This window comes from Mauremys reevesii, linkage group 6 (assembly GCF_016161935.1).
Source record: "Mauremys reevesii isolate NIE-2019 linkage group 6, ASM1616193v1, whole genome shotgun sequence".
Lineage (NCBI taxonomy): Eukaryota > Metazoa > Chordata > Testudines > Geoemydidae > Mauremys > Mauremys reevesii.
In genome coordinates, this window is record NC_052628.1 from 50,441,544 (window position 1) to 51,018,259 (window position 576,716).

General features: G+C 40.9%; 1 protein-coding gene and 2 long non-coding RNA genes across 5 annotated transcripts; 1 reads left to right on the forward strand and 2 right to left on the reverse strand.

Annotated features, from left to right (window-relative positions):
- Window positions 1–10,463: 10,463 nt before the first annotated feature.
- EDIL3 (EGF like repeats and discoidin domains 3) lies at window positions 10,464–339,862 on the reverse strand. Its single transcript, XM_039544460.1, has 12 exons — window positions 339,842–339,862; window positions 339,356–339,377; window positions 332,189–332,317; window positions 285,879–285,908; window positions 241,224–241,352; window positions 202,402–202,515; window positions 156,186–156,367; window positions 113,570–113,725; window positions 112,281–112,425; window positions 101,610–101,794; window positions 34,902–35,057; window positions 10,464–15,201 (listed from the first exon to the last, which is right to left on the reverse strand). Exons 1-12 carry the CDS (start codon window positions 339,860–339,862, stop codon window positions 15,052–15,054), a joined length of 1,419 nt encoding a protein of 472 aa, XP_039400394.1. The 3' UTR covers window positions 10,464–15,051.
- Window positions 339,863–445,658: 105,796 nt separating this feature from the next.
- LOC120408373 lies at window positions 445,659–477,239 on the forward strand. Of its 2 annotated transcripts, none has more exons than XR_005600650.1 (3): window positions 445,659–446,232; window positions 447,017–447,116; window positions 476,216–477,239. It is a non-coding gene; the product is annotated as an uncharacterized LOC120408373 (long non-coding RNA). The 2 variants fall into 2 exon arrangements; XR_005600649.1 differs by lacking the exon at window positions 445,659–446,232 and adding an exon at window positions 446,317–446,401.
- LOC120408372 lies at window positions 456,642–511,663 on the reverse strand. Of its 2 annotated transcripts, XR_005600648.1 has the most exons (5): window positions 511,511–511,663; window positions 507,992–508,802; window positions 483,656–483,722; window positions 480,202–480,282; window positions 456,642–456,931 (listed from the first exon to the last, which is right to left on the reverse strand). It is a non-coding gene; the product is annotated as an uncharacterized LOC120408372 (long non-coding RNA). The 2 variants fall into 2 exon arrangements; XR_005600647.1 differs by lacking the exon at window positions 480,202–480,282 and having other exon boundaries at window positions 511,511–511,661.
- Between the last annotated feature and the right edge of the window lie 65,053 nt (window positions 511,664–576,716).

Consider the following 576,716-nt stretch of genomic DNA (forward strand, 5'->3'; position numbering starts at 1 on the left):
CAGGGGAAGAAGTGCGGGGGAGGGAGGCTTTGTGACTGTGGGGTCCATTTTCATTCTCTTATCCATTCAAGCCTCTGGGCAGAGTTCCTCTGGGCAGTGTCCACTGACTCCTTTAGAAGAGCAGTGGGTGCTGGCCGGGGTTCTCTGCTCAGTGTCCCGCTCTGAATCCCTTTGACCCCACTTCCGATCTGGTTTTCTCTTTCATTGTCTCCAGAAATCCTCAGCTGAGGAGGGCCTTCACTTTTGTGCAGACCTGCATTTGCCTGCACCATTACTAATAATACTACTATACACCTTCCAAGTTCTGCAGCAGAGATCCTACAGACAACAACTTCTTTTCCTACACAGTCCTGACTGATCCACAGAGCAGGTCTTGTGCTGATTGAGGCAGGAGTCCTGTGGGAAAAACAGGATCATGTAATTAAAGACTGTAGCAAAATGCATTCCCACAAGGAGGCCCAATTAAGGTTGCACACAGGCAGTCTTACTGCTGGCATTTTCTAACTTTCAAATGGTTGACTCTGCAGCTTTAACACTGCACTTTCCCACTGGCTTTCACAGCTATTTGCTGAAAGGCAGCAGAGGGATGGCAACACTCAGAAATCTTGGGTTCCGTTCCAGGGTCTGGAGGGGAGTGTGCTCCAATGTGCACAGACTCTTTTGCCCATCCCCACTGCCTCAAGTTTGACCCCTTCTCTCCTAATCAATGTCCCTGTCCAAGTCCCAGTCCTGTCTTTTCCCAACCCCTGGCTCCTTACCCAACACCTATTGTCCTTGCTTACCAAGTCCTGGTCTTCACTCTTCAGGTAATAATAATTGGAGATATACCAATCTTCTAGAACTGGAAGGGACTTTGAAAGGTCATTGAGTCCAGCCCCCTGCCTTCACTAGTAGGACCAATTTTTTTGCCCCAGATCCCTAAGTGGCCCTCCTCAAGGATTGAACTCACAACGCTGGGTTTAGCAGGCCAATGCTCAAACCACTGAGCTATCCACTCATGTCTCAGCCTAGTCCTAGTGTTGTTGCTCAATCAGTCCTAGTGCCACCCTCTGGGCTCAATGTCTAAGCCCCAAGTCTCTACTCCCCTTCCCAGCTCCCTGCCTCTTCTCTCTACACTCAGTTCTGGTCTCCTTGTTCAGCTCCCTCTTCCTTGCTCCTTGTCCCATCTGTCTCTCCCATCCTTTGCCATTGGCTATCAGTTCCAGTTCCCCTTCCTGGGCTCCTCAGCCATTCTCAGTCTTTGAGGTCCCTTCCAGTCCTACACTTCTATGATTCACCCCACCTCATCCCTGGCTCCTTTTCAAGTTTCTCTGCCCAGCCTGTCTCAATTCTACCCCGCACCTCATGTCTGATTCTTCTCTCCCTGCTCCTGTTCCCCTTAGCACCGGTTCCTAGTCCCATTCTCCTAGCCCAGCCATTCCCAGTCTTCATCCTCAATTCTTCATCTGATCTGAGAAACCCCACAGTTCTCTCACCAGCTTCCAGTCCCCACTTCCAGTCTGAGAATCACTAGACTCCTTCATTCATTCTAGTTTTTGTCCCCTCTGCATTTGAATGGCAGCAGTGGTTGGCACTGAAAGCACATTAGCGACATTGTCTCCCCTGCTCTCATTTCCAGTGCCTGGCCCCACCATGGCCTGGAGCAGCAATTACAGGGAAAGTTCTTCTGAGCCTCCTTAAGTGTTGTGCTAGAGGGAGCACGCTTAGTTGCTTCCTCTAGCACATGTGCAGTCTGGTGACATGGAGGAGCTGTGAGGGGATGGAGAATGCTCAGTTGCTCTGTGGAGATGGTGCATACAATGTCAAGTCAGCACTAGGAGGGGAGAGAGACTTCTGCATGCTCAGTGAGAATAGAATCTGGAGATTTTAGCTGATAAAATTGAAGACTTTACTGAGCATGTATGAAGTGAGATTTAAAGGCTTATAGCTTAGCCAAATTGGGGTGGGTTTTAACAGGGATAATGAAAGGCACATTCCTGACACAAAGGCTACCCGCCTGCCTGATCCAGTATTGTGCAAAGAAAATGTCACCAGAAGTTTTTAGCATGAGCAAACAATATACTTTTTTCCAGCTTTGGTCTGGGAAGTAGCTGAACCATTTCCACACCGAAAATAAACAACAATTCAGCCTGAGGCAGATATCTACCATTTAAAATTTCAGCTCAGACAGTGAAGCAAATGGGTTTTATAATAGCACTCGTCGGGCTACCTTAATAATACGCAGCACTAATGAGCCCTAGAAATAATTTCAGCTAAAAGAAAGTTGTAGTGCCATGGCTGGATGTGGTGCTTTTATTTGTACAGTGCAACATAAATTCTAAAAGTTACAAACAGGATTTAACCAGGAAAGAACATAGTTCACAAAGGACAAACCCTTGTTTTCTCAGTTCTCCTGAAAGGAAGAGAAGAAAGTAGAAGGTCAAGGATTGATTTCATTGCAACATCATTGATCTTCTCAACATAAAAAGGTTGGCTAGGAATGAAATGGTCTCTTCTGCTCAGTTAATGGGTCTGCTGATAAACATTGGATTTAAAAAAGGAATTCTGTAAAACGACTATTTTCCCTTGCATTTTTAGGGTGGGTTTACTTAGGAGTGGATAAACTAAAGGAAAGAAAAGGGAAGGGAAAGGAGTTGAAGGGGACAGACGCATATGATTCCTGTTTCCTTTTCTCAGTCATGAAAACTGTACAGTATAAGTTTACAGAACATGTGTATGTGTATACATGTGTATATAGGGTAGGGATTCCCGTCCTAGGGTTAGGGTTGTCAGGGTAGGGCACTTGGAGCTAGGGTTAGGGTTCCTATGGGTAGGGCTTCCCACCCTAGGCTTAGGGTTCATAAGGGTAGGGAACTTGGAGCTAAGGTGAGGGTTCCTATGGGTTTGGCACCCCGCCCTAGTTTTAGGGTTCCTATGGGTAGGTCACTTGGAGCTAGGGTTAGTTTTCCTATGCGTAGGGTTTCCCGCCCTAGGGTTAGGGTTCCTAAGGGTAGGGCACTTGGAGCTAGGGTTAGGGTTCCTATGGGTAGGGCACTTGGAGCTAGAGTTAGGATTCCTATGGGAAGGGCACTTGGAGATAGGGTTAGGGTTCCTATGGGTAGGGCTTCCCGCCCAAGGTTTAGTGTTCCTAAGGTTAGGGCAATTGGAACTCAGGTTAGGGTTCCTAAGGGTAAAGCACTTGGAGCTAGGGTTAGGGTTCCTATGGGTAGGGTCCCCCGCTCTTGCGTTAGGGTTCCTATGGGTAGGACATTTGGAGCTAGTGTTACGGTTCCTATGGGTAGGGCACCCAACCCTAGGGTTAGGGTTCCTAAGGGTAGGGCTCTTAGAGCTAGGGTTAGCGTTCCTAAGTTAGAGCACTTGGAATTAGGGTTAGGGTTCCTATGGGTAAGGCCCCCCGCCCTAGGGTTAGGGTTTCTATGGATAGGACACTTGGAGCTATGGTTCGGATTCCTATGGGTAGGGAACGCCGCCCTAGGATTAGGGTTCCTAAGGGTAGGGCACTTGGAGCTAGGGTTAGAGTTTCTTAGGGTAGGGCACTTGGAGCTAGGGCAAGGGTTCCTATGGGTATGGTTTGCCGCACTTGGTTTAGGGTTACTAAAAGTAGAGCACTTGGAACAAGGTTTGGGTTCCTATGGGTAGGGTGCCCCACACTAGGGTTAGCGTTCCTATGGGCAAGGAACTTGGAGGGTCCCTACCCTTAGAAACCCTAACCCTAGCTCCAAGTGCCCTAATCATAGTAACCCTAACCCTAGCTCCAAGTGCCCTACCCTTAGGAACCCTAACCCTAGGGTGGGAAGCCATAGCCATAGGAACCCTAACTCTAGCTCCAAGTGCCCTACCCACAAGAACCCTAACCCTAGCTCCAAGTGCCCTACCCGTAGGAACCCTAACCCTTGATCCACGTGCACTACGCTTATGAACCCTCACCCTAGGGTGGGACTCTCTACCCATAGAAAACCTAACCCTAGCTCCAAGTTCCTTACAATTAGGAACACTAACCCTAAGGCAGGAAGCCCTACCCACAGGAACCCTAACCCTAGCACCAACTGCCCTACCCTTAGGAACTCTAACCCTAGGGCGGGAAGCCCTACCCATAGGAACCCTAATCCTCACTCCAAGTACCCTACCTATTGGAACTCTAACCCTAGCTCCAAGTTTAATACCCATAGAAACCCTAACCCTAAATTCAAGTTCTTTACCCTTAGGAACCGTAACGCTTGGGCGGGAAGCCCTAGCCACAAGAACCCTAACCCTATTTCCAAGTGCCCTATCCATAGGAACCCTTACCTTACGGCGGGACTCCCTACACCATCGGAACCCTAATCCTACCTCCAAGTCCCATACCCTTAGGAACTCTAACCCTACGTCGGAAAGCCGTACCTATAAGAAACCTATCCCTAGCTCAAAGTGCCCTTCTCATTGGAACCATAACCCTAGCTCCAACTACCCTACCATTATGAACCCTAACACTAGGGCGGGTATCTCTATCCATAAAAACCCTAACCCTAGCTTGAAGTGCCCTACCCATAGAAAATCTAACCCTAGGGCAGGGCGTCCTACCCATAGAAATGCTAACCAGAGCTCCAATTCCCCTTCTGTTAGGAACCCTAACGCTAGGCCGAGAATCCCTACCCATAGGAAACCTAACCCTAACTCCAAGTACCCTACTGATAGGAACTCTAACCTTAGGGCAGGGCGCCCTACCATAGAAAACCTAACCCTAGATCCAAGTGCCCTACCCATAGGAACCCTAACCCTAGCTCCAAGTGCCCTACCCATAGGATCCCTAACCCTGGGGCGGGAAAACCTACCCATAGGAACCCTAACCCTAGCTCCAAGTGTTCTAGCCATAGGAACCCTAACCCTAGTTCCAAGTTCCCTACCCATAGGTACCCTAACCCTAGGGCGGGAAAACCTACCCATGGGAACAGTAATCCTAGCTCCAAGTACCATACCCATAGGAACCCTAACCTAGCACCACATACCCTAACAATAGGAACCTAAACCTAGCTCCAATGGCTCTAGCCATTGGAACCCTAACCCTAGATCCAAGTAACCTATCCATAGGAACCCTAACCGTAGAGCGGGAAGATCTACCCATAGGAACCCTAACCCTAGCTTCACGTGTCCTACCTTAGGAACCCTAACCCAAGCTCCAAGTAACCTACCCATAGGAACCCTAACCCTAGGGCGGGAAGAGCTACCCATAGGAACCCTAACCCAGGCTCCACGTACCCTACCCATAGGAACTCTAACCCTAGCTCCAAGTGCTCTAGCCATCGGAACCCTAACCCTAGCTCCACGTGCCCTACCCATAGGTACGCTAACACCAGGGTGGGAAGACTTACCCATAGGAACCCTAAACCTAGCTCCACGTGCCCTACCCATAGGAACCATAACTGTAGCTCCGAGTGCCCTACCCATAGGAACCCTAATCCTAGCACCAATTGCCCTACCCATAGGAACACTAAACCTAGGGCTGAAAGACGTACCCATAGGATTCCTAACCCTAGCTTCGCTTGCCCTACCCATAGGAACCCTAATCCTAGGACGCAAAGAACTACCCATAGGAACCCTAACCCTAGCTGCAAGTGCCCTACCCATAGGAACCCAAACCCTAGCTCCAAGTGCCCTACACATAGGAACCCTAACCCTAGATCCAAGTGCCCTACCCATAGGAACCCTAAACCTAGGTCCAAGTGCCCTACCCATAGCAACCCTAACACTAGCTCCACATGCCCTACCCATAGGAACCCCAACCCTAGCTCCAATTGCCCTACCAATAGGAACCCTAAACCTAAGGCTGGAAGACCTACCCATAGGATCCCTAACCCTAGCTCCATGTGCCCTACCCATAGGAACCCTAACCCTAGCTCCACGTGCCCTACCCATAGGAACCGTAAGCCTAGGTCGGAAAGAACTACCCATAGGAACCCAAACCCTAGCTCCATGTGCCCTACCCATAGGAACCCTAACCCTAGCTCCACGTGCCCTACCCATAGGAACCGTAAGCCTAGGTCGGAAAGAACTACCCATAGGAACCCAAACCCTAGCTCCATGTGCCCTACCCATTGGAACCCTAACCCTAGGGCAGGAAGACCTACCCATAGGAACCCTAACCCTAGCTTCACATGCCCTACCCATAGGAACCCTAACCCTAGCTCCAAGTATACTAACTAAAGGAACCCTAACCCTGTGGTGGGATGACCTACCCATAGGAACCCTAACCCTAGCTTCACGTGCCCTACCCATAAGAACCCTAACCCTAGCTCCAAGTGCCCTATCCATAGGAACCCTAACCCTTGTTTTAAGTGCCCTACCCAATGGAACCCTAACCCTAGGGCGGGAAGCCCTACCCATAGGAACCCTAACCCTAGCTTCATGTGCCCTACCCAATGGAACCCTAACCCTAGGGCGGGAAGCCCTACCCATAGGAACCCTAACCCTATGGTGGGAAGACCTACCCATAGGAACCCTAACCCTAGCTCCAAGTGCCCTACCCATAGGAACCCTAACCCTAGTTCCAATTGCCCTACCCATAGGAACCCTAAACCTAGGGCTGGAAGACCTACACATAGGATCCTTAACCCTAGCTCGAAGTGCCCTACCCATAGGTTCCCTAATTCTAACTCCAATTGCCCTACACATATGAACCCTAAACCTAGGGCTCGAAGACCTACCCATAGGATCCCTAACCCAAGCTCCACGTGCCCTATCCATAGGAATCCTAACCCTAGCTCCACGTGTCCTACCCATAGGAACCCTAACCCTATGGCGGGAAGACCTACCCATAGGAACCCTAACCTTTGCTCCAAGTGCCCTACTCTAAGGAACCCTAAGCCTAACTCCAAGTGCCTTCCCCTTAGGAACACTTAACCTAGGGAGGTGCTCCCTATCCATAGGAACCCTAACCCTAGTTCAAAGTGCACTACACCCTTAGGAACCATAACCCTAGCTCAAATTGCCCTAACTTTATGAACCCTAACCCTGGGGTGGGGCTCCCTATCCCTAACTCTAGCTTGAAGTGCCCTACTGTTAGGAATCCTAACCCTAGGGTGGGAAGCCATACCCTTAAGAACCCTAACCCCAGCTCCAAGTGCCCTACCTCTAGTAATCCTAACCCTAGGGCGGGAAGCCCTAACCATAGGAACCCTAACCCTAGCTTCAAGTGCCATACCCATAGGTACCCTAACCCTAGCTCCAAGTGCCCTACTCATACGAACCCTAACCCTAGGGTAGAGCGTCCTACCCATAGGAACCGTAAGCCTAGCTCGAAGTGCCCTACCCATAGGAACCCTAACCCTAGGTCCCAGTGTCCTTCCCTTAGGATACCTAACCCTAGGGCAGGAAACCCTACCCATAGGAACCCTAACCCTAGCTCCAAGTGCCCTACCCATAGGAACCCTAATCCTAGGGCGGGGCGCCCTACCCTTAGGAACCCTAACTGTAACCCTAACCCTAAACCAGTGCAGAAATCCCTACCCATAGGAACCCTAACCCTAAGGCGGGGCGCCCTACCCATAGGAACACTAACTATAGCTCCAAGTGCCCTACCCTTAGGAACCATAACCCTAGGGCAGGAAGCCCTACCTATAGGAACCCTTACCCTAGCTCCAAGTGCTACCCATAGGAACCCTATCCATAGCTGCAAGTGCCCTACCCATAGGAACCCTAACCCGAGGGTCGGAAGCCCTACCCATAGGAACCCTAACCCTAGGGCTGCGTGCCCTACCCATAGGAACCCTAAGCCTAGCTCCAAGTTCCCTACCCATAGGAATCCTAACCCTAGCTCCAAGTGCTCTTCCCTTAGAACCGTAACTCTAGGGAATGGAGCCCTACCCATAGGAACCCTAACCCTAGCTCCAAGTGCCGTACCCTTAGGAACCCTAACCCTAACCCTTACCCAACACCTGTAACAAGTTTCAATAGCTTTTTACAATGTAATGTGTTAAAGGCCTCTTCTAATCAATTTGTGGCCTGGTATTTGTCAATGAATGTGGGTCACACAACATAAGGACACTAGTTTTGCACGTTGAAAAAGGCAAAAAGGAATATACTTCAAAGGAATAATAGGGTGGCCCCATGTAATGGAAATAAGCAAGGAAAGAAGAGAGAGAGAGAGAGAGAGAGAGTCTGTGTATGTGTGAAATTAACTCCCAGAGAGGATCTACCTTTTGTGGCTTACATTTACAGTATACACCACACAACTTAAGCAGCGTTGTTTAATATTTTTTCATAAGGTTGAACTGTTTCACTGTTTTTTAGCCTCTTTGAACAACATCCCTTCCCATCCCCATCCCCTGGTCTCCTTCAATATTAAGCTCATGTATTTTATGTCTGACAGTTTATGTGCTTAATTGCATTTATTTCGATCAAGACAATAGAAAAATACCATTCCATACTACAGTTTCTATACTGACCTCTTGCAGTGGCCCAGAATCTCAATACAGTTCGGGATGTTCCTTTTATTCTGTTTTTGATTTTCCAGTCTGATGCAAATGTTTACTGACCTTTTACACCATCTTTTGAAGGCTGATTTTCTTTATCTAGTCATGTGAAGATGAGAACCGTGTCCACTGACCTATTGCCTGATGCAAAACCTCAGATAACCATGATGTATCAACTGTTAGAGCAGCAAAGGAGACAGCATCAGGAGTATTAACATGATGAACAGACTGCACAAGGGCAGTTCTCTTGGTTATGCTATTATCCTGGGTTATTCTTGCCTCTAATTTATACTGAGACAGGATGTTTCTAAAGCCTATTAATATATATGTGGTAAATTGTGTTCTGCTCATATACAGTCTTACAAAGTTAACTAATGAGACCAAAGACTATTTCCACATTCTTGCATTTGAAATAATGGTTTTACTCAAGCATTTATCTAAATCTCCACCAAATGCTGGTCTTGGTATAGATCAAAGAATAATTTGGGTGTGAAGGTATACAAAGAAAATGTATAAAAATGAGCACATGTATGTCTCTCTGTTACACTTTATATTACTGACTTGACAGTATCACTTCATCACCATTTTCTGCACTGTAAAGTGTATTTCCAAACAAAAACCTTTGTAAAATAAGAGGTGAAAGTGTGTTGAGCCAAGTCCTGCTATTACTATCCCATTGATGTCCCCCCGCCACGATTTTATGAGACTTATCGATCAAAGTACATGCCTGTTGTTTTTATCTAAAGATTCAAATACATATTTTTGTCTTTACCAACATAGATACTGAAGGCTACATTTTTCATAATGAAATTGTATGCTGACTTTCATGTTAATCTCTCTAGTGTATTAGCCACATATGTAGCAGGATGGACAGTGATAAAGCATTATTTTTCTAAAAAGGATTATGAATTATTTTCTGTCATTACTGTAATTTAACACCTCATGATGTACAAAAAGTCTTTCACTTCTCAGTTCTGAAGGAGCATGCCTTGTGTTTCACATTCCTGAAAAGGTGTAGTTTATAATTAAAAGCCAAATAGATTTAATATAGTAAATATTACATTTTACATTCTTTTCTGTATGCACCTACTTTCTTGCTTATTTTTGAATACTGATAGTGATATATTACTGGTAAGCCATCACAACATCAGACCTTTCTACTGAAAGATTATTATGCTATTAGTGTTCAGAATGTAAGTTTGCAACAGAGATAATATAATTGTTCTCCATATGTAGCATATTCATGGCTTGTATTTCCTTCCACAGAAATCTCCTTTTCATCCACTGCAATACATTAAAACAAAGCATATCTATATTTGTATAGAAGGATATGGCTGTAGATAGAGGTGGGTAAATGGCCAAAGTTCGGAGGTTCACTTCAGCTAAAATAAACACACCTCAATTTGATACTTCAGCTGAATCTCTTAAATGTACAAAATTAGTAGAGAACAGCTTTTCTCAAAGTATTTTGGCATTTCTACTCCCATTCTCAGGCAGAAGCATAAATGACATGGTCAACCAAACTTTTTGAACACTAGAAACATTTCCAGTCAGATTATATCTGAGTTTTGATTGAACACTCTAATCGGTATCTTTATCTTCTTACCATTTCACTAACCTATGGATGGGAAAGTGAGGGGGAGTGATTGACACATATCCATTAAAATTTGATTTATAGGACACTAGATGGTGCCTATACATTTCTGATGCCCATCCAAACAGCAGTAAGCTATGCAATTGTTAGTCTCCCTTGCACCTTTGCATTTTTTATGTAAAACAATAGAGTATTTTTAGACAATAGTTGGTTGTACCAAGGACAAACTTACCTACCACAAAGAGCCAAAGACTGAATTCAACAAAATACCATATCATATCTGTATTCTGCATTCACTGTCACTCAGACTGAGAAAACTTGGGTCTTTTTCAAGGTATTTCATTATAAATGCTACAAAAATGTATTCATTTTTCAAAAGTTTTATTGTTAAGTTTGAAGACTAGACAAGGTCATACTGGTTTTACATCATCCTACATGATTAAAGTATATACAAAAACATTTGAATGTTACACAGCTTCAAAGGTTGCAAAGGTCATTGTGTCTGAGTTACTTCTGTACTTACTGACACATCAGAAGCCAGCACTGAATATTATATTTCATATTTGTTGTATAGCGAAGATACACTCATTAGTATCCCTAGTCTTCAAAACTCACACTAATTTGTATGCAGTCATTCCAAAAGAGAAAGTCAACCTAAAAATCAGAATCAGTTGACGTGATAAGCCCTTAATAGAACATAGATCAAACTAAGCTTTGTGTCTTGTTTTATTTCTCAGGCTATATAGCACATCATAGAGCTATAGAAAGGTGAAGCCAGCCTACATATATTTAACTGGTATAGGGTGAAATTTAATTAAGAGAACAATTGCACTCCAGTTTGATGTCATTGTTACGATTTATATAAAAATTAAGGATTATTTCAGAATGTTTTCCCAACCTTTCTTAGAAAGACATTCTCTGCTCTGTTTGTGTATGGAACTCCCATTGTTTTTAAGAGGGGCAAATGGTAGAATCAGGGTAGAATATGTTCCTTAGTGTCAATTAATTTTATGCAGATAAAGAGGTTAAAAAAAAAGTTAAAAGAAAAAATTCTTAAATGATGGGCCACACCTGGCTCTCAGTTGCTATGTTAAATCTGAAGTAACTTCATAGGAGTCAGTGACGTTATCTCAGTTTTATACAGCTATCACTTGGAGCAAAATTTAGCTCGATGGCTGTACAGTGCAGTTTAAAAAAAGCTTTCTGGCAACTAAAAGTCAAATGATGTCACTAGAAAAATCCCCAGTGCAGCATTTGAAAATGTAAATGCATCATATATGATTCATTTATAAATCATCACAGAGCACTATCACAATGTACTGAGCTTTCTCTTCAGGCTCTGAAGAATGAATTGAAGAAGGCTGACAAAAATAAATAGATGGAAAAATTCAACTCTTTGAAATATTATGAAATAAGAGAAAAGTCTAAATTCTGTAACATAACGTTGCTTTTTTATGTGCTGATGAAATTGAAACATAATTAATCACAGAGCCAAGACAGATTAATTCAAATCCAAACTTGAAAATGTAAAGTACTAGTAAACATATAAAAATTACTTATGAACATGGCAACTAAATTAAAAAACAACACTAAAACAAATTGCTGACTTAGAGAAGTAACTTTCAGAAATGGCCTCTCATTTAGGGGGAAAAGTCAGATAGAAGTCTATATGCTATTATTTATACCTACAATTAAATGCAGGTACAAATTAGTGCTCAGAAAGTAGGAGGCTAAATTGAGAACCCTTTAGATATCAGGCCAGAAAAAATTCAAACATTACAACCCAACAACTCTTTTGTGAAGACCCTAAAGTGCAAAACGTGGGCAGTATATAATTTAACTATATACCAGTCCCCCCTTTTCCAACAGTTTTTGCTCTTTAAAAATGCCATTATGATTGACTTTCTCTTTAAAATTGTTCACTACAATTGAAGACCACTCCATATATACATCATTAAGGAATGCTGCTAACACAGTTACAGACGAGACAGTAACAGTCTAGTGGCTTTTGTTATGCAGCACAAATTTAAAAAAAAAATAAACAAAAACTTAGCAGTGTTGCACAGGACCTCAACATTTCTTACACATACTTTCTTTTACCTTTAGAGGACTCTTAATTAAAATCTTTGAAAATCCATGTCTAAGCCTTATAAAATAAATACTTGTATAAATACAGCATGAGGGTTAAGTAATTTTTATTTATTTTTAAAAATTCAAGTAATTGGAGATGTGCTGTCAAGCAAACCTCCACAAATCAGTAACAAATTTTTGTTTCAAAAATTCCCCACAAAGTTTGAAGGTCTTTCAAAGTGAAAATTTTTCTTTGTGGAGACTGAGAGATTATATGCAGGTTGTGAAATTCAAACTGTTTTGTTTTTGAAGTAAAATTTTCCCCTTTGCAGATTATGGGACAGCTACTTATATATCTGGGAAGCAGGCCCAGGTTCATATCTCAATGATGTTATAGCTTCAAAAAATGTAATGGTGACAAACAGAAATTCAGCATTATTTGTTTAAAACATGCAGCACTACATATCTACATCAGCATGTTATGAAATTAAAGTAGGGAAAATAATCAGTTATCCAATGTTCTAAACAATGTTAATTTAGATAACTAAACCACCTCCCCACCCCAAGAATTTGAGAGTAAAGTAATAACATAATACTGCTTTGCATGTACCTTTAATCTGAGGAACTCAGTGCTTTACAAAAGTGAGTATCATCTCTTTTTAGTGATAGGGAAACTGAGGCAGAATTAAAGTGACTTGCCCAAGGTTGCACAATGAATAATCAACAGAGCTGGCATTTGAACAGAGGTCTCCTGATTCCCAGTCTTATGCTCTACCCAGACATTGCCTCACAGGCTTCAAGAGGGATGTGCTCATGTGAAACTTTCACAGAGAGCTAGCATAATGGACACAACCCTGCACATCACTGGGAACATATGCAGTTGGGCTGCATCCAGCTAATACACAATAGGAGGGGGAGTAGTGGGGAGTGGCCTGCCGCTCCCCTCTTACGGTGCTCTGGGGTCATATGCTATCTGTGGACTATATTCCTGACATGCCCCATTTACAGCATTCCCCTGTGTAGGCTGAGTTTGTTCCTCCATGCATCAGACACGTAGCTGTTCAGCAGCTTTTGTCCATATGCACCTGCAGACGATACCTCAGAATTGGATCCTATCTGAATAGGATGTTGTTAACACAATGTAACATGTCTGGGGGGACTAGAAAAGGAAGTAATTCTGTGAATAATGTAATGAGATGGGTGAAATTTTGCTATGGGCTTAGTTAAAAAAAGCCCAGTGAGGTGGATGGGTGTGAATACACCCTTCAATTAGCATAACCTGTAAGGATAAATTAATCACAATCCCTCCTCCTCACCAAGATAAAAGGGCTATGTTGGTTTGGGTGAAGTGCCTGTGTGTGAGAGGAAAGGGAGCACAGAGAACAGAAACGGAGAGACACAGGCAAAATGGGAGAATGCCAAGCAGCAGCCTGTGAACAAGGTGTATGACCCTGGAAAAAAAGCTAGAGAGAGAGAGGTCTGTGGGTGTGGTTTTGGCTAAAGAGACTTGGAGTTGTAAGCTAAGAAACTATTCTTTTGTTTCTGATTCCTCCTGCATTCGGAGAAGCAGGATCTTGTACATTCCTTCTAAATAATAAAGATTGTGTCAAAGAAAATATCAGTCTACATCAATTTTTACTCCCTACTGTAACATCCCCAGGGGCCAGAGCACTGAACTTTGAATAGCCACTTGATCGAAAAGGGGCAAAAATGGCATACAGTGAACAAACAGGGACAAATTCAAGCCTCACATTACTCACTGACATGCTATAGTCAGGAGGGGATCTGAAGAGCCCAACATTTACATGTTCCTCTGACACTGTTGAGTTCACATTTTGCAAGAACTTCCTGGCCAGCACCATAGAGGGAGCATGCCAGGGCAGTGCCGGGGCTAGGAAAAGTGAGCCGTGTATATTAGCATCTACTCCCAGATCTCACATGCACCCTCCCTCACTAAGACTAAGGAGGCTTCTGAGCTAAGTAACCTCCTGGGCAGCTCTGTGCAGATTGCATGCCCACCCCTGAGCAAGTCAGAATATGGGCGCCTATTAATGCTGTTTTTGCAGCATAGATGTACATCTGTTTCCATGCTAAAAGTACTTGGGCCTTGAATTTGGTCCACAGTGTCTAATCTCAGCCTTCTTGAAAAATAAAATTGCAAACTGAATTCATAAACTTTGCTTTAACAAAGTCATTAACTCTGTAATATACTGATAATAGATTTTGTTCCATGTACAAACGGGTCAGTTCTTTTAAAGAAAACAATGCTAGCAATGAGATTAAAGTAAAAAAGACAGTGACTATGTCCACAGCATACATAACATAAAATAAACTGAATGGAAGCAAAATGCAGTTGCATGGACTCTGTAGTTTAAATAAAAGTAATGAAAGGTAGTTTGCAACATCACAAGTACCATATACCACAGAGTATCTTCCAAAATGTGTGTCATAAATACTGACAATGTCTGATAGGCACGAGGGAAACAATATAATGCAGTCATCCCAGATAAAACTTATTGCTAAAAGCTGCAGTATCTCTTTTTGCAAGTAAGATGACAGTGCGATTTGCAAACAATGTGTCAGCCCAGGGTTTCTAAAGCTGCAAATGATCTTTTTCATGCCGTTTCTCCTTCCTTGTAAAAAGGATGCTGCTGTTCTTCTCCTAACACATTTCAACTAGTGTGAACAACTCAGAAGAAAACGAGAAAGGTAATTGCACAGCGAAAGGGACAATACTGTAACAGATTTAAAGGGCAGAATCAGGTTGGATCCTTTAAAGGGCAGGCTTAGACCTCATTACAAAAGACAGTTAGCGGCCTACCAAAAAGTGAGCACTTTTTCATGAAAAACCCATTCAACTTCCTACAGGTTTTGCACAGTTTCTTCTACAGAGATACTTTTAGGAATATAGAGCATTGTGTTGTCAAACAGAGATCCTCTTCAGTCCTCTTCTGTGCAGCCCAACAGCTCTGACCGTAAAGTGATCCTGCCATACCATGACCAAGGGAGGATCCTTATGTGCCGGGCATAGATTGGTGGGTCAATGACATTCTTTCTGTGTGTGTCATTGTCAAAATTTCCCTGGAAAACCTAGAATGTAAGAATTAAAAATTATTATTTATGCCTGTGTTGCCCTTCGTGAATACGAACTCATGGAAGAAAAAGAGCTGATAAAAGTTGTATATTTTCCCAAAGTAACTGGAAAATATTCTGACTTAGGAAAGGACAGTTTCCCAATACTGCAACAGCGTCTTTTTCTCAGCTAGGAGCTACTCCTTGCAAGGCTTAAAAAGGTCTCCAAAAAGAACCTGGTCAATAATTGCATAAATAATACAATTGAATTAATTTATAACAGTATTTTAGTAAGTTTACTGTCTACTTCGAGCCTCAGGAAAGTGCTTTTTATAATTATCCCAGATACCAAAAACAGAAAACATGTCATGCTGAAATAAGGTCAATTTCCCAACTGGGGAGTGTTGCATGACTGCATCAGCTTTGCTTAGAGCAAGGGTTCACAAACATTTTCCAAAGTGTGGACTTTTCCCCCTCCTACTTGCAATTGCTGGACTGTCTCTCTTCCTATTCATAATGTCCCTCTGGCAACTACAGCACTACCACTGCCTACATGAAAAATTAATATTAAGAAATAATGTATTTCTAGCATCTTGGAATGTGATTTAGCTGTTGGACATAAGATAAAGAACCAGCATCATGTGACCAACCAACTCTTTGTGGACCACTATAAGTCTCCATGGGTCACCAGTAGTTCATCAGCCACAGTTTCAGAATGTCTGGCTAGCTGGGGCTGGACCCCAAGAAGTGATGCAGCAATCTGATGTAGTACAGCCCAAATGGCAAATGCCAGCATTGCCAAACGCAAGAGTTCAAAAATCAGAGGACAAACCAAACTCAATTCCAACTTAAAGTTCACACTGTATGTGTTCCTGCTAACATGCTCCAATCCTGAACATGGACTCTGTGGCACCCTCTACTATAGCACTATGTTCTGTAAAGAGCAGGAAACTTGTAAGAAAACATGTCCAGAGGCTGAAGGAATACAGAGACATAAATATAGAAGTAGGAGAGGCAAGGAGGGCAAAGGCAAGGGGAAGAGGCAGAAGGTGGACCAAGCATGAGGCTGAGTAACAGGAGGAGGATTGTGAGAGGCAGGTTTAAAGTGCTTTGATGGGAGAATTTAACTGTATCTCAAGTGATTAAGGTCTTGTCACTTAGCCTTTTGAGTCAAGAACCTCTTTGTTCTTTATGAGGGGACTGAGTCAAGGTATACAGGAGAAATTTGATAATAGGGATTAAAATTTGGTAAGATTGTAGGGTGAAAATTTACCCCAAATTCACAAATGAAGTAAGAAGGTGAAACTACCAGTTAAGTCAGTGGGGAATGAGCTAACTCACTCTAGGGATAAATTTGACTTCTAGCCATCTACAGGGTGAGCCATTGTTATATTTATTTCTATTTACGGTACTTACATGGTCACCTCTACCATAATATCTGAGTGTTTCATAATCTATAATGTATTTATCCTCACAACACCTCTGTGAGGCAGGGAAATACTACCCTCCCCATTTCACAGATGAGAAACATGCAGATAGAGACTAGAGGCTAGATTTTAAAGGTTTTTAGGCACCTAAAGATACAGGTGGGCATTTAGTAGGATTTTCAGAAGCACCTAGGTACCTACTCCCATTGAAAGCAATAGGAGTTAGGTGCCTGGGCACTTCTGAAAATCCTACTCAATGCCCACCTGTATATTTAGGTGATTAAATACCTTTAAAAGATGGCCTTAAGGTCACACAAGAATCTGTGGTGGGGTTAAGAATTGAACTTGGCTTTACGAAGTACGAGGCTAACAACCTGATTGTTGGACTATCCATCCCTCTGGTTAGCCTAGTCATCTAATTAATCATTAATTAGTTATTAGTAATCATTTTAAAAGTTTCAACTTTAATTCCAAATAGGTGCATGTTAATCATTCTTTTCAAATACAAGGATACTCTGACAGAACTTGATCCTGCTCCCATTACATTTAATAACAAAATTCCCATTGCCTTCAATAGCAGCCTCACAGGATCAACTATATAGTCTAATTTTCTACCACAATTTTAAATATTAACATTTTCTTATATTACTATGATTTTACTCTCTCTCTCTCTCTCTATGTTCCTTCCATATAACATTTAAAATATTCCACACATTTTTTCTTTTTATATTACAGTCAAATGCTAAATGCTAACCATTGAGGGTGGGATTTTAATAAGCGCCTAAGTGATTTAGGAACACAACTCCTATTGACTCAGCATAGTACGTGAGCTCTGAATTCACCTAAGCTCTTTTGAAAATCCCATCCTGAATTCCCCCCAGCCTTTTAGCTCATCCATCTAATATTAAACTGCAAAAATAAGACTGAAACATCAAGCAAATATTTCCGTCACTCCATGGGTGAAATCATGGAAACTCTGAAATCAATGGCTTTTGACTTCAGTCATCCCAGAACTCCCTGTTACAGATGGCTTTGGTTTGTAGCAGTTGACTGATCTTACCCATTGGCTAATCTGCGGCACAGCTGATATCTGCAGCCTTGCTCTAAAGTTGTATCAAAATTACTAACATTTTAAAATTAAATACCTTTCTGACTTAGCATTTTTGGCATACACTGGATGTTGAGATAAATTTGGTAAATCATATTGTTTCACACATAGGGTGACCAGATGTCCTGATTTTATAGGGACAGTCCCGATTTTTAGATCTTTTTCTTATATAGGCTTCCATTACCCCCCACCCTCTGTCCCGATTTTTCATACTTGCTGTCTGGTCACCCTATTCACACAGTAGGACATCACTGAAGCGGGGTAGATATTTTATTTAATCACTAGTGAACCTATTTTGCTATGAATTCACTGATGATCAAAATGTCAGGAAATGGAAAAATGGTATTGGTTAGTGAAAAAAAGCTCTGACTGAGTCAAAAAGTCTGAATACTGTGCAGCTCACATATGGTGGGTTTCTGTTTTGTTTTGTTTTTAGCTAGGGTAAACCAAACTATAAATCAATATATTGACTCTAGTTTGTGTTAAAACAGTGTAGGATTTTTTCCTTAAGTCACAATAGCCACACATTTATTTTAAAGATTGTTTTTCTGTTGGAAAGATGAGAAAGATATTTTGAGAGGGAATTTTCAGCATATTTGGAAGTTCTTCATTCCCTTCAAACTTTGACAAATTCACTTTTTGTGTTCACCTAAACACCGGTGAAAAGGTAGAAAAGCAATATCTATTGGCTTTTCAGTGTCCTATAAAAAATGAAATAGTGGTTTTAGTTCTTTCCTACTGGACAGGTACTCTATGACAACTGGCATTCAGGCCATGTCTTCACTTACCGGTAGATAGGCTCTGCTGCAATCGATGCAGCGGGTGTTGATTTAGTGGGTCTAGTGAAGACCCACTAAATCGACAGCATAATGCTTTCTGGTCGACTCCAGTACTCCACCTCTCTGAGAGAAGTCAATGGGAGAGCGTCTCCCATCAACACAGTGCAGTGTAGACACCTAAACTGACCTAATCCACATCGATTCCAGTTACATTATTCACCTAACTGGAGTAGTGTAACTTAAGTTGACTTACTGTGGTAGTATGGACAAGGAAGTTTTAACAGAGATGCCAAAGACTGAATGCATGAGGGACTAAACCAGTAGTTCTCAAACTAGGGAGCTGCTTGTTCAGGGAAAGTCCCTGGTGGGCTGGGCTGGTTTGTCTACCTGCTGCATCTGTGGGTTCGGCTGATCGTGGCTCCCACTGGCCGCGGTTTGCCTCTCCAGGCCAATGGGGGCTGCAGGAAGTGGCCAGTGGGAGCTGCTATTGGCCGAACCTGAGGACATGGTAAGTAAACAAACTGGCCTGGCCCACCAGAGGCTTTCCCTGAACAAGCAGCGGCCCTAGTTTGAGAACCACTGGACTAAACTATCCTCTCAGCCCTAAAGGTGGTCCTTTCATGCGAAATATTTACAAAATAGCATAAGAAAATGTACACTGCTTTCCATGCTGTATATATCCCTTGAACATAAAACATCTTTTTGAAGTGCTATCAATCTGGCACCTTAAATACATAAGAACGGCCATACCGGGTCAAACCAAAGGCCCATCTAGCCCAGTATCCTGTCTCCTGACAGTGGCCAATGCCAGGTGCCCAGAGGGAATGAACAGAACAGGTAATCATCAAGTGATCCATCCCCTGTCACCCATTCCCAGCTTCTGGCAAACAGATAAACTTGATATGATAAATGATAAACTGGCACCTAGTTACTATAGAGATAGGCACATTACAAGTGCATGTGTAGTTAAAATAGATTACATTAGACTAGAGAGATAGACTACTGAGAAAACAACACTAAGGGCTAATGAAAAAATATATTTATCATAGGAGACCATTCGTAGACTGAGTGCAGTATTGATTAGATAAATCAGCTAGATTAGATAAATCAGCCCTCGAGGAATTCCACCGTGATTTTAACAATTTCCATCCCACCATCAACCTCAGCCTAGACCAATCCACACAAGCGGTCCATTTCCTAGACACTACTGTGCTAATAAGCAATGGTCACATAAACACCACCCTATACCGGAAACCCACTGACTGCTATGCTTTGGGATAACAAGATTGCTTCTGACTTTAAGTTTCTTTAAGTTTTGTACTGTAGCAAAAAAGACCTCAAAACTTTCAAGCTAAAAGTAACAATGGTACTAGCATAAGCCCTATAGTTTTTCTCCCCATTGAAGAATTAAATAAGCCAACAATGATAAATAGAGACAGATGAAAAATAATAATAATAATAATAATTTATTGCAATTTTTTAAAAGTTTTCCACAAAATATTGGTTGAAATTTCAAAATACTTTACCCAGCGCTGATGGTTATCAAGTATAAAAAACACTGCAAAAATTTCACACCACAGAGCTGATGAAAAATTTAGTTTTTTACTGTGGAAGATGTAGATCACAAGGTAAAATGAACTATAGGTCTGACCCTGAAAGGACCTTTCTACCTGAAGAATCCTGCACCAATGAGGAGCCTCACTGAAAACAAAGGGGTCTGTACTGGTGTATAGGTCCACCCATGCAGATCTCCATGCAAAATTGGGGAAAAGAAAGATGCATTAGATGAAAACAAAATTACATCTAATTCTTAATTAGATGAAAGCAGTGTAATTGACCAACAATATGGAAATAAGAACAGGAGTAATTTTGGCACCTTAGAGACTAACAAATTTATTTCAGCATGAGTTTTCGTGAGCTACAGCTCACTTCTTCGGATGCATAGAATGGAACACACAGACAGGAGATATTTATACATACAGAGAACATGAAAAGGTCCTCACCCACAACTATTTCACATTTGGGGACAATATATACCTTCAAGTCAGTGGCACTGCTATGGGTACCCACATGGCCCCACAGTATGCCAACATCTTTATGGCTGACTTAGAACAACGCTTCCTTAGCTCTCGTTCCCTAACTCCCCTACTCTACTTGCGCTACATTGATGACATCTTCATCATCTGGATTCATGGAAAAGAAGCCCTCGAGGAATTCCACCGTGATTTTAACAATTTCCATCCCACCATCAACCTCAGCCTAGACCAATCCACACAAGCGGTCCATTTCCTAGACACTACTGTGCTAATAAGCAATGGTCACATAAACACCACCCTATACCGGAAACCCACTGACTGCTATACTTACCTACATGCCTCCAGCTTCCATCCAGGACACACCACACGATCCATTGTCTACAGCCAAGCTCTAAGATACAACCGTATTTGCTCCAATCCCTCAGACGGAGATAAACACCTACAAGATCTCTATCAAGCATTCTTAAAACTACAATACCCACTTGCTGAAGTGAAAAAACAGATTGACAGAGCCAGAAGAGTACCAAGAAGCCACCTACTACAGGACAGGCCCAACAAAGAAAATAACAGAACGCCACTAGCCATCACCTACAGCCCCCAACTAAAACCTCTCCAGCGCATCATCAAAGATCTACAACCTATCCTTAAAGATGATCCCTCACTCTCACAGATCTTGGGAGACAGGCCAGTCCTCGCTTATAGACAGCCTCCCAACCTGAAGCAAATACTCACCAGCAACCGCACACCATACAGCATAAACACTAACCCAGAAACCTATCCTTGCAACAAAGCCCGATGCCAGCTCTGTCCACACATCTATTCAAGTGACACCATCATAGGACCTAATCACATTAGCCACGCCATCAGGGGCTCGTTCACCTACCAACGTGATATATGCCATCATGTGCCAGCAATGCCCCTCTGCCATGTACATTGGCCAAACCGGACAGTCTCTACGCAAAAGAATAAATGGACACAAATCTGACATCAGGAATCATAACATTCAAAAACCAGTGGGAGAACACTTCAACCTCTCTAACCACTCAGTGACAGACTTGAAGGTGGCAATTTTGCAACAAAAAACTTCAAAAACAGACTTCAAAGAGAGACTGCTGAACTTGAATTAATATGCAAATTAGACACAATTAACTCAGGCCTAAACAGGGACTGGGAATGGTTGGATCATTACACTAATTGAATCTATTTCCCTATGTTAAGTTCTCCTCACACCTTCTATGGGTCATCTTAATTATCACTTCAAAAGTTTTTTTTCTCCTGCTGATGATAGCTCATCTCAATTGATTAGACTCTTCCTGTTGGTATGCATACTTCCACCTTTTCATGTTCTCTGTATGTATAAATATCTCCTGTCTGTGTGTTCCATTCTATGCATCCGAAGAAGTGTGCTGTAGCTCACGAAAGCTCATGCTGAAATAAATTTGTTAGTCTCTAAGGTGCCACAAGTACTCCTGTTCTTTTTGCGGATACAGACTAACACGGCTGCTACTCTGAAACATGGAAATAAGAGTTAGGGAAGTTCTTTTTCTAGTTCATTGGCATGTTTGCTTGTACTTGGAGCAAAAATAATATGTTTAAGTCTGGAGTGCAGAACATTTTTCAGCTTGATATAGAACCCATCTCCAAGGCTATTTTCTGATTTGCTAGTTCACATTAAAGTTGGCAAGTCTAGAATTCATCTTAGTTCATCTTTATTCAAGTTTCATTGATAAGCAATTAATTTGTTGAGATGGACCAAGGCAAATACCTTTAGGGAATTAATTTTGTATTTAAATGACTGACGTCAATGTTTGTTTAAAATGACTATTGACCATTATGGCACCATTGTTTGACATATTCAAAAACTTAAATTTGCAACTGGAACAACATCCCATGTGTAAAAAAAATGCTCAATAAATAAAGCGATATTATTGGATCCAAGGGTTTCAACTCTTCAACTTGCTTCCAAAGATGCATGAATTGTAACAGCTCTACACATTCAATTGTTTTCCATCATTCTCTTTGTTTGAGCCAAAGACCACTGAAGTCAAAAGGAGTTTTCTATTGACTTCAATGGACGTAGGACCTGTGTGTGCCCTCTATTGCGGAAAAAGAAGGAAAGATAAATTGTGTTCTGGCTTTCACATCCTTTGATTACCTCTCAAAGTTTTCTGTCAGCCACATGAGAAAAACCTCAAGAAAATAATTTGGAATACAGTGCTTTAATTGTTATGGGTGAGTGAACTTTTAAAAACTTCTTAATAACTTTTCATGTTCTTTTATCCAGATTCTACCACTCTTACTCATGCTGAAGAGTAGTTTACTCCACAAGTAGTCCAAGTGAGATCAGTGTGGCTCCTTATGGAGTAAAGTATTACTTAGTGTGGGTAACAGTAGCAGAACTTTGCCTTTGTTAAGTGTAACGTATCTGACAGCGGCATACAATATGACAACATGAAAGACAGCTGCTCTAACAAGGACACATGCAATTATGTGAGAGAGTATGTGCGAGTATACTGAATGTGTATCTGGCTCCTGTGTCCTCGCCCTTCAGAGCTGAATAATTGGAGCCTACTCAAATGAGACTAAAAACCTGGAAAATATAGCATGGGATGCTCTGCTTCAATAAAATGTTGGGGTTTTTTTATCGTAAAATGTGCCCTTTATCTATAACTGGGGTATACAATTAAGTTGCCTTGCTTTCAGCAGTTACTGAAATTTTCAATAGAGTTAACAATGCTTTTATAGCACAAAAAACAAATCTAAATACTGACAATGTAAGATGACTCATATTTTTAAAAGCTAAACAAATACCTTATAACAAAACTTAATAATTTAGAAGAAATGTTTAAATACAAAATAAACTGGAAAAAACTGAATTATAGCTAAATAATGTATTGTGAATTGTTTATGCTTTATTCTCAAGCTCAGAGCTAGTATCTCTTTTATGGGGCACGTCAGCCTCAGGCAACCTTTGACTAAGCAATTGCAGTGGGAGGGAATGTTTGTGGTAGAGTGTCAGTGAATGTGCAGAAAGAACAGGTGTGCATGGATTCTAACTCCCCACAGAAGACCTTTGTGGTTTACATGTCAGGTATAAACCAAAATTAGATTAAAGTGGTGGCTTGGCCATAGAAATAAAGATTTTTTGAAAACAATTCTAGGCACCATTATATTTATGATGCTGGGGGAAGAAGAGAGACTAAAAATTGACAATCAGTCCCCAAAACAATGTTGTTGTTAATATATTGCCTATTGCAATATTTCTGTGCCAAGCAAAATATCTGATATGGACCCTCTATTGGAAATGCATTCCTGCTTGGATTAGATCTAGCTAAAAAGAAAATGTTAGTGCTGCTTCTATTTAGAGTTGGAGTCAGTGTAGATCAGAACTCAGCTGACTGGCAGCAGTTAAAATGGGAGCAGGGATACTGTTCCTTCTTTCAAACCTTTTTTAAAATTATTATTTAAAAGCATGTTACATTGAAAAATAATGCTTGAAAGCCGCATTCCCTTCTGTTTAAAGCATCTAATTTATATATTTCAAATTAACTAAAGGTGATACACTCAGCAGACACTGCATTTGTAAATTTGAAAAGCTACTTCTTTTTTTTTAAGTAACACTTTTAGTCACAAAGAGTGAGATAGCTCAGTGGTTTGAGCATTGGCCTGCTAAACCCATGGGTGTGAGTTCAATCCTTGAGGGGGCCATTATAGGGATCTGGGGCAAAAAACTGTCTGGGGATTGGTACTGCTTTAAGCAGCAGGTTAGACTAAATAATCTCCTGAGGTTCCTTCCAACCTTGATATTCTATGATTCAGAGACTAGATAGGAATCAGCAAAAGTATTTTTAAACATCTCTACCAACTGTGCTATCACTGGCAGATATTGGTTGGGTATTAATTCTGTTGACTCCAATGGAAGATGATGAGGCAGTGTGCTGGATTGGGCAACAGGTCTTTATTTCCATTTATGTATCTACCCTATAGACATAGATATCTATATGTACATATGCAGAGAGAAAAAGCAATTCTTTCCCTGACACTAGCATGTTTATTCTTCAGAGTGCTCATAAAGGTTTCACTCTTGGCCACCTCCTTTCTGCTTCTCCTATAGCACTATGCCAGTAACAGGCTTAGAGTCAGGAGTGGGGTGGAGTGTGGATCTTTACATGGAGATGGCATGTGATGCCCACAAATGGTAGGCAAAAGAGATTGGAATGACCATAAGGATGTTTGCCTTTCCAACACTAGATGGCTCAAAAATGTAACTTTTCTGGTGAAGAATACCATACTAGCAGAAAAAATAATGGGCTCCTACAATGAATCTAACCTCTTTTTTTCAATTTCCCTTCTGTTTGTTTTTGTTTGTATTTTTAAGGTTTAGATGAATGTAAGTATATGCATTTCAGGACCCAGACACATGCAAACATATATATTTCTATGTATGTATCTCTCTGTCTCTCTCATGTACGCACACACACAAAAGCAACTTTCATGGCTGGAATGTACCTGATTTCCAAAATTATTATGTGTCCTTTATTTTTATCATATTTGTAATGGGTTCAAGGGAGATAATCATTTCCAAATAGGCAAAACACAGAAAGGCAATCATGTAGTATTTTTTATCCAGAAATGGCTAGTGATGCCACTTGATGGGAATTTACTCCTTTAAATGGAGTTTGTGAATTGTTCAAACTGGCAGGTTCAAAGTCAAAAGTAATCTTCAGAAATTGGGATTATTACAACATTTCAAAGCCCTGATTTCCCTGGGAAAATACCCACTCAGATTCAAGTGTGGGTACTGTCAACATAAGCACATAATTTCTTCTCAATTGTCATCACAGTGTGTGGGGACAAAAGCCATTTCTTAGGATGGCAGGACATGAACTATATGGTGAAGGTATGACCTAAAATTTATAGGGCCAGATACTCATCTTGTGGAATTGGTATAGCTCTATTGAAGACAACTGAGCTAAATCAATTTTCACCAGATGAGTATTTCGCCTGTAGTTTTAAAGAGCAAGGCCAACATTTTGATTTACACTTGGAACTAAATTAAAGGATACTGGAGTTTTGAACTGATACAATAAGTTCCCTGCGGTCAACAGGGCAGTTTTATTCTGCACAAGCTGTAGTGTCTGAGTTGTATTGAAGGTTAACCTCCAGGCAAGTTCTTACAACAATCCATTCTGGAGGTGACAAAGGCATAGATAGCTGTAGCGAGAAATAGTACACCTCTCCCTCGATATAATGCTGTCCTCAGGCACCAAAAAATCTCACCATGTTATAGGTGAAACCACGTTATATTTAACTTGCTTTGATCCACCGGAGTGCTCAGCCCTGCCCTCCCCGGAGCACTGCTTTATCGTGTTATATCTGAATTCGTGTTATATCAGGTCACGTTATATCGAGGTAGAGGTGTAATAATCATTCTCTTCAACACTGATGAAGATGCACTTTTGGCATCCAATTCATCTGAAGTAATCAAAGATCCATGAATACCCCAAAACTGAGACGAGATAGGCAAACCCCATCATGTTGGCTAGACATCATCTCCACAATATTCTCTAGATACTTCAAAACAAACAACTATCATTACCTCTGTCTTATCTGGAATGAGAGTCAGTCATAACTCTAAGAAATGTTGGGTCAGAAGACAAACCAACCAACCAGATTGCCTTATCACATAACAGGACACATCTCTTGTCTAAAACATCAGCTGATATGTCTTATACAACAGACCTGCAAAATAGCTAGGTCCTGATTTCAAGAGGATGTTTAAAGATAGAGAGAAAGAGAGAAATGCATAGGAATGTGTTATCAGAACACATACACTTTTGTAATCAACAGCCACGAAATCAACATCCAGGAAACCCTACAAAAAAGTTTATACTTGAATTTTTTTTTGGAGAAAACCTTGTTTGTTTTTTAAATGTTGAGATGGCAAGCCCTTCTGAAATGCAAAATTGCAGATGTGCTAGCTAAATGCAAAGCTTGTAATGTAATATCCTAATATCATTGCTATCTAATGACCTTGCTAAACTAATTACTAATATAAAAAGCCATTTAAATATTGAATATTTATATTAATGGGGATTTACCATCATCATCCTGGCAAATCCCACAGGGATGTATCCTCCTTGCAGACAGAACACCACCTGGATCAGTCTTTGCTGAGATGCCTAGGTGGTCTGGCTGCATATTCAGTTTATGTCCATCATTGGCACCCCACAGTATTTTCAGGGGAAGGTGGCACCAGCTTCTCCAGTAAAGAATCTGGATAGGCAGCATCAGCCAGAGTCTGCAAGATCAGTTACATTGATAGAAAGATCATTTCAAGACAATCTTCAATTGTTCTTTGTCTGCAGTCCCTCTTCCATTTGAAGAGTGGCAGAAAGTTGAGGACACTTGCAGAGCACCTGCTGCTGCCATGGTTTCAGACCCTTCAGTGGCCTCTGTCAGGTCACTGTGACATCAAACTTGCTATGAAATGGCAGATCTAGAGAACTATGCTTATATGAACTCTATTGTACTGAAGTGAAATGTGGATGCTGAGGAAGGCTAAAGAACACTGGATTGATGTTTTTGATTCTCGTCATCTTCATCAGCTGCTCCAAATCAAGTGGCAGAACAACATCGGAAATGAGGATATTTAAAGCTGAACCCAGCACTGGTTCAGTTTCAGTGATTTTCTTGATCTGGACATATTAGAATGGAAGACCAACAAATTCTGAAGCCACTACAAGTCCGGCAACCACATGGATGCCAAAAGTTTTGGTGGCACAATAAGATTGCCAGTGATGAACATAAACTGAATGGGGAATTAATTAATACATAAGCAACCCCCTTACCCAACTGAGGAAGACAAAAAGAATCATTTTCCAAAAATTATGAAGAATCATCAACTTCTTTAATAACTATTTAAGATAATTTTTTAATTTTAAAAGACTATTTGAACTAAAAACTTTTATATAAAAAGAGTATTTGGAATTTTTAAAAGTGGAATTTCATTTCCTGTTAAACCCTAATAAAACTAAAGAAATATTTCAAAAAATGGACTGAATAAAAACAATTTTTAAAACTATAACTATAAATATTATCTGAGGCTTTCCAGCCACAAGAGAACAAAGGCCATTAGAAGTGTGTGGCACATTCATGAAGTATACTGAATATTCAGGACCTGAAGGTGTCATCAAAAACAACCCACGAAGGAATGGAGCCAGTGAAAGGATTACAGCAATCAACTATGAATATAAACAAGACTGAAATTTCATGAAAATAGGAAGCAGAAGAGTATAAAATTCTGAAGTGAGCATCCATTACTCCCACTCTCTGCTATTCTGTTCAAGCACTCCTCAACTCATCCCGTGCATCTCTACAAGCAAGCTACCACAGACAGCTAAGAAGACAAAGAAGAGAACAGATAAAAGGCAAACTTCTAGCCCAGATGACAACCAAGACTTCATCATAGTGAGATGGAAGTAGCCAAATGCACTACCAAGGGATTAGGTTTGAAAACTCTTGGAATGAGTTTATTGGAGTGTTGAAATTTACATCAAATTTGGACCCATGATTATTTTAAGAAATAAGACTTTGGTCTCAGTTTACCATGAGAAAAGTGCCACACCAAAAGCTGGGTTAACTCTCAAAAGTGTAATCTTTGGTCAAAGCTCTCCACAAAGAAGCACACTAAGACCCTGTCAGAAGTAACCAGTTTGTCATTTGTGTTATTTTGTTTAATGCTGTATTTTTCTTTCTTTAATAATAAAATAGCCATGGTTAATAATTGTGATTATTTTGCTTGGTTTTAATTGCAATCTCCATGAAGGTATTTAAAGACCCCTGTGACTAAAATGGTGGGCCCTTTATTCTTGGTAAATTGAGACCAATGTCTTATTTCCCCAAATTATTATGAGCCCAGATTTGATGCCTCATAGGAAAATAGAAACTGTTCATGGGTGAGCAAAATAATTTTGTTTACAAGTGGATCCTGCCAGGTTATCATTATAATGTGAAACAATTTATCAATGGGTAAAATAAGCAATCTTAACTAAATCCTAGGGAATCAAGGAAAGTGTTTTAAATCAGTTAATTAGAAGAAGTAGTCAGGTAAGAAGTTGTCTTAAAACAAGCCAATTAGCAAATAATAAGAATCTTAAATAAATTAAATCTCATCATTTCTATGATTATCAATGTTTAGCCCCCATCTCCTCTCCATGAATATGTGATCTGACCACATAGTGATTAACAGGAGAACTTGTTAATATCTTAAGTTACAACAGTGGGAGTTGCATCCCTGAACTGTCAATAAAAAGCATAATTAGTAAGAGTGGGATACCATTTCTTGTTTCTCTAGACTAAATATTTTTAGTTATTTTGGTGCTGAAACTACCTGGTACTTGATAATATACAATACCCCTTTCCATACAACATGCCAAATGCAAATAAATGTTTTTTAAAAAACTTTGCTTTACATTTGCTGTTATCACTAATCAACATTGCACTGGACTTTTAAACCTGCAGAATTTTGAAAACGAAAACCAGAGTGCCTGAAAAGTTCTCCTATATTCTCACAACTTTGGTATTAACAATTATACTATACATAGGCAAATCAAGTACTAAATTTGAAAATGTGTAAAATATTGTTAAAATGTATCCATAACCTGTATTTTATGCACAAAGAGAATGTGATAAATCTATAAATATAAGTAGAGTATTAAAATAATTATACATTTGACAAAAGAAAATTAAGCAAAATTATTACAGAAAATAGGCCAATTTTAAAAAAAATATATAATAGCATGTCATTTCACATTTGCAATTAGCCTGTGCAATCAGTTGCTAAGGAGATTTACTAGAAGTGTAGATTATACCATTTATATTGCTAACTACCTGATTTGCCCAGAAATTGGGCCTACATTTAAATATTATAATCTCTGTCTGCAATTAATTGTTCCTGCAATTTCTGATCAGGATTGACGGTGCCAAATTCTGGATGTAAATTTCAAAGCTGAACTGAGGCTCCTTTAAAAGTGTGGGTCTTTACATATTATCAAGAAAAATGCAATCTTTAGACCTCCATTTGACATTACAATTGCCTCTAGGTTATCTACCGCACGGGAGGCAATTTAAAAATCACATTCAGAATGTGATTAAAAAAAAATTAAATCTGCTCATGCTTGGTATTAGTGGCCTTGCCATAAGAGATATAGTAAGCTACTGACCTCTAGCTGAGAAAAACAAGATAACTATTTTACTCCAGTCGTTCTAAAATACACTTTCTTCACATATGTAAGTTGCTTAAACTTCAGTAATTCCTGACTGCAGGGAAAACATTAATATATCCCAGAGGTTTCATTCTAACTACTTACAATGACCAAGAAAGGCGTAATTTTTAAAGATGCATTTTTTCCAGTACCCTTTAGTTTGCATCTCTAGATGAACTCAGTGTAGGTTTAAACTGAGATGACTGGCAGTTAAAATGTCAGAAGCCAGACAGAAGCAGCAGGTGCTACTGTTCTTGCTTTCACAGGTTTTCCATTTAAAAGTGTGCATCACTGAAACCTAAAGCTAAAAAACCACATTTCCTTCTCTTTGAAACATCTAATTTATTTATTTATTGGCTGAATGTGAAAAGTGGTGATCAGCACTTTACATATATATTGAATGTACAGTATATATATTTTAATGGGTTTTTAGATCTTTATTAATCGTATGAAGTGACAGATTTTGTTTGGGGCTGAAGAGCAGGTCTCCCTTGGGGATTGTGTTCCCTTTTCTTCCATTTCTGGCATTATTTTTTCTTCCTAAGACATTGGACCATTGGGCAGCCAGTTGGCCGTGGAAGACATTAGAACTGTGTAAATTGCCTGAAATAGTAAATAAAGGTTAGACAACTGAGTGTCGGAAAAATGATGGCAGGTGGTTACTAATCACCAGTAATGGGAAGCAAAAATCTATAGGGACTCTCAAAGGATATGGCAATCCTATCCTACTCAGGATAAGTTCACATCAAGACTATCATAAAGCTGTCAGGCCATGGTAGAAAAAACGGAAACATCAGTAAGTTTTGCTTGGTGCAGTAAAGCATCCTTGAAAATATTTATACATTTTGGGCCAAATCCTGTGGACATCCTCAAAATTGGTTCTTCTGCAAAGGCTGGTCGGATTCTGTTTTAGTTCCAAACTATTTTTCTTCTGTTCCCCCCATGAGTGCAGCTCAGTATTTCTTGATGCTGTCTCTTTCTGTGCTACTACACCAAGGAGCAAAGTTAGAGTAAGCTTGAATGCATGTTCTCTTTTTCACTGTAATGAATGCAGTACTTTGCTATTAGACGTTTGGTCTCTGAAAGACATTTCCTTTTTATAATGCAAAGGTTATAAACTAATATGAGTATGAAGTACTAATGTTGGTACACCGCTACCTCAATATAACGCCACCTGATATAACACTAATTCAGATATAATGCGGTAAAGCAGTGCTCGGGGGAGGGGGGCTGCGCACTCCAGTGGATCAAAGCAAGTTCAATATAACACGGTTTTACCTATAACACGGTAAGATTTTTGGCTCCCAAGGACAGTGTTATATCGAGGTAGAGGTGTAACTGTCAGATATTTTGGATAGATTTATGGTACATCCAGGAAAGGTGAAATTATTGTTTCCTATTTTTACCTGACAACCAATTATACTAAACACACATACATAACCACATCTGTCAGTACCTTTTCAGTTTTATTGCTATAATGGCAGATTTTGCTTTTATTATCTGGAGTCTTGGAATTTATTGCAAAAGAAAGTCACTACAGGATAAAACCACTGAGATCTGCCATCTTGTTCTCAATAATATTTGAGAAAGAAAGACTTAAAACAGAACAATATGGGCCAGATTATGATACCCTACTCATGCTGAGTGAATAGACTCTTTCAATTAATTTAAATCAATGGGTCTACCCAAGAAGCAAACTATCACTAATTCCATGTCAGCAAAACTGTTCATATGAATATACCATATTTTGTATCATAAGCTCTTTTATAGAATGCAAAAACTGAAAATACAATTGACATGTGTGAGATATGTTTATGGTTCCTTTTATTAAAAAAAAGTTCTACAAATAATAAATACAAGTGGAAACATTTAATACCCTGAAAAAAACCACAACAATTGTTGAAAACATTCAAACCTTGAGGCAACAGTTACTTCAACTGCTAGAATAAGACATTCTGCTAACCATTTGGAACCTAAATATATGCTATAAATGGCCATTAGTGTAACTATGTTCCAATTATCCATAACCCAGGAGAATGTTTTAATAAATAATTTCCATTCTGTCTGCATTTTTAAAAAATGATTCCCGTAAGCGGTGTATGTATTGTAAACAAATCCATAATAAAAATTTGACCATGCTATTAATTCAGCTGTTTGCAGCCTCCAGTATAAAGTCAATGTGCACTGAACAACATTCGAAATTTAAAAAAAGAGAAATTAAATACGTATGTATAAATCAATCACTAAACCTACTCTTGAACACCTGTGGGAGGACAGACCTCCAAATTGATGCAAAAATGGTTATTATGGTAATTATAATAACATATCATTCTGATTATTATAAACCTGTCTTTGCCTTTACTGAATTTTAGAACATATTTACAATTATTTTTATGCATACAATGCTTGGAAAACAATAGCATACATGCTTATATTTATAGTTGCTTACTTTATTAAATTAAACATTTGGACTAATTAAAAAAAACTCCTAGGAAATCTGTTTTCTCCCAAAAAATGAGAGGCACAAAAAGCATCAAAGAGAATGCCCCTGTCTTGGCCATAAACCTGTACATATCGTTTCTAGGTCCAATTGCACAGACTCTGGAATGCAGCTTTATAATGTCTATTTTGCTTTAATATTCTATATAGTTTGAATTTTATATTATGTTAGAAAGATATATCTAAATGTTAGTTATTGCAGTTTGTCCCATGCATAGACTATGTGGTAGGAGTTTTAACTGAGAATTGTAGGTAAATCTACTGTAGGATGTTAAACCGAAGCTACTAAAGTTACACATTTTTAAAACAGCAGGTTCAGTGAACTTACAGCCAAGAGTTTTAAAGGAGCAGGCTGAGGCTCTCGCTGGACAATTAATGTTGATTTTTAGTGAGTCATGGAGCACTAGGGAAGTTCCACAAGACTGCAAGAAAGCTAATGTTGTGCCAGTTTTTAAAAAGGCTAAATAGGACGACCCAGGTAATCATAGGCCTGTCTGTCAGGCTGACATCGATCCCAGACAAGATAATGTAATAAGTACAAATCAGCCTGGGTTTATGGAAAATAGATCCTGCCAAACTATCCTGATATGTTTTTTTTTATGACAATACAAGTTTGGTTAATAAAGGCAATAATGTTGATGTAATATACTTAGACTTCTGAAAAGCCTTTGACTGCACAACATTTTGATTAAAAAAAGCTAGAATGTTATAAAATTAAAAAGAATGGGCTCTTCAATCTAGCAGAGAAAGGTATAACATCATCCAATGGCTGGAAGTTAAAGCTAGACAAATTCAGGAGGGAAATAAGTGTTAAATTTTTGACAACAAGGGTAATTAACTATTTGAACGATTTACCAAGGATCATGGTGGATTCTCCATTACTAACAATTTTTAAATCAAGATCAGATGTTTTTTCTAGAAGATTTGCTCCAGGAATTATTTTTGGGACATTCTATGGCCTATGTTATACAGGAGGACAGAGAGGGTGATCACAGTGGTTCCTGAAGTGTGATGGGTGAGAATCTATTAATCTAGATTGTAATCTGGGGAACTGTTTGGTTAAAAGGCAAACTACCATAGAAATGTCTTCTAAAAATGAAGGTTACAACTGCCTTGTTAAGGGATGTGAATATATTATTTTCTACAATGTGAAAGCAAAATGATGTGTGGCACCTGTTTTTTCAAGGCAATAAATGCTGACTTGGGAGTCTTTGGTTACCCCTTCCCTCTCCCCTCTCCCATCCCTCGCTCCTGTCCCTACTGAGAAAAACCTCAGTTTTAAACTCACAAAGATTTCTGGAAATATGCTTTGTGACACTGATTTGTTTTATAAAGTCTAAAGTTTAACTTTGTTTAACTTTAAGGAAAATATGTATAGTGGAGAATTTTTTTGGTTACTTCTAACCTTATGTTTCAATTTAAATGTGAAAACCTGTTTGTTTATTCCCTAAATGCTTAAGATGCAAAAGCTTCTTTTGTGATGTTCTTTGGCAAATGTTTTGTATCTAAATGCAATAATCTAAAATAATAACTTATAATACCATTACTGTGTGAGTAGTAATACGTTTTATGTACCAATATAGAATCAAGTGACCTTGCTAAAACTGGTTACTAATATAAGAAGCTATTTGAACATCAAATATTTGTATTAATTGGGGAATTAATTAGTTATCTAAAAATCACAAAGACAACAATCACCTCTTCAAGGATCGTTAAGAAGACACACAATGATTTTTTTTGATGACCACTTGAGTTGAAGACTCTCTTTGAGAATTTTTAAATAGACTATTTTGAAAGCTCAGACTTGCATAGAAAATAGGAATGTGAGTGACTTATGAATATCTTGCTTGTTTTTGATAGTGGTGTCCCCTTGATCACCTCACGTGACTACTATAGTGAGGATCATATCCCTGGAGCAGTATGAAGAGAGACAATTATTAAAATTTGACCTGTCACTTCTTTTTTCTTTAGACTATGTTGATATAAAATTACATGGCACTCAACACCTTAAAACAGCCCTTTCTCTAACATCTGCCATTAACATTTGCAAAAGGAAGAGTTCTGGAATTAATTTATTTTAAAGCATATTAAGACCGCTGATGCAATATTAATGCATATGGGTGGGTATATGATATCCTAGAATGATTAATTACCAGAAAAATCACCCAAAACCATTTGGTACAAAGGCACATTAAAAAAAAGTATTTATTTTTTCAAAATAGCTAGCACATTTTATCATATACTTATCAAAATCTCAGCAGGGTTGCTGTTCTCAAAAACACAAACAAGCTACTTTTTATATGCATTCTATTGCAGAGTTCAAGGGAGAAATAATTTCAATAAATGGAGAACTGTAAAGTTTTATGTCCCGCATCTAATAGCTTTGGATCTGGCACATTGCATAGATATGTACGATATTATAGTATCAGTGAATGTCATTGTGGTTTATGATTCCTTTCTGTTCACCTTGACTTTTATCTGTGGAACTCTAAGCATATAGATCCACATAAAACAGACAGTACATATTAACCTGCAGGCTACCAGCACTGAGGTTACTACTTGCTGTAAATGCAACCCAAATATCAATTGCCTCATTATCTTACCTTATCTTTTTTTTGTTTTTCATCCTGGTAGATGGTCCAGTGCTCCCCATCATTACTGTAAGCAAGTTTATAAGAGCCCACAAACTGTACATGACCAAAATCTTTAGCTCCTTGAGTAATTATGCCAGTCACTTTTGTAGGAACAAGGAGGTCAATCTATAAACAAACAAACAAACAAACAAGAAAGTCAAACATAGTTATAATATTTTAAATTCAGCAACTGACTTTGTGTCACACAAAAACATAAAGATACATTCTTGATCATGTCATAGCAGCTATGATGCCCAAGAGCACAAGCTAATTTAGGAAAGCCCTGAGTTTTGTAGAGAAACCACCTCAACAATTGTTTAAGCTGATTTCCAAAATGTCTTCTAACTTACAAGAGCCTACTTAGACCAGTATTTTCCAAGATCTGGAATATAAATATTGGATTGGCTTTACAAGAATCCTACATCTTGGATAGGACTTCCTCATTCCTAATAAAGAGATTTTAGAATTACTTGTGCATTATTTCTCCAGTCCTGATTTTCAGTATTCATATGCTTCTGCAGCTTCAAAGTTAGGATTTCCACACAATCATGGTCTGTTATATGACATGTGCTGTTTGGGCATTTTGTTTGTTTTGTGATGTGTGTGAGTGTATAAATGCAGCCTACATTCCTTATTTCCTAGAGCTGCTAATGGGTTCCTCTCATGTGGAACTTTAATTTTAGTTGCTCCCCAGCTCTCAAACTAGGGGCCAGATCATCAGCTGGTATAATTTTGTTTGGTTCCATTGACTTCAGTGAAGCTACATTTATTTGCACTAGCTGAGGGCTTGGAGATTTCTAAAATGATTTTGGCACTTTAACTGCATCTATTGCCCAATATATACTTACCCCCGTGAATTTTAGTTTTTGCTCCAGGTTAAATCATTTCCATATTTATGCTTATACTTTCTAAGTAGAAAATGTATTTTTTTTTTACAAAATAGTCTCCTGCAAATTGGATGTCTGTGACACCCCAATACCAGAAAGCAAGGGGCTCTCTGGTATGTAGCAGTGAGTTTCAGCTGGCCTAACCAGCTCAGTGCACCCTACACATTGTTTCATGATATTTATTTAAAAGGTGTCTTGGAAAAGTAACTCACTGATCGTTAATATTCTTGTGTGATGTAAATATGGTTAACATGCAAAAAACTATGCAGATGTGCTGGAACGATGTTCTTCAATTGTGTTTGGCAGACAGTGCCATAGGTGCTGGAACTAGAGCTGCTGGGGGTGTTGCCGCACTCCCTGGCTTAAAGTGGTTTCCATCATATACTGAGTTTACAGTTTAGTTCAACGGTTCTCAGCATCCCCACTATACAAATTGTTCTGCACCCCTGGATAGTGCCTAAGCCCAGCTGGTCCTAGAACAAGGTTCCACAGGCTTGAATGTGTCTCCAATGTAAATTAAGCAAGGTGTGACCTAAGACAATAAAAAGCATATTGACATGCAAGGTAAAAAAAGCTATCAGGCAGGCAAGTGGGGGAAGATGACCACTTAATCGCCATGGGGGATACAGACTGCACCCCGGGAAGCCTTCCTGCCTCTTCAAACAGGGTCAATGAACTTTGGGAAGATATATGAGAAAGCAAAAGTCATTTATATGATCCTTTACCTGAGGAGATAAAGAAACCAAGTGCTTTGGGCTCTATGTTGGATTCTGGCTGAAGACTGGGCAGCCTTGCTGGAAGAATGACTGTGGTGAGAAAACTACTTTGAATAGAAGACTCTAGTTTGTTAAATTGGACTTTAATCTTAGAACCAGAGTTTTCCTTCTGTTTGTTTGTTTGTAACCTTTTCTATTCCTGTCCCTTCTATTTGGGCATCACTTAAATCTGTGTGCTAGTTTTAATAAATCAATTAATTGTGGAGGGCATGTTAACACCTGTTAAACTAACAAGGTGATGTATATTGTCTCTTTAAAGGAGCAGTGAAATTGAGCAGTTACAATGAGAGATGCTGAACATGGCAGAACATGTTTTTCAGGAGAACTTGTGGCTGGAATGGTAGTTGAGGTCCCATTGCAAAGAATAACTGGCGGGCGGAAGCCAGGGTGAGACCTTCTTGCTTGTATGCTGGCTGCTGGCGTCTAGATTGTGAGCCACAGCAGCATAGCATAGAATTGCAAGGCAGGTGGTGGCTGAACCCCTTATGTCTGGCTGAACCCCAAGGCATCACAATGTCACACCAAAGATTTTGATTTTAATTCTGGCGCTAAGTGCTCCAATTTAGGAACATGACTCAAACCCCTCTGAAGTCAAAGGTAGCCTTTCAATGTAATTTGTATTATTAGGCATAAAAAAGCTATTTGATAATTTGCACTGACAAAAACTGAGTTGCCAATGCTATTTAAAAATAGATCATACTTTATGAAGGCAAAATACAGAGAGAAAGCTATGAAATGGGATATTTATTGTTCTTGGTGTTTTGTAGTTGAGAACCATGTGCTGTTTCACTTTCCATTGTGTTTACTGTTATTCTTCCAACTTCAGCTAGAAGTGCATTGTTCTGTATTAGTGATTACTGTATGCCTCAGTTTTTGGATGTCGACTCTGAGACTCCTCAAAAGAAGTCTGATTTTCAGAAGTGCTGAGTCACCCTCAGAAAATCAGGCTTTTCTAAGTTGGATGCCCAAAACTTGACACCCATTTTTAAAAAAATGTATTTTGGCAGAAGATAATATTTTTCCATTTAAATTAAAACATAAGGGGTCAAATTTTAGGTCAGTGTTAGGTGTTAGTGTCTTTAAATTTTGCAGGGACATATTCCCTAGGCAACATATATGCCTTTCAGAGGTTTGGTGAAAATTGGTTATAATTTGTCAGTTAGAAATATTTTAAAAACATACTTTCCATATGCAAATGGACTTAATACGATCAAATAATGGCTCTCCTAATACATATAGCATGTGTAAAAATTGTAAGAAGTGCTACCTACTTCCATTCACAAAGTGAAGTTCTGTAGGAAAGGAATTTGGATAAAAGGCTCTGCAATCATATAGTAGTATAATTGTTTCTATATAAGCTTCAATGCACATGTGTAGCATGCTGTAATATCTGATTCTTTCTCTATGCAAGATAATTAACGTGGTTGTAATAGTTCAATTTATTTTCATTCAACATAACTAAAAAGTGAATGGTCCCAGCTGATGATAACCAGATCACAATAGGCCAAAGGTCCACTTTTCTCTCCCACTTCCCCATAAATAGTAAAAGGTGGTACTTTATTATTATTTTTAAATATTTATTTATTTATATCCTATCTCCTCCTGTGCTACACTCCTCCTCTTCTCTCTCTCCCTCTTCCTACCTTCACATCTTTTTCCTCCTTTACTATTTTATGATGTAGTCATAGTGATCTGGTTCACCTTGTATTTAGCTTCCCAGATCTGAAAAAGAGCTCTGTGTGAACTTGAAAGCTTGCCTCTCTCACCAAGAGAAACTGGTCAGATAAAAAAATATTACCTCACCCACCTTGTCTCTCTAATATCCTGGGATGAACATGGCTACAACAACAACACTGCATTTGAAAGTCCATTGAAGTCATGAAAAGACTTATACTGAGTTGCAGTAGTCTACTCATGAGATCATGAAGGCTTGGATCATGTGAGCAGTTCCATGTAGGATATGAATGGGAACAGTCTTCTGTCTAGACATAGATTGAAGTAAGCATTTTTCCAACCATCGGTACCTGGAGTCCAGAAAGGCATGTACACTTGGGTCTGATTAGACAGCTGGAGGGCAGAACTTTTACTGGGAGGTGAATTAACAGTTTTTTAGGTCTTCAGAGAGTTTTCATATTCCCACCAAAAGCACCTCCAGCTTGCTCAGGTTCAGGATCAGACAGCTTTCTGTTATCTAGTTGTTTATCCTAGCCAGGCAGATGGATAGCTCGGAAAATGGTGATATTTCTACTAGAAGCAAAATGTATGTAGAACTGAGGACTGGCTGCATATTGCTTGTATTTCAGCCATGATGTCTCACTTCCCCTCAGAGACTTCATGTAGATGTTAGAAAGGATGGAGAAGAGGACTGAGCCTTAGGGAACTTCAAAATTGAGTGGCCTAGTGTCATAAACAGATAGTTAAGGGTTAAGGTCTCTTTTACCTGTAAAGGGTTAACATGCAGTACCTGATGACCACCTGACCAGAGGACCAATCAGAAGATGAGATAATTTCAAATCTCTGTGGAGGGAAGCCTTTGTCTGTGTTCTTTGTAAGAGTTCTCTTTGGATCTAAGAGAGGCCAGTCATGTCTCCAAGTTCTCCTGGAGTAGTTTCTACTATTTAATAGTGAGTATTAATTAGAAAGGCGGATTAGTCTTTTGAGTTGCTTTCTATATTTGCAATTGTGTGTTTTGCTGAAGGAAATTCTTTATTCCTGTTTGCTGATATTGCTTTTACTGAGAAAGGGGGAGGGGGAATTCTCTCCAGAGATTGATAAGTTTAGACCCTGTATTGTTCCATCTTGGTTACAGAGACAGTGACTTTTCTTTTTTATTCTTTAATAAATTATTTTCTATTAAGGACTTGGTTGGTCTTTCCTTGGGTGGATTCTCAGGGAAAGAGAAGGGGGAGGTATCCCTCTGTAGTTAGATCCCGGTATCTCTCCTAGGAAAAGGGAGGGGGGAGGAAGCAGGGGGAATGGTTTATTTCTCCTGGGTGTAAGAACTCCATGGATTTGGGGCTCTTGGAATCCCCTAGGATTTTGGGGAAGGACTGTGTCTCAATCCACATATCTGATTGAGTGGTGGCAGCTTACTAGATCTAAACTAGGATTTTAGTTTAGAGGGAAACCAGTGCAGGTCCCCACATTGGAACCCAACAGCTCCAAGTGGGGGTGAGACCTATGACACCTAGAGATAAAGGAACAGCTCCCTATGATTCCGCTCTGTGAGCATTTGGACAGGAATGATTGGACCCATTTCAGACCTTTCCTGTCAGACCTTGTTACATCTCTGAGGTGAGTTGTATCTAATGCTCTAGGCAGACCCAGAAGGATAAGTATGGACATATTCCCCCATCTGTGGATAGGAAGGAGTTATTTATCAGTACTGTCCTTCTTCCATGACTATGCCTGAACATTGACTGGTACAGATCAAGGAAGTGGGCAGTAGATTGGTGTGCCTCAAGACTGTTCTTTGCCAATTTATTGATTTTCTTGCTAAAATAGCAGATTTGACTCCTGTCAGTATTTTGCAGGTTTGCTAGGTCCAGAGATGTGTTTTAGTGACATGGCAGAACTATACTGTTCTTTAGCATGGGTGGTAGTCAATATGTATACTTACGTAAGTTGAAAAAAACCCTCACCAGCTTAGTGTTTGTAGGATTGTGCCCTAAAGCTGCAGAACTTTAATTCTAACTTTGCAATCTTAGGTCAAGTTTTTCAAAAATGGAGGAAAGAGCAGTATAAAGGGAACTTAAGAGTAAACTGTAACTAAAATTAAGCTCTTAGTACTTTAGTTAGGAGCCTAAATAAGTGGCCTGATTTTCAAAAGGGCTGAGAACCAAGCAACTCCTATTAACTTCAATGGCAGCTGCTGGTTGCTCTGCACTTTTAACTAAGGCAGTGATACTCAGACTGAGGCTCACAAGCCACAAGTGGCTCTTTAATGGGTCTCCTGTAGTTCTTTGCAGCATATTATATTAAAATGCTGTGTGATTTAATTATTAACCAATTAGAATACTTGGTCAGTTATTTTGCTGTGAGAAGAATCTGATCTATCTAAATATTTCCCCTGTCATACTGTTCAAATATGAATATATAGCACTGTAGTAAATGAAACAATGAATTCACACTACTGTGGCTCTTTTGCATAATGCTGTCCGTTTATTTGGCTCCTGAACTACTGAGGTCTGAGTATCACTGAACTAAGGTTTTAGGAGCTTTGCTTTTAGGCACTAATTTTTTAATATCTTGCCCTTAATGGTCTCTTAAAGTAGCCTTGAAAGGAATGTTACTTATATTGAAAATTAATGTCTGTTTTGTTAGTATATGAAAAAAAAACCCTTCTTAAAAAACAGATGTTGTTTGTTTGTTTTATAACCATAAAGATAATCTAGATGGATTTTATAAATATTTTATGTGGCCATCATATTCAGAGTACTTACTGAAATTCAGAGCAGGAAAAAAATCTCATTAAAATTCAAAGGATGTAAAAGGTAAAATCATAATCAACCTTTATTATCACACAGATCCAGAGTTAATAAACATGTCCCAGTAACAGTTGTTTTATGCTTACAGAACATATCCAATGGCCTTGTAATGTTGTTCTGAAGTGATGTGGAAAGCTCAGGGATACTTTGGCCTATATTCTATCATTTTTTTCTAGCACACTTTCATGGTGCTAAGTACACTTTTTTTTATTACATTGTGTTGAATAATTATACTGAAACAAGAACAAAATTATAAATAACCAAAACTAATATTAACAAGGCATCAAGGTAACAGCTGTGCTACCACATGTTCCTTTAGCCTGTTTTTCCCCAAATGGCTACATCCTGCTTGCTTTGCAGGAGTATTTCCACTGAAACCAACTTGTATGAGAAAGGAAAGCAGGATTTAATGCAGAGTATAGACAAAATATCTGAATTAAAATAATTTAATGAAAAACATACCTTCCTCTGAGGAAGTAGAATGAGTATTCAGTTAGTCAATTGCAAACACCAGGTTATCAAATGGATTACCAGGGAAAGAATCTGAATTAACATTCTGTTGCTGTGTACTTTTCAGATTTGAATGTGATTAGCTGGATCGCAATCATTGCCTTCTTCAATATAGCAGAATTTAGAACTTGGCAGAGGCAATTAGGCTGTTACTGATAGGATCATTAACTGGTTACAAGAAGAACCATGGATTACAATTTAATGCATACTTCTACAAACTGCTGATCTAAAAGCAGTTTAACATCCTGTGATTCAAAGAACTCTCCTGGGCTAAACTCTCTGGCTTTCTTTATATGTCTCCTTTTCCTGTTTTGTTTTAGTTACTAAGGGCTAGATCCACAAAGATACTTAGGGGCTTAACATCCTCTTTTGGCACCTAAGTCCACCATTCGCACACCAATAATGTACTCAAAACCCACCACTCAGCTGGCACCTGACTCTGTAGGTATTTAAATTACCTAGCTGCCTATGTTTCCACTGGTGGGCATGCACAAAATCATCCAAGTCCGGCTACCACTGAGCTGCTCAGCATCCTAGCCCTGGCAGGATTCTTAAAGTAGGGGTTCCCTTGCCTATCACACCTGAGGGGTCTGAGGTGGTAGACATGCTCTGAGCATGCATAACCCACACAAAAAGAACTGGGCAACAAGCTTGGGAATTTCAGGAACTGGCTGCCTGGCATGTGTGAGGGTATAAAAGGACACCCAATAGCCTTGTGGTTAGAGCACTCACCAGAGATGTGGGAGATCTAGGTTCAAGGCCCTGTTCCAAATCAGGCAGAGCAGGGACTTTAACAGAGGTCTTCTGTATCCAAGGTGAGGGCCTGGCTACAATAGGGTGGATCTCTTTTTCTCTCTGGTGTTTCTTGAGAAGTCTGGGTTTTATCCCCTAGGACACAGACTGATCTGGCTTAGGCAGTGAACTACAGGAGAGGGTTCATGGCTAAGAATCTTGAGTGGATGAAGGCACTTCCCTTTGGCCCATCAGTACCTGCCTAAAGACCCAGATTGACGGGACTCAGGTGCCTAAATGCGTTTGAGAAGAGGAGCCTAAGCCCCTCCTTTTCCCTCTGCATTTAACTCCTGGCTGAGGACTTACAGAGATTATGTGGCTCCCTGCTCAACTAAATAGCATCTCAGAATCTCTCCCTTAAGCACTTGTTTCTCTACTAGGTGGTAAGGCACCAAGGGGGTTCATGTTGCAGTGCCTTGTGGAGCAGCGGCAAAGTACCTTTGTGGATTTAGTCCTGAGATATTAAAAGGCAATTCAACCATGGAAATGTGATTTGGAGGAAAGAGCTGATTTATTAACACAAAAACATATCTGAATATTTGTAATTAAATGCTCTAGATTGCTAGTTAGTTGAGCAACTTAGTGTAAATTTAAAACAGTACTGAACAGTGTTCTTATTTAAACTATGTGGAATTGGCCCTTTTTGAGAACTCTTTACTTATACTCTTTACTTACACTACTTATACAGTTGAACTCAGGAGTAAGTAATCATGTAATTGTGTATAATCGTTTGTGGGATTGGGGCCAAAATATAATAAAGCCAGATTCTGAGATGAGTTTAGACCATTTTGCACTGCTTACCCATTTAAGAACATAAGAACATAAGAAAGGCCGTACCGGGTCAGACCAAAGGTCCATCTAGCCCAGTACCTGTCTACCGACAGTGGCCAATGCCAGGTGCCCCAGAGGGAGTGAATCTAACAGGCAATGATCAAGTGATCTCTCTCCTGCCATCCATCTCCATCCTCTGACGAACAGAGGCTAGGGACACCATTCTGGCTAATAGCCATTTATGGACTTAGCCACCATGAATTTATCCAGTCCCCTTTTAAACATTGTTATAGTCCTAGCCTTCACAACCTCCTCAGGTAAGGAGTTCCACAAGTTGACTGTGTGCTGCGTGAAGAAGAACTTCCTTTTATTTGTTTTAAATCTGCTGCCTATTAATTTCATTTGGTGACCCCTAGTTCTTGTATTATGGGAATAAGTAAATAACTTTTCCTTATCCACTTTCTCAACATCACTCATGATTTTATATACCTCTATCATGTCCCCCCTTAGTCTTCTCTTTTCCAAGCTGAAGAGTCCTAGCCTCTTTAATCTTTCCTCGTATGGGACCCTCTCTAAACCCCTAATCATTTTAGTTGCCCTTTTCTGAACCTTATCTAGTGCTAGAATATCTTTTTTGAGGTGAGGAGACCACATCTGTACACAGTATTCGAGATGTGGGCGTACCATGGATTTATATAAGGGCAATAATATATTCTCAGTCTTATTCTCTATCCCCTTTTTAATGATTCCTAACATCCTGTTTGCTTTTTTGACCACCTCTGCACACTGCGTGGACATCTTCAGAGAACTATCCACGATGACGCCAAGATCTTTTTCCTGACTCGTTGTAGCTAAATTAGCCCCCATCATGTTGTATGTATAGTTGGGGTTATTTTTTCCAATGTGCATTACTTTACATTTATCCACATTACATTTCATTTGCCATTTTGTTGCCCAATTACTTAGCTTTGTGAGATCTTTTTGAAGTTCTTCGCAGTCTGCTTTGGTCTTAACTATCTTGAGAAGTTTAGTATCATCTGCAAACTTGGCCACCTCACTGTTTACCCCTTTCTCCAGATCATTTATGAATAAATTGAATAGGATTGGTCCCAGGACTGACCCTTGGGGAACACCACTAGTTACCCCTCTCCATTCTGAGAATTTACCATTAATTCCTACCCTTTGTTTCCTGTCCTTTAACCAGTTCTCAATCCATGAAAGGACCTTCCCTTTTATCCCATGACAGCTTAATTTACGTAAGAGCCTTTGGTGAGGGACCTTGTCAAAGGCTTTCTGGAAATCTAAGTACACTATGTCCACCGGATCCCCCTTGTCCACATGTTTGTTGACCCCTTCAAAGAATTCTAATAGATTAGTAAGACACGATTTCCCTTTACAGAAACCATGTTGACTATTGCTCAAGAGTTTATGTTTTTCTATGTGTCTGACAATTTTATTCTTTACTATTGTTTCAACTAATTTGCCTGGTACCGACGTTAGACTTACCGGTCTGTAATTGCCGGGATCACCCCTAGAGCCCTTTTTAAATATTGCCGTTACATTAGCTAACTTCCAGTCATTGGGTACCGAAGCCAATTTAAAGGACAGGTTACAAACCTTAGTTAATAGTTCCGCAACTTCACATTTGAGTTCTTTCAGAACTCTTGGGTGAATGCCATCTGGTCCCGGTGACTTGTTAATGTTGAGTTTATCAATTAATTCCAAAACCTCCTCTAGTGACACTTCAATCTGTGACAGTTCCTCAGATTTGTCACCTACAAAAGCCAGCTCAGGTTTGGGAATCTCCCTAACATCCTCAGCCGTGAAGACTGAAGCAAAGAATCCATTTAGTTTCTCCGCAATGACTTTATCGTCTTTAAGCGCTCCTTTTGTATTTTGATCATCAAGGGGCCCCACTGGTTGTTTAGCAAGCTTCCTGCTTCTGATGTACTTAAAAAACATTTTGTTATTACCTTTGGAGTTTTTGGCTAGCCGTTCTTCAAACTCCTCTTTGGCTTTTCTTATTACACTCTTGCACTTAAGTTGGCAGTGTTTGTGCTCCTTTCTATTTGCCTCGCTAGGATTTGACTTCCACTTTTTAAAGGAAGTCTTTTTATCTCTCACTGCTTCTTTTACATGTATGTTAAGCCACGGTGGCTCTTTTTTAGTTCTTTTACTGTTTTTCTTAATTTGGGGTATACATTGAAGTTGGGCCTCTATTATGGTGTCTTTAAAAAGGGCCCATGCAACTTGCAGGGATTTCACTTTAGTCACTGTACCTTTTAACTTTTGTCTAACTAACCCCCTCATTTTTGTATAGTTCCCCCTTTTGAAATTAAATGTCACAGTGTTGGGCAGTTGTGTTCTTCCCACCACAGGGATGTTGAATGCTATTGTATTATGGTCACTATTTCCAAGCGGTCCTGCTATAGTTACCTCTTGGACCAGCTCCTGCGCTCCACTCAGGATTAAATCTAGAGTTGCCTCTCCCCTTGTGGGTTCCCGTACCAGCTGCTCCATGAAGCAGTCATTTAAAGTATCGAGAAATTTTATCTCTGCATTTCATCCTGAAGTGAAATGTTCCCAGTCAATATGGGGATAATTGAAATCCCCCACTATTATTGTGTACTTAATTTTGATAGCCTCTCTAATTTCCCTTAGCATTTCATCATCACTATTACTGTCCTGGTCAGGTGGTCGATAATAGATCCCTAATGTTATATTTTTACTAGAACATGAAATTTCTATCCATAGAGACTCTATGGAACATGTGGATTCACTTACGATTTTTACTTCATTTGAATCTACACTTTCTTTCACATATAGTGCCACTCCTCCCCCTGCACGACCTGTTCTGTCCTTCCAATATATTTTGTACCCCGGAATGATTGTGTCCCATTGGTTGCTCTCAGTCCACCAGGTTTCTGTGATGCCTATTATATCTATATCCTCTATCACAGGGCACTCTAGTTCACCCATCTTATTATTTAGACTTCTGGCATTTGTGTACAAGCACTTTAAAATCTTGTCCCTGTTTATTAGAAGAAGAAAATAGTTGTAACACAGGATGAAATTTCCAGCAGCAAATTCCTTCTGTGCAGGAAGAAACTCTACAGTTGTAGAGCTAGCAAAGGTGGCATAGCTGCTTCCTATGTCCTCAGCACAGGTGACTTGTCAGAGGCGGGCTGGGGGCATGGCAGAGCTGAGCTTAGCTATGCCCAATTCTCAAATTATCCAGTAAATAAGAGACCTTATGCGAGCAGTGCCAGCAACATAAAGCTAGTGCTGGAACCTTCCTTATCTTATTTACACTAGGTCTGGGTAGCCCTGAATCAGGGAGTTGTAGCAGGCTCCCTGGAGCCACCACTCTCCACTCCAAGCATTTGATATGGTGGAAAATTGGAACCAATAAAATATAGCAGCCACCAGGTGTGCTGCTATATACAGCAGCTAATGCTGTGTCAGAATCATGTTAATACCGACTAAGCGCGTTACTCCTCTCGTTAGAGAGGAAGAGAGTTTTTAAAAGAGCCAAAAATAAAAATAAGATGCCTGCTAGTGTGGAGTGGTTTGGCGTTAAATTCGCTCCTAAAACTAAAAAAAAAGCTATTAGTACGCACGCTTCTGTATTAATGCCTGAAATAAATGTTGTTTTCCAAAAGTAAATCTAAAAAGGCCCCTATTAAAAAATGAAATGGTTAGCAAATAATCTATAGTGCCTAAGTACCTGTAGTACTTTGAAGAAGAAAAAACACTGCTAAAAGATATAATTTCTAGAAGCTGCTGCACATAAGTAATTAACTAACTCAGAAATATATTAAATAAAGTTAACTAATTATGCATTCATTTTATCAAAAATATTACAGATTTAAGATTATAAAGAAAAACACTATTTTATGAGATTAAAAAGTAATGCTCCAGAAAGAACTTTTGTAAGCAGTTTGACAGGAAGAACCTTCTGCAGACTATTATGTCAATTCCAACACCTTCCAAAGAGACTTTTCTGTCTGTCTTTCTCTCTCTCTTTTTTTAAATTACTACTATATTGTAACACATGTATTAGGCAAAATGATTCACTGATGCCCTGATTCTGGAAAGCACTTAAGCATATGCTTAACTTTAAGCATGTGCTTAAGTCCCATTCAAGAGAATGGAATTTAAAGACATGATTGAAGTTAATCATGTATTTAGTTGCTTTCTTGAACATGGAGTGATTTAGGCATGTGCTTAGGTTCTTTTCTGAATCAGATAAGGCTCCTGCACATAAGGATAGAGTGTTTCTTTTCTTTACATTTCCTGTTTGTTTGGGTTTTTTTCAATTTAAGCTTACACCTGTAACATTATTTTACAATGTTTTGATATTTTTCTTAACAGGTTTAGTTCCTTAGGCAGAACTACTAAACACAGCTCTTATTTTGTTCTGTCCTTAAAAAATGATGTTTAATTGGATCAGCTATTGAATATACAAAAATGACCTGTATATCAAGAGAAGTTATGTGAATGTACAAATTATATTTCATAGAAAAGAGTCATCTCCTGAGTATATGATTTCTTGAGAAACAAGTATAAATGTAGGCTTGCTCTGAATGTTTTTGTCTTAAAACTTATACGATGGCTGGTTTGTTTGAGCAAGCAGCTCAATTCATACTCTTTTTAAAAAAAAAAAATCATAGTAGCAAATGGTATGCATTGTATTTTCAATTATGATAAAACATTTCAGAAATTGAGAGAGGGGGTGTTTCTCAAACTTTGTGGATTTCAACTTAAATTATGTTTATACTTGCAGTGGTGTGTATAGATACTGCATGCCCAGTTAGCAGGGGTATAAATAGCAGTATAGACAGTGAGGTACTGCTTGGGCGAGAGGACAGACACACCAGAACTGTAGGATATATGTAGCCTACATGGCTTTCTACATGCCCAAGCCATGCCTCCTACATCAACTCTCTCTTTTTAGCAGTGTGGTGTCCTGCTGCCTCCCTGCTGCTGGAGTGTTTCATTTCCACCAAGGAAAGACTCCAGCAATGAGGAAAGGCTCTGCCATGGCCTTTCACTGCTATGTGTAGTTACTCATCACAGTGTGGATACAGCCTGCTTTTCACCTTGTCACATAGCTGTATGTGCCCTACGCACCACTGCAAGTGTGGACAAGGTCTTAGAGAGGTGGTCTTGTGGATCACTTCATGTCTCATTCACAAGTGTGGAACATTCATGAAGACTTCTTCTCCTGCTAGCAACTGAATGACATCTATGTGATAACTACAACAACTGCTTATATGGTAAAGCAACATTGCAAAGCATTTCATTTTTAGCTTTCTTCTATGCAATTTAGCAGCTGGAGACCAAAAAGTACTAGTACCATGTGACTGAAATGTTTTTTTGTGGACTGCCAGAAAACATGCTACAGACCACAATTCTGGAATCATGGAGGACTTCTCTACATGGTGAGTTGGTGTACGACAAGCCATGGTGTGAGTCTATCACGTCCTGGAGTGCGCTGTAGCAGCGTCCACTTGGTGAGTTAGCGCATGGCAAGCTGGTGCACTGTAGACTCTCACCCTGGCTTGCCGTGCACTAACTTGCTATGCAGACAAGCCTTTAGACCAAGAAATAAGTCACTTGAACTAAACTCTCAACTAATGCAGTTTTCTTATTACTATTCATTTTTAGATGTAAGTCACGGCAAAAACAGAAACACTAAAATACCATATACTTTCCTCAGAACTTCAAAGACAAATGAAGTTAAGGCTTCTTTTTATATGTTATAGTCACTGACCATTTTAAGACCTGTGAGTCTTTCCTATAAAAGAAAATTTTAACATACCACAATGTGCTAAACTATGACTAATCTTACTTTACTGATGCTTCAAATCCATTTTAACTATAGGGCTTGGATTTTCAAAAACACCAAAGGGAGTTAGGCACCCAACTCCCACAGGAACTCAATGTGACTTGTGCTCTAAAGTCCCATATTTACTTTTGTAAATCCCATGCATAGCACCCAGATAACAATGCCATCCCAGTGGTTCATAAAATGCAATTGATCCTGCAAGATGCAATGACTTCATTGGAAGCTGATGACTCCCAGAACCCCTCAGAATACACTCAGCATCTCTCAGGAGAGGACATCACTTTACAAGTTCAGGCCTGGTAATGCTGATTTATAAAGAATGGGTCACAAAGAGATTCAGAATGTGAAGGGTCGAGAGCCATTGGTCTAAAAATCTGTTGTCATTTCTACTAACCTTGGATTAGTACTATTTGTATTCAGACATATTTTTGTGTATTACCTTAAAAAAGTTGAAGTTCAATTTCAAGCAGCTCAGGAGAATAAAATTCTTTAAGTAACTATAGTGTCTCTCACTTGTCAGGGATGTTCAAAGCTGATTAGTGTTTATGATGACAGATGCAAATAAAACAGTCCATAAGATTAATAAGTTTAGACATCTGGCGGAGCTTAGAAGAAACTTTAGAACTGCATTAGAACACTTAAATAGTTGATCAGTTCTGTTCATACCAGTAGGTGTCATATCAGGCAATGAGAATTCTTGTGGAGAATGTCAGAGAAATAGCAGTCTATAGTACACTAGTCATTAAAAATGAAAAAGCCATTAAAATAGTGTGTGCTTGAGGAGATTATGGGACCTCACAGTAGTAGCACGTTATGCTGCCTTGTAGACAAGTTCTGCATTTGAAAGCTACTGCATTAGCTAACTGTGCAGCACAGGACATTGGTAGCCAATTCAAAGGAAAAGCACTCAGGAATTGCAGGGAATCCTCACAGCTAGAGATAAGTTGTTACAAATAGCCTGTGCTGGAAACTGACGGCAGAAATGGGGAATAATTTGTAGCGATAGAAATTAAAACGATATATTTGGAAACATTTGAGGTGTGATTAAAAATCTACCTTTTTTTGAAAAGTTTAAAATTAATAGTATATGCCACTGTTAAAAAGCAAAGCAAAACCAAACCACAGGAGCACGGCAGAAATATTTGTAGAGGAAATAACTGCAAGAAAATGTCATTTAAAAGAATTATTATTATGACTCTTTTTCCTAATAGGGGAATAATTTCCAAGATAGTCTGAAAACAATTATAACTGTCAGCCACATGTCAGCACATTATTGTCAAATGATGGTCAAGTCTTTGAATACTATTGTCCCAAAGGTAGTGTATGGCATCTTTTCACATAATTGAAAAGCATGATATTTTCTACATGGTCCTGCAAAAAAAGTATAATTCATATTGGACAAGACAACCTGAAGGAAGAATGTGGTTACAAAACCGTGAGACCATTACTTGGGCATAACACTGATCGAATTTGTCATAAGTGTAGATATGGAAATCTGACACACAGTCAGCATTAAAAATTAAAAGTCAGAATTTGCTGCACGCAGAGCTGGCCAGAAAATGGGCTTTTCAGGAATTTGACTTTTTAGGAAAAATAAATCAATACAAACCAAAGTTTTCAGCTGAGAACCAAACTACTTGGCCACAAATTGGAGTATTTTTGGTGCCTCATTCTAATTTTCCTCTGTGGACTGGGTTCTATGATTGGACTACATCTCCTGTGATGCACCACAGTCTTCCCCCATGTTGATGGCAGCTGGTTGCAGCATGGCAACCCCTGTTCTTTGTGCATCTTGTGAGATGAAGTCAGGCTGTGGAGCCTGACCTATAAAGAAAAATGGGACCATGAGGAAACCAAGCTATAACATCCATGAGGCACCATAGAAGAAATATGTGAATCAAAATATTTTAGTTTTCAGCTGAAATATTTCAGTTCTTGGGTGTCTGTTTTTTGGCAAAATAAAATTAAATTTTCAGCAAAATAGCACACCTTTTTGGGAAAAAATGTTTAATAAAAAATCATTTTTTTAAATCAAAAACAGTTTTGATGTAAGGTTTTTGGCTGGCCCTAATTGAACTTTCTGCTGTTCTTATGGGACCTGATCCAGAGCCCACTGAAATCAACGGAAATCTTTCCATTGACTTTAATGGGCCTTGAATTCAGGCCCTTAGTTTTCAGAGAAACCTTGAAATTTGCATTGTAAGAAGCACATTTTTGTCATGTATCTCATTCTGGCCAGACAATTCCCACTGACATTAAAGGGAGAAGAGAAACCATTTTTGTGTCAAAATCCGTAATTTTCTGAAATGAAAATACCCTATTCTGAAAATATTCCATCACATAACTAAGCTGACTCATCAAAATGGGCAGAGCAATGTTTTCTGCCTCCAAACCCTAAACAAACCAAATATGACAAATACTAAACATAAGCTAATGAACTAACATAAAAGAGCCAACATTGGAGATGACAATGACTGAAGACAAAAAAAAAGGATGACAACTGTACAGAAAAGCCCACAAAGATGACTACAACTGGAGTTGAAGAACACTCACAAAAAAACCCAACCAACCAACCAAGATCAAAACCAAAGTAATTTGAAGCATTTCAACTAGCTGCTAACACTTCTTTCCAATGTCTTTGTGTGCAGTGAGCTGCCTTTATTCCAGGAACTTCAGAAATGGCCTGCTGACTTGCTCCATCATCTTTTAATTTTGATGATGGCAGCATGCTAGACCAGTTCCCAAATTCACAGAAAAATCTTCTGAGGAGATGGGCATCCTGTTCCCAATTCAGCTGCATCATGACTCAAATGGCCTGAATTTAATTCATGCCACTGAGATATTTGTTTATGGGATTTTTTAGCACTTTCTGATCTTAACATAATTTTCATTTTATGTTATTTTTAAAGTTCCCACTGAAAATTGTGACAGGCTCTGTTGACATATCAGATGTTGGCATAAGTGAAGGGCTGTTATGAAGAGGATAGTGATCAGTTTTTCTTGATGTCCACTGAAGGTAGGACAAGAAGTAATGGGCTTAATCTGCAGCAAGGGGAATTTAAATTGGATATTAGGAAAAACTTTTCAACCATAAGGATAGTTAAGCACTGGAATTGGCTTCCAAGGGAAGTTGTAGAATTTCCAGCATTGGAAGTTTTTAAGAAAAAGTTAGATAACACCTGTCAGGGATGGTATAGGAAGACTTGGTCCTGCCTTGATGCAAGGGGCTGAATTATATGACCTCTCAATGTCCCTTCCAGCCCTACATTTCTATGATTCTAGGGCTGGAGATTCAGTCCCAGATTGGGGATTCCTTAGTTCTACAGAAGGATTCCCTATTATCACAGTCCACTCTGGGAACTCTCACAGTGCTTAATTGGGAATGAAAGAGGTGCCGGGGCTCCAGCAATTTTTAAAAAAACGTTTGTAACTGGTGCGGCAAGCCCAGAGATGCCGGGGTTATGAACTGCCAAGCCCAGAGATGCCGGGGTTATGAACTGCCAAGCCCAGAGATGCTGGGGTTATGAACTGCCAAGCTCAGAGGTGCCAGGGCTATGAACTGCCACACCTAGAGGTACCAGGGCTCAGCCATGGCAAGCGCTGGCACAAATTAAGCACTGGACTCTCAGGCCCCAGAGTTAGTAAAACAGCCATGCGAATGGGGGACTTCCTGGAGGTAAACGTAGGGCTGGGAAACCAAAGAATACCAACAAAGGAGATGTGATCTGTGAGGTGCAATATATTTGTTAGTTTCAGAATGGTAACTTCCCCATCCACACTGAAGTGAAAGTAGAAGGATTTGTGGTTTACAACCAACAGTTGTGTTTGATTTTGTCCTGAAATCAGTGGAAATCTAAGTAGTTTCAAATTAGTTTTGATTTGAGGTTTTGGATTCATTACATCTTGCAAAAGCAAAATTTCAGGAGTGCAAACCCTTTGAACTGAAACCTAAAAGAAAGTTTGAGAAATCCCCACTGAAAAATGAAACTGCTGAACTTTCTTCAGAAGGAAGATAAAGTCATCACATTATCTTCCTTCTGAACTTTCTTCAGAAGGAAGATAATGTGATGACTTTGACTGGAATACTGATGAATGTTTTAATACAAATGTTTAGATCACCCAGGGGCTTAAGAGCAGGGCACAAGCTGTTTGTTTCGTTTTTAAAAGGAAAAAAAATCTTGTTATGTTCATCCAATAAAGAAGTTTATTATTTACCTGGCCTGCTTTTCTCAGTTGACTAAATACAGCTACACAAAGAAGTCTTCATAACGTATTGCTATATATGTTGAATATCAGCACGTAAACTCAAGACAACTTTGCACACAAGATATTTCAATGATAATTAACATAACTACTGAACTGTTTAAATACTAACAAAAACTCCCTGGAAGCAAAGTTAAATTTGCTTAGAAGATTAGTCTGAAAGATCCTCCTCTGATTTACAGGCTCTTACTATAGGAGTCTTCTTTTCATAGTAACTGTAGCCAAGACAGCATCATTCAGCCATTCTTTTAAAGAATGACTTCACCCATCTGTCAGCTGAGATTATCATGCATAACCTGTTTCTACAGCTATGCTGCTGTAGTTGTACACTAAAAATGACAAAGCCATGTTAACAGACCTTGAAAATAACCATAAGCCTTACTAAATACACTTGCCAAAATAACAGAACAAGCTTTTGTTTTCAATGATAAAATGTTAATGATATATAGAATTAAAGAAACAAATTGGTGCAATTCAATTAAGGTATCTCTCATGGCCCCTTTTAGTCAGAGAAATATAGGTGCAGATTTACAAAGGAAAATGAGTTTCTTCTTCAATTTCAGCTAAGTGGAGAGATGCTTCTAAAGCAGTATTCCCATATGTACTATCTTGAATAAAATTAAAAGATCTATTAATGCTCATGCTTCAGGGAATAGGAAAATCACTTGTTATTGGTCAGAATGAACATCCCCAGATACTTAATATACCATTGCACAAACAGACACCAGCTTGAAATGGGAGTGATTCTGCTGGCAGGATATTTTCACTGTGTGGAGCTTGATTATGGGACTCAGTTCTCTCCTTGGTCCAACTCATTCCAAATTTGTTGACCTTCCAGATATGTTGCATGTTTATCTGCTGTCCTTGGCATCTGAAGGAGGAGTGGAATGAAATGGGTCTGAATGATTTAACAATTTAAATTAATTGTGGATGAGAAAGATTTACCTAGTTATTCATCCAGAATATAATTTTAGGGTGTGACTGTTTGAAGAGATGTAGTCTCAAATTGTTTGTATATGTTCTGGGAGTATAAGATGCACAATTTGTAAAGTAATTTTTGTCAACATTTGAAAAAAAATCAGGGGAATGGACAGATGTCTGGAGGTAGCTGTTATGAGCAGATTCTGGTTAACTTTTTTATATATATATTAAGTAAAGCTTGCTGGACAATAGAATTTCTGTCCCACAAAAAAATTCAGATAATCAGAAATGTGTTTTTGTCCTTGTGACGGGGTGTATATATCCTGTACTAGGCAAGAAAGTGTTAACCCCACACAGGGCTGTCCTTACCCATACTCAAAGTATGCAGCTGCATAGGGCACCAGGAAATGCGGGGCACCAAATTGCCCCTAATTTTCTGGTGCCCTATGCAGCTGCATGCTGCTCCAGTGGCCAGCCTGATCCCCCGACCATCTGAGCTGCCCCTGTCGCTGCTCCGCCTCTTCCTCAGGGCCCCCACCTCTTCCCAACCCTGCTCCACCCCCGCCCCACCCCACTCCACTCCTTCTCCTATGCCCCCGCCCCTGTTCTGCCCCTGTATCGCCTCTTCCCGCCCCTCCTCTACCCCAGCCCTGCCCCTACTCCACCCCTTCCCCAGCAGGGGTCGGGCGTACCCTTCACTCACCAGGCAGTGGGAAGTGGAGCGACCCAGCACCAGCCCGCTCTGCTCCACCATCTCCCAGCTGTGCTGCTGGTGAGTGCTGGGGGGCAGTTCTCCCTGCCCCCCAAGTCCCAAGACTGGGAGCCAGGGGAGCAGAACGGAGCGGGCTGGGGCCAGGTTACTCCACTTCCTGCTGCCCCGTGAGTGCGGGGTCGGGTCTGCTCTGCACTCACCAGGTGGCAGGAAGTGGAACGATCTGGCCCCAACCCGTTCTACTCTGCTGGCTCGTGCTGGGGGGGGGGGGGTTCCCCCCTGCCTCCCAAGCCTGTTCCTGCCCCCCCCGCAGAGGCCTGGTGATGCCCCCCCATGGGGGGGCGGGGCTGCATAGGGCACCAAAATGTCTAGGGACGGCCCTGACTCCACACTACGGGAAGTGAAAGTCCCACCCATCAAACTGTGCTGGGCATGCTTCAACTGCTGCCTCAGTATAAAAGGGAGCAGCCCAGCTCATTCTAAGCTGACCACTGAGGAGGGAGGATGCTTGGGGGAGGTTCCATCCCAGCAGCTGCTTCAGCACCTGCCTGCAGGAACCAGAGATCCCAAGAAGACCTACAGCCTGGAGTCAGAACTACCTACATTGCGGAGCTTGGAGATCCTGACAACATACAGACCCCAGCTTCAGGAAACACATTAGGAAGTGGCCCAGGAAGGTGGAGTGATTGGTATCTCCCACACAAGGGAGGTCAGTGTGTCGCAGTAGGCTCCCTACTGGTTTGGTAGTGACCACACTCGCCGTTGACAGGAAAGGCCTGGATCTGCCTACTCCAGCCGTCACCCCTCATAGGCGGCCACACAACCTTGATCCTGAGGGCAGCCATACAGACTCTGGCCATTGTGCCACATTGCCCTGATTCCAAGGGCAATTCTATTGACTCTGGCCATTAAGCCACACAGCCCTGATCCCCAAGGGCAACCATATAGACTCTGGCTACTAGGATGCGCTGCCCTGAACCCAAAAGCAGTCATGGGTCATTAGGGCATATAGTCCTCAACCCCAGGGGCAGCCATATTGACTCTGGCCATTAGGCCACCAGCCCTTACCTACCCCAATAGGGGACGAGGTGTGCATACCCTGTGACAATCCTGGATTAGGATGAAAAAAAGTCAAAATGTAAAATTTTTTTATAGGACAGAAATTCTGGAAATTTCTATTCAGAAACATTGACATGACCTCACTGGAACATTTCATTCTGATAATGTTGAAATATTTTACAATATAATATATATAATAAATATTTTATAATATATAAAAGTTGAAAGAAAAGAGAATATCAGAACAAAACTAATCCAGAAAGCCTAAAGAAAATGAAATGAGAAAATTGAAATTAAGTGCTCCATTTCAATTTTGAATTGTCTTGAGCTTCTTCCCTCAAAAATTTGTCTAAATTAACATGTTTCTGCAAAAAAATAAAATTTTGACAAAAGAGCATTTTCTGATGGAAAACTGTTCCCTTGAAAACATTGAAGACCTAATATTAAGCAGGAGTGAGGAAAGGAGGTGATGCTGCTGTGGGCCTTAGGCAGGTGGGTTCAAGACTGGGGAGGGTCATTACAACCAGGTTATTCTTCTCTAACTTAGTATCCCTTCACTCGGTGCTTAGAGACGTAGGATGAATGGATAATACAGAGAGCTGAAGTTCTTAGCACATGGCATTCCAGTGTAAGGAGTCAGTATCTACTTTGGAACTGCATAATCTTCCTGAGGAACCTGCTGCGAATGATCCTCATGGAAACGGGGCTAGTCATTCATTTCTTCAAATTACTAACCTGAAAGTATAGGTGACCATCCTCAGCTCTAGGAATCTATCCCATACATTTAGGTACCAAAACAATTTTAAAAGGCTGCCCATGAACATATCTACTTAAGGCCATTCCTTCTCCAACAACCTCAGAGCAAAGGGGAAAAAGATGTGTTCTGCTGCATGCCTGCAGAGTTATTAAATCTGGGCACTGGCAGACCAAGGTGGGAGTAAGTTCTGAAAATGAAGACCCCCACAGGTAATGACCTGCCAAAGTTCCCCCTCACCTAGACTGAGGAAGTTCCAACTGAAACATCTCTGCTGATTTAAACCATGGCAGTACGTCACAAGGAGCTAATCGGGTCCTGAGCCATTTAACCAAACTGGCTCAGTGGAAGTTATATTGACTCTGAGGGCAGGACACTAAACTATATAGACTGTTGAGTCCCTTAGAACAAAACAAAACCGTTTCATTTGCAATCAGTTTTAGATTCCTGTTTAATGCCTAAGATAAAGACTATTGAAGTACATGGTCATTGTTATTAGTGGTCTCTATATCAAAGCTCTAATGCAGAAATCTGAGAATACATTGGGAAGTCATGTCACATGTCAATTAAGAAGTGTTAACTAACATGGTTGTAAATTCTAATATACATACTACAAAAAATGATCTCTGACACGTGTTGCTACCTGTGTTTAGTCAAAGGGTTAACTAGCAACAAATGTTTATGTCGTGTTTACACTAGAATGTATTATTGTGTTAAGTAACACATGTTAAGTAACATATTTTAAAACATGACTAGAAAGGCATGTGTGGACCTAATGTGAACTTCCTGGGAATTTCAAACTGCAGAGAAGGAAATTTTTGCAACTCAGAAAGGTAAAAAGTAGAAAAAATTACTGAAAATAACAACGTGCATTGAGCAAGGCAAAGAAAAGGACAGAGTGGTAGCTATGGTTAGAAAAAAATATATAATCCCCTCAATGGCATATTCTTTTAGAAGAAATGCTAAACAAAGCCCATTCCCAACAAAAAGTCATAACATCCTTTAGGCTTCTGAAGAAAGCCAGACTATGGGCCAAATTCTGCCTTTGGATATCTGCTTGTGATCCCTACTGAAGTTAATAAGAACTACATACATGCAGTTCAGGGCAGTATTTGGCCAGAAATTTGGTAGGACAAGAATAGGAGATGCTCAATTATTAATAAAGTTGAAATGTTAACTTTACAAGTTAACATCTACTGTTTTTAAAAATTCCTCTTAAAAAAAAAAAAGAGGACAGTGAAATCATGCGACTAGAAATTCTAAGAAACCATTTTTCAGATCTAGTCCAGGGCTGGCTCCAGGCACCAACTCAGCAAGCAGGTGCTTGGGGCAGCCAAGGGGAAGGGGTGGCATGTCGGGCTTTTCAGCAGCGGGTCTCTCGGTCCCTCTCGGAGGGAAGGACCTGCCGCCAAATTGCCGCCGAAGAAGAAAGCAGCGCGGTGGAGCTGCCGCCAATCACGGCTTTAAAAAAAAAAAAAAATTTCGCTGCTTGGGGCAGCAAAAATCCTGGAGCGGCCCTGATCTAGTCAAAGCATTTTCCTCCCCCACTCCGCCCCCTGACTTTGCTGCTTGTAGATTAATCCTTTAAATGGCTCCTGCAGCTCTAGCTCTGTCAGGTGGGTGCAGGTCCAGTATATGAAAACACGTTTACTCTCCAAGCCTCCATACCTTTGTTACAGCCTTGCAAACAGAGAATTTCTCACTCTACTTAGAGCATGCCCAGGACGTTGTGACAAATCCTTTTTCATCCTCTAGTGGTTAAAAAAAAAATAACTGTAAAAGAATGAATCAGGAGAATAAATCTGAACATCCTTCAAGTAGCATATTAGCGAAAAGCCTAAATAAAACATGCCCTAATATAAATCAAGGTCTAGTAGAAAGCAAAATATTAAATGGGCTTGTATCAGTGGTTTCCCCAGGAATTGAAATTAGGGGGGGTGTTCAAATTTACAGGGTAGGTGTCAGGACCAATGAGATATATAAAAGAGATATGAATAAAGTAAATGTTTTGTTAGGATTATGCAAATTTAACATAAGAATAATGCAAGTTACACCAAAACACATAACAGATCTAGATTTCTAAAAAAATATACATTTAAAAAAAAGTATTTAATTTAAATTGACTTTTGAGAAGTAAGCCATCATGGGGTAAGAGGAAAATCCTCTCATGGATCAGTAACTGGTTAAAAGATGGGAAACAAAGGGTAGGAATAAATTATCAGTTTTCAGAATGGAGAGAGATAAATAGTGGTATCCCTGAGGGGTCAGTATTGGGACTATTACTGTTCAACATATTCATAAATGATCTGGAAAAATGGGTAAGCAGTGAGGTGGCAAAATTTGCAGATGATAAAAAACTATTCAAGATAGTTAAGTCCCAGGCAGACTGCGAAGAGCTACAAAGGGATCTCACAAAACTGGGTGACTGGGCAACAAAATGGCAAATGAAATTCAATGTTGATAAATGCAAAGTATTGCACATTGGAAAGCAATCTCAATTATACATACAAAATGATGGCATCTGAATTAGCTGTTAACACTCATGAAAGAGATCTTGGAATCATTGTGGATAGTTCTCTGAAAACATCCACTCAATGTGCAGCAGCAGTCACAAAAGCAAACAATGTTGGGAATCATTAAGAAAGGGATAGATAATAAGACAGAAAATATCATATTGCCTCTATATAAATCCATGGTATGTGCACATCTTGAATAGTGTGTGCAGATCTGGTCACCCATCCTAAAAAATATATATTGGAATTGGAAAAGGTACAGAGATGGGCAACTAAAATGATCAGGGGTATGAAACAGGAGGAGAGATTAAATGACTGGGAATTTTCAGCTTAGAAAAGAGATGACTAATGGGGATATGATAGAGGTCTACAAAATCTTGACTGGTGAGAAGAAAGTGAATAAGGAAATTTTATTTAATCCTTCACAGAACACAAGAACTAGCAGTCACCCAATGAAATTAATAGGCAGCAGGTTTTAAAAAAACAAAAGGAAATACTTCTTCACACATTATAAAGTCAACCCAGGAAACTCTTTGCCAGGGGATGCTGTGAAGACCAAAACTATAACAGGATTATAAAAAGAACTAGATAAATTCCTGGAGAACAGGTCCATCTGTGGCTATTAGCCAGGATGGGGAGGGATGCAACACCATGCTCTGAGTGTCCCTAGCCTGTTTGCCAGAAGCTGGGAATGGGCAATAAAGGATGGTCACTTGATGATTACCTGTTCTGTTCATTCCCTCTGAAGCACCTGGCCTTGACCACTGTTGTAAGACAGGGTACTGGGCTATATGGACCATTGGTCTGACCCCTGTATGCCCATTCTTATGTAAAAATTAATTATAATAATAAAAATATTTAGTACAGAAACTCCCCAACATCATGACCTCCCAAGATAGCAACAATGTGAGATAACAACCTTGGCAAATACTGCATTTTAAAAATCTTGGCCTATTAGGAAACATTTATATAAGTTTACATTCCCAGTCACAAATCTAGCATTCTGGAGCAAAGTGACTAAAATATAGTCCAACAAGCAAATGTTTATTTAACATGCCCCTCACTTTTCCCTCCACCGCACTCCACTCACTGGTGTTCTCCTTGGTCAGTGGAGAGTAGACTCAGAGTTCAGAGGTGCTTTCACGTGAGTACACCTTCCAGGTGGGAGACAAGAAGGCACCTTGCTTGTTCCTCTAGCTGCTCACTGTTCATTCTGGCCACGTCTGTTCGTTGTGACACCGTTCACTCCATCGCTCTATTGCCAATGGCCCTGCGCAGTCACCTTCTGTTTCCACCTGCCACTGTGACCTCTGTGAGTTGGTCTCTTGAGGTTCCACCAGCTCTCAGTGATTTCAGCTAAGCTCTCAGTGCGGGAACCTCGCTGCTAGTGCAGTCTGGGCTGTCTCTTACACAAAAACACTGTACCCACAGGAACACTGTCCCCACAACAGGACTAAGCACAATCTGATTGTCAGTGATTTCAGCTGCAGTGGTCACTTAACAGAACAAAAGACTATCTATGGAGCCTAATCAGCTCTGTCTTTAAACAGTGGAGAGGGACAGGTCTGCATCCTCTCTCTTGATGCCTTCAAATCATCACAGGCTAAGTACAGTTCTACTGCCCTTTACTCATACAATAAGAACAACATTTCATCCCCCATTCCCCCCACATTCAAGTGGTTTGTAACCCAACCCCAGCCAAAATATAACACTTGGACAACACAGCTCTGTTTGCTGGATACCTAGGTAGATTAGGTGTGAATGTAAATATAATCTGGCCCTGAAGCCTTTCCCCGCAGCCCCAGCTCATCACTGGCTGTCAGGGAGAGCTCATTTAGACTTTGCTTACAAATCATCATTTGAAATTACTAGGTTGGCCAACATCACCGAAATGAATGCACTGACATCATAAAAAACAACAGCTGTATAAGGAAGCAAGGAAGCTAGTCTATGTTCATACTTTTCAAATCTATTATACTTTTTCAGATACACATATTTTATCATACACTGTATAAGCTTTTAAAGTGTGTATTAATGTTTCAGTTTAAATTCAGATTTCCAAACAGTCACTAAATTGGTATGTAACTAGCCCACAAAACTGGGGGTGGGGGGTGTTGGGGAAATTCAGGGGGGGTGTAGGGAAATCACTGGCTTGTATACTGAAATGCAAGATCTTTGGCTCATCACTGCATAAGTCTGCTAAATGAAAGGTGGGGGATAAGAGGGGGAGGGGGGAGGTTGTTTCTTGTTTTCCATCCAGGATTCCCATTAAATATGTTGGTTTGACGTTTACAACCTGATTGTGCTCATTACCTGTAGGTAGACATTTCTCATTTGCAATGATTCCTAACTCTTTGCTATAAGATAATGGGTAGAAGTACATCTATTCCTGCAGTCTAGATCAACAATAATTTGTGCACTGACATTTAAACAGGTTCACGTGCTTATCGGGCTGCTCAATAAAACAATGCAATTTCCAAATCAACTGCCACATCAAATGTAGCAAATGTTTCTTCTGATGCAGAAAACATCACTTTAAAGAAACACATGTACCAATGTGATGTTTACATTTTTCCAGGGGTAGCACTTGAAATATGTTTCTTTGCACTGATGGATTTTTGCAGGAAATCTTTTGGAAATTGTTTTTGGCACACCAGGAAATAAAGATCATTTTTAAGCTGTTATCAATAGACGTAACCTTTTCCTGTCTTCCAAATGTCATATTAGAGAGACAAAGTGGGTGAGGTAATATCTTTTGTTGGACCAACTTTTATTAGTGACAGAGACAAGCTTTCAAGCCACACAGAGCTCTTCTTCATGTCTCAGAAAGGTACACTGAGGCTATGTCTACACTGGCAATTGAATAACAAAACTTTTGTATTTCAGAGGTGTTAACCTCCGCCCCTCCCTAAAGACAAACGTTTTGCCACGACAAGTGCCAGTGTGAACAGCATGTTGTCGGCAGGAGTGCTCTCCTGCCAACAATGCAAGCACCACTCATTGGGGGTAGATGTTTTTTGTCGGCAGGATTGCTGACAAACAGCGGCTACACTATGTGACTTTTAGCGGCACTGCTGTGGCGACACAGCCATGTCGCTAAAAGCTGTGTAGTGTTGATATAGCCAGGGCATCACAGATAAATGCATTGTTTAGCATAAGTAATTAGCACATATTCTAAGGAACCGTTCAAGATAGAGTGGCCTGTTAACACCTCTGCAGTCATAGGACAAAAAGGATTAGTGGGTTACAGACAAAGTGTTTGCTGTTGAATATAAAATTCTTATGGGTGAGGATGAAATGATGTGTTTAGGGTGGATAGCTGAGGACAGTTCATTGTCTTGTAAATATTTGAGGTAGGAAGCTAGGCCATCATTATGAGGGATGTTGGTGCATAGGAAAGTGACATCCGTGGTGGGAAGGATGGTGTTCTAAAGGAAGGTTGCTAATGCTGCAGACTTTGTGGAAGAAGTCAGTTGTGTCCTGGAGGAAGATGACCCTTTGTGTGCTGAATGTTTTGAGTATGGTTTCTATGCATCCTGATATTCCTTCAGTAAAAGTGCTGTGCTGGGCCAGATATGATGGACCTGTGTGGGTTCCAACATCTGTGTACTGTGGGAAGCATTTAGGAGGTCGTGGCAGCCGGTTTGTGGAGGATGAGCTTGTAGAGTTTCTCTTGGAATTGTTTGGGGAAGATTTGATGATATCCGTAAGTTCCAAGATAAATTGTTGCATTGGGTTTTTTTTGCCTTCTTTACAGTAAGTGGTGTCAGAGAGTTGTTAATTGTCACTTTGTCCAAACCAAGGAAACAGTCACGGGTACCAGAAGGCTCCCCAATATGCCAACCTCTTTGTGGGCCATCCTTGAAGAAGAATTTCTGGACAAATACATCATTAAACCAATGATATACCCGAGATACATTGATGACATTTTCATCCTCTGCACAGATGACTTAAACTCCCCTCATAGATTTCCACCACAACCTCTACAAACAACACCCATCCATTAAACTCTTTCTGGAACACTCCCACACTAGCATCAACTTCCTGAATAATATAATCCGCTTCAACAATAGAACACTACAGACATTCATATAGTAGAAACCCACCACACCTACTTTCAAAGATCCACTAACCACCCCAAACACACCAAAAAAATCAGTTATCTACTGCCAGACACTCATATACCACAGAATATGCTCCAAGGAGAAAGTCTGGGATATACACTACAACACACTTAGAACTGCCTTTACCAAAAAAATGAAGACACTCCACCAGAGAAGTAGATCACATCATGGAACAGGCCACACAAATTACCTAAGAGAACCTGCTTCAGTACAGAAATATAACCCACTCTGACCGCACACCCCTAGTTGTCATTTCACATGCCACCCCACACTGGAACCCATAGGGGGTATCATCAAACAACTACAACCCATACTCAGTGGGGACCCCATCCTGAAATAAATCTTTCCTAAAGCCCCATTTATGGCTTTCAAACAGCCTTCCAACCTCTCCAAACTCATCATCAGAAGCAAGCTCTCTATTGATTAGGTCACCAGATCCTGCCAGAACAACAGATGCAAAACCTGCAGACCTCTCTCCGCTGCTACAATGATCAACACGTCCACAATTCACTGTGATGTTGCACCCCATAATGCTTTACAGAAGTATGCTTATGAGTGTAAATATGACATAACTGGAATATGTTTTATGCTAGATATGTCATGTAACATATCTCTGCAAAGGTTATGATCTACTGAATATATTCATCCTGTTTGTATGCAAGTATCATTTTTGTATTCGAAGTTAGGAATATTGGCTTTGTACTTGTTTGATTTTAAATAGCCTCAGTGAAACAGTTGGTCAGCTTCTTGAGACAAGACTATTCTCAGTAAGTGCCCAATCAAGAAACACTTAAGCTAACAATGAACTTTGAGAGACGCCAATCCACATCTGAGCTTTCCTGGGAATGTGGTGTCGGCCTGTAAGGAGGAACTGAGTCATGCATGGACATGTCATGTGACTTGCCTATGTGACTCCAAAACTCCTTCTTGGAGCTGGATTCTGCATAGGAGAGGGGAAGGGGTTAACACCCGTGAGAGAGACTATATAAGCTCTGGGGAAACCCCTCCATTTTGTCTTCAGCTGGCACAAAAGATAGCCTGTCTACCCCAAGGAGATACCCAAAAGAAACTGGAACAAAGGACAGTAACTACAGGGGTGTGAGTGGTTGCTGGACACTGACTAGAAGGAGGCTAGCCTGTCAAAGAAGCTTACTGGAACATCTCTGAGGATGAGATTTACCTGCATTTAGTTTCCTATTGTATTAGGCATAGACTTGAGTGTTTTATTTTATTTTGTTTGGTAATTTACTTTGTTCTGTCTGTTATTACTTGGAACCATTTAAATCCTACTTTTTGTATTTAATAAAAGCAGTTTTTAATTATTAATTAACCCAGAGTATGTATTAATTCGGGGGGGGGGAGGGGACAGCTGTGCATATCTCTCTATCAGTGTTATAGAGAGCAAACAATTTATGAGTTTACCCTGTCTAAGCTTTACACAGGGTAAAACGGATTTATTTGGGGTTTGAGAGTTGGGTATCTGAGAGCTGGAGACAGGAGCACTTCTTAAGCTGTTTTCAGTTAAGCCTGCAGCTTGTGGGGGATGTGGTTCAGACTTGGATCTGTATTTGCAGCAGGCTAGCATGTCTGGCTCAAACAAGGCAAGGTTCTGAAGTCCCAAGCTGCCAGGGAAAACGGGCTCAGAGGTAGTCTAGGCACATCAGGTGGCAGTCCCAAAGGGGGTTCTGTGATCCAGCCCGTCACACTCACCTTTCAAGATCCATGGATCTTACACATGCCTATCTCAACATGTGGTATACCTCATCTGGTGCACTAAATACCCTAACAACAACAACGTGGGTGAAACCAGATGATCATTACACTCTCGAATGAACTCACACAGGAAAATGATAAAATATTATTTTTAAAAATCATCTGTGGGCGAACAATTTTCATAAAGCCATCACTCTATCAGTCCTCATGTTCAAAAGAAACCTGCACAACACTTTAAAAAAACGAGCCAGGGAATTTAAATTCATAACTCTGCTAGACACTAAACATCGTGGACTGAACAGAGACACTGGATTTATTGCTTATTATACAATCTGTAACCCACTAACCCCCTCTTTTTGTCCTATGAGTGTAGACATGTTAGTTGCCCACTATACCTTGAACGGTCCCTTAGAATGTGTGTTAACTACTTAGGCTAAACAATCTGCTCCACCTTGCATTTAGCTGTTATACAGGTTGTACTTTCCCCAGACTTGAAGAAGAGCTCTGTGAAGCTTGAACGTTTGTCTCTATCATCAACAGAAGTTGGTCCAATAAGAGAGATTACCTCACCCACCTTGTGTCTAATTTCCTCAGATTGACAAAGCTAGAGCTATACTGCATACAAATGTCATTTTAAGCAGACCAATTTTTACTTTCATTTTCCAGATACAAACAATTCATCTAGATCTGGGTTTCTCAAACTTTTTCTTTCTGAGACTCTCTCCCCGCAAACATGCTATTAAAAATTCCATGGCCCAACTGTGCCACAACAACTGTCTTTCTGCATATAAAAGCCAGAGCTGATATTAAGGGGTAGCAAGCAGGTCAATTACCTGGGGCCCCATGTCACAGGGGCCCCCGCGAAGCTAAGCTGCTCAGGCTTCAACTTGAAGCCTGGGTGGTGGGGCTCCGGGCCGTGGGGCTTTGGCTCAGACCTCTAGTAGAGAACTGTTGATCTAGATCTTGATCCTCAAAGCTTCTAAACAGGCTGACCCTGAGTCAGCAACGTATATGCTTAACTTTAAGATGGGGGTGACCCAATTGACTTTAATGGGACTACTTATGAGTTTAGGGCAGGGATAGGCAAACTTTTTGGCCTGAGGGCCACATCGCGGTTCCAAAATCGTATGGAGGGCTGGGTAGGGAAGGCTGTGCCTCCCCAAACAGCCTGGCCTCCACCCCCATCCAACTTCCCGCCCTGATTGCTCCTCTCAGAATCCCTGACATTTCCAACCTCCCTGCTCCTTGTCTCCTGACCGCCCCCACCCCTAACCCTGTCCCCTGACTGCCCTTACCCATATTCACACCCATGCCCCCTGACAGGCCCCCCAGGACTCCCACGCCTATCCAACCCCCCTGTTCCCTGTCCTCTGACCGCCCCCCTCCAGAACTTCCGCCCCTTATCCAAGCCCCCCACTCCCCGCCCCCTTACCGTGCCGCTCAGAGCAGCAGGATTGACAGCCGCACCACCCAGCCAGAGCCAGCCATGCTGCTGCATTGCCTGGCAGGAACTCACAGCCCTGCCGCCCAGAGCGCTGACAGCACGGTGGGCTGAGGCTGCGGGGAGGGAGGACAACAGGGAAGGGGCCGGGGGCTAGCCTCCCTGGCCAGGAGCTCAAGGGCCAGTCAGGATGGTCCCATGGGCCAGATATGGTCCGCCGTCTGTATGTGGCCTGCGGGCTGTAGTTTTCCCACCTCTGGTTTAGGGCTTTGATGGATTAGGGCCAAATTGCTCTGCATGTTGCAAGCCCCTAGTCCACTGTATTTCAATTAAGTTTAAGGAATGTTCCCAGAATATCCCCTAAAATACCATTAAACAAACACAGGGGCCTGAAAAATCTATCATGTTCAGTGATTACTACTGTTGAAGTCCATGGGATGAAGTCCAATGTGTCTACCCATGGTGGCAAGCACTACATGCAGTAGTAAGTGTTCAAAGGCTCAGACCTATGAATTGCAAAGCCAACAGAGAGGTGAATAAGGCATATGAATACTCCTGATTTGCAAAACCTTGAGCTATGAAACATGTGGGGGCTAACCCAAATCTAGGCTGAAGTAAATGGCTTGCATGGTCACAGCTTCGGGTATTGACTCCAGGGTCATCCTGTGGCTGTTTGCTATTTAAAGAAAAAAACTAACAAAACAACAATCCTGGAGGAAGATGGAGGCATGGCTTTCCTTAAACCTCCAGACCACCAGGCTCTATTCTTGATCTCCCTGGCTTACCTCTGACCCATAACTTCTTTAAATTCCTCAAGTAACTCATATTCAGTCAGTGAGAGAAGAACCCTCCCCAGTATTAGGATGGTGGGAAATTTTCTAAGTATGGAGAGCCCTAACACTATTCTCATCAAGATGATGGAACTATCTTGCATTTATGCAGAACCCAGGTATTTCTGGGTGTCATGGAACTGTGATAATAGTAAAAGGGACAGCTGGGCAGGAGCAGTAGTATCACATCTCAACTGGAATAGGTGATGACTCTCTTAATAATAATAGCGTAACAATATTTATTTCACCACTTCAAAATACCGGGAACTGTTTTTGCTCATTCCACTACGCATGAATTTAGCCCAGATGTCTAGTTCTACTACTCCTGAAGGAATCAACAAAATATGCAAATATATTAATTCTCAGCATCTCCAGTCTCATCAAAAGTAGTCACACAACCACTTTATTTCGGAATGTCTTTAATTTGCTGGTTTTGCTTCTCAAATTTGATGTCTTCACTATACAATTTGCAAAAGGAAGCCTCAATCCTGTAGACACTTTCACAAGTGCTTAACTTTGCCTTCAGTGGGACTATTCATGTATGTAAAATTAAACATGTACTTAAGTGTTTAGAAAATCAGGGTCTAACTCACTACATTTGGATTATTTGGCTTTATTGTTTTCACATCCCTTAAATTGTGGAATTATTGCCTGGATTTCACACAACACACATACACAAAATGTACAAATTGTTTCCATTCTTTGTGCTGGTTCTTGGTTCTAAGAGGTTTTCCTCTTGAAACTATTTCTGTATCCTGTATGGCCACTTCATGTCTTTTTATTAGGTATTCCTTTGGGATAAATTCAGTTGTCATCAGATCTGAGCACAACAAAATTTGAACTTGTAAACAAACAAACAAAGAAACAAACAGAAAGACCAACCTCCTCCCTCCCCCGCCCACAAAACAAAAACACCACCACCACAATACCTAGAAACGACCTGAAGAGATTAAAATAGGAACTACAGGAAACAAGGGAGATTGGGTACTAAAACACAAAGTCCTACACCCAGGGAGAGGAAATAAACAGCACAGCTATAAAATGGTAGGGAGTATGAGAGCAGATATAACCAAGCAGTCACACCCATAATTTAAAGGAAGTTCATTTTGAAGGTAAAGTCAACAACAACACAGACACTGATGTGTTTTACGTCGTACTGTTAGCTGGCCAAACTTTGTACAATACTTAATGAAATACCTAAACTATTAATAGATATTTGTTTTCATTTCAAATACATAAAAAAGGTTCCTATCCTAGGAATCCTTGCTATAAACTATAGTCATACAGCAATATAGCCATATTAAAAACACAAACACTAGTATTTATCAATCCCTTCATCCCCAATAGCCTGGGGAATCGCTGAGCCTTGCAGACTGCCCTGAAGGTCAACAGAGTTGGGCAATTATAGATTAAGGGGAGAAATAGTCCAAACTTAAGAGTCTCCCAGCGGCTCCCTCTTTTTCATAACAAGGGAGTCCTATGCTGTGTGTGCCCAGTGACTGCAGCTGAACTGCACTGAGACAGCCCATTTGACAGACTCATCTTAAACCAATCAGGGCTTATGGTTCAAAATCGACACCTTAAACTGTTATTGGTTGTGAACAAATAGCCAGTGCAGATCCAACTTCCTGATGTCTTCAGGAGGAAGCCTTGGCCTTCCTTGATTCTTGGCCTACAGGAGGATATGGATGGCAATAAAAACAAGCTCACTCCCTCCTGCAAGTTCTCAAGAACAGTCCTCAGGACTCCAAGAAGCCCCTTCATCTATCATCTTGAAATAGCAAGTTAGACACTTTTTGTCCTGCTGCTGTTCCTTTAACTATGCATCTGAGATACCTCAACATGCAGAGGGGGTTAAAGAATATAAACTTTTCATACAAGATCTTATCGATAAAGTTAAGGATTTTAAATTGTATGGCCTTGTTTTCTTGACATGTATGAATAAAAGTCAGAATATCATGTTACAGTTATATTTTACATGTGCTATTTATATTTCTTCTTATATTGTCTACTATAACAGTTTACTATCCCTCCCTTATAACCCTGTCCTTGCCTCTCCTTTAAAAATCAATAAAAAGAATTTAAGCACCTCCCTCACCTCCCAAAAAAAGAGTTCGTAAAAGTTTACCAGGAACTGAAAAATACATTTAACTTGTCGACAGGCACGTTATTACCCATAATTAACTTAAACCATATGCACCTTAAATTTACTACTATGACAGCAAGAAATTTATTTCACTACACAGATCACATTTCATTTATGTATAATACACCAGCATAGGAAAGTATCAGAGAAGCTAAGCTTATTTCATTACAGCAGTTGAAGTGTAATGATCCTAGAGAAATATGCAACTAACCTTGTGGTACTTTCAGAAGAAAACACTGAACTAAAAGAAATATGTCAGGGCTGCCTCTTGCCAGATTTTTATGTTCTGCTTACTGAGGTGCAATACCATACATTTAGTTAACTGCATAAACACCAATAAGAACTACAGCTTTTCTAAAGGGAAAATAAACAGGAAAACAAGGAATCAGACTTTTTTTTTTTAGCGTAGGTCTCAGTAATGCATTATGAGTCCGATCCTTTGTCAGAAAAGCCAGTGGGAGACTTCATACCGATTTTAATAGGAAAAGGTTCCAGTGCTATCCTGTGATGCAGGTGATACCACCCTACAGTACGATACAGGAGGTATTGTGCCTCAGAAGAGCAAAATTCCTCCTAGTGCTCCTCTGCTGCTGCACATCTCTATGGGGTAAAGGATTCACAGATGCCAAAGCCTAAAGGGACCCTGTGATCATTAAGTCAGACCTCCCTCGCTACTGTAGGCGTCCTCAGGAGGCTAATGGAGGGGATGGCAGGATCCCTACCCACTTTGTGGTGATGTGCATTCAGAGGGATGTACAAGGAGGCAGCAATCCATGCATTCCCCTGAGTGTGCGGCCTGAATTGTGACAGATCCTTACTCAAAGCATGCAATGGGGAAGGCTCCTTGTTTGCTTTCACTTCACTGGTCACCCATATAAGGGCTAGTCACAATCTAGTAATCACTAATGCTAGGGGAGGAACTATTTTTTCTTTGTAAAAGCAAGACTGGACCAGAATTTTCTCTCCACTTCAGCAGAACAGCTCTAATGTGGCTGTACTGTGAGGATAAAGCATTTTTGTCTAATGTCCAGTTTCTTTTGATTAACTTCTTACTATGCAAAATACAGGATGTTTTTTATTATATTGTCTAAAGCCTTACATATAGTTAGAGAACGCCAGAGTAATAATGCAAGATGCTTTGAAACCATGCTGCTGGTGGAGTTCTGGTTAACTGAAGGAGGATGGAAATTGAAACAGGAATCTTGGAGGTGAAAGTTTTTCAAGAGATATCAGCAAAGAAGAACATTGCCATGGGATAATGGTCTCCTGCAGCTAGACATACAGACTAAATACAAGGGGAAGTAGACAATCAAACAGTGATCCTGTTAAGAGTACCTTTATATCAAAAAACTGTAGAACCATTGTGCAGGTTCTCTCTACTCTACTGAATATCAGCATAGTGATCAGCTTAGAGAACAGACTTGTTCTCTTTCCAGATATGAAATAAGGGCTTGGTCAAATGCTCAATGAGGCACTGGAAAGACTCCATGGGTGAAATTCTGGCCCCCATTAACTCAGTGGAAGTTTTGTCATGGAGCCAGGATTTCACCCTTATTAACTTCAGTGGACAGTGGATCAGATTCTCAACTGATTTCTGAATGGTTGATTTTTATTAAACTTTCAACCATCTAGTACTCTTTGGCTAGCTCAGATTTTGTTACAAAAAAGAGCTTTCATATAATTATCTCCTTGATCTGAAAAATCATTAGTTGAAAAATTACATATGATGTTTTGACCTCTCATTACTATGGTGGTGGCTTTTTTATAAATACAATATAAAATAAAATTAATGAGCATGATAATAAAACAATAATGATGATAATCTGAATTGAACGATTGGAAAAAGGCAAATATAGTGCCCATCTTTAAAAAATAGAAGGAGAACCTGGGGAACTACAGACTGGTCAGTCTCACCTCAGTCCCTGGAAAAATCATGGAGCAGGTCCTCAAGGAAACAATTTTAAAGCAAGTGGAGAAGAGGAAGGTGATCAATGACAGTCAACACGGATTCACCAAGGGCAAGTCATGCCTGACCAACCTGACTGCCTTCTATGATGAGATAACTGGCTCTGTGGATGAGGGGAAAGCAGCAGATGTGATATTTCTTGACTTTAGCAAAGCTTTTGATACAGTCTCCCACAGTATTCTTGCCAGCAAGTTTAAAAGTATGGATTGGATGAATGGACTATAAGGTGGATAGAAAGCTGGCTAGATTGTCAGGCTCAATGGGTAGTGATCAATGGCTTGATGTCTAGTTAGCAGCCGGTATCAAGCGGAGTACCCCAGGGGTTGGCCCTGGGGCTGGTTTTGTTCAACATCTTTATTAATTATCTGGATGATGGGATGGATTGCACCCTCAGCAAGTTTGCAAGAGAGGTAGATAGGGACAGTGTCCAGATTGACCTAGACAAATTGGAGGATTGGGCCAAAATAAATCTGGTGAGGTTCAACAAGGACAAGTGCAGAGTCCTGCACTTAGGACAGAAGAATCCCATGCACTGCTACAGCCTGGGGACTGACTGGCTAAGCAGCAGTTCTGCAGAAAAGGACCTGGGGATTACAGTGGATGAGAAGCTGGATATGATTCAGCAGTGTGTCCCTGTTGCCAAGAAGGCTAATGGCATACTGGGCTGCATTAGTAGGATCATTGCCAGCAGATTGAAGGAAGTGATTATTCCCCTCTATTCAGCATTGGTGAGGCCAAATCTGGAGTATTGCATACAATGTTGGGCCCCTCACTACAGAAATGATGTGGACAAATTGGAGAGAGTCCAGCAGAGGGCAACGAAAATGATCAAGGGGCTGGGGCTCATGACTTATGAGGGGAGGCTGAGGAACTGGGCTTGTTTAGTCTGCAGAAGAGAAGAGTGAGGGGAGATTTGATGATAGCCTTCAGCTACCTGAAGGGGGTTCCAAAGAGGATAGAGTTTGGCTGTTCTCAGTGGTGGCAGATGACAGAACAAGGAGCAATGGTCTCAAATTGCAGTGGGGGAGGTTTAGGTTGGATATCAGGAAACACTATTTCATTAGGAGGGTGGTGAAGCACTGGAATGGGTTACCTAGGGAGGTGGTGGAATCTCCATCCTTAGAGGTTTTTAAGGCCAGGCTTGACAAAACCCTGGACAGGATGATTTAGTTGGTGTTGGTCCTGCTTTGAGCAGGTGTTGGACTAGATGACCTCCTGAGGTCTCTTCCAACCCTAATCTTCTATGATTCTATGAACTGACTTAAAAAGAGGTTATTAGCTCATCAGAAGTCAGACCTACAAAAGTTATACTGTACATTATAACATGTGCATTTTCTTTATCACTTCTGACCAAGACTGTCTCTTCTCCTGTGAGCCCATCTAGGGGAGCAAAGAGAAATAAGACTTCCTCTTACTCCTCTGTGGAGGGGGAAGTGTAACCTCCATTGTAGGCCATACTTCCCATCCAAGACTGGAGAGGAGTGGAGTGGGTGGAGCCTAGCCTCCACCATAAGGGCACATGATGCACTGGCCAGCACAGCTGGGCCAGCATGGCAAGTAGCAGATTACTGCCCTCAGGAGCAAAGGGGAAGCTAGGAAGAGAACTGTCACTGAAAGTGATAATTCCCTCCCTAGTCTGCTCCTGGAGAGGGCAGTTATGTGCTGTGCCTTACTCAGGCAAGGTTCGAAAGTGACACATTAGCCCTATATTTGTATATAGCAGAATGGTCAAGCAAATTTATCTATTTATTTATTAGCAAAAATGGACCTAGCATTTCTTCAGAGGTGATTCAAACCATCAGTTTACTTTTGAATCTATTTAATGGCAATTTTTGTAACCAGTGTAATCTCCTGTTTGGTAAAGTTACTTCTAAAAAGCCCACTGCCATAAAGTCTTCACTCAGAGACTGCACTGTAATCACATCCTCGTGCTCTAGTGCATACAGTAGGGACTTGTCAAATAGGACCAAAAAGCGATTAAAAATATATGACTAAATTTGATAGTTTAGGAAAGATAGTGAACTACTTAAAATAGGTAGACATTTATGATGAAGCTGGCTGTCTTTGGATTTGGTGATATTAACCTGTATGTCTGTGAATCAGATTTTTGTAAATTACATATATTAAACTAGTGAATATGCATATTTGACTAGTTTTATGTTGCCTCTCCTTTGAAGTGAAAGCTTTGGATGAATATTGCTTTTGTATATTTACAGTGTATTTTTCATTGCTGACAAACTCAGTGGCATCTGGCCGCTCTCTGATTGTATAAACACAAATAAGCCATACATCACTGACACCTTGCAGGTTGTTTGGCTAGCTGCAGTGATTAATAGTGATTATAGTGAATGACTAGTGTCGTGGCCATCTTCATTGCTGCTTGCATGCTAATATGATCTACACACTTTATCCTTATTATACAAATTCAGTAGTTGCATCCCACTTCCAGTAACAGAGAAAAGATAATGACCTTGATCTAGGTGTCTGTATTTAAACCTGTGATTGTAATGAATCATGAAAATATTGTGCAAACCATGGCTACAACACCAGGTAGAAAGCACTGCCATGTAGAACTCTCATTGTTACTGAAATGTCAGCTATGCATCTGGAAAAACAGAAGACCAAACAACAACATACAAGGACAGGGTAGCATACGCATATTAAGGGTATGGCATATGGATTGGCCCATCAACATGTAGTGATATACGGAGAAGCAGAGACAGATGGCTAGCATCCCACAACAGATTCTAAAACTGTGGTTCATATATGCTTTGGCAAACAGTGATTAGGAATCTATACTAAATGTCTCTATGACTGAGATGAATGCAAGAGGTACAATGGCATGTGATGCTGCTAGGGTTTTTGTTTGTTTGTTTTTAATTCCACTTTGGCAGCTCCATTATTTTGTCACTAATATATTCCAAGACTTACTAGTGTCTCTCTGTATTTAAGCTAGTGGAAGTGACAAGCTCAAGCTAAGTATGAAAACAGGTAGCCGTGTTAGTCTGTATCCACAAAAACAATGAGGAGTATGGTGGCACTTTAAAGACTAACAGATTTATTTGGGCATAAGCTTTCATGGGAAAAAACACTTCTTCAGATGCATGGAGTGAAAATTACAGATGCAGGCATAAATATACTGAAACATGAAGAGAAGGGAGTTACCTTACAAGTGGAGAACCAGTGTTGACAAGGCCAATTCAATCAGGGTGGATGTGGTCCACTCTCAGTAACTGATGAGAAGGTGTCAAAAAACAAGAGGGGGGAAATTGCTTTTGTAGTGAGCCAGTCACTCCCAGTCCCTATTCAAGCCCAAATTAATGGTGTTAAATTTGCAAATGAATTGTACCTCTGCAGTTTCTCTTTGAAGTTTGTTTTTGAAGTTTTTTAGTTGAAGAATGGCTACTATAAAATCTGTTATCGAGGTGCCCAGGGAGGTTGAAGTGTTCTCCTACTGGATTTTGTATGTTACCATTCCTGATGTCTGATTTGTGTCCATTTATTCTTTTCCATAGAGACTGTCCGGTTTGGCCAATGTACATGGCAGAGGGACATTGCTAGTACATGATGGCATATATCACATTAGTAGATGTGCAGGTAAATGAGACCCTGATGGTGTGGCTCATGTTGTTGGGTCCTCTGATGGTGTCACTAGTGTAGATATGGGGACAGAGTAGGCAACAGGGTTTGTTACAGGGATTGGTTCCTGGGTTAGTGTTTCTGTGGTGTGGTGTGTAGTTGCTGGTGAGTATTTGCTTCAGGTTGGAGGGCTGTCTGTAAGCGAGGACTGGCCTACTTCCCAAGGTCTGTGAAAGTGAGGGATCATTTTCCAGGATAGGTTGTAGATCGCTGATGATATGCTGGAGAGGTTTTAGCTGGGGGCTGTACGTGATGGCCAGTGGTATTCTGTTATTTTCTTTGTTGGGTACCTTACTTCCTGTAGTAAGTGACTTTTGGGTACCCATCTCGCTCTGTCAATCTGTTTGCTCACTTCCTCAGGTGGGTATTGTAGTTTTAAGAATACTTAATAAAGATCTTATAGGTTTTTGTCTCTGTCACAGGGACTGGAACAAATGTGGTTGTATATTAGGGCTTGGCTGTAGACAATGGATCATGTGATGTGTCCTGGATGGAAGCTGGAGGCATGTAGGTAAGTATAGCGGTCAGTAGGTTTTCGGTATAAGGTGGTGTTTATGTGGCCATCACTTATTTGCACTGTAGTGTCCAGGAAGTGGATCTCTTGTGTGGACTGGTCCAGGCTGAGGTTGATGGTGGGATGGAAATTGTTGAAATCCAGGTGGAATTCTTCAAGAGCCTCCTTCCCATGGGTCCATATGATGAAGATGTCATCAATGTAGTGCAAGTAGAGGAGGAGCACTAGGGGACAAGAGCTGAGGAAGCGCTGTTCTAAGCCAGACATAAAAATGTTGGCATACTGTGGGGCCATGCAGGTACCCATAGCAGTGTCTCTGACTTAAAGGTATAAGTTGTCCCCAAATCTGAAATGGTTGTGGGTGAGGACAAAGTCACAAAGCTCAGCCACCAAGTGTGCTGTGGCCTCATCAAGGATACTGTTCCTGACAGTTTGTAGTCCATAGTCATGTGGAATATTGGTGTAGAGGGCTTCTACATCTATGGTGCCCAGGATGATGTTGTCAGGAAGATCACCAATGCATTGTACTTTCCTCAGGAAGTTGATGGTGTCTCAAAGATAGCTAGAAGTGCTGGTAGCATATGGTCTGAGGAGAGAGTCCAAATAGCCAGGTCATCCTGCTGTAAGAGTGCCAATGCCTGAGATGATGGGGTGTCCAGGATTTCCAGGTTTATGGATCTTGGGTGAGAGAATGAATACTCCTGGTTGGGACTCTATGGCTGTCTCTGTGTAGATTTGTTCCTGTGCTATAGTAGGGAGTTTCTTGAGCAGATAGTGTAAGTTTCTTTTGGTACTCCTCAGTGGGATTGGAGGATAGGGGCCTGTAGAATGTAGTGTTCAAGAGTTTCCTGGCAGCCTCCTGTTCAGAATCAGACCTGTTCATGATTACTACACAGCAGCTCCTTTGTCAGCTCCTTTGATTATAATGTCAGAGTTGTTTCTGAGGCTGTGGCTGGCATTGCATTCTGTACGGCTGAGGTTATGGGGCAAGTGATGCTGTCTGTTCACACTTTCAGCTTGTGCATGTCTGCGGCAGCACTCTATGTAGAAGTCCAGTCTGTCATTTTAACCATCAGGAGGAGTCCACACAGAATTCTTCTTCTTGTAGTGTTGGTAGGAGGGTTCCTGTAGGTCAGTGCTCTGTTCAGTGGTGTGTTGAAAATATTCCTTGAGTCAGAGATGGTGAAAGTAGGCTTCCAGATCACCACAGAACTGCATCATGTGCATGGGGCAGAAAGAAAGCCCTCAAGATAGGACAGACTTTTCTGCTGGGCTAAGTGTGTGGTTGGATAGATTAACAATATTGTTAGGTGAGTTGAGGGTACCACTGTTGTAGCCTCCTGTGGCATGTAAGACTTTAGATAGTTTACTGTCCGTTTTCCTCTGTATAGAAGTAAAGTGTGCATTGTAAATGGCTCGTCTCGTTTTTGTAAAGTCCAGCCATGTGGAAGTTTGTGTGGAAGGTTGGTTTTGTATGAGTCTCTCCAGTTTTGAGAGCTCATTCTTGATCTTCTCCTGTTTGCTATACAGGATGCTGATCAGGTGGTTTCTTGGTTTCTTTTAGAGTGTGTAGCACCATAGTCAGTGTAGTATGTCGATTGCAATGGATTTTTTACCTTCAGTCCGTTTGGTATGATGTCCACCTTTTGCACTTGAAAAGGAAGATGATGTCTGTCTGTATCTGTGTGAGCTCAAACTATAAAATCTACAAACATCATAGGAAACTTTGACCCAAAGATTTAGGCATGGTATGTGGAAAATGTAACCATGTGCTTTTCAACTACTGAATTCCAAGTCTACGAATTTGACAAATAAATTCACTTTAAATTACACTAAGTTTTTCTTTAGGTAGATAATTCTAGCATTGCTCCTACCCTGGTAACAAGACTCATGGAGACTCTCATGTATTACTAAATATTACATATCATATCCAGCTAATGAATCTGGGCATTATCCAAAGTATCAAACATTTTAACAAGAAGGAATAAATAGTATTACCACTGTATCACTGCTGCTGAATGCTCATCAGCTTTTGGAATATATTCATAATGCCTGAAGAAGATCAGTAACAGCCAGGATCACTCTGAATTGCTGGAAGGAAATTTAAATTTTGCTAACTTAATTCCCTAGCCATTAAGGGACAAGATCCAATTTTCACAAAGTCAGACCATGATATTAACAAGAATGAAGACTTCCTTCATCACTCTGACAAAAAATTAAGTTTAGCTGACAGCTTGTGAATTTCTCACTTGTCCATTCTAGAGAGCATGCAGACACTAATAGATCCATCCACTCCACCACCAATTACTCTCAGTAAGGCACTGAGTGTGGCTTACACCCAGGGCCTTTGTGAATGTTGTTGAGGATACATTGACATTTATGGCAAAAAAACAAAGTGAAGTGAGCAACTGATTGCTGGATGTTAATTAATATGCATAATGGCCAGAATAAGCAAACTAATTGTTAAGAATGAAAAAACCCAATTAAGTCCTGCACTGATGTAAAGTCAGAGGAGGTAGGTTTGTTCATCTTCATGAAAACTGAAGCACTGACTGGATAAATAAAGTTATTCTGTGGCTCACTTGATTGCACTCATGTTTTTGAATTAAGTATTAGGTCTGATTTCTGTAATATCTTTAATCCAACCTTATGTTTTAAACAATTAATTATTGTTTCAATATTGCATTTCTGGTACTGACAATTTACAAGCACTCTTAAAACATCAGTATTCAACCACAGTATCTTTTTGTATTATGTCAGTTTGGCTTTATAGATTTGTGTAATCAAATTTCAAACCGTTCGTACACTTTTTCTGCCAATTAATGTTCAGAAAATAGACCTGGCTAATTATGGATTTTTCCCCCCTAAAACTTGATTAGCGTGTTGTGAGAGTGTTCAAATTCTAAGTTAAGTTTGTGGAACCAGGCTTGTTATCAGCAGACTTTTCTGTTATTCTCCAGGTATTCATTCAAGCAGGCTGAAAAATATTTTCACACATGTATAAGAATATAATTTAGATTTACTGATCTAACAATTTGTAATTGAAATGTATCACATGGTTAAAGAAATACTTAAAAAAATAAAGTATTTAAAGAATATGATAAAGCAAATGAACAAATACAGTCAATCAGAAGTAAATGTGAGTCACTACAAGATCAGGATTTCATTAAAACCCAAACGTTATCTAAATTCAGATGATAAATGTTTTTAGTTATATATAGGAAAGAAAAACACACACACACACACACACACACACAGTTCATGCTCCATGGACTTTTAAAATTGAGAAGGTCATGTGGTAGGTTGGAAAACCAATTTCAGGGTTTGTTTCTGCATGGGTAAAAAGGAGGGTTGTGTAAAAGCAGAGCTGAAACATCCATAGAGCTGATGAAAATGGTCCTTTATGGTTATGCCTACTTTAGTAAGAGAAAGTAAGCTAAAGGAAGACATCTGTTTGGCCTGGTAAATCAGGAAGGACATGTCCAGTGTTCACCACAAAGTTTGGAGCAGCTCTGGCTCTGAGGCATTACGGCGCATGAGAATTTTTGGAAGCTGTACTCCTGATTAGCCATAGGAGTAACTGCAAATCCTCTAAGTGGCCACCGCATGCAACTTTAATAGGCTTTACCCCCCTGTATAGACAAACTCTAATATTGTGTTCGAGCCTCCCTGCCGTGCCTCTTTTGGACAGAGGTCTCATTGACTTACTGTCATGAGCACCTTACACATTTCTCCATACTAACTGGGCATGTGTCTGCACAGGTGCTGAGTAAATGCTGAGGCCCCAATTCAGCAAGGTAATGAAGTACATGAGTAACTTAAGCAAAGATGTAATCCCATCAGTTTTAGTGGGATGATTAAGGATAAGATTTTGTCACAGATGTCATGGAAGTCAGGGATTCTGTGAGTTTCAGAGACCTCCGTGACATTTTCTGCTTCAGCTTGAGCCCTGTATCCTGGGGCAGCAGAGTCAAAGCTCTCAGCTGCCAGGGGCGGCAGGAGTCCCACAGCTCCCTGCTGCTGGGGGGCCCCACAGCTCCAAGCCAGGGCTGTGGAGCTGTCATCCGCCTCTGGAGCTCTGAGCTGCTGCCTCGGGGCTTTGGAGCTCCAAGCCACCACAGGTGGTGGGGAGCCTGGAGTTCCGAGCTGCTCCAGCAATGGGGGCCCCACAGCTGTCAGCATCCTCCATGGGCAGCAGGAGCTGGAGCTATTAGTCTTCTCCCCAGTAGTCAACTCCCCTACTTATTTTTAGTAAAAGTTACAGACAGGTCATGGGCTTCTGTGAATTTTTGTTTATTGCCCGTGACTTGTCCATGACTTTTACTAAAAATATCCATGACTAAATCTTAGCCTTACTCATGATTACTCTAGCTTTTACATTAACGGGGTAAAGTGCATGCTGGAAGGCTAGCACCTCTAGAAGGGAAGTCGTAAGAGTGGGGGATGCAGTAGTTGTGGTACTGGTAAATACTGGTAAATACTGGTGCCTGTAGATGGAGGAACAGACTATGCATTTTTTCCCTTGCTTTTGTAGTTTTAAGTCAGCATCAAGTCCAGTATCCTGTCTTCGGACAGTGGTCAGTGCCAGGTGTTTCAGAGGGAATGAACAGAACAAGCAATCAAGTGATCCATCCCCTGCCATCCTTTCCCAGCTTCTGACAAACAGAGGCTAGGGACACTCAGAGCATGGTTTGTAGAAGAAAGGGTTTTGTTTTGTATTTTTTAAATGTATGAATATGCATCTGGCTTTGGGCTTTTTCACTGCCGAAGGCACACACAATCACTTGTGGGACCAGTCACTCCCTATTCTGACAAATTTTTGTTTTTTTTACATTATGAAAAAATAAAGTTGTCAGATCCTGCAAGCCTACATAAAAAGAATTTTCACTGATTTTGATGAGGTTTCCATATGCAGAAGACTTGTAGGAGTAAGCCCCAAATCATAAAAATATATAAGTAAAAATCTTTTTGCTATTTTAGCTACTGGGGCTGGAAATAATTTTCAGTATGGTATGAAAAAGGCAACCTGTATTTAACTGGACTGACTGCATAAGTAAGAACTACTCATCTGAGTAAGGGTTGCAGGATCAGCCACTGAATTCCTTACAAACAGCTCCTTACTCTCCATATCAAAATGCACACAACTTGGTTTGGGTGGGCTTCTCTTATGTCCACAATACAATAACCTTCAAGTAGACATTATTTATCTTGGATATTAAGTGTTCTGTAAAAAAAGCATTTTATTTAGTTTAATGAGTTAGTTAATGGCAATTTCAGAGCTGCACAAATCCTACCAAATAGCCATTGCAGACTTCTGTGGGCAATATCACACTAAATTTTGTGTAATAAAATAATTAAACAACAAAATAATAGAACTATACTCAAACTATTTTAATTCTGTGCACGTGCTGATTTTGTATGAACATTATGTACTGTGCAGAGAAAAGAGCCGTGCTTTAAAAGCAATGTCTGGGTGACAATGTTGGCATTAACTTGTCTCATTAAGCTTTTTTTCCTTTCATCTGTGGGTCCCACTACTCAATGACACTATGTAAAATGACAGATTATTATATTACCTAACAAAAAAACCCATAAAGTCTCTATTCTGATATTTAAGATTACATTGGTTAAACAGCTGAAATGTAATGCTCAAATTAAATTTACATCTTTCAGTAGAATTGAAGAATAGATTAAATTTGAATAATTAATTTTAATGTTTCCATTTATGTCCTCCTGCATTAAAGTTTAACTTTCTTATAAAACTTTTAATGTAAGGAAGAGAATGTAATTTCCAGAATTCAAAGGTTGTTTCAATCAAAACAATATGGAAGGGCTCACGTACTCTGGAAACCCTCCCATAACTGTTGTAAATTGATTATTCACCATTTCTTCCACCCTAAGCGACTGTCTGTGATAGAAGACAGACAGTTTTATAACTGAAATTGCTTTAGAGTTATATTTCACTCACCGGGACACCATGCAGATTCTATTGATGTGTACTCTTTTTTCCTTCTAGAAAGCCACTGCACAATTTGTCAAGTTGATTTTTCAGAGGGTCAAGTAGTATAATATTCACATCCATAGTTAATATTTATTATTTTTTGAAGGAAAAAAAGTCTTACTTCTCTGCTGCTGTCAGGACCATTGCTTGAGCAAAAACCAGCCGTGTTGTAACAGGATAATGGAATTAAAAAATAAATAAAAAATTGATAGTTTGAAAAGGACAACAGAAACCATATGGTATACACCTCTACCCTGATATAATGCCGTCCTCAGGAGCCAAAAAATCGTACTGCGTTATAGGTGAAACTGCGTTATATCGAACTTGCTTTGATCAGCCCGAGTGCGCAGCCCTTCCCCCTCCCACCAGGAGCGCTGCTTTACCAAGTTCTATTCAAATTCATGTTATATTGGGTTGCATTATATCAGGGTAGAGGTGTATCATGAGTTTGGCATGTATATAAAATGGCCACTTTACTCAGATGCTTCCAAAAGAATGCCAATAAAATCCTTTATGCTAGATCACACACACACATCATGTTTTATATATGCAATATACTTCAAAGGAAAAACTATTTTAGACAGTAGATTTCTTTTGTTTGTTTGTAATCCCTGCTATTTTTTTCTGTATGTTTCCTGTATAGCCAGGGTGCCCTAGTACCATGAGGCTAACAGAGCTGCTATTGGAAGGAGAGAGGTATAAACATTTTAGATGTCCCTGATAATAGTCTGAAATAGCTTTTCTAAAATCATAAAGCTATGACTTTAAGGTCCAATATCCTGAGAACTTTCCAGGCTGGAAACATTCACTGTATCCTGTTGGGAAGACAGGCTTCCCAGTTCCTCTCCAATGAAATAAATCACATATTCATAGCCATGATGTATTAAAAAATATTAGAACAAAAATCTGGTCCTGGTCTGAATATCACCAGTCATGCAATTTAGATCAGTAAAATTTTGAGGGCAGTGAGACGAATAAGCAATGTGGTTTTAAAAAAAATCAAAAACCACCACCACCAACAACAAAACAAGTAGCCATTTTAAAGCTAGTCCAAAGTTTGCATTGATAGAAGCAGTCCTCCTATTGAAGATGGATTTGTGGGCAGAAAACAGGCTTGATAATCTAAGGAACAGGATAAACATATCATTGGTCCCTGCTGATCTCTGGGTTTATTTTCCTTTTCTGTACTCTGGAGATTATGGCACTTTCAGCTGGCTGAAGGACAGAACAAGGAGTAATGGTCTCAAGTTGCAGTGGGGGAGGTTTAGGTTGGATATTAGGAAAAACTTTTTCACTAGGAGGGTGGTGAAACACTGGAATGTGTTACCTAGGGAGGTGGTGGAATCTCCTTCCTTAGAGGTTTTTAAGGTCAGGCTTGACAAAACCCTGGCTGGGATGATTTAGTTGGGGTTTGGTCCTGCTTTGGGTTGGACTAGATGACCTCCTGAGGTCCCTTCCAACCCTGATATTCTATATGCTGTGTGGAGCTGGACTAGGTCCTGAGGCCCCCTGCTGGAGACCTCACAGCCCTGCCTCACCCCACCCCAGAAAAGGGCAATGGCAAGGGTCCTCTAAGCTCCCTAAAGTGTCTGTGTGGGATGCAGCTAATCGGGGTCAACAGGCTAGTATAAAAGAGCTGCAGGCCCAGAGTGAGTGCAGTTGCTGCCTGGAGCCAGAGGAGTTAAGATGGTATTCCTGACTGGCTGAAGGACCTCCAGGACCTCGGCCAGAGCAGTTGCTGACAGAGACCAGAAGAAGCAAAAAGGAGCTCCTAGCTGGCTGCTGGGATGTGGCCCTGAGGTAAGGGTGAAGAATGTGCTGGGGCCATGGGAAAGTGCCCCAGGGAATCTCAGCAGTGATGCAGCTTAGATAAAGGGACATGGTAGATGGCTGCTATCTATAGTGTCCATGGGCTGAGACCTGGAGTAGAGAGAGGGCTCGGGTCCTCTCCATTAGCCACTGTGGAAATGGCCTGGACTTTGATGCACCCCAGAAGGAGAACTGAACTGTTTTAGTGGCCTAGCAGGAGATATGGGGGCTAGAAAGGCCCAGAGGGGGCAAGGACATTGCATCTAGGGAGGGAGCCCTGGACTACAGCTTGATACCAGGGCTGAGACCTTTTTAAAGATTGCTGAACTAATTAAGGACTTGCGCCCAGGGAGGGTTACAGGAAGAGAAAGGCCAACTGAGGATAGGCCCCTGTTGGATGTGGCAGGGGGTTATCTATTTGTTGTTTCACATACAGACTGTGTGAGATGCAGCCAGAGGGACAAGGCAGAAAGAAAGTGTAGGCACATGCACTCTGCCAAAGAGGTGCTCACGAGAGATGAGTGCCACCCCATTACACATGCTCATTCAAATTAGTATACAGATACCACCACCATATGTATTTATTCATATCTATATATAATCTCTATATAAAATACAGTTTTGGACCCAATTAGGTGGATCAGGGCCATGATCTAGCAAGGTACTCAAAGTGGTGCCAATTAAAAAAAAAAGACTTCCTGTTTTGGTGGATTTTTGTGTCACATTGTATAATATCACCTTGCTCTGGAGCCCCTTTGGAATGCAGAGCTTGGGCCCATCTTTAATTTGCTAATTCATGGGGAAAGGCGGACTGTAGAATTTCAATGCTTCAGTGTGGTTTACTCACTGTGCCAGTCTAGGTTTGCCAACCCTTCAGGATTGTCCCGGAGTCTCCAGAAATTAAAGATTAATCTTTAATTAAAGTTTGTGTCATATGATGAAACCTCCAGGAATCTGTCCAACCAAAATTGGCAACCCCATTCACCACACTGTCCAGCTTTCATTCTTTGGGCCTGGTCCTCAAAAGCGTTGTTTGTCAGCTGAAGGTGCTTAAGGCCTCTCAAAAGGCACTCAAGCATATAGAATGTTGGGGCCAATACTATGAGGTTCTGAGTGCTCCCCAGTCACTGAACCCAGGTGAGGGTGCACAGCACCACACAGGAGGGCTCAGCATCTTGCAGGACTGAACCTAGAAAATCTGTGTATACTGCATATAATATAGTGCCTATGTATAATGTACTTAAAAGTATTACTAAGGTCAACCCTGGCACATCACAATGTAAAGTCAATAAAAAAATACTCAGATAAAGGAAGATATTCCTCTAATTGTAAATACCGTACCAAGCCTCTGTAGTGCTGCTTTGAAGATACTAAAAAGGAATCTCTAGCTCATTTGCCTTTGGAAAAAAATGGTTATATTTTCAGTACTACTTAGTTCAAAATATTAAAATATGCTATACATTCCCTTACACTGTAATAATATGATCCAAAGAGGTAAGTCTGAAAAGTGTCTTCCTTTCTGAGGATCAGAAAGATAAGCACTCTTGTTTTTTCAGATGTATTTTTCATTAATTAATTAAATATAGAAATAATTGTGAAAATATTTTTTATGTTTAATTATACAACAAAGAGAGGCTCTGCTCAACAGGATTAATATATCTAGTGTTTAATACACACAAGTTCTAAGAGGATCACTGCAACAACAAAAGTAATTAATGTTTAGTTACATATAGGGCATAATTAGACAGGCATTTCTTGTAATTTATAAAAATAACTTTGAAAACACTTATTGCTTTTATATTCCCTAGTGTCAGACTTTTAAAAAAAGAAAGAACTGTGGGGGAAAAAAAGGAAAGAGAATTTGCATGTGGTGAAAGAAATGCTGATAATTGAATATATGCCAAGAAAGGGCTTAGATTATTTTAAAAATATACCACTCTAAATTTAGGCTCCATGTCAGCTCTGTCTGGATGTCAAAGGGTAACTACAACCAAAGATTATGGCCTTAATCTGCAAACATTTACATACATACATAAATTTATGCACATTGAGTAGTTGTATTAATGTTTATCGACTACTCACAGTTTGTAAACTTAAGCACAGAGGGAAGTCTTTGGAGGATCAATGATAAGTGAACTTGATCTGTCATTTTACATTATAAATCCCATTAAAAATCAGGTGCTTTTGAACAAGACTCAAATAACTGAAAAAATCTTTAACAACAGTATTTTTCACTATCTATTGTCATTTCTTTTTTACATGCTCTTTCCCTCTCCCATCTACCAACGTTAGCATTTAAATCAGCGGATATGGTTAACTTGCATCCAAAGTTTTAAAAGTGCAGGCCAATGAGCTCATTGGATTGTTAATACTGATTTTAAAGAACTCTTAGAATTCTAGGTAAGTTCCAGAAGCCTGGAAGAAAGCTAATGGTATGCCTTTGTTTAAAAAGAGTAAACAGGATGACCCTAATAATAGGCCTGGCAGCCTGACATCAATCCTGAGAAATAATCCAATGGCTGATAAGGGACTTGATTACTAAAGAATTAAAGGAGGGTAATATAATTAATGCCAATCAACATAGGTTATGGAAAAAAGATTCTGTCATATTAATTCAATTTTTTTTGAGATGTGATTACAAGTTTGGTTGATTAAAGATAATAGTGTTCGTGTAACATACTTAGACTTGGGACACAATATTTTGAATTAAAAAACTAGAATATACAAAATTAACATAGCACATGTAAATGGATAAAAACTGGCTGACAGGTCTTAAAATGTAATTATAAATGGCAAATCATCATCAAGCACATCATTTTCATAGAGATTTATTCTTTGCCCTATACTACTTAATGTTTATTAGTGACCTGGAAGAAAACATAAAATCATCACTGATAAAGTTTGCAGATGATACAAAATATTGAGGGAATAGTAAATAATGCAGAAAAAAGGTCACTGAAAGACAGGAGTCTGGTAAGCTGGGTGCAAGCAAATAATATGTATCCTAATATGGCCAGTTGTAAATGTTTATGTCTAGGAACAAAGAATGCAGGCCTTTCTTACAGATTGGGGAACGCTATCCTGGGAAGCAGTGACTGAAAAAAGACTTAGGGGGGTTGGTGGATAATCAGCTTAATGTGAGCTCCCTGTGCAACGCACTGGCCAAAAGGGCTAATTTGATCTTTGGATATATAAAGAGGGGACTCTGAAGTAGGAGTAGGGAGGTTATATTACAGTGGTATTTGGCACTGGTGTGGCTGTTACTGGAACACTGTCTGCTTCTGGTGTCCACAGTTGAAGAAGAATGTTGATAAATTGGAGAGGGTTCAAAGAAGAGCCATGATTAAAGGATTTGAAAACACGCCTTACATTGATAGACCTCAGATGAATTTATTTAGCTTAACAAAGAGAAGGGTTAAGGGTTGACTTGATCACAGTTGATACATACCTACCTACATGGAGAACAAAACTTTTATAATGAGCTCCTCAGTCTAGAAGACAAAGGCATCACAAGATCCAATGGCTAGAAGTTGGAGCTAAATAAATTCAGTGTCATGCTAAAAATAAGGCACTAATTTTTAACAGTAGAGGTAATTAACCATTGGAACAATTTATCAAGGTTGTGGTAGATTCTCCATCACTGTCAACTTTTAAATGTTTTTCTAAAATATATGCTCTAGTTCAAACAAGAATTCATTCAGGAAGTCCTATGGCCTATGTTGTGCAGGAGGTCTGACTACATTACCGCAGTAGTCCCTTCTTGCTTTATAATCTATGAGTGTTTTCTAGCAAGTTTCCCCCCCCCCCATATCACATTTTCTGACAGGGAAGCTGCACTTCTATTACTTGAGGATCAAGCAATGTAAATGCTATTAAAAGGGAGAAAGAATGGTCTTATAGTGAAGGGACCGTTCCTGCAAGTTATTAAGGAATGTTCAGTGGCAGTAGAAGGTGCTCAGCTTCTTCTCTGATTGGGTGCCTGTAGTGGGGTGGACTGCCCCCACTCCCTGTGAGAGGGGGCTGCGGCAGGCCAGGGTGCCTGCGCAGACAGGGAGCCAATCAAAGAGGGGCTTATTGTGAGCCAATCAGGGCCAGGCTCAGGCATATATAAAGGCTGCCCAGGGCAGGAGCAGTCAGTCTGTCCCAGGCCTTCGACAGGGAAAGGTCAGTCTCCGAGGGAGGAGACTAGCACCATGGACAGCGCAGTGCTGGCCAGGCTTGGGGAGGCTAGGGAGCTTGAACCCGTAGCCTGCCAGGCTGCAGGCCCTGAAGGGAAGGGCCTAGCGGGTGCAAGGGACCGTCGGGGAAGCGGCCCAGGGAAACAGACAGTGGAAGGGGAGAGAAGGACAGCGAGGCAGACGCCAGAGGGTCCCTGGGCTGGGACCTAGAGTAGAGGGCGGGCCTGGGTCCCCCCCTTCACCCCTTGCAGTGCACCCAGCCATTGGCCGTAGGGAGCGGCCATATTGCTACGCCAGATCCCTGACAGGAGGGATTAGACTCAAGGGCGGTTGGACAGAGTGACTGAGGTGTGGGACTGCTGAGCACCAATCCCCGGAAGGGGGCGCAGATGGACTAAGGGGCACTGCCGGAGGGCAGTGGCCTCGAAGAGGACACCGCCGAGCACGCAGCAACGCGGGTCCAGAGATAACAGAGGACAGAACGACGGACGGGACACCACCAGGAGGAGGCGCTCCACTGGAATGAGCTAATTCCCAGAGGAACCAGTAGGAGGCGCCGCTGGGGTGAGTCCCAACCCGTTACAGTGCCATATAATCTATATAGCTTTGGGAATTCAGTGGAGTTACACCAAGTCAGAATCTGCCCCTCCAACTGGTGTCAATTATCATCTTTGTTTCTGGTCACTAAAAGAGGTTACATATAGCACAAGGGGTTCCCTCAGATACTTTCTCTTTTATTTGCCTTCTCCCCTACCCTAAACTTTGAAAATATGCATATAATTTCTAGATAGGAGGTTAGGGCCTGATTGTCTTCTGAAGAATCTCCAAAATATAGAACAATATTTAATAGCAACATTCACCCTGAAGTGTTATCTGCCAGTGTTCTGGCAACCTCTAAAGAGTGGAGAGTCCCAGATCTGCATGTCTCCTGCATTTGTGCAGGAAGATCTCTTCAAAAGGTGGAGTGGAAGAGGGGTGCTGGCCAAAAGTGAATATTTGCAAAAATATCAACTATGGGTGGTGAGTACTTTATTTTATAGCCCCCCCCATACACAATTTGCCAGTAAAATATGGATCTCTCTGTATCTACTTTATCTAATCCAGGGATTGGAACATTGCTAGGAGAAAGTGTCTCAACTGTTGAACAAAAATGTTGTTAAATCACCCAGATTCTTATAATCCAGCCTTATTGTATTGGTTAGATTAATAACAGTGCTATTATGAATACAATAATTAGAACACAAAATAAATACAAAACTTTATTCAGTGAACAGTAGCTTCACAGTCCTTTTGCACTCTTTTATATTGGATCTATGAGAGTTACAAAGAAAGTAAGTGACTTTGTAACTCTGAAAGACAATAACATTGAGGAAGAACTTAAATCACCCTGGATATAGACAATATTATATATATTAGAGGGGCTAATGAGAAGTAGTAAGATCCAACAGCAAGGGCATTAAACTAGAAGACAGGAGTTCAACTCCAAGTTCTAATACTGGCTTGATGTTTGTCCTCTGCCAAGTTGCTTCATGTCTCCATGCATCTTTTTCCCCTTCCACCTTTTGTCTTATTTAGACTGCAGGAATTTTGGGACAAGAACTGTACTGAACTATGCATTTGTACAGTGCCTAGCATAGTAAGGCTCCAGTCTCAGTTGGAGCCTCTAGATGTTGCCATGATAATAATAAATAGTTAAGACACAACTAACCACCATTTTACAATGCTACTGCAGGAAGAGAGTAGGAAGGAATAAGCAGCATATTTTATACCCATCCCCTCCATCTCCCTCTAAGCAATTTTGACCAGTTTGCCTTTTCCCTTTATTAAAAAAGGAAAGAAAATATGGTTTTGTTATTATAAATGGACAAAAAGCAGGGGAAATAACTATGCTTCTGTTACCCATAAATCATTAGTGAAAATCAGTGGAAAGTATGGCTATTATTCAATTGCTTTCAGTGTAAAACAAATGAAAAACCTACCAGCTTTCACATTAAACTCTGTGTCATTTTATGGGTGCTGTTATTGTATCAAGCAATTGGGAGATCTTTAGAGTAAATACTCAAAAACAATGAACACTTCAGAGTTAAAGCCTATGTATATCCACTTTCAGAACAACTGGAGAGCTTCAGCTTATGCTCCCTATTTCTTTTTATCAGAATCAAAAACCATTATTGTAATGGGAAATTTGTCATTATTCAATTTCCTTTTGTCTGCAAGGCAGTGATACACAGAGAGGAATGATAAGTGTGGTAAAGGAATTGACAGTGCTTTCCTGCAACTCTTTAAAGCTAACAGAGAGGCAGCTTTGCCTGCTTAGGGAAACGTCTCTCACAGATATTTATAACCAAAGATGAATGTGTTATGTTTAATAAGTAGCAGTCATTGTAACAAAGTTAACTCATTATATTTTTCTACAAAAGCCTTTAAAAGAAAGAATTGGAAACATAATTAATTGAGTACAGTATGAGACTATACCATGGAACTGCTTTTACTGTTATATCAATACAATTGCTCTACTGTTCAAACGGACCTTCTCTTTCAGAGCTATCTATCAGACTATCATTATAAAAAGTAGAACCCAAAGAAACAATCAAACTGTTACCTCCTACTGTTGTGTATTTCATGGATGCCTAGAAACAATTCTTGCAATATGAAGTTTTTGAAGGCTTTGCCTCACCTGTGTTTTTAATAATCTCATTGAAAGTGGCCAGCCAATATAAAATCAGTGAGTTTACTGAGGCCCTGGACTTTATTGCCTAAAGACATCATTAAAAAGCTAATACTGTATAAACACAGATTTTTATGCTGCCTTATTTAAAATGATGGCTTAAATTCAATTCGCACTATAAACATTTTCATAAAACGAACTGGGAAGCAAAGCTTTGCAGAGTCAAAAGCAATTCTGGAAAGGGCAATGCTGCAATGTACACTTTAACAATACTATTGTGAGTAATGGAGTTTGCTTGAAACGATATGAAGGAAACATTGGGTTAGAGTGTGACCTCAGGAATCGACATCCAGTGCATTGCCCAGGTAATGTCCTTGGATGCAAAGGAGTGCATTTTGTCACTGATTAGTTCAATTAATGGGAAGTGACATTAGCATAGCAAAGGCAAGGGAACATGCTTTGCAGGCATCACCCGATACAGGCACTGGGGGTACTTACCATGTGGAAGGTATATAACTACAGATGTGTAAATTTGTGGTTATTTTAGGCTAGTATTGTTTTATTTCCATGTGACTTTCAAAATAAAAAAAAGTGGAGAGAAATGTAGCTGTAGCCAGTAGAGTCAGTGGGTAATAATCCTTGTAATATGACAGGGAAATTAATCTTCTGTAACTCTGTCCCATGTCGGTTAACTGGGGCCAGGAAATAAATATTAGTCTCTTAACAGCAGGCCTGTGTGTTACATCCTTATAACTCAGGAGGTTAAGGAAGGCATTGCATAAAAAGGAAAGCAACAGACAAAAAAGAACAAAACCAGTCCCACAATTAAAATATATTAATTTTAACTCGCAATGTTTTTTCCCTAGCCTTTGTCCTTAAGTGACTTTTTTTTCCTACTTTGAAATGCCCTGTCCTTCTTGGTCTGTCTATTTGTGTGATTTAATAAAAACCAATACACTCTGTACAGCACTCAGTGATTAAATTAGCACTCTATTTTTCCATAGAAAGAGAGAAATTATTACAAAATGTTTTAAAAATACCCAGCTGCTTGTGACTGTCCTAGAACCACAGTTTGATCTAAAAATTAGTTTTCATGTAAGTCCCTGTTTTGGCCAATCACCGGAAAAGCAAAGAAGCTAAACCATTTTAAACAAAAAAGAGCACTGCATACCAGCCACATAATAATGGACTTGCAACCCAAACTGTCTCACTCTCTCCCCCTATGTGGGCTCACATACACACTGATCAGAGTGTTACTCTGCAGAACCTTGTACAAGACTGTTTTCAAGACCAATGAGCTATTGGGGGAGATCTGCTGCCACAATTGAATGCCTGAACAAAGACCTCCAAGCAGGATGCAACAGCAGCCTCTTACCTTTTATTTTTCAAGTTATCTTCAAATGATAGGGGAGCCTAAAATAAACAAGACTGCCCCAAATTCTTCCTGGTATTCCAGTACAAAATCTGAAACAAAGGTCTTTTCTTCCACACCACCTGCCCCTCCACTATCTGAAACCCCAGAAGCTTCATAGCCCTGATTGTCTGGGAAGCGATTACAGACACCCCACTGAGAACCAGAGGGTAAGTGAACGTTAATGGAATACTGAAAAGCCTTCCAAAGCTTCCCGGACTGACAGACCTCTTAGCCTTTTCTGAGTGTGAAAACTACTATGATCTCACAGCCCCTCTACTCTGAGATCAGGCAGATAGAGTAAACATAAGGGCATGTCTACACTTATCGGAGATTGACCACAGATTGCTCTCCCATCAACTCCTGTACTCCATTGGAACGAGAAGTGTAAGGTAAATCCATGGGAGAGTGTCTCCCATCGACCCAGCATGGTGTAGGCACCGCAGTAGGTCAATCTAAGCTACGTCAACTCCAGCTACATTATTCACATAGCTGGAGTTGCGTAAATTAGGTCGACTTACCTCCATAGTATAAACAAGGCCTAAGAAAACCTTCCAGAAATACTTATCAGTTGGTCTTTGGAACAACTGGATAGAACAATTGCTGTACAACCTGGCACTGAGATCAGGCTGATTGTACAAAACAGAGAATCCTTTAAAGTACACTGTCCAGTTGGATTTTTTCTCATTCTATCTAAACTGGAAGTTGCTACATCCACTAGTTCCCATAACTGAACCCAGCTTGGGCTCTAGATCTAGAGAGAGCATTAGAACAATGATCATAGAGATCATTCAAGATGTAGAGAGCTCATTAGAAACAATGTTTATAAACCCCACCCATCCCACATGGAAAACTCTGAGGAACAATATCAATGCCTCCTGTCTCAACATATCAACAGATTCCAACACCAACACTTTAAATTCTTCACAAACAATACAAAAGTAAGAGTCACTCACCTACCCACCATTCATCACCTCTGTTCATTAAATTGTTCTCACCATATTAGGTCTTTCCTCAATTATCTACCTTCTCATCTTTGATCATCAGTGAACTAAAACTGAAGAATTGTAGCAGAAAAACAACAAATTATAAGACATTGTCATGAGCTCCTGCAGGCAATGGGTGGGTAAGGGAGGTTAAACAGCCATCACACAATTTTCTCACCTACCCCCACCTCTCCAAAACAACTAAATCCACTATATTTAGAGGATACCAGATCTCCTCGTGCAGAGAGAGAGCGCACATGCAGGAGAGAGGCCTTTTGTGAGGGTGCACAGGAGAATGAGTTGGCTTAGATTTTAAAGCGTTTTAATTCCCCTCCCCTACTCTGGTAGTACTGGCTGAGGTTCAGTGGAGCTGCATGGCAGGATTCATCTACTTTTATGACATATTATAATTAAGCTTACAATTTCCACCAAATACTTTTATATCTTAAAAACACTGTCATAACATGCTGTTTATGTACTCCAAGCCATCTAGAAACCATATAATTTCCTCATTCTGTTAATTACCCAAATTGCTCTTAAACTAGCATTTTTCTTTATTCCAACTTTCAGCAGTTTTTAAAATTAGTCAATGAAGAGAAAATATACTTCTGATTCAATGAACCCATTTTAATTAAACAATTGGCCTTAATTCGAAATATAAAATGATGCCAGAAAGAATATTCTTAGTATACAAACTAAAACCAATCCACTATTATATTTACTTGTATCCTCTTACCTAGGATATTTTTCACTCCTTGTCAAATTATGAGACCAGCAATTAAAAGAACCCATGTAAATTCTAACACAATAATAATTATTTCTAACACCAAATACTTTTCTGTGAAGCACTATATAAACTTCTGATGACACACTGACTCTTTGTCCATGAGGAAAACCTAAGCTAAAATTTCCTGACACAATGAGACCATTAAAAGTCACCCAAAGAACACAGTAACTTTTTAAATTACTTGTTGTTAAAAAGTCTCTATTATGGGACAATCATAAACAAGCTATATGCTTTCATGTAATGGTTTATTTATAATCTGCAATTCTACTGCATAGGTTGGCAGATGATAATATTTATAGCATTAAGTTTTGAACTCTGGAAATTAAGGACCAAGTCCTAACACACTTATGGGCTAGATCCTTGGATCCAGATAAGCTCTACTTGGCAAAGGGCAGAGTTGGGGGATTAGAGGGAGCCAACCCTACAATCTCTCTCTATATTTTTCAATTCTTGAGCTAGCCATAAGATTATAGGAGAAATAATGAGACACCATGGGCTTAGCCACCAACAATATGCTGATGACATTCAACTACATATCTCATGCTCAACAGATGAAACCATTATCACTATTAAAATATCAGAATGCCTACAAGAGACCGGCTCTTGGGTGAAGAGCAGCTAACTCAAGTGAACCCAGGCAAGACTGAAGTGATAGAATCATAGAAACGTAGGGTTGGAATGTACCTTAGGAGGTCATCTAGCCCAGACCCCCATGCTGAGGCAGGACCAAGTAAACCTAGACCATCTCTGAGAGGTGTTTGTCTAATCTGTTCTTAAAATCCTCCAATCCTTCCACAACCTCTGCTGGAAGCCTATTTTAACCTTTCCTCATAGGTCAGGTTTTCTAAATCTTAATCACTTTAGCTGCTTTCCTCTGGACTCTCTCCAATTTGTCCACATCTTTCTTAAAGTGTGGTGCCCAAAACTGGGCACAATACTCTAGCTGAGGCCTCACCAGTGCAGAGTAGAGCAGGATAATCACCTCACATGTCTTACGTACGACACTCCTGTTAATAGAATCCCAGAATATTAGCCTTCTTTGCAACTGCATCACTTTGTTAGCTCATGTTCAATTTGCAATACCCTATAACACAGGATTTGAAGTGGGTGGGAAAGCTGATTGTATACCATTTTTGCACTCTTGCAATTCCCAGGGCTGCCAAGGGCATTCTGACTCCAGAATTAGCTGCTCCAATTTATGTTGGATTATGTTGGCACCTAGGGGGCATTACACCAGCCATAGATCATTGGAGCTTGATGCACTTTAGTCATGCTTCCGTCCCATTCTTGGTCCATTCACTTTTTCCAAGGGATGAATGGCTCTATGCCACTGGAGATCCCCCCATGCCAGGGGAATAATCAGATGCAATTTATACCAGCTTTAAGGATTCTGTTTTCCTCAGAAGCATATGATAAAACAAACTAAAGGGACCACAGGGTCTGTTCCAACAAATCAATAATAATATATCTTTTGTTTGATTATCTAGAAAATGAACATGCAACTCTTTTACTAAACAGAAAAGAGTCTGTATAAAAGACACACAGATCCTAAGTTTGCACAAAAAGGTATCATAGACAGATGTTATTTTCTGCAAATATAACACAAAAAAAGTGATGACTTATTTTGAATAGACTCTCCATCTGTGCCTCACACCAACAGGATCTCAGAAGGTAAAAAACAGTTGTCCTGCATTATGCTGAAAACATAAGCAAAATTAAGAGTTATTCCAACTGATATCTAAGCATATTGGTGCAAAAGCTCCAAGACAACATCTGATACTGGAGACCATGTTCAGTGATGGAGGAAATACTAATAAAATATCTACTATGTTATTTTTAGCAATCAGGTGTGAAACAGAAATCTATACACATCTACAGCTAATTGGCTACAGTGATTCCATTTTATCAATCTCTAGCAGCAATATGTTGTGTATCAACATTGGTGTTCTCTCTGATCATGCTTAGTTGATTCCTTCACATGTAATCAACATTAGAGACATTAAAAGATGACATGGCTTGTTGCTCCAGTCTATTTTTGAGGGAACAATGGTTTTCTTAAAACATCAGAGCTCCACAGGAACAGTGTAAAACTGTGAATAAACGGTATAAGGTTTATCACTCATGGGCATCAAGCTAGAAAATCTTCCTATGCCTTGTGGCAAAATACACAGGAAAAAAAGTTTCATCGAAGTAGAGCCCTATTTATAATAATTAAGTTGTTTCTAATACTTACAAGTACAGCGATAAATATATTTATAGATTTAGCAGAATTAAGAATATGCAATTTAAAACAAAATCTCAATTAACAATACATTACTGTGAAAGAGGGCCTAGACCTCTTCCCTAATTCATAGTTCATAATGCCAGAAAATAAGTGGTAGGGGTTGGTTTTGAGGAAAATGCTAATCTGTTGGTTTGAAAGGACAGTACAGAAAATGGCTGGGGCAGCGTGGCAGGTAATAATGCACCACAGCACTTTCAGGCTTTTCCTGTCTTAGCCCTGGTCTACACTGGAGGGGGAGGAGGAGAGATCGATCTAAGTTATGCAACTTCAGCTACGTGAATAACATAGCTGAAGTCAACGTACTTAGATTGACTTACTGTGGTGTCTTCACCTCAGTGAGTTGACTGCTGCTGCTCCCCCATTCACTCCTCCTACACCTCTAGTGGCAGTGGAGTACAGGAGTCAATGGGAGAGCGCTCGGGGGTCAATTTATTGCATCTAGACTAGACACGATAAATCGATCCCTGCAGGATTGATCGCTGCCCGCCACCCTATGACAAAGTTCCTCCTCTACCTTGGTGGTTCCTGTGCTTATTGGCAGATTTGCTCACCTCACAGGTTCACCTTGTGCGTCGGGAAACAGCCCAGAGACCTTCCCCTCTGGTAGAAGCTACAGTCCAGATCAATTCTCCTGTATTTGATCAGGAGTTGGGAGGTTTGGGGGGAACCCGGACCTGTCCTCTACTCCGGGTTCCAGCCCAGGGCCCTGTGGACTGCAGCTGTCTAGAGTGCCTCCTGGTACAGTTGCACGACAGCTACAACTCCCTGGGCTACTTCCCCATGGCCTCCTCCCAACACCTTCTTTGTCCTCACCACTGGACCTTCCTCCTGATGTCTGTTAATGCTTGTACTTCTCAGTCCTCCAGCAGTATGCTTCTTGCACGCCTCTTGCTCCCAGTTCCTCGCATGCACTTCCTCTCCTCTGGCTCCCTGGCTTCCTTTGGCCTGACTGGAGTGAGCCTTTTTATAGCATCAGAGGGGTCTTAATTAGAGTCAGGTGCTTAACAGCCTCATCTGACTCTTAGCAGGTTAATTGGAGTCAGGTGTTCTCATTAGCCTGGAACAGCCCTGCTCTGGTCACTCAGGGAACAGAAAACTGCTTATCCAGTGGCCAGTATATCTCCCTTCTACTACTTTGCTGTTCCCAACTTTGCTGTTCCCAACCCCTAGTCCACAAGTTTTGGCTGCCTGTTTGGAGCAGGGCAGCCTATTCCATTAATTCAACAACAGTCTCTAAACATTGTTTTAAAAAAAAACCCTCAGAATTTGACTGTCTGGGCCTATAAATAAAGAAATAAAGCTTCACATACAAGTGCTTAGTTGTGGTGCTTGAAGGAAAGGCCCTGGGATTCTGTGTAGCACTGTCCAGTCTCACCCAATTCTGCCCTGAGAAGGAGGAGGCTAGCCTTCGTAACTGGCCTGCTGACTCCCAATTGGTCATTGTCTCCTCCTGGCCTTTCTAGGCCTTTGGAGGACTAAATGTTGTTGGTAGCTTCTTTGGAGTGGGTTTCCTTGAGCAAGGGGCATTGAGGCACCAGTACATCCAGCAGGGGTCAGAAAAGGCCTGACAGATGCTGTCACAGGCAGAGATGTGCAGAGTAGTCTGTGAAATTCTGTCCCTGAGACTGGTCAGTAAGCCTTTGAAAGACAGATATTAATCATATTTAAGAATCTTTGTATTCTCAATGGCTCATCCCTTAGATAAAGCAACAACTGAAAATCCTATGTGTATGTAGGTAACTGGAGGAAACAAGTTTGGGAAGTGGCGTTGGCTGTCTGAAAACAATGGCGATATGTCTGAACTTGCAAGATGACCCAGTCACAGGGACTAGATAGGAAACATCTTTGGAAACAGCAAGAGGAGTTGGTATCTAGTGCAGCAAGCAATGTTGACAGGCAAATCAGAGAAGAAAGAAAGAGGGGAATGCTTTTTAAGGAATATAAGCTATTTCCTGTTAGGTTTGTAACTAGACAGAAAAGACTATGAGAAGGCTACACCGAGATATATTAAGCAAATGATTTATTTTGCTTTAATTACATTTCTTTATTTTTAATATATCATGCTTTTATTTAACATATTTTGGTTTTTGTTAAGATTACTGTTATATGTGTAGTTTCAAAAAGATGTCTCCCCAAAAAAGACAACCCTTAAAAAGACCTAAAGAAGGGCTTTGTGTAAGCTTCAAAGCTAGTCTCTCTCATCAAAGGAAGTTGGTCCAATAAAATATATTGCCTCACCCACTTTGTCTCTCTAAATCCCTTAAAGAGCAGTGTTCATGAGTGGAAAGTTTCTGAAACCTACTCCCTCATCTCAGTCTTGATCAAGGGACATAGACTATGGTATTCTATGCTGGTAAATTCTGTTTCCATTTGCCAAGAAATGAGAGACAGCAGAGAGTAGTTGGCAGGGGTAATGGTCACAGTTATTGAATAGTAAATTAACAGATGCTCTTGCATGGCTTTGAAATAGGTTATTTTCCTGTAGAATAAAAATGTGGCCTTTACAGCAGGAGGAGGGATGAAAGAGTCCACAAGACTCAGGATTTTAACTCAAACAGAAGTCCTTCTGAAGGTGCTTGGGGAGTATATGATGCATTCATAGATATATAAATTTTAAGGCCAGAAGAAACCATTATGATAATCTAATCTGATCTTTTGTGTAACATAGGACAGTGAATTTCACCAGCCATCTCCACACACCCCTTTACCAAACTACTTCCTCCCATAATTAGTTATGGATATGGAGTAATAGTGTGTTTTGCTGGGAGGCTGGCATCCCCAAGTGGGAAGACTTACAGTTACAGTGCATGTACAACAGTTGTGGTTATGATAAGGTGCATGCCAGGAGATGGGGGAAGTAGAGGGTATGTACTGGGGTGGCTTAACTCTTCATTTTCTTGTTTTGTGGGTTAGCATCAGGTGGATTGTGTATTACTACTTCACAACAAAGTTTTTCCTATATTAATTTCCAAGTTTTAAAATACTTAAAAGATGGAGGGTTTTTTAAAATTTTATATATGTTGGTGTTTTTTTTTAGGGAGCACACCTGCGTAAGGTCAGAGATGCAGTTGCTGTTGGAGAAGATTTTATCCCAAATCTCCTGTGAATCAACAGCTGCCATAAATAGTCAAAAATGTTTATTCACATTACACAAATATGTTGGCAACCATTGGAACATAATCTTTCAGCTATGATCCTAAAATCAATATTTTCCCCCAAAACAACAAGTTGCATCAGATCTACTCAGGATACCTCTTTCTACCAACATTTATGCAGACCCATAATTTTTAAAAAAATACATCAGTCAACAATGAAAGTTTGAAGGGCAAAGGATCAATTTCAACCAGAGCCCAATGTCAAAGACTTCTTAATAAAAAATAAAATAAAGATAAACAAAACAAAGACTGTACAAGTATCAGGGGATATCCATGTTAGTCTGTATCCACAAAAACAACAAGGAGTCCAGTGGCACCTTAAAGACTAACAGATTTATTTAGGCATAAGCTTTCGTGAGTAAAAAACCCCACTTCTTCAGATGCATGAAGTGAAAGTACTGTAGTCCAATGCCTCTGAATTCATATGCTTCAGTTATTGATGTGCCCAAACACTTCAAGTCTAGGTAAAAGCTCTGTAGGAAAGAGGATATACTCATCCTCTTTCACTCCATGCATCTGAAGAAGTGAGGTTTTTTACCCATGAAAGCTTATGCCCAAATAAAGACTGTACAGAAAATTCAAAGGGCATAATAGCTAATACTGTGTGAAGTTTCATACTGATGGGCTACCTTTTTTTTTTAAGAGAAAAACATGAATTTATGCCTCAATTTAAGCACTTTTTAGAACACAACCTTAGATATGGAGCTGCAAGGAGGAGCCTCCATACTAACATGCAGCTATTGAGGGGAAAATGTATAACTTTGCTTTTATACATTTTTTTCCTACAAATAAGGTTTTACTAGATTCTCTGAAAGCAGCATTGTGAAAAAGCAGTCACTATGTTAAAAGGTTGCAATGTGATGAGTATAAATGGAATTTCCCAAAGGGACCAAAAGCACAGAGAAAAACAATGAGACAAATTTAAATGATGGCTATATCCTCTTTCCTACAGAGCTGTTACTTAGACTTGAAGTGTTTGGGCACTTCAATAACTGAAGCATATGAATTCAGAGACAGTACAAAATAACTAGTCTATGCATTGAAAACTCAAATGGTTTAATGTCTCCGGTTTTACTGAAACATAGTTAGTATTTTCTAGGACAAGTACTACAAATATAACAACTTCCAGTTATCCATAGCATGTTATATTAAGTTAAAGGAAAGAAAATAATCATTCTCCCATGAAATGTTCTGCAATCATATTATGAAAGTTAAAAACAAAAGACTTCCTTCCAGATTTAACTTGCCTTATAGACTTCTTGCATATTTTAAGAAGAAAAAAAAGGCATAAGTTTTATGGACTGACTCATGGAAAACCTGCCAGCAATTAAATGAATGCTACGTGAATTAATTTGCGTACTCAAGTTAGTTTGAGGGAAGGGAAGAAAAAGAGAGGAAAATGCATTTTGAACAAAACAGAAAATGTTAAATAAGAAATGCTGTCGTTTCCTCTGTTTGGTAGCTCCCTAACTCCCTTACCATCTGTAGACAATGACAAATCCATTGTCACCCTTAATAGAATAAAACATCACAGAGCATTTCTTTATAGCCTCTGAATGCTATTGGCTCCCTTGGATAAGCAACGGAGACAAAATTACCCTAGATCTGGCTTGCCTCTCTTTTTGGTGGAGAGACACTCTTTTCCATTCCTTCACCACAAAACACAATAACCACTTCCTCCTGAAAAAAACTAAAATGACTTAAAACATTACTGTATTTTGACAGACTGTTTTTAAAAAAAGTTCACCAAATCCAGACATCTTTAATTATTCAAATGATAAATAGACAATGCAATCACTACTTCTTTTCCCTCTGTGTATAAGCTTAGAGAGGAGATAGTAATCACATTGCTAAATTGCTTAGCAACTGTGGGTAAAAAAGCTAATAAGTTATAATTTATATGTGAAAAGCTTGCAGGGGGTTAGTAGCACACCTCTAGCGCTATTGAGGTTTCATGCTGAGAATTCCATTTCAAACTGGCAGTTGTCTCAAAACACTGCAACATACAACAGTTCAAAAATGTAAATGTCACAATGACTGGTCAAATAGGCTTCCATATGGTGATTTGTTGCTTTCCCATTAGCCTACCAGTAACTTCTATAAATCACTTTCAGACTGAAAACAACCTTTGTGAACAGCTTCATAATGAATCCATGTGTTGAATCAATCTTACTAGATTCAAAAGTGTTGGGGGAAGGTAATTTTGAATAGTTTCAATTAGACTAAGGTAACTCCTAGGAGCCAAATTTGCTCACCTTATGCAAAAGTTCAAGTAAATGGGCTTTGTCCCAGGAAGTTTTGCTAGGGCTGGGGGATAGAATCTCTCTCAACAGGCAGTCAAGCATCCAGTACAGTAACCCATAGCCACTATTTGAGTTCATTAGCTATAGTAATACTCATGGCTGCTAGCACCTCATAAATCGGTGGAGGGGGAAGATTAGGTTAATTCAGTTTGTAGACCCACCCTCACCATGCCTTTCTGCGTGGTGGCACATATTGAACAACAATGTAGTGCACTGAGAGATACTGGGATGCAGGCACCCAAGTGTGGGCTCTTTGGAGCCTTATCTCCCATGTGCAGCTGATGTAGATGGGTTCCACTGCTGTTATTCCCTACGTACCCGGGTGAGAAAAGCAAGATTTGATTCTAAATCAACAAAACTTTCCAGTACAAGAACATAGAGAATATAGACAGACACTAAGAACGTTAGTGAAACAGTGAAACTTTACCTGCAACCACTGTGACTGGTCACTATGACCTGAAGTCCAGGCATTCACTTTGCCTTGTTTGTCTAGCCGGGCTTTCCTAGGTTCCCAAGTGAACATGTCCATGTTGAGTGTTCTGAAGATGCTGGAGGCAGTAATCTGATAGTCCTGTATATGCCCTGATTTCATCCCCAGAGGTTCAGAGCAACCTGAAAATGTGAAAAGGAATCCATGAGACTATTTACTTCACTACAGTGCCTTTTTTTTTTTTGTGGTGGTATAACCTGGGTTAGTGGGTCTGATAAGAAAGGGAGCCAAGCTTGTTGCCAGATAGATGAGAGATGGGGAAAACTGCAGTGTGCTCACCTTGCTAATAAAGGAGCCTTATGATTAGGTGAATACTGGGAGATGGATGGCTGACTAAGCCAACGGGGAAGGGGGTTGGGGAGAGGGAGAGATGGACCTGCCTGAGGGAGTGTGAGTGATCTCCTGTCTCTCTCTCTCTCCCTGCCTGGGGAGGTTACCTATTTTGCTCTGAAAGGCATTTGCCAAACTACTCTGGGAGAGAGCAACTTCACTTAGAAACACTAAGGAGGCCTGATCCACCATTGGGACTTTTTCCACTGTAACATCTACTGCTACAGCAAATAGGTTAGCCACAGGGTGAATAGGCACCCTCATCACCTCGCCGCAACCTCCAGGCCTGCAACAACTCATGAAGGTACAATGGTTCCTCCACATTATGGCACCCACTAGTGTGGAATGAACTTGTGAATCCAGGGAAACCCACCCTGACTACTTGCAGGTCATAGAGTGTTACTGATGTACCCACTTCAGATCAATCTTCCCCTACCTTTTATATGCTTCCTCTATATTTCCCCTGGTAAATAAAATGTGCCTTGATGGTTGCCTCATCTATTATGGAGGTGTCAGAAGAGTATGTATGAGGTATCCGGCTAGGTACAGGGAGAAGTACTGGGTCACCAATAGTCAAAACCAGATAGGAAGCAATGGCTGGGCTTCTGAATACCTTAAACAATCAGGTGGAGGCACCATCAGTTAGTAATTAAGAACCCAGGCCATTGAAACCCACTCCAGCTAAAGCAGAGTAACACTGGGTTAAGGGCTCTTGTTGATGACTGGCTGCCCTTAGAGGTACGGAGACCAATAAACCATCTTACAGGGGGAAAAAGAAGAAAGCAGTTCCCACAGAAAGGGCCCTAGAGAATCAGGAACATCTTTGGAGGAAATTGCAATCAAACCAAAAATTGTCAATTCAAGGCATTTTATTATAACACATGTTGAAATAACTGAAAACAAGATAGAGAACTCAAAATATTTTCTAACACATTTACAAAGTAAAGTAAAAAAGGTGATTTTTTTCCCCCAGTCCTTTTCATTTGTTTCAGCCTCATGTATATATATGAATTCCTATCCAGCACATAACCATTGTTTCCTTTAATTTATTCTACTCTACTCTTATACCATGTACCATTGTAGTGGTGTCTTAACACCAAGGAAGTATAATTCTACAAAATACGTATTTCTTTCTTACTGCTACTAGTGCTGAGGAAAATTCCCTGAGTACTAATCACATCTCTACTTTTTCATAACTTGATATCATGCCAAAAAACATATACCAGCAGCAAGGTGTAGACTACAGATATTATAGCTGGGAGAGGTGGGAGCTTCCTCTGGAGAGCTAAGCAGGGATTGTCTGCTAAAATCAATTGGCCATACCCCACATGATTTACTGTGACTGAAGATGAGGATGGACATTGATGGATATTGGTCCTTTCTCTCCTCTCCTCTTTTAAGTTTCTAAGATAAAATTTAACAAGTGATTCCAAACAAACATGATGCTGTGCAATGAATCATGAGGTTATTCACTGGGCAGAGGCAGGGTGGATCTACTAGGAGGAAGAATAGGTTGGAGCAGAGTTAAGGACAATAAGAAGTTTTTTAAATGTATTAGGAACAACAACAAAAAAAAATTCTGACAATGTTATTGGTCCATTACTAGATGGAAATGGTAGAATCATCAATAATAATGCAGAAAAGGCAGAAGTATTCAATAAATATTTCTGTTCTGTATTTGGGAGAAAAACAAATGACATAGTCTCATCATATGGGGATGATAACACTCTTTCCATTCCACTATCTCTGGCGGATGTTAAACAGAAGATAGCGAACTTCGATGTTTTTAATTCAGCAGGTCCAGATAACTAGATTCCAAAAGTTTTAAAAGAGCCATCTGAGGAGATCATGGACTGTTAATGCTGATTTTCAGTAAATTTTGGAGCACTGAGGAATTCCAGAAGAGTGGAAGAAAGTCAGTATTATTTTTAAAAAGGGTAAAAGGATGACCTGGGTAATTATAGGCCTGGCAGCCTGACATTGATCCCAGGCAAGATAATGGAGTGATTGATACAGGATTTGATTAATAAAGAATTAAAAGTGGGTAATGAAATTAATGTCAAACAACAAGGGTTTATGAAAAACAGATCCTGTCAAACTAGCCTGGTATTTTTTTTTTTGATGATATTACAAGTTTGGTTGATAAGGGTAATAGTGTTGATGTAATATACTTAGATTTTCAAATGCATTTGACTTGGTACCACACAACATTTTGATTAAAAAGTTAGAATATGGAATTAACATGACACACATTAGGTGGATTAAAAATTGGCTCACAGATAGATCTCAAAATGTAATTGCAAGTGGGGAATCATCATTGAGTGGGTGTGCTTCCAGTGGAGTTCGAGGATCAGTTCTTGGCCCAATGCTATTTTTTTTTTTAATCAATGACGGAAATAAAACACCAAATCATTACTGATAACGTTTGTAGATGACACAAATTGGGGGAGTGGTAAATAATGAAGGGGACAGATCACTGATTCAGAGCAATCTGGATCACTTGGTCAACTAGGCACAAGCAAACAATATGGGCTTTAATAAGACTAAATATATACATCTAGGAACAAACAATGTAGACCAAATACAGAATGGGGGACTCGATTCTGGGTGGCAGGGATGATGAAAAAGATTTGGGGATCATAGCTCCCTATGTGATGATGTGGCCAAAAGAGCAAATGCCAATCCTGGGATGCATAAACAGAGGAATCTCAAGTAGGAGTGGAGAGATTATTTTACCTCTATATTTGGCACTGGTGCAACCACTGCTGGAATATTGTGTCCAGTTCTGGTGTTCACAATTGAAGAAGCATGTTGATAAATTGGAGTGGATTCAGAGAAGAGCCACAAGAATGATTAAAGGCTTAGAAAACATGCCTTGTAGTGACAGAATTAGAGAGGTCTAAATACCTAAATAGGGAACATATATGTAATAATGGGCTCTTCAGTCTAGTAGAGATGATACTACATGATCCAATGGCTGGAAGTTGAAGCTAGATAGATTACGACTGGAAATAAAACAAATTTTTTACAGTGAGGCTAATTAACCATTGGTGTAATTTACTATGAGTTGTGGTGGATTCTTCACCACTGACAATTTTTAAATCAAACTTGCAAGTTTTTCTAAAAGACATGTTCTAGGAATTACTTTGGGGAAATTCTATGGCCTGTGTTAGACAGGAAGTCAAAATAGATGAACACGATAGTTCTGCTGCCATAACCTCCATAGATCAGAAGGCACCACCATATGATGGCAGCACAGTAACAAGAGAGCAGAGGCCGATGGGCTGCCTGGCTCTTGTGATAAAAAGGAATAAGGAAAAGGTAGGGTATGTGGCTGGCTAGGAGAATGGTTAAGGTTTTGTCTACCCTGCAATAAGAGGTATGATTGCAGCACAAGTAGACATACCTGAGCTAACTTTGATCTAGCTAGCTTGAGTAACAATAGCAGTGAAGCTGCTGCAGCAAATGCCATACAAGCTCATCTAGGACCCTGCACTGCCACCTATACCATGCTGCTGCAGCTTCACTGCTATTGTTATTCAAGCTACCTAGCTCAGCTATGTCGACTCGTACTGCAGTCAGACCTCTAACTGCAGTGTAGGAATACCTTGAGGCCATGTCTACACTGCAGTTGGGAGATGTAATTCTCAGATTGGGCAGATGTACATGCACTGACTCTGCTCAAGCTAGTGTGCAAAAAACCAAAGTGTAGCCACAGTGGTATGATGGCGACTCAGGCTAGTTGCCAAAGAAAACCCTGTCTGAGGGCTTGTTTTCACTACCACGCTATATCAACACAGGAGGAGTGGGAGGGAGCAATATATAGGTCTTGACTGGAGATAGAAATGAGAGAGATTCATTCATTGGTTTAGAAAGGCAGGTTGCTTATTATTCAGTATCAAAGTATCACTACTGGATTACTAGGGCTGTCCTTAAGAGTGCTTCATCTGAAGAAGGGGTGGGGTGAGAAGGAAGGGGAAAGTGTCTGATACTCAAAAATGGGCTGTCAAAACCATTTGCGCCAGAGTTGAAAAACAATACATCACAGAAAATGAAACCATCAATTGCATTCATCTACTTTTTCTACTTTGCACCCACCCTTATACATGCTTGTGCACACACGTAATTTTACACTTTTTCTTTCCAGCTTCACAACTTAGAGGGAAGAAGAGGATACCACAAATCTTAAACTGCTAGCAGAAAGAGAGGCAGAGCTACTAGAGCAGGAGGTAACATTATATGGATACAGGAGTAGGGACAACAAATTATTGCTATATCAAAGAAAATTACATCCATTATAGATCACATATTTAATTGAATACTTCCAAAAAAAACCAAAAAACAACCCCCCTTGCCTCCTCCTCTCCCAACACACAAATGTAATTTCTGATGTCTGGGCTTTGAACAAGGGTGCAAAGGACCTGTAAAGGAGACTTCTTGAATACTTTGTACGTACAAAAAAACCTTTTTATTTAAAAAAAATGGTGAGAGGGAGTATTATAATACTCGTGATTATAAAGACAGGATAGGAAATTATGGAAACAAAATGGTGATGGCTAGGACATACATGAAGGAAAGACCCAAATAACATAACAAGGGAAGTGTTGGACTGGAATCCCTAGGATAAGGTGCAATGCTGTAGACCAAGGTTAACACAGAAATGCACACTAGAAGTGGAACTGAAAGCTCTCAGAATGACAAGGCAAGAAGCCAAGATGGCACTAGGAGACCAATAATTCAGGGTCTTGATATTGGGATAATCCATACTCAGGTGCAGACATGCTCTCTATGGTCTTTGGTTGTAGCACATCTTGTCTGTCAGTTTGCCCGTGTCCTCTACAACACTGAGTACCCCCAACTCCCATTGACTTCAGCAGTGCTCAGCACCTCCCAAGAGGCACTCAGCACCTCTCAAGAGGCACTCAGCATGTCATATAATTGTACAACAACTCAGAAGTAATCAGTGCCAAAGCTAGAAATTTGCATGCAAGAGTTCTTATCACCTAGGCTTGTGCTCAAATTACTATGTTTGTCTTGCCTTACGCTAGGGTTTGTGAAGGAGTGGTAAGAGCAGAACAAGCCAATTATTTTAATACAAACACTATGTTCTGCCTTGATTGCCGTATGTATCTATTGGTGAATAAAAAAAAAGATTTTAAGACTTTGCTTATGAAAAATAACAGACTGCTTGGTTATATGAAAATACATATGTTGCCTATAATTCTCACTTTCAGTCGGTCCATTTGAGAAATCAAACAGGTGTTCTGTAAATCCAAGAATGCCAGTCAAACAAAAGTGAAGGGCAGCTTCTGCTTCCCTTCTTCACATTGAGTAGTACAGTACCTTATTCTACAGAAGGACACATGAATACTAATGGAATCACTTTCTGAATAAGGTACTACTCAACATGAGCAAGATTGGCAGAATCTGGCTCTAAATGCAGAAGGTTTCAGGAAAAAAAAAAGCCAGGGAAAGAAATAAATGTTCATTTTATAGTTGGCTGGCACAAGCCTAGAAAGGGCTTTTGGGCATATAAAACGCACTTATGGCCCTGTTTAGATAGGACTACTGTGCTTAAAGTTAGCCCTGTGCCTAAGTATATTGCTGAATTGGGGCCTAGGAAAGGTCCATCTTTTGATCTTGCTACACTTTTTTTAATTAGAAAGGTTTGATTAAAAAAAAAAAGAAAAAAGAAAAAGAAAAAAAAAGGATCAGTTTTAAAACCCCCAGACCTCTAAGAGTGCACCTCAACCTCAGATAAACCACCTGGAATTAGACTGCATTAGTCTGTCTTTATGTGTAATTGTACTTGGCTTTCCACTGAGGCGGAGTTGTTCTGATGAGCCCAGACTGTGACAACAGTGCTGAGGAATGGTGACCTTGAAACTGAGATGAGACCACTGAAATGAATTCACTTTAGTAGCTTTCACAGTTCTTTGAGCAAAACAATTCCTGGTCATTCTGGCAAGGACTTATTTTAAATTGTGGTTCCAGAAATGGAAAATGTAGAAAGAAAAATCTAATATACTAAAGCACCTAAGATGGGATTTTCTATTTACTTTCAAATCTATCTGTATTGGAAAAGGGCTACAGTGAGATTAATGCATTAACTTTTAATTTCTGAATCTGGTTTTGATGTCACTAGAGGACCAAGAATTATTTAACTCAGATTGTTGTGATATATCATTCGGGAACTGGATGACTATTGTTCATACAGTAAAACAGGAAGCCAGGTAAAATCATCCTAAAATGTATTTACTGTAGCAATCCCTGTGGTGAAAAGTTGATCTCTTTTGACAGATAAAGAATTTGCATGTTAGAGAGCGGATGGGGTCAAGCATTACATTTATGTGCTATAACCTTTGTTACAACAAACCTTGAGAGGGTTTATATTGGCTCACTAGTTTATTTACTTTTGCTCCAAGACACAATCACAGTTTCTGTAGGAAAGTCACAAAACAAATCTAAATCAAATCAAATTCATCAAAAGCAACCAGGCACAATGTATTTTATTTTGCTTTGAAAGTTCTTCAGATGCAGCTTACTGAACTCTTGCAATTTCGATCTTGTTATACAGTGCCTGTTCAGCATAATCTAGGAGATAGGGCACTAAACAGGAAGGCAGGACTTGGAGACCTATGTCCAGTTACCAGCTCTACCACTGACTTGCTATGTAACTCTGGAGAAGTCACTTGACTTCTGTATCTGTTGTTCCTCCTACGCTTTGTCTGGCTTGTCTAGTCAGGCTGTAAGCTGTGGGTGGGGAGCACAGGCTGTCCCTCAGTATGTGTTTGTACAGTGTCTAGCACAATTTTGATTGGTACTTCTAGGTGCTACTGTAAATAAATAATTAGAGAATCGCAGAAATGAAGCACTGGAAGTGACCTCTGGTCATCTAATCCAGCCCCCTGCACACAGGCAGGACCAAATATATTTAGATCATCCCTAACAGGTGATTGTCTAACCTGTTCTTAAAAATCTCCAATGATGGGCATTCCACAACCTCGCTTGGAAACCTGTTCCAGTGCTAAAATGTATTCATAATTAGAAAGTTTTGCTTAATAGCTAACCTAAATCTTCCTCGGTGCAGATTAAGTGGACTATTTCTTGTCCTACCTTCAGGGGACATGGAGAACAATTGATCACCATCCTCTTTATCATATTCCCCCTCAATCTTTTTTTTAATCAAGACTAAACATGTCCAGTTGTTTTAACCTTTCTTCATAGATCAGGTTTTTTTAAACCTTTTATCATTTTCATTGCTGTCCTCTGGATGCTCTCCAATTTATCCTCATGTTTCCTAAAGTGTGGTTCCCAGAACTTGACACAATACTCTAACTGAGGCCACGCCACTGACAAGTAGTGTGGGACAATTACCTCCCATGTCTTACATCCACCCCAAAAATGATATTAGTCTTTTTCACAACTGCATCACATTATTGACTAATTCCACATGTGATCTATTATAACCCACAATTCCTTTTTAGCAGTACTACTACCTAGCCAGCTATTCCCCATTTTGTAGTTGGGCATTTGATTTTTTTCTTCAAGTATAATACTTTGAACTTGTCTTTACTGAATTTCATCTTGTTCATGTCATTCCAATTTGTCAAGGTCATTTTGAATTCTAATCCTCTCCTCCGGAGTGCTAGCAACCCTTCCCAGCCTGGTGTAATCCACCAATTCTATATTCTCTACTCCATTATCCAAGTAATTAATGAAAATGTTGACTAGTACTGGACCCAGGACAGACTCCTGCAGGATCCCACTAGATATGTCCCCCCAGTTTGAAAGCGAACATTGATAACTACACTGTGAGCACAGTCTTTCAGTCAGTTTTGCACTTACCTTATAGTCATTTCATCTACATCACATTTCCCTAGTATGCTTATGAGAATGTCATGTGGGACTGTCTCAGAAGACTTACTAAAATCAAGATACATCATGTCAACTGCTCCCCCCATCCACTAGGGCAGTAATCCTGTCAAAGAGGGAATTTAGTTTGGTTTGGCATTACTTGTTCTTCACAAATCAGTGTTGACTATTCCTTATAACCCTATTATCCTCTAGGTGCTTACAAATTGATTGTTTAATAATTTGTTCCAGGAATCAAAGCTAGACTGACTGGTCTATAATTCCCTGGGTCCTTTTTGTTCATAGGTGCTATGTTTGCCCTTCTCCAGTCCTCTGGGATCTCACCTTTCCTCCATAAGTTCTCAAACATAATAGCTAACAGTTCAGAGATTGTTTCAGGTAGCTCCTTAAATACCCTACGGTTAATTTCATCAGACCCTGCTGACTTGAATACATCTAACATTTAAATATTCTTTAACCTGATCATTCCCTATCTTGACTTGCATTCCATTCCTGTGTTTATTTTTAGTTTTTGTTAAGCATTTGGTCACTACTTATCTTTTTAGTGATGACTGAAACAAAATAGGCATTAAATACCCCATTCTGTGCCCATTTCAAGTAACAAATAATTTGATGTCAATATGTACAAAAATATATACCCTACTTTAAATACAAAGAATATCAAATTCAACCATGCTGTAACACCACAGATGTCAATGGAATTATAGCAGGAATAAATATTCCAAACCACAGGAACAAAGCAGTTTTATGCTATGACAATGGTGTGTTGTTGGAAAACTCACCTGATAATTCACAGCCAAGAAGTTCCATTCTCAATGTACAGTGTCTTCTGCAAACCTGAGGATATAGTCGAATGTATTGTGATTTTATTGGAGGCGTGAAAGAATTGGCATAGGGAGTGTTGTTGTCCACATTTCCATGGAACACCTGTGACGACAAAAAAAAAATCATCACACATTTCAAATAGTACAAGGATGACAACTGGATCCTTATTTTATCTTCATGGACTTGTACATATCCACTTCCTTTTCTAGTGTTCACACCCTGTTTGTCATGTCTTTCCACATTTAGAAGCTTCTCCTTCACCTATGCTCCCCAATCTGGCCTGATTCAGCAGGGTACTTGAGCGTAACTTGAAGCATATGGGTATTTCTATTTGTTGACTTTAGTAGAACAACTCAACGAGTAGTACTCATGCTTAAAGTAAGGCATGTGTTTAAGAATCTTGCTGAATTGGGATCTCTCTCTTTCTCATGCTCCAGCTACTAATACACTAAAATCACATCTACCCTTCAACTTGTGTTTTAAAATGTTCCTGTTCATTTTAGTCTGCAATTATAAACACTGATCCACACTTACTTTTCCCTCCCTCATTTAGTGCCTGTCTGGTGATGTTGGGTGGCTGCTTGCATAACATACAACATGATGGGGGCTAATTTAGCTACAACGAGTCAGGAAAAAGATCTTGGAGTTATCGTGGATAGTTCTCTGAAGATGTCCACGCAGTGTGCAGAGGCGGTCAAAAAAGCAAACAGGATGTTAGGAATCATTAAAAAGGGGATAGAGAATAAGACTGAGAATATATTATTGCCCTTATATAAATCCATGGTACGCCCACATCTCGAATACTGTGTACAGATGTGGTCTCCTCACCTCAAAAAAGATATTCTAGCACTAGAAAAGGTTCAGAAAAGAGCAACTAAAATGATTAGGGGTTTAGAAAGGGTCCCATATGAGGAAAGATTAAGGAGGCTAGGACTCTTCAGTTTGGAAAAGAGAAGACTAAGGGGGGACATGATAGAGGTATATAAAATCATGAGTGATGTTGAGAAAGTGGATAAGGAAAAGTTATTTACTTATTTCCATAAAACAAGAACTAGGGGTCACCAAATGAAATTAATAGGCAGCAGGTTTAAAACAAATAAAAGGAGGTTCTTCTTCACGCAGCGCACAGTCAACTTGTGGAACTCCTTACCTGAGGAGGTTGTGAAGGCTAGGAACTATAACAATGTTTAAAAGGGGACTGGATAAATTCATGGTGGCTAAGTCCATAAATGGCTATTAGCCAGGATGGATAAGAATGGTGTCCCTAGCCTCTGTTCGTCAGAGGATGGAGATGGATGGCAGGAGAGAGATCACTTGATCATTGCCTGTTAGATTCACTCCCTCAGGGGCACCTGGCATTGGCCACTGTCGGTAGACAGATACTGGGCTAGATGGACCTTTGGTCTGACCCGGTACGGCCTTTCTTATGTTCTTATGTTCTTAAATACAAAGAATATCAAATTCAACCATGCTGTAACACCACAGATGTCAATGGAATTATAGCAGGAATAAATATTCCAAACCACAGGAACAAAGCAGTTTTATGCTATGACAATGGTGTGTTGTTGGAAAACTCACCTGATAATTCACAGCCAAGAAGTTCCATTCTCAATGTACAGTGTCTTCTGCAAACCTGAGGATATAGTCGAATGTATTGTGATTTTATTGGAGGCGTGAAAGAATTGGCATAGGGAGTGTTGTTGTCCACATTTCCATGGAACACCTGTGACGACAAAAAAAAATCATCACACATTTCAAATAGTACAAGGATGACAACTGGATCCTTACTTTATCTTCATGGACTTGTACATATCCACTTCCTTTTCTAGTGTTCACACCCTGTTTGTCATGTCTTTCCACATTTAGAAGCTTCTCCTTCACCTATGCTCCCCAATCTGGCCTGATTCAGCAGGGTACTTGAGCGTAACTTGAAGCATGTGGGTATTTCTATTTGTTGACTTTAATAGAACTACTCGACGAGTAGTACTCATGCTTAAAGTAAGGCATGTGTTTAAGAATCTTGCTGAATTGGGATCTCTCTCTCTCATGCTCCAGCTACTAATACACTAAAATCACATCTACCCTTCAACTTGTGTTTTAAAATGTTCCTGTTCATTTTAGTCTGCAATTATAAACACTGATCCACACTTACTTTTCCCTCCCTCATTTAAGAACTTCCACTGAAATCAGCTGGAGAGATTCCATTGACTGCAATGGGATTCAAATCAGGCCCTTAAAGGATTTTTCTATTCTCTCTTCATTGTAATTAGATATTCTTACACTTTGCTTCCTCGCCTCATTACAGTCTTTTCAACACAGCATTCTCTCTGCCTACATGACAGAAACTGTGTCCAACTCTGAAGTGCCTTACTTCTAGCCTACCTTTTACAGTAAAGCAGTCTGTGCTGCTTCATACAAAAATAAATTCTAACTATATTGTAAACTTTCTTTCTTTTTTTTTCTTTTTTCACAGAAGGACACTATTTTTGCAATGCGGAGATTAGCATTGATGAATGGGTTCTAGGGTATCAAGGGTTAACATTAATCTGCCAATGTACTAAAACTAAATTGAAAACAGAGTCATGAGTAATTACTGGTAAACTAATTAAAATGAAAATCAGTTAAGTGTAATAAACAGGATTATTCTAGCCTGGGGACACAGTGTTTATAGAACCATCAATTAAAGAATAAGAAAGTTTTAGCAGACATAAAGTGGAAATGTATTGCTATGTTTTCCAGAAAAAATAGTAAGGCAACACAGATAAAAGTGCTTTCTCTATTAGACAATTAGACTAGAGATACCTTTTGCTTTCAGAAGTCAGATATACCTTGGGATTTTCATTCACACACAGGTGACTCAGTCTTACCATATCTTCATTGGTGCCTTTTACTTTGTATGTCACCCAGGACTTCCCATCATTACTGTATGCAATTTTGTAAGATTTTATATATTCTGGGCTTCCAATCCTCTTGGCACCTTGGGTTATAACTCCAGTGACTCTCATCTTCCTTTGCAGGTTTATCTGCAATAACAATACAACATCATTGGTAACCATCAGAGGGACACAGTTGCTATGATGACACTAAATTGTTGTTCTGACTCAAACACAAAAGAAACCAGTTCATTCTGTAGCATTTTGATTGATTGTCTCTACATTTCATTTGATCATAAATGTGAAAAAAAACAATACGTTTGCCCCCAAACTACATACTGTATTATTTGTATATGTGTTGCAATGTGTCTACAGCTAAGATTTAATCTTCCATTCCATTAGAAGACTGATTTTGACCTCCCCCCCACTCTAATATCACAAGAATCTTCATTGCATGGTCCTCTGCCAGAGTAAAATATTTCTGGAAAGTCTGAGGCAAAACAGAATAGGGATTTCCAACATAGGGGTGCTCCAAAAGAAAAAAATCTGTGTTTTGACCTTTCAAAAAGATTTTTTTAATGGGTTTGATTGTAAGCTCTCTGAGGCAGGGATGGTCTTTCTAGTTTGTGTTTGTTCTAGCACAATGGGGTCCAGGCCCATGACTGGGTCTCCTAGGCACTACAATAACAACAACAACAACAACAACAAAATAACTGCATGCACTCACACCAAAGTGCTCAAGATTTCCTCAGCTTTGAAGACAAGCCACAGAAATGAAACAGATTCAATGCATTTAAGACTTCTGAAACTGGATAATTTTGAATACATGTTATCTGCAGGTGGGAAAAAAAGGGCTGTTTTTCATCAGTAAGCTCTTTCTCTCTCAGTGTAATCCTCACTTGGAATTTCCAGTCTTTCCAATGTTTCTCTCCTTTGAGAGACTGCAAGGTTCATTTCCCCCCATTACTAATTGATAAACATTTATTCAACTTTCCCTTGGAAGGATTTTATATCTATTATACACATGCATACAATCAGTGGAATTCCCTTCTCATACACCAGCATAATTCCCTTGCCTTCCATGGACTTATACTTGATTTACATCCTTATAAATGAGAGGTGAAACAGACCCCTAAAAGCTACAGCTCAGGGGCCTGTTTGTCTTCAAACATACAGTTATAAATATGGAGTAACTCTACTGAAGTCAATGGAATTACACCAGCATAACACTGGTGTAAGGGGAGAATCAGGCCCAATATATTTACAATCAAATTTTAAGTACAGCAATTCACGGTTCTTTTCCTCCATCCTTCTGAAAAAAACAATTAATAAAACAGCAAAATCTGTTGAAGTGGTCCACTCCAGGGACTGACAATTATACTAACTGAGAGGAGTCTCCCAATTAAGGCAAAATGGATTTGTGCTCAGTACATTGGAGTATGGTTTAGCATGGTGTCTTATTATAAGAGGTTGCCTAATAAGGGTGATTTAATATACTTTTCACTCTGTATATGGAAAATCTTAAACATGCACAAACAAAAACAGTATGTCACCTAACCCTGCAATATTTACAAAAAACAATCAAACCAAACAGTGCCCCCTGCCCCCAAGTCTGACAAGTGATAGCTAAGTTAAAGAACGCGCAATTATAGCTAACTTGCCTCCCAGCTCCATTGACTCCCACCATAAATTCCAGAGAAACAAGTTAATTCCAATTATATCTTCTTTGACACTGTTATTCAAATGGATAACCATTTTCCAACTGCACCAACAGTTCACACACATTTATACAGATGATTTTTTTTAATTCTAATATGGCTTTTTTGTACAAGTTTGCCCTCCAATGATTTATATGGTAAATGTTAATATAACTAACTAAAGCTTTTTGAAACCCATCTCCCTAATGCTGGAGAAACAATGGCTACTAACAGCATCCATGACTGCAACAGCAAACAAAGAGTAACTATTAATGGAAAGAGGTTAGATCAGAGGGAGGTCTCCAGTGGGTTTCCACATAGATCTGTTCTGGGTTTGGTGTTGTTTAACATCTTTATTAATGATCTGGATGTAAGTATAAGAGCATACTGATCAAGTTTGCAGATGCCACAAAGTTGTGGGGAGGGTTGCCAACACTTTGGAGGACAGAGATAAAATTCAAAGAGAGTCTGGACTATAGACAACAAAATTAAATTCAACAAAGACAAATGTAAGGTGCTATACTTAAGGAAGAAAAGCCAATTGCATAAATACAGAATGGGGGATAACTGCTTGGCAGCAGCACAGCTGAGAAGGATCTGGGAGTTGTGGTGGATCACAACCTCAACATGAGTCAGCAATGTGATGCTGTTGCAAAAAAGTAAATGAAACAGAGGTATAGCATGGAAGTCCCTGCAGGTGATAGTTCTGCTCGACTTGATACTAGTTAGGCCTCAGCTGGAGTACTGTGTTCAATATTGGCACCAATGTACAGACAGGATGTAAAGAAACTGGGAAGGATCCAAAGGCAAGTGACAAAGATGATCAAAGAGATGGAATGCAAGCTATATGAGCAAAGGCCGAATGAACTGGGTCTGTTTAGTTTGGAAAAGAGGAGATTAAGGGGAGATATGATAAGCAGTATTCAGATACTTGAAAGGCTGCCATAAAAGAGGATAGAGAAAAGTTGTTCTCTTTTGCCACAGAGGGCAGGTCAAGGGGCAATGGGTTCAAACTACAGCATAGGAGATTTAAATTAAATCCCAGGAAAAACTTCCTAACTGTAAAACAATAGGACAATGAAACAGACTGCCTCGGGAGATTGCGGAGGCTTCTTCACTGGATGTTTTCAAAAGGAGGCTGGATAGCCTCTGTCTTGAATGGTTTAGCCACAGAAAATCCTGCATCTTGGCAGGTGGTTAGACTAGATGACCCTTGTGGTCCCTTTTACCCCTATGATTCTAACCCCTTTGACACTATACTCCTGTGAGCCCCCTCTCCCCACATGTTTGGAAGAGTTGAATGCTCTTGGAGGAGGTGTTTGGGTCTTTGTTTGTACTCCTCTACCCCGATATAACGCTGTCCTCAGGAGCCAAAAAAATCTTACCGCCTTATAGGTGAAACCACATTATATCAAAACTTGCTTTGATCCACTAGAGCGTGCAGCCCCGCCCCCCTGGAGCACTGCTTTACAGCGTTATATCTGAATTTGTGTTATATTGGGTCACATTATATCGGGGTAGAGGTGTAGTTATAAAAACATGAAATTAAAGGGTGCTCCTGCCAAATGACTACACATGAAAACTTTAGCCATACCCTTGCCTTGCCTAATTAAAATAGTTACTTTCCTTTACTTATGGAATTTGAGTACTGTTTGACCTGTGACCTTGATACTTTAAGAAAGTAAGTTTTCTGTGCTCCACTCACATACAACCACCTCCATATCCATGTATTTTTAGGTAAAAACTATGCCCCCTTTTATTTAGTCCTAAGTTTTAACCAATTTGTTTTTGTTTGTTTTTTGTTTGTTTTTCTGGGTCTCTGTTTCTGCTCTGAATCACTAAGCATTGGCTTTCAACACTGCTGAGCTTCATGCAGTTTTCCAATCAGATTTAAAAATAAGAAACTGGATGCTATACAATATGCTTGATGTAGGTCTCTTGTTTCTTCAGTACTTCTCAGAAAACCCACAGGAGGGGAAAAAAGTACCTTGAAATTCCAAGAACTTTCATGTGTATAAAAATCTGAGGGGCTAAATTTGACAGATATAACTCCATGAAGTCTAAAGAATTACAGCAGAAGAGAAACTGTCCCACAGTGTCTGTGTTCTATTATGACCTTTACGTTTGCCAAGCCAGAGCGTAGCAAAATACAAAATATTACAACTGTGCAGTAACTATAACTAAAAGCAGTAGGTGAAAGCTTTCTTACTAAGTGTATTTTAGTAGGAAATAAAGTTCCCAGTATGGAATATGAACTAGCGCTTTTAGCGATACAATCTTTTAAAAAACTCAGTCCTCTGTGGTAATTGTGAAGAAAAACAACTCAAGTTAATTGTTAGACTTTAGGCTTTAGGGATACAGAAAAAGCAAGGACCTACGAAATAACATGATACATTTTAATTATATAGCTACTTGTGAGGTAAAATAAACAAGGAGATGAAAGGCATTAAGATAAGAAAAACAATTTGACACATCATTTTTAAAAGACAGGAGTTTATTGGCATAAAGAAAATTAAGCATAAAAACTATTATATCTATCCAGACATAACAAGGATGGAGAAAGTCAATAATATCCTGATGAAAGAAACTCACACTATTAAAAATTAGATGTTGGAGGAAAAACATCCTTTATGGAAATTTTGATCTTTGCCACTGAAGAATTACTAAGAGCAGGGAAAGGGATCAGTTCCATAGATTTTATTCATCTAGGTAGCCCAATAGGATTATTCACATGAATAGAGCTGCAGGATTGGCCCAATATAAAACAAAGGGCCCCAATTCTATTAATAATATGGCATATAAAAATAATTCCTGTTACTCAAAAATTATGGGTCAAATTCTGCCATCCTTACTCAGGCCAGACAGCAGTTGATGAGACTTGTTGAATAAGGTACTGTTCAATACTAGTATCAGAATCTACCACTAAGTGACTAGTTAATGCAGTCTTAGTAGAGAAGCTCATTTGCGACTAGGTCATGCAATCCTTATTCATATTGGTGAGCACTTACTCACACAAGTAACACTCCAAAAATCTCAAAGAAAAGGAGCTTTGTGAATTTGACCTCTATTCAAAAAGTAGGGTTACTTGTGTAAGTAAGTGTTCAACAGTGTTAAGATTTGCATAAACTAGCCCTTATAAAATATTCCTGGGCAGTCTACTCAGTTTATGGGATATAAACCTAATTTGAGACCTTTTATCACACCAAGATAAACAATCAGAAGCTCCTAGAGCTGGGGGATGCAGTGGGGTGAGGGCACAGCTATGCCATGATTTACTGTGCACTGGCCAGGAGGTATGACCCAGCACTGGGCAAACAGTTGTCCAAGGGTGAAGCAGGTTTGGGTCTGGTCTACTCTCCTGGAGGCAACAGGACTAAATCTATATTCATTTACACCAGCTTCACACTGGTGTAACTTTATTGTCTTCAGTGAAGTTAATCCCGATTCACAGTAGAGTAAGTGTGAAGTAAGTGGAGAAAGCAAAGAGAATCTGGCCCATTCTGTCTGAGTCAAGCTCCCACTAGAATGCTGTATCAAATCAAATCAAATCAAGTCACAAGGCTGTGACTCTTGGGAGCTGGGGTACTTAATTATCCTAGACACTTTTGAAAATCCCACTCAACCTTGAATTATTTTTCATCCCTTTCACACTTTTAGCTACAGTCACCCTGGTTCCCATGGGTCTGCATACTGCAAGATCAGGGCCTATTATATAAAACCACCCCACGTATCATGTTTTCTGTTCTTTCTGCTGATTCTAAAGCAGAAATTGATAATCATGCTATTTGCACAGGTGCACTAATATCTTTGATTATGTTGGTGCATAACCAAAATCATTTGGGAGTAAAACACTGAAGTATCTATGTTGAAGATGTCAAACAAAAGCAGCCTCATTAATCTGAGCTCTCTTCAAAAAAGAGTAATTGCCTGAAAATGGCAACATCAGAAAGAAAATATTTACAAAGTTTTGCAGACAATGGAGGATATAACTGGGACAATGTTTTAAAACAAATTTAGGCTCCATGCAAGGCATGTGTATAACTTCTCTCACAACTGTGAGTAAGCTTATACGTGTGTGTGTGTACGTACATATGTACATACTTGGGTTCCAGATCAGAGCCTCAAGAATAATATTCTGTTAATACTTTAGTGATGTAATTCATTAAGGCAGAGAATGACTAGAAAGGGAAATAAACAGAGAATTATCTTTCATGTGGAGAAAATAAATTATTTTTGTAGCCCTCGCTTACCGTTTCAAGATTTCCCTGTCTGTTGTGGCAGCTGAAAGTGCTCCCCACACAGAGTCATGTACACATATACATATTTCAGTGGTATCTCATGTTATGTCTTAGGTTCCAAAGCTATAGATGTCAGATTTCTTTATAGATCTTAAATTCCCTAATTTTTGTTAACTTTAAAATGAAAGGCTATAGGCTCATTCAGCAAAGTAGTACTTAAGGTGGATTTAGCTGCTAGGAACACCATTAAAGATCTGACTTACAATTTTGGCCCTGGGATTTGGGATACACAGGAGACTTGTTAGCCTGCTGAATAATTTGTTACAGCTATCAGTAGACATGTAAAATGTAACGAGTTCAATATTCATACAGAATCCCAAGCATGGAATCCATTTTTTCCAGGTATTATTCAGTATCTAAAAATCTTTCTACGTACAACATAAATGGAGGAAAATATGAATGGTTTTTCCTCCCTCCTTTGACACACAACTCAAGATTCTGAATAACGGAATGCTTTTTTCAATTATCTTTTATTGTGTTTCAATTATCTTGTTTATGCCTCTTTGGCTGGTCAAATTCTCTCTGCTAGGCTCTGAGATGGTGAACTGCGGGCTTGTTCCATGCAGCTCAAACAGGAGAAATGTCTAATGGGATCAGTTTAAAGTTCATATGCTTCTACAGCCCAGGATCAAATACTGTCAAACTCAACATGCAGAAAACCTGCACTTGACAACAATGATGTTCACTTGACTCTGTCTTGTCTACATGATTAAATTCAGAAGCGGTGAAAGATGAGAAATCTTGCTGCCTTTAGGAGGAAAACATGTGCAGTGCTCTTGGCCAGGATTCCTGATCATATTCCCCTCACTTGTTATTGTACAATTAGCAATAAAGCCTAAGTAGTACAAAGGCTCTTTGGATTATATGTGTAGACCAAACTACTAGTCTCAACTCTCAGGAAGAATTAATTTAAAATTCCCACAAAGTCTTGTTGCTTGGGATATATCAGAAATATATTGGTTTGTGAAGCCTCATTGCTAATCCATAGTTTATGGCAGATTTTAGTGTCCTGCCTTAGTGAGATAGAAGTCTGCTGTTATGACTAATTCTCCATCTATTGCAGTGCTGAGTGTATTTTCCACTAATCTAAGTTATCCCTTATGCAAAAACCAGGGTTTGAGTGGGGATTGAATACTACCAGAATGGGGCACTTCACCAAAGCAGCCCTTCCCTGATGGTCTTATTAGTTTCCCAAAGACTGAAGTTTTAATTTTTCTTTAAATATAAAATATATTTTAAAAAATCAACTTTCTGGTAGAAGCATGTGTTCACAAACATTTTCTGGTGAAAAATAGGGACATTTTTACAAAGAATTTTTTTGTTATCACCTCTAATTTCCATCTCAGATGGTTGTGAAGACTACAGTTGGTCAAAACTGAATATCTGTTTCATGGAAGAGTTTCGGTATTTTAGAATTTGTATTCATTCTGAATGGGAACACAACAAAATATTTTAATTTCTCATAAAGTAATATGCACTACTACTACTACTGACATAACATGATATGGCATAATACAATAATTGAAAAAGTTTATTTTATTTTTAAAATCATTAAGGAAGCTGCTACTTAAAGCAGATTGAGAGACCTGTCTTATTCGTTAGTTCAAAGGGTATCCAGTTTGTATTATAATAAAAAGCTGTTTGACACGGTCAAAAATAATACAATAATAATGGTATAAAAATGGAAATATCCAATACAATAAAATTCAACCAAAAATTTCAGAATTTCCCAAGTCAAACATTTCTGAAATTTTTTTCTTTAGAAAATATTTTTCTGCAAAAATATTTGTTGAAATTAATACATTTTAAAAAATCCATTTGAAATAAAATAGCATTTTTTGTCACCAGCTCTAACAAAGACATCACTCTGATCCAGAACTGGAAACATACCAGCATGCAAAGTGAAGCAACCACTCTTAAGGACAGAATGACTGCCATTTCCTCTCTACCAACCCAGGAGGCCACAAACACGACATCTGTGGACCCACTGTGCTGGGAGGGAAAGGCTGCACAGCAGGACTCAGCACCACTGCATCTGTGTGGTAGGAGGCCCACAAGCCTTATCCGCATTTGCCTTTTTGTTGAAGTTTCCCACTGGACTACCATTTGAGCTGCCCCACTGGTACTAGCAATACTGGGAACATTAGTGTACAACACAGTGGCCTGTGTTTTAAATAATTGGCATCTAGAGTTAAATGACACAGTGGTTAAAATGCTTATGGCATGTCGACACTGCCACTCCAATTGTGAATACCATGGTGGAGCTGCAACGGTGGTAATGCAGTGCCAGAAGTGCCAGTGTAGATGAGATGTCCACTTGCTGCTATAACTCACAGGCTGAGGGCTTACACAGTCATTCCTGACTAAGCCCTGGGAAAGGGTTCCTTTTTCCCCAACTCCATTTTGACCTTCTGTGCAAAGCCAATTTACTTGAGCTTTGTATGTGGATGGAAAGGTGACTAATGCTGAAGCCTAACAGCAGCAATTTAAAGGTCATCACAATCAGCTATTTCACTGCTCATCATTTTTGCAAGCCATGAAAAGAGCTGAGTAGAATACCAACACTTTCTCTGTGCCTCCAGTCTGACCCCTGGAGTGGACATGTGTGGAACAAAAATGTGGCAGATGATATTTCTGTAGCTTTCAATATTAAAAAAAAATTGTGGGTAACATTCTTCTTGTGCGGCTGATACATGATTCTGATAAGTATACAATTTTCAGAGGTAGGCACCTAAATCTCACATTTGGGTGCTGAAATAAGCTGTTAGGTGTCCCCATACCTATTTTAATTGTCTAAATGCCAACCCCATGCAGAACTGGGTATCCCAATTTAGGCTCTAATCTTGTTCCCACTGAAGTCAATGCAAAATTTCTACTGACTTCAGTGGCATAAGATTGGGCTGCTAAGTTTGAATATTGGGCTCTAGGGCCCCAACTGTCAAACCTGGGTATCCAAAATGAGGCTCCTAAATCCTTCAAACAGAAATTATGGATTCGACAGACATTAAGAGCTTGATGTGGAAATTATTAACTTAAATTTAATGGCCTGTGTTGAGGACAGACAAGATGATCATAATGGTCCCATATAGTCTTAAAATATTTGAATCTGTGGGCAAGTCTACACTACAGCACTACATTGGCACAGCTGCACCAACGGAAGAGCACTCTCCCATTGGCGTAATTACTCCACCTCGGTGAGAAATGGAAACTATGTTGGCAGGAAAGCGTCTCCCACCAACGTAGCACTAGTATGGACAGCACAAAACTTGCATCACTTGGAGGGCTTTTCCACACCCCTGAGCGACGTACGTAATATCGACTTAGGTTGTAGTGTGGACCTGCCCCACGTATAGGAATCTAACAAAGAGAGGCCTGATTTTCAAAATGCTCAGTCCCTGCAGCTCCCAGTGAAGTAAGAACTGGAGTCAAGGGAGGCTGCAGTTAGTCAGCAATTCTGAAAATCAGAAGCACAAACATTTTGTGCTTTAGTTGAGGCACACAAGTTTGATAATTTTGGTCTAAGTCTCATAGTTCATGTTGATGCCATTGTGGATGTTATAGGCAGAAGGATAATTTGGCCTTAACATAGTGAGAACAGTTATAGTGTTTACAATATATATGAAAGAGACACATGAGAAGAGACCTATTGCTATAGCACAATGAAGCACTTAGAGAAAATGCAAACTTAGCTACTCATATGCCTGGATGATAGAAGTCATTACTTTGTGCTGAAACGTTAGTTATTTTTTAAACTGGTAGTGGAAATGAAAATGTAGTTTGAACGATGATTCTTTTCTGTCAATGACTTCAGAGCCTTTGGCTTTCTCCTGAGAGATCTGAGCACCCATAACTCTACACTAAGGTCAAGGAAAATTGCAGGTGCTCAGCCACTCTCTGCATCACATTCATTGTTAGCTGCTTTATGGCAGTCACTACTTTAACTGCCTTTTGCATTGCCAATATGTGATAGCATTGCCAGTGGACCACGTACAGATTTACTATGAAGATGTTATTGACAGTGTTACAGAGAGTGCTGCATTCCTAAATGCTGACTCAGGAACAATTAAATATCAACACAGAAAATCCACAAAGAATAATGTGAAAAATGACAAAAGAGTCTGCTGAGAATAGGAAACTTTTGATATTTTTCATTGTCATGCACAATAGGGGAGAAAAAAAGAGAGAGAGAGAGAGAAAAGGGTGAAGGTGTAGGGGAAAGGAAACATTTTCTTTACACAGTTGTGCTACAAATAATATGAGAAAGCATGGCAAACATCCAAGTTCCTACATGACAGGCAATGTGATATGTAAATGAAATATTAAAATAAATATAAAAAGAATCTTTTAATGCTAAGAGGGTGATCCAGGTGAACTAAATATGGAGACACTATTATAGGGATTGTTCTATATTTTCCATAAGATTTAGGATAAATACACTGATATTTTCTGTTAATTCCAATTTGTTGTATGAGCAAAAGTCCTTCACTTAGACCCGGACCCAGAAAAACCTTTCCCCATCTCTGCTACTGCATCTTCAACAATCTATTGCCTCTCTGTACAGTGCCTACCAATGGGGTCCTGATCCATGACTCTGGCTCCTTGGCACAGTGGCAATAGAAATAAATAATCATCAGCCCCAGCCCCCTTCTGCACTCACTACTACCTTCTCCCCATCCAACCTCCCAAAAGCATGTGCTTAACTATAAGCATGTGAGCAGTCTTGACTTCAGTGGAAGTACTCATGTGCTTAAATTTAAGCATGTGCTTTCCTGTGTCATGGCCATGAATTACCATTGACGTCACTCACGTGAATTTGACCCTCTGTGCATAGATCAAAGTACAGTACATGTTAAAAATCATAGATACAGAAAACATATGTTTGGGGTTTGTAGCATTAAAACAGAATACTTTATGCTATGAACAACAGAAAATGCTCACCTCATTTATTTATTGTTGAGAAATTTTACTTTATGCCTCAGAGCATTTACATGATTAGACAGACTAAAAACTTGCTTGGTTTGTTTCTTCTTATTATTAAGACATTATTTTAATCCCAAAGTAGTTGTTATAAATTCCATTAACTGGATGATATGAATTATTCAGCTAGTGGCATATTTAGACTGTAGTCTCAATAAGAGGCCCATATTGTTCAGAATTCTGTAGTCCTATAAAATTTCACCTCATTTGCAAAATATTGATTAGATGGTTATTAACTAACTGCAATTGTGTTTCGCTAAAATTTGCTAAATATTAATTACTTTATTATTAGTAAAAATAATTCCTCCAGATATTTCAAACTTGTAAATTCTCTATGAAATATCTCCGCCATTGGCATGCTAGCCCCTCACAAAATAAGTGAAGAATACTTAAAATGTCAATTAAAGAATGCCTGAACAAAATCAATCAGAGAAAATATTTTAGATTAGTTTTTATTTCCACATGTTAAATAGGTTAAATCCATAGTCCCCAGAGGTTAAAAGGCAGGCTGTTTCTACACATTCAGGGTCACAAACAAAATACAGCCTCCATTTAATTCCATGTACAACAACAATAAAGGGTCACAATATAAAACTTCAAATATAGCCTGGAACTCTGTCCAGGGCAGATACTTGATTCATTACTTATGTGACAGAAACCAGAAATACCTTCTATTCTGTTCTTTTTCTTCCAACGCACCATGGTACATGAACACCTCTGAACTCTGTGGTAACCAATACAGAATGATCCAAAGACCCTTGAAGTCAATGGAAAGGCTGCCTGTGACTTCAAGGTGCTTTAAATCAGGCCCATATATAACTTGTCAGACCAAGTAGTATTAGTGAATTACAATCAAGGGACTCAAAAGAGCCTGTTGGGCATTAGAGTCACAATGACAAAATGAAGACCCAGTCCAGTTAGGCCTATGAACATTAAAACCAAACCTTGAATTCAGCCCACCCACCAAAAGGCTGCTGAAGCACAGAATGAAGTAGATTGCACAGAGTCCTCATCCTATCAATCATACTACTGTATTGTGTACCCATAGCAATTAACAGATCACTCTAAAAAATGTCAGTGAAAGAAGGATTGTAATCTTCTACTCCATCCTTCGATTGCATCCCCAGTCTTCCTACCACTGACTCCTCCACCACCTCACATGCCCCATTCCCTTTCTGAGCTCACTGGTGACTTGTTCCTCATCCAGCCTCCTCAAAGGTGCATCTCAAAACTCTGCAACCCTTCCCTACTATATGTACTTCATTTTAAACATTTTTTTTTGTTTTACAGGTTTACATTGGAAAAATATTATTGAGTTAAACAGTTCCAAGTATTAGATAGCATTTGTTGCCAACCATATCATATTTAAATATCTCCTTCTTTCTTTAGGACATTGAAAAACTCTGCTTCAGTCTACATCCCAGAGTATTTTTCCAGCTGCATTTCCTCTCATCCTCTTCACTGTATCTTTAGCTTACTTCTACTACTGCAGTCTTCCACAATGCGCCAATCCATAGAATGTTTTACCAATCCCAGTGTACCTTGCTCTCACCTACTGCTCCTCTGATCCTTCCTAAGTCTCACAGACATTATGTCATTGACATGCCTTCTCCATCCCAAGATTGTATTAAAGAAAACAGAGAAATAGAGCAAGATTTTATAAGGAAAAAAAATGAAACCGTAAGGAAAGCTATTAAAAAAAACCAGCAAAACATTTTCATGAAAATATGTTGAAGTATTTTCTCATTGTCTGTTGAAATTTCAGAATCATTGACCAGCACACATAGCCAAAAAAAGACCACAATTTATTATGAAAAACACTTCAACTGTTCATTGATTTTTTTTAAACTAATCTTTGACCACATGCAACCCTAATTCAACCTCTTTTCCGTGTCTCCAAGTACATCTTATGTTTTCTGTGGCTGTCCTTGAGGCCTTTAATATAGGTGTTATCCTTGAGTCGGAACTTTCTCTAGGTCTTCAAATCCAGGCTATGTCTAAGTCTTGCAGATTGTTTTTCTGTAACATCTCTAAGATATGGCCTTTCCTATCCATTCATGTGGCTAAAACTCTCATCATCTCATGTCATAATTATTGGAACATCTTTTTCTCTGGCCTTGACAAATGCAGTCTCACCCCACTCATATCCATTCAGATTGCTGCTGCGAAATTCATTTTCCTAGCCTGTCACTTTGACATTGTCACCTCTCTCTTCAAAGGCCTTCACAACCTATCCCCACCATCTGAAACATCTCTCATTCAGTAGTGCAGTGGTTCCCAAACTTTAACAACCTGTGAACCCCTTTCACTAAAATGTCAAGTTTCGCGAACCCCCTCTTAAAAATGAATATTTCCAGGGATTTTCTCCTTTACCTGAGTATAAATTATAAAAGCAGTCATCTTGGAAATATAAAATTTGTTTTTATGACCTGCTTATTACACACTATTATTTATTATTATTTATCATTAAAGTATTTTTATTATATTATGGAAAACGGCAACACTCTTCCAAGACCTTACTTTCATAGCTTGTATCACTCTGAATTAGACCAGCTCCTATGTTTCATCAAGGAGTGTCAGATTTGAAACAGCAGGAAGGGATTTAAGAAGCCAACTCATAGAGTTCCTCCTACACAAGCATGCAGGTCTTGAGCAGTCCAGGCAAACAATGCACATTACAACAAAGCTTAAACTTGTTCTTCATAATAATTTAAAAAACAATACTAGCTGCCTATTTAATTTTAAAAACAGCAAAAATATGCACCTCCCTTTCCATTTCTAATAAGGACTCAAAGTTTAAATCTCCTCAGTGTGATAGAGATGCTTGCTTTGATCTGCTTAGCTCTTGGAAGTCCAGGGGCTCCGGGCTGCTGACCTGTGTTGCCCGGGGTCCCTAGGGACAGCTCTGTCTGCCATTAGGGAATGTTCTCCCGAGAACTCCCTGTAACATTTCACGAACCCCCAGGGGTTCACGAACCCTAGTTTGGGAACCACTGAGTAGTGAAAGGTCATCTTCCTCCTCCAATCAGCCCGTGATGTCAGCCTCCACCAACCACTTGTTACATTTTCAGGCAAACACCTTTGTACTGCCTTCCTTGCTGCCCCTCAAACTTGGGAAGAGTTACCCATAAACATCTGCAAAAACATTTAATTGTTTTATTTCAGATCCCTCCTTGAAACTCTCCTTTTCTCTGATGCCTACAAAAAACTTGACAGCAATTAGGCAGCTGTTATGATGAAACCACTGCCTATCATGCTGACCAAAACTGTCTCCTTGCTTCCCAGTACTCCCCTTTCAGTCTGTCTCTATCCAAATCTTATACTTAGATTGTAAACTCTTTGGGGCAGGGGCTGTCTTTTTGTTCTGTTTGTTCAGTGCCTAGCACAATGGGGTCTTCGTCCATGACTGTGGCTCCTAGGTTCTATAATACAAACTATGGCATACCTCAGGAAAGAGACTGTCTTCATCTTTGTCTTGTAAAACAGTGCACACATTGCTGATGTTTAATAAACATGAACAAGAACAACCAATTATAAACCTGGAATGAACCAAGACACCAGTGGAGAGACTGATGCAGTCTTTCCCCCAATAGGATGAAAATAGTTTTTTGTTTTGGTGACATTCCCTTGTGTTTATACTTCCTGTGGCATTGCCTACTTCTGTAGGTTTTTTATTATTATTTAAAAAAAAAAACTAATACTCCAGAGGGAAAAAAAAAAGCAGAGGGAACACTTTCCCCGTCCCCTCCCCATCATCACCACCCTGAAGAGAGATACTTTTCTTGACAGAAGAAAACTGAAATACAAATCAAGTTTCAACCTCTGGGTTCCACATGTGTGTGCAAGGAAACTGTACAGTTAAGTTCAATATCTTTGTAACCCTTGTTTTCACCACAAAAAAAACTGTGGCTGGAAAAGAGCTGAGAATTTTCAAGCTTCCTCTTATGCAAAGCCAAACCTCAAAGGCCCCAATCCAAAGCTCATTGAAGCCAAAGGAAGTCTTTTCATTAACATCACTGAGCTCTGGATTATGCCCTAAAAAAAGAATACACCTTATTTTTTCTTTTCAGAACAATTGGAAGACAATGGCTCTAAATTAAAAATTCATTGCTTGATCTATGTTATAGATAACGCAAGGGTAATACCCATGGGATGTGAGATTTTAATGATAACTTTCTGCTTTAGCACTCACAGAATAAGAGGATTATATTGTTGCAGTAGTGAAAACGTATTCATAGTATTGAGGAGATGCTTTCGTTCCATAATACTGATCCTCCAAAGAGATGAAGTTCCACAGAAGTCAAAGGGACTTTTGAGATGGCCTGGGGAATGCAACCATGAATACATTTGCAGGTTTGGTGCCCAAGTTGCCAACCAAAAGCTGAATTATTTGAGAAAGATTTACAATTTTTTTAAATGTAATTTCACTTGTTTGTTTGTTCCTTGATGTAGGATAACATAAAAAGAGAGTATCTTTTTAAAATTTCAACCGTGGCACAAGCACATTTGTTAATGAGCAATATTTGCTTTGCCAAGTTTGAAAGTAATTAATTAAGACACAAAATGTTATAAATATTTGACTAAAGCATACTATTCAAGAGAGGTACATCATTTTCTTACTGATTTAGGCACACACTCATGGAATATCACTTGTTTATTTCATTCAGTGCATGACCTTTCACTGTTCTTAAACTATCTTAATGCTAACAAAGTCGAATGTAAAAAACTGTGATGTCAATGCTGAGATTTTAGATGCACAAAAGAAAAGACATTTAAAATTATTGCTTTTACAACAACTCAACCACACTATGCAAGGATATTAAGGAAGACGGCATATAACAAATAATAGAGTGAAAGTGAAATCCCTGCAAGCTGTATGGGTGCTTTTTAAAGACACCATGATAGAGACCCAACTTCAATGTATACCCCAAATTAAGAAACATAGTAAAAGAACTAAAAAAGAGCCACCATGGCTTAACAACCATGTAAAAGAAGCAGTGAGAGATAAAAAGACTTCCTTTAAAAAGTGGAAGTCAAATCCTAGTGAGGCAAATATAAAGGAGCATAAACACTGCCAACTTAAGTGCAAGTGTAATAAGAAAAGCCAAAGAGGAGTTTGAAGAACGGTTAGCCAAAAACTCCAAAGGTAATAACAAAATGTTTTTTAAGTACATCAGAAGCAGGAAGCCTGCAAAACAACAGTGGGACCCCTTGACAATCGAAATACAAAGGGAGCACTTAAAGATGATAAAGTCATTGCGGAGAAACTAAATGGATTCTTTGCTTCAGTCTTCACAGCTGAGGATGTTAGGGAGATTCCCAAACCTGAGCTGGCTTTTGTAGGTGACAAATCTGAGGAACTGTCACAGATTGAAGTGTCACTAGAGGAGGTTTTGGAATTAATTGATAAACTCAACATTAACAAGTCACCCAGACCAGATGGCATTCACCCAAGAGTTCTGAAAGAACTCAAATGTGAAGTTGCGGAACTATTAACTAAGATTTGTAACCTGTCCATTAAATTGGCTTCAGTACCCAATGACTAGAAGTTAGCTAATGTAACGCCAATATTAAAAAAGGGCAGTAGAGGTGATCCGAGAAATTACAGACCAATAAGTTTAACGTTGGTACCGGGCAAATTAGTCAAAACAATAGTTAAGAATAAAATTGTCAGACACATAGAAAAACAAACTGTTGAGCAATAGTCAACATGGTTCTGTAAAGGGAAATCATGTCTTACTAATCTATTAGAGTTCTTTGAAGGCGTCAACAAACATGTGGACAAGGGGGATCCAGAGGACATAGTGTACTTAGATTTCCAGAAAGCCTTTGACAAGGTCCCTCACCAAAGGCTCTTACGTAAATTAAGCTGTCATGGGATAAAAGGGAAGGTCCTTTCATTGATTGAGAACTGGTTAAGAGACAGGGAACAAAGGGTAGGAATTAATGATAAATTCTCACAATGGAGAGAGGTAACTAGTGGTGTTTCCCAAGGGTCAGTCCTAGGACCAATCCTATTCAACTTATTCAAAATTGATCTGGAGAAAGGGGTAAACAGTGAGGTGACAAAGTTTGCAGATGATACTAAACTACTCAAGATAGTTAAGACCAAAGCAGATTGTGAAGAACTTCAAAAAGATCTCACAAAACTAAGTGATTGGGCAACAAAATGGCAAATGAAATTTAATGTGGATAAATGTAAAGTAATGCACACTGGAAAAAATAACCCCAACTACACATACATTTCTAATAAGGACTCAAAGGGGGCTAATTTAGCTACAACTAATCAGGAAAAAGATTTTGGAGTCATCATGGATAGTTCTCTGAAGATGTCCACGCAGTGTGCAGAGGTGGTCAAAAAAGCAAACAGGATGTTAGGAATCATTAAAAAGGGGATAGAGAATAAGACTGTGAATATATTATTGCCTTTATATAAATCCATGGTACGCCCACATCTTGAATACTGTGTACAGATGTGGTCTCCTCACCTCAAAAAAGATATTCTAGCACTAGAAAAGTTCAGAAAAGGGCAACTAAAATGATTAGGGGTTTGGAGAGGGTCCCATATGAGGAAAGATTAAAGAGGCTAGGACTCTTCAGCTTGGAAAAGAGGAGACTAAGGGGGGATATGATAGAGGTATATAAAATCATGAGTGATGTTGAGAAAGTGGATAAGGAAAAGTTATTTACTTATTCCCATAATACAAGAACTAGGGGTCACCAAATGAAATTAATGGGCAGCAGGTTTAAAACAAATAAAAGGAAGTTCTTCTTCACGCAGCACACAGTCAACTTGTGGAACTCCTTACCTGAGGAGGTTGTGAAGGCTAGGACTATGGCAGTGTTTAAAAGAGAACTGGATAAATTCATGGTGGTGAAGTCCATAAACGGCTATTAGCCAGGATGGGTAAAGAATGGTGTCCCTAGCCTCTGTTCATTAGAGGATGGAGATGGATGGCAGGAGAGAGATCATTTGATCATTGCCTGTTAGGTTCACTCCCTCTGGGGCACCTGGCATTGGCCACTGTCGGTAGACAGATACTGGGCTAGATGGACCTTTGGTCTGACCCGATACAGCCGTTCTTATATTCTTATGTTAGAGTATATTACACAGAGTATGCACAAGAGAACCAAGTTTCTCTTGCTGAGAGAATCATAACTTTGAACAGGCTGTCTTTTGTGCATCTAAAACCTCAACCCAACTTTATTTAAAATGTTAAATGAACCAGTATAGACAGATTATGGTGCAAAAAAGAATCAATTATAACCAGACGTTTTATTCATGTGATATAGGCCATTTAACGCAGCAGCTAGTCATAACAGCAAAAGGACATTTTCACTCTGCTGTTGGGAAAGAACGGTTTACCCCATGTTTTAACAGAAAAAGTACAGCTTTCCTTGCCCAGACCAAAAGAAAGGTTGAAGGGGGAAGTATCTAAAGGCTAACATAAAGACACAGGAGCAGATCTTCAGCTGCTGGAAATTGTTGTAGATCCACTGACTTCAGTGAAATCACTGGATCTGTGACAATTTCCACCAGCGTAAGAAATGCTTCATGCTTCCTGCAGTTCAAAAGACAATCATGGAAGCAAGTTAGGGAGCATTCAGACTCATCTCTTTGCTGGTTTATATTCCTCACCTGCCAGGTAATCAGATGTCTGCTGCCAATTACACTTGTCCAAATTCCCCCAAGGAAATCCAGCTATTTTATTATGCCTCACTGTTGGACTGCTGAAAGCAAATGCAGAGCTCAGGTAGGGTTTTTAACACTTCGCTTGTCAAGCATTCCCTGGGGTTCCAGCTCTCTTAAACAATATACAGCTACTCTATGTGAGGCAAAATTTGAAAAGACTAAGGTTTTATATCCTGCTAAAAAAGTGTGTGCTATTAAATTATATCAAATATTTAATCTATGAGGATGGCTTTTTTTTTTTTTGGAAGCTGATACTCCAGTATTCATGAGTGAGGAAATGAACTTCGACAAAGTGGATGGTTTGACAGACGGCAGTTTGCTTAAGAGCTCTTCCTACCAGATGTTTGCATGAATGTTTTATAAGACCTCTGTGTATTTTCGTTCTTTAATCATTTTATTAGCAAATACTTATCACCTGGTGCATACTTGCCCTATGGAAGTTCCGGATGATTGATGTAGAAAGTGAAAACTTGGGGATAGAAGTGGTGGGATTTAGAAAGTCTGTATTTTAAATAGATTTTATGTTTTGGTCCCTTCTTGGAAAAATAAACAAACAAACAAAAGAAAATGATTAGGGCTCCTTTAGTTTTAAAATGTTAATGTTATGAAATGTATGGTACAACTTACTGTTTAGGCATAACTCAAGCAATGAGTATTCTAAGGAGTCACTAGGACTACTCACATGCTTAAATGTATATATATTAGTAAGTGTTTGCAGATTAGGATTGCAGATACTACTGTGATAGGTATCCTAGAAATGCATGTAATAATAATAGAATTTATATTTACCGAGTTGAAAGTCTCTGGGTATAGATAAAAGGGGTAAAAAAATAGAGTTGATATCCTGGTAGAGATCCATTATAGATCATAAAATCAGGAAGAGGACATGGATGGGGCATTTCTAGAACAAATAACAGAAATATCAAGAACACGAGACCTGGTAGTAATGGGGGACTTTAACTACCCAAACATCTGTTAGAAAAGTAATACAAAGTAATACAGCAAAACACAAAATGCCCAGAAAGTTCTTGAAATGTATTGGGGACAACTTTGTTTTTCAGAAAGTGGAGGAAGTAACCAAGGGGCCAGACATTCTGACCAACAGGGAAGAATTGGTAGCGAATCTGAAGGTGGAAAGCAATTTGGGTGAAAGTGACTATGAAACATAGAACAGTCAGTCTGCTTCAATATCTGGTAAGATATTGGAACAAATTATTAAACACTCAATTTGTAAGCACATAGAGGATATCAGGGTTACAAGCAATAGCCAGAATGGATTTGTCAAAAATAATTCATACCACACCAACCTGGTTTCCTTCTTTGATAGGTTTACTTGTCCAAATGATGGGTGAGGGGAAGCAGTAGATTTTAGTAAGACTTTTGATACAGTCCCACATGACATTCTCATCAGCAAACTAGGGAACTGTGGTCTAGATGAAATTACTATAAGGTGGGTGCACAACTGGTTGAAGGACTTTCCTCAAAGAGAAGTTATCAATGGTTCGCTGTCAAACTGGGAGGGTATATCTCATGTCCTCCCACCCCCGGGTCCGGGGACTAGTACTATTCAATATTTTCATTAAGTACTTGGATAATGGAGTGGAGGGTATCCTTTTAAAATTTGCAGCTGACACCAATATTGACAGAATTAGAATTCAAAACAACCTTGACAAATTGGAGAACTGGTCTGACATCAACAAGATGAAATTCAGTAAAGATAAATGCAAAGTACTATACTGAGGAAAGAAAAATCAAATGCACAACTACAAATGGGGAATAACCGTCTCAGTACTACTGAATCGGATCTGGGGGGTTATAGTGGATCACAAATTGAATTAGTCAGCAATGTGATGCAGGTGCAAAAAATGCTAATATTTTGGCATGTACTAAATGGAGTGTCATATGTAAGACATGGGAGGTATTTGCCCTGCTCTGCTTGGTAGTGGTGAGGCTTCAGCCAGAGGATTCTGGGAGCTGCACTTTAGGAAAGATATGGACAAATTGGAGAGAGTCTGAAGGAGAGCAACAAAAATGATAAAAGGTTTTGAAAACCTGACCTATGAGGGAAGGTAACAAAACTGGGCATGTTTAGTCTTGAGAAAAGAAGACTGAGGAGGGTCTTCTTAACAGTCTTCCAATATGCTAAGGGCTGTTATGAAGAGGACAAGGATCTATTATTCTTTGTGTCCACTGAAGGTAGGACAAGAAGTAATAGGCTTAATATGCATCAAGGTAGATTTAAGTTAGATGTTAGAAAAATCTAAATATAAGGGTAGTTAAGCTCTGGAATAGGCTTCCAAGGAAAGTTGTGGAGTCCCCATCACTGGAGGATTTTAAGAACAGGTTTACCAAACACCTGTCAGGGATGGTGTTGGTTTACTTAGGCCTGCCTCTGTGCAGACGGCTAGACTTGATGACTTCTTGAGATCCCTTCCAGCCCTACATTTCCATGATTCTATGGTTTTGACTATGTTTAACAATTTGTACTTTTAATATAAATGGGAATGGACTACTCAATAGCTTTTAGTTCTGACAATATCTGAAAGCAAGGGTAAATGAGATGGAGGGGAGATGAAAATTATTTATTAAAGTAATGTTTGTGTTACTCAGTGATTTGTAATATGCACAGCATAAGAAATGCCATACTGGGTCAGACCAATGGTCCATTTAACCCAGTATCCTGTCTTCTGACAGTGGCCAATGCCAGGTGCTTCAGAGGGAATGAACAGAACAGATAATCATCAAGTGATCCATCCGCTGTCACCCATTTCCAGCTTCTGGCAAACAGAGGCTAGGGAAATTTCTGAGCATGATTTGCATTCCTGCTCATCCTGGCTAATAGCCATCGATGAACTTATCTGCCATGAACTTATCTAGTTCTTTTTTTGAATCCTGTTATAGTCTTTGGCCTTCACAACATCCTCTGGCAAAGAGTTCCACAGGTTGACTGTGTATGGTGTGCAGAAATATTCCTTTTGTTTATTTTAAGCATGCTGCGCATTAAATTCATTTGGTGATCCCTAGTTCTTGTGTTATGAGGAGTAAATAATACTTCCTTATTTACTTTCTCCATACCAGTCATGATTTTATACACCTCTATCATATCGCTCCCTTACTCATCTCTTTTCCAAGCTGAAAAGTCCTATTTTATTAATCTCTCCTCATATGGAAAATGCTCCATACCCCTATTTATTTTTGGTGCCTTTTTCTGTACCTTTTCCAATATATCTTTTTTTGAGACGGGGTGACCAGATATACACACAATATTCAATATGTGGGCGTCCCATGGATTTATATAGTGGCATTCTGATATTTTCTGTCTTATCATCCCTTTTCTAACAATTCCCAAAATTCTGTTGGCTTTTTTGACTGCTGCTGCACATTGAGTGGATGTTTTCAGAGAACTATCCACAATGACTCCAAGATCTCTTTCTTGAGTGGTAACAGCTAATCTAGACCCCATCATTTTATATGCATAGTTGGGATTATGTTTTCCAATGTGCATTGCTTTGCAATTATCAACATTGAATTTCATCTGTCATTTTGTTGCCTAGTTACCCAGTTTTGTGAGAACCCTTTGTAACTCTTTGCAGTCTGCTTTGGACTTAACTATCTTGAGTAGCATAGTAGAATCCCAATCATGTGAAGAGATTTGCTTGCAAGGACCATTATATGTGGGGCTCCCAGTGTGTAGAGTCTAAAGTCTTCAATGGAGTCTTGTGCACCGGCAAGAGTCAGCTGTGCAAAGCTCACTGTGGGATCAGGGCCTAAGACACCTAGAGGTCTTGGTGGGTGACACAGAATTGAATTTGCAGAAGTGCCTAAGGAACTTAGAAGCCTAAGTCCCATTGTCAAAAGTGTCTTGGGAACTTAGAAGGTTAAGGCTCATTGAAAGTCAACGGGACTTAGGGTCCTAAATCATTTACATGCCTTTTGGAATTTTACGAACAATCTCTGTGTGTAGATCCCTTTCCAGGATTAGGGCCTTACTTGGCAGGCCTTCTTGCCAATCCTCTCCTTGACCATTATTGACTATGGACTAGGAATGTAGTTTATCAATATATATATATTTTTATTTTTAAATGGTGAGATGATAATAAAAGAGGAAGTAATATAAGCCAGTACTTTATGAGAGGGGTAACAAATGTACCACCAAATATTTTATTTTAAAATAAAACATCTACTGAATTCGCGTTCACTAATAATTACTTGCAATAAAATAAATGATTTATACTTGAATATTAGTCTGGAAAGTCTGCACATATTAGATTATAATATGGTATCTCGGCTTTGGCAGGCCATATGATAAAGCCAGTTGGGGGAGCTTTTAATATAGGTAGCCATAAAGAACAATTTACTACATCCATGGTGATTTCTACAAAGGCACTTACAATGTTTCAGTTTGTAAGGCCCAGCTGGTCTCAAACACAGGCCTGCAGAGCTGCCAGGCAGCCGACATCACCATGCTGCCAATCCAGGGCAGCTGTACACAGTTTGCACTCCACTACCACTGACCTGCAGTGGACACAGACCATGGGAAGTCCTGCCTCAAGGGGCCTAACAGGCAGTATCTTTATGGCTCCTGATTGGCTCACTGCCCTATATAATCCCAAGGGGAGTTCCAGAAAGTGTTCAGGCAACAGTGTGAATCTCCTGTAGCTGCCATGACCATTCCTGTTCTTGAACTGCTGGCTTTGACCTCAGCTTGATTTGGACTTCACCTCTTGATGCAGACCTTGAAACCTGACTGAGAATCTGACCCTGGGCATCGACCCTGGCCTGCAACCTGACTAGAAACATCGCCACTACTCCCAGTCAGAGGTTTGGTTCTGACAACCCTTGTCAGGATTCTGACAGTTTGCCTGGGCGACCCTAACCTGTGGTGAAGGCCTATGTTGGGGAACTCTGGAGGCAGAGGGTCACTCTCTGCCCAGCATGCCTCAGAGGATATTGCAGATGCCTGAACAGACTGACCACTCTGAGGAGGAACTCCCCATGCTTTGAGCCCAAGTATCTCAGCTTGCAACAGAGAACCAGCTCTGTACAGGCAATCCACCCAGTTCCACAATAAAAACATGGCACTGCAGGCCCAAATGGCACAGCATGCTACTGATAACCAGATGCTATGAGAGTGGGCAGCCGAGATCCAGGATAACAATCCTGCATTACAGGCACACACTGTGGCCCTGTACCCAAACCCAGTCCCACTCTCAGAACATTTTAATGGGGACTGCCAAAAATTCAGGGGCTTTATTAACCAATGTTGCCTGCTGTTTCTGCTCCACCCCGGGGTCCTACCTTACTGACCAAACAAAAGTAGGACTCATTATTAGCCTCCTGATAGAAGATGCAATGGACTGGGCCTTGTCCCTACCCGAACAAGCGAGCCTGACTATTTGACTGGGATGCCTTGCTCCAGGCGTTTTCGGGCATATTTGACAATCCTTACCATGCCTGCTTGGCAGAGGCGACTGTACGCAAACTCCAGCAAGGGCAGGGACCAGCCTCCTTCTTTGCTGCTCACTTTCAGTGACTAGTCTCCAACACTGAGTGGAATGAAGTGGCCCAGTTCTACAAGTTCTGGTGGGGACTATATGAGGAGGAGATTAAGGATGACCTAGCTCGGATGGATACCCTGACCAACTTAGATGCTTTCATCGACCTTGTCATATGAATCAACAGTACTCTCAGTGAGTGACATGAGGAAAGGAGGGGTCCACGTTGCTAACTGAACAGTGTTCCTTAGTACCTGTCTCCAGCCCAGACGCTAAACCTGAGTAGCTGGATAGCACCCACCACCCTCTGACCCTGGAGGAAAAACAGCACCATTGCCACCACAGGTTTTGTTTCTACTGTGGACGATCTGGCCATGCTTTTGCCTACTGCCCACCCTGAGTTCTAGCATGACACAGTTCAGGAAAAAACCACGCCCAGGTCTGGTAGAGTGGCTTGGCCTAGGTGAGCCCCTCAATAATGCCCCCCCCCCCGCCCCGTTCCTCACCAAGGAACCTTAAAGTCCAGATCTGTCTTTTGTTCTAGGGGAGCCTTACCAAATTCTGCTACAGTGGGCACTGGTGGATTCCGGGGCAGCAGACAACTTCATAGATGCTGATACAGCCCAAGCCCCAAGTATTTCAGTTCAACCAAAGACTGTCCACAACTTATTGTAAACTATAGATGGTTCACTCATGTCATCAGGGCCAGTGACACAGGAGATGGTACCATTCAGGACCATCAGGAAGTCCTTCAGTTTGAGAAAATCCACTCACCACTTCCCCATAATTGCTGGCATTTCATGGTTGTTGGCTCATGATCTGTACATCCTTTGACATGAGCACCAAGTTAGCTTTTGGTCCAAGTTCTGCCAGCAAGTCTGCCTTTGCACACCATTGGATTAATCCCAGAATCAAAATGTACTCCCTCCAAGGGCCTTGGCTAGGGATCAGCTGAGAGCACCACTGGAGTTGACTTCAGCACTGTCCCCAAGTACAGTAACTATGGTGATGTCTTTGAATAAAAGAATGCTGATACCCTACTATGGCACCAGAATTATAACTGCCCAGTTGAGCTGCAACCAGGGACCCAGGTGCCGTTTGTCTATATCCACACAATATTAGAACCAGAGCTGTTTGCCCTGTGCACTGTCTCCAGGAGAATCTGGCCAAGGTTTTCATAAGGCCAGCTGCTTCTCCTACTGGAGCCCCAGTTCTGTTTGTTTTAAGGAAGATGGAACCCTGTGCCTACACTTGGATTACCGAGTCCTCAATCAGGTTACCGTCAGGAATCAATGCCCCCCATTCTACTCATCCTGGAACTACTGGACTGTGTACACTTGGCTCAGGCATTCATAGAACTCGTCATAAGTGTGGGGCCTACAACCTGATTTGGATTTGAGCCATGGATGAGTGGAAGATGGCTGTACCTAGTAAAAAAAGCTAGTATAAATTCTTGGTAACGCCATTTGGCCTCACAAATGCCTGCAACGTTCCAGCATTTTATGAACGAGGTCTTAGACCAGTATATTGTAGACTACCTAGATGATATGCTCATCTTTTCTGAGGATCCCGAGCAATAAACCCAGAACATCCACTTGGTCCTGCTTCACAAATTTCCACCAGGACAACTAGTTCAGCCTCATACTCCAAGCAGAGTTTTCTTACAACAACGCTGACCATGTCTCTACCACGCAGAGACCATTCTATGCAAACTATGTCTTTCACTGCCACCTCCACCTGGCTGTACCTGCCAACTCCATTAATCCCACAGTTGCTGACTGTGGCAGATCCAGGAGGGCCAAAAAGAACTCAAGGCACATCTGGACAAGGCCAAGGGAGACTACAAGCAGCACATTGACTGCTGGCACCAGGAAGGCCTGGCATACACTAATCGGGCAAAAAGTATCTCTCAGCCCAAAACCTCTGCACCAACCAGCCATGTCGTAAACTGGATTACTGATACCTCAGCCATATTCCATCAGTCAGGTAATCAACCCAGTGACCATGAAGCTTCAGTTTCCCAGATCCCTCAAAATACACCTAGTGTTTCACGTATCCTTGGAAAAACCCTACACTGACAACCCCTTTGCTCACCGGGCTCAAAAACCATCCCCTCCATTGTGAACCTAAGAACACAAAGAGTATGAGGTCATGAGAGGCTGGACTTGAAAAGTCAATTGCCGCTCTCTCTGGTACTTTGTAAACTGGGAAGGTTATGGCCCAGAAGAGGGATCCTGGGAGCCAGAATCACAAGTCCATGCCCCTAACATCATGGCAGCCTTCCACATGGCCCATCCAGACAAAACTGGGCTGGTGGAGGGTGCCACCACAGGGAGCTGGGTAAAGGTAAGGCCCAGTGGGTCTTGAAACCTGCCACCCCACAGCAGCTGTAACCAGTTTGCAATCCACAACCCACTATGGACATAGACCATGGGAAGTCCCTCCTTAAGGGCTCTGACAGGCAACACTCTCATGGAAGTGTCCAAGCAACAGTGTGGATCTCCTATAGCGGTCACTATCATTCCTGCTGTTGAACTGGTAGCTTTGACGTCAGTTCGATTTGGACGTCTCCTGATCTGGATCGATAGACTTCGTCATGATAGTGACACAGTTTTACCATTCAAAAATTATGAAGTGTTTGATCACATCATTTACTATAAATACATTAAAACTCATTAAAAATGCACATTAGCTTATGTGAATTTTGTCTCTTACAAGAAGATCGTGTTAACTAGCATTCTTATACTATTGCCACATTTTCTAAAACTGACAGCAGCTGCAGTTAACATGTAGAATATATCTTTTTAAACTACTAAGAAAGCAAATTTTCACTAGCATTATGGTAATTAGGGTGAATAGCCAAACAATTATAGACCAAATATTGTGTTATGGCAATACCAAGGCTTGCTAACTTAATGTTAAGTGTCTTTTTGTTTTAGTTGTTTAATCAAAAAGCAGCATACATTTTTAAGACCTCCTTTATAACTACATATAAGAGATTACTTTTTAAATTTCATTTTAAATGAAATTGTAATTTTCCATCAGGGATAACTTAGAAAGGATCATTAGACTAAGCAATAAATTAATGCACTCGGTATAATGCAGCCTTTGGGATATAGGCTGGAATACAGTTGTGCTGGGAGCAGAATACCTTCCAGCCCTCAGTAGGGTAAAAAAAAAAATTCACTTCTCACAAGACAGGCAATGTATCCACTGGGTGAAAAGTTCTATTCTCTCCTCTTCAGGTTCTTATACCATACCCATCACCATGGTATCTGAGTAAGTAGTATCCCATGCATCTAAAACTTACGGTACATACAACTCAAAAACACAAGAAGAATGATATTTGTAAAATAATGGCTTTTCAACCTTAACATCCATCCCAGAGCCCTGAGGTGATATTCACATTTGGATACAGCCTTTCTTCAAGGCTCTCAACATGCTTTAGCAGGTTATGGTAGGTATTCCCTATCTCTAAAGTGAGGATGGTAAACTGAGGCACAGAGGTTAAGGAACAGATTTTTAAAAGGTATTTAGGCACCTAGTGGCATTTTCAAAAGCATCTAGGTGCTCTAATTTCTATGGGTTGAAGACACCTAGATACTTTTGAAAATCCCAGTAGGCACCTAAATACCTCATAAAAATCGCACCCTAAGTGATTTGCCCAAAGTCACAAAGTGAGTCTGTGGCAGAGCAGGGATTAGAACCCAGCACTCCTGAAAATTAATCCCCTACATAACAGCTAGAAATACCAGATCCCCCCAGCCATTTCTCCTCATTTGATACTATACTGCACAGTTCAGTTTCTCTTCCCTTGTGAGTAATAACCTATGCCACTGTAATTTCTTTGGCCAAGGACATTTGGATGGGACAGAGTGGCTTGCCCATGAGCAGGAGAGCTTGGGGCTAAGCCTGCCCTGATCCCAAGGAGCCTCACCTGAGTGGAATCAGGTGATTTTATATAAAAGGCAGCAGGTGACTAATTGAAGGAGAGTATGGGAACAGGAGCAGAGGGCTGAGCTCCAGCCAGAGAGGGCCAGGAACTGGCACTTCAGATAGAGCTTGTGATTTTGGACTTTATGTTGAATTGCTTTGTGATTAAGGACTTTGACTGTATCCACTATTAAACAAGCCCCAGAAAGGGGTGCTGGAAGGCACAAGAAATAGGGTTACCACCTTTCTAATGGCTGGTAACTGGATCCCCCTATCTTCCCCCGAGGACCTGCCCCCTGCCCTGCCTTTTCCCCTGAGGCCCCATCATGTTCTGCCTCTTCCCCTCAAGGCCCCTCCCCTGTCACTTGCTCCTCTTCTGCCTCCCTCAGTCATTTGCTGGATTGTCTCCACATTCTCCCCTCTCCCTGCCCAGCTGGACTCCCTGTTCTCTGGGGCTGGGGTGGGAGTTGTTGCAGCCTGACAAGGAGCTGAGAAGGGGCTGGGGCACAAGGGGGAGGTTGGGTGGTGGCCAGCCTGTCTGCCACTCTGGTATAGTTGACAGGATCCCTGAAACCCCTCCTGTCAAGGAGGGAAGTAACAATGGTGCAGCAGCAGATAGCAAGATGGAAGAGATACTGTAGTACCTGGTATGACAACAGCAGACCCAAGCTGTCCTCTTGCAACTTCTGCAGGATCAGCAAAGGAAGTGCTGTGGACAGCCCAGCATAATCAGCAGCAGAGGCAAGAGGCTCAATACTGTCAACAGGAGAGATACACGCTGCACTCCCATTTCCAATGTGGGAAGCCAGGACATAGGCATTTGAATGCCCCAGGTGGTGACCTGATTCCAGGGGATGGTTGGCCCAGAAATGGAGGAACACTGAAGCATGGATCCAGGGGGAAAGGAGATGACCTAAATGCTTTCAGTGTGGAAAGGCCAGGCACATTAAGAAGATCTGCACTGTGAAGAAGCTGCTGAGGAAAGCCCTGCAGAACAAGGAAAGATAATTCCCTAGTAAGAGAGGCCAAGTCGGAGAGGGTGCAGAACTAATACTGAGACCAAGGGAGGAAAAAAGGCAAAGCAGCACTCTGCAGAATGAGAATCCTACAGCAGGGGCGGGGACTATGGGGAAGGAGTGGAGTGTGGGGTGGGGATGGGGATGGGGCAGAGAAGTCACAGGGGCTTTGGGGAAGAGGGAGAGGTGGGGCAGTGACGGGGTCAGCTTTCCTGGCTGGCTCAGCACGCAGGCTGGCCCCTGGAGCAGCACACAGCTGCGTAGGGCACCAGGAAATTTGGGGCAATTTGGTGCCCCAAATTTCCTGGTGCCCTACACAGCTGCATAGTTTGCGTATGGGTCAGGACGGCCCCGGACATACATCTGGAAGCTGAGTAAGGGTGGATGATACAACGATGGCGGCACCTCCTACAGTTGCCAAGAGGTGCAACACAGAGCTAAGAGGGGAGGATGTGAGATGACTACTTTCTCTGGCTGAGAAGCACTGAGTAGAGCTGGCTGTTTTGGAAGGACAAGCTCACTGATGAGCATCAGTCAACCCTAGCAGAAAGGGATCACTTTCTCATCATAGTCAGCAAACTGGAAGGGGAGTTGGAGACTCTTCAGGCCCAGACCCCAAAGCCAAAGGTGTCACTGAATGGGGGAAAACATTTATATTTCTCTGGGTAGGCAAGGTTCTAAGGGGTGAGGATAGTATGTGACAGGGTGGCGTTCCCCTTAATGGCTGGACGGCCTGGGGCTAGCCAACCCTGATTACTAAAGGAGATAGTGGGTTCCCTATGATTATGAAGAGCAGCAGGTGGTTGCAGCAAGAGGGGATGCTCAGGAAACAGAAGCCTGAGAAGCTGTAATTGACTTGAAGAAGCAACAGTTGCAAGGAGAAAGATTGACTCTTGCAAATATTTTGAATTCTGCTCCAAAAGAGGGCTGGGCAGAGGAGGAGAGAGGAGAGAGACACTGATCTGGAAGTTCTAGAGGGCCAATGTATATCTGAGGAGTGAATAAAGTGGACTGGAGGTGAGGAAATGTTTTAAACTCAACACCATCCGAAGGAAATTAAGGAGGCCAGAAGAAGGAGAAAACAGGCAGGAAACCATAGAATAAACTCTGGTTATGAGATGGTGGCTGAACCTGCTACAGATACCCTTTGCAGCTTGTTCATACCACTCCTCATATGGCTGTGGGAATCTTTGATTTCATCCTTAATAACCAGCATACAACCATGTACCCCCTTCCAATTTCTCATCATACGTCAACCCCATTTACTTCTCTAGGGACTCCTTCATTGTTGGTTTAATGATGGAGGAGTGGACAATATTTCCTGAGTGACATTATTCAATAACCAAAACTTACTTATGCACAATGCTTTCCATCAACAACCGACATTTACCTACAGTTACCACCCAATAGCATGAGACATGGCAGGGGTTAGGTTTGAAGGACTGACGCCTAGCAGAGCACTTGTTGGAATTGGTGGGGGGATGATATCTGGTAAGCTTCTTAGTGTGTGTGAGGATTCTTTTATTGTTTTTAATATGTTTTACTCTGTGATGCTTTTATCTTAAGAATAAATGTGCTCACTTAAAAGGAGATGTGATAACTTATAAGTGCTAGCAATTATAGCTGTTCATAGCCTTTGGTGAGAAAGCAAAGCACAGATGCTGGTCTGTTTAGGGAATTGCTGGTTTGCTGCGAATATTAGCGTGTAAGCAGGGAACTGTGCAGCCTGGATAAGCCTCGGTCAGAAAGGAGACTGAGGAAATGTGAGCCTAGAGTGAGTGCCCTGGGTAGGGCAAAAGTGAGGAAATATGGGTGCAATTGCCCTGAACTGTGACACTTCTATTCTTCCAGGTCATTGTTAAAAATGTTAAATAACAAAAGGTGGAGAATCTATCCCTGAGGTCTCCAGTAGAAATACCCACTCAATGAGTCCCCATTTACAATTATGTTTTGAGAGATAACAGCCAGCTTTGAATCCATTTCATGTGTGCCATGTTAATTTAGTATATTGTAATTTTTTTCATCAAAATGTGTTGCTGACTAAAATGCCTTACAGATGTCTAAGAATATTCCATCAACACTATCACCGTTATCAACAAAACTTGTAACCTTAAAAAAAATCAAGTTAGTTTGACAGGATCCATTTTCAACAAACCTATGTTGATTGGCATTAATTAAATATCCTACTTTAATTCTTTATTAATCAAATCCCTTATAAGATGTTCCATAATCTTGCCCAGGGTCAATGTCAGGCTGACTGGAATATAATTCGCTGGGTCATTCCATTTACCCTTTTAAAATATTGGCACATTAGTCTTCTAGTCTTCTGGAACTTCCCCAGTTTTCCAAGACTTATTGAAAATCAACATTAGTGGCTGAGAAGCTCACTGGACCAACTCTTTTAAAACTCTTGAATACTAGTTTTCTGGACCTGTATATTAAAAAAAATTCTAACATTAGTAGCTGCTGTTTATCATCTGCTTAATTTACTGTTGGAACAGAAAATGTTTCACATAATATGACTACATCACTTTCCACCCCTAAATATAGAAGAAAAATATTTATTGTACATTTCTGTTTCTCTTGCATTATTATTGACAAATCTTCCATTTCTACTTAGTACCAATACCAGAGTTAGAATTCTTTTTGTTTCTAATCTATTTTAGAAACTCCAATTTACTGTCCTTAACTGTGCTGCCCATAGACGTTTCCTTGTGTCTCTTTGCTTCCCTTATTAATATTCTACAATTCCTAGTTTCTTGTTTAGATTCATTACTATCAGCTTCACCTTTCTTCCTTCTTTTAAATAGCTGCCTTCACTTTCCCTCTAAACCAAATTATTATTTTAAAAGCAGTACAGCTTTCTTTCTTGACTTTTTTGGGATTGTAACTTTTTGGGCATTGAGTAAAGTGTTCTTAAACAATTCCCTCATCATTCATATTTTTTCAGTTTATTTCTTTTCCTCTATTAGGGAGGCTCATTTCAGTATTTTAGGAGATAAGTGGTATGACCAAATAAAACTGGGATGGCTGCAGTAAGGGACTAGAGTAGGAAGATTAGAATACTTGGCTGCTGATTAAGATTTTTTTATTTTTTTTTTGGTGGTGGTTGGGGTGTGTGTCTTGGGAGGACAAACTTATATCCTAAGCCCATAAAACAGAGGGGCTAGCAATGGTAAAGAAAATAGCTCTGATTTATAACTGGGATTTTACAAGAAAATAGTTAGCATTACTACAATAAGCAGAGACAATTTTGATCATCTCTAACCAGCAATTATTAAAATAAAAGTATAAAAATATGAATGTTTCTCCCCTTTTAATTAGAAACAATAATGTCTGGTGTCGCTAATGAAGCAGAAAGTGGTTAACATGGATGTTATATTATTAATATTCTAAACCTATAAGGAAAATCAAAGGTCAGCAGAACTTTATAAAAAGAAAGCAATGATTGAGTTTGCCTTTAATTTGCTTTCAAAAACATGGTCATTGACCCTTTAAATCGCCAGCCGATTACAAGCATTGTAGTGTCATCACTAATTACATGCTGGGAGCATAAATTTAAAATAGCAATTTCAGTTTTCAGTTCATCAGGAGAATACAGGAAAATGAAATTGCATACTAATTAGTTCATGTGTGTCAGACACCTGAAAGATTAGGGGGAAAACTGCACTCATTACAAGTGAGTTATAAGCAAAGTACTCAAAACCTTTCACTTGACAGGCTGCATATAAAGAAATTAAATGACAAAAGATAATGATGTTACAGACAAAAATAGCTAGGGTCTGAATATAATTATATTTTGTGGGACTTTGTCCATTGTATAACAATTTCCCTAAGAATTTTCTTTACATTGGAAACTATGATAAAGAAACACACTACTGTTTTAAGTTCACTGAACCATATGTTAATTTGCTTTTTACATATATATGTATAAATGAGTTTCTTGTTTCATATCATTTTACCTAATCTCTGTGAAACATTCATTCAGTTTCTGAAGATTTTTTTTTTGCCATTCTGAGAGTCTAACTATTCTATCAATCAGACCACCATGAAGAGGATGCTCTGTATAGACCTCCTCCATCCTGCACACAGAGTGGATGAGGTCAGCTGATTCCACAACACTGTGTTTTACCACTCCCACCCTGGCCTGGATCCCACAGGGAGCCTTCTTCAGGGGCAGAGCTTGCAGATGGGGAAGCAAAAAGGTGTGCGCTGAAGATGGAAAGAATGTTCCTCATTTCCCCTTTCCTGCAAGAACTGCAGGAAATTGGCCAGAAAGTTAATAGATCCCAAGGCCAGAAATGACCAATGTGATCCTCCTGTACAGAACATAGAACCATCCCAAAATAATTCCTAGAGCAGATCTTTTAGAACAAAATCCAATCTTGTTTTAAAAATTGCCAGTACTAGAGTCTTGATAAATTGTGCCTATGGTTAATTAATCTCACTGTCAAAAATTTACATTTTATTTCCTGTCTGAATTTGTCTAGCTTAAACTTCCATCCATTGGATTGTGTTATACCTTTCTCTGCTGAACTGAATAGCCCATTGATAAACATTTGTTCCTCATATGGGTACTTATAGACTGTAAAATCAAGTCACCACTTAACACAAGAATGGCCACACTGGGTCAGACCAAAGGTCCATCTAGCTCAGTCGCCTGTCTTCTGACAGTGGCCAATGCCAGGTGCCCCAGAGGGAATGAACAGAACAAGTAATCATCAAGTGATCCATTCCCTGGTGCTCATTCCCATCTTCTGGCAAACAGAGGCTAGGGACATCATCTCTGCCCATTCTGGCTAATAGCCATTGATGGACTTATCCTCCATGAATTTATTTAGTTCTTTTTTGAATCCTGTTATAATCTTGGCCTTCACAGCATCCTCTGGCATAGAGTTCTACAGGTTGACTGTGCGTTGTGTGAATAAATACTTCCTTTTGCTTGTTATAAACCTGCTGCCTATTAGTTTCATTTGGTGACTCCTAGTTCTTGTTTTATGAAAAGGAGTAAATAACACTTCCTTATTTACTTTCTCCGCATCAGTCACGATTTTATAGATCTCTATCATATCTCCCCTTAGCTGTCTCTTTTCCAAGCTGAAAAGTCCCCGTCTTATTAATCTTTCCTCATACAGAAGCTTTCCATACCCCTAATCATAACCTCCTCTTTGTTAACCTAAATAGATTGAGTTCTTTGAGTCTATCTCTCTCTAAGGCAGCAGTTCTTAACCAGGAGTCTGCAGCCTGCGGGAGGCTGTGGGCAGGGTTCAGGGGGTCTGCCAAAATAGACCAGGCAGCAAAGCTCAGGCTTCAGCCCCTCACTCACCTCAGTGGGCCACCCAGCCTGTGCATCAGCACCTGCAACAAGCTTCACACTGAGTATGTAAAATAAAAGAATATTTTTTTTTATTTTTGTACCTATATTATCCTTTTTCTTTTTTTATTATACAGTTAAAATACACATATATAACTATGAATTTAATACAGCTTATAATCTACTGGATATGCAGAAAAACAGTTGTGACAATGGTGGGTCATGTACTTTTTATAGCATGTTGGGGGACCTCAGAAAGAAAAAGGCTGCTCTAAGACACGTTTTCTAATAATTCTGATGGCTATTCTCTGAATTCTCTACTCTCCAATTTATCAACATCCTTCTTGAATTGTGGGCACAAAAACTGTATACAGTATCCAGCAGTGGTCACACCAGTGCCAAAGACAGAGGTAAAATAACTTCTCTGCTCCTACTTGAAATTCCCCTGCTTATGCATCCTTGGATTGCATCAGCTTTTTTTGGCCACAGAATCACATTGGGAGCTCATGTTCAGCTGATTATCCACCATGAACCCCAAATCTTTTCAGAGTCACTGCTTCCCCCATATGGTCCCCCATTCTGTAACTATGACCTACATTCTTTGTTCCTAGATGTATGCATTTACATTAGCCATATACACAGCATATTGTTTCCTTGTGTCCAGTTTGCCAAGAGATCCAGATCACTCTGAGACAGTGACCTATCCTCTTCGTTGTTTACCACTCTAATTTCTGTGTCATCTACAAACTTTACCAGTGACAATTTTATGTTTTCTTCCTGGTCATTGATTAAAAAATGTTAAATAGCAGAGGGCCAACAACTGATCTTTGCAGGACCCCACTGGAAACACTCCTGCTTGATGATGGTTCCCCACTTAAAACTGCATTTTGAAACCTATCAGTTAACTCATTTTTAATTAATTTAATGCGTGCCATGTTAATTTTATATCATTCTAGTTTTTTAATCAAAATGTCACAAGGTCTAATACCTTAGACAATTCTAAGTATATTATGTCAACACTATTACCTTCATCAACCAAACATTTAATCTCATCAAAAAAACATGTCAATTTATTTTGACAGGATCTATTTTTTCATAAACACAGGTTGATTGGCATTAATTATATTATCCTCATTATTAATTGAGTTCCATATCAGCTACTCCATTATCTTGCCTGGGATTGATGTCAGGCTGCCAGGCCTATAATTACCCATGTCATGCAATTTTCACTTTTTTTAAATTGGCACAATATTAGCTTTCTCCCATCTTCTGGAACTTTTCCAGGGCTTCCAAGACTTATTGAAAATTAACATTAATGGTCCAGCAATCTCTTTAGAAAGCTCTTTTAAAACTTTTGGATTCAAGTTATCTGGACCTTCCAGTTTAGAAGTGTCTCCCTTGAGTAGCTACTGTTTAACATCCTCCAGAGATACTAATGCAATGGAAAAAATGTCACAATATGAGACTCTATCATCTATTGTCCCTCTAAATACAGAACCAATATTTATTGAACACATCTGCCTTTCTTCATTATTGCTGACAATTCTACCATTTCTGTCTACTAATGAATGAATACCATTGTTAGGATTCTTTGTTCTCAATATGTTTTTAAAACTCCTTATTGTCTATACCTTTGCTGGCCATACATTTCCCCTTGTGTCACTTTGCTTCTCTTATCAAGTTTCTACAATTCCTAATTTCTGATTCATAATAATTACTATCAATCCTCCATTCTTCCATTTGTTATACATTATTTTATTACTATTATTATCTGTTATAGCTACCTTCACTTTCTCGCTAAACCAGGTTGGTTTTTCAACCAGCACAGCCTTTTCCCTCAATTGTGGGATTGTAGCTTTTTGGGCATCTAGTAAGGTGTTCTTAAATTATTCCCAGTTATTATTCAAATTTTTCTGATTAAATTCTTCTCCTAATCTGATCTGATTCATAATTGTTTTCAGCTTTGTGAAACTGGCCCCATTAAAGCACCAAGTATGTATTACTGGTCTGGACTTTATTCTGCTTGCACATTATAAATATGATCAAGTCATGATCACTTTTACGTAAGCTTCCATTAATATTTATTTCTGTGGTCAGTTCCTCTTATCTTTTAGGACAAGGCCTAATAAAGTTAATGCAGTATCAGGCTATATTGACTCTCATATCCTCCACATCTGCCTGTGAGCCTTCAATTCTAAGAAAGGTGCTAGATTGACCTCCTATGGAGTCTATCCTCAGTTAAGGCTAGATTGTTTTTAGGACAACTCTGCAGTGGAGGCAATACAGAACACCTCCCTTTGGTGAGCGCTAGGAGAGACCAGGGATTGCAATGCAAAAATTAAATAAATTCTCCCAGGCCCTTGTGCAATGGTGAGGTCTGAGACTCCTGCTGCTGCTCTCCTTTGCTCCCTAACTTCCCCCACTCTGTGCACCCATGTGAGGACCAGGCAATATCTGCCCCTTAATGAGTATTTTACTGGTCAGAGAATGAAACGGGGCCCCAATGCAAAGTACAATGCATCCATGAAATCTGATTTTCCAACGGTTCATATCTCTGAGAAATCAAAACCAATTTCCGGCAGAACCTCAAAGGCATTTCTCCTCAACAAGGACTATTTCCCTTCCCAATTTAGATTTTTTTTTATCCCCAGCTATTTTAGCACTAAAAGTATTCAGAACAATATTGCAAGATTTTTTGATTTATTTTTTATGGGAATAATGTATTATGTCCACTCTCCCCCTACTGAAAAGTAGCTCAACAATTTTTCTCCAGGTGCTAAAACAGAAGTTACCCTGGGGCAGGGATAAGCCCCGGAAAATTTCATTTCAATAAGTGACGGTTTCAAAATGTTATGACTGACTGAAAACAGGTTTTAATGGAAATGTTAAGGCAACCTTAACTATAGCTATCTCTAGTGCTCCAGCTATAATGAAACTATAGAAAATCTCTCGTCTTAGAAAATGCAACACTAGCTCTCAATGTTCACACGGAACTTCAATTTTTAATGTCTTTCCTGAAAAATCCACATAGTAAACTGCAGGGAACCTTATTTATGCCCAGGAAGAATGGTTGGATGGGATCTATTCCAAGTCTCTAGATAAACTGCTGCAGTTTCTAAGAATCACCACAAACATGACCACCTTTCATTCTAAGTGCAAGGGGGAGATGGAGGGACAAAGTAAGAAAGAGTTACATGTAAGATAGGCTAAGCACATTACTTAATTAATTATTGAAAGGCACTTAAATACCATGGTAATAAAAGTTGTATAAGAATCTGAATAGGATAGAATCAACACTACCTAGTATTACTGGTCAGCTCTGTGTTTTTGGGGAACCAGGGTACAGTATCCAACCTGTCTGACTCACAAAGGACCCCCCATACCTCACCCTCTGTTTGAACCAACGCCGATCAGAAGGAAGACTTACAAAAAGCAATGAAAAGGCAGTAGGAGACTCAACTAAACCCCTCAGACAAGGGTGACAGGATTAACGAAACTCCCCTAGCCTTATTTGCATCAAAGATGGGACAGGGAGGCATCTCCATTAGCATACAGAATGTAGAACAGAGATTCCAAGGCAAGAACCACACTGAACTATGGGACCAGAAAAGCAGGGAAGCACTGCATGATGGGGGATCTCTACTCCCAGGGCCAGTGCAACCATTTAGGCGACCTAGGCGGTCGCCTAGGGCACTACGATTTGGGGGGCGCCATTTTCTTCGGCAGCGACCGCGACGGCCGGATCTTCAGCCACCCCGGTCGCCACTGGCATTTAGGCAGAAGGAGCTGGGGCAGGGGAGCGCAGGGAGGGCCGCCTGCAGCAAGTAAGGCGGGGGCGGCACGCAGGGGAACTCCCCGCCCCAGCTCACCCCTGCCCCACCTCCTCCCCGAGCACGCCGTGGCCACTTCACTTCTCCTGCCTCCCAGGCTTGCGGTGCCAATCAGCTTAGGCGCCGCAAGCCTGGGAGGCGGGAGAAGTGAAGCAGCGACGGCGTGCTCGAGGTGGAGTCGAAGCAGGGGTGAGCTGGGGTGGGGGGTGCCTCAGGGCAGAGGGTGGGGGATGGGGAGCTGCTGCAAGGGGGGCGCGTCAGGGCAGAGGGGGGGAGCTGCCGTGGGGTGGGGGGAGCACAAGGTGAAAGTTTCGCCTAGGGCGCGAAACATCCTTGCACCGGACCTGTCTGCTCCAGATGTTAAAGAACCCAGGCCTGCACACAGCCAGCTCAGCAGTTATCAGACCAATTCTAGTAATAAATCCTTTTTTAGTAGCCAAAATACTGAAGCTGCCTAATTCCATTCTGAGCTCCCTCAAAGAAACACCACCCATAGCCAGGAATGATCAGTTCCTATTGTCTAGCCTGAACAAAACAACTTTGGTATACTCCCTCGAGCTATCGATTTACCCATAAAGAAATCTAGTGTTATCCCTTGAACCATTGTTCTTTCCCTACAAAAACCCCTACCCATGCTCAAGGAACTGTTTTGCTGCCTGTATTCAACATCTACATCAGTTCCACTGGGATTTCATCTTCTTCTGACTGATAATGCTGGGGGCTCTGCCTGTCTCCAGCACTCCGGACCCTCAGCTACTGCCCCCACCTGGGACCCCCCAATTGATTCAAGCTTCATGGAGCGGTGAGAACCCAGCTCTCTCTTTTTCTTTCTCTAGGTTTAGCCTTCTGACCTTGACTTGTGTGATCAGTTATAGTTTTCTAAACCTGACTTTTATAATCAAATTTAAGTTAGATTTAATATTATAACTTATGTTTGTTTGGTTCCCCTATGATTATTACCTGGCAATAAATAACTTTCATGGTTAAGCCGGTTGCTTCTCTCTCTCTCTCCCCCTTGTGGGTGTCTTTTGGCTTCCTCATTCGCTCTGCAGGAACAATCCTCATACTTAAACCAAAGATCCCTGCAGCGCCCAAAAATCCTGTGGGGTTTGCTCATCAAGTGGGTTACTATCAGAACAATTGTAACATGAAAGTGGGGATAGGGACGTACTGAACCTGGGACATATTAGAATAGAAGCTTGGAAGTGCTGCTCAACCCAGCCTGCTCAGGCGTACTCTATTCCAGGACAGTGCTCGTGGCATATGAGGGTGACAGCTTGGAGGTGATGTTTGACCCAGCCTGCTGAATCCAAGGGCCAATGACGGTGACAGCTTGGAAATGCTGTTCAACCCAGCCTGAATCCAGTGACATATAAGGGGTCAGCTTGGGAGTGCTGATTAATCCGGTCCTCTCAGACATGGTCTATTAATGTGTGTGTGTGGCTGATTCTGCGGATGGAAGAACCCAGCCCTGGGGAACCTAGGTCCTGCAGGATAGCTCCATTGGGAGGGAACTATCAGAAGGGAGAAGTAGAGCTCCATCTGAGAACACAAGTGACACAAGCAGTACATTGACAGAATTACAGAATACTGCCCCCCAGAAGAGTAACCCTAATAAATGAGCTACCCCAAAGTAATGGGCAAATCTGCTAACACTAAACTGAGTCCTGTAGCCTGATCTATAGATTATGTATTAATTATATTGATTACTTAAGAATTCCGTTATCACTTTGAGAGTTGACAGGTTTTTGTCTCAAGATTAGGCCCAGTGTTATTCAAAGTATTATATAGTTGGGAACCCTGATGTGCACAGCTGTAACTCTCACACTATAGGAACTCTTCCATATTTACAAATAGTTTATTAATACATTTAATACAATCACAAACACTCCAACTGAGTAAGATAGATGGAGATACTACAGAAAGTACATATGAATATCCATATACTCACACCATCCCTTGCAGAACAACTTGAAATGTTAGCCATCATCTTCCTCATCACCATCACCTTCCCCCTCATCACCATCATTCTGGCATCTCCCAAGGGCTACATTTCTCTCTCCTACTGCCCGTTGGCTGAGATGCAACTTTTATAATATGTTATGCTGACACCACTATGTCTGTTGCATATTCAGCAGGGGTTTCCTCCTCTCTTCTTTATGTGTATTTCCTCACCTTACTAATGTTGGCATGTACTTCTCCTATAGGTTAGTATATCAGAGATCTCAACTTATTATCATATATGTCAATTCATTGCCACGGCACTATTGTGGTTAGTCATCTGTGGATTTGATTCCTGTTCCTGTGGTTGATAGGTGTCATTATGGTCAAAATTCCCCGCAAATTCTATTTTCAGTTCCCCAAAGGTTAGGAGAAACCATTAGGTTATTTATCTGTGCCAAATCTCATAGGCCTCAAGCTTTATGCTAACTGCTGAAGCGAATGTCTTACAAGATACAGGTTCCCTGCATTACTAATTAATATAATAAAACAGAATATAATGAAGGCAAGGCAGTGAAGATAATGAAGGAAAGCTAGCCCTATGGGCTACAGTCCTTAGAAGGGCTGACTGGAAAACAAGAATTTCATTTCACACAAAAGACTTTGCTATATTTTTTTGTGAAAAAAATATATAAAGAGAATGCCCCGTGAAAAATAGCTAACAGCCCAGTGGTTAGGGCACTGATATAGGAAATGAGAAGCCCAGGTTCAAGTCAATGCTCTGAATCAGGCAGAAAATCCCACTCTAGTTTACTGGAGCCAACTTCCCTCTAACAGAGCCTAAAAGGACAATTTACGACTTCATGTTCCCATTTTACTTTTAAGTTAGGTTCTGAGTCCAAGAACACACTTCTGCCCAATTCCCTTTCCTTTATTCTTTCCTATTCCTTCTCATTGTATACATTCAGGAATTTCCAACTCCCTGCTGGACTTTATGGAAGGAAACAGATCTTAAGATGCTTAATATGTTTGTTTTTTCACTATGGAATTATAATAATTAACAACAATAAAACAACATAGGGTAAAATTTTCAAAAACTCTTGCTCCTAAATATCACAGATAGTTTTGAAATTTTTACCTGTAACAGATTTTGGACCTAAAATTTAGGTAAATAGGAAAAGTGCATATAACACTTGTGAACATATACTTTATCTGCTAGTCAGTAACTATGCACAAAAATAACACAGGAAGTCACAGTAAGAACTAAAATATCCCACATGGAACAAAAACTGTGCAATTTGCATATGAATATTATGAAGTATATATTTTACATATTTGACTTGCATGAGACCATATAAAGACTAATATGAAAGTGGCCCCTTTTATATGTTACATATGAGAGTGGATTGTAACATATATTACCATGCAAGAAGCTTTATTAGGTAACAAATAGTTAAAGTACCTAAATGCTAGTCCAATACATACACATCATTAAAAACAAACAAACAAAAAACAACCTATAGAAATCACCAGCTAAGATTATCTACAAATCTGATACCAAGCTTAAAACACTATTCCTTAACATGTAGCCATCAGATTTGATATTCCACTGCTTTGCCACTTGTGTAGTCATGTACATCTGTGCAAAGTGAATCCACCTGTGCAAATAACTACACAATTTGCATGGTAATGAAATACCATATCCATTGAGTGGACATTTTCATTTGCAACTTTCCAGAAATATTCTCTTCTGGGCAGAGATAAAGTATGGAGAATTTCAGCCCCCAAAGATATGTTTGAGCAAGTTACAAACATTAGAAAACAGGATTCAAATAGAAGACACATTTCAGTCTTAACTACAACAGTTACCACTGCATCTGCTATAATGCACACACTGACTTATTTATGTGGGCATGTGTGTTATGTAGCTAGACAGAGAGGATACAAATAGAGGGTCCTGTGCTAAAGTCCCTTCCTGGGCAAAATTCCTAATAAAGCACATGAGAATTTTGTCTGCATAAAGACTTCAGGATTGAGCCTATGGCTTTATAAATATCAAAGGCTGTCCATCCACAGCTGCTGCTGCTAAATGCTACTATAGCACTAATGAACAGATATGTGGCATATCTGAAAAGCTGACTCTTTGATAAGAATCTGTTTTTATGTACAGAAGATTCTTACAGTTACAATGGAGTATTAGGGTATGTCATGTTTTTATATAAGATTTGTACATTTTACACACATAAAGAAGTTGAAATTAGGATCCTCTCCCACCACCCTTTAATCTAGGATGCATTTATGACAGTGAACAAGAATCCTGCTATTAGTTTACCACTTATCTTCATCAGTTTCTTAAATGACTCTGGAAATTGAGTCTAGGAGATTTTTTTTTTCCTCCCACAACTCCATCTGTTACCTGAATCCATGGCCATCTGTCATTTTCTGCAGCAGTCCAAGCATTTACAAGACCCTTCTTATTAAGTCGTGCATAGTACGGATACCATTTCTGGAGCCCAAAAAGAGCCCGATGGGTGGATGATGCAGTAATTTGTTGGTTTGATACAATTCCTCCTTCTATTCCCAAGGGGCCAGAGCATCCTATGAATGAAAAAAAGGGAAAAATGAATACAACTGAAATGATTGATTACTCAGGTTCATTATTGACATACTTGGAATAGTGGTTAAATTAATCCAGGATGCTACTGGTTTCAAATATGTTATTAGCAGAAATGTAGAGCATCTGAGTAATACTGTGCTATCAGCAGAACTGAGCAAACAGTACAAAAAATTGTCCGTGAATAGTTAATTACATTCGACAACTGATTAGATTAACTTCATGACTCCTTTTTGTTTGCTTTCCACAAACATTTGCAAGTCTGAGTTTTATGAATGCAAGTATTTACAAAAATGAACTGTAAGCCTGAATGTTGCAATATTTGCTAAAAACAAATTCAAAATTGTATAATTACTCCAAAATTGGCATTTTGCCATTTGCGCAGTGCTAGTTAGTCCTCTATCCAACACAGTGGGAATTGTGAATATTGTAATTGAATATATAATTGGAAATTTGCACTGCATTGGTTAGTTACATAAATAACCTTGTATTAAGTCAGGTCCCTGAGTGGAGTTCTTTTGTAACTAATTGATGCAGCACAAGATGTATATTCAGTTGCAATCTTTACAATTTTATTATAGACTTTTCTATGGTGCTCATCACCAAGGTACCTAAGCATCTCAAGAATATTAATGGATTTCCTCCTAAGACACCTAGGAGGTATTACAATATTTGCACATGATTGGTTATGCAAGTCATTCAATCAGGGAACATAACCCATAACCACATAACTTACATGAGTAACCATCACACAGAAAAAAAAATGATTATTCAGATTTCACAAATATTCTGTTGACTGAGAATAATTTGCTGAAAAAAAATGTGAATCATTTCAAGTGAATGTGATTTTTTTTTCTGTTCCAAAACAATTCACAAGGGGAAATTCATTACATGAATTATTCGTAAATTATTTATTTAGCTTTGCAAAAGATCTTCTGCAAGTTTGTGGGCCAAATATACCTTGGGAATTTGAAACAGGACAGTAGAGAGCAGACATTTACAGACATTGATCAGGACATGCAGCTGAGTGAACAACAGACACAGGGATGGATTTAAGCAGACAGCTGCCATTTTATTAATTTATCACTGGGAAGTTGAGCTAGGCACCCATCCCCTGCTCTCACATACCAGGCATTTAACTGGGTCTAACAGTGAGTTACTGGGCTCCCACCATATATCAATAACTCAGGGTAAACCCTCCTCGCACACACACACACACACCCCTGACTTACCTCACTTCTAAATTCCCTCTCCCTAAAATGAGGGGATAGAGGTAAACAAAAAGGGACCTCAGTCTGCAAAGAGTTCACATGCCTCCTTCTCCTACAGGCACAACGTCTACCAGCAAAATCTTGGGTCTCATTTACCTTTGGGAACTGGCCCTTTTCTTTAATGCTTTATCTGCACTAGCCGCTGGGGGCAACAGCAATTAGCCTCATTGCATGCCCCTATCCCTACTGCCTGGCATCTATTTCTTGCCTGATCTAGCCCTTAAGGAGACAGAGTCAAATGTCAGCCTCTGCATGCAACAGATGGACTCCATTAACCCTAAAAAGCTCAAGCCCTGTGTTGCAAGTATCCCTGTGTGTGATCACTCAGCCACATGTCTACAAAATTATCCAGGCCACTTCACAGTTCATACGTTTCCAGGTTGATGCAGGTAGACTCAACGGCTCCCCGCCAAATTCACCTTACAAGCATCTTTGACCAAATCAGAACATGTTCAGCCAACTCCACATCTCTCTGAATCCTAATTCTTGCAAGCACCAAGCTAACAGGGACAAGAGGCTTTTGAAAAAATCTCAGGAGAGTTTACATAGATGGGGCAGATGGGCATCAAAGCCACTTAGTCCTGTGCCATCAGCCCAGGCAATGGGAAAGCAGAGGACTCAAGGAGGAGGGGGCCAGGCTTATCCTGCCAAGCATGTGTTCCTGCAATCTCTGCTCTTTCTCCTCCAGTATCCTGCTGTCCTATCAACATCCCCTCCTGTTGATCAGGGAGAAGGGAGACATTTTGAACCATATTTGCACATCTGAATGTAGGCATTTCCACCTTAAGCATTAACTGAGAATGAATTCCTAAGTGTTATTTCTGTAAAATCCTTACTACACACTGTGATAAACTTACAAATAATTTAATTTAAACAGACAGTGGGGGAAAAAAATGATTATTGCAATTTGATCCCTTTCCCCGAAGCTGTGGCAAGGGACAGTCAATTTCAGCATGATCTCAGGCATTATTATATATCACTGACAAATATAAAACAAATTGAAGTTGTAAGTTGACTTTGAGGTGAGGGCTGAAAGGCCTTTAAAATACTTTGAGGGGCTCAATGTTTATTGTTTTCCAAATGACAAAACCTGCTCACTGTACAACTAAAAAAGATGCTGGATGAAATCCTGACCTCACTGAAATCAATGGCACTGATCTCAACAGGACAGGATTTCACCTGTTATTTCTAACTGCCAGCCAAACTCAGTCTGAAATCTGGAAGCCTACTTCTGTTTTTCTGGGTCATCCACCATCACTAATATAGATTCTGCAATTAGAGCTTAGTTAATAATTCTGTGGATGCTTCATGAATCAGAATGAAATTCAGTTCACTCTCCCACAGCTGTATTGGCTCCACGGTGGTAACAGGAGGAAAAAATAATAAAATCTTATCTTTGTCACTGACAAAGGTGGACATGACAAAGAATGAACCTGAGAAGCCGAACTGTTAACGATGTATCATTTTTACATAGTAAAATCCAACTTGAAGGTTTACACACCAATTTCATCAGAAGGGTGAAATCATTTGTTAAAATAAGTCCATTGAGCCTGAGAATTGTCACACTTTCAAGCCAGAGGAGGATTTTGAAAAAAAAATGGGGCTTCAAAAGTTAATATGTTTCTGATTTCTGCATAAAGAATTTAATTTCTTTATCAATTCATAATTCAAATACAAAACAAAACAAAACAAAAACAAACCCAGCTTAACTGGTTCCAGTTTCCAATGAAATTAGGCATCCATGAGAGCAAGTGAATAGTGGGGGTGGGTGGAAGTCTAAAAATGGAGATGTTATTAAATTTCATTTCAGATTGGATAGTTATGCTTCTGGATATGGATCAGGGAGTCTGAGGAGGAAAGTTGAATGGGTGTTAGTGAGCCGATGGAGGTTAACTTGAACTAGAAGCTTCAGATACAATATTGCATTTTGGCAGTCTTCACTCTGATAAATCATTGCCTAATGACATGTTATTCCTTTTTTACTTACCTAATGTGTTAAAATTTTACACCAATGTTAACTTTTCCCTTGCATATGTTAATTACGGGCAAACAGGTCAAATCCATTCCCCCAGATTTGAATCCTTTGAAATTTTCTGAAAAGGAGGAGGATGTTGATTTTGTGGCTTCATATGCAACCAATCTGCAGGGATTTGAGTCTGATGGAAGTTAAATCTCGGGATGAAGATAAGAGTTAATTCTGGATTCAGGGGAATATGTACAAGTACTGTCCTTGTATTGCTTCCTGCCTCACTTCCCAGCTCCCCATATGTTTAGGCTGGTAGGGAGTCATAGGAGAGGAAGGTTTGAGGCAGGTCTGCTCTATATTTTTTTCTGGGACTTTTGCTATTTCAGTTGTAGATGTCCTGCTTGCCCTTATAGCTAGGGCCCTACCAAATTCACGGTCCATTTTGGTCAATTTCACGGTCATAGGATTTTAAAAACTGTAAATTTCATTATTTCAGCTATTTAAGCCTGAAATTTCACAATGTTGTAATTGTAGGGGTCCTGATCCAAAAAGGAATTATGATGGACTTGCAAGGTTATTGTGTGTGTGTGTGTGGGGGGGGTGTTGCAGTAGGGCTACCCTTACTTCTGCACTGCTGCTGGCGATGGCAGCGCTGCCTTCAAAGCTGGGCAGCAGGAAAGCAGTAGCTGCTGGCTGGCTGGGAGCCCAGCTCTGAAGGTAGAGCTGCCACCCACAGCAGTGCAAAAGCTGGTATGGTATTGCCACCTTTACTTCTGCACTGCTGCCTGCAGAGCTGGGCCCTCAGTAAGCAGCTGCCACTCTCTGGCCACCCAGCTCTGAAGGCAGCAGCATAGAAATAAGGATGGCACTGTACGGTATTGTGAGCCTCACTTCTGCGCTGCTGCTGGGGGTGAGGGGAGGGTGCTGCCTTCAGAGCTGGGTACCAGGCCAACAACCACTGCTCTCTGGCTGCTCAGATCTGAAGGTAGCACAGAAGTAAGGATGGCATTACCGTGACCTCCCTAAAATAACCCTAACCCTGCAACTCCCTTTTGGGTTAGGCCTACAATTTGAGAATGCTGGTCTCACCTGTGAAATCTGTATAGTATAAGGTAAAAGCACAAAACAGAACATATTTCACAGTCCATGACATGTTTTTCATGGTCGTGAACTTGGTAGGACCCTACTTATAGCAAAATGCACAGGACAGCATGCAGAGAAGCAGCCTCACTATACCGAAAGTGTTCATATTGAAACTTGTTTACCACATAAAACAATATGTATGTTGCCTGACTACTGACAAGTTTATTGTGTGATCCATTTTTCTGGCCAATGCTAGTGGCAGGGTTGGGGTGTTTTCCCAGTAGAAGTAAGACAGGAATAGTTTAAAGTGGAAAAGGCAATTATAATTTTATCTTTTATCAGTCAAAAATGAGCACGGGGAACTTGTAAAATGCTCCATAGTCTTATTTTGCAGGAATCCCAAACCATGGGTAGTCTGGATTTTGTCCTTGAAACCTAAAACAGGAGGATTGAAATTTTTACAATAAGTTTTGGTAACATGGCCACCAGAGTGTCTGTAAATACAACAGGACCCTGCATTGTATGATCAGGACAGTACCGGACAAGGGGGGACCATCTTTTTGTTCTGCGTTTGTACAGTGCCTAGCACAATGCGGTCCAGTCCATGAATGGGGCTCCTACCTACTACTACAATATAAATAATCATAATAAATAGTTTTATGAGGATCCCATGTTCTCTTTTGGAGAAAGCATTTATTGTCGCCAATGGATCTGGACCATTTTTTTAAAATGGTTCAAATATTCACATATAAGTTTGTGTGTGCAAACTGATTAACTACATGCACAACTGCAATGAATGTATTTGGGCCTGCTGATACATATGCACTTACATTTTATGGCAATAAGATCAGTTCTACTTTTAGAAAGGTAGTTTCACTAATAATCACCCCTTCCCCCACCCCACCTGCAAGAGTCCTAAGGAGGAGCTCTGTGTACCTATCTCCCTAATCAGAGATGCCTTTGAGGGTCCACAGCCCTTCTCACAACAACAGAGATATCTATATTCTCTCTGACTTCCCTAGTGCTCCTGGGAAGTCTTCAAATGAAATACAGAGAGGTCCCAGGGAAAAGTTAGTAGTATGCAGAGACCTTGTAAATGAAAAGACAATAGGCTGAACTTCAGCTAGTATGAAAGGGTGCAGCTCCCCCCAGTCAATGAGGACCCATTTACATCAGTTGAGGATCTTGCCCAAGGTGTTAATCAAGCCAAGTTGAAACAATAATGAAACAAAGAAAAAAGCAGCACTTTGCTTTGGAATGAGAAGTGAGTAAAGGTCTGGCCAGTTCTTATTTGCAGTGCACACCCTGCAAGTGGACCATTAAAGTGGATGTGGGGAAACTTAACTGAGAATTTCCTAGCTCTTCATGTTTTACTTCTCAGCCTTAACTTTGCATCAAACAGTGATCTAGCTATGGGGATAATAGGAATAGTTAGAGGTTAACTTCTGGATTAGGCACCAGAAGTATAACTACACAGAGTAGTGCTCACAGATTGGATATTCTGAGCATTAGAACTAAACGAATAATTGATTTTTTCGAATCAGTGGCCAAATAAAAAAAAATAGGTTTGTTTCTAACTGACATTGATGTTTTTATTTTTGTTTTTCTTGAATAAACAAAAAACTTTTTGTTCTGGTTGATTCAAAATGATGTTTCTGAAACTAAATGTAAACTCAACATGAAGTATCAAAATGATTTGTTTAAAAAATGTAAAAACAAAAATATTTTGATATTTCTAATTTTTTTTCTTCACTTCTTTTTTGCAGAAACTATTTGTCAAATTCATTCTGAATTTTTGAATAGTTTCTGTGCCCCCAAAATGCATATTTCAGTTAATTTACTACTGAACAATTTTTGCCCAGGTCTACTGAGCATTGACATAAGTCTGCTCCCACTCAGTTGATTTCAGTGGGAGCAGAGTTAGGCCAGTGCTGAGTGCCTACATTATGAAAATGGGAAGAGCTCCCTCTACATAGACATGGAAAGAGCTACAAAGGCAATCATACAAACCTGGACAGTTTGTGGAAAGTATGAGAAAAGACACTTGAGGGGCCATACATTTACTTTGATCTGTGACTAGAACATCTGCCTACATTGCTGATGTAAATATGGAGTTATTTGGGGGATTTGAGGTCAGCCCCAGTATATGGACCTAATGATTTAATATGTCTCTTCAATGTGAGGGAAAACCAAGCGTAGGGAATCATCTTAAGTGCTTGAATGACATGGACAGAGACATTTTGTTCTTACTATGAAACTAATTCATATATTTATGGCTCACTTGTGGTTCATCCTGTGCAGATGTGCTAGTGGGGTTATACAGTATGTTCTCTTCCCAGAGTAGCAAATAGCTACAATCTGCCTCCTACTGATGGAAAGAGAAAGGGTTGAGATACCAGTCAGTACTGCGGGCAATGCTCCATGTTCCAGGGAGAAGAGTGTCTGGGAGAATTTCCCTTCTTAAATTGAAGGCAGTTAAATTACCAAGTACAGCCAGTGGCACAAGTAGAATTGCAGTACGCTGTGCATAGGCGACTCAGGGGAGGGACACAAAGGGGGGCACCAGCTAAAGGGGAGGCACGTGACCTCCCACGTGACTCCTCCCTGCCCCATCCCCAGCCTGGGGCCTCCATGTGCTCCCCATCCCCTCCCCATCACACGTTACCTGGGTGGGGGGAGGATGTTCTGTCCTCCCACTGTGTCGGAGACTTCTGAACCACATGGCTCTCCCAGAAACCACAGCGACGAAAGGAGCAGAACGTGGGGCTGACAGCTCCTCCAGCATGGCTGTACAGACCCCAGACAGGAGGCGCAGCTGCATGGAAGGGCTGGGGGTTGGACATCCCTGCCGGAGGAGGTGCTGGCATGGGGCTGCCCAGCAGCCCCATGTTCTGCTCCTCTGTCTTTCTGGTATGGCATATTGGCAATAAATATCTTAATGGTATGGTGTACCATATCATACCACCCTACTTGTAACACTGAGTACAGCACTTACTACGCTCCATCAACTATGACCATATACCATCAGAATTATATGTTTTCCCTAACTTTTTTGATATTACTCCTAAAATCCACAGCTAATTTCTATGTCCAGGGAATAATTTACTTCACTGTATATATTTCTTATTGTGATTGTACTTGTCTTAATTTGTCAAATTGTGCTTTGTCAATTTGTTTAAGGCCATGTCTACACTTACAAGCTTACAGGAGGCAGAGCTGTACTGATACAGCTATGTTGCTATAAGATCACTCGTGTCGTCACATTATGCCAGTGGGAGAGAGTTCTCCCATTGACATAATAAAACCAGCTCAACCAGCTGCGGTAGCTATGTTGACAGGAGATCATCTCCCGCCGACATAGTGCTGTGCACATGAGAAATTATGCCGAAACTTATGTCACACAGGGGGGTGTTTTTTCACATCCTTGAGTGACAAAAGTTTTACCAACATAAGTGCTAGTGTAGACATGTCCTGAGAATAACACCCAAAATTCACAATTTGTAAATGAAAAATCCTAAAATATAACACTGGAGATTTTTTTTAACTTCAATGTGCATTTCAAAACATACCAAAATGAAACACATAGCAAACATTAAACTAGATTTTCATTTCTAGATAAAGAGAGCAAGGCATATAGAACAATCATAGCGACATTTGCATGTGCAGTTATAAGATCCACATTTAGACGGTTATTGTTATCCAAGGTAATATTCAATAACATTAAATTTTCAATTCCACCTTTTAAGGCCATTCAAGAAAGAACAGATCACACGGATAAATTCCTCCCATTACAGAGGCACATCAATTCTATTAGCATAATGGAATGATTGGTCTATCTATTATTGAAACAAAACATAGTTTAATTACACTTTTGGTTGGTGTTATAAAAGGGACAAACTTCTTCTCTTACTCTCATTAAAAATAAACCCACACATGCAAACACTAGGTACAGAATTCACAAATTCAAAAGGAATGCCAATAAACCTCATGGCCATGAATGGAATCAAGAAAATGTAGGAATTAATGTAATATACATCGTCAAAAACCTGAAGAGTTGAGTACCAATTTACCCTTTTAATTCTCTTAATAACCAGCATCAGTTTGGAATGAAGATAAGCACTAAGGGGGTTGCTTTAGCATATAAGAAGACAGCTACAACCAGAGCACAGGATTTCACCAATATGAATCAAGAAACAATTGGCCATCTTTCCAGGTTTCACCTCTAGAATACAGGGCTTAAAGGATCAAGTGGCCTCCCTAGTCACATACTGGGCACCACTGCCCAAATCATCCAGCCCACAAAGGTAAATTCTATCATCATCCACCAACTAAACCCAACCAAACAAGAACAGCCCCATTTATGCCAAAAATTGCTTTATGATATTTTCAGATGAATATTAATATAGAAAAATGCTATTGATTTATAACCTTAGTAGATGAAGGGACAAATCTTTTTAGGAACGATTGAAGAGAGAATAATAATAATGGTAATAAGCAAAAAAATAAAGGGGTAAGTGTTCGTTCACTGGACAAACATGTTTACTTGAGTGGATTTAATATCTTTGAGTCAAGAAGCTGACTTCTATAATTTATTTCAAGCTAGAAGTTAAGCAAAACCTTCAAATGGTTTAAATGTTGCTTGAAAGTGTGTAGACTATGCCCTTGCAAATAAGAGAATAAGATTTCTTGCTACTTAAGATGAAGTATAGCTGATTATGCAGCATTAATACTTAGCTTTCATTTATTTGGTTGGTATTTCTCCAGAAAATGTAATAAAAACAAACAGATTTAAAATGGAAGGTATGCAAAAAACAAATTTACTTTAGACATTTGCAGTCCTCTCTTCCTCCAAGCACCTAATTTTGTGGAGTGAGATTACTCTGGCTGTTCTTAGCACAGCATGTTAATTACACTGACCACAAAGCCTGCCAATGGGATTACAGATGACCTCCAATATTGCAGTAATTAATGCTGATTCATGCATAAACTTTCCTCTGTGCAATTTAGACTGCAGCCTTTCCCCCACGCCTACAGTTTGTATTTTATAGGATACCACTCTTCAGACAACACTAATATTTTAAAGGATCTGATTAGATGGTTAGGAACAATCATTTCAGTAGTTTATTACAGTTTCCATCCATACTCAATATATATGATAGACTGCTGATGTGGGAATGTCTAAATCCACAGAACACTAAAATCGTCTCCCCAGTGCAAAGACAGAGAAAACAGGTTTTGTGCAGGAGAGTTCGATAGTGGATTGAATCCTCCCTTCCTTGGTCTGCTGTGTACTAGTGAAACTGCTTCATTGCTACAGTAACTTCTGCAGCAACTGAACCCCTATGGGTAGGAGAGACTTGCATATTTGTTGGTCCTTTAGTTATGTCCCACACCCCCAGCCCCCCTTTAGTACCCAAGACGACTGTACATGGAACCAACAAAGAGCACATAGGGCCAGTCTTTTTAAAAAGTATTTAGGCATCTAAAGATGCAGCTATCCCCATGAGATTTAGGCACTTAGGTGCTTTTGACAATTCCATTAAGCACTTATCTGCATCTTTAGGTGCCTAAATATCTTTTAAAATCTGGCCCATAGTTTCCGTGTGGTTTGTCCCCACTATGCATTAGAACAACAGCAACTCTAATATGCTGACAACTAGTGAGGACATAGCTGATCAGTGCTTTTAGAGCTTTCATTAATGCCAGTCACTAAAGCTCCCTAAGGTAAATTAAATTTGCACAGCAAGGTACATATGAAACTTAATAGAAACTCCTGCACTTCTCCCTTCCATTATTAAGTTTTACTTGGGATAAGACTTTTATTTTTAAGACACCCCAAAACTATTCTAGTTATGGCAGAAAAATATTAACAATAATTTTCAGATTGTTGTAAACTTAAACAGAGTTGAGTTTGGTCTAATCTTTGGAAGCCTGTTCCACAGCCAAGAAAGCTGACTGAAAAACCTGGCCTCCCATACACTTTGACCTGGATTTATTAAAATGCATTGTCCCACTGGAGCACAATTCCCTTGGCAGGTCATGCTGAAGGATGTAGTCACTGATGTAGCTGACCAGTTGAAAATTCTGAAGTTCTGAACCAATGCCTTGAATTAGCCACAGGGACAGAATGAAAATGGCCTTAATATTTTCTTAAAAGTACTAATGAGGTACTGTCAGCTTAAACACAGCCTATGAAAAAAATATAAACACACACACACATACCCACTATGTCCAATGAAACTCTGCATTAATGCACTAAAATATTTATCTTTAAAGATATAGTCAGATAACTCCTCTTGTAGATAGAATTGGAAAGACAAGACATCATTATGCTGAAAGGTCACCTACATTACCTTAGCAAATTTATGAGAGCTGCAATGGGAAATAATGGGACTATCACATCAGTAGAATTAACATTCCTTCAAGATACCCTGACAATGAGAATCTTCACTGGACTCAGTTGGATTACACTGGGCTTTTCAAGAGCTGAATCTCATTTTGCAGCACAGGTACATTCTTTGTGTAATATACTTTAGTTTTTTAGAAGAGCAGCAAAACATATCTTCTAGAAAAATGACAACAATATTGCCAGTTACAAGACACATTCACTGAGACTGTTTAAAAACTACCAGCTGCAGTAATACGAATTCTGCATTGTAATAAAATAGATGTTCTTTGGAAAGAACTAAAAAAAATGGAAGCACTTTACAATATAGTGCTGATGTAAAATGCTAAATATGAGCTATAACCACTGTAGAGAACCTGAATTGCATGCAAATGGATATTATTTAAATTCTGCTATCCACAGGATGCAGTTTTCAAAGCCTCTAAGGTGTTTCCATCTTCTACCATAAAATACACAACTTCTTGATAACTGGAAACTCAGATATTAGAATTTATGCCCTGATCCCATAAGATGTTCCACGTAGGAGAACCCATGTTCAGATTTGTGAAATGTCTGCAGAATCAGGGCTATAAACACCATGCTACAAATGTAGGATTAAACTGGGGGAGGCAGTGACTTACATTAGGATTGAAATTCAGAATCAATATTTTCACAACCGCTGTTCTCCATATGCATAAAAATATGGTATTTCATTAAATGATTGCATGTGTACAATAATACAAATTCTACATTTGCAACTGTAGGTCTTAGTATAGGAACAGAATTACAAATTCTGCTTAACAATAATAATATTGTATTGCACATGAGGCTCTATCTTCACCTAATTTTGCGCACTTAGCCTAGGTACCTTCAGTTATGGAACTGGACATCAACACTTAGATCACACTTTTCAGGCATGGGTGCCAGTATATGCATCTACCATGACAAACAAAATAATACAATTCCTTCCTTTATATTAAATAGCTTAGACTGCTAAATTCATCAGATGATACTTGTGACAGATTGTACGCCTATGTTCACCACTTTTACAAGACTATGGTACATTTTGTACAAAGTATTCCTTGTGAGGTATCATTTGAATACTTATAATTTGCTGATCATTATTGTCCTGGTAAAATATATGTAGCAACATTGTATATAAAGTTATAAGATTCTACTATATGACATTGCTGAGACATGCTTCAAATTTAGAAAAGCAGGCACAAACCAATTCCTCAGAGACAAGGGCAAACGGACGCCTCAGACAGGTGTCAACAAAATTAATTGGACTATCACCTGGTTAAGCGGTCACTCTTTGGCAGGAAGAAGGATGTGAGCGAGAAATTTACATGCTGTGTAAACAACCTGGCTGTTGCCTGAACCCCAACTGGAGATGATTCTCACAGAGAAGGAAAAAGATATAAAAATGAGGAACAGAGCCCCCAAATCACCTCTTTCCCCTCATCTCTACTCACGGCATCAACAAAGTTTGAAAAACAAAGAAATCCTCATTGAACTGGGGGAGTGGTTCTGGCTGAAGGATTCCAACCAGACTGCTGTAAGCATATGGTGAGAGAAACCTTTTTTTGCTTCAAATTCACTCAACTTGTTAAGTATTAGTTTGCATTTTACCTTTTATTTCTTTGTAACCAAAAGAAACTCTTTCTTTCTTTTGACTCATGTCTCATTACTAAGGCTGCGAGTTTGTCACGGAGATCACAGAAATCATGGATTCCATGACTTTTCAGGACCTCTGGGAATTCTGCAGTGTCTGGTGCACCTGGCCTGGGGGCCATCTGAGCAGCTCAGGCATCCCCTGGGCCAGTCTCACCAGCCACTGCTGGGGCAGAGTCTGGCCACTGAGCTCCTCTCCCCTAGCAGCAGCAGGAGTTTGGGTGGGAGTCTCAGGGCTGGGAGTTGGGACACAGGACAAGGTGAGGGCTCTGGGCAGTGCTTACCTGTGGGGGGGGGGCTCCCTGGAAGCAGCGACATCCCCCTCCCATAGCTTCTATGTGAAGGTGAGGCTAGGCAGCTCTGCGTGCTGCCTCCACCTGCAGGCACCGATCCCGCAGTGCTCATTAGCCATGGTTCCTGGCAAATGGGAGCTGTGGAGCCAGAGCTCTTGGCAGAGGCCGCGTGCAGATTTGCCTTCCCTTGCCTCCACTTAGGACCTGAGAGAGGGGGATGTCACCACTTCCAGGGAGGTACAGAGCCAGGTAGGGAACCTGCCAGCCCTGCCAACCCACCATCTCCAGAACCAGCAGGGGTCCCAGGACATGTGCTGCTCTCCCCACCAGGAACTGTAGGGGTCCCAGGCTGCCACTCCCCCCCAACACACACATTTAGTAAGGGGTATATAGTACAAGTCATGGACAAGTCATAGGCTGTGAATTTTGTTTACTGCCCATGACCTATCCATGACTTTTATTAAGAATACCCATGATTAAAGAGTAGCCTTAATCAGTACTTGTAATCACTTGAATGCTATCTTTATTTAGTTGTTAAACTTTTTTATTGTTTTATCTAAACCAGTGAGTGTTGGAATTGAAGTGTTTGACAAACTTCATTTGAGATAACAGAGCTTGTGCATATCATTTTCTATTAATGAAATGACTGACTTTCGATGAGCTTGTACTTTGCAGAAGGAAAGAGCTGGGCAGTATAAGGGTATGTCTACACTACGGGACTATTCCGAATTTGCATAAACCGGTTTTGTAAAACAGATTGTATAAAATCGAGTGCGCGCGGCCACACTAAACACATTAAATCGGTGGTGTGCGTCCACGGTCCGAGGCTAGCATCGACTTCTGGAGCGTTGCACTGTGGGTAGCTACTCCGTAGCTATCCCATAGTTCCCGCAGCCTCCCCCGCCCCTTGGAATTTCCGGGTTGAGATCCCAGTGCCTGATGGGGCAAAAATCATTGTTGCGGGTGGTTCTGGGTAAATGTCGTCAGTCACTCCTTCCTCTGGGAAAGCAACAGCAGACAAGCATTTCACGCCTTTTTTCCCTGGATTGCCCTGGCAGATGCCATAGCATGGCAATCATGGAGCTTGTTTTGCCTTTTGTGACTGTCACCGTATATGTACTAGATGCCGCTGACAGAGGCGATTCAGCAGCGCTACACAGCAGCATGCTTTTGCTTTTGCATGACAGCAGAGATGGTTACCAGCCATACTGTACCATCTACCATGCCATAAATTGGTAATAAGATGATCGTGGCTACCAGTCCTTTTGCACTGTTCCATTTGCTGCTGTCATAAGTGCCCCTGGCTGCTCTTAGCCAGGGGCGCAAAAGCCAAAATTGGGAATGACTCCCTGAGTCAATCCCTCCTTTTTGGTATCTAAAAATAGAATCAGTCCTGCCTAGAATATGGGCAAGTGTACTAGAGAACCACTGTATCAGAGAACCAGAGAGCACAGCTGCTCTGTGTCAGATCCTGCAGAAATTATGAGCTGTATTCTATTCACATTGGGTGCTCCTGCAACAACCCCATTCTTCCCTCAGCCTTCCTGGGCTACCGTAGCATTGTCCCCCCACTTGTGTGATGAAGTAATAAAGAATGCAGGAATAAGACACAGTGACTTGTTAGTGAGAAATGAGTGGAAGGCAGCCTCCAGCTGCTATGCTAGTCCAGACAGGACAGTAAGGAGTGTGTAGGAGAGGAGCCCAGCATCCCTCTGCTAGTTCAGGGGCACTTGAATCTTTTCTTTACACATGAAGGGTGGGGGCTGATGGAACTCAGCCCCCTGTTGCTATGACGATGATGGTTATCAGCCATACTGCACCATCTACCAGGAAAAATTAGGACCAGGCGCCCTTGATCGACCTAACAGATGCTAGTCAGCATGGTTACCAGTCCTTTTGCACTGCCCCATGTGCCAATAGGCTGATGACGAGGACGGGTACCAGTCGTATTGTACCATCAGCCAGCCATAGCGTGGGGGGAGCAAGGATGTTGGTGTTGAGTGCTGCACCATCGCGTCTATCTGCAGCATTCAGTAAAGATAGGGTGACATGTAAAAGAGTCAAGAGAGGATTGTTTTCCCTTTCACTTCTGGGGGTGGCTGGGGGGGTGCATAAATTGCCGAGCTATGCCCTGACCCACCGCGGACACTGTTTTTGACCCTAGAAGCATTTGGAGCTCAGCCAAGAATGCAAATGCTTTTCAGAGACTGCAGGAACTGTGGGATAGCTTGAGTCCTCCAGTCCATGAGCGTCCATTTGATTCTTTGGCTTTCCGTTACGCTTGTCACGCAGCAGTGCGCTGAGTCCCTGCTATGGCATCTGTCTGGAGATATTTAAAAAATGATTTTGAATTTCGTCTTCTGTAACGGAGCGCTGATAGAACAGATTTGCCTGCCCTTACAGTGATCACGTCCGCATCGTCCATGCGGGAGCTCTTTCTTTATTTTGATTTTTAACTGCATCACCACCCGTGCTGATCAGAGATCCACGCTGGGCAAACAGGAAATATTCAAAAGTTCGCGGGGCTTTTCCTGTCTACCTGGCCACTGCATCCGAGTTCAGATTGCTGTCCAGAGTGGTCAGTGGTGCATTGTGGGATACCGCCCGGAGGCCAATACCGTCAATCTGCGGCCACACTAACCCCAATCCGATATGGTAATACCGATATTAGCCCTACTCCTCTCGTTAGGGAGGAGTACAGAAACCGGTTTAAAGAGCCCTTTATACCGATATAAAGGGCCTCTTAGTGTGGACGGTTGTGGCGTTAAATCGGTTTTACGCTCCCAAAACCGGTTTAAACGCGTAGTGTGGACCAGGCCTAAGACTCACATTTCTGGGGACAAGTCTGGGATGGAGTTTTCTGGTGTTACTCTGCAAAACAATTCAGGAGTGGCTGGCTAGAAGCATTCATATAATTCAGCTGGGAGTGATTTTGCATGCTAGAGGCTGTGTGTGAACAGATCAGAAGTGGTTGTTCTCACAGAGAAGCAGTGTAAAAAGCACCCCAATTGGAGAATTGAGGGAACACAGCTGTTCAACCATCCAGATTGTGCCCAGGGGAATGTCACAATAATGCAGACTATAGTGGAAGCCTCTGCACTTTTTCTATAGCAATTTGGAGCTAAATAACATATCGCACTGATAATAGTATGCATGAGTATGCAGTGAACGACTATAGCAATGCAGTTCTATTATAATGCAGATGCTCAAAGTAGCATTGTTAATGATTCCGTCAGAACCTAAACATAGAATTTCCTGATGCTATTACAATTAAAGTTTTAACCCGTTTCATTAACGGTGTTATAAAAAATATAATGTCTTTCTTAAATGAAAATACATTTTAAATAGTGAAAAAGAGGAAGGATAGAGAGGTTCAATCAGAGTGGCAGTAGCTGTTCAGTATGAGATACAACAGAAACAGCAATCTAGGCTGGCACACAAAAGATGTGAATTCTACAGAATCTTTGCTTCCAAAGGTGTCTTACTATATCCCAGCCTATTCACAGTTTAGGTTCTGATTCTGTAACTTCCTGTGCTCCGGCACATCCTGGGGCCTATGCATTGTTCCCCTGAAGTCAATGGGGCTCTGCTCAGGCACAGGTGTCCATCCACATTCAACACATTGCAGGATCAAGGCTTTAGTTCATGACAGATGTTGGATGCTGTGGCAACAGATTAGTGGACGTTAGTTGAGGCATACATTGAAGGCCCAGTGATAACAAGAATAGTATTGAAATATAGGTCTTCAACTAAGCATTACAACCAAACCAGATATCGAATTAATACAAACCAGATATCTAATTAATACAAAAATCTCATTTTTTGTTTGATTTTTTTTTCTCCCCATGTGCATTAGATGCCACCGAATGCACTATGGAGAAACTGAAACATTTCCTCTCTTCCCACCCTTGCTCATGGTTTCCTTTTTTTCTTCTATCCAATTGCCGCTCTCACATTCCATCCTTTTGTTTTCATTTCTCTTTTTTGGCATCTCTCAGTTCTACCCAGTACAGAGGAAGACACTGCCTCTGCTCTAAAGCACCTGCATTCTAAAATAGATGAAACAACATAGTTATCTGGTGCTTTATATTCCAACAGATCTCAATGTAGTGCAAACAATTTACAATTAAAAAATATGCAGCAACATATTTTCCTGTACTGCCACTTTCATTGGTAGTAAATTAACTGAAATATGCCTTTTAAGAAGAGATTCAAAAGAAGAGAGGAAAGTTATTTGGCACACCAGGGGAGAAGGAGTTTCAGGCATGAGCAACAACATAGATGAAGGCAGAAAGATGAATGTATGAGAAAGAAACAATAGCCACTCAGAGCATATGTGAACTGTAACTTCTAGATAAAATGGATTGCCGCTGTGTAACACAGCTGAAAAAAAATCTTACTAGATTTTGATCATTGTGTAAAAAAGCAGTGACAGAAGTGCACACAAAAGGACTACCACTGGCATACTAAGGTAACAATATGATTCAAGTTAAAACAGACAAAATATCATTCCTCAAAATGTTGTTCTGTCCATGATACATTTGAAGTGCAAACTGTAAACACTTTGATCAATTTTGTTTTGCTGGAAAATGATGCAAACTCAAATCAACATAGATCCTCAGATGGTAAAAACTGTCATAGCTCCATTGACTTTGGAGCAACACTGATTAACACCAGCCGAGGAGCTGGCCTACAGTACTTAACTTTAGCCAGTAACATAAGGACTAGCACAGTATGAAATATTCCTAGAAAATAATTTGTTAACTGATTTAGCCCTTTCTCTGTTTAGGAGGCATTCACAGGCCAGGCACAATTTGCACCAATCTGTTTGTTGTTCACATTTATCTGGCAAACATTGAATGTGAACATATTTCAGTCCCAATTGTTCAAAAACTGTTAGATGTGAGTATTTGATATATAAAATTCTGTATTTAAGCTACATGATTGTGTTACCTAATCAAATGGGTTTCCACTCCTTGAATGGATAACCAGTATCTTTAGTAAACTGAAGGAGGCCTTGACTACATCACTGGTGCTTTGCCTTAGGGAGAAGATGGGAGTGTTTTTAGGGACAGGAGCAGAAGAAAACCAGACAAGGACTTATAGTTTTGCCTTTTCTTTTTTTTTAATCTTTTACTTTCCACAGGAACCTTATACTCTGGCTAAGTAGAATCATAGAACTGGAAGGGATCTTGAGAGGTCATCTAGTCCAGTCTCCTGCACTCAAGGCAGGACTAAGTATTATCTAGACCAGGGGTTCCCAAACTTGGTTCGCAGCTTGGTCAGGGTAAGCTCCTGGTGGGCTACAAGATGCTTTGTTTACCTGAGCATCCTCAGGTATGGCCACTCACAGCTCCCAGTGGCCATGGTTCACCGTTCATGAACAATGGTAGCTGCGGGAAGCAGCACAGGCTGGGCCACCACTTCCCGCCACTCCCATTGGCCGGGAACGGCAAACCGCGGCCACTTGGAGCTCCGAGTGGCCATATCTGCGGACGCTCAGGTAAACAAAGCATCTTGCGACCCGCCAGGGGCTTACCCTGAACAAGCCACAAACCACGTTTGGGAACCCCTGATCTAGACCATACTTGATAGGTGTTTCTCCAACTTGCTCTTAAAAATCCCCAATGATGGACGATAGATAGACCCTACCTCTAAATATACTTCAGTTTCTTGAGTGTGGGAGAGGGTAATTCATAAACCATTGGAAGCAAGATGTACTGGATATTGACATTTAATTTTCTCAGATAACATTTGCACAAAATCAAATGTGTTAGGATGTACATGTGACATCCTATTGGTGAATGGCAGTGCCACATATCCTCTCTGCCTCATTTGATTAATAGCTTCATGCCTGGCCTCTGGCCAGGGGTTTTAAGAAAATTGCCCCACTGCAGTATTAATGGGGATAGTGTTCCAATAGTGTTATGTACAGCATAGGACTCTTACTATGAACACAGCATCCATATATATATCAAGTGCATTTACTGGTTGTGATGTTCCCCTCTGGTGTTATCTGGACCAGTGATCTGCTAGGTCACTCCAATCTTCAATTCTGGGAGCCAGCCTTACCCTGCTCCACTGTGAGAACCCCTACTCCTGGGCTGTTCACACACAGCCTTTAGCATGTAAGCTGCTCTCAGCATGAGTGAGCACTTTTGGCCAGCCGCTGCTTGGATTGTGCAACCGAATGACACTAGCCAATATCTCCAGTCCCAGACGCAACCCTGGGAACCTCCGTCTTGTAGTGTCCAGTTATGCCTGCTGGACATTGCAAGCTTATATGAGTTCATCAATTTAACAAAGAAATTGATATGTACCAGGCTTCTTATCCCAAGGGGAGTCTCTGACACTCTTCAAACAAAACACATGGCTTCAGGAAGAACAAACAAACAAATTTATTAAGTACAAAAGGTAGATTTTAAGTGATTATAAGTCAAAGCACAACAAGTCAGATTTGGTCACATGAAATAAAAGCAACACACAATCTAAGCTGACCTTAACACCTTCAGTGTCTTTACAAACTTAGATGTTTCTCACCACAGCTGGCTGGTTGCCCTTCAGCCAGGCTCTCCCCTTTGATTAGCACTTCAGTCACTTGGTGGTGGTGTCTGTAGATGGAGGTGGAAGAGACAGCATGGCAAATGTCTCTCTCTTTTATCATGTCCTTTCTTCCCCCTTGGTTTTGCCACTCCCCTCTTCAGAGCCAGGTGAGCATTACCTCATCGTAGTCCCAAACTGACCAAGGGAAGGGGGGTGACTCACTTGAGAGTCCAACAGAGTCTTTGTTCCTGCCTAGACTAGTGTCCTTTGTTCCTGTGAGCCTGGGCTGGGTTTGTCCCATACACGTCCTGGTGAGGTATGAACTGTCCCTCTGCTCCTGGAGAGTTTTTGCCTTGGCTTGTTTTAAGCCATGGGGCCACATTTTCAGCCTCATAACCATATACATGAAATTACAACCTATAACATTACTATAACAACAATGCTCAGTGCATCAAGAGCCTTCCAAAGACACCCAACATGCCAAACTTTGCATTGGATACCACACAATCATATTATAAGGATGAAAATGGCTGTGCAGGGTGTTCCCTGTCAGGTACAGAGTGTCACACTGGTCTCTAATTTTCTGTCTTGCACCCTCTCATTTCCTCTTTGTTTTCCTCACTCATGATCATATATGTGATGTGATTTGATATATTTTTTGCAAACAGCTCTTGCTTTCTCTTTTCATTGTCCGCTATTCTTTTGTCCCCTCACTCCCAAACTGAGCACAAGGCCGGATTTACACCTTACTCGCCCCGAGGAACAGTGCGCCCCCCCCCACCCGCCTACAACTGACCTTGGTGTTTTGCATTAAAAAAAATGAAACTTTTCACCTACTTTTAACTTTTAGGTGCCCCTAGAACGCTAGACTCCCTAGGCACATGCCTAATGTGCCTAATTAGAAATCTGGCCCTGACTGAGCCTAGGCTTTGTGGGTGTTCTCTGCAGGAGGGGATCTCACCCAGAGGGAGTTTTAAAGGATGTGTTTCCCCTCTCAACATTGAAAAATTGTAAAATGGACATAAAATCAATGTTTCCACAAAAGGCCCATCTTCACTGCAGTGTTAATATGAGGAATAACTTGAGTGTTGCCCCTAACCTGACACCCAGTCACATACAAAAATCTCTAGCTCAAATTAAGTTGTGCTTTAAACCTGAACTAGCTGCCCATCAGAAGGTAGAGGGTGATGTTCAAGTGCTTCTGACACTCAAGCCAGGATTGTCTACCCTAGGAACTTACATCAGCATAACTACATTTCAAAGGAATGTGAAAAAATCTAAACCCTAGAGACACATCTCTGCTAACCTATCCCCTGGCATAGACACTGCTAGGCTGACTGAAGAATTTTTCCATTGACCTAGCTACCACCTCTCAGGGATGTGGATTAACTACAGCACCAGTGGAACCCCTCCTGTTGTTGTCATGTCTACACTGATGTGCTACAGTGATGCAGCTGCAGCCATACATTTAAGTGTCACCATACTCCTTGTAATGCAGTGAGGATGCAGCTAAAGGCTACAAGCTCAAATTAGCACAACTCCTCAGCTGCTAATTCAATCACTCTCTACTGCTAATCAACTTAGTTGGAGTGTTTCTGTTTCACAGCATGGCTGTCCTCCCTTGAGCTAGGATAACTCAAGTGGGGGGAACCCAAGCTAACTGTTAGAGTGTACATACACTCTAATCTGAGGTTTGTAGATCCATACTATCTTGAAGTCGGATTATCTGAAACAAAAGAAAGTAAGTTTCCCCCCCAAAATTTGCTTTACAATATAAAGAAAACTCTCCAATTCTATCAACTTTTTTACTATTTTTAATTTTTCAGTTAAATACATTGTTAGCCACCACATTGCCTGGCAATGAACTAGAAAATATGATTAGGTTTGTTGCACATAATATTATATGTGGAAGGCAACATCTCTAACAATTTGCATCAGTGCCAACTAATGAGGATACATACACTTCCAGATAAGCAAACTTTTCAAATATTGTTGGGTCAAGCCTCAAATCTCCAGCTGTTGACTTGAAAATAAAATGATTAACTATGCTCCATGCAACTGAAGATTGCAATTCATCCCATTACTGTCTGAAAAACTACTTATTTGCCAATATTTTCAAACAGATTAAATGTCTTTTGTGCTGATGTAGCATATCAGCAACTAGCAGCACATTATTTTATTACTGTATTGGTCAACATTCTTCAGAACTAATCAGATATAAAGAAATTGGATGATGCAGTCTGCTTCTCAATAATGCCATTACTGCTAAAAGTCTATCAATGTTTCCATTATAAAATCCTATCATCATAGGTTTATAACAAGGTTGTAAAATGCAGTGTTGGCTATTATTTGGCCTACAAGGTTTTAGCTGAGGAGAAAGTGTAAAAGTGAGATTAGGCCATTCTTAAATTGTATGAGCATTAAAAAAATGGAAATTGGAGGTTCTTAGTAGTTTGCAGGGCTCCTGATACCTAGAGATGACTGTTTTCCTTTGTTTTATTTTGCTTTAGTTGACTTAACATTTATAAAAGTTGCCACGGGGCTGATGCACCTGGATTCTGAGGTGTTTTCTATCCATGAAGCAAGTATAGGATAGGTATCATCAGTACGTTCCCCACTGAGCCAACAATGCATCATAATCCTGCCCTGGAAGAACACATTTCTAGGGTTAACTACAAGTTTAGTCTCTATAGCTCACAATGTCTAGAGAAATCATGTGGTAATCTGGGCTGACTGTAAAAATAGCCACGGAAGAACAGACATTGCCTGTGTAAGAAAATGAGAACAAAATTTACCATTGTCCCCCTATAAAAAGGAAAAGAAGGGAGTGAAAGCTAATGATGGGTTGGACACAATATGTAGTAGAGAGGACACAGCATGTAGGCAGTCAGTGTGATAACATATTTGAGCTCCAGATCAGGCAAACTCCATAAGAAGCAATGAAAACTCTAAAGGGACTCCAGGAAAAAAAGGCAAACTGTAAACACTCAAGCCTATCACGTTTTTAAGGTCCTGAGTGTTTCTCGGATTTCCTCAAACTGTTAAGACGCTGTTAATTCAATGCAAAGCCAGAGAACATGATTAAACATGCCGAGTAAAGAGGCTGTGTAAGGCTAAAGAAGCAGCAAAGGCCTGTAAGATGTAACTTAGGTTTTAAGATGACAGGATCCAACAACTGAAAGGATCAGATAAGAGAAACCAAGCTAAAACTGGGAATGCTAGATACCATCCCCGGGATTCTTCTTTAAGAGTATTTCTGACAATGACCACTTGGAGATCAGTGAGAGAAAGAGGATCATAGTAACAGGTCTAGGAGATCAGCTGAAATAGGGTAGGCTTTATTTTTGTTTTTTACACCTAACCTGACACACACATCGCAGAATTTGCTTGCCAACTACCTAGTAGTTAGGGCACTAGCCTAGGACTTGGGACATATTACTTCACCAGAGACTTCCTATGTTTCCTTGGACAAGTCACTTAGCCTCTCTGTACCTCGATTCCCCATCTGTAAAATAGGTAATAGTACTTCCCTATCTTATAGACATGTTGAAGATAAATACATTAAAGATTGTGAGGAACTCAGGTACTGTGGTGATGAGGCCATGTACATTCCGTAACTGGATAGATAGAGGACATTCAAATTGCAGTTAAAACTACTCCAGTTTAGGATTTTTGCAAAGCAATATAACTGTTTAACTTGTAAATCAACAGTCTGTACAGTTTTAAGATTTTAAATCTTATCCTTTGCAATACATTGCTGTGAAAAGGAGTAGGAAACCCCTTCTTCCCCAGCCCATGCAGAACAGAATTCTGCCTGTGGGTGGTTGGGGAAACAAAGTAAGAGTATGCTGTGTTGGAAGGACACTCATGGAAGGGTTGATTTGGAAATAACAGACAGATTTTCATGTTCTTAGCTTGAAAAAAATATTAATGTGAATATCATCATCTTGCATTTGTACAGCACCGAGCACAATGGCAGCCTGGTTTATGGCCAGTGTCATACAACAAGGATGTAGGTGGTTGTGCCTAGTGGTTGAAACAGGAGTCAGGCCAAGTGGTTAGAACAGGATTTGGTAGACAGGAATCAGAGCCAGGGTCAGAGATGGATTCAGAGGCCAGGTGGCAGAGCCAAGGATCACAGCCGGACCCAAGAACTGGAGCTGAGGATCAGAACTGGGTTACCTGGAGTGAGGCAAGTCTGGGCCAAGGCAGGAGCAGGGCTGAGAACAAGCAGGCACAGGAGGTACCAGCTGTGGGTGAATGGTTTGAGTAGTCTCTGAACAACTTCTTGTGTTTATGGTGAAGCAGACTCTCTTGCTGAGTCTATTATTGAAACAAGGAGGATGAGGTAATATCTGTTATTGGACCAAATTCTGTTGCTGAGTTTGTTCAATAAAAGATACATCACTACCTTGTCTCTCTAATATCTTTGGATCGACACAGCAATATTGCTGAGTCTACCATCACCAAACACTGGACATCACAGATAATTCTCTCTCTCTCAGGGCCTTGTAGTAAATCAACATTTTCGACTCAGGCATATTTCATGGAATCTTTTCCCCTTTGTTTCTTTTTCCCATAGTTCCGGCCATTCCTTTCAACTGATCTTTAGATTTTTAAGCTTCAGCTTACTTAAAGGGATCTCTACATGAATGTGCTAGTTTTTAATAGCATTTCTTGCCACTTTGTCTGGCAGCTTATTGCCCACTACCACTGCATGTGCTGCAATCCATGCTATTACTATGATTACATTCAACTTTGTCAACTCTGTTGTTAACAGTAATATTCCATTAAGTATATCATTTTTGCTATCTGAAGTGACATTTCTGATTGCCAGCAGTCCTGACAAGGAATCAGACAGGGTGACTATGTTCACATCTCACACACTTTAATGCCAGCATTATCAGCTTAAGTGCTGGTCTGCTCACTGTTTCAGCCAATCAGGTGGCACAGCCAATCAGACAGCCTACTACAGGCCAGCTGTGGTCATTAGGTTGCCTGGAGACTAACTCTGCTACTGGGCCTGATTCCTGACAACCGGGGCTCCTATATGCTATGGTAATTCAAATAATGCATATGTGACAAGGTTGGGACTCACCACCCAGCACCTCCTGCTGGTTACCTCCGGGAATTAGCTCAGTCCAATGGAGCACCCTCTCCTGGTGGTGTCCCACCCATTGTCTCGCCTTTGGTTGGCATCTGAGCCTGCGTCACTCTCTAGCTCCCAGCATCCTTTTCCGGACGACTACCCTCCAGCAGTGCCTCTCAGTCCATCCACACCCCCTTCCGGGAGGGTCGGGGGGATTGATCAGCAGTCTCTCTGCACCCCAGCCACCATGTCCAACCATGCCCCCAAAGTCTAATCCCTCCTGTCAGGGATCTGGCATGGTCTATGATGGCCGCTCCCCACAGCTGATGGCTGGGTGTACTGCAAGAGGGGAAAGAGGGGACCCCGGCTGCCCTCTACTCTGGGTCCCGGCCCAGGGACCCTCTGGCGGCAGCCTCGCTGTCCTCCTTCTCCTCCCTCGTCTGTCCACTTCCCTGGGCTGCTTCCCCTACAGCTCCTTGCACCCACTAGGCCCTTCCCTTCAGGGCCTGCAGCCTGGCAGGCTTCAGGCTAGAGCTCACTTCTGCTCCCCAAGCCTGGCCAGCACTGCTCTGTCCACGGTGCTAGTCTCCTAGCTCTGGAGGCTGACCTTCCCCTGTCAAAGGCCTGGGACAGACTAACTGCTCCCTTCCTGGGCAGCCTTTATATAGGGACAAGCTGAGCCCTGATTGGCTGTCTCCAATCTTGGCTCCGATTGGCTCCCAATAAGCCCTTCTCTAATTGGCTGTCAGTGTAGTTTCTTTTATTGTTTTAATATGTTTTCTCTGAAGTGCTTTTACCTTCAGAATAAAATAATCATGCATAAAAAAATGTGTGGTAGCTATAACGGTGGGCAGTCACACTCTTAACCATCTCTGAAAAGAAAGCAAGCGGGCAGCCTGTCTCTGCTGAGGATATTACAATATATTCAGTGCACTTTGCAGTCTGGAAATACCCCTGTTAGAAAGGAGTGAGATGTGGGTCTCTACCCAAGAAAGGCCATGGCTAGGGAGCCTGAAGCCTTGCTGAACCACTAAGGGGAAATACAGGTGTAGTTGCTCCGAACTGTGACAACATTCTCTACTTCAAACAGAAATTAATTGAGGGAAGTCCTGTGGCTTGTGTTATGCAGGTCAGACTAGAGGATCTGTTTTTATAATCTATGAATAATGGCAATCACCTATGTTGAAATAATCTGAGTAGATTAAATAAAATCCAATGTCAGGAAGACAATTTACTGATTGTAAATTGTTGAAGTCCAGGACTTCTTTCAGATTAGAACTGTCCAAACTAATCATGTGAATAAATTCTTCAATAAATTTAGCCTTTATTCTTCATTGTGCATCATTTGCAAACTGTGCATAGTGTGCAGTTCATTGATATAATCAAACTTAAAAGACTCAATAGAAGTAATTATGATCCTTCATGTTAATAACCCATATATAAATGGCTCTCTAAGCAAGCATACCCAATACATAATGAGTAAGTATATTACTTCAATTAGTTACCAGAACAATAAGAAAATATTTTTTTAAATGCTTTTATTTCAGAAGGGCTCTCCCTTAATTAAAGTGTGAGAGCTGCTTATTGAGTGCTTTGTTGGAAGTTTAGTTACTGACTGGTTTTACATACATCTCCATGGGTAAGCCTTTGTTGTTAGTGGATTATCAGAAATAGTGGTATTCGTTATTTGGACTCTCAGACTCATTTCACTCAGCTATCAGAAAGACATGATGGCTGAGAGACCTTGATTATATGACCTAAAAATGAATGCCTCCGTAACACATCACCAAATTTAAGCCACCTAGTGTCCATTAACATTTGCTTTTTTTCCCAAAAACCAGAGACCAAATCCTGCTCACAGAATACTCCCACTAATATCTGGAAAAAATATATGCAATGATTTTAACTTCGAACAATGCCTAATGGACTAGGATAAAAATATATAATAGTTTGTAGTGTACGAAGCCAATATACATGCAAGTAAACTACAGTGGCAGAGGAGCTGTTATGGTTTTTCATTGTCAATAGAGATGAGAGATGAGCAAATAGTGGGGAGAAAAAGTCCCCAAATATTTATTTGAATTTGAAAGCAAATTTGACTATTCTGATCTAGAATGTATCCAAATCCTACTGTTTTTCCCTCCACAATGTTTCTAAGATCTGTCCTTTTCCATCTAGCAAACAACAAGAGGTTCTTATCAGCTCTCACTTGGATTATGCAGCCTCCTACGCTTATACCTCCCTCATACCCGCATCGACACCCAATCTCTCCAATCCATAAAAAATACAGCCCTTACGAGTATCTCCTTTGATCCATCAATCTGACTGCATCACCAGCCCTAGAATCCTTTTCTTCAGGCACAATTTTGGATGTTTTAAGTGAAAATGCATCCACTTCCATGACCATTACCAAGTCCACGTAGAAAAATAATATAGAAATCCATTACAGATTAAACAACCCACAATGAATCTTTACTTTTTTTTTAATCTTGACATTTTTTGCATTTGAGTGAGAACTTTGTCACATTCTAACTTGATTCCCCATCCATCCAAAGAAGCTGTAAAACCAAATGAATTAAATCCAATTAAAATAGCAGACATCACTAGAGTTATTCTCCATGTTAAAAATTCACCAAAGGAACTAACCCAAATTCTACACTGATTAGACTGACTAGACTTTATTGAATAACGAAGTAATAAAGAATTGTTCCTCCTCCTCCCCTCTTATTTTTAAACATTGTCGTCTTTGGCATCTGAAAAACTTTGAAGAGCTATTTTATGAAACCTATATAAATAAAAGAAATAAAAAAAACCCAGAGGCCTGAACTATTTTGGTTACAATTTAACAAATCAGAGAAAACCTTGAGCTTATTTTCATGCTAATCTATTGACACTGGAAATTGTTTCCTTCATGATAAGTGTCAGTGGAAATTGCTCTAAAATAGAATTTGATTCCTCTTCTCAGAATGCATGATATAATCCATACAAAGCCTTCTCATGTTCCACTGAAGTCAATGTCAAAACTCCCATTTACTCCATTGCAAGCAGCATGGGGCACGTTATAAAGTGTCCTTGAGAAAAGTGGATTAGTTTTAGTCAGACAGATAGAATTGTTGGAAGTTAAATATTATTTTATATTCAAAAGCAGAACAATTAGACCATTCACAATCAACAGTTACAGTTCTCAATGTCAAACACTCATTTATTTGGATATTGATGTAATTTTGAAGTCCTATTTTCCCTGCTGGTTACTAATGCTTAGTGAGAGGAATCATGATTCATAGCACCGTAATGCTTAATTCTTTTTTATGCCATTGTGTTAAAGTTTCTTTGGGAGTCATTTATATGTAGTTTAGTAACATACAGGGTCATAATTAGTGCTGTGACGCAATGAGGCTTATTGAATCAAGATTCTCGAGGCCACAGAAACGTTCTTTGGTATAATTATTGATGTGGCTCCCTTGTATCTAGGGTTACTTGTGAACTTCTTAATAGGTGGACTATCAACACAATGGGCTGTAGTTACTCCTTCTGAGTCATCACAGTCTAACATGTCAAGGCCTACTTTTAAATACATCACTATTTGCTCATCTCTCATTGTGATGTAACTAAGCACATCTGTGTTTAAAATATGCACACATAAAAGAGAATAACTTAAAACATGGGCACACAAATATTAGGGCAAACAGGAATACAGAACTTATTTATGTTAACAGACATAACATTAGAAATTTCACCTGTGAACTGATCTCAGTGAAGCCATACTTGGTTGGCAATATATTAGCTACTGCAGTAGGAAGAGGGCCTGAAACATAAGCCCTTGTATCAAAGGCCTGGGCTGAGGCCTGAGCTAAACTAGTGGTAAACATTTGCTGATATAAAGAACAATCAGGTTGTGAGCTAGAGGTAGGTCCTGCTTATAGAATCTGGCAAGAACAGGGCTGATATTGCAAAAACACACATTCCTAAGAGGTGCTAGGCACAGAGCCATCACACAAACACATTCCAGAAAGATGGTACCAGAAAAGACGGTTACTCACTGTTGTAACTGTTGTTCTTCGAGATGTGTTGCTCCTATCCATTCCAGTTAGGTGTGCGCGCCGCGCATGCATGGCTCTTCGGAAGATTTTTACCCTAGCAACACCGGCGGGCCGGCTGGGCGCCCCCTGGAGTGGCGCCGCTATAGCGCTAGATATATACCCCGGCCGGCCCGTCTGCTCCTCAGTTCCTTCTTGCCGGCTACTCCGACAGTGGGGAAGGAGGGCGGGTCTGGAATGGATAGAAGCAACACATCTCGAAGAACAACAGTTACAACGGTGAGTAACCATCTTTTCTTCTTCGAGTGATTGCTCCTATGCATTCCAGTTAGGTGATTCCCAAGCCTTACCTAGGCGGTGGGGTCGGAGTGAGACGTGGCAGAGTGTAAGACTGCTGAGCCGAAGGCTGCATCGTCTCTGGACTGTTGCACCAATGCGTAGTGGGAAGCGAAGGTGTGGACAGAAGACCAGGTGGCCGCTCTACAGATGTCCTGGATGGGGACATGGGCCAGGAAAGCGACAGACGAGGCTTGCGCTCTCGTAGAATGAGCGGTGAGGCGGCTAGCTGGCACTCGAGCAAGCTCATAACATGTCCGGATACAAGACGTTACCCAGGAGGAAATCCTCTGAGAGGAGACCGGCTTGCCTTTCATACGCTCCGCAACCGCTACGAATAGTTGGGACTAACGCCGGAAGGATTTCGTTCGCTCTATGTAGAAAGCGAGGGCCCTGCAGACGTCCAGGGTGTGAAGCTGTTGTTCCCGACTCGAGGCGTGAGGCTTTGGGAAAAAAAATGGAAGAAAAATGTCCTGGTTCAAATGGAAGGCCGACACCACCTTAGGGAGGAAGGCCGGGTGTGGCCGAAGCTGAACTTTGTCTGCATGAAAGATGGTATACGGTGGACCAGCCGTTAGTGCATGAAGCTCGGAAACTTGCCTCGCTAAGGTTATGGCAACTAGGAAAGCCGTTTTCCACGACAGGTGGAGTAGGGAACACGTGGCCAAGGGCTCGAAGGGGGCTCCCATGAGCCTGGCCAAAACTAGATTCAGATCCCAGGATGGGGTAGGATGTCGTACTGGTGGGAACAAGCGATCTAGGCCTTTTAGGAAGCGGGAAACTGTCGGATCGGAGAAGATAGACCGGTGACCGACCGGCGGTCGAAAGGCGGATATGGCCGTTAGGTGCACTTTCAACGATGAGACCACGAGACCCTGCTCCTTAAGCGACCAGAGGTAGACCAGGATCGTTGGAATAGGGACGACGAACGGACTAAGGTCTCTCTGATCGCACCAGAGTGCGAAACGCTTCCATTTCGCGAGGTAAGTCAAGCGAGTGGAAGGCTTCCTGTTCTCTAGCAGGACTCGCTGGACCGCCGCCGAACAGTCACGCTCCGCGTGAGTCAACCACTCAGGTACCAGGCTGTAAGATGGAGGGACTGCAGGTCCAGGTGGCAGAGCCTGCCGAAGTCCTGCGTTATCAGATCCGGCCACAACGGGAGTGGAATGGGATCCTGTATTGAGAGCTCGAGCAGTAGAGTGTACCAGTGCTGTCTCGGCCAGGCCAGAGCGACGAGTATGAGGCGGGCCCTGTCCCTCCGAAGTTTGAGCAGCACTCGATGTACGAGTGGGAACGGAGGGAAGGCATATAGGAGGTGAACCGTCCAGGAGCAGAGGAATGCGTCCGACAGGGAGCCTTGGGAGCGACCCTGGTAAGAACAGAACTGGTGGCATTTCCTGTTCTCTTTGGAGGCAAACAGGTCTATTTGGGGAAACCCCCACCTTCGGAAAATTGTGTGTGCCACATCTGGACGCAGGGACCATGCGTGAGAAAGGAACGACCTGCTGAGACGGTCGGAAAGCGTGTTCTGCACCCCCGGAAGATAGGACGCTACCAGGTGAATCGAGTGGGTTATGCAGAAGTCCCACAGGAGCATCGCTTCCGTGCAAAGCAGGGAGGATTGGGCCCCACCCTGCTTGTTGACATAAAACATCGCCGTCGTATTGTCCGTACACACCGCCACACAGCGCCCTTGGAGATGGGAGCGGAAGGCTTGACACGCAAGGCGAATCGCCCGCAGTTCCCTGACATTGATATGTAGGGAGAGCTCTCGGGGCGACCAGAGACCTTGGGTGTGCAAGTCAGCCAGGTGCACCCCCCACCCCAGCTCCGAAGCATCCGTGGTCAGGGTGATGGATGGGTGAGGAGGGCGGAATGGGACTCCGGCACACACGACTTCTGGGTCCAGCCACCAGCTGAGTGAAGCAAGGGTTGGCTTCGTGGGCGTGACCACCATATCTATGGAGTCGCGGTGTGGCCGGTACACCGACGCAAGCCAAGTTTGAAACGGGCGAAGGCGCAACCTCGCGTATGAAGTGACGAACGTGCACGATGCCATGTGGCCGAGGAGGCGGAGGCAGGATCGCACCGTTGTTGTGGGAAAGGATTGCAGGTCCTGAACCAAGGAGACCAGAGACTGATGCCGAGGTTGAGGGAGGCGGGCCCTGGCCAAATTGGAATCCAGGACCGCTCCGATGAACTCCACCCTCTGCGATGGAGTCAACGTGGACTTCTCGGCATTTATCATAAGTCCTAAGCGCTGAAACAGGGCTAGGGTCGTGGTCATGTGACTTTCTACCAGTTGGCGGGATGGTTCACGGATCAGCCAATCGTCGAGATACGGGTATACGTGTATACGACGATGGCGGAGGGCTGCGGCAACCACTGCCATGCACTTGGTGAAAACCCTCGGCGCGGTGGAGAGGCCGAAGGGAAGCACCGTAAACTGGTAGTGCATGCTGTTGATGACAAAACGCAGGTAGCGTCGATGAGGAGGGTAAATCGCAACATGGAAATACGCGTCCTTCATGTCGAGGGCAGCAAACCAATCTCCCGGATCCAGGGAGGGAATGATAGTCCCCAGGGTTACCATGCGAAACTTGAGCTTGAGCAGGTATCTGTTGAGCTCCCGGAGGTCTAGTATAGGTCTTAGACCTCCTTTCGCTTTGGGGATCAGGAAATATCGGGAATAAAATCCCCTGCCTCGCATTTCGCTCGGCACCTCCTCTATGGCACCCAAACTCAGCAGAGTCTCGACCTCTTGGGAGAGGACTTGCTCGTGAGAGGGGTCCCTGAAGAGGGACGGGGTGGGTGGATAGGAGGGAGGGGGCGAAACAAACTGAAGACGGTAACCGGACTCTACCATGCGTAGCACCCAGTTGTCCGTTGTAATCTGGGCCCACGCCGGGAGGAAATGGGAAAGCCGGTTGAAAAATAATGGGGAAGGATCCGGTAAAGAGACTGATGGGCCGTCCTCGGGCGTCCCATCAAAATCCCTGCTTCGGCCCTTGAGGGGCCTTGGGGGGCGCCTGGGACTGGGTGCGGCGGTTGCCGGATGGCCTACCCTGGTTCAGCCTGCCTCTACGCCCATTATCAGGCCGTGGCCTGGCCTGATTGAATGGCTGATATGGTTGTTGCCTGAAGGACCTCCGCTGGGTAGCTGGCGTGTGCATGCCCAGGGTGCGGATGGCGACACGGCCATCTTTAAGGGTCTGGATTCTGGAGTCTGTTTTCTCCGAGAATAGGCCCTTGGTATCAAAGGGCAGGTCCTGTAAGGTGTACTGGACTTCTGGCGGCAAGGTGGAAGACTGCAGCCAGGAGATCCTCCTCATGGTCACTCCTGATGCCAAAGTTCTGGCTCCGGAATCTGCCGAGTCCAGTGAGGCCTGGAGGGAGGACCTGGAGGCTTTCTTGCCCTCCTCAAGCAGGGCTGAGAATTCTTGCCTGGAGGATGATGGAATCAACTCCGTAAACTTAGAGAGGGCCACGAAGTTGTCGTAGGTGTAGCGGCCAAGGAGAGCCAGCTGGTTGGCTATCCGTAGCTGAAGGCCGCCCGCCGAATAGACCTTCCGGCCCAACAGGTCCATCCACCGCGCGTCCTTGGACTTTGGCGCCGGCGCGGGTTGCCCATTTCTCTCCCGGTCATTCACAGACTGCACGACAAGGGAGTCTGGGGTCGGGTGCGTATACAGGTACTTGTACCCGGTCGGGGGAACGGAGTACTTTTGCTCCACACCTCGAGCAGTGGGAGGGATGGATGCAGGCGACTGCCAGATTGTAGTGGCATTCTTCTGGATGGTGTGAATGAAGGGCAGGGCCACTCGCATCGGGGCCTCAGCTCCAAGCACCCTAGTAACCGGATCCTCGTCTTCAGTGACCTCTGCGACCAGGAGGTCAATGGCTTGTGCCACCCGACGAAGAAGGTCCTGGTGGGCATGCAAATCAATCGGAGGGGGATCCGATGATGAAGACCCCGCCACCACCTCATCCGGCGAGGAAGACGAGGACAGGCCCTGGCCCATGGCTTGAAGCTCAGGCTCGTCCATGGGGTGCGAAGCCTCCGCCTCTACGGGATGCTCTGCCAGTACAGGCGGCGGTGGAGCCTCAGCCGGAGGTGACGGAGGGGGCCTGCTGACAGTGGCGTCTGGCACCCTGTGGTCGGAGGCCCTGGGTCGCTGCAGGGAGGGGATGCCTTGAGCCTCGTGATAGGTCCAGGGGGTCCAGAAGCCCCATTGCTGTGGACCGTGGTCCTGCCCTTGGGGGTCTGCCCGGTGCTCTCCACCGCTGCCCTCGTGCGAGGCGACCGACGGTTGGCGGGAAGGCCACGGGGGGGGCAGAGGCGCTCAGGGACTACGCCGTCGATGCCGCTAGTCTGCCCGTGGACGGTGCCGGGGACCGGTGCCGGTCAACGCGGTGCCGGGAGCGAGAGCGGGACCATCGACCGCATGAGTATCGGGAGGTCGACCACGATCTCGACCGTCGTCAATGGGAGCGGCTCCGTGAACGATGACGGGAGCGGTGTCGGGATCCGGACCTTCTTCGGTGCCGACGGTCCGGAGACCAGGACCGGGATCGTCTCCGGGAGTGCGACCGGTACCGCGATGAGGAGCGGTACCGGGACTGCGACTGGTGCCGAGAAGGAGAGCGGTACCAGGATGGTGACCGGTGCCGGGACCTGGATCAGCGTGCAGGTGACCGTCTCCGGGATCGGGATCGGGAGCGGGACCTGGATCGCCTTCTATCCGTCTGTCAGGGGAAGGAGGCCTCGTCATGGCCGGTTTACCCACTGACTGTACAGCCCGCACCGGCGGTGCCGGGGGCCGGAGGCTCGGTGCCTCTGTGAGCTCTATGAGCTCCCTCGCTGTCGAGAAAGTCTCAGGCGTGGACGGGAGAGGCAGCTCGACCACAGTTCGCACCGGGGAGCACGGAGGTACCGGACTCAACGGCCCTGACGGTGCCGGAGTCGACGGTACCGCGCATGGTCTATGCGCTGTCGAGGTCGGTGCCGAAGGGGCCGACACTGGCTGCTGGACAAGCGGTCCCGATGCCTTCATAGACTTTTGCTGCGGCTTTCGTTTCCCCGATGGTGAGAGGGAACGGTGCCAGGGCTTCAGTGCCGGCTGCTTTTTCTTAAGAGTCTCGGTACCGGACCGGTCGGGGACCGCTGGAGCGCTCTGTGCCGAGGACGACGGCGGAGCTGAAGGTGTCGGCACCGCAGGGGTAAGCGCCGACTCCATTAGGAGCTGTCTCAATCTAATGTCCCGCTCCTTTTTCGTTCTAGGTTTGAACGATCTGCAAATTTGGCACTTATCTGGTCGAAGGGCCTCACCAAGACAACGCAGGCAGGAGTCGTGAGGATCCCCAATCGGCATGTGCCGCTGGCAAGCCGCACAGGGCTTGAACACCGGTGTCTTGGGCATAAGCCCGCACCGGATGGGAAAAGAGGGCTAAGCCCCCCCTAATTCCCCTTAATCTACCTAATAACTAACTTAACTAACTATTTAACTAACTATATACACTAAATACAAAATGAGAAACAGAGGTGAGCTAGGGATGTGGAGGTCAAAGGAGCACTCCACTGTTCCAACGGCCGTCACGGGCGGGAAGAAGGAACTGAGGAGCGGACGGGCCGGACGGGGTATATATCTAGCGCTATAGCGGCGCCACTCCAGGGGGCGCCCAGCCGGCCCGCCGGTGTTGCTAGGGTAAAAATCTTCCGAAGAGCCGTTCACGCACGGCTCGCACACCTAACTGGAATGCATAGGAGCAATCACTCGAAGAAGAACTGATACATTCCCTAAAGATAACAGGAACATGCTGACCGATCCTAAAGATAAGGTCAGGATGACAGCGTGATGGATAGAGATGTACAAGGTGATGGGTGGTAACCAGCTACATCACAGGATGTCAACTAACTACATCAGAGGGGCAGTACATAACTTGTTTGTATTGATGTATAAAATGGAAACTAAAAGGGAGTGTTTCTGTCTAGCCTACGGAGGAATGGAAAGTCCCGCTGTTCACTGAGCTGGTCCATTGTTACGGGAATACATGTATTAGTGATCCGGTAGAGTCTGCAGGATACTAGTACTTTGCCTTGTTGACAATAAACCTGGCTGTGTGCCTTTGTACCTTAACAGATCTTGATCATTGGGCAGTTCATTCAAGGTCTGCTGTGCCAGGAACCTGCACAGAGCTGGGACGGCATACAGAGTGAACACATGCAGCCAAACATCTCACCACAGCTACTACTAAAATTTTGCTTAATTTCATATCATAAAAATACCCATTTTATGAGCCACTGTATAGATAAGGCATTTTGAAGTTAAAAAAAAGTTTTTACTATTATTTTAGTTCTATTCCTCTTGTGACCTGGGGTTTCTGGGCACTGAAAATGCCAAGGTCAGGGCAGGCTGCAAAAAGGAGAGCAGATTCACCCAAGGACTGGTGGTTAACACTGAAGTTAGACTCACCAACCAGTCACTAACTATGCTCCTGATCCCCCACACTGATTATCAAGAATCTGAAGAAAAAAAAATCACACAGCCCCCTTTAGTGCATTCCAGTTCTCTGGCTCCCAATAAGCATATAGGTCCAATAAAGTGATAAGTTACTTAAAAACTCTGCTCATGTACACAGGCACCAACTTTCCTTGGCGCCGGTGGGTGCTCAGCCCTGCCCCCTCCCTGCCCCTATTGGATCCCTCCCCAAATCCCTGCCCTGGCCCTGCCTCTTACCCGTGTGGCTTGTACTTCCTTTGTCCCAAACACAAGCTTCACAGCACATGGCATAAAAAAGCCTTGGAGTTCTGTCCATCAGCATGACCCTACATGTCTTGCTGACTCAGATGTGTAGTCCCTGCCTTCTCTCAATGGGTTCATTGTACAGTTGATGGGCCAGCAAGCAAGCTTAGTGCTGATGCCATTCTGTCTCGGGGTGTCACCCAGAAACACAGCACATGTTTTGAAATACAAATATACCATATATCTATAACTCATAATACAAAGGTGATACAAACATATAAACAAGATTATCATACTTGCAAATCATAACTCTGTCACTGACACCTCACACGACATATTTGGCATGATTCATTGTAATGTTATAACACTGATATTAATATTATAAATTTTCCATATTCCATACAGCATCACAACTCTAATAAAAAATGTGAAAGTGAAACTCAGATAACATGATTTCTCTATCAGACAAATATTGACATTTGCTGTGGCTTTACTTTAATGGCTGTTAAGCAGCCTAGCAGTTTCAGACAGTAAAGGTTTTTTTAAAGTCAACTTTTACTAAAATTGTAAATATACTCTACCAGAGGTGTTGGATGTGCTGGGGGGAAAAACTCAACCAAGATGGGTTCTAAAACTTTTGTCACTAGCAATGGAAAACAACATCAGTAGTGGATATATGTCAAGCGGACAGCTGTCTACCATGATAGATAAAGACTGGAACTGAGGATCAATCTCATCAGTCACCTCTAGAAAATGAAATAATAAAATGTTATGACAGACTTGTCTTTTAAAAACTAGAATACCACTTTTCTGTCAAAACATGCCTGTACAATTCTGAGTCTTAGTTAAAATGTAAGGCATGAGAGAAAGACTAAAGTCTCTATTTGTCATTAAAGATTACTGTTGTATTTTTTTTTTCCAAGAAGAGATTCGATGAAAGTGGCTGCCCTAATTAAAACCACACACACTGATCTTCCAAGCTGCAGAGGGCCACCCAGGCAGGGCAGCTTGCATGTTCAGGATAACAGTTTATCTGGCAGTTTGCCACCCCAAAGTTATGCCATCCCATTTCAGATCTGATTGGCAATGACTGTGCTATTTCAGTACTAAACCTAGCATAATCAAAAAGCAGATAACCCTGTGGCAAATTATGTGATTTTTTTTCTTATAGATACAAATAACTACTAGATAATGGACAAATTCCCAAAATTTTCTTGTGACTTCTCAGCTGCTGTACTGAATAGTAATAATTGTCTTTTCTGGTAAAATGTTACTATACATGTGAACTTTCAGCCAGAGACTAAAGTAGAATTAACAGTTAGCATATTTCTCACTCCTCCTCTGTGTCTTACATATCACTGCCCCCAAGCTTGGAACAGGAGCTTTGTGGGAACCTCTTTCTGGTTAAGCAAGTAGGAGTTGTGAAGCTTGCCTCAGCAGGCTCTTGTATTTCCTTCATCTTCTGAGAGCTGCAGGCAGGAGCTGTGCAAAGCTCAGGGCTGGTTTACACTATGGGGCTAGATCAACCTAAGTTGTGCAACTCCAGCTACGTGCCTAACGTAGCTGGTGTTAACGTACCTTAGGTCAACTTAGGTACCTTAGGTCAATGTACTTTAGGTCGCGCATCGATCCCTCAGTAAGTGGAGACAAGCCCTCAGTGATCTCCAATTCAGAGATGGTGCATGTGAACCATTTTTTCCCTTTTCAGTTATATCCTCTGCAGTTTGGTTTGAATTCTGAGTCCAAATGAAGCTCCAAAATACAAAGCAAATGTCAAAATGGTGTTGAGTTTTGCATAGTTTGGGACACAATCTCCAAATTTTGCACAGTTTATACTGGATTAGCCTGGATTTACCAAAAAGTTTATTAACTTTGGTAAATCTCAATGGAGTTTATGAAAGTTTTACAAAGCTCTAGAACTATCTTACTCACATTAGTAATTTGTGTGTCTGCTGATTGGTAGCTAAAAACTAGAGCAGACTGAAAAAGTTAGCAGAGGACCCTATTTCATGGCTATACTCTTTGAGTAAGTGATCTGCATATTACTACAGCAAAGACCTGAACCAAGTCTTGCAGTCTGTCAGCAACAGGTCAAATAGCTGAAACTTGAGGGAGCTTCCTTCTGACTAAAACAATATTGCTGAGTACATTTCAACTGTAAGTTGCTCTTCTTTTGTCTTTCTATTCATTAATATTTTCACTGAAGGTACTTTTCCATCTTTTCTAGTTTTTTGATGTTGTAATAATCAATCTACATCCATACTTTGAACAATGTATGAGTCACCCTATCTCAAAAGAGATGTATTGGAACTGGAAAAGGTGCAGAAAAGGGTAACAAAAATGATTAAGGGTATGGAATTACTTCCACATGAGGAGAGATTAAAAGACTGAGACTGTTCAGCTTAGAAAAGAGATGACTAAGGGAGGAAATGATAGTGGTCTATAAAATCGTGAATTATGTGGAGAAAGAGAAGAGGAAAGTGTTACTTACCCTTTCACATACACAAGAACAGGGCCGCCCAGAGGGGGGGGGGGGCAAAGGGGGCAATTTGCCCCGGGCCCCGGGCTCCGCAGGGGCCCCCAAGAGAAGAGCGGAAGCTCACGCCTCCGCCCCTCTCCTGGAGCCTCAGCGCATCAAGCGCCGAGTCTCCGGCCGAGCCCCTGAGCCCCGCCCTGCTCAGAGCCGCGTGGTGAGGGGGCGGGGCTGGGAGCTCCAACGGGGCCGGGGCCTGAGCCCCGCCCCGCTCAGAGCGGCGTAGGGAGGGGGTGGGGCTGCGAGCTCCGGGCTGAGTTCCCAGCCCCGCCTCACCACGCGGCTCTGAGCGGGACGGAGCTCAGGCCCCGACCCCCACTCGGGTAAGGGGGCGGGGCGGGAAGCGGGACCCGCCGCCGAAGCGCAGCCTGGTCTTCGGCGGCGGGGGGCCCCTTCTGTTCCGGGACCTGCCGCCGAAGTGCCCCGAAGGCCCGCGGCGGGGACCCCCCCCCGCCACCGAATTACCACCGAAGACCGGGCTGCGCTTCGGCGGCGGGTCCCGCTTCGGCGGTAATTCGGCGGCGGGGGGCTCCCGCCGCGGGTCTTCGGGCCACTTCGGCGGCGGGTCCCGGAACGGAAGGGCCCCCCGCCGCCGAAGACCCCGGGCCCCCGGAATCCTCTGGGCAGCCCTGCACAAGAACCAGGGGTTACCCAATAAAATGAATAGGCAGCAGGTTTAAAACAAACTTAAGAAAATACTTCTTCACATAATGCACAGTCAGCCATTGGTGGATGTATACCTATCTCATAGAACTGAAAGGTCATCAAGTCCAGCCCCCTGCCTTCACTAGCAGGACCAAGTACTGATTTTGCCCCTGATCCTTAAGTGGCCCCCTTAAGGATTGAACTCTCAACCCTGGGTTTGGCAGGCAGGCCAATGCTCAAACCACTGAACTATCCCCTTCCCCCTTCCATGAATTTAACTAATTCTTTTTTGAACCCAGTTATACTTTTGGCCTTCACAACATCCCATAACAATGAGTTTCACAAGTTATTAGCCAAGATGGTCAGGTGGTGATGGTGGTCCCTATACCTCGAACTGTCAGATGCTGGGTCTGGATGACAAGGGATGGATCACTTGAAATTGCCCTGTTCTGTTAATTCTTTCTGAAGTATTTGGCACAGGCCACAGTCAGAAGATAGGATACTGGGCTAGATGGACCACTGGTCTGACCCAGTGTGGCTATTCTTACAGTTGTGTAACCTATAGCTGTATTCTGGCTTATTTCTTTTTATATTACCAAGTCTTTACTTGCAATTTATATTTTGTTTCTGTAAGAACATAAAGAATGTGACTAGACAAAGCTGTTAAAGTGCATATTGAGGCAATTTTAAAAATAACTCTGGATACTGTAATGGCTCTTTTGGGTTTAGAAAATACCTTAAACTTGCATTGGCACAGAACAAACCACATAGTAAACATCCACATGAAAGTTCTTACTACATAGACAGAGGATGGCATATATAATCTAATGTCAGTAAGGGTATAGAAAAGTGACTTAGCAAATTCAGGGCCATGTTGTTCCTCCAGTTCAGTAAGTAGACTAGGATATACCAGAATTCAGGTTGAGAGGCAATTGCTACCCAAATACGTGTTTCCTCCAACAGTGTAAAAGTGAATTAAAGGGGCTCCACAAAGCACGAGATCAGTGGGTATGGAGGATCAGGCCAGGAGTTGGGTTGGAAAATATAGTTAGAGAGAATCTCCTCTCCTTCTGAGAAACTTCAATCTGAAATGAAATTTGATAACCAAGTTATAGATGCTTGAAAATGGAATTTACTTCATAATAGGAGTATTTATACAACTTGAAAGCTACTACCCTGTTAGGTTGTGCCTCAGTGATATTATTAAATGAGTGGCTCTCATGTAGCAAAGAGCTAATTAAATGTGTAAAATGTGTGATCAGGTCCTGGGGGCCTGTCTGAATAATTTACAATGAGTCTCTATCAGGTGTCTCAGTAAAATTCTATCCTTTACTGCCTAATCACTTTAAGGTACCGAGGAATGAATTTTCAAAAGTGAGATATTTCTGTAGTGTTCAAAAGCAGCATGGTAAAAATGTACCCAGAGGCATCTGACTGAGGACTTTGTTTCAATATCAGATTCTGAGAGTTTAATCTTGTTTTGTTTTTTGAGTCCAAGGCAAAACTAAAATTCCCATTTAAAACATTGGACCTCTCTCCACAAACACAAGAAGCATGGGCAACAAGCAACGTGAATCAGAACTGACACTAAATAATGGATGTTAAGATCTGCTAAGTTGGGTGGGATGATTCTCCTAAATGGAATGCCAATATACATGAATGTAATCTATCAACAGACAGAAAAATATGAGAAAGTGAAAGAGTGGTAGCATATGTAGAAAATATTTGCAATGATGGGGGCTTGTCCTTCTCCCACTGAAGGTTGTGGGAGATTTGCAATAGTTTTAGTCAGTAAGTGTAACAGCACACTGGTGAAATTCATTAGGTGAGAACACAAAGAATGAAGAGCAAAAAGAAAAAAGTATCAGAAGCATGTGCTACAGACTATCACAACTGAAGGAGAAAAAGGGCAAACTGTGTGGTCCAACTTCCAAGCTGCAAACTAAGTGCTCATTGGAGGTTTTAGCTATACGGATGTGTGTTAGGTAACAAAAACAGCCAAACATGAATTAAAAGAGATTCTCAATTGCCTATAAGACAACTTTGTGATCCAGAAAGCAAGAGATTCCAACCTAAGGAACTGGAGCTGCTCCTTACTTATGTAGAATTTGAACTAACAGAAAAGCTTTAATGAAGCTAGTGACCATTAATTACTAAAATGCAGCATAGAAGCAAGAAATGGGTTCAAAAAATGAAGCACTGTGAGGGCACTAGATGTCAGGAAACCAAATACTGAGGAATTAAGAAATCTAGTGAGTAAGATGCAATCAAAATGGTAGAGGTTTAAAGTTCATAGAACAGAAAGGGGCTCAGCCTTTGAATCCTGTGGAGATGGAGCATTTGCAGGCAAATTCTTTAAATTCTAGGGACTACCTGTGTGGAGCTGGCTCTCTTTCCATGATGCTTCTCAACCTTTTCATTTGCACGGGCAGCATGGTTCTCCACATACAATAGTACAGAACTCCTTTCTTGAAAGGGGTACAGGCACAGAAATAATGTTAATAATAATCTGAGCAGCATTAACTATTGAATAGATTTCCATAGAATACCAGTGGAGTCTTTAGAGAATATGCTATACACTAGGGGTAGGCAACCTATAGCACGCGTGCCAAAGGTGGCACGTGAGCTGATTTTCAGTGGCACTCACACTGCCTGAGTCCTGGCCACTGCTCTGGGGGCTCTGCGTTTTAATTTAATTTTAAATGAAGCTTCTTAAACATTTTAAAAACCTTATCTACTTTACATACAACAATAGGTTAGTTATATATTATAGATTTATAGAAAGAGACCTTCTAAAAACATTAAAATATATTACTGGCACGTGAAACCTTAAATTAGAGTGAATAAATGAAGACTCGGCACACTACTTCTGAAAGGTTGCTGACCCCTGCTGTAGACAGTGATTGCTCTCTAACTACAACCCTAAAATCATCTACAGCTCCAACTCCAGGGAGATCACATAGATAGGCTCAAACAGAGGGTTCCTGGGGGGAGAGGAACGGGGAATAAGCATACTACAGAGTTATCATACATCTTTGTGAAGCTTTCAGAGCCTTCCCACTCCATGTTACTCTGTTGCTCTCTTTCCTCCCCAACACCTTCCAGAAATGAGGACCATCTGGACTTCAAAATCAGGCAAGTTTGGATGGAAAAAATAAAGGCAGCTAATAAGACAGAAAAGCAGAATGAGTTTAAAACTATCCAGATGCACTAAGGGATAAAGTGTTTTTAAAAAGAACACAAAATACTAAATAAGAAGTAGGTCCAGCAGAGCCTTGAAGAAGCCATGGAGCCATGAAGAAGTATGGCTGCAGCCTAGCCTGATCTCTTTTGCTGACTCCATACTAAGTATTCACAGACCACATCAAATAAAACTCCTCAACATCAACCACAGCGTCTGCACCAAAACAGCACAAGCATGGTCTGTTCTTCCCAACCCAGCTGTAGGGTTTGAGCCCTGAAAAGTTCTCTGCTACTCCCTCCTACCAACAGTAGCATTAGAAAGAGTCTGAGCGCAGGAATTGCCTCACTAACTCATCTCCAGCCTAGCCTGTCCCTCCCACTACAATCATATCAGTTGACATGAAAAGCTCATGAGATTTGTGAACTGGGCTCTCCATGGATACTGAGCAGTTTGCAGAACTGGGGTATAAAATAACAGTCTCTGCAAATCCAAGAATTGTTAAACATGAAGGACAGAAATAAATGATTTAAGAATCTATAACTAAGAGTGGTAAAAGAAAATCAGGAAAAAGAAAATTTAGGAATAACTTCCTAGAATCAATAATCTCCCCAGGGAAATGGCAGAAGCCTCATTATCTGGGACAACCTAGATGTAACACTAGAAAATGCACTCTAGAGCACAGCCCAACATTGACAGGAAAATGGACTGGATGACATAATATGTATTTTTCTGCTCTGTCTTCTATGTTTCTGATAGTCTATGATCTAGGTAAAAAATCTTTAAGCTGTCTGAGGTAATTTTAGTCAGTAATCATGCATTTACATAATTAGTGTAACAGCATTTAATTACATAATTACTGTAAACATGCATAATGATGTAATTAGAATGTGTAATTACTACCTGTAATTACATAATTAGATGTAACAACATAGTAAAACTCTTTATAATAGAATTGGGTATTTGCAACTTTAACTACAGTGATGCTGTTTGGAGTTGCTATAGTGCACAATAATAATGTTGGTACATTACTAAGAGTCCATGTTTTAATATGAACTGAACTAAAGCTAGTTTATGTTTATAGCTCACAAACGAATGCTAAAAGTTATTAAAACAGTGTTTAAGTGCTTAGGGAAGATATGGTGAGCTCCCAAAACAAGGATAATTCAATGATCTGTAGTCAGCACAGATGTTTAGCCACCTGTCCATCCATTTATGTTACCATAAAGTAACCTGAAGCATTATGGGTAGTTACAGACAGTAGTATGATCAAATATTCTAAATGTTTATTTTTCTTTTAAATTATACATAGTATAAATGTTGATGTTAGCAACTATATTGCTTTCCAATTTCTTTTTGCATTCTCTCTTGGTACACTTGGTTTATATTCCTCATTGGGTTTTGCCTCCTACATAAATTATTGGCAGTGTCGAAGAAAAACTGGCTTCCACAGCAGCACTTCTCTTCCCCTTCCCCCAGGAGAATAAGGAACACAATCTTGTAGTACAGGACTGTGAGCCTTTCACATACATACACACACACACAGAAACACACATTTGTAAGCATTTTTCTCATCCTAGGAATAACAATTTTTTGTTACATATCTCTGTCACTACTAATTCCAGCACATTCTTTAGAAATCACATTTAAGTCATAATGAATGTGTTTTTGGAAGTCTACATCAAGGTGACTCAGCAAGCTTTTGAAAAGTTTGTGCTCAATAAATTGATACAAATTATTATAATTCTTCCTAACCCAGCAAAGTTACCCTTTTAAATTCCCCAAGATATTTCCTTGCAAGTCACATTGTTAAGCACTTACTCATGTGAGTAGACCCATTGAAACCAGCACGACCACTCAAAGAGAGAACACAAGTGAGTATCTCTTAAGTTTCAGTACTGCTCTTCTGGTGTTAATGCAAATTTTGCCATTGACTTCTACATATTGGGACCTCAAGGACAGCCAAAAACAAATAAAAGGTGATGTCTCTAAAAAAGCAACAGTCCCTTCAAAAATCCATTCTTTATTATCTAATTATAATATCTACTTTTTAGCAGCAAAGGGTATTGCACTTATATGGCCTGAAATCCCATAAATATTTATTTGATGGTTCTTTATTCTTGTATCCTGCAAGAAATAGGAAGGTGTGATGCTCTGTACCTCAGGGGGAACACCCTGCATGCCCATGTTCATCCTTATAATATGATTGTGTGGTATCCAGTGCAAAGTTTGTTATGTCGGGTTCCTTTGGAAAGCTCATGATGCACTGAGCATTGTTGTGATAGTAATGTTGTAGGTTGTAATGTCATGTATATAGTTATGAGTCTGAAAATATGTCTTCATGGCGTAAAACAAGCCTAGGCAAAACTCTCCAGGAGCAGAGGGGCAGTTCACACCTCATCAGGGCATGTATGGGACAAACCCAGCCCAGGCTCACAGGAACAAAGGACATTGGCCTAGGCAGCAACAAAGGGTCTGTTGGACTCCCGAGTGAGTCACCCTTCTTCCCTTGGTCAGATTGGGACGATAGTGAGGTAATGCTCACCTGACTCTGAAGGGAGGGGGCAAAGCCAAGAGGGAAGAAAGAACATAATAAAAGGGAGATATGTTTGCCATGCTCTCTGTCTCTTCCACCTCCATCTACAGACTGAAGCGCTGATCAAAGGGGAGAGCCTGGCTGAAGGGCAATCAGACAGCTGTGGTGAGAAGTATCTAAGTTTGTAAGGGCATTGAAAGTATTAAGATCAGCTTAAAAAGCAAAATGCATTCATTTAATTTGACCAAATCTGACTTCTTGTGCTTTGACTTATAATCACTTAAAATCTAACTTTTGTAGTTAATAAATTTATTTGTTTATTCTACCTGAAGCCATGTGTTTGGTTTGAAGAGTGTCAGAGACTCATATAAGCACATAACTAGACACTGCAAGATGGAGTTTCCTAGGGTTGTGTCTGGGACTGGAGATATTGGCTAGTGTCATTCAGCTACACAATCCAAGCAGCGGCTGGCCAAAAGTGCTCACTCACGTAACTGGGAACAGTTTACATGCTAGAGGCTGTGCGTGAACAGCTCGGGAGTGGGGGTTCTCACAGTGGAGCAGAGTAAGGCTGGCTCTCAGAGTCGAGGATTGGAGTGACCTCACAGATCACCGGTCCAGAAAATACCAGAGGGGAACGTCACAGAAGGATAACCCCCCACAAGATAGATATGATCCTTTGATGAATTCATAAAGAATCTGTCAGTTACTCCATTTATCAAGTATAAGTACCCTGTAAAATGATCTATCAACAATTTTTATATAACACTTAATGATACAAGAAAATCAAAACATTCTACTCTATCAATCTAATATGTGATGCTTGAATTGGGATTCCATTAATGTGAGCCACCTCTCACACACAGTGCAGCCCTTAATCTTTCCTCCACAAACTCCATGGAAAAACATAAAAATTGAATCTGGAAAAAAAATAATGTATTCTATCTGCTACTAAGCATTAATATGCTGAAGCATATTTTTAACTGTATCAGCAACTTTAACAGCTGTATCATTTTCCTTTGAAAAAGATATGACCCAAGTGTGGAGGCTCTCCTGTCATGCCAGTCAACACTAAATAGGTAGAGACCATCTTGTGATGGTTTTTAGTCCTCCTGGCACAATTTCAGCCTTTCTGAATCTCTACACTAGGATGCACTTCACAGCTGAGAGTCTAGGGTTGTTAAGCAACCAAGAAAACAGGAAGCAAGAGTTATTAAATCTGTTAAAGCTGTTGAGTCAATGTTAGTAACTGTTCTAGAGCAGTTTGCAAACTCTATAAGCATCAGCCTCCCAAAACATAGCCAAATAAATTTAACCTATTAATTCTCTCCAGTATCACATATCTTTTATGGGCTATGTCTATCAGCTCTTTCAAATTTCCCTGCCCTTTTGCCTATTGTAGGACAACAGCTGTAGACCCCTTTGCTTGCAAAATTGGAGACTAAGTTGAAGCCCCTTTAAAAAAGATGCTCCTTCAGTTCATATTTAAGAGGTCCACCCCCCAATTGGTTGAAAGACCATGTACTGCATAATGCACCCAAGGTCTGCCAACTTCATAATCTGCCCATTTTATGTTAATATTGTATTTATCCATACATTAATGATATAGTGGAATCCTGGATGCTATTACATGGTTGTTTCTGTAATACTTTGAGTAAAGAATTTAAACAGGTAGATTTGTAAAATAAAATTGCAGTACTTACTGTATTGGCAGTTCCTTCCCATAAATTCACCTGGACACTCACAGGAATAGTTGGCAACAAGATCTGTACAAATGCCACCATTTTTACAAGGTTCAGCTTCACATTCGTTTACATCTGTGGGAAATACATAGTGTCAGCATTAGCAAAACACTTTAAGAAGTAATAAGTATTTGTTTCATGCACTGTAAATTAGACAGTCATTCTCTAAAGAGCCATATGGATGATATTAGTATCAGAAACATATTTTTGGACAGTAAACATATGTTCAGCAAAGAATGCAAATTGTGCAAAATGTGTTCAAAACAGAGCAATTTTAACAATCAAATCCAATCAAGCACATATAGATTTGGCTAGTTTCAGAAACACATGCTACAATCTTGAAATGTCCCGTTAAACAACAACAGAATTAAATGCTACAATGTGGCTTTGTCACAAGTTCTGAAAAAGGGGCAGTGCATAGTTGTTCTGGTCCAGGAGGAAATGAGGGACCATACAGTGAGTCAGAGGTTCCTCCTTTTCTTCTGGGAAAAGTAATTTGCATCATCATATACCTGGCAGAGATTTCTTCCCCCTGTGTTTGAAAAGAGTAGTAGACTGAAAGATTCATCTATTCTCTGCCTCTACTCACCCATTCCATGCCCACCTGCATGGGGGAGAATAGCAGCTGCTGAAGATTGTTCCCCTCTTCCCCGGCAATGTAACCCTGCCCTGCAACAGGTAGCCTATGTAGGGAAGTAAAGCAGCAACTGTGCCCTCTCCTTGTGTGGGCACATAGTGCAGGTCAAAATTGTGCCCTAAATAAATAATCCAATTAGCTCAGAGAGTAACTAATTCATTCTACTTTTAGAACTGTAGCTGTTTTTCTTTTAGCAACAGCTGCCAGTTAAGAATGTCTCTCAGTTCATCTTAATTCATTTAAAAAAACCCTCTAATTGACAATCTAATTGTTTTAGTGTCTAAATAATTCCCTTTCTGTGCATGACTTAGTCAGTAAATAAGAACTAACAGCTTGATCTAATAGCTTATAAATTTTATTAAATTCAAAAGGCAGTAGTTAGCTAATTTTATTTGGGAGCTTCCAGAGTTTGATACTGCAGGGAAGAGGTGTCTTTCAACTTTTGTTGAACTTGACAGGGAGTGCAGAAAGGAAGTTCTAGCTCAGTAATTCTCAACCTTTTCTATACTGTGACCCATTTTGCAACAGAAAACATTTCAGGATTCCCTGTCCCCTTTAGGCATTTAGGAAATGGGGTGTAGTCAGACCCTCCCCAAGTTGAGAACCCATGTCCGAACTCAGTGGTCTGGGGCCTGCTGGGGGGCCGCGAACAGGTTTCAGGGGGTTTGCCAAGCAGGACCAGTGTTAGACTTGCTGGGACCCAGGGCAAAAAGCTGAAATCCAGTGCATGGGGCTGAACCCTGGGGCCCTGAGCCCCACCACCTGAGGTTGAAGCAGAAGCCTGAGCAACTTGGCTTCATGGTGCTTCCTGTGGCATGGGGGCCCTGGGCAATTGCCCAGCTTGCTACCCCTTAACTCCAGCCCTGGCTTTTATATGCAGAAAACCAGTTATTGTGGCACAAGTGGGCTGTGGAGTTTTTATAGCACGTTTCGGGGGCGGGGGTTAAAGAAAAAGGTTGAGAACCCCTGTTCTAATTTAAACCACAAAGCTGCAGAAAATGGTTGCATTAGATCACCAGACAAAGTTCACAATGTGACACCTCTTAATAAACCAATGTGTTTTGGGCCTTAAAGATATTTTTTCTATAAATAGCAGTGCACTCAAACAGGACACAAGTGACAAGCTTCAAGTTTATACAAACAAATACTCAATATGGGTGTGTTAATCAGGTATTTGTATATATGCAGCATGAGTTAGTGGATGGATATACCTTTCTGTGAAGTTCTGACCCCAAAATCTTTGTTGGGAACTTATATATCTGAGTATGACATATGTATATATTGCACTGTAAAGAACTCAAAAGTCAGTAAATGAGAAATTAAAGGTTGTACACACAATCCTATCTGTGCTCCCTGTGTGCTTTTCAATATGACAATCTTCAATGACATGAAGCTCATGCTATTTCTCAAATAATGAAATGTATCATCATACATTTCCCCCCCTCAACCACCTTACAAACCGCACAATCAATATTGGGCCCCACTGTACACTTTCATTAAATTTTCACTGCACAGCCCCGTTAGCCCTCTATGCCTATGCTTCATTGTTTCCTTAGCTACCCCTTTTTATCTAGTTTAGCAAATAAACTCTTGCAGTATCTACCATATATATGCAGAGTGCTATTTTCAATGAGTATTAACTTGGTCAAATCAAAACCAGTTTTACCAGAAAGCTTAAAGATGCTTCCTTTCAATAAGGGCCATTTTCCATGCTAAATTTCAATTTTCTACCCACGTGGTTTCATTTATGAGAAGTTCAGAAAAAAAAGTTGCTGGAATTGTATTTTGAATAGAGAAAGGAATTTTAGACAGCCTCATTACAGACAGTAATATGAGTGTAGTACATTCATGTTCTGCATATATGCAGAATGGCACAGATCCATACGATTTCCCTTGTCTTGGATCTTACCATATTTAGAGCTGAGCTAGATGAAAAATGTCTCAAATCATAAGAGTGAGTTCCTGTGAATTGTTTGTTTCAGTAAGCACATTAGATAAATTGCATTCATGACATGTGACACAGCTACACATGTTTTTAGCATAAGTATGCTTATAAGTGATACACATTGCTGAAACCTTTCACTTTTTAGGTGAAACCACTCATTTTGACTATTTGAACACAAGTGCTTTGGACATGTTTAACTGTTCCAACATTCTATTGGTAGTATGAATGCATTTGAGCAGAGACTGTGGCTGTCTACTCAAAATACATAACACAGGCTATTTCATATGTTGAGGCTATGCACATAAACGGAGAACTTTAGAATCCATCTCTGGAAACTGACCAGATGCACACTTCTGTTGCCTCTTTTGTTAAGTAGGTAGATTTCAGAGCAAAACAGGTCAGTTCCCTGTTGAAGCAGAAATCAGTTACACTGTGTCAAGATATTCTCTTAGTGTAATTTGTTTATTTCTAACAATTACACCTGTCCTGATTCTTTGACCAGAGATGGTCCCAAACTGCACACAGGCAACCCTCTTGCAAAAAACCCTCAATTAAAACACCACTGCCCTTTCATCAGTTCTCTCCGGCCTTCAATACAATTAACTTAGGTTTGAACAGAGACTGAGAATGGCTTGGTCATTACAGTAATTGAATCTATTTCCCCATGTTAAAGTATCCTCACACCTTCGTGTCAATGATCCGAAATGGGCCATCTTGATTATCACTTCAAAAGTTTTTCTCCCCTGCTGATAATAGCTTTTCTTAACTAATTAGCCTCTTACAGTTGGCATGGGTACTTCCACCTTTTCATGTTCTCTGTATGTACAAATACCTTCTACTGTGTGTTCCATTCTATGCATCCGATGAAGTGGGCTGTAGCCCATGAAAGCTTATGCTTAAATAAATTTGTTAGTCTCTAAAGGTGCCAAAAGTACTCCTGTTCTTTTTGTTCCATGTTCCTGCTTCAACCTGAAGGCTATACTAGGGAAACCTGCTAGACAAAGCTGCTCACCTAGGATCACATCAAAAGAGGAGCCTGAGCATTCAACTCTTCTGTTGTGCAGTTGCTTTGCAATACAGTTGAATCTGAGGAGATGTTTGATTGCCCAGCAAACACTGCTTTACCACACAATCTGCCTAAATGACTGTCTGGATGTGGTGAGAGTTTCATCCAGAGTACTTATACTTCAGTAACTCATAACATGCATGACATTAGTACCTTTCACTATAAAATTTGTATAGGCATGACATGTCAGTTGGGCCAGATTGTGCTCTCAGGGCTTGGCTACACTTACAAATTTGCAGCGCTGCAGCAGGGTGACAAACTCTCTCCAGCCAGCGCTTTGCGCGCTGCGCGCTGCGCCAGTGTGTGCCAAAGCCGCCGCCGCTGCTGGCGCCCAGCGCTGTCGCCCTCCCACCACGGAGGTGGAGAGAGGAGGCGCTGGGGCGCGCTCTCAGCGCGCTGGCGCTGACGACTTAGCGCTTCAAGCGCTGCGCAGCGCCAGCAGCGCTGTAAGTGTAAAAAGCCTCAGTTACAGAGGTGCATCCCTAGTTTTTTCCCCATTGTATATTTCACATTATAGTGTTTCTATGTACTTTACTGGTTAATGGGACAACATTTATTTTGTAGCATCACAAATCCATATATCATTCTAGAGTTTGGGGTTCTGCATATAGATCCATGACAGACCTGACAAATGTTTAAAATTACACATAGCTAGAGTGTTCACATATCAACTACATATCTGAAGGGATCAAGGACATGAGTTATCCTGGTATGGTTAGTGAGACAAGGTGAGTGAGGTACTCTAATATCTTTTATTGGACCAAGTTCTGTTGGTGAGAGAGACAAGCTTTTTACACAGAGCTCTTCTTCAGGTACCTAGGATTACTGCCATTAACTTGCACATAAATTTGGCTCCAGCTCTAACTGTTTCAAATCATAGAATCGTAGGACTGGGAGGGACATTGAGAGGTCATCTAGTCCAGTTCCCTGCACTCAGGGCAGGACTAAGTCACAAAAATAATTTGGAAGTGAGGGAGCTTGCTAATTTTACGTGGTGTGTTTGTAGCTCCTGAGATCTTTTCTCTTGAGGACAGATGCATACTAATGGGCCTTCAGTTCATATGAAGGCCGCTCAGTCCCTTTAACAAGCCAAATTCCAGAGTTCTACTTAGAAATTAACGGTCACACATGACCCCTAGGGTCCTATACTTCATTCTTGTCTTATTATTTGCTGCCTATAAAGGGATCAAATATTGGAGTAATAAAGGTTCCCTAGATTATTACCTTAATTTCAGCCTACTCAGAGAGAAAAGTAACTCATTGTCCTGGAAATAAAATCTGTCACTAGCTAATGACCAAAGAATAGAAACTGCTCAGTGATAAATTAAATTCTTTATATGTATTTATAAAATTTAACTAGGTACTTATCTGCCTTTTTAAACAAAACCCATTACTCTTATGTTTTCTTCAGGTTGTTCATCATTTTAATACAAGCTAATGCCTCTGTGAAAAAAATCAAGGTCACCGTGAACTGGAAAAAAAAGCAAACTCTTTCATTTGGTGACTTTAAAATGGTAATTTATCCTTTTAAGAGCTTTTCTGATTCAAGATTATCAAGATTTTAGATTTCTCTGGTTTGTCATTAATAGATAAATATGAAGGAAAAAATGCACGATTGTACAACATATTCCATGTGGTCTGTGAGCTTACTTAGAACATAGTTTGAATTTTAAGTATCAGACATTTTCACACTAATCCTCATATTCTAGCTCTAGTGAGCAATTAGCTATGATCAGTGTGGAAAGATGGAGGCTTTTAATTATTCTATCTGTCAGTTAGTTAGAGCTAGCTAGTGTATATTGTAGAAGCTTCTATCATATATTTTCAGCAACTCCAGCGGCAATGGGCCCCTCAATCCAACCAAATTGACTGTGTAAAGTTACATCTGATGTGAAGAAAGACTAGTTCACTTTTGAGACAAGTGCAGGCTTCTACCGAAAGGAAAATGAACTTAAATGTACTTAAGATGAGAACATGGATTATAAAAAAGTTATTTAATTTACAGTTTATTATATTGTTTTGATGTGAACATTTAAATGTAGTTTATTTAATGAAATATAATATCTAAAAATTGGGGTCAGATTCTGGTCAAACTGCCAGCACTGCTAATTATGATATGAAGCATTTCAATATTTAAAGTCTATTTCCTCCTTCTTAAATAGAAATATCTTATATTAATCGTTGTCATCTTGTCACGATTAAGAGTTTGTGTAGATAACAATGTTTGAGCAATTTAACAAATTCTAGAATTCTTAGAGCAGGGGTGGGAAAACCTTTTGGCCTAAGGGCCACATCTGGGTATGGAAATTGTATGGCGAGCCATGAATGCTCACAAAATTGGGGGTTGGGATGTGGGAGGGGGTGAGGGCTCCGGCTGGGGGTGCGGGCTCTGGAGTGGCACCAGAAATGAGGCATTCAGGATGAAGGAGGGGGCTTCAGGCTGGGATAGGGGCTGGGGTGTGAACTCTCTGGCTGGGGGTGCGGGCTCTGGGGTGGGGTGGGGGATGAGGGGTTGGGGGTGCAGGAGGGTGCTCCAGGCTGGGACTGAGGGGTTTGCAGGGTGGGAAAAGGATCAGGGCTCGGGCAGGGAGCAGGTTCCCGACAAATGGGAGCTGTGGGAGCCGCGCTTGGGGTTGGAGCAGTGTGTGGAGCCCCCTGGCTGCCCCTACAAGTAGGAGCCAGAGGGGGGACATACCGCTGCTTCTAAGAGTCGTGCGGAGCCATGGCATGTGTGGAGTGGGGTCAACCCCTGACACTGCTCTCTGGCTGGAACGCCAGCATGGGGCAAGCCCCTGACCCTGCTCCCCGGTGGGAGATTGAGGGCCAGATTAAAATGTCTGGAGGGCTGGATGCGGCCTCAGGCCATAGTTTGCCCACCCCGTCTTAGAGCAATTCTTCCTAAAGAAGATGCAGTTAAAACAGCCATCCAGTTTCTTGTGGTTGTTAAACAAGAATACTACATCTAATATATATAGTTACTGTCTTGTCTTCACTAGGCGAAAAGGTATGTTCTTAACTCAGGTTAACTAACACAAAGTAAAATCCTAACAAAGACAAGGCACTTTATAATTTTCACACAAGTTTGCAGGTCAAGGTAAACCCATGGATACCCCATAGTCATTAAGACCTTTTCTATGGGTACATCCAGACTACCCGCCATATCGGCGGGTAGCGATCGATTTCTCGGGGATCGATATATCGCATCTCGTCTAGACGCGATATATCAATCCCCAAACACGCTCCCCATTGACTCTGGAACTCCACCAGAGCGAGTGATGGCAGGGGCGGCTCTAGGCATTTTGCCGCCCCAAGCATGGCAGGCAGGCTGCCTTCAGCGGCTTGCCTGCGGAGGGTCCACTGGTCCCGCGGCTTCAGTGGACCTTCCGCAAGCGTGCCTGCAGGAGGTCCTCTGAAGCCACGGGACCAGCGGACCCTCTGCAGGCAAGCCGATGAAGGCAGCCTACCTGCTGCCCTCGCGGGGCCGGCAGAGCACCCCCCGCGGCTTGCCGCCTCAAATACGCGCTTGGTGTGCTGGGGCCTGGAGCCGCCCCTGAGTGGCGGTAGCAGAGTCGACGGGGGAGCCGCGGATGTCGGATGTATTCCCGTAGCAAAAAACTGAACAGGTCTAGTATGGCAGAGGACAGGGTCAAGGTACCCAACTGATGTGTGGATGGAATCTCCAACAAAAATGAAAGCCGTCTTCCCCACAGTAGAATCTCCTCCCTGGTGCAAGTATCAGAGAGGTAGCCGTGTTAGTCTGGTTCTGTAAAAGCAGCAAAGAATCCTGTGGCACCTTATAGACTAACAGACGTTTTGCAGCATGAGCTTTCGTGCGTGAATGCCCACTTCGTCGGATGCCCACTCCCTGGTGCAGCTGCTCCTTAGGCACAGGAAGTTTCCACTCCCTTTTATAGGTAAACAAGTCATTTTTCTGACGAAAGCTGCTCATCAAGAGCAAAGAACAAACATAGGATGATATATAGATTTATAGTGACTGTTTTTCCCAATTGATTGCTTCAAACAATGGAAGTGTTGATAATTTGCCTTAGATATATTTTAGGGTGACCAGATGTCTCAATTGTATAGGGACAGTCCAGATTTTGGGGGCTTTTTCTTATGTAGGCACCTATTACCCCCCACCCCATCCTGATTTTTTACACTTGCTATCTGGTCACCCTAGTATATATGCCCCTGATTACCTTGATGTATTGACACTTTGCCTTAGAACTATCTGCCTTTGTTTGCTTTATATTTTTTCTTATATACAATAATTCTAACGGACTAAAATGATTTACTTAAGTGTTCCATTCTCACCTGTGCTTTACTGACCGAGGGTCTTTGCCTAAACTTGCGTGGAACCTACAAATAAATAAATAATGACAGGGTGCTACTATTAGTAATTGTCACAGGGTAGCTGGTCCCTGTGAATAGAACTGAGCCCCACTCCCCTGTGTCAGAGCAGGAGAGTCCAATCCAGCCAGTTAAAGAGGGAGGTGAAGGCAGTGATTGGGACAGGCTGTGCCTGGGGAAGGGATTCCATGATATAGTGTAGTGGAGCAGAGCAGAGCAGAGCGGAATTAACTCCTGTGGTGAGTCCCTGGGGCAAAGGGTGAGGTGCTCAGGGAAGCAGTCCTGGGGCTACTGCTCCAGGAAGGGAGCAGAGCTGTTTAGAACTAGGAAGCTGCCAGAAGCAGGAGCACCAGAGACTCCTGGGAGGGGAGGCCATGAAGCCTGAGAGAAAGGAGTGAGTTAAGACTGTTTCCTATTGCTTTACTTGCCCGTGTTAAGAGAATAATACGTCTTAAAGGAGACTGGGCATGACAGTGTTTGGAAGCTGGGGAGAAGCTCTGCCCTGTGACAGTAATAATGTAAGATTATCAGACTTTTTATTTCTTTAAGTTGTCCTTAAACATGCATTATAATGTAAGGGCACAATACTTTTCCTCTAAAAAATATTAAAAGACAATACAGGGGATATTAAAGAACAAACTGGGACCAACAAAACACAAGTTACAGAATCTTAAGCATGAGAGAAAACAACTCACAATAGCTCTTCAGCTCACTAAGGAGGAAAGGGAATGCTTACTCTTCATGGTCCATGACCTCAAGTCTGAGGTAGAAATTCTGCATGCAGAGATAGAAAGGCCTATGCATGCAGGGACCTTGAAATCCAGGCGATGAAGACTGTATGTTGCTTGTGCCTGGTGAGAATGGAAATGTGACCCTGATCCCATTGCAATAAGACTGAAGGCAACTGGGACTAGGGGTTTGTGCATGAGCAATTGTGCTAAGGTTCCTGGCAATAGGACAATACTCTGGGTATGTCCACATTGCAGTGTAAACCAAAGGTTGAGTCAGCAGACCGTGGGTTGGCTTGAGTTTCTACACGGATAGTCAACCCTAGGTTAAGAATTTTCTAAGCCAGGCCTGAATTCAGGGCTTCAGCATCCAGACCACAGAATGCAGACCTGAGTGCAACCAACCATATCCAAGACTTCTTAGTGCCCACCTGAAATGTGGCTGCTCTAGCTCTTTATTCATGGTGCATTGTGGGAAAACACGACTGCCCACCAAATGTGACTGTCCAGAGGACAAAGAAAGTCAGCCAATGGGATACAGGGATACTTCTGGCAGATTCCCAGAGCACAAATCCAGTGGGGCTGTGTGTACACTACAAAGCAATAGTGTCCTGGCTTGACTCAGGTTCGGCCCCTCCATCCCCGTGGGATCCTGGGTCCCTGGATCTGAGCCCTTGGTTAATGTGATTAGTATGTAGATGGGGAGGGGAAGGGAGGCTTGAGTCTGAGTTCAAATCCTGGGCTCATGCTGCAGTGTAGACATACCCTAAGTGGCCTGGAGGACTTTTGGTGAAGTGCTGTATGGCATCTTTGTGATATGTTAAAACGCTAAGGGGAGTGTTTTGTTTGGTCAGGAGGAATTTGGGGCTCCTAGAGTGTGAGAACAAGAGACTCCTCAGAGGGGTGGCCCCAAAGCCTGAGAGGAAAGAGTGAATTAAGATTGTTTTCTATTGCTTTACTTGCTTGTTAAAAAATAACCCTTGTTAAAGGAAACTGGGCATGGAAGCAAGCGTTTGGAAGCTGGGGGAAAGCCCCACCCTGTGACAATAATAATGTAAGATTATAAGACTTATTAGTCCTTTAAATTGTCCTTAAATATTTATTATAATGTAGGGACACAAAGTACTTTTCCTCTAAAATAACAGAAAATACAAATGAATATATAATTTCACAATCATTTTTATGCAGTCTTTTCCCCCATGTTGTTATTAAACAAGAGTAAAACAATTTTCCCTAAAGAGAAAATTACACCTATAGAAAAAAACAAAAACAAACCACATCAAGGGCGCAGATTCTTAACTGGTGTAAAACATTGGCTTCTATATGGAGTTATGCTTCTGCATACCATCTGAGGATTTGGCTCAAACTGAGCAGTCTGAAGATCAAAATCTCATTGTACATTAGTAAACAAAAGACATTTTCCCCCCTCCTTGACAAACATTATTCCAGCTCTTTCAAATCCAATGATAAAGGTGTGCTGATGACTAATCACTGGATTCATATACTTTTAACAACAGATATAATATTTTTGACATAACACAGAGAAACAGATCTTGAAATACTTGGCTTTCTGTCTGAGTTTAGCCTTGGCAATTTTTATAGATGGAGTTGTTGATCAAATAGCTGGGGGCTTTAGAGATGATTTACCTAGATACTTTAAAGTTGTTTTTCTAGTTCTTCTGTTATGGTGTTTATTGTGTAGAAGCACTGAAAGATTTAATGAAGCAAAGAATGAGGTGTCATATGATTAAGATCATACAGAATGCCTTGTTTGTGGACTCTACCGAACACAAAAATCTACAGTGGAATGTTGATGTGTCTAAGGAGCCAAATGTGGATTTAAAAAAATTCTATAATTACTAGGAAAATGAGATTTAAAATAAGATATTCTTGTTAATATAAGGTTGTAGCAGTAAGCTATAGTACAGAACAGAGACAAAATTCTCTGTAGGTAGAAACTGGGCCAGCTCCACTGAAGTGAATTGAGCTTTACCATATTTATGCCAGCATAGAATTTGACCCAAGATATTCAATGAAAATAGAATTCAAGAGTGTTCTCCTAAGAGTGAGCTACTTACTGAAACAATGAAATGTGAAGGACCCAAAAATCTCATGGATCAAAAGCAAGATGACAGTTGATAAAATACTTACAATAAATGTCACTTTATATTTAAATTTCTATTTCTCAGAATATATGATTTATGAAAATAGTTCCAAGTCGCAAGGTTATAATGATTTTTCTCTATGTATCTTTGGGACTTGCATTTAAAATTGAATGAATAAGCATCAACTAAAGGTTAGGAAAGGTCAAAAGTAGGACGTTTAAGCACTGGTTTAAAGATATGTAAGAGCTGAGTATTATCATTATTACTTCCAGTTTAAAGCTAGATCCAGATTGGCTCCTGGACAAGTCTTCTTGATATCAGATAGATAGTGTCATTATTTGAAAGTGCAAACTAGTAGTTAGATATCTAACTACAAACATGAGTGTTTCAATTTACCACTGGGACAAAAATCACAGCAGAATTATTTTGCTGGTTAAAAATGTGCCCTTAAACAGAGGCTACTTGAGAAAATATGGATAGGTATTCCTGATAAATTGCAACAGATCACATTAGAGATGAACTGAATGTAAGAGCCAGCTTCAACACCGGACAGTCTTTTCTAACTACCAGTAATTTTTTCAGAATTTTGGGGCCAGTATTTTCTGACAGCTGGTTTCTTGCCTTCAAATGGAAATAGCTTTGCTACACCATGGCCCTAATGATATATTGAAAGTATCTCACTGTTCAGAAATATCCTGATTATTTGATTTTTGAAGACACTGAAAGGCAATTGCACTCAGGGATGAGGAAAGTAAACACAAACCACTTACTGCCCACAAATACACAACATTATTATGCCTCTAGTTTTATGCTGCCATAAGTAGTCTTCCTATTAAATTCTGTTGACACATGTGCGATATGAGATTTCTGGTAAACACTGTCTAGAATAATCTATTGTGGAACAATCTTCCAGATTATGCATTAGGACCCTTCCTGAGTCTTTCAGCAGAAGACAAGTACTCTTCAGATAATGCTATCCCCAGTTAAGAAGAGTGTCAATATTCTGTCAAGTAAGAGACTTACTAGAGCTGTGTTTTGAAGCTAGAAAGAGGCATCTTTAAGAAACAAACAAACAAACACTTAAAAGTAGCCTTATGCATTGGGCAAATGTTTGGTTGGGCAGTGTGTTGAAGTAAGTGTGAATCTGTAAATCACCCTCACAGCCAGCTATGGAAATTAAGATCCAAACATGTGAAAGGAAGGATTTTGAAAGAAGTTCCATTAGCTTTCTACTTTGTAGAAATCTATCAACATTTTCAGCTTCAGCATTTTTCCTACCATAATAGATCTGTTTCTCATTTGGAGGGCAATGCCCATTAGTATCTATTATTTATCTACAGCTACGTACCTTCACTTACAGCCACATAGTAATATGACATAATTCCCATTATTAATAATGGGACAATATCTAAAACCCTTATGTATCAGGATAGCATACCCTTATATATATGCCCATAGGGCCCTAAGTGAAGATCACAGGGAGAGAAATAATACATATTAATGGCTAGCCTTCTCTGAATGACACACATTAAATGCTACAAATACTAAATGAATATGCATAAGCAAAGATATGAAATCTCAGCAGAAAATATAAGCTAGTTTCATGCATACTTAGGGATATTGTGACAGCTAGATAAATACTTACTGTTAATGGGAATCACATGAATCAGTCTCAAACACAGATGAAAATATATACCCTTCCACCTGCTACTTTGGTACTGAACTCTCACACTAGGAAATGCAGGATTTAAAAGATCTATGTTAAGCACTTTGCTTTATATAGATTTCAAATAAAGACCAATAATACATTTTTTCCACAACTACTGTCATGCTGCCGGGTATGGGACACAGCGGCTGAGTATGGGACACAGCTAAGAGTGCCCATCTTAGGTCAGACTGCCAAAATACAGTGCATGTACCTCAAACAGGTGGTATATTCTATCATAAGACTTCACCAAGCCAGTAAAAAATGTGTGCTTCCAAAATACTTTATTAGTTATTATGAAGCCACAGGCAATCCCTTTCAGGCACTCTAGCCCCTTTTACACCCTCCAGACAAACCAGACTTCTGTGATGTATTATTATTAAAACCAGAAATCACATATATTAGGTTCTTCCAATTCCAAAGAATCAGACACATTCCCCAGGTCAAAATATACTTCAGTTCTTACCTCAAAACCATGCTGGTAGCCAATTCTTTAGTAACTAAAAAGGTTTATAAATATATTTTAAAAGGAAGAGAGTTAAGACATTAAAATGAATCATATACATTAGAGTTGATTTCAGAGTTTATAGATCAGGATAATAGCAGTGATGTTAAATCCACTAGCTTGCAATAAGTCTGTCTGGATCATCCCAAATATTGGGGGGTCATCAGTTCTTTGTTGAAAGCGTCCCTTTGTTAGAAATCATAGTCCAGAGATATGGAGCAGGAATGAAGATCCAGAACGATCAGACAGTCTGCAATTTATACCTCTTACTCCAGGTACACGGAAAGTTACTGGCACAAACATGTAGTCCTGGATCACATGTGCCTCACTGAGTCATGAGGAATTCATTGCCTACATGCTGCCTGAAGAGACCTGAGGAGGGGACCCTGGAAGAGCTGATTGCTCTTAATGGGCCATCAAGCAGGCTGGCTAGCCTTGATATAAATCTGTCTTGGGGTGTTACCCAGAAACACAACAGGTTTGACATAAAAACACATAGCAAAGTTTCATAACTACATATACCATGATGATGTATGCATATAAACAGAATAATCATACTTAGCAGACTATAACTTTTCCGATATCTTACACTACATACTTTGTACACGATTTATCACAATTGTGCAACAGTGGTGCTACATCTCTGATGATACGTTAGTGTAAACATGATCACCTTTCTTTTATACAGAGTCACATCCTCTATACATAGATCATCATTTTATTTCTTTGAAATTGTAGTGCTTTAGTATCAGCAAGTATAAGTCTGCCATTAGATAAGAGAAAAATTTGCTGTCCTTGTTGACAACAGATCTTGCATTGTGCTATCATATAACTATAAATGCAAGAAAATGTAACTTCTAATTAGTAGACCTTATCTAACCTGAAGTATCATCTGTATACAAACAGATAAAGCCAAAAAGTAACTTCCAAATGTAGTGTTCTTGTGATGGGATGGACTAGGCCCAGAGGCCCTCTGTTGGAGGCTCAGGGTCCTGCCACACCCCATCCCGGAGAGGAGCAGAAGAGAAGTCCTCCAAGTGGCCTAGAGTGGCTGTAGGGGAAGCAGTCACTCAGAGGAGCTGCAGGGAACAGTCAATCAGAGCCCAGGAGGTCCATATAGACAGGAGCTGCAGAGCCAGAGACAGTTAGTTGCTGCCTGGAGCTGGAGGAGAGGAGAAAGCAGCAGGACCACACACAGCTCAGTGCTGGCAGGGACCACGGGAGCAAAGATGGAGGTCTTGGCTGTCTGCTGGGCCTGAGTAAGGACTGAGCCCAGGGATGGCTGCAGGAAGATTGAGTCTCCAGGGAGGAAGCCCTGGGGGTTTCACCCCACATCAGGGCCAGGACAAGTTAAAAGACTGTGTATCCCAGAAGGGGTTTGTTCTGTTTCACATACAGACAGCATGTATGATTTGGCCCCATTGCCCCCCCCCAAGAAACTACCAACAGGGCTCACCACAAACTGGGGACTGTAGGCATACATATTCAACCAGGGGGTGCTCACGAGAGGTGGGTGCCACCGTGTTACAGTTCTGAACTAAAGAAACTGAATTCCAAAACCACAAGCTATCTTTCAATAGTTAGAAACTTAGTTAAATACAACTAAAAGAAATTATTAATATTTAGTATTGCTAAACATTTCTAGAAATTTTCATCTTAACTTCAGAAATAGGTTACATTCAGATATAGGGTTGAGTTGCCAGAACGCTTAAAGATATGAATAACTTAAAGCATGAATCCTATTGACTTCAACATGCTTAAAATTATACATGCTTAAGTGCTTTGCTGGATCACAGCCATAGGCAAAAGCTATGGGGCTGGACCAATAATCTAACAATAACACAATGGGCTGCTAATGTGGGGAACATGAGCCCAGTTTTTCATTTGATTGAAAGCCATATGGATGCAAACAGTCAGAGGATGAGGAAAAGGCTGGTATGTCAGCAACTCATCTGGCCTTTTGAGGAGTGGCATTGAAGTGCTCCAGAAGCTCATGGCCCTCAGAGACAGAATACGGACTCTTGAGACCACAGTGGCTGAATTGGAGGAGCTAAGGGAGACAGAGAGGTAAGTAGATGAGACTTTCTAGGACAGAGAGCTGCCCCATCCCCAGTCTGACAGCCTATGTGCTGTTGAGGAGGATGAAAGTCTCAGGGAAGGAGAAACTCAAGCTGAAGTGGAGGGAAACAGTCCCATAGTTGGGACCATCCTTCCAGAAGATGTCATGGTATCCTCTTGCGTTAAGGATACCTCTCCAGGGGAGGAAAGCCCTATTATTAGGAAGAGACAGGTAATAGTAATGGGGGATTTGATTATTAGAAACATAGACAGTTGGGTTTGTGATGACCAGGAGAACCACATGGTGAATTGCCTGCTGGGTGCAAAGGTTGCAGACCTCTCAAGACATCTAGACAGACTTATATGCAGTGCTGGGGAGAAGCCAGAGGACTTGGTACAAGTAGGTACCAGTGACATAGGAAAAGGTAGGAGAGAAGTCCTGGGGGCCAAATTTAGGCTGCTAGATAAGAGATTAAAGTTCAGGACCTCCATGGAAACATTTCAGACAATGCTACCAGTCCCATGTACAGAGCCAGCTAAACAGGCAGAACCGCAGGGTCTCAATGCATGGATGAGATAAGGGTGTTCTGATGAGGGATCTAGGTTTATTAGGAACTTGGCAACCTTTTGTGAAAAGAAAAGCCACTACAAGAAGGATGGGCTCCACCTAAACCAAAACGGCACCAGATTTCTGGCATGTAAAATTAAAAAGGTCATAAAGGAGTTTTTAAACTAAAGGCTGGGAAAAATTCAACAGGTGTGGAGAAGCACACATTTTGGACAAACACATTTCTTAGGGGAGTATAGTATTTGTTAAAGGGAATATTCTATATCTTAGTAGAGAGGAGAGGATACAATTTGAAAAAGTACAGACAGGAACTAAAGCGAAACAGTCAAATGAAAAAGAGTCCCATTTAATTACATCACATGAAGGTAGACAACTAAATATTGACGAATGTTAAAAGTGCTTGCATAGAAATGCTAGAAGTCTAAATGCTAAGAAGGGGAACTTGAGTGCCTGGTATTAAATGAGGATTTGATATAACAGGCTTCACAGAAACTTGGTGAAACAACGATAATCAACGAGACATAGTAATACCAGAGTATGAAATATATTAGGAATGACACAATATGTCGTGCAGATGGGGGAGTGGCGTTATATGTGAAAGAAGTCAGATTGAAATTAGTAAAAATCTTAAATTATTCAAACAGTACCATAGATAAAAATTCCATGTTTGAATAATAAGAGTATACCAGTAGAAATATACTACCAAACACCTGATTAGGATGGTGATGGTGACTGAAATGCTCAAGGAGATTAGAGAAGCTACAAAAAACAGAAAACCCAATAATTATGGTGGATTTCAACTATCCCCATGTTGTCTGAGAACATATCACCTCAAGATGGGATACCATTAATGACTGCATGCAGCAGCTAGTCCTGGAATCCACAAAGGAGAGGCAATTATTGATTTAGTCCTAAGTAGTGCACAGGGTCTGATGTAAGAGGTGAATATAGCTGAATTGTTCAGTAATAGTAACCATAATGTAAATAAATTTAACATCCTTGTAGGGGAGAAAATACCAAAGAAACCCACCACAGTAGAATTTAACTTCAAAAAGTGGAATTAAACTAAAATGAGAAGTGTAGTTAAACAGAAATTAAAAGGAACAGTCACAAGAGTGGAATGCCAGAAAACTGCCTGGAAACTTGTTTAAAACACCGTAATAGAAGCTCAAAATATATATACCACAAATAAAACAAAAAACAAACAAAAAACAGTAAGAGGACAAAAAAAAAGAAAGAAAAAAAGCCACCATGGCTAAGCAACAGATTAAAAAAGGCAACCAGAGACAAAAAGACAGCTTTTAAAAATTCGAAGCCAAATCCTATTGAGGAAAATAGAAAGAAACAAACACTAGCAAGTTATGTGTAAAAGGATAATTAGGCAGGCCAAAAAAGAATGTGAAGACCAACTAACAAAAGACACAAAAACTAACAGCAAACTTTTTTTGTTTTAAATATATCAGAAGAAGGAAGCCTGCCAAACAATCAGTGGGACCACTGGACGATTGAGATGCTAAAGGAGAATTCAAGGAAGACAAAGCCATTGCAGAGAAGATAAATGAATTCTTTGTATTGGCCTTCACTGCAGAGGATGTGAGGGAGATTCCCACATGTGGGCCATTCTTTTTAGGTGACAGATCTGAGGAAATGTCCCAGATTGAGGTGTCAGTAGAGGAGGTTTTGGAACAAAACTGATAAACAGTAATAAGTCACCAGGACTAGATGGCATTCACCCATGAGTTCTGAAGGAACTCAAATATGAAATTGCAGAACTACTAACAGTGGTATGTAACCTATCACTTAAATCGGCCTTTGTGGCAGATGACTGGAGGATGGCGAATCTAACACTAATTTTTTAAAAAGGCTCCAGAGGTGACCCTGACAATTTCACTACTAGGCAAACTAGTTGAAACTAAAAGAACAGAATTATCAGACACATAGATGAACATAGTATGTTGGGGAAGAGTCAACATGGCTTTGGTAGAGGGAATCATGCCTCACCAAACTATTAGAATTCTTTGAGGTGTCAACAAGCATGTGAACAAGGGTGAGCCCGTAGTTATAGTGTACTTGGACTTTCAGAATGCTTTTGACACCAAATGCTCTTAAGAAAAGTAAGCTGTCATGGGATGAGAGGCAAGGTCCTATCATAGATCAGTAAGTGGTTAAAAAACAGGAAACAAAGGGTAGGAATAAATGGTCTGTTTCTACAAGGGAGAAAGGTAAATAGGGGGATCCTCCAAAGATCTGTACTGGGACCACTGCTGTTCAACATATTCATAAATGATCTGGAAAAAGGGGTAAATGATGAGGTGGCAACATTTGCAGACAACACAAAATTACTCAAAATAGTTAAACACAAATTTGACTGCAAAGAGTTACAAAGGGACTTACAAAACTGGGTGACTTACAAAACACACCTTCGAAGATCCATGGATCCTACACATCTAAGGGCATGTCTATATTTGATATTTAAAGCAGAAAAAGTTCATTTTTTGTGCAAAAAACATGGGAGTGTCTACACTTGCCAATGACTTTTTACTGTGAAACTCAGATGCCTCACCGCAAAAAGAAAACCACCTCCATGAGAGGCGTACAGCTCTTACCGGTGATGCTTTTGCGTTGCTGTGCTAGTGAAGACATATTCTTCCTATTTACAGAGATTTTAGCCTCCACAGGATATCCCACAGTGCCTAGGTGACCACTCTGGCCAACAGCTCTGCTGCTCTGATGCCAGGTAGACAGACATCCACCTCTCCCACTGTAAAGCCCCGGGAACTTTGAAATGCCCCTTCCTGTTTTCTTGGCAAGTGCTCACTTATCATCTGGCCAGGTGTCAATGCCTGTTCCATGGAGCAAATGATCCCCTGCTTGGAGCAATGCTTAGTTACTGGAGCTGATCAGTGTTTGGGAGAGGAGGCTGTGCAGGGACCCCAGGATGCCCCATGATCACCCCCACCATCCCCACAAGACCTGTCATCAAAATGGAGAGAGCTGCACTGTGGGATAGCTGCCCTCAGTGCACTGCTCTCATCAGCGATGGTAGTGCTGCAAATGTGAACACTCTCTGACGCCTGTGGAAGTAAGTGAGTACACAAATCAGTGCTTTTCTTTCATCGGTTCACTATCACCGGTGAAACTAACAGCGCAAAAACTCTGCAAGTGTAGACATAGCCTAACATAACATGGTAAATCTTCTCCAGTGCACTAAATGCCCCAATAACAACTATGTGGGTGAAACCAGACAATCACTAGGCTCTCTAATGAACTCACAAAGGAAAATGATAAAATACAGAAATGCCCTAGCAGCTGTGGGTGAACACTTTTCATGAAGCAATCACTCTGTATCTGACCTATCAGTCCTCATGTTCAAAAGAAACCCACACAACACTATCAAAAGATGAGCCTGGGAGCTTAAATTAATTACTCTGCTAGACACTAAAAATCATGGACCGAACAGATACACTGAATTTATGGCTTATTCCAACAATATGTAATCCACTAACCCTCTCTTTTTGTCCTATGACTGAACAGGTGTCAACCGGCCGCTCTACCTTGAACAGTCCCTTACAATATGTGCTAACTATTTATGCTAAACAATCTGTTCCACCTTGCATTTTTCTGTGCTACTGGGAATACCTTTTCCAGACTTGACGACGAGCTCTGTATAAATCAAAAGCTTGTCTCTCTCATCAGCAGAAGTTGATAAAAGATATTACCTCACCCACTTTGTCCATCTTCTATAATGACATTTTCCCTGTTTGGTCTCTGCCTTAATTTTTTTTAAGTCTGAGCCAAAGATTTTCAGCCATTTCTGAGAAGCAGGAGATAACCATTATATATAAGATGAATTCTAGCCACGTTTTTAAAGAGTGTTCTAGCTAAAAACAGCTGGGGATAGAAAGCTGACATTCATCAAGAACAAGTCCTCATTAAAAGTATTCTGGTTAAAAAACTGAGGAGGGTGGGGTGTTGTATTTTTTGTGGCTGAATCATGAGTCTTTGAAAACTGCACTTTGTACATGAGAAGAATGATGATTGTGGTTTATTTTAAGAGCCACAAGGAGTAAATTTAGGCAATCTCTGTGAATCTTGTAAAGTTTGCATATCAGTCCAGTACATGGAAGAGTGCTTGGCCTTGTGTAAACTTTACGAAGTGTATAGCTTTTCAGCCCATGAGGGGCTCCCTCTGTATAGATATAGGTGAATGGGATATGAAATCCCAGTAGTGCCTTTTAAAAAACTATTTGTCTAGTATTTTTATAGTCACAAAAGATATTTTTTTCTCTCACTCCTTTAAAAAAAAACCCCAGAAGTTACATATAAAGAAAGTTAAAGTCACAAAATTAAGTCCTCAGAAGTCAAGTGGGAACTTCTAAGGTGCACAATAAGTTCCCATTGACTCCAGTGTACTTTGGATCAGGTTCTAAAGGAAGCAGTTGCCACAGAAATCTTTGTCCTAATCACCATACATCTTATATTTAAATCGCTTTCATGAACTCTGACAATCTTTGTGGTTTTAAAATCACATTTTGCTATTTTAATGGTTTTTTTTTGTCACCTGCTGCTTTATTAAAGACCTACAAAGAAAAACTGATCTTGCAGTGAGATTTGCTCAGGTAAGCCCCTGCATTTATGTGAATCCCCATTAAGTGTTTTGTACCTGTACAAGGCAGTGGCGGATTTAGAGTTAGTGGGGCCCTGTGGGCAGCTTCATTTTTGAGGCCCCCCCTCAGGACCCAGACAAGAAAAAGAACATCTCTCATCTCCCTTGCCTTCCATTTTTCATTCTTTTTTTCTTCCTCCTCCTCCTATATTATAAGTAATGGGAAGTAAATGAAAATAAAGTGAGGTACCTTGACTGGGGCAGGGGGTTAGGGTGCAGGAGGTGGTGTGGGGGGCAGGCTCTGGGAGGAAGTTTAGGTGCTGAATGTGGGTTCTGGGCTGGGGCAGAGGGTTGGGGTGTGGGAGGAGGGCTGAGGGGTGTGTGATCTCGGAGGAAGTTTGGGTGTAGGCTCTGGGGTGGGGCAGGGAGTTGGGGTGTGGAAGGATAGGTGAAGGATGCGGACTCTGGGAGGAAATTTGAGTGTGGGCTCTGGGCTGAGGCAGGGGTGTGGGTGAGGGTGTGGGAGGGGGGCAAGGGGATGGCGCTTACCTCGGATGGCATGGCTCCCAGAGCGACCGGCACACACACGCCTCCAGCAGCGGCTCCTCGGCAGGACGGGGGGCAGGGCGTCTCCACACGCCACTGTCCTCAGGCGCTGCCCCCACAGCTCCCATTGGCCACAGTTCCCAGCCAATGGGAGCTGTAGAGTCGGCGCTCGGTGTGGGGGCAGTGCGTAGAGACATCCCTCACTAGCTGCCACAGGGACATGCCAGCCACTTCCAGGAGTGAAGCACCGTGGAGGGAGGGAGGCAGAGCGGGCAGGGAGCTGCCTTAGCCCTGCTGCTGACATGTCTGTCTGCGCTCCTTGTGGGGAGGGAGGCAATGGGTCTCTGTGCGCTGCCCGGGGCGGGGGCAGCACACGGAGCTGCCTCCTCCCCCACCAGGGGAGCGCAGAGACGTGCCACAGCCGGCTGCTTCTGGGAGTGGCGTGGGGCTACTGGCCACAGCATGCAGGCAGCCTGCCTGCCTAAGCCCTGCTACACCACCAGCTGGGCTCGACTCAGGAGCAGATTGTCAGATATTTGTCCTGCATTCTGGGGGCCCCCCCATCACTGGGGGCCCTGTGCTACCTCACGGTTTGTTTCATTGTAAATCCACTCCTAGTACAAGGCCTAATTAATAACTATAGGCATGGGTTATTACAAATTGAAAAGAAGCTACCCTCTTTCTCTATTCTATATTCCAACCCAATCTGGAATATTTAGATATTTCTTTATCTTTTATTTACCCATTTAAATGTATCATTAACAATTTCCCAGCTAAGCAATTTTTCATTTAATAGATCTTGGAACAACATTCCTTGGAACTTTTTGTTGGTTTTACAAGATTTGCTACTTTAAAAGTTTTATGCAGAGAATCCCCACCTCATTTTAATTGCTTTTAATATACACTGGGATGGAAATCTTAGTTTCATTAAGTTACTTACCATGTAATTTAACACTGTAAAAGCATGCCTTCAGGGCAACAATTCCCATAGTTGCCTATGAACCTTCTTAAAATAATTGGGTATTTATATAACAAGCTCTTTATAAATCATTTTGTCTGTCACTGAGAATAAAAAGTTATTAAAGCATCAAAATTTTATCAGTCACTATTACAAGTAATGATCCACAACACTAAGAATTATGGGTGAATTCAAATTCTCCTGTACAGGACTCTATCTTGTAATTGGCCTCAATGCAGAAGTAGTGCATGTGGGCTTGGGAGATGAAATACACCCCACTGACCAAGCACCCTGGCACAAGCCTATAGAGTAGCTCGCCTCAAGTAGTCTATGGACTTACATAGCTGTTACACTTTTTTAATGAGTTGGGGACCACTGGATGTACTGCGCTATACATGATTGACACAACACCATGTGATGGGATGTACAAACCCAACACTGGGCCCAGGTAGCCCTGGTCCTCCAGACCTGCAGAGCATGCTCCAACTGGAGAGGAAGCTTTAAATGGAGCAACACAGCTCAGGAAGACGAGGCTGGGGAGGAAGACAGACCTACCTTGCGGGTTCTTGAACAAAGGTGCAAAAGAAGCCTCCCCGTGACAAATATGGACTGCACGCGGAGCCAGATGTGGCTGAAGTTTAGTTTAGGAAATCTTCAGCATGATGACAGTTGTCTCTTTCTAATCAACAGTTCTGTTATTTTGGGCTACATGCAGCCCATTCATTTTTCATGATTAACAAGGAGCCAGATTAACAAGGAGCCAGTGCCTGACTTCCACTGACATCATCCCCCTACACTGGATCTCATGTATATGGCAACTGGGCTTCGCAGAGTCAGCCCAATTTGGCACCTGCCTCAAATGAGAGACACATCAGGATAGGCTTATGCATTTACAGCTACAAAATCCAACACACCATGGGGAAATGTAAGGCTTTTGCTCCAGTTTGTTGACATAGCTTGGACTAACATTTGGCCAAGAATTATACTAGTATTGTAGAACATCATTCACTTATTAAATATTTGCTGAAAAGTGGGATGAGGCCAGTCTTTGTTGGTGTTAAATGTATTGGATTAGTGAAGTGAGAATCAAATGAGGTGCAACAGACTTTCAAACTGGGGTTAAAATTCTTTCCATCTTCTTCTGCTTCCTATTTTATGTGCTGCTTCTACAGTAATATTACTCTGTAGCTTTGCTATAAACATAAAATATGTTAGAGAAAGGAAAGTGGAGAAGAACTTCACTGTACAGAATAGCAGACCAATTTCTCTAATGCTGAAAAATAGCTGTATTACAAAAGCATAGTGCTTTTAATTAAACTCTAAAAACTGCATAAGAGTAATGATTCTTATGCATAAACAGCCTTTGTTAAGTGCAAGAAAGGATCAAATAGAATACACTTGCAGAACCAGATGCCTTAGTGAGTAGTACTAGGGATAAATTGAAATCTGACAAGATTATAAATCTATCAGTTATCCTTGGACAAACAGCAATTTAAATCATCATTGGTGTACTAGATTCTTGCCTGTATGCCTGGGTCTCACTGTCAATCCTTTACAGAGGGGCATAGTCTCAAGGCCTTACATTTTACTCATTTCTTATCCAGTCAAGAACACGCCTAGACTCCAATGGAGTTTTTCCAGGAATTAATGCCTAACTAATAGCCAATTTTCAGAAGAGTTTAGCACACTGGGAGCTTCTAGGTGATGAGCTCTTTCCAAAATTTAGCCCTAAAGGCCTATTCCTGCAAATCTTTATTTCTGTGAATAGTACTGACTACCTGGAGTCAGCAAACATATTGGGTTTACTCCTGGTAGTAAGTGCTAAAATCAGTTATGAGTGTTTGCAGGACTGGTTGCTATGGAAGAACATAAGGACTCAACCTTCCTGCATTACCAGGAAGTAGCCAAAACTAAGGGAATAATATCAGCCACACTCAAAGAACTGAAAAGAAGAAGAGGGGAAATTATTCTACAAATCTGGCCCCCACACATATCAGTAAAAAACAACCCAAATTCAGTACAGATATGTCTGTATTTTATTTCAATGTATTCCTAAACCTCTGACAAGAGACTGCTGCAGAGCAATTGTGAGCTAGTAGAACATTTTGGGTATTGACATGCAAATGTGAATGCACAGAATATGATAGCACCATGAGTCATTCCTGAGGTAGTTCATGAATACAAAGGGATCACATCTGTAATGCAGATTGATACATACCATTAGACTATTATCTCAATTCTCCATATTGCGCTTTATATCCAAATGCTATGTTTTCCTCAAGTGTTGCCCAAGCTTGTTTTTATTTATTAGAATAATTAACATCTACTACACACACATGCGTGTGCGCACACACACACACACACACGATGGGCCTGATTTTCCATCCTTTGCTCATATGAAGTGAAACTTATTCATGCTATCAAACCTGTTGAGCTCAGTAGGATTACTTGCTTGAGTAAGTAGCAGTTTGCATTGCAGAAAAGGACCCAGGGTAATGAAAAGCTTTTTGGATCTCTTTTTTTAAAAAAGCACCTCCGATTTTTGCACCTCTTTTGTTCTCTGGGTCTCAAGCATAAAGAGTATCTCTTCATCTCTGCCTAAATTGCTTGGGGGCTTAAAGGGGATTGTTCAAACTCCAAACATTAACAGATAAATTACTCACATCATTTTAAGAGGGTTCAATATGCCAGTGCAAGAATCAGCATGTCATAGTAGGTAACTGCACACTCATAAATCTGCATGACCTGGAACATATGCATAGTAGTTTCATTCCATATCCTCTCCTGCATGCACACTTAGTCCCATTTCTGTAGAAATTATGGTGTCAATAACTTAAAACCAAACAAACATTTGAAATAAAAGGGGTACTCTAAATAACAATATCCACTTTGTCATAATACCTATATTTCTACATATATGGATCAGTCTCACTATGCCACTCATTGCCATTTGATAAAAATATTGAATAACTAGAGAGGCAGGATTACCCATTGGTTAGGATATTAGCCTAGGATCTAAGAGATCTAAGGGTACGTCTACACTTTCCGCGTCGAACTGGCAGGTGAGTTCGACTTTTTGGAGTTCGAACTATCGCGTCTGATCTAGACGCGATAGTTCGAACTCCGGAAGCGCCGCAGTCCACTCCGGTACTCCACCTTGGCAGAAGGAGTTGGCGGAGTCGACGGGGGAGCCGCGGAGTTCGACCCCGCGGCGTCTGGACGGGTGAGTAGGTTGAACTAGGGTACTTCGAATTCAGCTACGCTATTCACGTAGCTGAATTTGCGTACCCTAATTCGAACCCCCTTCTTAGTGTAGACCAGGCCTAAGTTCAGTTCCCTACTCCACCACAGACTTCCTGTGTGACCTTGGGCAAGTCACTTACTTACTCTTTCTGTGTCTCAGTTTCCCATCTATACATGGGAATAACAACACTTCCCTACTTCACAAGGGTGTTGGGAGATTACATACATTAAAGATAATGAGGTGCTCGCACACTACAGTGATGGGTGGCCAGAAAAGAACCTTAGATGGGTAGAACTACTAAGCCAAGTTCAGGGTCTCAGTTCCCTGCCTGAATAGCAAGATGAGTGCTTGAATCTTCACAGTAGCTCTGAGAGTTCAGGGAATGAATCTTCCTTTTGAGGCTGTGGAGTGTCTTTACGAAGGCTAAATCACCCTAGTTTGAAGTAGCCATATGATTCCACAACTCAACCTCACAATGGGCAAGATGAATGGGGAAAGCATAAGAAGAACTGATGAGGCTATGTATAGCATCAGATCTTCTGGTCCTACTTCTCCCCACCCTGTATAGAACTGTCTTTTATCTTTCTCTGCAACCAAACTTTTGAAGAGCAAGGTTAACTTCTTGGACAGATTTAATAGTATGATTTCTGTATATTATCTTTTTATCTCATTTCACATTCCCTTTGCTGTATGATCTTTGCTTTGTATAAATGTTCATAAATGTTACAGTTTTCATTCTCTTTGCATCATGTGTGTGTGAACCTTTCAGAGCATCTCCTTGAGGCACTTTACTCAAGACTGAGCACTTGTATATTTATGAATGGATCTATGTAACCACATTAGCTATATATACAGGAGGGTATGAAAAATGTTGTATGTAAGACAGGGGAGGTAACTGTTCCACTCTACTCTGCACTGGCGAGACCATAGCTGGAATCTTGAATTTTGGGCACCACACTAAGAAATATGTGAACAAACTGAAGAAAGTCCAAAGGAGAGTAACAAAAAAGATAAGAGGTTTAGAAAACCTGACTTATGAGGAAAGGTTGAAAGACCTGCATATGTTTACTCTAGATAGGAGAAGGCTGGGGGAGAGGGAGGGAGAGATACAATAGCAATCTGCAAATATGTTAAAAGGTTGTTATAAAGAGGACAGTGATCAATTGTTCTCCATGTTCTCCAAGGGTTGGATGAAAAATAATTGGGATAGTTTGATGCATGAGAGATATTAGGAAAACATTTCTGAGTCTAAGGAAAATTAAGCACTGGAACAGGTTACCTAGGGAGGTTGTGGAATCCCAGTCATTGGAGGTTTTTAAGAACAGGTTAGACAAAGACCTGTTAGGGATGGTCTATGTATACTTAATCCTTCATCAGTGGTGGGGTGGGGGGAATTGGGACCTCCTGAAGTCCCTTCTAGTCCTGTATTTCAATTATTCTCTGGGTCCCACAAAATAGTGAAAACCTGTGTCATGCAAATACGTATGGGAATATTGCAAATGTTCATGTGGCTTAATGCTTCAGGCTGCACTGAAAAGAAAGTTTATTAAGGCATTTGGAAGAGTACTTTACAACAATCAGGAGCCAACAGGACTGCTCCTGGTAATAAGCACTATGCAGGCCTATAATTGTATGGAAGAGGCAGTGCCAGGAATACACAGAATATATTATGTGACACACTGCCAAACCTGAATCATTTCTAAGAATTAATATCCCTATAATCACTTGGTAACAGAAACATTATTAACAGACCTGTGCTAAGAAACAACTCATTTTTTAATTCAGTCCAGAGGGCGATTTTCTTTCTAGTCTCTCAATGCCAAATTATTGTTGAGGGGGAGGGATAGCTCAGTGGTTTGAGCATTGGCCTACTAAACCCAGGGTTGTGAGTTCAATCCTTGAGGGGGCCACCTAGGGATATGGGGCAAAAATTGGTCCTGCTAGTGAAGGCAGGGGCCTGGACTTGATGACTTTTCAAGGTCCCTTCCAGTTCTAGGAGATTGGTATATCTCCAATTATTATTTATTATTTATAAAGCACTGGGAGCTTTCAAGTAGCAGACAGCCTTCAAATAGAGAAGGCTAAGCCTATTACAAAAAATAAAATGTCCAATGGATACATTTTCAGAGAGCCTTCTAAACCTTGAGTCTGTTAAAATATACCAAACAGAGCACTCAGCAATAAGTATTTCCTTCCACTCTCAAAGTCCCAGAGAGGGAAGGAAATGACTGCATGGATCTATAAGAGAATGACTTTTTCACTCTTTCAAAACCAAACCAAACCACCACTTTTTGGAGGAGAATTGAAATAAACATGTGTTTACCGAGAGCTTAAAGCAGAAATTGAAAAAAAACACAAAAAATAAAATCACACTGATGCCATAGCTAATAGTTTTTGCTTGTTTGAATATATAATGTTGAAGAAAATTGAAAATATGTACACAGTACATACTGTATGATAAGAACACAGTATTAAGTGATAAAGAAAGAGCATTAACATATACAGAAAATTGGGCTCCTTTTTGTAATCCTTATCCAGGGAATCTCCTACTGAAGTAAATGACAGGTTTGTGGGAGTGAGGAGTGCAGCCTCATGTCCATTATAATATAATAAAAGAATTCATCTATTTAAGCATGAGACATTAAAAAAATCCAAAATCAAAATGCTGGAAATCTGAAATCCTAAAGAAACAGGACCTCTCAAATTACTAAACCGTCTTTGTACCGTTCATTATTAAATAGCTATGATATTAGGATCTATTTGCAGTTCAGATAAAGTGATAGGACTCTACTCCTTTCTAAAGGATATACACAATACTGAATATATTCTGAAAGGGATTAACTTTTTGATAGTTTTGTAAACATGTTTCTATGTAATAGTGGTAAGAAAAACACTTAGTATTTTTCCATAATGCATTTAGGAAAATAAATAACTACTCCTCTTATGAGAAAATCCATTGCAGAAGCACTATATTTTAATCCTTATACTACCTTATAAGACAAATATTGAGGTTAGACTGAGATTTTAATTGTTACAGAATTTAAAGAGGAGGCAATTTTTTTATTCAATATATCACTTTTTTATTATATGGACACTTGAATTCCATTCTCCAAAGTTATCAGTGGCCCACTCTGCATTCTTTTTCTAACCAGACTTGCATTACACGTCAATATAGGATTTGGCTCAGACTGAAAGTAAAGTATGAAATAAAGTATGAAGCAGACATTGTTCCATATCTATTCTATACGATTCATGTTGTATGTAGAGCTTGGAAAGTTCTCTAATTCTGCTGCTGCTAATTCTAAAAACAGTCTGCATATAGAATCATAGAATATAAGGGTTGGAAGGGACCTCAGGAGGTCATCTAGTCCAACACTCTGTTCAAAGCAGGACCAATCCCCATCCCAGCCAGGGCTTTGTCAAGCCTGACCTTAAAAACCTCTAAGGAAGGAGATTCCACCACCTCCCTAGGTAACCCATTCCAGTGCTTCACGCCCTCCTAGTGAAATAGTGTTTCCTAATATCCAACCTAGACCTCCCCCACTGCAACTTGAGACCATTGCTGCTTGTTCTGTCATCTGCTATCACTGAGAACTGTCTAGATCCATCCTCTTTGGAACCCCCCTTCAGGTAGTTGAAAGCAGCTATCAAATCCCCACTCATTCTTCTCTTCTTCAGACTAAATAATCCCAATTCCCTCAGCCTCTCCTCATAAGTCATGTGCTCCAGCCCCCTAATCGTTTTTGTTGCCCTCCGCTGCATGGGATTCTTCTGCCCTAAATGCAGGACTCTGCCCTTATCTTGTTGAACCTCATCAGATTTATTTTGGCCTAATCCTCTAATTTGTCTAGGTCCCTCTGTATGCTATCCCTACCCTCCAGCGTATCTACCACTCCTCCCAGTTTAGTGTCATCTGCAAACCTGCTGAGGGTATATAATTTTAAATGGTAAAGGTATCTTGTTCTGCAGGAAAATAATGTCTTCCAGTTGTAGAAAGGCGTTCTCACTTACACTATAGCAACAAGAGAGTTTGTTATTTAAGTCAACCTGTGGTTTAGCCAGCTTGCACCTAGGATGAAATTCACTCCTCTGTAGAGGACCCATGCATGGCCAAAGCACCATTTAAGTCCCACTTATGCCCTATTGTGAGGTCACTATGGATAATGCAAAGTCATGCACGTTGCAGGGGGAAAAGATGAAGTACTCATACACTTAAATGGCATCTAAATTAACTGTATCACTTCAGGAAAGGGACTTGGGCTCCACGATAGACAGCTAGTGAAGACCTCAACTCAACGTGCAGCTGTGGCCAAAAGGACAAACAAGATAGTAACATGTATAAGGAATGGAAAAATATTGTCAGTCCATTACAGAAATCAATTGTGTTGCCTCTGGAATATTGTGTGCAATCTGGTCACCATCACAAAACTGATATTGCAGAACTGGAGGAGCCTTAGAGGAGGGCAATGAGAATGATTAGAGGCATGAAAAAGGTGCCATTTGAAGAGAGACTGAAAATATTGGGATTGTTTACCTCAGAAAGGAGATGAATAAGAAGGGACATTATAGACGTATACAAAATTATAAATGATATAGAGTTGATAGCTCAGAAGCTTCTCTTCTTCCAGTCTCATAATACAAGAACATGGGACATTCAAAGAAATTGAAAGATAGCTAGTACAAAACTCATAAAAGGAAATACCTTTTCATACAACACATTATTTGACTTTGAAACTTGTTGCCAGGGCAAAAAACTTACCAAGATTCAAAAAGGGGATGAGCATTTATATGAATAACAAGAATATTCAGTGTTACAATGGTTATACTGCTAAAAAAAATAATGTCATGTTTCAGGTCTTAAACCAATCTTTAACTATTAGGGAATAGGACAAAAATCTTCATGTAGAGGTAGACTATGCAATATCAGGTTTCAGAGTAGCAGCTGTGTTAATCTGTATCTGCAAAAAGAACAGGAGTACTTGTGGCATCTTAGAGACTAACAAATTTATTTGAGCATAAGCTTTTGTGGGCTAAAACCCACTTCATTGGATGCATATATCTTCCTACTGCATTTTCCACTGCATGCATCCGATGAAGTGGGTTTTAGCCCACAAAAGCTTATGCTCAAATAAATTTGTTAGTCTCTAAGGTGCCACAAGTACTCCTATGCAATATCAGTCTACTGTGAGGTTTCTTGCTCTGAATGGTTGGATTGATATAACCCACTGAAGTACTCATTGGTCTCTCAACACTTTTACATAAGGCATTACTGGCTCAACTTCTATGAATGGAGTCAACTTCTTCTGTGTTCCCTCTTGTCGAGTTTGATGGATGTCCCTTCAGTCATCTTAAACTACTTCTGATGATCTGACTACTAGAGCTTGTGTACTGCATTTTATTTCCCCTTTGAGACTTCTGTTCTAGGAAAATACTATAATGAATGTTATTCCTTCCAGTCAGCTCTCATAAGGTCCACCTCATCAATGTCAAACATTTCCAACCAAGATTGCAACCAATTATTTTGGTTCAGCAAAGTTCTGAAAGTTCCTGATTGAATGAGTGCTATTTGCTCTTCTTCACTCCTTATCTAAGCAAGGAGTTATATAAGCAATTACCGGAGGGAACAGTTTTGAGGTTTTATTGAATTTTACATTTACATTATTATTTTATATTAAGACTGTTTTATTCCACAGCATGTGTATTGGAGTGATATTAATATTCCTGTTCAATCTATATACAAGGTTAAAGGCAAAATAAGATTTCTTAAAACAAGAAACCCTCTCTATGTGAAACTTGAGTTTACTAAAAATGTGATTTACTTTTCACCATATATGCTGTTTACTTTTTACATTGCAATCAGTTTGGGCAGGGAAACTAGACAATTAAGAGTCAGTGTCACTTTCTGGTATACAAGCACATTTTCTTTGATCAGGTCATTGCAGCTGTAAGCTCTCTTTGAATCTGATGTTTATCTTAAATAAACAATTTGTTTATTTTTACCCCAAGCAGGTGTCTGTTGTGCAATCAGGGTGGAGCGTGCAGCCCCAAGTGGACGGATAACTGAGGGCAGGCTTCACTTCTTTGGGGGTGAAGAACCATAAGAGAAAAGTCCAAGAGTCTGGTAGTTAAGAACTCAGGGGATGGATTTAGGGAGACTCAGGATCAGAAGGGCTATTGGGGTCACCCTGCAAGCAGGAACTATGCAGGTAGAAGCCAGGGTGAGATCTTCATGTGTTCAGGCTGGCTACTGGTGTCAGAGCTCTGAGCTACAGCAGACTAGCATTAGGGCATTCAAAATTACAAGGCAGGCAGTGACAGAACACCTTATTCAGGCCCGCTGACAGCAATGCCGGGCCCCAAGCCCAGGGCCCTGGTTGTCCCTGGGGTGGCGCGGTCCGGGGTGGAAGTGACGAATGCATCACTTCCAGAACTGCCCATCATGCCTAGGTGCATGTGATCACTCTGGGCCCTGTGATTTGGGGGGGCCCTGTGGGCCAGTGCAATTGGCCAACATGGTTGTGTGCACCCAGGAGCCCTGTGGCCCATGGGTGCTGCAGGGTTGCAGCACCCACAGAAAAAAAATGGTGGGTGCTTAGCACACAATGGCAGCCCCCTTGTCAGTGCCTCCCCATCCCTCCCAGTGCTTCCCAGCCACCATGGACCAGCTGTTCCACATTGAGCAGGAGGCACTTGCGGGGGATGGGGACAGCAAGACCAGGGCATGTCCCCAGGGTGGGGGAGGGGGGGATGGACCAGGGCAGAGGCAGGAAGAGGTGGGGTCGGAGTGGGGACTTGGGGGAAGGGGTGGAGTGGGGGCAGGGCCTGAGGTGAAGCTGGGGGGTGCACCCCCCCAGCACATTAGAAAGTCAGCACCTATGGAGGTGGTAACCCAGACTTTGAACCCAGTCTGGTTTTCTAGCAGTGCAGGGCATTTTTGTATTGTTGTAAGCATTTCCCCTTAAGACCCTAAGAATATAAACTACATCCCAGCCAAAACCCAAATCTGAACATCCCCAGGTTTCAGGGGGATTCATAATTTTCACTTGACTTTTTCAGGGCGGGCCTCTCTCTTGTTTCAGTCTGTCTAGTGGCAGGCAGTAACTCATTCACTGCATTCATTTACATACAGAAAGGTAATCTTCCTAGCCAGAAGAGAGAAAAATACAGTTTTAAAATAAAGTCTTGGATTCTTCAGAGCAAATCAAAAACCAGGGAAAGACCTCAAAATTGTGAAATAGATGGATTTTCTACAGCTGTGCCTCTGAATAACTCAGTTTCTCCTTTGAATAAGATTAAGAGGTATAGACAGTGTTACAGTATATGATTACAGGGTAATGGTGTTCTACTGCAAATACTAAAGCAAAGCTGAAGCATTAGACACAATAAATATCAAGACATTTGTTTTCCAAGCAGCTGCTATTTGCCCTGTATTATTATCTCTCATTCAAATGATTAATTAATGATGTTGATAGTGTAAATGTTTTATGATGAATGTTGACTCAGTAGTGCAGATCACTATCCCTCTGTTTTAAAAGGTGCATTCAGATAGGCTGACAGAACTTTGTCATTCGCAGTCATAAAAGTGAAGTATAATAAACTCTAATTATGCTTGCTTCTGATGAATGGTAAATATTTATATTTACATAACAACTTTCAACCATAAAGATGCCAAGACAGTAGAGAAATTAACTTTGTTCTCATCTGAATTATGACATGCAGTGTAATGCCCACTACAGCTATGCTGAGTCAGAGCCTGACTCAATACTGACTCAGAGTCTAATTCTGCTGCTGTTGCTCACCAGATTGACTTCATGTGGCTAACTTCTCACCAGTGTGAGTAAGGCATCTGAAATCTAGACCTTCATATATGTAGAAAAACACTATACAATACAAGAGAGGGAGACTGCCATGTACTAATATATCAGGAATATGTAATAGTTCCTTACTCCTTGAACATTTCAGTGAAGATATCAGAACTACATCTGAGGGATCTGGGTTTTCCATCCAAATCCATCCCTGATTTTCATTATAATCCTTGACTGTCTGGCATTGATGTTATTTAGGATATCTTCGTCCCCAGTTTTGCCAGTGGAGTATCAGAAACTTTTGAGACAAGTGTTGACACTTAATATGTAATATTGCAATCAAACATGGCATATGAAATCAGTAAAATTAATACTGTTCTTTTATAATTTACATACCAATTATTTACATGAGCAAAAGGTCAGGGTGTCTCAGAAATATTGATTGGATTCTGGTTAACATGAATGACAGAATGTCAGCTTCTGGAGTGTATCTTGATTGCAAAATCAATCATCTAGTGTAATTGATTTAGCAGGATAATATTAAACATTAAAGAAATCTGAGATAAAACTAAGTGTGTGATCTTTTAGAAATTTTAATAGTTTTAGAAGCTGTTATGTATCTTGGAATGGGGTCATTTTAATTTAACTTCTTATGCTGGACTAATTGTGACAGATTTTTAATTTGAATTGTAACGCATTTGCAATTAAGTTCCTACACAGGAAAGTAGGAGATTAGAGTCCTAATTTTTCATAAGTTCATAAAACTTAGTATTGCAAAGGATTTTGGCTAAAAGAGATATCAGTGCTTGAAGTGTTTGGGAAACTCCATTTGAGATGACAAAATTTGTGCATATAATTTTCTATTAATAAGATGACAGAATTTATATGAGCTTGTGTTGTCCAGGAAAGGGCTGGACAGTATCAGATGCACATTTCTGGGGGAAAGTCTAGGACTGGGAATTTGCTGGTGTTCCGCAATGTAATTCAAGAGTGGCTGGCCATAGCACTCAGACTGTATAGCTGGGAGTAATTTACATGCAGGAGTGGTTGCGCTCACAGCAAAGCAGTGTAAAAGGTACCCTAGGTTGGAGAACTGAGGGGACACAGCTGTTCAACAGTCCAGATCAGACCCTGGGTAAAATGTCACAATTATACATAGGTAAAACTGAGATTTCCCGCCCACCCCCACCCCCGAACAAACAGTAAATTCACCAAATAATGCACTTTTTGGCGCATGAAAACTATTCATGAATTCTGATAGAATTTGGTGAATAGATCCATCCCTCCCCATCCCCCCGCCAGGGCCATTTTGAAATTAAATGTTACAACTTTTCATTTCAAAACTGAGATTTTGTTTTCCTTTATATCAAAGCAGCTTTTAGAAAGAAACAAAGATGAAACAAAGGAAAATGTTGTTCTGTGAAAGAATAGTGGTTGCTGTTCTATTAGTGTAGACAGAACGTTATAAAACAGATTTTCCATTATTTACCATGAAAACAACTTAAGCTAACATCACTTATTAACATGTCTGTTGCTCATAAGAACATAAGAATGGCCGCACTGGATCAGACCAAAGGTCCATCTAGCCCAGTATCTGTCTCCTGACAGTGACCAATGCCAGGTGCCACAGAGGGAATGAACCTAACAGGCAATGATCAAGTGATCTCTCTCCTGCCATCCATCTCCATCCTCTGATGAACAGAGGCTAGGGACACCATTCTTACCCATTCTGGCTAATAGCCATTTATGGACTTAGCCACCATGAAATTATCCAGTTCCCTTTTAAAGATTGTTATAGTCCTAGCCTTCACAACCTCCTCAGGTAAGGAGTTCCACAAGTTGACTGTGCGCTGCGTGAAGAAGAACTTCCTTTTATTTGTTTTAAACCTGCTGCCTATTAATTTCATTTGGTGACCCCTAGTTCTTGTATTATGCTCAATGAAAGCATTCTATATTTAAGAGTCCACATATAATACAAGAGTTGCTATCTTAAGTACACTTTGATGTCTATTTTTATTAGACAAATATTTAGTGTGTAATCCTGAATAAATAGTCAGAGCCTAAAATGCAGTATTAAGCCAAGTAAGAATAACCCACTATTGTTTTTTAGTAGGTTTCTTTCCACAGTCCTGCAGGTGCTATTCGACTAAATCCTGAGGTCCATATTTCAGTTTGTTGGTATTTTCTCTAAGACCTCTTTCTACTTGGCTTCCTACAAATTTAGTTCAACTCCAGATTATGTTACTCAAGTATCTTTATTTGGCATATAGCAAAGGTATGCTGAGTTGGTAAGACTCAAACACAGGGGGTGGATGCAGGGTACTTCACAGACCCAAAGTTACACAGAAAACCTCTTCCTTTACATACATTTACACATGTTGCATTACATTACATTACATGCTTTGGGATTGGTTTGGTTACTTTGTAGGAATCAATCCCTGTACAACATGCTCCATCTACATACTGTCCATGCAGAACCTACTCTTTTCCACATTTCAGGTTCCAGGCTTATTTTATCCACTGTTATTATAAATTCCCTTTTCCACTAGCGTGGTCTAGATCAGTGTGCTGTTTAACATTCCTGACCATTAATTTATTTTAAAGTTTGTGTAACAGAGTGCATATTACGGATAGTTAAGGCTTTTGGCTGCAGGGTTAAAATACTAATCCCCTCTCCTTTCTTCATGGCTTGCTTGAATGTATTAGTTAAGGAGTTAATTTTGAGGTTTAGTTTTGAATGCTGGCAGAATTTTATAAAGAGACTCCAACTCTTGTGCCACTCAGTATGGTTGCCAATGTATGTTTTGTTTGTTTGTTTCTTTGTTTTAGGGTTTTTGTGGCACAAAAGTTAGGGTCTCCCTCTAAAACTCTGCATAGTACACCTCTGACACCCATGCATAGCATGGTAGATTAATTCTTGCTTTTATGACCATAAGCATGGTGCTGTAGGGTTTCGCCATGAGACCAGGTAAACACTTATTGTCTGCCTTAGCAGCACACTGACATCTCTGCCCTCTTAAATGGATAGGGAGAGTGACATGAATAGCTTTGCAGATTCTGTACAGATATACTACTACCCTAAAGCACAAGATTGCCCCCAACATTGTAAACTATCACCACTGCATGGATGCAAATTTACAAAACAAAATGGAAAGAAACTATTTTTTTGCTTCTTTCTTTACATATTTTTATGTGCCTTGAGCTAACTTCCATTAACCCAGCTTTGTCTTTATTTCCTGAGTCTAGTAAGTATACAAAGAGGCCAAGTCTGTCCAATACCAAGTATGGACCGTACCACCTCACCTTCAGGAAAATGCGGTAAGGAGCCTGACCTTGAATCATGATTTCAATTCCACTTGATGCTCAATCAGGTCTTCTTTGGAATTGAACCATGCCTTGGTCTTCTGTACTTCCACCTTATTTTTCCCATCACACTTTTTTGCACTTGCAAAATTTGCCTTTGCAATTTCTGTACTCAGGCCTCTGATAGGGCTACAGTAGCCAAATGGGCTGCAACTGGGTTAACTATATTCTTCCACAATCTCATTGGTCTTTTTATTAAGGCCTTGCAAGGGGAAAAGCCTTGGATCTGTATTCCCTAGCTCTTAATAGCTGCCTGTTACATTCATCCCTTTTCTTAATTTGGATTTGATGGTCCTATTAGTTTGCTCAACTTGTCATGCTGCCACTGGATGATAGGGAATGTGAAACTTCTGATCAGTGTCTAGCAGGATGTCATTTCTTTAATGACTGACACCACAAATCTACTACCACTGTCTGAGTCAATTACATTAGGAACTCCACATCTGCAGACAGATTATACATCCATTGTTCTGCTGTAGTTAGGGCAGTCATATTTTTCATAGTGAAAGCTTCTACCCAATGTGAAAAAGCATCCACAATTACCAGCATGTATTTGTTACCTCTTGGTGCTAATGGAAACTCCCCAGTACAGTGAATTTGAATTTATTCCCGTGGACTCCTGGGTACCTGTCTCATAAAAGCCCTTCCATGTTGTTAGATGGATTATGTCTAGACACAAACCATACAAGCATTAAGATGTTCCGTCAGGTCCTTTTCCCATTAGGGCCACCACCACATTTTTGCCAACCTGTCTTTGGCTGTTTGGGGTGACCACCCACACTGGGCCCATGCACCTACAGCAGCAGCAGTTTTCTCATATTCCATGGTACAATCCATACCAAACCATCTTCTGTTTTTGCACATAAGAGTCCTTGCTCTATTACTAGATCCTCACCTTTTCCTTTCACTTCCTGGCTGCAGACTGGCTACCAAAGCAGTCCTAATTCCAAATCCTGATTTTGAATGCTTTGCAACTGCCTTGCTTTAGCTCGTTGCAATTGCCTCGAGTGAGAACTACTACCATGTGGCTTTCAAAGAGGTCTCCCACAGCCAGGGCGGTCCAGTTACTGCTGCATCTTGGCTGCTAAGTCGGTTGCCTGATAACCTTTTACCACGGACCCTCTTTTCCTGTGCAGCTGAATTTTAACCTCTGTCAAACTATTTGACAATATTGTCCAACATTTGCACATGGTACTGAATTTAATCTCTCCTCTCTCAGTAGCCTGATACTTGTTCTGAGCCCACCAGGCTAGCATTAACACAGCTCTGTCAAGCCAGGCCCACAGAGTTAACCTTCTCACCATTTAGCCATTGCCTTGCAATTGCATCAAGACATGGAATCTTCAGAAGAACCACACTGTGCCTTAATCCACAAAGCAAAACACAAAGTTTGGAGTATAGCTTCTTCTTACACAAACACTAATTCCACTAATGCCGAATGAGTTAAATGAATCCCCGAACTTCTATTTAACTTTTCTACTGTTCTAGATCATGGAGTCTCATTTATTGGATGAGAACATGACAGCAGAGTTCATGGTCTAGTTACTCTTTTGATGATAAATATTCATGACTCCTATTGATCAGCCTTTTGCTGATGAACTACTACTGACATATTAATTGGAGACCTTTGAGGCATACATTTGCTGCATAATTAAAGTAAAAGCTGTTCTTTTGCTAAAATCTGCATATTGGCTAAGTGTAATAGGGTGGGACTCCTTTCATACAGTTTTTAATAAACTCCAGAGCCATTACCGACAGTTTAGGAACTATCCCTTTCTACAGTGTGAGGTTTACTATTAATGATTCATGTAGAGTAGGACTTGGTTATCAATACAAGTCTTCTAGCCTGTAACTATACATGCTTGAAAGGTAACCAATATCAATATGATGATCATAACATCATGTGAAATTTAAGTTAGAAGTGTGCGGACTGTTTTCCAGTAAATTATATGAAATGGAAAGTGGACCAAATATTGGACTTAAAAACATCAAATTTAGAAGTCCATCCCTTTTTAAATCTGAAGCTTCCAACCCTCAGGAAAATCTTTCTGTTGAATTAAACAGCATGATTTAGAATACTTCTTTTTGGCTCCTATCAAAGTGGGATGAAGAAGATCTAGAAAATTAACTAAAATACACATCTCCTTTTAACTAGCCTTTATATTTTCAGCTGTCAAATTAATCAGCATCAGCATCAAGACAAAACCCAAAGCCTTTTCTCCATTGAGATCAAGATGTCTCTGTACTACTAGAGACATCAGGCCAATGTCTGCTCTCCGTTACACCCACAGTAAAGGAGAGCAGAATTTGGTTAGTCTTTCTTTAGGACTAGATTTTTAGCATATACTCAACCAATTTAATTTTTGTTTCATTTCTTATCAATGGCTCAGCACCAACAATCATGAGAAAAAGTAATTTTAAATTGGTAGTGTTCTCAATATTCAACAGCACTAACCTGGTCATAGCATAAATACCTACTAATTAGATGTCCCAGGAAATGAGAACAGGTGTCAGTATTAATACTGCAAACATAGAAAGATATTTTAAAGGCTCTTGTCCATAAATATAATAAAAGTTACAGTACTGAAACTTACTGTGCTGGCAGTGAATTCCATTAAATCCTTTTGGACATTTACAGACGTATCCTATGAATGTATCCCCTCGATACGCTTCACTAATTTCACAGGTTCCACCATTATGACAGGGATTAGGAAGGCAAGGTCCTGAAAGATAAAAATAATGTAGTAATTTAAGTGTTTTCATTTAAACCCCCACATTATATATTCCACTAATCCACTAAAATCTACTCTTCACTTCATTCAGATTACTTACCATCGTAGATTTTATTAACATGAAGAATTATGAAGCATGTCACTTCATTAATCACAGCTTTATTTTTTTAGTACAAGAGAAGAACATGGGATTAATGCCTGATCTTGCTCCCATTGAAAACAATGGGAGTTTTACCACTTATGTAAATGAGGTAATGTATATTCATCAAGTGACTCTTATGACAGTTACTCATTTGCATACAAATCCTAGACCTACTAGGCTTACCAGGTATGCAAGGACTTTCATCTCAAGTATGCCTGCACAGCCCCTACATGGGCCTTTAGTGGCACAAAGGATGTCGTGTATTGGGTGAGTTTCACTCTGAGAACATGTGACGGTATACACCAGTCATTAGGTTATCTGAATCAATTTCCCCTTCCATGATAAGCCACTTCTTAACTTATCTGTTTCAAATCACTTCTAAGAGTTCCTTTCATAAATGAAATCACTTCTTTCTACTACACACATGCTGTGATAGCTAAAATAAAATTTCTGCATACAATCGTGAGATCTAATTGTTTGTCTGTCTCTCATTCACAGTGGGTGTTTTGGTAGAGTTTCTAAGTACAGTAAATGTTATTTTTATATAGACTGTGGATGCCTTGAAATAACTAGACTATGTTAAATCTAGGTCAGTTGTTTATTCTTTTCTTTTTAACTGTTTTGTGTTGAAAGCATTTACTATTCAATATGTTTTTAATATCTCAGCTATACTGACCAATACAATTCCTATAAGAATAAATGTTTGCATTTGATAAAGATTATTTCCAGTCTTACCTCACAAAGAATTGGTAGTCAGTGATCTGAACATTTAAAAATCAGTAGCATGCCTTAAAATAATCTCAAGTGAGCACTACAAAACTATTTTATTTACACTCTTTACCATCCCCAACTCCTCTCCGCATACACACAGAAGCTAATCTCAATTGTTGAAATGCAGTGGTATAAGCCTTGTAATTATTCAGCCACGTAAAATCTTATTTTGTGGTAAAAAGAGAAAATATTTTCCATTTTACAATGTAGGCCTGGTCTTCACTACACAGTTGGGTTGACATAAGCTGCCTTACATCGACCTAATACTGAAAGTATCTACATTACTAGGTCCTTTTCACCAACATAACTCATCTGACACATCAACTTAAGTCCACAAGAGTCAAAGTGGATGCTGATGGGGAGCTGGCTGGTTAAACCCAGAACCAGAGGACCTTCTCCTCTGGGATTCATGGTCCTTCCAGGAGTTGTCCTGCTGCCTTATAGGAAGGGAGGACTGTCCAAAAAAACACTGTAGCCAGTATTGCTACTGTTTCTTCTGAGCGCTGTAGTGGTGTCTCTTCATGGCCAGAATATATATTCCCAAAGAATTCTGAAGCCAAGTGGCTCTCCTCATAGTCACAGTAAACGCCATAATTTCGGCTGAGGCACCTGCCAAGTCCAAAGCTGACTGCAACATGGCCTTGACCACCACAAGACCTTCCACAATGAATGCCATAAACTCTTGGGTTCTGGCAACTTGTTCATAAACTTAGACATGTCCGCCCAATTGACAAAGTCATATTTAGAGCTCAATGCCTGCTGCTTCATGATGCACATTTGCAGGGAAGAGGAGGTATGAATCTTCCTCCCCATTAAGGTTTTTAAGGTCAGGCTTGACAAAGCCCTGGCTGGGATGATTTAGTTGGGAATTGGTCCTACTTTGAGCAGGGGGTTGGACTAGATGACCTCCTGAGGTCCCTCCCAACCCTGATATTCTATGATTTCTATGATTCTATGATTAAATCTATCCTTTTGGATTCTTTGTCCTTAGGAGTAGAATTATACCTTCCTTGCCATGCGCTGCCATTTGCTGCAGTTACTACTAGAGAGATATGGGCCAGGTGGGAGTAAAAACCCTCAAAACCCTGCACAGAAATGATGTCTCACCTCTCTGAATGCTTTGCCATGGCAGACAACTGAGCTGGAGAAGACCAGAGGGATTTTGCAGGTTCCAAAAAAACCTCATTTATCAGATGGTCTACTGTCCCTGAAGCTGATGATTGGAGAATATCCAGCAGTTTATGCATATTCTTCTGTTGGAATTCTTTCTGGATAGCTAAGGTACAAGCCATATGCCTCAGGGCATCCTGATATGCCATAAAGTCCTCAGGCACTGAGGGAGAGGAAGTCTGCTGTGCCAACAATGGGTCCTGTTTTTGAACCACATGATCTAGCTGGAGTAACCCTGGAGATCCAAAGGGAATTGACTCACCAGTCACTTGCCACTGAGATGGGTTGGGAGTAAAGGCCCCATCGGTATTGGTGATCTTTGGAGCAGATCGAAGAATGGAACTTCAGGGACTGAGGAGTGTCACAAAGATTCCAAAGAGGCAGCTATATGTATGGATGAGTCATTGGTGGCCAGCAGGCACCGGGTCAAGAGCCCCTGTCCCAACTGCAATGTTGATCTCAGTATCAATAGGTGATCTGAGGATGATCTCTGGAGCCTATCCGATGAGGAGTGGGAGGACAATTCTGACCTGGATCTTGAGGTGTACCAGAGGTTCTCAGATGATAACAGGGGAGCCAGCCCCGATGGGGCAAACAAATGATCAGACTTGTCTGAAGCCCAATGTGGGGGAAGCATTGGTGCCAAGGAGGAATGGGGGATTGGCCATCCCATCTGCCAGAGTACGGCGCTGATCAGCACTCCTTTTAGAAATAGAAGAGAAATTCCCCCCAAATCTTGGAATGATCCCAATTTATTTTATGGGCCCTCTTCCTCTTGGGGGAAATGCCAGACCCCCAACCAGCATTACTTGAAGCATTATTACTTGCCGATCAGATGACGGCCTCAGTGCTGAAGTTGCTGCTTCAGCCAGAAGTCTTTTGCCACCTGAGTCCTCTTTGTGAATGACTTGCAAATGGAACACAACGTACAACAAGCTCCTGTGTGGGGATCAATGTTGGTGACGCACCCCCATCCCCCTGATGGACAATGCAGTACCCTAGTGAGGGCATCACACAGGGCAGCCAACTACTCTAACTCGTACTATGCTAACACTAACATTAACCTAATTAATATAGACACAAGAAAAAAATTCTCAGAAACTGACACTGAAAGCTCCAACTCTAGCCATGGATGGTGAGGAGGAACTGTGGGTATGGGGGCACTGCCATCCTCATATGGAAAAGGGAGGAGCTATGGCCACAGGCCATGAGCACCACCCCTGCGGGGACTTAGGCAAAGTTCTCCAGCTCCAGTGTGCTGGAATACACAGCTGCATTTACTTGAAGAAGAATATAAAATTCAGATCTGAATTTTGAGACTTGGGCCCACCCCTCAGTGGCTTAAATGTTCATTTATTCAGCAACATAATAAACATATTGTCAGTCTCTCTAGCATTGAAGCATTATTACTTGCCGATCGGATGATGGCCTCAGTGCTGAAGTTGCTGCTTCAGCCAGAAGTCTTTTGCCACCTGAGTCCTCTTTGTGAATTACTTGCAAATGGAACACAACGTACAACAAGCTCCTGTGTGGGGATCAATGTTGGTGACGCACCCTCGTCACCCTGATGGACAATGCAGTACCCTAGTGAGGGCATCACACAGGGCAGCCAACTACTCTAACTCGTAGTTTCAGTCTCTCATGGCATTCTTCCGGAAAAATAGATTATTAATATGATAACTATTCTGATTGTTTTTGTAGTTGTGGATTGGGCATACTAGTATTTTTATTCTAACTACATATGTAGCAGACTGACAACATCCTCCCATGCCCTGCACAAACCCTATGGAATGAAGATAATGTTTAACTTAATTCAGTAAAGTTTATCGAATTAGGTTTAATATCTTTGAGGATCATTGTACTAAAATGCAATTGTGTATGTGTTACTCTGGAATTGCTGTAACTCCTCTAGGAAGAGAGGGATGCTAATGTAATTCTTCTGGTTATCAGCCCTTTGAAGCCAGCACCTCCCCCTGAGAGGTTTGCTTATTCTTGTTCAAACTTGACCAACAGACAAAGAAAGGAGTTTTTGATAAACAGTCTGGTTTTAAACAGACATTCTTCCTGTTCCAGCAAATGGACAGGACCCTTAGTCCACAGAAGGTCCCAGTCCTTAGGGAATGTTTGGATGGACTGGGCCTATTGAGAACCCATAAGACTGGGTGCTTGTTCTGAATTGAAGCTGTGATCAACTTGAAACTACAAGGAAACCTCTTGAGTGGGGTATTGATAGACTGCTCCTCCCAGAGCCCATGTTAGGGTTGGGGTGATTTCTGGTACGTGTATTAGCATGTGTGTAGATTCTTTAGTCATTTTTAAAAGTTTTCTCTAGAATGCTTTTTACTTTAAGAATAAAATAGGATTGCTTAGAAAGTACTGTGAGGTAACCTACAACTGTGGGCAGTCACACTGTTAACTAGAGAGTTCTGCTGCAGGACTGGGATCCCATGAGTCCCGCGGGAGCGGGATAAAATTCAACAAACAATGTGGGAGCAGGTGGGAGTGGGTACTGTGGGGCGGGATGGGATTTAAAAACTAGTCCCGCACAGTGCTCTTCTGTTAACCATCTCGGAACAGAAAGCAAGTAGGCCTGTTTAGACAGTTGGGACAGGTTGTCCAGTTAGAATGGAGTGAGGTGCAGGCAATGGTTGTGGAATGGGATGCCTGAGAATGGGTGCTCTTGCTAGGCCACTGAGGGTAAATACAGATGCAGTTGCCCTACACTCTGACAACATTGTTTCGGTATGGCTTCACTAGCAAGGTTAAAGTGCTTTAACATGGCCATGTAGTCACAGCACCAGCACTGGGAAAGAGTTCTCCCAGTGTTGTAAAAATAACCACCCCCCAAGGGGAGTAGCTCCCAGTGCCGGTGCACTGCCTACACTGCCACTTTACAGTGCTGAAACTTGCACCACTCAGGAGGGTGTTTTTTCACACCCTTGAGCGACAAAGTTTCAGCGCTGTAAAGTGGCAGTGTAGACAAGGCCTTAGTAACTAGTAATATGTTTTGTTTGTTTCTGTTTCTTTTAAAGAAATTTGTATTTCAGAAATGTATTTGCAAGCAATGCCAATATTTTAATTAAAGGAGTTTCACTGAAAACCAGAGAACACCAATCAGCTAATTTGCACTTGTTTACTAAAAGAAATGAACTACAAATGCTAGTTAGCCTGATTTACATTCTAAAAGAAGGAATGACTGAGATTAAATTAGGCACTAACTTTACAGTTCTATGTCTTTTCAGTATCTCTAAAGGAATAGCCCCTTGAGTCCCTGATGCAGCAAGGTAATTATGTGCGTAACTTAAGCATGGGAGTAGTCTCATGGACTTCAGTAAGACTACTCAAATGATTGAAGTATCTTTCTGCATCAAGGTCCTATTCTTTGCAACTCATCTTCATTTTCTCCCCAGTCCTGCAAAGACAGATGTGCCTGGGGGTTTGACTGTGCACCTCTCTTTGGAGGATCAGGGGATTACATCTCTTTAGATACATGCATCCCACAGCTGACATCATATTGTCAGCGGAATGAAAAACCCAACTTTCACTCAGATGGATATTCAGATGGATATTATTTTCATCTTCTATACAGACAACAAAGTTTGTAACCACCCTTCTTTACAACTAAATCTTGTAAAATTACTTTTAAAACACAATGGGCTTCAGGGATTTGTTTTTAAATCAATAGTGCTGTAATACTTTTGTAGGTAATCTTTAAGTAGCTTCTTACACAAAGAGAACAACATTTGATCAATATTAATGAGTAGTTGAATTCAACAGTATGCTTTTCCAGGCATTTTTATCCATGTTCATATAAAGTAATGTCAACTAGATTAATTGCACACTAAAAGTAATAAATCTATTCAGTTTGCTGCTCTTTTGAGTCTTCCTCTGTACAATTCCATTGGCAATAGCCAACAGTAATAAGTGGAATTAATCTTCAAAAGTTAAGAACATTGATATTCAATTGGAATCCCATGTTACATGAGAAAGATACTAAAAGTTAACTTAAAAGATGGCAGCTGTTGAATTTTTTAGAAGCTGTGACTGAAATATCTGCGGTTTTTATACAATGGAATTTAAAAACATGTTCTCAGTGGAATAGCAAAGGGACTTAAGGCAGAAACATGTTACTTCTTTGCCTCTTTGACAAGAACAGTCAATTCAATCTTCATAAAAATGTACACACTTGGGATAACCAACCTTGTGCTGGTGACTGAACATTTGAAAAATGAGACAAGTTGTTTGTATTTAAAATACCAAAGCACTGAAATGGGAAAATGATTTCCTGCCATTCCAAGTAAAATGTAGTTTGACAATGATAATAAATACTAAAAATGGATTAATCAGTTTGGAATGATCTGAAAGTTTAGTTTTGATTTGAGGGATGTGCAAACGAATGTTTGAAATAAGAAAGAAATGGATTTCTTTTTACTTCCTGTTTCTTCCAAGATTTCCAGCCCTACTTTTCTGTCTTTTGTGCAGCCTGCCATTTCTGGGAAGAAGATTGTCGAATCAATGTTTGTAAAGCACACTGGAGATGAAAAACACTATATAAACCAGGGAGTGGTGATGAGATGGGTTATGAAAAAATCCACCACCACCACTCCAGTGTATTCAAATATGGGGCAGACAAAATTAGGCAGCAGGCTTTGGACACAAAAGGTGGGAGGTGCGGGGGCCTGCAAGGGACCAAGAAGTGGAAGTGTCTAGATATTTTGTGGGGAACAGTGGCAAGACCTCAGCTCCATATATACCAGTAGAGCTGAGCTGGTGGGAAATGCTGGCTACACGTATGAAGCAAAGCATCCCAGCACCCTCCTCCCAGTGCCCAGGAAGCACTGATTATACCTAAGAAAGTAAAACTCCAAGACATTGTTGCTCAGGCAGTGAACCCTCTTCCCAGTCCTCAGCCCAGCTCAGTTTTATGTGAGGCATAACTGAGCTCATTCTGAGCAAAGAGGAAGTATTATTAAAATGTATATCAAAGGCAATCATTGAGTTAAAGTGGCAAGCAGCAGAGCTGTTTACAAACAGCACACCAGGAGGCAAGGTAAGAAACAGAGTGAGAAAACAGCTGACCGCAGCCATTTTGTAGCTGCTTAAAGGGCTAGAAAGCACGGTGGGGGTGTGGGGGGGGGAACACAAAACCAAAAAAACCAGACCCCTCTACATTCCCTTAAGCAAGGAGGTTCTTTTGAAGATGGAGCTCTCTCTTATAGTCCTCACAACTGTAAATACTGTGAGTTTAGGATTCTCTCTCTCTCTCAGGTGTTGGGGGCAAATGATGCTCACTATTCACTACCAGTATACAAGTGCTGTCTGAAAGAACAATACATAGCTGCAAGCTAAACCTCTCCATGTTCACTAAAACATATTTCAATGTGAGTCAGTCAAAGTTTAAAAAAGGGTTACCACTCACCCTTCTCTAGGCAGAAGATGCTGCCAGCAATGTGGGAGGATCTCTTTTAGGGTCAAGGGGTCTTTAATCATCTCACTAGACACCATTTAGAACTTTTAAAAAATTCTTCAGCATTGTACTTGACCCAAACCAGTAAACAAAGAGTCAAACCAAGCATCCCACAAAAAGATAGTCATCTAAAAATGTGGTATGAGATACATTTACAAATATCACCATTTGTTTACAGATACTACAGTTAAACCAGCATCTCATCCATCAGTCACATCATCCTCAAAGTCTGATTCTTCACACTCAAAAAAGTGAAGTGTCAGCTCTCTGTTGTGCTAAAAAGGTAGGAAATCAAAAATAAAATACCTATCATCTTTCACTGAGCAAGAGGGGTGAACAAATATAAAAACAGGAATCTAGGCTCCAATAGAGTAACAGACAGAGAAAACAGGGCCTGTTAAAGAAACAGCAGCACACCTGGTATTAGTTTTCTCACTAATACACCTGCTAGAAGAACAGACCCTTCTACAAGCTTCCAGAAATCATACAATATTAGTGAAAGTATTCAACTAGAAATTCATGGTGATACGGATAAAGGCCAGCAATGATACGAACTATCTGGACTGTGAGGAACATCACTGAAGCAGAAATAGTGATATCATTACATTGATGATATGGTAAAACTCCAAAAGCCATTGAAGCACACACACACACACACACACACACACACACACACTCAACTAGTAAAAGACAAAAGTTCTTTATGCTTTCTTTCAAAAAAACTAAAATTCCCTCTGTTTCTTTTAGAACGCCAGTCCCTCATTTAATCCCTCTTATCTCCATAGGAACACCACCAGCATCCTTAATTTCCTCTGGTATATTTCAATCCTCATTAGTGACCTCTCACCGCATTTAAATAAATTGTTGGAGGTCAGTTTTTTCAAAGTCCTGATGATCCACATCTTTCTGTCTGTGTTCATTGCCAAATACAAAGTCTTCAAAGTAAATCACATAGAGGGAACTCTTAAATCTTTAAATTGATATGTGCACAAGTAGCCAATTGCATATGAGACCAACATCTTTAATCCTCAAGGGATTATCCTTGCTTCTAGACTTGGTACCAATGCTCCACTATTAAGACCACAGGAATTGCCAGATTGGATCAGACTTGAGGTCCATCTAGTCCAGTATCCTGTGTCCAAAAGTGACCAGCACCAGACTCTTGAGAGGAAAGTGTAAGAACTCCATAGTAGGCAGATGTGGGATAATCTGCCCCCCACAGTAGCTCTCACCATAATCTCTAATAGTTCGAGATTGCCAGAAAACCTAAAGTATGAGGTTTAATATACCTTCCAAAATGTTGTTTTCATTCCCTATTACAATTAAGCCTGACACTAGCACCCATAAATACTAACAGTCACTATTTAGAAGAGAGTATTTTTTTTAAGAAATATTTCTACCCTATCCTTTCAAAAAAGCTCTCCTAGCCCTCCTTCATATGAGAACTTATAAATGTCAACATTTTGCAGGCATGCACTCAAAGTATAGAAAAGCAGCACATCTCCCTCAAAGGCACACAGCTGAGAGCATTTTAAACTAGCAGGAATGTCTGTGTGTACCTCATTACATGGTCTGACAGATAGCTGCTTTATTACATAAAAGGGTAGCAATATAACAAATGCATTAAAGAACTCTGATCTTACTCACATTTCTTATATTGCCCATTCATTTACTATGATCATGCAAGGCTTCCCTGACAAGGAAGCATGTCTGTGTAGTGAGTCGGTGTGGCTCCCCTCCTGCCCAGCAGAGGGAGCTCCCTCCCAGACACCCAAGTGGGCGGAGCTACCGCCACCTGTCCCCGCCCCCGGAAGTCAAGGGGCGGGACAGGAAGTAGAAAAACCGGCAGCCAGAGCTCAGTCAGAGCCCAGCCACCGCTGAGAGCACACGTGCCGGCGGGAGCTCCTGACTGGGAACCCTCCGGGGCCCGAGGCAGCTGCCCTGACTGGCCGGAGCTCCCTTGCGCCCGGTACGACGAGGCACCCCCGGAGCTTCCCCGTCACCAGTACCCAGAGGGGCCGCTGGAACTCCCCCACGCCCGGTACGAAGAGGAGCTGCCGGAGCTTCCCTGTCCCTGCTGCTACCCGGAGGAGCCGCCTGATCGCGCTGGGTCGGACTTCCCGGAGGAGCTGCCGGACCTGCCACCAAGCCCTGGTCCTGAGGAGCCTATGCAGGTAGACTGGCCTGCATCTGGTGCGACCAACGAGGTAGGCCCTGAGGGGGATATGGACAGTAGCCCGGGGGTTACATTCACTTTCAGTTTTCAAGTGGTATCTAATGTAATGCAACCCAAATGTATGGATCTTGGCACACACCCTATGCTCTTCTCCATCATGCCTCATATCAGATCATCACATCTTCTTTCCTACTCTCCTTTAGGCTCCTCAGCTCTCAAAAGTTCTATTACTTTCTGTCCTCATTTCATTTCACTGCTGTTGCTTCTCCCCCGGCTTCTTACTCTCAAATAACATTGCATTTCCAACTCATGCTTGATTTTTTTTCCTCACTCACTAATGTATCTTCCAATTTACACCCACCTTAAAATCCCATCCACTTCCATCCCTCCCTGTTTCCAATGTCTTCATGCTCTCCTCATTTGGCTCCATTTCTGCCAATTCTATTCCTATCCCCTACACTTCCCAGCTGGCTTTGTCTACCTTCCTCTGAAATCCCTGCTTCATCTCTAGAAAGCTATGATCGATGGCCTCTCTCTTGTACTCCTCCAACTACTTGATATGGTGGCACTGAGCTGCTGCATCCACTTCTTACGTTCGGCCTCTTCATCCTTCCCATTTCCATGCCTTCTTCAGCTTTAAGATCCACTCAATTGGCTCTTGTCCTCCCTTTTCTCCTTGTTCCCTTTTTTTCTTGAGTAGCCATTGTTTACTGATTCTCCCTCTCCCTCCTTTTTGCCTGACTGTGAGATCTGTGTCCAACCCCATTTCCACCTCCAAGTCATTTCAGTTTCCAAAATAATCCCAGATTGATTCTGTTACCTTTGGCTAACTATTTTACTCAACCACCAGCTCTGCACTAATTCCTCCAGTCACAGTCTTGGGCACCTTCTTCTTGTTTTTAACAGACATTGATCCATGTCTGAAATCTTTTCCTTCCCTGGCTCATTATTTTGCTCTCCAAAGTCATGTCAGTCATTCCCTTTATGAGCCTCAATCCACTAGCCTCTCTGATTTCTTTAACACTAGAAAGAGTCCAACTGGACAGGAGTTTTGTTTTGTAAAATCTCTAAGAAGCACTCTTACCAAAGCTCTTTTTCTGCAATCATTTCACTGAAAGACTTAGTATAATCTAAGAAAGACTTCAGTGTGGCGGAACTTTCACAGAGATGATCTGGAGAATCAAGTTACCTGTATTATTTTTATGACCATCATAAGCACTTCAATTTACTTGTTAGATATTATCCTGCCTTGCCACACAGAATTAAGTCAAAGGAGGTTTGTTAGGTGAAAACAAACAGGAACCTTAATCAATGACAAAGACAAGCTAACACCAGAGAAAATACTAAGGGTTCTTAAGCAAACAATGCAGCAGGTATTAATTGGGAAATGCCCACTTGCCTGGCTCCAACCATGTTAGCAGGTCAGTTTTTCCTAGACCAAAGCCAAGAATCAAAGGGGCACTAAACCACTGAAGACCCTGGCCTAGAGAGTAAGGGAATGAGCAGCTGGAGATGAGTTTCTGACAGACACACCTTAGAGAATACTACTGTAACGTTATTGACATGAACTGTGACCGTATAGATCATTGTTGCAACCAAGGTCCCATAGTTGCACCAAATCTTGTACAAAGGAGGTCAAGTAAGGTGTCTATAGAAAGGTTGTAATTTGCTAGTTATGATTATGCTGTCTGTATATGTGTATCATTTCTGTATTTGACGTTATGAACACTGGCTATGTACTTGTATCTCAGTGTGTTTGATTCTAAGTAATATCAGTGAAGCATTTGGTCAGCTTCTTGAGAAAGGACTATTTGGAGTAAGTGCCCAATCAAGAAACACTTATATGACAATGGACTTTGGGAGACGCCAATCCACATCTGAGCTTTCCTGGGAACGTTCAAACTAACATGTAAATAATGGCGTTGGCCTGCAAAAGCTGAATCATTTGTGTAAATGTGACTTGACCGGGTGACTACAAACTCCATCTTATTGCTGTGATTTTGCACAAAAAACAAAGGGGGTTCAGCCCACAAGAGAGAATATAAAAGGCCCTGGAAACCCTTCCATTTTGTCTTCAGCCGCTTCAAGAGATGGTCTCTCCACCCCAAAGAGATGCCTGAAAGAAACTGGAACAAAGGATAGTAACTACGGGGGTGTGAGTGACTGCTGGACCCAGGCCCTAACCTACAACATTGGTCTGAAAATGATTGGGCCCAGACTAGGAAGGAGTCTAGTCTAGTCTGAGGGTGAGATTTCATCTGTAATCAGTTTCTTGATGTATTAGGCTTGCGTGTTTTGTTTTAGTTTGCTTGGAAACTTACTTTGTTCTGTCTGTTATTACTTGGAACCTCTTAAATCCTACTTTTTATAATTAATAAAATCCCTTATTAATTAAACCAGAGTAAGTAATTAATACCTGGCGGAGCAGACAGCTGTGCATACCTCTCTGTCAGCATTATAGAGGGCAGACAATTTATGACTTTACCCTGTATAAGCTTTATACAGATTAAAAAGGATTTATTTGGGGTTTGGATCCCATTGGGAGCTGGGTGTCTGGGAGCACTTGCTAAGCTGTTTTCAATTAAGTCTACAGCTTTGGGGGCATTGGTCAGACCCTGGGTCTGTGTTGCAGCAGATTTGCATGTCTGGCTCAACAAGGCAAGGTTCTGAAGGCCAAAACTGGCAGAGAAAATGGGCTCAGAGGTAGTTTAAGCACATCAGGCGACAGTCCTAAGGGGGTCTCTGTGACCAAACCCATCATAAGAACATAAGAACGGCTATACTGGGTCAGACCAAAGGTGCATCTAGCCCAGGGGTAGGCAACCTATGGCACGGGTGCCGAAAGCGGCATGCAAGCTGATTTTCAGTGGTCCTGGCCACCAGTCCGGGGGGGGGGGGGGCGCCACATTTTAATTTAATTTTAAATGAAGCTTCTTAAATATTTTTAAAGCCTTATTTACTTTATATACAACAATAGTTTAATTATATATTATAGACTTATAGAAAGAGACCTTCTAAAAACATTAAAATTTTTACTGGCACGCGAAACCTTACATTCGAGTGAATAAATGAAGACTCGGCACACCACTTCTGAAAGGTTGCCAACCCCTAATCTAGCCAATGCCAGGTGCCCCATAGGGAGTGAATCTAACAGGTAATGATCAAGTGATCTCTCTCCTGCCATCCATCTCCATCCTCTGACAAACAGAGGCTAGGGACACCATTCCTTACCCATCCTGGCTAATAGTCATTAATGGAACTCCATTAATTTATCCAGTTCTCTTTTAAACGCTGTTATAGCCCTAACCTTCACAACCTCCTTAGGCAAGGAGTTCCACAAGTTGACTGTGCACTGTGTGAAGAAGAACTTCCTTTTATTTGTTTTAAACCTGCTGCCCATTAATTTTATTTGGTGGCTCCTAGGTCTTGTATTATGGAAATAAGTAAATAATTTTTCCTTATCTACTTTCTCCATATCACTCATGATTTTATATACCTCTATCATATCCACCCTTAGTCTCCTCTTTTCCAAGTTGAAGAGTCCTAGCCTCTTTAATCTCTCCTCATATGGGACCCATTCCAAACCCCTAATCATTTAGTTGCCCTTTTCTGAACCTTTTCTAGTGCGAGTATATCTTTTTTGAGATAAGACCACCACATCTGTACGCAGTATTCAAGATGTGGGCATACCATCAATTTATATAAGGGCAATAATACATTCTCTGTCTTAGTCTCTATCCCCTCTTTCATGATTCCTAACATCCTGTTTGCTTTTTTGACCGCCGCTGCACACTGCGTGGACGTCTTCAGATAACTATCCACGATAACTCCAAGATCTTTTTCCTGATTCACTGTAGCGAAATTAGCCCCCCATCATATTGTATGTATAGTTGGGGTTATTTTTTCCAATGTGCATTACTTTACATTTATCCACATTAAATTTCATTTGCCATTTTGTTGTCCAATCACTTCGTTTTGTGAGATCTTTTTGAAGTTCTTCACAGTCTGCTTTGGTCTTAACTATCTTGAGTAGTTTAGTATCATCTGCAAACTTTGCCACCTCACTTTTTACCCCTTTCTCCAGATCATTTATGAATAAGTTGAATAGGATTGGTCCTAGGACTAACCCTTGGGGAACACCACTAGTTATCCCTCTCCATTCTGAGAATTTACCATTTATTCCTACCCTTTGTTCCCTGTCTTTTAACCAGTTCTCAATCCATGAAAGGACCTTCCCTTTTCCCATGACAACTTAATTTATGTAAGCACCTTTGGTGAGGGACCTTGTCAAAGGCTTTCTGGAAATCTAAGTACACTATGTCCACTGAATCCCCCTTGTCCACATGTTTGTTGAACCCTTCAAAGAACTCTAATAGATTAGTAAGACACAATTTCCCTTTACAGAAACCATGTTGACTTTTGCCCAACAATTTATGTTCTTCTATGTGTCTGACAATTTTATTCTTAACTATTGTTTTGACTAATTTGTCCGGTACCAACGTTAAACTTATCTGTCTGTAATTGCCAGGATCACCTCTAGAGCCCTTTTTAAATATTGGCGTTACATTAGCTATCTTCCAGTCATTGGATATAAAGGATTTTTAAGGTTACAAACCATAGTTAATACTTCCACAACTTCACATTTGAGTTCTTTCAGAGCTCTTGGGTGAATGCCATCTGGTCCCGGTGACTTGTTAATGTTAAGATTATCAATTAATTCCAAAACCACCTCTAGTGACACTTCAATCTGTGACAGTTCCTCAGATTTGTCACCTACAAAAGCCGGCTCAGGAATCTCCCTAACATCCTCAGCCGTGAAGACTGAAGCAAAGAATCCATTTAGTTTCTCCACAATGACTTTATCATCTGTAAGGATCATCCAGGAGCCCCACTGATTGTTTAGCAGGCTTCCTGCTTCTGATGTACTTAAAAACATTTTGTTATTACCTTTGGAGTTTTTGGCTAGCTGTTCTTCAAACTCCTCTTTGGCTTTTCTTATTACATTTTTACACTTAATTTGGCAGTGTTTATGCTCCTTTCTATTTACCTCACTAGGATTTGACTTCCACTTTTAAAAAGATGCCTTTTTATCTCTCACTGCTTCTTTTACATGGTTTTTAAGCCACGGTGGCTCTTTTTTAGTTCTTTTACTGTGTTTCTTAATTTGGGGTATACATTGAAGTTGGGCCTCTATTATTGTGTCTTTAAAAAAGCATCCATGCAGCTTGCAGAGATTTCACTTTAGTCATTGTACCTTTTAGTTTCTGTTTAACTAACCCCCTCATTTTTGCATAGTTCCCCTTTTTTGAAATTAAATGCCACAGTGTTGGGCTGTTGAGATGTTCTTCCCACCACAGGGATGTTAAATATTATGGTCACTATTTCCAAGCGGTCCCATTATAGTTACCTCTTGGACCAGCTCCAGTGCACCACTCAGGACTAAACTGAGAGTTGCCTCTCCCATTGTGGGTTACTGTAACAGCTGCTCCAAGAACGAGTCATTTAAAGTATCGAGAAATTTTGTCTCAGCATTTCGTTCTGAGGTGACATGTTCCCAGTCAATATGGGGATAATTGAAATCCCCCAATATTATTGCATTCTTAATTTTGATAGCCTCTCTAATTTCCCTTAGCATTTCATCATCACTGTCCTGGTAAGGTGGTCGATAATAGATCCCTGATGTTATATTCTTATTAGAACATGAAATTACTATCCATAGAGATTCTATGTAACATGTGGATTCACTTAATATTTTTACTTCATTTGATTCTACATTTTCTTTCACATATAGTGCCACTCCCCCCTCACACATCCTGTTCTGTCCTTCTGATATATTTTGTACCCCAGAATGATTGTGTCCCATTGATTGTTCTCAGTCCACCAGGTTTCTGTGATGCCTCTTATATCAATATCCTCCTGTATCACGAGGCACTCTAGTTCACCCATCTGATTATTTAGATTTCTAGCATTTGTGTACAAGCACTTTAAAAACTTGTCCCTGTTTATTTGTCTGCCCTTTTCTGATGTGTCCGATGCTTTATGTGAATGTTTCTCGTCTGATCTGGCTCTTACATTATCCTCTTCCATCCTTTGCTCCTGACTATAACCTAGAGAATCTTTATCAATAGACTCTCCTCTAAGAGAAGTCGCTGTCCGATCCACGTGCTCCTCTGCAGCAGTCGGCTTTCCCCCCATCTCCTAGTTTAAAAACTGCTCTACAACTTTCTTAATGTTAAGTGCCAGCAGTCTGGTTCCACTTTTGTTTAGATGGAGCCCATCTCTCCTGTATAGGCTCCTGCCATCCCAAAAGTTTCCCCAGTTCCTAATGAATCTAAACCCCTCCTCTCTACACTATCGTCTCAGCCATGCATTGAGACGCTGAAGCTCTGCCTGCCTACCCAGCCCTGCATGTGGAACTGGAAGCATTTCTGAGAATGCCACCATAGAGGTCCTGGATTCCCTAGCAGCCTAAATTTGGCCTCCAGGATGTCTCTCCTGCCCTTCCCTATGTCATTGGTACCTACATGTACCACAACCACCGGCTCCTCCCCAGCACTACACATAAGTCTATCCAAATGCCTCGAGAGATCCACAACCTTTGCACCAGGCAGGCAAGTCACCATACAGTTCTCCCAGTCATCACAAACCCAGATATCTACGTTTCTAATGATCAAATCTCCCATTACTAACACCTGCCTTTTGCTAGTGACTGGAGTTCCTTCCCCTGGAGAGGTAACCTCAGTGCGAGAGGATACCCTAACACTATCTGGAAGGAGGGTCCCAACTATGGGAAGTTTTCCCTCTGCTCTCGTTGACTGCTCTGCTTTCATGGGCCTTTCAACCTCCTCAATAGTGTAGTGGCTGTCTGACCGGAGGTGGGAGAATTCTACAGTGTCCTGGAAAACCTCATCAACATACCTCTCTGCCTCCCTTAGCTCCTCCAGTTCTGCCACCCTGGCCACCAAAGCCCGTACGCGGTCTCTGAGGGCCAGGAGCTCCTTGCACTGAATGCACATACACACCACCCACCCACAGGGCCAGTAATCATACATGCTGCACTCAGCATAATAAACTGGATAGCCCCAACTCTGCTGCTGGGCTTCTGCCTGCATTGTCTCCTGCAGCTACCTAGTTAATGAAAGGGTTTTGTTTAAATCAAGAAATTTTGAATGTAGTTTAGTTTACAGGTTTTAAAGAACAGCAAGTGAACCTTGCCCCCTTCCCATTCCCCTTCCAAACTCCCTTGTGAAACTCCCTGTTAGCAGCCCCTGTTCGCAAACTACCCATCACAACTATATGGGCTGTTTTTCTCTCCCAAGCCAGGAGTAGGAGATCTTGGCTGAGAGCAACTTATCCAAAACTTGCTGTCATAACTATAAAGGGAAGGGTAACAACCCTCCTGTATACAATTCTGTAAAATCCCTCCTGGTCAGAGACACCAAAATTCTTAACCCTTTACAGGTAGGAGGTGGCAGAAAACAAAAAAAATTAGTAGCAGTTGTAGTAAATATCAGAAGGGGCAACCCAAACAAAACCCTATCACCGGGGGCAACCCAAGGCCCCACCTACATCCCAAGGAAAGCCCCAGACACCTTCTGCTACCATGTCAGGGTTCCTTCCCCACTCTGAACTTTAGGGTACAGATGTAGGGTCCCGCATGAAAGACCCCCAAGCTTATTTACCAGCTAAGGTTAACAGTAAGCTCCGCCCACCAAGCATGTTCCAAATCTTAGGAGAGAACCACTTGGAACTCTACCTTCCCCCAAATATTTCCCAAGTCCCTAACTCCCCCCTTTCTGGGCAGATTTGAGACTAATTCCTCCCCCCTCCAAGTTCTTACACCCCTTTTCCTGGGTAGGTTTGAGAGTATACCCTCACCAGGTTCTTAAAAGAAAGATTTATTAAAAGAAAAGGTAAAGTTTATCTCTGTAAAATCAGGATAGAAATGACTTTTCAGGGTAATCAGATTCAAAGAGCCCAGAGGAACCCCCTCTAGCCTTAGGGTACGTCTTCACTACCTGCCGTATCGGCGGGTAGCAATCGATTTCTCGGGGATCGATATATCGCGTCTCATCTAGACACAATATATCGATCCCCGAACGCGCTCCTGTCTACTCCAGAACTCCACCAACCCGAACGGCGGTAGCGGAGTCGACATGGGGAGCCGCGGACATCGATCCCGCACCGTGAGGACGGTAGGTAATTCGATATAAGATACTTCGACTTCAGCTATGTTATTCACGTAGCTGAAGTTGTGTATCTTATATCGATTTTCCCCCGTAGTGTAGACCAGCCCTTAGTTTCAAAGTTATAGCAAAACAGGGATAAACCTCCCTCTAGCAAAGGAACATTTACAACTTGAGAAAACAAAGATAAAACTAACACGCTTTGCCTGGCTGTTACTTACAAGTTTGAAATATGAGAGACTTGTGCAGAAAGATTTGGAGAACATGGATTGATGTCCAGTCCCTCTTAATTCCAAGAGCGAACACCACCAAAACAAAGAGCATCAACAAAAGCGCCCCCCCCCAAGATTTGAAAATATCTTGTCCCCTTATTGGTTCTTTGGGTCAGGTGTCAGCCAGGTTACCTGAGCTTCTTAACCCTTTACAGGTAAAAGGATTTTGGTGCTTCTGGCCAGGAGGGATTTTACAGAACTGTATAAAGGAGGGTTGTTACCCTTCCCTTTATAGTTATGACACGTCCCCCAAATCACAGAGAGTGTTGGACAGCCGGTTCCACACTGTCTGTGATTTCTTCCTGGAGCTTTAGGAGAAAACAGTTAATAAGACACATGCACCTTTTTGGCATACTACTGATTATATAAAAACTAACAATGTGTTTTACATTTTAAGAACAATTTTTAACCAGTTGATTTTGGGAAACTTTTACGGGAGAGTGCATTAGCCACTTTATTAGTTATAACATTTGCAAAGAAGGAATGGGATGGATACACCTTTTGTTGTTTCATCTCTTTTCTCTGCGTGCTTTGTATATCGTTGGGTGAATAAATAATGTTTTGTTTTGAAGGAGCATCTATTTTAGTCACTTTAATTAGCCACTAGTCACAGAGTCTCGGGGGAAGAGGGTTTATAGGTTCCAGACTCAGCTGGACTTGTTATGTTATCACATTTGCTGAACAGGTGGGCTGCAGCCTGAGACCCAGTCTAAGGAAGGTAGGCAGGAGTGGAGGGAGCAAAACCTGCCACTAGATTGGTACACATGAAAGGAGTCATAGGGGTCTAAAGTGGAGCTCACCCTGTAACCATGACAGATGAATTCACCACTAGAGCTAGGTTAAAAAAAATGGACTAATGGTTTATTTGCCAACAATGCAACTTTGATTGACATGAAACTATTCACAAATTTCACAGTCCCAATTATTTTATGGCTAGAGCATTCAGCTAGGCTGTGGTAAACTTGCATTCAATTCCCTGCTCTGCCCAACATAGAGAACTTTGGTCTCTCCTTTTGCAGGAGAGTGCCCTATCCACTGAGCTATTCTGTCACCGGTCTCGCTCATATGAATGGCAATGAATAGTTATGGTGGGGGAGGAAGGGTGGGGAGAGAGAATGAATGACTCTAGTCTGCTGGTTAGGGTACTCACTTAGGGCGTGGGAGACAAGTTCACGTCATTACTCTCCTGATGATTTAATTATTCATACACAATGGAAAAGCTTCAAGAGGAGAGATCGAGAGAGGGATCTCTGCCAGAGTACTCCATAGTCCAGCAGCAAGGCCACTCTGCTGTAATGCAGAAGACCCAAGCTCAAGTCTCTCCTCCACATCAGGCAGAGGAGGGAACTGAACCCAGTTCTCCCACTGCACATGAGGGGTGTGCCTTTTTCTGTTTTCTAGCTGCTGGGATAAAAATTATGAGGAAGGCTACCATTTCCATCTCATGAAATCTGGTTCAGGATGATTAATTCAACCCACAATGGATTTTTTCAGTTCACTGAATTTTCTTTGTAACCTTTGGGTTCGGTTCAAGTCTAACTGAATTTTTTGTTCAGTTTTTCAAAATTGCCAGGAAACCAAAAAATCATTTATTCATCAAACTCTATCACCACCAGCAGATCTTTCCATTGTTAATGGGTGCATTGCCTGGCCTGTCACAGGATTTAGACAAGAACACGTCACAGAATAAAAAAAAAAGATAGACACTCTAATTATGATCGGTATAATATGAAGGTGTCTGGGCCCGGTGCCTCTACCAGAAACTATTTCTATTGTTAACAGTATTTGTATATTGCCTGAATAAGCAATATCCGATGATGAGGAAAATATGCTTTAGTTCTGATGCCAGGCATCTCACAGCGAGATGGGACATCTTCGTAATGGTGCTTCTTTGGGAGTCATCTCTCTCTTCTTTTCACCAATGATAATCTCTTTTGCTACTGCCTCTGCTACTAGCCCTTTACATTGTATGTGGACTCACTTTGAAGTATCAGAGGAACAGGCAAGAGCTTTGATCCTGCTCAAGGTTCTGTGTTCCATTTATACAACTGCAAACTAAATGTGAACCCTAATTATAACAGCAAATAATTTAAAATCCTGTCAGTTCCCCAGCTGCATACTTAAGAGGGAATTAATCAAAGCAATGGCCTAAACTCGTTATTCATATTTCTATGAGGTAGGCCTTAATTACTAGTCCTGTATTAATGGCACAGGAACAACAGAAGACAATCTCAGAGACCGAACACTAGGATAATGTGATGAAAGATAGTTATTAATTGTGACATAAATATTGTCCAAAACAGGAGGCTACAAGCTGGTCCTCAGTGGAAATCAGGAGGAACAGACAAAGCTTACACTCCAGTCAGTCATTTCCCTCAGGACACGGGAGGGAGGGCACACACCCTTTTCTCTTTTCATTATTTCATTTGTTCTGAAAACTTCTCCCTAAGGCCCCAAATCCTTCTCATAATCAACCTCTAACTCCGCCCCAACCACCATTCCTTATGTCTTCCTTCCCTCTTACCTAAATGATCAACCCCTTCCCTTCTCCTCCCCACCTAGGATTGTCCCCATTTTGACCTCACACCAGCCCAGCAATACAGCATATTCCATAGACACCCAATTTAGCTTCACGTTTAGTATTTGCAGCTCTTGAAGTGCATTCAACTTCAAGCTATATCTCAGAATCACTGAATTCTGCTGCCTCCTGCACCTGCTGTACTAACTCACAGGCACTTATATATAAAATGAATTGCTCTTGATTAATGTGATTCAAACACAGTTGGGCATGGATGAGAGCCCTGACCTACTTCAGTGAATAATGGTAATAATTTCTCTATAGAAATACTTGGAGTTAGTCTTTTATGATAAACAAATACTTTAATGCCAGACTCTTTCATTAGATTGTTACTAACACTACAGCAACTACAGTTGTGGTGGGTATTTTTGATACTGAGACAAGATGACATGACTCGTACCAAGCTAAATCTTGCCTTTGACATAGCCCTGAGCAAGGGCTGGTGCTTAAACTGCACTCTCTCAGTAGTCGTCTCAGACACCACTGCACTACAGACACACTCCTCTAGCTACAATTCATTCCATGCAGCACTCTTGCACTGGCTGGGGGTCAAAGCAGAAGAGCAGCAATGCAGCATGCTCCCTCCTTGTACTCAGCGAGCTGGCTTTTGATGGGGGATCTTCAAGCATAAAGCCCTCCTCTGTGTCCAGAGTCACAATCTAAACCGGTTTTACATGCCTGTGCAAAGGAGTGTGGATGGCCTTATTCCTCTGGTCACATAAAATAAGGGTGAAGTCAGTCCATAACGAGCATCAGCTTAACTCAAGATAGATCAGTGGTTTTCAAACTGTGGGTCACGACCTAGTACTGGGTCGCGGAATGTAAGGCACTGGGTCGCGGCGGCTCTGGTCAGCACCGCCGACCAGGCTGTTAAGTCTTGTCGGCAGTGCTGCCTGGCTAAGGTAGGCTAGTCCCTATCTGTTCCAATACCGCGCTGCGCCCTGGAAGCAGCCAGCAGCAGGTCTGGCTCCTAGGCAGGGGGACCATGGGGCTCTGTGCACTGTCCTCACCCCAAGCACCAACTCTGCACTCCCACTGGCTGAGTACCGGCCAGTGGGAGCTGGGTGGCACGGTGCCTGAGGGCGAGAGCTGTAGGGAGCCGTTTGTGCGCCTCCACCTAGGAGCTGGACCTGCTGCTGGCTGCTTCCAGGAAGCCTGCCCTAGCATCCCACTGTGCTGCTGACCAGGAGCTCCACACCCCAAGCCCTTGCCCCAGCCCAGAGCCTCCTCCCACACCCTGAATCCCTCATTCCCAGCCCCACCCTGCAGCCCTCACCCCAAACCTCTGCCTCAGCCCTGAGCCACTCCCACACCCCAAACATCATCAACAATTTTCTTCAAGTGGGTCACCAGAAAAAAAGTTTGAAAACCACTGAGATAGAGGACCTAAATGGATGGTGTTATTCCTTTTCAGAAACGGATCCAGTCTGTAGCTGGGTATGGTCCCAGCAAGAGTACCTGAAATGACATTCTTCTACTGATTGTATGAAGTCAGGCAATCTGTTAAAATGGGCGAGAGAAGAGTCTGCCTTCAAAAACTGTGCAAGCTGGAAGCCCAGTGTTAACGTCAATGTGAAATTCCAGTATAGTGAAATCAAATCCACATCCGTTAGTGCTATGCTGAATAAATTGTTTAAAATCTGTATTTTTGTGAGACACTATTCCCAGCTAATGAAATTCCAGCAAATTCCCTTTCCAGGAGTTCTCAGAAGTTGTTATATTCTCCTCGTCTCCTGCTACCAAAATTCAGAGCGGAACACGACTAGCTGACAAATACATTACACTTTTTGCCTCCCTCTCATTTGACTAGGAAGTTTTCAAAGGGAAATGCCAGCTTGACAGAACTATTATTTAATAGCCTATTTCAAATCTCGGAACAGAGCAATGTGACACAGCATTGCTATCTTACAGAGCAAATTATCAGAACTATTTGCTCTTCCGAAATTCCCTATTAAAACTCTGAGGAATTCCTGTCCTGAGGTCAATATGAGAGGATTTTGATTCAGCTATTGAAATTCTGTAGCATTGTTAATGTTTATTAATGAATAATTACTGATCTCAGGTTCAGAGAGATGAATGTCAGTGTTTCAAATGGATGAAATATTATGAAAAGGGATTTGATATGATAGAATTGACAAACCCAATTCATGAACAACAAAGACTTTGTTACATCACTGTAGAGTTTAATTCATGCTTTGCAATGAAGTGTTAACATATGTTACTGTAGGCAAACTGAATGTGGATTTATATTCTGTCAGATCTCTGAATTCTTGAGCTATGCATTTCTTCATTTCAGCTTGTCACTTAATAAAACTACATGAAATTCAAGATCCTGTGTCAGCATATATAACACATAATTCAAATAGCTTGTTAATTTTATGAAGGTACAGTCCACTTGCTTTATTATCTCAGCAATATCTAAATGGACTTTTGTGATGCATTTACAATATTTTTATTTAACTCTGTTTGTTGCCATCCTCCCAAGCTCAGAACTTAAATTCTCAAGTCCTGAGAATGCTCATGGAAGCCAATGGAAGTTTTGCTGAAGTAAGGAATGAATAAGGACTTTAGGAATTTGATTATTTTGTTCATCTCTAGTAATATTGTAACTTTACATTAGCAATTTCCGGCTCTAGAAAATCTGTGTGGCTTATATAAAAGCTCTAGGTCCAATTAAGACTGGAAATAAGGTGCAAATTTTCAACAGTGAAAGAAATTAAGCACTGGAATAATTTATCAGGGGTTGTATTGGATTCTCCATCACTGGCAATTTTTAAATCTAGATTGTATGCTTTTCTAAAAGAGATACTCTAGTTCAAACAGAAATTAACACAGGGAAATCCTTTGGCTTGTGTTATAAAGGAGGTTAGACTAAGTGATTGCAGTGGTCCCTTCTGGCTTGATAATCTATTATTTCTAAACTCATGCCACTGTAAAATCAAGAATGACTCCATTGAAGTCAATGGTGCGAAAGAGAATCACAAAACTATAAATAAAAAAAGTATAGCTTTAAATGGTAGGAAGGTGCACGTAAGATTATATATTATAGGGGTAGATAATGGAATACTACTTGCAGAGGAGAGGACAGGAAGCAGGAGGGGAGGATGAAATGAGTTTGAATGTTTCTATTACTGCCATTAGAAAGGTTAAAATAAGAATTTAAGTAGGAATCTATTCACTTTATGAAATAAAGCAAAAACAAGAGGACATGGGCAATTAGGCTCTAACAAAGGTTATTAGCATGTGGAAGAGTGGGTCAACCAGATCAGCAGGACTAATTAGTAGATGTAGATTAAATAAGGGCTATTTAATACTGTAAGTAGAACATTAGTGGATATACATGCAGAGATGTGTGCATCCCTGACTCAAAGCAAAGTTAATTGAGTGTATGCCTATGTTTGGTTCCTTATATCCATAAATCACTATTTCTATTTGTCTTGCATTAGCAAATATAAATTTGGATTTCATCTGCAGTGTTGCTTCAGTGATACATGTCAAAGATCACTGCTAATTTTAAAGATTCCTGGCCTTGGAGCCTTTTTTGTTGAACATCCTCATCAACGTTATTGACAACCTGTTACTATTTCTAAACACACACCCAAAATTTCCCCTCAGCCTTCTCCCTACCCAAAGGCAGGTTATGCATAAAGTCCTTGTGAACACCTTAGAAAAACATGTCTTTGAAGAAACTGGGTGACCTCCATTGAACTCCTGACTCCTGACCTAATCACCTCATTTAGTGAACATGTGGCTGCTTTCTTTATCCTCCAGCTACATTTTGGAAATAACTCTTTTGAGATACCAGCCAGAATCAGCTGCTCAGACAATCCAATTACCTAATCCCTTACAGGGACAGGCAAATCCTTCTGACTGTAGCCAGAGAGCAGATTGTTTGGGATATCAGACATTTTAACAATATTCTTTTTTAGATAGAGGATTAGTAGCAGGCAGGGAAACAGTGAACATAATATAGAAAGAGACTCACTTGGATGGGAATTGGACATCAAATCAGTATCAGAGGGGACAGAGCTTTATAACAAGAAGCACCAGGAAAAAATCCATTTGGCTCTATTTTAACACTTTCTCATGCCCTCAGAGTCACTTAATTCCATTTACTACCTATCTGTCCATTTTAACATTTGCTGTGCCCTGCTTCACTGCAAGCCTGGGGCAATACCTTTAAAAATATATCCAGGATCATCACTGATATAATGCAACATACACCTATATACATATAGCTAAATCTGTATGTTGCAAAAGCATTTAGGTCAATGGGAGGCTTTTACATGAACATTGGCTCATGCCATCATTACTTAAGGCCTGATCTTGAGAACATGTGCTGTGTGAAAGTTTGTAGGACTGGGCCCTTAATCTGTTGAATGTTCAGATCACTAAATTTAAGAAATTAATTACTAGGGGAAACAATATATAAGGAAGACTCTTGGGAGGAAATTTGGTAAAAGAATTTGAAGGGTAAAGCACACCAAACTATAAGAGTTTTGAGGAATTTTATGCAGAAATTTGTGTAATTTCTGATGTCCTTAAAAAAAAAGATCACATGCATATATATATAAAATTCAGCAATAAAAATGTAAGCTCTATTAATGTGCCCTTCTGGTGGAAATTAATTTTTTTTTACTACTGACCAACCAACTTATAACACACACATATACTGAGCTGAGAGAGGAGGTGTGACACACACACAGACACAGGCAGACCAGTAGTAAGCACACCTCTACTCCATAATAATCCTATAAAAAAGAAAAAAAATCTTACTGCATTAATATGCAGTATATATATATATGCTATTGAACTGACTTTGTTTCACAGCCCTGCCTCCCAAGGCTGCTTCAAGAGAGGCTGCTAATGCTATTATATCCGATATCGGGGTTATATGTAATAAAAAATTCAATGAAATGAAAAGGGCTGCTGGCAGATCAATAACATCATGATGTGAATGTTTTATGATTTAAAAGTCACACATCTCACACACAAAACACTCAAAGTAGGAAAAGTGTTGTATGTGCATTTATATGCTTTCTTGGTTTGTGTCTCTTGTAATATAGTCTTTAATTATCATATTTTACATGATTTTTTTCTTTTTTTTTCTCCTTCTTCTTCTGTCTCATTCTAATTTAGTATATTGACTTATCTTCCTCTAATTCAGTATGCATCAGCCTCAGGTACTGTACATCATACATCATCCAAGTCATCTCATCAATACAAAATCATTAAATTCACGTTTCTATGGTGCCTCTTTATTGTTACTGTATGAGTGTGTGATACAAATATTACTATATGAATCTTTACAATACCACTGTAATATTAAAGATGAGGGATGATTATATATTATAAATAGATTACAAAATTGAAAAAAAAAGAAAAAAGCAAAATGTCAACTAATTTTGGCTACAGACACACAACACACATACTTGCGCTTCCCATTCCAGTCCAGATCTCCTTCCCCAGCCAGTCCCAACCTCTTCTTTTCAGCAGGGTCCACATCTGATCTCTGTCCCAGCCTCCCGCCTAGTCCCAGTCTTTCCTCATCCCCCTCACAGCTGATTCCATGACCCAGTCTCCTGCCACTGCTCCCAGGCCCAGTTTCAATGCCCTGCCAGCTACCGGTCTTAGTCTCCTTCTTCCACCTCCATGTTCTTTATCTCCATTTACTCCTTTTATCTCCCTCCAAGGTCTGGTTCTTATCCTCAGTGTGTTAAGTCAAGCAGCTTCCACCTCTAGGCTGCCTGGGCCCAGCAAGGAGAGCATTGAGAGCACAGGAAAGACAGATTTCCTCCTACTCTCAGTTTTGGTACTTGGCACCACAGTGGCTCAAAACGGGCCATGAAACCAATGGCAGGGAAGTCCTGTCAGCCCTTGCAGCCCTGGGCTGGAGTATTCACAGTTCACATGGGCTCTTTGAAGCATGTAGCTGCCTAACTCTAACAAGTGTCTACTGAGCATGTGCAAACAGATTTCCCCCACTCAAAGCCTTATAAACATGGTGCAATTTAAGTGGTTTTTCAAAGGCAGAGAAAAAGGCACACCCCTGACATACGGTGACCTTCCTGCCCAATTTCAAGTTCCTACTCCAAAGTATGAAGGTGCTAAAGGTTCTCAATGAAATGGTTGTGTGAATTTTAACATGATCAAAACAATGTATTTTTCCCTAACCCCAGCTGAACCATTTTACAGCTAAAACGTCAAAAAAAAAAAAAATCAGCCTGAGGCAGACACCCAGCATGAAAAATTTCAGCCCTAATGGTTACAATTCAGCAAAGGTATAAGCAATTGAAAACTATTTCTTATAATGGAAAGCACTGGGCAGTCTCAACTATAGGCAGCCTTACCTGGACCACCTATAATTTTTTAATATAAACTTCAGAGTGACTCTTGTGCTTATAAAACTGAGCAACTAGTCACACTCTCTGCAGCTATACCCAGTGTGGAGCAGTGCTGTTATATAATCTTTCTCAGATAGCTACTGGCAATGCAGCGCAATGCAAATATCCAGCACCCTTTCTATCCTAATCCTGAGAAGAAATGGCTAATTTCGCTGAACTGCAAGGTATTCACTAAGGAATAGTCTGGAAATACCAATTAATTTCCACACCTGACCTAAGCAAGATATGAAGCCTTTAAAGGTAATAGGCTACTACGCAAATCTACTATACCACCTGGCATTTTTATTTTTTATTGCACAAACCCCTATTTCATCAAAATGGCTGTGTTCAATGTTATCTTTATAGAGCATTTTTATTTTACTTCTCTGTTCTGCTTAGAATATATGGGAAAATAATTAGCAAGAGAGCTCTAGGCACTGAAGAAGAAAATGTGCAGTTCTATTTTTAAAAAAGGAAAATTTGTTATAAATGTGTAAGGCAAGGTGAATGAAAGAGTAAGCTCCATTACAGACCCAGGGGGGAGTGGAAAAGTGTGATCAGAATACACAAGTAGCTCCTATCCATTAGAAGATACTATTCAAAATGTATGAGATATAGAATAATTTTGCATATTGCACAGAATTTATTTTGCCCCCCCCCAAATGACATGAGGCAATGCATTCACAACAGATACAGTAACAGAATATTGCATAGGGAATTAGAATCAGAGGGCACGTCTGAAGTCTTTCACATACAAAATCATGACGTGGTACCCAATTACATGGTATTGTTATGTCTTCTGGGCAGGGGCTCAGGAAATTTCTTATCACTGTCTTAAGAACTCATTACCACTGCAATACTATGGATAGCCTCCAACCTCGTCCCTAAAGTTTATCTGGATTTATGCTGGTGACTGAGAGAAGTCTAATGTGCATAAAAGGTTCAAACCCCTCTCTTGAATACAAGTGCTTTCTGGGAAAATTTGCTGAAATCACTATTGAAATATAAGGTGCATGGCTCTTTTGTTATTCCTCTGTGATAAACATTACAGCAGTCATAATTTGAACTTCTTAGAACCAATAAAAGCGATCACAGGGGCAATGCTATTCAACATGCTGAGCCGCCCTGACTGTGAAATTGAATTTCACAGCCACACTACATTTAATATTAATAAGGCAAATATATACTACACTACGGCATAGAAATGATTGAACTCCGATGGAAATACTAACCATAATAAGGTCTCAAATGTTTTCACTTTTGGCTCAGAATGTAGTTCTCAGTGAATCAATGAAGGGCTGCAGATACCTTAACAAAGAGCTTGCACAAAAGCCTCTCTTTTAGACTGTGATGGACCCTGTGTGGCAGCTAAGGATGCATGTGTTTAAAGGTTGAAGAGAAGAGCAATTGAGGAATCTGTTCATTTGTTTTCCATTTAAGCAAAAGTGCTTTCTCATACTTCTCACACAACTATAACCCAGCGGGGAGGTGTTCATTGTTTACTCCTGAAAAATATAACTAGAGTAGGGCTCTATTGTGCCTCAGCCTATGTACATCTATACAGGTGCCTAAGGGGAAACTCATCCCCTTAAATGGCCTATCCAGACCTTGAGTTTGGGTATGCAGGAGTAAGGGGGTTATGTACACCTGACCTTATTCCCCTCCTCACTCAAACACACACTCACACACAAGCACCTGAGCAGGAATCTGTACATAAGTGGAACCAAGGTTTCAGCACCTGAACATGCTGGACAATGGAGAGTATAAGAATAGTTCTCCGAGTGATTGTTCACATCGATTCCCATCAGGTGTGCGTGCGCCGTATGCACATTTGTCAGAAAGTTTTCCCTTAACCGCTCTCGACAGGTCGGCTGTGGACCCCCCTGGAGTGGCATCTTCATGGCGCTGAACATATAACCCTGCTGACCTGACTCCCTTTCTATTCCTGCTTACCATCTGTGACAGCCATTGGAACTGCATTCGCTTACCTTGTAAGTGCTTTCTTTAGTTTTCTTCTTTAGTCTGTAGTTTTCTAGTCTAGATTTCAGTTAGTTTAGTTCAGTGTATAAAGTAGTTTGGGTTAGGATGTGGGCTCATCCCCTACCCTTTACTTGCATACTTTCACATAGCCATTCGGCCTGTGCACAGACGGTTCCCATCTTTTCTGGTCAACCACAAACATTAGTTCACGGTCCTCCCATTTGGTCTATCAATGGCTCCCCGAGTGTTCACCAAGTGCATGTCAGTCGTAGCAGCCTTCCTCTGCAGGAGGCAGGTGCAGATGTACCCCTACCTCAACGACTAGTTAATAGGGGGGCAGGTAGAGTCTCAAGGCCAATTAGTCAGATTCACTTTTGAGAGACTGGGACTCCTCCTCAGCGTGAACAAGTCAACCTTATCACCAATCCAAAGACTAGAATTCTTCAGATCAGGGCTGGATTCAGTACAGGCAAGGTCGTTCCTGCCAGAGACCCGGTTCCAAGCCATAACAAACATTGTACCCAACCACTAGAGCAAGGGGGGGTGCCTGAATCTTCTCAGCCACTTGGCAGTCTGCACTTACGTGGTCCAACATGCCAGACTGAGGCTCAGACCCCTACAAGCATGGTTCGTGTAGGTCTACCGCCCAGGTCGCAAGAGAATGGACTCAGTGGTCACTGTGCCAGAGCAAGTACTTGAGTCTCTCCGATGGTGGCTCGACCCTCTGTCAGTGTGCAAGGGAGTCCCCTTCAACAGCCCACAGCCCTCTCTGTCCCTAGTAATGGATGTGCAAGCTCTGTGTTGGGGCACTCACCTGGGAGATCTCCCAATGCAAGGAGTATGGTCCATATCAATATCAAGGAGCCAGACCTTCCTGTCCCAACTACAAGGCCAGTGCATGGCAGTGATGACCAACACCACCATTTCCATCATTTACATTAACAAACAGGGCGGATCCTGTACCTCCCCCCTATGTCGGGAAGCCCTCCAGCTACAGGAGTTGTGCATGGCCCACTCCATTCACCTGGAGGCATCATATCTCCCAGGAATGCAGAACTAGCAAATCACCTCAGCAGATCGTTCCGCCACCCCAAGTGGTCCATCCATCCAGATATCATACATTCCGTCTTCCAAAGGTGTGTGTGTGTGGGGGGGTTCCCCAAGTAGATCTGTTTGCCACATGGAGCAACAGAAAGTGCCCAGTGTTCTGCTCCTTCTGGAACACAGGCCAGGCTTGATCTCAGATGTCCTCATGCTACCCTGGGGGGACAGTCTTATGCATACCTTTCCACCAGTCCCACTCTAACACAAGGTACTGCTCAAGATCCACAGAGACAAGGCAGAAATAATTCTGTTGGCCACAGCATGGCCACGCCAACATTGTGGACACCCTGATCCTGCTACCACTTTACCCAGATCTCATCACCCAGGACCACAGTCGCCTTCACCACCCAGACCTCCAGTCCTCCATCTCACAGCATGGAAACTTCATAGTTAAACCCCATGGAGCTCCTGTTTTTGGAACTGGTAAGGCAGGTTCTCCTCAGCAGCAGGAAACCATCCACCTAGCTAAGTGGAAGAGGTTCACTTGCTGGTGTGCCCAGTATCGCACACTTCCAATCCAGGCACCTATACCACTCATCCTGGATTACCTCCTGCATCTGAAACAGGGCCTAGCAGGGTCATCCATCAGGGTACACCTTGCTGCTATTTTGGCCTTCCACCTGTCAGAGTTTGGGAGTTCCATGTTTGCCAACCCCGGGGTAGGGAGTTTCCTCAAATGCCTGGAAAGATTATATCCACAGACTCGTTGACTGGTGCCTGCATGGGACCTCAATCTGGTCCTATCCAGGCTAATGGGACCCTCTTTCGAACCATTGGCAGCTTGCTCCCTTCTGTATTTGTTGTGGAAGGTGGCATTCCTGGTCGCCATCACACCCGCTAATCTCCAACCCACTCTACATGGTCTTCCACAAAGACAAGGTGAAACTCAGGCCTCACCCAGCCTTCCTTCCCAATGTGGTGTCCCAATTGAATATTAGCCAAGACATTTTTCTACCAGTCTTCTATCCTAAGCCTCATAACAGTGCACAAGAGCAGAAGCTTCACTCATTGAATATCTGGCATGCATTAGTATTCTACATCGAGTGCACTAACCCTTTCAGGAAATCGAACCAGCTGTTCTTAATGGTGGCAGACCGGATGAAAGGGCTCCTGGTCTCTTCCCAACTCATTTCTTCCTGGATCATGGACTGCATCCGCACATGCCACAAGCTGGCTAAGCTCCCAGCCCCGGCTATTATGGCACACTCCACCAGAGCACAAGCCTCATCAGCCACTTTCCTGGCCCAGATCACCATTCAGGAGATCTGCATAGCAGCAACCTGGTCATCAGTGTATACGTTCATCCCTCACTATGCTATCACCGAGTATTCCAGAGATGATGCGGCATTTGGCAGAGTGGTGCTTCAGTCAGCGATTCCTTAATTCCGATCCCACCTCTGGGGTAGAGCTTGGGAGTCACCTGATAGGAATTGATGTGAACAATCAATTGAAGAAGAAAAAACAGTTACTCACCTTCTCGTAACTGTTGTTCTTTGGGATGTGTTGTTCATGTTCATTCCAATACCCACCGTCCTTCCCCTCTGTTGGAGTAGCTGGCAAGAAGAAACTGAAGGGGGTTGGGTCGGCAGGTTATATATTGAGCGCCATGAAGGTGCCACTCCAGGGGGTTCCCTAGCCAACCCGATGGGAGCTGCTAAGGGAAAACTTTCTGACGACCGTGCATGTGGCGCACACGTATCTGATTGGAATGGACATGAACAACAGTTATGAGAAGGTGAGTAACTATTTTTATTTAGTATAAGTTTAGGCTGCTGTGACATTCCAGGGGCATCCCAGGGAAGGAATTGTGGCTCGGGAACCCACAAATCCCTTCCCTCCTGTCCCCTTACTACAAGAAGGTGATAATTTGCATTGCTGAGCCACCCCAGGAGGACCCCTATGGAAGGTACTTTGGCTCAGGGAAGAAACAATGTTCCTTACTCAGGGATGGGCTCTTGTGGCCCAATCTAGCCCATAGTGTTCATCTGATAGAACTAAAATGTCAGTCGGTGTGTCTGTCTGAAAGAAAGAAAGCCTGACAATGTAATCTAGTGCATTCAAAAATAAAAAGACAGATAAATATTTTTTTAAAGTTGCTTATCAGAAATATGATGAGACTCACAGACATGCCATTTTGTTGGAAGGAATAATTAAGCAGTAATTAAGCAATAATTAAGCTCAGGGTTGACCTATCAGTAACAGTAACTTATCAGTATCTCACCCCACTTTGGTTGTTGAATTGTAATAAAATGCATCTGGGAGAAGTCTAGAGTCCCATCCAGCACAATGCTGTGGTGAATTCTGAAGAAGCAGGGTTTAAAAATTTCTCTTTTAACTTTATTTTCATATCTCCTGTTAAACTTTTTTCTATCTTGAGGCTGATTCTGCCACCTTTACTCACATTGAATACTGCAAATATTTCCAGAGTGCAATGTGACTTCTCAGCATCAGGTACTGTTGTGTGAGGTATAGCCTTTTAGCCTCTCCTATGTTCTTTGCTATTTTTTGTTTCCCCACTATAAATCCTGTCTCTGTTAATGCCTTTGTATTTTGTTCTGAACCATCTGCTGGTTTTTTGTTTTTTTTTCTGTTCTAACCCTTTCACTCCTTTTTTCTGAATTCAGCTCTGTGCTGGGTCAGTTATCCTTTCTTATTTCAGACCCCATAGACATTTCGCATGCTTGCTGGATTTCTCTACAATGACCTTCTATACATTTTAGATTGCTCTTGTCAACTGATGTTAAAGTTTACAAAAGTTAAAATTAGAAATAAGGAAGGAAAAAGAATCAATACCACAAAATGTTGTCAAAAAATGAAGACTTTCCCCACAGATTCCATTTAACAGCTACAAATAATCCTGTTATGTATCCATCTGTACATAAATACCTACATTACAGAGCTGTTGTGAAGACTAAGTAATATTAAGTAAAAAGAATAGTAAATATGGCAGGCGACCAGCTTGGCTTAGCAGTGAAATCCTTGCTGATCTTAAACACAAAAAAGAAGCTTACAAGAAGTGGAAGCTTGAATAAATGACCAGGGAGGAGTATAAAAATATTGCTCAGGCATGCAGGAGTGAAATCAGGAAGGCCAAATCACACTTGGAGTTGCAGCTAGCAAGGGATGTTAAGAGTAACAAGAAGGGTTTCTACAGGTATGTTAACAAGAAGAACGTCAAAGAAAGTGTGGGCCCCTTACTGAATAGATGTGGAAAAAGCTAACATACTCAATGTTTTTTTTTTGCCTCCGTCTTCACGAACAAGGTCAGCTCCCAAACTACTGCACTGGGCACCACATTATGAGGAGGAGGTGACCAGCCCTCTGTGGAGAAAGAAGTGGTTCAGGACTATTTAGAAAATCTGGATGAGCACAAATCCATGGGGACAGATGCACTGCATCCGAGGATGCTAAAGGAGTTGGTGGATGTGATTGCAGAACCATTGGCCATTATCTTTGAAAACTCCTGGTGATTGGGGGAGGTCCTGGATGACTGGAAAAAGGCTAATGTAGTGCCCACCTTTAAAAAAGGGAAGAAGGAGAATCTGGGGAACTACAGGCCAGTCAGCCTCAACTCAGTCCCTGGAAAAATCACGGAGCAGGTCCTCAAGGAATCCATTTTGAAGCACTTAGAGGAGAGGAAAGTGATCAGGAGAAGTCAGCATGGATTCACCAAAGGCAAGTCATGCCTGACTAACCTAATTGCCTTCTATGATGCAATAACAGACTTTAGCAAAGCTTTTGATACGGTCTCCCACAGTATTTTTGCCAGCAAGTTAAAAAACTATGGGTTTGATTAATGGACTATAAGGTGGATAGAAAGCTGGCTAGATCATCGGGATCAACAGGTAGTGAACAATGGCTCCATGTCTAATTTGCGGCCAGTATCAAGTGGAGTGCCCCAAGGGTCGGTCCTGGGGCCAGTTTTGTTCAGTATCTTCATTAATGATCTGGAGGATGGCATGGATTGCACCTTTCAGCAAGTTTGCAGATGACACTCAACTGGGTGGAGTGGTAGATATGCTGAAGGGTAAGGATGTGATACAGAGGAACCTAGACAGATTAGAGGATTGGGCCAAAAGAAATCTGATGAGGTTCAACAAGGACAAGGGCAGAGTCCTGCATATAGGACGGAAGAATCCCATGCACTGCTACAGACTAGGGACCAAGTGGCTAGGCAGCAATTCTGCAGAAAAGGACATAGGAGTTACAGTGGACGAGATGCTGGATATGAATCAACGGTGTGCCCTTGTTGCCAAGAAGGCTAACAGCATTTTGGGCTGTATAAGTAGGAGCATTGCCAGCAGATCGAGAGACGTGATCATTCCCCTATATTCGGCATTGGTGAGGCCTCATTTGGAGTACTGTGTCCAGTTTTGGGCCCCACACTACAAGAAGGATGTGGAAAAATTGGAAAGAGTCCAGTGGAGGACAACAAAAATGATTAGGGGGCTGAAGCACATGACTTATGAGGAGAGGCTGAGGGAACTGTGATTATTTAGTCTGCAGAAGAGAAGAATGAGGGGGATTTGATAGCTTCTTTCAACTACCTGAAAGGGGGTTCCAAAGAGGATGGATCTAGGCTGTTCTCAGTGGTAGCAGATCATAGAATCATAGAATCATAGAATTCAAGATCAGAAGGGACCATTATGATCATCTAGTCTGACCTCCTGCAAGATGCAGGCCACATAAGCCGATCCACCACTCCTTTAGCTAGCACTCCCCCCCCCCCCTTCGGAGGGAAGAAAAACCTCCAGGGCCCACTCATCTTCTCCTGGAGGAAAATCTTCCCCCCCCCAATATGGGCGTCAGCTGCTGAACGAGCTGCATGGCAAGACTTCCAGCCCATACCTCATGGAAAAAGGTTATATCATCATCATGACATTGTGTATTTGTTACCAGTGTGGCACTTAATTGACCTAACTGAGACATTTATCCTATATCCATATCTCCTCCCATAATATCTCCTTTATCTTTCTTAATCTTATGGAGGTCCTCCGTCCTTCCTTCCCCCCTCATGTCTCTGTTCCTGTTCCCAGTATTGCACTCCCTCCTTCGCCTAATTCTCTTCAAATATTCCCTGCCTGATTGACTGACAACTTATTGACCCTTTGTCCCATGTCACACATTGAGCTGATTCCTCTCCTTCCCTTTATTTATCCTTATTTATCTATATATTATATTTAAAGATCATATCTCTTATCCCTCTTTTGATTAGGAAAACAAACAAACAAAGCTCTCTCCCTCCTTCATACGACTAGACCTTCCATTCCATTCTCATTCTAGTGGCCTTCTTTGTCTGTTGTCCAGTTTGAATTCATCCCTTCTTCAGTTTCAACCTGGGAAAACAAACACTCCAAAATAAATGACACTCTCACCCCGCCTGTATATAACCCACTAGCACCTCCTTGTCTACTAGAAATACCTCTACCTAATGCATCCCCCAGATCGCATTAACTTTTAGCAACCTCATCACATTTGCCTTTCCTACGATCAATCAGGACTCCAACCAGGACTCCCTCCTCCCCCTCTCCTCCTCCTAGGTCCTGCCTTCCTAGCTTACTTCTAACTAGGTGTTCCATCCCTAAAAATATTACCTTTTTCTTCTCACTATTGAATTTCTATTTACTTTCATCCTGTTACTAATACTCCAGTTTACCAGGTCAGGATAATCTCATCTCCCATCCTTTCCCAATCTCCAAATTTCCCATCCTCTCCTCCTTCCTCAGCATCACCCTCCCAACTCAGCCCTGTCCTTCAACTTTATCAGGTATAGAATAAATACAAATTGAATATAATCGGACCCTATTGAATAACCTCCAGGAACTCCTGGTAACCTCCAACCTGACAGTTCCCTCCTCACTCCCAGCTCTCAGCTCCTCTTCTCCCTCTGCCCTCTCATCCCCATCTTTTTTCATTTTCCTTTTCCAATTTTCATCGATCCCCATTCATTTTACTGAAATCAGATATATTAAATCCCACATATATATAAGATCTACTGAAATCCAGATAAAAAAAAGTTACTTTCTTTCTGAGAAGAAAAAAGAAGTTTGGTTAAAATCTACCTACTTTAAATCCATGCTGTAATTTATCCCAGCAGCCATCCATCTGCCAATCCTTCCATTTACTTCTTTTTTTTTCCTTTTTTAACTACATTTTGCAAACTAACAGGATACAGATTTTAGTCACTTTTTAGGCTTCTTGAATTTTCCCCCTTCTTAATAACTAATCTTCCAACAATAACATCCATTAATTATTTAATTACAATTAGAATTTTATTAATAATTAAATTATCGCTAATTATAATTATATATCACTATTGATTTATATAAATTTATCCCCATTTCTTTATTCTCCGAAGATTGTTCGTTAAGAAGCTGCTCATTTTTGGCGTCTTCTAGACCCCGATGTTGTACTTCTCATCTCTATTCCCATCGGTCCCTCATATCCATTTTCTAGCCTTTCATAGCCCTTATTATTTCATTCATATCAGATATTTTCAGATATAAGATTATCTCCAAGATTATTCCCCTATTCTCTCCCATTAAATCCTATTTAAATTTTTTTTTTTCCTTATTTTTCCTTTTTTCCTTTTTATTATTAGTCCTTTTAAATTTTAAATTTATTCCTTTTGCTTTTGCCCACTTGCTCCATTTGCCTGCTGCTCTTCATTCACCCTCCTCTCTCCTCTTCCTCCTGTTTCTGCTTTTTCCTCCCATTTCCAATCCTTTTGCCTCCTTTCCACTTTCTGTTTTCTTTCCTACCCTGTCTAGCTTTCTGTTTTCCTACTCTCTTCCTATCCTGGCCTTTCTTCTTTGCTACCTACTCTCCTCTGCACATGCCTCTCTCCTGCCCCAACTTCAACCTGCCATCTGCCTGCCTTATCTAACCCTAGAACCCTCACTAGTCCAGTCCAGTCTTTAACTTAGTAAGTAGCCCTTTAAAATCGTAACCCTAACAACAGATGACAGAACGAGGAGTAATGGTCCCAAGTTGCAGTGGGGGAGGTTTAGGTTGGATATTAGAAAAACTTTTTCACTAGGAGGGTGTTGAAGCACTGGAATGGGTTACCTAGGGAGGTGGTAGAATCTCCTTCCTTGGAGGTTTTTGAGGTCAGGCTTGACAAAGCCCTGGCTGGGATGATTTAGTTGGGGATTGGTCCTGCTTTGAGCAGGGCGTTGGACTAGATGACCTGCTGAGGTCCCTTCCAACCCTGATATTCTATGTTTCTATGATTAGTTTATTAATCATTTTGAAGATTAAATGCATTATATCCAGTGCAAAGTATTATTATTTTCTATCCTGCATCTCTACTCTGTTAAAAACAAAATCAAGTCTAAACCTTAAAGCTTCTTTCATTGTTATGAGGTGCCAAATGTATTTGCATATTCCATATATATGAACATTAAGTGCCAATTGCCTACTGCCCTCAGCTTTAAAAAAAAAAAGAGTAGATTGTTCAATGATAATGACTGTTCTTGGTTCAGAGTAATGATTTTGAAGAGAAAAAGGGAATGCATTTATTTCTTCATTCTAAGTAAAGTAAAAGCAGGTGAACAAAGTGAAGCATGTTTATCTGTGCCATCTCTCATCTTGCTTTGAAGAAATTACTCTTTGATATTGTCAGAAACAGTTCCATATTCAGGGAAATAAGATGTTAAGCCTTAGGGGGAGGAGAGGAAACACATTAATCTAGGATGAACATTTTGAGATACAAAGCTTCATATAGCAGGTCATCCAGCAGCAGCTGATATAGACACACTGTTCTCGGATATAAATTGTCACAGTGCAGAGACCTCCAAGTTAAAGAGACCACTAGGAGAGACTCACACTCATAGCTGTACACTAGGAGGGGTGTTATCTGTTAGAAAGCTCCTCAGAGAAGATTTTTCTAGCTGTCTTTCCGTAATTGGGGGAGAAAAAATACCAGTCAGAAATGCAGAAGAAATTAGTAACCGTGTTTGCATTCACTGAAGTGGTTCAAAAGAAAGTATTCACAGATATCTGAGATAAAACTATGCACCAAGGTACTAAGCCAGAATGTGATAGAAGCTGTTCCAGAACTTTAAAGCACTTCTACAGAGAAAGGGCACAAAAATGCTGTCAAAACCAAAAAGGATTTAGCTTGAAAGTTATCCTTACAAACCAATCATATATTTTCAAAAAAAATGTTGAGACCAGAAGCTGTGTGTCTTGCAGAAAAGTGTAAGCTCCTTCTCATCTGAAAAGAGCCAATTTAGTTCATTGCCTACATAACCAAAACAATTCTGAAATGTCATTTCTCTAGATACAGACTAATTTAAGAACAGACAAGACACCTATTATTTGAGGATTATAAAGATACTAATCCTTCCACATAGGCTGTAATAATGGCCACTGGCCAGGGTAAAATTCACTGAATTTACACTTCTAATGGGGCTACATAGAAAAGGCCAATGTGCCTTGCATGCTGAGAGCCAAACTCCATCATGAAATGTAGAATCCAGGAAATATCATTTTATACTGCTGATAAAAGGAAATAAATAAATAAATAAATAAAATCTCTAATTGTGATGTTACACCCCATATTCTTTATGGAAATATGCTTATGATATGGATATGGCATAACAGATTCTTGTAAGGTATCATCAGAGAGGTTATAATTTACTGAATGTGATTATCCAATTTGTATGCACATATCATTTCTGTATCTGACGTCAGGAATATTGACTATGTAACAATTACAACTGTGTGTGTACTTGAGAGACACCCACTAGACAAAAGGCCATCAGCTTTAATGGACCATTAGGAAAAAGATAATGAGTCTTCGAAGATGTGGATCCCCCATCTTCTGAGAGTTCCTTCCTTTGGACATTGCAAATAATTCTGGTTCCATGGTTGCTTTGACACTGCAAGGTCAGGTGATAATGTCACCTGGTAAAAAGTGCCACCTTGGACACTGCTGGTACTTTTCCACTGGAAACAAAGGCTTCCTGCCTTATGTAAATTCTATTTAAGACTGTAGAGTAAGGAAAACAGGACTCTTCTCCATTGCCTTCCTGCCCAAGAAGAAAGACTGCTGAAAGTACCTGAAGAGACAAAGGAACTTAGCTGTGGGATGGCAAGGGCTGTGTCCATACCGAGACAGAGGAGTCTAGTCTGTAAAGAGAAATACCTGAAACTCTAAGCTACAGAAACTCTGCAACTTGCCTAAAACAACATTTAGGGTGAGAAATTACTTCCTGAAACAAGTCTCTTTAAGATCTTAAGCTTAGTATACGTGTTTTGTTTTATTTGCTTCGTAATCAGCATTGTTCTGTTTGCTATCCCTTATAATCACTTAAAATGTGTCTTTTATGGTTAATAAACTTGTTTTGGTTATTATTAAACCAAGTTTGTGCAATTTCCAATGGGGGGGTGGAGTTGTACATATCTTCCTCCACATTGAGGGAGGGGGAGAATTTATGAGCTTACTTTGTATAGGTTTCAGAGTGGTAGCCGTGTTAGTCTGTATCAGCAAAAAGACAAGTACTCCTTGTTCTTTTTACTTTGTATAGATTTCTCTACAGTGCAAGACAATATTATTTTGGGTGTAGTTTCCAGAGGGGAGCTGTACTTGAGTGCTGGGTGATTTCCTTGCTGAGCCTCCTCATAGAGAGCTGTTGGCAGACTCTGTGTGATTCTACAGCTGGTGAGTTCTTACCTGTGTGTGTGCTGCCAGAGGCCAGACAGCCTAATTCAGCAAAACAGGGAGAGGGAGCCCAGGCTAGGGGAGCAGGCAGGCTCAGTGAAATCCCAGTACATCAAGTAGCAGCCCAGAAGGGGGGTCCAACCTGTCACACTAATGACCATCACTATGGCATTAGAAATATCTAATCATGATATTACTGCTTCAAGAACGGTATCATTTGGGGAAAAGTATGGATGGCTATTTGTATTAGAATTGTTATTTATCAGTTGTCCTTTTTCCCCCCCCAACTATACAATGTATCTTTTCGCCTTTTGTGATTGATAGCATAGTCCTTGTTCTACAAAAGTCCAATGTCATACCTGAAGAAAAGTATTCAGAGTACAATCATAAATATCTTATGATTGTGAATGATAAATGATTACCCCTGAGCCTTGCAAATTATGAAAATGTCCTTACATTCCTCCAAAATCACTTCCTTGTTAACTCTACCCCCTGGCATGATAAGGTTAATTATACTCCTCCCAAACAAGTACCACAAACTAGACGAAAGATGTAAAGTACAAGCATTCTTTGAAGAGAAAGAAAACACTTGCGCTTCAGAAAAAACTTCCAGTAGCTGAAATAAATTTAAGGTTCTCTCTTTACAAGGCTTCCTTCTTTTAGGGTCTGATCCAATTCCTATTGAAGTCAATGGAAAGACTCCCATTGACTGCAGTAGGCTTAGGATCAGGCCCCTAATATAAATCTATAAACATGCATCTTTCATCAACAAGAAAAATGTTTGAGTCAGTATTATAGGGAAGGATTATTTGATTTATGCAAAACAGAGTTCTAAATGCCAATAAAAGCTGGGAAAATAATTGTATTAAAAACACTTCCATAAGAATGTTGCAATCTATTACTTTCAGAACAATACCATCTGGTCATACCTTAAAGCAAAATGAACAGAAACTATAAATTAAAAAGCTTCCAAAGATCTCAAATTGTTTATCTAAATGTTAATTTATACCCTGAAATGGATTAAAGAATAGTTGCATTCTGGTCATAATAGGAGAAACCCTGGAGTAATTTCTTTGAACAAGCAACACATATATGAGAGGCTTTTTTTCTTTTAATTTTAAGTTTATTTCCATATAATAGCACTACATCAATAAGATTAGAAGACTGGGCCTAATCTTGTACCCATTGAGGTCTATGACAGTTTTGATTTTGACTGCCTTAGGAACAAGATGGAGTATTTTTTGGTCACAACTTACACTGAGCTTCTGGACCACAGATTCACTGCTTTCTGTTTAAGGCCCCGATTAAGCCCATGCTTATAGAGTCAGTGGGACCAATTACAATCTTAAAGTTTAGTGTTGCCTTATGTGACCTTGAGGCTTTCCCCCTTCCTTTGCAGCATAAACTGTGGCACATAATAGTTTTGTCTCATCTGGACTGTAATACTTTGGTCTAATTTTGGTCGTTGGGTTTAGTGTCACAATGCTGGCTGGTGTTGGTAGCCTGTGATATACAGGAGGTCAGACTGGACGTTCTGGTGGTCCCTTTTGAGTCAGAGAGAGTCATAGAGAGCTTTGCTGGATCAGGACCTGAAGCATGACATGATATATCTAGCAATATAACCAGAGTGGGTAATGCAAACTGCTTCCATTATATTAATTCAAATTTTAAAATGCATTTGCTTGGGTCAGATTTGTTCTCCTTGTGTATATACGTTTTGTGAACACTTGGAGTAGCTGAGTTTTACTGGCACAAATGTTTTCAATAAGTGAATTTCAACCCATATTGTGAATTCACCTGTTGGAAGAATTTGTACCAGAAACATTTGTGCACTTATCCAGACCATGGAACAGAAACAATATAACATTGTGTCTATGCAGCATCTAGCACAAGGAGTCCTGGTCCATAGCTTTGTCTACTTGGGGAAATTTACTGGCATTACTATACCAGTATAATTATATCACAATTGTACCAGAACACCACCTCACGTGGCTACACTTACTTGGAATAATGTTTTTTTTTTTTTCAGATTAGTTTATGTCCCACAAAGAGGCCACTGTTATTTGGCATATCTATATGGAGATTTATACCGGTGTGACTGTAACAATATAATTATACCAGTAAAGTAATGCTGGTAAATTTCCCCATGCCCTGAGATTCCTAGGCACTCCCAAAATACACAAAACACTGGGCTGCTTATTTGATCACAACTAAGCAACAGTTTCAATTTGAAATATTTCAAATATTTGTGACCATTTAATCAAGTGAAATATATTCATGGAACTTTGCAAAAATATTCATCAATAATGAATTACTGTAATTCAAGGAACTTGTGAATTGCTTAGGGATATTCCACCAGCAGAAAAGCATCTAAATTTCTCTCTCTCTCTCTCTCTCTCTCTCTCTCTCACACACACACACACACACACACACACACACTTCATTGCAAATTATGAGCTCAGCTCCATCGAACACATGTTTTATTTGGAAGAAATATTCCAAAATACCGATGAAGGGCACAGTGTTACACTGGAGTGCAAAACAAAAAACAAAAAGCTCTCTGAAATTACACTCTTCTGTGACACTATTTAAAAAGAAAGGTGCTCCTGGGGAAATCAAGTACACAATTTCTCAGGGTGCTCTGAAACCCGTGAAATCCCATTTAGCAGGTCTAGCAGCACTCCCAGATGCTCACTATCAGGCCTTCTTATGAGTTGAGAGCATTGTGGTTCCCCCCCCCCCCTTTTGATTCATATGCCTGGTAGGATTTTTTGCAATGGGACTACTTGTGCGAGTGTCTGCATGCTCTATATTGTGCACAAGCTGGCACAAGCTAGCTCTATATTGTGTAAATATATGTATGTTTATGCCCACAAACTCACAGCATACTAGTGGAAAAAAAGCATGGTTAATACAGTTGCAGAAGGTTAAATACAACTGTTTCCATTTTTAATGCAAAAATTGGAACAACTGTAACTCTGACAGATCCCAGTGATTGGCAGGTGGGATCAAACCCAGGACCTCTGGAGCTTAGTGCATGAGCCTCTACAACATGGGCTAAAAGCCAACCGGCTGTTAGCTAAGGCTGTAGAGCAGACTCATTTAACTCTCTAAGGAGTCTTGATGCCACTAGATGAGACAGAACACCACACCCAGGAGGTGTGTGGCTTACACAACCATGGTTTTAATAGCTTTTGACTTTAATAGCTATGTCTGCTTTTGACATTTATTTTATTTGAAAATGTGTAATAGCTGCTTATTAAGATATATTAAACAAAACTGTAATGCTGGAAGGTCCTGCTACAATGGATTCTCAGAAGGCTGGAACTTTTAAAAATGATTTTAAAAATATCTTTAAACATGTTAAAGCAATTTAAATTCTCTTATCCAAACTCTTCTTTTCCCCTTGACTCCTTGTCTTCTTTCTAATCTCCATCATACTTTTGCTCTTGCACAGTTTAATCTGACACTATCTCCTTTTATTAAGCAACTTCATCTGCCTCCTTTCCTTCTTCCCACTTGTAGTCTCTTCCTTGATTATTCTACATCTCTGCCTACCTTTTACCCTTCTTACTTTTATTCCCCTTCTTAATTATTTATATTTCCCTCAATATCATACTATTTGAGCACCTCACAATCTTTAGTGTATTTTCCTCACAATCTTTAATATATTTTCCTGTGAGGTTGGGTATTTCCCCCATTTTACAGATGGTGAACGGCATCTCGGAGGGACTAAGTGACTTGTCCAAGGTCAGACAGGATGTCAGTGGCAGAGCAAGGACTTAAACCAGGTATCCCAAATCCTGGGCCATATTTGTACTTACAGAACCTCACCTGACATAGCTATGTCAACAAAGACCCCTAGTGGAGATGTAGCATATGCGCAGAGAAGGTGGTGTTCTGCTGGCATAGCTGCCATCTGTCCGAACGACATTAGCTATGCCTACCAAGGCACTTTTCTGTCATTATATTTACATCTACACTAGAAAGTTTTGCCAGCAATAGCTACTTCAGCTGGGGGTGTGACTTTTTGACACTCCTAGCTGATGTAGCTCTGTCTGTAATGTAGACCAGGCCCTATACTACTGCTCTAACCCCTGTACACATCCTCCCTTTCTACCTTTCATTCATCCCTACAATTTATTTTCTGCTACCCTAGGCTCCTTGTTTCTTCTGAACATGCTACTAATGTTCCTTCACATATGCTAGAACTATTACTAAGCTTGCATGTATTAAAGTTTTTTAAATATCAAATTAGTGGATTCCTGATTAATTTGAGGTCATTAAGCTTAATCATAAGGGTAAGCCACAAATTTGTATCCTGGAACAACGTTCAGGGAGTTTCCAAACTAGACTCTGCAAGTGTGTTGTCAAATATCTTAATTATTTGTCAATCAGTTCTTCTGAAATAAGTCTAGGCATACTCAATGTTTCTAATATAAACCAAAGAACTGTCAAAAGGAGGGACCAAATAGGAGGGAAAGGCACTGATGCTGTAGTTAACTAGCCCTACATTCAAAGGCATGTACCATGGTGTCATACTTTGGAGAGCATCTTGGTTAAAATTAAACCTAGAACCATCTATAATGGCTAATATGATTAAATCATAAGATTATCTTACCTGCTGAAGTTGGCTCCTCTTCATCAGATTCTGGGCCCAAAAAAAGAAAGAAAGAAAGAAAAAAGTTATAAATAGTTGAATAAACTCAAACAGCACTAATTAATAGCCATTTGATTACATTTAAATATATGTACTAAAATCCGAAACTGGCAATACAATGGCATGACATGTGTGAGTTTTTAAATAGAAAGTCTGAATCGACTACATTATCAGAATTCAGATTTATTAGAAAACCAAGCTAAGTCAACTGAGAACTTAACATGACTGTGTGGTTTTAGAGTCTTGCATCTATATCCCCCTCCCTCTGTCCCCCATCCTCCATATATATCTCCTGTGTAAAGACTATAGGGTAAAACTCATTATTTGCTGGAAGATATCAGTCACACATTTCTGAGACCATATTAATTAATGGGAATAGTTACAGCACTGTTAAAAGAAACGTGTTGCCATGATGACCTACAGAGAGAAAAAAGACAGAATTTTTCAAAGGAATGTTCTGGAGTGGCCTCATTTGCTCCAACTCAAGATAACAGGAAGTCCATCTATATTTCATAAATATACACACAATAAAAATGGTTTTCCCTACATCCCTCAAAAGTATTTAATCAAAGGGAAGGAAACCAACAAGTGATTAACTCACACACCCTTCTTATCCTAAGAAGTCAGTGGAGATTCAGCATACAGGTGCCATAGGGAACTCTAAGACGATAGAGAGCTCTAGAGCATGATGGGGGTTTTTGATCAGTATTCCTCAGCATTTTAAAGATAAAGTTACCTTTTTGTTTCACTGAAAAAACACAGTTTCTCCACTTTCCCTACCATAGACATCCGCTTTTTAGCTTGCTTGGAAAGCGCATCTCTTTAAATACTGGGCTGGACAGGATAAAAACACACAAAGCCTCTGGTAGCACCAATGAAGGTGGCCTGATAACTGTGTAACATGCTTCCTCCCTCAGGCAATTGTTTCTACAACTTGACTACAGTTGGCTGACAAAAAGAGAGAGATTTCAAATTTTTTTGCAAACTTTGATCTCCTGCATGATTTATTTTTCCCTCTTCGCCTACATTAACATATATAACTTGAGGACTCCTTATTTTTAGTGAAACTTTATAGCAGACACCTTTGGGAACCTCTTTCATCACATATGAATTGCTCTGTATATAACTCTTTAATATTGTGTTCTGTATGTATTGTATATGACAATTATCCTGGACACAGGGGTTACTTCTAATTGCACTGGAGCTAAGTAGTCTTTCCGAGGGGCATCAGAATCAATCAATAGCAGCTAATGAAATATTGTGTGAGGCACCAGCCAGCTGCTTTCCTTTGATTAAACTCTTTTGAGGTGGGCAGGTTTATTAATGCAATTCAGTATTCAGAAAGAACTGAAAAGGATAGGGAACAAGAAGCTAAACACAACACAGTAACAAATGCCTATAAAACCCCTTATACAAATAATCAATCACCGGTGTAATGACTACTTTTGCAAATAAGCATACACAGGATTGAACTTAAATTGTATGACAGGAAGAAAATGTTTTATTATAGATGTACTGAAATTAAGGAAAAAGATGGCCATGTCAATTCAGGATTTAAAGACAATAGGAGAGAAGGAGGAGGAGGAGGAGGAGGAAAGATGCTTTGCTCTGCTGAGACATGGCACACTGGAAGATGCTGGAATTCACTGACAGCCTCAGGTCTTGCTGCAATGCCCATTTAAAGTTAATTGCAAAGCTCCTGTTGACTTTAATGGTGTAAGATCAGGCTCTAAACAAGCTTTTTGAGAAGAGAAAAAACAAACAAACTCCATATTGCTGAAAAGTTAAGTGCTGGCCCTCTTGAAATCAAGGGGAGTTTTGCCATTGTCTTCAAAGGAGCCAGAATTTCACCAACTGTCATTAATACGCTCTGCTTTGCTGGGCAGCCTTTGAACCTAACAAATAGTGCTTTTGTTTGTGGTTAGACAAATCCACTGTATTTACAGATTTTCATTTTATGTCTTTTTTCTCAATTTTCTATCCAGTACCAAAGAAACATTGCTTATTTTAAAAATGGAATAGATTGTATAGACTGTTAGCTCAGTGACTATGTTGTAGGAGCTCCAGAGGAAGGAAACTGACTTTTGAGCTGAAGAGTGGTGGAAACAGAAATGAGCTGATGACTTGTGCACTCAGTCAAAAGCAAACAAGTTGCAATTTCCCCAGCTACCAAGGAGTTGGAGGGAGGGCAGAAGGACTGGTGAAACATCAGCATGAACCCAGAGAGATCCAGGGCCGCCCAGAGGGGGGGCAAGTGGGGCAATTTGCCCCAGGCCCCGCAGGGGCCCCCCACGAGAACGGCTGAGGCTCCGGCCCTAGCCCCAGCCCGACCCCGCCTCCGCCACGAGCCCCGGTGCCTCAGCACATCCAGCAGCGTCCCTGAACAGCACTGCAGCGTGGCTCCGGCAGGGCCCTTGAGCCCGCCCCACTCAGAGCCACGTGTTAAGGGGGCGGGGCTGCGAGCTCCAGCGGGGCCTGAGTTCCCTCCGCGCAGCCTGGAGCTCACAGCCCCACCCCCTTACCACGCAGCTCTGAGCGAGGAGGGGCTCAGTCCCCGCTGGAGCCACGCTGCCGCTGGCGAGGGAAGCTGCTGGATGCGCTGAGGCTCTGGGTGAGGGGGAGCCAGGGGTAAGGGCCGGGGGGGTTGGCTAAGGGGCAGGAAATCCCAGGGACAGTCAGGGCACAGGGAGAGGGCAGAGGTGGGGGGGCGGTCAGGGGACAGCGACCGGGGGGGGGGGTTGGATTGCGGATGTTCTGAGGTCTGTCAGGATTCAGTGTGGGGGGGGGGTGAATAGGGGTTGGGGCAGTCAGGGGACAGGGAGGGGCAGAGGTTGGGGGCGGTCAGGGGACAGGGAATGGGGAGGTTGTATTGTGGGCGTTCTGGGGTCTGTCAGTACTCAGTGGGGGGGGGAGTGCATAGGGGTCAGGGCAGTCAGGGGACAGGGAGCAGGGGTGGGGTCCCAGGGTAGTGGTTGGGGGTGGGGTCTCTGGGGGATGGTGAGGGGACAAGGAGCAGGATGGGTTGGGGATTCTGAGGGGGGCAGGAAGTCGGTGGGGCTGGATGTGGGCAGGGCCAGGATGTTTGGGAGGCACAGCCTTCCCTACCCTAAAGCTCATTCAGCAGTTTGAGGCTTGCAGAAGAGCCAGGCTGTTAGCTTTTCCATTAGGGCTACCATCCCTTTCACTTCTCAAATGCCAAATTCTAGTCTATATTTAATTTCAGTGCCATAGGGAGATTGATGTCAGGGGAGGGTAGCTTCATTTAAAATTAGCCACTTGGGGAGGGATCACATGAGAAGAGCAATATCTTTCCCAATCCTACGAAGGGAGACCCCCCACCACCACCCCTGCATTCCCTGAGGCTCCAGAGGGGTTAATTCAGTGGTTCTCAAACTTTTATACTGGTGACCCCTTTCACATAGCCAACCTCTGAGTGTGACCCTCCTCTTATAAATTAAAAACAGTTTTTTATGTATTTAACACTATTATAAATGCTGGAGGCAAAGCGGGGTTTGAGGTGGAGGCTGATGGCTCGCAGCCCCAGTAATAACCTCATGACCCCCTGAGGGGTCCTCAAACCCAGATTGAGAACCCCTGGGTTAATTTAATTTTAGCACCCTGTGTCCATTCACATACATGTGCTATTTTGAGCATTTCAGTTTTCACAACATAGACTCATCCCTGATTCTGGAACAAGCTCAAATGGTCAGTTCGTGGAGTATGTACATAAGCTATACTAAAGACAAACCCACAGTAACCATCTCCAGTTTGTGAGAGACCCCATGGAGCCAGTCTCTAGGAAACAGATAAATGCATGGAGGTTAAGTCCATTAATGGCTGTTAGCCAGGACGGGTAAGGAATGGTGTCCCTAGCCTCTGTTTGTCAGAGGGTGGAGATGGACGGCAGGAGAGAGATCACTTGATCATTACCTGTTAGGTTTAATCCCTCTGGGGCACCTGGCATTGGCCATTGTCAGTAGACAGGATACTGGGCTGGATGGACCTTTGGTTTGACCCAGTATGGCTGTTCTTATGTTCTAACCTGAATGAACCCAAAGTTATGGAGACAGCAGAGTATCAGAAACCTGAACAAATCTCTGACTGGATGGGCTCAGGCGTTTGGTCACAAGCTGAGGTGGTTCAAAAGTTTTGGATTTTTTTAAGCAAATTTTTTTATTGTTTCTTTAAACAAACAAACACATCAAGCAGCAAATATTTGGCCACACACTTCTGAAACCCCAAACCATATTCAGGTGTTGGCAGACTAATTTCAGCTTTTCAATTAAAGAAACCACAACAAATTTTGAAGGAAAGCAGACATTGTAAGTGATTTTTTTCTGCTTTTTAAAAACCTCTAGTTTTCGATCCAGAAAAAGTTTTGACTGAAAATATTTGTCCAACCCTTTTAAGGAGCTTTAGTGCCTTTTAGCACTAGCTGATGCTGAGAACCAGTGATACCTTGTAAAGAAGTTCTCTCAAAACTGGGCTTGTGCCGAGATGCAGAAGGTTTATTTTTCCCAGGGCTGCCCGGGGAGCGGAGGGAAGCAAATGGGGCAATTTGCGCCGGGCCCCACAGGGGCCCCCACAAGAATATAGTATTGTATAGTATTGCCTTTTTTTATGGAAGGGGCCCCTGAAATTGCTTTGCCCCAGGCCCCCTGAATCCTCTGGGCGGCCCTGGAGAGATCAACAGTTAGAGCAGTAGAAACGGCAAGCGTGTCTGCAAATCCAGTAGTCTGTGCACTGGATGGAACAGCGCCAGCATGAGAGAGAAGAGGAGCAGGAATATCAATATCAGCTCAAGATGAAGAAACTGCATCAGCAGGACCAGCTTCAACAATATCTGCTTGAGCTGGAGAAACTGCACCAGCCAAATGATAGAATGGTAAGTGGAGCCAGTGCTGGGGCGGTGGTGGCCAGATTCTAAATTACTTCCTCACATTAGGGAGAGAGATGACATGGACATGTTTTAAATGCTTCTGAAATGGGATGTGAATTGAATAAGGTGGAGAAAGAGGACGTGGTACGGAATGTGGCTCTACAGGTGCTCCGGGGCTGGAGCACACACAGGGAAAAAATGGTGGGTGTGGAGTACCCACCACCAGCCCCCTATCAGTGCCCCCCTCAGCACTTCCTGCCTGCTAGCTGTTTCATAGCATGTAGGAGGCTTGGGTGGGGGGAGGAGTGAGGATGCGGTGTGCTCCAGGGAGGGGGAAGAACTGGGCAGGAAGAGGCAGGGCAGGGGTGGAGCAGGGGCGAGAAGAGGTAGGGCGGGGCCTTGGGAAAACAGGTGGAGTGAGTGTGGGGCCTGGGGCAGAGCCAGGAGTCAAGCACCCCCTGACACTTTGGAAAGTCAGCACCTGTGTCTGGCTCCACTACTGTCAGGGACAAAAGGCTTGGACATTTTTCACCCTTATCAACAGTGGTGGACAGATGATGAGCTGTGTAAACCAGCTTTGTTGTAAAAGTTTAAACTGACCCCTAAAACATATAGCAAAAGGTTTTGGCCATGTTCTGTAAGTTGCCGGGGGGCCATTTTGCCTGGGATTGCCCACTTTATCCCCTGAAGCCCAGTGCAGTGATGGAAAGGCCAGCTGCTCCCAACCTCACAGAGTTACCTGGGTGACTGATTCTCCAGAGGGAGAGAGTCACACCGCTAGTCCGCCGATAGCATATAAATGATCATGGTGAGCCATTCACATTTCTAAACCACTGCCCACATGGCATGCTGCACCCTCCTGAGTGCAAATACATTGGATCGCCAGTGGGAGCAGAAGGTGATAGTCAATGGGGAGACATTCACTGGATGAAACTATTGGGACTGCTAAGACCTCTAGTTAAACCCCATGTCATGAAGTCCCATCCAATGCTACCAAGATGTGAAAATGGATTGAAGTTCCTGGTGTCAAAGCCTTCACTCTACCTACAGCCCAGATTTCTACCCAGGAGTGGTACTGATTTTAGGTCAATTGTCACATATTTCCTAAAAACAAAGAATATGGACTGATATTATGGCTTTGATGCAGAAGAAGTGAATCAGGCCCACTCAGTTAACTCCAGAGTGGGAAGAGACTCTGTTAGCCAAAATTCAAATAGGGAAGCTGAGAGGGAGAAAGGGGGTGGATCCTTCTCACTAGTTTCCAAGGGGAATCAAGACACCTTCCCTGGGTATGCAAATGCCTGAGAAGGGAGGAGTGAGGAGAACTACAGCCAGGAAGGAAAGGAAACTTCTTCCCACAGTCTCTGACTGCCTGATGGTCTGTGAAAAAGAATCCCTACCCAGTGGGAAAGGGAATTCTGCTCACCTTGCCTCAGTGTGTGGGAAACAATACTCCTCCTCCTCCCCAGAGAGAAGCTGAGGTTAGGCTAGGTCCAGGGGCGGCTCTACAAAGTAGGCTGCCCCAAGCAGCGTGGCGCGCCGCCGCCGCCGCCCCCAGTCCCCCGTCCCCCCCCTCTTCCCCGGCTCTGGGCATCCTGGGGAGCGGCCATTTGGCCTGGTGCTCCTCCGGCATGCGGGCAGGGCAGGCGGCGGCAGGTCCGGAGGACGCCGCCGCGGTCATGCCTGCGGAGCGCGGCGCGAAGGCGGAGGAGCGGGACGCGGCCCAGGCATGACTGCACAGCGTCGCTCGTCGGGGTCCGGTGGCCCCCTGCCACAGCGACGGGACAGAGCTCAACCGGAGCCCATGCCCGCCCCCCATGATGCCCCCGCCCTGGATGCCGCCCGCCGCCTGCCCGCTCTGGCTAGGTCCTGAGCACTGAGAAGGTGGGCAGAAAAAGGAATGTGGCTATGGGAGAAGTTTGAAGACTCTCCCTTGCCATCCAGAGAGGCACCACCTCCTGGAGAGGCTCATTTATCCTAGTTCAACCTGGATTCTCCAGAGGCCAAAAGACAAAGAAAGGACCTTGGACAAACAGCCTGAGTTTAAACTGACTCACGGCCTGCTTTTTGATCCACAAACAGACAGGGCCTTCTGTCCAAAGGAGAGCCAGTCCTTAGGGAACAGTTGGAAGAACTGACACCAATCAGAACCCTTGTGGAGATTGAGGGAAGGAGGTGATCTATGGTAAGCTTATTAGCATGCATGTAGGTTCTTTATTGTTTTAATATGTTTTCTCTGTAATGCTTGTACCTTACAAATAAACACGCTTCTTTAGAAAGAGCGGTATGGTAACTTAACTGTGAGCAATTGTGCTGTTTAGGGCCTCTGAAGAGAAGGCAAAGCAGGCCTGCGTAGGCAGTCTGACTTGCTGGGGAATTCAGTGTAGGCCGGGATCTGTTCAGCGTAGAAAAACCCTGGCCAGGAGAGAGAAAGACACGTCTTTGTCCAGGAGAGGTGAGGGCTAGCGAGTCAGAAGCTTAATACGGAGGGGGAATACAGGTGCAGTTGCCCCGAACTGTGACAGAGATAACTAAAACTGTACTTGTCTGTTCTAAAGGATGATTACCATAACTCTTGAAAAACTAGAACAACTCACTGAATATAATTAGAAGGCAAGATCTTGGCCAACATGATATTAACCAGTAGAGAAGTCACTGCTCAAATTTAACTGATTTTCCCCTTTGCAGTCCAAACAGAACTCCCTAATATTCCAGGGCAGAAATATGCACATTTAGAATTGCTTTCATGAAAAAGGCAAAGACCTAATTTTAGCAGTCATTACTGTATTTCTAAATCCTGAACTGGAAATATGTATTAAAAATTAAATATGAATAAATTCAATATGAAATTCCACAGCCTTATGCACACAGTGATTTCTTTATCAAGTGAGACACACAGCTTAAATTATCCTGCTGTCCATGACAGGATTTCTATTATCACTGATAGCTTGAAAGGCCACATCTGAAAAACAAACTGCTTTTAATAAGCCATCGGACTCTTTCCTTTAAAAAAAAAAAGTTTGAAGCAAGACTCTGTATAACACATGACTGGAAACTTCCCCTCCTGTGTAACTGTGGTATAGTAAAATATGGACTGTCCTTGTAATGGACAAGCTTTCACACCATGTATGTACGTAAGAGATGCACCAAAAGGAGGATAGGTATTTCAAAATTTGGACACCCTTTTTAGTGTACTCGGAGCTGGAGGGCTCCCCAGACAGCAGGCCAGAATCTTTAGCCAGGTTCTGTGAATATTAACCTGATCCTGAATAAGTAATGTACAATATAGTATGTAAATATTGTATTGCAATTTTGCCTTAATAAAAAGTGTTTAAAAAAAAAGAATACGCTGTACATTGTTCATCCCAACTCAAACACGTCAGCTCTCCACTTGCCATTAAATTATTGATAATAAATAAACTACCACCACCACAACACTATTCCTGTGATTAGCAGCAATTTCAATCCTAAAGTTATTTAAAAAGCAAAAAACAAAAAAAAAACTATACGAGTTTCATCCATGATAATTAGCAGTAAATTTCCCAATTATCTTATTTCAGAGATGAGGAAGGAGGAAAAACAAAAAAAATAAATGAACCACATTACTTCTCACAAAATCTGCTGTTCATTATGCCTGGCAGTAGTTTGGCATGATCAGTCAAATCGTTCTCCCACTGATTTCAAAAGGGGTGGGAGGGATCAGGAATGGGCCTACATTGGGTAGCTTGTAAGACATGGATATCTCCACCAGTATGTCAAAGAAGTCTGTATAAAGTGGTGGCATGATAATGATCTTGAAGTATTTGGAGACGTAAAACACCAAAACTGAACCAGTTTGCAACTTTAAAAATGTTTTACAATTTTTTTTCCTTTCTACAGTGGAGAATTAACAAAATATATGATATCATATGGCAGCACAAAGATTTTATTGCTGTACACTTAGAACAAATTTGATGCACATTTGTAATTACTTGTATAACTCACTCATGTTTTGGTCATAAGTGAGTAATACTATCATCCTCAATATATGCTAATAAAACACATACACAATCACAGAAGAAATAGATTTGAACAGAGGGTCTAGTAATGCGAATTGTTTAGGGTATATCATATTACTGGTATGAGAGCGGCTATGAAAATGCAATGATGCTATGTTAGCATGGGAGTGACTATAATAATACCTGTGTTAAGCCTCAGCGTTTGACCATTATACAGGTAGATGTTTTCAGAAGTGCAAGCAAATCCAGTCTGAGCTTTGAGGTGTAGTAAATTTGAAGTCTATTAAGGGGGCAGTTCACTGGTGGCTTAAATTAGCTTTGTTTCGAAGAAAGTGGTCATCAAGGATTAGGGTGACCAGATGTCCCGATTTTATATGGACAGTCACAATTTTTGGGTCTTTTTTCTTACATAGTCTCCTATTACCCCCCACCCCATCCAGATTTTTCACACTTGCTGTCTGGTCACCCTATCAAGGATTAATGCTAGATCTAGTTGCCTTCAACACTTTTTATTAATATTTGTAAGAAAATGTAATGGGTGCATGATTTGGAAGAACTGATAACAATAAAAACAGTGAACTATCTACAGGGTATTATTTCATACTTAAAAGCCTAAATATTTAGAGTTTTGTAAAATGCATCAAACCAAGACTAATCAACATCAACACCCCATAGTACTCAACAGTTTCTGGATTTAACTTCAATTTCAAATGAAAGAAAATGTGAAAGTTTCCTTTTCTTTTTTGCACTAAAATTTAACACTGACAAGTGGTTCTGAAAAACTGCAGCCATACACTTATTAAAATCATAGCTGGGAAATGACGAAAAACATAATGCAATTATTTCAAGAAGGTTAACATTCAAAGTGCTGTTTAGATATGTTCATGGCATTGCTTGAAGTAAAAATCAATAGGATAATTGACTTTTGGCATATTACAGTTGTTAATGGACACAAGAAGATTGCCTATCTTGATGTTACTAGATCTGTCAACAGCACTCAATATACCATTGACCATCAAGTTTTGTTCCCTTGCATAGTGTGTTTGCTGGTGTGGTCATATATTTTTTCCCTCTTACTTAAGAACTCTGATATGAAGGGGAGGAGGGTGGAGTGAAGTATCACAAAGATCCATTTTTTCACGCCTCCTGTTCAATGTGCATAAATTATATTGAGTTATATTGTTGGAATGAGCAATGAAGGCCATCACTATGGTGTTACTACTCTGCTGTGCATCTCTTTTTTGTCAAAAACAGACTCTTCTCTGCAGCAAAGCAGCTAAAACACAGCCTAGATAAGACAGAAATGATGCCAGTTGCTCAAGGATGCTTTCATCTTCTATTGGAAATGTAGACTCACTCTATTCCAATATAGTATGTAATGTTAGGGTAACAGTGGGTCCTTCAATGTTCATGAATTTTCAAGTAGTGGCATTGCCCCTTTCCAGCTACAGCTAGCCAAGTTGTTGCTGTCAGCTGTCCATAGCTTTCTAGAACTGGTGGTAAGATGTTCCACAGACTGGTGCATTCAAGAGAGAACAAGTTCTCTCTCTTTTCCTTCCTCTTTGCCATTATATTTCAAGACACAAATGACTGACAAAAGGCTAGCCTCAACTTCCAGGAAATTAAGATTAGCAAAATCTTCATTAAAATATAAAAATATATAGGAAATTTCCACACTAAAAATTCCTTTGTGTTTCTTCTTATGAATGTCTTGGGCATCAGTGTTATGATGATTATTAGGCTGTCTACTGTTTGCTTTTAAAAACAAAATCTAATGTAAGAAATACCAAGGGGAGTGGCAAATTATCATCTCTTTGAATCTTTAAGTGGAGGCTGGATGTTTGAGAGAGATATTCTAGTTCAACCACACGTTACTGGCCTTTACAGGGTTCACATATGTAGTAGGAGAGAATAACTCTGCCCACTGCATGACTTACTAAGTGAAATTCTATATCCTATATTTTACAGATCAGATTAGATGATCGTACTCATGTTTCCCGCCCTTAAAAATCAATGAATCTGTTGGAATAGTATCAATATTATAAATTTTCATAATCATTCCATTAATTTAGCTTTCCCCATGTTTTTATATTATTGTGTTTAATATGCTTGTTTTATTTCTCTGTCTGTTACTGTAACATCTTCAAGGGTTTTTTTTTGTTGTTGTTCTTGTTGGCTGGGAATTAAGATGAATAACAACAAAATACAGCTAACTGAATGAGTCAACCCAGTGCCTACTGAAGAAATCATACACCTGACTAGTATCAGAGGGGTAGCCGTGTTTGCTGCTTTTACAGATCCAGACTAAGAGTCTTGTGGCACCTTATAGACTAACAGACGTTTTGGAGCATGAGCTTTCGTGGGTGAATACCCACTTCGTCGGATGCATGACATAACATGCATCCGACGAAGTGGGTATTCACCCACAAAAGCTCATGCTCCAAAACATCTGTTAGTCTATAAGGTGCCACAAGACTCTTTGCTGCTTATACACCTGACTGTTTGCAAGATAAAAACTGTAGTGATTTGTTTTTAAAATAAATCATCTGGTACGCATAGCCATTCAATGAAATTCTGCCAACATCACAACAGGCTGACTTTAGAGCACTAATTTTGAAACTAGTGGCTGTCTGTCATGGCTGAAACATCACATAACTATATAAACATACTCCCATGTGTAGTGTGTGAAGATACAATCAAGGATTAAAAATATAAAGAAAAAAATAACAAAATATACTAATATAAAACCTAATGTACTTCAAATGATCATTAATATTAATTACTATGAGCACAGGTCTATAAATTATAGAGCAAAGTCTTCACTCCTCTCATATTTTATAAAACTTGCTCTAACATACCAATAAAGAACCTTTTAAGTTAAATACTTATATTTTATAGCCCTTTTTAACTAAGTAGGCACCTGCTAACATCTGTTAACAATGCAAAACTCAGTACATTATATCCCCATCTTTACACAAAGATACATGTCTACAACATGGTGCAGCTTATCAGTGGTAAATGGCAGACACCAACAAACACTCATCAGGGACAAACAAGGTCACCTACTAACAGAAAAAGAACAAGGAATGTGCTGGACAGAGCATTTCAAAGAATTGCTGAACAGGGAGCCACCTAAAGAGGAAGCAAATATCCAGGAGGCAGAAGAAGATCTTGATATCAACACAGACACCCCATCTAAGGAAGAGATCATTCAAGCCATCAAATTCTTAAAAAATGGGAAAGCTCCTGGCAAGGATAACTTGAATGCAGAATTGTTAAAGGTAAATCCTGAGTTAGCAGCATCTATCCTGGCCCCTCTATTTATATCAGTCTATCAAAGGGGAAAAGTGCCAGATGAGTGGACCAATGGGGTTATAGTGAAGATACCAAAGAAAGGAACTCTCAGTAATTGTAATAACTGGCATGGTATCACACTTTTTCTGTGCCAAGCAAAGTATTGTGCAAGATCGTAGTCCAGCATATATCACAGGCAGTTGATAGCGTTCTCAGAAAAGAGCAAACCAGTTTTCGGAAAGGGCGTGGATGTACAGACCAGATCTTCACGCTATGAAACATAATAGAAGCATACTTAGAATGGCATCAAACTCTACATAAACTTCATAGACTTTGAGAAAGCTTTTGATAGCATTGACAGGACCAGCCAGCCTATGGTGCATTCTGCAGGCATATGGAATCCTTCTGTGTATAATCAACATCATCAAAAGCTTTTATTTCTTCTTTATATGCAGTGCTGATCACAGTGAGCTTAGTTTTGAAGTCAAAACTGGAGTTTGTCAGGGATGTGTCATGTCTGCAATCCTCTTCAACATCGCCGTTGACTGGATAATGCAGCATACAACAGAAGACATGCCAAGAGGCATTAAATGGACACCCTTCTGATCCCTTGAAGACCTGGACTTTGCAAATGATTTCAGTCTCCTATCACATATCCAACACCATATACAAGAAAAAACAACTTGACTCATCAAATTCAGCCAGCAAATTGGACTGAAAGTCAACTACAATAAGACAGATATCATGACCTTAATATTGCCTCACCGTCACCAGTATGGATGGAGATTATGGTCTCACCAATGTAGAAACATTCACATACTTGGGCAGCACCATCAGACAGGATGGTGGAACAAGCCAGGACATCTGTAACAAAATCAATATAGCCAGGAACACCTTCAGGAGCTTAAATACAGTCTGGAAATCATCAAAATACAACACCAAAACCAAACTCAAGATTTATCAGAGCTGCGTACTTTCAACATTACTTTATAGTGCAGAATGCTGGGGAATGAGAAAGTATGACATGTTCAAACTGTCTTTCCATACAACCTGCCTCAGAAAAATCCTCCATATCTTTTGGCCCAGAACAATCTCAAATGAAGATCTATTGACATAGTGAAGCTAAGAAGATATCAGCACCATCATTTCCAGTAGGCGTTGGAGATGGATTGCTCATGTGCTTCGAATGGAAACTCATTCCAACACCAGAGTAGTAATGCTGCACACCTGCAGGCAAGCGAAAATGAGGCCGCCTGAAAACAATAAGCAAAGAGCTGTGGAAGCCAAGCTGAAAAACCTTGGGCACAGCTGGAGAAACTACTGAAAGACTTGTCATAAACAAACAGGAGTGAAGGAGCTTCATCACTGCCCTAAACGCCAGAGGCATAATGGGAACATGATGAGGATGATTTACACACAAAGGCCCTCTCACCTTCAAGGCTGAAATTTTCCATGTATGATTTTTTGTTTGCTTGTTTATTTGTATGGTTTGAGGAAAATTTGATCAAAATACTTTCAGACATTTGTATGTGGCTGGAAAATTAAAAAAAGCACAATACTCCCCATTGTAAAAACATCCTGCTTTTATTCTACAGTCATTTCCACCAACCCCACCAGTAAGACAACAAAATCAGCTGAATGTGTAATGTGAAAGCTGGAATCGGTGGATATACAATTAGTTTTCATTGAGTCTAGTGCCTTTGGTTTGGGGCAAAACATTACTTATAGTTGGATGGGATGTGAGAAAAAAATCATTGTGGGCTGAATACAGTATGCTTACACAGCAATAGCCCACCTGCACTAGCTTGAATCCAGCTAGTGCAGGAAATGACAGCAACAAACAGATCAGCACAGTATTCAGATTGGGCTAACAAACAGACAGAGTATGTACCCAGGGTCCATGCTAGGCTTGCACTACATGCACCGAATACATTAGTAGTTTTCAATGGTTCAGAGTCAAGCTGGATGGGCATATCAAGTGGGGTCCCACAGGGATCAGTTCTGGGTCCAGTTCTGTTCAATATCTTCATCAATGATTTAGATAGGAGAGTATACTTATAAAATTTGCGGACTTGGTGGGAAGAGTTGCAAGTGCTTTGGAGGATAGAATTAAAATTCAAAGTTATCTGGACAAACTGGAGAAATGGTCTGAATTAAATACAATGAAATTCAATACGGGCAAATGCAAAGTATTCCACTTAGGAAGGAACAGTGAGTTGCACACATACAAAATGGGAAATGACTGCCTACGGAAGGAGTACTTCAGAAAGGGATTTGGGGGTCACAGTGGATCACAAGCTAAATATGAGTTAACACTGTTGCAAAAAAACAAAACAAAAAACAAACAAAAAAAGAAAACATAATTTGCGGCTGCATTATCAAGAGTATTGTGAACAAGACACAGGAAATAATTTTCCTGCTCTACTCCATCCTGACTTAGCCTCAACTGGATTATTGTGTCAGGTTTGGGTGCCACATTTCAGGAAAGACATGACCAAAACTGGAGAAAGTCCAGAGAAGAGCAACAAAAATGTACTGAAACATAACTACGAATGTTGAAGGCAACAGACACAAAATGGACACTTTCCAGTAATGCTGACATTAACACAAACTTAATGATTATAAAAGATGATGATACATAATTAGAAGTCTGAGTCTTCAGGGTACTGAAAAGGAGCAAAGAATCCTGTGGCACCTTATAGACTAACAGACGTTTTGCAGCATGAGCTTTCATGGGTGAATACCCACTTCTTCAGATGCAAGTGGTGGAAATTTCCAGGGGCAGGTTTATATATGCAAGCAAGAAGCAAGCTAGAGATAACGAGGTCAGTTCAATCAGGGAGGATGAGGCCCTGTTCTAGCAGTTGAGTGAAAACCAAGAGAGGAGAAACTGGTTCTGTAGTTGGCAAGCCATTCAGAGTCTTTGTTTAATCCTGAGCTGATGGTGTCAAATTTGCAGATGAACTGGAGCTCAGCAGTTTCTCTTTGAAGTCTGGTCCTGAAGTTTTTTTGCTGCAGGACAGCCACTTTAAGGTCTGCTATTGTGTGGCCAGGGAGGTTGAAGTGTTCTCCTACAGGTTTTTGTATATTGCCATTCCTAATATCTGATTTGTGTCCATTTATCCTTTTTCTTAGAGACTGTCCAGTTTGGCCGATGTACATAGCAGAGGGGCATTGCTGGCATATGATGGCATATATTACATTGGTGGACGTGCAGGTGAATGAACCGGTGATGGTGCATCGATGCCAACTCTGCCCACATATCTACACCAGCGACACCATCACAGGACCTAACCAGATCAGCCACACCATCAGCTCAGGATTAAACAAAGACTGTGAATGGCTTGCCAACTACAGAACCAGTTTCTCCTCTCTTGGTTTTCACTCAACTGCTAGAACAGGGCCTCATCCTCCCTGATTGAAACCCCCTGGAAATTTCCACCACTTGCATCTGAAGAAGTGGTATTCACCCACGAAAAGCTCATGCTGCAAAACGTTAGTCTATCTATATGGTGCATTCTTTCTTTGCTGCTTTACAGATCCAGACTGCCTCCCAGAACTGCCAAACATTTCACCAAGATTGATCCCTAAAATACTACCAACAATTTTAAGATTCTCTCAGTATCAACACAATTATATAAAGTTATTAAATCTTGAGGTCTCAGGCATTACTTATGAGAAAATAAAGTGAATATAAAAAAAAAACAATGAAAATTATCTGAATGAAGTCACTAGAAGTCTAAAGTTTATCAGCTTCTCTGATTTAACCTTTGTAAAGAGCACTTTGAACATAAGTACCAGTCAGCATTCCAGTACTTCTCTGTACTTCCAGTACTCCCAGTGCTTCTCAATTTTGATCTGTGAAGAAGCCAGATTTATTGATTATAAAATATGTTTTGTTAGGGGTTGGTTTTTTTCATATCAAAGTATTTGGATTTCAAGACTATATTGGTCTTTAGTTTTCTAGACCAAGTTTATTCACATTTCATATATCATATTTTAGTAATTTAGGGCTAGATTTTCAAAAGGGCTCAACCCTCAACAGCTCCCAATGAGGTCAACAGGAATGGTTAGGTGCTGAGCACTTCTGAAAATCTGGTCCTTAATTCTTTTTGGTCTTCCCCCTCCCACACCAAAACACTGACAGCTAAGCCTTCCTTTAACTTACTCCATTTGAAGTAATGACTGACAAGCTCTAAAGCACTTATACACCTAAATTCTTTCTCAACAACACTTTTTTTTAAATGTGCACTTCCCCACAAGACCCCAACCCCATCTGCCTCTTCCTGTATTCAGTTCATCCCCATCCTGCCTCTTCCCACCCGGTTCTGCCCAGTGCCTTCTGCACACCATGGAACAGCTGATCACAGCAGGTGAGAGGTGCTAAGGGTAGGGGGGGGAGTTGATTGGGGGCTGCTGGTGGGTGCTCAGCACTCATTTTTTCCCAGTGTGTGCTCCAGCCCCGGAGCACCCATGGAGTTGGCTCCTATGCACCATTGAGATTTTCTAGGCTGACCTCATATATAACACAGGCCATAGAATCTCCTTGAATTAATTTCTGTTTGATTTGAGACTATCTTTTAGAAAAAAAGAACACATAATACCCTTGATCCTCATTCATAGCTCCCATTCTATGGCTCCATATCTATGGACATTCCATTATCAACAGAGAACAACAGATGGTGATTAGATAGCTCTTATGGTAATATAAAGTTTGCCCTTAGGACATCAAGTTGTTTACCGTTCTCAATTCAATGTACACTACAGATTATTTGGAATAGTTTTAACATTTGACCCGTAAGGAGACACTTTGGACTTGGTACTTCTGAAACAAACTGCCCAATTGGAGGGTCAATGGCTAGGCCCAGGGACACTTGCTTAGTGGTTTGAGCATTGGCCTGCTAAACCCAGGGTTGTGAGCCCAGTCCTTCAGGGGGCCACTTAGGGATCTGGGGCAAAATCAGTACTTGGTCCTGCTAGTGAAGGCAGGGGACTGGACTCAATGACCTTTCAAGGTCCCTTCCAGTTCTAGGAGATAGGATATCTCCATTAAATAAATTAATTAATTGACAGCAAGAATTTACTTCTCTGCTTAACCAACTCTTTCCTCTATCCATGGGTGAAGTCACAGATGATGGTATCATTGCTATCAACTCTAAACTACAGAAGATGTGTATTTTATGGTACCTATTTTACCACATTAACACTAATATATTAAACTACATTTAGCAACTGCTCAATGATTGCAGTGACATCAGTGCCAAAACTGCTGTTGACACAGTCTACATCTGCAAGGCCCTAGGAAATTTTATCAAGAAGGCAGCATGTGAACTTTGCCTCCTGAAATCCAGGAAGCACAGAGCACTTTGTTCTGCCATCTCCCTTGCTTTCATTACAAGCCCAAATTAAAAAAAAAAAAAAGGTTAATTTTAGAGGATCCAATCTTTCTTGTTGCCACTCTTTATGTCAGCTCCTCAGAGATAAACTAAATACTCTGTATCCCCAACACAATGTTAAAAAATAAAGTAAGATTTTATTTTAATATAAATTTTTTTTAACATTTGTGTGACAGTTATTCATCTAATTCTTAACAGTGTAAACATGGAATAACTCCATTGACTTCAGTGGAGGGAGAGAAAGAGCAATTCTTACACTGTTTTGGCAAAATACATTTAAAATTTGTTTCTTCAGAAGATGTTTCTCACTAGAAATTGTATGGTACCTTAACTGAGCAAAAAATATTTTCCATAAAGGAATTTGTTTAATTTAAAATTTAATATTCTAACAATGTATTTTAAGAATCTATGTTAATTACTATGTACATACAGTATTCAGGAAAAGCATAATACAGCTAAGACTCTTATGACTAAATAGAAGATATATTCAAGAAACCAAAATGAAAAATTATGGTTATAAATATTCATTGGAGGGGAGATTCTTCCATCTCTTAAATATCCCATGCTTTAAACTAGTGGATTTTAGTTATACTTTTGAATTTAAAAGAACTATACAGCTAGCTTATGTACTATATGTACCATGCGTATGTGTGTGAGAATGTCGAGAGAGAGAGAGAGAGATACACAAATCACACAAAAGTGCATCTTTGATTTACACACACTTACAAATATATACACACAAACAAATTGAATTCATAAACACACATATATGTCAGAAAAAGATATGCATACCCATATGTATAGAGTGCTGAAGGGAAATTTCTACATGTTACATGTCATATGGTAAAGCTAAAATGAAACATCCAGTATTTGATTTAGTCTTTCTCACTTGTATGTCTTTTTATTGATTCTGTGCCATGCCCTAGGGTCTTTGTATAAAAAGTACTTTATAAATGCGAAAATGATTGATTGAATTGGTTGTTATCTCCCAGTGACCTGCAACAAATCAATGAAATATACATTTCTATTGTGTGCTCCTTATATCTTATCTCAGTAACAAATTTTCATATGATCTCATTTAACACCAGTAGAAGGTTAGAGGCCAGTTCAGATCTGGAATAATATGGATGCAACGCTACTGAAATCAGCAGAACTGTAACTAAAAGCTGGTCAGAAAATGGAAATCTCTTCCAGCAAGATATTTTGCTTGTTTGAAAAAATTTTCCTACCCCAAATTGGGACAAAACTTCAACATCATGAATTTTCCCCCAAAATGGAGTTATTTCTGGAATCCTTTTTGGGAGAACCAAAATGGATTTTTTGGCTTGCCTGCTGCCTGCCTGGGAAGGCTCTTGTCAATTTCATTTTCTTCTTGCAATCAAAAAGTGCAATTAACAAGAGCTTTCCTGGTTAGCAGACATTTATTCTCCACCAAAAATATCTTTTTTTTCTTTTTTGGGGGGCGGGGGGAGAGAATTAAAGTTTTCCAATGGAAAATTTCTATTTTGTGTAAAGGGAACTTTGTTAGATTTTTCTGATGGAAAATTCTTGATCAGCTCTAGCTGTAACCACTTAGATCAGATCTGAATTTGGGCTAATGAATCCCAGATAATTCCTTTGTAACTGGGGTCAAGATTTCACAGCAGTAAGTGATCACGTAAAATGTATTAGCATTTAGCTGTGACAAATGTAGAGCATAAGTACAAAGAGGCTTAATGAAGCTCTAGCCTATTTTCCAAAACACATTACTTTGTGATTACCTTCAGGCTTCAACACCATGTGAGGCTTCAGAAGCCTGGGGAAGGTCACAAGTCCTAGCTTTGTAACAGTCTATTGTGTGAGAGGAAAGGTCAGCCAGGCCACAGAAGAATTTTTCTTTGATACTGACACAGCTGAAGTGATCCTCAGGGGGAGACAGATCAAATTAATAAGCTAAATCTTCCGTCTGTGGATTTTTTTACACCAGATTCATCAGGCAATTTAAAAAAAAATGATCAGTGGGTGGCTATGGGAACTGTGTTTGCCCAGTGATGGAACATGTCCCCATGACAGCATGGACAGAGTTTGGTTGCCAAAGTCCAAGTTACCCAGAAAAATTTACCACTAAAAAAACCAAAAACAAATAAAACTAACCCAAAAGATATTCCACATCTTTTCTCGGTATACTTCCCCTTTTGTGTGTTGGAAGACCTTTGGCCTTAATCCTTATTTTTAATCACCTGGAACCTTTTATGGATTTTTTTTCTTAGTGCTCCATGATTACCTTACTCTATCAGTCAAGATCAACACCTCCACCACCAAAATATGTTAGTTGTCTTCCTGTACACACTAAAGACATTTACTGACATCACTCCTAACAGAAGAGAACAAGGACTTTGCACAAATGGGGAAAGGGGAATGACAGGCAGCAAAACAGGGCTGCAATTTACAGCTGCCAAACAAGAAGAACAGTGGAGCTACTATGAATCATTTTTTGAACAAACAGAGCTCATAAGACATATAAAGACATTTCTGTTTGTTATAGACAGGGATTTAAATTAGACTCGAGAGGCAAATTAAATTAGAAGGGGGAAAAGATGATGCCATTTCATTTCATCCCGATTAACCAGTCATTTGAACAATCAACAACAAACACTTTTCCTAATTAAAAGGACTAATCCTGCTCCAAACGCAGTGCTATTAGACTGCATGACAAACTCCCATTGACTTCAGTGGGATCAGGAGAAACCCTATAATAGCAAATGTTATCCTTCAACGTATATTCACATAAAATATGTATTAAAAAGGAATGCTGCTAATTTTGCGCTTCCACAGTAACAACAACAAGATTCATAACATTCTATCTTTTAAACATCATTGAAATGTTTTTTCCTCTAGTATTTTGAGGAAAATCTTTCCCCTCGACCCTTGGGTCATCAAGGATTAGACCTGGGATCAAATATATTTGGTTGTAATAGTTTAAAAATAATGGAATCCATCTAATTTGGGATTGTCAGTCATCCTTAGGACTCCATTTTCTCTTTCAGAGGTTGTATGTTGACTGCATTAGTCTTTTGGAAGAACCTAACACACAGATTCTGACTAGTATATTTAAATAGTTGGTATGTACAGTTTTGGTCAGGCAGATTGTTTCTATGCAACTCAAATTAATCCCAATGACACCACTAGTAAGGACAGAGCTAATCCATTGCTTACTCTCTTGCTGCTGACCCAAGCCAATGTGTTCATCAATGAGTTAATGACTGCTGCAGATCTTTCTTCCTTCATGCCAGCAAACGCAGGAGCTGAAATTAGATGTCGTCTTTCTAAAACCATTAGAGCTCTCCTTTTAAATTATAGGCCACATAGCTATATTTTTTTGTAAATCAAAATGATATTGACAATGCAATTTCCCTATCTGTAAAACTAATCCAATTTTTGGCCTAATTAGGGATCTAAGGTGAGCGATAACAGGTAAGAATGTTGACTGGTGTCATAGGTCTCACCCCCACTTAGAGCTGTTGGGTTCCAATATGGGGACCTGCATGAAATTTATCTCTAAACTAAAATCCTAGTTTAGATCTAGTAAAAGCTGCCACCACCCAATCAGGAACGTGGATTGGGACACAGTCCTTCCCCAAAATCCTTGGGGATCCCAAGAGCCCCAAATCCATGGAGTTCTTACACCCAGGAGAAATAAACCATTCCCCCTTGTTTCCTCCCACTCCCTTTTCCTAGGAGAGACACCGGGATCTAACTACAGAGGGATACCTCCCTCCTCCTCTTTCCCTGAGAATCCACCCAAGGAAAGACCAACCAAGTCCTTAATAGAAAAGAATTTATTAAAGAATAAAAAAGAAAGTCACTGTCTCTGTCCCCAAGATGGAACAATATACAGGGTCTAAACTTATCAATCTCTGGAGAGAATTCCCCCTCCTTTCTTTCTCAGTAAAAGCAATACAGTACAGACTTAAAGAAATTCTATAGCAAAACACAGAATTGCAAATACAGAAATAAAAATATAAGAATACTAGTTCCTTGCTAATACTCACTAGCTTGAATAGAAGAATTTATTGCAGAAACCTGGGAGGACTTGATTAAGATGTCTGGACTCTCTTAATTCCCAAGAGAGACTCTCCAAAAAACAAATAACAGGAAAAAAACCTTCCCTCCACACGGATTTGAAAATAATCTTGTCCCTCATTGGTCCTCTGGTCAGGTGTCCACAGGTACTGCTTGTTAACCCTTTACAGGTAGGCAAAAACCTTAACCCTTAACTAACTGTTTATGACAACTGGTCTCAGATAAAAGAAACAGAAGCAATGAGAAACATCTAATGAAAGATACCTCCCTCTCGAGAAAAGTACAGCTGCACTTTTTTTTTTTAATCACTCTCTCTTCCGTGAGTGCCTTCCTACATGGTCTCCTCAACTGTAATAGAAGTAAACATTTTGAGTAATAGAAAATTATGACTGATTTTCACTTAATGGGTATTCCAATGCATTAGGTGGTGTGATTTTCTGCTGTTTGATCCATAGAGATGCTCATATTTTAGGCTCTAAACTCACTACCACCTGTGTGCAGGCTGACCTTGTGCCAGCATGAAACCACAATGACTTCACTGGGTATGACAAATCTATGCCAATGAATCACACTGCAGGACTGGGGACTTGGTTAACAGTAGCAATTCTCTTGACTTCAGGGGGAAACTGATTAGTCCATGCTGTCATTATCACAACATGAGCTTTTCATATGGAATAGCTGATCTGCCTCTGATAACAGCTTTTTGTTTTTACATAGAATGTGAGGTAAGAATGGGACCAAAAGCATTTTTTAAAACCTGTGAAAATGATGAATTTTTACCAACAAGAATAATCTTTGCACAGCTGTAATACTAAGGAAAACATCTTCACTGAGAGGGTCCATAAGTCAGACTCAGGTAATGACTTTGTGTACTCAGGTTTCCCTAGTTTTTCTCCAATAAATGCATTTCCACACTGGAAAACAACTTTTTTGGTTTGTGCATAAGTGTCTCGAAACTGACTAATCCTCCAGCGGGTCAGCCAGCTGTGTCAGCTATGAAATAACATTGTTAATGAATGCTTATGTTTAAATTACCTCTTTGGATCATAACTGGTTGGAACACATATACCGTTTTCCTGTCTCCTCACCATTTGTGGCTGTGGATTGTATTTTACTATTGGTTATTTCTAAGAGTATATCTACGCTACAGCCACTAGAGAGGCACTGCTTTGGTGCTGCAGCTACACTACTGTAATGTAGGTGCTCCCTACACTGCTGGAAGGGGTTTTCCCATCAATGTAGGTAACCCACCTGTCTGAGAGGCAACAGTTAGGTGGACAAAAGAATCCATCCGTCAACACAACCGCCCCTACATCAGAGGTAAGGGTGACTTAAGTACTGAACTCACAGCACAAAATTTTTCACTGTCCTGAGCAACGCTGCTAGATCTACCTAAGGCTACATCTATACTACCCGCCCGGGTTGGCGGGTAGCGTTCGACTTCTCGGAGTTTGATATATCGCGTCTCATCTAGACGCGATATATCGAATTCCGAACGCGCTCCCGTCGACTCTGGAACTCCACCACCGCGAACGGCGGTGGCGGAGTCGACGGGGGAGCCGCGGACTTCGATCCCGCGGCATCTGGACGGGTGAGTAGTTCGAACTAAGGTAGTTCGAGTTCAGCTACGCTATTTGCGTAGCTGAACTTGCATACCTTAGTTTGACCACTCCCCCCCAGTGTAGACCAGGCCTAAGTTTTAAGTGTTATCAAGGCTGATTCCCTACTTTGAGTGCAGAAGGTAGGGGCCCACAAGGATTCTAAAAATTAATACTGGCCACTCCAGGCTTGTATTAAACTTCCAAGGTTACAGCTTTTCTCTGACTTTGGATAGGTAGATGCAGCCACCACCCAAGTGCAAAAAAACCCCCTCTGAGAACCCAGGAAGGCACTTGGGAATTCCTTCCTGTGGGGTACCCTCAAGCCCTTTCACCCCCTCAGAAGCTGAGAAAGAAAACAAAGGAAATCTGCTGTTGCCACTAGCTAATTAAACATGTGCACAAGCCTCTTAGGAGGCAAAATCCAATCTTGTTCTTAAAAAAAAGGTAAATTTTATTAAAACAAAAAGAAAATACATTTGAAAACTCAAGCTATTGCTAGATTTAAAAAACCCACTTACAAGAATTAAGCATCAAGAATAACTTTCTTGAGTTCCAGCTTAAAGGTCACAAGCAATACAAAAGCATTTGAGGTTAGCAGAGAGGAGTCCACAAGCCATAAAGAAATAAGAAGAAATCAATCTGATCACATCTTCCTAGACATTTCCTGATCTACGTACATATCTGGGGGTTTCAAGTGAGTAGTTTCTAGTGTGAGTAAGATGATTTTTTCATACCTGGGCCCAAGTTTCTTATAGCATAGTTCCAGCCCTGTGTCTACTTCTCCCCAAGAACAAAAACAGACAGATGAAGGGGAAGTTTTTTTCTCTCAATTTTAAAAATTCTAGCTTTCCCATTGGCTCTTTTGGTCAGGTGCCCACTCTCTTCCTTTTACCTATGCAGGGAGACTTTTCAACCCTTTACAGGTAAAGCAAGTAGAGAACAACTACTAAGAGGGATTTTATAGCTAACTGTCTGGCTGGGTGTCCATAAAAGAGATCTCCTCATTCCTCCCCTTCATTTATCACAAGTGTAAACCAGGTCTAAGTTAATATTCTGCTATGCTTACTTTTACCACCTTCCTATGGATCTCAGGACACTTGTTCTCTTCTTGAATCTTTATGTCCTTAATCACACACACAAATCCTCACTATTCCACACACTTCCAAGGTACTTTAATTTTCATTGTTTCAAGTGTCCCCATCCAGACCCTGTCCCCTCAGACTCATTCCTAGAGCATAAACTCCCTGTCTGGAACCCATTCTCTCTCTCTCTCGCTCTCTCACATGCACAGTATGTCCCCCCACACGCACACTTTCCCAGAGCTCCACCCTAATAGGCATTCCATTTTATAGTTTAACCCTTTGGGGACACATAATGGTTACATCAAGGAACCTAGAGGATTTGCAAAATTACTTCGTAAGCACATGCACACACACATTTACACTTTATTAATAGAGAAAGCATGTAGACTTACAGATCCATGTGAAAACAACAAAGCCCTGCTTACTAAAAACATTCCTCCAGTTAAGGTGACAAGAGCACAAGTGTGAAAAATCGGGACGGGGTGGGGGGTAATAGGCACCCATAGAAGACAAAGTCTCAAATATCTGGACTGTCCTTATAAAATTGGGACATCTTGTCACCCTACCTCCAGTGTCCTCACATCTGACGACCCACTGGGCTTTGGTCAGCCCTTTCAGGGTCCCAAGACCTTCCTCAGCCTTCAGCTTCTCTTCCTCCCCTTTCAGCAAGATCTCCTTTACTTATTCAGGTCCAGTGGCACTGTAACTCAGGGAGCATGCCCCTTTTTAACAGCAGCTGTGGACACCTTTTTCTTTGTTCCCCTGTTCTGTTAGGGAATTTCCACAACCTCCCTCCCTACAGTCAAGCCTGGGAGAAATTTAGCATAGCTCTTTAGCATGTTCATTGTTCTACCATGGCAGAGTCATTCAATGTTAACTCTTGATTATCCTGTAGCTGCTTCCACACCAGGTTTACAAGATACCTAACCAGTTCCTCTCAGCAAATACACACAATGCACACAAAGGTCTAATGTTACACACTGAGTTTATGAATTCTGATTAGAATTCATAGGTTGTACATAGATAGATTCCCAAAGCCATCATACTCTATCATTTCATTTGTTCATTTTTTATGTGCATCTCCTAATAGTGCCTTTCAACACAGACCTTTTTTTTCCCCCAATACCAATTTCTCTTTTGATAGAGTCACAAAAACTTAACTCTCCCAACAGTTTTTTCAAAATCTGTACTGAACACTTGTGCAGAATTCCCCCAAGAGTATACTGAATACCACTGCACTTATGATTATGCATTTATGGGGTCCACTCTTCCTTCTGTGTATGGGGATGCCCATACATGCTTGACACATGACAGTTGTTGCTGGCTGTTATGACCTCCACTTATTAGCCTAAGCATAATAATTTCATTAATACTTTGTACTCTTTCTCTCTTCTTAGAGACTTAGATTGTAAGCTATTTGGAAAGATACTGTCTTTTTGTTTTGTGAGTGTGCATCATCTAGCAAAATGGATGTGTCCCCTCCATCAAGACTCAGTCATGAAGTCACCTCTGTCCCTTTTGTATCTGTCATATAGGGTATGCTCCATGAAGCTGGGGGCATCACCAGGAGAAAAGATGACTTTAGAGCAGCAGTTATTACCCTCTCCATAGCTCTTTCTATACTGTGAATGTGATATGGGCAGCCAGCTAGGCTAACTTAGCCAATGGCAGCATGGCATAGGCGGAAACCATGTTGCAATTACTGTTAGAACCCTGGGAAGTGCACACAGTTTGAGATCCAGGGAAAGGATTCTGGTATTCCCATGGATCTTGGGCGTTCTGTGTGACATGGAGAACACGAACTCAGATTTTCCATGTTCTAACACCACCTTCCTGAGGTTATGATTTGGTGGCAAAGCAGCAACCAAAGTCAGGAAAGACAGATTATAGATATAGATCTCCCCTTTATATGCCATTTAATGGACAAAGAGAAGGATGATCTTATTTATTGTACAGGGCCTTACATATTATGATATAGTGTGATGGGGTGTACCAACCCTGCACTGGGCCAATGGGGCCAGACCAGTCATTGTGGGCCCAGAAAGCCACGCCCCCTCACCTTTGCTGTGCATGCTCCAGGTAGAATGGACAGATAAAAGGACACAGCCCATCTCAGTCTGGGCTCGCTGAGGAGGAGGAGGGATGTGTCCTGTAGGCTCCTGCAGAGATGTCTATGACTCTCCAAGCAGTGGGAACCATGGACCCAGACTATGCTACGGATGACCAGCTGATTGCAAACACTGACTAGGATGCTGCCAGCTGACGAGATGCCCAAGATGAGCCTTGCAGTAGGAAGTGACCCAGAGAACATAGTAGAAGCTGATGCTTTAACTCTTAACTGGGAATATCCTGACTTCACAGGCCTCTGGGTCGGAATCCGGTGGAGTAAGGTAGGTCCAGGTTCCTCCCCCCTCCCCACCTAGGCGTGGTTACGGGGGACTACAACCATAGATTGATTGATTGCTCTGCAGAGCCCTGCAAATGCTATTGCCTTCCCCAGCCAGGATGCTCAGGGGCTATAAGACTGTTTGCTTTGCCCTGCTCAGGAGGTGTAGACTACTTGTCGGCTTTACCCTGCGTGAAGCTCAAAGCCCCAACCGTGGTTTTTTGCCCCAGCCAGGAGGCTTGGGAAGCATAGATTGAGTGGTTGCTGGGCCCTGCTGGGGCGCTAAGTCCCCGTAATCAAAATTGCCTCATCCAACAGAGTCCCAATGGTTGTGTGATAGGGTATACCAATCTGGGCCAAGGGAGGAGGCCCCACTTGACACACAGACCCTTCCCCCCCCGGGAAAGGTAGGATTAGACAGATATAGTCTCGTTTCACTTGCTGGCCTCCATAGATCTGCATACAAATTTGTGCATGCACATACACTTGTCAACACTACAGGTAAAAAAATCACGCGCACATTTGAACAATTCTAACTCTTGAATCCATGCATCCATTCTTTAGAATTTGCATTTGCACTAACTATTTGTTTTAAGGTCCACATGCAGATGTGTATATCTGAAAAGTATCAATCTCCACATATGTTTTCACAAAAATGCATGAACAGAAGTGTAGACCAGATAGAAACCCAGATGAAAATTTGTCACAGATTATTAACAGAGTGACGCTCATGTGTTTTAAAAAGGGAAATGATTAATGTCAGCAGGGTGTACCATGGGTAATGTTAGTATGACCCAGTTAACTGTTGGTCCAATGCCAGTTCTCAAACATGTGGTCAGCCTATGTAATCAGTTAGAAATATATATGTATGTCACCATGATTTAGTGCAGAATCTACTGCCCTAGTGCATTTGGATTGCCAAGGATACTAAATTGAGCATGACTTAAATAATTATTTATCATTCATATAAAACAAGAAAAGCTGTATTTTTGTGTTACAGAATAGTAGAAACTTTAGGCATCAGTAAGTTCTATATAATACATCTTAAATAAAATGGTTTCAAGCAAAAATAAAAAAGGCTTTCCCTGCTATATTATGTTGCCAAGGACATTTTCACAGAAGAAACTATTTACTGGATTGATTGTCTTAGAATTACAGAAATTAGAGATGGATGAGACTTATTAGGTGAGCTAGACCTTACACCCACTAGTACAGGATTATTCTCTACAGCATACTCTCAACTGATCTGTTATGGCTGATAGGAAACTGATATCCTGTGATTATTTGGTACCAGGATATGAATAAAGTTACATGTGGCTCTAAACAAACAAGAAGTTATTGCTGGAGGTTCTATAAGAACATATACTTCAAAACATATTCAAAATTTAAGAGCTTGTTCGGTCATTTCCTCTGCTGAGGTCAAATGGAAATCTGCTGCCATAGTCCATTAGTTTACTGAAAAATGGGGCCAAATTTTCAGCTGGTGTATATCACCATAGCTCCACTGACTTCAACAGAGCTACTATATGTCAATTTACACCAACTGAAACCTCAAGTTTTTCTTCAATGTATAAAAACTAATACTTGCTTCCACAAATCCATCTGCACATTCAAGTTTGAAAACTGCAAAAGCCCATAAGGTTTTAAAATTTCATTTAGTATTCTGGAAAGATACAAAAGAGATAGCAGGTACATTATTCTGCACAGTTAAAATTGTTTTTTGTTCTGGAATTTTATGCTGGACAACAAAGGCCTAATCAGGCCATTTTGGGGGGTGGGGGGGGAGGGTCACAGTATTGCCACTCTTACTTCAAGAATTCAGATCAATACTCTTATCTCTGTAGATTATTCAAATAGAAAGTAAAGGTAAATTTGTTGGTGACTCCAAATTTTACTTCATATTAAATTTTACTCTTTAATATATATTAGATCATTATAGATAAAAAATAATGCTGCAAAATTTCTGAAAAAAACTTTCTGAAGAAAATGGAACCTAGATCCTTCTCTCATAAAGTTGCAGTAATTAGCAATTCTATTGTTGCTTCTTTTTTCTATGTAAATGCACTGCATTTAGAACTTTCATTGACATGAATAACACCAGGTCTTGCAACCAATCACTTCTGTCCAAGATGTTTTCAAACCTTTTAATCTGCATCCTTCAGGATTCCAGAATTATCTTAATGACCAATTTGCCTTTTCAGCTAAAGAATCTGTTTCCTTCTGGTGTTTTTATTTTAGTGAGTTGTTTCCAAGCTGTTGAGTCAGATCCCACTGCATAAAAAATCCAGGAGCATACGGGAACATGAGAGAGAGAGTGTCTTTAAAGCACACCATTTCTAAAAGCTGCATTATAGGAGCTCTCCCAGCGCTGTCCGTACTCCACCTCCCTGTGGGGAATAACGTGCAGCTGGGAGCGCTGGGAGCCAGTGCTGGAGAGGGTGTGTTTTCACACCCTGCTGCAGCGCTGCAAATTTGTAAGTGTAGCCAAGCCCATAGGGATAATTATCCTGTGTGGATTCTTCTAAACTCATCAGGGATATCTGCACTGTATTAGGAAATAAGAACAGTAGAATACAAGAAAAAACTGAAGTCCACTAATTACCACCCCATCTTCAGCAAGCCACAGAAAACTGATTGATCATCAGATCCTAACTGATTATCTCTATTAAGGGGAAGTTTTAAAAGTTAATAGATATTATTGTAAAGGAATCTTGGTGTTGATATTACCTATATTAAAACAAAAACAACCGCTGATTTCAGTTTTGGCCAACCCACGTCATATGTGCAAAAAGAGAAGCATCTCTCCTGATGGTGGATTGTGGGGGGAGGGATAGCTCAGTGGTTTGAGCATTGGCCTACTAAATCCAGGGTTGTAAGTTTAATCCTTGAGGGGGCCATTTGGGGATTTAGTTGGGGATTGGTCCTGCTTTGAGCAGGGGGTTGGACTAGATGATCTCCTGAGGTCCCTTCCAACCCTAATGATCTATAATGTCAAACACTGATAACTTCCTGAGGGAAAAATAAATACTCTTAGGTGTTTTACCTAAACAGGTTTTTTTTTTCTTTTCTTTTTGGAATCTTCGTGAATACCTATGTGTATGGCTGCTTTTACCTGTTTCCAACAGATCTTTATGCAATGATCCATTTAAGCTGTACCATGCAACAGGACCCCCTTCTAACCTGTTGTTCTCCAAAATGTATAGCTCTTCAGCCTTACTTAGCCAAGAAAATAGGTTTAATTAATTACATAGCTTTCCTCTGGTCTCTCTCCAGAATCTTAACACAACTAAGGAGGTAAGATGCCCTAAACTAGATGCAATGCTCCAGCTAGGGCCTCCTAATATCTTTGTACAATGATACAGACTCATATTTTAACCTGGTTTGTAGGTATGCATCTAAATATAAGCATGTGAGCAGTCCCATTCAAATCAATGGGACTACTTACTTGCTGAAAGTTGCTGGAGTCATATTTATTTACAAAGACTCCTTTGGATGAAGCTTTTGCTGCAATCCAGTACTTTATTTAAAGCACAAGTTCCTTTATGAATATTATCTTCAGTCTAACAGGCATTGCTTTACATTTACTCACCTGATAATCCATCACTCATTTTGTAGATCACTCACATAACAGATTAAAACCTTTCTGAAGATGATCTTTGTCAATAAAAGTAATGATAATATTGCAGATGTTGGTGTCCTCTGGAAATTTTGCCACTATATAGGTATAGCCCTGCCCTAGGATACTAATAAACAAACTGAAGAGCAATTGTTTCAGCACTGACTTCATAGAATTATCACTTACAACTTTTCTCCACTGCATCTAGGCACCATCTACCATGACCTTTTACTTACATCCATTTCCATTTAACCCAGGGTGGGCAATAATTTTTGCAGGGGGGGGCACTTCACAAATGTTGTAAGTTGTGGCAGGCCACACATTTCTCTTATATTAATGGAGGGGATGCGGATCTGGGAAGCAGTTTGGTGCAGGAGGTGATTCCAGGCTGATGCAGAGTGTTGGGGTGCAGGAGATGGTGAGGCCTCTGGGAGGGGTTCGGTGCAGGACAGGGTTCTGACCTGAGGCAGGTTGTTGGGGTATGGGATGGGATGCGAGGTGCAGGCTCTGGCCGGGAGGCGCTTACCACAGGCGGCTCCTGGCTGGTGGTGCAGCAAGGCTCAGGCAGGCTGCCTTCATGCCATGGCCCTATGCCACTCCTGGAAGCAGCTGCTGCTGGCACATCTCTGTGCACCCCTTGGGGGGAGGGAGCAGCAGGTCTCTGTGTGCTGCCTGCGCCTGCAAGAACTGCCCCTGCAGCTCCCATTGGCTGGTTTCCAGCTAATGAGAGCTGTGATGATGGCGCTGGAGATGAGGGCAGCACTTGGAGCCACCTCCGCCCGCCCCGCCCCCCCCCCCACACACACACCAGAGGCACACAGAGACATGCCAGCAGCTGCCAGCCACTTCCAGGAATGGCCTGGGCCCACGACAGGCAGGCAGCCTGCCTGAGTATCCCGCTGTGCCGCGGGACTTTTAGCAGCCTGGAGATCGCAAGGGGGCAGCCAAAGAACCTGTCAGGCCAGGCAGAAATGTTAGATGATCCGGATCCAGCCCATGGGCTGTATTTTGCCCACCCCCGATTTAACCTGTTCAGTTTTGATGCCTTCATGACATACACAGGTTGGCTAGTTGCTTTAACAACATCTAGAGCTTTACTCAAATCTAAATAGATTCCATACAATAGCCGTTGAGCCATGGCAGCACCAGGTAGCCACTTGAATACATAAGCAGGGTCCCAGCCAAGCCTGAACAACCAGTGTTGCTGCAGCTTCACTGCTAATGTTGTTTGAGCTAGTTGGATCAAAGGTAACTCAGGTATGTCTACACAGCAAAAGTCAAACTCCCTTCCCCCCTCATCAGAAGTACCAGGGCGGGACAGGAAGTAGAAAAGGAGAGCTCCAGAGCTCAGTTGCTGCTGAGCCACAGGAGAGAGCGGACATCTCTTCTAGGGAGCAAACACCTCTTCAAGAGTCCATCCCAGCCCTGCAGTGGACCGATGCCTTGCCATAAGGGGAGGCAGACAAAGATGCTGAGGAGCTGGCTGTACCCTGAGGATTTTTTGGACCACAGCACCCTACACCCAGACTGTGGTAAGAAGTAGACCAGGGGGACCAGACCAGTTTTGCTACCTGAGGGTGAGTCAGCATGTTGTGGCTGGATTCCCCACTGTCCCAGTGGTGGAATACTCCACCACTGTTAAGACCCTGGGCTGGGACACAGTGGAGTTGGGTGGGCCTGGGTCCCCCTACCCCTGAGACCCCAACCCTGGGGTGGCAGACTCCCCACTCGAGGCCAAGAGGCCTGTGTTTGTTGGTCACCCACCAGAGCCAAGTGTAGTAAGAAGAGGGACTGAAACATAAGGCCTTGTATTAGAGGCCTGGTATGAGGCCTGTGCTAAAGTCATAGTCAAAACTTTGCTTTATACTAGCAAGTTAAGTTGTGAGCAAGAGACAGACCCTGCTCACAGAATCTGGCAAGAACAAAGCTGATATTGCAGAAACACACATTCCTAAGTAGTGATAGGCATAAGAATATATATGCAAACACATTCCAGAACACCCCGATAAACACATTTCCCAAAGATAAACAGGAACACACTGACCCATCTTTAAGGATAAGATCAGGAAGACAGCTTGATAAATAAGGATGTTTTGATCGAACATACAGCTACAAGGCAATGGGTGGCACCCTAATATGTCAGAGTGTGTCACCCTGATGCGTAGGGTGATGTGTAACTTGTTTGCATTGGTGTATAAATATGTATCTCAGAGGGAGTATCTTTGTCTGGCCTAGGGGACAGTAGAAAGTCCCACCAGTAACTAAGCTAGTCCATTGCAATGAGTGTACATGTATTAGTGTACCTGTAACCATTGAGCCAGGGCATTAGGACCGTGCTTCGTTGACAATAAACCTGACCAAGTTCCTTCACTATGAACCGAGTCTGTGGATTTATTAGTCTGTACACCAGGATGCCCAACCATTGAATGATCTTCCCTGCTGAGGGCTTGCGTCCCTAGAATCTTTATTTCTCTGCCCTGACTGCAGACCAGAACCCCAAACTCTTTGGTGTCCTGCCCTGCCTGAGGGCCAGGGCTCCTCAATAGACTATTTATGGCTATTTGCCCAGCCAGATGGCTGCAGGTTAAAGACTGTTTGTGGCTCAGCCCTGCCCAAATGGCCAGAGTTCCCTTATAGACTTCTAATTATAGACTGTTAATTACTGTCTGCCCCAGCCAGGAGGCTGTGGGCCAAAGATTGTTGTACTTTGCCCTGCCCGTGGGGCCAGAGCTTTCCCCTATAAGACTGTTACTTGAGGCCTGCCAGTAGTGAGGTGGAATGGCCTCTTCCCCCACTCGAGTGTCAGGGACCAGTACACAGACATACCCTAAGTCTACTAATAGCCCCACCACCACACACACACACACACACACTGAATAGCAGTGATATAGTATAACCACATGGCACTACTCCACATGAGATAGCCTCCCAGGGGGATGGTCCCTATTGAGGAATCTCTCACAATGAAAAACAGATACACTCAAGAGCAACTTCATTCATAGAGGTAACATAGAATATCAGGGTTGGAAGGGACCTCAGTGTCTGTTACAGCTCCATTTTGTTTCTTAAAGCTGTCCCCTTACTCCATTTTGTTCTTGTTCTCCTCTATGGCCGCCCCTCCCTGGCTGTTAAGTTGTTTACCAGGGCCTCTGCCTTCTCAAAGGGAGGGCCCCTTAAGTTGTTTAACAAAAGCCATTGCCCTTCTCAAAGGGATGGCCACTTGTGCTAAGTGGGACCACTGCCCTGTTCAAAGGGTTAGTCCTGTTATCACCTTGTTAAAACCTGGGCTTGGTGTAGGGTAGGCTCTGTCCAAAGCTGCAAGACTATTGTGTTTTTAAGATCCTGGGCATGAGTCATACCTCTGGGCTCAGGACTAGTCCAAACATGCCTCTGTGGCTACCTGCAGTTTTTCCCTGCTTGCTCTCCTCCCTGTGAGAAGGGGAACCAATCAGAGTTACTGGCGGGAAGCTGCCAGGGTTTGCCTTTAAAAACAGACATTTTTGAACAGACTTCAGAAAGGTTCTTGCATTGCTGCCTGGTCTGATCAGCCAGGGGTTCTGGGGGGTCCTTTCTCCGCTCTTGTTTTATTTTTGAGCGTACCCCCGTTTTTTGAACCCCCTCCCACGAAGAACGAATTGCTACCTGAGAGATCTCCTGATTATCAAGACTGTACCGAGCCTTCTGATGTTCTTGCTGCTTCTGCCTCTGTTGCTGCCTTGGGGGATGGTAAGAATCCCTCTGTGAAACTTTCTGTACTTTTATTTTATTATCCTGGCTCTGTCTCCCCAGCACACAGACTCAAGCTAAACCTTGGTCTGTGTCCTAAAACCTCTCTTACCGCCCCCCCATCCTGGCTGCTGGCTCTGTCTCCCCAGCACACAGACTCAAGCTAAACCTTGGTCTGTGTTTTAAAAACCTCTCTCTTAAACCCCGTGGCACTCTGCCACTAAAAGTAAGTTGGTGCTGCTGCTAAGCTCTGCTCCTGTGGGCTTTGCCCTGGACTCATGGTTTTCAGCTGTATCCACTGCTGCAGCCACCTCCCTTGGCTTCCTTGGGGGCTGCCTTGGGAGCTGTATTCTGGGGCACATACCACTCTGCCCCCTGTAACTTCCCCATAGCATAAGGTACACCATAGATTTTGTTTCTTTAGTTTAATAAGTCATAGTTTGTTAAGATTGTAAAGCTTGTAAGTCTCACCTGCCTTGCTATAGTTCGTTGTTTTGTTGCTCCATATAAGCTGCTTGTTGCAGTTTGCTTAGAATTGTGATATTTGTTGTTTTGCCTAGTCATTGGTTAAGATAGATTTAAAAAGTCATTGCCTGATTGTATTCTGTACCTGTTTGTTACTTTGTAGAAGCTGCTTGTCATTTTATATAAGTTTGATTAAGTTAAAGGATAGATAAGGTTCTTGCTGTTCCAATCTTCCCATCTGAACATCCCAAACCCCTTGCTGCTTTTTTCCCCTGTGTCTGCATCACCATCCGAACTTCCCAAACCCCTTGCTGCTTTTTTCCCCTGTGTCTGCATCACCATCTGAACTTCCCAACCCCCACCACACACACTGCTCTGTTGTCCTTACCTCGCAGGGCTTCAGAGTCTCTCGCTGCTTGCAGCTGCATCTCTCATCAGTTGCCACTATCATTCCCCCCCCCCCTCCTGTTTCTTGACCCAGCCTTTGGGTACACTCTTGCTATCACAGCCTCACAAATTAAGTCTACACTGCATAATTTCACTTATCACCCATATTGTATTATTGCACTGTGATTCACATATTACTTCCACCTTTCTGTTATACTTTGTATTTGCATTAATACTATTGTGTTACATTGTGTATAAGGTCACCTACCACGTGATGCATTCTATCTAAGATTGTTGACCATTCTATATAGAAGCTACTATTTTATTTTGCATTTCCCTTTGGTATGTTTTACATTCCACATTGTATCTAGAGCTGTTTCTATATAAAGTTGAGTTGCTTATTAACTGTACTGTATCCCATTGTGCTAAACCCCACTTACTGTACCCCACTGTTAGAACTCCCTACACTGTTCAATAAGAACCCCCCCCACCATCATTGTCTATTGTAAACACCCTATACACCCCATTCCATTGTATTTCATTGTTAAATTCTCACCACTCCCTTTTTCCTTTAATAAAGTTTATTTTGCACCCCACCCGTGTGGTAATTGCTCCCCAAGATCCCATATACCTGCTGGCAGGGACACTCAGGAGGTCATCTAGTTTAACCCCCTGCTCAAAGCAGGACCAATCCCCAGACAGATTTTTGCCCCAGATCCCTAAATGGCCCCCTCAAGGATTGAATTTACAACCCTGGGTTTAGCAGGCCAATGCTCAAACCACTGAGCTATCCGTCCCCACCACCTCATGCAGTGATATTGAAGGCAGCTGATACATCCCGTGGATAGACACGTACATCTTCACCAGGTGACACACTGCTGGAGCAGTTTTGCAGCAACTTTCTCAATGATTTTACCCAAAAATGGTAACTGGAGATCTGAGCATGATTGGAGGGTTTGTCAGCATCAAGAGATGGTTTCTTGAGCAAAGATGACATCTTTCTGTACCATCCAGGAAGGAAATGGATCTAACTCTCAAGCCACAGCCCACAAATCTGCCAGACCTCAACAAGGTCTCACAAGCTGAAACTCAAGCAGAGAAGATGTGTGTTTGTCCTTTCAAGAACTGGTTCTGTTATCATGAAGGCAGGTAATTCTATCTGCATCTAGATGATTATGGGCCCAATACGCCACTGTGTTCCTCCAGATTTACACCAGGGAAACTCCATTGAAACTATTTTCATGCAAGGTGTAACAGACACCTCGTCCCTTTCCCCTCCAGTACTACCCCCTCAAAAATCAAGAACCACAGTGTGGTCAGCTACATCAGAAGGACTAATAACCACCTAACAGAGGATATGTCTACACTTTGACCTGGGGCTGTGATTCCCAGCTCACATTAGCCCTCATTGAGTTGGCATGCTAAAAATAGATAGTAGCCATGGCAGCACAAGTGATGGGAGGGACTAGCTGCTCTGAGTATGTACCTAATATCACTAGTAAGCAAGCACTTGTGGCACATAGCCATTCCTGCTGCTTACGCTTCCGTGGCTACTTTCAATTTTTAGCATGCTAGCTTGTCGAGAGTTAGAGAGAGTGTGTCCCCTCAAGCTGGGAATTACACCTGCATCTCAAGGAGTAGACATACCCACGTCTGGCTGTGGGACCATATGGTAGCCCAAAGGAATTTTTCATGTGAACACTGAAGTCCCACAGAACAATTTGTCTCAGTGATTTTATTGCCACTGTGAAAGGGAAACCCGATTAGCTCAATGGCATAGAGTAGTGGGGGCAGTTTAAAATTTGGTTCTACTCTGAAATGATGTAAAAGTGTAAAAACAAAATCTTGTGGATCTTCAAATGTATTCTTGTTTTTATTCAGTCATTTCTGCTTATTTCATTGACAAATTTCTAATAGTATTGGTCAGAAAACAAAACAAAAAATGTGAATTTTTTCTTTGTCAAAATTTTATTTTGACAGACATTTTCTGACTCATGTCACTGTTCTTTACTCCTGTGAGTGCAGTCATCAATGCAACTGCTAAAGAAAGTGAGAGCATGAAAGCGAGCACTGGATTCTATGTGCAAAGCCACCAAAGGCAACAGGACTGCACTGGTGTCACCGTGGGTTTAATTTAGCTTGCTGGTGATTCATGACAAGGAAAGAACCCAGACTGACTCATAGGTCCTAGGTTCAGTTTGCAGAGCTGACAGTTGGCAAAAATATGGGATGGGGGTTTTTTTGTGGAAATGGAGTAAATTGACATGGAAATCTCTGAAATATGGTAAGCTAACATTCATCATCTGTTCAGTTAGAGTGGTGTTCCTTTTCCCCCCATTTATTCCTAGAATAACACACAACTTTCTCACTCCTCAAAATGTCTATGACAACTGAGATGCGTAAAACTTGTTAAAAAGAAAAAGGAAGGCGGATGGGGGGATATCTACATTATTATCATTATTTTCAAAATTTGAAGCACTCAGAATGTGGTCATTTTGCTCCAGTGGAGTCCAAGTCTGCATCCCTTATTCATGTTCAATAGAACATACATGAGTTGTCCTACTGAATGATTCACATTAGTAAGTTCATAGATTCCAAGGCCAGAGGGGACCATTGTGATCATCTCATTTGACCTCCCATATAACTAGGGCCCTACCAAATTCATGGTCCATTTTGGTCAATTTCATAGTCATAGGATTTTAAAAATCATATATTTCATGATTTCAGCTATTTAAATCTCAAATTTCAGAGTATTGTAATTGTAGGGGTCCTGACCCAAAAAAGAGTTGTGGGCGGCAGGGGGACTGCAAGGTTATTGGAGGGGGGGTGTTGCAGTACTGCTACCCTTACTTCTGCGCTGCTGCAGGCGGTGGTGCTGTCTTCAGAGCTGGGCAGCTGGAGAGCGGAGGCTTCTGGCTGGGAGCCCAGCTCTGAGGGTAGAGCTGCCTCCAGCAGCAGTGGAGAAGTAAAGATAGCATGGTATGGTATTGCCACCTTTACTCCTACACTGCTGCCTGCAGAGTTAGACCTTCAGTCAGAGCCGCCACTCTCTGGCCACCCAGCTCTGAAGGCAGCAGCGCAAAAGTAAGAGTGGCATGGTATGGTATTGTTGCCGTTACTTCTGTGCTGCTTCTGGCAGGTTGCTGCCTTCAGAGCTGGGCACCCACCCAACAACCACCACTTTCCAGTCACCCAGCTCTGAAGGTAGCACCCCTAAAATAACCTTACAACCCCTGTGAAATTCCCTTTTGGGTCAGGACCACCAATTTGAGAAACATTGGTTTCCCCTGTGAAATCTGTATAGTATAGGGTAAAAGCACAGAAAATACCAGATGTCATGGTCCATGATGACTTTTTCATGACCGTGAATTTGGTAGGGCCCTATGTATAATGCAGGCCATAGAACTTCTTCAAAATAATTCCTAGAGAAGATCTTTTACAAAAATATCCAATTTTGATTTAGAAATGGTCAGTGATAAATAATCCACCATGACTCACAGTAAATTGTTTCAGTGGGTAATTACCCTCACTGTCAAAAATGTATGGCTTATTTACACCTTATTCCATCATTGCAAATGAGGGTTGCAGGTTCAAATACTTCATAAATAGGTTTCTTCTGCTCACCATACCAAAGCCCCAATTCTAAATAAATTAATATCTTTCTTCAATTGGTCCCTCAGCTATATATTGAAGCAGATGATGCTCTCCCATGAAGACTTTAGAATATGTGGCTTCTGAGAAAATTACCCATGAGTTACTGAAATGACTACAAAATGCTCTAGATAGTTTATTCAGAAACTCCAGCCTAACCTGTAGGGCTGACTTACCTGACATAGGCATGCCCAAGTTAAGACAAGACAACCCTGAACAAATAATTGCTGAAACAACTAACCACGGTGAATATGTTTCTAGAAAATAAGGGAGGCAGAAACTAACTAAACTAACAATTGTCAGTATGTTTATAATAATAATATAATATATGTCTATCTCATAGAACTGGAAGGGTCCCTGAAAGGTCATTGAGTCCAGCCCCCTGCCTTCACTAGCAGGACCAAGTATTGATTTTGCCCCAGATCCCTAAGCAACCCCCTCAAGGATCGAACTTACCACACTGGGTTTAGCAGGCCAATGCTCAAACCACTGAACTATCCCTATTCCATATATCAAAGTAGACAGAAACAACCTGAACTGATAAGTTTGCCTTATGCACTCTTCAAAGCAATTGGTCTTTACATGCAAGAAGTATAGATGTTAGTAACTAGGAAAGATGTATATAAACTGTGTAGGGTGACCAGATGTCCTGATTTTATAAGGACAGTCCCAATATTTGGGGCTGTGTCTTATATAGGCGCCTATTTACCCTCCATCCCCTGTCCCAATTTTTCACACTTGCTGTCTGGTCACCCTAGAACTGTGTGATGTGTGACATGAATTGGAATCGTGGTAATACTCTGTACCTAACCTCCTTGCGTCTTAGTCTGTCCAGCATGGACAAAGAGCTGTTACTTGCCTAATAAAGTAACCTGAGTGACGAGCTGGAGTTGAACTGAATTTTTTTTTTTATCCCAGAGAACTAGACGAAGCGTTCTCCCCAAATTGGATAAGGTGTTCTGAATAAGCAGAAAAGGTCTTGGAGGAAATCTCAGCATCACTGGTGCTGTGACTTGGATCTGTGTCTGAATTAGGTGACCCAGATCCACTTGTCTGGAACAGGTAACATAGGTTTTGTTATACGTAGCTTTACTGGTGATACTCACAACCTAACATTTAAGCAATGGCATTATTAGATGGGTTTAAATTGAGGAGATTTCTACTGCATTAGAGAAATGGGTTAAATCCAAGGGAAGGCCCTTTGGATTCCCCAGGGAGGTCTTGGGGGGAAACTGGTCCAAGTAGAAAAGAAACTCCAATAGGTTTGGATAAAAAGTGAAGAACCAAAGAAACAAAAACAAACAGAAACAAACGTGTTGTTACAGGGATTAATTTTGGGACTAGGAACCCCGTGTAAGGAAACTAGAGAGCAAGGCTTTAAGTAAGTAAGGTGGAGAAGGAGAAATGTGAACTGAAAGAGAAAAAAAAAGAATTATATTAGGTGCGTGCTGAGCAATCCAATGAATCTTTAGAAATCTATAGAGCCAATACATAAGGCAGTAGACGTGCTGATGGAATGAGGAGTGACAAACCTAATATCCTTGGTGTGTAATTTTCCTGCATAGCCAGTGAAAAAGCCAGCAGGTGGGTCAAAATTAACAATAGAAGTGTAAACAACAAAAATCTATGGCTCCTATAGTATCAGGTTATTCTGAAATGATTGCAAACTCTCTCCTAAAATGAAGTGGTTTCAATATTGGCGATTAGTAATGGTTTCTGGATGTTGCCCCTGTTCCCGGAATGTCAGTATAGAACAGTGTTTATGTGGGGAGAAATGCAGTATGTGTGGACCATGTTACCCCCGGGGTACAAAGACTCTCCAGTATTTTTCATGGACAGATGAAACCGAGACCTAAGGACCTTTCTGAGCCTGCAAGGCTCATTTGGAATGATGTATTGGTGCAGTCCCCCACTGAGAAGGAACACAGACAGGATCTCTCTGAGCCATTCCAGGGCTTGCAGCAGGCAAGGTTAAAGATTAACAGTGGAAAAGCACATTTGGTTCACAGAAAGGTTACATTCTTGAGGGCAACAACAGATGAGGAAGGATGTAGTAGTGATCATCATAGAGATGAATTAATTTCCAAATTGCTAATCCCTCCTGATAAGCGAGCATTAGTAGCATTACAGCTACTTTTGGGGATCACCAGATTTGGTAGGGGATTCTCCCCATTTCATGTGGAAGCTGCTAGTCCTTTGAGTTAGTTCGTGAGGGCCCCCCACCGTGATCGGCAGGAAGAACACACTGAAGTAGTGGTAAAGCTGAAACAGCTTTTGGGGAGTGCTCCAGTGTTGGAAGGTCCAAATGAAAGTAAACCGTTCTTTATGTACTCTTCAGTAACTCCAGTTGGCACAGGGGTGGTGGTTTATGCAGAAATATGGAAATCAGGATCAATTAGTATACTATTGCAAAGTGTGGAACCTCAATACATTTGATGGGAGAAAATTGTGTTGACTGTGTACTGGGCAATCATTAAAAACAAATCTCGGTTGGAGGACAGAAGCTGTTCATTGCTAGTTACCTCCCTCAAGATACTGCTGGGGGGAAAAGTATCAGCTGGACAGAGTTAGCATTGGATTCTGGCATTGCAGGAAGAAAATGTGGAGGCAGTACGGCTAAAAGAACCAAAGGAATGTGTGGCAGGGATCCGCAGAAAGAATGCCCCATGAACGAGAAGTTAGCTCAGCTAGCACTTGACAGCTAATCTTTAAAGAACTAAATGGTAACAAGGTTAGAGAGGAGGAGACTTGGTATACAGATGTCAGTAGCCATTATGTAAAGGGACAAAGGAAAGGAGGCTAGATAGCAGCGAAGCTGAGAGATGAAGTGACTGTAAATACTTTGCTGTATAACTGTGGGAATAAGTCAGAACTAGCAGCTATTGTTAGAGTACTGATGGAAGAAAAAAGGGTCCTGCTCTAAGCTTACTGTTGTCTTGGAGTTGGCTTGGGTGTTCAGGGGAGCTGTGCTGATGCTGGCCTGGTGGGCTCAGAACACGTATTGTGCTATGGATGAAGGAGAAATCAAGTTAATCACTACATGGATGATGGGATGGATTGCACCTTCAGCAAGTTCACAGATGACAATAAGCTGGGAGGAGAGGTAGAAATGCTGGAGGGTAGGGATAGGGTCCAGAGTGACCAAGACAAATTGAAGGATTAGGCCAAAGAAATCTGATGAGGTTCAACAAGTACAAGTGCAGAGTCCTGCACTTAGGAAGGAAGAATTCCATGCACTGCTACAGCCTGGGGACCAGCTGGCTAAGCAGCAGTTCTGCAGGAAAGGACCTGGGGATTACAGTGAAAGAGAAGCTGGATATGCGTCAGCGGTGTGCCCTTGTTGCCAAGAAGGCCAATGGCATATTGGGCTGAATTAGTTGGAGCATTGCCAGCAGATCGAGAGAAGTGATTATTCCCCTGTATTCGACTCTGGTGAGGCCACACCTGGAGTACTGCATTCAGTTTTGGTCCCCCCCCCACTATAGAAGGGATGTGTACAAATTGGAGAGAGTCCAGTGGAATGCAACAAAAACGATTAGGGGGCTGGGGCACATGACTTACGAGGAGAGGCTGAGGGAACTGGGGTTATTTAGTCTGCAGAAGAGAAGAGTGAGGGGAGATTTGATAGCAGCCTTCAACTACCTGAACGGGGGTTACAAAGAGGATGGAGCTAGGCTGTTTTCAGTGGTGGCAGATGACAGAACAAGAAGTAACGATCTCAAGTTGCAGTGGGGAAGGTATAAGTTGGATATTAGGAAACACTATTTCCACTCGGAGGGTGGTGAAGCACTGGAATGGGTTACCTAGGGAGGTGCTGGAATCTCCATCCTTGGAGGTTTTTAAGGCCCGGCTTGACAAAGCCCTGGCTGGGACGATTTAGTTGGTGATGGTCCTGCTTTGAGCAGCAGATAGGACCAGATGACCTCCTGAGGTCTCTTCCAATCCTAATATTCTATGATTCTATGACGGATAATATGACTAAACATTTTGAAAAAGAACAGATATGGTAAAAATCTGAGCACACAGAAGGAAAGATCCTGGCATAGATGGTTCTGTGAATGCTCAATACAAGGGAAGACATCTACCTTGGAGGGAGGTTGGGCTCAACTAGTCACCAAAGAGAAAATGAATGAGGTGATACAGCTCAGTGCAACTGTGTGCGCAGTGGGATAGCCCCACTTTTCTGTTAGGATGTCGTCAAGTCAGGGGAACCTGGATGAGTTTTGCCTAAACCTCACCTCTCTGATTCAAACTGGGACCCAGGCCCTATGGCTAAATATAGGGATTGAGGATAATAAGGCGGTGGCAGTTTTGGACAACACTGAATGGGAATCATTAGTGACAAATATTTTTGTGCCCATACCTCCCTTGTCCATTAACATAAAGCAGTAATGAGAAGCAGAGCAACTGATGCCCATTGACTAACTGATAGCCAAGCAACAACAAATTGGGGACAGTACTGTACAGACTATGGAAACATCCAGATGGACCGTACCAGTAGAAGGGATCTTGCATGCCATGCTGCGTACTTTAAGTTTAGTCTTAATGAGAGTTCAAATAAAAACAACTATTTTGGTCATAGGAATATGTTGCTGGATAATACAATTGAAAAAGCAAGCACAAAGAGAAATACGATGCAACTGAAACAAATGCTAACATAAGAGACAACAAAAAGGAGTGGAACGTGGGCTGACTGAGCTGACAAAACAGACCCAAGTTAAAACAAAAAGAACTCGAAAAAGTAACTGCTGAAACAACTAACTATAGTGGGTATGTTTATAGTACACAAAGTCGGCAGAAACAACCTGAACTGATAAGTTTACCATATGTAGTCTGCAAAGCAATTGGTTTTTTCATGCAAAAAGTATAGATGTATATAAACTGTGTAGTGTGTGACATGAATTAGAATTGTGGTATTACCCTGTACCTAAACCCCCTGCGTCTGGGCCTGTCTAGCAAGGACACACAGCTGTTACATGCCTAATAAAGTAACCAACGTGATGAGCTGGAGTTTGAGGGGTTTTTGAATCCAAGAGAACTGGATGAAGTGTTCTCCCAGAACTGGACAAGATGTTCTGAATAAGCAGAGTGGAAAAGGGGGGAAATCCCAACACAACTCAGCCAACATCGTTATAACATATGAACAACAAAATAACAATTTGCCTTACTGCCTTCATGCACGCAGTGTAATTGTACAGGACAAAAAAAAGTATTAAATGTCAACTGCACTAATGTATTGTAGTCTAGCTAGTGTATAAATGTTAATAACTACTTGAATTAAAAAAGGTTTTCTACCAATCACTATCTCTGGATTTCAAATTAAAAATTTAGCATTATTTCTGCATATGCAACATGATTATTCCATCTTCCCAAATGCTTTACTTGTTTGCACTTTATTTTACCTACTAAATGTGGACCTTATAGAACTGTTTAAAGTTCTCAGTAAAAAATAATAATTGTAAGTTATACTTCACATTATTACAATATGCTTTCATCTCAGATTCACTCACAACTGGCTTCTTCCCAGTTCTGTACAACACAATTTTCTACACAATAAGTCCATAAATTTACTGCTAAAAACCTATGCAAAGGCTATTCTAGGGTTGCATAAGCTATTGCTAAATGAGCTAAATTCTGCCCAGGCCAGCACAGATGTATTAGTGAGGAAAGGGGAGGGTAAGTGCTCAGGGAGCCTCTTTCTACCCCTCGTTCACCTGTGCACCGAGCCAGAAAAAGGCGGTTACTTGTACTCCTCAAGTGCTACGGGACAGCCAACTATCATATCTGATGACATTTCATAGCCACAGGAAAGCACATAACACAGGAAAGCATGGCCAGGGGCCCACTCTGGATGCAGCAGTATTAGTACCTGGCAGGAGATGCTGTGTGGAGAGAGGACTGCTATATCTTTTCAAGGCAGTAGTAAATGTCACTGCATCAACAAGCAAAATGGAACAAAATAGGTTACAGGTGTTTTCTTTAGTGCCATAAAATCTGCAATCTCAATATGTTGATGAACAACCCTAAAATTGGATGATATTAGAACATTAATATTCAGCAACAGAATAATTAGTCTCATAAGCTTGTTAAGGAAATATAGGTATAGAACTTTACTCCTGGAGAATAACTAGAAACTAAATAACATTAAACTGACTTCAACGGTTACCTAATGCATCTAATAAATACACGACATTCAGGCTCAAACCAGGCAGCAGCAAAATTTCTTGGCAAGTTCCACCAAGAAGTGGTATCTTAAACATAGATCCACTGATCTGCAGCCCAAGTCCTGTTTGCCAAGGGGCCCAGGGCCAAATACAATGTAAAGCCACAGAACCATGTGCAGGTCCTCACTACTAATGAAGAGTGGGTCCAAGAGAAATAGGTTGGGATTCGGGTGGCAGTGAGGTGCGGGCCCAGCCGCTGTGTTTGAATGTAGCATGTTACAGTGTTATGTGATACACATGTGATGTGTAACACCCTCATAATCCTACACTATAAGCAAACACAAATCAGTCATCAGTAGGAAGGCAAATCATGTGAAAGACCAAACATCAAGAGAACTGGGACCACCATAGAGTCACAGCCTAATAAAACAGCAGCAGGACTTCTGGTCCTCTAATATGAGGAGAGAAAAAACCATCCTCATCTCCACTATAAGTCAACAGTGCTGATAATCACCTCTTCTATCCTTCCCTGGAATCTTCTACCTCTCTAATCCAACATTGATGACACATATACATACATTTGTGTACTGAGCTCTCTATTTCATAGATATCATTTCCACTCCTCCTTTTCTGTTCTTTAATTCTCTTTCATTCATCTATTTGCATGTCCTATATCACTGTTAAAGGGAGAAGAAAGGTACCCTAACTAACTGGTTGCATCTGATGATTATATAGGATAGTCAGTTCCTTTCTATTTGTGATTCAGAGTAATTTATAAATTCTACCTCCACCAGCCCAGGTCCAAAACTTTTCCAATTCAGTCTGAGATAATGGAATTTGTAGCTATGTTCTCTACCCAACTCTACCATCTTCCTGTGTCCCCCTTCACCCCCAAACAATCTTCTGATGGGACACTGAAGACTGATTCATTAGACTCACCATTGTATTTTCAGTCACTCAGATGCATCCATGCATTCAAATCATCACACCACTATACACTTCTAATTTGTTCTTGTATCATGGTTATTATTATACCCAAACCAACTGGTCTGTTACTGTGAAATGCAAACAAATGCTAAATAGGCCTTATTCTGATTTCTCAGATGCTGATTTTATATCCACGTTACTCAGTTGTAGTCACTCTTGATTTACAAAAGCGTGAGTTCAGAATCAAGCCACATTGGCTTATCAAGCAATTGAGCTTTGGAGCCCTCATTAAAATAAATAAAATCACTGAAATTAGCAGCAGGGTATTTGAACAAATTGGATTGCGGTGACCTTTACAAGCTAGGTAAAATTTCTGGCAAACTGACAATCTCTCCAAAATAAAACACTGAACTTTGCTGAGTCATTTTTCTTTTTGGATATAATTTAGAGATAATTAGGGAACAAAGAAACAATCAAAGAAAATATGAATTCAGATACCACAAACATTAGACACAAGGATAAGGCACCAATAATGAACAAGGCAATGACAAAATGCAAAGGACACACCACTATTTGGATAATCATAGACTAATAGGATACTTAGACAGTTATTGCCATATTTTATGTTTGCACTTACCAACCTCCACAACACTAGAACAGTTGGGGTCTGTGAAGCCACTAGGACATTCACATGAAAAGAAGTCATCAGCCAACCCAGACAAACAGATGCCACCGTTTTCACAGGGGTTGGAATCACACACATCTCCTGTGAATTAAAGAAAAAGATTCTCAGTCTTTCATACAGGCCTCCCAAAACCCCTTACGTGATAATTTTAGTACAGCTAGATTATTGACAACCAAGAATAGACCAGCACAATGGCTCCAGATTCCTTTGAAAACCAAATACCTTCAGATCTACAATTCTACCCTGGGCTCAATTTTACATTTATTTAAAGAGACTCACATTTGTCCCAAGATTTTCATTTTGTACATAAAAGCTTTTACCAACAATAAAGACAAATAGGTTTCCATTTTTTTAAAAAAAGCATTTCATAAGAAACTGCCTTGATACAGTCAGATATTACCTTGCAGATGCAACACAAACCTTGAATCACTGAAAACAAAAATCTGATGATAATCAACAGAAGTGAAAGTAATTTGTGTGATTGAAAAGACTCTGCCCATTCCCACTTTCCCTTTGAAGCTACTGAGTGTACATCATCATTGCAGAATTAACTCAAGATCTTCCTTTGGTGTTGATTTTACCTGGCTCCACTCCTTACACACAACTATCCCATGAAGTTTAGTGGTGCTTTCAATCCTGGCTAGCTGGTTTATCTGGGGATATAGGCTAAAACCAGGTCAAGGCTTTTCCACGAGCTGGCAACCTGCCCACTTTGTAGTGAGAATGTAGGCTAAACTACTCAAGTTCTGATAGTCCTCCATTGCCTTCCCACAATTCCCCCTTTATTCCCCAAAGGACAAACAAGTTGTCCCAAAATTCACTGGGAAAGAGTTGCAGTGTGGTTCATTTGACCACATTACAAAGAACCATGGGATATGCTTAGTGACACTGTGGTGGGATGGGTTTCCACTCTGGTCAGAGAGGGGTTAAAGTGCTCATCTGAGCACAATGAGCCCCAATCCAGTGCACCTGTGAGGCCTGTTAAACCTTGAGAGGAGTGACTCCTTAAAAGGAAGGATCTAAACCCAGTGCACAGTGGCAATCAGAGGGAAGCAGAGCTAGAGCTTCTTAGTCCCACAGAGCCAGGGCATGCTCACCAGGAAAGCTGAGGAAGGGCCTATACTGCCTGGACCCTTTTTTATTTTGTTTGTTTTTTTCTGGTGCCCAGCATGCTCAGCCTGTTCCTCTTGGACACACGGAGGATTAGGAACTTGTCTCTCCGTCACAGAGTATTTAGTTTTTGCCTTCCAGAGAATTGTGGGGTAAGCTTGGACTGTTTTGTGAGCTGCAGGATTATTTTGTTGCCTTTTTTGTTTTGGACTGTTGTTATGGCCAGAGAGGAGATCCACTGCCCCAAGACTTGCAGATGGAAGGCCACACCCAACACTTCAAACCAGTGCTCCAGTGACATCTACATATAGAGAGGGATGTCTGAAATGAGAGAGGTGCCCCCCCATCATCCCAAGGAGGCACCCTAAAGAGACAACCTTTGGCAGATGCACATGGATGGGCACAGCGCTGGTGAGGCTATCGTAATTCGGGTATGGATTTATGCCCAGGCTAGGCTAACCCAGATACGAATTACTTGTGCTAACTTTGCAGTGAAGACATATCCTCAACTGGGTCTCCTGGCTGAAGAGTCTGTGCCTCTCTCTTCTGACCTCACTTTGCATCAGATTGCTTTGTTTGTAGCATCTGAGGGAGTTAGTTCAATGTAGTGCAGATGAGACTAGAGAAGTGTCCAGAGCTGTGTGAACTGGACTATAAAAGTGTGCTCAATTTTAATAATCTAAAGCTATGTTAGTATCATAGGCAAGTAAAAGTATGTGTGCCATGGATTTATAACTTGGCAGAGTCACTGTGAAATGTTCTATCACTTTAAGACACTTCAGATTTATAATGTAAACTTGGAGCCTGCTACAAAGCCCATGGAAGTCAATGGGAGTCTTACCATTGATATTAGTGGACTTTGGATTGTGCACTTGATCTCCATTATATATAACCCCATGTCACCAAGGACAGGTATATCTAGATTCCAGGAAAAAATGGTATCAGCTACTGGCATGTTTCAGGGCCCATTGTTACAGAAATACTCCCTCTGACCTCTCGTGTCTGACCCAGAGTCCCGTGATGTCAATTTGTTGCTCAGATAGTAAACTGCATATTGAGATGCTGATTTCTTATGCTCTTCCCCACTGTGCAAAACAGGTCCATGAGAATAAAAATGTTTTTTGATTTTATGTTAACGTCTGGCCTTATAAACCACAGAAGCACAGTTCACTTAGTTTAGTAGCAGAACTCCAGAACTGAATTTCCTTGTATTTTATGTTTGAATGGGTCATGTTGTAATATTGCTAATTTGCACTTCAAACATTTTTTAGTTTCTATTCATTCTATTCTATCCATGATATGGAATTCTATATGTCAATCAAAACTTGTTACTCATGCATGTGAATTCACAAATCTGAAAGGAATGCTCAGTTGTTATACAAGCAACATTACACACACACACATAATTACACCATCGTTCTCAGACAGGTGATCAATGAAGAATTTTACCATTCATATTTTAGTGTGATTAATAATATACTTCAAAACTACCAACAAGTACTTGTATAATAGTTTTGCTAATCTCAACTAAAATAAAACAAATCTCTATGGGGATTCTTTTCTTTGTTTTTAAAGATTAAATAGAGTGACATTCTACAATTTAGAATGAGTTGTTTGTTTGTTTTGTTTTTTGGGTCGGTTGGATGCTTCCTTTTTTAATTAAAGAGATGTTTTTGCATCTAATTTTTGTTCAAAGAGTACCAAGGGAAACTTACTTGTCTGTATCAGTGGAGTGAAAGATTAGGCACAGTCATATGCACTGAAATAGATCTTGAAGCCCAGGAAGATCTTCCCAGAGGGGCCATTACAGACAAGTCAATGTCTGAACTGCCTACACATGCAAACTGGCAGATGAAAGACTAACACTCTCAAATGGGGCTACTCTAATAACACAAATATATGCAAGTGAAGTGTAGACCATGGAGCACCTGTTTGTTTGCTGACTCATTGGGGAGGCCTGTATGAAGGAGAACCTTGTTGCAGCAACAGAAAGAGCCATCACTTGTGCATGGTTCTGGAAAAACATCTAGTTTGTGATAAGGACACAAGTAGTAGTAGTGAGTACTAACCAATGTGGATTCTGTTATATATTATTAATCACATATGCATGGTTGCGGTGTTGATGGGGGAAATTCAAATACTTTTATCATTTTTTGACATATAAATTAGCCTTAAGATCAGTATCTAGTGGGAGAATTCCAAATTAAAAGAATAATCACATGTAAAAAATTCACTTTATAGTAGTATAAAAGCTTTCCATTATTGAATTCTGTATTTCTAATGCAAAAAACTCAAGCTGACTTTTGAGTATGCCAAGTTTAAATTGGTCTCATGGAATAGGCCATTTTAGATTTGACATGTGTATGTCTGCTCCCTGGTAACTCTATATCCTGCCAATTGTACATCGATGAGAGGGGTAATTGGCTCAAAGACAGAGCCGATGATATGCCCTTCCATTTTTTAAAGCATATGTTTTAAATTCCTCCTGAGGTTGTCTGTTTATTTGGGGAGCAAAGAATGCTAGATCTTGACCGCATGGGGCTCATTTAGGCATTTCTGCAGTGAAGATAGGGTGGTATGGGCCCAATTAATACCACCATTGGAAGAGGATGCTCTGAGAAGTGTATTCCCTACAATGCTATTAATTAATTTGGAGGAGAAACACTGATTGAACAGTGTGGAAGTTCTCAGTAACATTAAAAGGGACCTTTTGGATTTAAATAAGATATTTCCTGTTTTTTGTGCTGTTCTGATCTTTAACAACACAAGCCAATGAACCAGAAAGTCTTCATGGGATTAAAGGGAGCAAGCACTTAATGGGAGCAGAATTCGGCCCTAAGTCAAAGGGAGCTTTGACTTAATGTCTTGAATGGGAGCAGGATGCATGCCTAGATTTTCCATTTTTAGCCATTACTTGACATCTTGCACTATGAACAGACTGTGTATAATTATCCAAAGGATTGCATGTGATGTGTCTACTGTATGGTTATCATAATCATTTGAAAATGTACCTACATATAATATTTAAAGAGTTATGTAGCTATACATGAAATTATGTTCTCAAAGCCTGGGAGTTAAGGTAGGTAAACAGATGACCTGTTTAAGACCTGTTCCTTCCAGGAAGAGGATAATAGACATTTATTTCATTAGATCGGTGTTGTGTATTATCTGCATTACAATATATGTGTCTATTTGCACACTGAACCAAAATGCTAATCAGAAGATTGTGGAAATTTAGAGAGTAAAGAGTAAATTTACAGGAAGAAATAAGACAGCAGGAGGGGATTCTCTGAGTAAAAAATACGGATTGTTGGAATACATCTAGGGGACAGAGCTACCCCTTCCTGCATCTTTCCACTGAGGAGGCAAGAGGACAGCGTGACTTGTCTCATGTACAGAAGACAACAGCCAAGCCTGGCTGTAATACACAGGAAGGATTTTGGCTGAGCTTTTGCTCTAAAAGACATGATAGTGACTAGTTAAGTAAGTCTAGGTTCTAGAACATGTGTTGTATTTTTATTTTATATGTAACCATTTTGTTTCCAGTCCTTCTACTTTCTTTCTCTAAAAGCTCTACTCTTTGTAAGAAACTTTTGCTAGTTTTCACTATAAATATAACTAAGTTCTGTGGGTTAAGTAGAGCTGTGAGCTCAAGAAAAACTGGTAAGCTGGGTGGACTGTTCCTTTGGGTGCAGTGAATCTGTGAACTGCAAGTGTCCAGTAGAACAGGGGCAGTACACTCAGAGGTGAGTGTGCTGAACACTCTTAATGGTTGCTTGCTAGGATCATCTGGATATCTCTCACCAAATCAGTTCTCTGTCATTGCAGTGGCCTTGGGCATTGATACCCAAATCCCCCCATTTTCTGCCTGAGAGCTATAATTTTTCAGTTTAATTTGACTAGGTTATTTGATTCAGTGCTGGGGTAACTGGTGGGATTTAGTGGCCTATGATGTGCAGGAGGTCAGATCACAAGATCTGGTGGTCGCTTCTGGCCTTAAACTCCATGACTATGACTCTTCAAGAGCAGGGGAGCTGGAATGCCAATGAGCACTGCCTGGGAGCTCTCAAAGAATTTTGGAGAATCAGCCAACATTCCTCCTTTGGGTCCTGGTTGCTAGACATCTGGTTCTAATATATCTTTATGGGTAAAACTTAGCCCTTAGTTATTTGTTCCCTGGTGAAATTACACAGTCACATACCTTTGGCTCTGTTATTCATTATTGTTTTAATGACATGTTAGCCTGCTGGAGCCTAAACAATTTGGATAAATCTGTCATGTTTTATTGTTGCTGTAAATTTGTAAGTGGTGGGCTATAAACCCAGTCTCAGTTATTAGTATGAATCTGTGGGGCAGCTGCAGCAATGCAAACTCTAACAACACAAACCAAAACAGAGTCCCATCAGAAGCCTTGCTATATTGACTAACTCATACAAAACAGCAGAGGACTAAAGAGGGAAAATGTATTATAGCAACTTTGAACTGCAATGATTAAAATTGGAACTTGGCATGACATCCTACGCAATGTAGTCAGGGAAATGAGAAAACTCAGGTACAAGTGATCAATAATTCTACTTAAGACTGGAAATAAAGTTCATGCAAATTTGCATACTCAAATTACTGAATCTTGCTTAAAATGTTAGCCCCCATATAATTTACTGCCTGTGAAATTGTGCAGAATAAAATAAATGTCACTTTTGAATCAACAATATGCCTCAATTTACATTTGTGGCACTTCAGAGGTCATTTTTGTTGAAATTGTATCAAAATGTATAACAAATTAGATTTCACTTAGACTTTGATTTAAAAGGCTCTGTTCTCTCAATAAGAGAGGCTTACTTGGGTTTACAGCTTGTTCTGACATAACTGATGATGGGATTTGTTACCATATAAGTACTGTCTGGTTTGCATATTATATAAAACTTTTAATACAGCCCTACAGTTTTAGGATATAATTCTGCAGTCAGGATGAGAAGGAGAGAGAAAGAACTGTAATCATAAGGCAAATTCTCCCAGTATTAGGCAATATCACATCTTCAGCTAAATGCACATCTATTTGTGCAACCACAATGACTTCCAATACATTTTTTTAATAAACAGCATAAAAATTGGTTTGCTGTTTACAAAATACAAATGAAACAATATTTTATGCTTGTTGTAACTTGCAACCAGAAATGCCTCTTAAAAATAAAAAAGGTGTGCTATGCTCATTTTCAAAGAAATGATCTCAGGTGCCTTTTAACCCCTCTATGCCCTTTGACATATTCTGATTCAACCATCATCTTTCAGTGAAATGTATGTTAAATACAGAAGTGCCATAATAGGGGTAATGTACGTGCTATAGCAGTGCTATTATAATAATCACAAGAGGTCAACTCCGGATGTTCTTACTCTGTTCTAACTCAAGACATAATTACAAAGACTTTAGGAACTTATCATATCAAGATTTTAGGATTCCATGCAAAGATGTGAGAAAAAAGTTAATGGCAGAACATTTGCTTGAAAGAAGAAACACACAGGTACAAAGTTGCCAGAGTTCATTAAACAACCTTGCTTTTTGCTTCTTTTTTGAGTCTGAGCTTTCTTGAAGGCAAAGGTCTGCTTGCAAATTTTCTATCATTTCTTTACAAGAGCATGAAATGGTGCAAGGTATGTAATCATACTAAATATATTTGTCCTGTAGCCAGCTTCACTTGGTGAGCCCTTTTATATTTTCCTCACTTGGTTCCAGCCAGACTGGCAGCAAAGATTTTTAAACAAACAGAACTCAAAACATCACCTTCATAACAAATTTTTTTTTCCCCATAGATATGTCTGATGGGGTGCAGTCTTTCAATTTCCCTCCACCACTGGAGGCTGTTCTGTTCACAGCTTATACGCAGAGAAGTTAGATAAAAAGAAATACCTGTGTTGGAAGATTTTAATGTAACACTACTTTATTTATTAGAAGTAACCAGAGAGAGAGAAAATAGCCTGCTCCCTAATGCAGCAAGGCATAACTCACCCCACCTTGTTTCCAGGCTGACTGTTGCTTCCAGATGTTTCACTATGGAGCTTCTTTGCCTGTAAGCAGGACCAGAAACCCCCACTGACTCTTAAAGTGATAAAATTCAATTCCAGCACAGTCCTCAAAACACCACAGAAGACAGGACAACCCATTTCAATCCATTCCCCTGATTCTAGGAGAGGTCAGCAGGCAAACAGTCCTTTTCCTGCTAGTGCCACCCCCCATTACAAGAGAAGAGACAGAGATATGATGATCTCTTTCCCAGAACTTGTTCTGGTTGGCTGGGAGAGGTTCAATCTTGTCCACTGTCTAGTCCCCTGGTCCCAGGCCCTTAAAGAAACAATAGGCTAGGTATTCCCCAAATACTAATTATTATGATAGGACCACTTCCTCTCTCTCTCTCTCTTAATATCGTCATCTGCCATTCCTTAAGGTCCTTGTCTGCTCCAGAACTCCTGGAATGGCGTAGCCTGGCCTCCCAGACTTACCCCTCTGGTTTTAAAAGGCATGCTCTTCTACATGTCCATTATGCACACATGAAGGGGAGGGCTGAAGATAGAAATCTATTGCAGAGAACTATTGCCTTGATACTAGGGAGGAAATTATGACCTTGAGTGTCTCTGAATCAATGGGGCAAAACTGGGCACTTCTACAGTATCACCAACCCTAAGTGTTCAAAAATCAGTCATACACTCAAAATCACGAGATTGGCTTAAATATTGTTATTTTAAAAAATAAATATTTGGGTTTTTTAATTTGTTTTTATGGTTTTGAACATTTAGGGTGCACTTGAGTAACATTTTTCATTCTTTTCTCTGCAACAACTAAAGATAGAAACTTAATTTTTCATTTAAAAAACAAAGTGAAATGTTCACTTCATATGATTCCAGGAGCTGGTACTTTAATAAAAACATCAAATATCGCAAGACATGATAAAATTGCAAAAGTTGGGGACATTGCCTCTACCATTCAAATAATGAAAACTGTACAAGACAAGAGGCCTCCAGGGACACAGGAAAAAGCATGTTGGGAAGAGGGCCTAGGTACATCTTTAAGAATTTGTGGCCTGTGACCCATCTCAGTGATTCTCTACCAACATCAAGGAGGAAGGGATAGGCATGACAGCTATGCCATGTTCACTGAACACATCGAGTTATATAACATGCGTTTCTTATATAGGTGCATTGGGACAGTAAAGGGTCGGCTTGCACATTCTCTTTCCTTGAGACGCCTGCAAAGAGACAGCTATAAACTGATCCTTTGTATTTAACTTGATGAAATACTTTCTAGTTAAGAGTATCACTCCTGCTTCTTTTTCCACCCTGGAAACATTCAGTTCTGAACAAATCTACAGTGCAAGACTTTGGGAAACTTTACATTTTATACAACGTGCCTTTGTAATTTTATAAAAACCCACAGATCATTGTAGAATCCTTCTTTACAGAATAGTGCAGTTCCTTGGTTGACAACAAAGGACAACCTGAAAGACGGAATTCAATTGCTGTATATAAATAATGCAACACATCATGATGGTAACAGTTAGTCCATCAATTCCTGTCAAGAATACAAACTTACCGTGACTTTATGAAAACAATCTTGTGATACGAAGGCTAGCTATACTGGATACACTGTGCAAACAAAAAATAACCATCCAGTAGTTTTCCTTATGTATTGTATTATTTTGTAAACCAATCCATAATTACTAAGTTGCAAAATTACAAATATCAGACAGCTACAGCCATAACTTATGACTTTGGGGTTGTACTTGACTGAGCTTATTAATTTTACTGAAAGAGTTCCACACAGTTTATCCTGCATCAGCAGGACCCTCAGACACACAACACCTGATCTATTAGCAGGCATTCCTATTCTGGATCTGGGAATGGAGAGATTATGTGTTTACTATTTATTTAAGCGTGATAATTTTATAAATACGGTATTTCGTCTGATTGTGTTACAATGCCAAGAATCATCATAGCCAGTGCTACTGGCAGAAGTGCAGCTAGGAGTACCATTTCCTAGAGATAACTAGGTGGTGATAGACCACAAAGAGTGACAAGAAAAATCCAGACTCTCAAGCCTCCAAAAATAGGTGAAAAGAAGTGATAAAAGGAGATGAATAACAGACTTCCTTTGGGTGCTCTTACACACACACACACACACACACTTTTATGGTATGAGAACAGGACGACACCAAATGAAATTTTAAAAGGTAGCAAAGTTAAATTGAAAGCACCAGATATTTTAATAGCTAGAAGTTGTACACAAGCGCTGCTATCTAGGATCAACTATATTGGATAATTTATCTTTGGATAACTAAACTAATTCTCTCATAGGAAAGGCAGTCACCACATTTGGCCACCTTACCAACAACATGTAGGAGAACAAGAAACTGACATTGAGTACTAAGATACGGTTCTCCCAGATGGGCTTTTTGAACACACTGCTGTTTGGTGACAAGACCAGGACTACCTATAGGCATGAGAGAAGTCTAGACACCTTCCACAAGTGTCGTTTTCACCATATTCTAAATATCAAGTAGGAATACAACATTCCTGACACTGAAATATTCGAGAAAGCAAAATTACTGAATCTAATCACTATTATCAAAACACCGATACTCCATTGGCTTAGTCATCAGCACCAGGTGGATGATGGACACATTCCAAAGGGTTTCCTGTACAGAGAACTTGCAAATGCTCCAAGGCCACTGGACTGACCTAGGCTCAGATTCAAGAATGCTTATAAGAGGGACATGAAAACTTTCAACACTGACACCACAAGCGGGGAAGATGCAGTTAGCCAGGGGTGGCTCCAAGCACCAGCATGCCAAGCACGTGCTTGGGGCAGCAAGCCACGGGGGGGCGCTCTGTCGGTTGCTGCGAGGGCGGCAGGCAGGTTGCCTTCAGCGGCATGCCTGCGGAGGGTCCGCTGGTCCCGCGGCTTTGGCAGACCTCCCGCAGGCGTGCCGATGAATCCGCGGGACTGGGGACCTCCCGCAGGCAAGCCGCTGAAGGCAGCCTGCCTGCTGCGCTTGGGGCGGCAAAATACCTAGAGCCACCCCTGCGTCTAGAAACAGGCTACATTGTAGGGATGCACTGCACTAGTGCATCAAAAAGGTTGAAGAGAGGGGGTTGAGAGAGAGAAAAGGGAAGCGTGCTGAAAGGAAAGCACAGCAAGCCTCTCTGGGCCTGCGCTTTATGCCTGCACTATCTGTTTCAAGGACTGTCACTTGAGAATTTGATTTTTTAGTCACTCACCATGCCGCAGCATGACACAGTAAATGAACCATTTTGGCACTTACAACATTGTCTTTCAAGATGGACAGTTGCCATTCAAAAAGGGGAAAAAATGTTTTTTTAAAACAGTGTATTTCCTTGTCCAGTGGAATTAATTGTCACAAGATGTTACTGAAGAAAATGCTTAGTAGTATCCCAATTCAAGTGACACCATCATAGGACCTAATCACATCAGCCACGCCATCAGGGGCTCGTTGACTTGCCATCTACCAATGTGATATATGCCATCATGTGCCAGCAATGCCCCTTTGCCATATACATTGGCCAAACTGGACAGTCTCTACACAAAAGAATAAATGGACACAAATCTGACATCTGGAATCATAACATTAAAAAACCAGTGGGAGAACACTTCAACCTCTCTAACCACTCAGTGACAGACTCGAAGGTGGCAATTTTACAACAAAAAAAACAGACTCCAAAGAGAGACTGCTGAACTTGAATTAATATGCAAATTAGATACAATTAACTTAGATTTGAACAGAGATTGGGAATGGTTGGGCCATTACACTAATTGAATCTATTTCCCCATGTTAAGTATCCTCACACCTTCTATGGGTCATCTCGATTATCACTTAAAAAATAAATGTTTTTTTCTCCTGCTGATGATAGCTCATCTCAATTGATTGGCCTCTTACAGTTGGTATGGCTACTTCCACCTTTTCATGTTCTCTGTATGTATAAATATCTTCTTGCTGTATGTTCTAGTCTATGCATCCGATGAAGTGGGCTGTAGCCCACGAAAGCTTATGCTCAAATAAATGTGTTAGTCTCTAAGGTGCCACAAGTACTACTGTTCTTTTTGCGGATACAGACTAACATGGCTGCTGCTCTGAAAAAAGGATTAGATATTTATGCGAACAACAAGAACATAAGTGACAGTCACACTTACTTGCATAATCATTTTTAAGGCTATCAGTGCTAATGCTATAGGATGTGTGCTAAGTACTAACTGGCTGGTTAGGAAGAAATATCCCCTATTGACAACGTTCTTTGGAATGGCCACTATATAACAAAGAACCTGATCCCTCAGTCATTTCTCAGAAAAAATCCATTGAAGTCAATGGGAACTTTGCGTAAAATATGCAGGGTTGGGCCTATTTCTGAAATATAGAGCTACAAAAGATTTCAAAAGAAGACTGAGAAAGTACACTAGCAGTTTGACATTAAAATCAACTGTTTTCAATGTACTTTAATAGTTTTCTGAAGACACAGAATCATTTGTTAACTGTCAACGTTCAAATCTATTTATCCACAGTTGAGTCAGAACTATAAATCATGTTGAAGACGCACCTCTGTAGACATGCAAACTGATAAACACCAGAACAAATGAGCTCTGTAATTCTTTTAGCAAACATGGAAACAGTTGTCCAGACTTAATGGCTAGATGGCTCTGATTTGTTTTCCTAATGTAAAAGCGTTCCTGAAGAGAGAGATGAACAATTAACACAGATCTTGCAGTATTTGAAGGAGAAGGTAACTTAAACTACTGATGCCTAGAAATTTTACCCACCTCTTTCACCTGTTACACCTAATTGCTGATTGTCATAAGCAGTGAAGCTAGAGGGCTAATAAAACAAGTCCAAATGATTAAAAATATATATTTTAGTGGCCCTATTATCTGCATGTCTCACATATTAAAAGGATGAGAGTCCATATAAGAATCTAGATAGCAGGTTTGACAATTCTCATGATTTTATCAAAAGTGTCAGGACATCAGACATTTTTCTGAAAGCCTCAGGTGATGGAATCAAGAGCTTGCATGCAAATCTCAGCTTTTGTATAAAAGCTAAATAGTTTCTAGACCTCGTGGTTGTGGGGAAAAGCTATAAAATGTGCAATGAGTGAGCTATAAAAGCTCAGAAATCAGAAGGCTAATCAAATGAACATAAACTTTATTATCTTTAACAAATATATTATGATTTTGGGGGTCTGACATGATTTTTCAATACCTGAGTTTGGCAATATTAAGATTATACTAGAGGACCTAAGTTATACTGTAAATATTAGGGCTCAATTCAGCAGATTGGGTCTGAGTACTGTGACAAAGTTCCTCCTCTACCTTGGTGGGTCCTGTGCTTATTGGCAGAGCTGCACACCTTAGGCTGTGGCTACACTTGACCACACTGGCGCTTTGCAGCGCCGCAATTTGCAGTGCTGGAGAGGGTGTGTTTTCACACCCTGCTGCAGCGCTGCAAATTTGTAAGTGTAGCCAAGCCCTGAGTGATCTTCTCCTCTGGTGGAACCCACAGTCAGGGTCAATTCCTCCTGTGTCTGATCAGGAGTTGGGAGGTTTGCGGGGAACCCGGGCCTGCCTTCTACTCTGGGTTCCAGCCCAGGGCCCTGTGGATTGCAGCTGTCTATAGTGCCTCCTGTAACAGCTGCATGACAGCTACAACTCCCTGGGCTACTTCCCCATGGCCTCCTCCAAACACCTTCTTTATCCTCACCACAGAACCTTCCTCCTGGTGTTTGATAACGCTTGTACTCCTTAGTCCTCCAGCACCACACCCTCTCACTCTCAGTGACTTGCACCTCTTGCTCCCAACTCCTCACACGCCCCCCACAAACTGAAGTGAGCTCCTTTTTAAACCCAGGTGCCCTGATTAGCCTGCCTTGATTGGCTGCAGGTGTTCTAATCAGCCTGTCTGCCTTAATTGGTTCTAGCAGGTTCCTGATTACTCTAGTGCAGCCCCAGCTCTGGTCACTCAGGGAACAGAAAACTACTCATCCAGTGACCAATATATTTTCCCTTTACCAGACTCCTGTACCCCACTGTCCTGGGTCTGTCACAGTACATTGGTATATAGTCATCTCATCCATGAGAACCTAGGAAGATTGTGGTTGCAGCTGTGGGAAAGTTAGGCTTCCAAGGGAAAGAAATCATGAAAAATGTTCATTCTGTGACAGCAAGTTGTGGAGCTGCAAGACAGAGGATAGGACAACTCAAGGCAGTGAACTTCTTATGCTCTCAAGTCTCAGGCTTTCCATTCTCATTACCCATTTGTCTCAAAGCCCACACAAGCAGGAATAAGGATAACTCTACGACTGGAATAACAAACCCAAGGGAAGAGGTAGCTCTAGATTGTTAGATGTTGTCATAGTCCAAAGCCCAATGTAATGCAGTAGTAGTATGGCTACCTTATCAAGGTTAGGACAAGAGCTTTACAGTATTGCCTCTGGTGTATTAATTTATAACATGCTAAATCCCTTCCTACCTTTTAATCTTTTTTCCTCTTTTTCTATAGGATCAGCTACTTTATTCATTTGAATGGGAAATAGCAGTAGGTCACCATACTTCAGCCTGCTGCACTGGACACTTTTCAAAATATCTCATATGTGACAACACAATAAGAAATAAAACCAGCTAAGAAGTAAACTCTTCTCCATGTCATGGGTCTACAGAGGAAGAGATGACCTATTTCTGTCACTTCAAATCTTTATTAGGGAAAAAAAATGTTCACATTTGGTCAAGAGAGAAAAGTATTTTAAATTAGAGCTGGCTGAAATTTGGAATTTCCAGTTCACAGGAAATTTTAACATTTCAAAATCTGGTTCGAAACCAAAATTGTCACAATTTCCCCAAACTTCAAACTCTGGACATTTTTGTTTTGGAAACACTTAAAATTTGTCAAACCTGAAGTGCTTTTGTGAAATGTTTGGGGTTCCACAAATCAGCATTTTTCCAACAAAACTCCGGAAGATTCCCAACCAGCTCTCTTTTAAGTGATTCCAGACTTGTATATTTTTACAAGTGCAGAAATAGATTTTTTTTTTAAATGCATATAGGAGTTTGTTTGCTCAACAAGGTGATACAGTCCAGGAACTGTTTAATCAGAAAAGAAAGGATGCAGCTCCCCAATGTGACTGATAGATATTACTGAAGGAGTGATTTTTGCTACTCCATATCCCTAATGCAGTTATGTTATACTCCTGCCAATAAAATCTTCTACCCCATAACACATTTTGCATGTGTGTGTTCATGCTTACCTTAGAGCTGGCAATAATCTGCTAAACAGTATTCACAAATATATTCACTTTGACTATATTTGTACTTCCTTTTGATTCAATATTCATAAACATTCATGTTAATCAAGCTTTGTTCCCACAAATGTTTAGATTCACAGAAATCAGGAATGGTTTGCGATTAAGAAATAATTCATAGGTTCATAGAGTTTAAGCCCAGAAAAGACCACTGACCTGTATATCACAAGCCATTAAATTTCACCCGTGTAACTGTGTATTGGGCACAATAATTTTAGTAAAGCTTAGCATAACTTAAAGAAAGGCAACTAGCTGTGATATGAAGACTTCAGGAGATGGTGAATCCCTTGATAGTTTCCCTTGATAGTTTGTTCCAGTGGTTATTTACCCTCAATGTTCAAAATTTCTAATTTAAATTTGTCAGGCTTCTGCTTTCAGTCATTTTCTTTTTATTTTTTTATATGCTATATTAAACAACCCCTTGCTATCTGGTATATTCTTCATGTAAGCTATTAATAAAAGTCACCAGTCAATCTTCTTTTTTGATAATCTAAACAGAATGAGTTCTTTATGTATCCCAGTGCAAGGCTGCCTGTTTTTTTTAAACTGTCCTTGAATCACTTTTGTGGTTCTTTTTTGCATTTCCCCGACCCCCCTAATATTTCAATATCCTTTTTAAAATGTTGACACCAGAACTAGATTCAGTATTCTGCTATTGGTTTCACCAATGCAGTATACACAGGTAAAAATCACTTCTCTATTCCTATTCATTAGTTCTCTGTTTCTACATTCCATACATCTATTAACTCTTTTTGCCATAGCATGGCACTGGAAGCTCATAGTAAATTGTTTGTTCACTGGGATCCCTAAATCCTGTTCAGTCATTACTTTCTGGGATACCTCATTCTGTAAGTATGGCCTGCATTCTTAGCAATGAATAAGTATATAAAAGAGACAAAGAACAAGTGGAACATTTTGTGTACCTTGAAGAATCAGTATGAAAGAATGGGATTATTGAAGATGACTTTAAAAAAAAATCATAGTAGCTGCTACTACATTCAGAAAACTCTGCAAGGTTTGGAAGTCTAAAGACATTTTGATAAAAGCAAAAATCAGCATATAGGAGATAACTGTCATGCCAGTACTGCTGTATAGCTCAGAGCATTGGAGTATGAAGAAAGTTGACTAACAAAATATATTGACTGCAGAAAACAACTGGCAGAGGGGAATACTGAGAGTTTTGAGATGGCAGAAAATAAAAAAAATGATACAAAAATGGCTAAGGCACAAAATAAAAAAATCCAAGAATAGTGATTGTGATCATTTGGACATATGTCAAGATTGGACCTGTAGCGGGGTGGTCACCCGCTCCTGCCTGGAAGGGCTTAAGACAGCCTTGGAGAGGGTTGGGGCAGGGGGAAAAGCTGGGCTGGTTGGAGAAACAGCCTCAGCTGTGGCCACGCCCCAAACAGACCCAGCTGGCCCTATAAAGGCCAGGGAAGCCAGGACCAGAGACAGTCTCTCTCTGCCTTCAGAGAGAGAGAGGGGCCTGGCTGCTGGGAAGCTCAGGGCGCCTAGAGTGAGGCAGGGCTAAGAGCTTCAGGCTGGCAACTCTCCAGGCTGCAGGGCCTTCCTTGTCCAAAGCCCCATAGAGGCAGTGGGTTGGAGAGAGAGGCAGCAGGTCCAGACCCAACTTTGCCTATGATGAGTGGCTGACACTGAAGTCTGCCCCAGGGCGTGGGAGCTGGTGACTGGAAGTAGCCTATGACTGAGGCGAGATGGGGATAGGGGTTTCCTGGGGAGGGGAGACCCTGAGACAGGGGGGTGTACTGCCAGGGGGCAGCACCCCAGATAAACAGGCACCAGAGTCCAGGAAGAGACACGGGGGCCAAGTGGCAGAGGGACACCGGCCTGCAGAGGGCAGTCTCTCCTGCAGAGGGCACTCTGGAGGCTGGATAGCTAATTCCGGAGACAACCGGCAGGAGGCGCCGCAGGGGTGAGTCCCTCACCGTTACAGGACCCAAACAGGATACCATACAAGGCAATACATACTACAATGCAAGGAACTAGAAACAGAGGAAGACCAAGGATGCATTGGATAGACACAGTAAAGAACAACATGAAACAAAAAAAGATTTAAAGATGAATGAAGCTGTGAAGCTGGCTGTGAAACAGTGGCCCACTAGTGGCTCGCTATCTGTGTCAGCAACTCTTGACAGGCCTGACATACTCACCACATCTAACACACTGTTGTCATGATATATGCCCAACAAGGCATGTAAGATATCACTGGAAAACTAACTCACAGTATGTACAGGATGTGTACAAAATTATGAATGTGCTAGAATTATGTTCTTAAAATGTATTTGGCAAGCCATGCATAGCCCAATCTGTCCTAGACAAAGGAACATGTATTTGCTTGGCTGACAAGCCTAATTGTCAGCCAGAGACAGTGAAAGAACATTTATATGAAAGGTAAACAAGATCATCAACCTAGCAAATAGGGGAGACAGCTTCTTAGCTATAAAGGCAGCAGATCTGAACCTCAGATGATAAGTAATTAAATCAATTAATTGTAAATAATATTACTACATTATAGAAGTGTATCAAGTGATGTCTTTTCTGAAAGCTAATGGTACCCAGGTGATTAATATCTTTGTGAATTTTTACTTTTGTTTCCTTGTAACCCTTTTAAACTTTATTCCTTCTACTTGGTCACTTAAATATATTAGCAGAAAGGACAAAGGTTATTTATTTTTACAATAAACCAGCTCAGTGCCGTGCTTGAAGGCAAAAGTGTATTTATCCCAGTTAAGTTAATAAGCTGCATTGTGCTTTTCTCTCTTTAAAAGGAGCAAATTAACCTTGTTATTTCTCTGACTGTTCCAGGAGAGGGGTGGGCACTTCAGGACAGATGGTTTGGGGGAAATTCAGGACTGGGAATGTGTTTGGGGTCACCCCTGCATAAGGTAACTGGGTGACAGTGACTAGAGCTCGGCTGTTTTATTGTAGGCAGGCCGCTAGGGTCAGAGAGCTGACCCAGGGGTGTAAAGCACACAGACTGTAAGGATACTGCTTGCTTGTCTGCTGTCTTTTGGTGTCCAGGCTGTGAGCCACTGCAGTGGAGCTCTCAAGAGACCCAGGGTTACAGGGCAGGCAGTGACACAAACCCTTATTGGTCTAGATTGCACCTCTGAAAATGACGGTGCTACAAGTAGAGTGACCAGATAGCAAGTGTGAAAAATTGGGACAGAGGATAGAGGGTAATAGGAGCCCATATAAAAAAAGCCCCAAATATCAGGACTGTCCCTATAAAAATCAAGATATATGGTCACCCTAGCTACAAGCCAAAAAATGGTAGGAAAACTTCAGTTGTCCCCATCGTTGCTGCTGAGCCGATGGACAGAAGAAGAAATGAAGATGTATGATTTTCCATTTGGCCATATTAAAATTATTTTTGTTTGAATGGGCTCAGTTTTTTCTGTATGATTGCCCTGTTTTCATCATTACAACCTAGTCCACCAATCTTGTGCAAGTTTTATCAGCAGTGATTTTATATTTACTTCCAAATCATTGATAAAAATATTGAATAGCTTCAGGCCTAGTAATGATTCCTGTGGAATACCACTAGAAACACCTCAAAATTGATAATGATTCCCTAGTGTAGCTACTATTTGAAAGCTACCAGTTTTTTAGATCCATTTAACATGTGCTCTCTTTGAAAAGTTGTCACTATACAATATAATCAGACTATCATGTGGTACAAAAGTCTGAGCACTGGATCCACAAAGAGGCTTTGCATTTCAGGAACCTAGAAAATCACTGGAACAACACTGTGCTGAGTTAGGCATCTGGACCCCCTATATGATTAGTGGGGACAAACATGTGCCTTAGAATATGATCCACAAAAGCCAGCATGCTAGGGAAGTAGCAAACTAAATTAGCCAATGGGAGATACCAACAAGGGATATGACCCTAAGCCTTGCTTCTTCTCGCATAGATAGGCACCTAAATTCAGGCTGCAAGGAGACAGTGTAATTTGAGAACTTAACCAAACTAAACCGCAACTATTTTGGGTGTATTTAACTGTTATTAATTAAAAGCAGAACCGTATAGCTAGGAATAACTGTTAGGGTTTTTATAGGTAAGGCCAAATTGCTGCAGTTGCATCTTTGCTAATTAGAATGGAAGAAGGAGAAAAAAGCTAAACCATAAAAATAAAAACAAGTAAGTAAATAGCGACCTTGGTTCTACGTGCCCCTGACATATACATTTTATTGTTGTTATAACTAGAAATATTAAAAATACTTTGCTAATAAAAGAGAAATTCATTAAAACTAGAAGAATCTGTGACCCAATAAGAGTTCTCTGAGTTATGTGAAAGTTATCTATAAAAAATTAAATAGAAGTACATAACTCAAAGCAGTCCAAAAAGGCTTTTCTTTGGGCAAAAAGCTGACACCTCTACTCTCTATCAGCTGGACAAAAGGAGAGCCCCTGGAAACCCAGCTGGTGATCACTTGAAACCACCTCAGACTTTGGATAACTATGTTTGGGGTGCTCTGAAACTATAGCGTTCATGTGCGCATGTGTGTTTAAGACCTAATAAAAAGTAGGTTTAGGCAAAAACACTGATTTGTATCAATCATTTATCAGATGGAGGAGCTGTGTCTGACTGCAATCCACAAAGTGGAAGAAGATAGGCATACCTCTGCCTAACTCATCTGGGGTACCAGATCCAGTAGGCATGTTCAAGAGGTCACCTAGCTCTACAGAAAATAGCTGGGAGGGCAAGAAGAAGAATAGGAAGACTAGATTTTTACCCACTGGTTGGGGTACTCACCCAGGTTGAGGGAGTCCACTGGTTCAAGTTCCTGAAGAGTAAAAGGGATTTGAACAGGTGCCAAATAAATTTAGAAATCTACAGGGTTAGGTGGCAGCAGAGAGAGGATTTTGTGGATCACACTGGCATCTAAAACCTGGCTTAGGTACCTAAATCTGGGAGCGAGGCTCCTAAGTATCTTTGTGGTCCTAGGCCTGAATATACTATTTCTATGAGGCTACATTTTAAACTAAACTTGGAATTTTAAATAATTAAATCAGGTTTGTTTGATAAGATCTATTTTTCATAAAAACATGACTGGCTTTAATTATATTCCTATCCTTTAATTCTTTGTTCATTGGATTCTATATAATCTTTTCTATTTTATCTGGAATTGATATCAAGCTAATTTGCCTCTAGTTACCTGGATCATCCCGTTTCCTCTTTTTGAATATTGTCATATCATTAGCACTCTTCCAGTCTTCTGGAATTTCCCTGGTATTCCAAGTTTTATTAAAATTTAACATTATATGGCCAGATTCCTTTAGGACTCCTGTGTGCAAGTTATCCAGACATGCAGATGTAAAAATGTTTATCCCTGTTATCTAACATCAGTTACTAATCCACATGTGATAAAATTACATCATCCTGCTTCTTTCCAAATACAGAACAGAAATATTTATTGAATACTTTTGCTTTTTCTGGTTCATAAGCAATTTTACCATTTCCTTCTAGTAATGGGCATATAACACTGATAGCATTTCTTTTGTTCCTAATATATTTAAACTCTCATTGTCCTTAGCTCTGCCAGCCATGGATTTTTCCCTGATGCCTTTAGGTATTCAAAACTGAAAAATGGATCAATATATGGCCATTTGACAGAAAGTCAGTCAGGAAGCATTTTATATGTAGTGCTCTAAGGGTTGCACTTCCCAAATGAATTCAAGTCTACATTTTAAAAGTTTGTGTGTACATTATATAGATAGATAGATAGATGACTCTGGTTTTATTAAAATTGCTGCAGTTGCTGCTATGCCCTCCCCTGCGTGTTACTGCTGCAAGCACTGATGTTTTGATGCCACCTCATTGGCTCTACCCATTTCACTTTGTCACAACTGTTTAAAATCTTCCACCTCTAACAGTCAGTCATCATCTACACAAGGTATTTCAGTTACCTCTGTGAACTCAGTGGTACTGCTTTTCCCATAATCTAATTCCCATTTTTTATCCAACTTTGTGGGAAGCAGATGTTACCAATCATTAGGGCATGCCAAAAACAAGAATTCCATTTTGCGGTGAGGGTGAAGTTTTGAAATTTGTTTTCATTCCGATCAGCATGAAAAGTTATACCATTGACATTCTTCATGAAAAAACCAGGAGTCAGAGAGACAGAGCAACCCCAGAATAACCAATAACCAAATGGTTGGGGCACTCACCTGGGATGTGGAAAACTCAATGTTCTTCCTCTGTCTCAATGAATATTTATTTATACAAAGAGGAACAGCGACAACAAGAGAAATTGAGAGAGAGGCTGAGTCTATAGCCAGGTGCTTAGCACTTTCACTTGAGATCCAGATTCAAGCTCCTGCTCCCAATCAAGCACAATGCCCTAGCCATTAGGTTATTGGCTGTTCTGGGAAGGATTCATCTTTGCTCCCCAAAATTCTATCTGGTCCTGAGAAAGTTCTGTCAAAACAGATATGATTCTGCCCAAAATTTGTTTCCATGAATTGGCATTTTCCAATGAAAAAAATGTTTTGCCAAAAAATTCTCAACCAGCTTTATGAACCACATTCAAAATAATTTTTAGCTTATGAAGATGTGTGTCCTCTTGTGAAAGGTGTGGAATAAGAATAGCCCTATAGCTGTCAGTCAGCTCAGATAAAGTGACCAGGTTAGGGTCACTCAGATGATGAAAATGTTGACATTTAGAGCTCTGGTCATGAATGCTTTATGCCCCTTCAATTTTTTCAGTGAAGCCCTTGGAAACATGTACAGATACAAGTTTAAGTTTGTTCATGTCTGACTGTTTTTTCTCTTAATGCTAAACTAACAAACTTTTGCACATGTACAGCTATTTTTAAAAATATATAAAATGTATTGTTTTCCCCAAAACCCTATAAAAGTAGCTAACCTAACAGAGTTTAATGGACAGATCTCAGAAATGAGAGCTAAGAACATTAGAATTTTAATCCCAGGTCTTCCACAATTCACTCAGTGGCTTTTGGCAACTCACAATCTCCCTGCACTTCAGTTTTCCCATTTCTATAATAGGGAAAAAGATACTGTCTGGCTAACCTCACAGAGGTGTCCTGAGGTTTGGTTAGTTCACACCTGTAAACCACTTTTAAGATGTAGACCCTTGTATTAGTGCTGAGCACTACAGCAACTGTACAGAAACAACTATGTGTATACAGTCGGTACTCAAAGAATTGACTCAATGTTTGCTCAATGAGTGGAAACTAAGAAGATAAAAATTAAAAAGTATAATTTAGATTAGTATTTAAATAAAGTCAGACCAGAAACCATCTTATTGGACGGCATGTGCAACTTATTGCTTATGAAAGCAGTTCTGAATAAGAAAAGGGAAAGGAAGCAGAAGGAAAAAAAGAGCAAGACAGACTGTGAATAGGAGAGAAGAAAGAGATCAATTGGAAATCAGTGGTCTGCGGGTATCAGATGTTCAATGTGATGTGTTCTAATAGTAAACTTTATTTTAATTTAATTAATATCAATGTATCTTCTGCTCATCCAGCTAATTATTAAAGTATCTAGTCTGTTTCAGTTAGAAGTTTATATCACACAATACAGGATAATTTCTCTGGAAGCTCAAAACAACCAAAAAAACCCCCAAACTGTCTAGACAAATTAAATGTACTCTGATTACTTATTGTCTGATGGACAAGTTGCTGACCTGCACTTAAATATTGAGGATACATTGGCTGACCGGTGTGTCTTAAGTAAATCTGAAAATGAAACTGGTCTCCCATTTGGAAGAAGAAATGGATGGTTTGCCCACTTGAACTGCTATATTTCTCCATTTTTTTCTGGCTTTACTCTGTGAATTGCATCCTATGTTGCATTTCAGGTAGCATAAACATGGCTAGTTACTGATACGATATACCCAAAGTACTGTCTGAGATGCAGTTGCTGTTCAGTGGCATTTAAAAGAGGACTATGGCAGTTCATATATATACTCAGCAATATGTATAAATCCAAATAAAGCTAGGTAGAGAAGTGGTGGGGGATAGTATAGTCAGGAGAAGGAAACTGATTAAATAAGTAGTTTTCAGTGAGCATATGAACACTTTTTACAGAGTGGTTGGGGCAAATTTGAAAGGGAGCACAGAGGCTATAGTTTAATAGGCTTATCATTTAAAAAATTTCCTATGTAACTGTGCAATACTTTTACCATTACTCTATGATTTCTTACCTCTCTTTCACTTCTGCTTTCATCTCCTGTTGTCTGATCCTGTCTTTAATTCAAGGAAGTTCTTCAGAGTAAGAGCTGTATCTTTAGGTGCATTTGTGTAGCACCATGCTCCCAACTCCCATGTGACTGAGGCATTTGATCACTACTGTAGTAAGAATAATTATTAAAAATAAAAGGGTAGTTTTCATTTTTCAATTTCATGTCAGATATGCTGGTCAGTCAATTTATCTGTGATTTCTAATTGCCAATAGAATCAATAGTTTGTCCTTAAGGCATGGACATGTAAAACCAATGAGCTTAAGATTTTTTTTTTTACTATTATTTTTTGGGGGATTCTCAGATACTATCATATTTTCTTACCAGACAAGATTGAGCCCTTAATAATTTTCTCTCCTTCCCTTTTTGTCACTATTTTCTCAAAGATCTAGACTGTCCTTGGACTTAAAAAAAAACAAAAACAAAACAAAACAAACAAAAAACAAACATTCCTGGGCTGACATCACCTTTAGTAGCATATACAGGGTCAGATATGGCAAACACTCATGAATGCAAGTGACTTTCCTCACAGAAACTTCAGTGTGGCTGCTCATGTTAGTACGGTAACTCACATTAGCATTTGTAGGTTTGAGACATCTGTACATTAAAAAAAATTACTATGTTGCAAAATGGCCTTGTTCTGTAATCTGTACAAAACTCTTAAACCACACAAGCTTCACAGGATATAGAAGTGATTCCAACTTTTTGGCGGATAGCCACCACTCACGGGGTGGAACAAAGTCAACATCATTAAAATAGTATATGACTTTAGTATTTGTGATAGGGGCTGGGTGAAACTCAGAATTTCCAAAAATAAATAAATTAATTAACATAAATTAGTTTAGAATCATAAAAGTCAAATTTTCCAGCAAAACAAAATTCTGAGTCTCTAATTTTGACGTTAAAACGATTAAAATTAGAGTTTAATAATTATTTCTAAATTAGTATAAAAGGTAATAGGTAATTGGTATTTTAATTGATATTCTAAATGGTAATTCATTTGATAACTGGTTTGGTAAACGGCACGTGGTTTGCTTATTTGTAACTGGCATTCTAACAGGTCATTAATAATAATATAAAAATATGAAAATTAAATAAAAGATACCAAATGAATTTCTAAATGAAATATAATTTCAAAAGAAAAATCAAAATATCCATATTCTAGTCTGATAAGATCAAGACTGAATGTTCCAACCTTATTGAAATGCTTCATTTCCATTTTTTCTAAAATAAATTTGGTCAAAATAGACATTCCAATGAAATATTTAAATTCTGACAAATTGATAAATGCTCCTGGAAGGTGGTTGCAGACCCAGACTTAAAGTCCCTGAGTTTTTGGTTCTGTTCTTATAGGATTTTGTCCTTATACAAGTCTATGGGAATCGCTTCATCATGCTGATGTTTGTTTGACGTGATTATCAATCAGCAGGTGGCACATTCCTGACAGCTGAGTGTTATCTTGTTCTTTGGAGTCTTCAGCCCTCCATGTGGGGGGAGTGGTGCACTTGGGTGGATTCCGGCTTGCCCTGCAGGGTCATCCGGTTATCTCTGTGCTACGCATTCTTCGGCCATGGGAGATCACAGTTATAACTCTTAGGCTGGCACCTTTGATTTGCTAATTATTTATTTGCATCACACACATTCATCACATTCATCCTTTAAGTCACATCTTACACTTTTGTTTTACTACCTCCTCTTCCTTGATATCCTTATTTTACAATTCTATTTTCCACATGTGACAGACTTTCATCAGTCTATTTAACCTCTTTAATACAATAGCCGAAAACAAGCAGGATAATAAATGAAGGGGGTAAGGGATTTCTGCAAGACCAATTTCAGAGGACAGTTGTTTTTACAACAACTCTTATCACCTTCTTGAACAGGTGAACCACCAATAAGTCTTCATTATTAACTAATGCCATATATATATATATGTTGGTTTTTGTGATGTGGATACCAGCCCATTGGGAAGCAGAGTTAGACCACAAAACAGCCATCAGAGAACATTTGGTCATTACGGAGTTGGGCAGGATGTGAATTTGTGCTCCTTACCCCAACCTCTATTATATCCAAACCCTACAGGCTTATATCAATTCAACTATCAAATTCATTCATGCACTCAACCCCAATCTGCTCCTTCCCTCCCTAAAGATAAAATTGTGACAGTTTCTGGCCTGCTCCCTGTATCCAAGTTACAGGTTTTAGACTTTTATTGTTTACTGATGGTATCCAGCAAGTCGTTCTGAGGGAATAGAGTACAGTAGTTATAGTGCAAACAGTGATTAGAGAAGCCTCATTATTCTCAGCCAGTGAATATAAACGAGTTATTGCACCTAGATAAATAGATTGGCTTTGTCCCTAAAGGCTAATAGTGTGTGATCTTGACAAATAAAGTGACTAAAATAAAAATCTAATAAGTAGAAGATAAAGGTAGATCCAAGGATTCAACATATTTCTTCCAAAATTGAGCTATTAATAACAACCTAGAGGCTCATTATGGAACTCAACTATTTTTCCATGTATTTATTGGTCTCATTATGGGAATCATCTATTTTTTCAAAAATGTATTAACTTACGCATTTACCATTGGAAGTTTTGGTACCTCTGTTTTTCTCTGAGCAGTTTTTGGTTTTTTAATTACTTGATTTTTTCCTCTTTCTCTGTACACACAGGCTATCACTATTATTTATTTATGTTGTAGTGCCTAGGAGCACAAGTCATGGACCAGGATGCCATTGTGTTGGGTGCTATAGAAACACATATTTTTAAGGTTTTGATACAGTGAGCTGGTCACCACAGAGAGCCTCAGACTCTCCCTTTACCAGCCTGGCACAATTCCCCTGCCAGGCCCAAGGTGGGCTTTCAACCTCTTGTTCATTTCAGGCCAACACCTCCTTTCCATTTTAGACTCTCTTCCTCCCAAAACCTAAGGAAGAGCTGCTGTTTTGCACAAACCCTGTAACCAAAGTGACAGATGGTATTCTCTGATTACACTTTATCATTACCAGCAAAAAAGAAGAGTGAAAATAGGGAGTAATGCAGAACATTCTGAATGGTGAAAATGTTATTTGCATGACACTTGCAGCTCCCACAGATTTAGGGCCTAATCCTGCTGCTAAATGAATTGAAAGGCAAAACTCCCAGTGACTTCCATGGAGCAAGATCAGACCCTTAATGCCCAAAAGGTTGTGATTGAACTTAACCCTATATCTCCCAAGTCTCAGCTATTGGCAAGGCCATCAGTCTAGATTCAAGTACCAAATTCTGCCTTCAGTTACATTAGTGTAAATCCAGTCACTCCATAAAGTCAGTAGTTATTCCCAATTGACATTGTTGTCACTGAGTGTAGAATTTGGCTAATTCCTTCTATTATTCAATACGTTTTTTTTATGATATACCTCAGAATTTTTAAACTCTCTCTTTTTAGGTTTTATTTTCTGATGTTGGTATTTATTTGAATTTTCCCTATTTTCTTCTTGTAATTTGAGCCATGTTGTAATTGTTTTTTAATTTATTTGCCATAAATTTTATTATTTCTTAGTGTCTCAACCCCAATTTATATTTGTCTGAACCAATTTTAAGTTGACAGTGAATAAAAGCCTGTCTTCCACTTTGAGTAAAATTTTTTGTGATCGCCCTCTCTTTTCATTTATCCATCACTTTATTTTCTTGGTAAGTAGTTTTGCATAGTTATTTGACAATCATATTAGGGTAGCTGAAAAAGCATTTCTAAAAACCCTTGACTATTAACGGGTGTAGAATGGTAGCATATAATCCATGTGTCACTACCTATCATGATTGCTGGATTACTAAATCATACATTGCCACTGTGGTATCCACCAACCGTGCCACTGTGGTATCCACTAACCCTGTCTAATCAAATACCCCAAATATATGTATGGTTATCTGGAGAGTCTAGGCAAAATAAAATAAGCAAGCAAGCAGCTTTTTCTTAACCCCTTACTTGCTTTCAGAATATTCTCAGTTTTCTTCCTAGGGAAAATTCATTCCAATAATGGACAAGAATATATGGTGAACGTCACTCCTACATTATTCAGGAATGATTAATTTAAAAGGGTAACTTTAATTTCAAAGGAGCAGGAGATTATGAGGTTGCAGGAAACGTCACATTAAACAAAACAACGGTTGGAGTTTAACATTCTTTCTTTTCAAGGCTGCACTGATGGAAGATCCAGACTGATGAAAACAATACAAGACGAATATTTACCTTCACATTTTTTTGTGGCAAGCTCCAGGCAAGCTGGAACATTAACTTTTGCTATTTTTTGTACTTTTAATAAGTGTCCAAACTGCTTAATTATTAAAAGCCATCCACAAGGCAGCACAATAGGAAGTGTCTTAAGTATTCAAAGGAAGATCAAAGACACTACAGTACTGGCAGTACGTACTAAACTCTTTTCTTTGAGCAAGCTATAAATAAGTGTTGGTGAGCTAAATTTCAGTGCCTCCTTTGTAGATAATGAAACGAAGACAACATGTATTGCATTTCCCATATAAAAGACATTGTCATGTCAACTGAAAAATATTATGTAGGTGGAAGAAAAGCAAGAGAGAAAAAATACAGTATTTAGCTTGCCTTCTGGGCAATGGCGGAGACCTTTTTGGTGACCTTAAATATCACTGGTTTCAAATCATAGCTTTAAATTTCTAAAGCAAAAACTGATCATCTAATAGTTGTGTGAATCTGGGATACAATATTAACACAAGCTTATTTAAATAAAGATCTTTAAAAAAATGATAAACAATAACTAAACTCAAGCAAGAGACCTAGGGTTCAGGGTTGCAGACTCTTCATTCAAAGTCCCACTGATGTCAATGGGAGTTCTGCAGGGGTGCTGGAACAATTTTTAGAGTGGGGGTGCTGAGAGCCATTGAACCAAACTATAAACCCTGTATATAATGGAAACCATTTTAAGCCAGAGGGCACTGCAGCACCCCCAGCACTGCAGTTTCAGCACCTAAGGAGTTCTGGGTCTCTCTACAGGATCTAGTCCAACATGTATTGATTGCAAATAAATGGCCAGACTCTACTCACTTACCTCAATGGGGCTAACTTGCTTGAGTAATGCAAGCAGTTACTCAGATATATGGCGTATAGACCAATGATGAGACTATTTATGCACTTATAGATGGCCCCTTCTTGTCCCCTCATCTGAGTGGGGTGAGGGTGCTTCATCAGACCAGCAGAGGAAATATAGGCCCTGATGTCCACAAAGGAGAGAGAGTAAGAGAGGGACAGGTCTGACTTTTCTGGGGCATTCCTCTCTTCCCTGCTGCCCAGAATGCACGTAGAGAACCTACCTGGGCAAGGAGCCAGACAAGGGAAGGAGAAGTTTTTTCACCTCTTCCTGTTCTTGTTTGCTAGCCTGTGTGGCAAGGATGGTGGGAAGAAAGAATTGATTGTCACTCTTAATTCTGCATCCCTCCCCTATATGAAGCCTTCAGGGCACGCAGACACCATTCTCCTGAAGTAGTTGCCTCACTTTCCTGGGCCTATAATGGAGATATATATTTTGAACTGCATTTCCAAGATGGGATTAGGAAGGAATTTCCCCCTCCCGAGGCAACATATCTGCTATTTTTGTTGTTTGTTTGTTTCCCCCCCTACCCTGGACAATTCTGGAGGCCATTTTTATGGGGAATATGGAGTGAGGACAGGATTTAAAAGCTGAAAGTTTACACATAATTTCATCACAGTTTATAGCCTAGGTCCAGTGCAGGTGAGTGTCTCAAAGGGTCCAATTCTCAGAGAAAAACCACGAATAAAAGACCCAGGAAATGGCTGGTGGGCCATATTAGTCTGGAGAAGAAGGGGAGGCCTTAAATCTTCTTAGAGTGATGTACCCTTCATGTATACCCTCATTCCCCCGTGTGTGTGAAGCAAGGATTCAGAGGTATGCTGAATTGTAAGAGTTAGACCAAACCTGAATGTTGGTTATTTTGCATGAGCCTATCTAACAGCATACTGGAGCTAAATAGATGCATATTTGGTTTTGGTTTTGTGAAGTTGGCAGGCCAGATGCCACCTCTTGCTCAGACTGCAGGAATTAGCTAAGAACTAAAAAAAAACTCATAGGTGGGGACCAGAACAGAACACCTGTATGTTAGTTTTGCTCAAAATAGATATTAGTCTTATAAGAATGTATTTAGTGTTTAGACTCTCTTAATCTCACTTAATGTTGGCATTCCCTGCTATAAGAAAATACACCTTTACCCCGCTATAACGTGACCCGATATAAGGCGGGTTCGCATACAAGGCAGTAAGCTCTGACACGCTGCTCTGAGCAGCGTGTTAAGGGTGCTGGGCCAGGCCGGGGGGTTCAATAAGGGGCAGAGGGTCTCGGGGGCGGTCAGGGGCTCCCCCCGCCAGAGTCTGGGGGGCAGGAACTGTGGGAGGGCACTTATGGGGGCCCCACAGTCCCAGAGGATTAGCAGGGGGCCGGGAGCAGCCCGCTCTGCTTCTCTCACCCTGGTGTGTTGCTCGTGGGAGGGAGCTTGGGGGAGCACTGCTGGTGAGTGCGGAGGGCGTCCTTTCCCTAACCCCCCTCCCCCGCACTCACCAGCAGCAGCAGAAGCAGAGCAGCTCAGCCCCAGCCCGCTCCACTCCGCCAGCTCCCAACTGCAGCGCTCCGTTTCCCACTGCAGGCGAGTATGGCAGGGGCGTCCTTTCCCCAACCTCTCCGCACTCACCTGCGGTGGGAAATGGAGCAACATGGCCCTAGCCCGCTCCGCTTTCCTTGCCCCGGCCCCAGCCGTGTCGCTAGGGGGGCAGCTGAGGAAAGGTTCTGCACTCACCGGCGATGGCGGGAAGCGGAGCGCCGCGGCTGGGAGGTAGCAGAGTGGAGCAGGCAAAGTTATAAAGCAGAGTTTTGCTATGTAACTTTGAGAATACTTGTTCTGAACTTGTGAACCCAGGTATGGGAATCATCCCCCTTACCCTCAGCCCATCCAGAAGGACTATCAAAATCAGATGGGCCATCAAGGATCACAGCAACTCAAGGGATTGACCAAAGGCCCTATTGCACCGTGGAAATGCTATGTGCAAGGAAGCTCGTCCTGTGGACTTGGAAGATGAATGAAGGAAATACAACAAAGTCACAGGAAAATTTTTGATCTCTCACTTTGCTGTTTGAACTCTGATAGGACTAGAAGCAGAGATTCCCAGAGGTTATCCCTGGATCCACCATGAAAGACACTACAACTCTGCCACTCTTAGAATTTAGATGATAGCCCGTTTGTGTGCATATGTTTGCCTGCTTTAACCTGTAAATAACTCACATTTCTTTTTTCCTAAACTTTTAGTTTATTACAGGATAGCCCACAGTCATTGTCTTTGGTGTAAGATCTAGGGTACCAATCTGAATATGGTGTGAGAGTGGTCCACTTACCACTAAGTCCAGTTTGTCTGAGCGGCAAGATAGACTGGAGAGTCTAAGGAGACTGTGTGACTTCAGGATAAGACTGTATGGTTCACATATGTTACTGTGTTGGTAAAATCTAATTATTGAACACACCACCAGTTTGAGGTGTCTGCCTTGTTTTTGACAGTCTGCCCGGAGGTAGGCATTTATGATTAAGAGCCACTTCAGACAGCATGAGAGGTTGTTTTGGAGGGAAGTGGGCGGTTGTTTTGGAGAGTGGGGGAGGGAGTTGCCTCCTTCTCCTTCCACTGATTAGAGTTAAAAGTTAATAAAGTTGTGTTCTTCTCTTTTAATCTATCCCAGCCTCTGCATTTCTTGGTGTCCGTGTGCTTTAACTATGGGCCCAGTTGCCTCTGCTGATTCTGTCTTAGGCTGCAAACAATCTGAACTGACCAGACTGCACATAACTTTCAGTATCATTCTGGATGATTATTTGTAAAAATATTTCCTAGATATTCTACCGGAATGGATGTGGTACCTTCAGTCTTTTGATTAAGACTATCACAAGAGGCTCTAGAAGTCTCAGTACTCATCACTATGAGATTATGGTCTCACGCAGGAAAAAAAATGTTCCGATCATCTGAAAATTGTAACCAAATATACAACAGGGAAAATAATACTGGTATAACAAATTGGTGAATAATAGAAAGAAACAGAGTAATTCTATGTATTTGTCTATTCTGCCATATTTAAATGTTCAGACAGCAGTTTGCTTGCTTGCTTGCTCTCTCTCCTCCCCATTGTAAAACTGAGATAATTCAGCGCAGATCTTCAGAATACAACATACAAATTAAAGGGCAAATGTATCAAGTTTATCTTTAGAACGGAAGATTCAGCCAATTCGGTCCTTTTCTATACATTTTAGCATTATATTTCATGAACACGCACAACTGAGAAAAGGCACAGCCAGGAGGAAAACTATGAGACACAAATGCTTTGTTACAAACCTGCTTTCCCTAAAACCCATCAGGTTTACACTCCAAGCCCTTGGCAGTTCCTGAATACCAGCATACAAGGATGGGGTTTAGCATCCTGAGTGTGTGGTCTTACTATTATTATAGTTTTTATTTGTACTATGACAGCACCTAGAGGCTGCATGAGATTTAACTGGCTGTATTGCACTGTGACATTCATTATTATTATTATATGTATTGCTGTCCCCATTGACTAAGGCATTATACTAAGACACAATGCCTGTCCCCAAATAGATTACAATACAAGCAGACAAATGATAGGAGTATTGTTATGCAAATAAGGAACTGAGGCACAGAAAAATTGATCACACAGGAAGTCTATGACAGGAGTTATGAATCTTATCCAGAGTGCCTACGTTTTTGTCCATTGCCTTAAATACGAGACAATCTCTCATACCTCTGTAGTATATACCGCGTATCATGTCCGCCAAACTTCTGCACACTTTTCCCAAGTCTGACTATTTGTGCTTCTGTTTAGAGTCATCTGTGTGGATGGCTGTGTAAAACTCCCTGAGTGATCAGAATATGGGTGCAAAATGCCTGTTCTAATGCCTAGAAAAGTAGCCCGGAATTTATTCCTAAATTTAAATCCCCCTGCATAATTTAAGGTAGTAATGACTTTAAGAACATAAGCCAATAAAAACATCCTCCTGTTTATACTGATCATGCTATTTCGCAACCATACATTTGCATAATGTTTCAGTATCTACAGATCTACTACCTGTGAATTTGTAATTTTGCATTATAATATGGTGAGTGCATAATAGTTTGAGCATATGCGGTATGCAAATGTAGACTAGATGGTACACAAAAAGTTATCTTTGTGGGAAATGCCAGTAAAGCACACTATTTTTAGCTTCCAGTTTTTATGACTATTGCTGTCTGGCCCTAAGCGGAAACACAAAGTAAAGAATCCAGCGCACAGATCTTATTCAGCATACTATCAAGTCAGTAACAATGATAGGAACATGTTATAGTGGAAGAGATGCTGTCACTTTTCATTGTCAAGGCAAGAGAAGAGAGAGGCAGGTAGCAAATGGGTAGCAGCAGAGTGTTATTTCATATATATTCCAGGGCTTTCCTGGAATTTTTAATTGGCACCTTAGAAGAATTCCTAATATTAATTGTTACTTCAAAGTATTATATGTATTAAAAATGGAGGGTTTGATTATTAGATGAAGTGCAGTTACTTTACACCATGAGTAATATAATTTGACTACAGACCTATCAGTTTAGCATTCTGCAAGAATCCTGGAAAAAGCTTTTGGTACAATTCCACACCTAGGAATTTATACTTAGTTATATTTGGTCATAGTTGAAGCTGACAACTGGACAACTCTTGTGAGTTGTCTAGTACAAAAGATAAACAAAAGTTGTATTAATTTAAGTGTTACATACTGATGTCTAAGGAACAATATACTTGCTCTGATAGCTGTATATCATTCTAGGGCATATTTCATCATGGGTGGCTAAGATGATTAGCTGGAAAACCGGTATTAAGGAAGATGACCTCATTCTATATATTAACTGCTTTAGAACAGTAGGTCTACACCCTTTGAACAAGCACAAGCAATAAGGTATGTTCGTCTGATATTGATGTAATCTGCCTACCAGTTTCACAGTTTTCAACCAATGAAATTGATAGTTTCCATTTTAACAAACATAAAAATCCTAACCAAAGAGGCTGAAAATGTGAACACGATATTTGTGAACAAGAAATTAATTATCAAGATAAAAACATCCCATTCTTGGTCACAGGCCAATTTTTCATTAAAATAATAAAACTATATAATATACCACATGTAAAGCTGGGAGGTTACTGAATGAAAGGAAGTATGTAGCAAGTGTTGACCCTGATAGCTGTATCCCCTCAAAAGAACAGCCGACTATGAACTAGCTTATTAAACGTGTTTTATAAACAGATGTTATTGGAAGACTCCACCCTTTTGGGGTGTGCAGTTTGTAGCTGCAATCAGTCATCTAAATCCTAGGTCTTGTTCCTTTAATCAACTATAGGTGTAAATTTTGGCAGGTGCCAATTTCACTTGCAAAAATGGAACTTTTTTAGGGGTGCAATTTGTTCCTCAAAAAATTGTCTTCTCAAGATCTGAATATATCTATTTTATACATACACAGCTTGATTCTACTCTCACTTACAGCAGTATAAATCAGAAGCAACTCCATTAAAGTACCTGCAATTCTACTAGTGTAAATTTGGTGTAAGTGAGAGGAGACTGAGGTCCATTATATACATCTCTATCTAGATAGAGCAAGACCATAACTAGAACACTCTCTCAACCATATTGTGTCATTCCAGCTCCTGATCAACTACAGAAATCCAGAGCAAACCCAATAGTTATGACTTCCAGTTTTTTTACGACAGGTGAGTGGCTTGCCCCTCTTATATGGTTGCCATATTCTATCATCTAAAAAAAAGATTATTTTGATTAGAACTTTAGGACAGTTTTTCTCATGCTTTCCTGCAAAAAAAAAAATCTATGCAAGGATAAAAATACTCAGAAACTGCTTCCTTACAGATTTTCAGTATGCCGTGTTGTAGTAATGTTGGTTCCAGGATATTAGAGAGAGATGAAAGGGTGATGTTATTAGTGGACCAGCTTCTGTTGGTGAGAGAGACAAGCTTTTGAGCTACACAGAGCACTTCTTCATGTCTGGGAAAGGTACTCAGAGTGCCACAGCTAAATACAAGATTGAACAGATTGCTAACTACTTATGCTAAACTCATATTCTAAGGTACCATTCAGCCGACATCTAGTCACTGGGGATGTCTACAGTTTAAGCTGAGGGTGTAATTCCTAGCTCAAGGATATGAACCCACTTTAGCTGTGATTGAGCTAGTGTGCTAAAAATAGTGTGCGTCCGCCGCCACAAGCAGGAGGCGGAGCTAACCATTGAGTACGTACGTTGCATCTCTGATGGAATTGTACTCAGGGAAGCTGGAAATTACACCCTCAAAGTGCAAATATACCCAGAAGCTGGAATTTGCCTCCCTGTTAACAGTGTACATGTGCTACCCATCCTGCATATGTCTTAACTGCCAAAGGGTAATCACAGGGATCTCATGGCGTCCATCTCATGGCTTCTCATGAAGGGGTTTTTACATGGAGGGCCAGCCTCTGCATGTTAATCACTGATCCCTCTATCCAGACTGAACAATGCTACCACTGCTACATCCCTTTACCTAGCCCATTCCACCAGCCCCTTAGGACATTTGCCTGCCAGAGTGGGAACTCGTAGGCATACTCACTGCAATTTCCTTAAAAACAAAAAAGAAGCAGCAGCAGCTAGTAAGAATTAACAAAAACATACCAGAAGCATAGGCTTTTATTATACAGCTGTTGGTGTAGGGAAGGGTAAGTCATCATTAGGGAATAATGACCTGTTTTGAGGTCCTGAACTGGTTATTATCTCACCAACAAGGTAGTTAAAGTACCATGTATAACTGTTTATACATTTTTTACAGCTTGTTAAAATCTCGTTTCTTTTGTTAAATGTGGTTCCAAGATATTGTGATGCACAGTCAGCATAAATGCCTACACGGAGCATGGAAATATCTTGGGAAACAACTTTTCTGCATTAAATGTGTGATTAAATTGTCATTCCTGCCATTACGGGAGACTCTCATCCTAAGCAGGGATTGATATTCTGAGTCATTCGGGGCTGCTTTAACAAGAGCAAAGAGAAGATGGCTAGTGATTACACTGAAGGAAGTGATGATCTTGCTATGGGACCCATTAAATGAAAGGCAGACCGTGTATAAATACTGTTACATTGTACAACTGAATAACCACTTGTGTAATGTTAGTGCATTATGTAACTGAAATAAATTGCTTCAGATGTCAAGGCCTTACTTTGAAACAATATAACTGATTTACCATTTATATAAAGAAAACCTACTCAGGTTTGCCAGAATGAATAGATTACTGAAAGGCATAATTATATTCTCTACCTACTAGTATCTAAATATTTATATAGCTCTGATATGAGGAGGACTGATGGTCTTGCCATTAAGGCACTGAATTGGTGCTCAGAAGACTGAAGTTGAACTCCTCAGCTTTTACCGGGCAACCTTAATCTGGATTAATGATTAAAATTAAGATTTTTGCCATTTAATAATGTACAATGTTTAGACTCCACTAGGGCCAATTAAAGTGACTAAATGGAAGCATCAAGGGCAATGACTCATTCACTACTAAAACACATACTGAAGAAGAAGGGGGCTTATGTTTAAAGCTCTTCCACTTCGGAAGGTATTAAGTATTGCATACCAGCAAAAATAAAATAAAAAAGTGTTAAGGGAGCTTTCAAAATGTACCCCTGCTCTGAATGGGCTAGGACTGTAAACCCCTTACTCACATTGATGGGCAATTCCTCACCCAAGCAGTCACGCTTATGGGGTTATTTGAGTAAGTAATTGCCCACCAATGTGACTAAGAGGTTCACCATTTGGCCCTATAGAAATTCCATGGAAAAACCTACAAACAAAATGTTAAGATCATCATTTCTGGACATGAGTACTAAAATTTGCAAAGTTAAGGTTCAGACAAGTTCCCTGTTTCTTTTGCTCTCTGACCACAACAGTCCCAGAGCCAAAGGGGTCCCAAGTTAATTCCTATAATTCTGGGACCCAGTCAGTCCTGAACAAAATAAACTCAGCTGTCTTCTTCATCTTGGAAGCACTCTGTTCCAAAAAGACAGTGTTGTGATCTATTTTTGAAGTTAAAACACATCCCCATGGTCCATCACTCCCAACATAACCAGATCTCACTCACTCTTAGCTCTGTGTTGTGCCTGCATTAAATGCTGGTCAGTATAATGCACCATTACCACAATACATTCCTGTCCAATTATACATTGAAACAAAAGCAACAAAACATATCTGACTGCTGGTCTGCCTTATATTATAAACACACAACCATGACATTTGTTGGACCAATGGGCCCAGCTAAGACTACAAGATGCTGCAAGGAAGGCATAATAGCCACACCATTTGCCTATTGTTCAGCAAGGAAAAATCCCTTTTTTCCTCTCAAAATGGTGGCAGGCCAATGCCCAGAGCAAACATAGCAATAGTAAACCTTACACAGAACTAAAATTTACTTCCCAGTTTGCAGTACCATTTGTATAACCACAACCAGTTAGCAGGAGGGAGGGTGGGAAATAACCAGAAAGAATGTCTCCCTGCCACATATCCAGAACTTTTTACATCCACCTCTTCTGCTCTGAAGAGACATTTATAAACAACAACAGAGTCCAGGAACAATAAGGGTCTCAAAGCTACTAACCTCTAGGGGACCAAAAAAGGCTACCAAATCCTAACCACAAGGGTCCTGCACCTAATGGAAAGTGGGTGAGGGGAAATCCAGATCTCCTCACAAACTAACCAGTCAAAAATAGTTTCTCCGCAACATAGGAAAGCACTATTTTCATTGTCACAATGACCCAGTATTGATATAGGCCTCAGTCCTGCAATTCGTCTGTACAGGTTGACTCCAGTGCCCACTCAGAGTCCCAGTGAAGTTAGTATTGTTCAGCATAGGTGTTAGGTCCACCTACCTGGATCTGATCCCAGGATTGGGACTGAGACTTCTATGATTGCTTCTATTATAAGAATTTTAAAATTTTGTCAGAATGCAGGGGCAATACATGTTCTTTTCAGCCAGCAGCCCAGCCTTCCGAAAGTGAATTCCAGAGGATGAAGTACTGAATTAGCCAACCTATCTGGAAATGATGAGTATGTCTACACTGCAATAAAAACCAGTAGAACAGCTGTGGCTGGCCAAGGTCAGCTGATTCAGACTCATGGGGCTTGAACTCTGGTTCCATAAAATTGCAGGATAGATGTTTGGCCTTGGGCTGGAGCACAGGCTATGAGACCCCCCCACAAATGGGGAAGGCCTTAGAGCCTGGCCTCTGGTCCTGACCTGAATATTTACACTGCAATTTTATATCCCCATATCCTGAGTCCCGCAAGCCTGAGCCAGCTGACCTAGATTTTGAGACTCGCTGTCCCAGGTTTTTTTTTTTTTAAATCACAGTATAGACATACTCATAGATGTCCTATATTTTATATCATCATATCTAAATAAATTTTATCTGTAGTATACTGTATAAATTCCATTCACTTTTCCATACACAAGACTTACATGGTCTCTATCTGGACTACATAGGTACAAGGTAAAATAAAATGACAGAGAAAATGTTGCATATTATATTGTTTAAGAAATATTATGCAAACATTCAGTTTAAAACTATGTTCAGTACAATTCACCACCACGAGGCAAATAGAAGCAATTTGTAAAAGGTAGAAATACTACGGCATGGTCACAATGAAAGCTCAGAACCTTGTCTGAAAAGAGGGAGCATTCTGGTCACACACACGGCAGGACCATTGCCCATTGCTTGCAAGATGTGACATTTTTCCCCCATCCTAAAACATATTTTGCCAAAACAGCAGCAGTTCTTTGCATGTTATAACAACATTAACTTCCATCAGTTTATTCCCTTTGATTTTTATGGATTTACATTCACTAATCTGGGTATCATAGGCAACCTTAATTCTGGCATTTCCTAACTTTTAAGTTCTTGACTTTGCAACCTTGATTTAAAAAAAGTTTCCTATTTGTTATTGTTTTTTCAAAAAACCCAACAAACTGGAAAAAACAATTCCACAATGTGGCATATTGATTCCCATATGAGTCACCTACTTCCACTTTAGATCCACTGCATGAATCTTTGCCAGTTAAGCTAAAGGAGTAACTGATAGCACTAGTAGATTGTCATCCTCTCTGTAGACCAGAAAGGGATGAGACACACACTTTAAAACTCTCTAAGAGGGAGATGGTGAGACTCAGGAATCCTGAGTTCTACTCCAGGTTCTGGAGGAGAGTGTGCTCTAGTGGACACAGACTTTTCTGCCCATTTTCCCCAAGCTTGACCTTTCTGCCCTGTTCTGATTCTAGGCCTGTCTTCTCCCTATTCTTGCCTTCTTGTCCCAGACCTGCTCCCAGCTCCTCATCTAATCTATTTTTTCCATCCCTTTGATCTGTTTCCCCAATTCATGGCTCCATGTCCAGCCATTCCAGCTATGCCTCTCCCCATAGCTCGTCATCTGATCTAAGTGTCCTCCCAGACAACTGGCTCCCAGTCATTCTCTCCTCCCTCATTTTTCTCACCAGCTCCAATTCTCCTGGCCTCACTGGTTCCTGTCCCCGCTCTAACTCTCAGACACAGTTTCTCTCCAATCTCTTCCAGTCCCAGTCCTAGTTGATGCCTTTTTCCAGTTTACTCCTTTCCCTCCCCTCAGCTGGCTTTTGTCCCTTCTGCAGGCTCTCAGGGGATCACTGAGAGTAGAGGTAAGTGAATAAGTGATTTTTCATTTTGGGGGATGGGAGACTGAACAAAAAAATTATCAGTTCAGGTTGAACCAAAATTGAAGTTTTTCAGGTTCGCTCACCAAAATGGAAAATCTGAAAAGAAATTGTTTTGGACTGGCTGGCCAGGAGTTGGAAGTCTTAGTGTCCCTAACCACAGGGCAGTCCACGTGTTGGGGTTGCCTCAAAGCTGCAGACCTGTGAGCCAAGGACCTCCAGGCTCCACAGCCTGGAATCCAGCTTGAGTCAGGGTTCTCAGGGCTCCCAGGCTCCCTGCTGCGGTGCTGAGAGCCTGGAAGTCCTGAGATCTGAGACTTCATCTGGGTCTCCCAGAGCTTCCTGGTTCCAGTACAGAGACCCTGAGAGCCCCCATGTCTCCTTTTCGTGGAGCTATGGACCCTGGAATGCCAGCAGGTTTACAACAGAAACCTGCCTGTATTATGACATTCATTGAATCTGCAACAGATTTGGTGAAACATTCCTAATTCACCTAACCTTGCAATCTGTAAATGGCAAAGTTATTGTTGTTAAATTCTTGTATTACACTGATCTTCATTCAAGTGCTAGGTTTTGCACAAATACATGGGAAAACAGTCCATATCTAGAGGAAATTTATTATATAGCAGACTAGTATATTAAGTCAGGACATTCTACAAATTTGCCATTATTAAAAGATAGGGACTTATCAATGGATTTTAAATTTGGGTGTGGAAACTATTGCTGTTACCTGAAATATGTAACAATGTCCAAATTTTGGAGATCTGCAGTACATATCTTGTATCTGAGGCCTTGGAACTTCAAAGAATAACAACCTTCTACAACTTCCAGTGCTGTTCCTTGGAATACAGTAACCTAGACTTTCTGTATAATTCAAAGATGAGACTTCATTATCATCATCCAAATGAAAAAGGCTACTTTAGAAGACCTCCCCATCTACAAATGTGACTTGCCACTTTTTAAATATATACTATAGCCTCTGTTCTTGTTTTCTTTTCAGCCTCCAGTAATTTATTTTGTTCCTAGTACGGACAGGCAACTTTCAGTCAGACTTCAAATATGAATCATGCCTGGAAATGTAGCATACTTTGTTTTTGGCTTTGTTGATATTAGTGGCTTTCAGGTGTTACAGACATTCACTTATCTGTATTTAATGGTTCTACAATGCTTAGATTGCAGGAAAGGTATGAGGGGGAAAATTAAACAAATTTCTTATATTAAATATGCATGTTTTTCCTTTGGGTATGGAAAGAGACCTAGAGGTTTTCTGTGGACAATTAGGCAACAATCTCTCTTCTTATACTTTGTACTTGCTTTCTCTTTGTGCCCTTTGTTGGCACCAATTTCTAGTTCTACTTCCTGAGTCATTTGTTAGACTAATTTTAGCTGTTACCACTTTTTTTGCTCAATCAGGGCCAAAAGGGTGATTGCTATTTTTTTTTCCTGTTCTGGGAGCCTATTTAGATGTATGATGTAAGTTACTAGCTAAATGAGAAAAGATTTCTTTGTGGATCTCTAACGTTTGATTTGGTACTACGTGTGAGCAGTAAACTATCAGCTTTCTTAGCTGTGAATTCTTGTTACGTATTGATTAAATGTTGACTAAGTTATATAATGAAATAAAGTAAAAACAAATGTATGCAAGTTTCCGGAGAAGCTTGGCATGATTTTGATATAGAACCACAGTCTATGGACTGTAACTGTTTGTCAATTTCTGTTGCTCCTCTGTGGAAATTATAAGATGGAGCCTAAATATCATTCAGAGGCGCACTATTAAATCTTCCCTGATTTCATGGAATGTCTGGGTCAAAATTTGGGTCTTTAGCTCTATTCTCTAGCTTACACTCACAGCACACACAATGTTGCATCTGCAACATTTGTTTCCCAAGTAAATCTACCAAATGGAAAAATGATTAAGTAACATGACTAAGCACATTTACTGTTCTTCAAACAACCTGCACATGGATGGTTGTGAAGTTTTCATAGCACTTGTTCAGTATTTTTCATTACATATCAACATCAAAAGCTGTCGAGTTTCCAAAAGAATGTAGAAACATGATTTTTCCCCCAGTAAACAGAACCGATTGTCAAACCAAAAGGGGGATTTTTTTTTACCTGAAATGTGTGAAACATTGAGTAATGGAAAGTCTGTTTTTAAACAAAGATAGATTTGAAATGCAAAACATCAAAGTTTGTGTTTTTACTGTTCTAATTAACTCTTCAAAGATTTTTCTGCCTGGTTATCTAAGTGTTGATATTTGTTCAATGTGAAAAAACAAAACAAACAACCAACCCACCCCACCCTCCCAAACACACCTCTGCAAATCATGAAACTTTACAGAAAAATGTAAAATTTTGTGGAAATCACTTAAACACAACTGCAAAAAATTCATAAGAAATTTTCACTGAAGCTTTTCTACAACTTTACACTTGTATATTTCACCTAGACGATAAAAAGTTGTGAAGAAATTGGGTGGTTGTTTAGTGACTTAGTAGCTTCATTTTCATACATGAAATTGTGACTTCTGTCTTTTATGATCCACATGGGAGATTTTTGTAAATCAACACACAACAAAATGACAATAAAATACCCCTGAAAATGTCTACATTGAAAATTCCTTCTAATGCACTACATCTATCGTTTTTTATAGAAATAAAAATAAGTTTCCTTGGATGTTGGGTGGTTATGTCAGGTGAATCTAATTGTTCCAAAGTCATGATATCTATAATCTATTTCATGCACAATTTTTTTTTGCCTAGAGGTGAGCAAAATTATTCATGAAATTCCCCGACAGGTGCTAGGCAAGCATCAAACATGTAAGATGCATGTAATGTTTCATTTTATGGTTTAATTGCTACTTCAGGTTAGCTTTCTCTTCCTCTCTACAGTTATGAATGTTATTTTCAAAATACCTTTTCTTTAAAAAAAGGGTACTCCTCCCCTGTGTCACTAGATCTGAAAGGGGAATAATGCTATAAAACCTACAAACCCTGGAGGCACTAAACCTTATCATTATGAGACCCAAATGTAACTAAGCTGACACCAATGTTTTCTGACACCAATTACTTTCACATTTAACTACTACTGAGCAATAATTATTCAGCACTGAATCATAGAATCATAGAATATCAGGGTTGGAAGGGACCTCAGGAGGTCATCTAGTCCAACCCCCTGCTCAAAGCAGGACCAATTCCCAACTAAATCATCCCAGCCAGGGCTTTGTCAAGCCTGACCTTAAAAACCTCTAAGGAAGGAGATTCCACCACCTCCCTAGGTAACCCATTCCAGTGCTTCACTACCCTCCTAGTGAAAAAGTTTTTCCTAATATCCAACCTAAACCTCCCCCACTGCAACTTGAGACCATTACTCCTTGTTCTGTCATCAGGTACCACTGAGAACAGTCTAGATCCATCCTCTTTGGAACCCTCTTTCAGGTAGTTGAAAGCAGCTATCAAATCCCCCCTCATTCTTCTCTTCTGCAGACTAAACAATTCCAGTTCCCTCAGCCTCGCCTCATAAGTCATGTGCTCCAGCCCCCTAATCATTTTTGTTGCCCTCTGCTGGACTCTTTCCAATTTTTCCACATCCTTCTTGTAGTGTGGGGCCCAAAACTGGACACAGTACTCCAGATGAGGCCTCACCAATGTCGAATAGAGGGGAATGATCACGTCCCTTGAATATGAGCATGTAACATACGATTTCTGATTTCCAAGAAAAGAGAAGGCTGTGAAAGGTTAAGCAACTGAATACAAAACTTGGAATTCATATTGGACATAAAATGATCGCCCCACCTCAAATGTTATAGCTATTTCTTTTTACATTCCAGAATGCTCTCTAATCCCATTAGAGCAGAGAAACTGAAAGGTTGTATGTCTTTCTGGGGTGATAAATTTAGCTACCAGACAACCTATCTTTCTAATAGGAAACAAAGCATTTTCTCTTATATTATGGATACTTATATAGAATAAGACCAGTGGTCCAGGAAAAAGTATTTTCTCCCATTTTGATAAGTGATTAGATTCCTCAGGACAGAGAGAAAGAACAGAACAGAAGAGCTTTCTTAATATGGTAACCAGAGCTTGGATGACACAAAAACATAAAAGTGATTACAAAATGAACCTTAAAATAAGGAAACACTTCATCTAAATCAATTACTCAGATTTTTGCAGGCACCTAAATCTGCAGTCAACTTTTTCTTTTCTTTTTTTTAAACTTGATCAACAATGTATTTTAATATGTCTTTAAAATTTGCCTTTTTTATTGTCAAGAAGCCCCAAATCTCCAAACTGGAGTTCTTTGTATGCATGAACCTACTCTAGTCCACTTCTTAAAAAGGATTACTAGCTGTCTCAAGCCAGCCTGATCATTTCACAATTAGATAAACTCTTCCTACAGTTCATTCACATGGATCAAGCTAGTTTTATGAGACAGCTGAGGTTAGTGATAATTTCTATTGGGTATTTAATTTATTATAACACAATGACCCATGGGAAAGTAGATCTATATCTGTCTCTGAGATATGTAGCCTTTTTGCTTTTCACATTCTTAAGCACTTTGGATTTAGCAAAGAATTTATCAGTGTTATATAAGGACTCAAGGCTTTGTGTAGCTACAAATGAATTTATATTTTCTATATACACTCTTTTTAGAAGCACTAGACAGGTCTCCTTGGTCAAACTCAACACTTGTACTATACACCAAAGACCAATTTCATCACTCCCTAGTTTTCTATTCTCACACTTGTCCAGTTGCTCCGGTCATTGGATAAGTTATTCCAGTTGCAGTGAAAATTTATCACTGAAGGCTTCAAGAAAGAGTTTTGTTTCTCTGGTATAATGATCATGCCTCAACTATCTAAATTACAAACAAAGTACAGTCCCTCTTGTAAGCAGTCAACTTGAGTTAAATTAGAATGTGTTTGTTCCACACTAAAATTAAGATAGACAAATGTTTGAAATTAAAAGCACCTAATGAACTGCAAAGACAAACCAAGAATAACAAAATTCAATGAAATGTCTTTAGATCAATTATATCTTTCAAATTCAGAAGTATATTACTGCTGAACAATTTAAATCCTCTATTTTATAACTGAAAATTCACAGTATTGAATAGGCCTTTTTCTCATGTGCTTAAAATTTTTTCATAGAGGACCACTTTCAAATATTTTTATCATGTCAAAAGCACGTAATTTGTTAGTGACAGTCATTTCTCTCTCTTTCAAGAAAGATGTTTTATGCTTGAGATTGTTAGGTACCTCAGTGTGTCCCTAAATCAAGATGACATCAGAATTACAAAAGAACTATCCCATTACAAAGATATAGCATGATGTGTTTTATTTTGTGTATATACACATATGCTGCAAGAAATTCTTATCCATATACCAATATCAAAAATCATTCTAGATTTTCTTCTAGCAGATTATGACACTTAGAAATTGTCCATAGTAAAATATTCCATTACTTTACAATCAATACACAGTAATAACCACATGCCCTGATAAAATTCAGGGGTTATTTTGAATGAATGTTTGTCTACCACTTAACCTTATTAAAAGAATGAAAAGGGATTCAGATTAAGCTGTTTCTGGTGTTACAATAATTTCTGATATGATATCCAAGAGCTTTGCAGATTTGCACAAATGCCACTAGGATTAATGGACCCATAATTGGACTCTAATCTGTGTGAACTAGAATTTCTAGCCTCAAAATCAGATAGTTATATCATACAGCATACACGACTGTTTCACTGAGTTTGATAAAATGAGATTCTTTCAGTGATACGTGCATGTGATTCCCATTACAGGTAAGGGACTTTTTGTGTCTATTGATAACAGTCTAGAACCCAGATTTCCTACTCTTACAATTTAGCATCCTTTTATAAAACTCTTGACTTTAGAATAACTAATACATGGAGTGTTCTCAATATCTTAAGTAAAGCGAATATTTATTATATAATTTCTTGGAAAGTAAGGATAAAGTTTGCTGAACTATGTATTGTTAAAAGGCTAATTTAAGCCTGTAAACTCATCATGCAGCAATGAATGGAGGGTAACTTCTCTACTCCAGGAATGGCCACTGGAAGGAAGGAAGACTCAGAGTCACAATTCCTCCCATGCTTCAGTTAGGAAAATAGATTACCAAAACCCAGACCCAAATGGGTGCAATTTAATTTTTCCTCTGTGCTTAGCCAGATGCTCTGGTCAGGGTGTGTGAAGAAATGTCAGCCAAGGCACCGACCACTCCCAGCCCTACTGCAGCAGACGAGTACTATCTTCCTATCATCTTACTGATGAGCAGACTGGTTTTAAGATGGTTCCTGTTCCTAATAAAGTGAGGTTAAAAAAATAAACTTCCTACTACTCTGTGTAACTGCAGCCTGGGACTGCCTTGTTCAGGGCTTCTTTGTTTCTGCCCCCAACAGAAAGTGTGTCACAAGAAACCAAAGATTGCCTCTAAAGTATACAGAAAGTCTGGTACTTCTGCACTTCCTGGAAGACTTATTCTATAGCACTTTCCCCCTCCCACCCCTTTTTGTAGTTCTTTTTAAAATGTTTTCAGACTGAACTAACTTATTGAACAATTATCAGGGGATAGATGTTTGTTTACATCCACAAAAACAACAAGGAGTCCGGTGGCACCTTAAAGACTAACATTTATTTGGGCATATGCTTTTGTGGGTAAAAAACCCACCTCTTCAGGTACAGTGGGGTTTTTACTCATGAAAGTTTATGCTCAAATAAACTCTTCAGCCAAATCTTCTTGGAATTCCATGATGCCCAATACAGACTTAACATGCCTGACAACTGTTGCTGCTTTGATATCTACAAATATGATGACTTCTGGGAAATTGGTAAAGTAGTCTATTATAACCAGGCGATCACGTCTTCCCAAGTTGAATATGCCAATACTAATTTAGTCCTATGGAATTTCAGGTGTTTAAGTGGTATCATTGGTTCTTTCTGCTGGGAATCTTTATACTGCTGACATGTACCACACTCGCTTATCATTTCTTCAATGCCACTATTCATCTGTGGCCAGAATATTCCTTCTCTAGCTCTCTCTTTTGATTTTGTCATTGCCTGCTGCCCTTTATGTATTTATTCTAATAGTTTCCTTCTCATCACTGTGGGAACCATGATCTGTCTTCCCTTCAAGAGCATTTCTGAGATCACTTGAAAGCTCATTTTTACAGTGTGAACACGCATTTGGGAAGTGTTGATTTTTCTCCTTCTTTACTTATCACTTGTGTCACTGCTTGCAGCATTACATCATTAACTGTTTCTGTCTCCAATTCATCCTAGATGCCTAGAGTTAAGCATGTGGCACTTTTACCATGTTCACATGTATGCTTACCACTTGTTCCAGATCATCAGACTGCGTACTAACAGATGGAGCATATGCTCTTGAGAATGTGTCTGCCATTGCTAAGTGATGTCCATGTTGGAACTCCAGGGTCACATTATATTTCTGTATTTCTCAAAAGTAGTGTCTGTATACTTGGTGTTGCTTTTCCAGTTCCCTTTGTTTGTATGGCAATTAGTGGTTTGTGATCAGTTTCTGCTTTGAAGCTATGACCGTGGAGAAAGTATGAAATCTTATACATCCATGTGCCAAACCATGCGTCTTTCAATTTATGCGTACATCGTCTCTGCATTTGTCACAGCCCTAAACCAGTGGTTCTCAAACTGGGGTTCGTGAACCCTTGGGGGATTGTGAACTGTATCGGGGGTTCTCAGAAAAAATTCTGTAATGGCAGACCCCGGGTGCAGGGGCCAGCAGCCCAAGCCCCATGACCATGACTTCCTGGCAGAACAAGTTTAAGCTTTGTTGTAGGCGTGCGTTGTTTGCCTGGACTGCTCAAGACCCAAATGCTTGTGGGAGGAACTCTTTATTTGAGTTGGCTTCTTAAATACCTTCATGCTGTTTCACAACTGGTACTTCTTGATGAAACATGTAGGAGGCTTAATCTAAGTGATAGGAGCTACAGAAGTGAAATCTTTGAAGAGAGTGATGCCGTTTTCATAATTTTATTACATTATGAATGTAATGATAAATAATAATGTAATAATAAATAGTGTGTAATAAGTGTGACATAAAAAAATATTTCCAAGATCACTGCTTCTATAATTTATACTCAGGTAAGGGAGAAAATCCCTGGAAATATTCATTTTTAGGAGGGGGTTCATGAGATTTGATATTTTCGTGAAAGGGGTTTGCAGGTTGTTAAAGTTTGGGAACCACTGCCCTAAACACATGAGAGACTGGCAACCAATCAGTTCCATGACACTGTAATAGTACTGCTCCCAGCCCTCCTTTCAAGCTATCTGTGGAGAGTTTGCTTTCTTTCAATGGGTCAAAAATAAATAAAAATAAATAAATAAATAAATAATGCAGCTCTCAAGCTGATTTCACAATGTGCTTTAAATCATTTAACTCTCTTTCATGCTCTGACATCTATTCGGTGACCTTGGGGAGATGTCGTAGGTGAGTGGTACGAACTGTGTAGTTATGTATGACTTTGTTGACATAATTCAACATGCCTAGCAGGTCTTTGAATTCCTTCTCATCTTCCAGTCTCAGCCTGTTCAGTATTGCCTGAATCTGACTCATCAGGCAAGATTCTCTTTGTCCTCTCTCACTCTCTCCTAAGTATGTTATTTCCATTGTTTGAAGCTGATGTTTGCCCTTATTTGGTTTAAGATTATTAGCTCTCACAATTTCCAGTACTATCCTCAGTTTGCTGCCCCAAAATGTCATCAACGTGCACTTACATGTACCTTCGAACATCTGGCTCATTGTACAGTGAAATACATCTAGGAGGTGAAACGTATTCTGAAAGGCAGTCTTAGAAAACAGTATTTGCCAAAAAGCGTGTTGAAAATGGGTATCTTGTAGCTCCCGTTGTCCAATGGGATCTGCTAAAATCCAGATGATGCATCTAATTTGCTGAAGAATTTGTCTCCTGTTGTCTCACACAATAGTTCAGTTCTTGTGGGCAAGTGGAAGTGTTCTCTTTTTATGTTCATGTTCAGCTCTTTACAGTTCACACCCAGCTGTAGTCTCCCTCCTTTTTTTTGCTACAGTTACTAAAAGTGCATCTAATCTGTTGGCCCTTCTATTTATGAATAATACCATATGCCTTATGTTTTGCAGGTCTAGATCTTCTTCTAGCTTCTTTCTGAAGGCTTGTGGAACTTTTCATGTAGCCTCTACCATATATCTTCTCTTAATTGTATCTTGTATGTTACTGGGAGGCTCCCATTTCCTTTGAATACATCTTCATATAACGCTATTAAATAATTTCATACTTGATTCTGTGTTGTCTTTTTGCCTCTCTATGGCATACATCCCCTTAATGAGATGAAGCATCTTGCATCTGTAGGCCCAAGACTAGTTGCTTGCCTTTGCATCACCTCACCTTTGTCCATCCTTCCACGAATGCAAGTCGATGCCACACCATTCCATTTTGTTGCGAGCATGTTCTTTCCATTTCTTGTCAAAGAGTTTTGTTGTGGCATTGGCCCAGCATGTTTTTGGTCTGCCCAGTGGCCGCTTGTTGTCTCTGGGGATCTAGTCACTGATGTCGTCCACCTATTGTCTTGCCTGTGGACTAAATGACTCGCCTATCTTCGCTTTGCATCATACATCGCCTGCACTACATTGGTTACTTTTGTACACGTTCTGATTTCCTCATTCAGTATATGATCACTGAGTGATATCTTACACATTCATATTTCTATTGATCTCTGTGTGACAGCAATTTTTTTTCTTCTTCTGCTTTCATCATTGACCAGCTTTCTACTCTGTATATCATTGCTGGCAGAACAGTGGAGCTAAACAGTTCTTTCCTTTTCTTCATGGGAAGTTCATCATTCATTAGAGAGGTCTTTATTTTGTTGAAACTTGCCCATCCTGCTTTTTGCCTCCTGCTGCATTCCCCTTTGAATGAATTGTTTCTGCTCAGATGCTGACCAAAGTAAAAATATTTGTTGACCTCCTCCCATTTACAGTGATGTTTCCTTCTGCACAATGCTCATTCCACATCCGCTTAGTCTTTGACGTGTTTACTTCCAACACGATATCATGCAAAAGTGTTTGCAGTTGCTGCAATTTGTTCTCCAGTTCTGCTGTGTCCTTTGCCAGTATTATATAGTTTTGGCGAAGAGAAAATGGGTTAACTGTTCTCTGTCAATTCTGATTCCTTCTTCCCAGTTCAATTTCTTGAACAGCGACTCCAGTACTGCTGCACACAGCTTTGGTGAGTTTGTGTCACCTTGTCTCACTCCTCTATGAACAGTAATAAAGCAGAGGACATTGAATAATGTTATCTCTGTCGAGCAATTGCAGTTAATTTCTTCCAGCAGGTTGATGTACCTTGCGTCAATTCAGATTTCATTGAGAGCGTTGAGTACAGCATTAATCTTCACTGAGTCAAATGCCTTTTTGTAGTCAACAAATGCAATACACAATGGTACTTTGTATTCCTGGCATTTTTCGATGTGCTGTCGAACTGAGTGGATGTGATCAGTTGTCGAATACCCTGAGCAGAAACCAGCTTGTTCTCTGCTGTTGTGCATTTCAAGATTCTTCTTAATCTGATCGAGTATGACAGGGGTGAAGACTTTATACACTTGAGAGAGGAGTGTGATCAGATGGTAGTTGCTCAGTTCTTCTGGACCACCTTTCTTCATCAATAGTATTGCTTTTGACTTCTTCCAGGCATCTGGGACACGCTTGCTATTGATGTAGATGGTGAACCGTTGTGCCAACACTTTGAAGAGAGTATCTTCCACTGCTTTGAGGTATTCTGGCCAAACATCATCCACTCCCGGACTCTTCCCCCTTTTTATGTTATGAACTGTGTATTCAATTTCTTCCCACATAACGTCCGGAACTTATTCTGTAACCTACTGCCTTATCAGTGTATGCTGGACATTGACATGGGAGGTGTAGAGGTCATTGTAGAATTTTGTACATATTTCTTTCATCTTGCTCCTTTCCAATGTCCTTTCATCTTTCAGCCCGGCTGGGATAATCTGTTTCAGCCTAACATCTCTATCTACCTTCTTCAGACTCTCATTCTTTTTGACTGCCTCTCTCAATTTCTTCTTTCTAAAGTCTTCATAGTCTTCTTTGATCTTCACACAAATTTCTTTGCACAGTGTTCTGTATTCTTTGCCCATTTTTTCTTCTAACTTCATGTGCACCCTCCTTGCCATCAGGTTCACAGTTTCGCCACTGATCCTCTGCTTGCACCCCAGAATTTCCAATGCCTTTGTCTTCTTAGCTGCTGAGATTATCTGTGAGATAAACTCTTCATCGTCCTCATTGATGTCCTTGGTGACCTTATACTCAAGGTCTGTTTCACTCACTTCCTATGCAAATGCCTCTTCATTGAAGTGCCATATTTGCTTCAGCTTCTGGCTTCTCGTTTGCATTTGCGAACCACAAATTCTTGTTTTATCATTTTCCTTTCATATTTAAATCTCAGTGGCCCTTCCTAACACTGGAATTGTTCCTCCATTATTGTCTTGTACAGATACTTTTGACTCTATTTGTATGTTCTTCTTACCTCTCTTCCAGTTTGTGATTACACTTACATGTGCTCCAGTGTCTACCTTGAATGTCATATAAGAGCAATTTGAGCACATTTTAATTAGTCAATCTTGACTTTTCAGCCTCCTCCATTATTGTGCTTAAAACAGCTCTTCCTCTTCACTTAAGGAATCCCTCTCTGGTCTTAACACATGTTCTTTCCTGCTTTCTCTGCACATTTTAGCATAATGATTGGGTTTATTATAGTTTCTACACATTTGCCTGAATGTTGGGCATTTCCTATACTCATGCTGGTTACCACATTGCTGGCATTGTTCCCTTCTTTCCATGTTTCTGTCACTGGCCAATTTAATTGCTGTGAACTTTCCTCATGCAGATTTAGATATGGTACCCAAAGTCATGAGCTCTGTGCCTTTCTCTAAGCTTTTTAATATGCATTTCTGTTTGTTCTGTGGCTTGGCATATAAATATTGCTCTTTCCAGTGTCAGATAGATCATCCTTAGCAACAGTTCATGGATTCCTATTGTTACACCTCAGGATGATCTGATGTTTAAGGAGAGAGTCTTGGTATTCCATACTCACAGGACTATTTTTTTTAGTTTTAAGACTCTGACAAACTCCTCTATTGTTTCACCTTCATTTTGTGTTCTCATCCTGAACATCTCTCTCATAAGTAACATTTTTTCCCCCTCAGGACATAATGATCCTCATACATTTTCATTATTTCTGCAACGTTTTCTTCTCCTTCCCACCACTATCTGTATAGAATGCATTGTAGACATCCAGGGCTTCTCTCTCAGCCATTGTTGAGAGCAGAACAATCTTTTCCTCGTTCTCCAGTTTATTTGTGCATACGGCTTTCACACACAGTTCAACTTGCTGTTTGAACCATTTCCAGGCATATTTAGCATTTCTTCTGTTTGTCGGAGCTGATGGAGGAGTTATGTGCAATAGTACTGGCTCTGTAGCAGCCATGTCAGTGTTACCATTGTCACTGGGTCTTCCAGCATGCTGTGCCTTCCACCCCTGGTACCATGTACCGTTCCTGATAAGCAGATCATTGGCAAGATAAATCCTTTATTATGAACAGAACTATGTACACAAATTAGGTAACAAAACTTTCTACTACTCTTTGTAGCTGCAGCCTGTGACTGCCCTGTCCCAGGCTTCTTTATTTGTCTCCAGCAGGAAGTGTGTGACCAGAAACTAAAGACTGTATCTTTAATGTACAGACAGTGTGGCAATTCTACTTCCTTGAGCATTTATTATATAGCACAGTGAGTATGTGGAGAGTAAGGGTTGCACGCCACTAACAACCCAGACACCTGAGTAGGCCAAGCCAGGAGGTGGGAGGTGGGGGGTTTCCTTGCCAACAGCCACTTGGTCAGCTGCCTAAAACATGGTTTTACAATCTCATGTTAGCTGATGTACAATTGTTGAGGAAATGTACCTTTTTAGCTAATGTCAGTCTTTCCTCCTGAAATACATTTAGGATAGGTTACATCCCTTTCAAGTCTCATGTTTGTTTGTCTATGTTAAGATTTTTTGCTTTTTTATAAATTTTAAGCACAAAGGGATCTAGGTTTTTCTCACTCTATTTCACTTGACATAAGTACCTAATTAACTCAATGGGTATTTAAAATAAAGCCTCAAGCTAACAAATCATTAAATAGAGCAGATTCACTAAACAGTAATGTTTGTGTGCATGGAACAAGTGATACTAAAATTATACTGAATAATCCCACTCTTTTATACTATGCGTCTTTACTAAATAGTAACTGATAACCTCCTGTATTCATTATATTGGGCATTTTTGCTTGAATCTGTTTTTATTTGTATGTTCTATGTAATACATTTTTATTTACATTTTAAAAACTAAACTGATAATTAATAAAACAATGCTGCTGGGATATTATTCTCAAAATGTGATTCTGATGCAAGCACCACAATGCATCCTTCACTTAGGATGTAAATGGATGGTGAGTTTGTTTCATGAAAAAGGGATCTCAACCAGCCTTGGGTGAAAATGCTGGAAAGAACTTTGGGTGAGATAAGCGTCTTTAGACAAGAGAAGTTGTTAGCGTAAATTTAGTCTCTCAAAAGCATACTGTGATTTTGTTTTATGTGTAACCATTGGTTCCCATCTCTCACTGATTTTTATTTGAATCTGTATTCATTCTCAAATATTTTGTGTGTTTTATAACTGAACTCAAATGCTGTGCATAATACAGGAGGTTGGGTCTAAGATGAAATGGGTAAACTGGGTACACTGTTTCTTTGGGAACAGAGTATCCGGGACTTCTGTGGCTATTCAGCAATCAGGAGGACATTTTGAAGGGACTCAGGTCTCAGGAGCATCTGTTGTCAACCTGCAAGGCAAAAGACTAGGCTGGTGTAGCCCGGAGAAGATTGCTTGAGTGACTGAAAGGCTGGCTGTCTTAGGCCTGGTCTACACTTGGTGGGGGCGGAGGAGAATTGACCTAAGATACACAAGTTCAGCTACGAGAACAGCGTAGCTGAAGTCGACATATCTTAGGCCGACTTACCTCATGTCCTCACGGCGTTGGGTCAACTGCCACTGCTCCCCCGTCAACTCCGCTTCCGCCTCTTGCCACAGTGGAATACAGGAGTTGACGGCAGAGTGGTTGTGGATCGATTTATTGTATTTACATTAGACGCGATAAATCGATCCCTGATAGATCGATCGCTACCCGCCAATTTGGCGGATAGTGTAGACGTGGCCTTAGGGAACTAACACCCATCCAGCCAGCCCAGGCAAGACCCCCTTACACTGGAGGCAGGCAATGACAAGGTGATTCTCAGTCCTGGGTGCCCCAAAAAACATCACAATGACCTACCTTGAAACATTATAATATGATCAGATAAATCCTCCAGATTCAAAATAATGAATCAAGGACAAAATTCTGCCTCTAGATTCACATGTACTTTGGAGAAGGAGAAGGAGAAGAAGTCGTCCATGCTTTGGAGGCTCTGAGTGGAAAACACAATCTGATGAAATTTTGACCTCTCTTGCTTGCCCAAAAAGTGCATAATGTCAGAGCTGCATTACTCTATCCTTTATCAGAGGGGTAGCCGTGTTAGTCTGGATCTGTAAAAGCAGCAAAGAATCCTGTGGCACCTTATAGACTAACAGACGTTTTGCAGCATGAGCTTCCGTGGGTGAATACCCACTTCGTCGGATGCAAGAGTATTCGTATTCACCCACGAAAGCTCATGCTGCAAAACTTCTGTTAGTCTATAAGGTGCCACAGGATTCTTTGCTGCTATTACTCTATCCTTGCAATAGCAGAGCCCTGAAAAGGGGAAGTGGTTTAACTCACAGGGGTTGTTGTATGCTAGTAACAGACCTTCAGGAGCTACCATCTAAACAAACAAAACAAAATGCATCTATTTTGGGATGATTATGCAAGTATAAATTATTCCAGCCTTGCAGTAATAACTGCCGAATTCAAGGGAGCATGGGTGAGATCCAAAACCCAAATAATGCATTCAGACAGAGCATGGAGATTTGCAATACTTGCTGGAAGAATTATGGACCCATAAAACCAATAAATGAGTTACAAATAACTGTAAATATGGATGAGCGTATCAATATGGATGAGAGACATCAATACAGAATATTCTTCTAATTTTAAAAAAAATATTCTTTGTATAATGATTTATATTAAATTATATTTTGATCAGTTACCAGAAGCTTGAAATAATGCTATTATCATCTGCTGTTTCAGCGCACCATTTGCGAGACACACAGTAAAAAAGGAAAATATGTCTAACCATTAATTTGCTTTCTTGACAAAATATGATCCACCAGCCTCACTTAAGGTTTATGTGTATACTCATGTAATACCAGAGGCAAGTCACATGGCTCTCAATCACTATGTCACTACAAAGTAGAACACCCAAGAAGAAATTAATCCAAAACTGTGCATATTAATAACTATCGCTATTAAAGCATAAGAAAATCATCAATTCAAACTTCCATATTCCCTCAGTACAATGTAGATCTACACTGAAAGATAATCAAGCAATATATACAAGGGGGGAAACTGTCATCAAAGTGCAAAAACAGATGAAAAAAATTATAACGCCAAATATATTTTCATGGAAATAGGATTCATTTATACACTCTGGGCCACATTATAATCCCAGTTACTTTGGTGCAGGCAGGGGAGTTTCTCTGGATTTACATTGACATCAGAACTACCCTCCCCTCACTGACTTTTCCTATTGACTTTATCCCACAAGCTTGAACACACATGTCCCAAAATCTGCTTCTTAGGATGAGAACAAGTCAGTTTTACAGTACTTGGTAAAAATACACTAGATGATGTGGCTGCACATATCTTCTGCCGTAACTGTTCTTTATGCATAAAATGAAGCTATGGGCCTACTAGAATGAACTTGAACAATGTTTTGGGGAGAAACCCAGTAGTGCATAGGACTTAAGTAGGTGAGGCGCGGGTGGGGGGAACTGGTGTGGGGGCTGAGGAGACAAAGAATTAATTAGACTTTAGGGGATTGGGGAGTAGCTGGAAGCCTCACACCATCAGGCAGCCACTGAGTGCTAAAATCATTTATTCAATAAATTTGGGACAGTTAGCAACTCTCTCCCTCTACCTCCCCTACACTCCCCCCCCCCACCACCACACACACACACTGTGCACAAGGAGGCGTTGACAAATAAAACAGATCAAAAGCCACAATATAATCCCTGTTACAAGTCTCATGATTTGGGGGCCAATTTAATGATTTTGGACTCCTGCTTTTTAAACTTTGGGGATCAGGTTTGCCATACTGAACTTTAACCTGCCGTGTAACTTAACAGCACCTGAGGCGTGCACAGGAATAAAAAAAAAAAGATCACTTCTGGAGGGGCCAGAGGAGCTGTCAACTCCCCCCACCACGGCCCTCGGTCTGGAGGAGTTCTGTGCCCCCGCCCCCTGATTATTGGGAAGGGGGCCATGCCCCTGCTTCCCCCCCTTGTACATGCCCACGACAGCGCCTATTAAATCAGCAGACAAAACATTTGCTAAGATTGAGGAACTTCTGCAAAATTACCTATCCCTACAGCCCTTGGTGACTGCAGAGCCTTTTCGCTTTCATAAAAACAGAGTCAAAAAGCAAATTAAACAGTTTCTGACTATGAAGCTGAATTAAGGAAACTAACAGAGCATTGCCAGTCTAGAGAGAGTTGAAAACATGCATTAAAAGGAACAGTTAGTGTGTGGTGTGCAAAATGAAGCAATCCAAAAACTGTTGTTGACTGAGTTTTATTTGACCCTAAAATATGCACTGGAAATTGCTGTAGCAATGAAAACAGCTGCCCAAGATGCCAGGGAGCTGGAATCACATTGTGTAATGTGTACAATAAATAAACTAGGTATCAAGCAAAAAGTACATTATGGACAACATTCAAAGACCGTCTGCTTTCATTGTGGGAAACAATCTCACAATGCAAAGGATTGTTAGTTCTAAGACAAACCACACAGAAATGGCAACAAACCGGGTCACCCACAGAAAGTGTAAAAGTAAGTGCAAAAAGCACAACCATCACCTCACATGAGCAATGCCAGACTAGTGCAGGTTGATCAGTTTGCAGGTGACAACATGGAGTCTGTGACAGAGACCCTTTGGCAAAGGGTCCCCTGTTCTTCGCAAACAACTCTCATCTCAGGCCTGGCAAACTCACTACACCAAACATGTCTTACAGGATCTTCATCCATAAAGAGTAACATGTAAGATCTTTAGAGAAAGCTCTTAACTTGTTAGGATTCATAATATTTGTGAGATGTATGTATAATATTTAAGGAATAACATTATATTGCAAGTATGCTTTATGGACTTAGAATAGAAATTAGCCACCGGGGCAATGTGTCTCGGTAATGACCCATTGAAGCAAGAGGGAGCTGTGACCCCTCCCTAGTCAGCCAGTGAGGTAATGTAGTGTTCTATTGTCTATCCTTGCCGCATCCTCAATGGAAAACCATCAAGACAACTGAAACTGATCAAAACCACTTGGAGGTGAAAGGGAACATTATAGCAGGCAGGAGACCACTGGCTGTGAATAAAGACAGTGTTGGGAAAGGCACTCTGCATCCACTCACTGCAACCATATCTACACTAGCACTTACGTTAGCAAAACTTATGTTGCTCAAGAGTGTGAATAACCCTTCCCCTCCTCCCCCGAGAGACATAAGTTATGCCGGCATAAGCTGTAGTGTGCACAGTGCTGTGCCAGCGGGAGAGCTTCCCCAGCCAACATAGCTTCTGCTGCTCGGAGGGGTGGTCAGCATAGAGCGTCTTCACCACATGCACTGCAGCTGTACTGGTGCAGCTGTGCCGGTGCCCACTGTAAGTGTAATCAGGCCCTGAGTGAACCCCTTAAGGAGCAGGGGATTTTCATGAACATTTGGATTCTGGTTCTTGTAAAAACAGTCAGTTCTGCAATGGATTGAACTTTGAGGAGAGAGGACTGTTGAAATCTACTTTATTTAGGAAAAGTAACTACTGATAAGTGTAGACCCAAGTTTACATTTTACCATATTGCTGTAACCAGTTGTTTCCATCACTTTCTCTCACTTCTCATTAAGTCTTTGTTCTTATTTAAATAAACCCACTTTTTGATTTATTACAAGTGCTCACAAGTGCTGTGTGGTTTACAGGAACAGTGGCTAAAGGTAAAACTGGGGTAAACTGCACCTTTGGGGCAGAGGATTGGGAATTTATGTGAGCAGACAGTGGCGGGAGGGAGCGGGCGGTGCTGGATATCACAAGGGAACAAGTCAAAAGGGACTCAGGGATTGGGATGCACCCACTGTTAACCTGCAAGGTGGAGTTAGAGACTGGCATAGCCCAGAGGAGAGTGCTTGAGTGGCTGAAAAGCCGGTGATGTCAGAGAGCTGACACCCAGCTACCATAAGAAAGATTTCCCCTTCCTGGAAACAAGGTGACTCTCAGTCCTGGGTGCCCAGAGAACCATGACAGAGTCCATGGAGAATTTGGTATCTTTATAACTACTTAATTTAGAAGATATTGAGGGCCACTAGGGGGCTCACAAACAATTTAAAAGGATACTACCTAGTAGTTGTACTCCACACCTGCCTTTATGTCTGGTTTTTCTTTACAGCAACATTATCTAGCCCACTCCCATAGTATTTAGGTGCAAATCCATCTGACAGTGGATGAGTTAAATGCCTTTTGATGTCCATAGCTCCTATGTGGTATTCTGATAATTTATGCAGACACCAGAGTGTTGTGGATTAATTCCCTTTCACATTTCCCTGGACAAAGAAATGGCAATATTTACTTCTGATCTCTAAAGAAACTGGAATGCACTTCAGACTAAAAATCTGATGATAATCTCAGTACCACTTTGTCACTTTGACAGATACTGTGTTGTTCTGTTACAGCGAGTGATCCTGTCTCTGCAACTATAATTGCCATTTAACAAGAAAAGCCTAGGGTGGGATTTTCCGTTAGTCTAAATCAGTTCACATCAAAGCGAATGGGAGTCATCCATATTGCAGAGTGAGACCAATGCTATGCACGTCTGAAGCCAGTGTACAGACTGGAAGTACAGAGGTAACCAATTATGGCTCAGAGGACTCTGAGTTGGTTACCTGTTCTCTTTAAGCGATCTTTATATCTTTGGAATTCTAGTATGTATTCTGACACATTGTCTTCTGACATATAAAATGCCTGTGATCCTAACTGAATATCCTGTGTCACTTTAGCCTCTCTTTCAACAATCATATAGTTAAGAGGGTCTGTGTGTGTTGTGACTAACTGTTCATTTCCAGAAAGTTGATAGACTTCTCTCTCTTGTGGCCATCAGAACTGTGAGCTAAGACACAGAAAGTAATTCTTCAGCTCTACTCCGCACTGATTAGGCCTTAGCTGGAGTATTGTGTCCAGTTCTGGATGCCACATTTCAGGAAGGATGTGGAGAAATTGGAGAGAATCCAGAGAAAAGTAACAAAAATGATTAAAGGTCTAGAAAACATGACCTATGAGGGAAGATTGAAAAAATTGGGTCTGTAGAGAGTCTGGAGAAGAGAAGATAGAGGCGACATGGTAACAGTTTTCAAGAATGTAAAAGGTTGTTACAAGGAGGAGGAAGAAAAATTGTTTTTCTTAACCTCTGAGGATAGGACAAGAAGCAATGGACTTAAATTGCAGCAAGGGAGGTTTAGGTTAGACATTAGGAAAAACTTCCTAACTGGCAGGGTGGTTAAGCACTGGAATAAATTGCCTAGGGAGGTTGTCGAATCTCCATCATTGGAGATTGTCTGACCTGCTCTTAACAAACACCTGTCAAGAATGGTGTAGATAATACTTAATCCTGCCATGAGTGCAGGGGACTGGACTAGATGACCTCTCAAGGTCCCTTCCAGTTCTATGATTCTAAGAATTGTCTTTATGAGCTCTCCATCTGTAGAGAATCCTGTTTGTCACAAGATCCATCCCAGAGAGGATCCTGCATGGACACACATCTTTGTTTTCTTTGCTCATCATGAATGAAGTTAACTGGGATCCTGATCTATCTTTCTAGGTGTGAGTATCACTTTGATAGAACTTATCTCTGCAAGGAACTCATGAACTGCTTGGGCACCTGTGGTCAGTTCTGTGCATGATACCATTAGCAGCTTCTCTAGCAACTTATCAGATCCATGTCTGAGCACTGGAACTATGTCATCTATTGCTTAGCGAGTGAAATAGAAGTATGTCACTATAAATATTGTAGCCCCTTCTAATATTGGGTTCCCTTGTCTCTTACTCCTCCAGCAGGCCACACTCTTACTTCTGTATTGCTCCCCTTACTTTAGTCCAGACAGAGAACTGAAACCCCCACCTCAGGGAGAATGTCTGAATGGACTAATTGTCACATGTGTTCTTGCAGCAGTCCTCAATCTGGATCACTCTCTTGCTGCCACCTGCTCTGCTGTACCTGCTCCTGCACGACTGGCCTTGAAAAGATAGATCTGCTAACATGCTCATGTGCAGAGAGCACAGAAAGAAAAAAAAAATCATATTGTGGGTTTCTGCAGGACAAACAAGGAATTTATGTGGCAACTCAACAAAAGTTGTGCTGACAGTCATATTACCCATGAGGCTTTGGCCCTAGCAGATGCCCATCAAGAGCTTTGAAAGAAAATCTCAGCAATATCAAACAAAGGAAGTTGCAAAGGGGATCAACTACAGAGAAGGTTTTCTTCACTTCCCTGACTGAATCCTTAAAAATCATCTAGTCTGTAGAAAGAGAGACCAGTCACTTGTGAAACCGTGAGAGAAACTTCATAGCGTTCTCCTCAGACTACTTGCTATCCACTTGTCCATTGGGTCTTTCAGGAAAACAAAAAAGTACCTTTGTGAAAGAACCTGTGTGTCCTTTGCTAGAAAGGCTACAACAATATCCACCTTAGGAATCTGAATGGAAAAAATCAACCTTCTTTTGAAGTTTATACAGCTTCTATCTGCTTATCTTCTTTATTGACAAAGGGCACCTGCCTTTAAGCAGACTGCTCCCAGTCTTCCCCATTTCCCACCCCTCCCCCAGCATATCTTTACCCAGCTCTTTCTTGCAGTGTTTCTTTAAGTTTTTTGTTTCTTCTGTTCCATCTGGAGCTCAGAAACCCTTTCAGTCATGGTTTTGGAGTAGTCTGGGAGGAGGAACCCACCCTGAGCACCGTCTATAGATTCCTTGTAGGTCTGATTCTGATAGTGTTCCCTCCTCAATGGATGACCGGCTTGGAGTTTTACATTGCTTTTATTTTTGAAGCTGTTGCTCCTGGCAGGAATGAGATAGATAAAGATACAGCAGTGATGTGTGTCTCTGATTTTTCTGTGCACTTCCTCCCTATATCTGAAAGCCTAAATGCTATGCCAACCCTCTGGATGTCATCAAGGCTCAAGACACCAGGAAATAAAATCAGATCCTGGCTGCTGTTGCTTACCCAGGAAGTATACCAGGAATAGCCCTATAGCCCTGTGATGGTCTTGGCTAAGTGCCAGCTTCCTGGACCCAACCTTCTATATCTCCAGGAGGAATCCTCTTTAATTTTTTACTGTGGTCACCACAATCATAAGCTTGTACTTATCTGATCTGCTGGTGACTCAGAATGATGGGACACTTAGCTTCCTCTCTGTGCTCAGGCACTCAGAGCTTCTAATTGCTCGAATGGGAGAAATTAGAATCAGAAGATATAGCTATCTCAGTATAAATGGAATCTTTATCCACATTCAGGCTCAAAAAACAGAAGACGACGTGGTGAGAGGGGCTCTTGTATACAATACAGAGAAAGTATTTTACCAGCTGTTTCTTGGTCTTGTCTGTAATCTTGCACCAAGACAGAGATGACAACATGCATTTTAAAATACACAGGATGTACAATGAGGCTGCCCAGAAGAGGGTGGATCTAGAGACCAGCTGTTCTCTGCAGCACACTACACAGGCAACTTGCCTTTAATTTATGCAGGTAATTGCTGCATATGTTAATGAAGCATGTTGCAGCATTAACTCCTGCTAGGCAGCTTATCCTCTTCAAAGGGTGAATTAATGCACACAACCAAATGCAGATGGCACATGAGCTGGCTGCCAGTTTTAATGATGGAGGAAATTTGGAAGGCTATCAAAACACCGGCCGCTATTGACTCCTTTTCACTGACTTAAAAACAAACACAGCCCTCAAGTTAATTGCTTGCCAATTAACTCAGGTACTTAACATGTTTGTAAAGGCTAGTGTGGACACACTCCACTTTTTTTTTTTAAATCAAGGCTTAAATCCATTAATTTAAGGCAAGAACCAGTGAAGACAAGCCCTCAAGCCCTCTCTGTAGAAGGTCTGAAACCTAAAGATTTGATGCTGGCAGTTCCCACCCTCCGTCCATTTGGTCAACCTCCTGCTCCTTCCATTATTCCCATCCACTCGGAGAACATGGCTCTTTTCCCACAATCTAAAGCAAGGTCTCTCTCCCACCCCCCTTTCTGGTGTTTTGAACAGAAGGGAAGAATATATAGCTGCATGGAAGAATGTTGTGAGAACTAAGTGCTTAGTTCTTAATCTACACATGAAGATGCTTATTATTAGTTGAACCATTTTCATCAGACATGTGAATTTCTAAAATCCTCCTCTAAAGCTCCAAGACAGTCAGATCTGCATAAGAAATCAGACTTCTTCAAAGGGTAGAATATTATACAAGCTTCTCCACCCCAGCGGCTCTCCTTTTTTTCCCCCATCTGTTAATTCACCTAAAAAGTAATCCACTCACACTTTCCTAATATTATTGTTATGCTGGATGGAGTTGGAAGCTAAAAGCAACCATGTCTTGATTTACAGGCAATCACAAGCCTCATTTAAGCTGATGGGCAGGCTAGTCACACTACATTCTGGCTAAATGGAAGATGAAATTAAGCTCCTTTTTGTGGAGCAAGATAGCTGAAACAACAGAAGTCACCACCCAAAGCATTGGCCATATTCAAGGACTGATTGCAAATAAAGAGGCTGGGGCATTCATTGGTTGGAGTGCCTGTGTGTCAGAAGCAGGAAACAGTGAGAAAGCCAGAAAAGCACTGGTAGTGAAGCCAAGAGAGAGCACATCTTTTAGGCAGAGTCCTCTGTGGAAAAGTAGGCTTGGCATTGTGATCAGGGACACTGCCTCCTGCTGTTTGTAGGAACAGGACTTTATGTGTGTTCTTTGTGAATAAATAGGATTGCACCAGAGAAATATGTGACTATAATAAATTTCTCCTCCTAATGGAAACAACCCACAAGAGGTCCCAAATATTGGCTGACTGCTTGGACCAAAAGGGACAACATTATTTTTCCATGTAGGCAATTGATGTAGTTACTCCAATATGTTATTCAATCACCAATGGTCAGGGAGATTTCCACAACACAAGTTATTAATATATGGTCCACATTATGAATCAGCTTAAGAAACCCCCTCTTTATCCCGTTTGTATTTAAAGAGATGTCAACAATCCTCTATTTTTTCCCCTTGAAAATGTCAGAAACTGACCGCTTATATTTAGATTCCATCATTAAAAACCAACAGCCACTCTCTTCAAGAGACTCACAAAAATACAGTATTTATGATCCTCCTGACAGCTTTGCTGCAGCATTTAAACACTGTTCTCAGAAGTGCCCCAACATCATCCCTGATGCTAGTGAACAAACAATGTCTCTGCTTCATAGACACTACATAAAACACTGTCTTGATTGTTCAGAAAATCAAGTGTTACACAGAATTGGGGATTCTTGAAAGTGGAGCCTCATGGGGACACAGGACAACTTAGCAAAGAATGAAGGATGAGCAGCAACACTGTCATGTCAAAAACACTTGATTCAAAAGCAGTGAAATGCTTACATTTGCTTACTGACATCACTTAAACCATTAGAATAAATTAGAAAAGAGAGAGTTACTAGAGTATTCCATGTATACTTTAAACACTGCTCAGATAGTATGTCCAGATTTTAAGTAGGACAGTTTGCAACTATGCATGATTGCAAAGGTCATTAATATGATAAAACAGAAATGGGACACCCTTGGTTAATAACCTTGGGGTTTTAAATGTAATACCTGGAACACTAGAGAATTATTGTTTATGAATTTTGAAATGCAATCTGCTCCCCTCCCCCCACCCCTCCCAAAAAAGAAACCCACCCCTAAAACAAACAAAAAAAAGGAACAGTTTTTGAATTGCAGAACAGGTAAGTCAGTCAGTTATACTCAGAATTAAAACTCATTTTTTAAAGACAAGTTGCATATAGAAAACTTGTTTTTTTCTATGTCTGCATTGTTAATAACAATATTTTCAAGGAGATGTTATATATTTTAGTTAGAGAGAGACATCCACACTAATGGTATATTCCTCATTTTCTGGGTGTCTCACTTGAGATGCTGAGGTCTGATTTGCAGAAGTGCTGATCACTCAGAGCTGCAGCTGATGTCAATGGGAGCTGTGCTTTGAACGTATGAAGTGCTGTATAGTGGTAAGTACTCTGAAAAAATCAAGGCCCAGGCAACTCAAATAGGGCACCCAAAATCAGTTGATACTTTTGATCTTTATTGGTGTCTCATTTCCCCCATCTGTAAAAATGGGGATAATTTCACCCTCTCACTTCACAAGGCTGTTATAAAAATAAATTAATTAATGTTGATGTAGCACTCCGATACTACAGTGAAGACCATTGAAACCCCATGAGGAAATTAATAGTTGTGTCTTCAATGCAGGGTTCGAACAGTATATAGTAAATGAAGCATAGGGCTGTTATAGTTATCAGGCTAGCTGCACCTCTAATCCTTCCTAGTCCCTTGCAATGCATGCCCATCAGGTCACAGGCTTTGAACAGTAACCTCTCTTGGGGTGAAATCACATGATTTTCCCACTCTCAGACAAGGCCTTTGGATGCAATCCACAGGTTCTAACCATGATTACCTCAGCAGGCCTGACCTAGGTTCAGTACCTGCAGTTTGGTTCCCTCCAGGAGCTAAGACAACGTTACCAAGTAACCAAACAGCCTTCTAAAAGCAAAGTATTATTTATTTAGACAAAGCATTTAAGTGAAAACAAATCTTAAAATAATAAAGAGATTATACAACATGCCTTCCTTACCAGATATTTACCCATTTTTCACATGAGATCCTGATAAATTTAAGCTTCATGTAGACCCCCGCTTACTCCACAAGACCTCTAGGATCCAGGTGACATAATCTCTTCCCTTAACTCCCAAACCATTTCTCCCCCACTCTGCTTTGGGGAGCAAGTCTTTAAAACATGCTTAGTCTTTTGATCACCTCACCTTCATTCTCAGAGAATGAGTCACATTTTAACTGTCTATAGCCCTTTGATTTGTTAGCTCCCCACACTAGCAAAACAATGCTTGCAACTTCCTTGGAGATGGGCTATAGGATTCTCAAAGCTAATAGCTATCACCTTTCAGGTGTGTGCCAGGATGTTCTTTTCTGAAAAACATTGTGTTGCCTTCCTGTTTGTTTTTTATAAGAGCCATATATTAAGCTAGATCATAGAATCATAGAATCTCAGGGTTGGTCAAAAAAGCAAACAGGATGTTAGGAATCATTAAAAAGGGGATAGAGAATAAGACTGAGAATATATTATTGCCCTTATATAAATCCATGGTACGCCCACATCTCGAATACTGTGTACAGATGTGGTCTCCTCACCTCAAAAAAGATATTCTAGCACTAGAAAAGGTTCAGAAAAGGGCAACTAAAATGATTAGGGGTTTAGAGAGGGTCCCATACGAGGAAAGATTAAAGAGGCTAGGACTCTTCAGCTTGGAAAAGAGAAGACTAAGGGGGGACATGATAGAGGTATATAAAATCATGAGTGATGTTGAGAAAGTGGATAAGGAAAAGTTATTTACTTATTCCCATAATACAAGAACTAGGGGTCACCAAATGAAATTAATAGGCAGCAGGTTTAAAACAAATAAAAGGAAGTTCTTCTTCACGCAGCGCACAGTCAACTTGTGGAACTCCTTACCTGAGGAGGTTGTGAAGGCTAGGACTATAACAATGTTTAAAAGGGGACTGGATAAATTCATGGTGGCTAAGTCCATAAATGGCTATTAGCCAGGATGGGTAAGAATGGTGTCCCTAGCCTCTGTTTGCCAGAGGATGGAGATGGATGGCAGGAGAGAGATCACTTGATCATTGCCTGTTAGGTTCACTCCCTCAGGGGCACCTGGCATTGGCCACTGTCGGTAGACAGATACTGGGCTAGATGGACCTTTGGTCTGACCCGGTACGGCCTTTCTTATGTTCTTATGAAGGGACCTCAGGAGGTCATCTAGTCCAACCCCCTGCTCAAAGCAGGATCAAACCCAACTAAATCATCCCAGCCAGGGCTTTGTCAAGCCTGACCTTAAAAACCTCTAAAGGAAGGAGATTCCACCACCTCCCTAGGTAACCCATTCCAGTGCTTCACCACCCTACTAGTGAAAAAGTTTTTCCTAATGTCCAACCTAAACCTCCCCCTCTGCAACTTGAGACCATTACTCCTTGTTCTGTCATCTTCTACCACTGAGAACAGTCTAGATCCATCCTCTTTGGAACCCCCTTTCAGGTAGTTGAAAGCAGCTATCAAATCCCCCCTCATTCTTCTCTTCTGCAGGCTAAACAATCTCAGTTTCCTCAGCCTCTCCTCATAAGTCATGTGCTCCAGCCCCCTAATCATTTTAGTTGCCCTCCGCTGGACTCTCTCCAAATTTATCCACATCCTTCTTGTAGTGTGGGGCCCAAAACTGGACACAGTACTCCAAATGAGGCCTCAACAGTGCTGAATAGAGGGGAATGATCACATCCCTTGATCTGCTGGAAATGCCCCTACTTATACAACCCAAAATGCCATTAGCCTTCTTGGCAACAAGGGCACACTGTTGATTCAACAAGGGCACACATTCGATACATTCATACAGGAAAGTCTAACACCACAGTTTACAGTCACATCACTTCACTGAGCTTGTCACATAGAATATTCATACAATTATTACATATAAAGGAGAAAACAAAATATTGAACAGCTGCTCATTCAGTGAGCACCATCTATCTGGAGAACTGATGGAGGGGGGTGCTGTGGAAAAATGTGTTCATGTAATTAAAGACCATCATAATGCATACACACCAGAGGGCCAAGTTAAGGTAGCATGGGCAGCCTTGATTCTGGCATTTCCTAATGACTGAGCACTTGACTTTGCAACCTTAACAAGGTTCTTTTATTCTAGTTTGTGTATGAAATGTCTAAAAACAATGTTAGTGTGGATGAATGGGAAGAGAGAGATAAATATTGGCACAGACACAATAGAACACATTGCTTGGCTATAAAAATTGAAAATGCATGTACAGTAAATTGAAAAGTAAAGAACGCGAAGTCTTCTTCTTGCGAGGATAGAACAAATGAAAAGTTGATCAGTTCCCAACCTCTTTTCAGTAAGAATTAGACAAATATTATTTAAAAATCATTAAAATACAGTAACTCCTCACTTAAAGATATCCCGGTTAACGTTGTTATGTTGCTGATCAACTAGGGAACATGATCATTTAAAATTGTGCAATGCTCCCTTATAACGTTGTTTGGCAGCCACCAGCTTTGCCCACTGCTTGCAGGAACAGCAGCCCATTGCAGCTAGCTGGTAGGGGCTTGGAACCAGGGTGGACCAGCAGCCCCCCGATCAGCTGCCTGTTCCCCTAAGTTCCCTGGAGCTGCTCCCCGGAGCCTGCTGCTTGCTGTGCAGGGGTGGGGAGGAAAAAGGAGACTAATGTCAGGGTGTCCCCCTCCCCCTGCTTACCCCCATCTTCCATAGAGCAGGGGGGACACACAACAGGGCTCAGGACAGAGGGAGCTTCCTGGCAGCAGCTGCTGTCTCAGCTTGCTGATTAACTTAAAAAGGCAATGTACTTAGAGTGCGATCAGAGTACTTAAAGGAGAAATGTGCGTCTCTCTCTCACACACAGGGTGTGTGTCTCGGTCTCTGTCTGCCATGCTGTCTCCCCTCCCTCCATTCGTGCTGCCTTGTAGAGTATGAGGCTACATTAACAACGAGTTAACCTTTGAGGGCTCAGCCAATTGCTAGTTCATCATTTAGCAGTAGAGCATCCCCTTGGAAATATCCCACCCTCTTCCACTCACTGATTTCACCACCTCAACCAAGCTTCACAATCATCATCACTGTGTACCAGTATTAAATTATTTGTTTAAAACGTATAGTTAGTGTGTGTGTGTGTGTGTCTTTTGTCTGGTGAATTCCCTGGAATCTAACGCCCCCCATTTACATTAATTTTATTGGATTCGCTTAACATCATTTTACTTAAAGTCACATTTTTCAGGAACATTCCTTGCTTAACATTGTAGTTGTTACTGTAATCAATAAAACCATGATTGCTTCACATTTTCAGTGAGCCACATAACACTTTTCACACACTTACTGAGGAAAGAATATTAAGGTAGATAGTGCAGCAAAAAGTGCCCAATGCTTAGAGAATTAAAAAATTCTTCAAAGTGGCATCATCTAACTAATTAAACTGATTACACTTGTGGATTCTGAAGGCCTGAAGATAAATTCCTAATCTCGAGTAGTTTTAAAAATTCCTTGAGTATTATCCTGCTAATTGGATGAATATATTTGCTATCACCTTTAGTGATTTAGAAAAACAAAAACATAAAAAACCATCAGTCAAAGCAATTTTCAATTATAGTTCGAATTTCTGAAATCTGATTCCAGTTATAACCAGAGGCAGAAAGATAGCTGCATTCTGAATAGAAAGGACACCCTTACAATGAGACAGTTAAGCATGAGCTCATACTCCTAGGTATTACAGGTATTCTTCCTTCCTATACCTACAGGAGCTTTACCTATCATTAGAAACTCAGGGCTTGTCGGAAGGCTCTGTTTAACATACTTATATGACTCCCATTATCATAGTATCTGAGAACCTCACAATCTAACATATTTATACTGCCTGGGAGCTAAAAAGTACTATGACCCCATATTACGGAGGGGAACTGAAGCATAGAGAGGCGCCCAAGGTCACACAGGAAGCATGTTGTGGAACAGGGAGCTGAACTTGGATCTCCCAAGTCTTAGGCTATAGTGTCCCAACCACTGAACATCTTTCCTTTCAACACATTCTGAAAGTCGGCAAGGGTAGAGCTTGAATTCACAATAGCTCAACTTCAAGGGACATAAGTCACCTTGAGACATCCACTAGCAGAGCAGGAAATCTTCATAACGATCCTCTCACCTGCATCATTCAAGCAGAAGGAAGGAGGAAGTTTGTTTTCTCCACACATCCCCCTGCCCCCCATCCTTCCCACTACCACACAGAATAAACCACAGGGGCTTCTAAGAAAACTTTCAGATCCCAGGATATCTACAGGAGATTAGAACTTGCTGGACACAGGGTTTGTGCCTCTACTGCAACTCTGGCCCTTTTCAACATGCTCCCCTGGCAGTGGAGCTCCAATGATGCTATACTACCAACAACTTCTTTAGCTATGGTTGCCTCCAGGGACTCTCCCTTTAAGAGATATCCATCGTGTAGAAGGAGAGCTCTGGCAAATGGGGGAATCTGTATGTGGACCTTAAGAATTCTAGTTGATATTTATTTTTTTCTCTCTCTCTCTATATCTAATCTATATCTATATCTTTACCAATCTGCAAACTCCATTTTAAATGCCCAGCCTCTTGCCTTTTCTACTCTCCATCTGTGTCCACATTAGGCTGAAATTAAAATGCGTGGCAACTGAAATATAGTTGCTCTAGACAGAAAGATAACTCCTAGCTGGAAGAACTGGTTTGTTGGGGAACAGGACACCTTGGTAAGAAAGTCACCTGGTGAAGCTGGCAAGGGAATCACCTGACACAGAATAGGTGGTTATAAAAAGGAAGGATCTGATCTATTTGGAGAGGGAGGTTGGCCATTTTCAGCTGATCAATCGGATGGGAACTGATGTAGCCTTATGAGGCAGGGGAAACCCTGCCTGCTTGCTTTCCTGAACCCTGATGGTCCCCCAAAGACTCTCAAGGAAAGTGTGAGCTACTAACAGGCATTGTGTTTAGGATGTTCATTGTTTTCTAATGATGTGTATGCTCTTATGCTTTATATGATTAAGTAAAGGAGCAATAATGTGTTAAGAGTTCTATGCAAAGCGCTTCTGTGTCATATGCTTCAGTTACTGTGTCTCCTGAGAAAGTTAAGGTGTAAACCAGATGCTCACACCCTGGGGTGCAAGTCTGGGAAAGGGTGTAATTAAATGACAGAGGGTTCCTGCTCAGAGGATGGGGTGGTAAACAAAGGTCTGCACACTGAAATTGTGCTGAGGGACCCCAAGATTAGGGCAGTGGCTGGATTCTACTCAGACTCTGGAGGCAAACCACCATGCATCCAGAGGCTTGGATTCCCCTCACAGCAATCTGGTGGGTGGGTGGAAGAGGGCACCTGACCAATTCTGTTACAGAAAAATGTAATACAGCATCAGGCTACAGTAACTTTTTCAGGTAAGCTCTGTGACACTAGCGGAGCAACAGGATAATTTGTATTTATGCCCCTATCCCACCTGCACCCCATCCTCACTTAGACCCCAGACCTTTAGAGGCTCTTGGTAGAGACCCTAAAGGAAGCTCACCCCTACTGCATGAGAAGATGGAACTATCAGACTTTTTCAGACACTAAAAGTGCTCCTTCTCTTGTTTCACATGTGATGAACAGAAGGTTTCATTGTTCGAAGAGTTCTTTTAGAGGATATCACTGAGTTCAAGGTTTAAAAAGCTAGATAATTCAGGTATGAACTGAAAAGTAACATATAGAATAAATTAAAAGTAACTTGATACAGATTAATGTTATGCTGAACTCAAAAGTAATGAGAGACAACCAAACCGGTTACAAATTGATATGTAAAGAGCAGATATTGGGGACTGGCACGGATTTTCCACCTGGGTGGGCTATTCACGTATTCCAGAAAAGAAAGACATTCTGCCAGCCAAAGAGGGGGTGGGGGAAGAGTCTTAATATTTCAGTGCTCTAGTCTCACTGAACAATCCCAATTTGAGAAAGAAGATTTCCAAACTCTGCTAGCCTTTTCAGAAATAGGAAAAATTGCTTAACAGTGAGATACATCAGGTTTTGTATAGCCTCTCAAGGTGAATGGTGGAGGCCAAATTGTTTAGGACTTTAAAACCAGATTAGCTCATTAAGGACTAATGAACATTCAGCAGGAAAACAATCCTGAAAGATGGACTTGATGATCAAACAGAATTCTAGAGATAGAGAGCAAACTTGTGAATTCACCCTGAATTGAACAGTTGAAGTTTGGGGTGGAGGGGGAAGGGAGCATGCCTCCAGTTGCACTTCTGAGCAAAATGTATACATTGAGGGCTAGATTGTGTCAATAAGGCACAACTGTCAGTAGGTGGCAAAGCTAAATCAGACCACCTGTGAGACAGCACCAGGAAACATGTTTCAGGAAGGCAAAATGCCTCTCAAAGATCCCACAGGGAAAATGCTGCAGCCTTACTTTGCCATCACTTGGGTGAGTGTATGAAGAAGCTATAATCTCTTGCCTACCTTCTCCTACCCTAGCAGGGTGCAGTCTCTGTGCTCAGGAGAGCCCCTTTAAAAACAACAGATTCTAAAATGTGAATGACCAAAACCAGATCTATAACACTGTTCAAATTAACATCACATTTTGCATCACACTTTTATTATATAAATCCATGATATGCCCACCGCTTGAATACTGTGTACAGTTCTGGTTACCCTATGTCAAAAAAGATATATTGGAAGTGGAAAAGGTACAGAGAAGGGCAACAAAAATTATTAGGAGTATGGAACAGATTCCATATGAGGAGAGATTAAAAAGATTGGGACTTTTCAGCTTGGAAAAGAGACAACTAAGAGGGGATATGATAGAGGCCCATAAAATTTTGACTGGTGTGGAGAAAATGAATAAGGAAGTGTTATTTACCCCTTCACTTGACACAAGAACCAGGGGTCACCCAATGAAATTAACAGGCGGCAAGTTTAAAAACAAACAAACAGGAAGTATTTCTTCACACAACACACAGTCACGTGTGGAACTTTTTTCCAGGGATGTTGTGAAGGCCAAAATTATAACAGGGTTCAAAAAAGAACTAGATAAGTTCATGGAGGATAGGTCCATCAATGGCTCTTAGTCAGGGTGGGCAGGGATGCAACACCATGCTCTGAATGTCTCGAACCTCTATTTGCCAGAAGCTGGGAATGGATGACAGGGGATGGATCACTTGATGATTCCCTGCTCTATTCATTCCCTCTGAAGCACCTGGCACTGGCCACTGTCAGAAGACAGGACACTGGGCTAGATGGACCATTCGTCTGACCCAATATGGCCATTCTTACATTAAAATTAGTTATAATTTAATAATAATAAAAGTTTAGTACAGAAACTCCCCGAGATAATGACTTCTCGAGATAGCAATGATGTGAGATAACCACCTTGGCAAATAATGCATTTTAAAAATCTTGATCTACTACGAAATATATTTATATAAAAGTTTCCCAGTCACAAATCTAACATTCTGGAATGAAGTCACTAAAACCAACAAATGCTCTGCCCGTTGTTGTTCGTCGTGTCACCGTCCACTCCACCACTCTGTCCCCAATGGCCTTGCTCCATCGCCCTTTACTACCACCTGCCACTGTGACCTCTGCGAGTTGGTCCCTAGAGGTTCCACCCAGCTCTCAGTGATTTCAGCTCTCAGTGGAGGAACCTCGCTGCTAGTGCAGGCTGAGCTCTCTCTTCCACAGAAACACTGCTCCACAGCAGGTCTAAGCATTTAAACCTGATTATCAGTGATTTCAGCTCTAGTGGTCACTTAAACCAAGAGACTCTATCTATAGAGTCTAATCAGCTCTATTTCTGGAGAGAAGGGCAGGTCAAATAGTGCCTGTGATTCTTAGGTAGAGCCCACACCACCAAGCAAAACACCTGTGCCCCAAACACTCTCTCTCTCTGTCTCTCCCCACTAGGATCTGGCATCCAAACCTCCTGCTTCGGGAGTGCAGTTCAATTGAGAGTGACCGGTGCTGGGGCTCAAGCAAGTTTGTTACTTTCATAATGGATGTGACAAGCCCAGAGGTCCCAGGGCTATGAACTGCCGAGCCTAGAGGTGCCAGGGCTCATCCCTGGCAAGCCCTAGCACAAATTAAGCACTGAGGGAGACCCCCTCATTCAGGCAGGCTAAGTACAGTTCTGCTGCCCTTTACTCATACAATAAGGATAACATTTCATGACCCCAACATTTAACACTACTGTGATTCGTAACCCAACACCAGCCAAAATTGATCACTTAGGTATTCAGCAGACAGAGCTGAGCTGCCCAAGCAGAATAGGTGTGTTCTTGTAAATACAGTCTGGTCCTGAAACCTTTCCACCCACCTCTGGCTCATCACTATCTGTCAGAGGAGAGAGTTTATTCAGACTTTGCTTACAAATCATAATTTGAAATTATTAGGTAGGCCAATATAGCCAAATGTGCCAACATTGTCATAAACAACCTGTATGAGGAAGCTAGTCTTTGTTCATACTTTCCAAACCCATTATATTTTCTCAGGTACAAGTATTTTCTCATATACTGTATATGCTTTTAAAGGGTGTATTAACGTTTCAATTTCAATTCAAATTTCCAACCAACTAAACTGGCAACACTGCATATAACTGGGAGGTGGGGTGTTGGGGAAATTTGTATGTGTGTGTGTGGGGGGGGGGGGACATCCTTGGTTAAGGCACTCACCTGGGATGTGGCAGACTGAAGTTAAAGTCCTTGGTCTGAATCAGGCAGAGCAGGATATGAAACTGGGTCTCCCATATCTCAAGTAAGTATCCTGATCTGCAGACAACTGGCTATTCTGGGCTGGGTCTCTCCCACCTATAATCCACCCACCACCAGAAATTATATCCTAGGCCTAAGTAACCTCTCTCTGAAACTAGCATGATCCTGTTTAAAGTGTCAGTTTTGATGAAGAACAACAGTGAAAAATAAGTCTGTGGATGTTTTTAAATGTACATGTGTTTGCATAAGAGAAGACAGCTCAAATAAGTGCACCTTGAATTTGAATGGATGGAAGATGGTGGTATTTGTTATGCTCCTTAATTCCTGTGAGTGTTTGTTCCATAGCCTTGGACTGGCCCTTCACCCCCTCAGTTCAGGGCTCCTCCCCAGCAGAGAGACAGACCAGAACTGGCTTTTGACAACACTTTGCCTCTAATAACTGTGCCAGTTTTAAAACTGTGCTTTAATTAAAACAAGAAAGGGGACATTTAATTCTCTTGAGCTGGGAAGAGAAGTGTCTTCAAAACGTCAAAAGCAACATGGCGAGTGGTGAAATATAATGAAATATCATACAGATACTGATAGAAATATACACTTTTCAGGGTTGGAAAGTAAAACTGATACAGCTGTCACTTTTGTAGCACTTCACCCTTTGCTTTTAATTCCCACTTAACAAAAATAAACCTATAAAACATCTCCTGATTCAGATATTATTTAAATAACACTGTATTGCTATGATTCATATTGCACCATTAGTGCACATGACACTTTAGACCAGGGATAGGCAACCTATGGCACGGGTGCCAAAGGTGGCACATGAGCTGATTTTCAGTGGCACTCTCACTGCCCGGGTCCTGGCCACCGGTCTGGGGGGCTCTGCATTTCAATTTAATTTTAAATGAAGCTTCTTAAACATTTTAAAAAGCTTATTTACTTTACATACAATAGTTTTGTTATACATTATAGACTTATAGAAAGAGACCTTCTAATAAACATTAAAATGTATTACTGGCACACAAAACCTTAAACTGGAGTGAGTAAATGAAGACTTGGCACACCACTTCTGAAAGGTTGCCAGCCCCGGCTTTAGACACATGCAAGAGGATCATTCCCCAAAGATCTTGTAATCCAAGCACCTGACACAACAAATGCTTTTTCATGTCAAGCTCTTATTCATGTTGGCCTATTGAAGTCAATGAGAGTACCTGTATTAGTAAGGGTTCAGATACACGAGTAGGCATTTTCAGGATTGGGCCCTAAAAAAAGAGATGCAACATACAAGGAAAGGGATTGAACAATTATATTTGGCATACGTCCTTCTTTCCCCAGTTTAAATTTTAATCTGATCTGAATTAAAGGGTTACAAGGAGAGGAAAGAGAATAACAATGGAGAGGGATTTGTGGAATGCCATATAGAAAGTGAATTTTTATGGGGCATTTGGTATGGTGCACAAGACTGCCTGGTGGAGACAGTTCCAGGAATACGGAACAGCACAGAGAGGAAAAAGTAAGTGGGAGAAGGAAGTGCACATTAGTTATCAGTACATAGCGCACAAAGGGGACTTAGTAGGAGATGAGAGCTATGCTGTAGGCAACATGCAGATCCTTTTATCTAGAAACAGCAGAGTTGTAGATACAGTGCTATGTACCCCAAAAGTTCTACTAATGCCTGAGAAGTATCTCAGGATGAAGACTCTGAGGAGGGGTTGGTGGGCATTAGACAGCTGCTTTCTCTCCCTCTCTTTTTTAAAAAAAATATTATTTTTAAAAGTCTTTTCAAACAAAAGTCATTTCTTTTGTTGTGTCTGCTGCCTTCTTCCATTTCTCTTTCTTCATTCTTTCAGTTGGGAGAAGAATGCCATTTCTCTCTCTCTCTCTCCTCCCACCCCCATGTCTTCGCCCTTCCAGTAGCAAAGAAACAGTTCCAGCAAAAAATAAAAGGAAGCCTAAAATTAGAAAGAAATGCTTTTGTAAAAACTCTTTTGAATCTGAATATTTTAGATTTTGCTTTAAAGCATTTGCTTTTGTGAAATTAAAAATGTTTGATCCTCACTGAACTTTTCTGAAACAGGGAAGGCAATATATATGTTCTATCTAAATTTCAAGATGTATACTATAATTGCACAGGGCTCCCATGGACTTATGTAATAGATGTTGGCTCTTTTTGGACTGATCAGAGATGCTCCATTTTGCCTTGTACTCCCTATATACCAGAGGTGTGCCGATATCCATGACAACAGACAGCTTGTCCATGTCTTCTAGCTTAATTACAAAATGCCATTTTTTGGACTTGAAACGTATGCAGTGAAACTGTAATGACTAATGCAAATGACAGAATATTCTCCATAACTCTTCTCCCCCGCTACCTTTCATTATCATATCAGTTCAGCACATTTATCCGTCCCAATATGACTTCAATGCATAAACGGCAGCAGCTGCAATCATGCTGTAGAAGTCACTTTCGCAGACTTTGCATTAGATTTGAAGGTCCTTGTGACATGATAAATGGTGATACCCTGTCTGCAAAATCATTAATGATGTCATTCACAGTGTTGTAAAGCAGCATGAAAAGCAGTGACTTATTCAGCTAAATATATTGGCTATTTACCCTAATAAATAAACATTCAAAGGATTAAGTGCCTGCAATTTTTGTGTCCTTAAAGCGGTTATTTTTATCCATAACTGTCAGGTACATTCCTAGTACTTTACATAAAGTTTTTCTTCCCCATGGCTGAAGTTCACTCCCTGTAAAAAGCCAGAATAATCAGTATATTGTGGGGGAACACAGGAGATCTCAATTGGGTTACAGGAGGAATGTAATTCATACCCCAACCCTTTGCCAGTCTACAGCATTTTACAACACAGCACTCCACCCAATCTGCACCTGGATGCAAGCTTTATGGCACCTGATCATAGATACTCTGGCCCCACACAATGCCAGGCCCAAACCTGTCCTATGTGCCAGCCAATTCAGGTCAAGCATGCACACACACACACACACACACACACAGCCTGAATCGTGAAAAGAGTGGAGTGTGTTCATAGTTGTAGGAGGCTACATATGCATTCAATGTTTAGGAATAGCTACCATGCAGCCACAGTGGGTATGTCTATGCTGCGATAAGACACCTGCAGCTGACCCATTTCAGCTGACATGGGCTTGCAGGGCTCAGGCTGCAGGGCTATAAAACTACAGTGTAGACATTCTGGCTCAGACTGGAGCTCAGGCTCTAGGATTCTCCCTCCTCCCCCCTTATGGGGTTCTAGGGTTCAGGATCCAGCCCAAGCCCAAACATTTGCAGGTGAAAAAACAAGGTATAGAGGGTGGAGAGAGAGGGGAGGGAAGGAAGAAATGGAGTGGTTGGGATGGAAGAGAATCAGGGACTGAAGTGGTAGAAAAAACAACCATGTGATGGATAGAGAAGGATAATGCTAGAGGATAAAAGAGATTGGGATTGAGAATGAAGGAAAGCGGTGAAGGTTAAGGAAAGGTAGCCTGTGGTAATGTATGGCCATCAGAGATCTACATTCTACTCTTGGCTGTGCCACTGACCTACTCCATGGCTTTAAAAAAGTCACTTCCTCCCTCTGTATCTCTGTTTCCCCTCCGCTAAAATGAAAATAATAAAAAATAATACTACTACTTTGCACCCTCTGGTAACAAGGAAACACCACAAGTTCTACAGATAGAAGTGCCACTTAATTAGTGCCAGAGTAGTATTAAATGAGGGGGACAGACTGAATCAGAAATGCCTAGTTGTTTCACTTGCTCATGTAGGGCTAGATCCAAAACCCATTTAAGTCAATGGGAATCTTGCCAGTGACTTAAATAGGCTTTGGATCAGGATCATATAAGGAGCTACATATATCTTTAAAGCTGCGATCTTGACCTGGAGACTGACACTCAAAGAGGACCCCCATCTCTGAGAGAAGGTCCAGGTGGGTGGATATTCATTCTTCACTTCATTGCTGCCCTGAGTCTGGAAGGATCTTCCCCTCACTGCTTCTTTTCTGTCTTTTCAAAAAGAACAAGAGTACAGGTACCACTGAGTTTTCCCCTTGAGAGGAAAACACAGAACAAAGAGATGGGAAGGAAGAAGGCAGGCAGGCAGGCAAAGTGGCAGGTGGAGAGGTTCACAAATACATCATTTAGTGGATTTATGGTAAATTGGTGGAAATGCAGCAATTCGGCAAAAGGAAAATGGAGATACTAGTTGCATGGCTGCATAATTAGGTTCTTGTTCATGCAGTATATATTAATTTATTTTAAGTATTTTTTTCAAGAAACAATATATATTTTTTATTTACCTAACAATTTCTAAAAAATTTTGCTTAAAAAAAAAAAAACAGTTGAAATGTATGAACAGGGTCCTAATAATGCAGCTATGCAAATAGTGTCCTTGTTTCCTTTTTTGCTAAGCATATAAACTTTTTCAGAGACTACTTAAAACTCAATTAAAATCAATACGTCATATGTATGCACAATGCTTATATAAAGCGCACCCACAAAATGCTAAATTTCTAAACATAAATGAATAGAATAAATACAGCAATATTTACTACCAAAACCCATTCACAGAAGTATGCCCAGTGTCAAATGGGGCTATTCATAACAGCAAGGCAAGCAGGATTTAGGCCATTTTTAGGCTCAATCCTCATCTTAGAGCCCAATACTAGAAATATTTGCTCTTGGGCGTAATATTTAGCAAGATGAGTAGTCTCATTGATTCATTTCCAGGGACTATTCCTACCCCAAACACTCCCTCTCATTCTGCACCACCAACTTTTTCACTCCTTCCACATCCCATTCCACTACTCAAGGAAGAAAATTCACCAGCAAAATAAAATACTGATTTCTAAAAAGCTTGGACAAAAGCTTGCCATCACTTGGATGAAATACACCCATCACATGAGTTTAAAGCCAATGCACTAATTAAGCACCATATGAAGACTTTATACCATTGCTAACTCAAGATATTTAAATACAAGTCTCAATATAGTTGGCATTTTTCTTAAAGTTCCCAGTCCTGGAGTCAGGGGATTACATGAGAATCCCAGCTTTTATTTAAAAACATGTTTCTAGCCTACATGGTTGTGGAGAATGATCCAATGGTAAAAGAGTGTGTGGAAGACTTTACACAGACTATTCAGGTATAGCAACCATTTCTCAAAAGATCAAGCAAACTGAAACCAAATATAATTATACCTAAGATTTTTAAAATGGAATCATTTAAATAAGATATAACAGCAAAAGTTATATCCATAGACAGACACAATACATCTAAAGTGATATCTAGATGTATTTCCTACCCACAAATGAAATTTTGTAAAGTATATACTAATAATTAGTATTTTCCAAAATAATGTTTACACTTCTAACATGACTAATCAGCTCAGCTTCTAAAACCCATCCACTGATCTATCACAAAATAAATAAAATGGAAATCTCAAATGCTCATATACTGAAAATTGTAGAGTGTTTATTTTATTCATTTCAAAGATTCCCATGAGTGACCAGAGTACTGCATAAGAAACACTGTCTCATTCTTTGATATCTCACTCCTTAAGTGACCAAGACTATCAGTTTACTAGAAAGGGCAACAACTGCTGAGTCATATATTTATTGAGAGACAACTCTTTTCTCCACTAGAAAAAGATATATAATTTAAGCACAGCTATTAAATTTAGTCAGTTTATTTTCAGGAAGGAGCTAGCACTGTAAAAATGAACATACATTCAAAATGGTACACACAATTAAGATTTAACATTACCTAAGTGTGACGATTTCTGTAGACAGGACCAATAATGACTAATCACCAGTTTTACAATGACAACAAAGTAGTAAGTAAATAGATGATTTCACATCAAATGAGACTGTCAGATTACCTTAGATATTTTACACTCTGATTGGGTTTATGGAGTGCAGAATACCTAGCAAGATGGGATGGGGAGTTCTGAAAACTGCTTTGCTGTTCAATAACATGACACGCTTCTCCGATTTTACGCAGCTGAAACAGCCTCGTGATCTTTTTATGACAGTCCCTCCCTCCTGCTGATTCACTACAGCTAAGCACTTGGTGAAGGACAGCTTTAAAATTTTCCTCCCAGGATTCTATTCTAGTTTCTTCCGTTCCAGTTAGGCCCTTCTCATTTCATTCTTAAACTAAGGGGATGAGGGAAGAGGAACGCAGTAAAAATTAGGAACAGGAACAAAAATTAGCAAGCAGAGCATATAAAGTTACGGAGCTAGATTGTGCCTTTAGGCACAGCCCTGGGATTAGTTCTGGGAGGCGCAATTTACACCCTGCTTCCCCACTGCTCCATAGGATAGTAATTCACTGCAGGCACATACTAGCAGTGAGTTACGCCACCACCCTGTTCTGTCTGTCTGTGCTACACTGGCTGGAGAGTTGGAAGGGAGGGGCAAATGCAAGGTTCCATCCCTACCAGCCCATCTGCTCTGCAGTAGCACAGTAGTCTGTGCTGGAGAACGAGGGGATTTTGTACACATTGAGGATGATTATCACACTCTGAAAGGCAGCAGAAAAGACTTACATGTCTATTTTCACTGCTCCCTTTTATCACAGTGCCACAACAGTTCGTCTCTCTCCCTGTTCTGAATTACTAATTATGCAGCACAGAATATTTACAGGTCTGACTGATTCCACAACAATACTGCCACCTTACCATCTGATCAGTTAATGGACAAGCAAAGCAGAATTGTCAGAGAATGCTAAATAGGGGTATCCAAATATTTTTCTGACAATTATTATAAAGCCATTATAATAGTTATAAAGCCAAGCCAAAAGTGGCGAGGCAGAAAATGTCACATGCACTTGTATAGTCTATTTCCTTTGCTTACATCAGGTAAATTTTTATTTATTCAATTGTGATTGTGAATTCCACTCTGAAGCTTGAAAATAGCACCTCTTTTCTTTGTAATCTTGTCCTTCCCCATTTGGCAACACTGATTTTTCTCATCTTTTCATTGTATTCATACTGTATAATTATTTGTGGGAGGGACGTGAATTTTAGAGATCATGAAAGCGAAGGACTAAATTGAGAAACTAGTGTAAGTCAAGTATAGTCAGGGCAAACATGCAAGTTTCCATGGAGAACTCTGCCAGATATATCAGACTTGACCTGCAATGTATCTGCTATTGGATAACTGTTCTCTTTTGAACAGATGGTACTACACATGTCAAGCTGAGTGATAGTTTTAAGATCATATGATCTAGAATGAAATCACCAAAGACATTTACACTACTTCTCTAAACCAGAAATTGAACCCAGTTTCCAGAGATGAAAGGCTATTTATTGCACTATGGATCAAATTTACCTCACCTATAACAAAAAATAAAAACAAAAACAGGGCAGTCGCCCTTTGGCCACAAAGGTCTGGGCACAGGAATTGCGATCATAGTCCTTTAATGAAGCCTGTTTGTGAGGGTCTTAGAGAAAGAGAGTGGATATATAATTATGGGGTCTTATGGCCCTTTCCCTCATTTGATTACATCGTCCATTCTGAAGAGAATGCAGACACCTCTGCTGCATGCAGAGATGTGGAGGAACCTATTCCGCTTAGCCCAAGTTGTGTGAAGGACCTTGAACAGGTGCTCCACATAAGCCACCAAATAACATTTGGTGACTTTGTCAATGGTTCTGCATTGTCAGGCCCCGCTGCTTTCCCAAGAAAGTCACTCAGCTGGGTGTTACATTCACAGCATAAACATAGGGAAATTAGATTTAAAAAAATGTTCTTGCTGGAAGGTTGCAATGTAACACTCCTTTGTTTCTTAGAATTCATCAGGATAATACACAAGGACCAAAAATACTCAGAGAGAAAACATGCTGCTCCCTAATGAAATGAAGCACAATTCATCCCACCCCACCTTACTTTAAACTGGCTCTTTCCAGAATGACTCCACTCCCAGATGTTTTGCTCCAAAGCCTCTTCCCTCACAAACAGGACCAGGAAACACCCTCTCTCTTAAAGTGATAGCTTCCAATTCCAACAGTCCTCAATACACCACACTGGGGTAACTTTGGCTTTTCACTGCAGTAGCACCCATGGTGCCTACATGGGGAAAGTAGAGGAGGTAAGAATAGCAGATGGAACAGATAAATCAACTCATTTTCATTGATTATGCCACCATCTAAAATTTGAAACATTTCAGCCTTAATTAACCTTACAGTTGACTTTTATGCATTAAAGGCCTGAACTAGATAGAGCCCATTGCTAAGAGTTCATGTAAAGAGCAGCAAAAAGGAAGCTATTTGCAATGAATAACAAAGGCTTTATTGCTCTTACAAAAGCCAGGAGCAACACTGCATATTCTTGAGCATTTTATCTGGTTAATCAACTATGTACATATATACCGATGTCTCTCTTTTATACAGCACCCCTGTAACACAAAGGCTTTGGATCAAGGTCAATCCTTCACATACACATTTAAATGTGGTTAATTCTTTTGCTTTTGATATCAACTTTTAATTTTACTGCCAAATTTAACAGTTCATGCAACCAACAGCTAATCTATTTCTGAATAAAGAAAAAAAACTTGAGTTTGGATCTTCTAACAGCTAATTACATCTGCATCTGACCTGGATTAGACTTTTTTTTTTATTAAACCAAATATACTATTAGCATCTATTTTGTTAGCTTATCTTTTCCTATTGACTCATTTTCCTAATCTATCACTCCAGTAATTCTGCTGTCCTAAGACTTTTGGATTGTAATAGTCCCCAGCTGAAATAGTGCCAGAGCACTTAAAATCTTCTTGTGGTTTCACTGGAGAAAAAAATCATACCATCATCATTCCATTTTAAAAAGACCACATCACTACCAAGTACAAAAAAAAACCAAAAAAACCCCCAACAGATTCTCAAGCTGAAAAAGACCCTTCTGAAGAACAGCCAACAATTTGTTCCCATCTAAATAACAGAGCCAGGGGAATACTGCAAATAGTATCGATGAATATTTGTTTAAGTTTTTAAACATATTCAAAATCTTGGAAGACTTTTCTCCCCTCTTACTGGATCAAAGACACTCAGCTTTGGGTATTTTTGGCAAGTGGTCAGTACTACTAGTTCAAAATCACCAATCACAATCCAATACTTTATTACTTGAAGTACAATAAACCTTCGGATACTAGCCCACTAAAGTTCCGCATTTTCTATCATGTAATAAAGGCAGTAGCCTTGGCTATTTATGAAGAAATATTAATTTTCGTTTGTGCACAGTTATTTGAGAGTGCCAACTTAGATTTGCATTTAATAGCTGTACTATTATATCATTCAATGGTATTAATTGCAATTTTTAAGCTTATTCACCATATACACTTTAATTTTAAAATGAAAAATGGATCCAGAAAATTAATATTTTTTTGTAGAACAGAAGCCTGTAATAAGTTTGATTTAGTTCCTTAACTTTTAACTATTGAAGTCTAAAAATCAGAAAGGTGGCTTTAGAACAGCATTTGTGGCACAACTGAAATCTATGGAGTGCCATTTAAAAAACCCTCTTCCTACAAGCTGCAGAGTCTGAAATCTGTGGGCTCCACAAAACAGAAAGCAGCCTCTGCAACTACTGATCCACAAAACCCCATGGATCTGACTAGCTATGTTGCTCCCTGTTCTGGGAGTGGGGAAAGAATTCCCACTCAGTGGGGACTGAGCTGTGCTTTTTAACCTGTCCCTTCTCACGGAGAGTCACACAGCTAAGGGTTGCACTGTGCAGGACTTCTGCCTTTCCTATTCAGAAGGTTCTTTCTCTGTTGGTTAACAGTCATAGAATTGCCCATGACAAAGACAAAGACTGAGCAGAACCCTAGGACCTGTAGTGTTCATAATGCAGAGGGCTCCAGGAGCTCTACCAGTGCTAACGCAAAAACTGAAGGAAAAGCTCACCCAACTCTTCTATCTTCCCAGAGGCAGTCATGCACTTCTCCCAGCCAAGATTCCTTATGGAGGCATTAGGTGCTGGAGACACTTATCAAAGAATGCACCATGCATGCATCCCAGGAGGGACGCAGGCTCCCCACCAGGAACACAATCCTGTGAGCTGATGAGAGCTTCCTGAGTAATACAGTGATCTCAAATGCTCCTGAAGTCAATGGGAGTTCAGGACAATGCAACACCTTGTGGGATCAGGCCCCATCTGCCTGCCAACCAGGGATAAACTGAATAGGGTCACTAGGTTAAAAAAGCACCAAGAGCGGATATCCCTTGGAGAGCTGTTTTGGAGCTGTCAGGGAAGTGAGGCTGCGTAGACCATCACCACTGACAGACAACTGGAGGCAGAGAAAGAGAGTCATTCCACTGCATCTCCATCAACTTTTTGGCAGAACTACTCACTGCATTCATGGCAAATTTTTGCTTAAAAACTGATGATATGATATAACCCCACTTTATTATGTTAAAATAAAATAACCCGAGTCCTGACTCTCCTCCACCCAGACCTGTTGGAGAGGTTTTACAGCCTTAGAGATAGAGCAACTCCCACCTCCTCCTTGCAGCAGTTAAGGGGGGTAGGGGACACTTTTAGGTCTGCTTGAGGGAAGTGGTAGGGAGCTTGCTTGCATGAGTTGTGCACATTCCATGTACTTCTGTGTTACCGTGACAAAGGCCCTCCTGCCACTCAAACATTGGGCTCTCTATCATAATAGGCCATCCTAATTTACATGACCTGCTGAGATTTATGCCAAGGTCTGGATTGGGCCCAGAATCAGGTTACATTCTTTCTGGCAGTGTCCCATTTATTGTGGTGCATCATGTAGTAATTTATTTACTACATTACAGTCAGCTCAAATATGCAAATGAGTTCAGAGGTCAACACAGGAATACAGTTTTTCCATGACAACATAAAGCAGGCTTCTAATTAATCTGAAACGAAAAATAAAAACCAGTGTTCTAGCTCAAGAAAAGGGAAAGCTGATAAGGTACAATTTTGCTCATGTCTATTGTTAACCAGATATTCTCTTATGCCAACTTTAATATACACCTCTATCTCGATATAACACTGTCCTCGGGAGCCAAAAAAATCTTACCGCGTTATAGGTGAAACCACGTTATGTTGAACTTGCTTCTATCCACCAGAGTTCACAGCCCCCCCCCCGAGCACTGCTTTACCACATTATATCCAAATTTGTGTTATATCGGGTTGCGTTATATCGAGGTAGAGGTGTATATCTTTTTGAAAATGATATATAAATATATATCCTAGGACCTGATTTACTGCAAACCTCAATGCAACTTACTTATGAAAAAAAGTGAACATGTAGGGTGACATTAAAGAATACAGGCTCCATTGCTCAAGCCAGGAGAACTCCAAGGTGCATTGATATTGCAAAGTATCTCCACACCTCAATGTTTCAAATAGCATAGGCACAATAAGATTTCACAGCCTCATCACACTCCAGAGTGCCTTGATGTTATTAGAAAAGTGCTTGATATTTTAATAGCTAGTCAACATATCTCCTCTTTCTTTTCTCAAGATTGCAAGTTGTGATGAGGTATATCACTACTTTGGATTGTAATTTTCAGTGCCCAATGAGATATACACACTATGAAGTGTGTATTTTATAATTAGATATTGAAAGTGTGAAACACAATCATGTCAACTGCACTAATTATTATTATATGTGTAATAACCAGAAACCTACATTTCTTTGTGACAAGGTATTGGTCCTTGATCCATTATAATCCATACACCATACTGACAAAAGGAAAGAAAGGAAGGGAAGCCCCACACAATTTATTTTATTAGCATCAGTTTTGCCATAAAGCTTAAGTTTTCAGGATTTAGATTATCATAAGAGTTCCAACTCCAGAATTTCAGCTAGTCTGTACCATTGCAGCTCCAAGGATGCCTGTTTACACAAGCTGAGAATCTAGCCTTTGGCATCTAACCAAAGAGAAAAGTGGCTATCCCAAAAGCACCAGCTGCTGGCAGAAGAACAGGTAGATAAATACATCAAACAGCCTAAAGCTAAAGATTTTCTGAAGTGTTTTTCCACCTCTTTGATCCGCTCCTTCTGATTCTCGGACATCACTCCTCCAATTCCAGTTCTTCTGTAGGCTAGTAATTTCATTCAATTCTATGTAAGATCTCTTCCAAAGGACTCTGCTTTGTATGGATTTATATTACTGAAAAGATTCCCTTACTGCTGTTGGAACATTATTTAAGAACCTTCTGGATCTGTTATGCCAAGGTTTACTCCGCATAATGGCCAGTATCAAATGGATACCAATAACTCAGGACCAGGTTATGCATTGACCTTATGCACATGTGCAATGGCGAGTAAGGAGGTTTATGAAGCCTCTCATCCTTGTGCACACAGTGAGGAGTAGAGACATTAGCTCTGCCCCTCACACACCAGCTGTCACATGAATGATCATAAGCTGCATCACACAAAAAAAGGAAAGCAATATAGGTCCATGGGAGTTCCTAGCAAGTATTGTAGAATGCCTTATAGATGATCCAGCTCTGCTGCCTCTAACTTTATATATAGTTTGATCCAATTGTCTTTAATGGAATGGATAGTTAAAAAAATATCTCTGTTCTACAAAGTAGCACTAATGGGTCTTGAAAATGATCTATCCTCAAGGTATTCTTACTCAACATATGTGGTCCATCTTACAAAGTCTTTGCACAGCTCTAGACCATTCATTACTATTTCAGTTGATTTTCTTCCAGAACGACATGAAGAGAAACATGTTGCAGAAACAATCCTGAGGGCAAGATTGGCACACACGGTTATGGTTCTATTCAAGTTAAAGTTAAAGATACTGGATAGTTAAAGATGCTATCCATTTAATTCAGATGTAAACAGCTCATGATTAGTTGTCAGTAATCAAGCACATTTATTTTAATTACCGATACATATATTTAATTGCTATTGTTTTTATCCTGATGTTATATACTCATATTAGTTCTATTTACACATTGATTAATAAGGAATGCAGTACATGTTGCTTTTTATGGGCTAATTTATTTGATACTAATTTTTTTAGGTGGCATCTATTATATTACAGCAGCTATACCTTTATTGAAAAGTATAACAGGGCTTCACATTAGTTTAAGATCTGTTGCTTTACTGTAGAAATAACCAAGTTATTACTTTAACAAAAAAAGTAGTTTTAAATTAGGTAATTAATTATTGGAAAATGTCTGGCCTTTCCCCAGAGTGCAACCAAATGATTCATCAATTCATTTTACTTTAATTTCCTCCCTTAACACTCCTATCAGGAGAGCTATTAAACTCTTTACTTGATCACAGAATCCCAGATCTGGGGCTTCTCAGCAAAAAGGACATCCATCTCAGATTCCTTGTGCCAAACCAGCTGGTTTTTAACCCCTAGTTTGAGTACTTAGGGCTTCAACCCCATATAGTTAAGAACTGTGGTTTTCTGTGGTAGTCTTGGACATTACAATTCAAATAGTTTTCTACTATTAAAATTGTGAAGTGAAATATACAGAAGAGTGAAAGCTGTACAGTTATCAAATATCTCATTCTAGATTTAATATAAAAATATATAACTGTAGAAGTTAATTACTAAGTAAATCTTTTTTTCATGGGTTGCCACTGTCAGCTTATATAGCCCAATAAACACTGCATAAACAAACCTGACAATTAATTCCTGGAAATTTCAGCATATTTATTTTACACTGCTTAATCCATTCAGTTCATAATAATAAGCACCAATTAAAGGCAAATCAGCAAACATAGAAACGAAGAAAAACAGAAGGTTTACACTGCAGCTGATCTTAAACACTTAACTGTTTTTTGATATGTGGCTGCGGTTGTAGATTTGCATTCTATTAGCCTTTGCACGAGTGAAGCTTCATTGCTAACATTCACAAAGAATGAAATTCAGCCTTATGCAGAAATGGCTAACAGTACAAAGCATATTATATATATATATCCAGATCCAGTTTTAAGTAGTCACAGCAGGGTTTACATAGGACATGAACCTTTGGGCTGACCTTCCATATGGGGTCAATTTCACCTAGAAAGGAGGAGGGGGGAAGCACAAAGGCTACCAGATCAAGTTTATTCATATTATAAAAAGTGAAATAATACACTTGCAAAAGTTTTGCAGTATTCATCTGGCTCTAATAATGATCCAAAGTGAAATCTGAACAAAGGAATGCACAGAATGAAAAAGTAAAACAGAGCACCATGGTGGCTCTGAACAGGTAATATTTAATCTCTCACACTTGTAATGCATCTTTTTCTTTTTTTTTTTTTTAAAAGAGGTGGATAGCAAAACACTTCTGTTAGTTACTGCATTGTTTTACTTAGGAGGGGGAAAAAAAACCCTCTCTTTACTCTGAATGTCTTCCTTTGGCAAAGTTCATCGTTTTGCCACAATTTTTGTTTATTTTCCAAAGAGGCCATATTGTCCATAGTTCCCATTGCCTTTTTGGAAACCATATGTAAACACCTAAATAAAATTCACCTTATTTTCTCAGGAGCTGATCACTCTCAGCTCCAAAACCCAGATCTCTTACTTAGCAAATATAGATTAGAGCTCCTCATCTTGCACCGCATAGTCCTAAACCACAACAAACTAAGGCGCCTAATTTTATACATTCAGGATTTGGTTTGTGTGACAAAAGCCCAGACCAAATCTGAAAAGTTAACTTCAGAACCAAATTTTCAGAAACATCTTACCCCAGTGTCTACATTTGTGCCCCAGAATCCATGATTCTATGCAACCATAAAATCCTAAATTATATGAAAAAAGAGCAATTGCACATTCCTAATTTGCACAATATGCAGTTCACAATGTGCAGGAAGGATTTTGTTCATCAAATGATTGCTTTTGTAATATTGTAGACAGTTTTATATTGTTTTGGTTTTGTAATTTCTGCAGTGTTTGCAAAGTAATGCCTCTTTGTTTATTAAAACCAGGACACATGAAACAAAGCCATTGCACTTAAAAGAGTTACTTTAAAAATAGTCTACATTCAACATCAAGCCATCCTTTTGATCAAAATACTCTGGGATTTTGTGCTTTTTATTCCATGAATTGAAGTCTTGAAATTACAGGGGTCAAACTAGAGCTAGTGAACCATTAACGGTGGATAAAATAGCGGCCCACAGGAAAATAAGCACTGGCTTACCATACATTATAAGCTGTCACTGTGAAAACACCTTCAAACCACACACCAAGCTTGACACAGCAGGGTATTTTGCATATAGTTCCTGGTCTAATTGTACTATGATTGCAGTTGATCTTAGTACTTGTCCATTAGGCTATACGATACCAATAATTTTCAAGACTATTTGAAAGCTTTCAGTTCATGAAACAGAGGATTGTACTGAGAGCTCTTCAAAGGCAAGGAATAAAGAGTTCCTAAGAAAACAAAACAAATGAAAATAGGGCCTCAGCAGTAGCATAGATCTGAAAAGACAAAAGGTCAAAAACAAAGAAGAATGACAAGGTCACTATGTTTTCCCAAATCCCTTTTATAACTATGAAACTATGGCGACTGTGGGCTACAAATGCTAAGTGGCCAATGAGAAGTCCCCATTTTCATATAGGTATTTCAGGGATATCTATGATAAATACAGTCACCTCCCATCCAGGCAGTGCTGGCATAGACTTTTTTGGTCTTTGAATTATGAAATAAGTAGTGCAGGTAGCCCGCTGTTTCCTCCATAACCATCCTGTCAGTCACCTTGATTTATTTTGTTAATATGTCACATGAAATCCTTGTATTCTGAATCTCCTCTCTTGTGCCTGTACTTTCAAGTTTCCCTGGAAATTAAATAGTCACCCCAAAATCCATGTGAAATACTGGATAGAAAAAAAAGTCTCATTTATTTAGCTTTTCCCCCAGACAGAATGTATTTCTATTGCTATTAATAAAAGGACTAGATTGAGCCTTTAAGCTCTACCAGGAGCATGGAGCAACACATAGGGGCATTGCCCCAAAAAGAGCACTGGGAATATGCCCCAGACATACACCTTCAAGGTGCAACTCCTCCTTACCTCACTTCCATGGGGTGGAGCGGATGCATCGTATGTCAGCCCTTTATAAGATGCAGTATGATCTCCACCCTGTCCTATGCATTCAGCCAGCTCCACTGCCCAGCATCCAGGAGAAGTAGAAACATGGCTTCCCTTACCCACTATCCACTCCTCTAAACATTTGTGTATGGAGGCAGAATACCCTCCTCACACCCAAAACTAAGATCTGGGTAGATCCTGTATGGCCACACTAGGGAGTAAAAGGTGCAATTACTCCCCTATTCAGTCACGTGTGACCAGGGCCCAACATTAGTATTTCATTAAATCCACTTAAAATACCTTTCATAAAGTCATTTACAGAATAGATTACAACTCGGTGCAGTATGTTTCTTAAAATCTTTTAGCAAGTCACATTCTTTCTTCCTCAAAGAACAGGTGTAATAAGTCTAATCCTCCAGCAATTTCTGTGCTATGTTCTTAGCAGCAAAATGGAGAACAAAATTATATCCCTTCTGAATATAATTTTCTACAGAAAAGTTGTGCTGTCTCTCTACACCCAAGGCTTTTTAAAATTATTCCAACTGTGATAAACGTATATACCTTGCTGTAAACATATTGTGACCATTTGAAATATGCATTTTAAAGACACTTACAGCTTGTCAGTTTGGAAATGGATGAGAAAAGAGAATCTAATACACACACAGTCATAAGATGAGAACGTTAGCCAACATTTTACCTGAAATAGTGATTCCAAAATGCTGATCTAGAAATTTCACAATAGATCATCTGTTTCTAAGATGTCTGGAATGGATTACATTTGGGAGTAAGTATAATTATGAGATCACAATGATGATAGTTTTCATGCTGTTTGAGGAGATGCCTCACACTAACAGGGAGCAGGTCTTGACCCTTCCACAGTGGTAAATGTGATACTAACAATAAGGTCTGGCATCATAACGCCTAACATAACAGATACAACCATCGGATTTTCCTTAGCAGTTCTTTTAACATCAGGCATATATCTATTGAATTAACCTCCTGATCTTCATATATCATTGTTTCTAGATTCTGAGAGAATCTGCATATCCTCTTTGGAAGATACACCCATTTAAATAACAAAGTATTGATAGACCTCAGCACGCAGCTGAAACCCTCACCCCATGTGGCACAGTAGTGCTTTGAAGGGGCCAGACCTGACACTCGAATCCAAGCAGGCAGAGGTGAAGAGCTACCCTCTACAACCTCCAGAGCCCTGATTGATTAGACAGGTGGAAGAAAATCTCACCACAAAACTTCCTGGTACTAGCCTTCTCCCACTGGAGGAGGGGATGTCACTCCTGCATAGGAGCTCAGCCCTGACCAAGTAGGGGCACGTAACTGGTTACAGGTAGATCTGGCTGGAAGTGTTCAATTGGATTTTTGGTTGGTTGGTTGGTTTTTGGGGGGGAGAGAGGGGGAGGGAGAAAGAGAACAGAAAATGGGTTTTTCCTAAAGGAAAGTTTTCCATAGGAACTTTTTAATCCTCTCCCCTCCACTGTTATTTGTTGGAAAACCAAAAGCATAATTTTTTTGCCACTGAAAAAGGGGAGGAGGGAAAATGTGGGGGGAGGGTGGGGGAGAGGAGGCAGGGATTCCCCTCTTATGAACCTCAGAAATGTAGAAGTTTTCTTAAACATCTTACCAAAGACATTTTTGTTTTCATTTTTCAAGTATCAGACTAGCTGGTTGACATCACACCTAGCAGCTATTCCACAAACCCTGAAGGATTGATCTGTGAGAAGACTGCACTGTATGAGTGGGTGGGCTTCAGAAACTGCAGATCCAAACAGGGCCCAAGAAGAGAACTGCGGGAGACCAGGGAACAGCCTGGGTACTTTGCCATAGCCAGGCGAGGATTGCAGCTAGAATCAAGCCTACCCAACAGATGTCTTAAATCAGTGTGCCTGACTAGGAATTAGCTAAACCTGAAGATAATACATGAGTGGATTTAGAAGGAGTGCATCTCTTCCTCCTCTGCTGGAAGTGGAAGGAGAGCTCCACTTCCTCATTGGTTGGGGTGGCAAGAGCTATTTCACTCATTCAGAGAAATTAGGAGAAAGTGTCTTAATCTGGCCCAGAGCTGAAGTGACCTATCAGGACAGGCTTTAGAGTCAGCCAGCACTTAGCTGGGCAGGAGGACCAATGGAGGAGAGCCACTGGGGACTGGGTAACTGCAGACACAGTGCGCTAAGGACCTGATCCTTTCTTCTTGCATAGTCACTTACACATATGTAAAGAAAGTGCACAAAAGCAGGTGTAAATGCTACCAAATCAGAGCCACAGATTTTATAGTCACGCTACACAGGTGTAAGTGACTACATCAGTACAAGGCAGGGGAGAACTAGCATTTTTATTTTAGAGTTTGAAATCTCTGCCTCCATTGGTAGAGGATACTAAACTCCTCACAAGGAAGAGGTCATTTCTGAGCCACCATTCTTCTTACTAGATGCTGGTTGTTGGTCTAAGAATCCATTTTATTCAGTGTTTACTCTCACCTCTGTTTCTTATCCAGCAGGTTTCTGGGGTTGCTTTAGTTGCTCCTCACCAACAGACTTCCACCACAAAACAGATTTATCCCACAACAGGCCGCCAGTGAGTTCCCTAAGTATGCTGGACTTTGCTGAAACTTCATTCTTTATGAAATTCACAATGACTGCTATGAAAATAATAAATACATAAGTAATACCTTGCTGAGAAAGCTTGAAGTGAACGAGCAGCAAAAGGTAAGAGAGGAGAACCTCAGAACACATGGCAATATCTGAAAAAAGTGTAATATCTATAGACAAAATACATGGTAGAGAGATAAAGTAACACAAGTTGTGGAACTATAAAAGAATAGCCAAAGCCTGGATTAAAGAGACTGAACGTGTGTAATGACAGCAAACTGTGATAGATGCTGTCAAAGAAGATAAGCAGCTACACAGAAAAATACAACTGTCTTAAGACACCTTTTACTTTCAATTTGCACATGTAAACTTGGTTTATAAAACTCTATTCCAAAATCATCCCAATATATTGTCCATAGTGGCTGCACCATGGAGGGTGGTATAAGGACTGAGGTAATCAATGGGCAGAAATCACTTATTTTCCAATTGCCCCAGTAATTCTCCCTAATTTTACAGGACTGAAGCAGCTTCTTGACAACAACAGAAAAAGTAGTTTTGTAGTGATTTTTGTCAGTCTCCTGGCACAAAAATATGGCAAATATATTTACTGATGCTGGAAACTGGCAAGAGATTAAGGTGCTGAGCGGTTTCAGAACATTTTGCTCTCTGTCAAAACGAGCAATACTTCGGGAATCACTTTTTTAAATGTGGGCACTAAAGGCTGATTTGTAGCCTTACAACCCAGCCTGACCAAGGGGCAGTTTGTAGATATGGTACCCACAGAGCAGAGCAAAAAAACAAAGCCACAATCTGGTCTCTGCTTTGCCCTTGCTTTGTTGGAGAAATAAATCTGCACCAGCTCTGATGCCAGCACTTGCAGGAGTGAGGTGGATGGGCAGAGCCAAAGTTCCATCCATGCCCAGCCCACCTTCCCAGGAAGGGGAGTGGCAGCCCAGTGAGGTAACTGATTTCCTCCCCATGCAGACTCCAACAATGCAAATAGCCGGTGCAAGGACACCAGTGGTCCAGGCTCCTCACCACACCCTTAATCTCTGGCATGGCCATGCATCAGGCCTTACAACTGGCAAGAAAATAAGAATTCTTTTTAGTGAAAAATTTCAATGGTTCGGAATTTGTTTTTGTTCTGTGCCAGTACAAAACACAGGCCTATTGGAATTTCTCACAAATGGAGAAATACATCCACCTCAAGGTAGCTAATAGGCTAATGGTGGGGTCACTCACCTGGGTTGTGGCAGATCCAGGTTGTGCCTGATTCAGAGCAGGGACTTGAATCTGGGCCACACACATCCCAGTTGAGTCACTGCACTCTCTCTTGCCCAATTAATATTTAATTATTTATACAAAGTGGAACAGGAATGACTGAGATAAAAACTGACTTCATAGGCTGGTGGTTAGGGCACTCCCGTGGGATGTGCAAGATGCAGGTTCTCTGCTCCAGATGGGGCAGAGCAGCCACATAGGTCTCCCGCATCGCAGATGAGTGCCCTAACTCCTGGGCTAACAGCTACTCTGGGATGGGTTTGCATCTGTCTCCCTCACTCTCATACCCAAAACCTTGCTACAGAAAGTTTCTGTTTCAACTTAAAATGAAATGAAATAAAATAAAATAAAATAAAGCTTTCATCGAAAAATTCGGAACCAGTTCTACTCACAACTGAGTCCTACATAGAGAGGCAGCTCTTAGTATGCCTACTTCTTACCTTCCATCGGATGCCATTCTCTGACACTAGCCAAGCGCTACATTCAAAGCAGGAAAAAGTACTGCCCAAGTTGCAAGAAAGCTTTTAAAGTTTTAAAAGCTACTTTGTGACCTACTTTTTGCATTACAGCAAGGCTATAGTTAAGACTGTGCAGGCATCTCCATTAAAACCACATATTCTGAGGTACTCTTTACCTATGTGGTGAAAAAAAGCACTTCTAAATGCTTCTTGGCATACAAGCCGTAGCCCGGAAGAAACATTTTAATAAGCAGTTTGGGGTGGGGTGGGAGGTTTAGAGGGCACTGTTCGTTAGCTTTTGAGTTTCAAGAAAACCTAAGAAACTTCGAAGTTTTGTTGCTTCTGATGCAGTTTTTGGCTCCTATAACTGATTGTTTTGAAATATGAAGTTTAGCACCCTATGATCTAACCCCATTTGCTATTACACCAACTGAGGATATGACCTACAGACAATGTATATGGGTTATAGCTGCTTTAATACATTTTTATAAGGATTTTGTATGATAATGTATTCCACTCTAAATAGATTCTATAATAACCAGCTTTGAGGTAATTACATATTCTAATTGTCTAATAATTTGCTTATAGCCACTGAAGGTCAGTCTGATTTTTCCACTTTTTAAATCTGAATTATTTTATAGGCAGAGAACATGATATATATCACGATTATTAACTATTTATACTACCGTAGCATTCAGAGGTCCCAATACACAGTGCAAATGCATACAAAGACATAATTTCCTTCCCCAAAGAGCCAAGATTTCTAATTTCCTCAGCCTTGCAACTGCCAGTTCTGTTGCTGCTTTACCAGTACTGAAGAACCATGCTACCATCAGGGTATCACTGGGACTCAGTGCCTTCTTTTCCTGGCCACTCCCCTATGCTAGTGGTGGTATAGAAATTGCTATGACAGTTGTATACCACCTGAAGATTCCCCTATGCTGGCTCCCCCTCCCAGCTGCTAACCAAACCAGCTTTAGGGCTTCTATCACCACTGGAGCAGCATGAAGGATCCCTTTGCCCCTTTAATATCTGTTCTAGTTCAAGTCTTCTCCAGTATCTCAGACGATTTTGGACAGAAAAAAATTAGACTCCTACTTCACATTCTGCTCTCCCCAGTTCTTGGACGAAGTTTTAAAGCTGAAAGAATTTAGTACTGTTTGGATGCTCATCCCATGCTCTCAAACCTCCATGTGCAGTTTGACACTGTAACTAGCCAAGCCTCAAGCATACCTCAAACATGCCAAAACTGACTCTCAGTACAACATCAAGCCCTATGATCATCTTCTAAGATTTCAGCACCACTCTTGGCTCTTGAGCTTGTAAAAGTTTGAGTTTGCTGTTCTCAAAGAGGAATGAACAGTAAGTAAATTAGAAGTGGTAAAAGAAAGCAACTCTACACCTGGCCAATGAATTTGTAAGAGCACTCATGCATCTTTCTAAAGTAAATTATTCCGGACCATTGTAATCATTTCAATACAAAATTCCTCAGGCCCAGAATCCGATGCTGTTACTCATATTCAGTAGCACCTTATTCTCCAAGTGCTCCCATGAAGTCAGTAAGATCATTTGTGGAGTAAGGTTCTTATTCCAAGGTAAGGAAGGGTATCAGAATCTGGCCCCTAATGGCAAGAGATTTACCTTTGAAGCAACTTTCAGAGTGCACTAAACTCTCATGAATTTTAACTGGCTGATAACTGTGCTAGTTGCTACAAGACCAGCAGAAAGGGGCACTTCAGTAAGCATTTCTGCAAATGCTGTCTTTGTTACACAGCCTCAATAAATCATCATTCAATTTTTAGTCTATAAGGTGCCACAGCAGTCTTTGCTGCTTTTACAGATCCAGACTAACATGGCTACCCCTTTGATACTTTATTTAAAAGGACTCTTAAAAAAAAAAAAAGAAAAAAAGAAAAGAGGAGTCCTCATTGGAACAATGCATGGCTTGACATTTGTGACTGTCCAAAACTGACAAGTCTTACATTATTGCACCCTGCTGCATCTGTTATATGCTAAGGGCTACACCAGCAGGCACTGGAAACAAATTTGAATACAAAAGTAATCTGTTAAAGAACAGTGAGAAACCACTATGCCAGGTCACACTGTCAGCTGTTTGTAGAGAAATAGATGTTGTCTACAGATGAAAAAGGTTCACTGAGACATAAAACAGGAAAATCTTAAGAAGTCTCTGTGATGTTTTCAGTCTTCCAGTGTTGTTAGATTTGAACAATCATGTTCTTCTATTTATCTCTGATGTTTCTCAGCACTGCTGCACCACGCTGCTCATTCCAGCTGTAGCAGCAGGCTTTAGAGAAGCTTCCAAGCACTGGATTAAATTATGTTTTTGCATTGTAACAGAGAAAAAGCAACATCTTTTCAAAAAGTTTCTTGGAGGTTTAAAAATATCTTCTCAGGCTCCCCAGACACAGACAAAGAAGCTTGCGGACTTTTTTTGGCAATGCCAACGTCATCTGTTTGCTAAGCCTCTGTGTAAAGGCTTCCCATAATCGCTGAACAGAAACTGTTTCAATGCAGGGGCATTACACAGATCAGTGTCTATTTCCCACAAAAGATCTACCACATGAGTTGAATTTAACCCCCCCCACACACATAATTACAGTAATTGTTAAATATTAGTGTAAAGTTAAGATGTGTCTAATCACCCCTTTTCCATGAGTTAGTCCTGATGTCTAATTACCTGTTTGACCACATGATTTATTTCTGGGTCATGATTTATGTCTGTCTGTCTAAATAATCTCCACTGACACTTCTAACACCTACTGGTGAGGATACATCTGATTAACAGCCCATTCTCAACACAGATCAGTACCATGAAGTCTTCTTCATAGTTTTCTTCTGACATTCATCAACATTCTGCTTAAATATTTATTCAATTTTTAATCGATCTTGGTTTATCTACAAGAGACAATGAAACATTGAAAACATCACACATTATAGAAAAAAATTTCATATATCTCTTCAACATGTTACTGAAATTCACAAAAGGACACAAAATCATCACAAAAAGATCATTATGACATACCTTACAAGCTGTTTCTAAAGGTACTTAAAAAGTAAGCTTAAACAGAACATTTCAATTGTTCAGATCTTTTACATTCATTTGTGATCTTTGACATTCAAAATATAGACACAGAATTTTAGTCACCATTATAGGGAATAGTTTGCTTACAAGATTTCATAAGACTACTCTTCATTCTGATTAGTTCCTAAAAAGTGTGCAAATCAAACTGATATCCCTGTATTGCTTCTATGGACAAGAGACAATGTTTACTCCATCATAAATCATTCGTTTCTTCACTGTGGCTGCTGTCTGTTCAATAAATGACACAACATCAGATTTATTTTGTTCAGGTTTCACCAAAGAACAGCAGCAACAAGAAATGTAAACCCTTTATTGTGGTTTAGAAACAAATAGCAAAAGAGCCAGTAACTCTCTTTCAAAACAATTCATTCACATCTTCTTGACAGCTAAATGCTACAAGAAGCCACTCTCTCTCTCTCTCTCTCTCTCTCTCTAGCCTAGTTTCCACATATATTTGCATATAACATGTATGTGAAGATCTAACCGCTGTGCCAATGTATGATATTAAAAAATTAGCCAGACTGGACAAAATAAAATGGAAGAAAAATCAGTTTTTTTATTGTGATGACCAGACTATTCCATCATTATTATTGTGCATTATAAATGATTTACTAAACAACTGTGCTAGTTAAGTATAAACCTGCTGCATAGAAAACTTATCATAAATATACATTTTTAAAGACAATATGAGTTAATAGCAATTGGCATCACAATTTGATCTCTCTAGTTTTCAGCACTCAGAGATAAAAACTATAAGTTGCTTTTGTATACCAGTTAAATGATTTCCAAGGAAATCTAACTGTATATTAACAAGCACATGCTGTAAGAATAGAAGAATGTAATGGTAGACCAGCAACACAACTCATTAACTACCCATATTACTTAATTTCCATCTGTAACTGGTATTGACCCAAAGGCAAAACACCACAGAGCTGACCACTGCAATAATGGCACCACTGCATAGTTTTTTTATTGTGAAAGTTGATATTTATTGAGAAAGATGAAGTTTAACAAAGCATAGAAAAAGTTTGGGACTGTTTGAAAACTTTTTGGAAGCACTGTAAGTAATTGTAACTCTTACAACCCTCATAATTTTGAGAGTGCCTATTACAGTGTTATGCCAGAGAGCAAAATTAACTTAGTGTGGTAGATCTGTTTAAGAACAATTTTATTTAGTTTTACCATGTTATGAAGACTCAATACAATTTGCTCTTATCACTGCATTATAAAATAATTGGAAAATATTTTACTTTAACAATTACAATTCAATTAATTATGTAAAAATGGGCAAACTGTCTCTACAAGGTATGTTGCTCTGTAAAAAAATAATGATATTCATTTAGTCCTCTAGTTGCTTAAAAAAATCCTCCTGCTGTAACTAGAAGAAAAAAGCTTAGATGTATACCAGGCAGTCATGTACAATTCCAATGCAGAGTATTTAAGACATGTCTAGACTTTGTCAGATATAATACCTTTTGCTTAAAAGACTTTAGGCAGAAAGTGCAGGTACAAGGCCAGATTGCATAAGCTATCACATGCTTGCTGCAACTGTATGAACGTTATTGGATTTTGAGAGCAACCCATAGCGATGAATAATTTAAGAACTAATAAAATATTCAATTTGACTGATGCATTGGTTTAATTTTAAAATAAAAATGATTAATAAAAGGGGCCAAGTCTAAATGTTAAAGAAATTAGCAAGACATGCTCAGCTAATACTTGCTCTACACAAGTCTGACAAAATCGCATTTCTTTTTTCAGTGCATCTCAATGCATTAACCCTTACCACACGGCCATTTAGCCTATGATAAGAAAAATCGGCTGGATGCAACGACACTGGTAGCAAGTTCGCGCTGCGTTTATAGGCTGGGGGACTATCTGAGGAGAAACTCATCTTGCACAGGTAACTATTTGCAATGATGACCCCGCAGAAAGCTTTAAATTACAGTAAGAGAAGAAAGTGGGGGAAAGTACCATTTCATTGTCGGTTCCTCCACTTAAAAGACAGACAGTGCTAGATACTAGGGAGCGGGCAGCTGCCAGATCATTCTCTGTGGGGACTTGAAAAACAATTCGAGAATCAGCCTCGACCACCAGCTGCCCTTTGCTGGGCTAGCCATAGTCCCAGCAGTTGCTAAGTTTGGTGCCGTGTGCGTGTTACTGGGCTGAGGGTCTGATTCACTGAACAGCAGCAGCATTGGCAGGGGAGGTGAGTGAGTGAGTGTGGGTGAATGACCGCAGCCCAGAGCTCCCAACAACCGGACTGGGCTGGGCGGCAGCTGCAGTTGCTGTATCCAACCCTTCCCTGCCTCCACCCAAGCGGGGGCTGCCCATCTCCACACCTATGGGACAGGCAGGCGTGTGGTTCACGCAGCCACGCACTCGCTCCTTCTCTCACTGCTTTAGAGTCAAAGTGCGGAGACGATCAGTGCAGAATACAGCACTGGCCCCGGGGGAGGGGGGGGCGGGAAATCACTGCTAGGAGGAAAACCTCTCGCTGCATCTGAGAAGCTAACTACAGCGGGTTTCACTCCATCACCTTAGAGGAGGCTGCCGATTGCGGACATTATACTAGGAAAGGCACTTGAGAGCCTCACATGCACATTGCCTGACTCCCCCGGCTCCTGTGGACTAGCCTAGCGGTGAGGGTGACGAGGAGTTTCAGATCGCAGCCCCTGCTCAGCTCAGCTCAGAACGGCTTTGGGCGAATCCCTCCAGCTCCGTACAGGGGAAATGGCCTGGCAGACACCTTTTCTGATCGGGGGGAACTCTTCCTTGGGGCTGCAGCCAGATAGGGATATTTCAATCAAAGCCGGCACAGTGGGAAGCTTTTTTCACATCCCTTTAGCCCCCTTCTCTCCCTTTTGAAAACTGAACAGAAAGGATGCTTTAATTTGCCAGAGAGAGCGCCTCAAATTCTGGACCAAACCTCCCCTGTCGCTACAAACTTGAACACACCAACCAGCAGCGCTTCTATTTCCCAGTATCCCTCCTCTCCGAGGCGTTCCCATGAAGATCAGATTAAGCCTTCACTGGCTTTGCATTAAAAAAACCCAAACACCTCGTTACTTTATTATCCCCTCTCGCATCCTTAGGTCATTAAGAGCCTGACAAGATGAGCTCCTGCAACTTTTACAACGGGAGGGGTGAGGAAGAATTAAAAACCCATCGGATTAAGGAGTGTGGTTTATTCCCACATTTCAGATGGAGAATGTCCTAGTTAGAGAGCCAGCCAAAAAGGAGATTGACACAGGCGTTCATTAGTAGAGCGGTATTGAAGCCCTGAATGTGTTTGCAAACTGTTCAGCATTTTGCTGGATCTTCAGCACCGAATTAACATCCTTAACAAATGAAGGGGAAGATGTGGACAGTTCTGTGGATATTAAATCTCCCCAACCTCTCATCTGGATTACATTTAAACTCTCACCGAATCCTTCCCACTAATTAAGCACAGTTACGAAACAGAACATGTGTGCAGAGGCCAGGGCATCTAATCCGACACACAGACACATATTAAAAACACCCACGTTGTCAGCTTCGTATTATTCACAGCTTCCAATAGTTCACGTCTCCCCCTCCGCCCCCCAAGATCGCCTGCGTCAATTCTCACTCCACACGGCGCACTTCGCTTCTGACTTTGGGATCACTTGGCTTCCCCGTGGCCCCACGGACACCCCCACCCTCCACACTGCCCTCACGCCCCTCCTCACCTTGGGTGATTTGCGGCCCCCCGAGGCTCAAACAGAGCAAAAGCCAGGCGACCAGCAAGCGGCTCATGGTGATCCTTTTTCGTCCCCCAAGGGGCGACCCCAGGCAGGGGGGTTCGTTTGGAAAGAAGGAGGAAGAGCGGGGGGATCCTTGCACCAGGCGACTCGGCGAGAAGATGTCCTCTTCCCGGAGGTTCCTTGGAATAAGGCTAATTCTCTTGGCGGGTGGCTGAGTTCTGCCTCTTCCCCTACTAATAAGATCCCGAAACCAGGCAGAGCAGCTCACAGTATGAGCGCTGCAAGTCCATCGCGGCTTGCAGAGCAGGGGCTGGTCCGGCGACGCGCTGGGAGCTGGCTGGGTGTGTGGCGCTCCCCCTTGTCTACCAGTGGGCTAGTGACAGCCGCCTCCTCCGGCGCCTGCTGCTGCAGGGGCTTCTGCCGGGAAGGAAACAATGCAGGGAGAGAGGACAGAGCCCTGCTGACTGGAGAGCGCACTGTATACAAACAGAGGCGGCGTGCCTCGGAGCGGAGAGCCACCTAAGCTCCCTCCCCCACCGCACTCCCCTCCCCCTAGTCCCTTCACTGGAGTGGCTCCTTCTGCTGGAAGAGAGCGAGAAGACGACACACAAAGAGAGATGAGCACAGCCACGCCCTGGCACCTGCTCCACCCTCCACGAAGAGCCCCGCCGCAGCCCCAGGGGCTGGAGGACTCAATGAAAGAAAGACAGCTATGGAACAGGAGGGAGCTAGTGGTTTCTTGTAGCTGGCCAGGGTGGGTTTTATTTTCCCAGCCCGTGTTTGGTAACTTTGCAATGAAAATCCTCACCCATGTAAAAGCTTGCCAAGGCCTCCTTGTGCTGGGGGAACTGTTCCCCTCGCCCCCTTAATGGGTCACTCAGATTGTGCAAGTGCAAAGAGAAACAAATGTTTGCTTATTTCCTGCTGCTCCTTTTCTAGGTGAGTTCTGGGCACATGAAAAGGTCCAAGAGCCCTTGGGAGGCAGTCAGGGGCAATGCAGGCTTCATTGCAATAAAATTGGGTGGTGGCGGCCGCAGTCCATAGGACAATGGCCAAATGAGAGGAAGTGGTCTCCTGGCAATTTAGAACTCACAGTAGGTGAAGTTCATCAACAGAACAGCATGGACAGTGCCAGTCTGCCCCTGCCAACCCCAATCCTGATGGCAACCTGTTTCCACCCACACTTTGGCAGACCATCTGAACCAGAAGGGGACTTGATTCAGCACTATTAAAGTTCAGTGTCCATGCCAAAGCAGTCTCTGGGAGCTTGAGGAGTAACTGTGCACACTCCAGAGTCCTCTTCTGCCAGGGAATTTCCCATAGGCTACCAGATAAGTTGGTAGTTACCAAAAACAAAAGTTGTGTAGGATTTTGACTGAGGTCAAAGGACAAACCACTTGAAAGGTGCACTACTTGAATAGCTGAACATTCTATGTTTGTTTGTTTTTAAATCTACTTAGATGGCCCCATTGCTATGGCTGAGTGCTTCACCATTTTAAATACATTTACCCTCACAAACCCCTATGAGATAGTGGGGAGTATATCCCCATTTTAACAGATAGGGAATGGAGGCACAGCGAGACTAAGTCAGAGCCCAGGGGAAGTTTGTGGCAGACCAGGAAACAGAAGCTAGGATTTCGGAGATCTATCATCTGAACCATCCTTCCTCTCTTTTCCCATTCTCTGAACCATCCTCCTTCTCTAGTTATCAACATGTGGTGTAATGGACACAATTTAATTAATTCTGTGGGAGGCTGGAAAGATCTTTAGAGGTTTTAAAACTGTTGATTTTATATACCTACAATTAATTTTATAGTCCACACAAGTATCTTCATAGTAATATTAGTTTGAGTATTAATATTCTGTTTTTATTTACAGATTATTGAAGACCCTTGGGTTAGGGAAAATGCCAAGATATTTTAAGAATACATATGTAAATCTGAGTCTATGACAAGCCAGGTTGCTTGACAACAATCATAAAATTAGAGATGGAAAAGACCACTTTAGTCATCTAGTCCATCAGCTGCCAGTTTGTGATAGTCTCCATTCTTTTATTTTGTAGTGTTTTGTCTAATTTTAAATGCCTGTAAGCAGTAGGGCTTACAACTGCATCCCTTAGAAACTATTTCCCATTTCTTAGAGATCCGTATCATAACACTTTTTTTCTGATTTAAAAAAAATAATTTCATCCCATTAAATTGTCAAAGAGACTTAATAAGTGGACCAGACCCTATTCTTTTGTTTAAAAATGTATATATATGAAGCCACTGGAGTAATAACACACATTTAGATAGTGCATTTCATCTCCAGAATCTCAAAGTACTTCAAACACTTTATATATGTGTGTGTGTACAAACACACTTCATCCATCACTAAAACACAAGCACCTCTCTGGGTGGGATGCAGCAACTGTTTAGCAGTGTACAGCAAAACTACACAGCAGTTTAGGTCAAGAAATGAAGAAAAATCTTCTCTTCTACTGTAATGAGGTTCTTAGACAGCCCTCATCACCATAGCATCTCAGCACCTTCCAGAACTGTGTTCAGCATAGAATATTGTACCAATTTGCAAAATGCAGGGAGAACTGAGATGAGAGGAACAGAGTTATCCAAACTGGAGTTTGGCCAAGATACAGAAGGTAACAGTTGTCTCTCCTGGCCTCCATGATTCAGTACTGGATCACTAATGATACAGAGAAAACTGTTACCCGAGGACTAGTTTGGGTCTTCCACAAGAGAGGCTTAAGAGAAAAGAAACCCTTGTGTGGAGGTGTTTCCCCTACATCAGAAAGCAAGGTTTGTGCCCCTGGGGAACAGACCACATGTCTGCCCTCAGGACCTGCTGAAGGGTAGGGCCATCCATGAGGAGTTCCTTGGTAAGAAAGCAGCATAGTGACCTCTCCCCCACTGACACATAGGAAGAACAAAACCTCCACATAGGCCCTGATTCTGCATCATTAAAGTCAATGGGAGTATTGGGGCACAATAAAATCCTGAATTACAAAACATCACTTCTACAACAACTTGTAATTCCTTTGGCAACCCCGATATCTCCTACAAGAACTAGCTATATCTGTAACAAGTGGATTTTGGATTCCTTTAACATCGCTACCTCTTCTCAGTTTTGTTATAGCATTTCAGGGAAAAGCTTAGTTTTCTGATAGCCTTCCACATGTCTCTGTTTTTAATGCAGGGTCTCCCAAGACTGGTGCTGGCTTGGCTTCTTATCTCTTATTTTACAAGTAACAATTCAACCTAAAACAAGAAAAATGTAAACATAAAGCAAAATAAAGCTATATTTACACAGGAAAGGATCATAAGAAACAAAGAACAATTCTGCATTTTGTAAACTTTCTTACAAAAGAGAGTCACTGTTGGATAGTCTAACAAGTACACATAAATGTGTCTTCGGTAACCTGAACACTCCAACAATCACTCAGGATTTTTAGCCTTTCCTTGACTTCAAAGGACTTTGGATAAATCTGTATTATCTTAAACACATACATTCTCCAAAGTGTTTTCTCCTCCAGAGTGTTCTGCAGGATACAAGTTCCTTTCTTTATAGCTCACTCATCAATTTACAAGCAAAATCCAACTTTCTCTTACAGTAACCAATTTAGGAAGTAGGGTGGTCCTGTGGAGAGAGCATTGGAGTGGGAGTCAGGAAATAGTGGGTTCTGTTCCTGGGCTCTACCTCTAACTTGTGCAACCTTAGACAAATCATATACTCATAAGAATGGCCCTGCTGGGTTGACCAAAGGCCCATCTATCCCAGTATCCTGTCTTCCAACAGTGGCCAATGCCAGGTGCTTCAGAGGGAATGAACAGAACAGGTAATCATCAAGTGATCCATCCCCTGTTGCTCATTCCCAGCTTCTGGCAAACAGAGGTTAGGGACACAATTCCTGCCTATCCAGGCTAGTAGCCATTGATGAACCTATCCTCCATGAATTTATATAGTTCTTTTTTTAACCCTGTTATGGTCTTGGCCTTCACAACATCCTCAGGCAAGGAGTTCCGCAGATTGACTGTGCGTTGTGTGGAGAAATACTTCCTTTTGTTTGTTTTAAACATGCTACCTATTAATTTCATTTGGTGACCCCTAGTTCTTGTGTTAGGTGTTACTCAGAGACTTTAAGGTGAGAAGGGATCATCATGACTATCTAGTCTGACCTCCTGCACATTGCCAGCCACCAAACCTCACCCACCCACTCCTGTAATAACCCATAACCTCTGGCTGAGTTACTGAAATCCTCAAATCTTGATTTAAAGACAAAGTTACAGAGAATCCATCATGTACTCTACTTCAATTCAGCAAGTGACCCGTGCCCCACACTGCAGAGGTGTGGCACCCCCCATCCTGGGGTCTCTAAGGCCTTGGCTACACTGGTGCTTTACAGCACTGCAATTTTCTCGCTCAGGAGTGTGAAAAAAACACCCCCCCAAGCGCAGCAAGTTACAGTGCTGTAAAGCGCCAGTGTAAACAGTGCCCCAGTGGTGGGAGCGCGGCTCCCAGCGCTGTAAGCTAATCTCCTCAGGGAGGTGGAGTACCTGCAGCGCTGGGAGAGGTCTCCCCCAGCGCTGGCGCCATGACCACACTAGCACTTCAAAGTGCTGCCGCGGGAGCGCTCCCGCGGCAGCGCTGTACAGCTGCAAGTGTAGCCATACCCTACAATCTGACGTGGGGGGAAATTCCTTCCTGATCCCAATGTGGTGATTAGTTAGACCCTGAGCCTCTGGAAAAGACCCACCAGCCAGACACCTGGAAGAGAATTCTCTATAGTATCTCAGAGTCCTCCCCCTCTAGTATCCCATCCCCAGCCTTTGGAGATATTTGATACTGGCAGTTGTGTTTGGGCCACCTGCCGTAGTGGGCTACCTCGTCCAACCATCCCCTCCATAAACTTACCAAGCTCAGTTTTAAAACAAGTTAGGTTTTTTTCCTCCTTTGCTCCCCTTGGAAGGCTGTTCCAGAACTTCACTCTTCTGCTGGTTAGAAACCTTTACCTAAGTTGACAAGAGAGAGCTCTCCCATCAACTTAATTACTTGAGCCTCGAAGAGTTGTGGTATCTATGTTGGCAGGAGAAACTCTCCCACTGACGTAGAGCTGTCTACGCTGGTGCTTAGGTTGGTATAACTTACATTGCTCAGGGGGTGGCTTATTCACATTCCTAAGTAACATAAGTTATACCAACATAAATTCTAGTTTAAACAAGGTCTAGGTGCCACCATAATATTTTATAAATGAATAAATAGAAAACCCCACACCCACACAACTAACAGCTTATCCTTATCACCAGCTAACCCACCTCTACATTTTAGAGCTTTTCAATAAGCAAGAACATAACCTGTAAATTACCCTGCTGACATCTTTAGAGGATCTCAGATACCAGCTATATTCTAGAAACCTCATTTATTTTAGGAGTTAGCTTTTTCAGTCTCCCATCCAACTACTGACCAGATCTGAGCCTGCTTAGTTAGTGAAATCAGAGAAGCTCAAAACCTGAGGTGTGCAGCTGCTAATTATATTACAGTTATAATTAAGGATATAAAAAAGCAGCTACTGCAGCTGGGTAGTAATTTTTTCCCATAATGTTTTCTAATAAGTATGTACTTTGTGCATGGGAGGATTTTTCATGTCATACATCATTCACAACTTGCTGCATTGATTTCTCAAAGTACTCAGTACATATTTGCCTTAGAACAAAGAAAAGAAAAATATATATAATAATTTTAGCTGTCTGCCTATTGCCACCTCTGGAACACGGCCCCAGGGGTGGTGGTGGGGAAATCATCCCTTTGTCACTGCCCATATAGGATCTAGTCCTACCTTTCTTGCACATGCAATATTTCCAGTTAAATCAGCATGAGTTTTGGATGCACAAGGCATGGAAAATCCTTCCATCCCCAAACATTCATGGTTCAAAATAAATGTCCTGTAATTCCAAGTCAATCAGAAGACAGGTAGATAAATGCCTGGGGGGGGACACAGCAAAACATACCAAGTTGATGCCAAAACATAGATCTTCTCTTCCTCCCCCACCCCCAATTTGCAATCCCCCTTTCTGACAATGTCTAAGGAGGAAGTGGGAGGGTCTTTATGTGACATAGGAAATATGATCATAATGATATTGACATTCTCCTCCAAAACCAACTTCCGCTGTCTAAATGGAATGGGTGCACTGCAAAGTCCATTATTTGGCTAAACATTTGAGTGGGTTAAAAATTAAACAAAATAGGTCTTTCCATCTCTAAAGGACAGAATATAAGAGACCATAAAGAAGGAGAAAGCTATTCAGGCCAAAGTGTGGAAGTAACGGTCTAATTCCAGCTGAAATAATTCTCTGTCTAGTTGTGTCTGTAAGTGGGAAGGCAATTCAGATTTATGGGAAAGGTATAACAGTGGCTCTGGCACAAGGACTAAACCAATTATGAGGACAAGTACTAATGGACAAATATGTATGTCTACTGTACGTGCAACACCTGTGGATGATTCCTCGTAAAGAACTCTGCTGCTGTCAATGTATCAAACACTAAATTAAACATTAACGTGTCATTTCTGCTCCATGTGTAGAGCACATACTATGAGTCATTTATTCAGGCTTATTGGGGATCCATTAGACAGAGTATTTTGTTTTTTCCTTCTCATATTTCTGCATCACTGATGACAAACTGGCATCTTGTATACAGAGTCTGTGCAGCCTACAAAGCTGAAAGCAGTAAGTGCTGTTTGTGACCATGCTGTTTTCAGTTGAATGGAAGTCTATTGACTGCAGAATTGTGGGAATGGGATTCAATCAGTGTACAATGTTACATGCTGGAAAAAATTTCACATTATTGACAGAGGGATAAGTATGCAAACCCTAATACAAGCTCCAACCCCACAACCTGACTCCCTAATTGGATTACAAAATCCTTCTCCACTCTACAAAGTGACAACTGTCCCAGTCCCCATGTCATCTGTTAAATTTTCCCATACATTGTGTCGTGCATCCTCAACCAGATTGCTCCCAGCTTCCTAAATTCTCCTGTATCTGCCTCCGTATAAAACATCGGTTTGGCTGATGTGTTACATTCTCCTATACTTCTACCTTTCCTTGATTCCTCTTCATGGATGTAGGACCTTACAGAGATTTCTACCAAGTTTCTCTCCTTGCCTGCAGACTCAACTGTTTTGACCTTTCTAGATTACTTTTGATTCAAGTCTTCTTGGCTTCCAATTCTGTAGGCAACAGCAAATTTGATCTGAGTTGCATTTACCTCTGAGAAACACTTGAGAAAGAAAGCCTTGTTAACACATTTCAATTCCTGCTTGGCAACACAAAGGGGCAGAAGAATATAAGAGGGCTCTGCTTGAACACTAAATTATATAACAGCTGAAAGTTTCTAGGATGGCAGGTCTGCCTCTTGTTTCAATTTCACATTCAACACCATGAGATGAAAGCAGAAAGCCTGCAACCACTTCATGGACCACAGTTTGAAACCCACTGGTCTAAAAATAAGGGACTTGGCACAGATACAAATTGCTATAGGAGGTGAACCTGACAAGCAAAGGAATTTGTTTTGAAAGTCCCTTTTCAGAGGCAAATTTAAAATCCATATCCTAAAAGCTCAACAAGCAAGCTTATCTCTGGTGTAAGACCACTGGAATCTGTGAAATCTGTGCCTTGTATGTTTAAGTATACATACAGTATTAGGGTGATATCTTTATTAAATATTATTCAACTATAAACCTACAAAATAAGTCTTGAACACAAGTTCTTAGACAAGGTAGCTGGTGACCTTATTGAGTGAGTTTATAATTTCAAAAACTCCTAAAGCTGTTTTCATCTTACCAATACATATATTTTAACCACTTGAACTGTGAACCTTCAATTCTCTAGATAACTAAGAACGTGGAAGCTTTTTCTTAAGTGTTCTGTTAGGGGCTGTGTAACAAACAGTAAGAAGAGTCTTGTAGAGCATTTTATTCTGAGGTAGAAAACTCAGAATATGATTTAAAAAATCCTGTCTTATTTTCAGCACTGATATTGCACCGTTAGCTTTAACAGCTCATTCACACTATACTCCAGAACCCAAGGGAGGAACCACTAAATTACAACAGAATATTTAATGGAGCTGTGCCATCTGTGTTTCAGAGACTTAACTGCAGACTGAGCTTTAGCTTTGTGATTTCAAAATAAAGGGGAATATTACTAGAGTCAGAGGACTTTCAACCCCATATCACTCATTTTGAAATATATTTCCTATCAAGATTTCAGATGAATAGTTGGTAAGTTTTATTGAAGGGTAATGCCTGGATCATGCAGGCAAAAGCCATCCAGGTTTCTAGACAGTTAAAAATATTGCTTCACAAAGGAAAAAGAGATAACATAACTAATCATAAGTACTGTCTTTGTACCTTCTGAATAATTGGAAACCTGTCATTCTATGTTGTGAAATAGAACCTGGTAGGTTGAAATAGCAATGCAAAGGGTGTAGGAGCACAGAATCTCAGTGCAAACTCAGATGGGATAGCTCTCTCAAGGCACTGATTCTTCTTTTGGCTCATATCACATTGAATTATTTTTTACATAACTATTCCTGGAAGCCTCAAGAAGCTTGAGGCCCAACTGTGCTAAAGTCTGTACAGATATAAAGTAACGATAATCTCAACCCTGAAGAACTTACAGTCTAGAAGATAAGACAAGGGGGGGAAGATGGAGGATGAGGTAAAAAAATGCACAACATTGCCTAAGAAGTGCACATGCAGCTATCAGTAGCACTAACCACAAATTATTTTTATTACTGTAGTTCCTAGGAGCCCCAGTCATGGACCAGAACCCCATTGTGCTAGGTGCTACACAAGCACAGAAGGTTTAACTCCCTCAGTGCTCACCCTGATGACAGTCAGCATCCTGCATGAAGGAGGCCTGCAGGTTTTGACTCAGTGTTTAAGCCAAAACCTCTCTCTTGACGGCCTCTTCTGACTTTATCCCACTAACATTTTGGGTATCTTTAGAAAAAGCAGTGTTTAACAAGAAAAAAAACAGAAAGGAAAAAAAAAATCACAGAATAAAAATGTAGTTAAGTGCAGACACATCCCAAAATAAGAATATTCACAAGGTGGACAATTTACTTCTTTACCAGGTAACTAAAGTATTTTCTATAGCATGACAGAAAGAACACCTGCCCTTTGTATATATTTACATGCTATTTGAATGGGGTGTGGGTGTGTGTGTTACATAGAAATTTGTATCTACTGGCCACGTTTGGGAGGTTTGACTGTGTGTGGAACTCCTTCAATGGCAGATTTTCTCCTCTCCAAGAAAGGCACCACTCCAGAGGGCTTCATTTAAGAAACTATCTTGAACCTGAATAGACAAGGCTCAAACAAAGGTCATTATAGAAAATGTAAAGCTATGTTAAAAAACTACACATGGGAAACAGGCAGTAGAACTGTCAGTATTAGGAGGCAGCTTCCTTGTAAGAGGGTAGCATTTTCCTCAATTTGGACATATGTGTTGGAGAATAGTTACCATCATAGGGTCTCATCCAAAAGGAGTTTTGCCATCATCTTCAGAGGGTGTAGAGTTGGGGCCATAGCTAGAAGTGTCCCTGTGTAAGTGTTATATTTTGTCATGGTATCTTTGTTTTATACTCAATTTAGATTTTCTAAGCTGCCTAAACTCTTGCAAATTTGGGGTGCACTTAGGCAGAGTTTGCATTTGTGTAGGCATAGGATATGGAGTAACTTGACACCTAACTATGTCTTTCTATGCTTTCCACCCTCGCATCCCAAGTGAGTTTTGCTTCTGGGAAGAACATATGTACATTTTACAAATGTATGTTGGGTGCTAACCTTTGAAAATTTGATCCCTTAGCTTTTTAGACCATCCATTTTTGTAGCTTCAAATTGTGTTCACTGTCACAATTCAGAGCAACACCACCTGTATTTCCCCTCCTTAGTTCCTTGAGGGCACCTGCTCTAGGCTCCTGGCTCCTCAGCCATCACCTCTTTCACTCCTGACCAGGAGTTTTTCCAGGCTGTATGGTTACCTGCCTACACTCCGGTATCCCCAGCAAATCAGACTGCCCAAGCAGGCCAGCATCCTTGCTTTGCTTTCTCTCCAAAGACTTATGAACAGTGTGATAACTACCACACAGCTCTTTCTAAGCTTAAAGTGCAAGTATTACAGAGAAAACAATAAAAGGTCCTGTACACATGCTAAAAGCTTATCAGATATCTTACCATCAGTCTTGTGGGGGGTCAGGATGCCAGAGTCCTTCCAATCCTTCCCAGGAAGCATTGGGGCCCTTTTTGGATGGACAGTCCTGTCCACTTAGTGGACAAAAGTCCTTTCTTTGTCTGCTGGTCTCTGGAGAGTCCAGTATGAACCAATACAGATGAGCCTCTCTCTGGGACTGTTACAGCCTGATAGAATTTGCCTAATCAACCCCCACTGTTCTTAATTCCTGGAGGAGCTGTGGCCACCTCCCCTTGAAATTACATCCAGTACCTGGCCCACAATGATACACACACTTATTACAGTAGTAGCTCCCAAAGGTATTGCAGGAAATTTTCATATCTGTCACATTCACATTTGAAATTTTTAATCAAGCCAATTTTCTTCATAAGTTCCCACAGCTCAGCTTCAAAATATTTGTATCTGAAATTACTTGCATGTCTTTGACACGTGACTGCTTTGAGCCCTGTGGAAAGTCATGTTCTACTAGACAGACTATGGAGCTTGGCATCCTAAGGATAAAAAAACAAAAAAAAACCAAACAAACAAAAAAAAAACACCTTTCTTTGCATCTTCTGGCAACTAGAGGTCTCCCCCAACCTACAAGTCCTCTTTTAGAGTTTCTCTGATTTTGGTTAGGTTCAGCATCTTAGTCTATTCTTTTCTATGAGAGGCACAGTAATAAATACTGTGTATCCCAACATAATTAATCAAATAACCATCAGGAGATGCACTAAAAGTTCTGTATATGATGCTGCTCAATTCTCTATGGCTAGATCCTGCTCATTCAACCTGCATGTGTATTTTTACAGTTATAATTGCTAGCCTTGCGCTGGTCATGCAATCCATGTGCCTGGAAGAATGACTTCCACGTATATGGATTTCTGGTGTAAGGGAAGGGAAATGCTTTTGAGTTTCTGATGAAAGAATACTCCTATTGCAGTGAAATAACAGTTCTTGTAGTAGGAAACATGGACTGCATATGCAAACATGGTCTACTTGAGACAATATTTTGGCAAAACTAGTGTCTAATGGCCTGGAGTAATATTCTCAAATCCATCTCCATCAGACCCCCACTCTCCCCCCCCCCCCCCACACACACACACTTTTTGCTCTAGGTGTCTCCTTCTGATTTTCTTATTTCTCTTCATTTGGAACAAAGCCATGTAGCTTGCTTTCCAGATTTTCTAACCTTTTTTAAAGTGACTTGAAAATATGGCATTTAGTGACTTATGCTTCCTTTTATCTTACTGCATGACATAATAGGGGTGGAAGGAATCATACTAATTGTAAAACCATCCTGAATTTATTGGTTGTAAAATGAAAATAAACATTTCATTCTGCCATGCCATGCTGCACAATAACACAAGGATAGGGGGAGCTATCCATTACAAACGTGAATGCTTTGATCACTTGTTAGAAGTGTACATTTAGCCAGTGTTTTTGAAGATTAAAATAAACAAACTAACAATGCATCTAACCAGCAATATCAGCTTTAATAAACTGACAGTAAATTTTATTGTACTTTGATGCAGATATTCAGTGCTTACCAGAATCAACAGCAAATAGTTAGTTCTCTGGCTGAACTCTAAGTCTGTTTCTACCCAAATGGCAGTTTGTTTTTGATATCACTGTTTCTCTGTATTTTAAAACATTGTGTGTTGAGCTAATTATTTTAAAATGATCTCTTGCCTCCATATATTTTTGTTTCAAGGTTGCTTTTCTAAAAATGTTGTTTTAAAATATCGGTCATAAGCCACTAAGACAAATTTAACATGAATGGTTGTATTAGGAATTCAAGAGCAATTCCCATAATTTATGTAAGAGCACTAATCAAATCAATTCCCAATAGCTGAAATTTCACATATTAGAACAGTTATCTCTTGGGTATTGTTTTCAATTGATCACTGACACACTGAATTTTGTGCTGGGATTTTTGGTATAATTTATTGTGTGTCTTTTCTGTAATTTTTATGATGAAAACAATTAATTAGCACCATTTCTCCCACCCATTCTAAATAGATGAAATAGGGGAAAGACTTCAGTTAGTAATACTACTTCACAAGGACATTCATGACTAATATTTTGAAGAAATGCTTTTCACAGACATACATTATCTTATCAGGTAGCCATCATTTTCTTTTTTGCTGTCTGACAAAGCAATTTTCCCTCCCCTTTGCAATTCACTTTGACGGTTTTTTCAGACTATATTGATTTTTTTTTTAATTTCCTGTTTGTTTACGGAGAGTGCACTTCAGTGTCTGTTGCTTTTCTACTCAGAAATGGAATCTTTAAACATACATTCACCAGTGATTGCCAGAAACAGATATGAGATCTAGAAGGAAAACAAAAAAACAAAACAAACAAACAAAACACACACACACACACATAGTTGAAGAACAAAATGTAAAAGTCCTCTCTCATGATTTGAGCACAGACCATTGTCCCTCTGCCCTCAAGGATAGGGCTGCTGGCAGTGATAATAGGGAGTTGATGACCAATCTGCCCAGGGAGCATGGACTAATTCAGTAAAGTTATGGGCATGATTCCCCACTGCCTTGCGCTTTGTGCAGCCATTTACACTTGTACAAAGTGGATATAAAATACTTCCTCTCTGATCTCGTGGCATTTTATGTTCACACTATTTTTGGATTGCATAGGTTTAAATGTCTGCACAAGATGTAAACAGTGAAAAAAATCTGTCTTCCTAAAGAGCAAAATTCTTATTTGTTGCCTGAATTTGCTGAGTATTTTCTAATGGCAAATCCCAGTTTGCACATGCAATAAGTAGCTGTCAGTAATATAGGGAGTCATATTTCAGCATCTGACATCCAAAGAGCATAACCTTATGAAATATTAAACATCCTTTGTTCCAGAAGCCCCATGCTAAATTATTTGGCATCTATTGCTGAAAGATTATCTCACTTGCCCATCATTTTGGGAACTCACCATCTTCCCCTCCCCCATGAATCCATCATCTCAGAAATGTATTTGTCCAGAACAACAGAATTAAAAGAAAAATAAAGTGACCTAATTAATAGTTCAATTCATAACTGAACTATTTAAGGAAAAATGGGGAAAATGTAATGACAAGGATAATAAAATGATAATGTAAAAGGTATATTTTATATATAAAAAGTTAACATAAATTCTACTATCAACTATATTTCATTCCTGTATCTTGTGCTTTTTCTCAACGGTTAAGTAACTTATACTTTCAATCACTATTTACCTTTTAATAAAAATAGTAAATAAAACATTTACACACAGAGAGCTACAGCCATGAAAGTTGTAGTTTCATAAGGAGCACCAGGACTACAGCTATGGTTAAGTATTGAGGCAACAGCACTTGGTGGCCTGATCCCAAGAACTTGGTACTCCAACGGAGCTCAATAAGAATTGCAGATTCTCAACCCCACCACAAAGCCATAGAATGCTGCCTAGAGAAGTCTTAAAATATCCTCTTTCCCAGTTAAAATACTTACAATTTTATGATTCCCTACTGTTTGCTCCCCTTAGCAGTACCTCTTCTCCTCCCAACATGATACTGTTCACATTAATGAGACCTTTGGAGTAATTAGGGGAGGGTAGAGGTTACAAACAATAAATAAACACTGCAGCTGGGGAACAGCTATCACACAGCTGTTCAGTCAAACTGGGATTTCCTGCTCTCCTACAAGTGCAGCAGCTTGCATATAACTAGTTTTCTAGCATTTATTTAAAATGGCTCACTTCTAATTGCATTTTGTTCTACAGCTTTTTCTATTATTTGATTTATATTTAAGTGGATTGGAGTGTGGGTCCATGTATACTTTTGGTTTCATGTTTATGGAGAGAGAATTCATAGTAGTATGTGATGATGCAATATAAAGGTTTAATTGGCCTTTGTTTGCTATGGCTACTTTACTCTTGAGTGAAAACATAAGAGTATAGTGCAGATCATCACAACAAAGGGCCAATAAACCATCACACACCCTTTTTTGTATATGCCAGAAAAGCTATTTGAGAGTCTTTAGAGGTTTTAAAAGGCTTATTGCTGCTATCTTTTAGCTTTTAGCCTGTAAAGCCAAAGAGGCTGGGTTCTTTAGTATCAAAAGTCTGTGCAAAGGATGAGAACTTCCAAAGCATCTGAAAATTATCTAAAGCCCTAATCCTTCAAACATTTAGGTATGTGTTTAATAATCTGCATGGTAAGTAGTTCAACTAAGTATGATAAATACGCTCAGCTGCCTTCTAGCTGCTCTGAGGTCCAAAATACTTGGAATACCAGGACTCCATCTACACCCCCATCTTGTCACAGGCATGCACCCTATGCTGGGTGCTGCCTGTGGGAATGGTAATGTAGGAATTCCTGGCTGGGCACTTAAGTTCTCCAAGAGGCATAAAGGAGTTGTAATATGGCACTGAAGCAGGACTTGTTGGAGGGGATTCTTGTGGAGTTTTTCTTCCCAGTGTTACCACAGTAGGGAAATATATTAGCAAAATGTTTCTTAACTGGAAAACATTCAGGTGTTACCAGTTAGTTAATGCATTTAGCCAGCTTGCCACTTGTCTGCTTTTAGAGAGAGGCAAGTCACATCTCTTCACACAGACTTTCCACAGAATGAAAAGTCTTGGATACTTAGCTTCCTGGCCAAGTCTTCCTCTGTTCTGTCCATGGAAAAACACTGTTCATTTGCTCCTCTATTGAGCAATATGAATAGACCCAATTATAAGCACCATAAAGTATGCCCAGGCAGCAGTAGAATAGGCTCTCTCTAAATGCATGTAATAATTTAATTAAATAACTAATTGTTTAGCTGGTGAAATATTGCTTCTTAAACATTTTAAGAACTTTCTTTTATTGGGACAGCTTCTTAGAGCCAGATAGTGCCACACAAAGGAGGGGAAAGGTATAGATTCAAATAGCCTTACATGTACATACACCTAATTTGTTCTGCTCCCTACACAGGGGCAAAGTATGCTCACACTCCTTGTGCTCTCCTGGATTCAGGGACTGCTCACTTCTTACATCCTCTGAGGTATGAACTACCCCAGCTGGACACACACATGTAAGTTTGCTGTATCATCCTTAGGTGCATAGCAATAGATGTCTTTCCGCTGCTCCTTGGGGAGCACAGGAAATTGTCATTCCTCAAGAAGGTACAATGGCTGGTGCAGGGTAATATGACTGTGCCTAAGTGGTGGGCCAGCGCCTAACAAGTGCACACTGGCCCCTATTGGGACACTAGACTGATGGGGGGTGTCCAATAAAAAAAGGATTGTAAATTCTAAGAGGAAGGATAGTCCAGTGGCTAGGTTTCTAGTTTGGGACTTGGGAGATCAGGGTTCATTTTCCTGTGTCATGACCACAGGCCTTGAACCCAGGATCAACCTGTGACCCCTCCACTTGGCAGCCTGCTGACAATTGCTTACCCAGGACTGAGGAAGCCCAGCCCCAATCTAAGGCTCCACCCCTGAGTTCCTATTGGTGGAAACCCAGAGCTGTCAATTGGCCTGCTGGTCCTACTTAAGCCAGCAGCAGGAACAGGAAACTGTCTAAACAACTGGAATCCAGCTGTCTAAGATGCCCCAGTTTGCTATCTGCCTCTGACCCCCACTATCCTGATCTGGCCTGACTTTGGTTACCGACTAGAACTTCTGATCTCCCAGTATCCTGACTCTTGACTCCTGTCTTGTGACTGTGGACTCTGGCTCTGACAACTAAGTCTGGCTGCCCACAACCTGGCTTGACACTCTGCTCTATCACAAACTTCCTGTGTGATCTGTGGCAATTTAATAGGCTGAAATCAAATGAAGTTAATAAGAGTTTTGCCATTAACTTCAAAAGGGTAGGATTTTATCCTAAAGCTATGTCTATACTATGAGCTAGATATGTGATTCCCAGCTGAATAGACATACTTGTGCTAGTTCTTCTCTGAGCTAGAATGCTAAAATAATAGTGTAGTCACAGTAACACAGGCAAGCAACAGTGGCATCTGTTAGCAGCCCAAGTACGTACCAGCAAGGTTCAGGCAGATATGTACTGGGGGTGGCTAAACTATTGTGGCTGCTGCCCATGCTACCATGTTTCACTACTATTTTTAACACACTAACTCAGAAAAGAGCTAGCATGAGTATGTCTGCAAGCTGGGAAGCCCATAGAGTAGCCTAAGAATATCTTGTGCCTCAGTTCCGAATTGGTAATGGATAATAGCACATCTCTACCTCACAGGAGTGTGGTGAGAATAAATACATTAAAGATTGTGACAATCTCATCAGTCACAGCAAAAGGGGCCACAAAAGTACCTTAGATAGATAATAATTAATAAGGGAGGTATTTGGAGGGCAAAAATTATTCTCAAACACAGTGCAAAGAAGGTCAAATATCTAACTTAGAGCATATTAATACATTAAAAGGAATATATACACATACACACACACACAAGGGAAAAAAACACTTAAATTTAATGACATGAAATAGCTTCAGATCATTGGATACTGGCTTATTCAAAATGTTCTCAACATCCTTTTGAATGTAGGCTGAAAACTCATCAATTGTACCTATTACATATACAACATTGCAAGAAGCCACAAAAGTCACATTGAAATATGAATGAAGCTGATTGTTACATGATCTGTTGTACTATATGAGATGTCACATAGTTTTGTAGAGGAAGCCTCTGACAGGTCCATGCATTTAGAATCAGATGTATATAATTAACAGATTCCAGGTTAATTAATTCCAAGGTTCTCCAGTATTTATTATTAGATAGTAGGGAACTTGGCCCCCAACAATTCAGAAATGTATGAAAAAAGAAATATGCATTTCATGCATCTAGGGATGCTGATTATATGAGAGAAAGATTGTACAAAAAATCTAGACTGACAAGGTTACAACTATTATCAGATAATATGGAGCAGTGTATGAAACCTTCACATTTTTTTCTTTAAACCATTGTTTTTTAAAAAGGAGAATTCTTAGATCAAGGTAAAGGGCAAAAATTGTCTATACAGAAAAATGGCTTAGGGCATGAGTTTCTTTAATCTATAATTTTTATGGTTCTCTTCCAAGAAGAGTGAATAATATACTTGAAAATTATTGCACTGAGCTCTGGCATAGATGGCCATGCTGGCACTAAAACTGTTTCAATGCTGAGCATGGAAATTATCTATGAGAAAGGGTTGCTGGGACTTGTCCATAGTTATTGACTGTTATAACAAAGAGGAAGGGAAGGGAGGCTTTTGTTAACTATTGTAGGGCACTTCTAGGGCGTTCATCATGATAATATTCAGAATGGATTCTGGTGGATAGTTTGGCTAGTTCTGGACAGTTTTTATTATCTCAAGGAAAAATGGAGAACAGTAGACAAGTAAAAAGTAAAACCATACCCATTTTTCCAGCTGAGGAGCAATGAAGTATAACAGATGTGAGCACAGTGTTAAACTTTGGCTGCTGCTATGCAGTCAAAGAACAAAAGACATAAGGCTTATTGTATTGCAGGCACCTTATTAGTGTAGATGAGTCCTGTTACTGACTGTGAATTGTCTTTCAGACCTATAATAGTTATTTCCTGATAGCCTTCTATCTGAGCCAAACGTTAGGCCTCTATATCTTTCTTTTGGTCCAGTCTCCTGCTTTCCATCTGTTGAGGTAAACTGAGTGATAAGGACTATCTTCCTTTTTTCTTGGTGAACTGTTCAAAAGAATAGCACATTGTGCCATAGGCAGACCAATTTCTTCATCTTCAGAATGATGTGTATTTTCAAAAACAATGTTGACAGGTTGAAAATTAGGCATGACAAGGACACCCAAGGTATGTATAGTACGTATGCACAGAGCTTGGGTATGTAAGCAGGCAGGGATGCTGAAAAAAAATCTCAGCCACGGCCTTTGAACTGTTTTCTGATTTGTCTATTTCCTTTCTCTCTCTTCTCCTTCGAGTCCCAGTGCCACTCAGCTGATCTCAGCTATGCCAGAACACACTCTAAATAACATGATAGGGCACAGCGATAGTTCACAAAACTTTTGTAAGTTAATAGTCCATTAGTTAATAGCTGTTGTTGTTTTGAATGCAGTTGGATCTTCTAGCTTCAAATGCTCTTGTGGACTATATAAACCACTGAAACACGTGTTGCTTGTGGACCTGTAGAATAGAAATATGTTTCACACCATTTGGTTTCATTAGCTTCATCATGCCATACATATACTTCCCATCGGCTTCCGCTGGATTGTTCAACTGAATCTTCTGACTGAAAGTTAACATTTCTAGTTTTTTGTTTGTTTGTTTTTTAATTTGGCCGGACTTATGTCTGCCATATAAGCAAACAGAAAAATGGACCACTTTTATGAGAACATTTATTTAGTAAAAGGTGACCACCTGCAGAAGGTAAGCCATCCAAGAAGACTGCTCACTTAATATGATGGATTAAGTCCAAACAACAACAAAATTTAATGAAGTCAGGAGTCTAAATCCTTTTGACCAAAGGGGCAATGTTAACTCTGTGGAGGACACAAAAAGATTATGGATGTATTTAACAGTAATTAATTAATGCAACCTGGAGTCCATTGATAAGTTTGAGATGTTCTCATTTTTTTCTTATCTGCAGGAAAACTTACCTGCTCTTTGCTATTGACTTTGAATAATTCATTTTGAATCACACATATTTCCAAACACCTGCTGTGCTTCCACTCAGGTCAGGCTAGAATTTGCTGGTTTTTTAAACACTCAGTGCCCTCAGATAAGGAAATGTCATGTGCTCATTCACATTAAAATCTAATGTGGCATTATTTGTAAGGAGTCCTTTTTGACTGGTTCAGACAAGGGCTTGGTCCTCCAACATGTAATCCATGAATAGTGCATCCTCTTTGAGTCAACAGAACTACTCGCATGATTAAAGGTTTCAGGACCAAACCCAAAGGATGCATGCTGTACATCAAAGGCTCATTTAATACTGGTTCATTTGACTCTAGGTTAACTAAAACAGAAGGGATATGCCAAATCTATAACTGTGCTGTGCAGCCAAACGCCAGCTAAGTTCAAGATTCTGTTGCCATCAAAGTAAATGACATATCTCCAATTGACTTTTATGATCCAGGGTCAGGCACCAGATGGGAATAATATTTTACCAAAAGAAAGTAAGACACAAATCCTGTTCTCACTTCCTTTTGTGAAGAGAGCCCTCTGGTAGTGATATTCCAATGTATAAATGAAGGCAGGATTTTGAGTACTCCATCAGGAAGGATGCGGGGACAAGCTGCCCTTTCGGTGGCACCCTAAATCCCCCTCCTCTCCTGCCTTGGTCAAGCTGAGACTTGCTTTTAACAGCTTGCTGACTAGGCTGTCTTTAACAATAAGCCATAGTGGTTTCAGGCACTTTACTGGTTTGCCAAAGTCTCCCCGTACATTAAGTAGGTTGGTGTCCATTGTAGGAAAAATGTAAAATATATGTATTATTGTGGAATTTTATGTAACTTTTGTAGGGGGAAGACATGGCCAGTGTAAACCAAGGGAAGTGTTATGAGCTTCAGAGAGCTATTTGAGACAATATGCCATACAAGAATGAACTTATGGGACAAACAAAATTAAGTGGGTTTCTCAGGAGATCTGTAGGAGGTGGTATATGCAAATGTACCCTCTCAGTTATAAGAGAACTTAACCTTTTGAAGCTTTGACCTGAGGACAAGACCTTTGTCTGCTGATTACCTGTTCCCAGGTCCCAAGATCAAAGGCCCAAACTGTATAAAGGAGGGACTGTCAAATTCATAGGTGGGCTTCTTCTGACCAAAAACCGTTATGAACTTATGACCACAGAAAAACCCATTGGTGGAGTTTGAAAGGACTGAATCCTACCAGAGCCCTTGCTGGAGGTGGGGTGTAGCCTGATTTGGGGTATGTTAGTAATGCTGATTTAATTTATCCACTTAATTTAATCTTATTTAATTAATTTTAATTAATTAATACTTATTATTATTATGGATATTAATTAGTATGGGTTTTGGCTCGCCAATTTGTTTGATCAGAAGATAAAGTTTGTCTTGAATGAGGTTTCACAGAGTTTATAAAAGGAACTTTGGGGGGCTGACAGGAAGTTTACACTGAGACAGATATAGTCATAAAGACCTTTTATTAAAATCAATGAAATAGTAAGCAAATGGTAAAACAGTTAGAATTACAGAGTTACAATTGTATTACTGTTGTTCGAGAGATACAGATGATAATACAATATTATAAGCTGCAAACATGGTTAATACACTCTGTTTTAATAACCTGGTGTTGGAAGATACAGGGCCACGCCTGTGGCAGTTCCGTTTTCATACCTCTTAGCAGAGGAAGCTAAATGCAGAGCTGTTAAAGCTGTTTATTCTTTAACTTAACCCAATAAATCTTAAACTAATATAGGCTTAGGGAAACCAAGCTTAGCCTAGTCCCTTAAACTTACAGTTTGAAAAGAAATAAAGTACGGCCTATTAATAGTTAATAGTCGTCGTAGATGGGTAGCATCAATACGTTGTTGAAGGTGGAGGCAATGAAGAGTAGACAGGAGTAGATAGGTGGGTAGATTGCCTGCCTAATGGCGAGCTGCCTCACCTTTTTATAGGGCATTGGTTGGAAATCCTTCCTCTTATGCCCAAATGTCATCCTTCCCCCACAGAAATGTTAGGGCACACTTACCCCATAGGCTAGTATGTATGTGTGTATGGATGATAGGTAAGTATGCATATGTGGTGTACTTGTTACATTTGTCATACCACTTTGAAAAATCCCCTTTGCCATCTTCCATTATTCATTGGTTTAGGCAAAAGGTCTCTAGACATCTGTGTGGGTGTTTTGTCTACTACTACTTTTCTGGGTAAGGGTCCCAAAATGTGCTATCTTTGCCTTAGCTTCACATACAGGGTTTTGGCCTGTAGGTCTCTTTCATTACAGCCAAACTTACTTTTAATGTAAATCTATAAGCCTATTACATCAAATACTCAAATTTATAAGAAAGATATATTTATACAGACCAGCAGATTAATCCTTAGGGCTTTGTTTGGGACAGTAAAATTCCATCCCCAGGGGAAAGGGTATAGAAGACCCTGGAAACATTTCCATTTTGTCTTCATTTCCTGCATCATTTCTCTGGACTGCATTTCTAAGGCCTGGTCTACACTAGGGTGGGGAGTCGAACTAAGGTATGCGACTTCAGCTACGTGAATAGTGCAGCTGAAGTCGAACTACCTTAGTTCGAAGTACTCACCCGTCCAGACGCCGCGGGATCGAAGTCCACGGCTCCCCCGTTGACTCCGCCACCGCTGTTCGCGGTGGTGGAGTTCCGGAGTCGACGGGAGCACATTCGGAGTTCGAAATATCACGTCTAGATTAGACGCGATAGTTCGAACTCCGAGAAGTCGAACGCTACGCATCAACCCGGCAGGTAAGTATAGACCTGCCCTATGAAGGAAGCTCTAACTATGGACTGATTACCTCCAAGCTGTTTGGGTAATTTCTAGAGAAACCTTTGCAAACTAGCAGTTTACTCCATCACTGCTACAAACCTGATATAAAAACTTTCCAGTGATTGCATGTACATGATCTATTAACCATTTTAACTCTCAACTTCTTTTCTCTAATAACTAAAATCAAAAGGTTTAGTTTTAAAAGGATTGGCAACAGTGTGAGTATTGGGTAAGATGTGAGTTATATAGTGACCTGGCTGTGGGGCTGATCTTTTGAGATCAGAAGAATTCTTTGTTTGATTAAATTGGTTTTCAATAACCATTCATCATAAAGTCTAGCACTGGGTGATTAAATGAGTGCTGCAATGCCTAAGGAGACTGTATTTTTGACTTTTTGTTAACCAGTGTGGGGAGACAAGTTTATTTTTGTTATTGGCGTGGTATATCTAATAGTAGAATAACCATCACTTTGATGTGAGTCTGCCCTATTTCTCAGCAATTTTGTGAGCTGTGACCAGGGCCATCCCTAGGTTGAGTGCGGGGCCTGGGACATAGGTGCTGAGTTTCTAGTCTGCTGTGGGGTGCGCCCCCTGGTTCTTCCCAGGTCCCGCCCCCACTCCACCCCTTCCCCCAATGCCCACCCCTGCCTCACCCCCACCCTGTCTCTTCCTGCCCCACCTCTTCCCTGCCGAGTTCCGCTCCCTCCCCGAGTGCCCTGTGCCCTCGCTCCTTTCCCCTCCACACCTTCTGATGCCGCAGGCAAAACATCTGATCTGCCATAGGCACTGAGAGGGAAGGGGAGGCGCTGCTGGCGAGGCTAGGCACTGGGGGTAGGAGGTGGTTCTGGTAGGAGGGCTCCTCCTCGCACTCCCCCTCTCGCTGCTCACCTCCCCATTTGCCTCCTCACCCTGCTCGCCCACCTCACCTCCCTACCTGCCTCCTGTGGGGCCCCCAAAAGAGAAGTGCCTGGGGTGGTCACCCCAATTTACCATACCCTAGGGATGGCTCTGGCTGTGACCCACTGAGGCACAATGACACTGGCTCCCAATGATCTCCATCTGCAAAGAACCCCCCCTCCAAAACATACAAGGACTACAACATTTAAACAATGCACAGCCCCTGGTTCATATGAAAATCTGTAATCATGCAAAATATTGTGATAATTGTTTAACATATATTTCATTTTGACTTGTCAACCAAAAAAGAATGAAGCATTTTCTTATATTTTGGTTACAAACAGCTCCCTCTATAGAGCAATATTTTGGAATTGAGCATTAGGGGAGAGATTTTTAAAGGCACTAATGGCAGCTAAATACCTGCTAGAGAGGAAGAATGGTCTTTTGGGTAGGAGCATTAGCCGGGGCCTCCAGCTACAAACTTCCTGTATGATCTCAGACAAGTCCCTTACGATCCATGAAGGAACTTAGGTGTTGCAATGCAGAGCATTATGGCATTTAACTTTTAGGCACCTAGAAAAAAAAATCACAGGAACACACTGTGATTCACAAAGCAAAGTTAAACACTTTGACTCCCTCTATAGTGACTGGTGAAAGATAGGTGCCTAAGAATGTGATCCACAAAACCATCACACTTGGTGAGGCATGTAAGCTAGCTAATGGGAGACACTAATCAGATGGGAGCATGCTAAGAGATAGGCACTTACCTCCCTGCACCCTGAAAGTATGTATGGTGGTTAAGCGATCCACTAACAGGAACCCACTGTGTGCAGAAGGCAGCTTATGTGCATAAATCACTTTTGGAGGGAAATGACTTAGGCCTGTGCCTTGCTCCATGCCCAATGGATGAAGGAGGAACCCACCTTTAATGCAGTGGTTATAACACTTGCTGGGGATGAGGGAGAAAAAGGGAATTGAACCTAGAACTGTGGCAGAGGGGGAGAAAATTGATAGGAGATGCCTTTTCCTCCCCCTCTGCCAGAGAAGAAGGGAATCACTAGCCTGGAAGACATAAGGAGAGCACCTCTTCCTCTGGATAGCTTTTGAATGGGACCCAATCCCATGGGTGGCTGCTGAGCACACCTAACCAGTTAGGGCCTGCATGGAACTTAGGCAGCTAAAAACCTGTCTTCCTTTGGTTCATAAATTGCTCTGGCATAAGCATTAAATAGATGCCAGGGAGCCTAGAGTGAGGTGGCAGTGCACATGCCCACACACAGGAACATAGGCATCTACAGGGTTTGGCAGGAGCTATGTGAATTGCAGTGGAACCAAAGTCAGCATTTAAGTGCCTATTCTGGGGCTTAGGCATCTAAGTACCTTCATGGCTCCCATCATTAGCATCTTTGTACCTTAATTCCTCATCTATAAAATGGAGATAGTAGTACTTTCTTACTTCACAGGGGCATTGGGAGAATAAATACATTAAAAATCATGAGGCGCTCAGATATTATGGTAACTGGGGTCAAATATCTAAAGTGAAAGTTAATAGGAATTAGGCACCAAACAGCCATTTCTGCCTTTCAAAATCTCTGCCTTAAAGCTTCAAACTGAGGAAAATGCTCCAGCTTTCTACATGAGCTTTGGGTCCTCTATAGATATTAGCAGTAATTCTTTTTTTTAAACTTTGTCTTTGAACTTCAAGTCATTATGATGCCACTTAATTAACTTAATTTGTATATTATGTTTGGAACAAAATGCCTATGTTTGGGCCAAATACCATCCCTGGCGCACGTGCTCCTCCCTTCAAAATCAAAATTAATTGTGCTTGTACAGTTGAGGGACCAAACTGGCCATTAATTTTCTTCATTGTAGCTGAATATTATTTTCTTTCCACCCACTGAATTTTTTGTGCACACATATAATTAGAACACAGTCACCCAGCTTCACTTGATACGATTTTACACTTTCTAGGAAATTATGACCAACCACATGTCAGATGTACACATGTCATTCATGGCTGGTTAAGGGCAGTGGAGATACTTTGGGCTTACTATTGATGAAGAGTTAACCTTGCTGAGGGCAAGCTGCCAGTCACTTAAGCAAGCAGTGACTACACCTTTGCACCAGCAACTCTCTTTGGACATTAACAACCTCAATTATTGCTTTGTCTCAAACCTCCCTTTCTGGGGAAGGTTATTTAGAAAAGGGTTTTGTCACTACTCCACCCGAACTTTGAATTCAAAGATTTCCTCGCTTGCTAGCAGTCTAGTTTCACTCCTGTCTATGGAAGAGAGACTGCCTTGATATTTATGGGGGATAACCTCTTTTTAGCGATGGTCAGAGATGAAGTGTCTGTACTGATTTTTATTGGATCTGTTTACAGCTTTTGATACCACTGAGACATTGACTTGCCCACAGGATTTAGCATAGAATGGATGTTGAATGTATTCAATGCTTCCTCTCGGTGAGGTCCAGAAGGAACCACTAGCCAACTGCTTGTCCTCCCCTGAGCATTCTCGTGTGTGGTCTCCTAGAACTTCATATCCTGTTCAATGCAAATGAAAAAAAAAATCAGCAGGGAGGTTGTAAGAATGTTGAGCTGCTATGAACATAGAACACTCAGTAAATGTGCAGTGCAGAGTGCTGGTGATTATGTTTGAAGCACCGCATAGCTTAGGTCTCAGTTACCTGAGACCTAACACTCTGATGTAACAATTAAGGATACATCTACACTAGCACTTTTGCTGGTCAAATTTTTGTTGGCCAGGAGACCAATCCTGGACCAACGCAAGTTTCACCAACAAAAGCACCAGTGTGGACAGCACTACGTCAGCAGGAGACGCTCTCCCACAGACAGCTACTGCCTCTCCTTGGGGTAGTTTAATTATGCTGATGGGAGAGCTCTCTCCCGTCAGCATAGAGCAGCTACGCGGGAGACCTTACAGCAGTGCAGCTGCAGCGATACAGTTCCTCAGGTTGTAATTCATACTTTTTGCCCTTTCAACTGTGTATTCAACTCCAGAGCACATTAAATATATTTATTCAGTTTCACTGTAGTCTACATTTTGATTTTTTTCATTTCTTATTTTACAGTTAGAAGAATGACAGCATTTATTATTTAATCCCCTAAAAAGCATTCTGATACAAAAGCCATAGGGGTGTTATAAATTAAAGTTCAAATTAATAGCACCAGAGATTGAAGTGCTTTGTTTAAGCACAGAACAACAATACAAGCAGTAGCAGTGCAAACTTCATCCCACCACCCTAGTACCCACCCTGTTTAGGAAGGACCACCATAATGAGTGAGTTCAGGTGCCATGGATGTCTAATACTTGGACTTTCAGTAGAGACCTCAGAGGGTGCCAATTTGTGATATTGATTTCATTGGATATGGACAATTGTTCATAAGAAACTGAAGTGAGATCAGCTCATTTATAAAGGCCTTCAGCCAGTATTGCCCTGGCTCTGATTTGAACCAATAACTGAGGAGAATGAAATGTATTAGTGCCCCCTGAGCTATCTAATCCTTTGTCTATAACGTTTGAAAACTCAGATATTTCTGAGAAAAAAATCTCCCCTCATCACACTAGTTCATATTTTAAACAAGTTCTGTAAACTATCTGTGGGATAAAGGTGCAAATAGTACTGAGTTTACATCCTTCTTATTTTTAATGGAGAAACACTAGAATGGAGACATCTCTCAGAAAAGGACTGATATATAAGGGAAAAAATAATTCAGTGTGATCTTAAATGGCTTTTAAAATCCCAGACACAAGCCTTTTTCTTTAATCAGAAATATATTGCCCTAGGATTGGGTCTCTAGAGCACAGTCTGGAAACTGCAATCTATGCTCCCACTCAAGCTAATGGAAGTTTTGCTGTTCAGGAAGAGGATCAGACCTTATGTAAAAAACAAAGATTCTAACATAAGTAATAAAAACAAACAAACAAATAAAAAACTTTGTAGGTTCATGCTAGAAAAGAACTGATATTAAGAAAATTAAAGCCAAACAACTAATATAAACATGTCGAATCAGGGGAAGGGAGGATTTTATTATTTTAACTAAAAACATGTTATTCTCATTTCCTTATTCACAAAGTCTTTGCTTAATAACAGCCAAGCTGCATTTTGCCTCATGTAATTTAACTTAATAATCAGGAATAGTCTGTACTGTATATTTTCTGACATTAAATAGCCTGTCAACAAGATCAAATATGTTCTTCATTAACCTTACTTATTTAAATTAAATTCTTATAATGACTAACATTATTTAAAACAATGTTTAACATTTTGTCTTCACTGGTATTTATACTTTTTTGGTTACTTGGCTGTTTTCTTAATATTGTGTTTGATCCAACGTCCATTGAAGTCAATGGAAAAAAATTCCCATTTACTCCAGTAGGCTTTGTATCAGATTTTCTGTACAAATTGTTTGTCTTGTAAATTTTAGGATAGTTCATGGATATTGTTAGGAAACTCACATACTTTGCAAACAAAACAAATACACTGAATCTTCAAATCTTGACTGTATCTATCAGAATATAGGAATTATAATAGAACCCTGCCAGTTGTCTGCCTGGTGCTTGATGTTTGAATGGAGGATTGAAAGCCAATCTTGCAGTGACATCCAAGTAAGCAGCCCCTGTGACCACTGCAGGATCAGTGCTTCAGTGTGGTATTTGGCTTCTGTCATAACTATAAAGGGAAGGGAACAGCCCTCCTGTGTACAATACTATAAAATCCCTCATGGCCAGAGACACCAAAATCCTTTTACCTGTAAAGAGTTAAGAAGCTCAGGAAACCTGACAGACACCTGACCCAAAGGACCAATAAGGGGACAAGATACTTTCAAATCTTGGTGGGGGGAAGTCTGTTGTTTGTGCTCTTTGTTTTGGGGGTTGTTTGCTCTTGGGACTAAGAGGGACCAGATATCAATCCAGGCTCTCCAAATCTTTCTGAATCAGTCTTTCATATTTCAAACTTGTAAGTAACAGCCAGGCAAGGTGTGTTAGTCTTATTTTTGTTTTCTCAACTTGTAAATGTTCCTTTTTGCTGAGAGGATTTTACCTCTATTTGCTGTAACTTTGAACCTAAGGCTAGAGGGGGTTCCTCTGGGCTATATGAATCTGATTAGCCTGTAAAGTATTTTCCATCCTGATTTTACAGAGATGATTTTTACCTTTCTTTCTTTCTTTCATTAAAAGCTTTCTTTTTAAGAACCTGATTGATTTTTCCTTGTTTTAAGATTCAAGGGGATTGGATCTGGACTCACCAGGAATTGGTGGGGGAAAGGAAGGGGGATGGTTATTCTCCTTGTGTTAAGATCCAAGGGGTTGGATTGGTGTTCACCAGGAACTTGGTGAAAAAGCCTCTCAAGGCTACCCAGGGAGGGGAAGGTTTTTGGGGGAAAGAGGGTGTTCCAGACACTGAGGAATCTGAATGGTGGTAGCGAACCCAGACCTAAGCTAATAGTTAAGCTTAGAAGTGTTTATGCAGGTCCCCACATCTGTACCCTAAAGTTCAGAGTGGGGGAGGAACCTTGACAGCTTCAATACAGGAAGCTTCATAAAACCACTGTTAACAGACTGAAATGGAAGACCAATCCTATAAGAGAAAATTCCTTCCTGACACTAGCTAGAAATCCATTTATGACCTGATCTATGAAGATTTAAAGCTCTTGTAACATTATCGTAACTTTTGCATTACTGTAGATATTCCTGAGTCTAATGTTTTAGTACTCTAAACATACCAGAATAAAGTTACTTTAAATTATTTACTAATTAATACTTAGGAGATTACTGTCCTCCAGGCCATTGTGCCACTTAAGAAATCTCTCAAGGGAATGGAATCAGTCTAAAATAATCCTAGGCAAATCTACTGGGCTCTTCATGCATGAAGAAGAAAAACAAATAATGATCACTATGCTACTTTGAAAATAGTGAAACAAAGGATTTCTCTCTCCCAGAGGCAATATTCTTCTTTATCCCTTGAAGCTCAGAATATCTCATTATTTGTGAAAATAATGACACCCAGTCTTGTGAGATCCCTTTATAACTCTTCACAGTCAGCATTGGACTTAACTTGAGTAATTTTGCATCATTTGCTAATTTTGCCACCTCACTGTAATGCTTTTCCAGACCATTTATTAATAAATTTAATTGCATTAGTACCAACTCCACCAGAGAGGTCCTTTGAGGCCATCTGCCTGTCCCAAGTCAGGGTAAAGGAGGAAGGTTGGGCGTGGGGCTAGCAACTTCACCCCGTAAAAAAATCAACTTGCTACAGAAACACCAACAATAGAGATAACAGAGACTTTACCCTGGAAAAAGAAGGGTCTTCAACTCGAAGACGCATGACGCTGGGTGGTGAAAGCCGCGAGGAAGCCACTAAGCCGATTACCCTTCTTGCAACCAGGAGGATTACCATCGGCACATGGAACATGAGGACCATGTATGAGTCAGGAAAGACGGTGCAGGTTGCAACAGAGATGAGGAGCAACAACCTGACCCTACTAGGCATTAGTGAGACAAGATGGACGGAAGCCGGACAGAGATGACTGTTGATAGGAAAGCTGTTGCTGTATTCAGGACATGAAGAGAGCGACGCACACCACACACAGGGAGTAGGCTTCATGTTGTCCAAGCAGGCACAGAGAGCACTGATTGGTTGGGAGGCACATGGTCCCAGGATCATCACTGCATCCTTCAGAACTAAAATGAAGAGGATTAAGATGAATGTTGTTCAGTGCTACGCTCCAACTAATGACAGTGAAGAGGAGGACAAAGATTACTTTTACAACAGGCTTCAGAAAATATTAGAGATTCTCCCAGACAAAGACATCACCATCCTTATGGGAGACTTTAATGCCAAAATTGGACCTGACAACACAGGATACGAACAAGTCATGGGGACCCACGCTCTGGGAGAGATGAGTGAGAATGGAGAGAGATTTGTGGATCTGTGTGCACTTAACAACCTGGTCATAGGAGGTAGCATCTTTCCTCACAAGCGGATCCACAAGAGTACCTGGGTATCGCCAGCAGGCACGACAGAAAACCAGATCGACCATGTCTGCATTAGCAAGAAGTTCAGAAGATCCTTGCAGGATGTTAGAGTTAGAAGAGGAGCAGACGCGGCGTCTGACCATCACTTAGTGGTGGCCAGATTGAAGCTGAAGCTGAAGAAGAACTGGATAGACGTGTCAAACAGAAGAGTGAAGTACAACGTCAGCCTTCTGAAGGACCATAAGACCAAGGAAGATTTTGGACTGATGCTGAAGAATAAGTTTTCAGTACTACAGGATCGGTTTGAGGAAGAGGAAGACAGCGTACTCAACAGATGGCAGAAAGTGAGAGAGACACTTAGGTCAGTATGCCAGGAAGTGCTTGGAATTAAGAAACACCAGCAGAAAGAGTGGATCACAGCAGAGACCTTGACTAAGATAGAAGACAGAAAGAAGAAGGCAGCAGCCAACAAAAGCAGGACTAGAGCAGCAAAGGCCAAAGCTCAAAAAGAGTATGCTGAAGCCCACAGAGCAGTGAAGAGGAATATTAGGAAGGATAAGAGAGATTATGTGGATGGACTGGCAGCAGAAGCGGAGCAGGCAGCATACAGCGGCAACATGAAACAGCTGTACGATACTACCAAGCGACTGTCTGGAAAGTTCAGCAAGCCAGAACGTCCCGTTAAAGACAAGCAGAGAAAGTCTATAACAGGAATAGAACAACAGATGAACAGATGGGCGGAGCACTTTGAGGAACTCCTGAACAGACCAGCACCACCAAATCCACCAGACATCGACCCAGCCAACGAGAACCTCCCAATCAATTGCGATAAACAAACCAGAGATGAAATCAGAAAAGCCATCACCATGATGAAGAACAGGAAGGCGGCTGGACCTGACGACATCCCAGCAGAGGCCCTGAAAGCAGACCTGGATGCTTCAGTGGAAATGCTGTACCCCCTCTTTGAGAAGATATGGGAAGAAGAAGTGATTCCGGCAGACTGGAAAGAGGGATACCTCATCAAAATCCCCAAGAAAGGAGACCTCAGCAACTGTGCCAACTATAGATGAATCACACTCCTGTCAGTGCCAGGGAAGGTCTTTAACCGAGTCCTCTTAGAGAGAATGAAGGATGCCGTCGATCCACAGCTACGAGATGAACAGGCAGGTTTCTGGCAGAACAGATCATGCACAGACCAGATAGCAACGCTCCGCATCATAGTCGAGCAGTCTATGGAGTGGAACTCCTCGTTGTACATCAACTTTGTTGACTATGAGAAAGCGTTCGATAGCGTGGATCGAGAGACCCTCTGGAAGCTCCTTCGGCACTATGGCATCCCAGCAAAGGTGGTCAACCTGATCAAGAACTCATACGACAGTATACACTGTAGAGTGATCCATGGAGGGCAGCTCACAAACAGCTTCCAGGTGCGAACTGGAGTCAGACAAGGATGCTTGTTGTCACCATTTCTCTTTCTCCTCGTCATCAATTGGATTATGAAGACATCCACTTACGAGCGTAGGAACGGAATCCAGTGGACGTTGTGGACCCAGCTTGATGACCTGGACTTTGCCGATGACCTTGCACTCCTTTTGCACAGTAAACAGCAGATGCAAGAGAAGACCAACGTAGTGGCAGCCACATCATCACAGGTTGGCCTCAACATCCACAAGGACAAGACCAAGATCCTTAGGATTAACTCCATCAGCAACGACCCAGTCACACTGAATGGAAGCCCCCTGGAAGAAGTGCAGTCCTTCACCTACCTAGGTAGCATCATTGACCAGCAGGGTGGCACAGATGCAGACATCAAAGTAAGGATTGGTAAGGCAAGAGCAGACTTCTTACAGCTTAAGAACATCTGGAGCTCCAGAGAGCTGTCTTTGGCAATAAAAATTCGACTGTTCAACTCCAACGTGAAATCAGTCCTACTGTATGGAGCTGAAACCTGGAGGACAACCAAAACAACCATCAGGAAGATCCAGACCTTCATTAATAGCTGCCTCAGAAGGATTCTTCAGATCCGCTGGCCAGACACCATCAGTAACATCCACCTCTTGGAGAGGACCCGTCAACTCCCAGCAGAGGAAGAAATCAGAAGGAGAAGGTGGGGCCGGATAGGACATACACTACGCAAGCAGCCAACTAACATCACCAGACAGGCACTGCGGTGGAACCCCCAAGGCAAGCAGAAAAGAGACCGTCCAAGAAACACCTGGCGATGCGACCTTCAGGCTGATAGCAAAAAAATGGGCTATACCTGGAAACAGCTAGAGCGAATGGCCCAGGATAAAGGACTCTGGAGATCTGTGGTTGGCGGCCCATACCCCGATTGGGGTGATGGGCATGAGTGAGTGAGTTAGCATTAGTACCAGTACAGTTCCTTAAGATAGCCTACTATTAAATATCTCTCCGTTGTGAAAAGACTATTTATCCCCGCCTTTCCTATCTTTTAATCAGTTCCTGATCAATGAAAGGATTTTCCCTTGATCCACGCTATCGAACGCTTTCTCATAGTCAACAAAGTTGATGTGATCTGTTCTGCCAGAAACCTGCCTGTCCTGGCACTGACAGGAGTGTGATTCATCTATAGTTGGCACAGTTGCTGAGGGAAAGAGCCTTTGGTGAGGAATCTTGTCAAAGGCTTTCTGAAACTCCAAGTCCACTATTTCTATCGGATCAACCTTGTCCAGTTGCTTGTTGGCACTCTCAAAGAATTCTAATAGATTGCTGAGGCATGATTTCCCTTTATAAAAGCCATACCAATTCTTCCAACTTGTGTTTCTGATAATTCTGTTATTTACTAGAGTTTCAACCAATTTGCCTGGTAATGAAGTTAGACTTACCAGGCTGTAATTGTCAGGATCACCCCTGGAGCTATTAAAAAAAAAATTGGTACTACGTTAGCTACCTGTCATCTGATACTGAGGCTGATTTAAATGATAGGTTACATACCACAGTTAGTAGTTCTGCAATTTCATAGCTCAGTTCCTTCAACTCTTGGGTGAATACCATTTTGTCCTGGTCACATATTACTGTTTAATTTATCAATTTGTTCCAAACCTCCAGCTCTCTGGTATCACTGTTTTCCCCTCAGGAGCCTCTCATTCCCTGCACTTTCCTGAGCTTCCTCTTCTACTTGCAGCTCATTATAGGGAAATTACCTGATCTCTCCCAGGTGTCTCAGTAATCAGGCTTGGCTGGCCCAAGGCCTCCAGCCCTTGAGAGTAAAGCCATTCTGTTACAGGCCTCACTAAATCTCACTGAAATCTTTGGATTAGGACCCTAAAAACTCTCCAATTTAGCATTGCGTAAGTGTGCCAAATTTCATACTGGGAGATGGGTGAGGGAGACATCCAGTATTTAAAAATACCCTTTAAGAATGGGAAAGTAACAAATACTCAAAGACTTTTTAACAAGTCAGTATATGATTATTGAAATTGTTGCTTTTCTAATTAAACAATTAAAGGTATTGAAGAAAAAAAATCTCATGATTCCCTTTTCATCCTCCAGGTCTGAATTTTATTATTATTCCTGGATGGGATGAATGACTCCAGGACATTTCATATGAATGACCTTAGTTATCTCTTTTAGAGCATCAGATGTGAACTTTGTATTCATAGTGATTTTACTTATTAGCAAATATAGTTTCTCTGATAAACTTACCAACTATCACATTCACTTTAAACTACTTCTATAAATTTTGCTTTTTGTTGATTTCTTTGCTGAGTCAGAATCATTTGCCTTTAGGATTTCTGCTGACTTTTTCTTCTCCAAGACATAACTATATGACAAATAACTTCTTTTAAGTTAATGGAGGGCTGCCTGTGAATTAAGAATTAAGTTCCTAATAGATGTGCTTTAGGCAGGATCATTGCACCTTCAGAAATTCTACTTCTATTCTCAACTCATATACATAGACATCATAATGATAATTTTCTTTTATAGTAATTGTAAAGGAAAGCAGAAAATATTTCTCCATCCATCATACAGGATAACTATATACCTAGCAGCAGACTCCATAAATAGGTCACACCTTGTTAAGGCCTCAATTCTACAAAAATAAGTGCTGGTGCAGACTCCTATATCCATGTTGAGTCCCACAGAAGTCTCTTTGCCCAGCCTATCTCAGCCTTTCCACTGCCACCCCTGTATCCTCGTTTGAACCTCCTTTGCCTGCTTCCCCCCTACTCCTCTATTCCTAGTCTCCCATAAAGTCGCAGTCTCAATCCTCTCCACTAGCCAACCACCTGTCCCAGTCTCCCTCCCACTTCAGGCTCTTTAGCCCAATCTACTTCTTCTGTTGTGATCCCCCCATCAAGGTCATACTCTTGTTCCCCCAGCATTAGTCAGCCTCCATACTGTCTGGGCTCTATCAGGTAGCACTGAAACCACAGGAGAGAGATTCTCCCTGTTCTCAGTTCTGGTGCCTGGCACCACACCAGCGAGGGGCAGCAGTGGCAGGGAAAGTCCTGTTCAGCCTCTGCGTCCCTTGGCTCGAGCATGCTCAGTGCAGGTGGAATCCTCAAGACATTTAGCTGCCAAACTCCAAAAGCCTCTGAGGAGTGGGGCTCAGCATCTGGGCCACAGCCCCTGCCCCCACAAGCAGTTTTGCAGGCTGAAGGCAGGAAAGGCATGTCAGGAACGGGTACAATCCAGACTCCTGAATAGCTGTGTCACCCCTGCCCTCTAACCTGGGATGCCTTTAACAATACTTTGCTGCTGTAGCCTCCAGTCTAGAGTGCTCACAAACAGCCTCCAGCATGTAAGGTCCTCCCAGCTATGTCTGTATATGTGCTGCAGCCAGCTAGCCAGACCTCATCTTTTGCTTGTAGGGTGACTTCAACAAACTTCCAGTCTTAGATTTCCCCCCAGAAATATATGTTCTATACTGTCCAGCCCTCTCCTGAACAATGCAAGTTTTATATAAAAGTCTGTTATTTCCTTTAACAGAAATAAAATGCACATAACTTGTCACCTCAAATGGAGTTTCCCAGACACTTCAGTTTAAACAAACTGGATTAGATAAAACAAGTTTATTAACTACAAAGAGAGAGATTTTGAGGGAAAATAATGAGGCATAAAAGTTAGAAATTTTTCCAAGAAAACAAAGTTAAAATGCTACTGGTGCCTAACAGAACAATCAGATTCAAGCAAAATTTCTCACCTTATGCTTTCAGCAGTCTTACTGACCAAACCCTCTAGCTCAGGATCCCTTCCCCCAAAATCCAATGAAGGCTTCTTTTGCTACTTCAGGTGTAGAGAATGACATCAGAGGGTGTGTGTTTGCCTCTCTTTTTTATAGTTTCAGTCCCCATTTTGAAAAGCATTTCCAGTTGAGTACCAGGAGACAAAAGGTCTGTGTGGAAGGATGTTCCCTGGTACTTTTTTTCCTTAGCAGTTTGAGCTTCCTTTGTTTCCTCTTTCTGCTTGAGGACTCTTGACTGTTTAAATGCAAATTAAGCAGCTTACACATTTGTTTGTTTAGGACAGACCAGTTTGCCAACATCTGCTTGGGTAGGCCTGTAGTTTGGAACATGTGTTAATAACATCATACAGGGAATAACTTCACATACAATGTTGTCACACATTTTATGAGGACAATAATGAGCACCAAAGTATGAGTTTTCAAATGATACCTCACAAGGCATACTTTGTACAAAGATTATTACAGTAGTGTGTAGGGTATAGACACAGGGAGACAGTCTGTCACACTCAGCTCTTTCTTCTCTGGCTGCTTCCTCACAAGCTTGCCTTCCTCTTATTAGCAACTGCCGGAGAGATAATAGCAACTTTTTGCTGGTGACTGAGGGGTTCCTAATAAATGGAATCTACTGTAATAAGGTATTTTTTTCTCCATCATACACTTGTCTCCTCATCTTGTTGAGGAAAGCATATTCTGTCTGAATCTGTGAACTCCTACTATTCCACTGATTTTGAGGCCATGGGAACTTCCATTATTCTGATATTTTTTTCAATATTCAAGCCCGCAAGTTTTAAATCAGTCATAAAGTGTTTGACAAGGGCATTCAAATCCTCAGTACTGTGCTAAGTGAGAGAATGACTGGTATCAAGGGTACTATTTTTTTTTATAACTGTTCAACGCTTTCAACCATGAATAATTACTATATTTCAGTCACACAACTTTATGTGTCAGTTTTCAGATGTTATCCAAATAATTGGGGTCTTAATCAATATCCTTAAAAGCTTCTGAATTGTAAAGAAAAAATGGATTTAAATTTATTTGATTTGTAACTTGCTGTCATCTAGTGTTAGCTTCAGCATAATAAAACACATATGGATGTGTCTGCTTAATTGCTTGAAAGCAGGAAGGATATACTCTGACAGAACCTGGTGGCATATTTTGCAAGTAAAATAAGCTTCCACTGGAATTTAGAAAGTAAATATTTCTGAAATTTGCCTATTTTCCTCTTGTGTTATTTAAAGATTAGTTGTAATTCTGGAAAAACACCAATATTAATTAGGTCATAGGGAGACAGTTTGGCTTACTGGTTAGGTATACAATTAGAATTCAGAACTTGCATAATTATAGCCTTTCTTGTAAAGCACTTTGAACTCTACAGATAAAATGGCAATACTAGATGGTGTTATTATTTATCAGGGAAATAGTGTTTAAAGAGCAGAATATTCTTCCACAGATGACAATTTAAGTTTATTAATATCTTAAGAGTCTAAATGATTTTAGTGAAAAGTTTTATGGAATGTTAAGAATTCTTGGCAGTAGTCATAGAGGAGGGCCCCCTAGACTAGGCACTGTGCAAATACAGAACACAGAGATGGCCCTTGCCCCCAAGAACTTCCATTTTAACAAATCTTGACATTGCAAAGAAGGTTGTAAATATTGGACCATATTCTTCCCCTGCATGGGGCTAGAATAGCTAGCTCCCTATACAGGGAGATTTTTGTGTGGTGCAGGGCTATTACAGTCTCTCCTGTATGCCCTCCCATCTGCAGTCAGTATAAGGGGCATGTGGCACACAGAGGACCCTTGGCAAAGAGTTTTTTGCAATCAACTCTCATCTCAGGCCTGACAAAAATCACTACACCAAAACACATTTCTTGCAGGGTATTTATCCATGAGGGGTGTGACAGGGCTTGGGTGGCCAGGCAGCCTAGTGGTTAGCTTGCCAGGCTCTCAGTCCCCTGCTCAGCTGAGTAGTCAGTCTTTAATGCCAGGAGAATGGTAAGGGGAGCTATGGCCTCCCTTTCCCTCAGGTCCCAGGCCCTGTGTATATCAACCCCATAACAGGGGGATTGGTTCCTGCCAGCAGTCTGTACAGTTTGGGGCATGGCCCCTCCAGTCCAACCTGATTCATGGCTTGCTGCCTGTAGAGTTCCCTCCTGGGTCTGGGACAGTGTCTTGCTGTGGTCTCAGGCCCTTTCAGGTGTGGCAACCACAAGCTGGTGAGGGCAAGCCCCACAATGTCTCTGGGATCCATTCAAGCCATTACCTCTGGTGCTGGGGGTTCGTTCACAGTCTGTCCTTGGCTGGGGAGCCAATGCTTGCTTCCTGGTGGCTGCCCTGGCTGGCAGGCTGCTGGGCTGTCCCTTCATGCAGGGAAACAGGAAGGTCCTGCCTTTTTTGCTAGTCAGAACTGAACTGAACCAGGCTCCCTTCTTTTCTCCCCACTCCAAGCCTGGCACTGGCCACAGGTATAGCAGAGTGGGACTAGCAGAACCCAAAGGTCTTCTTTAACCTCTGCTGTGCTGGCTGGTAGTTTCTCTGCTTCCTCATAAGGGGTAACGTATAAGGTATCTACAGAAATCTTGTTCCTTATCAAGGCTCGATCACAGTGAGATGTATATACAGGTAACACTTAAGGAACAATGGAAATATATTAAAAGTATGTTATATGGACTTGGAGTAAAAGTTAGTTTCCAGGGAATAATATGTCCCAGTGACGGCCCATTCAAGCATGACAGAGTTATCACCTCTCTCTCATTAACCAGTGATATAATGCAAGGTTCAATTGTATAGCCTTTCTCCATCCCAAGACTACTCATAGAAAATCATCAAAGACAACTGCAAATAATCATAACCACTGAGAGTTAAAAAAAGAATATTACAACAGACAGGGGAACTCCTGTGTATGAATAAGGACAAAAGACTGTTTCAATATAACACAGGATGTGGAGAGGCACTCTGTATCCATATACTGAGGGAATATCTTGTGGAGTGGAGGTGTTTTATTAAAAGTTTGGATCCTGGTTCTTGTGAAGCCAGCCAGCTCTGCAAGAAACTTAACCTGGGGGTAGGGGGGTTACCTACTTCACTACTGATCTTGATGGACTTTAATAGTAATGATGCTATATAGTTAAAACAAAGCATTATTCCAATCACTTGGGCATATTGTTACTAATTTTCAAGGTAGCATGAATTGGTAGGACTTATATTGAATTAAGGCTTTTTTTTCCCCCTGGAAATATCACATAAAAATATTAACTTGATTTAAGTGTAAAAATGTACCTAGCAAAAACTGTAAGGAAGACATTCAAGGAATTCTTTGGCTTATTTTCTTCAATTATTTTCAGCAATGACAGTAATAAAACGGCAACTCCCATGTTAGGAAGCTTATGCCCTGTATAAAATATTCCAGGAAATATAACATGAAAAAAAAAAAAGCTTACCAATTGTATCTCATGGATCAGTAACTGGTTAAAAGATAGGAAACAAAGGGTAGTAATAAATGGTCAGTTTTCAGAATGGAGAGAGGCAAATAGTGGTGTCCTTCAGGGGTCTGTACTGGGACCAGTCCTATTCCACATACTCATAAATGATCTGCAAAGAGGGGTAAACAGTGAGGTAGAAAATTTGCAGATTATACAAAACTACTTAAGAGATTTAAGTCCAAAGCAGACTGTGAAGAGTCACAAGGGATCTCACAATACTGAGTGACTGACTGGTCAACAAAATGGCAGATGAAATTCAATGTTGATAAATGCAAAGTAATGCACATTGGAAAACATAATCCCAACTATAAATATAAAATGATGGGGTCAAAGTTAGCTGTTACCACTCAAGAAAGATCTTGGAGTCACTGTGGATAGTTCTCTGAAAATATCCACTCAATGTGCAGTAGCAGCGAAAAAAGCTATAGAATGTTGGGAATAATTAGGAAAGGGATAGATAATAAAACAGAAAATATTATATTGCCTCTATATAAATCCATGGGATGCCCATGAATACTGCATGCACATTTGGTCACCCCATCTTAAAAAAAAAAGATATATTGGAATTGGAAAAGGGCAACAAAATTATTAGGGCTATGGAACAGCTTTCCTATGAGGAGAGATTCATAAAACTAGAACTTTTCAGCTTGGAAAAGGGGCAATTAAAGGGGTATGCAATTGAAGTCTATAAAATCATGACTGGTATGGAGAAAGTAAATAAGTAAGTGTTATTTATTCCTTCTCATAACACAAGAATTAGGTTCACTCAATGAAATTAACAGGCAGCAGGTTTACAACAATCAAATGGAAGTACTTCTTCACACAACACACAGTCAACCTGTGGAACTCTTTGCCAGAGAATGTTGTGAAAGCCAAGACTATAACAAGATTCAAAAAAGAATTAGATAAATTCATGGAGGATAGGTCCATCAATGACTATTAACCAGGATGGGCAGGGATGGTATCCCTAGCCTCTGTTTGCGAGAAGCTGGGTATGGGTGACAAGGGATGGATCACTTGATGTTTACCTGTTCTGTTCATTCCCTCTGAAGCAGCTGGCATTGGCCACTATCAGAAGACAGGACACTGGCTAGATGGACTATTGGTCTGACCCAGTATGGCCATTTTTATGTTGTTATAAAACCCTTGGACAAATATAAGTGGTTAATTAAAGCATATTGAGGATTGCTGTGAATGGTGCAAAAATGGGAAAGGATGGGATTGGGATCTGCTGCATAGGTAGGATCTTTGGAGCTACTTGATGGTAGTGAAGTCATGCAATGGAATTGCCCACCATTCAAGCAGTCCAATAAGGTGCTTTCCTATCATTCTCCTACTGGACTACAGTAGTTATACCTTATTCAACCTCTTTGAAGCAAAGATTGGGGTCTGGCTTGGGATCCCAGTTTATTACCTTCTGGAAGTTTGGGTTTGTGAGTAGAGCTGGGAGGTAAATCATTTTCCCGTTCAAACATTTTTGAACGGGGAGTTCAAACATTTTTTCTTTTCCTGAAAAGTCAAAATATCAAAAAAGTTTTCATTATCCAAAAGGACAAACAAAAAAATTGAGTCAAAATGTTTTGTTTCAACAATTTCAAAACTCTGGCTTTGATTTTGACCTTTTTTAAACTATCCCACGCTTCCATCTAATTAGATTAAATTTTAAAACAAAAAAATGGTGTTTCTAAGGAGAAAGATGAAATTTTTCATTTTGAAAATGCCTGAAGTTTAATTTTTTTCAGTTTCAAAACTTTTTCAACAACTTGTCAGTTGGTAGAGTCATGGAAATTGACCCTTTTCCCACAAATAGTTGAGACCAATCTGCATTTTTCCTATGAAAATTTTCAAAAAATTCCCAACCAGTAGTATTTGTGACATGCTGTCTTCAACCCTCCCTCTTTCCCCTCCTCCAGTTAACATATGTTCAATGGTATGTTCAATGGTAGTTCCATTATTTTAGATCAGAACTGACTTCATCCAACAGATTCAGGGCTCAAAAAAGGTTAGTCAATCTACCATTGCAGAGTCCCCTTATAAATAAAGTAACATTAAAAAAAATGATGCTAATCTGTGTTTTGGCATCACAAAGGATCTGGAATGACTCAAGAGCATAATAGCTCATAGTTAGTGTTTACAAGTATTAAGTAATTCATTATCATAAATGTAATTAAGTTTGATTGCTGAGGCTGTATTGCTGAAATAATGGAAAGATTGCATCATCTTCACTATCTAACAGGGCACTAGCTTTCTAAAAGATGACTTCCCACAAGAGACATACTTTTGGAGTAGTAAATAGCCATATTGATTTTAAGACTAAACACAAAACAAAAAATCCCAAGCAGTTCTTAAAATTAGCCCTTAAATAGTGGCCTTATTTTCAGAAGTACTAGGCACACAGTACTGCCTATTAATTTCAGACAGAGATACAACATGGTTTTCATCAGATCACTTTTTAAATTACTCAAATATAGATGAAGGGAGCAAATTTTAGGCAACAATTTTTTAGAATCCTAGTCAATTTTTTGACACAATAAATGGGAATCCTACATGAAATATTTACAGCCACATATAACAAAGAACATTTACCCTCTCTCTCCTTTTTGACTTCCTTCATTTCACTATCCTTCTCTTTGTTTTCTCCCCCCCTTCTTATTTTAATAATTTCTTTAACAGAATTAGCATGTGGTATTTTTGCTGTGTCATCCTCTGTCTGATGAGTCTCTGTAAGCCATACTTACTTTATGCTTGGTTTTGATAAAGATTCCTGTTACTCTTAAAGTTTAATACATTTTAAAATAAGTAACAGTGATGGTCAGCTGTGGAATTTCCTCAAGACACAGGAGGTTGTGATAAGAGAGGTTTGGTATAGAAAGTGATAATATTTAAACAATCAGTTTCGCAGAAGAACTCTTGAGTAGCCTAAATTACCTATTGTTTTTGGGGGGTGGAGGGGAAGGTATTTTTCTCTTTTAAGGAAAAAAGAAAAAGATACATACATTGTAAAGTGTCTTTGAAATGATTGAAATGGCCAATTATTTTTCTTGTTGATTTTACTTTCAGAAGATGTTTGACTGAATCATAGAATCTGTAGCAAATTATCAATAATATTACTCAAACATTTTGCTGAGATAATATTATTTGCTAATATAGGTCCCAGTCTACAGTGCCTTGGGCATCAGGTGCCCAACCCAAAACCCACTGAAATCAATGGAAGTCTTTCCATTAACTTCAATTGGATCAGGACCCAGAGCTTTAAAGCTGATGAGTCTGATTCTCCACTCTATTACACTGGTGTAAAACCAATGTAATAGTGTACATAATCAGATCCAATGGATGATTTAGGTGTCCAAGGAATTGGATTTGACTCCTGCTGTGCCTGTATGTGTATTGTAAGAGTGAAAGAAAAGAATGGAGTTTCAAAATCCATTTCAGTTTTGAAAAGCAGATTTTCTAGATTGTTCCAAGAAAACCGGCTAGAAGGGCTTGGGCAGTACTATTTTAATCCAAAGACTATTCTTTATTTGCTGCATCTGCAGCTAACTCTAAAGACACAATTGAAAATAAATGAACTTGGGAAAATGTTTGACACTTCCCCATGATGAAATATGTACTGTTTTTCAAATAACTCAACTGTCTCATTGAGCATCAGAAATGTTACCTGGCCCCAAGTTTCCATTTGGCTAATGACTTTCTCAGCATAGTGAATGACTAAAGCTGTCACTGCAACAACTGTAGTAATACATCAATAAACAATTTTCTTCCTAGTTTTCAGCTAGCTTTACCTCTGAGCAATGACAAGATCAGTGGACTACACAACTGATATAGGTGTAATGAAAATTCACAAGACTTCTATAAGCTAAAAATATGTTAATTTGTTGTTTACACATGACTAAGGTAAACTATGTAAACAGTATAAGCCTTGTGTCAGCTGCAGACCAAAATTGCTATTTGATTTGTGTGAACCAGTGAGTTTTACACCTGATTGTAAAAACCACCTTTTAACTGGCAAAGGGAAGAAGAAATTTCGAAAACTGGGAGATATTCAGCCAGATCCTCAGTTGGTGTGACTCGGACTAGCTTTATTAACAACAATGGAGCTATACCTATTTGCACCAGCTGAGGATTTGGCCCAACATGTCTTTCAATGGAAGGAACTAGGACTATATTAATATTTCTTTTTTTACTCTTATTTGTATTACAGTAGGTGCCCACGAGCCTGTAAATGCTTCTCTAGAGCTCCCTGCCAATGGTCGCTAGTCTAGCCCTATGGAGGTATCTCTTTCAGTAACTCAGCCCTGCAGCTGGGTCATTGTCTTAAATCCACCTCTTCCGGGGTCACAATTGTCTAAACTGAAAAGCTCCAAAATGTTATAAACACAAATAAAAGTCCTGCCCGTCTTTCCAGGGCTCTTCCTCAGCTTGTCTTCATCTCGGCTTGTATCCCCCTGAAAAACCTAATGGTGGGCTTGTGCATTCTCTTCGTTGGGGCCAGTCGGGGCACCCCATCCCACCCTCTGCTCTGGGGTTCCAAACTGCTCCTTTACCTGTACTGCAGTTTTCCCTGGGACACATCCTACCTTAAATTCATTTATGAGTCTTTCTGTCTCTTCCCTACTGAATCAGGGTCTCTCCCAGACCTCCGTGCCTGGAGAACTTTTCTCCACTGTGACACATATGCCTGGCTCTCTGTCCAGCCCTTTTCCCAGGTGGGATGACCATGTAAATTTACATGGTCATAAATCCCATGTAGCCACCTCTGCTCTTCATGGGGAATTTGCCTGATTTTCCTCAGGTGGGGCTCATTCTGTAATCAGGTTGGCTTAGCCCCATGCTCTCCATCCCAAAGGTCAAGTCACCCTGTTACAGAGCCCCAGTAATGGACCATGACCTCATTATGTTAGGTGCTGTACAAACACAGAACAAAAAGATGTTTTACATTTAACTGCAATGACATGTATCATCACATTTTTATGTCTTAGGTTTCAAAATCCAAGTGAGCAACATGGTCACCATGGTTTTCTATAAGTTTTTTCATACTTATTATAGAACACAAAATACCTTCTTTCTTTAAAAAGGGAAATTTGTGGGATGATCTAATATATGGAAGACCTAGATTATTTAGTAGTGATCACAGCCATCACTCAAATGCTATTCTTAATTTCCGGAAGACAAGGTGTTAGCCATTGTGAGTTCTAACATTTTCTAAATACTAAAGTTAGTCACAAATATTATCCTTGTTAATAGCAAACCAAAAATGTAAGATTTTTTTTATGAATTACAATGATTAATGAAGTAAGTTTCTTTCTACATCACACATACCCACCCACTTACACACCAATCAACATACATATATGCCAGTGTAGCCTTAACATTACTATCTCACATGTCCTTGAAATTCTAGGACTACAGTTTTTTCACTCTACACATACCAGAAATACCTTTATAACCACAAAAGCACTACTAAATATACCTACAAACATGTTCTGTGGCATCATATCCAATGTCAGTAATAAGGGTATTTTCAGCAGCTCAATTCTTTATAATGATTGGTCCTTCCAGTCACCCAGGATGCTCACTTAGCATCATTGTCATATTTTGTATGTCCCAACAAATCCATTCACCAGCCTTTAAAAGGGATGATGTTGGATTTAGGACAGTGAATAAAAGTAAGGAGAAATCTCTGCCTATATCCATACAGCCGGAAACCTTAGCACAAAAGGCTTTACCTGATTTTACAAGGAGAAGCTGCAAGCAACTTAAAAAAATATCTAGGAAAAGAATACCTGTGATTGAAAATATTATGTGTTAATGAGATAATGAGGAATCTGAAGGTGAAAAGTTAGCCGTTGTTTCAGAAGCTAAGCTAAAAAATAGAGGGAAAGGCTTTATATATATATGAGGAAGAATGAAAGGCTTTACAATATATATATATGAGGAAGAATATGGGCAGAATATAATCACATGAGGATCTTTCTAATACCCTCCCTCCTTGATGTTGCACCACATACCTACATGCACACATACACTTAAGGGCTGGCCACAATAACAGTACTTGCTGTCCCCTCACTTGAGCACAAGGAGAGCTCCAAGCTAAAACCTACAGGTAAATGGAGGTGTTTTTTTCTTCTCCCCAGCCAGGCTGCCCAGCATAGCTGGTGCTGTGGAATGGGAGGAAGCAGGTACTTGACCTAACCCAAGGGTGGTGCAACAAACATGATCCTCCTTGGACTACTGGAGATACCATGACAACTTAAGGAACAATGCTGCCCAGCTTTCCTGCTCTACTAGTGAGTCTCCCCATCTCTCCATTCCATGGAGTACATATGCACCAATTAGTTTTCATATGTCTTTAATTGTGCATGAATAGAAGGTCTTGCTTTCTGTATTTTATCATTCTAAACAATGAAACAAAAATAAACCTGGCTAAATATTATTTTGCCTTTAATGACTTGCAAGTTGCTTTAAATGGATATGAATAAATTGGTGGTTTGTGACCCCATTTTTTCCTCTGTGATTGCTGATTATATCATGCACAGAAAATAAAGGCAGGAATCTGAATTGGGACTGCATTCTATAAGGAAACAACATGGTCCAGTGGATTGGTCATCAGGAGACCTAAATATTACTAGATCTGCCTATGACCAGTGGTATAACTTTGGGCTAGTAACTTTAATCTCTTTGTGCCTCAATTTCTCCATCCATAAAGTGAGGATGATAGTAGTCACTTTCTTTGGCAAATCTGGGCCTATACAATTAAATTTCATGTCTGGGCCACTGAGGCTAAGTATGAACTTCTGTGTTCTCTGTGAGTATGTTTGTCTCTACATCTGCAGCTGTTCTTGAGGAAATGTGATGTTGGCCAAGTTAATTACCCAGTTGCCCATAATTGGGGATTTCATACCCTTCCAATGTTCATGTTTCTTTTTCCTTAGAAATTTACTTGTGCTATACTTGCCTTTGATTTCAAATGTTTGAGGTTTATTTTCTTTTTCAACTTTAAGATTTTGCCCCCTTAAATTACAGTTGTACTCTGCAAAAATTATTCTAAAAATAGCATTGTGGGGATTCCGTGCTTCCTGAGTAAGAAGGATCTCTTTATATACCTGTCATCCTGTTTCAGAGTTGAACTGTACTTAGTTCTTGATACATATTAAACTTCACTGCATTTTAAGAAAAATTCTTGTTTGGGGAATATGTTCAATCTCCTTTCATCTAATATCATAACATTATGGATTGAGTCCTGTTCCCCCTGAAGTTAGTGTGTGGTTGGAGCAATAAAGTAAAAATCTGGACCTCATAGCAAAGCCAGTGATAATTTCTATCAGGCTTTCTCTCTGCATGGGAGATTTTCTAGAAAGTGATGTAGTTTAAAAGTCTGAGTAAATGCAAAAAATGGAGAAACTGGGACTTGTGTATAAAAGTATATTACGGTATATAGTTCCAAAAGGTCTAGTGGTACTTGTGTTGTGTTTAATCAAGTAGAACAAAGTAGATATTAGATCCTAGTATCCTATTTTGCTTAGCATTCTACAAGCTATATTTTAAATCTCAGTGGCCTGAATGCTAATTAATAGAACAAATTAATCTTTTTGACCCAAAGGAAATTTACAAGTGTGTTCTTCTTACACTTACAAGGATATTCATGTAGGCTTTCAACAGCTCCATTGCCAAGAATGAATAAGAGATGTCTGGTGGTCCCAAACCAAAATTATGAGGAATCAGGTTTAATCACTGAGTCTTTACACAATTTAATTGTTACAGTGGAGTGACGTTGCCATCCAATCTACTGTCAAAACAGTTTGACATATCAAAGGAGATTATTCTCTCAAAAAGAGCTTAATTTTTTTTCCATTGCAGCATGCAAATCAATAATGTTTTGCAAAAGAAACCAAAGGTTTTGTGGTTGTCACTTTCTTTCAAAGAAAGTAAATAAATTCCTTATATGAATTAATACACTGCAGCTGTGAAATAAGCAATCCCGTAAATTTGTAGAATCTCGCTCCAAAATTGCAGCACTTCAGTTCCATGACTGCAAAGTGTTACAGTCAGAGCTGGCTTAATAGGGGATTTTTTTGGTTTTCTGGCAATTAAGTATTTTGTTCAACCCACTCCAAAACATCTCATTTAGATTGTGATTATAATCTTGAAAAACTCAAGAAATAAATAGATATATACAGTGTGGCTGATAGCTGTGGTATTCTTTGGGGGTAGAAGGGGGTAGCTTCATTAACTCCTACTGACCAGCTGCTCCTGGACAGTTGCGTACAGATGTGAACAAAATTATTGTGAAAAACGCAATATGCTTTTATGCTATATACACACACAGGAAATTTTGAAACAAAAAGTCATTTCACACTAAAAAAATGATGTTTTATTTCTAAAATATCAAAACAGTATTTTGATTTTTTTTTTTAAACTGAAAAAATTTGGTGAATTCAACACATTCACAGAATATTTCAAAGTCATTGAATGTGCACTTTTTGCAGAAAAATGTTTCGGAGGAAAATTTTTGCCCAGCACTATCATAGCATAAGACAGTATCTTTCAGTTCCAGATGAGTGTGCTTTTCACAATAATTTTGTTCACATCTGTACGCAACTGTTGCAGAGCAGCTGGTCAGTTAATGAAGCTACCCCCGTCCACCCCTAAAGAATATCACAGCTATCAGCCACACTGTAGGCACTAGGCCTGATTTCCAGTTACTCCATTCCTGCATGTCCTGCAGGAATAGAGGAGCAGGAGGGCAGAAGGATAATTAAGTTTACCTCAGGGGACTCCTGGCCCTTGTAGCTAAGAATAACACACATTAAGTTCCTTTAGGATAGAGGTAAACTATAAGTATTAATTCATGTTGTAACACAGGGCCTACAGGCTTCAGGCCTATGAGATATTCAGCTTAGCCACACAAGACCTTAGGCCTGAAACAGGATAGCATGACTAGTTGACTGAAACCTGTACCAGTAAAGTGTAAGATTATGAAGTGCAGATGTTCTGGAAACTATGCATCGGTAGACTGGAAAATATGCAATAACATCCCAGTTAATATTGCAAGAGGCCTGCTGGTAACATTTCAGGGGATTTTGTAATAACCAGCTTGCTGTGGTAACTCACTGACATAGATGTTAGTGAGAATAAGGGGAACTAAGGAGATACCCCATTTCTCATTGGCTATCCCTAAATTAGTGGGTGTGGCAGTATGAAAAGGAAAAAGGGGTTGGAACCCAGATATATATATATATATATAAAAAAAGAGCCTTAAGTGTAGCATAACACAGGATAAAAGTGTTGCCTCCTTGTGTGCTGGTGGGGAATGCATAGGAGACAGTAGGATGACAACCATTGTGATAAAGATGATGAGGAAGATAATGACTGACACTCTACTGTCCCCCAGAAGGAGATGTGAGAGATGCTAGTCACAGGGATCAACACTTTGCACTATATCTATATCTTTATTTAGTGTTTGTGGGATTGTTTCACTGCTTAGTTGAATATGTTAATAAAAGGACCTTTGAAAACTTGTAAGTACATCGGTATGTTGTGGTCATTGTTCTGCATGTGCTACTAAAATCTCCAAATCAAAAAGACATTCCTAATGGTGATTCTCATGCTGCTAATCCTCATACTATAGTAGTTTAGGAGGCCAAATTCTTAACCCAGGTCACTGTTATCTAATAAAACTAATCAATAAATTAATAAGGCTACATACTGACGAACATAGCTACAGGTGGCAGAGAAGGGGGACAGAGCAGGAAATGCAAGTTTGGAACAACCCCACAAAGGTAGAATGTGGGATTCCAGAGCACTCCCCTGCTAATTTGCTTCTGCTTCTTTAGGTCCAGTAACACACGGAGCCAAGGAAAGGGAGATTTCTGAGGTGGCTGGATAGCAGCAACACTTCTGACTCTGGTAAAGTTCGGTGTCAGGCATGCAGAAGAGTTCTTTGCCTGTGGTCAGGTTTTCCAAACCTGGCAGGAAGTGGTGTGTGCACACACACTCACATAGGGGAATGTATTCTGAGCTTGGCAAATTGAATTGAAAGGAGAATTGAAAGCTGAAGGGGTGGTTCTGAGCAGTAGGAAGAAGAGAGGCTCTTTGTGGGGTGTAACAGGTCAGCACCCACCTCTTGAAAGCATCTCCTCATCAGGGGTGTCTTCAGCAGGTCTTTAGTGACTCAGCTCTCTAGCCGAGACACACATGCTGTCTGTAGGTAGAACAAACAAAACAAAACCTGTTCCAGGGTATACAGCCTATCAGGATAATCCGCTGGTGGGCCTCCTGCAGCTCCCAGTGACTTGCAGTGCGTCGTTCCCGGCCAATGGGAGCTATGGGAAGTGATGGACAGCACATCCCTGTGGCCCGTGCTGCTTCCCGTAGCTCCCATATCCTTTTTGGTAACTCTCCCTGGGCTCAAACTCTAAGCAGATCAACAGGGCCCATCCCAGTACCTTCACTTGGTCTGGCCAGGCTCTCGGGTTAGTCCTTGCTCAGCCCGCCAGGAGTTCTTTTTTCACTTCCCTGGACTCAGTCCTGCCTGCACAGAGGTGTTCATGGTCCTACTGTTCTTCTAGCCAGGTACCCAGTTTTCCCTCTTCTAGGTACAGAAAGCAACTGATTGATCTTCTGCTGCTGCTTCCTTTTATATAGTCCTTCTGCCCCCGAGTGGTTGTTCCAACAGCCCCTTTGATTGGCTGCTTCCCTGCAACTACTCTAAGCCACGTAGAGGACTTTTTCTCTGCTCTTCTCTGGGGTGGGGTGAGGCAGGTCTGTGAGGCCTTCCGCACAGGGCCTCTGGATCTAGTGCACCCCATCACAGAGGGGAACAATATTATGGAGGAGGTAACTTGAACTGGTGTGGGTTGGGTTGATGGGAGCTGAGAATGCCCTTCCAGAAGTACTAGAACAACATTATGTCTCCCAAAACAGTTCCAGAATGTCATTCGAGAGTGTTCCATCCTGACTTGAGCCCTGGTTCTGAGCCAGAAGGGGAACATGTTATGTCAACAAGCTTGAGCATAAGGCAAATGTAGTCAATGCATGAATTGAAGGGGGAAAGTTTGGCACTAAGAAAAAACAGTGAAGGGATGACAGACTGATAACTACTGTTTCCTCCCATCCCGCCCTTTACTTTAAATATCCTCAAAAAAAACAGGAGTACTTGTGGCACCTTAAAGACTTGTGGCACTGAGTGGTTAGGAAGGTTGAAGTGTTCTCCCACTGGTTTTTGAATGTTATGATTCCTGATGTCATAACTCAGTGACAGACTTGAAGGTGGCAATTTTGCAACAAAAAAACTTCAAAAACAGACTCCAAAGAGAGACTGCTGAACTTGAATTAATATGCAAACTAGATAGATACCATTAACTAAATAAAAAATAAAGACTGGGGTGGGTCATTACACAATTGATTCTATTTCCCTATGTTAAGTTCTCTCTCTCTCTTCTACCTATATCTTATTATAATCATTCAAAACTTTTTTTTTTTTTTCCTCCTGCTCATCTCAATTGATTAGACTCTGCCTGTTGGTGTGCTATGCATTTTTTTTCCACCTTTCATCTGTATAAATATATCTAATGTGTGTGTGTGTGTTCTCCATTCTGTTCATCCGAAATTAGCTCACGCTAGCTCATGCTAGCTCAAACAATAAGTTTTTAAGTCTTTAGTTCCTGTTTTTTTTTTTACAGACTAACAATTTTTTTTTTTTCTCTGACTGCTGAAACCTTTAAATATCCTGTAATTCATTCAGAAAGAGAGAAGAGATGGGGGAAGAAAATGTCCCTTTCCACTGACCCCCCACAATTTCTTTTATCCCTCACCAAAACTCTTCCCAATACTCCAGATACAGTGTCCATGCAGCCCCACTTCTTGTTTTGGGCACCAGCTGCCACCACCTTCCAGCTTGTAAATAAAGTTCAGTTGCTTGTTACCAGAGCTTGGTTGGGAAACCTCCCTCAGTATGTTTACTTCTGTGAATGAGAGGGGCCAGTGGAAAAACTTGATTATGTGAAACTGTCAGTTTTTTCTTCCATCTCTACATATTAGGTTTATGGAAGAGTTCTATCACTTCATTTTAGAAGCATCAGAGGGGTAGCCGTGTTAGTCTGGTTCTGTAGAAGCAGCAAAGAATCCTGTGAAACCTACCGACCGCTATGCCTACCTTCATGCCTCCAGCTTCCATCCCGGGCACACCACAAGATCCATTGTCTACAGCCAAGCACTGAGGTACAACCGTATCTGCTCTAATCCCGCAGACAGAGACCAACACCTAGAAAATCTCCACCAAGCATTCTCAAGACTACAGTTCCCACACGAGGAAATAAGGAAACAGATCAACAGAGCCAGATGTGTACCCAGAAACCTCCTTCTGCAAGACAAACCCAAGAAAGAAACCAACAGGACTCCACTGGCCATCACATACAGTCCCCAGCTCAAACCCCTCCAACGCATCATCAGGGATCTACAACCCATCCTGGACAATGATCCCACACTTTCACAGGCCTTGGGTGGCAGGCCAGTCCTCGCCCACAGACAACCTGAAGCATATTCTCACCAACAACTGCACACCGCACCATAGTAACTCTAGCTCAGGAACCAACCCATGCAACAAACCTCGATGCCAACTCTGCCCGCATATCTACACCAGCAACACCATCACAGGACCTAACCAGATCAGCCACACCATCACCGGTTCATTCACCTGCACGTCCACCAATGTAATATATGCCATCATATGCCAGCAATGCCCCTCTGCTATGTACATCGGCCAAACTGGACAGTCTCTAAGGAAAAGGATAAATGGACACAAATCAGACATTAGGAATGGCAATATACAAAAACCTGTAGGAGAACACTTCAACCTCCCTGGCCACACAATAGCAGATGTTAAGGTGGCCATCCTACAACAAAAAAACTTTAGGACCAGACTTCAAAGAGAAACTGCTGAGCTCCAGTTCATCTGCAAATTTAACACCATCAGTTTAGGACTAAACAAAGACTGTGAATGGCTTGCCAATTACAGAACCAGTTTCTCCTCCCTTGGCTTTCACACCTCAGCTGCTGGAACAGGGCCCCATCCTCCCTGATTGATCTAACCTCGTTATCTCTAGCTTGCTTCTTGCTTGTTTATATATACACACCTGTCCCTGGAAATTTCCACTGCTTGCATCCGAAGAAGTGGGTATTCACCCACGAAAGCTCATGCTGCAAAACTTCTGTTAGTCTATAAGGTGCCACAGGATTCTTTGCTGCTTCATTTTAGAACTCTTTCTCCATTAATGGTAGACCTGTCAAGTTTGAGTTTCTGCCTCAGAGTCAGGTTCTGGCTGCACTTAGTGGTGCTGACTTATTAGTCACTTCAGCCCCATCATAGGTTTCCTTTCAAAATGACTCTAGTGAATTAAATCAATAATTTGATTACCCTTTGAAACTGTAGCATATTGATAAACAACTCGGTTGTAAAAATGAATTTCAGCTTGTACTGCCATCACTTACAACTTGAATGGAAGGTTTTCCAGATATAGTAGTTGTATTAATTGATATAACATATTTTATGCCTTTGTCACAAAAGCAGTACTTACCTATTCATTTTCCTCTAGCAGCAATAGAGGTTAAATTCAAATGTCAATTCTGTCCTGTTCTTTCTTCCTAGAAAACATAGGAACCCAGTCATTTTTACAGCTGTCAATATCACATTTATGTTTTCTTCTGGTATGTGTACCTTTGAACTGCCAGTTTCACTAAAGGGATCAAGCCTCATTGTGTTCAGCAGAGGATATATGAAAAGCTTGTACAAGTGTTTGTTTTTAAATAAACGTATTAACTGGTAAAGCAACTTGACCTAAAACATAGGGTAAGTCTGAATATAGTTTTAAATATTGTGCTATGGTTTCCTTAAATAATAATAAAAAAGCACAGCGCACTTGATAGCTCAAATAGCTATTCACACAAATACTCTTATTTTTTGTTTAATTTTTTTTTTACTTAAATGGGACAACTCACATGCTTACGTGCCCTGCTGAACTGGGAACTAAAATAAGTTTAAACAATGCCAGGATGAGGACATGTCTGGCCGTCCAGATTCTAGGCCTCAGCAGCCCCTGCTCTTTGCTGCTGGAGATGCACAAAAGGACAGAAAACCAGCTTAATCCTTAGGTAGAGGAATATCCACATTGATTAGAGCCGTCAGCATGAGGAATGTCTTGTGGGAGGATCTCTGGCAGATAGAACAGCCTGTCAGAGGCCACTGAATTGTAAACACTTATAGTCCCTGGACTCAATTTTAGCCCTTTACTTCTTTGTTCTGTCCTCAGTGTTTAAGGAGCACACCCTCCTTATTATAATAACCTTTTATGTTCTTGAAGACTCATGTCCCCCCTCAGTCTTCTCTTTTCCAGATTAAAGAAACCAGGTTTTTTTCAGTCATTCCAGTAGGTCATGTTTTCTAGACCATTAATCATTCTTGTTGATGTCTTTTGGACTTTCATTAATTTGTCTACATCTTTCCCTCAGTGTGGTGCCCAGAATTGGACACAGTACTCCATTAGAGGCCTTATCAGTGCTGAGTAGAGGGAATAATTACTTCTCATGTCTTGCTTACAACACTCCTGCTAATATCCCAGAATGATATTTACGGTTTTTTTTGCAACAATATTACATTGTTTACTCATTTTAAGTTGGTGATACTCTAGAGCCTCCAGCTCCTTTTCTGCAGTACTCCTTCCTAGGAAGTCCTTTCCCATTATGTATTTGTTTGATTGATTGTTCCTTTCTAAACATATTACTTTGCATTTATCCTTATTAAGTTCAGACCGTTTCTCCAGTTTGTCAAGCTCATTTTAAATTCTAATCCTGTCCTCCAAAATGCTACCAACTCATCCCAGATTGATATGGTCCATAAACATTATAAGTATACTCTGTCATTATCCAAATACACACACATGAGTCTTTTGAAGTCAACGTAGCCATCTAAATTTACAGTAGAGGAGATGGCTTTGTAGATATTATGACTTTTCATGCTATCACAAAAACTTTATTTTGGTACAGTCTGAAAAATTCTCTATGGAGTTTGTGCATTAGACTTTAAAATAAATACATGTAACCACCATCAGATGCTTTCTGACCTGTTTCCCCATTGATTAATATGTGTACAGTGATTTGAAGATGTAAAGCACTATATACATGCAAAGTATCATTATTAGGAAAGATCTTTTCCCCAGTGTGTTAAAACTAAATATTGATCAACAACAAAAAGCTTTCTTTTGGGGTGATATTTGTAAAGAGTAAGAGGGGCTGGATAATGATATTTCTGAAGTCATAATACTCTTTTAAATAAATCAAACTGAAAAAATGAGTTATAACTTTTAAAACTATTGAAATGTTTGTGTGAGAAAAGAAAAGAAAACAACACAACTTTATAAATTAGTACATAGGAGATTTGGAAAACCCGTTTAGGTTTATTTAGTCCATCTGCCTACTGCAGCCCAAATAAAATACAGAGATGTGCACAGAATCTTCATTATTTCTTCTAAGCAAAACCATAGTAATACCTTAAATTTGCATAATCCATGACCTTTGTTGGCAGATTATCCTATTGTCTTAGTGACCTTGGGTTATTTCCTACAATTCTAAAAGTTATAATATTTTGATGAAGTGAATGTCTCAGGGGACTGGTAATAGGATGCAAAGTACTTTATTTCTAAATAGCTGGCCTTTAATAGTTTATAGTATATGAAATTAGTGGAGGTAACTGTCCAACTATCCAGGTGTCTCCATCACAAAACTACTATAAACAACTGATATGTTTGATCTCTTTGCTGAGACTGACACTGGGAGTATGTCTACACTGCAGCTGGAAGTGAGTCTCCCAATCTAAGTAGACAATCTTAAAATAGCAACATGGATGTTGCGACTCAGACTGGAGCTTAGGCTCTCAAGTCAAGGGGGTAAGGTGGGCTTCAGAGCCTGAGCTCCAGCCTGGTTTTTAACACTCACACCTCTATTTTTAAGCACAGTCTGCCTATGTGGGGCAGGAGGCTCGCTCCTAGCTGCAGTGTACACATGTCACGGCATGTCAGATACTGAATTAGAGCTGTTCAAACAATATATTTTTGTGTTCACTGACCAAACTGATAAATTATAAAATAAATAAATAAATATTTTCAGATCAACCTGTAAAGAAAATGTTTCAGTTTTCCCAGTGAAATAAAAAATAAATAATTTTTGGGTCAAACAAAAACACTTCTAGAATCTATTGCAGGATCAGGGCTCAGACTTCAAAGTTTGCTGCTCTGTAATATACATAGAGTGAAATCTTGAGGTAAATGGGGGAAATACTCAATAATATGTCGTTCTTTAGTCTACTAGGAGAAGGCATAACACCACCTAACAGTTGGAAGTTGTCGCTATACATATTCAGATGGGAAATAGAGTGCATATTTTTAAGTGTGGGTAATTAATCTTAAACAGCTCATGTAGGGATGCAATGGAGTCTCTATCACTTTAAATCTTTAAATTAAGTCCTGATGGCCTTCTGAATAGGTATTCTATAGCTCAACCAAAATAATGGGCTTGATGCAGAGATTACTTGGTGAGGGTTTTTGGCCTGTGTTTTTCAGGATATCAGACTAGATTATCATAATGGTGCCTTCTGGCTTTAGAATCTGTGTAAATTAATTTAATAAGATAGTCAAACAGTAAATTAGACCAAAAACACTTACGAGTAATATTTGTTTCCCATCTGACTTTCATTACTATATAAAAAAATATTTTTTTTCTAATGTAACTGCTGTCAGCACACTACAGTTCCCTTTTTCATGGTACAGCTTCATTCACCTGCCACAATTATTTAAGATGTCTCTTAAGTAGAGTGGATCAGAAAAATTGTGACAAAACATTTGTCCAAATTTGCCAATTCATCAAAATTGAAATGTTCTCTAGGATCATGTCAATTTGACAAAATTTCACTAGAAACTAGGCAGGGTTGGCAGGTTTCTATCAGAAATCTGCTTGGTTTCCTCCCAGGTCACCTGTCTTTGGCAGCTTGCCTGATGAGTTGCTGGGGAACAGGGAGACTGAAAGCCCTGGCTCTGCAGTACTCATGCTTGTAGCTCTAGTGCATCCTGGGCTCTCTGACTCCCAGCAAGCACCACACAGACTGTCATGGGGCTAGGGTACACCATGTGACAGTCTGTCAGGGCAGCTGCTTTGTCAAGAATTCTGAGGTTTTGTTCTGAATCTGAATAAAATCTAATTTTGAAACACTGCATGAAACTGAATTACTGTTCTACTCAACTCGACTTTTAAATGTGTGTAATATATTCTGGCAAACAAACTTTACATGCATGGAATGTGCCTAGAGTTTGGATAGATGCAGCTGAAACAAGTTTAAATATACATTTGTATTTATTGTCTAAAGGGTACTTCTGCCTTCTTTATAATCAAGGTAGAGTCTGTTAATGTTATCATCACTTACTATTTGTACTGCAGCGGTGCCTGAGGTCCCCATTGTGCCAGATGGTTCCTGCCCCGCTGAGCTTTGATTACACCAGTGAATCAGCAGTAATGGATTAACCCTGCTCCATTAAAATCAATAGGCGTTTTCCATTGACTTGGATCAAGTCAGAATCAAGCCCTAATTAAACTGAAACAACTACTTCTATCATTTGCCAACAGGCTGGCAACAGTAATAGACTCTGGTCTTTGTTATAGTATCACCATGGAAAAGTAAGATTTTTCTGAAGTGCTCAGTGCAGGCCTTTAAAAATCACTTAATGTTGTTCTAGTAGGTCAGACTCTAATGAAAATAGATCAAAACCTATTTTGTTTTCTGTGTTGCCTATTGTCATTAATATCACGAAGACAACTAATCATCATATGTACAATCCTTACTTCTCTCAAGTAATGGATGGCTATCTTGCTATTTTTCCTACTACACAGAGCATTGAGATCATATTTTTGATACCACATGCAACAATCTGAATATTTACACTAATGTAGGAAAGTTAAAAGAAAAAAAAAGTCAACATTCAAGCAAACATTGTGGGAAGCTTTTTCCCCCTACATCATGCATTTTAATTATAAACCAAGCACATATGTAGAGTAAAGAATAAAAAATAAAATTGGCCATATACATATATGGAAACAATATAAATTGATATTGCAGGAAAGCAAGGAAAAATCAGTTTACATTCATCTTATTTAAAATTGTTAAGAAGTCCAAAAGAAATCAATTGTTGGATGTACTGTACATACTTTAAATGTCAACAAATGTGAAATGAAATGAATTTGATAACATTAGAAAAATCAGCATTTATACATCAGTTATGTAAGAGCAACGCCTACTAGACTCGCTACAGTTAGTCTGTCAGCATTTCTACTAGAAACAGATTTTCACATCCCATACAAGATCTGCCTGGTTTCTGGATTTTAAACTGATTTTGAAAGCAGTTTTCAATTTGCAGGGCCACAGAAGAAGTTAATTGAGTTAATATGCTTTTAAATTTATTTAGTTAGAACCAAATTGTTCTCTTTAAAAATTAACGTTAGCACTTAGCCAGTGATGTGGACTAATCACTGTTGTCATTTAAAAAAGAAAATAGACAGTTGATCTGCTGTAGTAAAGAGAAAAAAAAAACCACCATGAATTTGGTATTATGGATCCATAAATCCCAGTTAATGGTATAGACACAGAATCCTAGAAATGTAGGGTTAGAATAGACCTCACAAGGTCATCTAGTCCAGTCCTCTGCACTAAGGCAGGACCAAGTAAACCTAAACCATCCTGAGAGGTGTTTGTCTAACCTGTTCTTAAAAACCTCCAAAGACAGGGACTCCACAATCTCACTTGGGGTACGTCTATACTTCCCGCCGGATCGGCGGGTAGTGTTCGATGTATCGGGGATCGATTTATCATGTCTCGTCTAGACACGATAAATCGGTCCCTGAATAGATACCTGTACTCCACCTCGGCAGGAGGAGTAAGCGGAGTCGATGGGGAAGCTGCAGCGGTCGACTCGCTGCTGTGAGGATGGCCAAGTAAGTCGAACTAAGATACTTTGACCTCAGCTACTCAAATAGCGTAGATGAAGTTGCGTATCTTGGTTTGAATTCCCTCCCACTAGTATAGCCCAGGCCTAGGAAGCCCATTCTAGTACTTATAGTTAGAAAGTTTTTCCTAATATCAAACTTAAATCTCTCTTGCTGCTGATTAAGCCCATTACTTCTTGGCCAACCTTCAGTGGGCTTGGAGAACAATTGATCACAGTTCTCTTTACCAGGGCCGGCGTTAGGCCAATTCCACCAATTCCCCCGAATCGGGCCACGTGCCCAGTGGCGGAGCTGCTGGGGGATGGGGCAAGTGGCCGAGAATCCCTTCCCTGGCTAGAGGCTCCTTTTTCATTTTTACTCACCCGGCAGTGCTCTAGCTCTTTGGCGGCAGGTCCTTTAATGCCACCAAAGACCCGGAGCGAGTGAAGGAATCGCCGCTGAAGACTTGGACTGCTGCCCGTTGAGTACAAGCCCCACACGTTTTTTTTACTTTTTTTAAGTCATCCCTGCCGGGGCCCCGTCAAAACTGTTCGAATCGGGCCCCGCACTTCCTAAAGCCGGCCCTGCTCTTTACCACAGCCCTTAACATATTTGAAGAATGTTATTAGGTTCCCCATCTCAATCATCTTTTCTTTTCAATCAAGTTTCTTTTAAACATACACAGTTTTTTAACTTTCCCTCATAAGTTAGGTTTTCTAATCCTTTAATCATTTTTTTAACTCTCCTCTGGACTCTCCAGTTTGTCCACCTCTTTCCTATATTGCTATGCCCAAAACTGAGCACAGTACTCCAGCTAAGGCCTTACCAGTGCCTAGTAAAGAGGGACAATTATCTTCTGTCTTACATAAGACACTCCCATTAATACACCCATAATAATAAATAATAATACTAACCTTTTTTGCAACTGCTTCCCATTGACTCATTCAATTTGTGATCCACTATAATAACCCCCAGCTCTTTTTCAGCAGTACTACCCCACCTAACCAGTATTCCCCATTTTGTAGTTACATGTTTGATTTTTCCTTCCTAAATTCAGTGCTTTGCATGTCTTTGAGTTTCATCTGACTGATTTCAGTCCAATTCTCCAATGTGTCAAGGTCATTTTGAATTCTAATCCTTTCCTACAAACTGCTTGCAACACCTCCCAGCTTGGTGTCATCTGCAAATTTTATAAGCTTATGTCCTCATTAACATCTATAATGCATTCTTCAAGCCCTTTCAAACTATAGCTGCTAAAATCTGCTTCTCAACACATAATGCCCTCCCACCCCCATCACTCCATTGGCTCTCCCATGTACAACTCCTGGGGGAATTCTGTACCACTGTGCATTCACAGAATTCACATGGCCCATATATATATATTTTGTCAGCAGTCTGCGGGCGAGGTTCTGCATTGTAATGAAAATAGATCAAAACCTATTTTGTTTTCTGTGTTGCCTATTGTCATTAATATCATTATGCCTTTTGCCCACCAGGGTCTGCTGTGGTGCCAGAACAGAGGTAGCCAGCTCACCACTCACTGACTGGCCATAGCTGTCAGCATCTGATAGGGAGATTGCAGAGGCTGCATTCCTCACAGCACCCTGCCTGTGGGGCCAGGTGAGGTGGCACAGGGTATGTGTGGAGGGACAGACAGAGTGAGGCACATGAGGCTGCTGGGAAGGTTCAGAAGGGCTAGTGGGGGGCGGGGGGAAGACTGGAGCAGGGGCTGAATGGAAGTGGTGATGTGGGGACACATGGGGATAGAAGGCTAGGAAGTGCAGAGCACATGAGGACAGGGGAATAAGGCAGCAGGGATGGACTGTGTGAGAGTAGGGCCAAGTCGAGGTGCAGGAACACATGGGGGGGCCAGAAATGGATGGGAGTAGGGGTGGCTGAGTGGGGGTTCATGGACTCATAGGGACTGGAAGAGGGGGTGGAGGGGGATGAAGGTGCAGGGACACTGGGGATGGGAGGAGGAGAGATGGATGAGTGGGGGTTCAGAGCCACATGGGGATTAGAGGCAGGGCCACATGGGGATGGGGGAAGAAGGGTGGCTGAATCGGGGAGCAGGAATACATGGGGACAGGGGCAGATGTGCCTGACTGATTGGGAGAGGCTAGAGGTCATCCAGGGTCTGCATGGGAGAGGCTCCCCAACTCACTAGCAATCCCTCCTCCCCCCAAAAAGCAATGGTTCCATACTTATTCCACAATCGACAACCCTCCAGGTTCACTCCTGACTCCTTCCCAGCAATTACTTCCCTCTCCCTCAGCTCTTCTATTACCCCTGACTCCCCCAAGCCTTAGCACTGCTTCTGAGGGGTGCAGGAAATACAGTTCCGTGTTGTAGTTTAAATGGATTATTACTCAACATTCTGTATTAATATGCTTAGTAAGGGATCTATTTGTCCAAAAAAAATAAATAAATAAAATTTAAAAAAAAAATACCCTGCCCTTTTTGTTGTTACAGACATACTTGCGGACAGGTATTTTGAAATAAATGACCAAAATAATTGAAACTGGTGTGATTATGTTGTATTATTTTGACAAATAAAACATTCAGAATATATTTTTTTGGGGGGGGGGGACAGAATTCCCGCAGGAGTAATATAAGCTTTTAGTCTTTCCTTTAAGGCTCTCTAATACTCTTCCCTATTAGCTACTTTTCTAACTTACTGAACTGCCTGTGCTGCAAAAAGGTGCCAATCTTAAATACCTATTTGTCTGGTTCAGTCACAAGCACCTTCATGCTATCTTGCATACTGCCCTTGCCCCCACCTCTTATGCATGAAACATCCTCTCTGCACTGCTCTGAAAGACCACCACCACCAGCACCACCATGTGTTCTTTTAAATCCTTGCTTGAGATCCACTTCTACTGTAATGCCTACAAGAAATGATAAAGGCTAGATAAAGGGCCAATGGAGATTGCTGATAAACTGACCTTGGGCAAAATGTCAGGTTGAAATAAGAGCTTTATGCCACTGAAAATGGGAGATGCCAAAGAATTCTAAAGAACTTTACAAAAAATACAAGCTGGTACTTGCAATCACTCTTTCCTTCCCTCATAATCAAGATTCCCACTAAACCTATAAAGTGTGAGAACACTGATCCAAGAAAGGAGGTAAATTCAAGTGCCAAGGCCCCCCTCAGAGAGCACTAGTAGCAGGACCCTCTTTTGACATAATTTTGCACTATGTGAAGGCTTATTATGAGCTGAATTAAAACTGGTGCATCCATGAACCTTTCACTTAAGGCAATTGTTTTACAACTAAGGAGCCACATCTAAAACAAGCCCTAGTAGAGTCTGCCTGTAAAAAAAACTGAGACAGAACAGCAACTGAGGCCATGTCCACACTACACAGTTTTGTCAACAAAAGTCAGCCTTTGTTGACAAAACAGTAGAGATGTACACACTGCAATACTCCTCCTGCCAATTTAACTCTTCTGCTACGCCAATATAATAAAACCACCTGGATGAGAGTCATAGAGCTCTTTGCAATGTAGTTAGAGTGACACAGTGTCAGCATAGACACTGAGTTGCTTATGTCATTCTAAGAGGCCTCTAGGAGAGATCCCACAATGTCCATCATAACTACTCTGGTCACTAGTTTGAACTCCACTGCCCTTCACCCAGTTACACAGGCATGTGCCCCCACTCCTTTGAAAGGCCTGAGAATGTTTTGAAAGTCCAGTTCCTGTTTGCTAAGCCTGGAGAGCTCACATTGCATCTTCCCAGCTGACCACGCTGGCTCCCCACAGCAAACGTGCTCCCATCAGGAGTACACTGGAATTGTGGGAAGAGGAGACTGTGCAGTCACAACTCCGCTCCAGCCGTAGGAACTTTGATACCTATGGGCAGATTGTTTATGGCATGAAGGAGAAGGGGCACAAAAGAGAGAGACAGCAGTGCTGGGCTAAGATCAAGAAGCTGAGGCAGGTATACCAGAAGGCAAGGGAAGACAATTGTCTGTCTGGTGCATCGCCAGAGACATGCCATTTCTACAAAGAGCTGCATGCCCTCTTTGATGGCTAGCCCACCTTCACCACCAAGACCCCTGTGATGGGTTCAACCACAGAGACCCCCTTGGGACTGTCACCTGATGTTCTGAGACTACCTCTGAGCCTGTTTTCTCTGCCAGTTTGGGCCTCCAAACAACCCTGCTTTGTTGAGCCAGACACACAAGCCTGCTGCAACACAGATGTTATTCCAGGTACAATCCTTTTCAGACCAACTTTATAGTTTATGGCCTGGGTCCAGCAACACTCACACCCCCGTAGTTACAGTCCTTTGTTCCAGTTTCTTTCAGGCATCTCTTTGGGGTGGAGAGGCCATCTCTTGAGCCAGCTGAAGACAAAATGGAGAGGCTTCCAAGGCCTTTTATATTCTCTCTTGTGGGTGGAAACCCCTTTGTTCTTCTTTGAAAAATCACAGCAACAAGATAGAGTTTGTAGCCACCTGGGCAAGTCACATGTCCACGAATGATTCAGCTTTTTAGAGGCTGACACCATTGTTTGTATGTTAGTTTGACTGTTCCCAGGAAAGCTCAGATGTGGATTGGCATCTCCCAAAGTCCATTGTTAGTTAAGTACTCCCAATTACTCGAATAGCCCCTTCACAATATGTTGGCCAAAGCTTCCTTATGTGTTTTCTACAGCAAATACAAGCATAGAGACAATGCTCATAACTTCAGATATAAAAATGATACGGGCATACAGCTAGGAGGAATATATTCAGTAGATCATAACCTTTGCAAAGATGTGTCACATTGCATATCTAGCCTAAAGCACATTCCTGTTGTTATATTTACACTTATAAGCATATTTCCATAAACACATAGAATACAACGTCACAACCCCATGGTTACTTTGGAGGGGCTGGAGGAAGCAGCCAACACAGTGAACCCCAAGGACATAGTGGTGCATGAGGAAGTGGAGTTGAAGGATGGAGGAAAAGAAGCAACAGGGACATCCACTGGCATGGTGAGCCAGGACCTCAAAACACCTCAGAACACTGCAGAATGAGCCCCAGTAATGTGCCTTTGTCAAAATGCTCCTTCAAAAGCCTCCCTGCTTCAAATAGCCCCTGTTGAGCCCCTCTATCAGCCCTGGTATCTCACTGCTCAAAAGCAGCCACCAGCTAAAACACCCCTGCGGAAACTTTGTGATGACTATGGGAATAAATTCCTCAGTGAGGTCAAATCTGCCAAAAAGGCAGCTCCAATGACTCTTTAAACTGTCAAAGAAACATTCAAGCTTCCTCTGCACCGGCTGCTGTTACGGTTTCCAGTGTAAGGCTTCATGAGACACAGGAACAAGGAGTAGGTTGGGTCTCCCAGAATCACTAAGGGCATATGCACATCCCCATTGGAATCATCTGGTCTGGCAGGAAAGTCCCTGTATGCAGCTTTCTATACAGGCCTGTGTTCTTGAAGATGTGTGTCATGCACCTTCCCTGACCACCCCATGTTAATGTCAGTGAAATGACCCCAGTGAGCCTCCAAGGCTTGTGATACCATAGAAAAGTAGCCCTTTCTGTTGATATACACTGTTGCAAGGTGGGCTGGGGGGAAAATTGGGATATGCATGCCATCTATCACCTGGCTGCAGTCAGAGAATCCCATTGCTGCAGAGCCATCCACTATTTACTGTGTATTTCCCCAAAGTCACAGTCCTTCATAGCAGGAGGTGATTAATGGCCCTGCACACTTGCATGACTGCAAACTCCATGGTGGACTTCCAACTCTAAATTGATTTCCGACTGATCAGTAGTCATCTGGAGTTGCCAGCTTCCACACAGTGATTGCCATTCACTTCTCCACCGTGAGGGAAGTTCTCAGTTTGATGTCCCTGCCATTCAGCACAGGGATAAGCTCCACACACAGTTCAAGGTGGCTTTGTGCATCCAAAAGTTTTGAGGCCACTGCTTGTCATCCCATACCTGCATCACGATGTGATCCCATCACTCAATGCTTGCTTCCCCAAGGCCAGTACTGTCAGTCCACCACGAGCAGCTGTTGCATGAATGCCAAAAACAACCTTGAATTGTTTCTTTCATACACCAGGCAGACATCATGGTGTCATTATCAGATTTGCAGCTCATGAAATACCATAGGATCAGCTGCACTGTGTTCATAATGCTCATCGTAAGACTGAAGAGCAGTGCAGGATCCATACTTTCAGGCAGAGACACCAGGCACACAGTTTACAGGGGCTGTTGAAAAGTGGCACAAAATGTGGTTGGAAGCTCATAGAATGATGGGATGGAGAAAACTGCATCATGGGACAGTGAGTGGCACCACGTATCATGCACTGTAATAATCTAGAAGTGAAAAGGGATAGATTCATACAGTGTAAGGTTAGAAGGGACTATTAGATCACCTAGTCTGACCTATTGTATTTCAGAGGCCAATACATTTGATCCAGTTACCCTTATAATAAGCCCAGAAACTTGTTTGACTTTATCATCACTTCCTTGAAAGAGACTGAAAATCCACAACTTCCTTCGATAGTTTGTTGTAATGGTTAATCACCATCACTATTAAAAATGCACTTTAATTTCTAATTTGAATTTGTTTGGCCTCAGCTTCCAGGCACTGGTTCTTGTTATGCCTTTGCTGGTAGATTAACACCGCTTTTGTACCTGGTGTACTTTCTCCACATGAAAATGCTTAGACACTAGATACTTACCAAGTCACCTCTCAGTTTTCTGTATGATAAACTAAACGAATTGAGCTCTTTAAGTCTCAGCATAAGGCATTTTCACCAACTCTTAAATCATTTGTGTGACTCTGCTGTACACTCAGTTTTTTCAATATCCTTTTAAAAATTTAGACAACAGAACTGTATGCAGTATTCTGCTACTGGTCTCACCAATGCCCTACAGAAAGGTAAAAACACCTCCTAACTCTTACTCATTCCTCTGTTTATATATCCCAGAATCACATTAGCACTTTTTGCCACAGCATTGCATTAGCAGCTCATGTTCCATTCTGTCCTTGATGACCTCTAAATCCTTTTTAGAAATCACTGCTTCCCAGGATACAGTTCCCCCAAAGCCCTCATGACTTCAGTCAGCTAGGCATCTGATCCACACAGGCCAGCATTCCTTGTTCTTCAATATCAGCTCGAATTTGGCTGTATTAAAAATGCATTTTGTTGAATGGAATCTACTTATCAATCAATCCAGACTCAGAGATAATAGTTTGCATCTCAAACACCAGCAAACTTCTGGCCAGGTCTCTTAGTAATGCTGTCTCAGCATCTGCTGAATGAAAAACTAAGAGCAGGTGTGAATCTAGTTATTAAGAGAGAGGGTTGTGAATTTTCCATCAGAAAAATGCCCTTTTAACAAAGTTGAAATAGCCTGTAGGAAAAGATCAATTTTGGAGTGATTGTCACAAAAGTTTTTCAGGAAGGGAGCCAACATTTTGATCTGTGTCATTTTCATTTTCTGGCAGAAACAAAACTAACAAGAGCCTTCCAGATGGGTGGCTGATACATTGAAAAATTCCCTTTCAAGTTCTCTTAATGAAATTTTTCTTGAAATCTCTTCTTGTGAATAAATTTCAAATTTTAGAACTGCAGAATTTTTTGTAGGAAAGATTTTCCACTTTCTGGCTACCTCTGCTTACAAATATGAGAAGCAAATAGTAGGCACCTTCTCTCGATCAATGGAGATGTACTCAGCTAATTCCTCTGGTTGCTTCTCCCAAACCAGATACCAGCACCTTCAGTCTCATATACTGGTAGTTAGTTTTCATTCACTCTCCACTTTTGTAGAGCAAAATGGCATCCTCTGCACAGCATGCACTGTACAGGCAGGGTCACACTGGTGGGGCATTTTTACTTAAAATCAAGGTGACACCCCTGTTTTGGGGGTACTTAAAGAGACTTTGAAGGACGGGGGTTTCAAAACACTAGGAAATGGGATTGGACTTTAATAGTAGCAGCTCTAGCCCATGTCAACAATCTGAGTGTTTTTTTTAAATAAAAGTTTAAAAATATAATGGTGACTAAGCAGTCTGAGGCTTCTAATCAAAACCCCAAACCATGTTTGACTGTTTAGTATTGTACAATGACAGGGTCATGTTTGGCCCACTTATTTCACTGAAATTAATACAAATACTTGGGGGTGGCAGAATCTTCCCAAGTGTAATTAATGTGGATCGCAAACACCCTATCTCAATTTTTGTGGTATGCGTTTGAGATATAATGCACAATCTTTTTAAAAAGACAGATGAATTACACTATCTGAGAATGAGGTCAACACAGCTCCAGTGACATCAGTCATCTATGCACCTGACCCACAGAAGCACATTAACAGAATTTTGTGATCATTCAAATGAATTAATCAAGTGAACCCTGAACAACTTGGTGTTATTAGTGTCCTGAAAAAAATAAACTTTCTCTGAAGTTACTTTTCTGTCTTCCATTGTGAATGAAACCATATGCCACTAAAGCAGTATAATTGAGCATGTGGAATCTCACTTACCACACAAAAGGATGAATGTTTCTATGTGCATAAGGTGAAACACATGACTTGAATATCTATACCCCCCCAAAGGCCATGTTCTTGCCTGAGGCTTTGTCTACACTACCGCAGTAATTCAACTTAACTTACTCTCCTCCAGCTGTGTGACTAATGTAACTGGAGTCAACATATCTTAGGATGACTTATTGCGGTGTCTACACCACACTGCATGGACGAGAGACACACTCACATCGACTTACCTTACTCTTGTCGTCTTGTAGACATGGCCTCAGTTTCATACATACATTGGACATGCAGGAAGGCAAGAGAATTTACTAATCATAGAATCATAGAAATGTAGGATTAAGGGACCTCAAGAGGTCATCTAGTCCACCCTCACCCCCACCCATGCTATAGCAGGATTAAGTATTACCAGGTCACATAACTCATGAATTCTACATAGTCAATTCTTTGACAAGGGCAGTACACGCATCCATCAGCATATCTCATACTTGTACATTCTCCCCTGTATAATCCATTCTTAATAGGAGGTGGAATAATTTAAGCGAGTCTGTACAGAATGACCTTCCCAGGGTCATTATCAGATATACATTAGCTATTTTGGACCTTTCTTGATCATTTTCTATCTCTCACTTATAGTCAGGACTGAGTCAGAAATCTATCTACATGTACAGATGTGTGTGTTTGTGCATGCACACTAGACAGACATAATTTAGATAGATAAAGGATGGTCCAATGGTGCTAGAATGGCACTTTGGAAGTCCAGGTTCAGTTCCCTGCTCTGTCACAGTCTTCCTGTGATAACTCGGACAAACCATTTAATATCTCTAAGTTCCCCATCTGCCAAATGAGGATAATAATTTCCTGTCCTAAAGGGATTACAAGGATAAACACATTAAAGTTTATGTGATATTCAGATACTACAGTGATGGAGGCCGATGAGGTACCAACATATGAAACAGTGGGAGAAATTCTGTACTCTTACAATACACCAGAGGTAGGCAAACTATGGGCTGCGGGCCACATCCAGCCCGTGGGACCCTCCTTCCCAGCCCGAGCTCCTGGCCTGGCCTGGGAGGCTCGCCCCACCCCCTCCCCTGCAGCCTCAGCTCACTGCACCACTGGCACAATGCTCTGGGCAGCAGGGCTGCAATCTCCTGGGGAAGCACAGCTGCAGAGCCAGGGCCTGACCCAGTGCTCTGTGCTGCGTGGGGCATGGCTGGTTGCAGCTGGGTGGTGCGGCTGCCTGTCACCTGTGCTCCAGGGAGCATGGTAAGGGGGCAGGGAGCCAGGTTAGGGGGTTGGAGAGAGGGCTGGGGAGTTTGCAGTGGTGGTCAGGGGGGTGGATAGGAGTTGAGGCAGTCAGAGGGTGGGGAGCGGGGCGGGGTTGAATGGGGACAGAGGTCCTGGGAGGGCAGTCAGGAAGGAGAGGGGAGGTTGGATTGGGTGGGGGAGCAGTCAGGAAGGATGAGGGGTTGGATGGGGCAGTGGGGGGCAGTTAGGAGCAGGGGGTCTGGGGGCAGTAAGGGGGCAGAGCAGGGGGTGGATGGGGCAGAAGTCCCAGGGGGGCCATCAGGGGGCAAGAAGCGGGGGGAGGGGAGGGACACGGGTCAGATAGCCTCCCCAAACCGGCCCTCCACACAATTTCGGAAACCCAGTGCAGCCCTCAGGCTAAAGTTTGCCTGCCCCTGTGATACACGGTGGGAGAAGAAGAAGGAAAAAACAAACACATCACACAGAAAAGAAAGTAAAACGGATTGGATAATAGTTCTCAGCTCAGCCAGTTCCACAACTAAAATAAAGCAATAATTAAAAAAGAAAAAACATATTAATGAAAGCTTATAATTACTGAAAAAGTACTTTTCCAACTGGATAATTCCTAGTATTTGAAATCCATTGGAAGAATACACAATCTTTCCATGTAATTTAGGAGCTTCTTCAGGGAAATGAAAATTCCCTAATTCTCATGGCTGCTTAAGGTGAACACTCACATAGGGGCTGTAGACCTCCATTAACTCTCAACTAAATACCCTGATAGGACATAAGCAAAGAAGATAAAGATCATTTACCATCTCTCCTCTTGCTGGTCTTGATAAGAGAAAAGCAAACAAAGTTTATTTAATGATTGTGAAATAAGGGCAATACATAATTTTTGATTACTTTTCATGATTATTATAGCGTACAATAATATTTAAATAGCCCCACCATGAAATGTGGAAGAGTTCAGATTTCCATGGTATTGAATAAAGATGACTTCACCAAAAACAGGGGCAGTTTTACCTGGCAGTAAGCCTAGTTTTGTTTGATAAAAAATAATGTACCTAAGTGAAACATTAAGAATTGGTTTGTTTTCAAGTTTGTAACAAAATGTGAAAGTTGTGACTTCAGTAATTAGTTTTGCATTTTGTGATGAGTATTTCACCCACCTCTAGTAGATACTGGCAGTAATTAGAGATGTTATATGGTCTACTCTATAAAACATATCAGTCCAAATATTGTTTGGATTTATACTACGTATACTATACGCTCATTATTTTAGTCTTTTCTAGGACTTATGTGAACGTGGCAAGTATAGAGGGCCAAATATAATGCTAGTTTAAATCAATGGGATTATTCCTAGACACTTTAATGGGACTACTCAAAGCTAGACACATTCGGAGAACTGCTCCAAGGCCCACTGAAGTCAGTGGATATTCTCACATGCTTAAGTACTTTGCTGCATCAGTAGCTCAGTCATAAAGCTTCTTAAAATGATGAACCTGGAACAACCGATTTTTACAGCATATGCTGAGAGATTGATTATTTAATGGCTTTTCCCAAACAATGGAATACTGAAGAAAATGGTCACAGACAAAATCTTAAGGGACAAGCTGAGGATGGCCTGAAAACTGACGCTTGCTCTGATTAATCCTGATTTGCAAAACTCTGCCTCTCATTACACTGCATGTTAAGATTCATTCTATCCACACTGAAGACTGAGGCTGAACTTTGCCAGAATATGCAAATTTTTCAGAATAGTAATCATAAGAACTCCAGTTGTAATCGTAAGATGCTCCCTCTTACAGTGCTTCACCCTGTCAGAAGGTTAAACATGTCAATGTCCCTGTCGCAAAGCTTGCATTTTCAGCTTGTTAAAGACAACACTGAGCTCAGGGTATGGCTACACTTACAAATCTGCAGCGCTGGTAGTTGCAGCACTGGTCGTCCAGCTGTGCAGGGCCAGCGCTGGTGTGTGTCCACACTCACAGCTACCAGCGCTGCAGTGCGGCCACATTTGCAGCGCTGTTGGGAGTGATGAATTATGGGCAGCTATCCCAGCATTCAAGTGGCAGCAACGTGCTTTTCAAAAGAGGGGGGGCGTGGGGCAGTGTGACAGGGACCGGGGGGGGAGGGGGAAGAGAGAGTGGATTTTTGGAACTGACACTGTGCAAAATCAGAAAAATTTTCCCACCCCCTTACTGTTAACTGCAAACAACCTGCATCCAACATACTCTCTTTCCCCCCTTTGCCCCCTCCCCCCGTTTCTCTCAAGCAAAGCAAACACTCAACCCCTGTGAATGATTCCTTTTCTCACTGCTGGTCAAGAAAATGCAAACACTCAACCCCTGTGAATCGCGCAGGGAGGAGGATCTCATTTGATTGTTCACAGATTGATCACAGCAAGCAGGAGCTGATAAGCAGCTCCGGTAGAGCAGCTCCGGTAGCAACAGAGCTCCGGAGGTTCACAACAAAACAAAGAGAGGCTGCATAACAAAACAAAGGGAGTAATTTAGTTAAAAGCATTCTGGGATACACCCTTATACCCTGGAGGCCAATAACAGCACTGGTGTGTGGCCACACTTGATGACCAGCGCTGCAGCACCAGCGCTGCAATCCTTATTCCCCATGCTGAGCAAGGTGTACAGCCAGCGCTGCAGCCAGGGAGTTGCAGTGCTGGAAGTGCCCTGCAGGTGTGGCCACTTACTAATTGCAGTGCTGGAAAGCCTCCACCAGTGCTGCAACTCGCAAGTGTAGCCATACCCTAAGTTTTGGAACTCTGAAATTTGAGCAGAACAGCCTGGGTTACAAAAAGCACGGGGGAACCTCTCAGACTACCTTCCCACAAATGATGTTGGCTGTCTTTATGTAAATTGTTTTGGGCTTTTCCTGTGGCTGTGCCATGCACAGGTTGTGTACTGCTGGCTTTTTGAATAAGTAGCTGTGAAGTTTCTGTTGGAAACATGAAACTGTACCGCTACTGAACTCTGCTCTTTTGCCTTTTATTGAGGATTTATCACCACCTTAATACAATAGTTTTAATATTGAAAATATTTGTTTAGAGAATAAACATACGGCCCTAAAGTTTAAATCTCAGATGAAGCTATTTTGAGAATATTTTATTGTTGCCCTTCTCTGACCTCTGTTTGGGAGTTGAACAGTTAAAATGCCCAACTACTTACTGCAAAAGAGTCTGTCCTTATGGCATTTTGGGCCCAAATGGAAGCAGGAAATACTACACCCACTTTCCTATTGACACTATCAGCCCAAAGCTGCAGATTAAGGACGTTCAAACAAACATTGGAATCTTGGGGTCCTTGTTCCATTGCAGGTGGCTCATCATTAACAGACACGATTGAAAAAGTTTCACTCTCTTATTATGGACCAGATTAGTGTTTTACCACAAACTTTATGCAAGGAATGAGACTTTGTTGTATTTCCTCCAAAGCAATAAACAATTCCTTCCCTAGACTAAGTAACAGTTCCTATTCTGTTCCCCCCACCCCCTGCTGTCTTATTCCAGGTGGAAGGAGGGTTACTCCTACAGTGCATGGGGAGTAGGAGCAGAGCCAAGGCCACTCCCTGCCCATCCATCTGCTTTCTCCACCATTCACAGTGTGGGTGATGTGAGTAGTGCACACAGAAGTAAAGGGAGGCCTTTTAAGTCCTTATTTGGAGCACACAGGACAATGGAAAAATCTTGGCTGACAGTCATATGAATTAATCATTTTGCACTAAAAACATGGAAGATCAGGGTTGGAAGGGACCTCAGGAGGTCATCTAGTCCAACCCCCTGCTCAAAGCAGGACTAATCCCCTGACTGATTTTTACCCCAGATCCCTAAATGGCCTCTGCAAGGATTAAACTCACAACCCTGGGTTTAGCAGGCCAGTGCTCAAACCACTGAGCTATCCCTTCCCCCCTCTTGGTCATTTTAAGCAAAAATCCTAAGTAAACAGTGAGGATTCACACTTATGTGAACTTTATTTGTATTAAATTTTAATCTTTCATATTGGGGAGGAAAGTATTGCTCTGTGGTTTGAGCATTGGCCTGCTAAACCCAGGGTTGTGAGTTCAATTCCTGAGAGGGCCATTTAGGGAAATGGGGTAAAAATTTGTCTGGGGATTGGTCCTGCTCTAAGCAGGAGTTTGAACTAGATGACCTCCTGAGGTCCCTTCCAACCCTGCTATTCTGTTTGTGAAGTCTTGGTCTGAAAACTAGAAGAAGAAAGCAGACAGAGCTATTAATAATGTCAAGAATAAAATCAATATATATATACACACACCACACTTACTAGACCTGGTCAAACAGTGGGAAAAAATATTAGTGACAAGTTGGCAGAAAGAGAAGCAGTGGAATATAATGAATAATATTCATTTATAAAACTGGTAAAGTAAAATAATGAACATTTGATAATTACATGAAAAAAATAAAAAAATTACAACAAATATTGGGCCAAATTAGTACACTACCTTTACACTGAGTAGTCCCACTGAATGTAATAGGATTACTCGTAAAGCAAGGTACGATCAATTTAAGTAAGTGTGGCAGAATCTTGGTGCATTATTTGAGATAAAGAGATCAGTGATAGTGCTTACACTATTACTAATTATATGATGGCTGTGGATATTCTTATTATCCATGTAATGTAGAATCCTACTATCTTCTTGTTTTCAATTATGTTTTGTAGCAGTCAGTCACACAGGTTAGTTATGATCTTATCTATTTAAAATGTTTTACCTTTCAATTTCATTGCATGTCTGCTTGTTTCTCTATTTTGAGAATGGGTACCCAACTGACCTCCATATCCTGCATTATTTTATGATTGTCATTTCTTCTCATTTCATCTCTTCTCAAGCTAAACAAGTTAATGTCTTTTCATTCTCTCTCATATATTAGACTCACCATGATTTCCACTTCATATCTTTGGACCCCTTCTCTTTCTGCTATTTTTTCCTAGATGAAGTGACCAGTATTCAAGATGAGGAAGATGTACTATCAATGTGTGACAACATAATGTATTATTTTCCATTGCATTTTCTTTACATTGTAGCATTCCTGTTTGGTTATTTGCCCACTACTGCAGCTGAACAGCTGTTTTCAGTGAACTGTCCACAGTGATGCTTAATGTTTTTCCTGGCTGGTTAGAGTTAACTTAACCTATGAATGTGCACATATAGTTCAAATCACTCCTTCCAGTATGATTACTTTGCACTTTTCTGCACAGAAATTCATCTGCCATCATGCTGTCCAATCCCCAGACATATTTCAGTCCCTCTGAAATGTATCACTGTTTGCTAGTTTTGAAGAACCTAAGTCTGATGTCATCTGTGGCTTTCTTGTAATGGCCGAAGGCTCATACATTCTCTCTCCACATATTTTTTCCATGAGAACTGGGGCCTGTTCTAGTTAGGAATAGCAAAATAGCTCAGTTTGTCAGGATCAACCTGCGTTGAGTCCATTGGATCTCAGAAATCCAGGTTTTAGCATGTTAATCTGTCCTAGATTTTAGCCAGTGCCCATGATTGTCCTTGTGGCAATCAAAGTAAGTGAATGTGGGATACTGTGAACTCATTTGCCTCCACTATGAATCACTGCTCCTTTGTCCCCTTCCATATAACTCTGCAGTCTGCTGACATGCAGTTTCCACTATAGCAGGAAAATTTCAGGCAGTTGGGTTCTGTTGCTTGCATGTCAGGGGGTGTTGTTAAAGCCTCTAAAAGAAGAAGTTTATTTAGCTTTGATTTCCATTATGTAATATTTCCTTTTGAGCCCTGAACCACAAACTGAAGTCTCTCTGCACATTAAAATAGGCTATAGGAAGAGGCTGGGGTTTCATTTTAGCTCTTAATATCCTTTTGGAAGAGTCCTATAGAATTTAGCAAAAAGCAAAAGTACAATTTTCTATACATTTTGGAACTACTATATCATTTTAGAGGATTATGTCTAATTTATAGAATTATTATATTTCTATAGAACACATACATCACTTTTACATTCTTTAAAATGTATACATAAGAACAGTGTAGAATTGGTAGGCCCTTCCCACCCCGACAACAAAATTAAGGCTAGGTTTTATTTAGCTTGTTTTGGTTTATTAAGATAAAAATACCCTACACTCCAGTCAATTGCACCATAAGGGCTCCACCCTGCAGCCTCAATCCAACAAGATGCTTAACATACTTAGAGTCAGGCAAGTTCTTAATAGTCTCATGGGCATCATTAGTTTGAACTGGACTACTCTTGTGCATGCTTAAGGTTAAGCTGGTGATTCAGTAGCTTGCTGAATGACGCCAGAGTGCTCAGCAGCTTGCAGGATAGAGCAGCGTTCTAGCAAATGTTAGCCACACAAAGTATCCTTCTTAAAGTCAGAAGTGATTTTGTAATCCATTTGCCTAATAGGAAGATCTCTCTTAAAGAGAGATATTAGGGCAATGGATAGGAATGAGCTGTGTCTCGGTCATTGTTGCTAGGCAGATGCACAATTAGCACTCCACAGCCAGAAATTTCTGGAATTGGGTACAGTAGTCTTGGGTATGTGCAATAGGTTTACTGTAGCTGGACTCAGACTCCATGCAGGCAAGCAGTCAGGGGAGCTGCTTTTAAATGGGCCTGTGCAGGCTGGGAGAAGCTGAGCCCAGGAACATTCAGAAAGTAGGCTGTTTTCCTTAACTCTGAAGCATTTAGCAGCAGATCAGGGATATTGTTAAACCTTCAACAGGGAAGCTTTGGCAGTGTTAATCATAGAAAGGGGAAAATTTATTTTAATTGTATATTTTAAAACATTTGGCTAAAAAAATCAAACATTCAGTTACATTGTCTAAACTAGTAGGATTCACCAACTTTTCCCCATTATTACATTTAAAGAAGAGTCATTTATTTTGCTATTCTCATTTTTTTTAAAAATCTATACACTTAACTGACTGGATGATTAATGAATTAGCTACCTGGCTAACAGTGATTTCAGCAGAGGAAGAGTCTGCATGTATTTCACTTGAAGATTCTTACAAGCAAGTAAGACTTTTGACTCAGCAGACTGTATAGATTTGGCAATCAAATACTCTCACTGAAACTCCAGGTAATGAAGGTAATGTATGGGGATTATAAAATAGCCAAGCTATATTATAAAGAAACAATTTACAAGATTTGTGAAGTTGGTAATTAAGTTCATTCCTTTTGGGACTTGAATGTGGGGAGGTTGACCCTGTGCCATCCTTGCTGAAAATCCTTAGAGAGTGAATTCTAGGTCTCCAGCTGCTTTTCTATGGGAATTGGGGTAGTTTTAGGCACCGGATTAGGCAATGGCATGAACTCTAGTTCACCAAAAGGTGAAATTTTATTTTACCTTCACATCCTATTATTCTGCAGAGTTCCACACTGTAAATAAGTGCATTTTTCCCCTTCTTTCATTTTCAATGTCAGCTTGTACATCATAGAATTCCAAGTTGACCCATCTGTTTTAACCACCCCTCACTCTCCACAGTTTGGTTAGCATAACCTTGAGTGTTAGCAATTCTATTCCCTAGTTTACTAAAGTTTCTTTCCAAATAATATAGTCACTTGGCAGGACAGAAGACATTAACATCTGACTTGGGAATTTAGGCCTGGTGTTTACTTGTCTGACAAAACATTTGTCTTTTTGACTTTGAACTCCAATTTCAAATAGCTACTTAACCAGTAGTTTTGTCAAATTGTAGTGGCTTCCTGAACTTGGCCTGTTTTGTGGCTACATAAGTATGCAGCTCTGATTCCAAACAACTTACATTAAAGTGTGTGAGTTAATACACAACCCCCTGCATTTACACATACAAACTCAGGTCATCATACCTCTAACTAGTCAATTTGTGAGAAATATGTACAGGTGCTCAACTCTATTACTAGAGAGCCTCTGAAAAGTGGTCTTTAAATAGTAATTGATTATACTTTTCTCCTTATGTCTCCATGAGCTTTACAATGGAAGCAAGTACCCTTATATCCAATTTACAGATGGAGGAAAACACGTATTAAGAGGTGAAAGGATTGTCCAAAGTCTTCGTGGAGGTCAGTGGCCAGAGGCAATAACAGGACCCAGATCTCCTGGTATCAGTCCAGTGTCTTCTCTGTTCTGCCCCTCCCCTTTTTCCTTTTGGTTATTAAAGTGGTGGTGTAGCAATGTTGGTCCCAGAATATGAGAAGATATTCCTTACCTACATTCCCCTTATTATATTCTCATTTTTAGCTGTTCTGTTAGTCACTTGTATTTTTGCTACATCTGAACACTGGTGGGTGGGTCAGGTGTTTTCCATTTAGTAGAGCTACATGACATTCATGGTTTTGTGGAAGTGTGCATGAAAACTGAGCTTGATTTTCCTCCCTTATTATAATTAAGGTAACACCCTACTAAGGATTTCATCCTCTTTGTGCTAGGCCATATAAAAATATATATAGAGAGCCAGTGTCTGCTAAAAGACTTACAGTCAAAGTGAAGGTATTACAACAAGCACCTGGAACAAACAGTATCAGAGGGGTAGCCGTGTTAGTCTGGATCTGTAATCTGCTTTTATGGAACAAACAGATGATTGAAGAGGAAGAAGACGAAGAAGAAGGTTGACAATAGCTAAATAGAGGGGAATTTGACATACAGAGGAATGTTCAATTAAATTTTAGTTATGCTTTAATTATATAAAAATGACAATTACAAGTATTAAAGATGAACTACATGACTTTATCCTGTTATTTTAATACAGTCATTTCAAGAATCCAGGTCATGAACTACATGGTATGAACATAATTACACTGAAGTTATACTTCATCTTTTCTGATGTATGTATCTGTCCCAAAATGCAATGTAACAAAAGAGTATTATAATAAAGAGAATCCAGTTACAAAGTTAGTATTCTGGTTGTAAGACTAGATGAACCTTTCAGTGGGATAATGCACCAAAAAAGGGAGGAGAGGGCCTCAGATCTTGGCTTCAGTTCTGGCAGCACATCTTAACCAGAACCACAAGTTGTGGTCTCAGGAAATCCAGAAACCCAAAGCTGGCCTCATCAGAAGCCTAATGAAGCCCAGTTAAGAGCGGGCTACCACAAGTCTATGATCCTTGCAGTCAAAAGGCCTGAGAAATATTAGCATCAAATAGTAGCATCACCACCTACCTGGTTTGGCTTCAGGCTAGCCTCTGCCTCAGTACAAGAGCTGATTGCCTATCTGCATTCTCCATCGCATGTGACCTGCTGGCCTGTTTTCACAACCCAGAAAAGACTCTCTGCCACTCTTTCACAGAAGAGAATTATTCTTAGCTTAGGCAAAGCAACCAAACAAAAAGTAGTTTCTCTGCTCACCATGGGCTACAGCTCTGAAATTTTCTCCCAGTACTGACTGGACAGAGCTTTCAATCCTCCTACTACAGGAGAGGGGAGGAGGCAGCGCAGCCTGGCCATGCCAGACCCTCCCCCAGTAATTCTGATCACAAGACAGTCTTGCTGTCTTTTATAATTCTTTGCTCCCTTTCCAGCTGGGTCTGAAAATTGATCAGGTCTGCTGGCCTAAGAACCCTGACCCTAAAAGGGGCAGGCCATTCTGTTACAAGAGCCAATCCACTTCACATATAGTGAAGATAATTTGAAGGAACTACTAATGAGGCCAATAGGTCTGAGATGACAGATTTTTGCAAAGCTTGAAACAGATCAAAATGGACTACAGGGTATGTGTGGCAGAGGGTCAAGTGAACTCTTGGCCATGGTTGTCATAACATTTTTTAAATTATATGGATGAAATCTTTCTTCAGAAGGAAAGCAAACCCTGGAGACTTCCCAGCTACTTCTCTAATCTATGCCCAACTGGCTCATCTCCTGTAATTTACTATTCAGCCATTGAGAAAAAAAAAAAAGCTCCGTGAGCCTCTCCCATTTTTGAGAACTAATTCATCAGATGACTGGAATAGGAAGTCTGCTGTTACCCAGGAAACTGCAAAATAAGACAAACAAAAAAAAACAAAACAGTAGGATCCATTAGGTTCTTTGAGTTAAGAAAGAGGCTAGTTCTCATACCAATTCACAATTTTTATATAGATGTAAACCTCTCCTGATGAGCACTCATTTGTAATTTTCCTTGCATCAAACACAGTTAACTCACATGCTGAAATTCAAAGACTGATATAGTGTTTTCAGAAAGTTGCTACATCAATTACCTTCAGTCTTTCAGGACTGAATTAAAAGATTTTCTTTGACTGAATTTCTTACTGTGGAAAGCATTTTTCAGTAACATTTACATTGCTGAATGATTAAGAGTGCATGGTACATTTCTGACATGTAATTATAATATTCCTGGTACTGTTGTCATACATACTGTTTCTTTCTACCATTATCATAAATTATGCTGCTATAAAACAGGGATTAAAATGTACAAAATCTCTACTTAAAATGCAACATTACAATTAATCTCAGGGTTCTAAATAACTGTCATAACTATAAATTTCCATATACATTGCCCTGTGGGGAAAAACAAAGCTGAAATTTATATTGACATGAAAAAATAGATGAATTTTGAGTTAACTATGTTGGTTTAAATTCTTTAGGCCCCAGTCCCACAAAAGGAACCACAAAAAAACATTTAAATTGATGGGATCTGCATGGGTGCAGGGGTCTGCTAATGCAGTTTTGTTTGCAGAACTGAGGTTTTAAAGACAAGCTGGACTTGAACTCTGATAGGAGATCTATGCAGTCTGGCCCAAATGCATGGCTGGATCCTTAGCCTTCATTCAGATGCATATTTGGTCATTGAGGATTACTGATACTTATTTCATATATTAGCTTTAAATTCCTCAGAATCAAGTTATACCTTATCACCATGTTTTTCCTTCTCCATTCCCTCCTTTTACCCTGGTCTTGGATCCAGTGATCCCTACAGATGGATCCACTGACTTGGATGAGATTGCATGTAGGTATAAGGATGCACACTTTTGGATCAGATTTCAGGAATGCCCTTTGTGTTACACTCACTTGTTGCCTGTTCTTAAGCTAGAACAGAGGTCCACAACCTCTGGCACACAGCTTGCCAGGGTAAGTACCCTGGCGGGCTGGGCCGGTTTGTTTACCTGCCGCGTCCGCAGGTTCAGCCAATCGCGGCTCCCACAGGCCATGGTTCGCCACTCCAGGCCAATGGGGGCTGCAGGAAGTGGCGTGGGCTGAGGGATGTGCTGGCCGCAGCTTCCCGCAGCCCCCATTGGCCTGGAGTGGTGAACCATGGCCAGCGTGAGCTGCGATTGGCCGAACCTGCGGATGCGACAGGTAAACAAACTGTCCCATCCCGCCAGTGTGCTTACCCTGGCGAGCCGTATGCCAGAGGTTGCCAACCCCTGAGATAGAATATAAGCTCTCCAGGGTTCCACACCTTTCTATATGTCTGCACCACAGCTAGAAGCACACCTCCCAGCCCGGTAGGTAGACCCTCACTAGCTCCACTTGAGCTAGTTACTAAAAATAGTGTGGGATATTGTTGCATAGGTGGTGGTATGGGCTAGCTGCTCAAGTCCAAGCCCACCTGACTCCTTAGGTTAGAGCTGGTGACTAGCCTGAGTGGCAGCATCCACACTGCCTTTTTTTTTTTTAAAAAGGGTACTACCTCAAGCGGAGGTAGTGTGAGTCTGTCTACCTGTTCTGGGAGGTATGCTCCCAGCTGTGGTGCGGACTTAGCCTGAGACTTCATGTTTTTACAACATTGCATCACTGTTTACTTTTATCTTACAGCAGTGTGATCTAACTATATATATATATATATATATATATATATATATATATATATATATATATATATATATATATATATATATATATATACACACACACACACATATATATATATATAAACACACATATATAAACACACACACACACACACACACACACACACATACTAGCCTGGGAATCAGGAGACCTGAGTTCAGTTCCTGGCTATGCCACTGATTAGCTGAGTGTCTTTGGGCAAGTCACTTCTCATCTGTTTCTCCTCCACAGCTTTTATTGATTTAGGCTGTGAGCTCCTGGGACAGGACTACCTCTCATTAAGTGTTCAAAGCCTTACTGTGCATTCTAAAAATCTCCACTTGGACCTCCAGGCACTACAGCAATAATTAATAATAATGAATACAATACTGCCAGCTAAATTCCAAACATAACTACTTAATTAAGCAATAGGGGGAAGCAATGGAAAATTTATATATGCACATCCAAGTTAAATGTACCATAGAGCATATATATATATATATATATATATATAGTGTAAGTGACAATGCTCAGACCTTGTCTCAGTGGATCCTGCACTTCCAGACAGATTTATGCTAGCCTCAGAGGCTCACTGAGACCCTCTACATAGCCCTTCTCTTTCTAAAGGCAAGGGTCACAGCCTACTGAGCCATTATCATCATAAGCCAGCAAGTGGGGTGGGAAGAAGCAACCCTCCCTCACACAGTCTCTGTTGTCTCACAGTCTCTGATTTATCATGGAGAGTGGGGAAGGCAGGGGGAGCCCAGACCCACCCTCGACTCTAGGCTCCAGCCCAGGGACCCTAGTAGTAGCAGCTGTTGGTAGCTGATCTTTTGAGACAGGACAAGTACAATTCCCTGCACCACTTCCCTACAGCAGCCCCCACTTCCTCAATATCTACTTCACCCTTACCTCAGGGCCTCCTTCCTTGTACCTGATAGGGTTTGTACTACCCAGTTTCTCCAGCAGTACAGCTTCCTCCTACAACTCCTGGCACACATGCACACCTCTCTGACTAATTGGGAGGCTTTTAACTAGTTCCAGCCAGCCTTTGATTGGCCTCAGGTGTCCCAATCAACCTAGCTGTCTCCACTGCTTTTTAGAAGGATCTTAATTGGCTCCAGGTATCTTGATTAACCTGGAACAACTGCCATTTGGTTACCATGGTACCAGGGATTTGTTTAGCCTGGGGTTAACATACCCATTCCTCACTACTTTCCTACAGCCATCTGGCCTTACCCAGTCAGAATATATATATAAAATAAGCTTCTCTGTGGCCATCATCACCATAGTTTCTAAGCACCTCATCCATATTAATAAATGTACCCTTAGAATACCACTAGTATGTAGGAAACTATCATCATATACAAAGGAAGTCTGAAATAAGTTGCAGCCTGAAGTGTAAAAACAATATGTTTTGCTTGAAAAATAAAGGGGATGACAAGGGAAATACAAAGAGATTAATTTAAAAACAAATACCTAAAGGAAAGAGGTGCAGTAACTGAAGATTATAAAGCAGTAGGATTCTGAAGAGATGGCAAGGGTAATTTTTGACAGCGTAGGCAGACATTATGAAGTTTTAAGACAATTACTTAGTGATTTATATCTAAGAATCAGGGGCGGCTCTATGTATTTTGCTGCTCCAAGCATGGCAGACAGGCAGCTTTTGGCGGCGCGCCTGCGGGACGTCCACCGGTCTCGCGCCTTCGGCGTACCCACCGCTGAATTGCCGCTTAAGCCATGGGACCAGTGGACCTCCCACAGGCATGCTGCCGAAGGCAGCTTGACTGCCACCCTCCCGGCAACTGGCAGGCCGCCCCCCGCATCTTGCCACCCCAGGCATGCGCTTGGTGCCCTGGTGCCTGGAGCCGTCCCTGCTAAGAATTTGTCCATTAGCTTTTCTTGCTACATTTTCTTACACAGTCTAATTTTTATGAACCTTTCAGATTTTATTTTTAACTGCTAAATATTGACACAAAGATATTGTTTCTTTTGCAGCAGATACACTAGTCCAGGTGGGATGCCATCAGGGTAACAAATGGGTGACTGGTGGTAACAATAATTCAGCTATTGATGGCACTAAAAGTGTCACCAGATAGAACACTGATTCCTCTAAATGTGCTACATACTATTTTGCACTCTAAGCATGCTCTTTTATTTCTTATTTCTAAATTATGACTAGAACTGATCAAAACTGATCAATGCCTTTGATGAAAACTGGCTTTTCAAGCACAATGAAAAAATTGTGGAAAATTTTCATTTTACTCTTTTTTCCTCTTGTTTTTTTTTTCAATCAAAACCTAGAAACTAAAAATATTTTGCAAGAAATTTAGAAAAAATTATACAAAATCTTCAAAAATTCCCACAGAAAAATAAGTGGTAGTTTTCAGCCAGTTCTAACTGTGACATTCTTAGAGATCACATGGATATATGTATTCCTTGTCAGTCTGTCAACTTCCCTTCCATATGAAGTGGGCAGCTTCTACCACCCACTACCCGCTACCCCAGACTCACCATATCATTCAGGGCTTCTATTTTTGTGTTCACAGATCCACTTGCAAGAACTCTTTCCTTTTCAATGCTACTTGGCAGCCTATGAGAATACTTCAATTTCCAGTTGCCATCTAATGTGCTACATAATGCCATGTAGTGACTGTGGAGAACCACTTAGCTGGATCTTGCCTTCAAACACCTTTGTATTATTTAACCCCCCAGGGCTCCAGAAAGACAGCACCCCCACTTTTTTTTTGAAAAGTAAATTTTTCCTTTTCTCATTTTCATCTGTAGGTTTGACTTCTCAGGCTGGTAGGGTTGCCTATGTCTTTAAGGAGGTCTCTCCGTTCAGTACCAGGCATCTGTACAGAGCTGGTGAAATGGAGAAGGCAAAGTATTGCTATTTTGCAGCTGGTGTTGCTTCATTTAGTAAAATCTGCAACTGGAAGGCTTCAATGGTGAGCCCACTTTAAAATTTGAGCAGTGTGGTCAGAACACAGAACTGGGAATCAAGAGACCTGGGTTCTATTTTAGCTCTGCCACTGACCTCAGGCAACTTGCTAAAGCCTATATTTTCATAAGCATTAATTTCGGGTGCCTCAATTTTCAGGTGCCCAGGTTAAGCTGGACACCCTAGTAGTAGTGGGCACCTCTGATAACAGTTTAACCTCCGTGTCTCTAGTTTTCCCAGCTGTATAATGGATGTATTTACCCTCTTTTGTAACACTTTCAGATTTTGGTTTTAGAAAAGCTATCTATATAAGTGCCAAAGGTGGGATTTTCCTCAGCTAGGATTCTGGGCTTCCAACCCCCCTAGGCAGCATTGAAAAATACCATTGTGTGTATTATTTTCATAAACATTCTCCAATTTTATTTATGCAGTTAGCATTTTTTTTAATGTAGCAAAAGGAGTGAGTGACTCATGAGACAGGCACTTTCACATATCAGGATAAAGGAATAAGGGGGTTGAAAGGATCTTCTGCTGATCAAATGTGAAAGCCTGCTGGCACCTGGGTTAATGCAGGAGTAGTACTGGTGAATATATATATAAACGAATATTGTAGCAAATTGCCGGCACTATTATGATGGGTCTCGTGCTCTCTCTTCTTTGGGGGGGAGGATTCAAGGCACCATTTCTTGCCGCTGAATTGGAATATTAACTACCCCACTAGTGTTCTAGAGGAGGGGAGTGGAGAGGGAGGGACCTGGGCCCGCCCTCTACTCCAGGTCCCAGCCCAGGGGCCCTGAGGATAGTGGTAAACCACTTGAACCGACGGTTCCTTCCCCTGGGCTACTTCTCTCTCCTGCCCTTCAGCTTGTGGGGGGCTTCCTGCCCTCCCTCTGCACAAGCCAGGTGCCCCTTACCTAGGGTCTTGGACTTCTTGGCCCACCACAGCACTTCTCCAAACTTTCCTATGCTTCCCTTCAAACTGTTCTCTGTTCCAACACCAATCCTTTCTGCTCCAACTCCTCCAAACTGTTCTCTGCTCCAACTCCTCCAAACTGTTCTCTGCTCCAACACCAATCCTTTCTGCTCCAACTCCTCCACTGTCTGATTGAAGCAGGGGTTTTTATCAGGTGACTGACTGCAGGTGCTCTAATTGGCTTCAGGTGCTCTAATTAATCTATAGCAAACTTTCTTCCCTCTACAGGGAATAAGGCTCCCTTCTAACCCTCTCCTGCTGCCCTCTGACCATGCTGTATCACAATATGTACACAAATTTAAGCTGCTGTCCAAGATTATTTAAAAGAGAACAAAATAATAAGCTCCTAATTCTGATAGAAAAACAGTCTTTACCTCTCATTGCAATAGCGTGATTTGATTTCACCGAGTATGCTCCTGCATGCTTTGTCCAATGTTTGAGGTTTGCACTTTCTGTGCTAGATTCTGATACTCTTCCTCACATGGAATAGGACCTTACCCCACAAGTGGAGCCATTGCCATCAATGGGATGACTAATGGAGTGAGGATGTACTGTTCAGTGTGAACAAGAGTATCCAAATCTGGCAATCAGTGCAAGTAATTAGAACATTTAAGCATTTTGTAAGGAAGTTCTTTCAAACTGCCAAAACAGAATAAAATGTAACATATTGTTGCAACTACTAATCACTGAGATTTCCAGTAGAGTAAGATGCTTGAAATATTCCTTTCTGATTTTTCCTCTGTAACCTGACATGACTGTAAATTAATTTATAACACACCTTATATTGACCATGAAAAATTCTCTATCAGACAGACTTTCCCATGCTAGACAAATTCTGTGTGGCCTGAATTCCTGATAGAATGCTGTTTGCATTGCTGTTAGTATGAATAGAATGAAAAGTGCATTTTCTGACAAATGAGGAATAGAGAGAACAAAGATGTGGCAGATACTACAGAAAAGATATTGTACATGCTGATCCACAGGAATAAAGTGAGTATTGTTTTTCCTGCCTTACTACTTATCCACAGTGATGATGACTCCTCTGCCTCTCTCACCCAGCATCAGTTCCAGGAATAATGCTCACTGGATACAAACAATTGCATTTCCTTCCATAGAAATTTTAATTTATTAGCACCATAATGTCAGTTCCTGAAATCCAATATGCAGTACTTCCAGGAATTAAATTACACAATGTGGAAGGTAATAGGGGGAAGTGAGAGGGTATAGATACATGTCTAGGTAATGTCTTTTATTTTTACCTACAAAAGCCTATGTGAAAATTGCAAATATTGGGACACATTCATCTAGATGTGTGAAAATGTATGTGCACAACTCTCATTAGGAACATTTACTGTAGCAAATTCTTATACATTTTGATAAGAATTTAGCTTGCTCTATGGATCCTTAGCACTTCCATTTGAGAAGTTTCTGTACATTTTTGAGAAACACACACTGATTCTTATAGCTGGACAGATTTTTTTGAACTGGCTCAGAGGACTGGGATAGACAATCAGAATATGTCTTTCACTTCTAGGTCACACACATAAATGTGCCCAGTTTAGAAGAGTAAGGAAGTGACTGCCAGCAAAGGTGTCAGTTGTGATGGTGGTTAACCTTAGGATCTCGACTGAGACCAACAACTCATTTCATGTAAGCCACTGAGGAGCTGCCAGATGGCAATCTCAGCAGGAAGATCAAGGACTCAATGGCTGTTGAAACCTAAATCCCCCCATGCTTCTCCAGTTAGAAAGTAAGGTTCTGATGTCCATGCTATAACCTTGTCTGGGGATAAAGAGAGGATTTCAAACTCCAGGACTGTCAATCCAGGAACTATAAAGATCACTACATTCACTTTAAAGCACACTCTTTTTGGAATAGTTGTTTGTATAGACAAAATGCTGCATGACTATATCTAAGAGTTCCTCAGATTTGCTCTTTTAATGGACCAATTTCATCCTTGCAACAAAGTCAATGGAGTTCTGCTAGGAATGAATATGGAACATAGAGTTAATTAAATAAGGGTATTATTTTGATACTAAATTCTAAGACATTTTAGCTATAACAAGCCAATTTCATATATTTTTGGCACGAATCATGTAACTTAAGCTGTTCTGGGCAGAGGCCCTCTTTTGGTTATATGTGTGTACAATGCCTAGAGCAACGAGGCCCTAATCCTGACAGTGGGAGTGACCACAGCACAAATAATAACGAAAGGCAAGTAAATTATTCAATCAGAGCTACGAAAGAGTTCCAGTTTTTATACCTACTTAGCAGACTTAAGAAAAGAAATTCTGTTGACTGCTGGCACCCTTCTGCTCACTGTAATTGCAGTCAACGGAAACTTGTGGTGAATGCATGCAAGTTCTGAGAACGTGCACCACAAACTATAATGTCTATTCAATTTCACAGAGTTAGCCAAAATCCCACATGCCTACTGTAGCTTACTTTGAAGAGAGGCAGAATGACTGCTGAAGAACTCTTGGCGACAATATAGATGTTCTGGGTAATACACTGATAGCTGCTTTCGCATTCAGTGTGCGTTGAGGTTTTCCTATCGTATTTTAAGCATTCATTGTCATAGAACCTCTCTGTCCTTATATTCCTGAGGGATGGTCTGATGTCCTATTTGCTAATGCAGACTAAACAAGTGGTGGAAGTAACCAATTGACTTGAATAGGCTTTCGATCAATCCTCTTATGATATTCTGGGTATAGTTAACCATTTTACACGTACCGTTGTGCTTATGCACAATTTCTTGTTTTTCATAGTGACCAAGTAAACTTAATTTAATACCTTAACACGTTAGAGAGCGGCCCAGTATATTTTACCTTTTTCTTGTTATTCTCAGAGAGCTTGTATATTACCTAGATAACTGTATAGAGCAAAGAGAAAAAACTGTCAGCTGATCAAAGGCTACTAATGACTTCTGAAAATATGTTTTCCCTACTTGCCAGGAGAGGCCTTTGAAATTTTTCCAAAAGTGTTAGTATGCCAGGAGCAGGATTTGCAGTATTCCCTTAATTACTATATTGCTTCCTTTACATTTTGATATTTTTTTCTAAATCGAATGTCATCCATGTCAAACTGACGAGGCACTTAAATAATAGAATCTTCTTTGCTGCACACTTAACTGTACAAATGACTCCAGTCACCCCCCTCCACAGTTCTAGACTATAGCCTTGCAGACTTGAGGCAAAAATCTACAAGTTGTACAACAGACATTTACCGCATGTGCATGCACCTATACCACTCTCTTCTGTCCCTCCTCCCTCCCCCGCCCCACACTGCTAGGACAATGATGCTGAATTAATTCCAGCTCACTATTATTATCCTGGGAATATTTTCCATTGCCTCATACATATTCTAACAAATCAGTGATCACACAAGCCTTCACAGTTGCTGATTTGCTTCATAGATTTTTCACTGTAATCAAGGGAATAAAATTCAGGTCATTCAGCTCCAAAAAATCACATCCTACTGCTTGGACATTTGAATGAGAGGAGAATTTCCATTTGTTCAGGACCTGGCCTGCTTCTGAATGATTCTTACTCTGCCCAGTAAAGGGGCTGTGATGCACATAAATACTAGCCAGGTCATACCTTACAGTACTACTGTGGGATTGCTTAGAAAATCTTCATGGGTTATTTTAAAAAGATGTTTCCTTGAGTCAGCAAATCTCTTTAAACTATGCTCCAGAAAAAATGCAAGAAGAGGCTATACCTAGGCAATAGTATGGTTAAAAGTGGCATGCTAATAAATTGGACCCAGATACCAAAAAGAAAGCATCTCTCTTCAAAAAGATAATCTCCATAGACAGCTACATTCCTCAGGAGCTATGTAATTGTCAACCTCAAGGGTGAAGCTTGTGCAAAACCAGAAAGAACTTTGTCAGCAGTTAGGCCAACACTATGGAATTCCTCTTCCAACAGAGGCAGAATATCCAGAGATCTCATTTCTTTCAGAGCAAAGAGTAAGACTGAATTCTTCTACTTAGCTTTCTGATACCTACAACAGAAAAACAGTGAACCTGAGAGCTCACCCGATCCCTAAATGAAAGAGGGGGCGGGATGCCATCTAAAGAGTTAAGCAATCTAGAATTCTGTATCCCCTACTCATTCAGCTGGTTATAGCCTCATGCAATATCTGTATTGAAGTTCTACAGAGATCATGCCAAGATCCTACTGAAACAAAAATTAGTATTTTAATTTAAAGAAGCAGCAACAAAAAGGAACGTGTGTGTGTGGGTAGATGGATGAAAGTCAGCTTTGACCTATTCTTCACATGTTACAAAGAAGCAGTGAAGAGTACCAAGGTTTTTGGTTTTGCTTTGTGGTTTACTTTTTGTATATGTTTTTAATAATTCATTAGTATGCATGTTCTGATGTCTTTATAAATGCAGAATATTAGAGGTTTGTGAAAAGCACAATTATTTTTGGTAACAACTAAAGATGCTGTCTCTCTAGTATGCAATTAGTGTAGATTTAATAAAATAATTATTGTATATTAATTAAAAACCAATTGCTTATTGAAGACATTTTTATTGAGGATTAACAATTTTGTAAGTCTACTTTACAAGGCTAAACCCAATCTCTCTCTTATATAGCAGTCTATCTTCAATAATGTTGCCAGTAATCAACAGATATCTACTTTACCTTTAATTATTTCCATATTAAATGCTTATTAGAGATTCTGAATCAAAGAAATAGTTGCCAAATAGTGTATATTTGAAGATCAAGTATATAACCTCACAGTCATGCTGACTCCTGAGATTTATTCACAAGACTTCCTATGGTATAAACAACAAAAGAAATAAAATCTCAGTTTCCCCATACTCTTCTGCAATTGTTCCAAATGATTCAGATGCTTTGTGGTTTGTGCATGGTCAATCAGACATATCCTGTGAACAAACTAGCATGAATGCTAAGGCTGTTAGTGAATCTGCAGCAAAACCCATTGCATCTGTGAACTGTACACTGAGATGTATTTGAATAGAACACACCTGATAGGATTTAACATTCCACATTTAATTCTCATTTTTGACCTTTGCAAATTATACTGTCCTATAACTAACTTTACAGAAAACAAAACAATTTCTAGGCTTCTAGATTCTATTTTTTTTAATAAAACAAAAAATATATATACACTGAGGTCTGTACTTTAGCTAAGGAACAAAGATAAAGAGAATTGTGAGAAACATGACATAGGTAAATGGTAATTTAAAACAATTTAATCCACATCCTTTTCTCTTATTGTCACAATCTGCTGCTACAGTCACTATCCTGTTCAATGCATGAGTGTTTTAGGCTCATGGGCCCAGATCCTCAAATCTACTTAAGCATTCAGCTCCCATTGAGCTCAGAATTAGAGGCTTCTTTTGAAAAAATTGGTCTTAAATGACTTAACTAAGAGTCACACAGCAGGTAAGCAGCAGAGCTAGGTTCTGAACTCCTCACATCCAGCCCCCATGTTCTAAGCATTAGACAATATTCTCTCTGCTATGGGAACTCATTATGACAGATATGATGTGTCATGGTTACAACTGTATTATTCCAGAAAGACAGTGATGGTTACAGAGCTGCTCAACCTTCTGAATAGCAAGAGTTCAAAGAGCTTTAACACTTGACAAAATATTATATGAAATATTGTGTTGTCTGAAAACATGTATCTTTCTTAAGCTTTCTTCATTATTGTCCGTCACTTCTCTTAATTCATATTGAAACTTTTGTTATGACTGGGGCCTGGGTAGTCTGACCTAGTAGTCAGAGCAGGTGCCAGGCCAGGTCAAATACCAGGCGGTCAGAGTGCAAGGCAAGCCAGAGAGCAAAACTGAGAGTCAGGTGTCAGAGAGAGTCCCAGACAGGCCTGAAGAAAAAACAGGAGTCAGCTATCAGGCAGGGTCAGGTGACCAGGAGGTCAGAGTTCAAGACAGGCCAGACAGCAAACCAAGAGTCAGGGTCAAGTTATCAGGAGATCAGTAGCAAATAGCCAGCTTCCTGTTCTTGTGCTAGCTTTATATAGGCACTATGAAGCAATCATGACCCCCAGCATTCTGCCAATCAGATTCCAGGAGTGGTATCCTCTACTGGCATTCAGCTTCTACTCTGGCAACTGTTAGTGGGTGACAGGTTGGAACTTACTAGCTCCTAGTGGACCAGGGTTCAAAAGCTGCAGTCCCTGACAAGCTTATGCTTAAAAATAAGGTTCCCAATCTTTTTAAAGCTTCCATAGAAATCCAAAATGATGTGTTTGTAACACATTATTTCCATGGTAACATACTGCAATGTCATGAATACCTGATTATGACTTCACTGCAAGATAAAGTAGAAAAACAAAAATCCTTGTGATGGAGAAAGCTTTTATTCAAACACAAAGATTTTCAATTAGGTATAACAGCAAAGGAAACTCAAAAATTACCAACCAATTAACGAAAATCACTTTTTCTATAGATCTTCTCTTTTTCCATCACTGTCCCTCTGTGCAAGGACCCTTTTAAAAACGAGTCACTGATTGTACTAGTTAAAATACAATGGGCTATTGGGAACTAGTCAATACAATGAAACTAAATTACAAATTGCTGGGTTGCTGAGTGCAGTTTGCAAGTCCTATCACATTCCTCCTTGCTGTATGTGGCTCAGAGTATAATGGATCATAATGGACCGCACTATAAATAAAACTTTACTCTAAATTATGTCAAGTTATCTTTTAAATACTAGGGGCAAAATCATGCCTTTACAGTAACTCCTCACTTAACGTTGTAGTTACGTTCTTGAAAAATGCGACTTTAATGATGTTAAGCGGATCAAATTTTCCCATAAGAATTAATGTAAATGAGGGGGTTAGGTTCCAGGAAAATCTTTTTCACCAGACAAAAGACTATATACATATATATATATACACCCAGACCCACACACAGTATACGTTTTAAACAAACAATTTAATGCTGGTACACAGTGATGATGATTGTGAAGCCTGGTTGAGGTGGAGGAGTCAGAGGGTGGGATATTTCCTTTATTGCTAAATGATGAACTAGCAATTGGCTGAGCTCTCAAGGGTTAACTCTATCACTCTACAGGGCAGCAGGAATGGAGGGAGATATGCGCATTTCCCCTTTAAGTACACTGCCATGTTAATTAGATCAGCTTGCTGAGACCACAGCTGCTGCAAGCTCCCTCCGTCCTGAGCCCTGGTGTGTCCCCCTGCTCTATGGAAGATGGGCTAAGCAGGGTGCAGGAGCAGGGGGGAGGGGGAAACCCTGACATTAGCCCCCCTCTTCGTTCCCTCCCCCCACCCCTCCGCACAGCAAGCAGGAGTCTCGGGAGCAGCTTCAAGGCAGAGGGCAGGAGCAGCACATGGAAGTGGGGGGAGGGATAGCTGAACTGCTGCACAGGGAACTTAGGGGAGCGGGGAGCTGATGGGGGGCTGCCGGTCCACCTTGGTTCCAAGCCCCCACCAGCTAGCTGCAATGGGCCGCTCTTCCTGCGAGCAGTAGACAAAGCAGGTGGCTTCCAAATGATATTAGAAGGGAGCATTACACAACTTTAAACAAACATGTTCCCTAATTGATCAGCAACGTAACAATGAAACAACGTTAACTGGGAAAACTTTAAGTGAGGAATTACTGTACTTTTCTAATCTGCTTAAATGACTGATAGGAACATAGGGTGCCAGTCTTACAGAGCTGTAGTGGTGGCACAGGACATGCTATGTCATTGAGGTCTGAGGTTAGTGATAGGAAGAGGCTCAGGAGGGATGCCTTACTACTAAAGCAGTGAACACTCCTGCCAACAACGTGAATAAGCATTGGGCTCCCGGAGCCCACCCATGCCACCATTCTGATGGACAATATGCCTTTGAGACTATGGTGCACCACCAAGGATGTCATCTATGACAGAGTGAATTCTGACCTGATGCTACTTAGTCCCTAAGGGGTAGGGTCTATTTTCACCCTTTCCCCCAAGCTCATCCGTACAGAGGGCAGCATTTGGTCCTTGTTAAGGAAGACAAAAATATGACCTGTACATTATGTCATTAAGTGGCCTGAGAATAGTAATTCCTCTAATGTTACCATACATTAAAAATAATTTGCAAACTCTTTGGATCTTTATTGCTATTCTGAAGAATTCACCAAATAACTTTGTGACACTGCACCCCATATTCTTCATAGTGATATTATTATGATATGATTATAGCATAATTATGATGTATTTTATACAAGAAAAGTCATGATTTGCTGAATATTATTATCCTATTTGTGTCTATGCATCATTTTTGTATCTGGAGTTACAAATATTGATTGTGAATCTGTATTACAAATATAGTTATATCTGGGTAATGCCCACTAGATAAACTTTCGGTCTAGATAGTGGGTGAGGAAGGATCTATTCAGGGCAATGAGCCATTATGAAAAAAAGAATAGCCCGTAGGAGAAGCTTATCTCCCACCTGGTGATGAGCCTTCCTGAGAACACTGCAAACAGTCTGTGAGTAATGGCTGCTATGACTTTACAAGGACATGTGATCAGACCACACGATGCTGGACTCATTCTTGGGATGTCAGTATTTTTTCACAGACTGGTCTGGGAACCAAGCTTTGAAACAAAGTGTTCTTGCCATAAGTAAAAGCTATCTAAGGCAGGGAGTGACAGCATCTGGTGTTCTTCACTCCCCACACAAGAAGACTCCCAGAAATACCTGAAGAACAAAGACTAACCTGGGGGAAGTGCTGGACCCAGGCTAAAGGGATTTCTAGCCTATGAATGAAATACCTGGGGATTCCAAGCTGTAAAGCAAGTACAGCTTGCCACTTAAGAATCTGCAGCCTTCTGGTATAATCTCTTAAAGGGAGAATCTGCTAACTCATATCCAATCTATTTAGTATATTAAGCTTAATTTGCATTCTTTGTTTATTTGCTAGGTAATCTGCTTTGATCTGTTTGCTATCATTTATACTAATTTAAAATCTATCATTTTTAATTAATAAACTTGTTTTTGCTTTATCTAAACCAGTGAGTTGGAATGAAGTGTATGGGAACATAGCTCAGGGGCAAAGGCTGTTGTATATTCCTCTCCACATTGAGGGAGGGGACAAACTTTATGAGCTTACGCTGTACAATTCCCTGTGCAGTGCAAGATGGTATAATTTTAGGTTTATACTCCAGAGGGGGTGCGTGCCTGGGGAGCTGAGAGTTGCTTTAGCTGTAGCTTTCCTATGCAGGGGCTGGACAGAGAGCCTGCATGTAACTGAAGCTGGGATTGTCCCTACCTGTATGATTGCTGGTGAAAGTGCAGACTGGAGGGCTTTGCAGCTTGTCACAGCAGTACAGTGTGAAAGGGAGCCCAAGCTGGTGGGTCAAGAGGCTCCATGGTACCCCAGTTCCAGGTGGCACCCCAGGAGGAACTCATCACAAACTTGAACAAGTCGTTTTCAGCTTATGGGGGTTCCTGAACTGATTGTTTCAACAATTTGCTGTTTGTCATTTAGTGTGATTAGCTGCATCAGTCACATATTGTTTCTCTTCTAGGATGGGATGATTGAAACTTTTTAAACAGAAAAACAAACGGTAAATAATAAATAGTATACTTCTGATGTAAATTTTTGGATGAGTAGTTTGTGCTATAATTCATAAAGCTTGCAGGATTTGTGAACATTTTAATGAATAACCTGGAACAATCTGAATATTTGTAAACAAATAATATGACAAAGTGAATCAAATTTTTTAAAGCCATTCATCCAGCTCTGTCAGTGCTGTAAAGTCCATTAGTGCTATGTGTGACCCAGAGTGCCTGGGGCAGCCCTCACCGAAAACGCCAAGGTCAGGGCAGGCTGCAAAAGGGACAGCAGATACTCCCAGAACTGGTGGTTAACACTGAAGTTAAACGTATCAACCAGGCACAAACTGTGTTTCTGATCCCTCACACTGGTTATCAAGAAGCTGAAAAAAGAAATCACGCCCCCTACACACACACAAACCCCGTTTATTGCATTCCAGTTCTCTGGCTCCCAATCAGCTCATAGGTCCAATAGAGTGAGAAGTTATTTAAAAATTCTGCTCACTATACAGAATTTTCTTCTGACCCCAAAGGACCAGCTGCATTGCCAGGTCAATATTAGTTTGGATCTTACCCAAAATACCACGCTGCCAGCCAATCCTTTAGTGTCTAAAACTAAATGCTTATTATAAAGAAAAAGGAAAGAACAAGAAGAGAGTTGTTAAATGGTAAAGCAATCAGATAGATACATACAGGGACTTCCAAGTCCATATAGCGAGGTCTTTGCAGTATTGGTGAGTTTGCTGGCTTGAAAGTCTCTCTGGAGCACATCCACAGCTTGGATGGGTCATTCAGTCCTTTGCTCAGAGCTTCATTTGTAGAAGTTATTCCAGAGGTAGGCAGCAGAAATTAAGACCAAATGGAGATGATGCAGCTACTCTTTATATTCCTTTTGCCATGTGGCTTGTACTTCCTGTTTCCCAAACAGAAGCTTCACAGCACACGGCATGGGAAAACTTGGAGTCCCCTGTCCATAAGCATGTCCTTACAAGTCCTGCTGATTCATACAGTGTAGCTCCTGTCTCATTTCAATGGGTCCATTGTACAGATGATGACCACCTGGGCCATTGAACAGGCTCATGATGATGCCAATCTGTCTGGGGGTGTCAGCCAGAAACACAGCACGAGTTTGGAAATAGAGATATACGATACACACCTATAACTCACAATACAAAGGTGATACAAACATATAAATAAGATCATCATAATTGGCAAATCATAACGTTTTCACAGATATCTTATATGGCATAGCTGGTTGGATTCCTTGCAATTTTATAACAGTGGTATCAACAATATCATACATTTTCTCCCATATTCCATACAGAGTGTGGAATATGTATATTGTTCCAGGACTAGATCTTCTGTGAATGATGTTGGAGCATAGCAGTTTGCGAAGCACACACAGCGCTAAACTGTACCATTTAGGGGTACCTGCGTTGGGGGATCCTGGGATGGTGAAACTCCACATAACAATTCTAGGTGGGGGAATCTTTTAAGACGGAGCTTCCTACTTCTCAAGGTGTCTGTCCTGCAATGACACCTGCATAGGGCCCCGTTATCTTCATTGAGCCACAGTGTGGGTGAAGGGGTCCAAATACGACTGACCTGCACAGTGAGTTAGTGCAGAGGTTGTGCCGTGTTATACCTCCACATGTTCTTTATCCCTTTGGGCGTGATGTATCCCTCGATGGATTGAGTTAGCAGCCCTTGGTTTTGTCTTTGGCCTTTGCATAATGTGTGCAAGTAGGGGGAGAAAGCTATTTATGTCCTTCCCATATATCCACAAAAAAAGCAAGAGACAATGGCCCAGAAGCTCCAAAAGGTATTTAGGCACCTAATCCCATTGATTTTATAGGGAGTGAGGATCTGAGCCTATACATATCATATTAAGAAGTATCCACATATGCACATTGATAGCTGATGTTGCTTTAATCCATATATCACTAAAACAATTTTGGATCATTTTAATGCAGCATTGAAAGCAGAAATAACCTAAAAAGATGACAGTTTTCCTTAGCAGTGTTTTGCTATTACACACACTCATTATCATCCTATCTATTAGCTTGGAAACACTAATATGATTTGAAGGTTACTAATACTCTGATTTTCATTTTCTATTTGTGAGTGTACATAATGTTAGCATATTTCATTCTCACTACCACATAAAAGTTCATCTTATTAGCAACTCTCTAAAATATTGAGTTCCTAGAAACAAAATTTGCTGATAAACTAGTGGGTGACATGAAATTTTCACATAATGAGAATGTTGTTAATATTATGCCATAGAAAGTCGCTAATTGTATATGACAGGAAATTGCTACTTGCTGAAAGTTATGAGGAAGATTTTCATAGCAACAAATGTAATTTTAGCTAATGTGAGGTGAAAATCACCACTAATATGATGGTAGTTAGTCAACACAAGGACTCAGTAGATAGTGTACCATTCTCATGGGTGTTTGGGGCATATTTTGGGCTCACACATTTCAAGCTGACTCACGGAGAGATAGCAGTAACACAAGTCATGAACAAGAGAGGGAGGTGAAGTATAAGCCGCTATATCAGCTCTATGACAGAATGTCCCTCTACACTGAACATCCTTCTCCAGCAGCAGACTACATTGGCTTTAAGAACACTTTGGTCCAATAAGGAGACAAATAAGTTGTATCACAGTAAAGAGGGATCGATCTTCATTGGATTCAGTAAAGTGACACCAATTTGTACCAGCTGAAGATCTGGTTTAATAATTAGGGGCAAGACATTTCTTCTTGGGGACAGCTGGGAATTAATCTCTACTTTCATCCAGATTTACTAGTCTCCACCTAGTGTGGCATGATCCTTCCAGCTATTGTGATATAATCTGTAAAGGGTCAGTTATGTGCTAGCAGAAGATGAAGCTAGGAGGATTATTTAGTCATCTGCTACAACATCCAGAAGACAGTCATTCTAGAGGTTGGCAAAATAACATGAATGGATATTTGGGGAATAGTAGATCCAGGTTCCGTTGGGCCATCTTGTGGCTCAGTACCCTTTTTGGAGGCTACTCTAGAACCTAAGCTTTCATATAAACTATGATGATCTGGCTCTTAAACTGTTGCAAATCAACATAGCTCCCTCGACCTCAATCTAGCTATTCCAATTTACACTAGCTGAATAATAGAAATATAGGTGTAGAAAGGATTGTAAGAAGTCATCAAGTCCAGCCCCCTGTGTTTAGGCAGAACTAAGTGAATCTAGAGCATCCCTGGCAGATGTTTGTCTAGTCTGCAATGATGGTGACTTCACAATCTCCCTTGAAAGCCAGTTCCAGAATTTAATTATCCTTATAGTTTTTCCTCATATTGAACCTAAATCAACCTTGTTGCAGATTAAGCCCATTATTTCTTGCAATACCTTCACTGGACATGGAGAACAACTGATCACTGTCCTCTTTATAATAGCCCTTAAAATATTGGAAAATGTATCTGGTTCCGCACTCAATCTTTTTTTCTCAAGACTAAACATGTAAGGCTTAAAAAGGTAGGGGGGCATCATGGGTCAGATTTTCTAACCCTTTTTGATCATTTTTGTTGCTCTCCTCTAGACTTTCTCCAGTTTGTCCACATCTTTCCTAAAGTGTGGTGCCCAGAACTGGACACAGTACTACAGCTAAGGGCCCACCAGTGTCAAGTAGGGCAGGACTATTATCTCCCATGTGTTTCATAAGACATTCCTGTTAATACGTCCCAGAACATTAGCCTTTTTTGCAACTGCACCACATAGTTGACCCATATTCAATTTGTGATCCATTATAACCCTCAGAGCCTTTTCAGCAGAACTAGAACCTAGCCAGTTATTTCCCATTTTATAGTTGGACATTTGATTTTTTTCCCTTGCTTTGTGTCATGCTTTGCACTTGTCTTTACTGAATTTCATTTTGTTGATTTCAGACCAAATCTCCAATTTGTCATGGTCTTTTTGAATTCTTATTCTGCCCTCTACAGTGTTTGCAACCCGTCCCAGCTTGGTGTTATCTGCAAATTTTATAAGCACACTCTCCACTCCATTATCAAAATTATTAATGAAAATATTGACTAGTACCAGATCCAGGTCTGACCCTTACAGGACTCCACTAACTACACCGTCCCAGTGAACCATTAGTAACCACTCTTTGAATCCAATCTTTCAATCAGTTGTGCATCCACCTGTCCGTAATTTCCTCTAAACCACATTTCCCTAGTTTGCTTATGAGAGTAAAATGGGGAACTATATCAAAAGCCTTACTAAAAATCAAGATATATCAAGTCTACTACTTTATCTCATTCACTAGGCCAATAACCCTGTCAGAGAAGTTAATTAGGTTGGCTTGACATGTTTTGTTCTTGATAAATCCATGCTGGCTATTCCTTAACGCTATTATCCTCTAGGTGATTACAAACAGATTGTTTAAAAATCTGTTCCAGTATCTTTCCAGGTATTGAAGTTAGGCTGACTGGTCTGTAATTCCCTGCCTTTTCTTAGTACCTATCTTTAAAAAGGGGAACAATGTTTGCACCTATACCTCTATCCTTTGTGTTTGTGAAGATAACCTTCAAATTATGAATTAAGAAACAGATTAATTTATATCTGTCTGACTATGCAGAGAGCCTGAAATAATAACAGAGATGTTAACTGCCCCATTTATCTCAATAGAGTATTAACTCTGAATATTAATTAGGTCAATTTAAATATAGCTGTTAACTTTAAATATTTCATTTCTAACTAAATATGCAAAAGAGAGAGACAGCTATAGCTGATATCCTGGCATGCAGACAACACAGGAGAGGGACAACGTATTATGAAGATCTGCACAATTAATTGTATTAGTACTTTGTCATTTTGTCCTCAAGTTGAGTGACACATTGTTTGTAGAGTGAGCTTGTTTTGCAAGCAGAGATAGAGAGAGATGGTATATTTGGACAATAATACTACCAATAAAGAGATGTGGAGATTAAATATCTGTCCAGTAAGTTCCAGGTGTTGTGTTTATGCTATTATGACTGCTGAAACTTTCCAGTTTAGGGAAATCAGAAAGAAGTTCTCAAGCTGGAGCCAGGTAGTAAATGGAGATTTTGCACCTATGCAAACTGATCAATCATTATTGACTGGCATATTTTGCATTTTCCAACTGAGCAATATTAATTGCTTTCTATTTCTCTTATTTAATACAGATGAAACTGAACGGATTGTGCAGATCACACTCATTTTTCAGTCATGAGCATTGGGAATTTTAATATAATTAATGATCCAGGCAAGAAGGTTTATTTATTTATTTTTCCACTGGATGAAGCTGTCTGGCAACACGTGGAAACATTGCTAGGTTCTTTGAGCTATCAATCATTTAATTTGCTAGGCAGATTTCATCCCTGGGAAGTCTTGATTGCATACTGGATTGATGTTTCTTTGAACCATGCTTGACTAAACAGAAGGAGTAGCACCTCACAGTGATGTGATTCCTGTTATAGACATAGTAATAATGATTGGAACTGGCTTTTGTAAATAAGACATAAACTGGGATATTTGATTTCTTTCACTATTATTAACACGGAGACTGAGAAAAACAAAATCACACACTTCTTATTCAACCAGCCACCCTCTCAGAGCTTTGTGCCTGCAGCATGAATGTATTATAACTTGTTTCTCCTTCAATCCACAAAAATCAATGTCATGAAGCTAAAGAGGCCTGGACTGGGGGAGAAGTTGGTTGTTTGCTGTTGGGAAATTAATTTCTCTGACTGCTACTCTGTACAGATCTCTTGGCTTTCTGTACTAAAGCTCAGGCATATAGAAAATGTAATTGTTTTATGAAATGGCATTATGTAGACTGGGCCCAGATCCACAAAGGGACTGAGGGGTTGCGAGGCTCAGCATCACAACACATAACTTTTAAGCACCTAGAAAAGTCACTGGACTCTAAAAAGGCTGAGTTAGGTGCCTAGTTTCCCTGAACAATGAATGGTGAGAGATAGGCACCTAAGAATGCTCCGTAAAAGCCAGCACCCTAGGTGTGGAGCCACTTAAGTGAGCAATGGAAGTTGCTTACAAAAAGGATGTGTCTTAAGCCCCCACCCTCTCAGGGAGTTAGGCACCTGAGTCTGGGCTACTGTGAGGTGCCTTTCTCTGGCCAGCTCCACACAAAACAACCAGGGAGGAGGCAGCTGTGATGCAGGGAGCTTCCTGAAGCAGGCGAAGTACCCAGAGGTGGGTCTGATCTCCTCCAAGAGCAGCTATTAGGGGAAGAGGAAGTCCTGTCCTGCCTCAGCCTGGCCAGGACTAGCAACTAGGAGCCCCCAGGCAGGGCACACCCAGGAGCATGGGGGAGATCAGACTCATGTCCACAAGCTGCAGGAAGCTCCATGGCTGCTGCTTTCAGACCCCGGCTCTGAAGTCAGCACCGCTGCGGAACTTCCTGCAGCTGGTGGAGGTAGTCAGAGGTGAGTTTGATCTTTCCTCACTACCACCAAGAGCAGCCACGCAGGGGAAGAGGAAGTCCCAGCCCTTCTGGGACTAGCAGCTGAAGCCCAGTTCATAGTAGAAGACTCCAGCTGGGGCACCCCCAGCCCTGACCCTCCCCCCCTAGATTTCATAGGGAAGGTCTGATTTCATAATCCATGACGCTTTTTCATGACTGTGAATTCGGTAGGGTCATATACATTAGGCCAATCCTTTGTTCTTCACCTGTAATCAGGGGATCACCGTCCACTTTCCTTCCCCTCCCCACTGCCACCTTCCTCTGTTTGTCTCTCCCTCTGAAGTCCCCACAATTTCTTCATTAGCATTTGACTCAGGATGCAAATATACTTTCTTTGTAAGGCACAGAATACAGTGGTTGGCTAGGGAGATTAGTGTCTCCTGCCAGGTGGAACCTGTCCTGAGATGTCACCTTTGGGTGATCTGCCTTTAATGTCAAAGCTTTAACAACATCATTTCCAACATATTCATATCTCTTTACATATGAGTGGCACATATATTTGACAAAGATTATGATGATCAGCATGACACAAGTTTTCAGTAAAAACCTTACAGGATATTCTTTGGTGAACTAGAATGTAAATATCAGAGCCATGGGATCCCTGTATCTCTTATGCACTCCCATGCTCTCTGACAGTGGCATCAAGAGGCCTCTCATATGACCTTTGGCCCAGTGGCTAGGGATGTAGGAGACACCAGTTCAACTCTCCCTCCCTCCCCCAATAAGGACAAGAGGTTTGAATAGGAATAAGTGCCGTCACCACTGGACTAGAGAGTCATTTCTCTGGTTCACTTAATATTTAATACAAAGTGGAACAGCTTCCACAAGAGAAATGGAGACAGCTCCCTACATCAGAATATCCCATAGCTTGACAGCAAAAGCACTCTTCTGAGGGATGGGAGGCCCCTATTCAAATCCCTTCTCCTTATCAAGCAGATGAGGGATTTGCATATAGTCTCTCCCATCCTGAGTGAGCGCCCTATTAACCAGACTAAAGATTATAAAGAGAGAGTCCTCCTTCTTGCTGTGTCCCATGGAGTTAGACAAGCACAACACATGCTTACCAGATCAGGCCCCATAGATGAAATAGGCATTCCCCCACCTGGTTGAGGCTCATGCTAAGGCTTAGGCAGGAGACAGGCAGAAATGTAGGCACCTAGGGACTCTTACAATTAAAATTTAGGTGCCAAGCAAGTTTAGGCATCTACAGGGTTGGGTAGAAGCTGATTAGAGGGTGTGTGGATCACAGTAGTACCTAGATTTTAGTTTTAGGTTTCTAAATCTGAGATTTAAACACCTAAATCCCTTTGTGGCTCTGTGCCCTGTTGCTTTTCATTCAACTTTCACTTAGGCCCCAATCCATCAAAGCCTGATGCACTTGCTTATATTTAAGCACATGAGTAGTCCCATTTACTTCAATAGGACCATTCACATGCTTGAAGTGCTTTGTTGGATTGGGGCCTTAAACAATGGTGGAATTCTGCACCCCAAAAGATCAAATTCTCCCAATTATTTTACAACCAGCCTCTAATTTTACCTCCACAATCCACTGTAAATACAGGAAGTTGTTGGGATATTATTTAGACCTTTAGCTATCTGACCAAACCTACAAGTCTGCAGTTAGATATTTAAAAGTCTATGAGGCTTTTTTTAGTGCAGGTGAATGTGGGTGCAAAATTAGGAGGTCATTTTTGTAAATGTAACCCTTTTTCAGTCAAGTGTTAATATGAGGGATGGACAAACAAATTAAAGTAAATAACAATCTCCTCAAATCTTTGCCTGAAGCAAAAACAATGAAACTTAGCTCTTACGTAGTACTTTTCATCAGTAGATTGCAAAGCACTCTATAAAGGAGGTAAGCAAATACCAATGATGGTCTGAGGTTTAAAAAAAACAAAAACTTCAGTTAACTTTTTGCAATAGTCTTCATTCTTCAGCATGTCTACTTTTAGATGAGGTCAGAAGTACAACTTCTATGAGTAAAGCTATTATATTTGTGTAGTATTTCTGACTCATCAAAAACTAGAAAGCCATTGAAATCTCATGAGAAAGTCTGTTCTCAAAACATTTCAAGAGTATTTTTTAAACCAGTGGTTTGCATAAATATGCACTGATCTGGATACTTACCAGAACTGAATTGGACACACAACTCAGGAGGTTCATCTGCCGCTGTCATACAGATCCTTGCAAAATTTGAGCATAAAAGCCAATTTTTTGCACATAAAATGGTCTCAGTTATGTCCCACATGAGGACATGTAAGGGAGTAAGGCCCCCAACCCAATCCCCCTGCATGGTGAAAGAGGACCTACCAGATCCTGGGTTGAGCATCAGGAGGGAGACAGCAAGAGCAGTATGTGCAATACTCCCACCCAGAGAATGAATAGAGCTAGGAGTCTTTCTGCTATGGACTCAGCAGCAGAGCAGGGGAGTATGCTTGATCTGGCCATGGGTTGATGCAGCTTACTGCCCCATGCAGAAAAAAAAAAAAGCTCTCTGTATAATAATGGACTCAAACTGCTCAGTCTATTGATACTAACAAAGAGAAGGTTAAAGAATTGACTTGAGTATAGTCTATAAGTATCTACATGGGGAACAAATATTTAATAATGGGCACTTCAATCCAGCAGAGAAAGGTGAACATGAGCCAATGGCTGGAAGTTGAAGGTAAATCAATGCAGACTGTAAATAAGTGATACGTTTTTTAATGGTGAGAGTAATTAACCATTGGAACAATTTAACAATGGCTGTGGTGGATTCTCCACCAATGACAATTTTTAATTAAAGATTAGATTTTTTTTTTAAATATATGCTTTAGGAATTATTTTGTATAAGTTCTAGGTTATATAGGAACTCAGACTTGATGACCACAGATGTCCCTTCTGACCTTGGAATCTAGGAAATATGCCTCAAATGAGGTCTCACTGAAACATACAGTAGTTCCTTTCCAGACTTGTTCCTGGGGCAGCTCCTTATTCAAGGCCTCAAGTAGTTACACACAGAAAAGGCAATTTGTGCTGGCAATTTGGTAATTATGTATGCAGTTCCTATTCTGGTGAGCACCTAAAGGGTTTTGGAGCATGCATTCACACATAAACTTGGGGGGACACACATCATAGGCCAGTTGAAATTTGTCCAGTAGTACTCAAAATGTCCTTCATCAAACTTCCAACAGAAACTTAAGACCCCCTGTAATTGGAGACTTCCACTGTGGGGTCCCAAGAGTCTGCATCCTTAGCCAAAGTGCAATTACAGTGGCTCAGTTGGGTCAGTGTAATGTCTCTAATTTGTCATCAGATACGGAAGAAACTAACACACAGACATCACCCAAGAGAGTCAAACAAATATCTAATATTAATCTCTGAGAGGCTACCCTCCATCTTCAGCAGAACCATATCCACTCAATTAACTTCCTGTGTGTGCCATTACCCAGTCTCAAAGCCACTGACATTGGGAATTTATGATTGCAGAGGAAGTAGTGGGATTACAGCTCTTAGTTGCCTAAATACCGTTTTGAGGATCTAGGCCTTACTCCTATTGAAGTCAATAGAAGTTACTCACCTAAATGCCTTTGAGGATCTGAGCCTTAAGCCTGGTCTACACTAGAAAATTAGGTTGATTTAACTACATTGCTCAGGGATGTGAAAAATCCACACTCCAGAGCAGTGTTGTTAAATTGGCCCAAGTCCTCATGTGGACAGCACTAGGTTGATTGGTGGTAGCTAAGCTGATGGAAGTATTCTTCACTCAGGGAGGTGTATTACCTATATTGACAAGATAATGCCTCCCAGCAGCATAGGTAGTGTCTATACTGAAGTGCTATAGTGGTGCAGCTGTACCACATAGCATTTTAAGTGTAGACAAGCCTTTAGTGCATATGGAAGTGTAACACCGCTAAGATCACCAGTTTTCTTGGCACAGATTTTTCCAAAAGGCTGCATTTATTTACAAATGCTTGGAATTCAACTTCATCAGTCTGCAGACATAAACTGACTCCTCATGCTGTGTATTTAGTTGTTCAAGACACTGTCCATTGCTTTTATAATATTGGGGGGGTTGTTTTTAAACATTTCCATTGTTAGCAATCCTCCTTAAATGCTTGAATATAAAAGGACTTCTTTCTTTGAGAAAGTCAAGCCACTGCTATTAAACCCTTGAGTCAGATCTGCTGTAGTGAAACTCTTTCCCCATACAGCTCTGCCAATGAACTTTAATCCTGAACTGCAACAGTCTGTTAATTCTGAGTTTCTCTTGAGCAGAAACTGCCTGTTGTGCCAAATTGTATGATGTTTTTTTGATGTAGAAAAATGTCTGCAGGAGAACAGTATGAGACCAGATTTATCCGTCCAAATCAGGGTTTGAACCTAAGACTCCAAGTGTACCATATATCCTGTCCTTCCAAAATGGCAATTTATAAAATTTCTTCTACATAATTTAGCCTCCTAGCTCCAAACTCATTTTAAATTTAACCACAACACTCCTTTGTGATCACATTTTAAATATTATACAATGTAAAATCTGATATATCCAGAACTTGGTCATGATGGTTACAATAGTAGAATACTAGCCTGGGGAATAGGGGAAAGAAGCAATGTCACCTTCCCAAGCTCTGCCTAACAACCCATCTCTTTGCACCTGAGCTATCACAAGACAATAAAATAGGATACTATTCAAACTACTCATTATCGCTCATTAACTACACTCCCTCTGCCTTCCTGTGTGCTTTAATTTGCAGATAAATGGTTATCACTGATATTTTAATCATCACAATGAGGCTCTGGAGTCAACACCACAGTGAAAAGAGCAGGGGCAGTTCAAACAGCCTGGAACAATAGCTCTGAGATATCTATAGACTCAGGCAGGCATAACTGTACCAGCATACACTTGGTTAACAATTGTAAAGGTCTCTTTGCAACCATAAGCACTAGAGACTTTTTTTTTTTAAGTGAAAACGTTCTCATTTTTGTTTCCAGATAAGAGTGCCTGCTGTTGTGAGCTGGTCTGATGTGACTGGTGGCTAAAGCAAACATTACTTTATGAAAATGAACGCTTGTGCCATGTAGTGATCATGTGTCTCCTAACCCTACTTCATGCACCTTTCGAAAGATAGAGTACTATAGTGAAGCAATAGTTTTTAATAGGGGGTGCTGACTATGAGCATGGAACTCACCAGTCAGCACATGGCAGGTTCTCCTCCTTCAGCACTCCCTACTGACAGCCATTGCAGCACTGCTGTGGTCTGCTGCTTCTTGCAACTCAGCCTTCAGGCCAGATCACAAAGTCTCACCTGTTCTGGGATACCAAAAGCTCAACTAATAATAGTTTGTCAACTTCACACTGGACCTTTGGTCTGAGTCCTGTATCAAGGTGAAGTTTCAGTAGTCCTTACTCTGTTTTGTGGGGAATGGTGTGGGGTCTGCTCCATCTTTTTCTGTGGGCTGGTAGGTAAACTCAAGGTAACCCTCTCCACTGCAGGGCTGCCCCAGAGGATTCAGGGGGCCTGGGGCAAAGCAATCTCGGGGGACCCTTCCATAAAAAAAAAGTTGCAATATTATAGAATTCTATATTCTTGTGGGGCCCCCTGCGGGGCCTGGGGCAAATTGCCCCACTTGCCCCCCTCCCCCCTCTGGGTGGCCCTGCTCCACGGGGTCCCAGTTCAGGGATCCTTGAATTAGGCAGTCAAGGCTTGACTACACAATCACCTGGCTGATTCCCTGGACCACTTCCTACCTCACCCTGTCTTGAGTTTTTGCCTCAGCCTCTTCCCATACTCCTAGAAATCAGTTCTGCTCTCTATCTAAGCCTATTCCACTGGCTCACTGCAGAGCTTCTTTGCACTTTTTGCTAGGCAGCTGGTTCTGCTGGAGGGAAGTTTTTGCCATTGTCCTCACAGAACAGTCACTAACCCAGCAGAAATCTTTCTGCTCTCTACAGGCCCTCTACCACTGTGAAAAGTCCTCAGCAGACACTTCCTGACACTGTGTTCAGCTCCCAATTGCAGATATACCCTTCTTTAGGGAGGTTCTGCTTGCCAGCACCATAGCTCAGCTCCCTGACACCCATCAGGTGTCTGCCATTGCATGAGAACCAAAATCTACTCTTCTTCCTGATCAGGCCCTAACTGACCCAGATTCAACGATTTTATGTCCACCCTCCAGGCTTGACACCCACTGCAGGTGTGGGTGCAATCAGCCTGAGCCTGCTAAAGGTTCGCATTAAACTCTTCAGGCTCACTGTGGGATTGGTACATCCCATCTCACTGACCAAAGTCACACATGATATTTGATAAAGAAATGATTCCTAACTGTAATTTAAAATATGATCTATCCCTCTCTCTCCCTAGAATCCGTATTTAAAATCAGAAGGGACCAATTATCTCAATCTCATGTGGTACATAAAATCTCATGAAGAGGTTGCAAGAGTTCATTGCTGTCAGAATCCAATTCCAGCCCTCTTTTAATCTCAAACCTGAAATCAAGAATATCAGGGTTGGAAGAGACCTCAGGAGGCCATCTATTCTAACCCCCTGCTCAAAGCAGGACCACCTCCAACTGAATTCAATCTGGATTCAACACCTATCACTAGTAGTTTTTTGATGCAATGTCTGAGTTCAGAATAGAACCTCATGTTGTCTCTCTGCCTGAATGCTATTTCCCACTCCCCTGCCCCCCCCTGATTTTACACCACCTTTAGTTTTTTTTTCTCCATTTATGTCAAGGGGACAGCTGGAGAATGTGAAGAGAGACTTAGAAGCAACCAACCCATTTACAACATTAAGAAACAGTCAATGGTTCATAGAACATAAAAAGAAGAAATAATGAAGCAATAAAATTATTTCACTTCAGTGCAGAAGTGTGGCTGGAATTATTTCTTTGTATTTCACTCCAGCTCATCTATTATTCCATACATTTTATTTAGTAGGTCAAATTTTATTACCGGTATATAATAAAATTAATTGGCTCCTATCTGCTGTTAGGAATATTATTGCGCAATGTTTTGGCTATGTAGTCTTCTCTGTGAACAACTAAAAGATACTATAATATTAGTGAGCATAAAATGGCATGTGTGGTTACAATGAAACACACACTTCAAGTTTGTTATGAAGCAAAGACCAGTACCTTCAGCAACTGAAAATAGTAGTCATCTAAGCATAGTCACTTCATTTGTCATTTTGCCTTTCTCCCCACTCAGTCTCTTAGCTCTTCCACCTCTTGTTCTTGTCTTATTCCTAGAGTGTACATTATTTGGTGCATAGAGTATCTTTATTATGTGTATACAGTGCCTAGTACAATAGGCCCTAATCTCTGGCTAGGGCTTCTAGGTGCTTCTGCAATCCAAATAACAATTACATACAACAAATATGTTAAAAGAACATGATTATGGTTTCAAAGTCAATCACTCAAAAGCTAGGCAATCCCAAAACTAAGATTGCCTGTGTAACCTTAATTAGGCCTCTTTGCCTGTATGCATTAGGCTAGTCTTTAATTACATGCCAACATACTATTTTTCCACTGGACCTTAGGCTTATTCAGTGCACAAGATGGATGGTCTCACCCCAGCCCACATTTTCCATTTTTGCAGCTACACTTGTGCTCCCTGCCCCATCTTGTCTCTGCCCTCTATCTATTCCTTACCTTTCCATATACCAGTCAAAAAGCTTCCTTCGTCTCCTGGCTCCTAGCGGCAAGCATTGACAGCACAGGAGAGAGAGTCTCCTTGTTCTCATTTCCTGTGCTTGGTGGTGGGAGGAGCAATTTCAGAAAAAGTCCCATTCAGCCAGGAGCTGGAGCATGCTCAGTATAGAGAAAGAATTTACCTGCCAAACAAGCCTGTGATGAGTATTTTCAAACTATAATTATTGGATGGATTTTCCTGAGGAATGTGCCTTCGCTGTCCCAACATTAAGGTAACCCAACATTAAGGTAACCCAAATTTCAAATTCATGCTCCAAAACATGGAGGAACTAGAGTATCTCAATAAGACGGTTAAAAAGATTATTTTTAACATAGGCGAGACAACTTATTTCTCCATTACCTTATTTTCAGAAATGGTTTAACCTTTTTTTGCTGCAACTTCCTTCTTCTCCCACTGATAATTTGCATAGTCAATTGCTTGACCATCCTTTAGTTCATTCTGAAATATACTCAAGAAACCAAATAACCAATGTCAGTCTGGTTTATAATATGGTACAGGAAAAAAGTTCTATACTATACAAGAGTCTGAAAAGCAGTCCAGTGCAGCCATGCTACATTCACTTTATGCAGAAGGGGTGTTACACATTTTAGCTGGTATTATTTATTATCATGATTTTACAAGCTTAACCTCTTTTTATATGTTACTAAAATCCAACCCATCAGTTTGTTCCAGTTCTCTAACTTGTTATTCTGTTCCTTTCTTATCTTTGGTTTGGATACTAGCATTCCAGGTATTGGTCTGTGAAAGTACTTCCGTAGCTTGTACTAAGACATAGGAAACTTGTCAAAATCAAGAAACATTCATTCTAGCTGCTTGTGCCAAATGCTTACTTCAGTAAATGCAAGGTGTTATGCATAAAGTGAACAAGATAATGATATAGGCCAGTTTAGGCTATACTGTTTCACTGTTGTAATATTTGTGCTTAATGCATAGATTTTATAGTGTGGATAATGCATATTAATACAATATATGTTTATATGCTAGCCAGTATATATTAGTCAATTCCCAAAAAATGTGTGTGTATACATGTGTATAGTAAGCTATAGACATGATACCTAGACATCTTACAGAAACTGAGAAAACATTAACTAAATAAAAAGTCTCAGGAACATAACATCACTCCTTGCTATTAGATGACATAGAAATCATACCAAGATTATGATTTTGTGAGGTCTTTTGTTGCACCTCACAGTTTGCTAAGCACTAGTTCTGTCAGATCACCTAAAGAAACAGGTTCCCGAGGCCCCTATGAGGAATATCTGGTGCCAGTCTCAGAGAACTTCATCCCAAGAAGAGTCAACAACAGTGATCCAGTGGAAGCAATCTCTCAGGTAACTGGATCCTACCACTCAGGGATTTGTAGATGGTAGCCAGCACTTTGAACCATACAGCCAGCGAAGAGCATAGAATACTTATGTCCTGAGCTTTATCCATCAAGAGATATGATCTGTAGTGCTCTCAAGTAACCATTAAAATATTAGTATTGTGTGTGTTTCAATTGTCTGCTTAAATGAACTGTTAGTAAGTATTATAGGCCTGGCTGCTCTCTTAGAGCCCTTTTACATCACTGTAATTTCACTAACTTCAATGAGTTACTCCTGATTTGTAAGAAGAGAATCAAATGGTGCGTCATTCTGTGACTTGAAAACACCAATCAGTAAACAAAAGACATCCTTATTCTACTGAAGTGTTAAATAATGGCTCACTCTTTCTAAAAAATCATGTGAACTCTCTGCTGCTTTTCCTAGTATGTTAAAGCACAGTTTTATACTCCAAATCTGAGTGCCTTGTAGCAAACTAGCCTTGAAATGACAAAAGCATGAAACGCTGCAGTGGAGACCACAGCTAAGAAGAACTGTTGCAGCTGACAGATCTGCTGCAAATGGGGAAAAGATCCCCCTCCAAAAACAGTCAGATTATGCCAAAGCTATCTGGCAACAGGAAAACATGGGATCCAATCTGAACACAAGACTGCAAACCATGGAAGAAATTCTCAGCTGTTAGATATCAACAGATTGCCAGTGATTCTAGATATGGTCACTGCACATTAGCAGAGTTCAAACAAGACACTTTCAGAGTAGAGGTGAGCAAATACTTGAATTTTTGTTTCGGTCGCCAAACTGAATGAAAAAAAAATCTGTTTTGTTTCTAACTGAAATTGATTTTATTCCAGTTTTTCCTCAACAAAAACAAAACAAAAATAGTTTGGATCCTACTAAACATTTCAGACACTCTACCACTGATTTTGCAGTGAATGTACTATTTGACTGAAAAAATTCAGAGGCTTAATCCAGTCCTGTAGATGCTCTGCTCTGGCTATCAGCAATATTTATATCTCATCTGGAACACCCAGTCGAAAAGGAACCCTGGCAGCTCCAGCCAGCACAGCTGAATGGGCTGCTAAAAGCCTGGTCAGCAGTGCAGCTGGGCTAAGGCAGGCTCCATGCCTGCCCTGGCTCCACATGGCTCCCGGAAGTGGCTGGCATGTCCAGCCCCTCGGTACAGGGGCAGGGTGTGCACAGCGGCTCTGCACACTGCCCCTGCCCCAAGTTTGGGCTCCACAGCTCCGATTGGCTGGGAACAGTAGCCAGTGGGAGCTGCAGGGGCGGTGCATGCAGGCATAGGCAGCACACAGAGCCCCTGGCCCCTCCACTTAGGAGACAGACATACCAGCTACTTCCAGAGCCCGCACCCCACACCTCCTTCTGAACCCCAACCACCTGCTCTAGCCCTGAGCCCCCACCCGCACCAAAACTTCTTCCAGATCCCACACCCCCCATCCCTTCCTACACCCCAACACCCTGCCCCATCCCTAAGCTCTCTCCTGCATCCCAAACCCCTCATTCCTGGCCCCACCCCAGAGCACGCATCCCCAGCTGGAGCCCTGACCCCCCTCTTGCACTCCAACCCCCTGCCCCATCCCTGAGTCCCCTCCTGCAGTCCGAACCTCTCATCCCCAGCTCAGAGCCCCCTCTTCTATCTCAAACCTCCTATGCCCAGCCCCACACCATAGCCTGCACCTCCAGCCACAGCACTCACTCCATCCTGCACCCCAGCCTCCTGCCCCAGCCTGGTGAAAATGAGTGAGGGTGGGAGAGAGCTAGTGATGGAAGGAGGGGGGATGGAGTGAGCAGGAGGCAGAGCCTCAGAGAAAGGACAGGGCAAGGGTGTTTGGTTTAGTGCAATTAGACAGTTGGCAACCCTAAATGCACTTCATGAATGGAAAAAGCATAGACACATTTATGGGAGAAGTTACATTGGCAATTTTCTCAGAAGTCTTGAATCAACACATCTGCTGGTTATCCTGCCCACTCTCCTCCCCAACCAACATAACCATTTATGGGCCTGTGCTGGCACCAGCTTAGGAGAGGTTAAAATTGCCTTCTATTATTGCAGTCACACCGCTGTGGATTTTCTGCCACTGGGCATCTGAAACCCAAGGTTATGCCTGCAGAACAGAATGTTATCCTGCTCACAGTGAGAAGAAAACTGTGGAGTTTGTCATCCCTCAAATACATGTGTGTTTTTTAACTTAATTCACCTTATCTAATGGGATGTTTTTAATTTTCTCTACTAAAAGAAATAGTTGTGTTACAGGTTCCCAAAGACTCCCATGTGCATGTTGAATGAGGAAGCAACACATTCAGAATCCCAGGGGGTCAGTTTTAAGGTCCTAGTACCTGAAGGTTTGAATACAGTTCTCGATGGCAGGTTAAGCCAAATTTTTTATTGGTTTTGAAAGGAACCTTTAGATAGATGTAACCTAGGCATCATAGTTTATTGAACCTGGCCCTTTTACTGCTGTTAACTCTTGGCAGAAGGGATACATTTATGAATTGTCAGGGGGGGATTGCATTGGTATTCAGCCCCATGCTAAACCCACATCTAAAACCAAGTTGCTTTAAAATTAAAAATGGCTATGCTGAAAATATATTCTATAGACAATTAAAAATAAAAACCATCTTAAGTGATATTTTACAATACATTTTATACAAGCAACACCACAAAATGTTTTGATGTCTTACAGAAATGAACTATGACATATTAGCATGAAATGCATTATTATTCTTTGTCTCGTTGCCCATTTTAGGAATGTTGGCCCAATTATTTTTCTCCTCCCTCAGTTAAACTCTAAAGCAGCAGCGTCCTTTTTATTTCAAGTAGTGATTTACGAAGAAATGAAAACTTTCCACTGTAGCCATTTAACAATAAGAATACCACAAATCTCAACCATAACAATACTCCACTCTTCAAACTCTCAGCTAGGCTGACAGTGGTAATGGAAATAAAACATAATGTCTGAAATCTGTCAGTCTGATTTTTAAATAGTAATTTATATGCTGTGGTTCTGACTTCTATTTTCATTTACATATTTAATAAAGACATTAATCATAAAAAGACTAAAGCATGCTTATGGGTTGCTTTTTGCAATTAAAGAAAGTTAAACATGTGAAGTGGAGATAAATGTGATAATGCGATTCAACAACTTTAAATTGACTGCATTTAGCTTAATTTCACTGTTAAGCATTGCATATAAAATTGGGGTGGATAATGGTGTCACCATTATCAGTGATAACAGCTGGGCAAATACTAGAACAAAGCTATCCTTGAATATTTTCTCAGATTCTTAAACTAATTTGATCCTCTCTCTTTTGTGTTTGCTGTCTGTTAATTTTCTAGCAAAAAGGTTTACTGGTAGAAATGGCAATTGAAAGAGCACATTTTAAAATGAATATTGGAGAAAATTCACAGAAGGGGAATTCTGAATTTGTGAATTCAATTATTAGAACCAGAAAGCTGTTCATGAGTTCCAGTCTTCCAATCATGGCACAGAAACATACCATATGGTATATGTATCCAATCAGAACTATCTAACACAGTTCAAATTCCAATTTTTTTAAACAAAATTTTATTTGCAAATAATCTATAGGCTCAGAGTTACTCACAGAGATTACTCTGCAGGAATTTTGTAACAATTAATACAGTTGAGGAAAACCATTGAGGCAGACAATTCACAAACAGGAAAGAGGAATTAAATTAAACAAGTTATTGCAACAGCAATGCGAGTAGTGCATATAAGATCACCATTTTATCTGGGGGCTTATCTACACTACATAATTATGCCGACTTAAGTGGACATACAGGCACCACAGTAATTAAAGCGGGGGTTCACATCCACACTATCCTCCTTCTGTTGGTGGCGTGCGACCTCAAGTGAGGCACTGTGGGACACTGAGAGCTGGAGCCCCCCTGCCCTGGGGCTGACAGCCCGAGCTGTCAGCCAGGCATGAGGCTCACAGATGTGGCCTCCCCAGTCTTTGCACTGACAGCCTGAGCTGTCAGCTGGATGTGGGGATCACAGCTGACAGTCAATGGGTGATGCAAACAACGCAGTGTCTACATGGACACTATGTCACCCTAATTACATCAACCTAAGTGCTACACCTCTCACGGTCTTAGGTCGATGTAGTGGGTGACTTACATCAGCAGGTAACCATTGTAGTGTAGACACGTACATAGTTTTAGGTTAACATAAGCTGCTTTAAGTCAACCTAACTCTATAATATAAACCAGGCCTAAGTGCATGAGTTGGTTCCCCTTGTAGATTTGGAAAGTTGAGAAAGAGTAACAGAGATGTTGCACAGCATTAACTGACTGAAGAGGTGTTAATGTGCCACTTCACCTTGAATGGTGTCTTAGAATGTGTGTTAACTACTTATGCTGAACAATCTGTTCCATCTTTTATTTAGCTGTGACACTCTGAGGCCTGGTCTACACTCAAAAGTTAGGTCAACCCAGCTATATTGCTCAGGGGTGTGAAATATCCACACCCTTGAGTGACATAATTAAGCCAACCTAACCCCCAGTGCAGACAGCTCTGGTTAATGGAACAATTCTTCCACCAGTCTAGCTGATGGAAGAATTCTTCCATCAACCTAGCTATTACCTCCTGGGAGGTGGATTACCTATGGCAATGGGAGGGGTTCTTCCATTGGTGTATGCAATATCTATACTGAAGCACTACAGTGGTGCTGCTGTTGCTTTTCAAGTAGACAAGCCCTGAGTATGTTTCCCAGACCTGAAGAAGAGCTCTGTGTAGCTCAAAAGCTTGTCTCTTTCACCAACAAAAGTTGGTCCAATAAAAGATATTACCATACCCACCTTGTCGCTATAGTGCAATATGACATAGAGTTCAAAACCACATTTTGTAGACATAAAGAACAATTTCTGGCTGAGAGAAAGTTAGCACAGCTCCAATCAGGTCAGTTTTACTGTCAGTTCATCTGGCAGAACCATTACCTTTGCTTTACCAAGCTTGTTTCATTTGCAGGAAAGCAGAGGATGCATGTTCATATCAAGGAGTGACACTGGATGAGGGATCTCCAGAAACTGGTTAAGACTTCTTAAGTATTTGGCAGCTAGAGTTTGGTGGTAAGGAGACACAGACATATAGGAAACCGAAAGGTTAGAGACAGAATTGAAAACAACAGCTACAACAGTAGCCATTACAAAGTCAATATTATGTATAAAATGGTAACTGAGAGGCAAAAGTCTTCCCCCCCCCCTCACATTTAGAATAGGAAATAAGTAAAGGTGGGCTAATAGTATTATTTTAAATGGTAACCACTAGTGTGTGTTTTTTGTTTGTTTGTTTTTGTTTTTTGGAGAGGCTGGGGGAAAGCTGGGGTTAAAAATTGTGAAATCACTTAAGAAACTTGAAGGATTGGCAGCTGCAATGTTTTCATGAGTGGATAAGATTATTTAACCAGCGCAGTTTAATGGAGAAGCAGCACATGTATGTTTGGAGTGGTGAGCTGCAAATCAATTCTTTCTACAGCATTATGTGCTCATCCCATTTTTTATCGCTGCACATTTTAAGTCTGTCTCTTTTCAGAGTAGACTGTAGCTTTACTCTGGGGCCAACTATGAAGCTGACCACTTTGCTCTATTTATAGTCATTGTGTTAGTTTCCTTTGCATTGTATGACCCTTCAAGTAATAAGGAATTTTTTTTGTGGTACTTTAAAAGTGACAGTCATATGATTCAGGTTACTTAGCCTTTTTATTTGCCTTAAAGGTCACAACGTTTATAGCTACATTACTGGTACCTAGGTTTTAAAAGTTACTTGAAACTCCGAAGATCCATAGCAGGCACCCTAAACTCGCTCCAGTTTCTCTTTTTCTGTAAGGGTGAACATCTTAGGGTACATCTGCACTGCAATAAAAAAACCCTGGCACTGAGTTTCAGAGTCCAGGTCAATTGGCTTGGGCTACAAGACTAAAAATAGAAGTATAGACATTCTGGCTCAGACTGAAGCCTGAACTCTGAGACCCATCCCCATTACAGGGTTTCGGATCCCAGGCTCCAGCCCAAGTCTGAACATCTACGCTGCTATTTTTAGCCCTTCAGCCCAAGACCTGTGAGCCCAAGTCAGGTAACCTGGGCCACCTATGGGTCTTTTATTGCAGTGTAGATGTACCCTAAATGGTCTGTGTTTCTGTTATAGATGCTTGCTCTATAGATGTGTGTGGTATTTACCATAAAGCCTTTCAAAACTTTCGTAAGTTTTGGTGGCTGTGTTACTGATTTCTCTGCTTCATCCTAGTAGCTCATTAAGGGCCTGATCCAAAGCCAAGTGAAGTCAGTGGAAATGTTCCCAAGCACTTGGGTAGTCTTTGGATCAGATCCAAAATATATTTTGCATTCTTAAATTACCAGGCTTCCTGTTTTATTCCCCTGTTCAAATACTCATGTTTAAGTAAATTTTAGGTTTTCCCACTACTTATTCAAAGACTAGATATATATATTCTTGGCCAGCATAAACATAATGATCATTCTAATCCTTTTAGTATATGAGCACATATATTATTTCTAACTATCAAATACAGTTTAATAAAAACTTAGGATATTTGTATAAAGAAACAAAACTACTATTATCATCGTTTAGGACCAATTTAAGAGCTTCCTAATAAATTAGGGATGGCTACTGCTCTCATTGAACTTGTGTGAAAAAAGTCTGTCCCCCCGCCCCCCAGAATAATTACATACATTCATATAGCTATATTCATGCATAGTATGGTATATACTGACCTCTTTCCCTGCAACTTTTATACTCTATAAACAGGAACTCACCTTACTAATACCATGCTGAAGTCTAGTCTCACCTTCTAGGGGAAGTATGTTATCCACTAGACTATACAATGAGTTGGCAGAAACCAATCAACATCTCCCAGTGCAGTCCGAAAACCTGTTAGAGTGGATCGATAGAAGAACCTAACCAAACTTGTGCATTCTCTTTGCTAATTCTCCTAAAACCACCTTCTTCCCATTATTATTATTATTACTACAGTATTATCTATATGGTGACCATATTTCCCTACGCTGATAAAATTACTCATATTCAAGCAAGTTCAACGGCACTCAGTCAGAATTATGCAGTAGAAACATTCAAATTAACATCAAGTTGAATGAGCTCCTGTTAAAAAGAAATATGGCATAGTTGAAGTCTTTTTATTTAACTTCTTATCTTTTCAAGGCTTTAGGCTTCACATAGGTAGAAGTGACACACACGGAGAGGTGACACACACCTCTCTCACACAGGGGGTGACTGACAGACCCTCCCCTCGCTGCTTGGCGCTCTCCACCCTCCATGCCTGGCTGAGGCCTTGGGATGGACCTGCCTCTGTTGGTACCTGGCCAGAGAGGTGGCTCAGCAGGGGACGGTGCCTAGGGGATGGAGCAGCCCCACACTCCCTCGGGCAGGACAGAGGGTGGGGTGTGGGTGGGGGTGGTGAAGAGGGTGCTAAGCCCCTGCCCAGGAGCCTGCTGTGGAGCATGCAGGGTCGGGGAGCGAACAGGTTGGAAATGGCTTCCCTCCCACCACTCCAGAGCTTAGCTGAAGGGTGGAGAGGCTTCCCCATACCAGTGCTTTGCGGGACTTTGGCACACAAAGGGCTTCACTCCTTCTGGCCAGCGTCCTGGGCTGGAGGATCTTGAGCTTTCCTGGGGTGCCAGCCCAACCAAAGGCAGTGGGGGAAAGGAAGGAGCCTCCCGGCCAGGCTGTTGGTGAGCTGAGCATTCACACCAGGGGATGGTTCTTTGCACAGCACTGGGAGCGGGATGCACTCCACCGCGGGGGATATGGAGGAGAAGTGGAGCTGGATGTGGGGGTGAAGGGGCAAAGCAGGGAGAGGACAGTGAAAGGGGGAGCACATAAAGGGCCGATGGGTGGGCAGCAGAGAAGACATATAACCAGCCGCAGACTGGTGCCTAACTACAATCACCAGTCACAGCAGCGTTAAGCCAGTGCTGTCTGGAAATGGGATGTGGGGGCACAGCCCTACTGGCTGAGAGCTGGCACACAGTGGGGGCTGCACTGATGGACCAACAGGCCGGCTCCATGCACTGCAGCTTTGCCCTGACACCAGCTGTGCACGCTCACCCCCATTGTCGGCCACTGGACCCCAGAACTCACCAGTGGTGGGCAGGTAGCTGGTGAGCAGGGATCCGGCCAGCAGCAGGACCTACCAGTACTGATGGAGGGGGGCAGAAAATACGGGACCATTTTCCCGTTTTTAAGAAAAAGTCGGGACACCTGCAGGAGGACTTAAATACAGGACTGTCCCTTTAAAAACAGGATGTCTGGTCACCCTAATTATCTAGAATCCCCAACCCAAAATCAAACTTCCATTATGCTAGGCACTGTACAAACACAGTAAATAACAATCCTAGCCCTGAATAGCTTACAATCAGAATAAAGGTAGTATTTTTATTACCATTTAACAAACAAGGAACTGAGGCACAAAGCAGTAAGGGCCAAATTCATAAAAGGACTTAGGTACTGCAAGGGTCAACACTGCAGTGCGTAGGTGGTTAGAAAATTGCTGCAATTCATATAGGCTAGGTTCCCTATATGAAGTATGGGGAATGCTGTGAGAGACCCTGGGATGATTCCCCTCTATTATAGGATGTTCTGATGTTGGTTTTTCTCAATCTCTCCTATTGAAGCTGTTCCACTATGGGTAAATAATTGAAGTCATAGGAGCAGAGGGACTGGATCTCTCACCTTCTAGGGGAAGTATGTTATCCACTAGACTATAGATTCATTTTTATGCTACCATCTCCCAAGGACTAGTTAAACATTTATGCAAAGTGGAAAAGCTTCACCAGGAGAGATTGAGAAAGCCACACATTAGACTATCCAACAGAGCACTTGTCTTGAGAGGTAGGATACCCATGTCCAAATCCCTTCTCCCTATCAAGTAGGAACAGTGGGGTGGGGAAATTGAACCAGCCTCTCCCACATTCCAGGCAAGTGCATTAACTATATGGCCACAAGATGGGGAGCAGCAGCATCTTTTCCTCCTCCACTGCTTCTTTAAAAAAAATCCCCAGCTCAGGTGCCTGATTCCAGGAGAGGGTTCATAGTTGTGCATCACAAGCAAAGATAGGTGCCACATTGCAAGCCTAGACACAGGTGCCTAACTTCATGAGAGATGTGGGGCTTAAAACATGTCCCTCTCATCACCATCTTCAGTTGGGTAGTTTAAGTGGCTTCCCACCTAGCATGCTGGCTTTTGTGAATCCTATTCTTAGGCATCTCTCTCTCTCCATTCATTGTATCAGGAGCCTGGGAGCCTAACCTGGCTTTGTGAATCCCAATGATTTTATAGGCACTAAAAATGCTGAGCATTTCAGTGCCCAAGTCCCTTTGTGAGTCTGTCCCTAATTGCTGGACTTAGGCATCTAAAATTACAGTAAGGCATCTAAGTCTCTTGTGACTCTGGCCCTAAGTGACTTGCGCAAGGTCCACAGAGGAAGTCTGTAGCAGAGTCAAAAACTGAACCCTGTTCTCCTGAGTCCCAGGGTAGTGCCTAAGCCACAAGATCATCCTTCCTTCTCTTCCATTGTTTAACACACTTCTCTCAGGCTAATAAGATTTGCACATGTTCCGTAGGAAATGGAGGTAACTGAAAGAGATGTGCTCCCAGTGTTGACATTTAAAATTAATCTATTCAGTTAGAAGGAAATGGAATAGTTCAAGATAGATATGTAAGGTATCTTTGTCATTAGCAACGATTATTTTGTGACAGGGTTATGTAGATTTTATGTGCATATTTACTATTTTATTCAATAGCAATGCATGTTTACCCTAGGAAATCCCACGGTACTATACCAACCTTAAGAAAAAGACATTGAATATCAACAAACTGTTGAACTTCTACTTTTTTTCAGTGTTTCCTGAGTATAAACCTCACTCAACTGAAAATCCACATTCATACAAATATGTTTGTTTTTAGAAACTTATGTATAGACCATCTATTCTGTCCTTGGAAAGTCATTGGTCAATAATTATGTTTATGATGTACTGCATTAAGCTTCCTGGAAGGTATGCTTTAGTCAAACACAAATTATGCTTTAGCCAGACAAATTATGGAGCTTAATATACAGGTGAATGGGTGAAAGGTTATGGACTGTGATATACAGGTTAAAGTAAATGATCTAATGACCTCTTCAGGCCTTAAACTCTGAATTTTCCTTCTTTCTTCATCTTTCCCATAAGTGATAGCCTATGGTATAGGACTATAGGTGTATCAAGTTCAATGAAGTTTTCAGAAGTAAATGGAAGTTGAAATGTTGCGTATCACCTCCTAGAACAACAGAATATTCTTGCCTCCAACCCCTTGTGCTACTCTAGGCAGTGAGTAAGCAGGAATTGAGCTAGTACTTTACCATTTACCCCAGCATCTGTCCACTTCCCACCTACCTGCTTTGGGGAGCAAGTATGCAAGCACCCCAAATGCACATGGATCCAAGGTCTGGGTAACCTGATAGGTATTATAATGGGGTTCCTTACACCCTCTCACTCATCTATGTGGTATTGGTCTTTCATCACTCTGAAGGATATATACCTAGCATGATGTTGTTCCATTCTTCTTCTTGTACTGTAATCTCCATATTCATGGATGCCTCGAGGTGTTACTTGGAGCCTGTTGTTCATTTAGTCACCTATCATTGTGTTGCAGGAAACCTCAGATGACTTCTTCTCCTTGTCACAAACTAGATGTTTTTCCACAACTGTGTACAAGCAATGGGTCTTTCCATCACTACATTGAGGTCCTCCTTCACAAAGAGTCAGCAAACAAGCAGGTGCTCAGACTAATGTACTGAGTTTCATGTATAAAAATTAGATTTGGAGAAGTAAACTCACAGTCAGACTGGTCACATGGTCATAGACATGAGAGAGACAGGATGGGGTGGTAATATCTTTTATTGGACCAACTTTTGTTGGTAGACGCTATAAGCTTCTGAGCTACACAGACCTCTTCTTCGGTTCTGGGGAACAAAGATCAGTGTCATGATGTTCAGTTAAAAAAAAAACAACAGCAGGTACATTTTCCTATGTTACAACTGTAGTCTAAAATAATGGTAATGAAAAAAAACAGGCATACTCTATCTGTCTCTTTCAACTTCCATTCACTTCTCCTCCGAACTGCCTTTTACATTTCACCATACGTTTTTTCCTTACGAGAATGGCCAACTTAAGAAAAAGAGAGGAAATAAACCTTTCCTATTACATCAAACAAAACTCTTAAATGGAATAGAATACTGGAAAATAGGGGTAGGAGGGGAGAGGGAAAGGGGAGGAGAGAGAGAGAGAGAGTTCCTGATATTTTCTTCCTTGAGACAAAGTTAAACTGAATATGCATTTAATTTAATATTAGTGTCTTTCTGTTAGAATGGGCTCCTTATCTCAGAGACAGCATATATGCATCATGTTGCTTAAGATGACATAGTAACTATAATGTTGTCATTGAGTTGACAAGTAAATTGTCTGAAGAAACACACAAAAATGGTGGGGGTGTCATTTAAGGTTATCTGCAGTAGCCTGAACTCTCAAATGCTTCTTGTCATTTTTTTTTCATCCAGGATGTTTTTAGTGAAAATGCTTAGGTTAAAATAGATCACATAAAATTGCTTTTGTCAGTATGAAAATATGCAAGATATATTTTTGAGCAAAGCAGAAAAGGATACTAATGAATTAAACAGCTTTCTTCAAAATAATAACAATCTTGCTATACTAATGCCAGCCTGTACATTAAGGAAACCATGTATATATCAAGCAGAGTGCCCCAAGGGTCGGTCCTGGGGCCAGTTTTTTTCCATATCTTCATTAATGATCTGGAAGATGGCATGGATTGCACCCTCAGCAAGTTTGCAGATGACACTAAACTGGGAGAAATTGTAGATATGCTGGAGGGTGGGGATAGGATACAGAGGGACCTAGACAAATTAGAAGATTGGGCCAAAATAAATCTGATGAGGTTCTACAAAGATAAGTGCAGAGTCCTGCACTTAGGACAGAAGAATCCCATACACTGCTACAGACTAGGGACCGAGTGGCTTGGCAGCAGTTCTGCGGAAAAGGACCTAGGGGTTACAGTGGACAAGAAGCTGTATATGAGTGAACAGTGTGCCCTTGTTGCCAAGAAGGCTAATGGCATTTTGGGCTGTATAAGTAGCAGCGTTACCAGCAGATCGAGGGATGTGATCATTCCCCTCTATTCGGCATTGGTGAGGCCTCATCTGGAGTACTGTGTCCAGTTTTGGGCCCCACGCTACAAGAAGGATATGGAAAAATTGGAAAGAGTCCAGTGGAGGGCAACAAAAATGATTAGGGGGCTGGAGCACACGACTTATGAGGAGAGGCTGTGGGAACTGGGCTTGTTTAATCTGCAGAAGAGAAGAATGAGGGGGGATTTGATAGATGCTTTCAACAGTTGAGAACTTGCAGTAAATTTTCCATCTTTCCTCTACCCTTTATGAAAAAATGACTGTTTTGATCTCCTCAATAGAGATGTCAGCATCCCTCTTTCATATTATACTATACATAGTTGTAGGATGAAGTCTGTAGGGATTAGTTTCTACCCAGCTTGTTGCTTTTGCTTTTTTGAAGCGATTTTTTTTATTACCTACAACAATTTTGTTATTGCAATGTTTGAATACAATGAAATCTCATCACATATATAAGAAACCCATTATTTCATCTTTCATATTTGCAGTCAGTGTATGAAGTCTGCAAAATCTTACAAGTCTTTTACCATAATTTGTAGCTCTGGAAGTATCTTGCATTTTCTTTCTTCCTTCTCTTTGCATTTCTCTCTGTTTTTTTCTTATTCCACTGGTCTGCTCTGTCTCACATCCTTCTCCACTCTGTTCTCACCCTGAATTTCAACATAATCCCCACTGTGTTCCTTTATGTTCTTTAATGTCGTTTCTCCTTTGCCCCATTTCTGATTGTCCCTTTCAGCCTCTTTGCTAATGAATGAGACATCTGAGTTAAGGATGCTATGGGTTGAGCATTTTAAATGGTAGAAAATTGCAACTTTCTTATAAAGGAGAAAATAAAATAAAACAAAACAACCTCCTCCCCTCCCACCAAAAAGAAAAACAGAAACAAAACAGTTTAGCAAACAGTTCCTGTGGTTTTTCTTATAGCCTAACCCAGTAAACACAGCCAAATCTTCTTGGACCACAAACCCAGTCAGGAAGCCCTAGAAAAGTTGACCATAAACAACTCCCAACAATGGGAGTTAGGCACCTAAATACCTTTGAGGATATGGGTCATTGCTTGAACTTGCAACCTTAGCCAAAGTGTCAGTTAGCTCATTCCCTCTGCATCTACTTTGATAGGGTGGTACTCTTCCTGGGAAAGGTGGAGAGAATTTGATCATCTCTCTATCATATTGTGGACTAGAAGAGCCCATGTTTAAGTGTCCAGGTAGTGTGCTGCTTTAGAAATAAAGGAAGTAGCAGAGGGATATGAAGCTCCAATTGTGAGAATGATGCCACATGCCTCTGTCTGCACAATGAATATATTTTCTTGCTTCTCTGGGACGAGGTGTACTCTGATAAATTATTTTCACCCCTATAAATCTGGAATTACTAAATGCCTGGTGGGTATGATGATGTCCTTTCCAGCAGCCTGAGACTTTTCTGGTGCAACTATAGCAAAGGATATTCAGTATCAGCGTGGAATTTATCATTCATGTCTGTCTTTGATGCCATTAGCCAAAACCTGCATCCTGGTAATGAGAGTCCCAAATACCGCATTGAGTAGCAGTGTTGAGGGAGTCCTTGTATAACTAGTCTCCCTCACCCATGAAGGGCTAGATCCTCAGCTGGTGACTGCAATGAATCGAAACTGATTTATACCAGCTGAGGATCTGACCAAGAATCTTGGTGCTGGCTCCTGAAATCCTGGCCCACCCCTTGTGCAGCACAAACACACTGGTTCCATAGCAAGAGGGACTTCCAAAACTAAAAAGAGGTAGTATCATGTTCCCCATGAAGAACTGAAGATTCTACTTTATGCTAGTGCAGCACATTTCAGACAACAGTGAAGTGGGATCGTCAAGGCACTGAGATCTCTGATATTCTGTTTGGATGTTACCATAGAGAAGTATCAGCAATGGCCTCTTACATTACCACAGCAACATCCTTGATTACAATAGAATCCATGCACAAAATATTCCAAGCAGTATTCATTATGATTAATGTTGTTCTAATGAATACTAGGAACTAATAATGATTTGCCATTTATTATCAAGTGTTTCTGTTTTAACTTTGTAGCATCGATCAATAGACCTTCCAGACATGGCCACATTTTCATTGTTATTTCCAGGGGCAATGTGTGCTTGGAGTTTAACCAAGAAAGATTAACAGAAGTTGCTTCTCAAGTTAAAATGAATTTTTATGGAAAGGACATAATTGTAACCAAATCTGGATCTGGATCTCATGAAAGTACATTGATTTAAATGATTTCTGTCCTTTAAATGTTTACATTCTGGTTATATCGACATCTTAGTCACTCAATCACCAGTCACAATCTCTATTGTCTCCTACTGCTGTGGTGTTAAAATCAGGATGGTTAGATAGATAGATTAGCTAGATAAAAATTGTTCATTCTTGCTAAATAGATTTAAACATTGCAATAAAAACATAGTGAATGAATCCTCTATTATATGGCAATTTCAAAAATCCTATTTTAGCAGAAAAATCTACTGATAGTGGAAGCCTTCAGATCTATAGGAGGTGTACACTGTTTACAATGATCTGAAAAAAAAGGTGTGGGTGGGTGGGTTCTCTCATAATCTTAGAGCTAAAAGAGTCCTTAGTGTGTGCCCCTCAGCCACAGAGCTTGATTTTTATTTTATTTGTTCTGCATCTATGACCTCTTGAAAATCCTCTCCCCCAACAGAAACACACACACAGTTTAAGCACTGGATGTGTACAACAGATTAATAAAACAGGAACATAAGAACTGCCCTACCAGGTCTACCAATGAAGGGGAAGGGAGAGCTCAGTGGTTTGAGCATTGGCCTCCTAAACCCAGGGTTGTAAATTCAATCCTTAAGGGGGCCACTTAGGGATCTTGAGCAAAAATCAGTACTTGGTCCTGCTAGTGAAGGCAAGGGGCTGGAATCAATGACCTTTTGAGGTCCTTTCCAGTTCTAGGAGATAGGTATACCTCCAATTATTATTGTTTTAATGATCAATTTCTGTCTGGTAGCCTATGGTCTCTGGTCAATTCACAGTGCTTTGGGGAAAGCATAATCCACAACACCCTCCCCACACACAGGCCATAATTTCAAATCTGAGTACCCAAAGTAAGATATTTAGACATCTAAATAAAAGTGGCCTCAGCATCCATCACTTTTAAAGAAGTCAATGGGAAATGCAGATGCTAGGCACTTTTGAAAATCAGACCACTTTTATTCAGGTACCTGAATATGGATTTAAGAGACTAAGCGTAGAGACACCCAACTTTGAAAATCAAGTATCAGGGAGTAGCCATGTTAGTCTGTATCCACAAAAACAAGGAGTCCGGTGGCACCTTAAAGACTAACAGATTTATTTGGGCATAAGGTTTCACGGGTAAAAATCTTCACTTCTTCAGATGCATGGAGTGAAAGTTACAGATGCAGGCATTCAAATAAATCTGTTAGTCTTTCAGGTGCCACCGGACTCCTTGTTAACTTTGAAAATGTTTGACCATAATGTATCTAATTTTAATAGGGCAACACTTCTAATGACCTGACCTAATGACTGCCTAAAACAGGGGTCGGCAACCTTTGAGAAGTGGTGTGCCACGCTGTCATTAATTTAAGGTTTTGCGTGCCAGTAAAAGGTTTAGCGTGCCAGACATTGCAGCACAGGCAGCAGACGGAACCCCAGACCAGCAGTGGGCTGAGCCGCTCAGCCCACTGCCGGCCGGGTTCTGTCCATCCAGGCCAGCAGCGGGCTGAGCGGGACCAGCAGCCGGGACCCCGGTTGGCAAGGTGTCGGGAGCCAGGACCCCAGACTGGCAGCGGGCTGAGCGGCACATCCCTCTGCCTGTCTGGGGTCCTGGCCGTCGGCCCTGCTCAGCCCGCTGCCAGCCCACGTTCTGTCCATACAGGCCGGCAGTGGGCGAAGCGGGACCGCAGCTGGCAAGGGGCTGGTGGCTGGAACCCCAGACCACCAGCAGACTGAGTGGCTCATCCCTCTGCTGGTTTGGGGTTCCATAATCCAGGCCGGCTGTGGGCTGAGCAGGGCCGGCGGCCGGGACCCTGGCTGGCAGCAGTATGCCACTAAAAATCAGCTCGTGTGCCACCTTTGGCACGCATGCCGCAGGTTGCCAACCCCTGATCTAAAAAATAAGGTGCACTATGAAATTATTTTAATACATATCTATAAATATATCTTATGACTAGCTACTTTGGTGAAGAACATATATGAACAAATCTTTCCTGTATTCCATGCTCTTTTTATTTTCATGTTACAGCTAATGCCAGCTCTGCAATTGATGTGAGCTGACTGGTAATGCAGTGAAAAGCTTATTTTTAAGTAAAGAAGTATTAATTTAATAAATCATCTTCCAGGAACTTACAAAAGTCAATTGCAAACAAACTAACATACTAGCAGGATAAAGTCTGTCATGTACATAAGCAAAGGATAATTGACATTAACATAAAAGATAAGGTGATTATGTATCCGTATTATTACATCTGAGTGGGATTTTCAAAAAGAAGCTATGTCACTTAGGAGCACAAGTCCCACTGAAGGTCAGTTTAGTGCTTTTGGAATGCCTGCCCTCTGTTCATTACTCATGTTTGTTGAGTTACTAAAAAAGATTTTTGAAGTTTAAGTAAGAACAATAGAAGTAGGTAGAAAGGAGAGAGAAAAAATAGAGAGGAGAAAACAGAAAGATATAGGATAGCAGCAGATACAAACTGGTATGTAAGTCTTAGGAGAGCTGATGAAGTTATGGCTTACTAAGTGATAATTGTTGCCACAGTGATATATTTTTGAATCTTCCAGTAGGAATAGAATTTATCTAAAGCACCATTTTAAGTTGTACCAACTTGTAATGACCCATTAGGAACTATTGCACTGCTGGGAATAGCTGGAGTAAAGGTTAGGGTATGGTCAGGACTCTCTATTACCTGGATATTCACTATTAAACATAGGCTGGTTCTGAGGGGGAGTGCATACTGTCAGGGTCGGTGCAAGGATGTTTCGCGCCCTAGGCAAAACTTCCACCTTGCGCCCTCTCCCCCCCCGCACCCTTGCCCTGAGGCGCCCCCCCGTGGCAGTCCCCCCCTCCGCCCTGAGGCACCCCTTCCCCCACGGCAGCTCCCCCACTCTGCCCTGAGGTGCCCCCCTTGTGGCAGCCTAAGCTGATTGGCGCCGCAAGCCTGGGAGGCAGGAGAAGTGAAGCGGCCATGGCGTGCTCGGGGAGGAGGCGGGGCAGGGGTGAGCTGGGACGGGGAGTTCCCCTGCGTGCCGCCCCCCGCCCCTTACTTGCTGCAGGCGGCCCTCCCCGTGCTCCCCTGCCCCAGCTCCCTCCACCTAAATGTCAGCGACAACCGGGGCAGCCGAAGATCTGGCTGCCGCATCACTGCCGAAGAAAATGGAGCCCTCCAAATCCTAGTGCCCTAGGCAACCGCCTAGGTCACCTAAATGGTTGCACTGGCCCTGCATACTGTCCTTATTTAAAGCCTTGGTGGTTACCACAATTAACCATACTCACTTCATGTCTGTGGTGGCATTCTTACTGACCCTGCCTTCTGCAAGCTGAATGCCTCTGATTACAATTACTCTGCGGCCACCCCACTCAAAGCTCTGGCTGTCAAAGTCAGGATTTACTGTAGCTTCTGCTATCATTTCTCTTTTAACACTTCTGAAGATGTTCAATTACAACAAATTGTTTCTCACTGCGCTCTTATGAAGATTAAGGGCTGGAGGCACTGGACAGGCTTTTTGCATTAGAAAAAAACCCCACTTAAATAGAGATTTCTACTGCCAGCATAGCTGTCTGCAAATCCAACAGGAAAGGAAACCCTCTTAATATGAATTCTTGTACCCATAAAATATAGTACCATATTAAGGGAAAGCAACTCTCCCTTGATTTTGAAACATGAGCAAAAAATGTAACAGATGCGTCTTGTACTGTATAAACAACACACATGGATTTAAATCTTTTATATTTTATTTTTATGGTGTAATTCTGAATTGCATTATTTTTGCATTTGTAATTAGAAGACAGAACAGATGGTGAAGTCTTCGTTTAAAGTTATGTGTCTATTAAAATTATGCTGCCAAGTAATTGTTCCCTATCACAGGGATGTCCATTCGCTATAACGTTATAATTGCTCCATTTACGTACACCAGAAGGAACTGGTAATTTGGGAGATGTTTACTTTTTGGGGGGTGGGATTCACAATAACAGGAGGCAATGTTATAAGTGACCACTTTATTAGTAAGATGGAAACTTAGTAATTACCTATTGTTAATAAAAGGAATACGTAATACACAAATCAAAGGCCAGCCATGTATTCGTTGCAACTTCTGCTCCCTACCTCTATAAGTACAATATGCCTTGAACAGTTGTACCCATCATTACCTTAAATGGAAATACAGAATATGTGGGACACATTTATGAATAGGTAACATGGTAAGCAAATTCTGAAAATGCTCAGGTAACAGGCCTTCATGCAAATATGTCCTTCTTTGATGACTCTCTGGGAGTGGTATTGAGGATCCAATGGATTATAACCTTTCAGAAGTGGTGTGCTGAGTCTTCATTTATTCACTCTAATTTAAGGTTTTGCGTGCCAGTGATACATTAAAGTTTTTAGAGGGTCTCTTTCTATAAGTCTATAATATATAACTCAACTATTGTGGTATGTAAAGTAAATAAGGTTTTAAAATGTTTAAGAAGCTTCATTTAAAATTAAATTAAAATGCAGAGCTCCCTGGATCGGTGGCCAGGACCCAGGCAGTGTGAGTGCCAGTGAAAATCAGCTCGTGTGCCACCTTTGGCAAGCGTGCCATAGGTTGCCTACCCCTGGATTATAAATTTAGCTAGTTTATATAGAAATACAGCAGTGCTAAGGGGACACAATCTGGCCCTATCTCACCTGCTTGAAAATGTCTCAGAGTGGGATAATCCCCAGCGTGCACAGTGCTGGCATGACCAGCTTTACACTGCCCTCCCCCATAATGCCAAGGATTATAGGGGGAGGTTTTGTTCTTGGCTGGAACTATTCACTGAATTCATGTCAAATTTGCAAATAGTTTCAGGTTGATGGAAACGCCACTTTCAGGTGAATAAACTATTTGTCTGAAAAATTTCACCCAGCTCCAATACTGAGTTATAGTTCTTTCAATAAGCAATACAGGCTGGAATCTTGAGAATTTTGGTAAATTTCAGCTTGTTTAATTAGGAGCTTCTTGGCTGTCCTCTAAATTACCCTATGGTTCTCACCATAGATAGTGGGTAAGCCCTCTGTCTCATCCTGAGGGTTTATATATGCTGATAACTCACACATACATGTGGCATTAGCACCTTTTGCCGAAACAAGTTTAATTCAAAACAAGACATACCATACTAATCCTCCCAATATTAAAAACTGAGAAAATCACAAACTGATTATACAATTCTTATATCAATCTTAACAGAGGATACAATAAGACCTATATAGTGCCTGAGAGGGGAGATGTAAGCAGAAATTGTGCTGATGTGCTTAAGAGGAGCAAATTTAAACTTATCTTCACAGTTTTCAGAATGAATTTCTTTCCTACTCTAATTTGGTATTTGGCTTTGGGATAAAAATATTAATTAGCAGCCAGTGTACTTTAGAAATGATACCTTTCCCACAAATGCTATTATTAAAAACTTCTCAATATCTTTCAGTGACCTGAGAGGAGCAAATCCTCGAATTGAGAACACGATGATGTTTCATCTGAAAATTACTTATGGTAATTTAGGCCTGGCTTGTGCTTTTCTTTTGCTCAGGTGTAAATGAGCTCTGTACCATTACTTTACTTAGCTGAGTACAATCTGCCTAGAGCTTAGGTCCAGGAGTGCAATCCCTGTTCTCTCAATAGTGCTTAAAGTCATCTGAAAAAAGTGGGGGATCTCTCATCACCTCTTCATCGGCCTGTCTCCCTGCCCTGCTTAATTTTCCTCTCCAACCCCCAAATCAATACTGTCCCCTCTTTTCTCCCTCCAAGTAATTCTGATACCAAATTTATTATTTTCCTCCAACCTCACCTCTGCTCCTCCAGCAGCTTCTGAGGTTCTTCACCCCTCTTTCCTAGGCTGGGGTGGGACTGCAGTGGGGTCCCCTCTCTCCTTTTCCAGGCTGGTTGTTGCTTTGGGGAAGGAGGGAGGCACATAGCAGAGGAGAAAACAGAGGAGGGAAAACAGCCACCCTGAGCAGCTGGGTTCTTTCTGCTCCCTCCTGTGAGAATGATGTCAGTTCCTGGGCCGGGGGGTGGCTGCTATACAGCCATTCTGTGTGTTCAGGGTATGGAATGAATGGAGTGACACATATAATTTTTGGCTAGCAGTAGCCGAAAAGTAAGGAGTGAGCAGGCATTGTATAGCTCAGTGCAATATAGACTAATCACTGTTCCACTCTGCACTTAATGCAGCCTCTACCTCCCTATAGCAAGGTTTTCCAAAGTGCTTAGTCAGCACCTTGCCTTCCTCACTGAGAACAATGGGAGCTGCTGGGTGAGAGCTATTCTGGAAATATAGCCCATAATGCACTGAACCAGAACCCCAGATCTGAACAAGCCCAGATAAGGGGGAATCTGAATCCCAATCAGAACTTTGAAGTGCAGGCTTATCATATGTAATTTCAAATGTTTCTAAATAAAATACCTGTCTACCACACTCCTCATAAAACTACAACACAATATAGCACAATACAGCTGGACTGGTAATTTCTTCTCAGGAAAGGATTCAGACTGGAACAGATGGGGTATTGCATGTTTTCACACCTGAGTTTCACTTTCATTGGCATAAATGTACACATCATTTATCACACATCTCATTTGCCTGAACTGCATTCAGCTGTACCCAGTGCTATCAGCTATTCACTCTTTTGGACACTAAAATTCACTCCAACTTATGTTGAGGGAAACAGAATTAAACAATATAAAATAAAAAAAATGTGGTCAGTGTGGATGATTCATTTTTAGTCTTTTTAGTTCAGACCAGGCTTGCCTTGAAACTTTAGCATACGAGGAAGCTATCTTGATTAATTCCACTGTAGAAATTTGTCAGAAAAGAAGTTGTTTTCAGCATTGTTGTAGCCATGTTGGCTCCCAGATATTAGGGGACCGGGTGGGTGAAGTAATATCTTTTATTGAAACAACTTTAATTGGTGAAAGAGACAAGCCTTCAAGCTACACAGAGACTTCCTTCAGGTCTGTAAAGCTCAAAAGTCTGCCTATGTCACCAACAGAATTTGGCCCAATAAAAGATATTATCTCACCCACCTCGTGTCTAGAAAAATAAGTAATTTTCTTGTGAACAGTGTCACTGTTGTTTATATTTTAAACAAATATTTGGGTATATGTCTCTCTCAATATCTCTCTTGCCTCTAACCTTGCATGCAATTAAATCTCCTGTGAGAGCTAAGCAATATCAAGTGCTGTCATCCCTGAGTCAGAAGCCTGACATTGCAAGGTTCCTGGTATGAACTCCAGGCAGGTGATCTGTTTTTGGCATCCCGTTGGGGCTGACTAGTGTCCTTGTTCCTGATTACCAAGGAAAACCACCTCCCCTTCCTGACATCATAAAGTCACATCTGATCATTTCATTCCTTCCAAACTTCATGATCAACTCTGAGAAGTGAACCTGCTGAGGAAGGTCAAAAGCTTAACACTGACTCTAATCAGATGAGTCATCATGCTGCCCTCCCTCACTCTTCCTGACTGGAGATTGTTTTAAACTTTTTTTATTTTAAACGTTATTAGTTTTGTTTATTCAGTATGTCCCTTTTTCTTCTTTGGTTTGCAAGCAAGCAAAGGGTAAACATTTGTCACCAAAGCAGAGGTGAGAGCTGAAGGCAGAAATGACATGGAAACCACAGGATTTTTCAACCACATAGGCCATTTCTTTTTCACCATTTGCTGACTTGTAATTTACTATTAATATTGTATGACTTTGTCAACAATGCTTATACTAATAGTCCTCCAGACCTGAAAAGTGATCCTGTTATGCCTGAATAGAATCCATCTCGCTTCATTTGGACTCAGTGCAGGTGTAAGGGCCCATCTGCATAACAAGACCTGGTTCAAACTCAGACCAAACCATGGCTTCCATTCTGCAAACACTTATGCACCTGCTTAGCTTTACACATATTCACACTGATAGTGCTATTGAAATCAAAGGCAAAACTCCCAATGACTTCTGTGGGGCTAGGATTTCACCCAAAGAGTTTAATGGGACTACTAAAATGTGAAAATGTATTCAGGTGTTTGTAGAATCTGGGCTTCATATTGTAGTCATAAACTGTTATTTGCAGCCTGTCAAAATCTCTTTGTGAAAAAGGTGAGAAAGAAATAAAGATCATGACTAAAGATTTTTTTATCTGGTGAAAAGTATTATGGCAGTCTGTGTAATTATGTGAACATGAGCCTGAAATATTACAATCTTCTCTACTTACTAATTTAGGGTTTGTTTTTTTCATCTAACACAGGTTTTACAATTTGTCCCCATAGGTTCTTTACAGAAATTAGAAAGTTCTTTATGAAAATTAAGTTAAGCAAATGTTACAAACAGTTGGAATCAATACTTTCTCTTACAAAAGACACCTTGAGGAATAGAGTGAAAAAAATCTCTGAGTGCTTCTATGTTTGGTAAAAAACAATATAAATAAGAAAAACATTTTTTAAAATAGACCAATGAATAAACATTTAGAATAAGAATGCTCACCCCAGGTGCTAGAGAATATGATAATATAACACAAGCAATTCCTACCAGAATTTTTTGTTGTTTTAAATAAATAACTTTCTTTGATTTCTTTACAATAAGGAACTTAGACAGCCATTGTTACTGAGCTCTTTGTTGACTGAGAGGGAGCTGTAGTAACTTAAAGTCAGGGGCTATATATCAATACAATGAGTGTACAAGACTATTATATTCTGTTTTACCAGACAGCACTTCAGGTGATATAAACAAGTTATGAGGACAAATTGTATACTTCACAACAGAATCTTGAACTTCCGGCTAAAGCTTCAGCACCGTCATCATTCATTATCCTGGGTATTCAAGGTTTAGTTGGTATTATTGCATTGTCAAACAGATATTTGTTTTTCTGTTTTTCCCTAGAGCTACACCAAGGTTTTTACCAGCCCTCTGATCTCTGCTAAACTAGCACCTCCAAGCCCACAAGCTTCAGATGATTGTAAACACAGTGCAGTTTGTCATCTAAGTTCACAATAAAAACAGAGGTAAGTTATGAGCCTATCAGGTACCAAGACACCAGGGAATTTCCCAAGCACAGGAGTCAGCAGATCTGCTGCAGAAAAATGCTGAGTACAAACATACTGGACTTTCCCATCAGTGCTTTCATCTACTAGGTGTATGGTAGGGGGTTATTCCCCTTTCCTGTTCCTTCCTCCCTGTAGCTAGCAGGACACAGGAATTCTTAGGGACAACATTTGAAGGCCTGGCTGGAATAGAGGGGAACAGTTATGAAGGTTTCCTTTGTAACTTTTTCCTGATTAATGAGTAATGCCATCAGCTGTCCACATAGCCAGAGGACATGGACACAATAGTGGGGATTTTGTAAGTAGTCAATTATACTATACTTTAGGTAGCATTTTATAAAGCATAGGCCTAACTCTGCTCCCACTGAGTTTAAAGTGACTTTTATTAAATGACTTCAGTGAAAGCACAGATAGGCCATTCCTAAAGGCTTTTGAAAATCCCACTGATTATGTGCAATCTGATACATGAGTTTTGTGGGGACAATGTCGTACTAGATGATCATCTATAACTAACCAGTAGATCTAAAACCAATAGTTTGGAAATCACTGGACCTGATTCTAGGATCACTTAAAATAGTGTAAATAGGAAGCAGGCTCACCAAAGTGAATTGAGTTATACTGGTGTAAATAGGGCATAAGGACTTGATCCAAAGTCCTTTGAATCTTTCTACTGAATTCCAGTGAACTTTGAATAAGGTGATACATAAGTTGCCAGGCCCACTGTATCAGGGCCTCCTAAACTTATACAATCTATGAATCCTTGATGACACTAATGTATAGATAGAGACAGGTGGATTTTTCAGGAGATACTCAGAATTATTTCTTCTGATTGTGGATTCATACTATGGCTAAGATCATAAAGGAGAATCTTGTGTGAACAAGTTTTTATACTAGTTTTTAACAAATTTCTTATCAGAGGAAATTTTTCAGGCATAGTCACTGTCCAAAAAGAATTTTTGTGTTTGAGCAAAATTCCTTCATGCATAGGTTAATAGGATGGCAATGAAAAAAATATACTTTTCCCATTTCCAAAAATTCTGATTGGGCTTTTCAAAGGCAATTAAGGAAGTCAGAACCCAAATCCTATTGAAATTTATTCACTTACTTATTTGCTACATTTGAAAATAGTATTGATTTTGATTTTCCGACCATTTGCAACAGGCACATTTGAGTCAACGAAGCAAGTGATTTCAGAAAGATACATGCATTGCACATGCCAGGATTGTTATGGAGGTGTTCATTTTTTATATAGAGATTTAGAGAAAGCTGTCAGGCTTTGATTGTTGCTTCTTCATATGGGTCCCTTCTGACTCCTTTATTCTCCCCCAAATAATGTTTATTTGAATGTTTTATAATCCTGAACACTCTGGTCCTGAGATGCAAAATATACTCCACAACCTAGGAAATTTTAAATAGATGGCTGAGAAGTGGATCCCCAGACTACTTGGGACTTCTTTTGGCCTGGCAACATTTTGGTGCTCTTCTCTCTAGTTGGGATATAAAACTTGAAGCCAGCACCATTTTTGTTTGTTTTTTTTTCTTTATGTTAAACAGTGTCCTTCCTGGCTTCTCTGGGATTGCTGCTGGAAAGCAAGTGCCCAGTCTTGGGATGCCCAGTGCACTCTGCTGATTTTAATGGAGGCACTGGTGCAGCTCTTGCAAAGAATGCACACCAGTACTTCAGCTGAATGTGCACTCTTTAAAGTGAGCATACAGCTGAAGGAGTGTGCTTTCCATACAGGTGCAAGTGTCATGCTCAAAGAAATAGTCCTGTGCTTCAGAAACCCAGAAAATCTAGTACATGAAATGCTCAGTGTTCATTTAATGTTATGGTTTCACCAGCTGAAAGAAAATAAATCAGGAAATGAAAAAGCTAAAAGTTCCTACAGTAATATTGGCTTGTCCACAACACAGATAGGATATGTAGTGCCATCTATTCTTCTTCTTTGTTCTGTTTATATAGTAGCTTGATATAAATATTTCTCCTTACTAGTAACAATATTTTAATTAATTATTATTATTTTATGAATTGTCATTAGATTCCTGCCATCTACTCCCGGAGTGGCTGTAAAGATACTCTTATACCCCTTTCATGCACAAGGTCACTACAAAATTTTCAACATTAGTTGGCTGTAGATAATCTGGCAAAACCCAAGTAAAAACTCATTTATAGAGTGACATCATTGTGTGCCTGTCAACCAGTACATCATAACCATTGTGTTTACTCAACAAGGGCTGAATGAGTAAAATGCTTTCCTTTCTTTCTTTCTTTCTTTCTTTCTTTCTTTCTTTCCCCTTCCAAATAAGTTTATTTTCTGTCCAAAACTGAAGCAGCCAATATGACATTTTTAAATTATAAATTTTGTCAGGAATATGTGTGCAAATAATGAATAATATGACCCCATAAATCATAGTGAACTCTTTTATTATTATTTATCATTTATATTTACTTTATATTACCCTGAAGTCCCCAGCCAGGATTGGGTGCTATAAAAACACTTAGTAAGACATGATCCTTATCTCAAAGCACTTACAATCTAGTGTGTATATTTTTCATTAGTCCATTGTGTGACTGTGACTTAGGTGCAGTTATGTTAGAAATAAGAATATGAAAAAAAAATACTCCTTCTTCTTCTCATAACAGTCTGGTCCTTGGGTGGATTTGAAGATTCCATTATGTAGAAATAAGTGAATGATATAAAATATTTTCAGGACTATCCATTTGAATGTTTAAATTAATTTTTTTAATTGTTTGTGGGAAGCAAGCACAAAAGTAGTGGTGAGCATGGCTGGAGTAATCAGGTTGTACTGGCACTAATATTCCATGCAAAACATATTGCAAAATCCCATGTATTCTTTCTTGCAGAAACCAAATTTGAAATCAGTACAAAGTATTCCTGCTAGATGTGCTTGAACTCTGACCTATACAGGGAACTGAAATAAGGCCTGTGAAGGTATAAGGATAACATTTGACTTAGATCAGAGGCCAGCAGCTGTCTGTCTGGCTGATTAGCTCTGCCCACTGCACCTGGGAAAAAAACTGCAGTTTAACTGGATAATCCTAATAAGAGGAGGAACAGGAAGTGGTATTGGGGAGCTGCAATACCTGCCAGAGGCTGGAATTACTGCTGGGTGGAAGTGCTCTACCAAACAAAAATGTTGTTTTTTTCACAATCTGCTGATGTACACTCTATGACAATCACTGGGCTAGCAAAGTAATTGGGGAGAACATAAATGTAGGAAACAGGAAGTAAGGGGTAGTTCAGGAGAGGCTCAGATGGATGCTTGGCAGAAAGCTCTGTGAGTGAGGGCTATAGGGAAGTGTGCCCTTGCTGTAAGCCTGATCTTCTATGTAAGAGGGGGCTAAATACACACCTTGGTGAAAGATAAACAGTTTTGTGTGTGTTTGTGACTATGAAACTGCCTCAGCTGGTCAGGTAGTACACTTCTCCAAGTAGCAGCAGCTGCCATGGGATGGGATGGGAGTGAGGAATCTAAATTTGTAAATCATAGATGATTCCTTTGCTAACTACTTGCTTAACTAAAAAAACAGGAGAAATCCAGAGGGAAGAAGGTGAAATACTGAATTAAGTGTTAAAAGACTACTTTCATTTCTTCAGTTTTGTTTTTTCTTTTTTACTTTTGGTTTTGAGCATCATAGAGAATGCATTGATGACTAATTAAGCTTTCCCTAGACAGCCACATTTGACAAACTGTTTTTCCCCTTTCTAAAGAAATGATTGCTCATGAAGTGGGATTTCTTTAAACCCTCACAGCTCTAGTTTGGCTGTTCTTAGCAAAGTCAGTTTCTCTAAAGCAAACTAAAAAACAAACATGAATTTTTCATATATGGTCAATGGAGCCTTTAAATGAAACAATGCTAGCTGCTTTTCTGCATGCATTTTAAATTGCTGTCTATCTAATCCAGGGGTAGGCAACCTATGGCACGGGTGCCAAAGGCGGCACTCACGCTGCCTGGGTCCTGGCCACCTGTCCAGGGGCTCTGCATTTTAATTTAATTTAAAATGAAGCTTCTTAAACATTTTAAAAACCTTATTTACTTTACATACAACAATAGTTTAGTTATATATTATAGACTTATAGAAAGAGACCTTCTAAACACATTAAAATTATTACTGGCATGTGAAACCTTAAATTAGAGTGAATAAATGAAGACTCGGCACAGCACTTCTGAAAGGTTGCCGACCCCTGATCTAATCTAAGGTAAATCATTGCAGAATTTTCATCAAAAAATTTCTGTAGGAAAATAGTGTTCTGATGAAAATGCAATTTCTCACATTTTATTGTTTGTGGGGGGTTTTGACCAAAAATTCCCACACTCCATGCAGAATATTTTAACTGGAAAATCTTTCATTTTTGAACATTTCATTTTGAAATTTTATTAATAATTTTATTATTTTTACTTTAGTTCATGTCAGTCATTTTAATTTCAGAAATTTTCAGAGTTTCCATTTCATAGTAAATTTTGAAAACATTTGTGAAGTAGAATGAAAACAAACTTCAAAATGTCAATGTCCCATGAAACAAATTCAGTTTGAACTAGCTTTGATCATGATATCTAATGCCTGATCCAAAACTCATTGAAGTCAATGGAAAGACTCCCATTAACATCCTGTTTTGTGAGTTGAAATGCAGGGCCATATGTTTTTTGTTATGAAATATAAATAAGTGGCCAGATGGTCATTACTAAATTCTTCATCACACCTTGGAAAGCCAGTTTATTACAATGTGCTGGTCTTCTATTAGCATAAGAACCTAGCAGTGGTCATTTCTGACACAATTATAAGTAACAAAATTACTTGGTTTTTTTTTTTCCTTTTCTGAGGCAAGCTCCAGTTTTTAGTTACATATTCTTATGTTTCTAGAGTCACCCTACTTTCCGAACATGAACCTTTTATGTCTACATTTCAGGAACTTGTTGAAGCTGAGGTGATTGTCTTTGCAACAGCCCAGGGTATCAATCTAACTAATGAGGCCATATAATTGCTCCTTTCAAGGTTTCATGATGACATGAACATCACAGAAATTGCCACTCTAGGGGTACTCAAAGGTGCTGGTTGTGGAGAGAAGTCTGTACAAATAATTCCTGTCTGACTTTTCCATTTGTACTGACTCTGCTCAGATTGCCACTCAAAGCCTGTTTTTGCTACTCAACACTACAGCTTTAGAAAATCAAGCTGTCTTCTTCCTACATCCTGAACGACATTAATCGTGGAAACTGAAGTGGTTTTTAGTGATCTAAGTGGTGGTGATGACAGATGAAACAAAACCATGATTTTTTTTTTTCAAATGGGAGAAGTACACTTTAAAATGAAAGCAACAAATCATTTAACTGATAAATTTAGCAAAGAGAAAGCAGAAATGATACAAAGTCTTTCACATGTGGAATATATGTTCTATTTTTTAACATTCTAGAGGCAGATTCCAATTGTTTATATCTTCTAGAAATACTTTTTTTTACTGAAATACTTTCCTTTCTTAAATCCATTGAGATTATGATTTGATAAAATTTGTCATTCCTTTGAAGTCTCTTAAATTGCAATTGTCTTTCTTGTAAATGAGATCTTTCCATTTAAATTTCTGTAGATACATGATTTCAGGAACTAGTCTGAGCTTTTTATAGTCTTACAATGTTTTCTTATATTCATATTTGAGAAATAAGGAAACTGAACTGCACAAATAGGTCAAGAGTGCACAGCATACTGCTTCAAACAAAACGCCATAGCATCTAGTAATGTCACATAAATATTAAGCAATTTAAAAACTGTGAAAACACTTTCACAGAATAGAACACAATGCTGGGTAAGTAAGACAGAGCTGCTAGTTTTCATATACATTGCCAAATCTCTGAATAAGTCATTTTGTTATTCCTCTTAGGTTTCCTCTTCATCCTTATGAGGCAATAAAGGTTGTTTTTCCATTTAGGGCTCCTTGTTTATCTTATTGTGTTTAATCTATCTGTATTTTTGAAGGTTTTACATTATTTGTTCTTGGTATATCTATGCTGGCTACTAGTGATTACCCCTTCATCCTCCAGGTATTCACAAATTGAATATTTTTGTACATTACTCTAGTAGTTTCCCAGGTATTGAAGTCAGGCTGACTGGCCTATAGTTCCCAGCACCTCCTTTTCTTTTAAAGATGGGTACTATGATAGCCCTTGGCCAGTCTGCTGGGACCTCTCCTGTCATCCAGGAGTTTGTAAATATTATTGCCAGTTGCTCTGAGATTTTTTTCAGCTACTTCCTTCGGTACCATCAGGTGAATAGCATCTGGGCCCCTGGATTTGAATTACCTTATATACTCGTTCATTAGCTTGTTTGTTTATAAGCTGACCCCTCCCCAAGATGGTTAGGTAAAAATAGCAAAAACTGTATCACCCTTTTATAAGCCGACCCTATTTCTAAGGGGTTGGCAAAGTTTGGCTCCCAGCCATCACAGTAAGCTGCTGGCAAGTTGGGGCATTTTATTTACCTGGACCATCTGCAGGCATGGAGCCCCTCAGCTCCCTGTGGCTGCAGTTTGCTGTTCCCAGCCAATGGGAGCTGCAGGAAGTGGCTCCAAGTAAACAAAACGGCAATGTATTAGATATTCAATGATTTCATAAAGTTTAAAATCATCAGATTTCAGTGTAGACCTGTTTGTAAGCCGACCCCCACTCTTTGATGCGTCACTTTTTTACCAAAAATATTCAGCTTATGAACGAGTATATAGGGTAATTCAAATTGGTCAGAAGATCTGTGATCTTTACTTATCCTGATCTGCATCTCTTCCTCTTTGCCTGTGGTAACTATGGTAAAGCACAAACATCTTTATGGTTTAGTTCACATGCAGAAAAAAAACACAATAACAATAGAGACAATGACACCATCTGCCACTACTGTGTATATAAACAATCTCTCCTTCCCCTTTTAAATCTTAAACACTTCCAACAGGATTAGTGCTTTATAACAGCATCTAAGTACAATTAGCATGGCCGACAGTCAAAAAAACAAATGACTGAATAGCCCTTCCCTCAAGCAAGTCTTTCTACAGTTGTTGAGAGATTGAGTGCTCCCGATTAGAGAGGTTCATAAGCAAGCGTGAATAGTGAAGATAAAAACATTGCACAATGAGTGTATTAGGAGTTGACCACTCCACTCCACAGCACAAACCCAACCGTAAGGTGATTATCCAGTGGACATGCCATGTTATAATTATCTTTAATGTGTGTAATGTCACATGAGCAACCAGCCAATGACCTTTGGCTAGAGGGGAAGAAAACCCTCACAAAGCTATGTAGTCCCATGTACCTTGCTTGCTGGCCACCAGGGCCAGTATGCACTTGGATGATATCAGGCTGCATGTACAGAATTTGTAAACCAGACTTGTCCTGAGCCTGCTTAGGATGAATCACTCCCCTTTATCCTCACAAACATTATGGGCTATGCAGCAGGTTATACAATTGGCGTTAGCCACATTAGCATCTAGATGGGTGAATACACAGTACTAATCAGCTTTCAGCCTACTGAATGTGCACTCAACAACCATTCGGCAGCTACTGAGCTTGTAATTGATTTTCCTTTTTCCAGCGTCATTGATGTAAGGGTACAATTTCATGAGACAATTTAGATGTGGATATGTGGGATCTTCCAAAATAACAGTTGGCACATATACTGTATTCCCCAGAAAAAAGTATTGTTCTGTAAAGTACCTTCTTCTCCCTTCAAATATGGCTCTGACCCTGGCATCCTGAATGTTTCCAGTGTTTCCCATGTTTGTATTCATGAATCTGCCTCTGTGGACCACTAAGCCTTTCAGAATGATTGAATAGTTCACATACTCACTTGCCCCTTGTGATGGGGCTACTGATGGCCCCTGCACAGTTCAGGAACTACATCCTCTGAAATCCAGTTATTACTTCTGGAACTCTTCTTATGGTAATCTCCTGTGGGTAGATCACAGTGTTAGTAGCCTCAATAATGTGCACAACTATGACCCCAACAGTAGACTTTCCAACCCCAAAGAGGTTTGCAATGGATCTATAGTTGTCTGATGTTTCCAGCATCCACAGGGCAACAGCAGCCAGCTTCTGAAGCAGTATAGCTTCCCTGAATCAAGTATTCTGTTGCTAGAGGTTTGGTGCAAGCTCTTCGAACAGCTCCATAAAGCTCTTTCTTTATTTGGAAATTCTGAAGCCACTGTTGGTCAATATAAGAATGTCCATACAGGGTCAGACCTATGGTCCATCTAGCTCAATATCCTGTCTTCTTACAGTGGCCAATGCCAGAGGCTTCAGATGGAATGAACAGAAGGGGGCAATATTGAATGATCCATCCTTTATCATCCAGTCCCAGCATCTAGTAGTCACCCAGAACACGAGGTTGCATCCCTGACCATTTTGGTTAATAGCCATTGACGGACCTATCCTCTATGAACTTATCAATTTTTTTTAACCCAGTTACAGTTTTGGCTTTCACAACATCCCCTGACAATGAATTCCATGGATTGATTGTGTTTTCTGAAAAGTGCTTCCTTTTTTTTTTTTTTTAATGTTAAACCTGCTGTCTATTAATTTCATTGGGTGACCCCTGAGTCTTGTGTTATGTGAAGGGTTAAATAACACTTTCTCCATAGTATTCATGATTTTATAGATCTCTATCATATTGTCCTTTAGTCATCCCTTTTCCAAGCTGAAGAGTCTCATTCTTTCTAATCTATTCTCATATAGAAGCTATTCCATATCTTCAATCATTTTTTATGTCCTTCTCTGTACTTTTTCCAGCTCTAACATATCTTCTTTTTTCAGATGGGGTGACTAAAACTGCACACAGTATTCAAGGTGTGGGGCATATCATGGATTTACATAGTGGCATTATGATATTTTCTGTCTTATTATCTATCCCTTTCCTAATGGATCCCAATATTGTTTGTTTTTTTGACTGCTGCCGCACATTGAGCAGATGGTTTCAGAGGACTGTCCACAGTGACTTGAGTGGTAACAGCTAACTTGGACCCCATCATTTTGTATGTATAATTGGGGTTATGTTTACCAATGTGCATTACTTTCTGTTTATCAACATTGAATTTCATCTGCTGTTTTTTTGCCCAATCACTGAGTTTTGTGAGATCCCTTTGTAACTTTTCATGGTCTGCTTTGGACTTAACTATCTTGAGAAATTTTGCCACCTCACCATTTAGTCCTTTTTCCACATCATTTATGAATATATGAAAAGTACTGGTCAAAATACAGATCATTTGGGCAACCTGCTATTTACCTCTCTCCATTCTGAAAAGTTATCATTTATTCCTACCCTTTGTGTCCTGTTTTTTAACCAGTTAGTGATCCATGATAGTATCTTTCCTCTTATCTCAGCATTAACTTGAACTCACATAGTTTGTGGTTTGATATCCTTCAGCGTCAGTCTTGAAAATGATATAAAGCCATTCTTAATCTTCAGCAATGGGCCATAACTATTTAGTTTTGCAAAGTGTGTAATGTGATAGATATTGTGCAAGATTTGTCAATACTATGTTTATATAAAAGTCAGAATTGAATGGAAACATAATATAAATGCTGAGCTCCGATGAATAAAAAGTGTTTGTTTCATTGTAGGATGCCACCCGTTTTTATCACCAATACCATAAGAAAAGCAGGTGGATATTTTGCTAACCAAACTATTCATGGAGCAGAATATGGGATTCAAATAACATTTTAGATGTAGCAAGTACTGGATTTTTTAGCAGTAAATGGTTTAAAATTGAAATCTGAAAAGCATCCAGGGTGAGGAGCTAGCTTTAACATTTGAACTCTAAAGCACTGTGAAAAAAGAATATGAAGGAAGAAGACAAGAATTGTTTATTCATGTGTGAAGTGGTTGAAGTGAAACTCAAACTTTTGACATGCTCTGTTTAAGAGCCAGTTTCTAATCCCAGAAGTACAGCAAGCTAGAGAACCTGCTATTCCACTTGCGTGCATAAGCAGATTTTTCTTTTTTTCTTTTTTTCTGTTTTTTTGAGACACAGGATGTCTGCACATCTAAGATTAGAAACTGGCCTTTAGACTCTTTCAGAGAGGATCTGCTCATTGCCAGTTGTTGCATATGAAGGAGACCAGTTAATCCTTGTGGTTTATGCCCCACAGGAACTATTTGTTTTACATTACTACTAATTGTAAATACTGGGACTGGTTCACAGATTCCCACTGACTCCACAGGCTGGGGACTGGTCCACGCTCTCTAATTTCATCCTTTCCCATTATCCATCAGAACCTGTTTATAAAATCCCAGTGGTGTTACTTTCATTTGTTCTTCTACTGCTCACTAGAGATCTTATTGTGATCCACACACTTTTACATGGAAGACGACAGCATTAGAAAAGCCTGAATTGCATTGGGGAAAAAGAACACTCAGATTATAAATGATTATTATATTGTGGTAGCACCTAGAGGCCTCAGCCAAGTCAGGTCCTATTGAGCTAGACGCTGCACAATTATGCAGGAAATGACAAGCACCGCCCCAGAGACCTTACAGTCCAAAAGAGAAAGCAGAACCAGTGTGGAACAAGCCAGGCAGAAGGGGTGGGAGAGAGGATAGAATAATAAGATGACTTACTGTAGACTAGCTGTGTGCACAATTCATAGGTGCAATCAGCTATTCAGTAAGTAATCACAGTTCACCACATCCCTAGCCATTATTCAATGACCTGTAGTTATTATGGGAGTTATTGTGGATTTTAATTTGCTCTCCTTTCCTTCTCTCTCTCAGATATATACTGTCTCTAAATGAAAATTTGGAATCTAAGTTTTTGCTTCCTGTAACAAAAAACAATCAAGTTTGGCAAGATTTTGCTTTTATATACCCATGCTGTTACAGAACTGAATATATTATCGCTGATGAACAATATGACTCGCTATTATTATGGTCTAATACATTCACTGATATGTTTGTTTTATAATATACTAAATGTTCACAAAGGATATGTCAATGGGCACAGATATAGATAGGATATATGGAGATTGATGAAAAAGAAAAATAAGGTGTTAAGAAACTATTGGGTCTATGTTCTGCCTATAAATAAGATGAAGATAGAATACAGATCTTTTTCAGATCTCTGAAACTATTTGGTTTGGCATTTGAGGTAAAGATTTTAGATGATTCCTATCTGATCTGGACTGACTCACCCATTCTATATCTATTTTACTGGAACTGGGTACCATTGTGCCATAAACTTGTGTGAGTAAATGGCTTGACAGCAAAAAAGCTCTTAGCCTGCCTTTTAATGGTACTTTGAAAAGCCAAGAAAACCAAAGGCCACTATTTTCAGCCTTTTTATTTTTGTTTTTGTTTTCACAGAAGATTCACAGTCTTCACTGGAGAGACAGAATGAGCCGATACTGTTTTATTGGTTTGATTTGGAAATGGAAGCCATTCCTCAGCCCAGATTTTGTTGATTGTCTCAGTTATTTATTTTGAGGGGGTGGGGCAAAAATGTTGTTTGCTGCCTTGCTGGCCAGGAGTAACAGCTGGTATTTTCTATCCTTGAAAGGAATGCCAAGGATAGAGCTACGTGGGAAACTGGTGGTGCAAAAGACTCAGAAATCTGTCTGAGCAGCTGTCACTGCTATGTGCATAGTGCAAATATGCAAAATGTTGCTTTGAGTTGCCAAAGCCTTCAGTGATTTTGGCAGCTTATAGTTATAATACTGGATGTTCTGTGGATGGCAACAGCAGTAGCGGTGTCATGTCTCTTTTCAGTGTGTAGGAAGATGCTGAGTCTTTCATTTCAGTGCATGTGTTTACTGAGGCATTGCCAGTGGGATGGCAGAGGCAAGACTGTAGCATCAATATGCTTCACTGGCTTCAGATATGGTTTTTTTTTTAAATTAATTTATTTTGCAGTCAACTGATGATTCGCTGCTTCATCTTCAGTTATCTCCACAGGGCCATGCGGAAGAGATACAAGAAGGATCTGAGAAGAAGTGTCATTTGGATAGAGGTGCAAAGGGAACAAAATGCGGGGTTTGTTTCCGTGCAGGAATTTTTAAAGTAAGACACCACTGTATAGAAGTTTCTTTTTTTTAATTTAGAGTGTGAGTGTAATTTTAATAAAATGAGATTAAGGGTGAACTCCTGGCAGTATTGAAGACAATGGGAGATTTGCCATTGACTTCCAAGGGCAGAATTTAACCCTGAGAAATAAGTAAACAAAATGCAGGCAAGATCCTTTGTGCAGGTTGGACAATGCAGCTGTACACTGATTGGTAACACTTATGCCAGTACTTATGTGAAAATGAAGTTGAGAGTCATGTCCAACTGTTTGGTGACTGTCATTTTTCATGTGCAGGGACTAGGTTGAGACTAGCACGTTCCTTTTAAGGCATGGGTGGGTGGATTGGTGCACCTTGACACCATCAGTTGCAGGATTGGAGCCAAAGGTCTTCAAAAGTACACAAAATAAAACCCAAAATGCTAGACCGGTGAACTTAACCAATTTACGTCCCACTGAAAGTTAGCCTGCATAGAATAGCTTTATACTGCAAGAGCCTGTATTTTTCCCTGAGCCACATCAGTCCTATTCAAATGCATACAAAAGAAAAAGGAACTTCTGGGACTCATCCTTTTACAAATACAACCTTCTAGACAAAGCACTTTTCCTATCAATCACTAAACATCCAAAGTAAAGTGGAACTCTGAGAAAAAAAACAGCGTGGGTACATAAGAGAGAAATTTTGCCAGACAAGCTTGATTGCTTTTTTTGAAAGAGGATTACACAATTAGAATAGCAAATGGTAGTGGAATTTAGCAAAGCACTTCATGAAATCTTACTCTCAAAATAATTCAGATTGCCTTGGAGAGGAACACTGACATGTGGACTGAACACTGGCTGAAGGAACATCAACAAAGAGTAATCATAAACTGCAGCATGTTGATTTGGGAGAAGGTATTTAGTCAGGTAACACAGGGATCAATGTTAGGTCAGGTCATTGAAAACCTCTGTTCAATGTGCAGCAGCAGTGAAAAAAGCAAACAAAATGAATATGGAATGGGGTGGAGAATAATTCAGAAAATATTATTATGCCATTATATCAATCGGATTCACCCTCACCTGAACTACTGTGTATAGTTCTGCACACCCTAACTCAAAAAAGGATATTGCAGAATTCGAAGTGGTTCAGGTATGGATGACAAGAAGGATTAGGTGTATAGAAAAACTCTCATATGGAAGAGAGATTGAAAAGATATGGATTGTTGACTTGAAAGAGGAGCTAAATTAGATAACATATGATAAAACTACGCTCTGCTAATTACTGCATGAACTACAGTGTAGAAGATCCATTAGAAATGTATCAGTTGTAATCTTGTTTTCTAATTTTCTATCTCAGGGAAAAAAAGAATATATATATATATATATACACCTGATATACAAAGCATCCACTGTAGTTAAAAATGAAAATAGTGTATGTATTAGGTACAAATAATTTTGTTATACATTTGTGGATTATCCATTGATACCTGAATACAGTGCCTAAAGAAAGCTCAGTTAAGTCTGATCAATACCCTCTTTCAGTGGAGTGGAAGGATGGTATTGTATGTATATCAGAGGACTATGAAACGAGTGATCTTTATTCATGGCTCTG

Coding starts and splice junctions, on each gene's coding strand:
- EDIL3 (XM_039544460.1), bottom strand. CDS start 339,862: ATGCCTTTTAAAACCAGAGGG. Junction 241,353..285,878: donor AGAGGAGCCAACTTCAGCAG/GTAAGATAATCT, acceptor TTTATCTTTCAG/GACCTTGCCTTCCTAATCCC. Junction 156,368..202,401: donor GGGAAGGAACTGCCAATACA/GTAAGTACTGCA, acceptor TTTCATTCATAG/GATGCTCTGGCCCCTTGGGA.